This window comes from Channa argus, chromosome 20 (assembly GCF_033026475.1).
Source record: "Channa argus isolate prfri chromosome 20, Channa argus male v1.0, whole genome shotgun sequence".
NCBI lineage: Eukaryota > Metazoa > Chordata > Actinopteri > Anabantiformes > Channidae > Channa > Channa argus.
The window spans coordinates 18498735-19075450 of NC_090216.1; the positions used below are offsets into that span (position 1 = coordinate 18498735).

General features: G+C 39.0%; 6 protein-coding genes across 18 annotated transcripts; 2 read left to right on the top strand and 4 right to left on the bottom strand.

Annotated features, from left to right (window-relative positions):
- Positions 1-4769: 4769 nt before the first annotated feature.
- Positions 4770-48257, top strand: LOC137105614 (caskin-2-like). 7 transcript variants are annotated; one of them, XM_067488033.1, is made up of 22 exons: positions 4770-4856; positions 7491-7924; positions 22683-22734; positions 27615-27712; positions 29474-29619; positions 30131-30226; positions 30711-30844; positions 33009-33117; positions 33351-33459; positions 33608-33702; positions 34780-34897; positions 35838-35966; positions 36194-36280; positions 36931-37058; positions 37271-37355; positions 41482-41555; positions 41637-41747; positions 42276-42377; positions 42480-42618; positions 42828-45065; positions 45161-45374; positions 46383-48257. In XM_067488033.1, the coding sequence occupies exons 2-22, from the start codon at positions 7831-7833 to the stop codon at positions 46477-46479; spliced, it is 4455 nt and encodes a 1484-aa protein (XP_067344134.1). In that variant the 5' UTR covers positions 4770-4856; positions 7491-7830; the 3' UTR covers positions 46480-48257. The 7 variants fall into 7 exon arrangements, with proteins under 7 accessions (XP_067344134.1, XP_067344135.1, XP_067344138.1 ...); XM_067488034.1 differs by having other exon boundaries at positions 34792-34897; XM_067488037.1 differs by lacking the exon at positions 36194-36280.
- A 321-nt stretch (positions 48258-48578) lies between these two features.
- LOC137105615 (Na(+)/H(+) exchange regulatory cofactor NHE-RF1-like) lies at positions 48579-68678 on the bottom strand. Of its 2 annotated transcripts, none has more exons than XM_067488041.1 (6): positions 67932-68678; positions 55224-55394; positions 54005-54158; positions 52802-52845; positions 50202-50309; positions 48579-49327 (listed from the first exon to the last, which is right to left on the bottom strand). In XM_067488041.1, exons 1-6 carry the CDS (start codon positions 68400-68402, stop codon positions 49172-49174), a joined length of 1104 nt encoding a protein of 367 aa, XP_067344142.1. In that variant the 5' UTR covers positions 68403-68678; the 3' UTR covers positions 48579-49171. The 2 variants fall into 2 exon arrangements, with proteins under 2 accessions (XP_067344142.1, XP_067344143.1); XM_067488042.1 differs by having other exon boundaries at positions 50202-50306; positions 67932-68675.
- A 1597-nt stretch (positions 68679-70275) lies between these two features.
- Positions 70276-88448, bottom strand: LOC137106044 (ras-related protein Rab-37-like). Its single transcript, XM_067489049.1, has 9 exons — positions 88091-88448; positions 76306-76416; positions 75190-75231; positions 75004-75070; positions 74805-74857; positions 74527-74592; positions 74231-74287; positions 73972-74048; positions 70276-73450 (listed from the first exon to the last, which is right to left on the bottom strand). Exons 1-9 carry the CDS (start codon positions 88244-88246, stop codon positions 73345-73347), a joined length of 735 nt encoding a protein of 244 aa, XP_067345150.1. The 5' UTR covers positions 88247-88448; the 3' UTR covers positions 70276-73344.
- A 12689-nt stretch (positions 88449-101137) lies between these two features.
- mrpl27 (mitochondrial ribosomal protein L27) lies at positions 101138-104054 on the bottom strand. The gene is made up of 4 exons (XM_067488636.1): positions 103970-104054; positions 103248-103376; positions 102428-102495; positions 101138-102342 (listed from the first exon to the last, which is right to left on the bottom strand). Exons 1-4 carry the CDS (start codon positions 104007-104009, stop codon positions 102136-102138), a joined length of 444 nt encoding a protein of 147 aa, XP_067344737.1. The 5' UTR covers positions 104010-104054; the 3' UTR covers positions 101138-102135.
- A 272-nt stretch (positions 104055-104326) lies between these two features.
- Positions 104327-110223, top strand: eme1 (essential meiotic structure-specific endonuclease 1). 3 transcript variants are annotated; one of them, XM_067489167.1, is made up of 9 exons: positions 104327-104463; positions 104926-105752; positions 105939-106066; positions 106302-106391; positions 107471-107592; positions 108019-108157; positions 109215-109330; positions 109412-109601; positions 109937-110222. In XM_067489167.1, the coding sequence occupies exons 2-9, from the start codon at positions 104990-104992 to the stop codon at positions 110111-110113; spliced, it is 1725 nt and encodes a 574-aa protein (XP_067345268.1). In that variant the 5' UTR covers positions 104327-104463; positions 104926-104989; the 3' UTR covers positions 110114-110222. The 3 variants fall into 3 exon arrangements, with proteins under 3 accessions (XP_067345268.1, XP_067345267.1, XP_067345270.1); XM_067489166.1 differs by having other exon boundaries at positions 104964-105752; XM_067489169.1 differs by lacking the exons at positions 108019-108157; positions 109215-109330 and having other exon boundaries at positions 104964-105752; positions 109937-110223.
- A 111846-nt stretch (positions 110224-222069) lies between these two features.
- ca10a (carbonic anhydrase Xa) lies at positions 222070-483512 on the bottom strand. Of its 4 annotated transcripts, none has more exons than XM_067489008.1 (10): positions 483402-483512; positions 482059-482510; positions 452351-452425; positions 367999-368141; positions 260575-260760; positions 243757-243852; positions 233513-233585; positions 226329-226483; positions 225858-226032; positions 222070-223091 (listed from the first exon to the last, which is right to left on the bottom strand). In XM_067489008.1, the coding sequence occupies exons 2-10, from the start codon at positions 482117-482119 to the stop codon at positions 223069-223071; spliced, it is 987 nt and encodes a 328-aa protein (XP_067345109.1). In that variant the 5' UTR covers positions 482120-482510; positions 483402-483512; the 3' UTR covers positions 222070-223068. The 4 variants fall into 4 exon arrangements, with proteins under 4 accessions (XP_067345109.1, XP_067345108.1, XP_067345107.1 ...); XM_067489007.1 differs by lacking the exon at positions 483402-483512 and adding an exon at positions 483351-483368; XM_067489006.1 differs by lacking the exon at positions 483402-483512 and adding an exon at positions 482605-482739.
- Positions 483513-576716: the final 93204 nt, after the last annotated feature.

The following is a 576716-nucleotide window of genomic DNA, read 5'->3' on the forward strand; positions in this document are numbered from 1 at the left end:
ACCTCTCATCGACGCAGACTGTTGTTTGGAACTAATGCTGCCAAGATGATAGAACCAAAAGAAGTTATTCCTAGCGTCAACGATAGGCCTTTTGCAGTCAGAACCATACTGGGTTGGATAATGGGCCACTGAAGGTGGATGGTTGCAACACAACCAGGAATTAAATAATTTAAGCTGTGTCAAATCGTGTATCTGTAGCCAAGCTGGAAGACCTGTGGAAACAACAGTTTTAATTTGACTTTCCTGAGGATGGACAAGAGGAGACGTATGAGATGTCTAAGACGGATCGTCTGTTCATGGAGAGAGAGGCACAATTTGCTAAGTTGGTAGACGGACATTACTGCCTTGATCTCCCATTAAAGGATTTGGACATTAAAATGCCAAACAACCGGGCCGTAGCAGAACAACGTGCTACAACTCAACAAAGAGGAAGTTTCTCAGGAATCCCTCATTCAGAGTGGATTATATTACCTTCATGAATGATACAATCACCAAGAAATATGCAGTGAAGGTTCCAGATAAGGACCTTGGCTGCAGTGATGGAAAGGTTTGGTATATTCCTTCATGGGGTGTACCATCCTAAAAAGCTTAAGCTTCATGTGGTGTTTGACTGTGGCACATCTTATCAAGGAACCTCATTGAATGAGCAGCTCCTTCAAGGACCAAATCTTACTAGCACAATAATTGATGTTCAGACCAGGTCTCGTCAAGAACCTGTGACAACAGTGGCAGATGTGAACAAATCGGTTGAGACTGTTGAAAAAGCTGAGTCCCTGTACCACAGTTTGAAGACGGTATGTCAGATGGGTGGCTTCAGGTTAAACAAGTGGATTAGCAACGATTGGATGGTGTTAGCAGCCATTCCGGAGGAGGGGAAGGCGATTGAAATAATGGATCTGGATTTGGATAAAAATGCACTTCCAATGGAAAGGGTTTTGGGGGGGCAATGGCGCATTAAGTCAGATCATTTCATGTTCAGGGTCGTTATCCATGTTGAGCCCAGTGTACAATCCATTGGGAATGCTTGCACCTGTCAATTTATATGCTAGGAACATTATGCAGGAGCTTTGCAGGATGAAGTTGGGATGGAATGAGATTTGACAGCATCCTTCACAGAACAAAAAGAACCTATTTAGAAGTGTTAGCTGATTACATGAACGCATTCAACAAAGATCTATCATTGGAGACATTGGTTACGTTTGAAAATGTGTTGGAAAGATAAACATTGATAAACCAGAAAGCAGAAACTCTGAAACTTGTATAGTGTGAAAAATCAGTCTTTTGGAGCTGAGTGATAATGATGGAAGTGAGTGACATCTTATTAAGCAGCATGTTCTTACTGATGTCAACTTCTGTACCACGTAAAGACACAGCAAGAAGGGGTGTGCTCATAATAAAAAAATAATACATTTTATAAAGGGCTTTACTGAGGACACAACTTAAAAGAACCAACAGAAAAAATAAAAAGGAACTACACCTGAACAAGAAATATAAAGATAAGCTGGGAAAATTAAACATGAGACAGTATTATTGAGCTAAAGGGGCAGAATACAGACATGAGGAACCAAGGTTACACATGAATATAAATATCTAAACTAGCGAATTCTACACAAGGATAACTAGTACTACCAAACATGAAAAAACTAACAGGGGAAAAGAAAATCAGGAAAGAAATGCACATTTACAAAAAATGACTAGGAGCTGGACTAAAACAATGAGAAAGAGTCCAGAGCACTGGGGGTTCTTCAGAAGGAAGATGGCAGGGATCTGGACAGGAGTGAATGCTGTAGAGGGTATAAATTGAGTCTTTGAAGAGTTGAAAACAAGCAGGTGAGTGAATGCAGGAATAAAGAAGAGTAATCGGGTAAATCAGGGGAAGAGAGAGAGAGAGGCAGAGAGTCAGAGAGGTAGAATGCAGGTATGAGAATGACAGAGGACAGTGTGTGAAGTGACGAGTGAGTAGATCGGGGTGGGGATGGCCAAAAGGTGAAGGTAAGGATGGATCAGAGTCAGATCCATGACCACTGAGGAGTCTGCTACCATAGAGAATAAGACCTGGAGACAGTCTTATTAAGTGATGGTCATATACGGTCTTATTCAGTGATGGACATTAGAAATTATGCGTTGGTTCATATTTTAATCAGAAAAACTGAGGGCTATGGCTACAAAGTCCGGCACACTGCTGACACTGAAAACCTCACAAAAGAAGAAAACATCTCTGGTCTCACCATCGTCTTGAACACCTTTCCTTTCATTCTCACTGATACTCTTTTATCACACAACACACCTGACACTTTTCTCCACCCGTTCCAACCTGCCTGCACTCGCCTCTTCACCTCTTTTCCACACTCACCGTTGCTCTGAACCATTGACCCTAAGTACTTAAAGTCCTGCACCTTCTTCACCACTTAGAGTGCTTAGAGACAGTGGCACTGAAGAAAAGACAGGAAGCAGAGCTGGAGGTAGCAGAGGTTAAGATGTTGAGGTTCTCTTTGGGACTGACGTAGATGGACAGGATCAGGAATGAGGACATCAGAGGGACAGCTCATGTTAGATGTTTTGGAGATAAAGTCAGAGAGGACAGATTGAGGTGGTTTGGACATGTTCAGAGGAGAAACTGTGAATATACTGTGCCAGGCAGGAGGTCTAGAGGAAGAGCAAAGAGGAGATTTATGGATGTAGTGAGAGAGGACATGAAGTTAGTTGGTGTGAGAGAAGAGGATGCAGAGGACAGAGTTAGATGGAGGCACATGATTCACTGTGACGACCCCTATAAGGAAAAGAAGAAGAATCAGAAAAGAAAGTAGCCTACTTCTGGAGTACTACTAAGTACTTGCTGCTTGCCACTGAGCAAGATTTCCAAAGCCCTGTCAGGAAATGTGAAGAAGTACAGTTGGGGACCATGTTGGGTCAGTCAGAAGGCAAGAACTCTAGGTTTAGGAGTTTGAACTAAAAATATGAAGTGGGACACATTAATACCACCTGGTCCTGTTAATATTCTGTTGGTCTGCAGCTGCCCAGCTCCATATGCAATAAGCTGTGATGCACTGATTCTTCAGCTGATCTGTGTATGTTCAGGGTGCTAATGACTTGTTGAGTTTGTCATCATTTATTGATTATTTGGTCATCTAAAGCCAATTAGCCGTTTATTTAAAACTAATATTTTGCTTAAGCAGGTTGTATAGTGTTTCAGTGCTGAACTGTGACAGTGATTTTCATGTATGGCTACATACAGTATTGTAACTTTCACTTAACCTTGTGAATAAACAGCTCTCAGCTGATGTTTTGCTGTTGTGGGGCTACAAAAGAAAATGCTGAGTGACAGAACTGTAACATAAACAAAGACAAAACTGTAAGAAACCTATGAATATTAATGAGAATGTGTCATTTGAAGTTTGTCATGAACCTAAATATGAATTTTCTTAAGACATTTAGAATCTCCAGAGAACTGTAGAACAGTAAGATGTAAATTTTCTGCTTTTCTGGCTTGATACTTTTCCCCTCAAAAGCCAAATTCCATCTTCAAAACTTAAGAGTATATAAAAACTGATATTTGCTAGGTAAAATGGTTTAAAATCTTAGTGTACTAATACTAAAGGCTGTGTTATTTCACATTATGTTTAATATTACTGATCTAATTAGTGAAGTTTAATTAATGAGGCTTTCAAAGCAGACAAGTCAAGACAATTCAACCATATCAAATGTTAATCAATGATTGGCCAGATGAAAACTAAAATAAGTTAGAATCATCACTCACTCACTGAATGTAAAATGTATATGGAATGTCAGCATTATATTAAATGACCAATGTGAGAAATCTCATGCACTCATGCAGATCCATTAATGTCTAAAGAAGTTTGGGGTTGAAGTGCACGTATGAAAGCAGCTTAACTGCAACAGTTATGATCCAACAAATTAGTCAGCAAAAAACCTGTAAGATTAGAAACTGCATATACCTGTAATCCAGATGAACTGCATGACATGACAACATGAGGACGCTTTGATTTTTGCGCAGTTTATTTTAAACATGTGGCATTATGTCTGAGAAAGATTGACTTGAATTTGTTAATGACATTGTCAATACCAGCTTTAACCCAGCAGAGGTCGTCACAACACAACACCACACTCTCTCCAGAGTATCTCAGGTCTCCAGGGGTCCTTTGAGTGGGTCTCCAGGGATCCCATGATAGGAAACGCGCAATTGCCTTATTTATTTTTTTTAATGTGGCCTTGATGTGGTATGTTAAAATTACAAGTTTCATCCCCAAAATACATACAAAAACCCAAACTGGGTTAAATGCAATTTAGAAGGTGATTCTTATATAACAGTATAATAATATAGCAGTTTCAAAAGTCTGATCTTACTCAAACCATTGTGGGAGCATGCTCAAATTAGACAAAACTGTTGATGACTTTTGGATAATTTACTCAGCTAGTGTTGTGTGTGTGATCCAGGTTATCCAGGTTAAAGATCCAGATTAAAGCCCCACACGACTCTGTAAAGTTAGCCGGAGTTAAGCAGGATCATGGGTGATGTATTAGCAGAAGCTATTCAACTTCAAAATAAAAACTTACATTCAAACCAGGCAAAGCCACAAAACGATTAGTGCTTAGCGCTTTCAGAAATTCACAGATAATTTTTTAAAGCAAATAACAGTCAGCAGCAAACAATATACATAACACGTAAAAGTTTCAATATGTCCCTCGGTCAACTTTGAAAGGTACTACCGGAAGCTGTACATACTTTCGCTGTTTACTTCACGCCCCGTCCTTGGTCTCGCGCTGTTCAGCGCTCTTCCCTTAGTGAAGTCCTAGTTACCACCTGCACTTGAGCGAACCATTATTATCTACAACAGGTGAGGACAATACCCTTTGTATAACTGCTTTTATTGGGAAAAACGTGCTTTAAACGATTTCAGCTTATACGAATAGTGGCGACTTACAGCTGGAAAGACGTGTGTTTGTGGACTTGCGTGAGTCGGAGCACATTGACAGATGGAGGAGAGACTGAACGTACAGAGCAATTACATGATGGAAAGAAGCGTCCGAAGTTTAACGAAAAAGACAGCGTGGCTGTCCGGATGCACTGTACCGGCTGAATTTACCTGGCGTTTTCACAGTTATCTCCTGAACTTCGAGGAAAAACTATCATTGCGCAGCCATAAAATTATATGCATTTTTTTTTTTTTTTTTTTTACTTACAGGCAAACAGTAACGTTGGAACACACATGCTAACTTTTAGCACCTTAATTTGCTATAAGAAAACTTTGGGCGAGTATGTGGTGTAGCGTTATGCTACATCAATACAAGCTATAGTGATGCTTTCTCAGAGGTTTTATTATAATTGGTGTAATATAACGCTATTTACTGATCAGCAACATGAGGTTAAATTGCCAGAGTTTAGACTAAGGGTTTGGTGTGAACAGAGTGTTATGATGAAAGACACCTTTACCAGTGTATTCGTATGGGTTCACACGTATCGTTATGGATCAGCCTTTGGTTGGCAAATATTTAGTCATAGTAAAGTCAATATTTTGAAATTGAATATAACACTGAAGAATATGTTAAAAGTTTTTTTTTTTTTTTACAGTGTTGTGTTTTGTCATATCCTGCTTGCATGTTTGACACCTGTTACTCAGCATCCTATAAGAAAGACACTACTAGTCATCAAACTGCATTTAACAACTGCTCTATCCATTGCCATTAGGTCCAACAAGCCACATTTGGATGCCTTGTTTACATTCTGGCTCATGCCACTTAAGAGCTATGCAGTTGTTTATTGCCTGGCAAAGGTGCCTGGCTAGTTTTAGATCATGTGTCAGTGCAAAGACATGCATTGGCATTTGCTGGGCTACTCTGCAGCATGATCATGTCTAACAGCACTAAACAGGCTGGTAGACAAGATCCCCCTCTCATGTTTTTAAAAGCTGTGAATTGAAACTCAACCAAAGCAAACTGAAAAAGGATCTTTACTTTAATGGGTTTGTCGTGTCTATTGGGACAGAGAATAATAATGAGGCTTCTGAGAGTAGCAAATCTAATTCAGCTGACTTCCTAAAATCTCAGAATTTCTGGATATGCTCAGTTTGTCTTTGCTTACTACTCACTTTGAGACCAGATAGATAGTGCTCGGTTTGCACTCTCTCCTCTAAGATTGCATCTTAGCTTTACTGAGACTCCTAATTGTGGTTTGGTTTAGCACACACAATGGACTATGTGGACGTTGTGTGGCTCACTGAAACAGCCTGAGTGATGCTGCCTCAGTGGTGCAGAGAAACCCTGGGAGTCTGTTTTACCCCTGTTTGAGAACATTTTTCTTGTTTATTTTGTGCCCCTATAGTGTCATTTCTTTACTTGTTGTCCAGCATCATTGTGATTTCAGCTAAATTGCTTATGAAGCAGCCATCAGCTCTGCCTCTCATTTTTATCGTGTAGAAATTTACAAAACTTGATACATGAACTGGCAGAATGCCAGATGCTGCTTGACTGAAAAGATGCTTCCTTAAAGTTCAGGGAAATTCAATAGACACTGGCCTTATTCCTGCATAGGAAGAGTAACAGATTAGCTGCACACTCCTGAGGGACCAGGCTTCCTGGATCAGAGAAAACAAAAATAAAAGTTGGGTCAAATTAAAATCACATACGTACTCCTCAGGAATTATGCATAGAAACAGTTTTGTTCATTTTTAGCGAGCTATAACGCTTCACATTGACATGTGTTGAATGAGGCAATAGGCACGAAAGTGCTGCAATTATTATAACATTATTAATTGGTAAATATTTGTATAGAAAAAAGACATTCTTTGGTTCCAGTTTTTCAGATGTGAGGCTGTGCTAATTATCAGTGTTTTATACCACTGTAAATTTAATATCTTAGGGTTTTAGAAATATGACAGTTTGAACTAATGCTGACAAGGCTATCAAGATTCATCTTAGTGAGATTTTTTCAGAAAGCAAAAGATTGATGACTAATTTAAATGTGAAAAATTCTTAAACATCATAAGCCCTTGTGACCTTGACAGCTGTGGCCAAAGATATGATTTTGGTTTACCCTTCTAAAGTTTGCGCACAGAATATCTCTGCAACAACTGTACGGAAATTCTTCAAATTTGTCACAAATTGAGTCCACGTGGACTCAAGGATGAACTGAGGAGATTTTGGTGGTCAGAGGTTGATGTTAACTTGATCTTCTCTGTCCCAATCTCATCAACTCAATAGCTTAAATATGCCTGGAGGGAACTTGTTTTTCATCTGCCGCAAACATCCATTTGGACTCAAGGATGCAAGTCATTTCCTTTGAGCAAGGTTCTGGTGCCAGTTTCTGGTCAACTTTCGATACTTTATGCTTCAGCTACAATTTGGTCTGTAACACAAGAATTTTACTCTGTCAGAAGAATAAAAAGTGTTATAAGGAGCCACTCTTTTCATTACATGTATTTTTTTACTCATTGTAGACACAAAGTGATTTCTGTCTTTTTCTTTCCTTCTAGCATTCTCTCTCCAGTTTGATGGCAGGTTGGGCTACTGCTAACTTCAAGTTAACAGGAAGAGACTATAAACATACACTGGACCATACATCCGCATCATCAAAAATAATGTACTCAAACTTGAACAACGTGAGAAAGGAGACTTCAAGGACTGGTTTACCTTCTTTGTAGATGATGCTAAGGCCACTGTTCACAATGTCATCACATTGTTCGGATTCAGCAGCGTTCTGTTAAGTGTTGGACAAATGTTTGCTGAATCTGTTCAGCAGAAGAAGCACCGAAAAGACAAAATAGCACCCTTGGCTGATTGTGAGCGGTTTTTGTGCCAGTAGTTAAGGTAATTATGGGGAAAGAACAGGATCTGCTGGTGGCAGCGAAGAGCGGGGATCTTCTACTGGCTCACAAGCTTCTCTCCAAAGTCAAGTGCAACAAAACCAGTGAGTATAGACCTAATAGTGGTGCTGTTTTTGTCCCCTCTCTGAGCCTGTGGGGAGTAATTGTTTCCTCTGTGAAACAGAACCAAAGCACAGTCAGTGATGTTGTTGTTTCTTTTAAACCAAGTGCATTTTCTTTGCACTAATCCCAGTATCAGGTTATGCTGTCAACCATGAAACATACCCCCTCCAGCAGTCAGCCCATGGACAAGCTGAAACTAAGTATATTAAACTGCAGCATGACAAAAGCTAATCTCCTAAATAGAGACCCCCGTAGCTTGCATGTCTTGCTGCTTGGGTTTTAGCAGAGCTCCTTATCTGCGTAGATATGCATAAGTCAGGTGACAAGCCATCCCTCTTTACTGTAGCATTGTTGCAAATGACAGTGTACTCCATTATCCAAGCCTGGAGAAAGTTCAGGCCAAGCAGGCTGTAAAGTTGTAGCGTCTCTTGGTGGCATTATCTATTCTGGGTTTTACATGAATATGGCTGGCTGCTCCGTGACAAGCTCTGGGAAACAAAGCTGTTGCTGTCAGGAAAAAAAAGCCTGTTACACACTACACAGACAGCGGGTGCAGCTTTGCAGAGAATATTAAAAATGAGATTGTCTTGTTTTTGTACTGTTGTGTATTTTGGTTTGGAAACAGATAACAACTGTCCGGCAAAATGTTGCTGCGAAAAGTGAATGAGTGATGTGTTCTCTGCTGTTTTCTAAAGTACAATTAAGGTGCTACTGAGCCAGGCGTTTCATCTGTTTTGAAAGCGCAACACATTAGGCAAATTTAACATTTGGGGAGCTCTCACATAAGAATCATGGAGTACTAAAAATTACTTCTTTCATTAAGTGGTAAGATGTATTATTAAATAGATCAACAGCTTTTGGCTTCTCCCCTCAGGGGTTTGCCACAGTGGAATGTGCTCCACATGTTGATTTGGCATGAGTTTTTTTTTTTAGGGATACCGTCCCTGCCACAACCCTCCGATTTTATGTAGGCTGGGGATTGGCACCAAGTTGGCCCTTGCAGCTCGACGCCTGGTGGGGTGGGAATTGAGCCTGCGGCTTTCTGCATCCCAACCCAATGCCCTACCCATTGAGCCACCAGGCCCCCTACATACCTAAGTAAATGGTAATGTAAATACATGAAGACAATCAGTAGATAATAGAACAAATGCACAAATAAAAGCGTTATGAAGACTTTTTTTGTCGGTGAAATTATGCATTTAAAACATTTGAAATACTTGACATACAGAAACTGTTGTTACAGATTGTGAAAGAAACCAGACAGAAGTAACAGCTGCATCAGGTAGCTCAACCTGCCATGACTGACAAAACCTGCTTTAGAATTAATTAATTAATACATATTTTATTCTAAGCTTCAATACTCATTTTTCAGAGTATCAAACGCTGTTACTGTGTGATGACTCTCAGACAGCAGGATGTTAGTTGAGTACATATTAATGGCTCTAGTCTTTGTTATATTAATCCTTTAGTAAAAGTCAAAAATGTCAGGCCTTCAATATAGTGTCACACGTTCCTAATGGTTTTGAAAACATGATTAAATGTTAAATGTTTTTAAGGTATTAAAGGCACATGAGTATTTCCTGTTCTCTACATATAGCCACAAATATTCAGAAACCAATACATTAAAAATATATAGAAAAGGTAAATGTAGAAACAGAAATAAAAATAAAAATATACGCGGAATACATGGAAACCAACGACCTGTCCAGACCAAAACTGCGTGTTTATTCCATTCCTCCATCCATTATCTGTCCTGCTTATCCTGTTCAGATTTGCAGGAGGCTGAAGTCTATGCCATCTGTTATTAGGCGAGAGGAGTGATGTACCCTGGACAGGTCTCTATTCCATCTCAGGGCCAACACAGAGAGACATGCACAAAAAAACAACCATTCACACTCACATTCACACCTATGGACAATTTAGAGTCACCAATTAACCTATAATGCATGTCTTAGGGCTGTGGGAGTAAAATAAAGTACCCAGAGGAATCCTATGCAAGCACAAGGAGAACATGCAAACAGAATGCACATGCACAGAAAGGCTCATCTTTTGTCTTCCACGTTGAAAATGTGGAACTGTATGAAATGAAGTGGGGAGTTAACTTGCCCATTTGACTTTGCAGACCTCAATGAGTGTTGGATATTCACCAAGCAAACAAAGCAGCTAACAGTGGCACATATAATGACTTAACTACAGTACCAATTGCCTTTACGGTTAATCTTCTTGATCCTGTACATCAAGCCTATTAAATAAAGTTATTGCTAAATATGGGCTATGTGCTGTTTCTGCACAAATGGAGGGAAAAGGCATTTGTCTCCGTATTTCTGTCTTTAATTTTACCAACAGAAAACAGGGAGCCTTACAACATGGCTCACCTACACAAAAATCTAACATGGCCATTACAGGCCATTTGTGCAAATAAGTGTGTTCAGAACGGGAATGTATAATCTAGAGAAATCATTATTTTTGTCTTCTGTGGCCTTTTGTAACTCTCCGGTGAATTTATCTGACTCTTTTTTTTTTTTTTACAAACAAAGCTTATTCAAAAACCTCTGGAGAGGTCAGGTGCTTTTAAAGCTGTTTTGGTGGTGTCAGGCTGACACTGGACAATCCCAAGCTCCCAGTCATCGTGGTGGGCTGGGTGCAGAATTAGGAGGGAGGCACCTGTGCATAGACTAAACTCTGTAGCTGGAGACAGTGTTGAGGGAACTAATGGGTAAGGGAGTGACCTAGGATGTGGAAGACAGACAAAAACACACTAGTACTGATAGAGGGGCTTGTGTTCAACTGGAAGGATGTATATAGGAAACTTAGGAAAAAGAAGTGGACTCTGTTTATGTGAGTGGGGATGTTATGGGTTGTTTGGGAGTGACATAATTCCAAATGAACACTGCAGATATAGAATAACATAATTTTAGATGTACTGCAGTAAACCATTTAGGCAAGTGAATAATATAGTGTTGAGTTTGTCTGGTTTATTATGATGCTGGAGCTGGTCTGAAGCTGCTTTCTCTTACTTTGTGACATTAACCTTTTATTTGCCTTAAATTTCCAGTGGCTGATTAAGAGATTCAGGCCAAACTGGCTTGGGGGAAGTAGTGTTTAATATCTAAAATGCTGTGATGTATTAATTTCATATTCACTATTTAGCAGAGTACTATTTTTGTAGATTAACTTTTTTATTTAAAACATAAAATACATCCTTGAGTTTCTCCTACCACTGAATACCATCTGTTTGATCATAACATTGCCTTTCAGCCCTTGTTTTAGTCCTTTGCAATATTCATTCAAATGTTATTGTTGTAGAAAAGTAAGATTTATAGCTGGAACTAGTGATAATTAATACAGTTGTACTTTTTATATTGTGTAGTTTTGTATTGTTTAAAGATTTGTCTTCTTCTTTTTAAGTTCTCATGGCACTAACTAAGTTTACTTAAATATTAGCTGTCTCTAAAATAAATCAGAAGAATAAAATCAGACCTGCATTGGTTATCAAATGGTATTATTGGTTTTAGTGGGACAGTGGATCTTTTGAGGCTAGGTGCAGGAACTTTATAATAAAACAGGCTGGGAGGTGGCAGACGAGCCTTGCAGTGTCCTTAGGGGGGTAGCAGTGGCAATGAGGGTGGCTGATGGACAGGAAGCTGAGATAGGAGGTTTCTGCTCTGATCAGCCATCTGCTGACATCAGGCTGGGTGCTTAGACATTTCAGTGGAATTACTGCAGTCTCCCTGTTTTTGCTTAGCTGCTGCAAACTGACAAATCATTTGGGTGACTGCTTGACTCGTAAAGATGTGCCCCTTTAAAGTGGCCCCCTCTCACTAGGAATTGACTGAAGTAGGTATTGTTTGCCACTCCCAGAATGACGACCATTAGAGACTTGAGGCTCTTCAAAGACCTTTATGATTAGTGTCTTTTGTTACAACACATGCTCACTTTTATCTTGACCCACAGCCCCACCCTATCTTCAGTCACGGTAAATACAAGGCCTTTGGGTAATTCTCAGCAGACAGATGGATAAATAGTCATGGCACAAAGACAGAGATCATATTTTAACATCTGTTGTTTCAGCTGCCCATATATAAAATACTCATGACTCAGAGCTTTTTCATTCAGCATAGAGGTTACAACAGTGAGTCATGCAACGTCTGTATGGAGGTTTAATCTGGTGTCAAGTTAACGTGTTAACTGATGGATTAGAGTCATGACATAGTTATCATCATTATCATAAGATTACTTGTTTCCGCTCTAAACATAAGCACTGTGAAAACCCCACATCAGATTCAACAGCAGTGAAAGTTATAGCAGCAAAATGGGGTCTCCCAAAAAGCACTTATTTAGGAATTCTGTTAAGACTTCAAAACCAGAAACTCACAGTCCACACTAGTGGTGTTTCCGTATTAATTAATCTTTAATAAGCATTCTACAGTAAGCAGTATTTTCTAAAATTCGTCTGCGAATTTTGGCCTGTTCTTTGTGAGCATCCCTATTCACATATTTCTTAAGTAGACATATTCCCACAGTGTTAAGCCTCATTTGAAGGGCATTTCCCAAAAGTGTCAAGCTATTATCCATGAGATACCAGCCACCCTGTCTTTACCAAGCCCAATTCTTTATCTTAGCTCCCTCCTTACTTGATTCCTGTTGAATTAAGGATAACCCATCTGGCCTAGTGTCAGCTTAAAAGCCTATTAACCTTAAGTGTGTGTGTGTATGTATGTATGTATGTATGTATGTATGTATGTATGTATGTATATATATATATATATATATAGATAGATAGATAGATAGATATAGATTAAAGCATATGTCTTGTCTGTGTTTACTGTTCAAAACACATCCCAGTTGACTCAGTCACTCATTGTTTTAAGTCTGCATCAGCAGGGTGTCATAGTTGGCTCATTAGCTAACAGCTAACTGGGCTAATCAGCCTTCTGCTTTATTAGCCAGACATTTGGTTAGAAGCCAAGTAGTGTGTGCACAGCTTTCAAGTTCACCTACTTTTGCACTGTCTGTCTCTCTCTTTCTCTCTCCGTCTCTCACACACACACACACACACACACACACACACTCACACACACACACGTATTAATCCTGACCCCTTTCGTCCTGACAGATGGAGTTGCCTATCTAGGAACGCTGAGGAATTTATCAAAGGAGTTAAGCTGTGTATGCCTGGTGGCTGCATTAGACAGCATCTTTAAATTCAGCACACCTAACCTTTAATTACTCGTTTCAGGATGCACATAGTCATGGCGGGCAGGCATCTTTATTTACTTTACTTTACTTCACTTACAGACAATATTGCAGACTGTACAGAGTGCGACTGTGGCGCAGGAAGGTAGAGCGCAGTTGTTGGTTCGATCCCCGGCTCCTCCAGTCACATGTCAAAGTGTCCGTGACACTGAACCCCAACTTAGTTGCTCCCGATGAGCATTGGCCAGCTGCATAGCCCCCATTGGTGTGTGAGTGTGTGTGTGAATGGGTGAATAAGAAGCAGTGTAAAGCACTTTGAGTGCCAATAGGTAGAAAAGCGCTATATAAGTGCAGATCATTTACCATTTACTTAGAGATTCTGTGGAACTGTTGATGTGGTTGTACAGACAAGCATAATATGATTGTCTGATAAGGTGGTCTTGTCTGTGTTTGCATGAACTTGTGTATGTATGTGCATGTAAGGAGTGTATCTCCCCAATGGGAATTTGTATCTGGTCGCAGTAATGAGAATCAGAAGGTTGTGTTTTTGATCTTCTTTTTTTCATACTCATCTCATCTTGCACCCATCTCTTACTGATGATCACATCTGTAGTGGCTGTTGAGCTATGCAAATCAAAAATGGAAAGTAAATTCACATGTAATATTGCTTATTAGGATGGGATATAAACTGTGATACAGGTTTTCAACAGACATTTCACTTTTCACCTTGGTTTTCATCAAAGTTTTGAAAGTTGTTTCTGAGCCCAAACAGTAATTTTTTCACCACAGCTTCCCTGAGGGTGTAAGGGCCTGAAGATCCCAACCAATCATTTATTGTTTCGGTCCCTTGCTTATAGATTTTTCCGGATTCTCAGTATTTTGATATTAAGAACAGTAGATGTTTAGACAACCAAATTCAAAAGGAATTATTTCATATTATTATTTTTTTTTTTTTTTCTAAACTTTTCTTAATTAAAAACCATTTCTAAAGTTGACGTCATCGAATTGTAATGAAGCACTATAGGGAAACACAACCACAAATTCACATGCATGACAAGACATTTGATAGCAGCTTCAAGTTCTCAATAGATTTTGATCAGTACCAAAAAAGTACTGCTGTTCAATACACCCAGAGACTGGGGGAATGTGGACGTCTATTTTCTGAGAAGATGGTATGTGGTTAGTCACGCTATCACTGTCAAAAATTTACTTTAAGGGTGCAATTTATGTAACACATTTTGACATATGGTTCAGCAAAATTTCCACATTATGTCACTTCAACTTCCTATTGATTATTGCCTGTTAGGCTAAATGAGAAATGTAATGACTTTTCCATCCATGTGGGAGTGTATGACCTTATGCTGGTGTTTGCTGAGTCCAGTACCCAGACTGTCACTATGTGAAATCAATGTTTTTTTGTTTTTTACCTAGCAGCATAATGAAGAAATATCAAATATTTACTACTTTCACTATTTTAAAACAGGAATAAGGAAGCAGTTGTTGCATACCCAGGACTTTAAGCAGCATTAGGTGTGAACACAGGTTGTAATTTTAGCTTGCCAGTAAAGACAGACAATAAATATCATTGAACATATACATTTATTTGCCAGGCAAAACAAATGACAAGGGAATCACTGTTATTGGTGAGATGGAAACCTCTTGGCTTTGCTTAAAAAATGACTTTAAAGTAAGTGATATGGGAAAGTGCTGCACAGAGTAGATGCTATACACTAGACAACTTCACGGCATCAGAGAGCAGAGAGTGGTGAGCCAGCGAAAGCTGTGTGACAAATACAAAACATTTTCCAGGCAGGTGAACTCTCCATGAACTTGTATCATATTTCTTTTCATTACAACACCGTCTTCATCAGTAAAAGCCCTGAATCTGGGTTAGGGATTGGTTTCTGTAATTCTTTCTTTTCTTTAAGAAAAGAAGGAATATCTCATTAGACTCAAATGGATTTGGATGGAGTATTGTTTCTTGTGTGTTTGTAGTTTGTTAAGGATCAGAATGGATTCTTGTTTTTGCTAGTTTTTCTTTTCAGGTGTTTATTACCCCTGATCCTTGAAGGTTTCTTTGTTAAGACTGAAGTAACTTGCTAATTAATCATATGGAAGACTGACATCTCTCTTTTTTTGGAAATCATGTGAGAAAAATTGGGATTTCCTACAATTTATATGTTTTATAACAATAAAACACAGGCTTTCCTTTACATCTACCACTATTTGTCATGAGTGTAAACGTCCTCAGCTGCACAGATTTGCATAGTTTAAAGGTCAGCTCATTCATTTTCAATAGGGTGACCAAAACATTAGGACCACTTTTTCTTATAATCACCTTTCTGACAGTGTCAACCTAAAAACTGAGGAGTTATAACCTTGTAGAAGTGCAGAACTGCTGTATTGGATTGCATTAAATTACACAGGTCATAATTATGCGTGATCGGTGCATATGTACAGCAAGACTCATCAAGAAAGTTAAAATCCTATAATATGGAAGTTAATATTACTTTGGTACAAACCATAAAATCCAGTGTTTTGATCACAATATTGCTGGCTTGCAAATTGATGTAATTTATTTAATTTGTATAATCATAACCAGGCCTTTTTTTTTTATCTCAGAGGCCATTAAACTGTTCTAACTAAAGAGTCATGTCTGATAGTTGCAGTGCCCTCCTTTATTTGCAGTGCATGGAAATATAGTAGGTGCTCTGCTGGGAGTGGGAAAGTTGAGTAAACAGATGATTTGAATGGTATGTAAAGTGTTTTGTCCCCTAGTTGCAGGGCTGAGACATGTTATGCAATATGGAAGTTTCAGGTGTGTTTACACTTGTTATTCTGTTTTGTAGTAGGAAGTACACAGATGTAGTAATGCCTGGTCAAATAATCCTTCATATGCACACGCACTAAAAACAGTGCAACACAATACTGAAGATCATGTGTTTCATTTCCACGCTGGCTCATTATCAGTGAATGTTGAATGTGACCTAGATGCCAGCAGCACTACAGGAGCTTTCTCTCTACATTTTTAACAATGAAGCAAATTTACTGGGTAATATATCCAAGAGCTGTTTTCATAAGGGCTTTTCTCAAGACCCAGTTACAGCATAATTCTTATAGCAGATGATGCAGCAATGAAGCAATTGGTGATGAATGATGAAGTTGAAGTGTGTCACTTTACTTTGTATTATATGTGCATGGTCTTGGATGTATAGTGTTCAATGACCTGTCTCCCCTGTGCAGTTTTTAACTAACCCCACCGTTAAACTGCAGCTGCAGTAACAGAACATGCACACAACCAATGCTTTTTATGACTGTTTACATTAACAATTTGTCATCAAGGCTAGCAAGCCAGTTTTTTTCCATTCACAGTCACAGCACAGCACAATACTTGCAGTGTCATTAGACAACCACAGTTAAGACAGAAGGTGAACATTTACTCTGTAGAAAAAATTGGAAAGACTTAATATAATACTGGAAAAAGCTACTTTATAATAGAGTGATGTAGGTAGCAGCCATGGGCAGCATGTTAAGGTAAATACAGTGGACTGCCTAGTCTAATGGCTGTGGAAGTGTGATTTTCATAAAGCATTATGCTGCTGTGAACAACAGACACTAACCCTTCTTTTAGCTATGATATAACCTGAAATAATCACATGACACTTTCAGTTTTAATGCAAATTCAAATGCATCACATTTATCAAGAATTGTCCAATCTGCTGCTTAGTCAAAGGTAAATGGTTCTAATAAGCTATTCCAAGTTTTGTGCTGCCTTATTCATGGTTGTTTACAGCTCTACACCCATTCTTGTGCTATGTGTGCTGCACAGCGAATTACCATGCAGTCTATTTGGTACGGATTGTATGTAACACCTCCAGGTCATCACAACATATGTATGTTTTTAAAACTTTTAAAGAGGAATTCCTTTTCTACACATCAAAATTATGTGGTGGAGAATTCTCCTGTATATGTAAAAAATTAAAATTAAAAATAAAGGTTCCTTGAGTATCTCCAGAGGCTACTGTACAAAATCTGATAGTGCCCGAATTTTCTTGAGTCAGCACTAGCTGGGGATGAAGACACAAGATAAAAAATAAAAAAAATCTATGTGTGAGAAGTAAAGAAAAAGGTCACCTCTAAATTCTGTTGAGTCAGGTCAGGACTAATTTCATTGGCACGTGATTCAGGTCTGTGTAGTGAACCTGACCCAGTCCAAACGAGCATATTGAATTTCATGTCCAAACCTGAGCAGAGCGTGAAAACTGGTGGTTTGTTTATGGCGAGTGCAACTCCCTGCCACCGGGCATTGGAAGATGGTTGTAATTTAAAGCAATACTAACTTATTAGAAATAATTTAACCATAGTGCATACAGTATACTGCGTGATATGTTGCAGTATACCAGCGTTTAAAATGTAAAAAAAACTCACCATCCTTACCAGGAATGTGGTTGGTTTTCTCATCTTTTTCAATTTTTGTTCTAAAACGTGCAAATACCCCACTGATACATTCTCTGTTAAATGGCTCACCATTTTAGGAAGTTATTGCTTTTTAAGTTCTCTCTCTTTTTTTTTTTTTTTGGTGAGAAAGCTATGGCAGCACCAGTTCAAGATGACAAGGGGGGTGTAGCTCTTTTTAAGCGGTGGATTATGGTTCCGACTTGGAGAGACTTTAATCATATTTTTTACACTTATACACACTCATGCTACTGTTTGGTCACCACCTTGCCACCTGCTAAAGATGCTGGGAGGGTGGAGACAATGTTGGGATTTTCAAGTTTATTTAAAGTGACAAACTGGATTATGGGCTTGTGTTTCTACCTTCAAATTAAATAGTAAGCATGCTAGTATAATCCTGATTGTGATAAACAGCAAGTGTGTGTTTCACACAGAAACATGCACAGTCATTATAGTATGTTTAAAGCCTAATTAGGAATTTTGTGGGTGAAGCTATAGTGAAGCAGTCACTGTTTTGTGATAGTGGTTGGGTTTGAGGGACTGTGTTTACGCTCTCAGTAATCAGTGCAGTTAGATGGTTACGTTTCTTAGATAAGTGTTTTCCTTGATGAGGTCTTTACCTGACCACAAACCATTTATTGCCAAGAGAGATGATGACCTTAAATTACCCCCTGTTCTCATTCCCCCTGTATTTTGGTCTGGCCGCAGGGCACTGTGCTTTGCTCTTTGAATATTGGCTACTTTTTGCAACCTACTACTTCTGAACCAAGTGTCCTTTTCTACCGTTCAATCAGAGCTGGTGTGGGTGGAAGTGGGGTTTGAATTCTCTGCGGTGTAATGGTTGGTAGGACCAGTAGCTGCACACTGGAAAACGCACAGCTCCAAAGCCGAGGACACCTGCAGAAAGGGACAGAGAGGGGGAGACAGAGAAGGAGAAGGACAACTACGGGTTAAAGAACACACAAAGTTAATGTCATTCATTTTTTACATGTTTGGACTATGATCAAAAATGTTCAAAGATTTTGGAGCCATGCAAATCTACTGGTAAATGGCCACTTATATAGCGCTTTTCATCCAAAGCACTTTACAATGTTAATTTCCAATTGACTGCCGTGCAGCGTGCTCACCTGACCCACTGGGAGCAACTTGGGGTTCAGTATCTTACCCAAGGACACTGGGCAACACATGTGACAAAGAACGGGGATCGAACCACTGACCCTGCGGTCCCTAGACGACTACCTTACCGACTGAGCTACAGCCGAGCAATATTTTTGTCATTCAGGGCTTCTAGCTCTCTGTTCTAATTGTGAAGCGGTTTAGAGCTGTTAGCAGTGCTTTGCATATTTTCTTTGTTTATGCATCTGAGTAACGCTTCAAACTTTCACCTTTATCTCATCAGCATGTCGGGAAACATTCATCTCTCCCTGTCTCTGACATCTCCTCCTTCTCCATTATTTCCCCTCCTCTTTTTGAGCGCATCTTTGCTCCTTAGTGAACGTCAAGGTGCCATTATCTTTTTCTTCTGTCCAGGATGCTTCGACTGTTTGGAACAAGATTGCAAAGGGAGCATAACAACAGTAGTTATGCTCTTTTTGTTCCTATAAGAATAGAGGGCTTCCACACTGACAGCTCTTCAGCTTTTAGCACTCAATAATGTTTGCTTCCATGGACAAAAGCTTTTAGCAGGGAGTTCCCTGTCTCTGCAGGAAAACACAGTGCTCCAGGATGCTTGAAATTTACTACACATCTGTTTTCACCAGTTCAAAGGGTGAGGGGTGGGGGCACACACAGTCAACATGCTAGCGTTTTAATTGGTCTTGAAGTCACAAGGAGCCCCCTAGTACTTTTGTGCAAAGGAAGAAGGGGAGAGGCGACAGAAAGCTAAGGAGAAAAAAAGGGAGTTGACAGTTTTGTAGATTCATAGAGAGACAGTGAGTGAGTAGGGCAGCATGGTGGGTGTGCTATGTGAAGAATGCCATCATGTTGTAACTAGAACTCCTGAAAGGCCCTGTTCTTTCCATACCGCCGGGACAGTTTAGGCCATGTTTTGGCAAGCAGCCCAACACCCAACCCCTCTATCTCTCTCATTATCAATGTGCCTTTTTGAAGCTTCAGGCTCTTGTTGTTATGCATTTGAGTCTTGAGAGCAATCGCTGAACATAGGCCTGTTTGTAAACTCTGCTTTTTAGACTTGGTTGCCTTAAAACCATTGCATCAAATACAAAGCATGTCTGTAACTGGTTTGTGCACATTAATGTTTCATTTGGTAGAGAATTTCCTTCAAACCCCCTGCAGGGCTGTGAATGTGTGGATTTGTGATATGGGAGGCTTCTATGGATACTGCTTTCCAAGTCATGGAAATTAGAATGCCACTGAGAAATGCTAGACATTCTGTATAAAGTTCCTTGAATAGGAAATATTTTGTCTGTATAGCGGCTGAGTTTTTATTGAGGATTTACATATTCTTTTATGCAAAAAGTACCAAATGCACTGGAAATCAGAATATTTTTTCTTTCAGAAAAACATCAATGAACCACAAGAAAAAACAGAATTCAATATGAATTTCTAATTTGCTTCATATTTTTTATTCTTCTTGTTTTTATATATTGAATATTCATTCTAATAGAATATATGCAGCTTTTTCCACAGTGACTTCTTTTACGCATTCTCTTTTAATATTGCAATCAGATTTCTTTCCCAAAAGTTTTATTCATTTTCATTGTTGCCGCCCTCATTTTATTAGTTATAGCATTGCCTTATAAATTAGTGTCTAGGATCTCAGTGGCAGCTAATGGGAGTAAATAGCTTCAGGTGTTTCTCCCTGTTTTCTCTACACTTTCTCCTCTTTGGCATTTTGTTAATAAGAAGAAAGAAAAGAAAATGAACAAAGGACATATATTTTGTGGTTATTCATTATTGCTATTGAACTTTTGACATTATCGTGAGTATGTTGAATACCGTGAAACCCATATTGTGTAATGAAATTATACTGAGAAATAGCTCATAGTATAACAGGTCATTAGTGTAGCTCACCTCCAGTAGAATAATACAGTTTCCACTGTTTAGTCTCAAGACATAAGTTATTTCTCTGCATCCATTAAATTGCCCTCTAAATTGAACCTTCCACCTCTCAGCTTTTTCAAGATGTCAAGATATTCCAAACTTGGTCAATAGCACAAATTCATAGATCAAATGTTTAACTGGATTTGAAAACTCTGGTTTCTAGATTGCTAATAGCAGCAATTCTGTTGGGATGCTTTACAGTTGCAGCGTGACCAATGGACATTTGTGTGGGAACTGTGACCCTTAGGAAAAGATCTCTATAGAGCCCAGTGACTGTTTACACGCACTTAAGTGCCCAGGTGTCTGTAAATCTGTGTGTACATGTAGCAGATGAGTATTTTGATTCAACTGTGACTTATTTCTGCACAGTGAGAGAGAGAGGTAAAGAGAGGGGAGAGAGACACAGCTGATAAACCTTGAACTGTCATACAAAGTCTATGGTGGAAAGCTACTTATTTAGACTCCATGTGTTAGTCTAATTTTCAGTCAAACTTCGACTTTTGATCTAAAAATGAGGTGTGATTGCTTTGTTAATAATGTCTTCCTTTATTCAGCCCTTCACCCCACTGCTGGCCTGTTCTTGGGCCTTTTTTATGCACATGGCCTGTTAAAGAGAGCTGATTATGTGCATACAAAGCAGAGAAATAATTTTCCTGCGGGAGAAATCTAACTGGTTTTGGTTTCCCTAGTTTCCTCCTCTGATTACGGAAACCAGGTTTCTTGTTTACATGACATTATCGAAATCGGCTTTCTTGAGAATACACTAATAATCCTGGTTAAACATTGGGAAAGATCATCATTAGATCATCATTGGGTGTAAATTGTGAGGTGTGCCATTGTCTAATAAGAACGTGAGTCTTCGGGATGACTAATCTTAGTAGTTGTCTTTTATAACTGAAAGCTCAAGCTCTTTTTTGTTTCAGCAGCTATGTAGGAGAATAACAGTGAGGGAGAATTAATGTGCTGACTGTCTCTGTATTTGGCAGTTGGGTTCCTGTGTGGGTCTAAGTGGACAGTAGAGCTTTTACAATAGATTTCAGCTGTAGGATGTACAAAGCTATTTAGTTGTGTGAGGAGATTTGCCAGTTCTTATTAGGGGCTGGAGATGAATGTATTAGAAGGAGATGGTTGAATTCGATGTTAGCTAGAAATTTAGTTTGATATGATTTATAATAAGAATTTAAGGGTTAAATAGAATGTTGGGATAATGGCCAGATTTGATTGGAGTTGGAAATTTTGAAAAAAGAGGATTGGAAGAGGACAAGCATGTAAAAGAGGACATTAGTATGTCACATTATGTAAGAAAGGAGACCAGTTTGTTGACCAATTAAGATATCTGAAATTTAGTTTTAAAAATGGTGAACAGCCTTTTCCAAGTTGTTCAGACAATATTGAATCTCCACCAGATTTATAGTGATTTTGGATAATGATCCTACAAATTCAGAAGCAGTACTTGTGAAAGTGACTATGTAAGTAGATACAGTAGATTGTTTTGTACAGAATGAACAGAATGGGGGAAAAAAATTAATAGGACATGGGACAAGTAGCCGTCTGTCTGCTCCAAGGTGAGTGAATAAACAAGTCTTGCTAAATTATGTCTGTTATTTTTGCATGTGTTGCTATGAAAAAAAAAACAGTGTTTGTTTTATACTGGCTTAATTTTGTTTTATGGTTGTGACTTTTAAGTGTGATGAGATAGTAGCCTATATGAGGTGGAATAGTCTTTGTCCATAAGGCAGAATCATTTGTTTATGAATCATTTGGCTGTCATGAGGGTGTGAGATGTGCTGAGAGGGAAGGGTGAGGCAGCATTAGGTGAGGAAAGCTCTATCCTGTCTGGGCTGTCAGGTTGTTTGAAGGAAGGAGTGATGATGGGGAGAAGAGCAGGAAAAAACACTGTATAAACATGCACTGGGTCCTGCAGGAATAGACGGATTTCTATTGTGTGCTGATGAAAACATAACTATTACATATGCCACCAAATAGTAATATGTCAACCTCCTTTCCCAATCTTTGTTTTTTCAGAGTTGCTGGGCTCTGCCAAGAGACTCAACATCAACTACCAAGACTCTGATGGGTAAGAAGAGCATATATGTGTGTGTGTGTGTCTGTGTCTTGTCTTAAAATTAAGCCTGAAGTTGAGTCAAGAGAATGCAATGTAAGAGTCACCATTTCTTGATTGACATACATATTGAAAAAAAAAAATCCTGTACCTGTGGCTCGCTGTCTCCTCTTTGTCTTCACAGTGTGACTCATAACCGCATCACACACATACATGTTCTGACATATAGTGCTTCAGAGCTATTAAACTAGTTTTGGAGAAGAAGAAAATATCAGGAAATACTGTTTTTGTTGAAAGCAGGAGGTGTAATTTACTATGTAACATTTGTCAACTATTAGTAATTTACAATAAAAATTATAATATGTACTGGCATAAACTGTCCTCTAAATGCATTGCTCTTAAAGGTGCAGAGTTACATTACACTATATTACATATATTTCTGATGTTCATTTTAAGTGACTTTTTCTAGTGAATTAAACTTGTACATGCTGTAGCGAGCTACTTTATCTAATCTTCACTTCATGAGTAGATTTTATGTGGCTAAACATTTAATAGTTCCATCTGATTTATTTTGCAACAGGAACAGTAAAGTAAAAGGGTAAATAAACAGTCATTGGCTACATATATTATTGTTGAAAGACAGATGTTCAATGTACGTGTTGCAGTTACAAAGTGAGGTTTGGCTGCTCAACTCACAAGTACTGTGCATGCACATAACACATGTTTATATGTTTAATATAATATGAAGGCATTTTAGAATTGGAAGATAAGTAGATAGTTGTGTATATTTTATGCACTTTTAGTATAGAGCACAACTTGGCAGCTTAATAAAGTTTAATAAAGGTTTTAGTCTCTTTTTCTAATTCTTTGAAAGAATCAATCTATGTCATCAAACTGCTGCTGTGTGTTTATGTTCTAGGTTACATGGATCTGTTGACTTTGACCTGATCTGTTTGTTTACATGTATCGTCAGTGCAGAGCGTGGGAGGTGAAACACAATGAGGGTGGTGTAATGAATGAGGGAGTAAGTTGGTGTTTGGGCTTGTGTGTCTAGAGAGTATATGTCTTAGAAATTGACTTTAACGGGCGTCTTAAGATGTAGACAAGGTAAGGAATGCTACACGGGTAGAGTTGAGCCCACACAATGTGACTGATGGGATATGTGATCTCACAGTATAAAGATTCGGTAGATTTTGTGCAGTGACATCTTAACATTTTGATGTGAAACTTTCGTTATCTGTTCTCATACAGTGACGTTCACTTTACCTTTAGTCCCTCTGGGCTACCTGGCTTCATTGAACCTGACATTGATAATGACTCATCACTAGTTATTACCTGTTTGTGTAAAGTCTGGACCCCCATAACTGTGTTTATCTAAAAGAGATTTAGTAATTCATTACAAACTAATTCAATATACAGTATTATTAAAAGAGCAAAGTCTTTCTTGCCCAGACTTGTGACAATGGTAAAAAAAAATATGTCTAGGATTTTTAAAACTTTGGCAGCACTTCATAGCTCTGTAATGATCCGGTAATAGACAGGTAGTATTTCACAAATAAATAAAAAGGTAATTTAGTGTTCTTGCACAGTATGTTGACTTGAGACTAAACACCAAGTTAAACCAGAGTCAATGAAAAGGGAGTTGTAGTAAGTTGTAGCAACAAAACAATACAAAACACACTCAGTGTCTGTTGTTTCTAACCATATTTACATTATAAATTGTGCAAAGGGATTTATGTTAACTGTGGATGTAGTAACATTAATGATATTATATATTAGCCTTAATATAGGCGACTGTGGTGCATGAAGGTAGAGCGGTTGCTTACTAATTTCGCAGTTGTTGGTTCAATCCCCGGCTCCTCTTGTCACATGTCGAAGTGTCCTTGAGTAAGACACTGAACCCCAACTTAGTTGCTCCCGGTGAGTGTTGGTGTCGGTGTGTGAGTGTGTGTGTGTGATTGTGAGTGTGAATGGGTGAATGAGAAGCAGTGTAAAGTGCTTTGAGTGCCAATAGGTAGAAAAGCACTATATAAGTGCAGAACATTTACCATTTTATACACAAACTTAACAAACAAAAAACTTACCACATTACATCTACGATACTTCACAGTGGATGTTTACCAATAAACTACTTCTTTGAACCTTTTTTATATTTTCTTCAATAAAATTAATGCCTTAATAGCAGCACATGTATTATAAAGTTAATATGGACGGTAATGGGGGATATTTCTGTTATAACAATGTAATGTGGTTATTACCATGCCATCTTAAGAATAAAAATAAAGTAGATTAATAAAGTTAATTACCAAGTAATAACTAGATAGTAGCTTGATAGTAAATATGTGATTTTGGAGGCCAAAATCACATGTGAAATAATGTAGAAAATAAACACTTAGAATATATGTAAATGTAAATACTGACGACATGACAGTTTCACAGACGTGAAGCTACCATAAGCCACAATTGCAATACAGGTCATAAACCTGCCCCCTTTATGTTATGCTACGGTAGTCATGGTGATTAAGGTCAATGTTGCTAAATAGTACACCAATATTACCCTGCTATTACTGAGCTGCATATTCCTATGTTTTGTTTTTAAAAAGTTTATTTAAATAAATTTTCGCATCAACTTTGGTAATCCCACAATATAACATATTAGGTTACAGGAAGTGGTTAGCTTAGCATATAGCATATTTGAGAAGGGAAACTACAAATGTACAGAGACATTAAACTAATCTGGGTTCATTTGGGACCCTCTTAAAAATCTCAAGGGGTTTAAACTGATTTACAAAAACGAGTACATACTACACTTAATAAACCCATTTACATTTACCTTTTTCTAGTTAGCTGATACCTAAACTGCCATGTAAATAACTATCCTGGTTTCTGCAATGTGGGTAGGGAATTAGAGAAACCTGATTTCCTCTGTTAGATTCTGCTGGAGAATGCTGTTTGTTACATGCTGTAAACAGGTTTCTAATCAGCTTTGTACATAAGTGCATGTGAAGGTCAGATGGCAGTTAAGGTAGAGGATTGTCTTTAAAGTGGTTTGTAGAAATGTAAATCCATAGGTTTTTTTTCAGTTTCCACCAATTTGTTCAGTTTATTCTATAAAATTGAGCTCCTTTGTGTCTGTCCGCCTGTCTCTGTCCCAGTCTGCTCCAGCACCAACTTACAGAAAAAATACAAAATAAAAGATTCAGAAGGCAACATCTTCTGTCACTAATCAGTAACAATTCGTGAGCCATCTTTCCAAAATGCGTCGTTGCACACATACATGGATGTATTACCTGGTTCCATAAATGCATGTAAAAACAATCTGTCACAGTAGGGTTTCCAGGTGGGGTACTGTCATTGCTGCACTGATGTTGCACTTAAGCTGCCAGTACTGGGCGACTGTGGTGCAGGAAGGTAGAGCGGTTGTCCACCAATCTCATGGTTGCTGGTTCAATCCCTGGCTCCTCCAGTTACATGTTGAAGTGTCCTTGAGCAAGACACTGAACCCCAACTTAGTCGCTCCCGATGAGTGTTGGCCAGCTGCATAGCAGCTCCCCCACCGGTGTGTCTGTGTGATTGTAAGTGTGAATGGGTGAATAAGAAGCAGTGTGAAGCGCTTTGAGTGCCAATAGGTAGAAAAGCGCTATATAAGTACAGAACATTTTACCATATGTTCTTGGTAGATTGTACACGGACATTCATCCTAAAACTACAAATGTATTTTTTGCACTATTTTTTTATTATTATATGGATTAGACTAAGAAGACAGAACATGCTAATTATGGGTAGAGGCAAGGCTCAACATTTACACCTGTGCAGTGACAAATAACACAGTCACTCCCATTAGAAACATTAGCGGCCTGAGCTTTTTTATGCAGTTGTTGTCTCAAAGCCATCTGAAATCATTTCTATGTAACACTAAAGGCATAACAAGTTATTTCCAGTTTTTCCATAATTAGCTGCCTAACCCAGTGGTTATTGTTTTGATCCATGCCATATAAATAATGGTGCAGTCATAAATTTATTGTCTTCCACAGAGTTAAAATGGGATCACCAGACTGTTAAACTCATAATGCTGTCAAAGTTTTAATACTAGGGCTAAACTGAAACAAGTTTCAAAATACCTTGGGTTATAATTTACATTAACATATAATGGAAGTGGCAAACAATATAAAAGCTTAATTATGACAATGACATGAGAAAATGCAGCAAACATGTTATTTAAGCAGTGTGTTTAGTGAAAATACTCAAAATACTCTGTCATAATTTCTGTAGAGAAACATACAGTAAGTTCTCTTTTCAAATGAAGTGGAGCTGTTTATTACTCCTAGTGCCAAAAAGCTCAGGGCTTCCGCTGTGTGAAATCACCTCAAAGCTCTCTATTCTGTAGCTGTTATTTTATCGCGACAGGAGCAGAATGTGTTCTATCTCTGGCTGTTTGTGTGATTCCCATTGGGTCACCTTCTCTGTAATGTTCAGTTGAGTCTATGTCACCCCGAGCAAAAGCAAAAGTCGTCACCAAATAATATATGCCCTTAATTATTTATTTTCTATGTGGAATATGCTGTGACCTAACAGACATCTTTAGACAAATGTACATGTTTCGTGTCTGAAGCGCATTTCTGTATAGAAACACACACACATGCACAGCAGCATACAGTATAATCCTTCTCTTATTGTGCAACTTTGAATACAGACACACATGCAATTGTCTCCTCAGGTTAAAGTGTTTATGGGTGACTAAGACACACATACGTTATTACTGAAAGCTGCAATGGGATTGCACAGACACACACACCAACATCATCTAGAATTTTGAGAAAGGCTCACCTGTTGTAACTTTATAGATATAATTTATAACCCTTCTTTTTTTCTCTCGATTTCTATCTGGCCAATAGCTTTTCAGCCCTGCACCATGCTGCTCTGACGGGCACCACTGAGCTGCTGTCTCTGCTGCTGGAGGCCCAGGCCATGGTGGATATCAGGGACATCAATGGTAACATGACAGCAAAACAGCCTTACCAGTTGATGGCAGTTGAACCAATGTCACCAAATAAACACACAGCTAAGAAAATATGCTCATGCCTGGGAAATCAGCTGGTGTTCATTTAAATTAATGAATAATTTCAGCCTAAAAGTTCTTTAACTGCTTTTTAGCACTCTGAAAAAAGTTTGACCTATATAAATAATATAATTCACTTTGAAGTTTGTCTGCCATGCGTTGACAGCAGTGCTATGGCAAATATATTTAGACTCCAAGCGGAACAGATATAGCAGAATTTGTGCAGGACTGGCAGCTCGGCTGGTGAGTATTAGTAGGAGCATACAGTGCCCCTAATCTCTGAGGTCAGCAATAGATATTCAAGGTTACCTAACACAAGGTTAATTTAAATTCCACTGACCTATTCCAACTTGTCAAGTGTTTGGAATCCACTGTTTCCTGTGCCTTTAACAGCACTGACAAGCTGCCTTACCGTTACAATAAGTCAACTTTGCTAACATCAGAAGAAATTATAGCTCAAGTGCTGTTTTCAGCAGCAAAGCCTTAATCTAATGAGGGAGGCAAACAAACTGAACCTAAGGTTTCCCTCAATTTGTGATCCTTATTTGTTTGTTGCAAGTGTTTGCTAAATGTAAAACTTTTTTAACTACTTTATCATAAGACAACACGTGTCAAATTCTATAATATTCAGATCAGCAGATGACTTTGTGTTTGAATTGTTGTAATTACACTGAAACGTAACCCTTTCTGACAGGATGGTACATGTCAGGAAAAGTTAAAGTAAACAATCACCTTAACCATCCAGTTTTGTAAGGGTTGGAAACTGGGAGCCCCTTGTATCACAAGCTATTTACTGGCAGGTGACCAAACAAATGGCAGTTTTTAAAATTAGCTTTTGATATTCTATATTCTTCTTACTGTCAACAGAAAAACAACATCTTCAACACCAAATGTATCCTGACAACCAGCAAACTGATATTCAGTACCCTATCCCTCGAGGATACACATTATTGACATAGCAACAATGTGTTTTGCCAACTGGGATAACAGCCAATGCCTCTACAGTAAAACATTATTAAATTGATTTATTTGATTATTGATAGCTACAGCTTCCACAGCTAATGAACTTATCAGCCACAGCATATTCAGTCTCTACTGTAGCCTCTGCAGCTAAGGTAGCTACTGTCCCAACAGTAGCAAAGACCTGCAAAGGTGCAGGTTAGCTGAATGTCCATGGCAAACAATGGAATAGACTGACCTGTTCAGCAGATGGGGGGCAATTTTCTTTCACTGTGGATCTAATGACTTCCATGGCAAAGATTACAGTGTCTTGACACATTTTGCTGAATTTGACTAAATGTTTAATGTAAAGAATGATGAACTATACCATTTTACAAAACATTGTAAAGATTCAAACAATGAAGGATTAAATATCCTGCTGTCCCCTTTCTTTTTCTAGTCTAAATCAGTCATTTCTATAATGCACCTTTAAAAGTTCTTGTGTTAGCTTACATGATAAACACTGTTTTTCAACCGTATGACCCCACTTTGTAACACGGATGACCTTGTGACATAATTTGGGTTATTTCCACATAAATGTCAGAGCTCCTACAGAGCCTCAAAAGACCTTATATAACTGTTTTCACAGGCTGAGCAGCACTCTCTGTCTTCAGTAAATTAACTTTGACATGTAAAATCGCTAGTGTGTCTTGCCATCTTATCAACTCCATCCCTCGCTCTTGTTTCTGTCTGTAGGCATGCGTCCTCTCCACTACGCAGCATGGCAGGGTAAAGCCGACTCTGTCTTATTGTTGCTGAGAGCTGGAGCTTTAGTCAACTCCTCTTCACATGATGGACAGATACCCTTACATCTCTCTGCTCAGTATGGACATTACGAGGTGGTGAGTACACACATGCACACTGACACATCAAAGTTCACAGCGAAGTTCCAAGGTACTGTATTAACAGTTCTCTCATTTCACTGAAATCTAACCCCTTTTGTGTCTAAGTATGTGTTGTCCACCAACAATGCCGCGCATACCACTAATGTCATGACAAAGGTTTTGCACAAGAGTCTACAGGCCATCAACACACACATTCTTTTCCTCCACCCTCATCCATTTGACTCTTGGAATGTCTTAAGATAGATATTAATATCATAGACACACACATCTCAACCAGTCATATGAGCCATATGGTGACCTGACCTCTTTAGAACAACAGACACAATACTGACAATCCTAAACACACGTCACACAAAAGCTATCATGTGTTCCTCTGCTTGTGTTCAAAGACAAAACATCAACACTTACACAAAGAATGTGTTGGGATGATGGACATGCAAGTGCATAATACATGAGGTGATGTCACTTACAGTACTGGTACCTTGTCCTTTCTCCCTTTCACTCTCAGTCTGAGATGTTGCTGCAGCACCAGTCTAATCCCTGCCTGAAGAACAAAGTAAAGAAGACTCCTTTGGATCTGGCCTGTGAGTTTGGAAGATTGAAGGTAATGATAGCTGTGCTGATGCTGGGCTTTTATTTGTATTCACTTTCATTTATGTTTTTTAAAACTCCACTGTGATGGGTATGGCATATTTCAAACATGAACAATGACTTAGATGTGACAGAAAACTGTATAGCTGCCCCTCGAATTGGGTATTAAACTCACACACACTTCCAATGCCTGTTTCAGTGGTGTCTCATGTGGTATGATGTTATACTTTAACTGTTAAATAATAAACCCTTTGGGCTGTTTTTCGGATTGAGTGGAGGCTGCTGACTTCCGAATAGGCAGCTATGTCCCAGTTTATATGTAAGCCAACATATACTGTACTGTCAGTCCTTTATATTACTACCACAAATGCTTAGCTAGGTAAGCATGTGCTTAGGTGTTGCTAATATTGTATTGCTTGCCCTGATTCTGCCACTCTTCTAACACGTACTCTTCTTTTTTTTTTTTTTTTTTTTTGGTGTCTTTAATTTCTCTTTAGGTGGCACAGTTGTTGCTGAGCAGTAACATGGTGGCAGTGCTGTTAGAAGGGGAGGGAGAGCAGGACAGACTGGACCCACCATCCACCACACCCCTCCACCTGGCAGCCAGGAATGGACACAAAGACATTATCAAGTAAGATCACATTTAGGAGGAGAGTTTAAATGTGCTGTAATACAATACTGTCACATCTGTTTCTGCTCTTTGATCTTTCTCAAAGATCCTCTCTACTCTGACCACATCTACTGCTGCTGTTACTACTTCTACCAATATAAATGGTAAATGTTCTGCACGTATATAGCGCTTTTCTACCTATTGGCACTCAAAGTGCTTTACACTGCTTCTTATTATTCACCCATTCACACTTACAATCTCACACACACTCATACATCGATGTGGGACACTCACCGCGAGCAACTAAGTTGGGGTTCTGTGTCTTGCTCAAGGACACTTTGACATGTGACCGGAGGATCTGGGGATTGAACTAACAACTGCAAGATTGGTGGACGACTGCTCTTATCTTCCTGCGCCACAGTCTGCGCCCCAATTACCTACTTCTGCTGCTACTAATGCTGTTACTTATGATACTAATACCCTTAACTGCTGGTACCACTACAGCACTACTGCCACTGCCAGTAAATCTGTTACTACCGTTGTAGAATTAAAAATACCACCATTACTGCTAATGCTAATGTAACAGCCAACCATGCTTCTAATAACGGCGACTACTACAATTACTACATCTGCTTCCACTGCCACTTCTATCCATACTTTTTATTGCTATTATTACTGCTGTAGCCTCTATTATTGCCAATGTCACTAGTACCACTATTAATAAGTAACTACTTAAACACGACTACAACTACTCTTGCTGCCAATGACACTTTGTGTTATCAGTACTAGTATTACTGCTACTTTGCAACTATCCTACTACTAATAGTACTGTCATTGTGACCTCTTCTACAATGACCACCACTGGTTTTATCATCAGTACTGCTTAACTGATGCTACACATATGAAAACAAAACTAGCTAGAATGTCAACCTTAACCTAGAAAACTCTCTATACTGTACTGACATTTACTCCATCTTATTTCACACTGCTTAGATGAGTTGGTGTGTTTTTTTTCTGTTAGCATATCTGTGTAAATATGAACTGTATGTAGTTAGCTAAATAACTCCACCCTGCCTCTGAGACATGCTGCTAATGATTCCCATCCTCTGTGTATTATCACTTATTGCAACACCCTCTCCATCTACCACTCTGCATCTCCTGAACAGGAATGTTGAACAGGAGACATGGAGGAGTGAATTTATAGCAAACTGAAGAAAATATATTATTCTTCAGCATTACTCAGCAGTGTTTGCCTGTAATCTCCCGCTAAAGGATTTACATATCTTCTGATACCGCTATCATCATGCTCAGATGTCTTATAATACCAAGTTCTTGTGTAACTGGGGAAGCTTTCCTACAATCTAATATTCAGAATTAATATACCATGTGTCCTAATAAACCCCCATCCCATCGCTAATGCTGGTTTTTGCACTGATAACATGTCAGATGGTTGTTTCTTTGCATGGTTTAACTCTCACTTGTGGATTTAGCAAAAGGTTTTCATGGGTGTGTGTGAGCCCATGTGCTGATTATACTAATTATACTAATTACACTAATATGTATCTGTTTGTAATGCAGTGCTGCCGGAGTTTAGATCCGAGCAAAATTGTTTGTAAAAGTCAGACTTTATCTTCAACACATTTCAACAAAACAAAATCTGTCCCACTTCATTCATTTACCCAAGTCATGCACACTGGTGTCCACATGCTCCTTATTCCTTTACAGCTTTATAATACTGCAGAATGTCTATTTAATTTTTGATTAACCTTGTTTGACAACTGAATGTAAACATGCTGTAGAAACTAGACGCAGAACTGTAGCATCTACTGACAAACTGGTGGCAAGAATGTCCTTTGGTTAACTAAGGGAAAAACACCATGCACATGAATCCAGTTAATACCCTACAAAAGTACCTTAGTGTTGTTTACTTCTTTCAAACCTGAGTCAGCCTTGACATTTCAACCCCAGGACCTCCTCCTTAGCCCCCTTCTTCTTTTTCCTGCTACTGCACCACTCTGGATGGGATGCCATCAGCATTCCTACATCTTTGCCTTTGACAGAGCCAGGGAGATATCTGTTTGCCTGGTTGCATGTGTGGGTGCGTGAGATGATACAGATGTCTGTAACAGCTGCATTAATGACCCTGCCAAGGCCTTACATGCATGTTTCTCATTTGATTTCCTAGATTGCTGTTGAAAGCTGGTATTGACATCAACAGAACCACCAAAGCAGGGACATCTCTGCATGAAGCTGCCCTCTACGGCAAGACTGAAGTAGTGCGAATGCTGCTCGATGTAAGCAAAGATGGCAAACGCAATTTCAGTTGAGCTAATGTGGTAGTTAGAAAGCTCTCAGTGATATTTTTGTATGAAAAGTGTGGGTTCCCTACAGCTTGTTTGTCCAAAAACAAACAAGAATTCACTGCACAATTTCATTTGCTCAGTGTTATTCTTTAATAATTGAGGCTTTAGAGGGAGGATTTGTTTTCTAAGTGAATCTTAATGACAGTCCCACATTGTGTGTTTAGGCGGGCATCAACGTGAACATGCGCAACACTTACAACCAGACAGCCCTGGACATTGTCAACCAGTTCACCACATCGACAGCCAGCAAGGAGATCAAACAGCTGCTGAGAGGTTGGTAATTCTTAAAAAAATATTTCTGGTTGTTTGTTGATGCCTGTATGAAATCCATACTTTAGCTTAAGACAACGAGGGAAAGGTGGCAGGTGTCACCTTGAAAATAAATGGCATCAAATCAGTGTCGTTGTACGTTTCTGTACAGATGCATCACGATCTCTCCAGGTCAGGGCAGTGAAGGACTACTGGAATTCCCACGACCCCACTGCTCTTAACCTTCGAACTGGAGACCTCATTATGGTAGAGTACTTCTTTTTGTCTGTATGTTTGTTGAAAGAAATAATCCAATGGCTGTTTGCACCTCGGTAGATTCTTGATAAATCTGCCATTATCCCTCAAATGACAGCAAATAATGAGCATTTCCCTTTTGCTATTATTAGTGTTATTTGTAAAACAGAACTGTGTTTGCATTTTAGCATTTAAAAAAAACTTTTTTTTTGCCTGAGGCCTTAGTTTCCATGTACAGTGCCTATAGAGTTTTCACCAAATTTTTTAACAGCGGACGTTTAGTTGACAGCTTATTGCAGCCATTTCACTCCATATAAAAACAGGCACTGAAAAGATAATTTGATGATTACGTTTTGAAAAAGATCTTGTTGTTAGCATATGTGTGCGATGGTGGAAAGTCATTTTTGCACCTTTAGAAAGAGACCCTAGCAGAGAAACAAGCACAAGCTTGTTGCTGTCACTCTCCTATTATCAACTTGTTTACCCACACACAGTATTTCCACTAATTTATGTATGTGCACATTTGCTCGTGTTAATGTGCTCAGTGATTTGTACTTTGATATCTTTACAAGTCACTGTCACATCCCAGACTCCTGTATGAACTTGTATGTTGTTGTGGAGTATTGTGGGAGAAGGCAGATGTGTTTGTTTTTCACCTCTCCAGGCATTTTTTTCAACACTCACAATGAAAAGACTATTTCCAGCTCATTGGCTCCCTCATTATGGTCCCTAAAGCATGTCTGGAGGGCTCACACAATGACATGTGTACTAAGACTTGATGTATTTTTTGCTGTGGTGGCTGTAGCTCAGTCATCCATGGACCACAGGGTCAGTGGTTTGATCCCTGGTCCCTCCTGGCTATGTGTCGAAGTGTCCTTGGGCAAGACACTGAACACCAAGTTGCTCCCGGTGGGTCAGGTGCGCACTTTGCGTGGCAGCCATCGCCATCGGTGTGTGAGTGTGTGTGTGTGAATGGGTGAATGTCAACGGAGTTATTGTTGATTTATGTGTCTGTGATTGGTAAAGTTTCCAAGTCTAGTATAACACAAGCATTTCAGTATAAGCAGGCTCATGACTTGTTTGTGTCAGGTCATGGAGCAGCACTCAGATGGGCGGTGGAAAGGTCACATCCATGACACTCAGCGGGGGACGGACCGGGTGGGCTTCTTCCCTCCTTCAGTGGTGGAGGTCCTCAGTAGGCGAACAGGTAGAAAAACAATCAGCTTGCACATAACATCTTTATAAACACAAGTAGGCAAGTGTGTATAATGTGCTTTAGCACAACTGTTCAGCACTTAGACAGTACATTTCCCCTTGTCCTAATTTGTATTGCTCTTTAAACATTTCAGTGATCAATATTTTTACTTTTTAACTTCCAACACATTTAACCAGCAGCTATGGCTTTTGCTCTGCCAGTTTACATGTTGCACACAAAACATAGTAATCTGATGAAATACACTAGATAGATTTGCTGTAGAAGCCCCTGTTATTCATACTTGTGGAACAATGCTGGCAAGAGTCCAGAAATATTTGCCTCTAAAAGTTTTTCCACACACGTGGAAACACACACACAGACAAGTAAATACTCACACAGACACATATTAATAGGATTACTATGGCCAGATTGCAAACTGTCAGCTCAATGCTAAAGCCCTAACAGTCTACATTCATGTACTGTGTGTATGTGCGCTGCTGCTTGAGGAAGTAGAGACAAGAGAAATAGTCTTACTTAAAGTCGGTGACATGCTCTTCGCTTATGAGGCAAACTCAGAAGTGTGTGTGCCGATGTGTGATAATGTCAACAACACACAAAGAGTAAAAGCCCTCTGAGCGTTGTTGGTGATCTTACAGCCCTACTGAGCTGCTTCTTATAAAACACCAGAAGGGATTTATAGTCAATTATTTATTTGTTTATTTTAATTTTCACTCTCCAGCCAGTGAACAAAATGTCATAACCTGTCATAATGTTCCCTCCCGACATAAAAAGGGTGTTTTTTTTTGTGTTTTTTTTTTTTTTTTGGGGGGGGGGCAGTTACGACTTGTCTTCATACCTTTGCAGTTCAAACTTAAAAGCACACATGCATGTACATGATCCACTTTCCTATACTTACGCTCGCCTGAATCCAGACCTGTCTCCTTGACACTAGGGGGCATTCTTCCCTGCCAAGCCTCAATGCCTGGCCAACGACAGCACTCCGCATCTAGAGCTCCTTCCTTAAACCACGGCTCCGCCCCTCAGAATAACGACTCGTATACCTGTGGCCACGATCTGGCAGGTACATGCACACACAGTCACAAACTTCCTTCCACGTATTGTATTTCACAATCACATTTACATTCCCCCGGATTTAACATTTCTTGTCCTGACATCACCCTGACCCTAATCTCCTCTCGGTCAGTCATCTTGTGACTGTGTCAGCTTGATAGGTCCACTCCTAGCTCTGCAGTATGTGGGGTGTACAGTGAGTGTGGATTAAAGGGTGTGTGTGTGTGTGTTTGTTAGGTGCTACACTTGGCAGTCACCTCTCAGCCCCAGCTAGTCCTGCTAGCCCCACTCAGGACATTTGGGTCCTCAGGAGCTCCCCCACTGGTAAGAGTGTGTGGTCCCAAACCTATGCCCCCCATCCCCACCCACACAAACTCGGACCCAGTGTGTACCTCTAGACTAGCTCTTGTCCTGGCCATTCTAATAAAGCTTATTCCCATCTTTATTCCCGTATACCCTAAATGTTGACCTTGCAATGGCTCTCTGTTAATCCAATGCGTCTAATTTAGCCTTCATTCACGAAATGTGTACTTTTGTTTTTAATACATAACATAAGGATAATGTCATGTCTGGTTCTAGGTCACTCCTGATACGAGTAACATTATATAGGTATAGTTCAATAAGTCTGTATGTTACATACAGCAGTTTAGCACAAAATGTAATTACTCCAGTAAAAAAACAACATCCTTGTTTATCCATTTTTGTTAATATGTAAGGTAAACAAATGATATTTAGTACAGTAATTTGCTAAGCTAAGCTAAATACCTCCCAGACCGAACTCCAAATTAGCATACAGACATTAACACACGGAGCACTCAGACTACATACAGCCTACTATCCTGCTTTCTCTCTTCAAATTTCCCTGAAAAAGTCAATTTCCCAGCTTTTTTTTTTTTATTATTCTCATTTTCTTTCTGTTTTTGCTTTCTCTTTATTTATTATTTATTTATTTCTGTTTCTCTTGTCTCTCCCAGGTGACAGGAACAGTGTTGGCAGTGCTGGCAGTGTAGGCAGCAGCAGAAGTGCAGGCAGTGGCCAGAGCTCCGAAAGTGGCCACAAACAGAATGGGACTCAAAATCGCTTCAACACAGACACTAGCAAGGTGAGGTACATTTACACACTCTAAAACTGTGTGTGTATATAGGAAGTTCCACTGTAGAAAACCTTGGTCAGCTACTCTCGAATTCACTTTCAAAATTGTCCACCACAATTCACAATTCAAATGCTTGTTCTAAAAATTACCTAAATCCTAAAAACAAAAAAAAAAAGGTAATGACTTGGTCATATCAGCTTTCTACTGTTTTCTGTGTGCAGCTATCTCCCTCTGCTGGTGAATCAGGAGACCACCTCCACACTGGAGCAGGAGCAGACAACAGTAAACAGGTTGATGAATCCACAGGTTAGTTGTGGAATGAAACTCAGTGTATCAGGGATTTTCAAAACCAAATAAAAATATTCACAAGAAAAATTAGCAAGTAGGAAGAAACTTGTAACCTCATGTAAACCCATACATTGGATAGGGGGGACTGTGGCGCAGGAAGGTAGAGCGTTCACCAATCTCGCAATTGTTGGTTCAATCCCCGGCTTCTCCAGACACATGTCGAAGTGTCCTTGAGCAAGACACTGAACCCCAACTTAGTTGCTCCCGGTGAGCGTTGGTCATCTGCATAGCAGCTCCCCCATCGGTGTGTGAGTGTGTCTGTGTGTAAACTAGTAAATTGGTAAATAGTCTCTTATATAGCGCTTTTATCCAAAGTGCTTTACAACGTTGATTCCCATTCACACACACACACTCACACACCGATGGCGGTGGCTGCCATGCGAGGTGCTGACCCGACCAACCGGGAGCAACTTGGGGTTCAGTGTATTGCCCAAAAACACTTTGACATGTAGCTGGGAGCGGGGATCGAACCACTGACCCTGTGGTCGATGGTCAACTGCCTTACCAACTGTTTTTACCAACGCCCAATTGTGTGTGTGTGTGTGTGTGATTGTGAGTGTGAATGGGTGAATAAGAAGCAGTGTAAAGCGCTTTGAGTGACAATAGGTAGAAAAGTGCTATATAACCGACCGTTAACTGTATTCATTCAAAACCTTAGGGAAGAGACTGTTGTGTGCTGAACAGACTTTTATTTAGTTTAGTAAATACATGTCTGGGTAACTTCCCCACCTCCTCAGATCCAGTGCAGCTCAAAACTCGCTCATTCACACACAGTGCAGCTAATTATTTTGGCTGCCTTTCATATTATTTCCAGAGAATCATAAATCCTGAGCTTTAATCGTTTTCTTGTGCCATGAACGTGTGTTCTGATCTCTGAAGTCTCTGATTCAGTTGCCTGAATAAAAGTCCATGCTGTACTTCGAACATACCTGATTATCACAGTACATGTAACAACAGTACATGTAAGGAAACCTATAACTTGTGGTCATGTACTGCATATCCAGTATTTGACACACATGAACCTGTTTTTATGTGTTGACAGAGCATTACAACCTGTGTTGTATAACCTGTGTTACACCTTCTTTCTTGGTTTTCTTTATTCAACATTTGACTTTATTTTTAGAATGTTACAAATGTTTTACTTGTCATATTGTAGTAGCTTTTGTAAAATGATCCAAATTTAAGAGTTTTTAATAAGACTGACAGGTGTTTCTTGTTATCAAGTGGTCTCTTTTTAGTGAGGTTGTTTCCTCAGTGTTTCCTCCCTCCCTTATGTTAACCACTTATCGGACATAATTCTACCTGGGGAAACCAGGTTTTCCTAATCCCCTACCCTGATTTTGGAAATCAGCTTACCCGTTTACTTGACACTTAAGAACATTAGCTTTACTGAGAAAGCCGCTGGTAACCTGGTTACTTAAGCCCATGTTAATGCACTCACTGACTGTTATTTTGGGTTTTATTTCATTGCTGTTAGAATGATTCTATGATCAGTTATTGTTTTCTTTGGCCGACAAAGCCGACTTAGTACACCAGTGTTTAGTTTCTTTTTCAAGGCGTTCGAAAAATGTTCATTAGTTTCTTTGTATTGCAATACATTTGACAGTTTTTCCCTATTTTCTCAGTTTAAAAATGGCTGCTTTTCTCTCATGTAGTCAACAAATACAGTCTTTACAGGCAAAATTCAATGATAAACCAAGGTTAGTAATTTAGAGCTATTTACTGTTTGTACAAGTGATCTCAAAGGACACACCTGGGTAACAAGAAATACTTCTCAGTCAATAACAGTTCTAATGTTTTTCCCATATTTTTCTATAGTATTTAACATATCTAGGTGTTCTATTAAATTAAAGCTAGAATTCTGAACTTCCATATCTCTTTTGATCTTACACCCGAATGTCTTAGCGCTTCTGAACGCTAATGAATAGCACTTATTCGCACTCACAATCACACACACGGATTGGGGAGCTGCTATGCTGCAACTAAATTGGGGTTCAGTGTCTTACTCAAGGACACTTTGACACTTGACTTGGGGATTGAACCAACAACTGCGAGATTGGTGGACAACCGCTCTACCTTCCTTGCGCCACAGTCGCCCCATCCATTATGTATAGCGAAAAACAAATAAGCCTCGCCGTTTTAATACTGTACATTTTTCAGTACTGTGACCATTTTCTGATGTATGTGTCATGGCAAACAGCATCAAGCCCTAGATACAACTTCACATCACTGTACCTGAGCAATGAGATTATAGAGAACTGTAGCTATAGCACTTGCTTTGCAGAATGAGCTGTTACTGGCGATGGCTGAAGGGAAATGAGATGGAGGAAGAGGGTATGCTGAGCTCACCTCACCACAGAAACCAATAAAACCAGCAGCTTCTCTCACTCACACAAATCAAAAAGCACTTGATGACCTCTCTCTGGACACACTAAAGGGTCAGGAAATGTGTCTCGCTGTTAGATCTCGATGGGAGACCCAGAAAAACCATTGTAAATTGCATGTGGTACAGATATACTCTGAACATACTGGAAGCCTTTTCTGCTGAGAAGGGGCTTTGCAAACATTTACAAAAAACACGCGAGAAGGAGCTGCTGACCTTAGGCTGTAGAGGCAGGAGGGTTATGTTGAAGGAGAAGATAAATGAGGGGAGGAGGGAGGGATCAGAGGGAGGAGGCAGGAACAGAAGCAGAAGAAGCAATCCATATCTGTTAAATGCAGGGGAAGGGTGACAGAATGAGAACAGATTAGCTGACTAAACTTGAAATGTCTGCACTTATGGGGGTTAGGCAGAAGAAGAATGCAGTGCCAAACATCAGGAGCTCTGAGGCTTTCATTTCTCCTAAATGGTAAGAAGTCATTTACAGACTGGGCGCTTCATGTCATTTCTATCTGTGTTTATTTGTTAAGAAAAGGGAGGCAGTGAAAACCAGGCGAAATTCTTCTTATGGATCGCTATTGTTCTGAGCTTAGAATGAATTTATAATGTAATATAATAAGACTGTTAATGTACAGTATTAAGTTTGTTATTTCTAATGGACCTTGTGAAGAGCCGTTTTGTTCTCCTGCCATAAGACCAGATACCTTTTCATTAAGTGCAGTTTTACTCTATTGGCAGACCAGTGGCCCCTGGGCCTCATAACCAAGGAAAGAAAAATAGAACTCCAAATACAGTTAAGGTGGAATAATGCACAAAAAAAGTCAGGTTTTGCCTTAGAGCATCTGTACTTTAAAAGTTACCTAAAAGTATTTCTTCAGTTGTCTGGGGAAAACGTTCTTTGGCTTTCATTCAGAGAGTTATTGCAGATGAAACAATATCACCCAGTACGTATAATCCAACTACAATATGTTACCTGAGCTAGTGCTGGTGCATTACATTTGAAATCCCTCCGCCATGCTTCATTTTGGAGCACATTTCTGAAGAAAAAAAAAAGTTACATACTGTACTTTGAGTGCACAACAGGGACACGAGACAGGGAGCAGATAGCCTGATGTTCTCTATAGTTCATTAGTTAACGTTTACTCCATACACTGAGGATTTAGGGACAGTCATTATTGTTGAAGAACAGTTTGATTATTTATGATTATGAAGTGTATCATGTAAAGTAGGCTGTGATAGCATCAGATGCATGATCCAGTCATTTGATTGCTCAGAACTAACACGTACTAACACTTGACGTATGTTGACGCTAGAAAGTCACTGTGCTCGAGTTTTGTAACAGAGGTGTCAGACCAAATGCGCAAGAGAGTATTCATGGGTTATTATAACCAGAGATAAATAAAGGCTAGGTGATTTCTGTAAGGTGGGATGACAAAGGTGTTTGAGAAAATGGAAGGAAAGTCGCAATCCTCAGATATCTGTGGCAATGTGTCCTGACTGAAAGATGTGAATATGAGCCATATGGGTTTCATGTTAGGTGGATAAGACTACACGGACCTTGAGAGCACCCCCCACCCATTCAGCTGTACAAAGGAAGCTGATTCAACACGAATTGACATACATTAAATATTTATTGCAGAATGTACCAATAACTTGAATATGTCTTGGTTTTCTTGCTAACAGATTGCTGTGTGTGTTTATTAGGTGGTTCCCATCAGCAGGTCAATGGCACTTCTCAAAAAGACTTTGTTAGGCCAGAACAGCTTGTGGAGGGCAAGGTGGGTTGAGTTGTTAATGCTCTGACTGTGTGTGGTATAACAGAAGTCTGTAAATTCAATCTTTTTCCTTTTTGTTGTCAGGACTCTGAGGCCATCTACCAGTGGTTGCGTGAGTTCCAGTTGGAGCAGTACACATCCAACTTCATCAATACAGGATATGATGTGCCCACAATTAGCAGGATGACACCGGAGGTTTGTGGTAGCATTATAATTAGCCTTGTTAGCTTCTTGATTGCCTTCAAAAAGTCAGGCAGTATCACAGTATACAATCAAAGATGACCTCAACAGTGTGATATGTTGAGCATTGTAACCCCCAGATAAGAGGTTACAAATACTAGATGGATGGATAAAAAACAAACATATAATTTGGGCAAAAAAAAAACAAGGCCGTAACATCAGAAGCAAATTGTTGCATTTACTATTTTACCAACACATATGCAGAATACATGTCCATACATTATTGCATGTTTGTGCAACTTCCTAAAACATGCATTTTTATTGATCTTCCTGAATTATATACTAACGCACAATTTTTTGCAACAAAATGAAAACTCAGGTAACCTGTTTTGCTCATGAAGTAGAACTGTGATTTCATGATGAAGAGCAATCTTAGTAAATACATGTTTTGGATAATAGCTTCATGTTTAAGGCACATTCTTAGATTTTCTGGTTCAAAATGTTTTTTAATGTGTTCATTTACTGACACGTTCTGTTCCTCAGGACCTGACAGCCATCGGAGTGACAAAACCTGGACACAGAAAGAAGATTTCGATAGAGATCGGCAAACTGAGCATCCCTGAATGGCTACCGGATTATATTCCTGTGAGAAAGCATCCTGACGTCCCACTCAGGATTGTAATGCAGCTGTTTCTCTGATTTATTGGAATACCGCTAATGTGTAAGGTTTTTTGTTTATTGCTGCAGTTGGATCTAGGAGAGTGGCTGAGTGTGATTGGACTTCCTCAGTACCAGAAGAGATTGTGTGACAATGGCTACGACTCCATCATGATTGTCAAAGACATAACCTGGGAGGACTTGCAGGAGATAGGAATTACCAAACTGGGTCAGGGTTATTTAAAATATTGAATGAATCTCCATTCTATTTTGAAAGTAGTGCATTGCATTGTATTTACAACATGAATATATTTGTCAAATGTTTTTTCATAGTAAGTTTTTAGAACATTCTTGTGCCTCAGAGTGCACTGTTTAACACGTGTTACAACATATGGGTTTAAAGTATCTTAGTCTGTAAAATGTCTCTGTTTGTTGCAGGCCATCAGAAGAAGCTGATGTTAGCAGTGAAGAGACTTTGTGACTTGCAGCGCTCTCGTAACCATGCTGACAGAACTGGTGGCGAGACTCTCAGACGGAAGCCACCAGCTGCTCTGGAGCTTGTCGCTATTGAACACACACCAACGCACAACGTGCACGCTCGCACACGCTCTGATGTGCTGACTGACGGCTGCTGCCCCTCCCCTCGCACCCCCCGGGCCCTCCTCTCCTTTCAGGACAGTGAACTGAGCGCAGAGCTGCAGAGCGCTATGATAGGCAGGGCAGGTAGTGGAGCTGCAGAGGCGATTGGCTTCAGGGGCGTGACTTCTGCAGCCATGTCACTCAGCCAGGAGAGCATTAGCACACGTTCACGTGGCTCAGGCAATTCTGGGAACTCTGGAAATTCAAATTCAGGAAATTCTCAGGAACAACAAGCTACGTGGGCATCAGCCACGACATCCAGCCGATTTGAGGAGAATCTGGATTGTGGAAGAGGGGAAGAGCCCAAGAGTGGAGGAAGCAGTCCAAGAGGCAGAGGTAGACAGAGGCCAACAGAGATGGTGGAGCACATGGATCGGTCTAAAATTTCTAACCTCTTCTCCCCTCCCACCCCTCCCCTAACCCCAAGCAAAATGCCTCGCTTTGCCTATCCAGCTGTGCCACCTAAGGGCAAAAACCTCCAGTCTCCTAACCACCTATATCAGCCTCAGCATCACCAGCCAGCCTCCCCTTCCTCTCCAGCTCCACAGCCTTCCCCATCACAGCAGGCCTTCACTTATCTCCAGGGTGAGGCAGCAGGTGTGAATGGAGCTCAGCGTATGCTCTCCAAGCCTCTGCCTGGAGCTGTCCCTCTGCTGGGATCTCGACCTGGACATCCACCAGTTGATGGCACCCAGAAGGGCCTGCACAAAAAGCGCAGCCAAAGCCTAACTCGCTATGCCCTGTCAGATGGCGAGCCAGATGAAGACGATGGCCATGCTGTCCCGTGCACCTCAGCTTCTTCTGCAGCCATGCCCTCTTATGCCACTCTGTCGCGGAAGCAGGGGCACGGGCACCCCAGCGCCACAAGGGCTCAGCGACAGATCAACCGCAGCCACTCCTTTGCTGTGCGCTCCAAACACAAAGGCCCACCCCCACCGCCACCAAAGAGGATGAGCTCTGTAAGCAGCAGCTCAGCACACCGACCTGAATGTGGGAAACTCAAAGAGCCAGAGGTGAAGGAAGTGGTGGAGTTGGAGAGTTTAGGCAGCGTGAGAAGCATTGCAGCCAAGCTGGAGGCAAGCAGCAGTCCGTCCAGGAGAATAGATATCCCACCAACGTATGTCCCTGTTTCACCAATTTTTAGCCCTGTGTCCTCCCCAGTTCCACATGGAATTTCATCTCACATCACACCACAACAATCTAGACCTGTCCCCACTCTAGGCCTGGCGGGTCTGAGGAGGACAGTAAGTCAGAGAACAGAGGGGGACTATGATAGACAAAGAGGTGAAAGTTTGGTTGGAACAGCTGAGGAAAAAGAGAAAGCAAGACAAATTGAAAGAATGTCAAAGAGTGCTAGTCCTTCTCCAAAGCACAGCCCCGGTGACCACCTGCCTTTTGCAGAGGAGGGTAACCTCACCATCAAACAACGGCCAAGGATGGCAGTTGTTCCTGACGTCAAGGCTCCTCAGGAAAGCCCGGTCCATATCCCGAACAGTCTGGAGCTCCCAGAGTTTAATTTGAAAGAGTCTGACACAGTGAAAAGACGACACAAACCCAAAGACAAAGAGTTGTCCACACCTGAGGAGCCAACAACCCCCAGCAGAGGCCACATCGTCTCACAAAGCACAAACCACAGTTTACACATAAAGAATGATGCAAGTACACGGAGCCATGATGAAACTCAGAAATATATTTTCCAGAGAATAGGTTCCATTGGGAAAGGCCCAAAGCCTTCAACGTCCTTGAAAGCTTCCAGTCCTCTTAATCAGCTCCCTAACAGCAAACCAACAATCCCCCAGAAAGTGGTCTCTTTGACCCAAGCAAGTGCACAAACAGCTATTCCTAAACTAACCAGTGTTCAGATTCACACAGTCTCACCAAAGCTGGGCAGCAGTGTACACACTCAGTCAAGGTTACCTAGTCCTAAACCTGTCAAACACCCGGTGACGGTGACGTCTAAGCCTGAGAGTCCACTGAAAGCTGCTGGTGTGTCTGCATGCAGATTCCCTCAGTCCAGCACCACCTCTTCAACCACAGGTGACAGTAGACACAAATAAGAGTTGTACTTGATCAAATCACTACAAATGTAACCCTAAATGTTGAACCCTAAATCTAACCATCTTGTTCCTCAGGACAAAACGTCACCGAGGTCCAGAGTGTTGCATTCACTGGTTTGTACTCCACCTCAATGCTATCGGGCCAGACAGGTAAAACAGGGACACACCAGCCTGGTGTGGCTGGTCTGGAGTTACTGGCTCAGAAGAGGCTGGAGCAAACGAGTACCACACTGGAGGCTGCTCTCAGAGTGGTGGAGAACAAACTGGCTCTGGAAAGCAGCTTGGATGGGTAACTACTGATCTACACCCATAATGCAATGAGTAAAGCAAACGATGTCACTTTACAGTAAATGGAACATATATTTTACAAAATTCTATTTTAAAATTAAGGAAGAAATAGTCCAAATGAAAGACAGTGAACTCATTGTTACTTTCACACCATTCATCTATTCTCTGTCGAAGCAAAGTTATTCTGTAGAGAGTATCAGGGATGGTTAACAAAATTATCATTGAAGAATTATTCCAGTTTATCACAGCCTGTAGCCTATTTGTTATTCTTATTGGTCGGCTTTGCTGCTGTACATCGAAACATTGCTGAATGTGATGTATTAAAGCAAAGAGCTGCTTTGTAAATGGCTCTTTTTATTTTACTGGTACTGTGCATATCGCACCTACCAATATAATGACATAATGTTAGAAATACAAACGTCTTCTTGGAAGCCTTCCAATCTCTTCTTCTTCTACTTTTCTTGAGGCTGCAGCTCTCGTAGCTTCCAATAGTATCAACACAGCTCATGGATATTTGCACCATAAACAACGTTAACAATAGAGAAAGTAATCATGTGTTTTTGCGGTGTTTTGAAAATATTCCTTTCATTATTACTCGGGAAACCAACATTCACCAAAAGTTAGTAATAGAGACAATAATACCGTTACTTATGTGAGCAAAAAGTACCCACAGTACCATGCAAGTCCATATCCTGTTCTTTACTATAGATATTCAGTGTTATTTAGAGTTTCAGTGTCAAGTCCAAATTAAGTTGTTCGTGTAATTGAAATGTTGTTTACAAGCTGTTTGATGGTCTGATTGCTCATGTCACTTATCGTATCAGGCTTTTTGTTTTCTTTGTTCCTGTTTTTTTGTAATAACATTTAAATACAAGTTGTAATTAAGTGGAATTATAATTTAAACCTCATTTACTTTGACCTGAAGAAGTTCTTTTTGGAGATCAACACAAAGTACTAGATTATTGGAACGTGTGAGACCAACACTAACACGAACCTTTCTGTTCCTCAGCGGCAGCAGCACAGTAAAAGCAGCAGGAAATATTTTGGATGACATTGGCAACATGTTTGATGACCTGGCTGACCAGCTGGATGCCATGTTGGAGTGATCTTCCAACAGACAGTGAACAGAGACCCAAATGCCAGCAGGCACCAGTGCACTTTTTGATGCTGGCTAATGGAACAGAGAGCATGGAGGTCAGCACAAGTATAGGACTCAAGAGGAATCAGTAAGTGCACAGTTCAGGATTTCCTGCACAACTTTTCCTCCATGTTCCGCAGCTTTTCAACGCGAGCACTTCACCTTAGGACACACAGCCAGGAATGTTATTAGAGCAAAATGAAACCGCAATTTCGAGATCAGCTCCCAGATGTCTGCGTGTGTGTTCAGTATATTATCACTAAAGGGAATGAGTCAATTTTATTCATATTACCTGTAAATATATAAATCCATCTACATGTATGGTGGCACTGTGTATGTGAGTAGTCAGATATCTTTATACTGAGTATATTTATTCTTTTATGTTTGTTTTTTTAACAAATTAAGTTCTTATTGACTGAATTATGTCTAAATCATTCTAGTGTATATTAGCATTATGTTGACATTTATAAATTTGGTTTCTTATTGTCTATAACCTGAGGAAAATATTGTTTATTGTATTAAAAGCAGCATATTTAACATATATGTATTAGGATTTGATTTGACGTTTTACCAAAGTTGTATCCACTTCAGCCGGAACAGTGAGAGGTGTCAGCATCAGGCCACCTCCCGCTAAAAGTTTGGAAAGTTTTACTTTTCACCTCAGGGTGCTATGAATTTACTGTAACTGTTCAAAATAATGGAAAATGCTATTGAGCATTTTATCAGTGGCCTGATACAAAGCATTTTAAATCAGGTCGACCTCATGAAAGAACATGTTCATTATTTAAAAGTCTAAGGAGATTGTGTAGCTATAGAGGAGTGATGTCTTCTATTGATTAAACAATGTAGCATATGTAGTGTGAATATGCCAACTGAAAGAATATCGGTTTGTAAAGAAATAACAAAACAAAATTATAGACTGGTGGATTTAAATTATGCTTGATAAAACTAAAAATATATATTTTGCAACTAATATTTTTATTTCCCGATATATAATGCTCATTATTGCTTTATTAATATTTAAAAAAGAATCACAAAATACATTATATATAATTTATTTGGAAGGAGACTAGTCAAGGATCCATAAGTTGGTTGGTAAATTGAGCTGATTTTTAAAACATTGAAAATCATCTATAATCTTTTAAATTGTAAATGAAACAGCATGTATTACACATATAGATGTATCTTTTTATTATACACTATATTTATTTAAAAGCTTTATTTGAATAATGTTTGAACTTCCCCCACAGCAGAGTTTTGTGAGGCACCTTATTCAAAATCATTTTTAGATTTGTGAAAGCCAGATAATGAAAAAAGGCTCATAAACTTTGTTTTTACTATTTCTAAATTACAAAATTACTCTTTGGCTTTTTTAATGCACCTTATAATGTTCACTGCCCAGAAAGTTGCTTTTAATATGGATTTCTCTGACATAGCTGTCATTGATATATTTTATACTCTTTGACGTACTTACACATTCTCTGTGGCTGAATGTGAGGCATCATTCAGAGAGGGCAGCAAAGAAAGGCCATTAAATTCAGCTATATTTAAATCCCATGTTTTTACTCACTGCTGCACCGTAACCAAATCAGTAACATTGCCTGTTTTTATGATTCTGAGCTGCTCAGGATTTGAAACACATTAAAGCCTAAAATGATTTAGCACTGTTGGTCCCTCTGTTCAGTTTCATTAGTTTCATTATTAATATTTCCACTGACTTGTGTCGTTAAAGGAGAACTTGTACTGAGGAAGTATGATTGTTTAGGCGTGTTCACATAGAAAGTGAATTTTGCAACAAGCATGATAATTAGCAACATGTGATAATTTTTTAACTTAAAAATACTGTTGCCTCTTTAAGATGTGGTTTTTATCAAATGAATATTTGCTACAATGTACATTACAAAACAGACTTTCTCCCATTTGATCCGAGTGCTCATGGGTCCATCAGAGTACTAATTACCTTCAGGTGACGTTGTCACCAAGAGCTGAATGTTTAAATTCCATAACTTTTAGCAGAGTCAACACAACTTACTAAGGACCTTCACCTCTCAACTGACTCAAGAGAAATTTCTTCTGAAATCATTTATTGGTCTATGTACAAATCTAAGAGCAACCTGAAAAGACAATTTCACTGAATCATACATCAAGCAGACAGAGACCATTCATGAACAAGTTGATAACTGGATAAACAGAGAGGGCTGTTTCCAAGGGCACAGTCCCTTTAGCTGTAAGACTTCGACACACTGAAAAACAGATTGTCATGGAATGGGTACGTTGGCAGTGAGGATTCAGCATCTTCAACAGCTTCATTTACTAAAGGAAAGCAGAATCTTAGCTCAAATATTTTCCCTGTGGCCCCTTATTTTTTAGGAGAAACTGTACATTATTCCTCCTTCTCTAAACATTCGTCTCAATATATTAACATTCATTCCTGTGTGTGATATGAGTGGCAAAACCCTAAATTAAAACAAATAAGATCATCAAATAATACTGTTAAACAGGGGGTTCAGATGTTCTAAATGAACATCTATCTTTAGTATTCATTGTGACACAAAAAACAACAAATTCAAACACCAGACTCAGAACTTAGGCTTATTATTTGTGTCTATTCTCCACTGGGGGGCAGTGCAGACAACTATGGAGGAGACAGAAGTGATGGTTTATAAGTTGCTAAACAGTTCGTTCCTCTTGCTCCAGTCCATGGGTGGGGCTTTCTTGGCGGCCCTTTTCTGATGGGCTCTTTCTTTGGCCTGGGCAAGCGACATGCCCATATTCAGGCCCTCAGCTGCAGGGGTCGGCTCCGTGGCCTTTGCAACCTGGAGTCAAACATACACATTTTCACGTATAGAAACATTCTGTACATTTCAACAACATGACTGCTTTTATTTTTCTCTCTTGAGAAAGAATCAGGCATCATTAGAGCTAAATATGTCGACGCACAGGATCATCACTATACTTAGTCCTGTAATCTACATTTTACCACGATGAGTCGCAGAATGAATCAACTCCAACCATTTCAATTATCTGAATTCTTTTTGCTCTGTTCTACAGCATCATAGAAGACACAAACTGGTTTACGTGTACATGAAAAATCCCTAGAAATATCCCTTGCACTAAGCTCAGTTTTAAAGATTACTTGTAGTCACTTCCTAAATCATTGTATTTTCATTCCCCATACAGATGGTAAAAAATATCTTGATTAAATGTTTTGTAATTAGGAAACATGTCACCATTACAAGTAGTGTGTGGCTGATATGGTTTTAATTGTTCTTGAATGACAAGAAAGTCTAGACAAACAAGCTAATCCAGGCTGCAGACCAACAAACTTGAATAGGGCGAATTCGTTGAGGTTTCAGTGTCTGTGTGGGGGTTGTTACAAAGAAGTGTGCTTTAATGCAATGCCCTTCCTGACGCAACCCTCCCCAATTTCTACCGGGCTTGGACCAGCACTGCACGGCTGGGGATGGGAATGGGCTGTTAGGGGTTTAGTGTCTTGCCCAGAGACACCTCGACATATAGCCGTGACCGGGGATCGAACGGCTGACCCTGTGGTCCGTGGACGACTGGCTTTACCAACTGAGCTTGTATAATTTTTGGTTAGCAGATTATCAGTGTACCACCTGATAATTAGACTTTTAAAGTAAATGACTAATTAGTAATTGGTAACTCTGTATTTAGTTTGTCTCTTACCTCAGGAGGCGAGGAGCTGCATGCCGCTGCAGGCAGCGAGGCATTGGAGGAGGCACTGGAGGATGTGGAGCTCACTGACACTTTAGGCTTCCTCTCTGCTGCTGCCTTCAAAACACAACAACACAACACTATTAGTACTGAAAGAGATTAAAAAGTCATGTATTTAAATACCCAGAACTGTTTTTATAGGAACTATTTCATTGGTAAGTTCTCCGAAGTGCAGATTGTTTTTTTTTTTTTTTGTGTGGTCGCTTTGAACAACTCAAATTAAACTTTATTCACCTCCATATACTGAGGGGGAGGGGTTTAGATATAAACCTATTTTACATTAAAACCACCTGCATGGACAGCCCCACCTACTAAAGAAGACTGAGTGATGTGGGCGACTGTCCAGCAGGGGTCAGCAGCCACCTTCAGTCAGAAAGCTGCCTCTGTGCTCCTCCTCCCATCACTCACTTATTAAAGCTGAGGCTTGGTGTCAACACTAATCTGTGTGCAGGATGAGAAACTGGGTCAAACATTAACGCACAGGAAAAGAACACACACACACACACACACACATTTAAGCTACACTGTGAACCATCAACTACATAAATGACTCACTGTGACTGATACATATGGATCAAATTGGCATCAAACTCATAAGTGGCTGCCTTTCTAAAAATAACATCAGGTCTCTGTAAGTGGCTTTGGACTAATACTACAATATGCTGCACAACACAAGAGCACTCTGGTGCCGTTCCAGGTGTTGAGGCTTTTAAATGCAAATACTAAACCCCAACCAAAGATACTCTGCCTTTATTGCACTCACTCTAACCCTAATGCTACTGAAAACCCACGGAGGATATGGACTCTGTTTGTTCAGGAGTGTTTGACCTGCCCTGCTATTCTGCTTCAATGGTTGACAGATAAAACAGACACATTTAAGGTGGAGGATCAGTCATGTCTCCATGCTGAGTGTGTTATATAACTGCTGGTGAATGGGGTGATTGTTTTTGCTGCATGTGCGAGTATGTGAGCGGCTCTCGTTAGTCGCCTCATTAGCATAATCCCCAACTTGCCTTTAGATTTAAAGCCAGTCAATCCCATCATCCTCTAGGACACAACAGAGAAAGAGAGGGAGAAACGCACTCCTGAGCTCCTGTTGCCATGGTGAAGGGTCAGCCACAATGTCACCAGTAGGGCCAATTCACTTTTCCCATGTTGTCAGTGTGTGTGTGTGTGTGTGTGTGTGTGTGTGTGTGTGTGTGTGTGGATAGAAGGGGGGTGTTTACTTTTGATAACATGGCTTTGCCTTTGGAACGTCACACAAATACACGGATTTCCTACTAGCAGCTAGTTAAAGGGCAATTCCACGGATTTTACACTGCTCTGAATCTTCTGTTGTCCTGGCATCATAGTGATGTCATCAGGGTTATTTCAGGGTTAACAGGAAACAACAAACAATGAAACAGACATTTGTGCGTTACATAATTCAGGCACTGAGAGTCACACTCATTGGTATTTACATACAGTGACAGCAAGAATCTAACAGAACGTGCCAATGAGTTGCATTCTGGGAAATGTAGTTGTTTGTGAGCAATGCTGAGGATGAAATGTAAAGCATACAACAGCCTGTGCTGCTTCAATCCCACTTAATTGATACAACAGATCAGAGTTGAGCCCATTCAGTGATTTTCATAACAGAATCTTTCTGTGTCCGGCCTGAAATCACACACATTATATTTTCTTCCAAACTTGTATTGATATTATATTCTGCAGATGATGAAATCCCCAAATTCTTTGCATTTTAACATTGAAACCTTTTATTTTCAATATGTTGAATAACAAACAGTTTTTTCATAGTAGTGAACTTCACCCCATACTTATTTCTTTAAGACTGTGCTTTTTTTAAATACACAGTCCTGATGCTGATCGTTTGCCATCGTAAGTTATTAAATGTGATATGTTCCACAGGGTGTTTTTTTTAGCATTTCACAACTTTTCTAATCTTTTGTTGCCCTTGTCCCAACTGTTTTGAAACATGTTGTTGCCATCAAAATTAAATATTATTTTTATTTATATTTTTTAATTAAATGTTTTCAAAAAAAAACAATTTGATTTCTCAGATTTAGCATTTGATATGTTGTCTTTGGACTATTTAAAATAAAATAAAAAATATTTGCAGATCATTGCACATTCTTTGTAACCCAATTTCAATAGAAATCGGGAGTCTGATGTTTCTGTTAAGCACTTTGAATTTCTCATTTTAAAATGTGTTGCTAAATTATGTTGTTAAAGTTAAAAGTGACAAAAAGGCACTGGAGTTTTGTTAGAGATATAATTGAAAGTACACAAATTATATTATATTAAAAATGAGTCAGGCTTGATATGTGTGGTGTTAGAGGTTATGCCACAGATTTAACAACAAGCACATGACGACAGCCAGGATGCTTCTTGCAACACTGTCAGATGAAACAAAAAGTTTCAGAACAGAACTCCCACTCTGCTAGGAATGTCTGGAGAGGATCAACAGGGCAGTTCCAGGCCACTATCTCTGTGTGTGTGTGTGTGTGTGTGTGTGTGTGTGTGTGTGCGTGTGTGTGTGTGGTGTTCCTCACCTCCTCAATAGATGCTCCCTCTGATACTGGCTCAGGAAGAGGTCCTAAGCAGGGAAAGAAAGATTAGCCCTTCTCAGACAGAGAGCAGCATTTTGCCCGTCTTTAAGGTGCCATCAAATATTTACACTAGACTCTAAAATTCCAGTAATGTCCAGATGTGGCTTGTAGAATCATGTTACCTCACATCATGACCCTCACCCTCATATTACAGCTCTACCCCATAAGGGGACAAAGAAGAACTGCATTGCTTTTTTTTTTAAAACTTCATTTACACAAATGAACATACAACAGGCTCCAACCAATTTCAACATAATGTTTTTAAAAGGTCAGTGGTTTGACTCCAGGTCCCTCCTGGCTACGTGTGGAAGTGTCCTTGAGTCAGGCACCGAACCCTAATTTGCTAGAAATGCGAGCAGAACATTTACAGCTTAACATCAGAATTTGTGCAGTTGTAGTGAGTTCAGGTACTGCAGGACTTTCACACTATATTAATTATTATAATCTTTAAGTGTTTCCTTCACACCCAGGTTGGCCAATGTAAACATTGTTGGGTCTCTAATGTATATTACATTAGATAAACCCAAACCTGTGAACTGATGATTATTTATTATTTGTTTTTATGACCGAATAGTCTTGGTTGTCCATTGGCCCATTGCAGGTTAGGGGCTTGGCATGAGGCAGTCTGCGATCTGCATAACGCCTGATTTCCAAATTGTTGCCCCAGTAATGTTTTTAAACATCTACCTACATCCTGGAATTAGATGTGATTCTTAAATGTTACATACATGTTTACAAATTACATATTGCTTTCATCACAATAAATACAGACTTTTGCTTGTTTTACACAATTACAACATGACTCAGACTGATGTGTAGGTCGGCAGTAGGAAGAACTAAATGGTCAAGTGAAGCGTCATAACACACAAACGGCTGAGCTACCAAGAAGAAGCTGATTGCCTTCTTCTGCTGCCTTCATCCACCCACTTTAACATCACAGCAGTCCCTTCCAAGCCTCCACCAGCGTAGCATAATGTCTGAATCCTCAAGTGATGCTTAGTATAGTCATCATCATTACCATGTTCAATGTATGAAAACTTGCTTGAGTCGGAGTTATGTTATATTTTGTTTAAAATCCATATACATATCTTCACTGAAGTAAAAACTTTCAAGCATGGATGCGGATGGTGAATCTGTGTTGTGTACCTGTGACGTGCTCCTCACTGGGCTGGACATTGCACCTCTTGAAGAAAGCCTCCGTCTCTGCGTCAACAACCAGCAGTCGGGTCTCGTTCCCTCCAGCCTTGATGGCACCAACCACCTCAGAGTGTTGCATCCCAACCACTGACCTGCTGTTCACCTGATGAAGGAGAGGACATTACTTCATATTTATCAGTTGTAAACACATGCTGTCCTGTTATGCATATTAGTAATATATGAACCGTGTCTTTGGACAACAGGGAACAGTTTTGACTGCCAGTTGTCATTTGCTCCAGCAGCCATCACAGCTGAGCTCTGCAGTATTTATAATATAACAGCAGGATCCACACACCCAGCATGGGAGTGTCCATTGGTGACAGTCTTGGCAACTGTCTTACTTCTGTAACTATACAGTAGAGTATACATTCCGTGATTTAGGATCTGTTAGGAGTCATCATTCAAACAAAGACTCTCACTCTCCTAACGTGAAAGAAAATTAAGCTCGCTCTGGTGGAGATCACAGAACATAAATGATATGACTGTTCACACAATGGGTGGAGGTGGGGGGCAAAGAGATTGAGTTATCATGATATTTAAAGATAAAAGAGATAAACAAAGTGAATGGTGGGACACGTAATGCCTCTGTGACGGACAGTGCTTCTTAACAACGTTATTGCTGGGCGTGTTATACAAACATAATCCTAGAGTTGGAAATAATCAAGCATTCAGGGAGGAACACAGTGAGGAATTTCTGTGGGAGGAAGAGCTGAGGTAGGAATACTGTCAGGAAACCAGCTCCCACACTGGCTGTGGAAATCAGCAGGTGGTACAGAACATCATGCTATGTCCCACCCTGATGCACACAACAAGTGTTCATCACATTCTCAGAATTCTTCAGGAGGTTGCATTTAAAGCCTCTATATAATGTGAGTACTGTACCAGCATGTGAGGAGCCCTGCAGACTGTGGAAGCAGCCTGTAATTCAGCCCACAGACACAGTAAGTGGATTAACTCTGACCCTGCCATGGTAAACATGGCCAGGAGGCCTGGTGCTCTCTCTCTCTCTCTCACACACACACACACAGAAACACTCATTCAACCAGAGAGAATATTGAGGGGGGGGCTTCAAACATTGTGAAATATAAATATATAAGGAATAGGGAAAACTCAGAATGTGAAAATGTGGTTATGTTTGCACACAACTGAATGAATGTGTCTTGTGTACCTGGACGATCTTGTCCTGTGGCTTGAGGCCTGCTCTCTGTGCTGGAGAGTCCTCGTCCACAGCTGTGATGAACTGGCCTGGTCTGGACTTCTCACTGTGCAGGTTGAAGCCATACCCATTAGGTCCCTTCTTCAGGTTGCAGAGACGAGGCCGCAGCCCACCACTCTCCTCCTGCACACACAGGAGAAAATCCCCATTGAGATTGATTTTAAAGTCCACACAAGCCAATACACATAAACTGGATCTCAGTTCCCTCTGTGGAGCTGATCAGTCCATCCTTTGCCACCTTGGTAGCTGCCCAGCTTTGTTCTTAAAAAGTCCTCGAGTCAATTTGGATCAGCAAATTTATATTTTTCAGTCCCATGTCCTCTTTAATAGCGGTAAAAAATGAAACCCACAAAAGTCTCACTGGGGCAAAATGAAAATGAAAATTAATAAAGCCATAACTTTTGACTTGCACAGACTGAACCACTCATTTCCTTCAGATCACCACTATTCACTCTGCCCCATATGCCCCAGAGGGCTGGGAAAAACATTATCACAATAACTCTGTTCATACAGGCTATTTGGATATAATTCAATAAGTCATCAGGCTAAAAACAGATTTGGTCAAAGTAACTGAGCATTACTAATATCATTACTACAACTACACCTGTAACCCTTTAGACTGTGGCATAGGAAGGTAGTGCAGTTGTCCACCATTTCACAGTGGGTTCAGTCCCCGGCTCCTCCGGTCACATGTTGAAGTGTCCTTTAGCAAGACACTGAACCCCAACTTAGTTGCCCCCTTTGAGTGTTGGCCAGCTGCATAGCAGCTCCCCCATCGGTGTGTGTGTGTGTGAGTGTGAGTGTGAGTGTGAATGGGTGAATGAGAACAAATGCCCGACACTCGTGACTTTACAAAAAGTACCACTGTCTCCTATTCCATCTACTACATCCCTGTGTACATGTACGGTTGTATACACACAATACAGAGTTGCAAGAAACAGTAATGGCAGTTTGAAAGTTCCTGGTTTACTGCATAAATTGGTAATGAAATGTGATCTGATCTTCACCAAATTCACAAGTATCAACAAACACAATATTTCTCAGCTAATAAAACACAGTTATCATCTTTGTAGTCTTTACTGAACAGTCTTCTTTACTTTCTATTAGACATACAAAGTGATGGTTTTTACACTGGGCTTCTGATGTCACTTACTTTTTCTGTATTTAGGTATTAAACTAATATATATCTAATATATATTTATATTGCATTCTCCACTGCACTCATGTTGTAATTATTGTTACGATTTATGACATAACTATGGTCCCCACCTATTTACTCATACTATACCTTATCTTTAATTTACATTGCACTCTGGATTGATGCTAACTACCTTTGAATGGCTGTGTGTGTGTGTGTGTGTGTGTGTGTGTGTGTGTGTGCGTGCGTGCGCTGAACAAGGTCAAGTTCATTCTAGTCTAATTATGTTTGAAAATCTAAGTAATTAGTACCCAAACCCCAACACTAACCCTAAGACTGATGGAGAGTCAAATTCATGACATTTCACATTTAGTCACATTCATAAGAAAAAAAGTTACAAATCAAATTCTGAGTCAAAGTTTTCATTGTCATGATTTTAAAATAATAGGTTGAATTTTGACTTATCATTCATATTTTTATTTTTATAATTTTTAACATGCCTTCAATAAATACCCAGTAAGTGCACTTAGTGTAGTAGTTTACAATAATTACTACAAGCTAATTTTTGTTGTGGCACAGTGAACAGTCTGCTCTGGGCAGGTAAATCTAATATTTCCATACTGTATAATAAATGACACGGCCTGATGACCACTTAATCATGAACACACAAAGGCACAACTGCATGCAGCGGTTGCATTTCTAATGCTGCTGAGGCCAGTGCTTTGTTAAATGACTAATCCAAACTGCATCTACAGTATTTATTTAACCATTTAAGAATCGTCACCCTCATGCACTTATATCATGGGCTCTACCATCTAACATTCAACAGATTCCTTGTGGGAAAGCTGCTAATTGTCTTTTAAACACACAGATAACTATGTGATGAGTAAGCACTCTGAGAAACTTCAAGTAAGGGATGTGATAATAAGACTTTTATCATATTTTGTTTAAATATATGTGTATATATATATATATATATATATATATATATGTTTAAATTAACCTAATATCTCGTAAGTTTGATACAAAAAGTCACAATTTTGACCCAATATGTCATATGTAGGCCATATAATGTATGTAGCATTGGGCTGTTTTAAACATTTTTACAGCTTTTACTTTTGCAACTTTTACAGCTAACATGTGCAGGACACAGTAGAGTGAACACCTGAGCCTTGAATAGTTCCCTCGCCCACCTGTTGCACTTTTTACCTGATAAAAACCTCAGCCAACTATCCATCTGTCAGCAGCTATCTGTAAATGATTGTCTGCCAAGTGATCCTTCAAGATCAACCACTGCAACCTCAGCATTAACACACACACACACACACACACACAGCTGATAATGCACTGGTTCAGGAGTTTATATGAAATCTGGAGGGTTGATGATTGCTGAAACATCCGGAGTGACTATGATCTTGGGAGGACGTAAAGTTGAACATTTGGATAGAAGCAAACATTTGAGACAAAGTCCACTTAACTGGGGCTTGTTAATAAAGATAATGGGATGATATAACTGGTGAGGTGCAAAGTACAAAACTGCAATGCTGTACGGTAAAATCATATCATCTCATCCTGTACTTCTTTCTCCACAAGGGGATTTAGTGTATACATACCTAAAACATCTAGAGATATGAAGACAATGTGCAGAGTGAGGCTGTAGTCTATCGTGATATTATCCCTCATGTAACGTGTGGTATTTAGTGTGTTAAAGACATATAGCCTCCTGTCAGGCAACAAAAATTCAACCCTAAAACAAAACCAAGTGTGGAAAGGTGCCGTCTTGTAGCTGCACTAATTAGTCATTTTATTAATAATCCATGAAAGCACTACATGTATCTGAAAGGTATTACTTTGTAGTGTTAAACCTATTATCTTTGCCTGCCTCTGCATCTCCCCTTAAGTCTATGGAGCATTTTTAGATCTTGCTGATTTTTTGAGGACTTAAAGGGCCTCCGGTTTTGGTTCGCTCTTACCAGTACCACAAACTTTTGTTGCTGTTGTTGTTGTTGTTGTTGAAAAACCATAAATGAACGGTCCTAAGCCCCAAACAGCAGGAAGCCAAGGTTAGTGACTAGCTGATTAAACCTGTTACAGCATTTGGCAGCTAAAGTGCCAGCTACTTTTCCTGAGAGTGGGCGAACAACAAAACAAAGCTAAAAACAGGAGTGAACATTAGCTTTGCACTTGTCCACTAATACGCTAATAAACTCTCAGGTTGTCAGGTTCTCTTAAGACACTGGCCCTGAGACCTTTCTTAAATTACAACATCAATAAATAAATAAATAAATAAAACAAATTCCAACAGATTATTTAATACGCACTTCTTGGCTGCTGATAAGTGTTTGAACCTATCATGCCAGGTAGGTAAAAAGCAGCATATAATCCATTTACTGCACTATAAGGGAGCGGAGAGTTAAGACACTGGCACAGGAGGTGACCAGAGATAAACCGCCATTTCTGGCACAGAGTGCCGGGTCTTTCACTCATGCTTGTGATTGTGATTTTCTTTCTTAAAAGGATAGGGTGATGTTCTTTCTTTATTTAAAATTTGATTTGTATTTTTCCTCTGGTGCTATTTGCCGAAGCTGAGAACTTAATGAACACGTGTACTTTTAAAAGCAACAAAACCACTGTTTAATGAAAATATACTGAAGCTTTGTAATGAATTGGTAAATTACTAAACTGAATGCACATATTGAGTAATTCATGAAGACAATGTAGTGATTTGAGTGGCATGAGAGTTTTTGTCTTAAACAAAACTGCTTCCACAGCAGCCTTTTTAAGTCTCAGATGCATTTAAATGACATTTGACATTTTTCAGTTATGATTTTTTTCCTGTCTCTTTCATTGCATGCGCAGGAAAACCACAGAATTAGCAGAACCACACGCAGCAAAACTGTGCAGTGACACTAAGTGCTGAAATTACACTACTGGGTAATGTCCAGCAGAGAGTCTCTTTAACATGCTGGCACTGATGCACTTTTTGCAGCATTAGAGTTAAACCCTTCAGTTCGTTCGGATTTGATTTGCTCTGTGTCAAACAACAGCAGCATGCTGCTGCCACAGTGCTTGTTGTGTCACAGACCAGTGAAACAATGAAATATGATGTAAGTAGTACAGTTGGAAGATTTGATTTGTGGATATAGCATATTAGCACACACCAAAACACAGCAGGGTGACAACATCCCCACAATGTTGCATAATTTTGCCAGAGTCTGCATGGTGGCGGTCCCTGTTTCCCCATCACTTCCCCATTCAGATAAACTTCAAGAGCTGCATTTTTTTCCTCACACAGAATAAAAGTCCATAAACATGTCATAATCCAGTGTAAAATACATTACCAATTTTTACATCATTATGTCAAAGGTAATTGGTCTGTGACAAAGTAATGTCATAATGGACATTTACTATTGCAGTTATCAGCATCATAAATTATTTAATTACCTACAGTATTAGTGTAAGCTCCACACCACATAAGGGCCTTAAACAGTCGGCTGATTATAAAATATGCGCCTCAAGTCATGTGTTCAGTTTTGACTTTAAAAATAGATAATGTTTCACCTCCTGCTGTATCTTTACCCTCGTTTTCTACATCTGCTCATTATCTTCAACTTGTGTCAATGTTCCCTGTAGGTTATGTGCACTGCAGCATATATTATTTAGCTTATACATTTATTATTTCTCTGCATACATATACTGTATATTTAAATAGTGCAATAGTACTGAACATTAAGGAAAACACACTGTTAATGAGAATCCCAAACTAAAATCTGACACTGCTCAAAAGAAACCTGGTTTTGGTAAATTTTCACAGTAATTTGTGAGTTATTCAATCCAATACAACAGCTCTGCCATGAATTCTACTGTTACAATGTTAGAATGTCTTTAAGTTTAAGCCGTCAGAAAGGTGCTAATTCTACACTCTTTTTGTTATTGAGGTCGAAGTGGTTAGTGGAGTCTTGCTGGATTGTATTATGAAGAGAGGTGGTCTACTGTTTTGGCCCCCTCATTCATTTTAAATAGAACTCCCTCTTCTCATAATGCACTTCAGTACGCCAGGGAGCGAAATTAACAGTCGCTACAGTACAATATATAAAGTGTAAAAACACATGGACCACTTCAACGTGTGGAACGTGTTCCACTGTGGCGAGCCGTGAAGGGACAAGCCGAGAGCCACCTTAAAGGCAAATAAATCAGGTTGAAACCAAAACTAAACTGTTACCCTATAAAGTTCAGTGGCACAGTCCTGACCTTAGTTAAGTGTTTGTTTGAGAGTGTTTGCAGGTAATAAGAGGATGCATCAAATACTGATACTTTACATTTTTATAAATATAAATATCAACAGACTTGTTTTTGTAGTTCTACCCTTATAAACCCTTACGGCTGCTGTACAGGGCTAAAATCTAGCTATGAATTGCCCAGCTACCACTAAGCTCCCACCAATATCACCATTTACTTTTTTTTTTTAACCCTACCGACACTGGGAGGTCAGAGGTCACACTCTGCTGCAATCGTGTAGAAAAACACGGCTGCAGGCTCAGTGAATAACACTTAGAAAGAACATCTGACTTTTGATCTTTCACAAGCAGCTACAGTGTGAATGCAGTCCAGTGACATTTGAGCATGATGGTACCAGGAGTGACAGGTGGCTTTAAACATTGTCAAAGCGTGGTTAATGATTTTACAGCTCATTGCAGTCACATCTCCTAGGCTCCATCCTTGTATGTCATAATGAGGGCTAAATTAAACTCTGACACTGGTCTGGGCACGCCTCTATTGTTCATAAATCGCCTAAAGGCTGTGACATATTTGTTCCATGTACAGAAATTTCTGTAGAGACATCATTAGACGGAGTAGTGTTTTATCTGAGTGCGTTATATGGTGTAACACTTTAACACCAGCGTTCTGAAATAATCAACTAGGAAAGAGTCCAACAATTGCTACAGTACAGTCTGCAGCCCACAGCTGAGAGCAAGAGTTACACAATGGACTGTTTCTCATTAAACACAACATACTAAATATATGAGGTTTACTGGAGACTCTTCTAATCACCAATGAAGCCGCTCAGACTCATTGTATCATCTATGGTGAAGACTGTGGCCATATTATTCGGCTTTATCATCCTCTTGTAACTTTTATTGTATTTCACCTCAACCTTTATGTAAATCACAATGTCCTGTATGAAATATCACATGTCAAGTATTTAGCTGTGATTTGCAGACAGTAGTTAATACAAAAAATATGATGCTTACACTGTGCACATACCTGATTAATAAGGTAAGATTTAGCTTTGTGTTTCTGCTTGAGGAAGTTATTACCTTACGAAACAAACTGCGTAGAACTGCCACAACTTGTAGCATTATGGCTATCATTAAATGTCTGAGTGAAAAACAAACAGTGTTGATTCAGCTCGAGAACAACGAGCAGTGTGGACAGGAAGTGGTTTCCTTTCAGGTTCCACCCTGACAGCAAACAACGCATCTGCCAATATAGAAACCTACTGTGTGTCTGTGTGTCACTTAGAGGGTTTACATACACTAAAATTCATACAGTACTTGTTAAACTTCTTTTCACAGGCCTCTAACATGGTTCTTTTCACTAAAGTTACATTTGTATATGTTGCATCTTTACATGTTTAAGACACGTAGCTGGATCTCATATTAAGGCTGTATTACAATAAATACAACAGAGAGGTGCTCGGGTGATTATCTCCATTCGAAAATTATCTTTCTTTCCAAAAGTCATTATTCCACTGAAATGTCTGCCAATACTATTGTCGGCTTGCCAATAACAGGCAGCCAAACCTTGTTTTCCAGCGTGTCTGGGCTCAGACATGAACTGTAGAGTGCAGACATTCAGAAGCTCAGTATAACATGCATAGTATTGAAAGGAGTTTAGGTAGATTGTTACAGTGCTAATGCTAGTGAGCTTAGCAAAGTTTATGCTGAACTAACAGACTGTAGCTAGCAAAACCAGACATTTTATACAGAAGACATCAGGACAAATTAAATGCTCTTATTATACTGACATGTTTCCTTATTTTTTCCAAATAGTTGGCAAGTGGCTTAAATAAGTTTCCTTCTATAATCAAGCAGCACACATTCCTGCTGGATTAACGGAAACACATATTTCAGCTGTTTGTCTTTGAGACAAAAATAAAACCATATCACCATTACTTGTACAACTTTGTCTGTGACTAAATCTCTGTTCTGTAAAACATAAAGGGGAAAGAACAACATGTCAAATGAAACAACACACTTACAACACACTTTTTACATTAATGCCAACGTAGACAAGATCTCCTTAAAGCTATAAGGCCAATACATCTGCAGTAGTCATTGGACCTACTGCACCAGAACAATGTTATGTCACAATCAAGTTTTTTTAATATCTATCCTCCAGATTCTCTTTGGACATCTATAACCAGAAGAGCCGATGAGAAGAATCGCACTCCACCACAGTTCTAATACCTAAAGTTCTAATATCACTTTTTTTGGATAACAACTCAAATATTCAAATAATATGTCGGCTAGTTTTGCTTGAAATTAAATGATTGATGATTAGTTTTAGCCAATTAATACACCAGTTTACTAATTTATGCAAAATGTCAAAGAATAGAAGTAAGGACATTTGTTTATGACTCTGTGGAAGTTTAAAAAAACTTGAAAAATTAATATAATAGGCATGTAAAAGGAATATCATGAGAACCACACCAAGTCAAAAACCAAATTCCAAAAGCATGAAAATACTCGTTTTCGATGGTAGCAATGGGACAGATGTGATCTCTATGCTGCTGGCAAAGAGTATAATTACCCCACAAGCGCAGTCTGACGTTCATTGAGCCAACATTAAACATGATAACTCAGATCTCCTTATTGTCCTTTTACTACATCAGCATGAGGAAGTGGATGTTCAGCACTAGAGACAAGTGTAAAATAGACAAACACACACAGCACAGAAAATATGACAAAAGCAGCAGTAGAACTACTATTCTACAAGTTTGCTTCCAATAACAGTAAAAGCATTTTAATTCAAATCCCTTACGGAATCCATCCCACTTTGCCATGTTATTGACAATTGGCATTAATAATCATGAAAGTTAACTGATTTTGGCATAGATTACCAAATTTCTGATCTTGTGACATGCCTGTCTGTGCAAAAGCCTGTGGTGGATTTGTAGCAGCATCTGTAATTTCAACATGTACCAGGATACTACAGTTTACTTTTGTACTGCATCCTGGGTGGCTTTGGCAATATTCATGTGCAGTGCAATTGTTGGAAAATGCACAGAATATGGCATTAGCAGTCCAAGAAGTCCCCACAGATTGTGTTGTCTCAGACAGGTTGAATAGGCATTTGTGGACCAAACAGATCAATTGACTCAATAATAGGCACTAGTGAGCTCCCACAGAACCACACACACCTTGAAGAGCTTTTTTTTTTCCATTTGCATTTTGCACCTCCAGCAGAACACTGAAGTGACAGAAGCTGGACAAATTGACCACGTCTTCTAAATCTACTCTTGCACCAAAAATAACAAAACGTATTAGTGCTTTAATATAAGACGTAGGACGAAATCATTTAAGAGTTGAGACATTCTGTCAGGGGAAGAAACTTGAGCAACTCCAGCTATACTAAGTGACATCACAATAATCTTGATTTACAGCGTTTACCACTATTGAATCAATAAAGTTCCACACTATCTGTTCTTTCCCAGGCTTATATGAGCTTAGTGATAAGAGATGAGATATGTTGTGAAAAGCTTAAAAAGAATTGATCATTTGGATGGATAAAGGCTGCCTCAAGACCTTTATTCTGCTTGAAGATCAAAGTCTTAAGTTCTTTATTCTAGAAATGAGAAACTTATAAACGGTCCATCAAACTGACCAGCAAGCTTATGTCTGTCTGCAAATATGACAAAAATGTTGCAGTGCAATTGCTGTACAAAAGTGAAATGGCACCAGCTTCATATTTTAGTCAAGAACCTCAAAATATCAAACTTTGCCTCCACAATGTGAAAACCCACTTATCTAGGATCCCATTAATTCTTCATTAGTTTGACATTTTCACATCTACCACAGACAAATTGCTGTGTAATTTTGTGGCCCACGCCCACTCACACATATTCTCACTTCAATCCAGCCCTGTTGATAGTGTCTGTAAAGTGAGGGTGGAGGTATTTCAGGGTCAGCATGGCCTCCTTGTTGAGGCGTGAGAGTCCTCTCTACTTTCCACTCTGGCCCAGAAGCCTTTCCCGCCATGCAAACATTGTGGACAAAGACTCTTTCTACTGCTGCGAGTCTCTATGGTGACCAATAGACAGCTCTTAGTGTGGTGGAGGACTAAGTCGCTAGAGGCCAGGATGTTACCATAATATGATGACATGGTCACCCAGTTCATACTTTCACCCTTTATTACAAGAAAAAAGCAATCGCTTCAGACTTAGAGATCCAAATCTTTCATAATGCTGTCGCCATGAGAATTTTTCGTTTATTTAGTGTAAAATAGTTAGGAGGCTGAGATCTGGACTGCAATACTAAGTCCAACCGTAGACAATCACGTGAAAGAAACTATTGTTTGAGCGTGGTTGTGCTCAGTAGGACAAGTTTCACATTATTATTGGCCAGTCTACTAAAGTGTATCCCACAGTGGAGGCTGGTATCAGAGGCCAGTATCAGACCATCAGTCAGGCCCTGCCAAGTCTCCCATAAGGGAGGAATGTAGCAGGAGATTTCCAGCATCCCAGCCAGCCTGGACTCTCAAAGTAGAAGTGAAACACAGACAGATGGAGACAGAGGCCTAGACAGCAGAACAGGGGTAAAATGTGCCTGCATGTGGACCAAACCAGTCCTAAAACTAGATAAGGGGAACCCCATTAAACAAATGAGATTAAATAATGACATGACTGTATACTTATTTATCGCAGAAAATTAAATAATCAGCCTCAGCTTATTGCAAAATTATACACTGTGTTCATCTGAAAGCATGATGTAAATTTTGTCTCCCCAGTCCACTAGGGTCCAGACAAACTCTATAAGCCGCTCATTTTGCATGTAGCATGTGAAATCGAAGTATTTCAGGATTCTTAAAGCTTTAATGTACATGCTGCTTTACTTCTTCATGTTGCAAAAAACAAAACAAAACAAAGATCCTATTGTTGTCTCAACTGTCCAGAGTTGCTTTGTATCCCATTCTGTAGGATGAAAAACAGCATGTGTGAATCCCTTGTTTGTGTCTTCCCTCAGATAGAGGTATGAAGAAAGTATCATCACTCCTTTAGAGAACAGCTGCATGTTGGTTGGCTTCTGCCTCCCCATTGTAAGTCTTTATGCGGCATTTCCATAGGATATAGGTCAGGAATTTGACTGAGCCATTCCGATTCCCGATCCAGATTTTTTCTTTGGTACTAATGTGATATTTACCAACAGCACGAAGGAAGGTAGAGCGGATTGTTGGTTCAATCCCTGGCTCCTCTGGTCACATGTTGAAGTGTCCTTGAGCAAGACTTAGTTGCTCCCGGTGAGTGTTGGCCAGCTGCGTAGCAGCTCCCCCATCGGTGTGTGAGTGTGTGTGTGATTGTTGGTGTGAATGGGTGAATAAGAAGCAGTGTAAAGCGCTTTGAGTGCCAATAGGTAGAAAAGTGCTATATAAGTGCAGATCATTTACCATTTGATTAGAAATATTTCAGTAAAAACTTTTAACTGAATAAAATAGACCTAATGATAACTTATGTATGAGTTGCAGTGAGGTTCAGGCAAGGAGATATTTAATCACTATTAATGTTGTTTTCTAGATAATGCATTACACCTAAACACTGTGGGGACCAGGTCTAAAGAAGTATATAGTACCCTTCTATTTTATTTATAAAAATAACTTTCCATCCTTCACACAGTTCAACACCTTATCAATGAAGTTACTTGCATTGCTGTTACACAACATTAAAACCACAGCCTAGACTTTGCACTGGTTAAAACAGTTACAAAGTTTGCAAAATCTTGCCCTTTCATAGAACATTGTTATAAAATAGTTTCATAACCAACAAAAAAAGCCTTGTGTTTCAAAGAAGCAGGATTATGTTGAACAAAAAACAAACAAACTTGTAAGTGTTTTACTTCTGAATGTGGTGGAGTCTTACGAATTAAGCTTTTTCTGTGATACACTGTAAGACAGCACCTAAGTCCAGTTACACCGGTGGTGTGTTCAATAAAGGAACTATTCTTATCCAAGTATGTCAGTTCAAATCATTGTAAATTCAATCAGATAATGTAGTAGCATGAAAAGAGGTGAATCACTGACATGGAATCAGTGTGAAAAAGCTTCTGGTCCAACAAGCCGAACCTGACAGGGAATTTAAGACAGGAAGCAGACAGACTGACAAGTCTTTCATGTGACAAAGACTTCATTCAACAGCAATGATTGGAGGACTGGAAATGTTGTCTGCAATGTTCCACTTTTCCGTGAACGGAAATGGAAGTGGCTACTTAACGCAAGATTTGTTTCCTTGTAACTTTCCCAGCTCATAAGCAGAGCTGGCCTCAGACGAGATTTGGAAAATATATAGAAAGTCCTCAGAGAAGCCTGCTCTAACTCCTTTATCACAATAATTCAATGAACTAGGGTTTAAATATGAAGGTGAACCATAACCCACAGCTTATTTTTACAGGTAGGATTTGACAGTAGGTCTAAATATAGTTTACCTGTCAACTGCTCTACATTACATACTGTTATTAACCTAGTAGCTACTAATTTCCTGCTATGTCCCTGAATATAATGACTGACGTTTTATATATAATAAATGTTTTATACATTACTTTTGCGTCAGATACCTTGATTCCTTAAGTATCAAATGAGCAGGACAAGTGAAAAATAGACACTTATTTCTTGATATATTGTCAGCCAACAGTTAAGGCAGCTAAGAAACTGCCAGTACTTATCCAGGTAGCGATATCTGAGCGGCCGTAACACTAATGGCACCTGGTAGATTTGAAATTGGGGCTTATTAGTATATATTCATGTTTAGCTTTATGAATTCAAACTCAATTAACTTATAGCTACATATTCATCCAGCTTCCTAAAGTACTGCTGAACCCGCCCTAAGCAAAATATTTGTAGTAATGTAGTAATGTAGTTTGTGTTGATAGTTGTCCACACAAACATGGCAAAGAAAACAAAGTAATTCAAGTATTTGAATCACTACGCAAATATGAACTTAGTTGAAGAGAATACAGTTAATGTACAAGTTTAATTATATTTAGGTCTGTATTCCCCAACACATGGAAATACTTAATTGATATAAAAGTAAAAGAACCTTGATACACACTGGTTCAAAGCCCCCCCCCCCCCCCCAAAAAAAACCGTTAAAGATTTAAGATATTTTGAAAGGTCCAAGCTTTTTTCTGCTGACTGTTTGGCCTAAAAGTGGTACATTAAAGCCTGAAGTGAGAAAGCGGAGTGACCCCCATCATTAAAGCTCAAAAACATAGATAAAGTGTGTAATACCTTCGGCAGTGAGTTGATTTTACCTTGGTACTGGAGCTGACACTCAGTCTGTCCGACTTCTCTGATGATGTGTCGCCGTTCTCACGCGGGACAGGGGTGGGCTCCCTCGGCGTGCCGTTGCTCTGCGTGTCCCCGAGTTCTGAGTCACTGTCCCCGCCGGGCAGGGGAATCCCCTCCGTGACATACTCTTTCCGGCACTGCAGGTTATGTTTCTTCAGCAGCTCGCTCGTTTCGGGGTCCACCACGATGAGCTCTAAAGCCCCGATGGTGGCTCGTATCCTGGCGACCACTTGCTGGTGGCTCTCGCCCTCCACGCTCTCCCCGTTCACGAACACCAGTCGGTCTCCGGCGAGGAGCCCGGCTGCAGAGGCGGGAGTGTCGGGCTCCACGAGCCTGATGAACTGCCCGCTTTTGCCCTTCTCTCCGTGCATGTGGAACCCGTAGCCACTGGTTCTTTTCTCCATGACACACAGTCTTGGTCGGAGGCTGGACATGTTGTTACTATGTTAAAAGACAAAAACTCTTCTCCCCGCAATCCAAACACGTCAAAGCCTGTACACACGGAGTCACGCAACAAAAACGCAAAAGCCGACACCTGTTGCGCACACTGACTTCGCTAAAGCCCAACTTCCGTGGTATTAAGCCACAATGTACTTTCTGCTGTTAATGTGGAGCTTTCGCCGCAGCCGACTTCTTCACAGATCCTTCCCTCTAAGTCTAAGGCTGTTGCAATAATCTGTTTTACCTCCAGTTCACCGACACTGTCCCGTGTACAGCGCAGGTTCCACAATCAAGTTCCCACAATTCCATTACCAAACGTCACCAGGTCTTCAAAATAAAAGCCTAGTGTTCTAAATTCGCCAACAAACAGGACAATAGACTTCTGCAGATCGAGCGCTACATGTTTTTGTGTCTGTTTCAGAAAACGTAGCTACATTTAAGATTTAAAGCTCGACATCAGTGTTTTAACCCCATGTACTAGATTCAGCGTCCTTAATTTTGAAAATCTAGAGAACTAAAATAAAGAATTAAATACTAAATTAGTAAATACAAAAGTTAGAACATTAACATCTTTGTTACACAAATGCATTTGTTTTCCTTTTAGAAACATCATGTTATGTAGTAAAGTTAAATAATATAGTGTAGGTACATAGTATTTAAATGCATATAGATATGTATGTATATATACATGTATATATACATGTATATATACATGTATATATATATGTGTGTGTGTGTGTGTGTGTGTGTGTGTTAATGTTGAGCTTTTGCCGCATATTTATATGTACATATATATGTGTGTGTGTGTGTGTGTGTGTGTGTGTGTGTGTGTGTGTGTATATATATATATATATATATATAGAGAGAGAGAGAGAGAGAGAGAGAGAGACTTTATTCAAAAGATAATGTTTGAATGTGAATGTGGATTGTCAACAATGACAAACTGTAAAACCAATCTACAACAATCTTAATAATGTCAGACCAAACACCAAATCAGTCATAGTTGTCAAATCCCTCTTTAGAAATTCAGCAAGCGATCCAACTTTTTTTTAGCACAATTTAGTCAAATAAAAGTCACACATTGTCTTATCATCAGAAGAGAAGTTAAGTGTAATAAATAGTATCTCTCTCAAATTAAATGACGCTAACTGCACCATAAAATCACCGAATCACCTGAGAATAAACGCGATGGACAATTTCTGAAGGTAAATAGTTTGGAATAAATTCAGGGCTAATGCTTTTATTGTGAAGGCTAGCTTCCTGTTAGTTTTAGAAAAATGTAGCTTCACTATATAGGAAACGTAGATTCACGAGTGAAGTAAAACTTAGCCCCTCACACACACATACACACACACGCGCGCGCAACAAAAACGACTGTTTAGTGTATACAAATCCTAATCACCACAAGATGAATAATTTAAAATCAAAAACTGTGCATCTCAATGGCCAAATGAGCCAGAGCATACAATAACTGAGCCAAAGGGTTTTTTCTCATTTTGTTCTGCTTCTGTGTGTCTGTGGTCATTGTGTATCGGATGGTCGGGTATATTGATTTGTATAAGCGTATCGATGACGTATTCAATCGACATCGATTAACTGCCTATGAAGTTTACCTTTGAAGTTTGGCTAACCAGTTGTCACGGAAACGATGTTGGTTGAGGGTTTTCAATTAAGTGACGCTAACTGCACCATCAAATCACCTGTCTGAGAATAAAGAAGACGGACAATTTGCGAAGATAAATAGTTTGGAATCTAAGTTTGGTGATTTTGCTTTTATTGTGAAGGCTAGCTTCCCCCCACCCACACACACCTACATCCACACACATTCACACTTTTACCTCCTTTAAAAACCACATGGTGGGTTACTACAGTTCATGTAAACTTTACTTAGTTAAAATAAAATTTTTATGCAGCATACAACACATTAACAAAGACAACAAACACGACTGTTTAGTGTATACAAATCTTAATCACCACAATCTGCATAATTTAAAATTACAAACTGCATCTCAAGGGTCAAATGAGTCGGAACATACAATAAATGGCAATATGTAAACGTTTACAGAAAAGCATTGCATACTGTCGTCAAACAGATGTTCATGAACTTGCTTGTCTGACAGTAAATCCTGAACATTGAGCTATTGTGTGACATCATTAGTTATTCAAAGCTGAACTAATCACTTATTTTGCTTATCAGTTGCTTATCAGTTATCTAGGATTGTCAACACCAGTGGCAATCCTAGACTCTCGGGGGCCCCGGTCAAAAAAGTCCAGGTCCTCCAATAAGATAAAAGGGGCCCCACTTAGGGTTTTCTTGGGGCAGTACTGGTGTACTGCTTATTTCCTTTGTTCAAGAGGGTTTAGAGTTGTTTTTAAAAAATGTATCAATATCGTCCCTTTTATACTTTTTTTTTGGAGGGGCCTCTCCTGGTTGGTAATGACTAACCCTCAGAGACTCTGCAGTTTCCCTCTAAGCTGCACGGCTCTTACCCTATTTTAGGTAAGTTTAGTTTGTTTTTGTACTTTTGGTTATCTAGACCCTGAGCTTCTTTCAGCTAAACACTACATAGGAGTTTAGCAGCTTAACAAAGATCCAGATGTATACAAACAACCAAAATAGTTTGGTTAGGATTAAAGAAAACAAAGGGAGGGGGATCCTGCAAGGGTGCCATCTTTAGAGATATGTGCTCAGCATGTTATAGTGGTTATAATAGGTGACATACACACCTTTTGTTTTGTTTGACTAAGTACAGAATAAACCAAGAGAAACAAACGTTCAACAGCATCAACTTCACATTCTCTATAGGCAACTTTCTGCTCACACCAAACAATGTACAGGCATAAATAAATAAATAAATGCCGCTTTAATGCATTGATGTGAACTTGAATGTAGTAGATGTAATTTGAAACACACTATAACCCTGAGAGTTACAATCTGATTGCATATTCCAATTAGTTCTTTATACGTTCATCTTTATGCAAATATGAAGATGTTCTGCCAGCAGTGCGCACACATTTGGTACATGCAATCCAGAATACATGCAACTGAGCTTTAAACTTAAGTTCACAATCAGGCTGTTTAAGTTAATAACAGAAATGGGGAAAATAATGTACTCAACATTTCAAAAACAGTTAGCAAGTACAGCACAGGTGTTTGCTAAATGAAGGACGACACTGAAAATCCAGCCACAAATCAACGTCAGCAGCTCATATTCTTGTTTGGTCAATTTGGTCAAAAGACTAAAACATTTTTTATTGTTGACTCAACATGGGTGAGTTTCTCTGACTGTTCAAAAATAGAGTTGTCTTCCTTGCCAGGCACCCAGAGCACATTAATCTTTTTCCAGCTGTGTCCCTTTTCGTGACTCAGTGAGCATTTAACAGCAGCTGACTGTTGCTGAACCAGAACAGTCTGTCAAGAACGAACCAGGCTGACGAAGTCACAGACCGACAGGGGATCTGGCCCCGTGCTTGGTTTGAACTGCATCCATAACACAGTGTATGGCCTTTGTCTGGATTTGTTGGTCGATTGCATGGTTCACAAGGTTGCAGCAATGCTGTTTTTTTTAAAGGGAAACCAAACCAAACTTGTAGTCTGTTAGTCAGATTTTGTTCTTTGACAACTTACTCTGTGTTCAACAACATCTTCCACTTTAGACAAAGGGTGTGTCTATACAATGTCACATCTCAGCAGTGATTTAGTGCTAATTTGAGGAGGCAGGACCAAAGAGAACGGCTAAATCAAAATCACCTATAGAAAAGCATTAAGTACGCACATGTATTTTCTTTAAAATTAGATTCTGACATTTTGAAAAATAGGAAAATTTGTAGTAATGTTGAGCACTAGGTGAGAAGATTGGTTCAGCTTTTATAAGTGATGGTAACTATACAGCTAGAGGCAGCAGGCAGCCAGCAGAGCTCTGGTGTAATACGGTGCACAACATTTTGGTGAATTGCAGCCGGCCACAGTTCCTGTACACACAAAAAATAGTTGCAGAATTTTTTGCAGTGTTGGTCTATTGGTTCATCCACCACAGTGATCCATGCTGTATGTCAATAACTATTGGACAGATTAAAATTTATCATCATCAGAGGCAGACTTGTAATAATTTTTGTGATGTTTTAAAGTTTTTAGTGCTACAATGAGGATTACAGTTTTAGATGCTGCTGAAATATCTCAAAAACTTCTTGGTAATCAATACCAAGAAGAATCAGGTTGACATGTTGGGGATCTTAAAACTATCTATCTATCTAGTACGGCTCATCTACTTGTCAAATACTGTACTTTTAATCAGATATCTGCAGAAATATGAATCCTTATAGCTGCTTAATATGTCTGCAATGGCACTGTGAACATTAGTGGAAATGTCGCTGCTGTTGCTGTTCTGTTAACTGTGGTGGGATATGTTAGGAGGGGCTCACACTGTCTTGTCCTGTGTGTTCTGTAGTGGTCTGCACTGTATTTACCCATCAAAACTCCCAGGGGCTCCACTTGATTAGCAAGTCTTGTAGCATTTTTCTTTCTTGTAGTTTGATAATTCCTGAAGGGTTGTGCAGAGTGTGGTGGAGTGTAGCAGACGATAGAAGTGCACAGCATAGCAGGGGGATGGAGGACTGGACGTAGCGGAATGGATTGATTCTGAGTCTAATACTAGTGCTAACTTAGGTGTAGCTTTAACACACACATAGTAGTAAATAGCATAAAGCTATAAACTTAATTTCAATTTAATATATTTTAATATACTGTTAACAATTAGTTTGAGTCTGTAACATGATTTATCCTTACATGGCCCCACAGATCTACATGTGAATGAATGGCAGCAGAATATTTTAGGAGCAGCAGTGAGTTATACCCTTGTTCTCACTCAGTAGTTCTCAGTGTCTTTTGGACAGTCTGTTCACCCAGAGTGGTGGGAGGACCCAGGACACAAGACTTTAGAAGTAGCTGCAGCAGCCTGATTTCTCCTTCTGTGATTCGATGTATTCATGGATCTGGAACTTGGGTTCATTTGGGTGCTGGACAGCTCGGTGCTTCAACTCCCTGGAGAAAAGAAGCAGACAGCACACAGTTTTTAAAACAGTTCGGATGGATTGTTTCAGTATTGGTGTTGTAAGTACTGTTCGGGTATGAAATATGCTTAAACAAGTTTTCAAAAAGTTGCTCATTGGATTGTGTTTAATTACTTAAATATTAAGGATTTAAGGACAAATGCAAATTCTAGGTTTCAGCCACAAGGTGGTGTTAGTGCATGATATATTCATTGATTTAATACTTCATAAGGAAAATGTATCTAATTGTGCCATTTGAGTATAGAGATTATCTTTATTTCACCATAAGCCACTCAATTGATTTATTTCACAGAATCCCCCCAGATGACACCATCTACATTTTTTAGGAAGGTTCAGAGATATTATTAGTCAACATGTGATCTTCTAAACTCTTCTAGACTTCTATGAAGGACACCACAGTCAATAGATGAGTGAGGGCCGTGGTTTGCTGATGATAAAGCAGTGTGTGCTGTGTGTTTTTAACAGTGTCATTGAATGCAGATTGTTAAATACTTGGCCACAGCAGTGAAGGCCAGTTCTACATTCACTCCAGTCTTGGCACTTGTTTCCATGAAGGGAACTGTATACTCCTGAGGCCGTGAAGAGGAGAAACAACAGTGAACAATCTTATGCAATCAAATGTGTAATCTTTTGAACATAGAATATTTTGTGTTTGTGGATAATTTGGGGTTATGATGTAAGATCATACATGTACTGTGCACTGTGCTCGTTAAATACACAACAGCTATAGGTATTGAAATAGCCTACTCACTCTGGCCAGTCTCTCTCCTTCATCTCTCCTGATCGCTCTTTCGCTGCTCATGTCACCCTGGCCGAGACATTCACAACATTAGATATTCAATCAAATGTTGAAGTCTGAATAAATTCAATGTATTTGCATATTGCATATTCCAAGATTTAAAAGCTCCAAAACAAACTGGCACACACTGTAATATCTCCTATTATGAAAAGCCAGTTTTCTGTCAGGTTATCAAAGATCACACTCTCCTTTATCTTTTTAACACATGTTCCTTCCCTCGCTGAGCTTCTGAAACAGTTTTCTCTCACCTTGTTGCCGAGCAACATGATGACTACATCACTTTGAGCATACTCATGGATCTCTGTTAACCATGCCTGGAACAACAAAGAAGGACAGACACAAATAGTCAATACATGGTACAACAAAATAGAGAGTGTGTTCACATCAGGCTAAAATCTTATACACAATTAACAATTGATTGGTCAGTGTCATCTCTCTGTTGCCTAATTCTTGGTAAAGGCCTTTTCCCCATCTAAGAAGCCTACTTTCCTTATCGTTCCAGGCTGTAGACATATCACAGACTTACCGTAATGTTGTCAAATGATGATTTGCTGGTGATGTCATACAGAAGGAGTAAAGCTTTAAAAAGAGAAGCAACGAAAATAAGAAATGAACATAGAATTTGCAATTGTAATTTGTAATATTTGTAATCTCTACATAACAGCATGATTTCTGGATAAAAAGTACAAATGCACAACTCAGTGATTACAGCGTTTCTGCCTCACCGTGTGCATCTCTGTAATATGCATGTGTCACACTTCTGAACCTCTCCTGTCCTGCTGTATCCCAAATCTGAAAGAGACCAGGAGAAACAATCTGTGCATAGTGATGTGGCCTCCATCCACTTGGTTAAATATAGTAATTACCATCGCTCCTACTGTTAAAGCCCATTTAAGGTTTCCTTTACTGACCTGTAGTTTGACCTTAACACCATCCACAGTCACGACTTTATTCTGAGAGAAGAAGAAACAGATAATAAATAAATAAATAAATAAATAAATAAATAAATAAATAAGATATTAATTAATTCATTTCAATTTAATCACTGCAGTCAGTGAATGTATTTGCAGGGGTGTATTCAATCAAGTTCAACATCCATTAAAAGCAAACAGTACTGACCTGTAAAGGAAGCAATGGCTGGCTTCCCACAAATTGAAAAAAGCTATTTGAATGCATTAGATGTCACCATCCACACTGTTTTCAGCTCTTTTTCTGAAGTTCAAACTGCTCCTCAACAGAGACATGACATTCATGCTGTAGCTACTGCAGTTCACCACCTGTATTTGTGTGTATTTTCACTTCACTGTGAGGACGAGGCTCTGCCATCACACATGTGGTAAAAGCTCTCACTTGTTATTAGCCACTGATGCAAATCAAGACACCAGGGACAAAACTATGCACGCACTTGTTCCCACTTACTGCATAAGCTGAGAAGCAAGTGCAATGAGAATGTGTATAGTTCGTGCAAGCTGCAGATGAGGTTTTCTACAGGCATAGAAAAATGTGAGACTACCATCACACCCATGTTTAAGGATGTTTCTATATGCATTTATAATGAACAAGGGCACTTGAACCATATTCCACAACGATTATTTATAAAATAAAACCTGGCGCACATGGCTTCATAAATCTGACTAAAAAGATGGATTTTTCTTTCTGAGTGGTCCAAACTATTTTATGTTTGTGTCAGACTTTTGTGTCCTAAGCGCACACATTTATCTCTGGTAGTTCTGATGTCTCATTAAATCACAGTGACAGAGTACTTCTGTTTCCTAAGTGATGTAAACATTTCAGTTCCCTGACTTGCTCAAAAAATGATGTAAGCTGCTTCTGAAAAGCATTTTTGTTTGACAACCATAAACAAATTCTATTTTGATCTTAATGAGGCAGATATCTGACACATCTCACAAACTGGGCCCAAAGCTGCATGGCTGTATACTAGAAATGTATCGTAAATTAATGGACGAGATACAAACACACAAATTGCACACACACACACACACACACACACACACACACACACACACCGTGAATCCAATGCCCACTGTAGCAGAGAAGGAGCCGGGGATGAACTTGCCCTGATCGAACTGCACCAGCAGAGACGTCTTTCCAACTCCACTGTCTCCAACCAGGATTGTCTGCAACAAAACACACACAATGACATAGTTACCAGCAACAAGAATCAGAGGACTTACATTACAATCTTTATACAGTAATTTTTGATGAGGTTTGAATAGGAAAAAACAAATTTGAAACCTTTGAAATTATCTTGTTTTAAATATTAAAAAACAAACACAAATGGCCTCGTGGAAAAATATACTCTTTTTCTCAGCTTTTCTCTGTGAGATTTGTTCTTGTTAGGATGTAAAAAATCCATCCTCCAACTATATCTTGGAGGTTGTTTTATACTGTATCTTTTTGTTCTTGCCCAACTGATTATAGAATCAGTAAATTCTTGCCTGAAGGATTGTTGTTCGATGTACTGTACAGTGTGAGCAGGGAAGACAGAGGTTCTGACAAAACAGCAAGGCCCATTAAAAAATGTACTGTGAGTTAACACATCATACATAATTAATAAGAATTCACTATGTCTGTCAAGTTTTAGTTTAAGGAATATCCAAAACATTTTCTCAGTGGTGGAGTGGAGTATTAATAGAGTGTCAACTCCTATGGTTGAGCAGCAAGGTTTTTTTGTTTAATGGAAAACAGCACTTTCTTCTGTGGTGAGATTATTGCCCCTGAAACATCAATCAATCTATTATCTGTTACTTCTTATCCTGTTCAGGGTTGTGGGGGGCTGGAGCTTATCCCAGCTGTCACTGGACAAGATGCATGGTATACCCTGGACAGGTCTCCAGGGCCTGGGTCTTTTAGGGCCAACACAGATAGACATACACGAATGGACAACCATTTACAGCTAAGGGCAATTTAAAGTCACCAATTAACCCGAGATGCCCAAAGGGGGCCCACACAAGCACAGGGAGAAAGTGCAAACTCCACACAGTAAAGCTCCTGCGTTGCAAACCCGCAACCTTCTAGCTGTGAGGGGGCAGCACTAACCACTCCACCACCATGGGGCCTGTCCCTAAAACATGAAGCAACATATTCAAGGCAGATTTAAACTGAGATATTAACCAGGTTCAGTGACTCCTTCAGCTGTAATTTGGTTGTTTTTTCTTTTTACCTTGTTGAAACATTTTGTCTAAAGCCTTTAGACATTAGATTTCTTAGTTTGGTGCCCACTTCTAGAAATGTAGTGCAGTGTAAGTCCTTCTAGGATTTTCTGGACCTTTTTGGTGATTGTTGCAGCCCATAGTTATAACTCATTAAAGAGCCTTATTCCTAACCTTTCAAACCCAAACTGGAAAACTCAAAAACCACTATTATTTGTTATCGTGTACCATCCTCCAGTCCCTTATTCAGAGTTTTTGATTGAATTTTCTGATTTTCTAGCTGATTTAGTGCTTAGTACAGATAAAGTCATTATAGTGGGTGACTTTAACATTCATGTAGATGCTGACAGTAACTGCCTGAGCACTGCGTTTAATTCATTATTAGATTCAATTGGTTTTTCTCAAAATGTAAATAAACCCACTCACTGTTTTAGTCACATGTTAGACCTTGTCCTTACATATGGAATTGAAGCGGATAATTTAACCATATTTCCTCATGACTCTCTTCTGTCTGACCATTTTTTATTAACATTTGAATTTACAATAACGGACTATATAGCAGTTAGGGAAAAATTCCACTATAGCAGATGCTTAAGTGAAAAAGCTGTCAACAAATTTAAAGAAATTATTCTTTCATCATTTGCTTCACCATTTGTCAATACAATTAAAAGTAGTCTCCTTAATGTTACTCCTGCACAAATAGATTATCTTGTTGACAATTCTGCAGCCTCACTACGTACAAAACTCGATAGTGTTGCCCCTCTAAAAAAGAAGGAAGTAAACCAGCAGAGGCGATCTCCATGGTATAGTTCACAAACACGCAACTTAAAACAGGCAACACGAAAGTTAGAAAGGAAGTGGCGTTCCAGAAAGTTAGAAGAATCTCATTTAGCCTGGAAAAATAGTTTAAAAATGTATAAAAAAGCTCTCAGTGATGCCAGAACAACATATTATTCATCATTAATAGAAGAAAACAAGAACAACCCCCGGTTTCTGTTCAGCACTGTAGCCAGGCTGACTAAGAGCCATAGTTCTGTTGAGCCTAGTTTTCCCTTAACTCTGAGCAGCAATGACTTCATGAGCTTCTTTATGAATATAATTGTAGCTATTAGAGAAAGAATTCACCAGATCCTCCCCCCAAATATTACAGATAGATCTTCATGTACAGCAGTGCTAGAATCATCGATAAGGCCCCAATCCCTGTTAGACTGCTTTTTACCCATAGATCTCTCTGAGCTAACTTCAATTATTACCTCATCTAAACCAACAACCTGTCTGCTAGACCCTATTCCAACTAAGCTGCTCAAGGAAGCTTTACCCTTAATAGATACGTTCATATTAGATATCATAAATCTATTTTTAGAAGCAGACTATGTACCACAGGCCTATAAGGTAGCTGTAATTAAACCATTACTTAAAAAACCCTGTCTTGACCCAGGTGTTTTAGCCAATTACAGACCAATATCTAATCTCCCCTTTATTTCTAAAATAATTGAAAAAGTAGTTGCAAAACAATTATGTGATCACCTTCATAGGAATAATTTGTATGAAGACTTTCAGTCAGGATTTAGAGTTCATCATAGTACAGAAACAGCACTGGTAAAAGTCACCAACAATCTCATGGCCTCAGATAATGGACTCATCTCTATACTTGTTCTGTTAGATCTTAGTGCTGCATTTGATACCATTGATCACAACATTTTATTACAGAGACTGGAACATGAAATTGGGATTAAAGGAACTGCACTAGGTTGGTTTAAATCTTATTTATCTGATAGATTTCAATTTGTTCATGTTAATGATGAATCCTCCATGCACACAAAGGTTAGCTATGGAGTTCCACAAGGCTCTGTTTTATGATCAATACTTTATATATGTCTCCTTTAGGCAACATTATTAGAAAACACTCCATAAATTTCCACTGCTATGCTGATGATACCCAGCTATATTTATCTATGGAACCAGATGAAAATAATCAGTTAATAAAGCTTCAAGCCTACAAGACATAAAGGCCTGGATGTCACACAATGTTTCCCTTTCTAAACTCAGACAAAACTGAAGTCATAGTATTTGGGCCCAAAAATCTCAGAGATATGATGTCCAACCATATTGTTACTCTAGATGGCATAAGTCTGGCCTCCAGTACTACTGCAAGGAACCTTGGAGTTATTTTTGACCAGGATTTGTCCTTTAACTCACATATAAAACAAATCTCTAGAACAGCCTTCTTCCACCTACGGAACATTGCCAAAATTAGGAGCATCCTGTCTCAAAGTGATGCCGAAAAACTGGTCCATGCATTTGTTACTTCTAGGTTGGACTACTGTAATTCCTTACTTTCAGGATGCCCCAGTAACTCCCTAAAGAGCCTGCAATTAATCCAAAATGCTGCAGCAAGACTGCTGACTGGAACTAGCAAGAGAGATCATATTTCACCTTCACTAGCTTCTCTCCATTGGCTTCCCATTAAATTTAGAATAGAATTTAAAACCCTGCTTCTTACATATAAAGCTCTGAATGGTCAGGCTCCATCATATATAGAAGACCTCATAGCACCATATAATCCCAGTAGACCACTTCGCTCTCAGAATGCAGGCCTACTTGTGGTTCCCAGAATTTCCAAAGGTAGAATGGAAAGTAGAGCCTTTAGCTATCAAGCTCCTCTCCTGTGGAACCAGCTCCCAGTTTAGATTCGGGAAGCAGACACCATCTCTACTTTTAAGTCTAGGCTCAAAACCTTCCTCTTTAATAAAGCTTATAGTTAGTTATAGTTATGCTGCAATAGGCTTAGACTGCTGGGGGACTGTTAAAGTGCCCTGAGATGACTTTGTTGTAAATTGACGCTATATAAATAAAGTTGAATCGAATTGAATTTAATTAAAATGTCCCACTTTGGGGCAGCCTGTCTAAAAAAGTGTGATGCACGTTACAATGTCTTTTGAACTTTTTAAAAATTGTAAACCCACACATGGGAATGAAACATTTTGAATTCCTGGAGGGACTGACATATAGACAGTTTGTCTAACTAAGGACTGATCAATGTCCAAACTCTGTGAGATTGTCTGGAAGTTGATTCATGTCAACAGGACTTCCTTCTTAGTTTGACTTGCTTCACTACTTATCCTAATAGCTTCTAATAAGAGAGTTATATCCTGCAGAGTGGTCACTTTTGACCTGAACAGGCTTGTTAGACAGACAACCAGAAAGACCACTCCTAGGGGCCCCCTGAGGGGTTACCTGGTGGTTGTAAAAGATTCGCCACATATTACCAGATAGATTTAAATATATAAATGGCGATTCTAAAGTGTTTTCAAAAACCTTTTTTGACTTACTGCTGAATGTTGTGGTCACAGCATTCAAAAGTGTTTTCTGGTTGAGTCCTCACAGGCATTGTATAATTTGGAGTTGTGAGTCAGCATTTGCGTCACAGTGGACATTTCTACTTCCAAGTAGTGCAAATAATATTGTCTTTTAACAGAGCTTGGCAAGTACTGAAGTGTGACTCACAAGCTGGAGGAGATAACCTTCAAGACAATGAAATGAATGAAAAGCCACACTCAGAAGCATCAGCAGTGCCATCAATCAATCCTTCACCTCCTACAGGCTGGTCTTTCATTTATTGCCCACTTAGAAAAGTCACACTGAGGTATACACCACCTCCACAATGAATGTCTCCAACTGTGACCAACACAGTGAGTGAGACACAGCCAAGCTGTTCTTTCTCTTCTTAAATACAGGATTTGGGAGTTGGGCAGATGAGCGTCTGCTGTGTTGTGAAGGGAGATTTATGTTTCAAAGTCATGCTGCTGATATTAATATGTCATTTGAACAAGATGCCTTATGAGTTATGAGTCACCAACAGGCCTTAAAGGTTTAGTCTGAAAGTTTTGGACATAACAAGTGAGGTGGTTTTAAGATCAGAGTAAAGTCCAGCTGGAATTCTGCTCCTGTGGAGAGACACGTATGTAGAAAACTGTTAAGAACAGTGTTACATTCACCTCCTAAATATCGATGTCACATTGTGAAGCCCTGATTGGTTGGTTACATAATCTTCATCTAGCAGGACATAGGAACCCAAAACATCCTTTAAGAATAATATATCAAATATCTTTTGTTTCTTATCCGTTTCCTGTTTACTGGGAATCACTGAGAGTGTGTAACATAATGCTTATGTTTGTGAGAAAAGGATCGTACATGCATATGTTGATGTGAAAACGAGCCCACTGGAAATTCTAGTCAATTAGGTGAAAGCACCACGGGCATTTGGAAATGAGACGTGGATAATGTACAGTATATTGTACATTATACTGTTATTGTAGTGTGGATGAGGAATAAAGAAGAGAGAGAATTAGATTGTATCATCTCAGGGACCAATAAACATATTGTTAAGTGCTAGTGAAATTCCCCTTCTTCCTGTTTGCTGTTCTAAGAAAGGAGCTAATAAAAAAGTAATAAACATGACATGTGGAATCCCTTAACAGTATGTCAGAGCGACAAATCTGGAATGGAATTCTTATTCACCCGATACTATCATATAATGATAGTTATATGTATTGTGATGCAAAGCTTTTTTGGAAAATGACGAAACTCATAAACAGATGGAAATTAGTCACACTCAAAATTTTGAAATAAATAACCTCCATCAATCATCATCCATCCACACTGTTGTTGTAAAGGGTTACAGTTGGGCTCGACCCAATCCCTGTTGTTATTAGTCAAAATGACACCACACCTTGGAAATGTCGCCAGTCTATAATAATCCAACAACCATCAGTAATTCAATTCAACTTTATTTATATAGCGCCAATTCACAACAAAGTCATCTCAGGGCACTTTACAGAATAAAGTCAAGATTATAAAGATGTATAGAGAGAACCCAACAATTCCCCCTGGAACAAGCCATAGGCAACAGTGGAGAGGAAAAACTCCCTTTAATGGAAGAAACCTCCAGCAGAACCAGGCTCAGGGTGGACGACCATCTGCCTCGACCAGTAATAAATTATATAATATGGAGATTCCACCTAAAATATTAGGAATCAGGTATTACTAAACAAATATGACAATTTACTATTCATCGATAATTATTGAATAAATCAAACTTATCGGTTTATCCTGTGAGTTCAGTGTCGCCACAGTGGATCATTGTCTGCATGTTGATTTGGCACAGTTTTTACGCCGGATGCCCTTCCTGACGTAAGCCTCCCCAAGCACAGCTGGGGATGGGAATGGGCTGTTAGGGGTTCAGTGTCCTGCCCAGAGACACTTCGACATATAGCCGGGATAAATTAAAGATAAAACTAAATAAAAATTATAATCAATGAAAAATGATAACACAATAACATAAATTATTTAGATAAAAATATAGATAAAAGTAATAAAAAAACTATTTTAAATAAAATATAAAAATGCCAAGAAAAATGGTCTTCACTTATACAGCGCTTTTCTAGCTACTGGTACTCAAAGCGCTTTACACTGCCTCTCATTCACCCATTCACACACTGCAGCTGGCTAACACACACCAGAAGCAACTAAGTTGTGGTTCAGTATCTTGCTCAAGGACACTTTGACATGTGACTGGAGGAGCCAGGGATTGAACCAACAACTGTGGCATTGGTGGCGACCGCTCTACCATCTGTGCCACAGTTGCCAGAGAGAACAAGCTTAGAAAAATCTGGTGTAACACAAACTTACTGGATATAGCTGGTGATAAAGGATCAACTGCATCATCAGGTTGTCAACAAATCCCCAATTTTCTAGAAGATATTACTATTTGGCAACAGCTATTTTAGAGTTTGTCAAGACGCGGTTAGGCTGGATGGATGAGTCAACAAAGCACAGGGCTCTCCAACAGAAGACCATGGGGGTGGATTTACCAGAAACAAGGAAACAGTCCAAACCAAGCCTACACTAACCAGTAGAAGGCATTAAGGCCATGCACAAAGATCTTTTTCAGTTTTCATGAGCAAAAGTGTCAGCACATACTGGGCACAGTGAGGCATTGCAAGTGGAATGTGGAAGACGGATGGAATACATTATTATTTGGAAGAGTGCATTATGAGCAAGTGAAGTGGGGGCAGTAATGGCCAATCCCATCAGCTCCTCTCATCCCCTTTAACTAAGGGAGAGAGTCTGAAGTCTGTAAAAGAAAGTTCTCTGGGAAATTTGAAAATGAACAAAAGTACACAAAACTACATTTCCATGAATATGCTGGCAAAGAAAGAATTAACAGGCAGCTGATGTGAGTTGATGCAGCAGGCTGGATATAATGTACAATTGGTAAAGTCACGTGAAACATTATTCAAAGTTATCTTCTCCTTTACATTATTTAGATTCTCAAATGCACATTGTCGATGGAAAAACAAGACTATCTTTATCACTGAAATGATGGATGTATTCCTGCCTCTGCATGCACTTCCACCATGCTTTAATACTTGTTTTATGATTCAATACTTCATATTGTTGCATCTCCTGAAAGTATCCTGTGTGCTAGGTTTGTCCCTGTGAGCTTACATTTAATAACAGGTCAGATAACAGGTCAAGTTGGGCCGAGATTGATTTAGAGATAATTAGATTGGTTCATATCGAGCTTCGCTGGTCTGCAAACTGCACCTATACATTTCTTCTCTGAGATTTCTTGGCTTGTTGTAAGAAACAGTTACAACAGCTAATTACTGTACCTTGATACAGAGCAATCCTGTGACTGTTTGCAGAGAGGTTCATATTGAAGTCAACATGCTGTGCCACAATTATGCCCTGACTCTCAAACAAATTAGAGGCTGCTGTGTGATAAATGCATGTCTTCAACTTCGGAGAAAGGATGCAACATAGTACAAGTCAATTTGAGTCACACAGAACAGCGGTAATGACAGTTCTTTTGTACTTGGAGTCACGTGATAAAGAAACTATGATATTGTTCGCAATTGTTAACAATTTTCATGCAGAAATGTATTAGGAGTTTATTAAACAACACAGCAAATGCAAGTTTTTTTTTATTCAGGAGATGTCTGTGCACGTCAGTGACATGTGATGGCACAATAATTGCATTACTTCTGCATTTGCGATAATAGGGGATCTGAGAAGGTCGTATTGCAAATGCTAATTGCGTCTAAAATCAGCATCAAAATTACACTGCACCACTAATAAGCATAAGCCATAACTCTTCTCTCACGCTAACACAATAAAATCAGGAAATTGCAAAAGCAGGTGAAACCATGAAGTGTATAGACTATCGCTGAGAATAAATTGCAAAACACCTGTGTTTTAGCAAATCGCTGTCTTTGTGGCTGTAGGAAAACAGAGCCTGATGAGTTTGAGTCATGTTACCTATAATAATATAGCTACTGCTAATGTGACACTAAAGAAGCGATTATTTAGGCAAACCACAACTTTTTATGACAATTCCTAACTATCTTTCTTCATGCCTAAACCTAAGATGTTGTTCTGCCTAACTCCCATTTCGATGTTTGCAGACTGATCCAGTGTTTGTGACTATTTAGGGCAAAACATTGTGTCAAACCAGCGGCCATTTCGGTGCCGCTGTAACACAGGGCAGCCACTAATTTGCTGCAATTGCAACACACATCTGCCTCCCTACTTGCACTGGAGCAACAAACACAAACAGTCCTGATGGTCATAAGAGGGTATGAACAAACTATCTTATTAGGCGTTAAGGTTGGAGAACTTGGACTTGGCATATGTGTCTGCACAAACATTGAAACTGCATGTACACCAAAAAATAATTACTTTTATAAATATGTGTGCATGCACATACAGCATAAATGCAAAAATAACCACTTATCCTCTTTATGGTCGTGCAGGAGCTAGAGTGTATGCCAGCAGTAACTTAGACGGCTGCAGCAGCTGTTAATGCAGCTAATAGGACAATCATAGATATGGAGAACTCGAAAGCTTTGCTGCACACCATCAGAGTATAGACTAAGTGACAGGGGCATGAGGACACTGAAGCTCTATATGAAGCTCTATATTTATACAAACGGAATATTGAATTCCAAACTGTAGCAATTGGAACCACATATTATAACCATTCGGGGCTGAGCCCAACCCTCAAATAACAGCACCTGGAAAAGCATGGAGGGACTGAGTGTCACTGTTTTACAGACTGTGAAGCCCCTAGAAGCAAAGTTTGTGATTTTGAGCTGATTAATACAAATGTATTTGAAAGGACTTGGGCTGCAGGTTTATGTGAGTCAGACAAGCAAAACAAAATTTGGTTAATGAATCTCATAAATTTGTAAAAAGACAATGAGTCCCCATCTTACTAATACATAACTTTGATGCTCATTTTTCATTACCTGACATAATCTAAGTTAGCTTAACTTAATGTCAGGACAGTAACACTGTAAAATAAGTTTAACTTATGTCATAAATCAAATTCATCATGTTCATAATAGCAAAACAATCTAAAGTAACATCATACTAATAAATAATATTCACTTATTTTTATTTTTTTCATTAGAGTCAGAAAGACTGAAATTTGACACAAAGTTTTTGAGAATGATTTGAGAAAACATTAGGGGCTGAATCCCCAGAAGCTGCCCCCCACAGACACTTCGATAATGGATAATCATCTTCACAGTTGATGGTGAAACAGGTGGTGGAGAGGTTTCATGCACTTTAGGGGACAGGAGAGGGCAGAGTGTGTGTGTGTAGCACCACAGCTAACTAATAAAGTTTATTCATTTAAGAAATTACTAAACTTTGACTTTCTGACTTTCCTGACTTAGCCAGCCACATTCTGGTACCATCCTCTCCACTGCAGCCCTCAGGTCCCTCAGGCAGCACTGCATTAAAAACCGACATAATTCTGGAGTGGGAAAACTAGATGGGCTCAGGAACACTGCTAAAAAACAAAGTAAAACACAGTTTATCTCTGCATCCACAATTGAAAGGTAAAACTTGACCATCCAAAGAATCAACCATATATAAACAAGATCCAGAAACACCACATCCTTTCCTGAACCTCATTTAAAATGGACTGTGATCTGAGGAATCAAAATTCGAAAATTCTTTTGTGAAACCGTGGACGCTGTGTCCTTCATGCTAAGGAGGAGAGGAACCATCTGACTGACAGTCTGGGAAAAAGTGGTATCGGGACATTCCTACATTAATATTTTCTTTTAATTGTAATTAACACTATGATGAAAATGGGAAATTGCTTCAATTTGATGTAATTATCCAACTGTTACATTCACTTTATAAAACAACTGAATGTGAGATAGTATCAGAGTGTTGCTGACATATATTTAAAAAGTATGACACCGGGATATAAAGGGCAAATATTTAAAAACTCAAGCCTTAAACGATGCAGCTCTCTCACACAGAACTGGAAGCTATTCCTGTAATACACCTTCATAATAAAAAATGAAAGTTCCCTGGAGCCCAAGATAAGTTTCTCTTTTCTCTTTGTTCGTAGCACAGGTCAAAAGACACAACGGACCTGTTATTCACTTTTGCACATTTGACACGGCTGAAATGCAGAGAGAATACGTTAATATAATATATGTAAATTCCACTTCTGCTCTTAAATTTAAATGTCTTTGTAACTTTGTTAATACTATTGTGTGTTGTTGTTTTTTGTCCATCTCTTGACTACAGTCCACCTGTTGGTTTTCAATTTCAACACTATTTTGCAAAAATGTCAAATTTTGCCATTATTTCTCATTTTATGTAGACTGACTACAAAATGTCAGTCTGGACCTGAATGTTTGCTGAAGTGACCATATATTAAAATGTTTACAGTCTATGTGAAACATTAGTCCATACTGTGCTGCTTGTCTTCTACAGACCATTCTTCTTTTTCCATCTGGGTGCACATCTTAAACATGTTTAATGGGGGGGGGGGGGGAACCAGACACCAAACGATGGTGCATGCTCCACTGCATATTAGTTAAAAAAGTGAATACAGTTTACACACTTGAATTTAAACCAAAGCTTTGAGGGAAAAGAAACTCCAGTAAAATTGGAGGCATACACACCGTTTTTTTCCTTCAGTTTTTTCTTTCAGAATTCTGAAAAAAATTGAACTCTAATAAAGTCTTTATATTGACCATTGTCATTTTCCATAGTTCTCCCTTTTCTTGAGGTACCACATTTATTTATAACTCTGAGCCAAGTGCCTACTACCTTTGGGCATAAGGGCACTAGAGGCAGCCAATCACATTTTTTGAGAGGGTTGTAACACCCCTAGCCCTCCCTCTTGCCCCACACCTGTAATTTTACCCAAATGCTCATTTAAAAACAGATAGTAATGAATACGGGATTGAGGAATTCACTACCCAACAAGATTTAATTCGACAGTGCCCCCTTTCTAAAGCCGTATTCCCCTCTGAAGCAGCAACTACGAGGCAGCTCATTAGAGAAGAGCAGCAACAGGGGGAACCGTGTGTCTTATCTGACTAACAGGTCTGGATGCTGACCAACTAGAAAGCTGCATCCACATGAAGATCAGCACCACGGAGAGGGCAAAGACAGGAGGACGTTGGGCTTCAGGGACAAGCCATCAACATTAAAATAAGATTTCACAGTGATGTGTATGGAGCTGAGCAGCTGGCTCAGTTTACAAAGCTCAAATTAACCGTATCTATACCGCACAAATGTTGCATCAACCATATCTTCATACCTTATGCACTAATTCCTCATCATATGACGGGGCTGGGGGAGTCTTTGCTTGGTTGTCGGTGGTTTCCCTGGATACGTAACCGCTATCGGGTTGAATCTCCGGATAAGCCGTGGTGTAGTACGCCGAGATCGGCTCCATCGACTCCATCCGCTCCATGCTGTCGCCCTCCACTGCGCGCGTTTACCACGGAGGAGCCGGTGAGGAGAATAAAAAGTGACAAACTCAACCACACGACTCCGTCTCTCTGCGTCTTTCTGTCCGCGCATCCACTCCTCCCACGCAAACATTGTCCTCTGAGCGCTTCACGCTCCTCAACAGGCTCCTCCTTGTGCCGTGAATCACAGTCTCCGATACATGTGCCTACATCACTTCAGTGATCACTCATCCACAACGCGTCACACGCCACGATGATGGAGGAAGACGAGCAGAGGATGTGAAGTTTGCAGAGAGACAGCTTGTGTGGAGGGAGACATGGGGGGAGATGTTAAGAAAAATGAGGAGAAAAGTTGAGGCTGCATTCATGGACTGACCTCTGAGTGTGTACGTCAGACCGTCTTCAATGATTTTTAACTTGCTTAACTTGCTCCTAAAGTACTTGTTTGAGACGTATATATGAATTGGATTAAATATCAGTCTATTTTATCTACAATAAATAGTTCCCTGCTTTTAGTTTTAAAAAAGAATCATCAGGAGGGGTTTTTAAGTTCAGAAGATTTCATCTGGAGGAGCAGGTTGACGAACTCTCTACTGTAATCATCCATCTGAACTGAAAAATTCCCCCTGATGATGTCATTTGGGAGATTTTTTTTAGCTACATCCAAAAAAATGTTAAGGAAGAGGAAAGTTACGATAATATAAAACTTCATGACTTTTATATACATGTGCTTCCCAAACTAGAACCATTGGAAGCAAGTTGTAAATGAGCTAAATCACCCTGTAAGTCAAGTCAAGTCAAAGGTGTAAAACTCTCCATGATTGACTATATGAAAATTGTAAACTGTTGCTTTTTAAGCTGTGATAACTTTTTTACATAGCCATTTAATGAATATGCATTTATGACACCTCTTTTCTCAAACAAGAAGCTGAATAATTTCTCACTACAGTTCTCATTTCTCAGGTTAGTGAGGACTTTAGACATTTGAAATTTCACCACCACAGTGGGACGTGTTAATTCTGAAACCTGCAGATCAAAGCCAGCTGACTGTTTTCAGCGATTTGTGTTACAGTATCTCCTCTGTGGAATTGAACCAGACAGACTAAACCGTGAGAACCTGCAGTTATCTACTGTGACACCAGGGACAACATTTAAAAAAAAAATTCACAGGAGGCTCCTTTATAAAAAGCTACTAATCTGCCAAATTACGAGGCAGATATTTTTACCTAAATACAGTAACGAAAAAAGTAAATTACTGTAAATAAAATCAGACAAAATATTTGTGGCCGTGACCATATTGTGCTTGTTACTATTGGTGTGGTTTCTAAAAAGCCTAATTGATCCATTTCCATTGTGCCTGCATTAACTTCATGTAGAGTTTGCACACACCTCAGCTTAGAAGCGCTTGTTTTTTTCTTCCTTAATGACGACAGTTTGAGTTTAGTTATTTGTGCTGCCAGCTAAACCATTCTCCTGACTCACGGTTAATATTTACCTACTGGTTAATCCTGGAGGCTCACATGTTTTTATAGTCTTCAGGTGCTCTAAACATGTTGAGATGAATTCTAAACATTCAGCACTTTTCTTCTAGCTAGAGCACAGAGCACTGCTTTTGTTTCAAGCTGCTGACGAATGTGACTGAATACAGAAAGAACGATTGATGCTTTTTTTTCCCACCTCAGTCTTTGAGAGTGATTCGTGCGATGGCGCCCGAGCTACTGACGGTCATTGTGGCTTCAGGTGGGTACAGCACTTTGTGTTTGTGCTTCACTGGCACAATCAGACATAAAACTAGTGTAAAGTGAAGCAAAGTTTATTGATTTCATGCTTGTTAGATTTTTCCTCTTGGTTTACGGATTGTATGCAGATTTCAGTTTTAACAACAGCAGCAACTGTGGTGAAGATTCCACCAAAGAACATAAAAAACAGCAATAAAAACATAAATGTTTTGAACATAATTCACGTTCAGCAGATGTACAAAACCTTAGTGTGGGGTTAGTTCTTAATGATTTCTAATGCTTTTTAAGAGCTACTTTAATAATAAGCATAGAAGGCTTTAGATCTCATACAACACAAAACAAAATCAGTTTTGTTTTCATCTGGCCATTAACATTAGAACCACCTCTTCTTATAATGCGACTCCACTATCCACTATGACTTCAATAATAAACACATAGTAGAATTATCACCTTTCTAAAAGTTTACACTTAAAAACTGAGAAATATAACATTGTAAAAGTAGAATTCATGACAGAACTGCTGTATTGGATTGTATTAAATTGCACAGGTTGTCATAATGTTATGATGGGTGTACAGTGGTTACTGTCCTTACTTTCCTTAAGTAGATTTTATTAGAAATACTGTGACTTTTACTCCACTACATCTAAGAGCAATTATGTGTGGTTTTTACTCCGATACATTTCTAATCAAAGTTGCGTTATGCGTTACATTGACGTTATTTTACAGATTTCATAATTAACCACTGTCCATTTTGTTTTTATTAAGTCAAAAGCGACGCTTTTATTAAGAAAGAACACACAGCAAAAGTGAAAACCCCCGGACTGATGGTCTATTTCTAGACATAAAGTTACTGAATCCATTGTAAAATGTGTCTTCCAATGGGATCATTGAATGTGGTTTCAAAGTTGATCAAACTACATAACGATGAGAGCTCCAAACGTTTTCTTAACTGAACTTGGCGTTGCCTCCCTCTCCATCTTGGTGCCATGTGCGCAGAAATGGGCAGATGAAAATCTGTGCTATGTGAATTCTTGGTGTTCCTGTACTGAGAACTGGGACAGAGCTGGTCCCTTCTGATTCATTTAATGGATTAAACCGAAGTGATTTTTTTTTTCTTCTCCTTCTGAAGGAAGCAGCTACATGCACTAGTGTGCAGTGGGGTTATTTGCAATCAGGCCTTAGTTCTGTGCATCCTGTGCTTATTTCCATCTCTCTTGGCATTTAATCAGTGATGTTTTATTCTTTAAATCACAGAGCTGTTAGTTAGGCTGTTACTGTCACTGTGTGATGTTACAACAAGAGTCATTTAGAAATAAAACTGAAAAAAGCTAAAGCATAGCTAAAACAGCTTCAACCAAACATTTATGTCTATTACCAATAATTTGTTAATGCTCACACTAAAAAGTAAAAAAACATAAAGCAGCACTGGTATAAAAGAAACATGGATTAAAAAATAGTCAAGTACTTTTACTTTTAGTACTTTAAGTACAATATAAATTACGTACTTACGTCTTTTACTTCAAATTTTAGTTAGTACTTATACTTTTACTAGAGTAAATTTTTGTTTGTGTATTTGTACGTTTACTTAAGTACAGTTTTTGAGTACTTCATCCACCAAATTCAATTCAGTTCAATTCAATTCAAATTTATTTGCATAGCGCCAATTCACAACAAAGTCATCTCAAGGCACTTTACAGAATAAAGTCAAGACTATAAAGATTTATAAAGAGAACCCAACAATTCCCCCTTGAGCAAGTCTTAGGCAACAGTGGAGAGGAAAAACTCCTTTTAACGGAAGAAACCTCCAGCAGAACCAGGCTCAGGGTGGACAGCCATCTTACTTGATCGTTTGGGGTGAGTGGAAAGTGAAGAAAGAAAAGAACAGAGCAACAAAAAGCAACAACAAAACATCGTGCAGGGTGGTAGGACCAGTAGCTTCACGTTGGAAGACACACAGCTTCAAAGCAGGTGACGCCTGCAGAAACGGACAGAGAGAGGGGGACAGAGAAGGACAAAGACAACTACAGGAGAAAGAAGACACAAAGTTCATGTCATACAGTGGTGACAAAAAAAAAACGTGGGGTAAGAGGAGAGAGGGACAAGAGGAGGAATGGAGCTAAGTGCATTGGGGGGGTGGGTCCCCCAGTAGTCTAAGCCTATAGCAGAATGTCTATAACTAACTATAAGCTCTATCAAGGAAGGTTTTAAGCTTAGACTTAAAACAACACTGTATATGACTAATATAACCTGTGACTCAATTGATTTAATTTTCACTAGTCCTTTTTAAAAATCAGAATGTAAAAAAGTGAAGAGGGTTTTTGTCTTTAGTGAACAAAGTAGTATTACAGTAAAATCTCAGTTTTGTAATTTCAGTCAAAAGTTTACTGCAAAGTGGTATTGGCATCATATGTTTTTCAAATTCAATTCAATTCAATTCAACTTTATTCATATAGCACCAATTCACAACAAAGTCATCTCAGGGCACTTTACAGAATAAAGTCAAGATTATAAAGATGTATAAAGAGAACCCAACAATTCCTCCTGGAGCAAGTCTTAGGCAACAGTGGAGAGGAAAAACTCCTTTTAACGGAAGAAACCTCCAGCAGAACCAGGCTCAGGGTGGATGGCCATCTGCCTCGACCGGTTGGGGTGAGTGGAAAGTGAAGAGAGAAAAGAACAGAGCAACAAAAGCAACAACAAAACATCGGGCAGATTGGTAGGACTAGGCATAACTATAACTAACTATAAGCTTTATTAAAGAGGAAGGTTTTAAGCCGAGACTTAAAAGTAGAGAGGGTGTCTGCTTCCCGAATCTGAACTGGGAGCTGGTTCCACAGGAGAGGAGCTTGATAGCTAAAGGCTCTACCTCCCATTCTACCTTTGGAAATTCTGAGAACCACAAGTAGGCCTGCATTCTGAGAGTGAAGTGGTCTACTGGGATGATATGGTGCTATGAGGTCTTCTATATATGATGGAGCCTGACTGTTTAAAGCTTTATATGCAAGAAGCAGGGTTTTAAATTCTATTCTAGATTTAATGGGAAGCCAATGATAGAAGCTAGTGAAGGTGAAATATGATCTCTCTTGCTAGTTCCAGTCAGCACTCTTGCTGCAGCATTTTGGATTAATTGCAGGCTCTTTAGGGAGTTAATGTGCATTCTTAAAGTAGGGAATTACAGTAGTCCAACCTAGAAGTAACAAATGCATGGACCAGTTTTTCATCATCACTTTGAGACAGGATGCTCCTAATTTTGGCAATGTTCCATAGGTGGAAGAAGGCTGTTCTAGAGATTTGTTTTATATGTGAGGTAAAGGACAAATCCTGGTCATAAATAACTCCAAGGTTCCTTGCAGTAGTACTGGAGGCCAGACTTATGCCATCTAGAGTAACAATATGGTTGGACATAATATCTCTGAGATTTTTGGGCCCAAATACTATGACTTCAGTTTTATCTGAGTTTAGAAGTATAAAATTATAGGACTTCCAGGCCTTTGTGTCTTGTAGACTTGAATATTTATAACTGATTATTTTCATCTGTTTCCATAGATAAATATAGCTGGGTATCATCAGCATAGCAGTGGAAATTTATGGAGTGTTTTCTAATAATGTTGCCTAAAGGAGACATATATAAAGTAAAAAGTATTGGTCCTAACACAGAGCCTTGTGGAACTCCATAGCTAACCTTTGTGTGCATGGAGGATTCATCATTAACATGAACAAATCTATCAGATAGATAAGATTTAAACCAACCTAGTGCAGTTCCTTTAATTTCATGTTCCACTCTCTATATTAAAATTTTGTGATCAATGGTATCAAATGTAGCACTAAGCTCTAACAGAACAAGTATAGAGACTAGTCCAACATTTGAGGCCATGAGAAGATCGTTGGTGACTTTTACCAGTGCTGTTTCTGTACTATGATGAACTCTAAATCCTGACTGAAAGTCTTTATACAAATGATTCCTATAAAGGAATAAATCCCAAGTGATCCCAATAAATTCCCAAATCACACAATGAAACAGTTAAAGGCAACAGTGTACCTTATCAGGTTACTAAATATGAGAGCCCAGTGTTGTGAAGGTGATATCTCAGAGACACCTTGACTGGCATAAGCATCCAGTTGAACTCATAGATGAACTGATTACATTGACAGAATAACGTGACCTCACATCGGTCCAATTCTCAACAGTGTAATATCTCAGGAACACTTGGAGGGAATTTCATTCATCTGGCATGAACATCAGCTTGGACTCATGGATGACCAAATTTTAAAACATGAATCTGGACAAACGTGCAATGTAATAGTTTTATGTAAAACTATTATGTAAAACTATTTATTTTATAATAAATAGCCCCATGTCAAAATAAGGAGGAGCTAACATGGACATTTGCTAAATATCACTTTGTGCAGACTCACACTAATGTAAATATTAACTTGTATCCAGAGGAATTTCATGCAGGTGGTTACGGTGTTTGTAGCCTGCATTCTGCAGTTACATGTAGCGTGTTTTGGAATACCCCCTTTTTTCTGAGCAACTAACTTATTCTGTTTCTTTTGTCCACCTCAGTGTCCTGTGTAGCTTTTTGTGTAGTGATTCTGATACTGGTGGTGGTCTTCTACAGAAAACATCCTCCCTGCTGCAGACCAGAACACTACAGAGTAAGGACAACTCTTGTCTTTAATTGCTTATATATACACTGTATGAAATACTTTGTTACGTATACTTTGCTAATATTCAGTCTCCTTATTTTAGAGACAGTGGTCTTTACAGCATTTAACAAAGCACATGTTTTAGATTAGAGAAACCCGTCAACAACACTTCAAATCTGAAATCTAGATTTTTAATAACAATGTTAGCTATTCATGCAGAACTTGTCCTACACATAGTTTAATGTTAAAATACAAAACACCACCACTGGGTTCTTAACTAAGGGCTCCTCAGTAGGGTGCATGTTTGCTGACATCAGATCTATTCGTGGATTATCCACTGGGATATTAGGGAAAAGCTAATATTTTGCATTTTTGGTAGAGCATTCAAATAATTCTTCTTTTAGTTTAGTCCAATTTTTGAATTGATATTTGAAGGGATTTCTGCAATCATCCTAATATAAAGGTGGTGCGTGGAATTCAATCCTGTGTAAAATGTGATTAAAAAACAAAAAACAAAAACATTTACCGTGACTCTGTAACTTTCGATAATCTCCAGCACAAGTGTCAATAGTTCTTATTAGTACCACTTACTACTGGAGAGATAGTATCAAAATTCAACATTATCAAGAATGTGGACTTTAAAAAAAAAACTTTGTGTTGGCTTTATAAAGCAACAGCTCTTGATTTTCTATCTCAGAGTGATCCACCCCACTACCATGGCAACATATCTCAGATTGGCATCACTTATAATGAGCACGGTGTTGCCATAAACAACGGAGCTGCGAGACCACAGGTAAGAAGTTTTAGGAATCAGAACTGATGACAATTGATGGGTATTACATATTTATCTTGCGCTATTGGTGTGTGTGTGTTATCTAGTTTCCTGCAAGGCTGTTTATCATAGGAAAGCCAAATGAATACCACATGAATGGGCCTCTGCCACATCTGCCTTCGTATGAGAGCGTTTGTGAGAAGGACAGGCAGAGAGAGATCCAGGGTATAATCACACAAGGATTCGGCCTGCGTGGCTGCCAGGAGGAGGTGAGTGTGGAATCTGTTTCTGGATAATCTAAATCACTTTCCAGCAGAACGTAAATTCATTTTTATTGCATTTAACCATAGCATCAAAAAATTAAATAAAAGCACAGTGAAACATTGTGGGAAATATTTACTTCCTTTCTTTTTGATAAAGAAATGAGGAGGTTGACACCACGTTTATGTCAGGAGACCATTAGCCAAGCTCAGACCAAAGACTGGAAGCAGCCAGGCTGGTGCTGATCAAAGTACAGAAATGTGTAAACCTCAGATATCAACAGACTGTATGTCACTTGCCTCAACTGTATGAAATCATAAATGTAGAAAATAAGAGTTGGTGGACAGTAGTACCTGTCAAATCAACAAACTGTTACAACAAATAACTGCTTTTATTCAACAAATTGTCAAAGAGTACAGTCTAAACAGGACACAGAGTGTCCTCAGCCCAATCTAAGATAAACCTGACGATATTATCAGAGTTGTCACAAGTTTGAATAATGCACTGACTCAAAATTCTGCACTGATGTTGAAAATAATCTTTTGACTTATAGCTGATATTTGATCCCATCTTTTCCCCTTGGTTATGTGAGGGGGGAAACAAATCTCATTATAATAAATAACAACCATTTTAAAAGCTTTTAGCCCCTCACCACTCATTTAAACAAATGTATGCATTAACCTTTAATATAATATTCTTTGAAATGAAAATTGCATAATGTCTAAAATGTCTAAGTTAATGTCTAAAACTGTGTGTCAAACATGTCGCTTGCTCTTTTTTTAATCACCTTCTACTTTAGCCTCCACCAACATATGAAGAAACCCTCTGCCAGACACTTTCCACTGCACCTGTAGATCTACGTCTGTCTGTTCACCAGTCAGAACTTACCCACAGCGATTCCACAAATCACCTGTGTGACAATGCACACAACCACTGTCAACCATCTACTGTGCTTCAAGGCCTTGCTGCCTCCTCATGCACTGCACAGACCTCAAGCTTTCTGTCTTTCTGATGGACCCAGAGATTGTTGCCATGAGGAATATTAATAAAGCCCAGAGAGTGATGCCATCATGTTCGAGAAAAGAGGAAGAGTATATTTGTTCTGTGAAATAGTTTAATTTGATGTTTGTTTTGCAATTAATAGCTGGTTTTACTATTTTCTTTTCCAAGACTGGTATATTTGATTCTATAGGAAGTACATGGGATATTTTTGTACTTTAAAGGTCATTGAATAGAACAGATTCTATATCAATTAAATCATCAAACAAACCACTGACAAGCATAAAACCTCAATGCTTTTTGGATTAAAAATACAATGAACTCCTATAAAACTTCTATGGAGAGCTTTAGTGAAACCAATAAGGCGACTGTGTCCTACAGTTATTGGTTCGATCCCCGGCTCCTCTAGTCACAAGTGTCCTTGGGCAAAACACTGAACCCCAACTTAGTTGCTCCTGGTGAGTGTTGGTCAGCAGCATAGCAGCTCCCCCATTTGTGTGTGAGTGTGTGTGTGAAAGGATGAGTAAGAAGCAGTGTAAAATGCTTTGAGTGCGGTAGAAAAGTGCTATATAAGTGCAGATCATTTACCAGAACTACCTGGTTCTGTTTGAGAAATAAGAATAAGATCATTGAAAACCCCAGCAACCTCTTTAATAACATGAACAAATTTCTGCCTTCAAACAACATTTCTCAACTGTTTGTGGAATGTGATGTAGTTTTGCAGGTATATGATCATAGACCAGAGTACACAAGAAATTAATGTTTGACATGATGACACTAGCTGAAAAGTTAGAGAGGCACAAAAATTATTACAGTTCATCCTGAGGTATAGGGCATCAGCAAAGTTATAATCATCTTGATATCAAGTATTAGTGAATATTTGTATTAAATCCTTTTGGATATACTATATCTCCAGGATAGATAAAAACTGGTCAGGGAGGATGTTTTATCAAGGAATCACTAAAGACATCACGAATAATGTACACACTGACCAAATTTTCATCTTTCGTCCTTTATATTTCATCGTGTGCAACCTATGAATGCCAACATTTCTTTCCATCCCATCAAAGTGACATGCATTTACAGAGGTACTACAAAAAAAAAAACTAGAAAAAACTCTGTGATTGGCTAAAACGCAGTTACGTTATTGTTACAGAATGTTGAAAAATACAGACATGGATGGAATTGTCTTCTTTTCTCCCTGAAGATGAACCTAGAATTTTCTCTGAAGTGTCTTAAATGTGAAAAAGTAATAAAATAAAATATTAAGAAATAAAAAAGAAAAATGTGAATCATTTAGATAATACAACAGAAATCACACAGAATGACTCCTTTACTCCAACTTAAATATGTTAACTGACAGACTGAAAGTGTGTTATGTTAATTAGAAGAAATATTACACAATTATTGTCATCATTTCTAACAAATCTGTTCAGGCCATTTGTATTTTATTTTATTAACCACATTCTGTTTAATCAAAAATCAAAAGCAAGGTTTAATGTCTATTTGCATTATTTCTTAAAAAGTTATTTCTGAGTAAATTCCTTTTTTTTTCGTGAAAGGTTATTAACACTTTTGGTCATAGTGTAAATCCACTGTTTGAGTGTGTAATATGAATTGAAATAGAAAAATGAAAGTCATTGGCTGAATTAGGTTGTGATTTTTTGGCAACAAAATCCTTTGCATAATTGGTAACTATGAAGTTTAAATGGTTTTCCCTGTCATTGTTACTTTGAGTGGGAAAGTTCCAGTACAGGGTCACTTATTAACGAGGCTCAAACAGTAACCAAGGGAAACAATAACTCACCACAACTTGAGGATGACCTGTGTTGATGTAGAGGCTGGAATGAGAAGCAAGAATGCAGATTTTGTCTGATAGCCATTGACTATTCAGTGTTTTTATGACTCATTTGTACTTTACCAGGGGAAATATCTGTACACTGTAAGAGACCAAATGCTTTTACCCAAAAACATTATCAGAGGAAGAGGCAGAAGAGTGCACTGTGACCTCAAACAGCAATTTTCCTTCCAACATTAGAACAGCAGTTCTGAAAACACATTCCAACTCGCAGACAGAATACCAGGCACCACTTGCACTCCCTCTGTATACTAAGAGGCTCTGAAATGCATCTGCTCACGTTTATCTTTGTATTCTTGCACAAAGCTTTATTAAAGAAATGCTGAGAAAATGTCTTAAGTTGAGCCTCTGCCATCCACAACATATACTCACATTAGAACCCAGTAATTCATGAATCATTTTATTGTTCATTTTTATTTCAACCCTAAACTCCAGGAGGATTAATTTTGTTTATTGTATGAAAAAAAAAATTTTAAGTATAATTTAAAGTGTAACCCTGACTCGGGGCACATGCTGGAGCAGTGATTGTAGAGCATCCTGTGGTCAGTTTTAGTACTGCACTTTCTCAACAATACAGATTTTACAGATGATTTGACTTGGTTTTAAAAAATATTTCTCATGGACTCACACATTCTGGTCCTTTTCTGTATCTCACCTGTTGTTATTGTTATACTCTTGTTTTTGTATTGTATTTTTTATTCTATTTTGTTGCTTCTGAATTCTGACATAACTTTACTGTGACACCTGAATTGCTCCTCAGGTGATCAATAAAGTGTTACATTAGTTTACCTTATTTTTAAGGAGACACCACTCTCTTTTACCCAACAAACAGAACAGACAGAACCTTGGAAAGACAATTCTTTCTTCATTGATTATTTATGAATTTATTAATTTATAAAAAAAACTATATTTCTTTCCTTGAATCTAATCTATGAAAAAAAGACACGTATATAATTTTATTGAGGATCACAACCTAACCTACATATGTATCAGTAAAAGAATCAGGAGAAATACTGGATGTTGGAGTAATAGAATGACATCTTGTGGTAGTTTCTTGGTGTTGCAAACAAAATAACCAGAAAAGCTTTAAATCTTAATTGACATGATTTTAACAGACACAGCCTATTAACAATGAAAAGTAAAACAAGCAAAAAGAAATGTTAGGGTTGAAATAATATGTTTTTTAAAAACTGTTTGGATAATATTTTATTGACAGGTTTAGCCACAGACTATTAACATATTTGTATTTTACATCCAGTCTGGCAGCTTTCTCTCATCTCTCTCCTCATTTCCTGTCATTCCTCAAATATCTCTATCTGTTAATGCATAAAATACCAAAATCTATTTCACTTTGAAAAGGTTTCTTGGGTTAAAATTGTATGGGGGTGACAGTGGCACCGGAGGTAGAGCGGTCATTCACCAATCTGTTTGATCCCTGGCTCCTCTGGTCACAGCAGTGCGGAATCCTTGAGCAAGAAACCGAACCCACTGAACCCAAGTGTTCGTCAGCTGGATAGCAGCTCCCCGATCGGTGTGAGTGTGTGTGTAGTAATTGTGAGTCCGAATTGGTGAAGGAGACGCAGTGTAAACTGCTTTGAGTACCAGGAGTATCATATTGTCCTGCAAGGACTAAAACAAGACAGAGAGCCATGCCTTTAGTGGGGTGCTCCCCAGCAAGATTTGCAGTAAGATTAAGCTAAGGAGTTTTCTCGGCCATTCCAAAAATTTTTATTTCTTCTAAAGAAACTCTCCACCAACCTGAGGTGCAATATCCCCAATTTTCATTGCTCTGTGTACTTGGAAACTAAACAGAAGTCAACAATCTCCCAAATAAATACAAACATCCTCTACTCATTTGTCTAACGATTGCAAAGAACAGTTTGAGCTGGAGCGTGGATCCGGCAGCATTTTCTCTTCAAACCAAACCCAAACCCGAGGTTGTGGTGGTTGAACTTGAGTTGAGCCCAACCCAGCTGAATTTTTGCTTCAAGCATTTCAGAAGCAACATAGGCACTATAGGTTCATCATTTCAGTGTTCAGAATAAAGAAACCTGAACATGAATTCTGAATTTCTGTCTGAACCTATAATAATACTTTCCCTGGACTAAAAATGGTAATTTTTGACTCTGCTTACTTGTGTTGGAGTAGACTACTGTGGACCTTTGGAGGCAAAGCGCAGGAAGAGTCGAGTAAAAAGGTACAGAATAACTTTTAGGTCCCATACAAGCAATCGGACCGAGCCTCCTTCATAATGCATTCAGGCGCTACAGGACCTGGGCACCTAGCAATTGAGTCAGAACTCAAAACAAAGAGCAACTGCCTGAATGATGAATGAGGAGTAGCTGCACTGTGCCAGTGGTGACTGACCTCAAATCTTATCGACAGACAGACTTAGTAGTGATGATAAAGGTCACTCTAATCTAAAGTGTTTCCTTAGTGACTTATGAATCAAGACATGAAATTTATGAATACATTTTTAATTATGTATTAAGATTGTTGTTTCATGTCTCCTGAAAAATTTAATAATGTACTTTTAATTACAGTATTTATCTAATTTGTTTGTACTTATTATTAGGGGCTTCTGTGTAAATGCCATGAATTAATCAGATTGATGTTAATGTATTTCTTATTATTTAATAGTTGTTGTTGTAATTGTGATCACACGAAAAAGACGGATTACAGTGGTGGACTGTAGGAGCAGCCTTTCTGGCTGATGTGTTTTCAATAGTTAGTTATTTTTGTTACATTTTTTTTAACACAGACAAAACAGTAAATCCAGGCTGCAGGCTGACAACTAACCAAACCTGAGTAGAGAAGATTCGATGTTGGTTGAAGTGTCTGTTTAGGGATTGTGGACAATATGATGAAAATGAATGAAATTACTATTTATTTCTGTATTGCTGGTGATGCATCAATGCATCACCATAATGCCCAGAGCAGATACAACACTCTGAATGTGATTGTGCTGCATTACTCTCCCATTGTTACAGGCTCCTCAATATACGTCAAGATCTTATCAAAGCAGGATTTCATTGGTATTCAAACATTTTTACACTGTGGTATAAATTTTAATTACGTTTCTTCTACCACTGACCACTATATCACTTGATAATATCCTTGACACAAAACTTTATGTCTTAAGAACTTGCATGTATAAAATTTTAACTAATACAGTCAATTAAATCAAATGAAAAGTCTGATGACTGACAAGACAATTCACTGTAATAACTACAGTCAATATTTTGTATTCTGGCAAAAGTGCTCTTTAAACTGGCTCTGGCGACTAACTTTAGTTAGGGTTTCACCTCTATCATGGACCATATTGATATTAGATTATTATCAAATACTGGAATCTGCAAATTTCTGTATCACCGTTGAAATTGTGGTAAACACTTTGCAGAAGGTAAAGTAGGAAGTCTGATTGTTGACTAACTGCTGCCAACTCTGTTAACGAGTGACATCCCCTAATATCAGTTACAGACAGAAGCCAGAGTTGCCAAAGGTCTCCAGGGTGCATGTGATGCCAGTCAACAAATCAAGTTCTGCGCAATCTTTACTGCCAAAAGAATATAAAAAAACAAACAAACATCAAAATGACATTCCAGTCCACTTTTAGACCAGGTCCACTAGTCTGAACTTGCCCTCCTGTTTGACTGGCAGGACACTGATGAAAGTCTTGTACAGCACAACTCCTTTTGGCAGTTTTGTGATGACCTGTGTGGCCTCCAGGCTGCGTGGGGGTGGGATGTAGACTTCCTTGGTGAACCTCACATAACCGTCCTCCAAGGCATAGAGTGTTTTGTTGGTTCCCATCCCAACCTGCAGAACAGGGGGCACAAGATATGTAACATTTATGTCTGTAACAATATCAACATTTTGAGGTAGATAATGTATCAATACTTACATGTGCTCCAGGGTGATACCTTATCAGCCTTTGAGTTGCAAGTATGTTACCTGCATGGACAAAGTTTCCTTGACAACAGACATGAAAAGAAATGTTAGTGGTCTCCTACATTCCTATCACTGCTACATTGCTGTTTAGACGACATCTAGGGAATATTATGTTATGTTCATACCTATAGAAATTTGTAGTACAATTGACACCTTGAATGAATTATCTATAGGTCTACATATTACCACTTTCCATTGATTTCCAATTCATATAATCCTTTTTTTTTAAAATAAACTGACACAGACTTGCCTGATAGAGTCAGCCCATCAAAGTTCATATCTTTGCACATGAGCTAGACCCAGTACAACCAAGTCCACATAATGTTGTTGTAGAATTACTAGATTAATAGACCAATATTGAAATAATTCTTTAAAGATGACTGTTGTTTACATTAAACCAGTACCAGGATTTTTTTCTATATCTACTTTTTTAAGGGCAAGTCACAAGTTTTAATGACAGCTACAAAAAGTCTTGGCAAAGCAATCCATGTTCTGCTGGTAGGTAAGATTCATGTCTCACTATTCTAAACCATGGGTCTCTCATTCTTAAAAGCAACTTTTAACATGTAGGGAAAACATTTTCAATATGAGCTTATACTGTTGATTAACTCCTCATGTAACATCATGTCTGGATCTAAGACAGTCAAATTTATGGAGATATGCTGGCACCAATGCCACAAAGCCACATCTACAGTAGATTAAAGCAAGGAAATTATAAATAAGTACAAGTTTGTCATTTTGAAACAAAGCTCAAAGAAAACATATGTAATTACCATCTTGTTTTTTGAAGCCATATCTCTGTCCAGGACTCTTTCCTCCAACGTTCTTACTACTCCCACCAGCCTTTTTCGACGCAAACCTCACAGAGTCTATGAGAGGGGACTCACCAGGCACCAGCAGACCTCAATGCAGCAGCACACACACTTTCCAGTCATTCACAGGTATTCTGACACCACATCAACCTCCAGACAAATATCTGACCGTTTAAGATTTTATTCAATGTCAATGTATAGGATAACTCACTCACAATATCTTTTATATATTATACAAACTGTAACTGTGCCATTGATTTTTTTTAACCCAGCAAAATAAACTGCATCGGATGTTATTTGTGTATCAGTTCAAAACAAAAGAGAAATGTTAGTAATATCCTTAACACTATAGGTTGTTTTGGCACGTGTGCTTATTGCTCATACAGCAGTTATCTTCTAGAACGTATAAAGCTGCTTTACGCAAACGTACGGTTTTATTAAATATATAATTTGTGAAGCACAAAATGGTTTTATTTCGAATTAAGAGCCTTATGATTGTGCTTTGCACATTGAAAACACCGCCAGCTAAGTTAGCTGGTAAACTGACTAAACTAAAACTTAATTTTTTTCCCAAAAGAAAAACGTACCTGCTGGGATTAAATAAACGAACCTCATCCCAACGAGATGAGCAAATTGTATCTAATTGGAGAATGTATTAAGTATGGATACAAATGCTTCATTACCTGCTCTAGACTTGAGCATCAAGGACACCAGAGACGCCATGTTGGACAGCGTCGTCTACGTCTGAGTGTTTGCGTCACATCCGAATACGTTTGTTGGATTCACAATCCTCAGGAAAAAATAAATACTATTGAAAACACACTGAAAATAATCTTAACCAAAAATCACAACCTGTTGTTGAATGCAATTATCACAGTTACATAGGCGATTTTCTTATCATGATGCATGCATAAATACATTGAATGGTGGTTAGAATTACAATTTTTTCTTTTTATAAAATGCAAATCTGCTTCTTACGCACTGCAGACACGTAAATATGAGACACATCAACCGTCCCAGAACTATGAATGCAACACGAGTCAGTAACCCGGGGAAGTCAAATGCGCTCATTTAACAGAACGTAGCAGCAAAAACCGTTCGTGAGCTTTGCCCGTATGAATAAATAACATTAATTGACAGCTGTAACTGGGTGCAGTACAAGTGGCTAACATTTAAGGTAAAGTACTTTTTTTTATATAAAGGACTAAATGTTTTTAAGTGAGAAAGCAAACCACACAGTGAAGCCAGTTCAGCTAACCGTGTCCACCGTTAAAGCTTTGTTTCCCCTTTGTATGGTCTGTGTCTCCTGTAACAATAAAGGCTCTGACGGCCTCAATGAGAATTTCACTCCAAAAGTTTGAGTTTACTTCAGTATGACGGTCAATAACGTTATTGTAAGGTATTCATGTGACTGAGTCTCCTTCGTTTTCTAGTGTGAGTGGCGATAGCATTAGCATGAAAACACTTAAATAAGAGACTTAAATAAGTCATAAGTCCTGCCTGGTGGGTTATCTCCACGCCTAATTTACTATAATACCAATCTTTATTATTGCTTCAGGCCGAGAGTTGTCAAATAATATGTCCACATGCTAACATACTGAGAAATCTTTAACTGGCAAACTTTTACTTATTTGTCTAGGAATATTGGTGATTCTGTTATGATGCTGTCTCATACAGTGACTTTTGGTTGGAGATGAAAGAACATGGGCAGCTACAGCGATGCCACCAGTGATCTAGAAGAGGAGTTGCCTGTATTTGACTTCCTCCAGCCTCGTCCACAACTTAGCCAGGTCGCAAAAAGCTACACAGTCAAAAATCACTTGGTTAACCTGGATGACTCCGAAGCAGAGGATGCAGCCGTCTCCTCTCCAGTGAAGGGTAAAATAGGGGCATGTGCAGGAGCGGCTGATGTGATGATGGTCAGTAGCAGTTCTGATGATGATGATGCAACATATGTCCCTCTGGCACAGAGACTTAAACAGAGACAGAACAATGTGATTAGTGTCACCTCCACTGTCACAAATGGCAAAGATGCTCAGCAGTATTCCTCATCCAATCTGGCCAGCTCACAACTCTCTTGCCAGAATATGTTTCCAGAGTCAGGGCCCCCACTCAGCTTCCATCAGGTGAGACCAATCAACGGCAGGGCCTCAGATGGTCCAGAGGACGAGGTCGCAGGGTTTCCCCCCCAACAACGGCTGCCTCAGAAACCTCTTTCCAGTACAGGAAGGACTGACATGTCTCTTGCAAATAGAAAGCCAGCCAAGCGGACAGCAGAGGAGATCCAAGCCTCCAGGGAGGAGGCTCTGAAAAGAAAGGAGACCAGGGAGAGACAGCAGAGGGACAAGGAGGCGCTCAGGCAGGAACAAGAGAGACAGAAAGCAGAGAGGAAAGCTTTGGCAGAGGCTTCCAAGGCCCTGAGACCAGACGAGTGTATAAAGCACATGGTGGTGGCTGTGGACCCTGGTGAGGAGACAACCTAAAAGTACTTAGCACTCTACAGGAGTTGTTAACAAGATCATTGGGACTCATTTGTGGGTCTCTGTAGATTTAACTACTTTAGACAACATTTTGTGCTTTAATTGTACTAATAAAGATGTTAAATAGGTGAATTGTGTACAGTATATTTTGGTTAACTGTTTGCGTTTGCAGCTCTCTTACAGCTGGAAGGAGGTGGAACGCTGCTGGCATCACTGCAGGCTCTGGGTTGTAGTTGTGCCATAGAGAAACAACCCATCCCACGCAGTGTCAGCTGGATGAGGAGAGTTGTCTGTGTACAGGTGATAACACATACACACACACAATTTCCTTATTGCCTGCTTTATTTATAAGGTGAAGCATATAAATATGCTTGTCAGATTTGATACCACAATATGATGTAATACGTTGCTGTAATTGCCTTTAAGCATAAGGCACAATGGTTTTGAACAAGAAGTTTTGTATATTAACTCAATAATACTACATTTATAATGAAGAATGGAGGGATAATGTCCTTGTTTTCCTTTTGTATCGCAGCCAGAGGACAGAGTGTGTGTACCAGAGGCCTATGTCGTGATGCAGATGACAGTAGATGACTTCATCACTCTGATTCACAGCTACATCCAGGTTGGTAGGGGGAATAGTGCTGCCCCTTCTTGTCACACAGTTCTAACAACATCTCCAGAATGAGTGTCCACTCTTTGAAAATGAGACAAAGGTCGTTTTGTTTGGTTCAGACCTTCTGACTTTTCCGTTTGGTCTAAATCAAAGCAGAAGGCGTGAAAGTTGCTTCAGACCATGGTCCAAATCAGAAACCCATAATTCTGTGCAACCAAAAAAAGGTCTGGATCAAGTTAAACCATGGTTCAGTTATTGACTAGTGTAAAAACACTTTATTGAAGGCTCAATATTTTGGAATAATTAAAAACGAACTTGAGGCAGATCAACACTTCTAAAACAATAGAAGAAGAAACTAACAAACATTTCATTGCAGCTTGGTCCAAGATTTCGATTTGTTTTCTTTCGGCTTATCCCGCGAGTTCAGGGTCGCCACAGCAGATCATTGGTATAGGATGAAAATACAACAGAGGCAACTGTTAAGCAGCTGACATTCTATATCAAGCAGGAATGTGGAAAAAAATGTTTTAGTTCTAGACTGTTGTTTAAAGAAGAGTGCAACAGCAGCAGTATGACAGCAGATTTACGTCCAACCAGTTAGTAAACTACCTATCCTGTTAGATGTCTCGGGGGGGGTGGAGCTTATTCCAGCTATCAGTGGATTTCCAGTTTGTCACATGGTCACACATGGAGATAGACAACCATTTACTGGTTTATTTATTTGGGGCGACTGTGGCACAGGAAGGTAGAGCGGTTGTCCACCAATCTCACAGTTGTTGGTTCAATCCCCGGCTCCTCTGGTCACATGTGTAAGTGTCCTTGAGCAAGACACTGAACCCCAACTTAGTTGCTCCCAGTGAGTGTTGGTCAGCTGCATAGCAGCTCCCTTATTGCTGTGTGTGTGATTGTGAGTGTGAATGGTGAATAAGAAGCAGTGTAAAGTGCTTTGAGTGCCAATAGGTAGAAAAGCTCTATATAAGTGCAGAACATTTACCATTTACCATTTACTCACCTATGGGCAATTTAGAGTCACAGGTTTATATATTAATACCCATTATCTCCCTCTGCATTCACTGTATCGGATGTAGGAAGAGAGGAACGGCAAGTCAGACTCTGGTCCCACTTTGACATCCTGGGTGCAAGAGCAGCGGTCACGTAATCCAGGCAAAGTGCTCAGTCTGGTTGTCACTGACCTGGAAAAATACTTCAGGTAAACACAGATAAAATTTTGGAATTGTCTGACAGTTTTTTATTCAGCAAGTCTAAATCTCCATATTCTCCTGGGGAGGGAAAAATGTGAAATGCTACCTGAGGACAGACTGCTTAATTGGGTGGAGAAAGCAGAGGAGATAAGTGGCTCACACTGTGATTGTGTACAACAGTGTGAAGTATAGCACTTGATGAAATGAGAGAAAACAACACGGAATGGCACTCAGAGACCGTGTAAGCTAACCCAAACATATCTTCTGTTGCTGGACGCAAAGTCACCCATCAATGTCACCAGAGTCTGGTAGGAGAGGAAATAGTGTGAAAATATGTGTGAAGATTGGAAATGGAGCAAAGAGAGCAGCCCAGCCTCACTTTGAGAACAGAGAATGTCCTGAGACAGGCTAAGACTATAAACTTTGGTTGTCAGATCCCAGAAGTCACAAAGCCAGAAGAAGTTTCGAGAGGCTGTCATGAGGGAGGAGAAGGAGGGAGGGAAAGCAAAGAAGAGAAAGAAGAACGGAGGAGCACAGCTGCTTCCTGAGGTGTCACGAGTTGAAGTAGAAGAGGTTTGTCATTCAGTAATTACTTAATGTGAATCTAAATTCCTCCTTTACACTCAAGGGCTACATTCATTTAGCCATTAGAAATGCTGTAATTGGGGTATATCAATGGAATTAAGACCAAGTTAATGGTCAATTAATGCACTTGAATATATAATAGTATTTTAATAGGTTATCTGCATGATGTTCGGCCTTTTAATTTTAAATTAAATTAATACCTCAAACAGTATAATTTAATTCATGACTTTAGTTTCATAATAGGGCAGAACTCGGGGATGTTTTTCAGGTTTGTAAATCATTAATCTCAAAATTGTATTAATTTACCCATTAATAAAATCATAATTAGGGGTCTTAATAAGTTTGAAATGAATAATAAGTATATTATTAATTAGAATGTAATGATTTTATTTTTGCACAACCCAATAACTTTGTAAAGGGGTAATAATCAGAATAAAGCCATCAATTATTTTATACCTGTAAAGGCCAATTGCCCCACAAGAAGCACATGTAAAAACCATGATGATAATCACTACCTTTACCAATAAGTGACTCAAATAATTTTGTCATGTTTTAATAATTTGTTTTAAAGTACAAGACCTTCAATATTCAGTTTTTCAAATATAATGAAAAGTCAGGTATAGTTTTTGCTATTTGTTGCATTTTAAGTAGTATTTGCCATTGTTCAGATAATCTTAAAAAAATGTTTTAATCATTTTCACACGACTGAAGTGGTGCCTCAAATGTTGTTTGCCCATTTTAAGAAAAAAAATTTCCATTTAGTTTTAATACATCAAAAAAAAAGTTTCCTAACTTCCATTATATATCTGAATAGTCATTAGGAATCCTGAATAAGTTATGAATGACTCATTTATCACTTATCTACTTAATTATTTTATTAAGGGACTTTATATATCAGTGGCTTTTCAAATTAAAGTAAAAATCAAATTATATATGAACCAATAGTTTGATTTGAATTGAGGATTTGTTGTGTCTTTAGGGCTAAATGAAAGATTTTTGATTTTTAAATTATAGTATCCATATATTCCTCTCAATATACCATCAGGCATTGGTACATCTCCAGCTTCACACTGGTGTCTCAGTCCGCTTGTTGTCAACCTGGAAAGACTTTTCAGATCACATCACCATGACAACCAAAGCGGTTGCAGAGGCCCCTTTCAAGTAAGCAAGCGTATGTCTTCCTCTTCATAACACCCTTTTTCTCAGATCAAATAAGAATGTCTCATGTTCCTGTGTTTGCAGGAGAGAGAGAGACAAGACAGGCTTCTCCTTCTACCTTGAGAGTGAGTGGGCGGGAGGGCAGAGATCGGATAAAGCTGGTAAGGGCCTGCTGCAGGTGTGGAAGAGACAGATTCAACAGTTGAACAGAGTCAGTCCTGACATGGCCTCAGCCATCCTGGCAGCTTATCCCTCACCACAGCTGCTCAAGAAGGTACAATCTCTGCTGATACGTTAATGATACCTGAAATGTGTCATCTTTATACAAGTTAGCTTTTTATCAAGCTGCACTGCTGCCAATATGACAAACATATTTCTTATCAAACCAAGCCAATTTGAATAAGTTGGCTTTCACATTATTACAAGATTGTTGTGCATTGTTATAGGACCCTTTGGGGTATCAGTAAAGAGAAATTTACAAGAGAAATGATTCACAAAGAGGTTCAAAGCTAAAGAAAATACATATTTTTTCTGAAAAATTGTATTGTTTTTACAGAGATGCATCTAGAGACATATTTCAATGTAGGTTTTTGACCCATGTCTCCACAGGCTTACACTTTGTGTAAAACAGACAAGGAGAGGACCTCTTTGCTTTCTGACCTTCTCATCCGCAGAGGAGAAGGTGTGACCTCCACGACTCGACGTGTCGGTCCAGAGCTTTCCAAACGCCTCTTTATCATGATGAACTCCTGTGATCCTGAGCAGACTCTCGACTCTATAGTCTGACCTATTTAAATATGATTGTTTTTAATCTTGTTCTAACACATTGTGAAGACCAAACAGTGCATTTGATACAATGTAGATGTCCGTCTTTTATTTTATGTATGTATTGAATGTTTAATCAAATTAAATTTTTTAAATAATGTTAAACACTGACTATTAATTTGTGAATGACATCAGGTACAGTTATTAAATAGAAACTACTACATTTTTCTTGTTTGCATAATTTTGGAAACCAAAAGATAACCTTTATAACGTTTTGGAAGGTTGCCCTGAAAGTTCAAAGTACTGCAATCTGAGAAAACATTCGCAAATAAACAAAACACAAGTTAAAAATACAAAATCCATTTCACCAATTTGACAACAAACGTGCTGCAAAAAGCCACAACACAACTAAATTGAGAAGATTGCTGCAAAAAGAGAAAAGTGCTGCCTTTCTCAATTTGGTTGTGTTGTCAAATTGGTTAAGTGTGTTTTGTATTTTTGCTTGTGTTTTCTCAAGTTGCAGTGCTTTGAGCTTTCAGGGCCATCGTAGTTCTGACATATCTGGCTTATTAAGATAAGATTACCACATGTTGGTCTTTATCTTACTCCATGAGATTGTTTTGTTTTTTTTTATTTATGACCAGCCCAAGAGTTGTCTTAGCTTGCGACATAATTGGTACTTGTCTTAGCTTACGTGAGATATCACATTCACAGTTCAGATATTATATTCAAAACAAGTCAAGTAGAAAAACAAATATAGTGGATCAGCATTTTTGCATAGACAGCTGGGTTACTAGCACTGGCAGTCTATAATTAGAGGTTGAACAACCAATATCAAAAAAGCCGTAGTGACCTGGGCCCTGGACGCCCCCCATCCCCTCCCCCCCCCTCCAAAGGTAAACAAGTTTAGTTGCTACTTATTTCCAGAGACTTACTCTGGAGTCAGCATGCAAAAACATTTTTTTTTATTTTTATTAAAAATTCTACAATAAAAGTGCAATGTTCTTTAATTTACCAAAGTGTAAATACCATGAAGTAGAAGCGGAAATCATGAACTTATCTTTTAATCATCCTTTGATTTAAAAACTAATTCCTCAGTGTACAGCTTTTCTGTTTCAATACGTTTCCAAAAATTGAAATTATTGAAATCATTTGCTGTGTCTCCTAATTGGTGTCAAAAGCGTTTTATCTTTGCTTTATTGTTTTTTCCATAGATAAATTTGGAACTTGACTGAAATTCACTTCAGGAAAATTTAATTAATTGGATATAGTGTAGAAAAGTATACAGCTAAGTATATAAAGCCCCAAAATTAACATTGCATGTTGGGACAAAACCCAAGACATGAAGGACATGAAGGAACTCAGTGGACCTCTAAACTACATATTCTCAACAGCAGCATCTTTAGCCAGCAAAGGAATATGGGTCAGAATAGAGAGAAGGATGAATGTGGACAAATAGAGAAAGTCTTTAAGAAAACCTGCTCCAGAGTGTTTGTCATTGATTAAAAAGTTCTCAAGTGACCCAACCAAAGCTCAGATAAGAAAACTCTGAGGTTATTATACAGATGCTAACATTAACAATGAAGCTCCTCAGCTCATGTTCAATCTGCCCTGATTTAGCTTGTTCTAGGATTAGTTAGTCTTTCATATTCCTCCAAAAGTAATTAAAAACACATCAGCCAGACACACTGTTCCACACTCTGTCAAAATATTACCAAAAGTGACGGAATCAACATAATTCCTCAGGAGATATTGCACATACAGTACTTTCAGGCAAGACAGAATAATTGCTATTTAGGGATTGTTTTGGAACATAAACAAATGAATACATTAGGGGAACATCCCTAATATTCAAGACTGGTCATAAAGCTCCAAGTATGCTCAATGTACTGTTAGTATTTTTAAATATTTATAGTAACAGGTAGTGTAACAGACTAAAAGTGAGTCATATCACACATATTCACATTACTACATATTTTGGTGAATTATTATTTTGAACAGCACTGTATTTCCAGGAATTGTGTATTTCTTAGTTACAGCATATTAACTAGTGATATAAAATGTGTGACAATGTGTGTTAATGGCAATGTTTTAAATTGGGAGTTATTGTGAAACAGAAATTTGCAAACAAAAGACACGATTCAAATGGGAACAAAACATGTCTTTAATAAAGACGGAGAACAGCCTGCTGAACGGAGACAACTAACATCTCCCGTCTCTGCTTTTTCAGTCTGAAACAGAACACATAATCTGTCTACTCTTCCTTGAGGCCTGTAACAAGAACATTACATCCACACTTTGAACATTCAAAAAGTCGTGGTACCTTTAAAAGACTAATCGCTGATAAAAATGTGCATGTCAAAGAAAAACCCAGTCTGGATGATATCTCCTATGCTCCTGAGTATTGCTGTGTTATTTATATCACGTCATTTCAGCTAAAGACAATAATAGATCATTGTGGGTGCTCAGGAAATTTTTCTTGCATCTCAACAACTTAATTATTCAATCAGACAGCATGCAACAAAAGTGTGGGAGGATGTAGAAAATGAAGTTGGATCTTACTGTTAGAAACATTTTAGAGCAGAAGCCAAATCTGAAACGACAGAAAACTCTTTCCTTAACTGAACATTCAGTACTTTGCCTGAAAACAGAGAAAGGGCAGAACACACTAATGTGGTCCCAGTCAGTCAGGCTGATCATAACTCAGAGTACTAATATAGACAGTCAGGAACGAAATTAGCCTGTGATTGATGGAATAATGAAAAACATGCAAATGAACACCAAGGATGAAGTGGGGTGTATTTTAGATACACTGCCTCAAACTACATTATTTCATGAATGCTATTGTACAAGGTGAGTTTGTTTAGATCAGAAATGCTCTAAATGCTCTAAAATCTAAAATGTATGGTTTGATTAAAAATGTTACAGTATTTCACTGTGTCTTGATGGTCAGTTCGAGAGTTGAAAAAAATAGACTTTCCTCTACCTGCTCCTATTATTATTATAATCTAGTCTATTAGACAATAATCATCCTATCTGTTATTATTATTGTTATTATTATATATTTAGTAATATATTGTGTATGTATAATAAGAGGAGGAATGTTTAATTCATGTTTTGTAGCTAATTTATTTTCACAACTGAGTTACAACAGTCGTGGGCGACTGTGGTGCAGGAAGGTAGAGCTGTTGTCCACCAATCTCACAGTTGTTGGTTCAATCCCTGGCTCATCCGGTCACATGTCGAAGTGTCCTTGAGCAAGACACTGAACCCCAACTTAGTTGCTCCTGGTGAGAGTTGTGCTGTGTGAGTGTGTGTGTGATTGTGAGTGTGAATGGGTGAATAAGAAGCAGTGTAAAGTGCTTTGAGTGCTGATAGGTAGAAAAGTGCTATATAAGTGCAGACCATTTACCATTTATTAACAATTTAGTTACTGACCAAAAAAACTAAAATAAAATCTTGAGTAAAAAGGAGTTGAGTGAACTGACAGAAATCTACGTGGTGGTAACATACTTTAGAGAAATAATAAAAATGACCACACACCTACAACCAGTGTTGAAACTGTCCTGTTTTATCTAAAAGCCTACCCAGGGACAAGAGCTGCAAATGAGCTTCCATATTGCTACAGTATATGCCCTACACACACGGCATCGGGTAAAAATGTTTAGTTGTATTGTCCCTGAAAAAAATAAAATTTAAAACTTGAAAAAATGTGTTAAGCTACAGCCTTCAGTCTTACATCGCACTGTTAACTTATGAAATGTTGCTTGGAGAAATTGTTGTGATTCCAGGAGAAGCCAGCAGGGAACACTGCTCATGTTAAACAGGTCTTGCTGTGCTTCAAGTTAATATAGAGGTTACCAGAAGAGTTATGCTATCTTTTATAAATGTGCAGTTTTCTCTAAATAATGTGATAAGGAGAAGTTGAAGCACAGTCCAGTCAGAGACATTAGTTTCTGACATATTGTACACAACAGTCCCAACAGTCTGCAGGCAAGATGTCTTTTACGTCTTTTGTGATGTTTTCTCTTCTGAAGCTTCTCACCAATCTGCTCCACCTTGAGTAGATGTTGTCCCTGTTACCATCATTGTAGCTGTTTGCAAAATAATGAGGCATATTGTGTCTCACAAACACATCATATCATCCAGGATGCACAGCTGCACAAACACATGCTACAGTTTAGAACAGAAACTATGTACAAACTCATTAAAAGTAGTTCTGAAAATTAATGTCTGTGAACTAATTTCAAGTCAAGTTTTATTGTCAGTTGTTCAACATGTACAGAATTGAATTGAGATTGTGTTACTCTCAGACTCATGGTGCATACAGATAATACTAAAAAGCTAGATTAAATATAAAATATAAATACAACTATACAATAAGGGCATGTACAGAGTACTAATAATAAAAATAAAGCAAAATAAAGCAGCGCAAGGCACATGGCAGATGAAGTGCAAACCAGTGAAGTGTACAACAGTGCAGGTTCAAAAAAAGCTTATACAGACTGATTAAAGTGGCAAAGTGACAGAGGACTCAAGAGCAATTCTTTTATTTAAGTGGACTAAAGAGGTAGTTGGGGTTATACAGTACTTCTGTGCCTGGGGCAGAAGAGGGAAGGGGGGGGGGGGGGGGGGCAAGTTCGGGAGCGAGTTCAGCTTCCTGACAGCCTGACGAATGAAGCTGTCCTTCAGTCTGCTGGTCCTGGCCTGTAGACTCCGCAGTCTCCTCCCTGATGGCAGCAGGCTGAAGAAGCTGTGTGACGGGTGAGTGCGATCACCTGCAATGCAGAGGGCTTTGCGGGTGAGACGGCTTCCATAAATGTCCGGGAGGGAGGGGAGAGAGACGCTCATGCGTGCACACGTAAAGATGTTGCATATCCTGTGTATGTGAGGAGCATTGCTAATCCTGGCCCCTGTTTAGAGTTTCATGGTGGGCAGTGGTAAAATGTGGTCACAAATCCGCTCCACTTCGCTTTGCAGTGCCCACGGCTCATTTCCACCGCATTAGCAAATATGGAACCTGACCAAGAAGAGATGAGTGCCAGGAACAGAGGAAAAGAGAGAGGACGAGCCGGATGGGTAACAAGCTGTTAAATAGGCTTAAGAGATGAACAACTTGCCGCAATCCAGGTTCTGCAAGTAGAGACACTGAGAGATCCAACAGCCCGTATAGTCAGAGAAAGATAGGACAGAAATAAACTGGGAGTAAGTGAAACATATTGTCTGTGACTGTGACTCACTCACACTGAAAAATGCAGTGCAGATTCATGACTTCAAAGATCCACCGTACTAAACACATGTTCAGTAACACTGCTTCATAAAGACATTTTGTTTTGTAATTTGTTTGGTATAAAGCAGCATAATATTGTCAAAGCACACCTGAAGGACCAAACTGTGACTAAAGCCTAGTAGGACGTTCAGTACACCGCACTTTTATTTTCATGGTTTTACTAAAATGCAGCAGAGCTACAAACTGCTGAGGTTTAAATACAAAAACTACTTATGGTTAACAAAAACAGTTAGAATTACGATTGAGCAAAGAACGTGTGTAGAGGTGGTCTTACTCAAATCTGACGAATCTGATGCTCCAGCAAAAACTTCACTCCAGAGATCGTTGTTTGACGAACATTGAACATTTATTGTATTTGCTTCTCAACTTAGCTGATGACGGGTCAACTGTACATACAAGTTTAAGTACAGTAATCTCACTAGCACGTTCACAAACAGATTCATCAAACAAGTTTCTCAAAGTCTGGCAGAACTCACTGAACTGGCAGAACTCGGTAAGGAACCACATCAGCACCCTTCAGAAGCTGAGCTGAACTGCCTCAGTTCACAATACACACTACATACTATGTAAAACAAAAACTAAAGTGATGAAACCCGTGTTTGGCTCTTACATCATGGTTTGTTTTTAAATGACGGTACAACACTTAGAGTTTGTGAAACATCCTGTTTTGTTTCCTGCCTGTCCACTTTGTCCTCTACCCCGAGAAGACATTGTGGTTTTTACATTAAAGCATCTGCAGCTCCTGCCTCTAAGATACTTACTATGGCCACATTACCGCACAGTGATGATGGAAGTGGTTTAAGCCACCAGTGAAGACTTTGATGTCCCCAAAGAAGCTAAAAATAAATCATTCTTAACTCATAAAGTACAATGAAGAAACTACAGTGTTTTGTTTACAGCACATTTAAGATCATATACAACAATGCTTAATCTGATATTGACTGGAGTTACATACGGCCCCTCAGGGTAATATCTAGATAAAGTCAGGATTCTAGTGCAAGTCTGAAATTGGCTTTAGTAAGAAGTAAGCATTTTTATTTCACCCTCTAATAGACTAATAGGTGATGGAAATGCACTGGTTTTGACAGACTTGAGAATGTCTGAAAAGTAAATGGATGGGCGCAGCATGTGGGCTGGAATGGCCCCCCGAGGCCCATCCACAATGACAAGGTCTGTTTTTATCTGAACTAAATCAAATACCAATGTGTACTGTGAAAGATATTGTTCGTAGTGACAGACTCCCACAGAATTGCCACCTGACTCTGCACTTCCTTTTAGTAGAATATTTCAGTGTCTTTCAGTTCATTAGTTTTGGTTTTATGGCCCCAAACCTTATGACTTTGGTTCAGTCTAAGTGCTTTTGTGTTTTGCAACAACTGTTTTCAGTAAAAACTTCAGATGAAACTTACAGTACATTACCTGCCCATAAAGGCCCACAGAAACATGACTCCAAATATAAACTATGCTCATGTCTCTGTGTTAAAGGAACATTTTTATAACTGGTGCAGGAAGGTAGAGCATAGCAGCTCCCCCATCGGTGTATGAGTGTGTGTGTGACTGTGACAGTGAATGGGTGAATAAGAAGCAGTGTAAAGTGCTTTCAGTGCCAATAGGTAGAAACGTGCTTTATAACTGCAGAGAACCATTTACCATATAAACACAAAAGCTGTAGGTAACAATATAGTTGTAATTATTTTGTACACCATTGACATCATGCGTTCTGGCATTTTTGCCTTTCTTTGACACTTTCCATTGAAGAATTGAACATTAAACATTGGAGAGGAGATATCCAATAAGGGTCCCCAGGTGGATATGACCCCAGGACCCCTGTAGTTTGGAGGAATGTGCTACCAGTGCACTTCATTCTGTGTTTGACTTTATTACAAAATACTAGGTTTCGGTGTCTGTAGCTTTAAATGCTAATAAGCTACTGTGCACCAATTTGCTTAACTGCATCCACATTTCCCTCACTTGTTTCCCTTCCTTGGATCTTAGTCTGTACCACTAAAGATGCATTAAGGATTCAATAAAATGACATGAGGTGAGAGGAAACACATAAATGTGGAGACATTAGAGACGTTCCTCTGCAGCAATGTCTGTTTCTAAAGACACCAGATCATCTGATTAAGCTGTCAGTCAGATTTTAGAGTTGGGGGTTCAGTGTCTTGCCCAGGGACACTTATAGCCGACATATAGCCGGGAACGGGAATCGACCCACTGACCCTGTGGTCCGTGGACGACTGCCTGAGCTACATAGTAAATCAATCATCAACAAAAAGCAAAAGAATATGTGTTGCTAGATACAAGGGTAAGAGAAAGAATATGTTTTATTTTTATTTGACTCGATCCTTTAAGGACCCATCACTGTCTTCACATTGACTCTAAGACCTACAGTCTAGTAGATTGTGTGACTCTAACACAAGCTGTGAATGTTAGATCAGTGTGATTTATGATTGGTTCTGGCATTGTTGCTCCAAAGCTGCTGTTATACTACATGACTCAGTAGCATTTAGTCTATCTAGTGATGCAGGAGGAGCAATAGTCTGTCTTCAGATACAGAACAGGCAATTACAGGGAGGGATCCACAGCTTTGCTCTGTCCCACGTCTGGTCTTTCTCTGCCTTTTCTTTTAGCATTTCCTTTGAGGAGACTTCAAGGATACGAGTAGTACTGTGATGTGCAAACTGAACATAGGTGTGTGTGTTTGTGTGTATAAATGTCAGACTAAAAGGATCACTGACCCCTGTGAATCATCACAGCCACAAACACAAACCTAATCATCTCATTTATTCCAATGCAGTATAGATACATGACAATAATCAGATGTCCCTTCCTGTAGTTTCATATTTTATTCATGTTATCTGAAGCAAAAACTATTTGAGCGTATAGGAATCAAATGCCATCTCAGTTTCTTGTCACTGTGTGATAACATGAAATGATAAAACTGATCAGGACATTTACTGTGAGTAGTGGTGGTGAGCGTCAGTCCCTTGTGCTCACAGCGGTTTGAGAATCCATCACTAATCCAGCATGAGCAAGAACAGAGGAGACTCTTCTTCCCTGTTATCATGATGTGTCATCTTACTCCTGTTCTCCAGGTGGTGCCTGTCCATCTCCATCATTGTCAAATACTGTGCAGGCATTGTGGCTGCTTTTTGCAAATGTGCTGACATATCTGAATGAAGCAGCTTTACGACTGATAGCAGTAGTCGAGTAATAAAAGCTTTCAAATCAATACTGCCATAAGAAATAATGAGGAAATTATAGAAATTATGAGACCTCATAAAAAAGCCAGGCTAAAGGGATGGTTTTAGTCTGTAGTTTAAAAATATTAATATTTTCAGCTTCTCTCAGCTCTTCTGAAAGAGGAGCATCTCAGAGTGTAGTGGCTGTAAGCAGCACCACTGCTGACATCTACTTCATATTCTCAGTAGACTAGTACAGGATGTAAAAATCAATGTGACAGCTAAAGGGAAACCTGCACAAAGACTTGAAGACAGCACTAATGAACAGCTATCCACCTTATTGCTACGCTGTGTTTCAGCTGGATACTACCTTGATGTTATGGTGTGTAAGCCTGTTGTTATAAGGAATTTTCCAATACCATTTTTTCCCAGATTGAGTACAAGTACTTACATTTTAGTGCTCACCGATACCAACCCAGTACCAATACAAGTACCAAACTTTTTTGCATTTAGTATGGTTTGCTGGACACTAAAATCCTCATCAGTCCACTGTAGTTAATAAAACCCATGAGAATGGAAAGTTTTTGCCAATCCTGTGCCAACACAAATAAACTGAGAAGCTTTCCCCAAAAAGAGCAAAAGGAAAAGGAAAAAAGCCAAACAAAGTACAGATTTAAGATGAGATCCTGGATGGAGAACTTTAACACGGTAAAGTTTGCATTCATCTTCACTTTTGTCGTGGTCAGTTTTCTTAAAATGGCTCTAAACATCATTTTTTCCACCTCCACCTTCTTGCAGAGGCTAATGTGGTGTTTTTTGCAGTATTGGAGGATGTACAAGTACACAAAGGCAGCATTGGGACGGTTTCGCCCAGTTTTAGGTGCGAGCAGGTACACAGCCCTTGTAGACCATTGATTTCAGTGTTTTTAAGCCCCTGAATGGTTGTCAGGCTTTATCAAACCCATGATTTTAGTAGGCTGTCTACCAGAGGTGGGAAATATTCAAAAACTTTGTTACTTTATTTAAGTAGAAATTTCAGGTATCTCTACAACTTGAGTATTTATGTTTCTACGTACATTTTACTTTTACATTTATTGTTCTCTCTACGCCTTAAATTTTCAAAACAGGCTTATTATTTTCGGTTAAAAGAAGTTAAAAGAAGCTGCCTCAAAATTTTCCTTAAGTATTTTCTATTAAACTGCCACAGCTGTGCCACAGTTAATATCAAAGAGCAGTAGTGTCGTAGTGCCTGTTGGTGCATCAAGTAAGGTGCTGTCTGTTATTTCCTAATATCTGTAACAACGAAGAATCAGCAAATAAATAAGCAAATTGTTCTTCTATTTGAATAAAGGCTTTGTCTACTTTTGCCACCTCTGTTGGATAGTACCTAGTGTACCACAGTGGAAAGAATCTTAGCACAAGCTGGATACAATTTGCATTTTACAATTATGTTCATCTCACTTCTCATCCCAACAAAACCAAAGCAATGAGAATATTTTGAATGTAGACACTTCTATTTTCCAGCTTAGTGCTTATTATGCTGCCATGGTGACAACAATATTAACATTGTAGCGAGTTGTTTGTGAAAGGAGTAATGTTATTATTGAAATTTTATTTGTAACTTTTCTCACTTGTCCTTCCTGGGAAAAGTAATATTACCATGATGCATTATTAGTAATATGTTACCACCCAATACTGACCCTAACTAAGTCCTTTTAGGCCTAAATCTAACCAAATTATTATTGTATGGACATTATAATTATCTTGTAGCTTGACAGGCTGAACTTTTTATTATTTACTTACACATACACATCATCTTACTTATACAATAACACATCATTTATAACAGTTTTAGACTCACAGGAACTGTCAACCATGTGCTGTATGGCTTTGGTGTGTGCAGAAGGCCAAGGCAGACTCCATATCTATCATAAGGAGGAAAACTAGGGCTTTAACTGCTAAAACCACCATTTATTCTGACACACGTTTGATTGTACATTATTGCATTGGGCAGCACTCTGATGAAGTGCTTAGTGCTGTAGCCTCACAGCTAGAAAGTCACGGGTTTGCATTCCCAGCTGGCTGCAGAGTTTCTGTGTGGACGTTGCATATTCTCCCCATGCTTGTGTGGGTTTCCTCTGGATACTCTGGTTTCCATACACACTCCAAAGACATGCATGTTAGGTTCATTGGTAACTACAAATTGCTTGTAGGAATGAATGTGAGTGTGAATGTTTGTCTGTCTGTGTATGTCTTTCTGTGTTAGGCCTGAGATAGACTGAGACCTGTCCAGGGTGGACCTCGCCTCTCACCCCATGACCGCTGGGATAAGCACCAGCCACCCGTGACCCTCAACAGGATAACTAGTTACAGATAATGGATGGATGAGTATTTTTGCATTGAATGTACAGACTCTTACACTGACAACACATCTCTCTGAGGTCTAATGAGGTCATTAAAAACTAAAGAAACAAACAAACTAAATATAAGCTTTTAAAACCAAACTGATAGCAGCGACAGATGATAAAGAGCCCATTGTACTGAACTCATTGTTTCACAGCAAAATACTGATGTAATGATAATGAAGGTATAATATATAATCTCAACAGAAATGTGTGTATGTAAGACCTGGGGCAATTTGGGGTCCTGGAGGTTCTGTGAGTTCATGGCATACAGGGGTACATAAGAGAAGAATGTTCATCAAATTCAATGCAAATCAATGTGTTTTATTTGAACAGATACATAAGCCAAAACTACTGCTTACTTTAGTTAGTAATCAGTACTACGTGTGAACTTGAATAAATACGGATTTGTAATCACAATATGAACTCATGCCCAGGTGCAGCTGCTAAACTCCACCCCGCTGGAGACCGAGCCATGTTTCTGGGTTAACTCCTGAAGATGGATAATTAGAAGTATATTTAAAGTGTAAACCAGTTCCAGGATCCTAATGATGTTATTGTGCTTTGTATGGATCATGTACTTACAGTATGTAACTCCCTGTTGTCTTCTGACAGCTTTCCAATCTAAAGCACTGTGTGAATAAATGTTGCATAAAATAAAAACGTACTCTCTAATTATACAAAGGTGTAAATTAATCTACTCCTAACCATGTGTTGACATGTGGGAAATTGTACTGTGACTGGTTATGGTAATATTCTTGCACCAGGGGGCAGACTTGCACCACATACATAGGATGCAGCATCTAATCAAATGAGAAAGATAGAAAAACATCAGCATGTGTCATGAGGCTGGATAAATTATCAGGCAGAAAATGTGTCTTGTAAACTAAAGGACAGGGAAAGATAAATATGCACGGAAACTGCAGAAGATTTTGATAAATGTTGCAGATAAGATTGGTAGCATTTCCTGTGTTCTGAGATAAGATTTCAAAGTGAAGGGCGTGTCAGCTATTGTTTTATTCCTACAAAGGATACTTAATAGTTTGTGGCTTGCCTCAGTTTAATGTGTGGACGGTCTTAAGGACAGTTTCTCTCCTGTTCAGAGGTTGCACTGTGGAGCAAAGAGGAGGAGGATCGAGGTGGAACAGTTTCTCCAACCCTGCTGTCTGCATCATTTAACATATATGATCAAAAAGAGTGATATATTGTTACACCATCAAGGTCAGTCTACTGTTTTGTTCAATATTTCACTGATATTCATTACCTTAGCGCAGCTATCACAATATACTGAAACCTGGGTTTGCAGTTTGAGGTTATGGCCTTAATAACAATTATCAGTACTCAATTCATGCAAGCCCTAGGCAACAGTGCAGGGGAAAAACTCCCTTTAACGGAAGAAACCTCCAGCAGAACCAGGCTCATTGTGAGCAGCCATCTGCCTTGACCAGTTGGGGTGAGTGGAAAGTGAAGAAGGAAAAGAAAAAGACCAACAAAAGCAACAACAAAACATCGGGCAGGTTGGTAGGACCAGTAGCTGCACGCTGGAAAACAAACAGCTTGAAAGCCCTTGGGCACCTGCAGAGAGGGACAGAGAGAGGGAGACAGAGAAGAAGAAAGACAACTACGGGAGAAAACACACAAAGTTAATCTCATACAGTAGTTACAATTTTGAAGTGAGAGAAGAGGAGAGAGGGAGAGGAGGAGGGGGGTCCCCCAGCAGTCTAAGCCTATAGCATCATAACTATAACTAACTATAAGCTTTATCAAAGAGGAAGGTTTTAAGCCGAGACTTAAAAGTAGAGAGTGTGTCTGCTTCCTGAATCAGAACTGGGAGCTGGTTCCACAGGAGAGGAGCTTGACAGCTAAAGGCTCTGCCTCCCATTCTACTTTGGAAATTCTGGGAACCACAAGTAGGCCTGTATTCTGAGATTGAAGTGGTCTACTGGGATGATATGCTGCTATGAGGTCTTCTATATATGATGGAGCCTGACCATTCAGAGCTTTATATGTAAGAAGTAGGGTTTTAAATTCTGTTCTAGATTGTAGATTGGGAAGACATTCTAGAATCATTCATTTCATCTACAATTTATTTATGAAGGAAGTCATGAAATCATTGCTGCTCAGAGTTACGGGAAAACTAGGCTCAACAGAACTATGGCTCTTAGTCAGTCTGGCTACAGTGCTGAACAGAAACCGGGGGTTGTTCTTGTTTTCTTCTATTAATGATGAATAATATGCTGTTCTGGCATCACAGAGAGCTTTTTGTACATTTTAAACTATTTTTCCAGGCTAAATGAGATTCTTCTAAATTTCTGGAACGCCACTTCCTTTCTAACTTTCGTGTTGCCTGTTTTAAGTTATGTGTTTGTTGAGATCACCTCTTCTGGTTTATTGCCCTCTTTTTCATAACGAACAACCCTATCAAGTATTTTTCATAGTGAGGCTGCAGAATTGTCATTAAGATAATCAACTTGTGCAGGAGTAACAATAAAGTGGCCACTTTCCATTTTATTTACATATAGTGAAGCAAATGATGAAAGAATAATTTCTTTACATTTGTTTAGAACTTTTTCACTTACACGCCTGCTATAATGGAATTGCTTCCCTAACTGCTGTATAGTTTGTTATTGTAAATTCAAATGTCATTAGAAAAGAGAACATGCAAACTCCACACATTACTGCTGCAGTCGGCTCACGGCTGAAACTAGGGTGTTGCCCTCATTAGGACTGCATTGTAAAATTAAAATCTTAGGAGACGTTCCTTTTCTGAGCCTCAGACAAGAATAAACTAAACCAGCTTCCTGAAGGGGCAGAAAGTATGTAATTTGTCTTCTAACTTAACCTTACACTGAACCCTAACCGTAGTTGTTTCTTAACATAATGTTACCCTGAAGCCGTTTTCCATAACCCCAAAGTAATTTTTTGTGCATATAAAGTTGTTCACTCCTGCACTGTCCAATTCTGATGCCAAGTGCACATGCAGCATCAATACTGGAAGTAGTAACGCCAAAGATTAGCATCAATATAATACTCCAAAGGATGCACAAAGCAGCACAATTTGAAGACTTAGGAGCATCAATATCCTACGCTGTGGGATGGGAATGTTTTGTTCTGCCATACATCCTGCACTGGGGCCTGGGAGCTACAAAAGACTTGCATCAAACTGTCATTGATCTTTTGTTGTGCAAATCAGTCTTTGCTTCCTCATTCCTCAGCAAGATTCTGTCAGGTGCTCACGTGCTTGCGTATTCGACACAGCGTCACAAATCCCAACGTGAGCCTTTTTAGGTTAATAAGAAATACAAAAACAGAACATCTCTCAGGGGTTTAGGCATCAAACTGGACATGTTACTCTCCCCCTCCACCCTTCTGCTGTCAGCAGTCTCAGCACCAACACACAGTGTTCACTTAACACTAGGAACGACAGTGGCTAGACAGCTCCCACAGGCCCTTTTTGTTTTTTATAAATTACGATTTCACTCTCCTGTTTGGTTGATCCTCAAAAGAAAATAGGGAACAGACTTTAACACTGGAAAAAAAGTCCCAGGGAGTCCACTGAGCACAGAAGAAGTTCCTGATTGCACACAGGCAGTTTTCTTTTGTCCTTCCGGCTTATTCTGTGAGTTCAGAGTTTCCACAGAGGATCATTTTTCCGCATCTTGATTCTGAAGAAGAAATCTTGGCACCGATGCCCCCCCCAATTTCTACTGGGCTTAGGACTGGCACTGCACAGCTGGGGATGGGGATGTGCTGTCTAGGTTTCAGTTTCTTGCCCTGGGACACTTTGGTTGGGAAGAGCGGGGCGCAAACCTCTGATCCAATGGTCGGTAGCTGCCACTCTACCAACTGAGCCACTGCCACCCCCTTAATTGCACAATGTCACAATTAGGGCAAAGCCGGACCCAAGTGAGGAGGCTGTGAGAGGGACTGAACTAACAAACAAGCGTTTATTGGTAAAAATTTAATGATAAACAGAAATCGCTCCTAACAGGAAGGTACAAAGAAAAAGGCTCATGGCAGGTAAAAGACTAAACACAAATTATCAACTCGACTGAACACTGGGGAAATTAACGTGAAGAAAACAAGTCGCCAAACAGATCAAATGTCGACAATTGGAATGATGCATAGTAAACCAAAATAAACACTCGCCAAACGGCTCAGTAATAAAATAAGACAAGGATGTGCAACATAAACTACTAAACCAAAATGAACACAGGAAAAGACTAAGGTAATTTTTTTTTTGTCCTTTCGGCTTATCCCGTGGGTTCAGGGTCGCCACAGTGGATCATTGTTTGCATGTTGATTTGGCACAGTTTTTACACTGGATGCCCTTCCTGACTGAACATCCCCAATTTCTACCAGGCTTGGACTGGCACTGCATAGCAGTGTCTTGCCCAGAGACACTTTGACCTATAGCATAGACCTGGGACTGGGGATTGAACCACTGACCCTGTGGACAACTGCCTTACCAACTGAACTACAGCCTCCCCCAAAAAGACTAAGGAAACTAACAAACAGAAACACCAAACCTCAGACCAAAAGTCGCTTGGGACTAGAGTCCAATTTACAGGAGCCAGCATTACACGGGTCAGGTAAATCAAGAGTGCGGTGAATTGGAAAGGAGAGAGATGAGGATCTGGCAGGGAACTGTGGGGAAAGCTGGACCTAAATAGTGAGGGGGAACAGGTCCAAACAATGAAGGATAACAAACAGTAAAGCTTAAGGAAAGCACTAGGAACAGGAAGCGGGGCCACAAAATAAAAGTCCAAAGGGAGGAAGTGTAATTGAGGGCCAGATCGTGACACGTACAGGCAGTAACACTAATAAATGGTAATAAGTACAAAGATAGATGCAGTTTAGAAGTACATGCCCAACTAAGGAAGTGCATGCATCTGCTGCAGCTCATCTGGTCAACCAGTCCATTGGACCACCTTCCCCGGTCCAGATGAATAAATGTTTCACTGTTCTTGAGGAGCTGGAAAGTCCGACTTCCCTGGTGACGGTTCCCTGTGACTGCCTGACCCGTGAGATACCACACGGCTCCACCACCCGTGGGCAGTGTGGTTGGGGCCTCGCTAGACCAGATGTGCCTCCATCACCAACACCGTGCCTCCAGAGAGGAATCCACATGCTGCTCCTTGGTGCACCTCTGCCCCGCACCAGTGGTTCAGACTAAACTGAAATTATTCTCTTTGGGCCTAAAAAGATGAGAAATATGCTGTCTAACAATATAGTTACTTTAGATGACATAACTTTGGCCTCCAGTGCTGCGGTGAGGAACCTTGGAGAATTTTTGACCAGGATTTGTCCTTTACCTCACATATAAAACAAATCTCTAGAACAACCTTCTTCCACCTATGGAACATTGCTAAAATTAGAAGCATCCTGTCTCAAAGTGATGCCAAAAAACTAGTTCATGGATTCATTACTTCTAGGTTGGACTACTGTGATTCCCTACTTTTGGGGTGTCCTAATAACTCTCTAAAAAGCCTTCAGTTAATCCAAAATGCTGCAGCAAGAGTGCTGACTCTCCATTCGCTTCCCATAAAATCTAGAATAGAATTCAAAACTCAAACATAGCTCCATCATATTTAAAAGATCCCATAGTACTGTATCGCCTGATTAGACCACTTCGATCCCAGAATAAAGGCCTACTTGTGGTTCCCAGAGTTTGCAAAAGTAGAATGGGAGGCATCACCTTTAGCTATATAGCTCCTCTTCTTTGGACCCAGCTTTCAATCCAGATTCGGGGGGCAGACACCATCTCTACTTTTAGGACTAGGCTTAAACACTTCCTTTTTGATAAAGCTTATAGTTAAAACTGTTCAGTCAACCTGAACTAGCTCTTACTCAATATGTTATAGGTTTAGAGTGTTGGGGGAATCCCGCAAGTGCAATGAGCTCCCCTCCTCTTTTTCTCTATACATTTATTTGTCACCACTGTATGCTATTAATTTTGTGTCCTACCAACCTGTATAATGTTTTGTTGTTGCTTTTTGTTGCTCTTTTTCTTTTCTCTCTTCACTTTCCACTCTGCAGATGGCCACCCACCCTGAGCCTGGTTCTGCTGGAGGTTTCTTCCGTTAAAGGGAGTTGGCTAGGGCTTGTTCAAGGGGGAATTGTTGGGTTGCCTCTACATACTTGCGTAGTCTGGACTTTATTATGTAAAGTGCCTTGAGATGACTTTGTTGTAAATTGGTGCTATATAAATGCAGTTGAATTGAATTGAATTGAATTGAATTGAACCCCTGGCTTGCCTTCAACAGACAGCTGTTCAGGGAGCCAGATTTAAATCAGACAGCACAACTCCTTGGACATGAAGTGGCCTTCTCCCCACAGTCATTGAGATGCGGGCCACAGAGTGACAGGCCCTTGACTTGATGTGTGAAGCCTCTTCTCTATCCAGCTGCCAGCAGCATCATGTCTGGTTGTACTACTGCTGGATGGTGTCCTCTCTTCATGCAGCTATGCAGGAAGAAGAAAAGCTTTCTGAAGAGACAGCAGGAAAGACAGACAGGTGGGCAGATAGAAAGAAAGGGAACAGAAGATGATGAGTTGAGCATAGGAGAAAGAGAGTTTCTGTTGTGTCATTCATCATTGCCTTTTTTCTGCTGGTCTGCCTTCCTCCCCAGTGAGCCCGAGGTACACAAAGAGAAAGCATGAGGAAGAAAATCACTGGCTTGTGGACACAGACACATGTACAGGGACAAACACATGGTGGGATAAGGAGAATGTTACTGTGATTGATGCTCTTTGTTGGAGCGAATTTGCAGTTTGAGAGACCTGGTAAAACCATGTAAAAGCACAAACACTGTACCTCTGAAATTATTAAACTGTAGTTTTAAAGCCACATGAATTAGGATTTACAACATTTGGAAAACATCTCACATCTTGCAAATCATTGTCATGCTGTTTTAATACATGCAGAATGTGGTTTTCTTCTGTGTTGCTGAAATAACCAAGACCTTCCCTGAACAGCACACTGTAAGGATAAAATCCTCTATTGCTCCACAACCTGCAGATATTGTTTAACATTACAGTTTGTCACTTACTCACTATGTAATGGCCACAACCTACGTTTGTTTGGTAATGTTTCACTTAGCTTTTAATTTGACCTTAAGTTTAATTTCTTTCCATTAGTTTTAAGTTGTATTAATTTAATTTCTCTTTTTCTTGAGTTACCGTTCTGCTGGTGGTGTTGGCCATCAAAATAAAAGATTTAATTGAGGCGCATATCATCTTTAAATACTTTCTACTGGGCCGGACAGTACCAAGTACCCCTTTTATGCAGGGAGGGGGAAATATGCCGAGAATGTTTCTTTAGTTGGTATAGGTTATCAAACTGTATTTGCTTCATTACTTTGTTATTGCTTTTGCATATTTAGGAATAGGATTATGTTAATAAACTGTTTTTCTAGTGTGTGTTTGTAATTTGCTTAGTGTGCCAATATTGGTTTGGCCAACCAGTATATACTGTATGTTGCCCCTGTACTGTATGTTGAGTTTAGCTATCTTTTGTTCACCTCTTTGTAATAGTAATTAAAATGTCTTTGTATATGTTACATTTTCTTTGGGACTTTATTCCTGTGGCCTCTTTCTACCTGCTCGGTCCCTGACACTATTACTGGGCTTGTTAACTAAACATCTCAAACCATAATATCAAACCAAAAAGACTGATGCATTTCTCAAATCTATATACACTGGTCCCCTCTTTTCACACACAATTCAGGATTGTTTAACTTTTTGACAAAAAAATTCTCTAAAAAGTTTTGTATTAACTTAAGTCATTGTGGCTGGAACACCATTAATACAAAATTCATTAGGGGCTAAAATTGTTCACACACAACTATCAGAACCTTAGGATAGATAGTGAAAACATTGATCAGTTTACTTATTTCATAACAGTGGATCCAGAATCCTGATCCTGTGGGTAGAGGAAAAAGACACAGCAGACGAGGTGAATAAGTCATGGAGAGGTTTTTCCTTCAGGGTTAAAGGATATTCTAGTTTTTCTTCTCAGTCTTTAGGCACCAACTTTGTAACTGATGGCTATTTTCTCAAAAACTCTACACAGTAACCAAAAAGCCTTAAAGCAAACCAGCAACACATACAGTCCCTTTAAAAACAAACGTTTTCTGTCATATTTGGTATTTTTGCTTCACAGCTTCACACACAAGTGTCACAATAAATAACATAATACATATAACCAGTATCAATATCAATAAATATCCTTTCTCAGTGGCACATCTATTGCAGCCATTGCAGTCTGGTCACCCCACTACCACCCCAGGCAGCACAGTATTTTTGGACGGTCATTATCGCTTCAGACAGAAAGATCACTGGGGACAGTTTTAAACTGCGCACTCAACTGGTTGTAGTGGCCCAGCCCCACCCACTCTGCTTTCAACACACCCTCTTTTGTAGTATATCTAAGGGGAAATCAGAAACATGGATGTAGCTAAGTCCTTCTTCAGTGGGATAAAACCAAAGGTCACTTTTGGAAAAACAGGTAAGACAGACATTTTATTGACAACATTTTATTGACAACATTGCAGTCTAATAATTGTATCTATGACAAAGGGTTTGGAATTAGAGCTGTCTACCACAGCCTTAATTTGTCCGTTTCTTAACCCTAACCCCAGGCCTAACCCAGAGACTTACAATACTGGACACGTGGAGAAAAACTGTTCAAGAACCAGGACACAATAGTAACCCGCCATGGATTTAATAACAGGTTTTTACACAGAGGATGATTAACAAACATCACCTGGATTTAAGTAAGACAGCCCAGTTTGACTCTGTGATTTTGTGCTGTAAACTGTTATATTATTATCGGCCATATGATCATTGATCATTAAATTTCAGTTATAAGGCTTTTTAAAAAAATATTTTCAGCATAGTGCTTCATACCTTTGGTTTTTTTTAGAACTATACTAAGCTCCATGATTCCTAGTGGAATCCTAGTGGGCCGGCTGGTGCTACAAGGCCTGCTTCTGTGTTACGGATCCAGACCACTTCATCTTGCCCAGTGGACATTCCTCCCACCGTTTTCCTACCCTTTCTTTGAGTGACTCACCCTCGCTGCATCTAAGGATCTACCTACACTACCAGGACCATACTCCAGTCTTTCCCATAAGACCCCTGCTTCTCCTCCAGACTCCAATCATCTCCCCACTCATTCTTGTAAGTCTTGTTTCATGTTTAGACGCCATATCCCACAAGTCATTGCTAAATTACTTCTCTGCGTGTTCTCTCTCATAAACTGGAGTTCAACACCACCTAGTGAGTCCCATAATATTGTGCCAATAAATTTTACTTAAACTGGGCTGTTGTGTCAAGCACCTTATTGGGTCCAACAATAAAACCAGTGCTTTACAACTGATGTGCTCTCTCAGATAGTGCAGAACTGTGTTGTTGTCTGCTCTCACCATATCTAAAATGTGCCTCCTGCTCTGAGGTTGAAAAGCAGTCTTCTCATTGTGCTGCAAAAACATGACTTAAATACTTTCAGAATTAAATGCAATGTTGCTGTAAGTTCCAGTAAGTGTACTTATAATAAATTACAGTATTGTACACAGTGCATTTCAGTGAGATCAGTATCAGGGAGCAGAGCATATGTAAACTTACCTAATTTCATTTTGAAATGTCCAGTGGCTCAAATTAGGCTGAACTCTCTAAAGAACAACCCATGGTCAGTCAAAGTGGCCTGAATTGCCTCTGTAATAGTAGCTCTTCCTCATCATCTTCCTCTCCCCGCACACCCTTTACTTTAAAAAAGAAAATTTTTTGGATCGACATATATTATGTTTGTCTTTGTACTATTTATCAAAAATAGGTTTGAAATGAATTAGAGATTATTGCATTTTATCTACTTTTCTGGAAATGGGAGTACTGTACTGATTTACTGGTGGTGTTTAACCTTTATTTTAGCAGACTGTACTGAGGTTGGAAACCCTGGCTAAGATGGCAGCATTACATAATAAAACACAACCCGCAACAAAACACTCAAATGGCTTACGACGTTAAGAACAATTACCAGTATATACAGACTTAGATATGCTAAGAACGGATACAGTTTAAGTACAGTACAGGACTAAATTATTTAATTTTAAGTGTCTAGAGCAAAAAAGAGAGACATAAACAAGCAGATATGTGTTTGTGTGATCTAAGATCATGATAGACGAAGGTTTTATCTTGGATGAGACTATCACAGTGACTCAAATAAAGAGGGAAGGCCAGTCTACTCTACATATACATGTCACCCAGATGCTAGTGATGTTTGATGCCACTTATTTCTGTCTCAATCCAATACCAAGTAAAATTTAGGCTGGTATCTCCGATACCAATATTGATACTAATACCTTCTACAAAAGAAAACTAACTGGGAAAAAAGATGGTGGTCCAGCAGAGCCAGCTCTTGGCATAGGCAGTCGCCAAGGGCACCACCTGCAGGAGGTGGAGACAGTGGAGACAGACTGTGGAGGCTCTGTGCAGCTCCTTCAGCAGCAGACTGCAGACTCAGTGAAGGTAGGACCATTGCCACAGAACTTTCATTACCACTGCTCATGCTTGATTAATGTAAATTCACATTGTGTATTACACCTTTCAATTTTTGTATATACGTTAAAAAGGCTTTTTGCACTTTATACACTTCCTGTGAGATGCTTAATAAGTACATTTTAAAAAGTTGTGAGGATGTGTAAAACGTAAATAAAAACAGAATGCGATGATTTCCAAATTCACCAACCCATACAAGGCTTAAGGTCAAAACTGCATACGCATGATTTTCAGGCCCTCAGGTGACACTGCCTTTAAAAAAAGGCACGATTCTCAGGAACACTTCCAGAAAACACTGTGTTGAACACAGTTCACCGTGTAATCCACAAATGTATCCACAGCTTTATCATGCAAAGAAGAAGTTATATGTGAACAAGATCCAGAAGTGCTGCCGTATTCTCTGGGCCAAAGCTCATTTAAAATGGGCTGAGGCAAAATGGAAACCTGTTCTGTGGTCAGATGAATCAAAATTTGAAATTGTTTTTGGAAATATGGACGCCGTGTCCTGTGGAGCTCAGTTGGTAAAGGCAGTTGCTTATGGACCACAGGGTGAGTGGTTCGATCCCCGGCCCTGGCTATATGTCGAAGTGTCCCTGGGCAAGACACTGAACCCCTAACAGCCCATTCCCCCTCCCCAGCGATGCAGTGCTGGTCCAAGCCTGGTAGAAATTGCGGAGGGTTGGGTCAGGAAGGGCATCTGGCGTAAAAACTGTGCCAAATCAACATGCGGACAATGATCCGCTGTGGCGACGCCGAACTCACGGGATAAGCCGAAAGGAGAGTAGTATAGTCCTGTGGAGAGAGACCATCCAGCTTGTTATCAGTGGCAAGTTCAAAAGCCTGCATTTCTGATGGTATGGAGGTGCATTAGTACCTATGGCGTCGGCACCTTACACATCTGGAAAGGCTCCATCAATGCTGAAAAGGACATAGAAGTTTTAGAGCAACATATGCTCCCATCTAGACAACATCTCAGGGAAGGACTTGCATTTTTCAGCAAGACAATGCTAAACCTCATACTGCATCCATCACAACACCATGGTTTCCCAAGAGAAGAGTTCAGGTGCCGTCAATTTTACCAATAGAAACCATTTGGTACATTATTAAATTAAAAATCCAGCAACAAAGGCCCAGGACTGTTGAGCAGCTAGAATCCTGCATCAGACAAAAATGGAACAGCATTCCTCTCCAGAAACTGGTCTCCTCACTTACCAGACATTTACAGACGGTTGTTAAAAGAAGAGGTAATGCTGCACAATGGTAAACATCACTCTATTCCAACTTTTCTGAATGTTTTGCTGACATCAAAATCAAAATGAGCTAATATTTTCCATGAAATGATAAAATGTCTCAATTTTTGTTTAAGTTGAATTGTGAAATATGTATGATTTGATTGAGATTTGCAAATCATTGCATTCTGTTTTCATTGACTTTTTACACATCCTACCAACATTTTTGGAATAGGGGTTGTATTTGTCATATTGATATTGTCACCATGAAAAGACTGTCCAAGCCCTCTGGTGCGGCTTTCGTGCCAATCCATAATCTAACGTAGGGGACCAAAATGGCTGAAGCCGGTTCTGGGGTCCAGACAATGGAGACCAGTAAGCGAAGAGGAGATATAAAGCCTATCTCCTGGGGCCTGCTGCTTTTATTAACAAGAAACTGTGCCACCCAGGTCAGATTATGTAAAAGCATCTCAAAAGTTGTAGCCTTGACCTTTATATAACTGTTGATTATTTACTTTATGATGACTATAATGATTTATTTTACTCTTTATTTATAATTATTTAAATTAAGCATTTGCATAATTTAAACATGTTTAAACTGAACATGTAAACACAAGGTGAATGAATCACTTCCCAACGGTCAGTGATAAATGTCATTATAGCGACACACTTGATACCTGGATAAGGCTGCTACCGCCAAGGACTCACTGGGAAAGGGAAACATTTTTTGCTTATAGCACATTTCTTCTACTTAACCTTGTCAGACTACTGCTTCCTAACAGTATCACACTGTGTATTGTTGCTAAATCTCAAGTGTTTAAGGAGAACGTCAACACTGTTCTCAGTGGCTCATGCATTTACACAGAGTGGACTTTTGTTTTCAGGCCCTTGTTGTCATAAGTCTTCTATCTAAAGGGTTCTGACCTCCAGAGCCCTCACTCACATATGAAAGACAGAAGGAGAAGTAGTTACATCAGTACTACTTCCGTTACTACAGTTCTATCTAACAGCTCAGCTGTAAATCCCACCTTCACAATGACCCACCCACCTAAACATGCTCTTTTGAAAGCTGCAGTTTTTGTGCTGTTTAATTGTGTTGTTGTTTCTAATGACTTAAGATGCATCCTTAAAATTTCTCTGCATAGAATTTCATTTTACTTATCTTAAACTACAATTGATAAATAATACTGACCATGCAAATGTATCAACCGAGTCATGGTAAGACTCGGTAAGAGTTGTAAAAAGACAATGTGGCATTCGTGGACTAGAAAATAAAAAAAAGAGCCTGCAGAGCTGACTGACAGTCTCTGTAGCTTTACATCCATGAGCAACACCTCTCACAATACACACTTATTTAATTCATTGATTAAAGTGTTTCAAGGTTCATAACTTGTAACTACCCATCATGTCTATATGACACTTAAACATGTTGAATTTCTACTACACCTCCCCTGTCTCTGTTTACCCTCTGTGATTGAAAACCAACAGCCAGGGAAGTCAATGACTCCTGTCCAGCACCTTCGCACAAGATTTCCGCTTCATATAAGCTTGAATAAATGGTATTGAATGCAACCTTGGCCCCTGGTGTTACTCTCTATCAGCACTACCTCGGCTCCTATTTACTCCCTCCTGTCTACCCCATTACCCATGATAGAGTGAAAGAGTCATCTCTTCAACTGGCTGCTCCATTCAGCTATCAGCCAATGCACACTGGGAAAAAATACCCAATAAATAAATAAATAACCTGTTCAGAATCAGTTTGGACACTCCTGTGCTGAATGATGGTAGGAGAATTAGGATTTATTAGCAAATTTTTGCACTTAAAAAATACAACACACAGGACATGTTAAAAAACTCAAACAGGGACAACAAGAATTCTAATACATTCTGCTGCCAAGCTGGACTGGAGTCTCAAGTGTGTGGAATAAAAGTGAGAAGTCATTTTCTCCTGCTGAATTGGCTGCTGTGTGTAACTAGACTGATGGGGGTTGCCAGATAAATTCAGGCTCAGTGCCACTTTTGAAATGACCCTGATAAAAAAAGAGATGGAAGCCCAGTGTTGAGAAGCTACCTTGCCTCAGGTGTGACTGAACTGAGTCTTTCTACCACAATCATTCCTGGTTCCTTTACTCCTTAGACTCTTCATGGCTGGACGAGCAAGAGGTGGTGGTTTTAAAGTCAATTTCATAGTACAATTCAGCCCCTGCACTTTTGTAAAGTTACTGAAAGATTTTTTTCTATCAACATTAATGACTCTAGGGTGTCAGCCAATTTTTTATAATAGTGTTGTTTCAACTTTTTTTTGTTTTATAAAGGCAGAAGTAGTAGAAGTACCTAAACTTGATACTCAAGTAAAAGTGCAACTACTTGCCTAAAAAAATACTCCCTTACAAGTTAAAGTACCACTTCAAAGTCTTTACTCAAAGTACAAAAGTACAAGTACTCCACCAAGAAAACAATGTACTATACACAGTATTAAATGTGATTCACAGATGTTTAAGTCTTATCAAGATTTATTCAACAAGCAAAGTTATAGCAAAGAAAAGTAATGGTAATTAATTTTAAAAAAGTGGTTAACCAAGAATAATACATCTGAATTTTTCAGTTAATTTGATTTCATTTTAATTTGAAAAAAGTAACGAACTTAAGTTTTAAAAGAAATGTAGTGGAGTAAATATGAAAGGAGCCTAAAGTACAGATACTCCAAAGTAGAAGTACTGCAAACATATCCACTGCTATTTCTGATTTTTTTTCAAAGCAAAATCAGTTCAAAGCCTTGGTAACATATGGACACACATCCTAGAAGTTCCACATACTGAAATGAATGCTGCTTCAGGGGGCAGCGTGATGGAGGAGTCGTTAGTGCTGCCGCCTCACTGCTACATGGTCCCTGGTCTTAATCCCGGGCTGGCTGCGTTCTTTCTGTGTTGAGTTTGCATGTTCTCCCTGTGCTTGCTTGGTTTCCTCCAAACTGTGGACAAATGATCCGCTGTGGTAACAGTGAACTCATGGGATAAGAAAGTTTTGGGTGGCACAAAACAAACAAACAAAGAAAAAACCTCCTGCTACCTCCAATAGTCCAAAGACATGCACGGTGTGAATGGTTGTCTGTCTGTGTCGTCCCTATGATATACTGGTGACCTATCCAGGGTGTCCCCCACCTCTCATCCAATTACAAATAATATATCCAAAATTATAGTAGAAATATAGTAAGTTGTGCACAGTAGCTGTATTAAGTACTCTCGAAAATTAAGTAAACTCTTGTTTCTGTTTGGTCTTGAAAATCGCAGACCTGTTACTAAATTAGCTGCTATAAAATTGTAAGATTTTAATAAACTGCATTATAAGAATGTTACTGACTCACTTACAATGTAACTTGTTTTTTGTGTAAATGAGCCCATCCATCAGCAAAATGCAAAATACACTGAGATGAATAATCTAAAGTCAGGAGTGGAATAACAATGTTTAAGTAATTTTCTCATTTTCTTCTCTCGCAGCAAAAACGCTGTATGTGTTTTTGTCACCTCAACAACATCGCATTTAGATAGAATGGAGATGTGAAGCTATCTTTTTCTGTCACAGTAATTCTGTTGCCATGGCGACCTTCTCAACATCACTATGCTACTATCCTGTCAGAGAGGAGCTGGTACTGATGTGTGGTTATGTTTGGCAATCAGTGCCCTTCGCTGGATTGTTTTCTTTTATTTTTAAAGATTTGTGCTCTATATTAGCATGCTGATTTATTTGCAGTGTCCTCCTGAGATTAATGTGAAAATACTAACATTTCCCTGACGAATAAGTCCTATAATATTCTATAATATACCAAAAAACTTAATATGTTTTGTATTGCGGCAGGCTGCTCAACAGTGCATTTGTTAAGCTTGTTCTATCATTGGCCACATCACTCCCATGATGGCAATTTAATACCCTTTACGACATGCTACGCATTTTGCTCTGACAAGTGTACAATATCCTTCTTTCAAATCCTAGCAGAAGCTAGAGTTTATATATATCATGAGGCCTTTCAGACAAAAGGCAAAATCAAGTGAACAGCGGGGGAATAGTTTCCCGTGAGATGCACCAGGGCAGATAAGGAATCATTGAAGGTCTAAATCTCCATTAAATGCTGCCTTCCACAGTGCTGGGATGAAGTATAAATTGTGATGGAGTTTACAGACATGACAAGTAATGACAAGGTTATCATTACGTAGGCCCTAACACACACCCTAGACTTGTGTTAATCTCTCTGATGGAGCTTTGTGATGCCATGGTGTGTCCTTGACATGGATAGTGTACGTGATATGGAGCTTGACTGTATGTCAAGTACAAAAGGCTTATCTGAATACCCCAGTTTCCACAGCTTATCAGTAAAAGCCTAACTCTCACTTTAAGTCTTCTAAAATGTAGTTACCACTACAGCTCTGTGGGATTTACAGCGTGTGATGCAGAAGCCACAAACCACAGCAGGAGTGGAATTGAGATTAATACCTAATCATCTGTCATCGCTTTCCGAAACAAACCCATGAGTGTTTTATGATGTTTTTGGATGGTTTTGAAATCCACACTGTTGGAAAATCTATTAACAGCTCTCTATATTGACTTTGTTGTGAATCGGTAAGTTGAACTCAATGATATGAATGTTTGCTAATTGGTCACAGATATTTAGGCTTTTTTTGAAACATAAATGTGCCAACACAGATTTTCTGCTCTGTTACCTTCAACAACCTACAAGTTTATGTCCAGGGGCAGTTTTATATGATGGTTGGCTGACAGTAGCTAGTTACCCAAATCTAAATAGACTGGATACATTTCAAAATATCCACAGGCCCATTAGTTAAAGAAAGTGGTGTCTATCAAAAGGGACATTCTTATGGAACTGAACTGCAATCACAAAAGTTTTTGTTGGAAAGGTTACCACAGGCATTATTATATTCTGTTGTGAATTATTTTCAAAGAATGAAGCATAGAACTGTCACACAATAAACCAGAGTGTAATACTTTGGTTAGGGTTAGAGAAAGACCAGGTTCAATACACAAGTTGGAACTGAAGTCACACTAATGTTTTTACTAAGCCTTAACCAAGTCTCAAAACACAGCCGTCACACAACTTTTATGAGACTAGAGTCAGACAAACTGAATGATGACACATTTATTTTGGCCAATACTGCTACATTGTTTTGTGATTTCTACTTCACGTACTTTGGCTCATTGTTTAAGAACTATGCACAAAAGCTAATTAAGAAAAACACAGTTTGTCAAAATAGCATTTTAATTTAAAAAAAAGTGTTTTTTAAAGCAGAAACACTTTATATTCTTTTTAATTTTCTGGAAAGAGTTTTCCAGTACAGTACATCAACTGACACACAAACAGAAAGACTTAAAAAACTACAATAATCAAAACAATGACCTTATGTAAACTCGCAGAAACTAAAATACTATATTAAGAACAAAAGAACTAAAACATGTTATATGTGTTTGTATGGTTTCTGAATCTTAATTTGTCTTTAGAATCAAATCACATCATACACATCACAAGCAATGATATTAGCAATTAGTTTAAGTGTAATTATTGTATTTTTCATTTTGAATAAAGATGCTTTACCAACAATTGCAACACATTTATTCCAAAAAGTGTATATATATTTTGAAAAAGGCATGTTGCAGGGTGCAGAGCACAACATTTGTTTGTTCTTTTTGTGCCTTCTATAAGAGTTAGGTTTTGATCCTTTTGCCTAAGCATTCAATTTCAGTTTGTAAACAATGGCAAAAAGTCTAAAAGAATAAAAGACAGAAATATAAATTGTTTTAATAGACCAAATTTTTAACTTGCTTTCTATGGCTTTAGTGTGTAAATGAACATTAATGCTTTTTAACTTCACTCTGAATTCCTTATATTAAAATATTTCTCTGCTTCTACCTGAAAATCTCCTCCAGATGACATCACCCGGAGGAGTGATCCAAGGGATGTCATCTGGAGGCATTCTCAGCTAGATGTAAGGAGATATTTTATTGTAGGAAAATCAGAGGGAAATTGAATGCCATTTATGTACATGTACTGCCAAATAACCAAATGAAGGAATTTCAAAATCGTAGCAAAAGTACTGGTGTTAACAAGTCCTCTTGGCATCCTTATAACTAATACAGATGCAGAGTCAGGCTGGTTCCATTCCAATGATATTCCATCTATTTAGCTTGGGTTTGACTATATATATAAATAAAGTTGAATTGAATATTATTACGCTATTCAGTGGTCAGTTATAAGTCCTACACATGCCTGTAGTATGGTTTCAGTAGGCCTCCTACTGTAGGCCAATAGGTTTATTATCATTGGTATATCTGGCAATCTTGCAGCTGTGACAAATATGAGAGGTGTAATTGAAACAATTAGACAGCATCTCAAACCCAAAGAGATTGTAACCATGGGAATGTTCTACTTTGGGAGAGTAAGGACCTACTAAACCATATGTATGAAGAGATAACAGGACATTGATAAGTACATAGTACTAAAAATACACGTTAAAGACGAATTCCTCTGCAGTTTACCTGATCATCTGGTTTATCCTCATCATTCTCATCACTGGGACAAATGCCTTTTTTTAAACTGAGACAATAACAAATTACCCACATTGCTTTTAATGGTGATGCATCATGGTACTGCCAGTATATACTGTATTACATTTTTCATGTATAATACATTTGCAATTCCACATAGCAAAAGGAAAGAAAATTAATGCAAAATTAATATTCATACACACCAAAAACATTAATTATTTACATATCATCGGTATGTCCTGTTTAGGTTGGTTGGTTCTCAGATCAATAGAAAATGTGCAAAATACCTGACGAAAATAATTCCTTTAAATTAAACCAGTGGCAAATGTATTCTGCATTGTCAAATCTTCCTATATATGACAAAAATGTCACAAACATCACCACCCAGGTCAAAAAGAAGATCAGCAATAAAAATATAATAGAAATTTAGATTCTATGTTTTCAGTACATTATATTTCAGCTGCACCTCATAGAAGAACATTCACGTTTTATATTTCTAATTATCATGCACTTTAATATGCTACTGAAAAGTAAATACCATGTCAATAATGCCTCCCCCCCCACTCCACTGCATGCGGGCTGCACAGAGCAGCACTTTCAGCCAGAGACTGATCACAGTAAATGGTTCCACAGACCACCACAGGAGATGCTTTCTCCCAGTGGCCGTTGAACTGTTTAACTCATCCCCCTGTTCAACTCACCTTCAAATGGACAATTGGTATTGTTTTTATTTCATTTGCTTTTACTCCTCTAGATGTGTTTTTTCTTACACTACAGATCAGTAGTTTGTATTTGTTTATTGTCTTGGTTTGGTGGATGTTCCTTTCCTTTTTTTTCTACTTTCACGTGAGAGCAGCTGTAACAAGGCAATTGCATATTCCCTATGGGATCAATAGAGTTGTTGAATCTTGAATCTAAAATATGTGTTATGTCCAGTGTGTGTGTGTGTGTGTGTGTGTGTGTGTGTGTGTATGTGTGTTTTTCTGTCTATGTAAATTAGACCTGTCCAACCCTTGTCAAGGTTTGGAGGCCAAAGCTTTTTGTACCCGCCAATTCCGTCATGATTGGGACATCAGGTCCCAAGAACCAGTCAACTTGTGCCCTAACTGCCCCAATTCTAAGGAGTGCTTCACTTTTATAGAGGGAGTGTGATTGCCACATTTATATTACATTTACATTCAGTCATTTAGCTGACGCCTTTATCCAAAGCGACTTACAAGTGAGGTACAAGGCAGCAAAAATCTAAGTCAAGGAGAAAACATCAAAGCAAAGTCCTATCAGAAAAGTGTTCACATTTCATGAGATGAGTCTCTGCTCGCTTGATTGGTAGAAGAACAGGGTACTGGTCCAATCAGAGAAATAATTGGAAGGGGGGTTGTAATTAGTCTGATGGGTGAAAACAAGTACTTAACCATATGGGCTGCAAGAAAAATACCTAGATTGGATGATAAGGAAACTGTTTTTAATTCAGACCTCCCACTTCCAGCTGTATAGATTGTCCACCATTTTGAAATTTATTGTAAAACACCTTTACCTCTCTCTATTCTTCATATTTGATCTAATCTTCACACAACTTGGTACACACCTGAAGTGGGCGACCAAGGACACAGCAATCTCACTCACATTGCCAAATTGTTTATAGTTCTCCCCTATAGGATATTAAATTCTGAGCAGGCATGAGGAACAAGTTTCCAGTGATTGAAATGGGACCCTTAAGCATCAGCATGTAAGATGAAAGGGCTGGTTTTCTTTCTTCAAATCTGGGTTTTCAGATTCCATTTTTATCAAGAGAGATGTAATTTCAACTGGACATCACATGGATGGACATCATACACACAACCAGAGGAAACATTCGGTCCAAGCCTTCATCTTCTTCTGCTTTTCAGTCTTCTACTTCTTCTACCTATTTAGAAGTGATAAAAACCTAATCAACAGAAGTAGAATAATTTAGAACTCAGTTCTCAGGCAGACACACCAGCAAGAGGTGTGAACACAAAGAGTAAGCCAACACTGTGGACGAGGTTTTTCAGAAGATAGCAAATATGAAAGATCGGGCCAGCTCCACTTATATATGTGAACTTGGTAGACTACAGACAACATGTCTTTATACCAGACAACTAGATGTTTGGTTTTTCCTAAAGAGTTTTCATTAATCCACAGCAAAGCTAGTGGTCCACATTGGTACTTTTACAGATAAGAGAATTTAGTTAGAGAAGGAAAGAGTCAAAAAAGTAAGAGAAACAAATTCTGGATTTAAGCCTCTTGGATGATACTGTACCTGACTACAAACACAACCAACTGACTTTGAGTCAAGATGAAACCTTTATATGTCATTACGCTTTCATATTGTCTACACATGTCTTTACTATGTATTTGCACATCTGATATTTGATCCTGTTAAAATCTATTTTTGTGTATTTTCAGTGTGGTCTCACTAATAATTATGTACATGTAAATGTATTGCTACTTTTTAAAAGAGAAGAAACTGCTGAAGCCATTTCTTGTATAGTCCTCAGTCTCCTTGAAAGTTTCCTTCTACTTATAGTTTCGGACTGAAAAGCGAAAGAAAGTCTGATCTATTTTTGGACCTGATCAGAAGTTTTACAGTCTACCAAGTTCACATCTATAAGTGGAGCTGACCCGATCTTTCATATTTGCTATCTTCTGAAAAACCTTGTCCACAGTGATGGCTTACTCTTGGTGTTCAGACCTTTTGTTGGTGTGTCTGCCTCAGAACTGAGTTCTAAATCATTCTTTGTGCCAATTCTTCTCTTGCCCGCAGTGGCTGTTGGAGGTAGGAGTAATGAGCTGGTGGAGGCAGGATACATGATGTCCCTCATTTTCTCCTCTTAATCTGCTGTGTTGTTGGAGGAAGAGGACACAACAGAAGATGCTCTCTCGCTTTTTTCTGACTTGATGGACTGTCTAGAAAATGATTCTTTTTTTTTCTTGCGAGGAATTCTTCTCATTTCACAATGATCATGTGAATGTGCAACAAGAGGAGTGTTGTAGCTTATTTGGATATGAAAATCGTTTGCATTCTCTTCTAACAACTTCATTGATGTCTTGATGATCAGGTTTAATAACCTTCAGATATGTCTGAGTCTGGATTGGACACCCAAGAGCAGTATGTCATTATACTCTGCTTGTACAATGCTGGAGAGGGGCAGGTGTCTCTTTAATCTACCCACTCTTTGTTATGTTCTGCAAACATCTGGTGCTTCTCAAATTAAGATTAAATCATAGTGGCTTAAGCAGATGTTTTAAAAGTTATCTTTGGTGTGTTTTGTTTGGTCTTATAAATGTCATTTTTTGTCTTGTCTCTCAGATACAGTAAGCAGATGCTACAATCTACCCGTTAACACTGACTAAACTGAATACGTTTTTTAAATTGTGCAACATAATCTCCTAACTGTAAACAGACTTTGTGCTGATGCTTCTGTAATGTCTGCCTCTCTCTGTGCATCAGATGAACTGTGTGTTTGTCTCGTCTTAAAAGGTTGCGAGTTTAGTACAGACATACTGTGTGTACACCATGGAGTCTAAATCCCAACTGACACCTGGGAACTGTAGAACTGCATTGTTACAATGTTACACTGTGATGTCATCAAGCTGAGCTCCAAGGTTACAAGGCTTCAAATTTTTTACATGTACAAATCGTATGTAACTACAAAGCTTTGTTCTATATAAAGTCAGTTATAAGATATTTTTTGTAAGATATTTTTTTGCACCATTAACAATTTTGTTTTTACTTGATGAGTTACATTTACATGTAGTCATTTACCAGACACTTTTATCCAAAGTGACTTACAAGTGAGGTACAAGGCAAAAATCTAAGTCAAGGAGAAAACATTCAAAGCAAAGTCCTATCAGAAAAGTGTTAACATTTCACGAGATGCAAGTGCGAGAAAGAGCAAAGAAGTAATTATTTTTTGTTTGTTTTTTTATAATTGATGTAAGTGCATAAAAAGATGTGGAAGAGTACTTGTTTTCAGCAATTTTTTGAATATTTGGAGTGAGTTTGCTGAGTGTGCAGAGTTTGGTAGCTTGTTCCACCATCGTAGGATCATTGCGGTGTAGAGTTTTGCTTGGTGTCTTCTGTGCGGTGCTGGGACCACCAGACGTCGTTCGTTGGCAGACCGCAGCGGGTGGGAAGGATTGTAGACTTTAAATGAGTGAGTTGAGGTAAACAGGAGCTGTTGAGCTAACCACCCTGTGAGCAAGAGACAGAGCCTGAACCTGACGCAGCTACAAGAAGCAAGTGCAGAGATCTAAAGGAAGGAAGTTATTCTTGGAAAGAAAGTCTGAGACTTAATTGAAGACTGTTCATTCCATTGTCTTGGCCAGAAATGGAAGAAGAGAGACAGGCCAGTAATTCTCCACATTGGAGAGATCAAGAGAAGGCTTCTTGAGTTGTGGGGTATTGTGGGCCTGGTTGAATGAGGTCGGAAAAGTTCCTGTTGTGAGAGATGTGTTGATGACGTGTGTAATAGCTGGCATTAGTGCAGGTGCAACTGTTTGAAGAAGAGTGGAAGGGATCGGATCCAGAGAGCAGGTGGTCGGATGGTTAGAGAGGAGGAGGGCGGATATGTCGTCCTCAGTCAGAGTTGAAAATGATGAGAGCGATGCAGTGTTGGAAGAGGTTAGATGGATTTCATCGTCTGGAGGAGAGAACTGTGATCTGATGGCTGCCGCCTTAGTAAAGAAGTCGGCAAAGTCGTCAGCGGTGAGAGAGGTAGATGGCGGAGGTGGAGGTGGGTAGATGAGTGATTTAAAAGTGGAGAACAGCTTTCTGGTGTCTGAGGTGTTGCTGAGCTTCTCCTGGTACTATTCAATCTTTGCTCTGGTGACACTGTGAGAAAAAGATCCAAGCAGATCCTGATACTCAGCAAGGGCAGATGGAGTCTTGGATTTGTGTCACTTCCTCTCAGCACTTCAGAGGGTGGTGCGTAGTTCACGGATCCAGTCAGTGAGCCACAGAGGGACGAGCGGGTCTTGAAGACATGGGGCAGAGACAATCTAGACACGATGAAAGTGTATTGCAGAGGGTGTCTGTGGCTGCATCTGCATCGAGGATGAGTTGAATGAGTTTGCACAGAATTGGGTTTTCTCAGTGTTTCTTAGCATGCAAGTCCCCAGCATGTCTTAGAGTTAAAGCATGCTTTCATTGATTTTTTGAACTTTGACATTCGACCACTAGTTTGGGTAGCACCTGTACATAAATGTCATTAGGCTTCCCAGTGATTATCCTTTATTAGAATATCTAATAATATAATAATATAATAATATATAATATTAATATTATAATAATAATATATAATATACTTTTAGCTAAAAAACCCCTCAATACTACATCACTTGGAGGAACCTTCAGTTCAGATTATGCCATCTTGTTGCTCACACTATGGAGTTTGTAATCCCCTTTCAGGGCTCATCACAGCAAATCATGTGCCTCCATCTAATTCTGTCCTCTGCGTCCTCTTCTCTCACACCAACTAACTTTGTGTCGTCTCTCACTACATCCATAAATCTCCTCTTTGCTCTTCCTCTACACCTCCTGCCTGGCAGCTCCAACCTCAGCATCCTTCTACTGATATTCACAGTTTCTCCTCTGAACATGTCCAAACCACCTCAATCTGGCCTCTCTGAGTTTATCTCCGAAACATCTAACATGAGCTGTCCCTCTGATGTCCTCATTCCTGATCCTGTCCATCCTCGTCACTCCCAAAGAGAACCTCAACATCTTAAGCATCTTATCACACAACACACCTGACACTTTTCTCCACCCGTTCCAACCTGCCTGCACTCGCCTCTTCACCTCTTTTCCACACTCTCCGTTGCTCTGATCCATTGACCCTAAGTACTTAAAGTCCTGCACCTTCTTCACCTCTGCTCCCTGTAACCTCACCGTTCCCCCTGGGTCCCTCTCATTGACACACATGTATTCTGTCTTACTGCGGCTAAGCTTCATTCCTCTGTTTTCCAGAGCAGACCTCCACCTCTCTAGATTTTCCTCCACCTGCTCCCTGCTCTCACTACAAATCACAATGTCATCTGCAAACATCATAGTCCATGGAGATTCCTGTCTAACCTCATCTGTCAGCCTGTCTATCACCAGAGCAAACAAGAAGGGGCTCAGAGCTGATCTTTGATGCAGACCCACCTCCACCTTGAACTCCTCTGTCACACCTACATCACACCTCACCACTGTCTTACAGCTCTCATACATGTCCTGCACCACTCTAACATACTTCTCTGCCACCCCAGATGTCCTCATACAATAGATGACATCATCTAAACTCCTAATAATGAATAAATCCCCCAGGTGACCTCATATGAAGGATTTTTTCAGCTAGAAGCAAACAAATGTTTAAATATCGGGAAGGTCGCAAGGAAGTTTAAAAGCATTAATGTACATTTACACCCTAAACTAAAGCCGTAGAGAGCAAGTTGAAAATAAAGTCGCTCTTTAACATTCTCGAGACACTCGGACCACCATGGACACAGTGATGCCACCTATAGGCTGTTCTGTACATACAAAGGACATACTGTACAGTTAATCATAGCGCCTGATGTGTTCTTTCTGATAAAACAAGATAAGATAAACCTTTATTCGTCCCACAGCAGGGTAATTTCCTTCAGTGTAACAGAGTACCTGTGGTGCTACAGCTTATGGCAATCTGTGTCCTGATCATCCATGATTCTTGAGAAGTGTTGGATTTGACTTCTATGAGTTATTTCTGTTATTTAGCTTACAGTCAATGATATAAATTTTGGTAGACAAACTAATAGAAACAACAAATAGCAGCAGAAACTACATGCTTCATAGAGCCTAAAGAATTAAATGAATTTAACAGGTTCAGAACAACACCACATCAGCCAACAGGAAAGCAGTACCGTAACTAATGAAATCTACATTTATAAACGTATGTATACGTAAGCATCATTTTGGTCATTTTCTGAGTTAATCATACTTTCCAAACTTACCACCATTTTTCATCTCTGCTGTAAACTTCAGTTATTATCAGCTAGGTACCACTCCACTTGGTGACATATTTCTTTATTTCGAAAACCTGGCTGATGTGTTTTGAATAGTGAATTTGAATGATTCCTGCAGATTGATGGACACTAATCATCTTTAAAGATTATTTAATATTGGTTTTTGGTGTTTGTGTAATGATGGTAGACTATACAATTATTTTATAACATTATTAAACTTATTTAACAATAATATTCTCAACTCAACTTTATTTATAGAGCACTTTAAGATAACACAACCACAGCTGGACAAAGTGCTGTACATAACCAGTCAAATAATAACTAACACTTTATAACAAATCTTAAAAGAAAAACATAAAAATAACAACAAAAACAAACAATAAAAAGCACAGAACAGGAGCAGAGTCTCATGCTGGGGTGAAAGGCAAGGAAAAAATAGGATTTTCACATGAGTTTAAAAATGGACAATGAAGTGGCCTCCCTAGGTAGGGCAAGTTAAAGAGTTAGAAACAAATAAAAGGATCTTAAAGTGAACTCTAAAATGCAGGGGCAGCCAGTGGAGAGATGCCAAAATAGGAGTAATGTGCTCCTTTTTGCATGCTCCAATCAGGAGACAAGCAGGAGCATTCTGAACCAAATGGAGATTTGCAAGGGAAGACTGGCAAACTCCAAAATACAGTGCATTACAGTAAAACAGTGAAGATGTAATAAAGGCATGGCCTAAGGTGGAAAAACTAGACTCCACAACTGCGCTGTCGGTTTGTCATAGAGCCAGAGGCCTTAAGTGAACAAGGAAGGGTTTACTGGAGCCATTTGGACCAAACATCTTCACTTCTGTTTTCTTTTCATTAAACTTAAAAAGAAATCAGGGCCATCCAGTCCTGTCAACAAGGCATGACAAAGTGATTAATTAGGGGAAGCATGATGTTTCTTCAGCGGCATGTAGACCTGGCTGTCATAAGCATAACAAGGAAATTAAATACCATACGTTCTGAGGATGGAACCCAGGGGAAGTAGGTAAAGGGAGAAAAGGAGAGGCTCCAATATTGAACCACAGGGAACCCCATATAACAGAGGTGCCGAAGAAGATTCAGAACCAGCAAGGATTACACACATGGTTCTGTCAGATAAATAGGAGCTAAACCATTTCAGAGCAATACCACGAATGTCCACCAGGTGTGTATCCAGGATAGTAACAAATTGTGGTCTACTGTATCAAAGGCAGCAGAAGATCCGGCAGAACAAGATTCACCAGAGTCAGTTGCCAGCAGGATGTCATGAAAGAATCTTAGTATCGCTGACTCTTTGAAATGCAGGGTTTAAAAGCCATATTGAAAGACCTCTTGTTTGTCCGAAAAAGATTTCAACTGTACATAAACTACTTTCTCTAAGATTTTTGAAATGAAGGGCAGCTGGGAGATGGGCCTAAAATTATCCAACACAGTGTAATTGAGGCCTGGTATCTTAAGCAAGGGTTGAACTATTGTTGATTTAAAACTTACGATGACAAAACCAGAAGTCAGACTGCTGTTAATAAACCAACTGCCCTATACTGGGGAAAAGCTTTTTTGAGGAGGGATGGGATCTTGAGGGGAGCCAGATGGCTTAATCTGACCGATCACTTCCTCTAAGATCGAGAGAGTCACAGGCTCAAACGTATCAAACATGTCCAGGCAAGGGACACAGTCAGAGGGGTCAGACGCAGGAGCTGAGACAAAACCCCTTGTATAACAACTTTCTCAATAAAAAAGTGCAGTAGGTTAATGCACATCTCAGCAGATGCTTCCAAGCAAGTAGACTGTGGGGGGTGTAAAACGGATTCAATTGTCTTAAATAACACACGTGCGTTATAATTATTAGTGGCAATATTGTTTGATAAGTGTTCTCTTTTGGTCTACTTAACAGTATTCTGACACTGATGCCAGCAGTAATTTAAGATTTAAAAAAAACAGTTCACAAGTTCTGTTGCTAAACCAAGCGCTGATCTGGCCTTAGGCTGCATGTTTTTTACTGGGGCCACAGAGCCCAGTGACAATCGTGTCAGAAGGAGCCTACAGCTGGTCGAAAGCAGCAGAAAACTGACCAACAGTGGAAGAGTTAAAAATCCGACAAAGATGAGCAGAAGCTTAAGATTTAAGTGCTGCACAGGAAAAAGCTGCATCAAATAAAATGGGCATGTGATCAGAATATACATTGATACAGGTCCCTAAGTTAAATACGGACAAGCCATGAGAGAGAGCGGTCATCTTTCTTCTTCTCCAAGACTACTAAGACTTAAGGAAGAGGGAAATATCTCCATCTCTACATGAACTTAAAGTTGTTCCAAAATAACACATTTAGTAGTTGCTAAGCATAGTGTATATAAAATATGATGCAGGAGGTTTAAGAAAAACACCACTTAGGTATATTACTTTTTTACCTGGGCATCAGCAGGTTTTTTCTAATAACTGACACTATCAGAAAAATACAATTGACCTTTAGTTGCTTTTAGCATGTTAACACCTACAGTATGTCAGCTTTGTTTCTGAACAACAGTGTAAAAAGTGTATTTTAGTTTGTTTAGGTTGGCACCTCTCTGCAAGTTAATTATTAATCAGACAGAGTGTACAACTGTCATCCAGTTGCTAGGTGGATGGATCTAGGTGATGATGGAGAGTCAGAAAGAAAAGAAACTGTGATTCACTCTTTGGAACTGCTGTGGGCATTTTTTTAATTCCTGTCACTTTGTAAACATACATAAAGGTTTTTTCAGTGTTACTTCAAGATTCCTGACAGACACTTCCTCATCACATATACAGTACTTAGGAGCATTTTACATCAGTACTACTCACCTTTATTCAAGTATTGCCATGGTAGACTTTTCAAACTTACTGTCACATGTCAGTATAAATCGACTTCATGTGGTATCAAAGTGCTACTAAGAAGAACTATTGCTCATATATATTTGATTTGCTGTCATTGGATTAGAGGTGGAGTGCAGCTTAGAGAGGTTGCCAGTTCATCTCAGAGTCATCCATTCGCACTTACACTTGCACCTATGGGCAATTTCACAAAATACCAGTAAAACCAGTCGAGTTGCAGCAGGAAAGTTATCAGTTATCAGCCTCATTATTATAAATAGGTAGATCACCTACCTACTGTATGCCAGGATGGCGACGTTTAGCAGGCATACTAAACATTACAGACGTCAAAGGGACTTTCAGTAATCTAATTTAAAGCCAACACAATCATTGTTAGGTGGAGTTTAGGGCAGCTGTGTGGTTGACACAGGACTTTAAATCATCACAATTATATTTCTGACCTGATTGTCAGCTGTCAGATTAAAAAGTAGGAGTGAGATATCCTCAAGGGATCCTACTTGAGGAATCGTCCAGTAGCCATGTATCAGAAGTAGTTCAGAATTAGTGTGACAGCGATGCTTAGAGGCAACAGAGACACCAGCTTGTTGAGGAGGTGGACAAAGCATTGTTCCACATTTGGTGTAGGAACTTTGGACTTTTCAAAATATTCTTTTCAGTCTTTTTCCAGTAAAAGAGTTTTCTATTTCGACTTATATTATAGCATGTTAAATGAACTCACGAAACCCTGGTGGAGTTGGCCTGACACCAAGAGCAGCAAAGCAGAGGTGAGTGAAGGTAAGCCCCACAGTGCGGAAGCAGGCACAGAGCCACAGTCTAACCAGAGCACATGAAAGCAGCAACATGACCTAGCTTCATGCAAGAAGCCACAAGTCCAGCATAGTTGCCGCAGAGTGGTCACAGTGAACGACGGACCTAAAACTTGGAGGTAAGCTGACAGCCTCACTTATCAAGTTGACAGCTGGCCTTGGACAGCATCATATGTTCATTTGCCTAAAACAATCAATTTTTCAAGCAACATATGCTTACGTACGTAATTGAAATTACCATGGGTGCATAATATAATTTGATAATGACCTACTGAGCCTGCTGGCATGTGAAGCAGGTGCTAAGAACACCACTCCTGCTTGTAAGAGGGCTGTTTTTACTGTATCTATGCAATTACAGTAAGTTTGCTCAAATACCTCTTGACTTACCTAAAGACGTGTTGTGATGTGGTGTAGATGGAGTCAACTATATCATTAACAACTGGTGAAGCTTTGAATAAGGTGACTCTGATCCCAGCCTCCTATTCATAGTATGACCACAGTCTCCACAGAAACACATTTATGTTGCAAATTGTTCTTATTCCCCAGCATCTAGCTTCCAATTACTGCCCTGCTGCCCTAAGTTCTACTGCTTCACGCAATGTTCAGATTTCATCCTTCAATTGACTTAATACCCATGACTCAATACCCTCTAATTTAATAGTATTTGTGGAACTCATTATTCTGAATGGCTCTATTTATCTTGTCATTGGGACTGTTAACTACAGCTGCATGACTAAATAGCATTGGCAAAATGCCACTAAGAATTTTTGAAACAGATCAGTATTGATTAGTTTTGTAAATAGCACCTACTGAATTGATGCAACTTGACATGTCGATTTTGTGCTCCCCAAACATTACCATTCCATAAAGTCATATATCTGATTGTGATCCATTCTAATAACCTGTCTCTTGATTGCATGAAAAACAGTTATTCCTACCTGTATCTTTAGTTATTTGGTTGTAATTTTCATTTTCTTCACATTGTGCCTGATGAGATTAAACTGCAAATGTCACCATCTCTCCTACAGTGCTGGGTCCTGCAGCGAGGACTTACTCCACCAGGAGACATTAGTCTGAATATTATAGGGATGTAACAACAGGGAAGCAGCTTTACACAAATTAGCTGAAGATGCCAAATAAAACTGAAATTTACCACTGCCATCTGGAGGTAAATTTACACATACACAATTCCAGGCAGAAACCATTAAATGTTAACAATTACACTGTGAAAGTGAAACAGGAATTTGACTTAAGAATCTGTTTTTATGTGCTAAAGCTGTTTAATGAAATCCATAATTTAGTGTATTTCTTTTTCAGCTCAAAACAATTTTGAAATCAGTGGATGAAGGGCAACAAAAAACAAAAAATGCGTAGAAATAATATGTGTGAGGACAGAATAAGAGATCCAGAAATGGGGCCAGAGCTTTGAATGATTTTAAATTAAAACAGCATGAAACCTTTATTTTCAAGGTAATAGACTGTATATTTGAGGCTGTTTGATAAATATTGTCAAGGCTCTGTGTTTGAGGTACATTTAGAGTTCAGGCTTCTGAATACATGACAGCTGATAGAAAAGCAAACTGATGACCGCAGATAGAAAATGTATAATGTTGCTATTTTTTTTACAGAAAGAAAAATGAACTGATGGGGTTTGATGATCCGGCATGTTGAAACAATATTACAGATTCAATTATGAACTGACACACAGTTTGTTCTTCTTCATCTCCAATATGTAGTGATGTGGCACATGCAGAGTATATTGTATCCAGCATGTAAAGAGCAGGATCTTCATACATGCTACTGCTTCAGGAATAATAAAAAAATAAAAACAAAGCAGTAAACAGCATGAAAACATATTTCTTTATGACAACAGTAATTGTGAGAGATGGTACTGTGCTTAAGGATGTATTTTTAAGACAAAGGTCTTTTCTCTCTACCTGTGAAACTAACTTTGTATGTAGCCTCATTTCACACTATCAGTGCTCATGGCTGTCATTCCATAGTTTGAAGTATCACATTGGTAAAAAAAAAAAAAAAAAAAGCAATTTAAATATAAAAATATGCTGAAACAGTTGATTAATTTTTATGCGACTTGATTACTGTAGCTATGTTTATTTCCTGTGAAATTTGAGTCCATATGTAAAGGGTATCACTGATGATAAAGAGTGGAAAGGTAGCACCACCAAAGTCCTTAGTCCAAAGTCCCCACCACCCTGTGTTGTCTGGCTACACCCTTCCAACACGTTACATTCACTGATCTCTTTCAGATTACAACGTCAACATAAGATGTTGTCCACCTGAGTGCTTCTACCTCCGCTCTTATACTTCACCCTATGTTCCTGCCTCTTCTGTAAGAAAGTGTTCACTACAGCCATTTCTCTTCCTGTCTGACCCATGGTAAAGCATCTTGAACCCTGCTCCTAAGCTTCTAGCCTTGCTACCTTTCCACCTGGTCTCCTGGACACACAGTATGTCCACCTTCCTTCTCTGCATCATGTCAATCAACTCTCTAGCCTTCCCTGTCATAGTCCCAACATTCAAAGTCCCTACTGTCAGTCCTACATTCTTAGCTTTCCTCTTCTCTCTCTGCCTACAAACACACCTTCCTCCTCTACTTCTTCGACCAACAGTAGTCCAATTTCCACCGGAACCATGTAGGTCAACAGCACCGGTGGCAGTCGTTGGTAACCAGGGCCCCGACCGATCTGGTATGGAAGTCAGATTCAATGGTGAAGTCAAGATTTGCATGTTTAATTTGGCATGTGTTTTACGCAGGATGCGCTTCTTGACACAACCCTCTGCATTAATCCAGACTTGGAACTGAAGACACTGGCTTGTGTCCCCTTGTGGTTGCATTACAGAGAACTTCCAGATAAAGTATAATAAAATATTCATGACACTTTCTGTTAGGACTGTATTTACCCCCCCATGCAAAAGGGGGCTAAATACCTATGGATATCAAGTATAATTAAGTATACATTTAACAAAGAAACAAATAAAAAACATTAAATAAATAAAAAAATAAATAAAATAAAAAACAAATATTTCCTTTTTATGAAATTTTACAATAATACAATGTGTCCTGTGCATAATATAGCATAACAACATTAGGAAAGTAAAAAAATTATTCCCTTTGGGTACAAATCAAATCAAATCGAGTTGATCTGTTTATCAAATCTCAACTAACTGTCAAACATCACTCTCAGGGTTTTTACAGTCATCATCAGATGTGGAGTCAGAAGGCTGAGATGCTTTTCAAAGGCAGTTATAGTAGCTGAATCACCACACAGCACACAGTATGTTAGGGCAGCAGTCAATAGTCATGTAAAAATGTTTAAATGTCATCTGCTCAGCAGTGGAAAGACAGAACCCCAGTTATAGCAAGTACAATTAAATAAAATTGGACCGAGAATGGACCCTTGACACCAATAGAAAGGGGGGATTGAAGATGAGGAACAGCCACCAATACTAAAAATGAAACTTCTGTCAGTAGATTATGAGTGGAAAAATTGCAATGTAGAAATGAGTGAATAGAAATATAATTTAGTAAAATCGGCATAAAGACCTGCTTCTGCATTTGGGATGTTATAGAATGTATGTCAAATAAAACTCATTCCTCAGATTTGAAGTATCCTCATGTGTTCAAGCATCAGTACTGCTGGTATGTACCTACAAAAACATTATCAATCCCAAATTACTTTTATTTCCACTATAATACCTCTTTAATTTCCCATTTGAAGTGCTCTGAGCACTCACATAGCTGAAAAACTTTCATTCAACACTTCATTATATTCAGATTACAAGATGAATTGTTGCTTTATTTATTCTTGACAAAACCAGTATGAGGGGCATCTCCGCATATAAGTGCTTTGTCAATACAGCACAAATTCCATTAGAGATGTCAGGGTTGGGAAAATAAGAACGAGGCAGCACAGGTTTGATCAGCTCTGTGTTTGGACTTACTAAATGTAACATCACCTCCAAAGAAACCTACCGAAACTGCCCTTGGGAATGCTGGTCTTTGGGAGGATCAATTTCCCAGATGACTAGCGCTTGGATCTCTTAGCTGTTTGTGGACGAGGTCTCTGAGATGAACGTACAGATCAATTATTTCAGGGCCTATTGGACGTATCTGATGGATCATGTTAGACAGCATGGGAGGAGGAGGTCTGTGTTTGGCTCTTTCTGGTTGTGCCTGGATAAGAGGAGTTCTACTCATCATTTCACACAAGTCCTGTATAATCAGACCATGATTATACAGGAGAATCATGATTGTATCAGTAGTGCTATAGCAATCCCTTCTAATAGACACATTTCTTTCTCAAAAGCACTAGTGTAAGTGTAAATTATGTTTAAGTTCTTTCTGCATCAGAACTACACAACCACATTTGTTAATATAAAGCAGCCGATCCTGACAACAACACACTACAAGAAGTCTTTTAGGCACGTAGAAAAATAAGTAAGTAAGGTTAATATGCGCATATTAAATTATTTCGGGAGATGGCAAAAGTGACCATATCTGGTCTTAGACAACCTCAAGTTGTTGAGAAGAAGCTTCAACATCCAGGACGTCTTTTAGGGTTTGATTATCTTGCAAGAGAGAAGAACATCAACAGAGTTTTAGTTCTCCATCCTATGCAGTTCTAAACTTCATACATCACACATTAGTTTTATAACTTTCTGTTGCTGGGCAGAACATTCTCCAACCTCAGGCTACTGCTTCCAGCCTTTTCTCCTTTTCTGGAAATCGTTTCCCTTTTCAGCACTTTGATAAGCAGCTGTGAGCATGGAGTGACTCTGGGTCACTACAGTGTGGGATGGTCTGCTGTTAGACAATAACTGACCTTGGAGCAGTGCTGCAAATACTTCGAGACAAAACATGGATAAGAGACAAACTTTGAACAACATACAATTTTTTTAAACATTCTTCAAAAGTACAAGTTGCTATTATAACTAGGTAAAATGCTAAGAGTATAATGCAATCATTTAATCATACTTGATTTTCCATCACAGGAGATTAGTTTATTTTTAAAACATATTTTATAGTCTTTCATAGTCTTACAGAGTTTGTTAATAATAATGGAGGGGAGGGCCTGGGGAACCTCAGCTCCCTTTTCCCCCACTTCTCTTTGTTAGCATTATAAACCACTTCACTGCGTGTTTGGGAGCTAATAAGCATTTTAAAGCATAGTCCTTCTGTACAGGGACATGTTCTTACTCACATTTCATTTCACCCACTTCCTGTCCTAGACTTTTGCTTTGTAGCCCTCTTCCTCCACTTCCTGTCTGCTTTCACACTTTGATGTTCCATCCTGCATCAAGTTCATCATTGTGCCGACTCTTTCGTTTACAATTCAGACCACGCTAAACCTAACTCTGCCTGCCACTCAGATTTTGCCAACCTAATGAATGATTAAGGATAATGAGTACTGTTATCTGCCCAAGAGAAATCAAGATTATCACAAGCCCTAACTTTGATCATGCCATGTTCACATTTTTACCAAGCTATGTGATTATCTGACTACTATTCTAAAGCAGAACTCAGACGAGTATCCATCATGTGTTCAGGTTACCTGTATCAAGGACTTCAAGTGAATAACCATTGTAAGGGTTTTCGTGTGTACCATTGTTGACCAAGACATTTTCCCATATCAAGGAGTTCACCAAGTGAATACCCAGTGTAAGGATTCTCATACCAAAGATAAGAACCACCTAGCGAGTCGGAGGACTTGCATCTCCATCCTGCTGTGCCAACCATATCATTTTATAATCAACTGTATTTCAACTGTGTCAAGTGTGTTTATTGGGTTGAACCTTGCAACTGGTATCATACAGTCTCATGAAGCAGCATTTAGTAATCGTAACAACCCCTGAACACAGACCTAACTCTTCAAAATAGTTAAAGCTATTTCACAAAGCAGCTGGCCAAATGTTATAAAGTAAGGCAGAATTTGGGGTCTTGTTTGTTTTCTGATTTCATAGTTCACACAACTTCCTCCATGTGTAAAAATTACGGGTACCTTTTGGTGGGTATTACTAATTTTATGACCATTCTTTTTCAGTCCTTTTGCTTTACTGTTATGTTTCATAATTAACTTCATCCCTAAAACTGCCTGTTTACCTGCACACTTCAAACCTTCTATTTTATAAAGAAAATTCATAGTTTTATTAAGAAAAGATGCCAAGCATAAATGTGAGAGTGACCATGTTATCATCACAACTGTCTACAGCAAACAAAACAACCCATACACGTCCCAATGCAATGCATGTCCTCAGATGTGGACTCAATGCAGCTTGGTCAATTAAACATTTTCAGTTTGCAATAACTGAAATGTCTGTCTCTGAAGGATGTGTTTGTAAATTAATTATTTGATGCCTGGGTCCACTGGGTGTGCTTTATCTTTGACAGAGAAGGTGTATGAAGGATGGTCTTACTACATATGCAATACCAGAGCAGGCTGTCTTCTGCGTGACAGTCCTTGGCCGAGAAACTTCAATTATTTAAAAAAGCAGAAGGGGGGCTACTCTAAAGTCTCCTGCTGTGTGATGTCTGTAAAATCACTTAAAGATGGAACAACACCACAGGAGCTAGCCACAAGAAAAGGATGAAAAAAGAAATCTGCAAGACTGTGCAAACAGACCTGACCAAGGTAAGTAGAATAATTCTGCTAATGTATTTTTCTGGAGGCAAACCTGAGTGAAAGAGAGAAACACGGTTCTGAACATCACAAAATTTATATTTCAATGCTCTAAAACACTTGCTGCAAGCCTTAGACTCTTGGGGCCTGAGGTTGTCTGTGCAGAATTTGGGCGTTTGTTTGATTTTTTTTTTTTTTTACAGGAAAAAAAAGCTTAAGTTTTTCAGAAGGACAACACAAACTTTTATTTTGTTGTGTTTTTACTCAAAGCCTCCAAACTAACTAGTTGGGATAATGTGTTTGGGTTATTACAAATGGTGTTTATATACACCGTCACAATCCTGTCCTTGTGTTTAGTTTGTCCCAGTTTTTCCCAGCTTTATTTCCTGTCCTTGGCTTTTATTTTGTTGCTCGTCCTGTGTCACTGCCCGTTACTCTGTGTCTTTACCTGCCTCGTTTGTCCTAATTTGTTTCACCTGCTCCTTTTAAACCCGGTTTTCCCCTCAGTGCTTTGCCAGTTATCCTGCGTTCCATGTTCCTATGCCTGTTTTTCCCTGTTGTTCCCTGTTGTTCCCTGTTGTTCTCTGTTGTTCCCTGTTGTTCCCTGTTGTTCCCTGTTGTTCCCTGTTGTTCCCTGTTGTTCCCTGTTGGTTTGCTGTGCCTGGTTTGGACTCCTATTTTCACATTATTGTTTTTTTTGTCTAGAGTTTGTTTATTCGTTTTGTTACACAGTTTTCTTTAGTTGTTCTCCCTTTTTGATGTTTAAGTTTGTTTGGATTTATGTTGTTGGTTTATACTGTTTGTAGTACTTTTGTACTTACTTACCTCATGGAGTGATTTTTAGTTGTGGTCACCTTCAAAAGAGAGCCTGACTGAAATAAATTGGAAACTTACTTAGCCAACCAGTCAGACACAGCCCTACTTATCTGAGTGTCTTAGTAAAAATGGATCATTGCATTTTATAATGTTTGTTTGTGTTTATTACCTTCTTTTTTTTCTGTGTTTTTTTTTAGCTTAGAATCTTTTTTATATTATATAATATATATATATTATATTATATAAATTTAAACCTACACATCACGTTTCAATAGGATAAAAATGCAAACATCATCTACACTGAGGCTGATTAAATTGCCTCAAATCATCAAATAATTACAACCCTATTCCTTCTGTAAATACTGTATTTCTGTTTTGCATGCTGTGCAGGTGTAAACCTCCCTCACAAATATGTGTAGGTATAATTATACTTAATGTAAATGTAAAGGAATCCACAGTTATAAAGCACCAAATTGATCACTACTCCATTATACAGGACCTGTTTTTTTTTTAATCACTGATCATTAAACAACTTGCCACACACTGGGCTGTCTAACCTTAGTTTCACTAGGTGATTTCTACTCATCTTTCTCAATTCCAAGACATCCAAGGTTAGATATTATCTGTACGGTAGATGTGTCCTTGTCTTGGCTCACTTTCCAGAACTGTAAAACACACAGGGTTAGAAATATAAGTTGTTGTGCATTGATTAAAACTCTCTTGGAGCCAACAGAGTAAGCTCAGCCTACAGTTTAACAACCTGCAGGTCATAGAAAAGTTGACATGACGCTCTGACTTTACAGATCTGACTGCTGACTTCCTCACAGAGGGTACGGACTCTGAGAAATCTTATAAATGGGCTTTAGACACACTGAAAAAGCTTGTAGCTGCTGTAAAAATTCTGTCACTTCTGTCAGATCTATAGTTAACCACTCATTTATTAAGAGCCAGCTTTAGCCATTTTGGTGCCCAAGGCGAGAATGTGGTTTGGTGCCTTCCCATCCACCACCATACACAACACTCCCAAACATTAATAAGCAACAGCTGTATGACAGACCTTAAAGGATTAATTGTTAAACACACACTGAAGTAACATAAAATAACATAAATAACAATATAAAATATTTAAATGAATGTGCTATATGAACAATAGGAATACTAAAAAGGAGCTATGTTCAAACAATACAAAACAGTGCAACATATAATATAGAAACAGAATATAAAATTTGCAGTCTGGATTTAACTCAGAGTCAGTCCCAGTGACAGCAAATATATCCATAAATTTAAATGGTTCATTTGCCACCTTGGTTAAGAGAAACTGTAGATCCTGCCTCAGAAATATGATGTCCAACCATATTGTTACTCTGGATGGCATAAGTCCGGCCTCCAGTACTACTGCAAGGAACCTTGGAGTCATTTTTGACCAGGATTTGTCCTTTAACTCACATATAAAACAAATCTCTAGAACAGCCTTCTTCCACATTGCCAAAATTAGGAGCATCCTGTTTCAAAGTGATGCCGAAAAACCGGTCCATGCATTTGTTACCTCTAGGTTGGACTACTGTAATTCCCTACTTTCAGGATGCCCCAGTAACTCCCTAAAGAGCCTGCAATTAATCCAAAATGCTGCAGCAAGGGAGCAGACACCCTCTCTACTTTTAAGTCTAGGCCTAAAACCTTCCTCTTCAAGAACATTACTAGAAACTAAGCCCAAAGAGAAACAGACATTTTGGACGTTTCACAAATACATAAGTGTCAGAAATCCTTTAAAATTATTTCCACCAACATTTCACTTCCATCTCTAGAGACACATATTGAGACACATTGTTAAGTGTGACAAAGATTTTAGCTCAACATTGTTGTAGATCAGACTGAGCTCTACATGTACATCACATGAACCTTCCCTCCTTTAAGCCTGGATTGTAATTAAAGTTTGAGTTTCAGCTTTCAGATACTTTCTCACATGGTAGATTGTAGTTCCACAACAAATTACACTGACTTAATTATTAGGGACATGCAGTAGCAAACAGTGGTGTTTCTTTATTGTTATTATGCTTCACTCTCACAGCTCTTGGTTAAGTGAAAGAAAAACTAAATAGTAAATTGATCGTAGGTTGGAGTCAAAATCTGATCTTCTAGACAAGTCCTGCACATTACACATTCACATCTGATCCTATTAACAATGATTATTTTCTGGTTTGATAAACTAATTCAATACAACGCATCTAAATATAATACAAACACCAGAAATTTTTCCTACAAAACATATTTAGTAGCATGTTTAGCAGATTTTTTAGGAGACTAGGTTGGCTCTTTGAAAAAAGGTTACTGTATCGTATCCTCTGCAGCTGGCATCAAAATACAGTACATAAAACAGCTGACACCAGGTAAAATAACTGACACCTAGTTACCTCTCAGTATTATTAAGCTTCACTTTTACCCTGATCATGGGATTTTTTTCCCCTTATTTTCTTTACACTAGTTCAGTTGTAGGCCTCGGGTCATACAACGCTCAGCTAAGTGTAAAGTCAGTGCCACTTACATGTGATACTTTATACTTTAATCACACACCATGCTGTGGCAAAAATGACAAGGGTGACACTTTCAATGCCTACATCTGCAAGGACTTTGGCTCTCAGCAACAGTGGTAAAATCCCTGACAGGTGACACGAACATTTGTCTTGTTACAATGGCAACTGTCAAGCAGCAAGTGAACAGTCACTTCTTAAAGTTCATGGAACAGTTGGAAGCATGAAAAAAGGCAAGTCTAAATGACTGGGTTCAAGCAGGTCCTGTGGTGTGTTTCTGGTGTGCACTGTGAGTATATTTTAAAAGTGATCTAAAGAAGGGCAACAGGTCACTAATGCAAAGGGTAGTGTGTCTTGGATGATCACACAGAAGAGTTATATCAGTTGGTGGAAGATTATTGGTAACCAAATGGCTTGCATCAAAATAAACATCTGATGGTGGTGGTGGTGTGTTGGCCCTGAGACACATGGGAGATCTGCCTCTCTAGGGTGGCCCTGCCTCTCACCCAAGGACAGCTGGGATAGAATCCAGCACCCGTGACCCTAAACAGGATAAGTGGTTACAGATAATGGAAGGATGGATAATTATTAATAGCAATGTTTTTGGGAGAGGGTTTTACCCAAATACACTAACAATTTACCCCAAAACTGCACCCTTAAACTAAATTTCATACTTCTTCATCTGCCTTGGGGCTGGTGGTGATGAGTTATGGTGAGGCATTAAACTGATTATCTTGGGAAAGGCTAGTTTTAACATATGGATATTACTAAAGAGAAGCAAATGAAATAAACTTCAGATTTAAATAAAGCCTATGGCAAGAAGTGTCAGTTTCTAACAAATTCCAGCCTGATTCTGAGCTCATCAGAAATGGTCTGGATGTGGCGAGGACGGGTTTGTCAAAGTGTGCTGCAGGCTATGCTTTATTCACAACTCCATGACCTTGGGACTTGAAGATTCGTTAAATTGTGATTAGTTTTGATGTTATTCTGCTGACTCAACTAGAGGTGCATGCTGGTGTTTCTCTCAGAGGAAAACCTCATAAACTCAATTCAGCTTATCACTGTGTCAATATCACCAGAATTATGAATAGTAATAAAAACACAGTCTAATGCAGGGGAGGAGATGGTAATATATTCTCAGGGTGGTAGCTCAATATATTAACAGTCAGGCTCACTGCTCCTGCATGCACACACACCAGTCACCTCAGGTTATAACTGGACGTGGGACGAGACAGGTGCTTGTGCCTCCTGTCCAGACTGATGATTGGAGTGGGAGACTAAGTGGAAGCTCCAATCAGGAATGAACATGAGTTTAAGGTAACCTCTAACCTAACTGCTACACAGTCAAGATGTCAGGGTGGAGGTCATTTTGCAGTGCTGTCTGGACACTGCTAAACCTGCTAAATTGCTCTGGTCTTATCAGCTGAATGTTTTTCCAATTCAGCAAAGAGAGCCGCATTTCATCAGTGCTGGAGGTTTGCAGAAGGTTCAACATGTTTCAGAGCACACTGTGTCTGTAACTCTCGTTTAGTCCTACAGTCAAGGACACTTCAAGCAAGTCTTTGTAACTTTTAATTAACTTTTTTCTTACAAAGAGGATGTAAGACATGGCCACCACACCACCCGAGACTAGTAATGTGGTATTAGAAAGTTGCAGATACTGTAGGCTTTACTGCACACTCACAATTGAAGAGTCAGTTAATATTGTTAATGACATGATTAAATACAGACTTCAAAACCAAAGGTATGATAGGACCCCACAAATTAGAATGGGTTATTTTTGAAACAGCACCAACATTTTGACTTAAAACAATCAAACACTTGGTTACAGCTGTAAAGACCCAATTATAACTGGGTTAAGGGTTTTCCACAAAACCTACAGGATAAGGTTAAGTAAAAATATAATTGTTACAGTTAAACTAAATCAACAGCTTTTGTCTCGTCCCTTCAGGAGTCACCACAGCGGAAACTGTTCTGCATGCTGATTTGGCATGAGTCTTCCTGCCGCAACACCCTCATTTTATCCGGGCTCCAGCGTGGCATCAAAGTTGACCCTCGGTGACTGGGCGGGGCCACGCCTGGCGGGGTGGGATACAAACCTGCGTCCTTCTGCATCACAACCCAATGCTCTGCCTCTGAGCCACCAAGCCCCCCATTGTTGGAGCAGAATAAATACCTTGTTATTAACTTTACTAGCAGTGCTTCACCTTGGATTTGATCACTGGCTTCTTATTGGACAGTCTCACTGACTAACATCAAATGTCTCCATGCAGACATGAAAGCTGCACTGCTGTAGGCATTCTGTCACTAGTGGGCTAATTGTACAGTCAGTCAAAAGGTCTATGCACTGCATACAGATACCAAAGGGGTTGACAACTTATACAAAAAAGCACATTTTACATCGAGTGTTTCACATGTGCACTGAAACATGTCATATGTGATGTTTTGATTAGATCAATTTAATTAAAAAAAAGAAAAGACTGCCAAGGAATATCAAAGTTTATCTTAATTTGAATGTGAATGTTTGATGTCATGAGGATGTGAACAGCTTGTTTGATACCTGTATGTTGTCCCAATCCACTAGATTTCTACATCTTTTTCAATAATGAGCTGCGGTCTGTCAACTGTTGTCTTATACAGAGTTTTTATATCCTTATTAATCCCAAGACGTAGCCAAAGTGTCCAGGAAAGATTCTAAAAACCATTGCTTGACTATAAACTACTGGTACTATAGTGAAGAAGACTGTAAATGTCAATAACACAAATTGGAATTTAAAGCAAAAGAGTAAAATACTAATTTTATTTCCATTCACTTGTAGAATGTATTCAGTGTCATGGAGTCAGTGTCATGGAGTCTTCTTAGCAAGGCCAGATGTGTTAGTAAGTGAATAATGATAAAGTTCTTGTTTTGAAACTCACATATGGCATTGAATAAGAGGTTAATTTCTTAAGCTGCTATCATTATTTCTCCATGAATAAAACACAGGGTTGTCACTAAAGGTTTTCGATAATAAATCGGGGGTTGTTCTCTGCAAATGTGGACAGTTAAATATAATGTGCCCAGTTAAATATAATGTTCTGTGGATGTGTGATGAGCTTGGGAGGCTGGTGCAGACATACTGCTAGCACCAACTTTGTGTGTACATGGTGAGCTGTGAACTAATGTGGAAAGTGTGATGACACTAATGTAATCATTTGGCTGGATATACAGCAGCTGCCACAGTGATATCCAAGTGATTACATTTACACCTCGCATTAAAATGTAGTCTTCATCTGGATATTTCATCTTGACAGAGAAAACATATGTAACATCATCGTTATCAGTACAAACAATACTGTATCACCAGCAGCATTATAGCAGCTACAACTGTCATCAGTAGAAACATCATTATTGTAGACAGACATTTCATTGTTAAATTGCATAAAACAATATTAGTTCTGTTTAATAAAATTTGGAAAAAAAATTATTTTAATAGAAATGTCACAATCTGTGAACATTATTAAAGTCGTGATGTAAAGAGGCACCAGCTTTTGTTGCAGGCAAATTTCTGTGCAAACCACTGGGGCACTACTGACCTTTAAAATAAATAAGAAATAAAGTAGAGTTTCTGAAACACAGAAACCACACAGTAATGTCCCTGAATGCACCTTAAGCAGAGGCAGATAGAGACGCACACTATGCCGTTAACTTTCTTTAAACCCATTCACAAAATCAATTCATAGGTCTAATAACGACAAGACAAGGGGAGATATCCAATACAGTGTTTAAGGTACTGAGAAATCAGCTGTTGCATTAGCTTAGCAGTGACAGAGGGCCTGGTGCCTCAGTGGTTGGCTGGGATGTAGAAGGCCACGGGTTTGAATCCCACTCTACCAGCTGTGGCCCTGGCCAGCCACCAATAAGAAGGTTGTGGCAGGAAGCTAAACACAGATTATTGATTGACACATCTGTTCATTTATCCTTGGCACAGAACTCTTACTATTATTTCCACCAGTCATACACCACCCCCACTCAGAATGTTTGCTTTCTACTAAAAAATTATATTTGGGATAGCTGTGCTATGTCTGACAGGCTAGTATCAGCTAGCTTTGAAGGCTTACTGCAAGTTTTACTGTGGTCATTGAAAAGCTGTATTATTATTCATTAACCCCCCAGTTTAGTTTGTGTTTAGCAGCACACAAGTGAAACTAGTTTGCAATGGATATCAATATTAATAAAGCACCCAACATTTGCTTTTTTATTTTTAGTAACTATGCTCTATTTCTAAATAGAAGAAATAAAGTGATTGTTTATTTTGTTAAACTTTATGAGACACATTTGAAATATGTGATCTAGACTTGATAACTAGATAACATTAATGTTATCAGCAGCATCAAGTTCAACAGTGCTGATAATACTTCATTGTTACAGATTGTTTTTATCAGTAACTTAAACATTACAACATTAAAAGTTAAAATTAAAGTTTTTCATGTAAAACTTAAAAACAACTACTAGAGTCTGTACTAGAGTGGTACTAGGTTATGGTAGAGTACTTTTTCGAGGCCAGTGCTGGCACTTACTTGCATACTGAGTTTGTGTGCCTCTGTGACCCCTGCATGTGGCAGTGTATTAGTTTTTGATTAAAATCTCAATGTGGGAATTGCTAAATGGGATTTGATAAAGACTTAAAAAGGCCATATTATTCATAAATTATGGTTTATGTTTTATTTAGGGGCTCAATTAAAATAAGGTTGTGATTTTTAATTCAAAAATATGTTTTTCTTATAATAGCTCCTAATGCAACAGCTACTCTGATTCAGTGAGCTCCTTTAAATCCCTTTTGAGCTGAGTCCACATTAGAGGCATGGGCAGGAAGACAGGGATTAGTAAGTGAGTTTAGTGTTCATTCATTTAGATAAACATGAAACAATTTCCTTTCAGTTGTCAGTTTATTAGGTACACTTAGCTAAATCTATATCATCATTCTGCAGTAACTTTCTGCTTCATGAAGTAAATGTTCTGCACTTATAGAGCACTTTTCTACCTAGTGGTACTAAAGCACTTTACACTACTTCTCATTGACGCATTTGCACGTACAATCACACACACACTCGCACACTAATGGGGGAGCTGCTGGTCAATGCTCACCAGCAGCAACTAAGTTATGGTTCAGTATCTTGCTCAAGGACACTTTGACATGTGACCAGAAGAGCCGGGCATCAAACCAACAAGTGTGGCATTGATGAACAACTGCTCTACCTCCTGCACCACAGTCACCCAACATTCGAAGTTTGTGCTGCTGTTAGCCTGTCCTGCAGGACATTCTGTTTCAACAATAAAGAGGAAAAAAAATCATATACACCCACTGGTCACTTTATTCGGTACACCTCTTCAACTGTAGTGCAAATATCTAGTTACCCAATCACATGGCAGCAACTCAATGCATTTACACATGTACACATGGTTCGAGCTGAAATTCAATTACAATTCAACTTCATTTATATAGCACCAATTCACAACAAAGTCATCTCAAGGCACTTTACATAATAAAGTCAAGCCTATAAAGATGTATAGAGCAAACCCAACAAATCCCCACTTAAGAAAGTCCTAGGCAACAATGGAGAAGCGAGGGACAAGAGAAGGAAAGGGGCTTTTGAAAGGGGCATTGGGAGGTGGTCCCCCAGCAGTCTAAGCCTATATCAGCATAAATAACTGAGTATTATCAAAGAGGAAGGTTTTAAGCCTAGACTTAAAAGTAGAGAGGGTGTCTGCTTCCCGAATCTGAACTGGGAGCTGGTTCCACAGGAGAGGAGCTTGATGGCTAAAGGCTCTACCTCCCATTCTACCTACCGAAATTTTGGGAACCACAAGTAGGCCTGCATTCTGAGTTTGAAGTGGTCTACTGGGATGATATGGTGCTATGAGGTCTTCTATATATGATGGAGCCTGACCATTCAGAGCTTTATATGTAAGAAGCAGAGTTTTAAATTATATTCTAGATTTAATGGGAAGCCAATGGAGAGAAGCTAGTGAAGGTGAAATCTGATCTCTCTTGTTAGTTCCAGTCAGCACTCTTGCTGCAGCATTTTGGATTAATTGCAGGCTCTTTAGGGAGTTACTGGGGCATCCTGAAAGTAGGGAATTACAGTAGTCCAACCTAGAGGTAACAAATGCATGGACCAGTTTTTCGGCATCACTTTGAGACAGGATGCTCCTAATTTTGGCAATGTTCCGTAGGAGGAAGGAAGCTGTTCTAGAGATTTGTTTTATATGTGAGATAAAGGACAAATCCTGGTCAAAAATAACTCCAAGGTTCTTGCAGTAGTACTAGAGGCCAGACTTATGCCGTCTAGAGTAACTGTATGGTTGGACATAATATTTCTGAGATTTTTATGCCCAAACAGTATGACCTCAGTTTTGTCTGAGTTTAGAAGTAAAAATAGTGGGACATTAAGGCCTTTATGTCTTGTAGGCTTGAAGCTTGATGAACTGATGGTTTTCATCTGGTTCCATACACATACATACAGATATAGCTGGGTATCATCAGCATAGCAGTGGAAATTTATGGAGTGTTTTCTAATAATGTTGCCTAAAGGAGACATATATAAAGTAAAAAGTATTGGTCCTAACACAGAGCCTTGTGGAACTCCATAGCTAACCTTTGTGTGCATGGAGGATTCATCATTAACATGAACAAATTGAAATCTAGCAGATAAGATTTAAACCAACCTAGTACAGTTCCTTTAATTTCAATTTAACGTTTCTGAAAAATAAAATGTTGTGATCAATGGTATCAAATGCAGCACTAAGATCTTACAGAACAAGTATAGAGACTAGTCCATTATTTGATGCCAAGAGAACATTGTTGGTGACTTTTACCAGTGCTGTTTCTGTACTATGATGAACTCTGAATCCTGACTAAAAGTCTTCATACAAATTATTATCGTACAGTTGGTTGCATAACTCCTTTGCAACTACCTTTTCAAGGATTTACGAAAGAAAGGGGAGATTGGATATTGGTGTGGCTACAGTAAAAAACCTGGGTCAAGACAGGGTTTTTTAAGTAGTGGTTTAATTACAGCTACCTTATAGGACTGTGGTACATAGCCTGTTTCTAAATATAGATTAATGATATCTAATATGAACGTATCTATTAAGGGTAAAGCTTCCTTGAGCAGCTTAGTTGGAATAGGGTCTAGCAGACAGGTTGTTGGTTTAGATTAGGTAATAATTGAAATTAGCTCAGAGAGATCTATGGGTAAAAAGCAGTCTAACAGGGATTGGCTCCTCATTAATATTAAGCCCCCTTTACTCACTGACTAAAATCCAGTGGAACCAATTGCCTTCAGAAGTTACCTAATTAGTAAATAGAGTCCACATGTGTGTAATTTAATCTCAGTATAAATACAGCTGTTCTGTGAAAAGGTTTGTTAGAGAACATTAGTGAACAAACAACAATAAAATCCAAGGACCACACCATACAGGTCAGTAATATAAGGCAGGATTAGGTTATAAACAATATATCCAACTTTGAACCTCTCATGGAGCACTGTACAATCTACCATCCGAAAATGGAACGAGTGTGGCACAAATGCAAACCTACCAAGACATGGCCGTCCACCAAAACTTACCAGCCAGGCAAGAAGAACATTAATCAGAGAAGCTGCCAAGAGGCCCATGTTAACTCTGGAGGAGCTGCACAGGTGGGAGAATCTGTCCACAGGACAACTAGTAGTTGTGCATTCCACAAATCTGGCCTTAATGGAAGAGTATCAAGAAAGTTCATGTTAAAAGAAAGACATAAGAAGTCCCCACAGGCCAAGTGCTGGACACAGCAAACGTGGAAAAAGGTGCTCTGGTCAGATGATGCCAAAATTGAACTTTTTGGCCTAAATACAAAACACTACATGTGGCAGAAACATAACACTGCACAACAACCTGAACACACCATCCCCTCTATGAAACATTGTGGTGACAGCATCATGTTGTGGGGATGATTTTATTCAGCAGGGACAGGGAAGCTGGTCAGAGTTTATAGAAAGATGGATGGAGCCAAATACAGGGCAATCTTAGAAGAAAACCTGTTAGTCTGCAAAAGACTTGAGACTGTGGCTGAGGTTCACCTTCCACCAGGACAATGACCCTAAACATATAGGCATTGCTACAAGAAAATGGTTTATATCAAAGCATATTCATGTGTTAGAATGGCCCAGTCAAAGTCCAGACCTAAATCCAATTGAGAATCTGTGGCAAGATTTAAAGATTGCTATTCAAAGATGCTCTCCATACAATCTGACTGAGCTTGAGCTATTTTGAAAAGCTGTTTTGCAATCTCTAGATGTGCAAAGCTGGTAGAGACATACCCCAAAAGACCAAAAGCTATAATTTTAAAGAAATGTGCTTTTACAAAGTACTGACTAGGGGGGCCGAATACAAATGTACGCCACACTTTTCAGATATTTCTTTATAAATTTTTGAAAACCTTTTATAATTTTTCTTTCACTTCACAATTATGTACCACTTTATTTTGCTGTATCACATAAAAAGGCAATAAAATACATTTACATTTGTGGCTGTAAAGGATTCAAAATTGGCCTGTAAAAGACCTGGGTCAGGACACGTTTTTTTTAAGGAGTGGTTTAATTAGAGCTACATTATAGGCCTGTGGTACATAGCCTGTTTCTAAAGATCCTAATAGACACAAATGTGTCTAGAGCTGGGTATAATTTGGCTACAAAATAAAAGTCCTGGGCAGGAAGTGGAACTGAACTGAGTTGTAAGGAAATATTATTACATTATCAGTTTGAATGCCATACGGCAGGACACAGTCTGAGGTGTGACTAAAACAGTGAGTGGGTTTTTTACAGTTTGGGAAAAACCAATTGAATCTAATAATGAATTAAATGCAATGCTGAAGCAGTTGCTGTCACCATCTACATGAATGTTAAAGTCACCAAGTTGAATGATTCTATTTTTCTAAGCACTGAATCAGATAGTAAATCTGAAAATTCAATAAAAACTCTGAATAAGGGACTGGAGGACGGTACACGATAACAAATAATAGTGGTTTTTGAGTTTTCCAGTTTGGGTGCGAAAGGCTAAGAATAAGGCTCTCAAATGAGTTATAACTATGTTTAGGTCTAGGGTTTGTTGGTGGGCTTGAGTTGAAGATCGCTGCTACTCCACCTCAGCCTGTGCTTCTAGGAACATGATAATTAATATGGCTTGGGGGGGTTGACTCATTTAAACTCTATTCTTCATGCTGCAACCATGTTTCAGTATGACAGAATAAATCGAATTGATGATCATTAATCAAGTCATTTACTAATAGAGATTTGGAAGAGAAAGATCTGATATTTAATAATCCACATTTAATTGTTTTTGGGTTTTGTTCTGTAAGAGTAGTAGTCTTAATTTTTAATAGGTGCTTAACTCTTCTTGTGGTCGTGTTTGGTTTATGTAATTTAGTTGGTCATTGGACACAGTCTCTATAGGTATGTGAGAGTTGTGGGGGGGTGATGGTTGTAAGGACACTGCAGAGAGGCGTGTATGACTGGATCTCTGCATCCTAGGCTCAACTCTTGATTGTCATACTTTTGGTTGCATAATAAAACCAGCCATATTTCTGGATAAGAAAGCTGCACCCTCTAAAGGATGGATGCCATCTCTCCTAATCAGCCTAGGTTTTCCCCAAAAATGTTTCCAATTATTTATAATTAGCCCACATCGTTTGCTGGACACCACCTAGACAGCCAGCGGTTGAATGACGACATGCGGCTGTACATGTCGTCACTGGTCAGATTTGGCAGGGGTCCAGAGAAAACTACAGAGTCTGACTTTGGCAAAAAGGCAACAGTAACTCAAGTACCCACACCTTACAACCAAGCAGAAGAGCTTTGAAAGCACAACACACTAAACTTTGAAGCAACAACAGCTGCAGAAGAAGTTGCTCAGCTAAAAATGGGAAACTGAAACTACAATTCTGTGGCTCAAAAACTGGACAATCTAAGGTTGGACAAATCAGGCAGTGGTGACAGTTAAGGCTGGTGTTGGTGGTGGTCTAATGTGTGAGCGATAATTTCTTGGCAGACGAGCCTCAATACAAATGAGCATCATTTAAATGCCAAAGCCTACCTGAGTGTTGTTACTGGCCATGCTCATCCCTTTGTGGCCACAGTACATCTAGTTTCCAGAGTCACCAGATTTCAATCTAATCAAGCAACTCTGGGATGAGATGGGACGAGAGATTTACATCATGGCAGGCAGCTGACAAATCTGCAGCAAATATAACTATTATGTCAATATGGACCAAAATCTCTAAGGAATGTTTCCAGCACCTTATCAGATCTCTATCATGGTATGCCAAGAAAGTTTACGGTTTACTTAAGGTTCTTAAGGCAAAAAGTCTATGAGTCAAGCCATGTATTATCAAAGTGTACGTAATAAATGAATATAGTAAGAAGCTTTTACTCAGACATAAGGTCATAGAATTTAGCAGTTTTGATGGTCAGTTAATGACATTATGCAAGCTGCTGAAACAAGATATTAGCCCTCATATGTCATAAATCCTTTTCACTTGCAAACTCCAGATGATAGAAAAATCAGGGTTTCACATTGCCCGGAATTGTTTTCCACATGTAACACACAGCAGAAGATTGTCGGGTGCCTGGTCAGAGCATGCAGGATGCACAACATGGTAAAAAGGTATAATGCAGGAAGGGGTGGTACTGCTGGTACTGTGGTGCAGGAGGTAGAGTGGTTATCCACCGTTTTTTGCAGTTGTTGGTTCCAGCCCCAGCTGGGTGCAGACCACTTACCACCTAGAGCACAGCAAAGTTGTGTCAGTCGAAAATAGCTGTCACCTCATAATAACATCATCAACAGGCCAAATGCTTTTCTAAAATCTTTCAGATTCTGGGTAAAGTCTGGAGAAGTTCAGGGTTGCAGCACAAGTGTGAAAAGAGCTACACTGTCGAGCATGTAGAAACAAGGGCAGACTGAAACCTAAAATCATTGGTTTCAGTCTTCATGTTCACTGTTTTCATCAAAACAGTGAACATGTAAAGACATGTGTCAAGCTTTGGGCCTTTGACTATGTAATATTTACAGAAGTATAGCCTATATAATACACCAGATCACTAAAGGCATAATATGGTAGCATGAATGCTGCCTCTGTCCATCATGTGCCCATCACTTTGTAGGTGAGGATTGTCTGAGTTAAGAAAAGGATTAAAAAAAGAGAGTAAATGTTGAAAGGTCGGAATAATATATGACACTTGAAAAATTCAGCCTGTTGAATAATGATGACCTTCACCTTTTGAAAAAATAATATCTCCTATAGTTCTCTGAAGTGCAGACTGTGTAAGAGGAACTTCAAGCTTTAAAAAGCCACAAAGGGGAGTTAAATTAGAGAGAGTAAAGGAAAGGGGCAGAGAGAGAACTATAGCAGTGAAGGACTTGATAATCTTTTGGAATATGTACATCTGAATGCTGTCAGGATGCCCTATTGTCTGCGTTTCATAAACGAAGTTGCTGACAAAGAGGGAAATGTGTGAAATGTGTCTGCTTCTCTTAGAAAAAAAATATATTTTCGAGAATCTTTTCGCTGCATGTTTTGACGCTACCTGTCTAGTGGTGTAGGCGAAGTTGTAGCCTTCAAAGCGAGAAATATTCAAAGCTGCATCATATTTGTGGAATGAGGACGTCTCGTTTGCATCACATTTGAGTGAGAGGTTTACAACAAGCTTTCTTCAGGACTGCTGATGGCTGGCAAAAACATCCCCTCCAAATCAAATGATTTCCTCACACTGTAAAAGGCTTTACTGTTCCCATCCACAGTCAGTGGATGTAAAGTAGAACATCAATATCTTCTAAATGCCCAGAATGGATATTCTGTGGCATAACGACGGCCATGAAATAATTTACCTGTGCTGGAGATAACATTTGAAGGGTGCAGCATACAGTATGCTTGTTATCAGCAGGCTGCAGTTGAATCAAATCAAAGCACTTGAGTGTGAAATCAATCCCAAACTGAGTAGTATTTATCCAGGCATGACACAATGGCTATGTTTGTGGCTTAACCCACCATAACCTGCGCTCAGAGCCTGGCAGGAAAGAGAAGGGAAGCAGAGCAGGTCCTATTCAGGTGGAATAACATTATGCGTTTTACTTCAATGCTTGTTTTACTTGGGCACTTTAGAAAGTGTAGGTCATGCACAAAGTGCCTCCATCGGTTGTGTGTATGTATGTTTTTTCCCCTCAACTTCACTTCAGTTTCTGTGTCAACATTCAACCTTGAGCTGCCAACCTGAATGACTTGAAATGGTTGACACCATTGCTTTGATGGAGATGTAAAAAGCTCAGGTGAGGGGGTGGTGGAGCTGAATAGACAGGAATGCATAAAAAGAAATGGAGACAGATGTAAACACACACTTATACACACAACGCCCCCTGATAAACCTCTTTCCTCCGTGTGTCACCTCAGCTGGCTCTTTCTTCCGTGCTTCAGAAAAGACATGCGCAAACAATAACCTGAACCAAAGGACATTAACTCGGTCCCTGCTGAGACAGAAAAACAAAAACGATGCAAACTTTTTAATGTGTGAAGCTGTTTTGCACATTAAAAGCTCCACAGCCAGACATTCAGTCGTGACTGCCATGTGTCTGTTTCACATATATAGGAATCTTAGCTCCCACTGACACGAAAGCACATCCGACTCTGTCAGCTAATAGAGTTTTCACTAATGTTGGATGACTCTTTTGAAAGAATACTGAAGAAGAAGAGAGTTATAACACAACCTGAATCCTGAGCATAGTCTCTAATCCAGTTCAAAAACTGTGTGTGGAGTATCATGCGCTGCAGATAAGTGCAGACAGAGGATATGCAGATGAAAAGAAAAGGGCAAAAGAGCACTAGACAGCTCCATGAATATAGAAACGGGCTGAAAGGCCGCAAAAAAAAGAAAGAAAGAAAATTCTTGACAGCAGAACTTAAATTCATCATATCATCGCAACCTCTCTTATTTATCAGACATTTATGAGACAAACAAATATACCATATATACCAAATATACCAATGTATAAGCAGAGGCAGGCTGGATGTCTGGGTATTCGCGAAGCTGATCATCTCACAGTCTTGCTATTTGGAAATTAATTTTACCTCTTCAGTGCAGTGTTGTCTGTCAGAACAGTGAAGTGCTTGACAACGTGCCATGGTGAGAGAACAGACAGCGTTTAGCAGCTGGCTTGGAGGAGGAGTTGCCACTCACAAGGAGGAGTAACTCATTGAATCTGACTCTTTGGTTTTTGTACTAATAGAGTTTTTGTTCTTCTTAAAACAAAGAACATGCTCTTTCAATTTGGCACCTAAAGAGAATGTCACTACTGTAAGAATGAATCCAGTTCATCCTACCTTAAGTAAAAATGATCAACATTTCCTTCTTGCAAGAATCACAATTTATGACTTAAGAAGAATAATCTGTAGAGAAAAAGGGAAAAGCCACACAAGCTAATGAAACATTCAAAGATGTCAGCATATAGTATATGCATACATGCTCAAAACTGAAAGGGTCGATTAGCTAGATTTCTTTTTACCTGCAAACATTCCCTTTCTTTTCTTGCTGGCAGTTAAGGGGTCATTTTCTAAAGCTCTTACAGTAGAAGTAATATCCACTAAATCCATAGTCTTTGTTCTGTGCAAAAATGGATTGAAATTTGTATGTAAAGCTAATCTGAGACTTGAGAAATCAGAGTTGGTAACTGAGTATTTTTAGATACAATTCCCACTTTGTATTTATACAACACAGTTCTTCCCTGCTAGGGTGCAGAAGAAAAAACATATATAAAAGAATTAAATTTGTTCCAAAAAGCTGCAACTTTGGAAAACATCCTCTTATATTTCTATATCAAGCCTTATATTGTCACATGAATCTTTTTAAACACATTTTTGCACAACTGGTGGTTGGTGGAAATTATCTTCTAAATTACTTTTGTCCACAGTCATCATACAGACACTAAAACCATCTCCCTTGTTTAACAAAAACTATTAAAACACATCAGCCAGACACACAGCCCAGTGACATGTTTCTTTATTCCAAAAGTTGTGATCCTTATATTTGTTACAAATTGCATTCCCTTGTAGGCTCATCCATGTGCAACATGTCCAGAGGAATTATACCGTCTCAAATTAGTTTAGACAATATTTATAATGATCCTAATTCTTGGAATAAAGAAACTTGTCACCCAAAGGAGCAGTGTCTAGCAGATGTGATTTCTGGAGGTCTGTGGGACAAATGAACACTCTAATCCAGGCTGATGGCTGACAAGCGATAAAACATGACCATAGAAGATTGAATATGATATCAATAATTTTACCAAAATTATTATAGGTCTTTCTAAACAAGAAGACTCAGTGTCACATGTAAATCCAGTTACAATGTTCACATGGGCAACTTTTCTAGAATAAACAGAACTAGTTGTGAACCTGTCCATCGAATGTCCTGCTCTTGTACCGGGATTTATTTAAAAATATGTATGGTGACTGGTTTCATTCATTGACGTGCCATCATATTTTTATTATAAACTGAATACACATTCATTCTCAGCTGTGAGTCCAATTCTGGAGCCACAAGTTTTATTAAATGATGAACTTACTATGAATGTTGTGCTGGTCCTGTTTGAAGGTCAATGTGTCTTTCTTCTTTTGTTATCTCTTAGCTGCCCTCTCCTCCTCTAGCAGAAGCACGCCAGTAACACAGTGATACCTCCAGGTGTACCAGGTGTGTCGACTGCCAGTTGTTGTGGGACCTCAGGTTTCAGATTGCACGTTCCAGGGAAAGTCTTTTTTTTCTTTTTCTTTGTCCTTTCAGCTTATCCCGTGACTTCAGTCGCCACAGCGGATCATTTTGATTTTGGCAGAGTTTTTTTGCCGGATGCCCTTCTTGATGCAGCCCTCCCAGCTGGGGATGGGAATAGGCTGTTACATTCTTGTCATGTACCCACTTAATGAAAAAGGTGCTATGTACACTAGTTGGTTGTTGATGATCTCTACATTTTCTCTCTATCCACATCAAGAGCACTGTAGGCAGCTGATATAAAAGATCTCCACTGTCTTGATTTTGATTTGTCATATGTTACCCATGTCTCAAAGCCATATAATAGATGGAAAAGGAGATTGATGTTTGAGAAGACATAGTGCTGCAGTCTACCACATGCACACATGTATTCGATTGACTATTGGACATTCTTGGATGATTTATTCTCATAAACAGAGATTAGATATGTATGCTAAGTTTACATTTAGTTTTTAACAAAACTAAAATGCATGACACCTGAAAGTAAAAATAAAAGTGGCATGGTTTGTAAGAGCTTTAGAGGGCCAACCGGAACCGATTTAGAGGCAACTGGTGGCTCCTGAGCAGCCTAAGCCACCTCTTATTTTCTATTTTCAGCCATCACTTCCTCCAACCACCCAGGGACATGACTCCATACCCTCTTCCTTTTCTCATCCTTTCTATTTCCTGTACACCTCTCAGTCTCTGGTTCCCACAGAGGAAGAAAATAAAAGCAGGTGAAGGTACTCTCACTCTCCTTTCTTGCATATTTCAGTAGATTTATTCTAGTTGTCTGGCCTTGTCTGTCCCTACCCGACTATTTCTGCTTGCGTTTAACTGAAGGGCACATGTACCACACAAGTACCCCCATCACACGCACAGATACCAACTGAGGCGAGTCTAAACAATTTGTGACCATACTGGGAAATATGTTTAAAATATGGTGACACACTTGGAAACTGTATATTAATAGGCTAATGGTGTGTTTATTAAGTGTTTGCTCATTGTCAGAAATGCCACGTATTAAATCTGTATTTAATATGTGAGGGGCAGTAGTGCAGGAAGTGGAGCAGTCATCCACCAATCAAGTGTTGTTGGTTCGATCCCTGGCTCCTCCAGTCAGATGCCAAAGTGTCCTTGAGCAAGACAATGTACTGCAACTTAATTGCCCCTGGTGAGTGTTGGCCAACTACATAGTGTGTGTGTGTGTGTGTGTGTGAATGAATGGGTAGGTTGGTATAGTCTACCAATAGGTAGAAAAGCATTATAAGTGCAGCCCATATTTAACACCACTCCAAAGAGTCTTATGGCAATTAGTAAACGGATGGGGAAACATTTAAATGTATCCTTTGTGTGAATAATATGCCTGGTTGCAACTGCTGAAATTCTATTGGGTTACATCATATGAAACCATCTTAAATGTACAAAATAATACATTTTTATCTAACATAATGATAGTGATTCATTTCAGTTTCAATTTGGTCAGTTCTCTTTGTGCTGAAAGTTCTATAGCAGGAACCTACCTTCATGTCCCTCTAGCAGGGGGTTGCACATAGGGTGGCAATAAGAGTTTGGGGGCCACCTCAGGCCACAACACTGGCTCATGTGTACAAATCCTAGAGATGGTAATGGGTGACTGTGATGAATGGTGGGTGTGAAATTGTCCAGCTAAGTTGGTTCCGGTTCATCCTAATAGCTGGGGGGAAAGACACTCGATGTCTGTATCTGGGATTTCTTCTCTGCCTGACCCAATTATGGACCCTGACATGCCTCGGGAAGACAAGGGATAGCAGGAAAGAATAGAAAAGAAAGCAGGAACGAACAAATGAGAGTGGGGTTGGATAAAGGGAAGAATGGCACAGGAAGATGAATTATTCTGAGTAGGGATGGAGTAAAAGGGTGATTAATGAGAAAATGGTGGGATTGAGGAAACAAAGGCAAATAGAGTTAGTTGACGACTAAGAATCCTTGACAGGTGAAGTGTGTTTGGTCCTGTTCCTAATTCTTAGTTAACAATTTAACTTGATTTCACTAGCACGGGCCATGCAACAGCAACAAGGTTTAATAAACAGATAGTTATAGTTGACTTTGATCAATGAAGGGAGTAAAGTAGTCCTGTCCGTGTCAGGTCTTCTTACTGGTTTGGAACGAGACATAAGGCAGAATTATACTTCTTAGTTGATGCACATAAACATCAATGCTACCTTATGCTTACATTTTTACATTCTAACGTGTGTTTCTTATCTATTTCTACCGTAGACGTACACGTCTACAAAAGGGCAGTTTTTGCGCTAGTTAACCTAAATTTGGAAATCGAAGGTAAATGAATATGTTCCACAATTCACAACACTCAGCATCTGTAAAGGTAAACGCACACTCTCAAAACACTCAAGTGGGACCCTTTTGTGTTCTGATAACACAAAAGCCAACACCAACGGCTTTCGGCTTGTCCCTTCAGGGGCCACCACAGCGGAAAATGTTCTGCATGTTGATTTGGCATGTGTTTTTACCCCGCATGCCTTTCATGATGCAACCCTCCTACTTTGTTTCTGGGTTTGGGGCCGGCACCGAGGGCGCCCTTAGTGGCTTTTATCAAAATACAGTGAAAACAAAAGAATACACTAAAGTCTGAATAAAGCAGCAATACAATAAAATATATGAAACAACATATATAAATATCATATAAAATGTGAACATTTAGACAGCTACAAACAATTAAGTTTTTTTTTACTTTTAAGTTATTTGTCTTTCCATTCAATTCCTGTTTCTATCCCAACTTCGGACATTATCCAATCGCCTATTGACATTTGGAAGGTGGGCATGTCGGGGCCTCTTCAAGCCTCTGTGGCCTATGGTTACCCATAACTTCCTTCTCTGCATTGGTCTGTGTCGACATTTACATGTATTGGGAAAATAAAGAAGGATAATTTTGCCTTTAGTGTGGGCACTTTTTTTATGGGATATCCTGTCCCCACAAGCTAAGTGGGTTAAAAAGTGAGTGGCAGATGTTTCGCGGAGAAACACGGGTAACTCCTGCTGCAACTGTAGCTCAGGAAATAGAGCAATTTTCCAACAACCCCAGGGTTGTTGGTTTGATCCCCAGCTCCTCCAGTCCCATGTTAAAGTGTCTTTGAGCAAGACACTGAACCCCAACTTAGTTGTACTTGCTGAGTGTTAGCCAGCTGCATAGCAGCCTCCCCCTGTATGTGTGAATGGGTGAATAAGAAATGGTAAAATGTCTTAGTTTCAACATCTGATATGTTGTTTATGTTCTATTGTGAATAAAATATACATTAATGACATTTGCAAATCATTGCATTCAATTTTTATTTATGTTTCATTCCAACTTATTTTAAATTGGGAATATTCATAAATAGCATCAATTTACTACAAAGCCATTTCGAGGCACTTTACATATTAAAGTCTAGACTATAAGGATATGTAGAGAAAGCCCAACAAGTTTTACTTGAGGAAGCCCTAGGCAACAGAGAAGAGGAAAAAACCCCTTTAACAAAGGAAACTTCCAGCGGAACTAGGCTAAAGGGTGGGCGGCCATCTGCCTTGACCGGTTGGGGTGAGTGGAAAGTGGAGCGAGACGAGAGAACGCAAGAAGAAGCAACAACAAAACATTGGGAAGGATGGTAGGACCAGTAGCTGCACGCTGGAAATCACACAGCTCCAAAGCCAAGGACACCTGCAGAAAGGGACAGAGAGACAAAATGAATGCCATACAATGGTGACATATGAATCAGTCCCACCAGCCACTTTGGGGCTGAATTCTATAAATTTTTCTTAAATTGTTGTCTTCTTAAAAGACATCTAAAATAATAAACTGACTGCAATATGAAATTATGACACTACAATTCCCATGAGCACTATCTGCACACAGTCTTTGCTCATTGGTCCATTTGTGAAACCTTTCGTTTCTGGGTCACTAACTGACTGTGCGCAGATTTGTGTTGAGTTTATACATATTCTCTCCTTCTGTGCTGTTACACTGCAGTGATACAAACACAGGAAAAAAAATCAAGCCAAGAAATCGTGTAACCTATTGTCGTCATTGTAGGACATACAGTAGTGAAAAGTTGAAGGGGGGTCTTGTAAGCCAAATTTCATGGAGCAGAGAGACCAGAAGAAAAGATTCTGTTTTTGACAGTTTGGAGGACATTTAATCTACCCCTCTCCTTCAATCTCACATTCACATTGTAAAAATACTATACACACATAAAATGTAAACTCAGGTTATTGTTTGAATTTTTATGAATTTGTATTGATTAAAAAAAAATTATTCTTCTTTGGTCTTTGTTTCTAGTGCAGATATTTATTTCTTTGTAGTAAATCTGGAGGTTGTGGTTTGTGTACCACACAATGGCTTTGTTGTGTGTTTGTTGCGAGGTTTGATGTTTGACTGAGGTCTGAATGTTGAAGGAACATAGTGTCAGTATCCATCAACTGAAGTTGGTTGGAACAAACCCATAATAGACTATAAGAATGCTTGACAGGTGATTAGAGTGTGTTTGAGGAGTGGTCCTCCTCCTGAACCTTAGTTAACTAGTTAACTTCATTTATGCTGAACATGCATCGTCTAACACACACTCCCCCCCCAAATGCACAACATTTTTGCAGAATAACTTCAAGAGTAGCTTGAATAATTCTCTTTGTGCAACACAAGGCCCTTACCTCTTAGAAAGGTTAGAGAAACTTCGCTCCCACATCTGGTCCCTGGAGCCCTGAGACACTCAAAGAATTTACATTGCATCACTGCACCTCCTTCATAAGAGTGTAACTTGTAGAATACTCCGAATGTAGCAAGGTAGTGTTGTAAAAGAAGGGGTTTGGGACTAAACTTTATATACTTTAAATGTTTACGATAGCAGGGTACTTCGCAGTATTTTTGATATTTTCCTCTGGTCCTCCTATTGATTAAGATAGAAAACTGCAGTGCCTTCCGCCCAGATATTTCAAAATGCCTCCGTTATATACGGTCATTCAGAAACATTGCTTATGATTTTTCTGGAAAAAAAGATGCAGATAATACATATACATTGGTTGTTGTTATGTTTGCTGTTGGCTGTGCATAGTAACATTCCTGGGTGTAAAGCACTGAGCTGCTCTGTAAGTGCAACTTTATGTTTACTGGTTTTGTTCATAGCGTAAAGAGCAATATATTACCAATATCTTATAAACAAAAAACGTTTGATGTTGTGTTCACAAGTAGAGAATGAACATGAGGTCACAGTGACCTTGACCTTTGGTCACCAAACTATAATCAGGTCATTCTGATTGACTGTCTAAATTGACTTTTGTGGCAAATTTAAAGAAAATCCTTCAAAAAAATGTATGAGCTATTGGGTTCACAAAAATGGGACAGATCGGAGGGACAAACATAAGGTCACTTGACCTTTGACCACAGTAAGTAGCATTAATGGATTCTTGAGAGATCACATTCACAAGAATCAGATGGACAAAAAGGACAAATGTGAGGTCACGGTAACTCTGAAATTTGACCTTTGACCCCAAAATGTATTACATTCAAGTGGATGTTTGTACCGAATTTTGAATACTTTCTCTTGAGGGCTCTACAAGGGTGCTCTGCACAGACAACACAACAACATAATGATTTTGGCTATGGCTGTTTCTGGCTTGGAGTCATAAAATGTCCAATTAGTGGGAGGACCTAGTTTAGACCAAGAGCTTGCCGGGAATACTATACATTTCATCTTGCGTGAGAGCGCTTTGCGATTCCGGTGGAGGAGCTGGAAAAAATGTATATAATATAATAGAGACAGAGAGATGTTACTGCATCCTGACACTAATGTGCAGCAACTGTCTGTTTTCAGTATAAAAGTTCTGATAAACTCACTGGGAAACACATTATTTAATGCAATTTAAATACCACCGGTCAATCAGTAATGTGAACTGGTTGTTAAAGGTAGGGACAGAGAAAAAAGTGATAAAATTCAAAGGTCGGTTTGTTATTGGCTCCAATGCTATAATATCCTAAGCCATAGTTTTTGCATAAACAAAGTCTTGAATTGTTAACGGTTTTACTAAAGTCACTATTTTGTTGTACATGTAAATGGTCTGCACTGCACTTATATAGCACTTTTCTACTTATTGGCACTCAAAGCGCTTTACACTGCTTCTTATTCACCCATTCACACTCCCCCCAGTGGGGGAGCTGCTATGCAGCTGGCCAACACTCAACAGGAGGAACTAAGTTGGGGTTCAGTGTCTTGCTCAAGGAAACTTTGACATGTGACCAGAGTAGCCAGGGATTGAACCAACAACTGTGAGATGGGTGGACAAGCTGCTCTACCTTCCTGCACCACAGTCGCCCAGGCTGTAGGCTGTTCTCTGATCTACTCTATGTATCTTTAGTAGCAGATGCTTCATTTTCAACTGCAAATATAGTACCACCTGGTTGTCATACCGATGGTGATGTCACCACCGACACGACACACAAGAAAAATAAACACAATATCAAAGGAACGCTGTTCTTGTATGTGGCTACTCACAGCAAAGATACAGCTAATAGATCTCATCAATATTTCAATATTGCATATTGTTTTTGCATTTTCATTTGATATTTTGTCATTATAATAACTGTGATTGCAGCCACTTTAATTAACATATTAGGTGTGTTTTCTTGTAAAGCAGAAAGTAACTGATTTGTGAAAAATGGCAAGCTTTATGGGCTCTCATTAAAAAAAAATCAGGAAAACAAAATTAATTTGAATAGGAACCTGGTAGCATGTCCAATGCTTTGCATTCCTAAAAGACTCAAAGACTACTTGTGACAAATAGATAAAAATCCTACTTTTCTGGCCCAACCTAACCTCACAATAAATTTCATGCATTGTTTACCTTGCAGTGTAGAATGGGCTGAGCAGCCCTAACTGACTTGATTCTTTTTGCATGCTGTATAAATGAATTAATTCAGTAAGCTCTGGACTGCCAATGCGCTTAGTTTAAGTGTAGTACTTTTGTATTCTACTTAGAAAATTATCCTTATTTAGCATAAATATAATCACAGTTGTCATGGTAATGACTCAATTGCTCACTTCTAATGTCACCGAATAATAGCGAGGAAGAGAAGTGGAAAAAATCACAAAGCTGGAGAAAACAATATATATAATATTGGAAGTAAAAATGATCTGTGTAAACCATTTACTTGTCACCACTAAAATTTTCTTATTCACAATTCATTCAATAAGAAAGGCAGTTAAAATAGTCCCTATCCAGTGCACTTCACCTGATTCAAATGTGCATTTGTTTTATTAGTCTCAGCTGATAGACACTTGCACCCCCCAGATAAAAACAATATGAAGTTTTAAGTTATGTACAAGGTAGAACGTTTTCACTACTCATGTCTTTATCTTCTCACCTTGCAAGAAAGTTTAACACTTGATTCAAAGGTTGACTTTAAACTGTTTCTTTCTCTTTCTGGCAAAGCCTCTAAATTAAATGACAATGGAGCTGAAAAATGCCACTGGTGTCTCAGGCTAAGGAAGCAGACCATGTCCCAGTGCAAAGAGAGAAGAGCATATGAATAAAAGATGGCCAGGCACAGCCGGGAGCTCTCTATTATTAAAGTGAGTTTCTACATCAAGGAACATGGAAGCTAAAAGTATTTGTGTGTTTGTGTGCACGTGTGTACCTGAGGTCACTGTACAGTAATTTAATGCTCATGTGGCAAAACTGCTTAGATATGGAATCTCAAAGTAATCTATTAAAAGTCACATTATGAACCACTGGTTTGTGAAAAAATGAAAACATCCATTCAAATGCAACTCATTATCGCAAAATATTATTTCATAATTTTTTCTCACAGTAGATTTTTTTAAAATTTGTATTAGCATTTTTTATTTGTATCACTTATTTCATGACAGTATTGCTGGCATCACATCGCCTTGGCACATTTTAGCCAATCATTTTAACATTTAATTTAAAAGCATGAATATGAAAATAGTTCAGAATTTCATCTTTTATTTCCTGGTATTGAAATATTGATATATTAAACAACATAGATAGGCAGATACCAGGGGGAGCAAAACATGTTTCATATTAAAAGCACTGTGATGAAGCCCTAGTTCCCGAGCATTTTGTCTGCAAATGTCCCTAGAAATGCATTAAAATTAATGTGGAAGAACTTGCGACAAGACAATGACCCAAAACATACAGCCAAGACTTTTGTCCTTTGATTGTAGATTAATCAACTCAATCATTAGCCCTTAACTTAACTGATCAGTGCATATAGGCTGAGGCAAATTTTCAACTTAACTTTAGTTTAGTATGTAAATGAACTTCCCGCTGACTTTCCTGTAATAAAATATTTATCTGATTCTAACTGAAAAACTCCTCCATTACATCACCTGGAGGAGGTTTTCATCATTAGGAGTTCAGATGATGTCATCTGGAGGAGCTCGGGAAAAGCAGGATGACTTTGATCACAAACTCCATAGTGTGAGCAACAAGATAGCATAATCTGAACTAAAGGTTTCACCAAGTGATGTCATCTGGAGGTGTGGGGGTAGGGAGATATTTTAATGTAGGGAAGTCAAAGGGAACTTTATTGGCATTCATTTACAAGTACTACTCAAACTAGACCCAAAAGAAGCAAGTTTAATATCTGTGAATGTGTCCTTTAAATTACATAAAGAAATTCAAGTCAAGGAGATAAGTCTGAAAAGAAATAACCAACAACCAAGATGTGAGAGCCCACTTAATTAGCACATGGGGTACTCTGGGTTTAAGTGTGTCCCATGACATTTTTAAGTCTGCTTGAGGGTCCCACTCTACAAGCAGACAACAGCAGGGAAGAAACAAAGAAGGAAGAAACCTCTCAAAAAAAAAAAATAACAATTGAAGAACGCTGTGATGAAAGTCTGGCAAATCGTATCAAAAGAAGAAACCACCAGTTTGGTGATGTGAGTGAATCACAGGCTTGATGGAGACAGGTGCAACCAGGTCCAATACTTTTGCTCCATTTGTGTGATCTGATACAAAATGTGCTTTTTTTCTTTGTTGTTTAATATATCTAGATGTAAGTACCAGAAAATAATCGCTGAAATATAGAACTTATTATTAATTTCATCCTTTTTTTAAATGCGGGGCTCTGTACTTTTAAGTCTGTGTATTCATAATCTTAGAGAAAAAGTTCAAAGAAAGTATGATTGAGAATAATAAGAATCTGTATGTCCAAAGTTACAATCGGATGTGTGTGTGCATGTGGAGAAAGCGAATCACTATAAATCTATTCATCTGTAACTCTCTGGCCACAGGGATTAATGTGAGAGCCCTGTCACTCGCTTTGTGTTCTTGGGCTTCATTGATGCCTGTACAACCAATCCATCAAGGGCAAATGTATGCAAGAACCAAAAGCATTTGATCAACATGTCATAACTTCCACAGGTAAATTACATGACAAGCTTGGATGAATATATTCAGGATGTGTCACGTTATGCACTTTTGTTGTGTGCAGCCTAGCCACGGGCTAGGTTTTAATTGGCCTCCTGGAGACATGCAAACATCATCTTGCATATACGGCGAGCAAACATCAGAGAAGAGGCAATGTGGGGGTTGGAGGGGGTAAAATGAGTATGCCCTCTGTATCATGATGCCAAAAGAGTTTGATTCCTTTTCTTTATGCTAGAAAAAGCTGCACTGCTTGTGTGCTGTATCCAACTGTGGATTCAATGGAAACCTTGCTCTTTCTCACACCAGACACTAATAATGTGACCGCTCTTCCTGCCATATATAATCACAGTAAGTAAGCCTGATGTGCACTGAGAGAGAAAAGTCATTTTCAGGCACTTGAGAAGTACGGGAATGAAATAAAACTTTCTGTGTGAATATATGTTCACACTCAGTGCATCCAGTCTCTGCACTGATGGGTTTCTTTGGAAAAACCCACGTGTTTTCTTGTCTAAGTGTTCGTGATTCCTCCTCAACCCTTCATCTTCACACTGTCTGCATCAAGTTTTAAATCTACATCTTTGCCTACATCTTAAACTTGTGTTTAGTAGGGGCCTGGTGGATCAGTGATAGAGCATTGGGTTGGGATGCAGAAGGCCACGGGTTTGAATCCCACCCCACCAGGTGTGGCCCCACCCATCCATCAAGGGAGACCGTGATTTATAATGGTAGGGTTGCAGCAGGAAGAGCATCTGTTGTAAAAACTCATGCCAAATCAATGTGCGGAACATGTGCGAAACCCTTGCAGATGATCCAAAATGTGGTAGCATGCCTCATTTTTATTGAGTGAGTGGAAAGTGAAGAGAGAAAAGAAAAGAGCAACAAAAAGCAACAACAAAACATTGGGCAGGTTGGTAGGAACAGTAGCTCCACAGTGGAAACACACAGCTCCAAGGCCAGGGACACCTGCAGAAAGGGACAGAGAGAGGGGGACAGAGAAGGAGCAAGACAACTATGGGAGAGAAAGATAAAAAGTTAATGTCAAGCATGGGTGGCGTATAGATCCGGGATGAGAGAAGAGCAGAGGGGGATGGGAGAAGGAAAAGAGTTCACTGTATTGGGGGGTGGGTCCCCCAGCAGTCTAAGCCTATAGCAGCATGATTATAACTAACTATATGCTTTATTAAAGAGGAAGGTTTTAAGCCGAGACTTAAAAGTAGAGAGGGTGTCTGCTTCCCGAATCTGAACTGGGAGCTGGTTCCACAGGAGAGGAGCTTGATAGCTAAAGGCTCTACCTCCCATTCTACTTTTGGAAATTCTGGGAACCACAAGTAGGCCTGCATTCTGAGAGCGAAGTGGTCTACTGGGATGATATGGTGCTATGAGGTCTTCTATATATGATGGAGCCTGACCATTCAGAGCTTTATATGTAAGAAGCAGGGTTTTAAATTCTATTCTTAAATTATTTTAATTAATTTTCCTTACATATGGCATTGAAACTGATAATTTAATAGCATTTCCTCATATTTCTCTTTTCTCTGACTATTTCCTAATAACATTTGAATTCACAATATTGGACTATAAAGCAATTAGAAAACAAACGCTGTGATCAAATTTAAGGAAATTATTGTTTTATCATGTGGTTCATCATGTTTCAATACAATGGAAGGTAGCCACCTTAATGTTACTCTTGCAGAAGATAATTATCTTGTTGACAATTCTGCAGCGTCTCTACGTACAATACTCGATAGTGTTGCCCCTCTGAAAAAGAAGGCAGTAAACCAGAAGAGGTGATCTCCATGGTATAGTTTGCAAACACGCAACTTAAAACAGGCAACACGAACGTTAGAAAGGAAGTGGCGTTTTAGAAATTTAGAAGATTTGCCTGGAAAAACAGTTTTAACATGTACAAAAAACTCTCAGTGATGCCAGAACAGCATATTATTCATCATTAATAGAGGAAAACAAGAACAACCCCCGGTTTCTGTTCAGCACTGTAGCCAAGCTGACTAAGAGCCATAGTTCTGTTGAGCCTAGTTTTCGCTTAACTCTGAGCAGCAATGACTTCATGACTTTCTTTATGAATAAAATTGTAGTTATCAGGGAAAGACTTCACCATGTCCTCCCCCAAAATTTTACAGATACATCTTTATGTATTACAGTGTTAGAATCCTCAATGAGGCTCCTGTCCCCCTTAGACTGCTTTTTACCCATAGACCTCATTAACTACAACTATTACCTCATCTAAACTAACAACCTCTTTGTAGACCCTGTCTCGACCAGACTGCTCAAGGAAGCTTTAGCCTTAATAGATATATTTGTATTAGAATCATTAATATACCTATAGAAACAGGCTATGTAGAACATATCACAGTCCCTGGATTTGGACTCGTTTTGTTTAATTTTACTACTGTTTATAGCTTTTATTATGTTAATCCCCCTGCTCCATTTCCCTGTTAGGTTCCTTAGCTTCTTGTTCTCCATTAACTTGTTTGTTTTCGCCTGTGGCCCTTGGTATTTATACCCACCTTTCCCCACTGCTTGCTGCCAGATTGTCTCTCCTTCTTCCCCCCGTGAACCTAGCCGTGGATTATCTCTGTTCTTTGGACTTTGCCCTTTCTTGCCCAACCTGACCCTTGTGAGTTTTTGATCTGAGGTTTGGTTTCCTGTTTGTTTCAGTGTTTAGTTTTGTTTCTGGTTATCTCTGCGTGTTTGGCCCTGGTCTTATCTTGTGTTCGTTTTTGTCTCTTTCAGTCTGGCAGTGCCTAATGTTCTGTTTGTCCCTGTCTGCCTCCCCTTAGTTATTTAGTTTATTCCCTGCACTGTTATTTAGCTTATCATTTCCCTCCAGAGTGTTTAAGTTGATGTTCTGTTTTAGTTTACATTAGTTATTGCTATATGTGTTTTTCCCGCCCTCCTTATGGAATGATTTTCTGTTGTTTGCTTTTCTTTAAATAAACCTTAATTTACTATAACTCCTTCCCTTGCCGTCTCCTCCTTTTGGGTCCTACCTAAATTAAAGAAACACTAGAGAGTGTGAAACAACAGGCCTATACGGTAGCTGTAATAAAACTACTACTTAAAAAAAACCCTGTCTTGACCCAGGCATTTTAGCCAATGACAGACCAATATCCAATCTCCCCTTTATTTCTAAAATCCTTAAAAAAGTAGTTGCAAAAGAATTATGTAACCACCTGTACAGAAATAATTTGTTTGAAGACTTTCAGTCAGGATTTAGAGTTCATCATAGTACAGAAACAGCACTGGTAAAAGTCACCAACGATCTTCTCATGGCCTCAGATAATGGACTCGTCTCTGTACTTGTTCTGTTAGATGTTATTGCTGCATTCGATACCATTAATCGCAACATTTTATTACAGAGAATGGGACATGAAATTGGGATTAAAGGAACTGCACTAGGTTGGTTTAAATCTTATCTGTCTGATAGATTTCAATTTGTTCATGTTAATGATGAATCCTCCATGCACACAAAGGTTAGCTATGGAGTTCCACAAGGCTCTGTGTTAGGACCAATACTTTTTACTTTATATATGTCTCCTTTAGGCAACATTATTAGAAATCACTCAATACATTTCTATTGCTATGCTGATGATACCCAGCTATATCTATCTATGGAACCAGATAAAAATAATCAGTTAATAAAGCTTCAAGCCTACAAGACATAAAGGCCTGGATGTCCCACAATTTTTTACTTTTAAACTCAGACAAAACCCAAGTCATAGTATTTGGGCCTAAAATCTTAGAAATATGCTGTCCATCCATATTGTTGCTGTCTATCCACAGTGCACTCTAGATGGCATAACTCTGTCCTCCAGTACTACTGCAAGAACCTTAGTGTTACTTTTGACCAGCTGTTATTTTTTGTCCTTTACCTCACATGTAAAACAAATCTCTAGAACAGCCTTCTTCCACCTACGGAACATTGCCAAAATTAGGAGCATCCTGTCTCAAAGTGATGCTGAAAAACTAGTCCATGCATTTGTTACTTCTAGGTTGGACTACTGTAATTCCCTATTGCTGGCATGCCACGGTAACTCCCTAAAGAGCCTCTAATTAATCCCAAATGCTGCAGCAAGAGCACTGATTGGAATTACCAAGAGATCATATTTCTCCTTCATGAATGTCTCTCCATTGGCTCCCCATTAAATCTGGAATAGAATATAAATCCCTGTTTCTTACATATAAAGCACTGAACGTTCAAGCTCCATCATATCTAAAAGACCTCTTAGTACATGCTATTCTAATAGACCGCTTCGATCTCAAAATGCAGGCCTACTTGGAACCAGCTCCCAGTTCTGATTTGGGAAGCAGACACCCTCTCTACTTTTAAGACTAGGCTTATAACCTTCCTCTTTAATAAAGCTTAATAGTTAGTTAAAGTCATGCTACTATAGGCTTAGACTGCTGGGGGACCCACCACCCGATGCACTGAGCTCCTTTCCTCCTCTCGTCTCCTCTCACCCCGCAATTGTCACCACTGTATGACATTAACTCTGTGTGTTTTCTGCCGTAGTTGTCTTTCTCCTTCTCTGTCCCCCTCTCTCTGTCCATTTCTGCAGGTGTCCTCTGCCATGGAGCTGTGTGTTTCCACTGTGCAACGATTGGTCCTACCAACCTGCCCGATGTTTTTTCTGTAATAAGCACTAAATCAGATAGAAAATCTGAAAATTCAATCAAAAACTCTGAATAAGGGACTGGAGGACGGTACACGATAACAAATAATAGTGGTTTTTGAGTTTTCCAATTTGGGTGTGAAAGGCTAAGAGTAACGCTCTCAAATGAGTTATAACTCTGTTTAGGTCTAGGGTTTATTGGTGAGCTTGAGTGGAAGATTGCTGCTACTCCTCCATCTCGGCCTGTGCTTCTAGGAACATGATAATTAATATGACTTGGGGGGGTTGACTCATTTAAACTGACATATTCTTCCTGCTGCAACCAAGTTTCAGTGTGACAGAATAAATCGAATTGATGATCATTAATCAAGTCATTTACTAATAGAGATTTGGAAGAGAAAGATCTGATATTTAATAATCCACATTTAATTGTTTTTGGGTTTTGTTCTGTAAGAGGAGTAGTCTTAAGTATTATAAGATTATCATGATTAACTCCTCTTGTAGTCATTTTTGATTTGTGTAATTTAGTTGGTCGGGGAACAGACACAGTCTCTGTAGTCATTTGGGAGTTGTGGGGGGTTGACGGTTGTAAGGACACTGCAGAGAGGCGTGTAGGACTGGATCTCTGCATCTGGATTGTCATAGTTTTGGTTGTCTAATAAAACCAGCCATATTTATTGATAAGAGAGCTGCACCATCTAAATTAGGATGGATGCCATCTCTCCTAATCAGCCCAGATTTTCCCAAAAGTGTTTCCGATTATCAATCTAGCCCACATTTTCACGTTTTCTGGACCGCACCTAGACAGTCTGCACACTCAGCAAACTCACTCCCAATATATATATATATATATATATATATATATATATATATATATATATATATATATATTTTTTTTTTTTTTTTTAAAGACACTCAATTTGTTTACCAACTTAAAGCTACATATCTTATATTCAGACTAGACAGTTACTATTTTTACTCCAAAGGTTCTCATGTAGGGTCAGCCCAATCCAAAGGGCCGCAAGAGAAATCTGATGGGTGCTGCAGTTGTGAAAAAAAGTTCTCCAATTTTGCTATTTCTTAAGTCTAAACTTAAGAAGTAAAACACTGGAAAATGTTACCTAAATGAAGCCATAAGAGAATATTGAGAATGTTTTTGCTGGGACTGTCACTAATGTCTGAATGACAGTTTAAAAGCTCTTTCTATCTTTTAGGTCTCTGGAGTTCAGTCGTTTACCTCAGGCTACCTCATCTGTCCCAGCAACATTTAGACATGTACATGTACTTTGTACATGTGCATAGAGAGTGAGTACTCACTCTCTTTCTCTCTCTCTCTCTCTCTCACACACACACAAACACACACCACATACACGATATAATTTTTAGGAAGCTATAGTTTATTTTACCTACTATTCTCACTAACAGTACTCAGATTTGCCACCCCTCTGATTAATTAGCCCCTCCAAAAAAACAAAACAAAACAACTTCTCCACCCTCTCTCTGTTTTACATTTGATCCCAATCTTGACTACATTGTACTTAATTAATTAATATTTTATGTTCTTTTAGATTTAGCAAGTGAGTCACATCTTTAGCTCATCAAAGTCATTCCACAAATTAACACCATTACCTTAAACACGTCTTTCTAACATTTGTTCTAATTTTTTGTTTTTTTAAAACCTACACACTCCTCTCACAGACAGCTTTTAGATGTGTCTTGTTATTGAGTTGTTAACAATTCTGTACAAAATGTGTAGTATTTTGAATTTCACAAAATCATGAAAATTTTGAGTCATTAACTTACTAAACAATTTATTAGTTGGTGCTAATAATCTGCCTTGTTAAGTATTCTTATGGCTCTGTTTTCTAAAATAAAAATAGATTATGTGTTTGCTTAATGCTTTATATATTGCTATTTCCCCAAACCTCCAGACAGTATGTAATGTGGAAGTACCAGTGAACAGTACAATGTTTATAACTGAGGCTGATCTAACAAACTATTACATTGATACAATATTGCAATTGACTTGACTTGATTTGACATGTGGGGCGACTGTGGCGCAGGAGGCAGAGTGGTTTCCACCAATCTTCCAGTTGTTGCTTCAGTCCCTGGCTCCTTTGGTGACATGTCAAAGTGTCCTTGAGTAAAACTGAACTCCAGCTTAGTTGTTCCTGGTGAGTGTTGGCCATCTGCACAGCTTTTCCCCCATCAGTGTGGGATGGACTGTGATTGTGATTGTGAGTGCGAATGGGTGAATGACAAGCAGTGTGAAGCACTTTGAGTACCAATAGGTAGAAAAGCACTATATAAAAGTGCAGACCATTTACATAAGTTATTGCCAATATCATATTTCGAGCAGTCTTTAAATTACAGTGTTATTTATTTAAGTCGACGTTTCCAGAAGTAACATTTATCTAGATTACCAAGTTTTATCTAGATTTAAGCCTGAATTGTTCCTATAAAACAATTTCTTCAGAAGTGCTAAGTCCGTCTGTATTACCTCTAAAAGATGCTCAAAAAATGTGCCACGGCAAAAACGTGTTGTATCATCAGCAAACAGAATACTATCCATCACACTGGAAATATTACACATTTCATTTATATTCAAAGCAAATGTGGACTCAATGGACCCAAGACTGAGGCTTGTGGAACCCTGCAGGTTATTTTATATCTTTTATATAAATAACGTTTTACCCAAGAATATACAGTCCCTCAATACCATTTCTCTCTAACTTTTCCAACTGGCTGTGGAAAAAAATGATACATAACTGAAATAATAATAATAATAATAATAATAATAATAATAAAACATCAGTGAAACATCAGAAACATTGGCCTTCTCAAAAGAAGAGAACTCTTAAACTCAGGAACACCAAAGGCCTGGAAGAGGATGCAAAACAACAGTTGCTGATGAAGAATTCTTTTACTGGTGAAAACAAACCTCATTGACATAATCCAGAGAAGACTTCATCAGAGTAAATGCAGAGGGTAAATCACACAATGGAAAAAATGGGTAACCCTAAAAATTGAAACGACAAGATTACAGTTTGTCAAAAGGCATTTAAAAAGCACACTGACAGAAACTGAAGGCAGCTGTAGGAAACATTCAGCAAAGCATTACTAGAGAAGGAACCCAGAACATGGTGGTCTGGTTCCTTCGCAAAATGGCAATGTAATTTAGAAAAGTGGTTGTAATTCACACATTCTTAATCTCACCCAACTTTTGACACAACTCCTAATTAAACATTTAAAGTTGACTGTGGTCATTTATAGAACCAAAATGATGAAAGCTGAATCGCTATAAAAACACCTAAGGACCTGACTGTATGTCCAGCTCTTCATTTCAACACCCTTCATCTAGTTTATTGTAATATCGTAATGGACTTCATCTGTTCATGTGTGTTTTTCTGCAGTGTATTTGTATAATAAGAGGAACAGCAGTTTAGGTAAAAGAACACATTCTTAGAAAACAAATGGCAACACTTAGGCAACTTGCTGTAATAACCTAATGGAGCCACCACAGGATTAAGGTTACGTGACTGCACTGTCTGGAGCAATCAGTGGATTGTTGCAATTAATAGATTGGAAATGAAGGGGGGGATCAGAAAGGTGGAATATTCTGACGACATAAAGGGGGTGGATTTTACCAAAAATAAATAAAAAACTTTAAGGTTTTAGACCAAAATAACAAAGTTAATCTGAAATAGGGAAAACAGTGTTCTTGTGAAAAGCTAACCTATCTTCAGGTGATGGATCCTATAACAGAGACATAAGCCATCATATCATAAAGTGCTTTCTCAAACTTGAAAATACATTGTCATGATTCGGACCTCGATTCCACTTCCTGCCCAGGAATTTAATTTTTTAGCCCCTTTTACCTGATTCCTGCCTCATGTTTTCTTAATCATTCTGATTGTTTTCACCTGTTCCCTGGTTCATTTATACCTAGCTCTCCCTACACTCCCGGACAGTGCACCTTGCTCCCTGGTTTACCTGAAATGTGTTTCGTGTCCTCCTCTCAGGAGCGAATTTATGCTAGTTCTTTATTTTTTCGGATTAATAAACCTGTTTATCAGTTAACTCCCTCTAGCGGTTTCTTCACTTGGGTCCGTCCATATACAAAACCTGACATGCATACATAAAAACATTTTTTTAGATCAAGCTGAGACCTCACCCCCGTTTCCACTATGTGCGAGTCCCTGCTTGGAGGACCTGTGGGGGATCAGTGCTGTTCTCGGGTAGCTGAATGGGACTTCTCACCTCCATGACAAGGTTTGAAACTTAACCACAGCCTGAGGATAGTTCACCGGCTGATGGAATAAACAGTTTCTACTGTGCTGGATATATGGATATATTTCATGATTTTAGCATTTATTTGATGGTCTGTATATGAATAAAGCTTTTTGTAAGAGCTGGTTGTAAAGCCCTAGCCGTATTTTCATCCGTCTGATGAAGTCCTTTGTTTAGTTGAAAGTGTGTTTTGTATCATTTGCAGACAAAGTTTCTCTACACCTCTGAGTTATATCATCAATAAAGATATCTGAGCTCTCTGGTTTTCATGTTAATCCTTTTTAGCAACAAATCCAGTCTTCACAGGTGAAACCCGGGGCTAAATGGAAAAGCAGGTCTCATTTGATGGTCAATCTCACAGGACAGTCCTAAGTAACAGGCCACTTTAAAGCTTTCTTCCATTTGTTTAAAAAAAAAAAACTTTCCTCCCATTACCATAAATTGACCTTAAATCCTTCTAGACTTTAGTGCGGAAACAAATGAATTCCTCTTGGCTTTCTAATACTTTTGGAGGGCACTGTACATAGTGCAGAGGCTTTATACACCTTTTCATTTGCCAGTGCAAATGAAAATGAACAGTGCTACTCCTCTACCTTCTTTTAGGGACTGAGATACTGTATATACAGTTAAGTAAGCAATTACAAAAATATTATTTAGAATTATTTAAACTTAAACTTGAAATGGAACTGAACAATGTGACTTACAGTGCCTTGCAAATGTATTCATACCCCTTAAAACACATTTTGTCACGTTACAACCACAAATGAAAATCTATTTTATTGGGATTTCAAGTGATAGACCATCTCAAAGTGGTACATAATTGTGAAGGAAAATGATAAGTGGTTTTAAAAATGTTTTACAAATAAATATCTAAAAAATGTGTCATGTTCATTTCTATTCAATTCAACTTTATTTATATAAAGCTATTCACAACAAAGTCATCTCAAGGCACTTTACAGTGCTTTTCTACCTATTGGCACTCAAATCGCTTTACACTGCTTCTTATTGACCCATTCACACACCGATGGGGGAGCTGCTATGGCATCATATATAGAAGAGCTCATAGTACCATATCAGCCCAGTAGACCACTTTGATCTCACTAACCCTACTATGCAGCTGGCCAACACTCACTGGGAGCAACTAAGTTGGGGTTCAGTGTCTTGCTCAAGGACACTTTGACATGTGACCAGAGGAGCTGGGGATTGAACCAACAACTGTGAGATTGGTGGACAACCGCTCTACCTTCCTGCGCCACAGTCACCCATATGAATTTATCTATTAAGGGTAAAACTTCCTTGAGTGAATTGAGTCTAGCAGAGAGGTTTTTAGTTTAGATGAGGTAAAAATTGTAGTTAACTCAGCGAGATCTATGGGTAAAAAGCAGTCTAAGAGGGATAGGGGCCTTATTCAGCTCCCTTTACTCTGATATCACTGACTAAAATCCAGTGGAACCAATTGCCTTCAGAAGTGACCTAATTAGCAAATAGAGTCCACCTGTGTGTAATTTAATCTCAGTATAAATACAGCTGTTCAGTGAAGAGGTTTGTTAGAGAATATTAGTGAATAAACAACATCATGAAATCCAAGAACCACACCATACAGGTCAGGGATAAAGCAGGATTAGGTTTTAAAAAAGTATCCCAAGCTTTGAACATCTCACGCAGCACTGTACAATCTACCATCCCAAAATGGAAAGAATGTTGCACAACTGTAAACCTACCAAGACATGGTCGTCCACCTAAACTGATAGGCCAGGAGCCATGGAGAACATTAATCAGCGAAGTTGCCAAGAGGCCAATGGTAACTCTAGAGAAGCTGCAGAGATCCACAGCTCGGGTGGGAGAATCTGTCCACAGGACAACTAGTAGTTGTGCATTCCACAAATATGGCCTTTATGGAAGAGTATCAAGAAAGTTCATGTTGGAAGAAAGACATAAGAAGTCCCCACAGGCCAAGTGCTGGACACAGCAAACGTGGAAAAAGGTGCTCTGGTCAGATGATGCCAAAATTGAACTTTTTGGCCTAAATGCAAAACACTACATGTGGCACAAACATAACACTGCACAACAACCTGAACACACCATCCCCACCATGAAACACTGTGGTGACAGCATCATGTTGTGGGGATGCTTTTCTTCAGCAGGGACAGGGAAGCTGGTCAGAGTTTATAGAAAGATGGATGGAGCCAAATACAGGGCAATCTTAGAAGAAAACCTGTTAGTCTGAAAAAGACTTGAGACTGTGGCTGAGGTTCACCTTCCAGCAGGACAATGACCCCAAACATATAGCCATAGCTACAAGGGAATGGTTTACATCAAAATGTGTTAAAATGGCCCAGTCGGACTTTGACTGGGCCCTAAATCTAACTGACAAGCTGTGGCAAGACTTGAAAATTGCTGTTCAAAGATGCTCTCCATCCAATCTGACTGAGCTTGAGCTATTTTGCAAAGAAGAATGGGCAAAACTTTCCCCCTCTAGATGTGCAAAGCTTGTAAAGACATACCCCAAAAGACTTGCATCTGTAATAGTAAAGAAACTACGGTTTTACAAAGTACTGACTAGGGGGCTGAATACAAATGCACGACAAACTTTTCAGATATTTCTTTGGAAAAAAAATTTAAAACCATTTATCATTTTGTTTCACTTCACAAGTATGAATTATTTACCACTTTGTTTTGGTCTATCACAAAAATGGGCAATAAAATACATTGACATATGTGGTTGTAACATGACAATATTTGGAAAATTTTAATACTTTTGCAAGGAACTGTAGATGTAAAATCAGCATTTGGTCTTTATCATCCGATCAGAAATAAAACGGCCTGATCCGTTTACTGCTGAGTCTAAAGATGTTAGTCATCGGAAAATCCCTTTAACAGCATAAAGGGATATTAACATACTGTATTTGTAGTGGGAGTCCCAGTATTCATAAACCTGTCATTTATTTTACAGCAGCAATCTTGCCATTGGGTGTTGATTAAATTTAGGTTAACAGTTTTTAGGCCTCTCAAGGATTGTAGCCTACATGCCCTACCTGATTTATTGAATACTTCAGTAAAAGTTCCCATCTCTTTCCTCCTTCATCGTTTGATTAAAAATCTTGAATCATTCCATTAGACACCAGTGTAACTGTCTCTTCATTACAGGACATGGGGCAGGAAGGGACACAAGCTCAGGGGCAGCTTAAAATCAGGAGACAAAGTGGGTTATCGGTTTACCCAACTTAAAGAATCAAACTGCCGGCATCAGTTGCAGATTGTCGAACAACTTTGTTGTAATACCAATGCCTTTCAGCCCGTGGTCTTCATCAGGGTCTGTTAAAGCACAAAAGTAAAAAGTAATTCAAATGAATTGCATTGTTTATGCAGTTTACAAATTTAAAGTTGCGTTGAAGAGTTTTTCGTTTCCTGGCTTCAGAATGAACGGATGCCCTGAGAACTCTATACCTTATATTTCTTCCCCTTTTGAAGGTTATAATGGTTGGCTATAGGGTAAAACAGGTTGGTCATATAACAATTGTTCAATTCAATTCAACTCTATTTTTAAGGCGCAAATTCTCAGTAAAGTCAAGGCATTTTAAATATTAATGTCAAAAATGTACAGAGATATAGAGAAAACCCAACAAATCCCACTTGAGCAAGTCCGGCAACAGTGGAGAAGAAAAACTTCTTTTAATGGAGGAAACCTCCAGCACAACCAGGCTCATGGTGGGCCGTCATCTGCTCTGACTGGCTGGGGTGAGTGAAGTTGCTGAAGATTCAGTTCAATTCTGGACCCTCCTGTCTATGTTATAATGTCCTTGTACAAGACACACAACCCCAAGTTGCCCCACAACCTGAAATGGAAGCTTTACTCTTGTTGGCATGTCCTGAATGTTTTTTCTTTTCCTTTCCCTTATCTACTGAAGTAATTAGAATTGAGAGTCGCAGTAATATTGTGTTCACTGTTGCTGAATAACGCGACAAAATGATCATGAAAGAAAGAGTTCAGTGAGGGGTACCAATAAATTTTAGTCAGGTAAACAATGAATATTAAAGAGAAACAAATGGTTTTATTACAGCTGTTGAATTGAAGGATGTGTCAATTTCAAATATTTGTATCGACCGGTATTCACTACAGCCATTGTTTCACAAATTGGGTGAACATTACTCCTGTCCTGCACACTAATGCACCTGAGGTTACAGCCACAGTAAAACCCTTTTCTTCATGATTCTGAAATAACAAAGTGCTGGTGGTACTTCTTATGAACTCTCCCTTTCTCCCCATATGAGTGAATGCATAATTTTTGTGATTGCACTGAAATAAACTGATTAAGCTAAAACCATCAACGCTGCTATTTCTTTCTAGAGTTTTTGTGAGTACACTAAGTCACCTTTAAGTATTACCAGCATTTAAATAGTTTTTTATGGTAAATGTCATAGCATGGGTACTAGCATTCTTATCACTTTAGAACTCTCTCCATTCGTCATCATTACCTCAGGGTAATCGAGAACCCCGGGCCTGTAGCTTCACGCTGAATAAATTTATACTGGTCAGCTGTATGCTTCCTGTCCTTTAGAGGACATCTATAAAGGCCTACAAATGAAGTACAATCTTGGGGAAAATATGTCTGCTCTGAATGATAGCCATGAAGACCATTCATACTACAGAGAATATTTTCTAGGCATGGCATTTACAATATGTTTGATGTGGGTTGCTATAATTTTACTTTAATTTATGACTCATTTGCACACACAGACACGCAGAGACACACACACACGAAACATATTTTATTTTACTATTTCATTCCTAAGCTTTCACTGCAACAACATGCATTAATTCCCATTTCCCTGTAATATCAAGTAATATCTATGTTGTTTAGCTGGAGTGGATAAAGACCTGAATGATCCATGCTTTCCTGTCTCAGATGCACACACACACACCCCCACATTGATAAGAACCACCCCTATTTCCTCTCCCTGCCTGAATAAATTATTGTGGCCCTCTGCAGTCTGACAGGGACAGATTGAGCCGGCCTCTGATAGCTCCAGTAGCTGCTGTTATGGGAAATGGAGCTGCACATTTACATTTACTCATTCTATTACTTTGATTGATCTTCTAGGCTAACAGGCAGCTATTTAATGGTTATGGTGCAATGTGTCTTTTTGCAGTAAATGCAGAAAAAAGGTTGAGGACAGGTATTAATAATGCTTAAAAAGTTCATATGTTTGTTATCACAATTGTACAGTTGGCGGCTAGCTACTGTATTAGGGATCTTGCCTTAGGTTTGTGGCACCTGGTGCATGTGGCACAACATGGTGTAACATAGTATCCTGTGGAAATGACAGTATTTTCTTTATAGCACATAAAAGCACAAACAAGAGTGTCTTGTTGTTCCCTGAATTTTTAGTAATACTGTATTTCAGCATCACCATAATCTTTTCATAACTCCAGCTTTTTGTTGGTGTCATCATGTAAATGACCTTTGTTCAACCTCAGATGTTTGTATTCTTTCAGTTTTAGACAGAAACATTAACAATCCACCTACTTGTTTGCTGTAAACTTTCTAGTTAATGACCTGCTCCATTTACACATGATTGACCGCATATTACATGGACTTTGTTTATGTCCCTTCCAGACATTTGGAGTCTCCCTAAGGAGTATCAGGGTTGCAGTGCATGTCTGTAAACAGCCATAGAATATACATATTGATGATGTGTAAAATTAAAACAACATCACAGTTGGATTGCAATGGTGTCTATTTCTCATTGGCAGCCAGACAAGGTACATTTTTCCACTTTGGTAAGAAGCACATACTGGTGTAATTACGTCATAATATAACATAATAAATTAGTTAAGAGGCCAATTGTGACTTCTAATGTAGTATATAATATAAAATATAAATTAAAATAGTATATAAAGTACACTGTAAAAATCAATATAAAATATAGTAAATAAAATTTCCTGTGCATGTTCTTTGATACAAAATATAAGAATGTTATTATATAATGGTATATGGTATACAGATAGTGTGTTCAGGCATATCTGGAGTTGCAGTGGCTTTTTCTTCTGCCCTCCACAAGTCACCAGATTGTCTCAGTGACCTCATGGTAGCAGAGTAATTTAGACTTTAAACCGAATCCATTTGGACTAACCCTTGTTTCTCACCTTTTTGTCTTCATGTTGCAGAACCTCCGGCTGCCCTGGTCCGCTCCACCCGCCTATCCGGCTCTTCATCTCATCTAACCACATAAAACTTTTACAACACTCTGGGAGTGTGACAGAAGGTTCTGTCCATTCAAATTGATCCAGGAGAAGTGGAACAGTTACAACGGGTGGCTACTACTCAGGGCACATTACTGGGGCAACACAAACAACAGATGCAGCATCTGGAAAAAAGATTAAATCAGTCTGTTCGGCAGACCTTCCAGTTGACGGAGATGATTGGGAACCATTGCTCCAGATTAACTCCCTCTGCTTACCCTTCAGATACACCTTCGTTGCCACCCTCCGCTCCCACTGTCCGCAAGTCCTATATCCCTCTTCTGGAGTCTTTCTCTGTTGACCTGGATAAGTGCTGCGGATTCCTTTACCATTGCTGGTCTTTGCCCAGCAACCGATAATCTACGTAACAGACTCAGCTAAAGTCTCTTTAATAACCGGGCTGCTCCGAGGACGGGCTCTCGAGTGAGCAGAGACCAGACTAGGTAATTTCCCATCAATTACTTTCAGCATATTTAAAGAACAACTGAAAAGAGTTTTTGATCATCCAGCATGTTCTGATAATGCAGCCTATAGGCTTCTGTCTCTCCTCCAGGGTTTTCAGAGCATGGGGAATGTCTCTGTGGAATTCCAAGTACTCACTGTGGAGGCCCAGTGGGACAAAGCTGTTCTGCAATCAGTTTGCCTTCACTGTCTGAATGATGAATTAAAGGACAAATGTGCATGCTAAGATTCTCCTGGGACCCTTGATGAATTTATAAATCTAGAACAACTGAAATCAGACTGGATAAACCGTATCCGTGAGCGGCAAAGAGAGAAAGGGCCAAACCAGCATGCGCCTCCCTGAACCCGTGAGTCTCCCCTCAGTCCAAAGTCCCCATTTCACCTGGGTCCAGCTCCCGGTTTCTTCCGAACCCTCAGCGAAGCCCAGGATTGGTCTGCACACGACACTTCCCTGCCAAGCAACAAGGCAGGATCCAGGAATGTGAGTGCTTTTACTGTGGCTCTGCCGGGCACTTCATTGCACAATGCTCCACGTGGCCAAAGTAAAGAGTTCATTAATAGGGTTGGGGGTACTGATAAGCAGAACCACTCTTTCTACCAAGCCCCAGACCTGGCTTCAAATTCCCATCACCCTTTCCCATCAGTCTGTTTCCCATACAGGCCTTAATCAACTCTGGCACTGAGCATAGCCTACTTGATTTCTCACTAGCCAAACAGTACTCATTTTAAATCATTCTCCTAACACGGTCATTAAAAATCAGAACATTAGACGGATCAGATTTAATCGACCCCAAGTTCTCCATTGGGCCCACAGTTCTAAACTTGCTTGTCACCCTGTGGCAGACCAATCCATAGACCTTCTCTGGTGACACTTCTTATGGAGTTTGTTGCAGCCAGTGCGCTCTGTGCTAAGGGAAAAACCACCAATGCAGACCCCAATGGCCCCTTTCAAACCGTTCCCGTTCTTGGTTTCCTATTGCCCTGGACTTTGTCTCTGGGAACATCACTATTCTCACAATTGTTGACCATTTCTCCAAAGCAGTTCCCTTTGCTCCCCTACATAAACTGCTCACTGCCATGCAGAAAGCCCAGCTGATAGTTCAACACAAGTTCCATCTTCATGGCATTCCCCGTGCATCGTGTCGGCCAATTTATCTCTCAAGTTGGATATCATTTTGCAATGCCCTTGGAGCCTCTGCAAACCTGACTTCCTGATTTTAGTCAAACTAAACAAGCCAACCAGTGCCTGGAAACCATCCTCAGTTTTGTCGCATCCTCCAACCCTTCCACCTGGAGCTCTTTCCTAATTTGCATTGAATACGCTCATAACTCTCTCACCACTTCCTCCTTTCATGTGCCTCCTAGGTTATCAGCCTCAAATATTCCCCAGTAAAGAAGCAGATAATACCGTCTCATCCATCAAAACATACATCTGTCGCTGCAGTTTCCCTCGATACACTGGGCTTTGCAGGGCTGACTAAGGTTACAATAAACAGCATGGCCATGGCTACGTACTGAGACTACAGACTCCCCACTACGGATGGTATCAAGTCATTCAGTGGCCATCATTTATTGTTAACAGCACCATAGCCCGGCTCCTCCGGGGATTGAACACATGTCACATGTTGAAGTGTCCTTCGGGGGGACTGCAGTTCCCCCACTGGTGTGTGTGTGTGTGTGTGTGATTGTGAGTGTGAGATTGTGAGTGTGAATGGGTGAATAAGAAGCAGTGTAAAGTGCTTTGGGTGCCAATAGGTAGAAAAGTGCTATATAAGAGCAGAACATTTACCATAGCTATGGGCAAGTATATCGATCCATATGCTAGTAGGTTATTATAATGACATTATGCACTGCTACAGTATGTGGTTTGGTGTTCACACGAAAAAACATCCACATCTAATTATAGGTACAGGGTTAGGAAAATATAATGGCTTGAGTTACAATGACACTGACTGAAGTAATAACACTGTTTCAAATGGGAAAGAAACTGGCCAGTGAAATCTAATGGGTACTGTGTGGCAGGATTTAGTGACTGGTTCTTTCTAACATGGTCATTAAATTCAAGCTTTTATATATTAGCTGTTACATCTGTACACCTACAACCTTGGTAAAGGTACAGTGTACTTATCTTTCATCAGCAATCATTCGTAAAGTTGCAGTTTTAACTTTGGTTACTAAGCAACTTCCACCATATTATACAACAGTAGAGCTTAACATGAATGAGAGTAAAGATGCCTTGAGTGGATGTCTCATTAAGAAGGTGAAGTCATGTTTGCACAGCAAATCTATCAAGTGTTTCCACTCCAAGGATTCACTAGTTCATACTTTGATTTCCTCTGCTTCCATCCTCTTATCCAGAGCAATATGGCTTTTGTGGTATGTCTTTGAAGGTGAAATTAGAGCTTGCTTATATAAAAAAAAACATGTTTATGGAAACTGGGACAGTTTCATGAGCATGTTCTCTTTGCATTACAATTCTGATTCCGTTCCACCCACAGGAAGAAGGTGCGTTTTAATCTTCTCTTCAAAGGTCTTAGCACTCAATCAACAATAAAACTCAAGTAGTTGCAAACGTTTTAACTTTTGCAAGGTCTGACTCAAATAAACAACAGATATGATCAACAGAATGTTCAGCAGCAGATTTAAAAAGGAAGAGGAAACAGTTATCTATGGTAAACAAAGAATACAACTGTTAGAGACAGAAATCACTCAAAGATGAGGGGTCAAAAGTCCTGCAAACAGAAACAAATTGTAATGTAAGATAAGGGATTAAAAACACAATGCAACTTCTCTAAAACTGATAATAATAAAATGGAAAGGCTGATTTTCAAAGTGTCAGCGGTGGCACACACACTCACACACACATATATATGTATACAGTATATATATATCATTGTTTGTCTGCTCTTCACTAATATTATGAGAGATTTTGTAAGACAAGTTGTACTCTTGTAATAAAGTCATCATTTGTTAGTTGATTTGAGAGAGAATTCTTTTAACTTAATTCATCTACGTGTTCATGTTAAACTATTTCTAAATATCAGTTGTGTTTTTTACACATGAAATACAACTGTGTTCCTTTAAATGACTCCTGTGTTTGAGACACATGACATTTTACCATCCCGTCCTGAGATATTTACATAAATTTACAAAATAGTGATTGTTAGTAATGGCTTTTGTCCTATAATCAAAAGTCAGTTAGTTTGCTTGGTGTTGTGCAGATAACTGCTTAGAAAATGAGAATACTGAGAAGAAAAAGCCGGAATTTAAAAAAGTCAGATTTTAAGATCCCAATTCTTGGGAAAATACTTTTTCCCAAGACCAAAGTGTTTCATTATACCCAATTCAAGCACATTATTATTTTGTGTCAAATTTCAGCGTCAGCCATGACAATGTCCCTATAGATATTGTATGATAAAAGAACAAAACCCTTCATTGACCGGAAAGAGGAACACAGGAAATCTAATTGCTGCTCGGAGTTTGTCCTGTTTGGCAATATGAAAACATAAATTTTTAGAAAGTTGCTAAAAGAGACTTTGATTAAGGATGGACATTAAATTCTTCACAGTAGGGTTCTGTGATTACGAAGTGCTCCTTGAATTTCATCTGTACCCATTTGGCAGTTTGGTGACTCACTATGAACTTCTATGTGCTCTAAGTGGAAGTATGACGCACAGGGATCAGGATCAAACATCAGCAGCACCAGTGTGCGATGTTTCGAATTATAGAAACTTGCACTTAGTATTTTTCGCCAGCTTAGATTTCAGAAACCACCCATTGCAAAGTAGAGTCCTGCTCTACACAAGGATACACAAGGTTAGATCAGGATGTTGGACAGAACAGATCGCTCGAGCAGGTGTTAGCATGAGGGTAACCAAATCATCTCTTTCACAGCTAATTTCCGTCCGAGCCTTTGGTGATTACATCAAGGGCATCACTGCAGGTCAAGTTTCTGTGGTGGACTTGTTCCCTGTTGCTCTGTCACAAAAAATACTGTGACATGGCATTGAGGGTACAGTTTAAGGGGGAGGAAATAGATGACACTGATTTTACACGAGTGATTCTTATACATAATCCGTCCTTGTTTCCAGCTGTGCAGCAGCTGTGTACCAAAATTCATTCCGTGTCCTACATGCTTTGAGCTGTTCCTGTGACTGTATTAAGGCTGTGCACAGTACTAAGTCATGAATATGAAGCCATATCAGACCTAACTGGGCATTTTGTGTAGAAGTTGTGCTGAATGTACAGTCCTTAAAAAAAAAGGTTTACATTAAAATATGAATGATTCATCTAGATGTCATAAACGTAGAACATGTGGTTAGCGCTGTTGCACATGCACAGTTGGCAAAAGCTGATTTGAAACCTGCTTAGGCCTCTGTACCCCCCCCCCCCTTTTTTTTCCCTCTCAGATTCAAAATTACTTACTTTTCTTTTGTCAGTTTTAAGAGGGAAATGTATTTTGTGGGTGATGTACTGTCAGTTGCAATACTGCAAGTACATCAGATTTCCATTATATGTATAAATTCATCACACTTTATTACTGTAACAAATGTTTTCCATTGCTGTCCAATGCTGGATATGTGAAGCGCTCTTATTCTTCCTAGGAACTGATGGAAGGGCAGCATGAAAAAGGAGGACAGAAGCTCCTTTCAGACATGCACTACTTTCCATTAACCTGACAGCAACAGAATGTGTCTGGTGACCCCCCCCCCCCCCCCCCAATCACTTCTCTGTAAAGGTTGCAATCCCAATCTTAGTCAACCCTGTCCCCTACAAATTATGTTCCTATACAACTAAACTGCAAATGGGATCACGTTTTTGTAGCGAACGTAATTACTTACTCATTACGTTCTGATGCAATGTATGTTCTGAATAACTAAAACAGTGCTTTCATTAAGGAAAAGGGAGCTGACAGGAGGTGGCTGGGGAGGGTGACAGGTGTATAAAACATAGGGCTGTCAAGCCAGCGACCCAAGTTCAGTCATGTGTCTGCTTAGGTTCAGGCAAGAAAACCATTGATGTTAGGGTTAGAGTAAGATCGTGGATGTGTTTAAAAGCAATAAAACACATTTTGTGTAAAACGACTTTGATGGGGATTTGATGGGAATTTGTTGGGATGACAACATGTTGAAATGATTGACCAGAAGAAAGTCTACAACTTGTTGTTCCCCATGTGGGAAACATCTGCAGCAGTAACAAACAACACACTAAAAAGGGTGGAAGGTCTGGATGACCAGCTCTGATCTCCAATCAATAAAAAACAGTAAAACATTCTCATTAATCTAATCTTTGAGTCTGCTGTATATGCCAACTAAATTACTGTCAAGCTAAGAATTTAATGCTGCACTTGATTTAAAATTCTAAACTCTTGTGGCTGTGCACATTCATTATTTTATTGCTCTAAAACTGCACCTCAGATCATCAATCTGTTATTAACATTTTTAATTAAATACACAGAGGTGATATAAAACAACTGATATAGTGTTGATGCCTGTGCAAAAAAGTAAATGGTTCAAATATTCACTGTCCTGTTTTGCAGTCTGTGTGATAGTAGGCTTTGCCAGGCTTAAACAAATTAAACCCAATTGAAATTTAAATATTGACATATTATGTAATAATATGTCAAATATTGACTTCATGATCAAATGATTATTTTTACAACACATTGGTCCTTGGTACTTTGGACCTTTTACCCTTAACTAAAATGTCTAAAACAGAAATCAGAATAATCTCTTATTTGAGGCAAATATTGTGCACGTACTGGTTCTTTCTATATCACCTCTATGATATGTTTGAATTAATCTTTCTTTAATGATCTCTTGCAATTGCTGCTTGAACTGTACCAATGTGGATTCTGGCCAAGTTCATTTGACATAAGTCAGCCTCAAAGCTGCATCATTATTACATTATTACAATTACCAAACTGTATCATAAACACCTTTTCAACTTATGCTCTACAACATGTAGCTACAGCCTTGAAAGTAATTACATAACTAAGTAACTTTTCCATCTATAACTACATGTTATTCAGCTACTGTATAGAGTGACATTACAATTTAGACTGGACTCCACAGCAGTAAATGGTGCAACAGCTAAGTTTGATTGTTCTTTCATTTGATTTTTCTATAACATTTGTAATATAAAGTAATATAGGCTTACTAAAGTACAATATGAGGTACTTGCACTTTACTTTTATGAATGCTGTGGCTCAGTTAGTAGATCAGTCGTCTATGAACCACAGGGTCACTGGTTTGACTCCCAGTTTCTCCTGGCAACATGTCAAAGAGCTTTTGGGTGAACACCACGGTATCGAGCATGGCAAGCTCATTGGGGTCAGCAAGCATGTTGCATGGCTTGTTGTCATTGGTTATTTTTACTCCACTACATTTATCTGCCAGCTTTAATTTACTGATACAGATACAGATACAGAGAAAACACTATTTAAAGAACTAGTACATGCTGATGTATTAATATGGATAAAGCAGCTGTCAGTACATAAAATGATTATAATCAGCTCCACCTTTAACTGCTGCTGTTTGTGTTCCACATTGAGGTTTTGTACCTACACTGATCTTTATATTTGTAAATTCACATGATCAACAGCAAGTGATGGATGGGTCCTGATACTTTGAACTTTAAAGTACATTTTACAGCATATACTTAATTGTGTTTAAAATGGTAAGTAATTGTAGTAGAATAGTGTTTTTGAAAAGTAGGCTACTCACACTAGTGACTTTGTACTGACTTTGTGTGTTCCTGCCACATGTAATCATGAGACTAATTTGAATAAATTATTACTATTAGTGATGAAACCAATGAAAACTTTATTAAATACCTTTATTAGATGCATACCTATGCTGAACTCACACACACTGATAGAGGAGCTGCTATGCCAACGAACAGCAGCTCCCCCATTGGTGTGTGATTGTGAGTGTGAATGGGTGAATAAGAAGCAGTGTAAAGCGCTTTGAGTGCCAATAGGTAGAAAGCACTACTATAAGTACTAACTATTTACCATTTAACACAAATGATAAGAGACCACAGAGGAGCTGCACAGTTGAAAGACTGACCTGATCAGCATATTTACTCTCACTCTCTCTCTTTTTCAGTTGTCTTTTTTTTTACATCAAGCCACTGGCCCACTATACGTAACATCCTGACACTTTGGCATTGACTGGATGTCAGAGAAGCTTCACCGACATGTTTAAATTTAGTATTTGTTCATAAGTTGCTTAGCTGATCACTTGCTCTTACACAGGCATCAGCTTGTTAAGTGCGAATATACCTTTGACTTCCAGGTCCAACTCTCTACAGTGGGTGCGTAATCAGAAACTCCCCTAATATGTTCATGCCCTGTACACAATCACGTCCTTTTTTAAAGTCCAGTTTTTAAGTGTGCTGCAGCATGGCACGAGATTCCAATATAACTTCTGTAGGTGGCACTCAGCTTACGCTCAGCTGAGTGCTGGATGACCTTGATGGAAAAAAAGAAAAAAATCCTACAGTCAGGGTTTAAGTGTAAACCGAGAGAGTGTATGAGTGTGCTGAGAGTGTATTTAGTTTCAGTTTATCATATTTTTACATACTGTATTTTCATACCATTTGGGTATTTGAATTTGATGGGAATTGGGGTTGTATTAAGACACATTAATGACAAGTGCTTTAAATTAGAAACATTTGAGTGTGAGTGTCACTGCCAGTAACTTGACAGAAATCAGGAAACTAAAAGCATTTTTTAAAATTATATGTACAGCAGTTTTTCAGACTTGAAATTATACCCTTATATCCTTTAGTGGGTGCATGTACAGTGCCAGAAGTGGGGAAATATGGCTGTAAATGCCACAGTTAGCAATGAGCGAACACACAAATTGCAGCCTATTAAATCTTAATTACTGTAAGTCAAAATCAATGATTGCATGCCCAGGAGAACGAAGAGTCTTCTGCATGTTCGGGACACTGCTGACCTGGTTAGAGCAGGACAAGGCTGTTACTATTACACTCATCCAACCACACATGGGGAACCATTGCTCCTGACAGGCACTAAACTACATAATTGATTTGCTTATGCAGAAACTGAGGGTCAGACTCCACATGAAGCAGACATGGGTCAAATTAACTTGTTGCAGATGCACACATTATGTACTGCTCTGTCAGCCACAAGAAGTGGCCCTATGTGTCCATTTGGAATTCACCATAGACCAAGGATTGTTCCTAGAAAACAAGGAAACAGTGCATACTGGTATCCAAGGTAGTTTTTGTATAGAAACCTATTTGTAAAATAGCCCTAGAAGAATATAAAGAACAATTACACTCACTGGCTTTTTTTTAAATGTTCATAATTATGAACATATCCATTTTACAATCCAGCTGCTACTCAGCCCTTTGAGTTATTATCACTGATCAGTGAGACCTGCGGAAACTACCTGAGCTCACAGCTACAGAGGAGGTTGTGAGTGAAAGCGAGGGGGAAGACGAGAGGAAGAAGAATCCCTGAGAGGTCTGTCAGATGAGAGCGACGTAATACATCTGGCCTGTCGGCTGTCTTTAATATTCTCAGGAACTCCCAGGAATCCGTTGTAAAAAACCCACAGTGAATAATTGATGTGGTGTGGTGCCACAGAGCTCCTTCCTTGTGTTAATTGGGTATAAAAAAAGAACAAAAACAAAAAGAAAAAGCAGAGAAACAGGGAATAAAGAAATAAAGAAGTATTTTTATGATGAGTACATAGTGTTGCAGCATGTCCAGTATGATCTTCATTTAGTCTTTTAAAGACACACTGTTCACTTCCTGACCTGTGCTGTGGATTTCTCTGTAGGTTTAATTAGTCAGCCTTTCAAACAAAAGCATGCAAACTGGTTCCCTTAAAAATATGTAAACTGGATTTAGGAACTGTATTTTTTATTTAAAAAAAAGACCATTTAGTTCACTACACTCTCATAAGATTAAATAACTAAAAATGTGGTACAGTATATGGTACTTAATAGTTATTTATTATTAAGCAGTCATCCACCAATCCCAGGATTGTTGGTTCAGTTCCTGGGTCCTCCTGTAGCATGTTGCTCCCAGTGGGTCAGGCCAGCTACATATCAGCTCCACTTTTGGTGTGTGAGTGAGTACAAATGAGTAATGAGAAGCCGTGTAGAGAACATCGGGTGCTGATTAGGTAGAAAAAGAGGTGCAGACCATTTACAAAAAGATTTAAAAGATGTAGATGGAAAAAAGTAGATGTAGATGTAGATAGACTTAGTATGGACATATGGAATTATCATTCTTTAAACAACAATCACTTTAAGTAAAGTGTACTGGGTATATTCCTAACACATTTTAAAACTAGGTTAACTGATGTGACATTGATTGTAGTTTAGAATTTATATACACATTTTTACACACACATTATATATACGGTACATACAATATAATATATAATATAAAAATATTACATGTGTTTTGTAAAAATATGATGAACTAATAAATGCTTTCTGGGTTAACCAACTGTCAGCACCCAAAGTGGTTAAAATCAGCATTACCTTTACACCTTTACTCTCTAAGCATCCGACCACATGCTCTCTGGATCAACCACAGAAACTGCACTCCTGACTGTCGTGGAATCTCTTCAAGCTGCAAAAGCTGCAGGTCAGTCTTCTGTCTTAATCCTACTCGACCTATCTACAGCCTTTGACACTGTGAACCATTAGATCCTCTTGTCCACACTCTCTGACTTGGGAATCTCTAGATCAGCTCTAGTCTGGCTTCGGTCTTATCTACAGTGATTGTCCCCACTAAGTCGGCCAGAAAGCTGGGGGTCATCATCGTTTTAAGGACCACATCTCCTCAGTCTCTAGGGAATGAAGATTTGCCCTCCACAATATCAGAAAGATCAGACCTTACCTCATAGAATATACAACCCAACTCATTGTACAGGTGCTGGTCATATCTTGTCTTGATTACTACACAACTTTGTTAATGGGGTTACCGGTATCCACAATCAAACCTTTGCAGATAATCCAAAATGCGGCAGCATGCCTCATTTTTAAAAAAGGAATTATGTCACACCACTTTTCAGATCTCTACAAGCAGCTCACTTGTAGCTGCTCGCATATGGTTCAAAGCTCTGTCTCTTGCTTAAAATGTGATCAACTCAACAACTCCTACTTACCTCAACACCTTACCTCAACAATGACCTTTGATGCTTATTTTTTAAAACATAATTACCATAATCTGATGTCTTGCTTCACAAGCCAAACACAGTGTGATGGATTTTCCTAGAGAAAATAAAACAAAACACACCTTCACGTTTGCAACAAGACTGAATTCTAGACTTAGACCTACTGTCTTGATGGAGGCATCTGCTCTCAGCAGAGATGTTAAAACCAAACAGCACACAGGAGATGTGCTTTTTCTGGGTAGCTACAGGCTACAGCCACTTAAACATCAAAAAGAGGGAAGCCCATCTGTTGGCTAATAAAACCAGGTTAAAGCAGAGAGAGAAAGAAAGGTCATAATATAGGCAGCAGTCCTTCATGTTTCACTGCCCCACTGAAGCCTTTATACCTTTAGTAGAGGTAGGCCAGGTTTATTAGCTGAGCAGTTAGAACAGCTACATACATTGTAGGAAATCTACGGCACACAGCAATCGAATAAGCTTGTTTCCGAGATCTAATGGCTCTTATCTGTGTACTAGACAGGAGAGAGACTGTTTGGGTTATCACTGTGTACTCAGGGACATCATTTAGTTCAACAACCCATTACATGCATAGTTTTGAAGGACAAACCTCAAATGTGTCATTAAGTTAAGTCGCATTTCCTCCACATGCCCAGTGACATGATCCACTGTTTCCATTATTGAGTTTATGTGGGTTGGTGGGGATGTTGAGTTCACCACCAAACCCACACAAACATGCCGCTGAAAGTTTACAGTAGCATGTGTGGAGACAGAAGCAAAGAAAAAACAACTGATGTGGATCTGTTATGCTCACTAACTCTTTCCCTGAAGCCCATATCTACAGTATGTCTGAATGATGCAATAAAACACATACATAATACATCATGTTATGAGAGTTGCTGTAAGGCTGGTGTAATAAGATACACAAGACATTATAAAACTTAATAAGGTCAGATGGATTTAATGACTTTCTACCCATTTTGCGTCAGAGTTTATAAGGTGTTATTGGCATCATAGTGGTTGCCTGTGACTATAATGTCTTTATGTGTTTATGACAGCTTCTAATCGTCTTCAGGTAAACTATGGTTGAACTAATGAGAGGCCTGGCATTTTCATTTTCAGCTAATCAATGTTTCTATATTAACATTGGCTTTGATATATTTTAGGGGTAGGCCTTAGCTAGTGTGAGGACCACATAGCTTTCTTTGACCAACTTTAGAAAACAAGCTACTATAAAACCTCTGTAAAACACTGAACTATATATGTATGTGTGACTGTAGTGCAGGAGGTAGAGCAGTTGTTCAGCGTTGTTGGTTCGATCCCCAGCTCCTCCAGTCACAAGTTGAAGACACTGAACCCCATGTTAGTTGCTCCCACTAAGAGCAGGCCAGCTCCCTCATCGTGAATGAGATGCAGTGTAAAATGCTTTGGATACCAATAAGTATTTAAGTGCTGATCATTTACTTTATAGCAGTAGCCAAACATGATTGAAAGAAATACTATATTACATCCAGCAGCTGTGGTGAATGTAAGACTGTCACCTTGTATTTTGATCGGGTTAGGGTTAGGGTTAGTCTGTCTGTCGGCATCCCCTACTGTACTTTGGACAAAGGCGTTCTAGGCGGTGTGTTGGTGAGGCTGAAAGATTTTTCATCTGGGTGTCATCACCATTATGTGCTCCTGGTGGACTTCACCCGTCGAGTCCATTTGATTTTGTTACTTTGTTTGGATATGGTAGCCCCCCTGAGATGTAAAGTCTGCAAGCCCGCAGTGGACCCGTGGCTGAATGACACAACTTATGCTCTGAGAAGACGTGCTTGGCAAGTGGAACGTAAATGAAAGAAGGACAAGCTTAATTTCTCCCTGGACTATCTGAGAGACTGCTTTGTGGAATATCAGGATGCAGTTAAATTAGCCAAGGTCAAGTTTTTATCAAGAGTTATGATCACATGCACAATTTCCGAGTTTTATTTAGAACAATCGACTCAGTGGTTCATCCTGCTCTTCTTACTGCTGTTAATGATTCTGTGGATTGTTGCAAGGAATCATTTTGTTGGAAAGGTTACTGCAGTGAGAAGGGGTACTGATTGCAATATGTCTTTTTCAGACGTCTCTTGTTTATCTGTATCCTTTGGTCATTTTATTATTTCTTTTAATATTTTAATTGATGTTGTAAAACCTAGTAACAGCCCTTTGGATGTTATTCCTAGCAGGTTACTCAAAGTCTTTAGTAGTGTTGGTCCTACGTTACTTGTGTTTTTTAATGAGACGTAATTCCCGGATGCTTTTGAAGGTAACCCTTTTGCTTAAGTAACCCCACCTTGATAGTTCAGTTTTATCTAATTTTAGATCAATTTCTCATTTACCGTTTTTGTCCAAAATCTTTACCGTTTAACGTTTCTATCCAAAACAGTTACAAAGATTTTTTATTTTAATGGTCTCATGCAAGTACTGAAACTGTCTTGGCAAGGGTGCTCAATGACATTTTGCTGGCATTGGATGCTAAAAATTCTCTTGTACTCATTCTGTTAGATCTTACCGCTGCATTTGACACCCAGCGCTCCATTATGGGTCCTATCCTGTTTTCATTTTACATGCTACCATTGGGGTCTATCATTAGCAAACATAATCTCTCTTGTCATTGCTATGCAGATGACCTTCAGTTATATCTACCACTGAATGGATCATCACAAAACTCTGGCCAGGTGGTTCTTGATTGTCTTGCAGACATTAACACCTGGCTGGGCAGCAACTTTTTGTTTTTGAATGAGGTCAAATCTGAAGTTATTTATTTCTTTATTTGATTTAGTGATAAAGGAAACTTGTTGGAATAACTGTTGCAACCAAATGGGTTGATCTGAATGTATGGATTAACAAAGCAAAAGTATTTCCAACAGGAGACTGGAATTCAGTGTAAAACTACTGCTGCTGTTATCATAACCAGTCATTTGATGCACATGATGTGATACATGTCAGCTGCCATCTTGCTTCCTGGCCCCCAAACTGTACTATCTCAATAGATGCCTGGCTCTCTGCATAGGGTGCTTGGTGAAAATATAATGGTTTTCACTTTGCATCTATCTGGCACCTGTAGTAGTGTGAGTGCTAAGTTTATGTAGATCAATGTATAGATGAAACAAATAAAAGGCGTTTCTGGCATTTTCTGATATCTGGTAATTTCATCAATAATATGTTTTGCAAAAAAGTTTTAAAGTCCTGCATAACATCTGACTATTTGCAGATCTTTTTTCTGGGCCCAGGTTCCACCAATCAGGGGCAAGGGCAACCTGTTAGATACCCTGCACTGTTAATCCACTTACAGCTTTTCTCATGAATTACACCAGCTGGACAGCAAGAAAACATGATTATTTTTTATTATACTTCGTCAAAGGTCTTCAGGTTAAAAATGTGGGCTTGTGAGTGGTTGGCAAGAAACGCATCTAGCTTCTCTTCTTTCAGCCACTGTTAGTTGCCCTGGTGGCAACCATTGACAGTGTGTGGTTGTACTGGAAGCTCCCACATAGAAATGTCTGTAACAATAAAATTGTGAAGAAAGTTGATGCTAAGAAAAAAGTGCAATGCACTTTCCATTTTCCTAAGTGTGGCTTTAGTTAAAAATCACTAAGTTTAGTTGGTAATAATCTCCCTCATTTCCAAAGGCTCTGACTCATGTATCCCTCTATCTGAGTCAAGGAGAAATGTCCGACCCCACTGCAGCAGGGCTGATTGGAAGCCCCACACCTGCAAACACATCTGGATATGTGTGTCTCAAGACTCACCACACATACAGAGATTATCACATTTTCGATTTGCCTCAGCAGCTGTTCTGCTCCACTTTAGCTCCCTCTGTGCCACTGTCTTATTCTGTGCTTATTAATGTAATAACATTAAACGTCCGTCCTCTCACACATCTGAGTGCAGCAATTTATACACACCTTGTAACGTTTATTCCTTTTGGCAGGGCCAGATAGCGTCCGAGTCCGTCGAGATCTACCGTGGAGTCACAAGGGTGGAACTGATTATTTGTTAGGATGCGGTGCAGTGAAGGTGGGGTAGGAGTAGGGGGGTTGGGGGTTGTTGGAGCATTGAATCATTTAGCGTATTTATTATCCATTCTCTGGTTTTGGCTCAGTCCCACATCTCTTTCATCAGGTAGAATAATGGCCTCCTTAACCTTGGGTATTGGAGAAGTCTCTCTTTTGCTATCTTTTCAGTACAGATCTGTAAAAAACAGGGCACAGATCAGATAGCAAACATGTGTATCCACACTCCCACATGCTTTGAGGCAGTATTTCTCTCCACATCAGTGCTACAAGAAGAGGCATCCTGAATTGATTGGAGATAATGAAGGAGGGCTGGGAGTGGGGGGGATCGATGCAGTGGGACCCTGTTGACTGAAACAGACAGCCCAGGGCTGGGTGCTTCACTTCACACAAGGCCAGGATAGATACAAAATCTGTTAAGACTTAGATGTGTTTTGTGTGTTTATTTTTTTTTTGGTTTAAACCACCAAAATATGTTCATATGCTAATCAATTTTATTCCTCTTGAAGCAAATCTTTTTATATTTGATCATTTAAACCCTAAACTCTCAAGAATTCAATGACCTCACCTCTTCCCTAACTGGGTCTCCAAAAAGCTATTTATTGGATGCCAGCTTGCAACACTAAACCCACATGGGCCCACATGGCATGCTAAGGAGGTTTTTATTGCAGGTTTGCAGGCTCCAAGCTATTTGAAATAAAAGTAATATACCCGCTAAGAAATAAATTTAGGACCTGTGCATGCAAAATGTAATAAAACAACAGTGACAAAATACTATTTATCTACTCTCCTACATTGCACCTTTAATTTATTTACAACTTGCAATAGTTTGGGCACTCAACTGTTTGTTACAACTGCCTTGTTAATGACCATAAAAGAGCATGGCCATTTGGTATAATCTATATATTCTGAAACATGCTATTATACCTGTATTCACATAATACATTGATATTTTAACAGAGTATGTTAATATGCCAACTTTAGATTGACGTGATACATAAACACTCATTTAGGCATCCTCCTGTAACGTTTCCTTGCAATGATTTGCTACAATTTTCTCTCCAGAGAAATAGTGGGGTTGGCCAAAGTCATTGTCCAAAAAAGGCCAGAGTATGGCCAAGCTGAAAAACATTCCATATAGAACAGGGGGCATCGAGGGATGAGAATCAGATTTATTTGCCAAAAATGTTTGCACATGGAGTAAAATTTGACTGGAGTATTTGAGGGATGTGATGGATATGCAGTGTTATTTCCTTTCGGTTTCCTGATTCTGTAGTTCTACAGGTCCTGAATAGTGGTCAGGTTGGCACTAATGATCTTTTCTGCAGTCCTGATTACATAAACACAGATGTCTATATGACCAGTCTACAAACATTTTCTTGTGTGGTGGTGGATTTGTCAGGACATGGTATAACCACAGATGGAGGATTGGACTTCCCACAGCTCCAAAGAGCGGTTAAAGATCTATTTAAAGATGTTAGCCATTTTTAGCACAGACTCATGACATGAGGATGAGACACTGTCTGGACCTCAAGCCTTCCTAATTTTTTGTCTCTGGAAGAGCAGGCACATATCCTTCACAAATGCATGATGCAGGTTGTTGAATGCATATACTTTTAAGGATAATTGATGCTTCTCTGCAGTTCAGTGGTCTTGAGTGCATGTTTTCAGTGTAGCTTCTCATAGCTCGTAAGATTGTGGCACTGGATCCTCTCCTATTTTTATTTTGCATTCTCATAGTATTTGGGCCCAAAAATCTCAGAAATATGATGTCCAACCATATTGTTACTCTAAATGGCATAACTCTGGCCTCCAGTATTGCTGCAAGGAACCTTGGAGTTATTTTTGACCAAGATTTGTTCTTCATCTCACATATAAAAATACCTCTAGACTAGGCATCTTCCACCTACGGAACATTGCCAATATTAGGACTATCCTGTCCCAAAGTGATGTCGAAAAACTGGTCCATGCATTTGTTACATCTAGGTTTGACTACTGTAATTCCCTACTTTCAGGATGCCCCAGTAACTCCCTAAAGAGTCTGCAATTAATCCAAAATGCTGCAGCAAGAGTGCTGACTGGAACTAGCAAGAAAGATCATATTTCAACTTCACTAGCTTCTCTCCATTGGCTTCCCATAAAATAGCATTAAAAACATTGCTCCTTACAAATAAAGCTCTGGTTGATCAGGCTACATCATATATAGAAGACCATATACTACCATATTATCCCAGTAGACCACTTCGATCTCAGAATGCAGGCCTACTTGTGGTTCCCAGACGGTAGAATGGTAGGTAGAGCCTTTAGCTATCAAGCTCCTCTCCTGTGGAACCAGCTCCCAGTCAGATTTGGGAAGCAGACACCCTCTCTACTTGTAAGTCTCGGCTCAAAACCTTCCTCTTTAATAAAGCTTATACTTAGTTATAGATATGCTGCTGTAGGCTTAGACTGCATGGGGACCCACCCTGCCATACACTGAGCTCCTTTCCTCCTCTTGACCCTCTCTCCTCCCACCACACAATTCTCACTACTGTATGGCATTAACTTAATTAATGTTTTCTCCCGTAGTTGTTTTTCTCCTTCTCACTCTTCTTTGTCCCTTTCTGCAGGTGTCCCCGGGCTTTGGAGCTGTGTGTTTCCAGTGTGCAGCTACTGGTCCTACCAATCTGCCCGATGATTTGTTGTCGCTTTTGTTGCTCTTTTTCTTTTCTCTCTTCACTTTCCACTCACCCCAGTCGGTCAAGGCAAATGGCTGCCCACCCGGAGCCTGGTTCTGCTGGAGGTTTCTTCCCTTAAAGGGAGTTTTTACTCTCCACTATTGCCGAGGGTTTCTCAAGAGGGAATTGTTGGGTTCTCTCTATACATCGTTATAGTCATCCCTTTATTGTGTAAAGTGCCCTGAGATGACTTTGTTGTGAATTGGCGCTATATAAATAAAGTTGAATTGAATGGAGTTGAACTGTAGTATTTAGAGAGTTCCACCTCCTTTTATTTTTGTAGCCAGACAGCTGTGATGCACTATCCAGGATAGACCCACTGAGCTAAGTTCCAGCTAAGTCTGTGTTTATCCTGTTAATGAGTAGCAACACAAATTTGCACACTGTACATAAATGCATACTTGCTTGTCAGATACTAGCTGCTTAAGAAAGGTGTTACCTCCAAGATTCCTTTTTTATTGCCTCCAAGATTCTTGGGCCAATACTACAAACCAACACTGCCTATTTTCATCAGAAAGTCAAAGAGGAATTCAATGTCTAATGCCTAAAGTCTAATACTTAAATATACACGAATCAGGCATAACATTATGATAACTTGTACAATCTAATACAATCCAATACAAAAGCTCTGCCATGAATTCTACTTTTACAAGGTTATAATTTCTCAGTTTTTAGGTTGAAACTGTCAGAAAATTTTACAACCGTAATTCCAAAAAAGTTGGGAGGTCGTTTAGAACTTAAATAAAAACAGAATGCAATGATTTTGAAAGCTCATCAAACGATATTTTATTCACAATAGAACATAAACTAGATATCAGATGTTGAAACTGAAAATTCTTACCATTTCATGGAAAATATTAGCTCATTTAAAATTGTATGGCTGCAAATTAAAAACAAATGGAGGAGCAATTGACAACTAATTAGGTTAATTGGGAACAGGTCAGTAACATGACAGGCAGAACCTCTCAAATATAAATATGGGACGAGGTTTACCGATTTGTGACAAACTGCATCTAAAAACAAACAAAACAATTTTAGAAAGAATTTCTTAAGGTAAAATTGCAAAGACTTTGAAGATCACACGATTTACAGTATAGTATTATCAAAAGAATCAAAGAATCACAAAGGACAAAACCAAAGGACAAAACTGGATGTGAGTGAAATTCGGGCCCTTGGGCAGCACTGAATTAAAAGCAGCTATGATTCTCTAATTGATATAACTGCATGGACTCAAGAACACAACACACAAATATAATTTAGAGCTGTATAGTGCAAAGAAGAAATCATATGTGACTATGATCCAGAAATGCCGCCGTGTTGACCGAAGCTCATTTATAATGGTCTGAGGCAAAATTAAAAACTGTTCTGTACTCAGATGAATCAAAATTTGAAATTCTTTTTGGAAACCATGGATACCATGTCCTGTGGACTAAAAAAGAAAAAAGACCATCCAACTTGTTATCAGCGGACAGTTCAAAAGCCTGCATCTCTGATGGTATGGGGGTGCAACAGTGCCTATGGTATCTGGAAAGGCACTATCTATTAGTATTATCCTTATGCACCATGGATCCGAGAGTAACACAATTTCAATTCTCTGTCTGTATGTACTGTACATGTGGAAGAACTGACAATAAAACTTGACTTGACATGACTTGATCTATGCTAATAGCTACAATTTGATTCATAAAATTGTTTTAGAGCAACATATGTTCCCATCCAAACAAGATCTCTTTCAGCAAAGGCCTTGCATGTTTCAGCAAGACAATGTTAAACCACATATTGTATCCATCACAACAGTATGGCTTCACAGGAGAAAAGTCTGGGTGCTGAACTGGCCTGTCCACAGTCTAGACCTTTCATCAATAGAAAAAATTTGGCACATCATAAAATAAAAAATCTGGCAACAAAGGCCAAAGACTATTGAGCAGCTAGAATCCTGCATCAGACAAGAATGAGACAACATTCCTCTCCTACACTCCAGCAACTGGTCTCCTAATTTACCAGACATTTACAGACAGTTTTTAAAAGAGTAGAGGATGCTACACAATGGTCAACATCACCCCGTTGTTTCAGATGTGTAGCGGCCATCAAATTTAAAATGAGCTAATAGTTTCCATGAAATGTTAAAATGTCTCAGTTTCAACATCTGATATGTTGTTTATGTTCTTATTCTTAAATATGGGTTGATGTGATTTGCAAATCATTGTATTCTTATTTACATTATACACATCTTCCCAACTTTTCTGTAATTGGGGTTGTTCAGTGTTTTTATTATTGAGGTATAAGAAGTAGTGGCTCTAATGTTTTGGCCTCCGGCAGCCAAACATTCTGCAAGTGGTCATAATGTTATGACTTATCCCCCTGATTTTGATGATATCAATTTACTCAATGATGTCTAATCAGCACCAGAGTACAATAACAAACACAGAGCTACAATTTTGTTATATATTTAGGCACAAAAACTACGAACCCAAATTATAGAACAGTGCAATGCAATAAAAACTAAAATCAGTGTCGATTCACTTTAACCTTTATCTGATACCACACCAATCAGTATTTCTCAGGGTGAGTGACAATCAGCTTTGACCGGTTGGGGTGAGTGGAAAGTGAAGAGAGAAAAGAGCAGAGCAACAAATAGCAACAACAAAACATTGGGCAGGTTGGTAGGACCAGTAGCTGCACACTGGAAGACACACAGCTCCAAGGCAGAGGACACCTGCAGAAAGGGACAGAGAGAGGGGGACAGAGAAGGACAAAGACAACTACGGAAGAAAACACACAGAGTTAATGTCATGCAGTGGTGACAATTGCGGGGTGAGAGGAGAGGAGAGAGGGTCAAGAGGAGGAAAGGAGCTCAGTGCATCGGGGGGTGGGTCCCCAGCAGTCTAAGCCTATAGCAGCATAAATACAGGTAACTATAAGCTTTATTGAAGAGGAAGGTTTTAAGCCTAGACTTAAAAGTAGAGAGGGTGTCTGCTTCCCGAATCTGAACTGGGAGCTGGTTTCACAAGAGAGGAGCTTGATAGCTAAAGGCTATACCTTTCATTCTACCTTTGGAAATTCTGGGAACCACAAGTAGGCCTGCATTCTGAGAGCGAAGTGGTCTACTGGGATGATATGGTGCTATGAGGTCTTCTATATATGATGGAGTCTGATCATTCAGAGCTTTATATGTAAGAAGCAGGGTTTTAAATTCTATTCTAGATTTAATGGGAAGCCAATGGAGAGAAGCTAGTGAAGGTGAAATATGATGTCTCTTGTTAGTTCCAGTCAGCACTCTTGCTGCAGCATTTTGGATTAATTACAGGCTCTTTAGGGAGTTACTGGGGCATCCTGAAAGTAGGGAATTACACTAGTCCAAGTAACAAATGTATGAACTAGTTTTTCATCATCACTTTGAGACAGGATGCTCCTAATTTTGGCAATGTTCCGTAGGTGGAAGAAGGCTGTTCTAGAGATCTGTTTTATATGTGAGGTAAAGAACAAATCCTGGTCAAAAATAACTCCAAGGTTCCTTGCAGTAGTATTGGGGGTCAGACTTTTGCCATCTAGTGTAACAATATGGTTGGACATCATATCTCTGAGATTTTTGGGCCCAAATACTATGACTTCAGTTTTGTCTGAGTTTAAAAGTGAAAAACTGTGGGACATCCAGGCCTTTATGTCTTGTAGTCATGCTTGAAGCTTTATTAACTGATTATTTTCATCTGGTTCCATAGATAAATATAGCTGGGTATCATCAGCATAGCAGTGGAAATGTATGGAGTGTTTTCTCATAATGTTTCCTAAATGAGACATATATAAAGTAAAAAGTATTGGTCCTAACACAGAGCCTTGTGGAACTCCATAGCTAACCTCCGTGTACATCTATCAGATAGATAAGATTTCAACCAACCTAGTGCAGTTCCTTTAATCCCAATTTCCTGTTCCAGTCTCTGTAATAAAATGTTGTGATAAATGGTATCAAATGCAGCACTAAGATCTAACAGAACAAGTATAGAGACAAGTCCATTATCTGAGGCCATGAGAAGATCGTTGGTGACTTTTACCAGTGCTGTTTCTGTACTATGATGAACTCTGAATCCTGACTGAAAGTCTTAACACAAATCATTCCTGTACAGGTGGTCACGTAATTGTTTTGCAACTACTTTTATTTTAGAAATAAAGGGGACATTGGTCTGTAATTGGCTGAAACACCTGGATCATCAGGGTTTTTTTAAGTAATGGTTTAATTACAGCTACCTTATAGGCCTGTGGTACATAGCCTGTTTTTAAAGATTGATGATATCTAATATGAACGTATTGTGTAAGATGGATTTTGACACTGGAGTATCTCTGCCAAAGACAAAAAGACCAGGCAGACTGTTATCAGCAGAGGTGCAATAGCCAGTATCTGTGGAGCTGCCTTAGTGCCCATAGCATGGGTGACCTGCATTGGTGTGAAGTTACCATTGATGCTGAGGCATACATTGGGATTTTAGAAACCTATGCTGCCTTAGGGTAAAATCTTTACCTGGGAAATCAGGACTATGCAGGACCATGCCAGGCAGGTCTCCATGTGCTACTATAGTGTTGCTACATAGAGTTTTGGTTTTTACCTACCCTGACTGCAGTCCAAACTGCCAACTGAAAATGTATGAATTATCAGGAAAGAGGAAAATCAGACTGTTGAGCAGATCAAGTCTTGTATCCTTTAAGAATGGGCAAATATTTCCCAACAAAACTGCAACGACTCGAATCCTTAGTTGCCAAACAATTAAACAGTGTCATTAAAATTAAATGTTATGGAACAAAATTGTAAAAACGTCTCTGCCCCACCTTTTTATCAGTGCTTCAGGCATCAAACTCTAAATGTGCTTGTGTTTACTGAATACAATAAAGTTGGTCACACTGAAAATTGTTTAGACACAAAAACATGGTTGATTAGGGTTAAAAAAAAAAGGTTGTGATTTCGGTTACTTTTCTCTGACCTTATATAACCAACAAAAAAATGAACCAATGTTTAATTCCGCTGTAGAGAAAAAAACAATTGTAAGTCAACCAACAGCAGCTTTCACCCTTATTGTTAGACATGTACCTCATCAGCATAGAAGTGGAAGCTTCTCTCCACACCATTCCAACATGGTTGGTGATGTAGTTTGTGAAAGTCTACAATAGGTAAAGGTGACCCTCTTGTGCATGGCTGATACAATGGAGCTCTATCCCAGAAACTAAGCAGAGAAACTCAGACTGTAACACTGCATGTGTACCAGCCAACACAATAAGGATCACTCAGGTCAGCTGTACCGGGATTTATTCGTGATGAGGACGTTATTGAGCATGTCTCCGAGGGATGATTTTGACATGTCAACACATTTAATATGGAACAGTACAAAACAGGTACAGGTACAATAAGTTAGATTCTCATATATTGAAGCATTTTCCAAAGTGAACTTTCCAGACACATTTATTGGGCTGATAACATTACTCAAACACAGTGTATGACCATTGTAAACAAGAAAACAGAAAAAAGGCATCAGCTCAGACTGAGAACTGCTCCAGAATTCAAAGTGCGCCAAGCTTTTTAAAATTCTCAACTTTTTCTTTTTTTCTTTTAAATCCTCTTAATATATCTTTTGAATTGTAATTCATTACTTTTCTTTAAATATTACTTTTTCTGCATTATTGATAATCATAATATGTACAAACCAAGACACTGGTTGCTCGGTGGCTCAAAGAAAGCCTGTAAATATTTGCTCATCTCCCATGACATGACAAATCTTTTGAAAAATGACAAGGTAGGGCTGTGTCCCTCTGTTGGTTCTGCTGATTGCATGCCTTGGTGGTGACTTTAATGGAACATCCGTTTGAGTCTTGTGAAGCACTTTGTCTTGACCAAGCTGGGTGTGGGCAGTGACTTCATCCTTGGGTTTTTGCACTGATAGTAACATCTTTATGTACAAAGGCTTTAAAGTCCCAACGTTTTCCTGTTGGTTGGGAGGCTATCAAATAAATGCTTCCACTTTGTTGTTTTTTTAGTGTAACTTTTTTCTCCCAAAAAAGTATCGGTATCAAAATGTCTGTATAGATATAGTTGTACACTGGGGGAAAAGACTTGTTAGCATGTGCTATATTGAGGGTTGAAACATTTCTCGATGTATGAAAAAAAAGAGTCCCTTTGCTCACAATGCAAAGTTCCTTAAGTCAGATAATATCTGGTGTTGTTTGTCTTTATACAATGCCATGAAATAATCTTAGATGAGATGCAGTCTTTAAGCCAAGGGTCACATTCTTCTCTCCTCTTCCCCATCGCCTTGTCCCACTGGTCGTCTCCATGTTCATCCAAGGGGAGGCTACTTTAGTAACCATTCATTTACTGGAATAGAGGAGGAAAGACAGGAGTGAGAATGCTAATTTATATGTGAGAAGCTCTCCACAGTTCAGCTGTTCTCAGACATTATTCATCCTCCACCCCATCCACCACCTCCACCCCCGCACCATAACTCATCTTTAGCGATAACACACAATTTAAAAGGAATGATGCTGGAGTGAACGGAATAAATTGTGCACTGGTGTATGGTGGTAGGTGGGTGGAGGTGGGAGAGAAGAAGAGGGGGTGAAGTGATGCCATTATCTCTTGAGTGGCAGCCTTTACAGAAATTATATTCAAAAAGTAGGTGCCAAGAACACAAGTAAACATCATAATTTGATTGAAAAAATTTATAATCAGGTGTTGCAAACACACGTTCACACACAGATGATTAGCTCCCAAACCTCCCTGATTTTGCTTTTCGTTACCTTTATGATCACCTGATGGAAAGTCTGATCGGTCTAAAGGTTGACACAAATCACTAACAACGTAATTTTCCCTGTTAACGAGACCCTCACTCCACTAACCTCCTCAATTTGTTTTGAAGGTCTTAAATGCACAGGTTTGTGCTTTTGTGTGTTTTTTTTTAGCTTGGTTTGCTCACTCTCTGGGGTGTGCATTTTTTTGGTGATCAGGAGTGTCAGAGATGTGTGGAAGAGAGCTGCACAAAATAAGAATTTCATCCTTTAAGGGGAGAGGAGGTTGAGTAGAGCAAAACTTAAAAGAGAGAGCACAATAGAGACAGAGAGACAATCGTGGTGTGTGTCTTCCACAGTGCAGTAAATCCTGAGCAAAAAAAAGAAAACAGACAATGTAACACAACGAATACCAGAGACTGGCACTAGCTCTTGGCTTTAACATATTTATGCTTCAGGGTTGAAATTCAACCTTCTGTGCAGCAGATATTGGCTGAAACAGAGTAGAGGAGATGACAAACAGTCTGCAGCAGCAGCTCCCAGGTTGCAGTGAGTTGTGACAAGCTTGTTTTCAGACAGATCTGTCAGTCAGCGCCAAACAGTTGTTCCGACTGTCCTACCATCTGACTTTCTACTGTTTCTACTGTTTTGTTATTTATATTTTGCCTCGCTCTTTCCAGCACATCAGCCTGCATCTCATCAACCATCAGCTCAGCCCAGCTCAGCACTCCTGAGTTCATATTAGGTTTATTAATTACAGTGGTGAGCACAGTACTAGAAATAATCCCCCGGAATTTAATGGATGCTGTATATAAAACATATAACACTGGGGGCAATATTCCTTTTGAAGCTAAGAGCTCGGTGAGTAATAATTCAGCAGGCTTATTGGCCAAAATGTAGCTTGTGTCAGTTGTTTGACAGACATTCAGCATGTAAATAGCTACAGGGAATTTTTTAAAAGATTACTGAAGTGAAACCTTCGCATGCAAAGCATTTTAAAAGATAATTTTCTTGCAGTTTATTTTTGAAGCTTTTGGCCACTATTGTACTATTACTAATAATATTACTATATCCACCAAAGCAACTGCTGAGATGTGGGAACTGGCAATACAGCGACAGAGGCAGTTATAAGGAGCCCTGCAACCAGCAGCAGGCAGTAAAAGGCAGTCAGGGACTGTAAGGTAAAAATAATAGTTAGCAAATATTTTTTTATTTATATTATGTATATAATATAAGTATGTATTATGTAGTTATTTTATCACCCTCTATAAGTAGTACAGCTAATTGGATTGATGAAAAATTGTTGTTAATATTTTTTAGTGTATTAGCAGGTTAAAATACTATAATATACTAGTATAAAATACTATACAGTGACTGCAGCAGAATGATAGCTACTTTAGATAATTACTATTTATATCTACTAATTGATAAGATTGGTTTATACAGGATAAACAGAAAGTTAAATACGAAGGAAACAAGTTTTGACAATTTATCTTACATTGATACGATTCCAGATGTTGTTATCTGTACCACAGATACAGACTGGTACCTGCTCAACCTCCCAGTAGGTTAAGTAGGTCGTTAGCATTTGTTGCTCTAATGTCACCGACCTTCTTCTGTCATAATTACTACAGCCAGTAGATATAGTAATCATATAGTACATATAGTAAAGATCAATAGCTTTTGGCTTTTCCCTTCAGGGGTCGCACAGCACAACATGTTCTGCATGTTGATTTGGCATTTGTTTATGACCTGGATGCCCTTCCTGCCACAACACTCCCATTTTTATCCGGGCCACACCTGCTGGGGGGGGATTCTGCATCCCATTCTGCATCCCAACCCAATTCTCTACACTGATCCACCAGACCCCCCACACTGATATTATATAGTTTAAGTTTTAATTATTTTTGCTTCATAAAGAGCTAATTAGAAGAGAAAAGAAAAGTACAGTATAAAAATTACATTACAAATTAGTAGTAACAAGGCAATAAAGGAGAAAGTACAGTTTACCTAATTTTTTTTACCTAAATATTAACCTGACATGTAATGCCTGTCTCCACAAATACTTGCAGTGCTATTACAATAAATTTATATTGGTCAACTGCAAAAATAATATGTTCTATGTCCATGTACTAGTAAATTAGTATTTCAGTTCTGAATAATTCTGGTAAAAATTTAAGTGTACAAATCTTATAAGGAATGTATATAAGGAATAATATAAGGAACAGTGACTGATGAAAACATATTTTTATGATGAGATTCAAGAAGTGATTACTCATGGGATAACTTGAAATACTGATGAATACTGGAGACGGAGTGAGTTGACATGGCACCTAAAGTAGGTCAGTGCTTCTACCTCGGTATTGAAGCTTCTGAGCCCTGTTGTTGGGGCAGTCTTTCCCCTGCATGTTGAAGTTAATATTGGTGCGAATGCAGCGGTTGTTAAGTGGCTGGACCGGGCGAACGTTGTCGCTCATGCTCAGGAAGATCTGAGATGGCTGGTTCTGGCTCAGCAGCCTCAAAGAGTGCATCTTAGAAAAAGACAGACACGAGAGTAGATACCATTTAGTAAAAACTGACAGGAACATCATAAAATTGTGAACAATTCTCAGCCACTGTGTTATGTTCCAGAGAAGAGTGTGTGGAGGATTAGACAGAGGTAGAGCTGCAAAAGTTTTAAAGTAAAAGGCTCAGTGGCAGACTGACTTAGGTTTACAGGCAGAACAAGAGTTAAAGTCTACTGCAGAGAAAATCATGGGCTGAGACTAACAATCCCCAGTGAATTATAGAGTTGTTTTTCAGGTCTGGGTTGGTGGCTGAGGCTCACCTGCATGCGTGTGAGGTACACCGGTTTGTTCATCAGGATCCACGTGGCTGTCTCAAAGCATGGGGGTATGGTCATCGATCCATCATATGTGATAAAACTACTTGTCTCCGGATAAATCTCCTCTATATTTAGGCCAGTCAGTAGATATGCATCATCTGCAGATAGACAAGGACAACATAAAAGACAAAGGAGAGGGAATTTCACCATGTTAATGTACTGTAGTTTCCGGTGTATGAAATTTTAAGCTGCAGAAAAAAAGTGGACTGTCAGCCAATTACTGAAAATGTTCAACTTAGAGTCACTTTTCGTTCTTAGATTGTTTGGATTTTAAGAACTTTTAGTCTGAAGAGGTAAAGCTATAAAGTATTTCACAAGAACAAAGCAATTAGAGAAAAGCAAACACAATTTGGTTTAACAGTCTCTTTTCTTTTTCCCTGATTGCAATAAATTTATCTTAGGATCCTTGGGTCTACAATGGGAACTACTATGCCACACGATTTATCCTGAACTAGTCCTGTCAAATGTTGCAGTATAATGCTCATGAGTGACTTTTGGAACTACTCAAATCCCTCTGACGGTCAAAATGATAATACAAACTTAAGAAAAGGAAGACAATCTTTTATTTTTACATTTACCTAAAACAACATTGAACCAAGTATTAAACCTGACATCAGTTAATTTGAATTTTCAAAGCAGTGAGGCAATTTTTCCAGTCATTTACAATTGTAGCAACTATACACGAGACTGTCTGTAAAATCCACTTAATATGTTAAGTTTACTGAAGTCATTTTCTGAGATTAAGTTAATTGATATGAATAAGTTTTATAGTTTGATAACTTAATGACATTGAATAAACAAAGTTCAGGTCATTTACATTTTTAAAGTGGGAAGGGTTTCAAAGTTAGTGGAACTAACTTAAGAAATGCAGACTAAGCATCAGCATGCATTGTGGATCGAACATGATCCTAACCTGTGTTTGAAATCACTAATTTCTTCATTATTCTTTACATTATATACATTATAGATTTTTTCCAAAATTGCATGTGCATAAAGAAAGGCTGCAGACAGACCAGTCAAAAGCTGTATGGTCTAAAGTTGAAGTCTGTGTTGTGTATCAGGTGTGTGTCTTTCTCTCCTCTCTCTATTACTATTCTTATAAATAATGTCAAATCCATTCCTATAGTCTATTATAAGGATGAAACCATATGTAGCTGACATTGGAAGTTGGCCACACCCTGGATAGGTCACCACACAGTTACAAGTCCAAAGTGGTGCAGATGCCACGGAGTCTGGTCACTAAGACCTGTTGCTGGGAGGTCTACAGTGCGTTGAATACATCCTTTGGATAGTTTACAGGTTGTAAATCCATTCTTCACCACTCATCTTTCATAACAAATGTTTCTCACTTCTTATTTCACATACCATTTACTGCTCTGTGAATGACAGGCTGTTGGTGTTGCAGCACAAAACCTCTTTTATCCAAACTGTGTCCACTGTCAAGACGCTAATTAGACTGCAACTCTCTCTTCCTCTTCACACTTCAGTCTGTTGACAAATGGGCTGCCTGTTTGATGAGGTCACTGTGGCCGGCCACTGTGGCTTCCATGCTAATTCAGCTATGTTCTGCATATGAAAAACTGAATATTGTAAAGAGTTTGCATCAAAAGAATATTAATTTATTTTAAAAAATGACTGGCTTAAGTTAAAACAATTCCGTTACACTCATCTGTGACAGAATGAAACTGCTCTGATGCTCTCTATATTCTATGTTGAAGAGCTACTCTATCATTGATCTTTGAATGTGTGGTTGAAATAAATAATTCTCTTTTGATAATGTGTATGTGTCTTTGTGCTTGTGGTTGTGCACATACCTGCTGTCAGGCCAGCAGTGTAACTGGCTGTGAAAGGGCTTTGCCTAAGGACTCATCAGCATGAGGGGGCAGTGTGACTGTGTGTGCCTGTCTCTGTGAGTCAGTGTGTGTGAGACGGTGTATCCGAAGGAATTTTGACAGCTGTCAGAATCCATGCTCTGCTCCAGCTCCTCCAGCTGGCCCTGCAGGGACCCCACCATGTTCGCATTTGCCTGCAGCCTCCCGCTCTGCTCCGTGCCTCTGAGACTCCTCCCAGCCACAAGGGGTCAGTGTGTTTACCCAGCCAGTCCCACCATTAATCCAATTATTTGTCTCATTTTCAAGCTAGCCCCAGGCGATCTCTGTGGCAATGCTTTCTCTCCAGTATGTCTGGCTTGCAGAGGAAAACCTCTGGAGAGCAGCTCCTGACTGCTGCCTAGTTCCTCACCAAAAGCTTCCTCCAGCTATCAGGATTTCCCTGGCAAGGCTATCAACAGCCACCGTCCTGCAGCATCCCTTAAATTACTGATTTGAAATGAAATATTGTCACTTAGGTGCTTAGAACTTAGAACTCAGGAGTGCTTCTGATATGCTTCACAACCACTAGTACTCTTGGAGGGCAAAATATTAACATTCAAAAGTACAAAACATGCCCAAAACCATGGGTAGGGTGTGGAATAAAAAACATGAAACATATGATGATGACTGTTAGTTGTATCCCTAACAATTTCCCTGAGTCCTCAAAAGCACTCCTCAAATAAATTAGGTCCTCAAACTTTAACACTCATATAACTTGTTTCGCTCATCCTCTCATATAAACCTTGGAACGGGCAACATTTCAAAAAAGGCATGTATAAGGAAGTCTGCCACCAGCAGCCTTTGTTAAAATAGCTCCCCAACATAGTGAGGCACGTGTCTTTGAAGTTTCCCCCTTTCGCTATACTGTACAACAGCATCAAAATGAAGCCAAGATTCACGCAATTATTCACCTCAAAAGCTCAAAAATACTTAATTTCAACTGCAAAAACAAAGCAGCTTGATTAGGGTTAGACGCAAACACATCAAACTTAGGTTTGGTTAAGGCACTAAACAAAAATGGTTGTTTACTTTCAGGCTTTTGTTAAAGTTAAAAAATTGTGACATTATGTACATCACATGATTTGGAACAAAAAAACAACAGTTTTCTGGACTTGAACTGCACCCTTATCTGGAAAAGTCCTCTGCTTTGAGTTATCCATCCGTCTCAACCTCCTGCTGGCAAATATTTCTGTGGCTAAATACGAGGTGAAACAGTTATGTTTGCTGCAGCTGCTGCACATCCCCCCACGCTAATAAATTTATGTTGGTTGCTTTGCCTGCTTGTACTAACAACCTACCTAGTTGTATTTTACAGAAGACCAATCTCAGTAAAAATCTGTAATGTACCTCTTCAGCATTCTTGAAATATGCATCAGTTCTTCTGTTCTGTCTGTCTTGGAAATGGGCAATTAGCACCCAGGTAGCAAGCCAAAAGGCACTAAAAGCAATATTATGTTCAATCATTATTATTTTTTAACTGAAACACAGAGAACAAATCATATACCAAAAAAAGCAATGTGATTGTGTGTGTGTGTGTGTGTGTGTGCATGTTCAAATCTGTTCACTTAATTTAAAGTTATGAAATGTATATATTAAAAGGACATGGAGAAAAGAAAACACAAATCAAAGAAAAGAAAAAGAGAAAAATATAGAATTTACAGGGAGTATTGGAATAATAATAATATTAAAAAATTAATAATAGCGATAATAATAGCGATATTATTATTATTATTATTATTATTAGTTGTAGTAGTAGTAGTAGTAGTAGTATTATATTATTATTATTGCAAACACAAGGGGCCACAAGCCAGTATGTTTTTGTCCCAGTCCCAAGTCTGATTCAAGATGTTCTACCAGACAGATAGGAAGAGAAATGGAGCAGGAGTTATCCTAATAGAGGAGTTTGTGAGGAATGTTCTAGAGGTGAAAAGAGTTTCAGACAGAGTGATGAATCTGAAGCTGGAAATTGAAGGCGTGATGTTCAATGTTGTTAGTGGTTATGCCCCACAGGTAGAATGTGAGTTACAAGAGGAGGAAAAATTCTGGAATGATGGTGTTCTCAACAGAGGCGATGAGAATGTGATGGCAGGTTTGGTCTTCAGGACAGGAACGCAGAAGGACAGACGGTGGTAGACTTTGCAAAGAGGATGAAAATGGCTGTAGTGAACACTTCCTTCCAGAAGAGGCAGGAACATAGGGTGACATATATGAGCGGAGGTAGAAGCACTTAGGTGGACGACATCTTGTCTAGACATTGTAATCTGAAAGACATCAGTGACTGTAAAGTATTTGTAGGGGAGAGTGTAGCCAGACAACACAGGATGGTGGTGTGTAAAATGACTCTGGTGGTGAGGAAGATGAAGAGGACTAAGGCAGAGCAGTGGACGAAGTGGTGGAAGTTGAAAAACGGAGAATGTTGTGAAGTTTTCAGTGACGAGATGAGACAGACTCTGGGTGGTCAGGAGGTTCTTCCAGGTGACTGGACCACTACAGCTAATGTGATCAGGGAGACAGGTAGGAGGGTACTCGGTGTGTCATCTGGAAAGAGGAAAGTGGACAAGGAGACTTGGTGGTGGAACGAGGAAGTTCAGGAGGGTATACAGAGAAAGAGGTTAGCTAAGAAGAAGTGGGACACTGAGAGGACTGAAGAGAGTAGACAGGAGTACAGGGAGATACAGTGTAATGTGAAGGTAGAGGTGGCAAAGGCCAAACAAAGAGCATATGAGGACTTGTATGTTAGGTTGGACACTAAAGAGGGAGAAGTGGATTTGTACAGGTTGGCAAGACAAAGAGATAAAGATGTGAAGGATGTGCAGCAGGTTAGTGTGATTAAAGATAAGGATGGAAATGTATTGACAGGTGCCAGAAGTGTGATGGAAGATGGAAGGAGAACTTTGAAGAGTTGATGAATGAGGAAAATGAAAGGGAACAAAGAGTAGAAGAGGTGACTGGTGTGGAGCAGGAAATAGCAAAGATTAGTAAGAGTGAAGTGAGGAGGACGTTGAAGAGGATGAAGAGTGGAAAGGCAGTTGGTCCTGATGACAAACCTGTGGAGGTATGGAAGTGTCTAGGAGAGGTGGCAATAGAGTTTCTGACTAGTTTGTTTAACAAGATCTTGGAGAGTGAGAGGATGCTGAGGACTGGAGGAGAAGTGTACTGGTGCGGATTTTTAAGAACAAGGGAGATGTGCAGAGCTGTGGCAACTACAGAGGAATAAAGCTGATGAGTCACACAATGAAGTTGTGGGAAAGAGTAGTGAAAGCTCGGCTAAGGGTTGCATTGTGTCTTCGTAGATTTAGAGAAAGCGTATGACAGGGTGCCGAGAGAGGAGCTGTGGTATTGTATGAGGACGTCTGGAGTGGCAGAGAAGTATGTTAGAGTGGTGCAGGACATGTATGAGAGCTGTAAGACAGTGGTGAGGTGCTGTAGGTGTGACAGAGGAGTTCAAGGTGGAGGTGGGTCTGCATCAAGGATCAGCTCTGAGCCCTTTGTTTGCTCTGGTGATGGACAGACTGACAGATGAGATTAGACAAGAATCTCTGTGGACTATGATGTTTTCAGATGACATTGTGATTTGTAGTGAGAGCAGGGAGCAGGTGGAGGAAAATCTAGAGAGGTGGAGGTCTGCTCTGGAAAACAGAGGAATGAAGCTTAGCCGCAGCAAGACAGAATACATGTGTGTCAATGAGAGGGACCCAGGTGAAACAGTGAGGTTACAGGGAGCAGAGGTGAAGAAGGTGCAGGACTTTAAGTACTTAGGGTCAACGGTTCAGAGCAACAGAGTGTGGAAAAGAGGTGAAGAGGCGAGTGCAGGCAGGTTGGAACGTATCGAGTTAAGGATGCTGAGGTTGGAGCTGCCAGGCAGGAGGTCTAGAGGAAGAGCAAAGAGGAGATTTATGGATGTAGTGAGAGAGGACATGAAGTTAGTTGGTGTGAGTGAAGAGGATGCAGAAGATAGAGTTAGATGGAGGCACATGATTCGCTTTGGCGACTCCTGAAAGGGAACAGCCCAAAGGAAAAGAAGAAGAAGATTATTATTTTATCATTATTGTGTGTGTGAGCTGGGGTGTATGTTTCTATTCAACTTGGATTTTCTTATAGCATAATGACGTTATGCTGCTACCGCAATGTAATTATAATTCTCTCTTTGGACATAATCACCTGTCAGTGTCAACCATATCTTTTCCAAGGCATTAGTTGGTATCACCATATACGTATGTCTTATCTGTAACAGACTTCTTGTGTAGATGAACTTCACTGGGCAGAGGTTACTAATGTGCTTGGATCTTTTAGTTGGACTGTTATTGTCACAGTTTTGGTCACTAAGTTGCTGCTGTGAGAGAAATTTCAAAGTCTAGGTAACACTGTTTCACTGTTTTCACACTTCTGGCAGACCGAGTATCAAACTTGCTTAAACCAGCGCTTCCTCACCTTTTGTTCCCCAGCAAGACATCCTGTCTCTGGCCACACAAAGAAGTGTGTTAGCTAGATATCAACCATAAAACTACCTACATCTGAACATTTGCTTCCTAGCAGGGAAACCACGGGAACCAGTGCAGTGGATCAGTCTCAAGGACTTAAAAGACATGGAAGACAAAGAGGACAAAGTGACAAGAACTTGCTAATTAGACCCCTGACCACATTGTATGAAGGTTTATTTGCATTTATTCATCCCTTTGTTCTTTGTGCAAACCCAACTGTCGAGCTAAATATATAAAAGGCTGAACAACCTACACAGTGTGGTCAAATCTGATTTGGCCCACACTAGAGTGCAGTTCTGTTCTGCTATATGTTTTCTCCATATTGCTAATTTAAATTACCATAACCATTCACTTGTGACTTGCATTTTAACCTGCCTTACAGTTTTTGCCACAACAGCTGCCAGTTTAGAGAATCATAGTATAGACTTTATTTATTTAGTCTAATTTTTATCATAATCTCAAGAGAGGCCTGAGAAAAAGCAGTTAACCATAAAAAGAAAAACCCATGAAATACGCATAGAAAACACATCAATTAGTATCATATTAATTGTACATGAAAAATCTGATCAACATCAGATAAAACTAAAAGGAAAAATTAAGGAATTAGACTTGATATGTGCAGCTACATCATCCAAACTCATGCATATAAAAGAAACTGATTGGCCTCCTGTCCACTGCAACGTTAACTATTCATCAAAAAGCTGGAATCAGGAGACAAGCCTTAGCAGGCACTCACACGTAATTAGGCATTTAGATTATGCAAATAGTTACTTACTTTTATATGTTATTCTTGTGATGGTGTCTCTGTTCAGCATTCGATTCAGGAATGAGTTTGATGTCTCAGCAATCTAAATCAAAGGAGAGAATCACACACACCCACACACACACACACACACAAGGTTGAGCTTCAGTAATGGAAAGGATTGATCATGTTATGAACTCAGCATCCATCTAAAATTAAACTATATTTAATCTACTCAGTCCAGTACACTAAGGGATGATGCCAGTATAATTTTTCATCTATCACCTTTAACACCCATAAAATGTCTAAACCCACTGATGTATTGTGCACAGTCAAAAGCTCCTACATGCTTCTCTACTGCTGCTTTGCCTTCTGGAAAACAAAGGCTCCCACTGTTTTTAAGAAACCATTAAACTCACTTCACAGACACACACACAGTGCAGCCATGTCAAAACATAATCCATCTTTTTAAATAGCAAATACATTGTATTTTTCTCCTAATGCAACTTTACAGCAGATCAAAACAAGTTTTCTTCTATCAAAGATATATGTGACAGGATCATTTTCAGTGACCCTGCTGAATGTTTTACTTAATTCTACCTTACAGCCGCATTTGTGAGATTTCATATAATTCATTATTATGAGCAGCAGACTAAGAAAACCATTCACGTCAGCCAATCTCTAGTCAGAGATCTCTGAAATTTCTGACTGCATATTTATATCTCATATATCACACTTTACAGAATAACTGGAGAATTGTAAACCACCACCTCTTGCAGCTAAAAGTAGAGTTTTATAACTTGCAAAATCTTTACGCTGCATATTTACACCTAATCTTACCTGATTTTAATACACTATATTGTCTGCACACAGGGTTAGAGGTTCGATCCGCGGTCCCCGCTATATGTCGAAGTGTCTCTTGGCAAGACACTGACCCCTAACAGCCTATTCCCCTCCCCAGCTGTGCAGTGCCGATCAAAGCCCAGTAAAAATTGAGGAGGGTTGTGTCAGGAAGGGCATCCGGCGTAAAAACTGTGCCAAATCAACATGCGGACAATGATCCGCTGTAGCGACCCTGAACTCACGATATAAGCCAAAAGGACAAAAAAATATATAAAAAATTGTCTGCATACATATGCAATTATGTAGATGGTGCAGTAGTAGTCTAGTTAGTGCGCTAAGTGAGGCAGCAACAACAGCAACATACTGTAGTGGGCGACCACCATCATGGAATTCTGCAGGAAGGCTCCCATTTCTACTGCAACTATTCCCATTTTTCCCATTGTACTGACATGATGTAAAAGTATGTCAGAATGTAACAGTAACATAAAAAAGTGAACAGTTAGCTGCATAGTAATGTAATATTTGAGCGGTAGATGAGAAGATTTATATCACTTTAATCTTGGTGTGTTATGTATGTAACTCAAGTCAGAACATGTAAACTAGCACATAACTCTCACTAAAACAATAAAGGCTTGTTTTTACATTCATGTTGGTGGACAGGTGTAGAGGTATAGGATAAATTAGGACTATCCAGTCGAGCAATTTCTCCAGCTTCCACTCTTTATGCTAAACTAATTTCTTCTCATCTGTAGCATCATAAGACATTGATAACAATGCTCTTATTTAACACTTGAAAAGAAAAATGAATAAACCAAGAAGAGCAGCAGATGTTACGATGAACATAGAGTACAGTTGTTTCCGTGCCATTTTCTTATAGATGTAATTAAGTCTGTAGCTCATTGTTGATGGAAGTGTTAATTTTCAGTTGTTAACACTCAGTTGCTTAAGTAGGACTGAGCCATAATTCATTAAATATCATTTATCTGCTTTTAGTGAAAACATATTGTGCCTAAATGAATATGTGAAGCATTTTTAATAGTTTCCAAACCTCCAATACAACTAAAACATTTTTTTAACAAATTAAGATCTAATTATCTTTCTCCATGAAAACCTCTCAAAGACAATCTTCCATGTCATGCAAACACCTGACTGGTCTCCTTCTCTTTCCACTCATTCCCCTAATCCCCTTATCTCATTTCTCCACCAGATGTGCACAGTTTTATGCCTTTTGGTTAAACCTGCACACCTGTCCCGATTCCCTCACTGAGACATACCTGTCCCCTGTTTTGTTGATTAGCCTAAATTACAGATAGCTGTATCTGTGCTGTGCACCCTGTCTGCCTGCTGTGAAAACCTGCTACACCTTTCTCTTCCTGTTTCCTGTTTCTTTGATTCTGATTGATTGATCACAGTAAACTCTGCTGCTGTTTATGCTAACAAGAACCTAATCTTCTGTATTTAGATGACCTTTGTTTTTTGAATAACTTTGCAAGATTTAAGAGCAATATGGCTCTGACAGAACATGCAGCTAATGTACATCTAATGGGTAAAAAAAAGGGCACGGTGACAACAGAAGAAGCCTAATAGCACAAAAGTATATGGCCTCATCTCGAATGTAATTGGTTGGGAGCTGTTTATTGATTTTCCATTAGTTGCCCTGGAAACACATGCTGCTCGTGACAAACAACAAAAACATTCAGCGTCATTAATGACGGAAATCACACTATACCTTGTTTTACCTTGAAGGATATAATTAGTCCACTAGTTCATTATCATAATGAAATTAAACTGGTAACATTTCTATTGCCAGAAACGTGTTTGATATTGGACAAAGGTATGAAACATTCTCTTACGATTTTGATGACCAGTTGACACATGGCATTACACTTTAATGGTTCCTGTGGAGTTTTAGAATGTCACCTGTTTTTCTAATCCACATCTTGTTTTTATGGGAATGCAAATGAGGGGTCTGATACGCACAATATCTGAGCCTCAAGCATGAAATTCAGAATTGAGTTTACAGTATTTTTTATAACATGCCAATTTACACCCCTCACCTCAAAACCGTTACTGTCCATTTTGCTCCATAAAGAGCACCCTACTTCATGCACTGGAACTAAACGTTGGCATCAAGTGTAAACCGAGACGTGCAGAAACTTCCAGTTTAGATTTATTTTTATTTGATTTCGATATTTGTTACTGATCCTTGTAAGGCAATTGTTGTGGACATGTGCCACACTGAAGGAGCTACTAATTCAGTGTCCAAGGACACTAACATTTGGGCCAGAGGAACTAGGAAATGTACAGCTGTAATTATGACGCATACACAACTGGGTAAAAACGCACGGTTGAGGTTTGATGTCAAGCAAACATAATTTGAACATCTGGGATGAATGCAAACATGACTTCTCAAACTAGTTTCGGTCCTTCACCTACAATCGCATCAACCACCCAGGTGGACTCTACAGGCTTACTTTCTACCTTCGTAAAAAATGCCTTTATTTCCTCCATTAGCAATGAAGTTTGGCACTGAGTGTAAATGATGATGATCCTATTAGGATTTAACAGGTTATCCCTGGGATACTGGGCAGCTGAAAATTTCTGTCAAGCCCTGCCAGGATGATGATTTTGCAATCTCTGTTAAAGACCATGGAGACTTGTAAGGAAGTCAGCTAAAACTGCACCACACAAACTGCCCTCGAAGGCTGGCGGGTCTAAAGTAACTCTATTCATACTTTGCTTCACTGACTCAGTGTAAAGCAGTGAGACTTGCTTGCTTCTTTGAAGCCCCTCACACTTCCCGTCCACACCTGTGCCCTATTTGACTTCTCTCTGACTTACTCTCCACTCCATCTCTCACTCATGCTCAGAGGACTTCACAACTCTAATTGCTGAGATGTCTTTGAGTGAATTGATTAATAAGAAATGTGCTCATCCTCTCCCTTCCATCACGGCAACTGAAATTACTTATTCTGTGACCTGTTCCCCAGGTTCATTAGGCAGGCGTTTTTCCTTTAGCAGCTATTGCTGCCGCTCACTACTTCTTCTATAATCTTCCTTTTCTATATGTCGTTCTCATTTTCATAATTTTTCCTCATCCTCTGAGGGAATTCAGTCTGTCTATTCTATTCCAAGAACATTGTTACATTAGGTGTGAGAGAGGTACAGACTTAGCACCATATGGCTGAATGCTGATTAGACACAAAATAACTACAGGACAAGTGTTGAACAGCTACATACTGTATTACTTGTGTTTCACAACCTAAAATAGTTTGAGTGAATCAGTAAGCGAAAAGGCCTTGCATTCATTTCAAAACACTGCCTTGTTGTCTGTCCATTGTGAGTTGTTTTCACAGAGATCCCACATAACTGCAGTCACACACTGTCGTCCTTAATGGTGCATCACATCTCCACACCTACAATGAGGGTCCTTCCTGGAATTCTGACTCACACTGATGAGATCGGAAATTTGATGAAAGCCTTGAAAAGCAATACTCAGTGAAAAGTGAGAAAAATGAGCTTCTGTTGTGAGAAAGACATGGTTAAATACCACTTGTCTGCTTTGTGGTACAACTGAAGACAATGACCTGGTGAAACACACACACAACAGCAGTACTGGAAAGAAATTACTAAAAGTCAGTTGAACCCCAGGTGGGTGGGTGTGTGAGCGGATCGGAACTGAGGTGATTTCTTTGTAGCTCATCACTATTGATATTACTCCAACTTTTTAATATATGAGCAATAACAAAATTGTCATCCCTGGTCTTTATTACTTTAGTATAAGCACTGCTGCCACAACATATACATATATACTGCATCCAGTGGTTCTGCCCCTTATCAAAAATTAACACTATGCATATGCAAGAAGCATTTAGACCCAAGTCTGCCCCCTGTTGGATAACCGCTGAAATCGTCTACATATGCAGAAAGTACAAAAGGAAGCATGAAAACAATTACGCAGATCATGCAGCTGTTAATTATGCGTATGCATTAGTAAAAGCAAGTATGTACCCTACCTTGGAAAACGTAATAGTTTTGGGATCACAAGCACAACTTGAGGTCGAAAACTAGTTGTGTGTAGACAGCTAGAGAAAAAGATTTCCCCTCCTTACTGCTGAACTTCAGCATTAAATATGACAAAAGTTAAAGCTCATTTAACACACATCAGAAGGCTGTAACTGTTGCAGCCTGGCTTTTGTCATATATAAAGCTGCTGTGGGGAAGCTGTGAAAACACAAGGGTACTTCTCTATACATACAATATCAACAGGCTTGATTTGCGGTTGTCAAAACACACAACACATAAATAAAGGTGCACTTCAGTGAGAAACCTCTAACCACTGCACTTTAAATGTAAGGAGTATATAAATTAAATAAGTAGTGATAGCTAAATATGACACATTTTTCAAAACTGAAACACAGTCTACAGAGACTGGGTATAAATTTGGCAGTTTTTATACCTAACTGCAAAGTATTTTGAATTTGGAACACTGCTGCCTCACTCTCTCACTTAGTTTATGACTCACTTAGAGTATCTTAATGTTTAGAACTAGATCCATAACAATAATTCAGTATATGATCTAGGGGACCCTTGTATCTAGTCTTGCAAAAGCAAACTTTGTAATTGTGTCGATCTCAGAACACAGAAACAGGTCTCTGCAGTGATCGTGTTAACGTGTTTTAACTTAAATTTTCTGACAAATAGTTTGTCTTTGGGTTAGTGCAGTGTTAAGTCCTATGATATTAACTAAACTTTTCTGCTAGGAAATTTTGTTAGAGCAGGACAGTCAGACTGAATACAGACATAGATGCAGAATTCTTCAAATATTGACTTAAATGTGAAAGTAGTGCGACATATGCAGAATTTATTACATTATCATTAGAAAGTTAAATCAGATTTGTAAGTAAACTGAAGCTGATATTTAACTGTAGCCTGCATTAGCAGCACATGCAAGAGCAGAAAGATCACAAATTAGTTACTTACAAGAAAATAGCTATTGAAGGTGGTATTTGACTTCTCTGTTTTATTCTTTGTTTTTCCTGTGACCTTTTATATTAAAGACCTTTTTCATTTTAAATCTTTTTTCTTATTAAAGACCGTTTTTATTATTTTATATTATCTGTTCTGTTAAATTATGTACAGCACGGTAAAGATCCCCCAAACACATTGGAAAATTAGGGGAGTAGTGTCATTATATTTTGTCTTTGCCAGCTACAACTTATATCATGATGGAGCTACGGACTGCTGTTTCCTGAGGCCATCATATATCCCCACTAAACCTGCAGCCTCCACTTCCATAGCCCGACTCTTCTCTCATGTCTCCTCACATATTCTCTTGGCTGGAGGGGGGGAGCTGAGGAGGAGTGACCTAGGTCACTTTCTTCTCTGTCTCTTCAAGATTAACTGATGGTCCCATTGACATTGGGGAGCTCATTAGCAGTTAGCAGTTAAACTTTTCAGCCAAAGTATAGAGGGCCTCGTCTGAATCTCTTATCCCTGAGCCTCTCATTTGAGATGAACACCTCTCATACCCAACAAAGAGGTAAAGGAGTACTACCAACACCCCTACACTGCTGCTCAGCTTTGACCCAAAGCCAAGAAGTACAACTTGTGGCTCTTCAGGATATTCAGATTGCTAATTAATTGTAGAAACATATTTCTTAAGATGATCATTTAGAACATTTCATGGACAGAAAGCAGGAGAGTTGAAGAGTGGCAGCCATGCAACCATCAGGTTAATGGATAATGTAGCTGCTGACAGTTTTATTAAAACCAACACAGGCACCAGAAACTTTCAAAAAAACATTCCGTGGCTTAAAGGTACTAATAGGTGCAAAGGTTTGCATCCCCTTATTGTGACATGGCATAAAGCGTAAAACAAAGAAATATTTTCATCAACATATTCGATGCACAGAGAGCTAGTTTGAATGTTCTTACAGAAATTAACAGTAGATATAAATTATTTTATTGTATTAACTATATATTTTTAAAACACATATAGATTTAATACACGTTAATATCATCATATCATAATATTATATTTTTGTTGACAAAAGATTATTTGTAGTAGTAGTGTATATTAATAAGGTTTGGATTAAGTTTGCATCACCTTATATGCATTTTCACCGTCATTTGTACTAACTTAGTGTGCATTAAATATTATAGTGAAAAAAACAAAATTCTTTGTTTTACTCTTTTAGCCATTTCAAAATAAGGGGATGCAAACTTTTGCACCTGACTGTACATTAGATCAGCGCACAGGTAAAAATGATTCAACCATGGTTAATTTGTGTTTGATATGGATATAAACTGGAACTTTTTAAATGAGAACAAAGATAATTATGTATAAGGGCTTTTAAACCCTGACATTCTATTATAACCGTGTTCAAAAAGGTCTTTAATAATCTTTCAGCCAGTCTATGTATCTGTCGTACTTCTACTTAATCTTAGTAAGTCCTTTGACATAATAGATCATAACCATTTTATAGTAACTCTCAATGACTAAAATGTTTCAAAATGTTACGAACAGGAACCTCTTTTGATCACCACATCATCAAAACATTTACATAATTTCAGTAAAACATTGATCCATGTCTTTGTTACAGTAAAACTGGATCATTATGTTGTTTTGTTTCCAGGTTTAGAACACACAAGAATACAGCGTCAGGACTCTTAGACGGTAGTTATCATCTTTAACATCAGCCTCGATCTTTTCATTCGTTAGCTTTTTGAATCCCTTTATATAAAGAACCCTTTATATGGTTCAAAACACTCATGACTAAATCAGGTCATGTAATCATATAATCCCAGTATTGGTTTTGCCCCTGTTAGGCCTGACTTAAAGGTTCTCTTGACCTGTAGCATCTGAAATGAACTTCAATTCAAGTTAAATTTTACTTGCTTGATCTTCTTGCCCAGTTTTCTCTTACCTAGCTGGGTTACTGTTTGTTTGTGGAGTAAATAAAAATGACTGGCTGCAGAGCTTTTAACTATTGATAGTCTTGAAGAAACATTTAGGCTGTTTCTTCAAGACTTTTTAAAATTTGAAACTAAAAACCTTTATCTAATGTAGGAATGTCTTTTCACTGACACTCATTTGCCTTTTAACTGAGTTTACACATATATATTATCTGTGTATTCTTTTTCTTTTTCAACTTTTTTGGCTTATCCTTTGAGTTCAGGGTTGCCTTCAACCCTCCCCAATTTCTACTGGGCTTTGGAACGACACTGCATGTCTGGGGATGGGGATGTTGGGGGTTCTGTGTCTTGCCCAGAGACCCTTCAACATGTTGTTGGGAGGAGCGGGGCACAAACCTCTGAGCCTATGATCGGTATGCGGTCACTCTACCAACTGAGCCACTGCCCTTTCTTTTTACTTTATTACTTATTTTCGATTGATGTTTTGCACAATTTTTGTACTACACAATTAAATACTTTTATTCTCACCCATTCATTCCAAATGTTCCAGTGCAAATGACTATTTTTGTGCAATATTGTACAAAAGGCTTTTTTATTTTCCAAATTGTTACTATATACCATACATGGTGTGTTTTTCATTTAATAGAAAATCTTTAGTCTTATTCCAAAACACAAAAAATATATGTTTGGAAATCTCGGTTGCCAGATTGGGCTGAAAAATGTTTTTCTATTTAATTGGATGGGTAAAAAAGTTTGGGCATTTTGTAATTAATCTGACTGTGTTTTCTTTAACAAACAGTTCAATGAATAAATCAAATATTGCTCCTCTGTAGTAAAATTGTAGAGTATCAAATTGTTTGCAAAAGTCGCCCAGAAACCCCTGGAACTAACCTGAAAGCATCTGAGAATGTATTTGACATTTTAAAGTCAAACCATTCCCCTAAACACCAAGTAACTAAAGACAGCATCATCAGGAAAGAAAAACCTTCTTCTGGTGATTCTGATGATTTTGTGGAGGTTAGAAGTTAAACTTAATTAATAAAGTCATTGCAGCAAAGAAAATAGTTGCCTTTTCTTCAAATCTTAATTGTGATTAAGAGACTTTTTATTTCACTGGCAGGCACATGTTTTAGGACCCTTAGATGTTTTGGAATCATATTAATTTTACAGTACCAGCAATGAGTCCCATGCTGAGTCCATAATAAATTGTTTAGCAGCCGAATAACCCAGACATACAGCCAGATTCATGAAGAACTATCTTCAGACACAAGAAGTACAAGGCATCCTGTGTTGGATGATATGACCCCAACTGATCCTAATATCATGGAGTCAGTCTGAGATCACATTACGACTGAGAAAAACTAAATTAACAGAAGAACTAAGACATGTTCTTTGGGATGCTTGAAACAACCCAGCTGCCAAATATTGGTTGAAGGAAAACTCATGGCATGTTGATCTGACTCTAAATAAATATACTGGTGTGTAAAACAAGCTTACGTTTTCATGGTGCTTGTCACAGAAGACATTCTGACATGTCACTACAGGAAAAACCCAGCTGAATAACAAAATGAATGATGTGTAGATTACGACTTCAGCGGATCTTTTTCACTGTGGACATTTTGACATGTTAGAACAGGAAAAGCAGAGACAGAGCCATTGTCACACCCATACTTTTCCTATTAGGACAAGTCAAAATGTCTGCTGTGAAAAGGCCTATTATTTTTCTTTTTCCTACCTTGCTTTAGAATGAATGGGATTTGAATTGTTTGCCACTAGGCTTCCTATCATTCACTGGGTCATGCAAACCTGAACTGTAGTGTTGCCATGGAACTAGGGAGCTAGCTATGGGGTACACCTGGAGCCTGTTTTTCTCTCACTACAAGTGATCCAGAAGTGATGCAGACATCACCCACTTAGATTACTGAGGAAAATGTCTAAAATTGATGATTATAGAGGGGTAAGGGGATTCTAAAATTCTCCAACTTGCATTATAGCAACTGCTGCCACTGTGCTGAGTCCTGCTGGTTTCGGCAGTATCTGCAGGTGTGTTCACATTTGACTGAATTATGAAGCAGCCACTTGTGACAAATGTGGTATACATTGATTTTAAAGGGTTAATAATTAAATTTAAACACCATTTCAGAGGTTTTTACACCCTGAGAAAGACTGAAAAGTTTAAGTGCTAAACACTCCTATATGTTTGTGATCCAGTGTTGCTACAGTACACATGAATAAAAAATCTATCCACCTGAAATTGAGTCATGTCTGCATGGAACATGATGTTAAGTCCTGTTTTACGTTGCCCTACACGTCCATCTGAGCACTATTTTTAATGTCTTTCTAATTTCTTTCTAATTTCTAATTTCTAATTTCTAATGTAAATCCTACACATTGATTAAAGCAGGTCAAGTTATTATATATCCTTCTGTCAGATTTCCAGTATATAAACATAAAAAATATCATGATGCAACCTACACATGGACAGACAGCCAGGTATTAATCAGTGTGAGACTTACCTTCATGAAAATGGACACTATGACCAGTCCATTGGGGCTTTTAGCAGCCTCTGTATAATTTGTGTACAGCTCATGATTGTAGTGGATCAGTTGTACCTGGAACATACAGAGAGACATGCAAAAAGTTTGATGAAAAGTTATTGCAATCTGATATTTTGGCTGACTAATTAAACACATGTAGCAAAACACAGTGTGGACCTTCATAGTAAGTGCACAGTAAAACATGGCTTAAAGACAAACTTTTAATGGAGTATGTTTTCATCAAAATACAAAATATCTATCTCTAATCCATAGAGAGCTATAACTGTGAAGCAATGAATGTTGTCAAACTAGTTATGTCTCTCTAAAAATTTTCATTTTTTGAGTTAAGTGAAATCTAATACGTTAATTCATTCCACTCATCATATTAAGTTAATAGAGCAAGTCAGAGCAAGTGATTTTTATTTTTAACAAACATCATATAAGTTATAAATGTAAAGACTACATATTTAAGTTTAATTAATTTAAAAAAATTAAAAAACTAAAAAAATATTATATGATTCCTGTATAATAAAACCTTTGAGTTAAACCCTCTTGTAAATAATCTACTTGGCTCCTTCTGTCAGAAGCACCTAACTATTGTAAAACCTTCTTACCTGCTACATCATGTCAGATGATGATACTTTAAAAGTGAAAATCAATATAGGATTAAATCTCACTCATGCATTTACAGAGACAGTGTAATTGAAAGAGCAGGTGTTCAGAATATTTTTATGCTCTCTGCATAAGTGGACAGATGTAATAAGAGCGACATAATATAGGTTGGGATTCTGCCATCATTTGATCTAACACCAGCCAGCTCACACAGGCTGAGGTGAGAGCAGCTAAACCATCTCACAGCGTGAGGTTAATGTTTCACTGACACACATACTTCAGTCTCTCTCGTAAAGAGTAATTCTTCTATCTTATATCAACGAGTATTTTTTCAATGTCAGACCATATTTAAAAGATTCTATGCTCAGAATTTGTAATGCGTTCTCTCAAAACCCTTCCCCGGATCTCAGAATGTGCCTGCTTGTGCTCAGATTTACTCTGCTCACACTTATAAATGTGTGCTCCCACGATTCCTGTTTCTGTCCAAACCCCACTCTTCGCTCTCAGGTGCTGCTGCATGCTTGCAAAACATCTTTTGGATCTCTGCTATTGCACTCAAGTCTTTGGTGAATAAACTGAAATGACCCTAATAATAACGTAACAGACAGATGGTTGGAATGGCGACGAGTCTGATACTGAGTTTAGCATATAGCACTGTGCTATCTTCTTACAATGACTAAACAGAGGAGAAGCTCTGGCTGCTGTTTTACATTCCCAGAGTTGTACGATCTGCTAAGAAGGAGTACAACCATAAATCACTGTGCAGCAGCCCCTCTACAAGTACTTTTTCTTATTATTTTACATTCACAGCATGGCTAACCAAAACACAATGTAGACTTTTTTGTATAAGGTAAGGTTCCATCCATGTCACAGGTATTCACAGTCATTCTTGTTCTTGGACTAAAGCTAAAAATACACAGTAGCAACCCAACACACAGTCCTGGTATTAACTAGAAAGAAGTCTTTGCAAATGCACAGCAGGACCTGAGAGTGCGGAGGAGGGTTTGAGGTGAAGCACAGGAAATTTGAGAGTACACTGACAGTTTAGAAAGAACGCATTACAAAATCCAAAGATAAAATAATTAAAGTAGATTGATGGCTTTTGGCTTGGGTTGCCACACTGGAACATGTGGATGCTTGATGCCCTTCCTGTTGCAACCCTCCTATTTTTTATTTTATTTTTATTATCTGGTTTCAGGACGAGCACCTGGTGGGGTGGAATTTGAACCTCTGGCCTTCTGCATCTTAACCCAATGCTCAACCACTAAGCCACCAAGCTCCCCTGTGAAGATAGGACTCCAGGTGTTTAGCTCTCCTGCCTCCTGCCTGTGAAACATTGTTAGATATGGGCAGGAGGTATGGTTTGACTTCAAACATAGAAAGTGAAAAGTAGAGTTTTGAAAGGCTGTTCTGACAAATAACACAGTTCAGAGTCAGTAGAGTTGAATCTGTGTGAAATATGTATACATAACCATATTTTTAGGGCATTGTAGGTGTATATTGGTTGGCGGACAGTAAATAAAAGAACTCAAAGATGGAAAAGGACAGGAATTGGGAACATTGTGAGTCATGATTAGGTTCACCACAGTGCCATGGGAACTTATGGTTCAGTGTCAGGCATTTTATAAACTATACATTACATATATAAATATATAAATGACTGAGGAAAGTACATACAAATAATAATTAAAAACAAAGTTACAATTGATGGATTTTTGAAGATTTAGTTGCTGGGCATAAATGTCCAAATTTGATAATGTATATTAGAGTTTCAGGTTGTGGGTCTGGTGCTAGTGATGACAGAAAGTTTCTGCATAGATTGGTTTTAGATTGACTATCTAATAATTTTATTTATCTGACACATCAAAATAACAACTCTGGTTAAAACAATAAGATTGAAAATTATTTACATAATTACAGGCCTGATATCTGGAACCCACAGACATCACCAGATATGCTTATCTGGTGATGTCTGTCTCATTTTCTAAGATATACACGCTTGTATATCTGGGAAAATGAGACTTCTGAGGTGACATCATAGGATCTGCCAGAAAGCACTTTACACAACAAATTAGTGATAGAATCCATTTTCATTCTTGACAGATAAACTGACCTGCTGCCAGTGACATTTAACCAGTAAACGCAGTGGTCAGTGCTGGCTGAATATATTTTCTCATATTTTCTCGTGAGTGATGTCTTCTTTGCTTTGATTGGTTCATTGGATTGATTTCTTGTTGCTGCTTAGTGATTTGGCTTTCTCAAATGTTTATCTAGTTATGTTCGTCTGTTCCTGTGCCCTCTGCGATACCCCCATTTAACTGCCAAAGGGAGTGAGGGCACCTAGACTTATAATGATATTTTTTAATATTAAAAAAATCATTGCTAATTTCAAAATCTGATGCTTTGCAATGAGAAGGGCCATAAAACATACAATATTCATACAATAAAACATACAGAGGGTCTTGGTTTTGATGAAGTTTCCATTTTGCATATTGAAGTGCTACTGAACTCTAAAAACTGCAAAATCTCTCACACTTTATAATCTTCTTCTTTTCCTTTGGGCTGATCCCTTTCAGGGGTCTCCACAGCGAATCATCTGCCTCCATCTAACCCTGTCCTCTGCATCCTAAAACATTTTTAGTTAAAATACTTTTTTACAACAAAAAAATGTAATGATTTACTTCAACAGTGAGGACAAGGCCTTCCTGCGCACATGAATATTTAGTGTTTGTTTTTAAGTTAGACTTGTCCAGTGTCTGACAGAAACAACAAAACACCAGAAAAAATATGAAAAAGAAAAAAGCTTCTGCAGTTACTGCTGTTAACTCAATACGCGCTCACTGAAGTTTGCTGTATTCTCACTTATAAACAGTTCCTTAAAAACCAAGAACTCCTCGCTTTGCTTCACAAATATCAGCAAAAGTTACAGCTACTGCATATACTATTATAACCTAAAGCCTGTGAAATCGCCTTTAGGCTGCATTACTTCTATATTTCAATAGTGACATGCACAGTGAGGAGCTATGAATATAAAAGCACATATTTTGAGCTCAAAGCTGTGGTAATGATTTTTAGATCTTTCCCAAAGGCTCTCAGCCTTTCTCTTCATTACTCAATAAACTTCTCATCCTTGCTCATTTGCAAAGGGTTTGGCACATACTGTACCGGAGCATATAAAACAAATATAAGCAGAGGGTAATTATCAAAAGCTCGACTGGGGCAACGCAGAGCGACGAAACATCTATAAACGCAATCAAGGTGAGAGAGGAAGTGATTAGGGCTCTAGGTTGATCTCCTTAGATTTTTAGGTGAGAACGGCAAAGGCAGCCAAGAGAACTCATCCACACACTCCCTCAGTGACAAATTGCACAAGGTTTGCTGCTGGTGGGGAATAAAGGGCCAGCGTGGACCATAATAAAGTGAGAACGTCTGCCAAATGAACATGAGAAAAGGAGGAGATTCAAAGCCAAATAAAGGTGAGGAAATAGGGTCGTAATTAAATAAAAAAACAGTTAAAGAAAGATCAAAAGAGGAGAGTCACTGTGTCTTGACTAAGCCTGTAAGCCTGCAGCTCTACATCATTTATCGCTAAGTCTCTATTCAGCCACACACACACTAACTGTTGAATACAGTGACTCATCTAACATGTACTGTACAGTACAAGATGTACACTGTGTCTGAGGCCACTGAACAGGTGACAGAGGTACAAACAGATTAACAGATTATATAATAAGGTGTGAGAGATTTTGCAGTTTTTAGAATTCGGTAGCACTTCAAGATGCAATATGAAAACGTCTTCAAAACCCAAACCCTCTGTATGTTTTTATTGTATGAATATTGTATGTTTTTATGGCCCTTCTCATCACAAAGAGTCAGATAACAAGGCTTCCCAAGGCATCAAATTGCAATTTTTTTTACAATCTTTTGGTGTACAACAGGTACCTTTTGGAGTCACTATTAAACTTGTCAAGAATGCCATTATTTGTTGCCACAGGAACTACTGTGCCTACAAATAAAACTGCTGTAAGTTTAGCAAAAACTGTTTCAGGGTAATGTCTCTACGTTAAGAGACAGCATGGGATAGGGTCAGGCACAAAAACTTCAGGGTAAGATTGCTAGTTACAGGAAAAACACATCTCGCACTAGAGTTGAAACCTGGTCTACTGTGGGAAAGTCTTGTGTGTTGTTGTATTATCCAAAACCCCATCCAACAAAAAAAATCACTTTATAAGGTAGGTCATTGTTTTAAGCATCAGAAACTGAAGTTTCAGGGTTTTAATTGCAATTCAAGCTCTGTGATCACTAATACAAATAGGAACCTTAATTGTCAGCATGTAACACAGGAAACCTTAAATGCTATATAGAATACTGTTGGTAATTGTCTTAAATAAGCACTATTTCTAGTGATCCATATACAGACACTAAAGGAATTGTCTCTAATCACAGGTAATGTTTGTCAGTCTGCAACCTGGATTATCCTATTTGTCTATGCCATAGATCTCTATTGTTGTCGGCCAGACATACTGCTCCACTCATTACATCTTTCTTTAGTTCAAAACATGTGGTGAACATTTTAATAAAAGTTGCCTTAAATGATCTAGATCACCATAACTTGATAAAGTGGTCTGAAAGTAAGCCAGTCAACCACTGCATGAACAAAATCTCCCAGTGGAATTAGGGCAAATTGAAGTATTTGGGGACCTCTGTTCCTCTACGTGTGTCCTAGGACAAGACGCTGAACCCCAGGTTACTGCCATCGGTGTGTGTGAGTGAGTGAGTGTGTATGTGTGTGAGAATGTGTGAATCGGTGAACATTGTAAAGCTCTATATAAGTGGCCATTTATCATTTAATGCTCAATCCAAAATCTTATTCAGATGAAAATGCAGAACCAGAGATCAGAAATTAAGCAGATCACATTACGTTTGTCTGTTTGCAGACAAGTGGCATTTGAAAAAATTGCAAGATGAGAGTGGAAGAGTATGTAACATGTACAGTATGTATGTTCTCTGCTCTAGTGGGAGGAAGAAAAAGAGGAAGACCTGGGACTACGCATATACAAAGTTTAACTGATAGCAGTTGCCAATTGCACTGGTCTTCTTTTCTTGTGGACCGATTCCTAAAGATGAACAGAAAATCTGAGGGGTCTCTCTCACTGATGGGATCCATGCCAATTCAACATGCTGAGTCAACTAAAAAGCCACCCGTGATGTGGAGAAAAGAGCAAAACTAGACAAACAGATACTTGCTGGCAGTTCAACGTTGGCTGACAGTCAACTGTCAGCTTAGTGCGTCACAGCACTCAACAAATAAGGCTGTGGCTAGTTTGGGTCTCTGAAGAATACCAAAATAAACCACTTATTTCCAAACCTGTGATACCGGAGCCAGTTTCAGTAGCTTAGGAAGATTTAGTTTTAAAGCTCTGAAAATGTTTTAATGATCATTGGGTAGAAAAGCCTATAAGTCAGCTAGACCAACAATATACTGCACTGAAAGGCAGGTTAATTCTTCTTCAGTGTGGTAGCAGCCACTGTCTAACTTTTTAAGCTTCAGTTATCTGAACCTGGATGGGAAGCACCTCTAAGTGGACGGCCTTTGAGACAACACTGACCTGGTTGTAAAGGTTCACTACAGAATGCCCTCACAAGCATGTGTCCACGAGTGCATTTGTTTGCCCGTGTGTGCATGTGTGTGTGATTGTATTTGTGTTAGAGGGTCGTGACAGTCTCTTTAGACAAAAAAGGGCTGGCCTGGCCCCAGGGGTAGGGAAATATGAAGACAGTAAGTCGATAGTGGAAGAGAGGTGTTCAGTGCTACTGGTGAGGGGGGGTTTAAAAGCACTGGGTTGAAAATGACTCTCTCCATCTCAGCTTCCATCCATCTGTCCTCCCTTCTTAAAATTAACTGGGGCATAGATCCATAAAACTAACAAATGGACAAGGCCTGCTGCTACACACACCAATCACAATCTTATTATGCACAGTGCTGCGGAAAAAATATTTAACCCCCTACTGATTTCAATCCATCCATTCATCCATCTTTAGCACTTATCTTGTCCGGAGTTACAGGGGGCTGGAGTCCATTCCAGCTGTCACTGGGTGAGAGGCGGGGTCCACTCTTTACAGGTCTCCAGTCTATGACAGGTCCAACACAGAGAGAACTACACAGCAACCTTTCACACTCACATTCACACTTACAGGCAATTTAGAGTCACCAATTAACCTAACAAGCATGTCTTTGGACTGTGGGAGGGAAACTGGAGGAAACACACAAGCACAGGAAGAACATGCAAACTCCATATATGGTGGCCACAGCTGGCAGAAGGATTCGAATACGGGACCTTCTAGTTGTGAATAGGCAGGACTAACCATTCCACCTCTGTGCTGCCTGGTAAATCCTCCTGTTTTAGTGTGTATCTTATACTAAACAGTTTTAGTTCTTCAAACATACATAAATTAAAGATTTACACCAGATATGAAAAGGACCTCTGTCTTCCAAAGAGTTTAACTTTGGACTCATCAGTTCATAGAATATTCTCATAAAAGGTTTAAAGATTATCTAGGTTTGTTGTGGCAGAATTCACACGAGGCTAATATTCTTCTGGGTTAGTTTTTACGTTGCCAATCATGCGGCTTGTTTTGGATAGTCAGCACTTTCAAGTCGTCTTCATTTGTAAAAAGAATCCTGAATCTTAGAAATAGCTTTGTAACACTTCCAAGACTGATAGATTTTAATTGGGTATTTCTTTGACTGTATTAACTTAGGGAGTGAATACTGATCATCTGTTTCTTTTTCTAAATATTTTGTGTTTATTGAGTTTATCTTTGTTTTATGTTAGATTTTTAGATCGGAAACAGTTTAGTATGAGATACACACAGAAAGGAAATATCAGGAGGGGATCAGGCTTCTTTTTCACAGCGCTGTACCAACCTACCTGATTATTGTTTAGGTGCTTTACTGACTGCCAATGCAATACAAATCATCTTTCTATCTGTTATCTGTGTTAATACTCATCCTAATGCACTGGTAATTGAACATAATCCCAAATGTAGTTATATTCCTTCATTTATATTTATGCCTGCATGTTTGTGTTGTTTAGAGCAAGCCATGCCGTGAAGTGATGTTCTGATGTGATTTTAGATCCACCACAATTTGGATGCTGCTTTTCAGATGTGGGCAGACTGTGTTGTTTAATAGTGATTAATGATAATTAGGGGAAGAGAAAATAAAACAGAGCAAGCTTTTCCCCATTCAAAGCTCTATGACCGATAATTTGCAGCAGTGATATTAGCTCAATGTGATTTTCCATGGGTCTGTGTTTGAAAGAGGTCATATGAGCAGTCTGTGATTGATGGCTGGTTAAAATATTTGGAACATCTGCCCATGGCAAATCCTTCTCAAACACTTCACATGATTTGTATTAAATATAGCTGGATCCTCTCTGCTGTCCTCTTCAGTTTATAGAGGGCAACTCCCTGTTGAATTTCTTAGGTATAACTCAATCTGCATAGATACCATACAGATATTTTTTATACTGCTTCCTTTTTTTTTCATAGATTATATAGTAGAGTCAGACTGAATATTTGTGAAGAGTGAATGGAAATGAAAGAATCAAAATTAGTGCTCTCTACTGCCGTACGGCAGGTTGTAGCGCTTTTTGCTCACTCGTGGCTGTTGTTGAATAATGATAGCTCCTCAAAAGATCACAGCTCTCAGGTTTGGAGCAGAATTACAGCAAACTAAAAAGGTTTCACTGCCTTTTGTAAAGCATGTGTTTTTCCTACAGTGTCTACAATCTACGTAAGCCAACAATGAACTGACTCCACCAGCTTGTCCTGTTTCTCTTTGTTCAAGAGATGCAATTATGACCCTTTTAGTCTCATTTGTATAAATATTGAATGTATTTTAAACATATCTATGACATTTTTATTCACCTAAAATTGTTCAGATTTAGATTAAGATTTTCATCTTCACAAACAGCCCAGATTCCCCTCTGTCCTCAATCAGGCAGTTTTAAAAGCTATTAGTATAACATTAGCATTATGCATTAATAAGCCTCTGCTCTAAATGCCTGAAGGCAAATGGAAAACAAAGAATGAAGTGCATGTTCTTACCCTGCGACTGCACCTACAGTATGCTCTTCATGGTTGGAGGCTGGAACTTAAATAGAGTAATACAGTAGTTTTGTAATTATAAACTTGACTATTATCCTGAAATTAAGGGCAAGAACCTGCTGCCAGACAACAAAGACTTCAATGGGTTCTGAATGGGGTCTAAGCTAACTAATGGTAGCTTTAGCACAGGTAACATATTGTATTCCTTCAGCTGAATAACATGGCTGGGGTGGTTTAGAAATGTTTATTATGTAGTTTATGTCTGAAGGATTATTGTAACTAAATTAAATTAAATTAATTCTAAATTAAACATATTTTCGAAAAAACAAAACCCACACTAATCTACCCTGAATTAACTTCTTCATCTGTGCCACAGACCTCCATTACATCCCACAAATGATTAAAAACACACGAGCCAGACACATTTTTTCCCGCCAAAACACATTATAATTGTTTTTGAAAAGTAACAAAGGTCACAGAGCACAGATGAATAAATTAATGCTTAAAGTTTCAGATTGACAGACACTACACATGAGTTCAGGAAATGTATTGATGTTGTTAGTGTCTGTAATGGGATTATTGAAAATACAGTTAGTTTATAAATTGACTGTAGTAATCCTTTATCCCCAGATTCACTGATGCAATGAAAATAAAGAATCTATCTATCTATCTATCTATCTATCTATCTATCTATCTATCTATCTATCTATCTATCTATCTATCTATCTATCTATCTATCTATCTATCTATCTATCTATCTAACGCCCATTACCAACATCCTGCCATAATACTTCCCTGGCCGTGATGCAAACTCCATCAGCCAGAGTTATAAATGCTCTGTTCTGCTCAATAAACCTTTAGAACAGTGTTTCTGTACACTTACAGGGGCAGGGATGTTAACTGATATAACCTTGATGAACCACAGCAGAGCATTTGTACTGTGCTTGTTGTTCGTTATAGGGTGAGTAAATGTGTGTTTGTGTGTGAATTCATCTTTGAGCATTTTGTGAAACTCTTTCTGTCACTTGCTGATCATTGGATCCCAAGACTCTGGAGTAGATTCTGGGAGAAATGAATGAATGAATGTCTGAATGAATGTCTGTTTTCCCTTCACCATTATCTGAACTAACCTTACGATCCTTTAACATCTACCTCTGACAACTCCCAAGCTTTGGGATTTGATGTTTAGTGTTACCGTGACATTTCTTTGATACCCTGTGACTGACTGGATAAAAAGCAAGAGAAGCATCTACAATTTTCTGCCAAGATGGCCACACTGTGCCTCTTAAACATGTTTTCCCTTACTTAAACATAACTTTGGAAAAAAGAATAAAAAGAGAGGATTTTAATACCTGTGATAACCTGTTTCCACCCTGTACACTGGACTGAAATGAACACAAAGCGGTGACTCCCTGGAAGAGGAAATCCGTCTAAAAACTACCGATGGAGTTCATTTTACTATCTACTATTTTCTAAAGTTTACAGGCAGTTTGTACTCAACAGAACACAGCTATCTTGTACTGCCACATTTAACTGGATTGATGCATCACGTGCTGTATCGAGTTTGGTCTGATTTAGATAGACAATATTTACATAAGTACTTTCAATCTCAATTCAAACAACATAATCAAAAGACGTTTGACCTGACTTTTTTCTTTTTTTTAATCCAAGAATAATACTGTAGGATGAAGTTTTCTCTGACTCTATAAACACAAAGACAAAGAAACCCAGTGGAGGAATCATTTTGGAATATTTTAGCACTTATTAAAAGAGCAAGGTGTTTCATTTTCAGATCAGACTTAGAACCAGTTCCATGGGAGCAAAGCTGAACACATCACACAGACACCTCCACCATAAATGAATCCCCCAGGTACTGGAATGTTTGGTTTGGCAGCAGCCACTCAGCCACCATACAGTATGACAGCAGCTTCTGTCTCATTCAGACACAATACTGTACTCTACTGTATAAATTTATTGATCAGTTATAACAGTTGTTTTTGTATCTTTTACATGGAAATTTGGCTGACATGATGTACATTCACTCTTAAGAACAGAATCTACACACAGTAAAGGCCACGGATATGTTTGTCTGTTAAGTTTGTTTGAGTGCAGACATGTTTGTGCAAAACAACTAGATAGATAACAGATAACTCTGGGCAAGCTTGTCCTCCAGAAGACAAGTATCTCTATATTTCCTGAAATTTAAAATCATTTTTGACTTCATCAGTTGTGTACTGATCTCTGAGTACAGTGTTCACTGAACAAGTAGAAATGTTCTATACATTTTTTTTGTGTGTGAGTTATTTAATATCCACTACTAAAGCTACCAAGTATATCAGCCTTTTAGCTTTTAGATTATGGCATCAGAGCCTTTACTTCAGCAGCATTTAAGGAGTCATCATTAGATTTTTTTAAATCATTCTTAACTTCATCTATGTTTGTTTGCAGCTTCTGTGTGAGTATTCTGTTTGTGCACATGGTCTCATGCTATTTTATGGGCATATTTGGCTATGCTAAATCAGACAACCCAGAACTAGACTTTATTAGGAGAATGAGAATTCATGTTGCGTTTTCTCTAAAAACCTGTGTTTATTTTATTAGATGAAGTTCCTTGATGATTTTTTTTTTAATTGGACATATAATATAAAAAACTGAATTGAAATTGAATTGAAGAGCACAGGTGCAAACAATTTCTTTTGTTTTTGCAGTTTCAAAACATGTCATGAATCGTTATGACGTTAACTTTTCTTAAAAATAATTTTTAAAAAGGCACACATTGGCGAATAGTGCAGCACGGTGTTGTGGTTATCGCTGCCACCTCACCGCTAGAACATTGCAGCGTAATTTGTAGCCTTTCTATGTAGAGTTTCCATGTTCCCCTTGTACTAGCGTGGGTTTCCTCTTGTTTTCCACCCACAGTCCAAAGACATGCACGTTAGGTTTATTGGTGAGACTAAATTGCCTGTAGTTGTGAATGTCTCTCATAGTTGGCCCTAAGACAGACTGGAGACCTGGAGATCCTAACAAGTTAAGTGGTTACAAATAATGGATGGATATTGGTGAATAAGGCCAAATGCAGAATGCCTCTGCTTGTTTGCCATCTTTTCTCAGATTTACAATTGAAAGTGCTTCCTGCCACAAACAGATGCTTTTGGAGCAATTAATTGTTGTATCATTCTCAGAAGACTTACTTGGGTAACAGGAAACACCTGTCAGTGACATGTTCCAAATCTGTTGCTCATCAGGAATGTGGGTAATCTGATACAAAAGGTGGTGTATGTTATTAAAAATGTCTAGATGTAAATTTCAGGGAGATTATGTTTAAGATCAATAGATAGATGTCAGAATAAAGACTTTAAGCCCCATGTCTTTATTGTATAACACAAATCTAAATGAATTGGTCTTGCTTTTTGTAGGATTATCTCTCTTAATTACTATGGACTTGGTTTGCAGTAAACAAAAACTGAATGAAACACACACTCTCACATACAAATGCACACACAGGCAAAATAGAAGGTAAAGGAAAATTGCATGAGACAGAAGATATAAAGGAGTGATTTAAAGATGAAAAGTGCACTTATTCACCCTCCTACACACACACACACACACACACACACACACACACACAGACACATCACTATACCCACACCACCTCCCTTTTCCCACAGGCTGCCAGTTCAGAAGGATGCTTTGCTTTAAAAAGTTTGAACATTTTTCTCTTTGTTCACGTTTCAAGGACATGCACAGCCACCACTCATCTGCAGATGGGGGCGAGAGGCAGCTAGAGAGAAGCAAAGAAAGCAGGAGAAATTTCTGCATTTTCGATTATAAAACATGTTACTGGACCTTGAAGTCACGGCTTTGGCTCATAGAAAGGCTGGAGTGGATTTACTGGGGGAGGCAGTGGAGGATGAGGATGTTTTCTACTAGCCATTTCACTCAAACTGTTGTTTGAGCAAAGAGAGCATGGTAAAGGGGAATGGGATGTTGAAAAGAAAGTGTGTTGGCAACCTTTCCTGGCCTTCTTTTACTTGTGGTTTTACAGCTCTACCTTAGCTACAATTATCAGGCCATTTGAGCAGCACCACCAGTTACTCTGCTAAAGGAAAAATAAGTATAGACACATAAACCTGGCTTTCTAATTCTTACTTCTGATGAGAGGATTGTATCTTGTTGAATGGGCTTTTAATTTCTCCTCATTAAGTCTTATTCAAATGGTGGATTGTTACCCCTGTTCTGTGGAGGTTGTCCACTCCGATCCACTTTTATTTATAGAGCACCTTAAAAACAACACAGTTGCTGAAGTCCTAAGACAAATGCTGTTGTTGTCTCCTTGGCCTGACCCATTCCGTGTTGCTTAGCTCACCCGTGGTTCCTTTTTTCCCAGGATGTTTCAAGATGTTGTATCGGTTTGCCCAATGTTTGTGAAATGCCTCTGATTGGTTTTCCCTCTTTTTTTCAAATTGAAATTGGGTTACTTTTTTCCCATGGAAAGAGCTCTAATCTTTATATTGAACAACAAATTCAGTCTTCCCAAGTAAAACCAAAGACTAAAACCAAATGTAGTTATTGTGTTGAGTGTTTATTGTTTGAACAATACTTCTGCAAAAGTATTCTACACTTCTACAAAAGGTGTTTTGTTCTATGTTGATGAACACTTTTATTATAAAGCCCAATAAATGAGTATTACTATTCTGAGCTCCATCTCATATCCTAAACTAAACACACAATTAAACCTTTTTTAAATAACTATAACTACTATAACTTATTCATATTTTCTGTAGTTTTAATGCCCTTTTTGTCATAATAGTCAATTTCATATTGGTTCACAATAAGAATGATCCAGATCCTACTAAGGACAGTGATGCCTTCTCATGTATTTTCCTCGAATTTGGGCTTGTAGCAACTGTGGGAAACTGCAGCTCCTGTCCTTGGCCTGCCATGGTTTAATACCCACCAAAACTGGTCCAAGGGAGGAAAATCAGTGAACCGATAACAGGTTCTTGTACCCAAGGGCCATTGATGCCCATGTTGACTAAAAGAATCTTCCACTGAATCCATTCTGCGTTTTTTTCAAAAGTAAAAGTAGTAGCAGAAATAGTAGTTTGTGTGAAATAGTGTTTTTTAAAATTTTTTTCAGTATATAAAATACCAAACACAATTTACAGATGTAGAAATAACTAATCACTCTGTAATTTTTATTTCTGCAGCTGCAGAAGTTGGACAATGCAAAGTTCTACATATTATTATGGACAGAATTTAAATATACAGGTATATACAATAAACACGTTTGCACTAAACACATGCTCCAATTAAATACAAGTAATATGCCACACAATTATGACATTTAAGTGTTAACTTTAATTAACTTAATAAAGGACTGATAATGGTGCCTTATTCACTCGTTATATCTGCACAGAATTCAGTCAGCTCTCCTTATGCTAAAGGTTTTGCTTTTTGTTATAACCACAACCCAGGGCAGTCAGCAGCAGAGGTGGACTATTGGACTTTTTACAGGAGCTTAATCATTCCCATCACCCCTGGCCCTTTATATTGCACAATCAAAACATACATGTGGTTATTTATTGAATAGATGCCCCCATCCTCAGAGGAGATTTTATTCTGCCAACACCATCTTTTTAACTTCGGCTCTTAGCAAAGTTTTGTGCAATGTAGGAACACTTTGACATCACAATCTAGATATCGGAGGGTAATTTTGTCAGAAATGTTCAGTGACTAAAAGAAAGGGTGAAACATGGTGCCCTAGGAGGAGCCTTGATTTGCACTAATGTGTGTGTTTTTGTGCATCCTTCCAGGCTTGGGCACCCTGAAGGACACTGTAAACACAGTTTTATTATGATTTGAATATCAGCTCTCAGAGTTTGAGAGAGGATAAATGATTATCATTAATTATAATAAATGAGCCTGTCGAGCCTGCAATTATTTTGTTGCCACACAAATTGGTTATTCATTTAATGGCGGCAACTGGAATGCAATAGCGTTAGTGATTCATGATTTTGTTGAAAAAATCACAGCCAGGGACGCTAATTGTTTCAGTGGTCAAAAATTTAACCCAGTGTGTTTAAATGCTTAACTGTCATCTACAGGTCTGTTCCTCTAATGCTATCATCACATGAAAACTCTGTAGACTGGGAGAAACTCGTGCAGATGTGTAAGAATTTTTCAAAATTCCTTCTCTAAATGGACTAAAAATTAAATATGTACATTTAGATTTTACATTTAGTCATTTAGCAGACGCTTTTATCCAAAGCGACTTACAAGTGAGGTACAAGGCAAGTAAAAATCTAAGTCAAGGAGAAAACATCAAAAAGAAGTCCTATCAGAAAAATGTTTACATTTCATGAGTTGCAAATGCAGAAAATAAGTTTTTTTATGTTTTAGACAGAATAGATTTAAGTGCAATGTAATGAAGCTGGTATCAGCTGTGTAAAATATAAAAAGAGATAGCAATGATTGACAAATCATTTCCAACTTATTTTTCATTGTAAATAGTCCGAAGCCAACATATAAAATGTTAAACTGAAAAATCAATGATTATGTTTTTAAACATTTTGTCCTTAGTAATTCATTGCTAATGACATGTTGGGACAAGGGCAACAAAAGAATGTAAAGGTTATATTATAGGCTTCTAAATCAACACCTGAGGGAACATCTCACAAACTAATGAAGATGATTGGGAACAGATCATTATCATGATTGGATTAAATAGGAAGTCTTTCAGAAGTAGAGTGAGTTTTCTAATTCTACTTATTCTCCAGTTGTTGAAAATAATGTTTCTGAAAGTAACATTGCAAATAATTTGGGGATTTCATCATGTATGATACATAAAGATTTCAGAGAAATCTCTGTTCGCACAGCTGAAAACCGATATTTAATGGCTGTGATCTTTGGGCCCTTAGGCAGCACTGCAATAAACATGGACATAATACCATGGTGAAAATCATTGCACTGGCTCAGGAACACCTCTGAAAACTAGTGCCGTGAATCTCTCCATCTCAAATGGTCCAATACTTATCTTAAGACACATGTGCCATAATTCAATACAAAAATAAAACAGCTAAAATTGTGAAAATACGATACAGTACAAGTGAATGCCGAGCCAATTTGTTTTGATTAGATGTGGCTGATATGAAGTTTAATTTAACTTCTCCTCAAACTACTTCCAGAGAATGTTGTTAGCTAACATCCCCAAGTGCAGTTAACCCTGTGGACTGACATGTTTGTCTGCAAGGTTGCAGTCGCTAGAAGTTGCTTTTTAAGAGTATTTTGATATCAAAATCCAGGGAACTCGAACATCCAACCATCCAGGTGCTAAATCTAAAAACTGTTCAGGTAGGACTTGCAACTGACTGCTTCCCTTACAAAAGCATTTCTTTGTTACATATTGCAGACAACAGCATTCCTAGCCTAAAGCTGATTCCTCATTAGGAACAAACCCAACAAATTATTGTAAATAATTTCAAGGTGCTCTTTTGAATATTTTATGCTTAGTTTTTCTTAGATTATTATACTGTAAACTGACATCTCTAAGCACTGCATTTGAAGCTAGTTGTTTTGCCTTTTCAGTGTGACACACAGATTTACTGTGCTGGGTTCAGCACAACATTGATACACTTGTTGTGCTCCCTGTTTTAAACCTAACAGTAGAAGCACAGTTAGCAACTAGTGAACATACAGTGAACAAGAGTTGACAGAGCAAAAAAGTGAGTGAGTATTAGTCCTAATGACTGGAGGCCTAAAACAGGCTGGCTGAGTATGTGTCTGTCTGTACGGCTACTATTTAAAATAATATATATTATTTTAATATATATACTGTAAGTTCAATTCAAGGTACAGTGAAAAAGCATTTTGGTGTATCCATACAAATATGTGCATTTAATATCAAAAGTACCTTCATATTTACCTTGACATGTTTGTACAGCATGTCTGACCTCTCTACTGAGCTCTAAACACAGGTCCTCACTGGTCTAATGTGCACAGCTATTGTTTTTGTTTTTGATTTTATTGTGATTTTCCATTGAAGACCTCTCCTGTTCACCCCCACACTCTCACCTCTCCAGAGAAAGCCTGTCCGTTCAGCAGGTGTTCAGACCCCTGGCCATCTTCACTGCCGAAGTGTAGCCGGATCTCCTCCAGTCGATGGCTGTACGTCATTGGCCCTCCAGAAATGTTAACCAGATGCTCTTTGTCCAGGCGGAGAGAAACATGGCGGCCTGTGTTGTACATCGTCCCTCCCACCTTAGGGCAAACAGATAAAGACACTTAATGACACAAAAATTCGGTCATATGCCAAGCATCATATTTTCTATTCAAACAGGTCTCACTAATGACCAGCATTGAATCCTTTAACATTGAATCATCTACAATATGTGTCTCTTGTGTCAAAGAGGTGATAAACATACATCACCTGTATCACCAGTATCATGACTAATTGGCAACTGGTGCATCTCATATGACAGTTAAAATGGCATAGTAACAGGATGAAAAAGAGGTTTGGGCATTGTAATATCATGGTGGGAAGAGACTGTGCGAAGATCATATTGCAGTGACTTTTTTTAATGAGAAACCTCTGGAATAGATATAGCACAACATGTCTTGATTTGAACTCCTTTTCACTTCCTGATGAATGAAGACAAAACCTTGCGCACACACCGTTCAAAGCACATACATTTTGCCATCGCAATTAGATGATCTCCAACCATTCTACATTTAGCCTTCTTGACAGTTTCTTGCGATCTGCACATATTGCTTTCATGCTGAACTCTCATGTTTGTCACTGTGATTTCACACTATGGACAGACTACCAGTCTTGCTTTGAAACAGATCAAGCTGCCTTACTTGAGTTGGTTCACAAAGGAGCTCCACTAACAGTTTTTACAGAACAAAATAAAGCAAACAGGCAAAGGCAACATTTGCTTGTGTGCAACCAACCTGTGGCCTACTGTACATAGTTAAAGTGAGTCTTTGTGCAGGTTGTTAAATAGTGCAGGGAAATGATAAATGCTCAGAATTGTAGAATTGCAAAGTCAGTAAACATAAAGTCTGTTAGCAATAGATAAATGAGCTATAGGTCAAAAGTACCTATGGTGATCCCTAGAAATAACATAAAAATTATTTTAATCTCTAAGAATATACATTTTAAATCAACATGTAATTAATATCATGTAAAGTACCAAGTAATAACTAAGTATAAAGTAAAAAAACTAATAACTGAGTATAAACACTGGATAAAGGTAAACGGCAGCCAAAATGACATTAACAATAATTTGGAAGCTAAGCACTAAGAGCTACACTAATTACCTGGAAACACTGGTAGTTTCTTTGTAATAACCATGAATGAGCGCTGTAAAATACATAACCCCCTGTGACTACTTAATTTTTATGGTAATAGAATAAAAACAGTGAGAATCATTTGTATAATATTTGTATTATATTCACTGCAAGTTTGCGTGAAAAAGAACCTAGGAACAGATAATAGTAAAGTTACAAAAATGTAATTGTAATTACAATACAATTGTAATTGTTGTAATTGTTGTTGCTTTTTGTTGCTCCGTTCTTTTCTCTCTTCACTTTCCACTCACCCCAACCAGTCGAGGCAGATGGCCGTCCACCCTGAGCCTGGTTCTGCTGGAGGTTTCTTCCATTAAAGGGAGTTTTTCCTCTCCACTGTTGCCTATGGCTTGCTCAAAGGGGAACTGTTGGGTTCTCTTTATATATCTTTATAATCTTGACTTTATTCTGTAAAGTGCCCTGAGATGACTTTGTTGTGAATTGGCGCTATATAAATAAAGTTGAATTGAATTGAATTGAATTGAATTGAATTGAATTGAATTGAATTGAATTGAAAGACTTTATTTGGGGTAATTTCATGTAAAATTTGACATTTTTTATTTAATCTTACATTTATTTTGCATGCATAGTGTACAACAAATCCAGAGCAGGTAAAACATGATTCATTTGCAATAAATCACCATTAACTAGGGACAGCCTGCCATTAATTACAATTTAAAAATGTGATCAATTTTCAGCCTTAGATTTATAATCATGTATTAGCAGCATATAAACTAAATTTTAAGGAGAAATGCCATGATCTCACCCTCATACTAACTTCCTGCCCTGGACTTTTATTTTGTCCCCCTTTTTCTCCACTTCCTGTCCCCAGTTAATTTCTCTAGTTTACCAATCATCAACAGTCACAATTGTTTTGACCTGTTCCCCTGCCGTTTAAAAACCCAGCTCTGCCCTTGATTCACTTTCAAGTAATTGTCTTTGTTATCTGTGCAACACCCTATCTCCAAGTTTCCCCGGCTTGTTTTATCTTTGTTATTCATGCCACACCCTGTTTTCCCTGTCTCGTGTTTTTTTTGGACTCCTGACTTTTGTTCGTTGCACTTCTGTTATCTTGTTTTGGTCTGAGGTTTGGTTAGGTTTTTGTTTTTTTGGGAGCTCTGTTTTTTTCATTAGCCAGACTTGCTCTGTAATAATTTGTATTTTATTCTAGCCCAAGTTTGCATTTGCTCTAGGTGTTTTTGGAGTGATTTTTAGTTTCATAGCCCTAGCTCTCTGTTATATGTTGTGTTCAGATTTCCTTGTTAAGTTCCCTGGTTGATGTGCTTAGTTAGTCTTTTTGCTTTCACTAGCCTCTGTTTACATTTATCATTCATCCCATGTTTTTGTCAAAAATAAATGTACAACATTCCCACATCCCTCTCCCAGTGTTGCCTCTTGGGTCCTCATACAAAGTCCTGATAAGAAAGGGTTGATATCATATATCTTGGTACAAAATAACATGCACTGATCCCAAAACATTTTTTACTGTAAGTTTCCTATTATACAAACATAATGTTGGGGTTTCTTTGTAAACCTGTAGTTGTGAAATTATGATTACTGAGGGCTGTTGGTGTATTATGAATGAAAGTTTGCCTCATTCTGCCTGTATCATCAACAGAGCTTATGCAGGAACAATCCTGAGGGCTTTATTTAATTAGGCAGCAAACTGAGCAGGAGGAATACATGTTGTAAACTACAACAACACTTCTGAAGTGAGCCTCAAGTGAAAAGAAAAGACAGATAGGGGGGAAAAAATGTTGTATTCAAACTGTTAAGTCATCAGCATGCACTCAAAAGTGATACAAGTTTCAGGGTAAAGGTAGTACAAAACCTGCATGTAGCACTTTTAATCGGTGCTGTGTTTATTCGCTGATAATTGGAAGTTGTCTCAGAATGAGGCATTGATATTCATGCAATGACTGTAGATAGACCTCTACCGCTCTTATCTTTCTTTCTTTCTACCCCTCTTGCTTTCCCTCATCTCCTCTGTTGCGCTCTCATTCCTTTCACCAATTGCTTTCAAAATGAGCACCTACCTCCTAACCTCTAAATTCCCAGTAAAAGACATCTGCCCACACACTGTAAATATTTTAAGGAAGTTCTGAAAAATCAATGATTTGAACGAAGAAAGAGTAGAGTGGGCAAAGCAAAGAGGAGATAAGTATAGGTAGCGGGAGCAATGTTGGATTCAGAAGAGAAAAAGGTAGAGAAGAGTGTGTGACGGTATTTCTTTTAGAACTACTGGTGAGGGGAGATTTGTGAAAAGGCCCCCAAATTAAATCGGTTTCTCTTCAAGCCTCTTTCAGTTAGTATGCATGAGGTAGAAGTGATGAAAGGCACAGAATCCTTAAAACATACTTTGTGAAAGCCCGTGGATACTGAAAAAATACAGATGTAAATAATTGTTGAACATCTCACTGCTTTATCACAGGCATAGACATCAGGCAACACTGTCATCTAAAGTATTAGTCAAATGACCAAAAGTCCCCCCATTTCCAGAGAAGTTGGGACCTTTTCTTACAACAATACAAATAACTCTTCCTTACAAATTTCATATTCATTGAGCTCTGTAAGGTGTTTAGAGTCACATGGGTTATAGCACAAATTACGTTTCATATTTTCTATCATAAGTATCTTTAATAATACCTTCCAATTATACAAATATGCCTTGTAATGGACTATATGACAGTGCGATCTTATCTTTGCATAAGTGGTGTGGGCACCTCATAAGAGACTATAAAGTGTGATGAACCAGTTTGAGGAAAAGTAACTCTGAAAAAACACTTTTGAAAACAGTTGGTTTAGAAATCAGATGGAAATTAAACAACTATGTCTCTTAAAAATGATATTCCTATACAATAACCTGCAAATGCAATTACCTTTTTCAGAGAAACAAAACTTTAACATTACTTTTTCCTCCTGCAAGCACAATTTCCATTTTGTGTGACTACAGCATCATTATGATTGTGTTTAGGTTACAGCAGCTGGTGAGGTTCAGAGGAAGATTGAGAACTAATGTAACACATCCATGATCTTTCTCTAACCCTAACATCAGTGGTTGTCTTGTCTGAACCTAATGAGACACAGGAGTCAGGAATCAATCTCAGGTCTTTGTTACGACAGTCCAGTACTTTGTACAGCCACATCCACCCCCTACCCCCCCCAACCACTTCCTTGCACTGTTTCCCATATTGAATAACTTATGTTCACTACAAAAATATAAGGGGCAGAGACATTTTTTTTCCACCACTACAAACAGCACAAATGTGAAGAGACGATTATGGCAGCATTACTTATAAACTCCTTTAATTTAGAAAGGTTTGTCAGCGTCTTTAAGTAAAGAATAATGTCTTCAATTATGTAGTCCTAATTAGCGCTATAGACTGATTTGAAAAAGATTAGGATGATAAATTCTTTAGAGTACGGCGAAAGTCCAAAACATATCAGTCGGGATACCCTTCTCTTTTGTCCTCACTACTCCTACCTGTGTTTGGGGATCTAATGAGACTGGTACGAGATGAATAATAGGACTAGTGATGTAATTAGAGTGGTCAATACACACCAAGAGACCAAATGATAGATTATCTGATGTTTTTGTACTTCAATATATTGTTTTTGGTATTTTTTTTTTTTTTTTTGAGTGAATAATGGCCTTGTTTAACTTGGGTGGAAGACCATTGCTTGTGTGTCACTAAGCATAATTACGATGTACAAGAAAGAGAAAGAAAAGCTAAAATATTAGTAGGGTGAAGATAAAAGGCAGTAGAAACCGGTTTCATGTATCTGTTACAAACAGTGTAACCTCATTTATTCCAGCCAGTATCTGTTGTTCAGGCTTATTGCTCATGTCAGGGCAAATGGCTGGAGGGTGGCTGCGAGGCGTGAGTAGTGAAGTGTGGTTGGAATGACAGAGGCGAGGAGCATAATCATGTTTGTTTTGCAGCCGCTAAGAGCATCTACAGTAAAAAGCAGCTCCTTTTCTAATTGGTAATTCTTTCATCTTCTGGGATCGATAATCCACAGCTACTCACAACAGCGAAACAGAAAAAAATGATATGCTGGAAACTCTACTGCAGCAGAGAAGGGAGAGAAACAGGGAAAAAAGGCTAAGTGGCCGTACAGTATGTCGTGCAAACTTGGGTATGCAAATGATCAACTTGAAAAGTGGTGATTTTAAAAAGAAAAACAAAAATCTGCTGGAGCAGAAAATCAGTTTCTGGAAAGATAAAGAAAAATAACAAAAAATAAAATTCCTATTTTGAGCAAAGTAGTTCTAACAAGGGGCTGAAAGGGACACATTTAGCTCCGTTTATCCTACGGCTTGGAGCCAGACTTGAAGAATAAATGAAAACACACTTGAATAAAACTTGCTTACTTCATTTGTCATCTTTCCGCTGGAACAATTACCAGACAGTCAATGCGGTGGATAGGTTGCAAACAAAGCAAAGGCACTATATTCCAATCTGCTTTCTCATTACTCTTTGGAGTCTTGACACTTCTGTGAGTAGTGGGGTAATTATTACAACCTGGTTTGTGGGGTTTATGCTTTAGTTCTCTGCACTAAATGCGTTTCAGTAAATCCCTGGCTTTTGTTGATCTATTCATAAAAAATGTATTAAGACTGTCAGATCAGCAAAGGACTGAGTGTTGCTTATGTGTCTGAGCTGTCCAACTCATCCCAACATTACTATTATACTGATTATACCATCTCAGCTCTTACAATAATGGCTTCTATCTCACATTAGGAGATACTCAGCCGTACTTTGCTGATTTGTTTCCATAAACAGTGTACAAATTCTGTAATTCTAAGATGTTGCAAATAAATATTCATATGGCCTGAAACTGAGTATTTTCAATCTTTCAAGCTGTTAAAAACAGATCAATGAGCTACACTGTGGGTGACATGTCCCTGCATTTCTGTGAATACAATAAATACTCATTAGAACAACGATGCTGAAGTAAGTTTCTGAAAAAGAATTATTTCATTTTTTTTGAGTAATGTTTGCTAAAAACCACCAACTGTTCTGGGACAGTTACCAGGAGGAGTGACTGCCCCCGAGTTGCCCACAAGAACAGCCATATACTACAAATACAGTGGCCCAACAGTAGTGCATACACAATTAATGGTGCCTTCCATTTTTACTCATTCTCAATTGGAAATATACTGCTAAAGTTCAATTTAACTTCATTTTCAATTCAACCACAGAAGGTAGTGTTGTCTTCCACCAATCCCACAGTTGTTGGTCAGATCTGGGGCTGTAAAAAGGACAGCAAACACAGGAAGAAGATACTTTTCCATAATAAAAAATATTCCTGTGACTAAAAACTTGCTATGCTAAATTGATATTTGTTCAGAACTGAGCAAATTGTCTGCTGATTCGGGCTGGATCAAGGTCAGATCTCATTCTCATCACAAACAAACTGCTCTAGAATTCATTTGGAACTGTAGGCCATATTCAGTATTTTTAACAAGGTAGGTTTGAAAACATTTTTAAAGGTTCTACAACCTGTGAGCAAACCACACAGGCGTCTTCAATTTTATTAGCACAATTAAACAAGGGGTTCTCAACCTGGTCCTCGAGGCCCCCTGCCCTGCTTGTATTTAACTATCCCTCCCCTACCCACTGCTGATTACCTGGATCAGGTTTGTTTAGTTAATCAGAAGCTGATGAAGATGGAGTGGGGGAAAACAAAGTGAACTGGGACTCTTTTTGGAGCTGTGTAGGTGTTTGTGGACTGGTTTGATTGATGGCATTTTCCTGCTTCCCGCTGTTAGCTTGGTTTTTGTTTTCTTTTTTGTGGCACCTCTGGGAAAACTTATACCTCTCTCATTATAGCCCTTTTTTCACAGCAGACATTATTAGGAAAAGCACAGCTGTTACTAACATTAGCATTAACACACCAACATTAACAATAGCTCAGTTCTCTTCTTGTCTGATGAAGGTATGATGGGAGTTTAACAGCAAACTAGCAGAACAACACCAGGAGCTCACTGACACGGAAGCAGATAAAAATAATTTAGCCACTATAAATTGTATTATTTATAATACTACATTTACATTTCTTATTAAAATAATGAAGATAATGTATGTTGACAATAAACATACATGTCAATTCACAAATACATTTAGTGAAAATATCAATACAATGCTCCCAGACAACATTTCTGTTTCAATTAGTTTTTTCCTAGAATATTGTATCAGAATCCCTAGTATCCATGGTTTCCAATGCAAGTGTCTTTAATCAGCTCAGAATTCAAACAAGAAAAAGTAAATTAAAAGAGGTTTCTTAAAACTACATAACTTGCCTGCAAACCCTCACATTTAACACCAAATTGTAGCCCCCAGCAATGGCAACACCATATTTGCACTACTACTACACAGTGCAAGACTTTGGGACCTTCTGTCCCAAGGCATGAATCAACTGTAATCCAACTGGAGCCCTACAGTCCTTAACCTAAACCCAGGCCTTAGCTTACAAATAACTCAGTATTCTTTTAACTTAGGTGAGGACAAACACAAATGTGCAGTGAAACAGTGAAGCAGTGGTTAGCACTGTTTCCTTACAGCGAGGTTCAGGTTTGAACTTGATGCCTAGCTGAGGCCTTTCTGTAAGGTATTACCCTGCCTTTGTAGGTTTTCTCCCACAACCCAAAGAAATGCAGGTTAATAGCTGACTCTGGCCTGCCCATAAGCAGGGGCCTGTGATAAACTGGCAGCCTGTCCAGGGTGTACCCTTCCTCTCACCCACTGTCAGCTAGGATTAGCTCCAGCCACCTATTATAACTTAACAGAATAAGCATCACAAACCAACACACAAACATACACTCACTCAGTGGTACGCTGCCATGGCATGATTTAGACAGAAACAGAAATTAAGCAAACAGCATCAAGGCTGACACTGACAGAACATTTTACACACAATGCAGTTCCAATAAACAAACATAGTGATAAAAAGAGCTCCCAGCCATCAGGTAACGTTAGCATGCACATTTTTATTTAATAAGTATAAGGCTCTCCATTTTCATTTAGTGTGAATGTCACAGTATCTCCTGTCGTATGTGCTCCTCAGGGCATCCTATAAATCCTTTAATACACATTATTCACTCTGTTCAAGCAGCCTGAGTGTGCTTTCAATGCATTCTGAGAAGTTTCCAGGAACGATGGAGCTAAAAAGTACAAATGCACTGCTCGCTGTTCCTCCCTTATCAGATAGTAATGGTCACAATGCACTAACACATTAGAGGTAATAGCTTGGCAAACATAAACAAGTCATAAAGGAGACTGTTGACTGTCTGGGTCAGGCTGGGTAGGAGCAGGCAGGTATGGCAATAGAAAAGCATCAGTAGCATTCTGGTAATGAGAAAACACAAGCAATGTCATCATTATCTGAGTACACAGATCAATAGAGTAATTTACGCTTGTTGCAATAAGAACTGTTCACTAACTGCTGTATATGTTCAGCTGCAGCTGTGGTACTTCTCCATTTACATGGAACATTTGAAATATAAAAGGAACCATTAGCTAATACAAAAAGAAATTAGCTGAAAGTAATCCTAAACCTAGGCAAAAAAAAGTGCTATCATGCAGGATAAAAACAGTTAAGTAATGGAAATTGTGATAAGCTACATGAATAAATTAGACAATAACAGCAAAAGGCATGAACGCTTCAGCACCCGTCAGATTGGTTTTAATATTTTCTCTGAAGCCCTTCAACTGTAAGCACTGAATCATATCCAGAGTGTAATGTATTTGATTTAAATGGGGCTCTTTCATTAAGGTGCACCGATATGGAGAGTAAATTGAATGGAATGGGAAAGATAGAAGGTGTGTACCCACTGAATATTGGGGGGGGGGGGGGGGGGGGGGGTACAGAAAGTCAAAGAAGAACCAGCAGGGAAAAAAGAATAGTGCTGATAAATTTACATTATGTACAAGCAGAGTAGTGAAGTTTTAGACATCACAACAATTATAGATCTGGTGAAGCCACATGGTGCAAAGATTTAACACAGATGAGATACAGTATTAAGAAATAGATTTGAGCACTATAGTCAAGGTCAGGGTATGCTTACATCAAACTAAATATAATCAGAACATGTGTAAAGGCAAAAGTACTTATAACATTTCTTTTAGCGTATCTAGAATAGGCATCTGCAAAAAAAGAGGGGTGGGACAGGAGGGTTCACGGTATGCCTTTATCCAAGTAATCAAAAAAAGCCATCATGTTAGTTAGATTTTTTTCTTACTACTGTTTCACTACAGTTTCAACTCTCTCGGTATATAAATGTGAACATTTATTATATACTAAAATAAGGTTATTTGAATGTATTTACTGCTGTGATTTCCCAATGCATGGTGGTGGAGTGGTTAGCACTGCTGCCTCACAGATAGAAGGTCCCCAGTTTGAATCCGGATGCAGCCTTTCTGTGTGGAGTTTGCATGTTCTTTGTGAGGCTTTCCTTTTTAACCATTCAGAGAATTTCAATCATTTCTGCTTGATTAATAAGTTTTGCAGCTTCTATTTTATTTATTATTTAATTCTAAATTCCAAAAATGAGGATGAACGGAAACACTGAGCAAAGTGTGGCAGAGCAAGGAGAGAGAGGGCTGGGTGGAATGGAGTGGTTTAATTTTGAGTAGAAAATGCCGGAATACAGTAAACCCAGGGTCAACATACTCCTTTGTGTTTTGGCTCACACTGATAATCACCCTATTGCATTATTTAGGTGTGAGGACATGTTAAGAATATAATCTTGCTTATAAAAAGAAATTCATGTGGGTCAAAGCATAGACGAACTGCCTATCTAAAATAGGAATATGAACGTTTATCGACCTCTACTGTATTGTTCCAGAAGAACATATAAAATCATCAATCAAGTGCTTCCATTTACAAAATTATAATAATGATATTTATCATCCTCCTCATCTTTATTGGATACAGAACTCTAAATTGAAACCAAAATGCAATGGGGGTTGTTAAACAGTAGATGCAAGAAACAGGGATAATTTGATGACATCACAGGACTGAAAGATAATGCTGAAGCATTGTTTCAGATGCACAGAATGAACTGAACAGTTGAAATAGGCTGTTAAACTCAGTGAAAGCAGCAATTAATTAGAGCCTGTACAACATTAGGAATCCAATCAGGCTCCAGTACCTCAGGGGCCTCATTTAAAAAAACATACTTTCATTCCATTTTTAACTTGATAGAAAGACTGTGGTGATCCACATCATATACAAACAGCATTAACAACTATTAATAATAACAATTGTAATAACAATTATTGAATAAGCAAGCTAAAAAAATATATATGTACAGATTTATATAAAAGTATACTGTGTAGAGTTCAGTTGCACAGCAGGATAGCTCTGAATAGAAGAGATGAGAATAGTTTCTTTGGCAGTCTCTGTATTCACATTGGTATAATCACATTTGATTGTAGGATTTCTCCAGAATATAATGTGCAGTGGTAAAACTAAATTCCCAAATGCTTTGTATCAAACTACTGTGAAAGCACAAAATGCACAAAAATCCATATAATACATTTCTCCTTTTAGTTATTTTCTAAATTGTCGGCTATTGACAAAAGAAGGCTTGTGACTATTACTGGGGCAGCTTTGGGATTCTTAAATTTGACAGCCTAACAGCCACCTTAAAATTAGGGACCATTTTTAATTCTCTGTTCCATCTGGTGTGAAAGAACATTGAATGTGTCCCTCGGATTGGGCATAACAATAAGTCAATGGAATTTTAGTATAATTTCCAAATAACTATCCACCTTAAATGTTGTTTCAGAAGATCATCAGCTAAACAGCATTCAAAAAAGGAAATAGGGTCTTTCTCTACAGCTCTTAGCTCTTTTCCCTGAGTAAGTGTTTTAACTTTTACTCCTCTCCAGATATGTACCTGTAGCAGCAGGCACTAGACCAAATCAACTGTATTGAGCTTTTGTCAATTTGGAGGTTTCTTGGAATATTTCTAACCCAAGCTAGAGATCCGTTTGGCCTGAGAACATGATTGGAATATAGTACCAAATCTCTTAGTCCTGCACAGCCTTGTGAAATCTGAATTATTATTATTTTTTTGTCCTTTCGGCTTATCCCGTGAGTTCAGGGTCGCCACAGTGGATCATTGTCCGCATGTTGATTTGGCACAGTTTTTACACCGGATGCCCTTCCTGACACAACACTCCCTAATTTCTACCGGGCTTGGACCAGCACTGCACAGCTGGGGAGTGGAATGGGGTTCAGTGTCTTGCCCAGAGACACTTCGACATGTAGCCAGGGCCAGGAAACAACCAACCTTTGGTCTGTGGACGACTGCCTTTACCAACTGAGCCTGAATAATTTCCTAAAATACAATGTTTACAAATGTGCAAAACTTTTAATGTTGATGTTGATGTTGATGATAAGAAGATGGTAAAACTGGAAGCAGCCTTGAGGCTTCAAAGTTCTAGGGAAGAGTTTGCACATTTACATTTAACTCAAACAGCTCGGGTTCAGTTGCCTATTGGTACTAATATGTTTTTTGTGATGCGTGAAGCCTTCTTTCACAGGAATTTATCAACCATGTCTTAAATGGTCTTAAATGAGTAGTTCATCATTTAGAGAAATGTATGTAGTCTCCTAAAATAAAAAAGATAAAAACCAGTCGAACCAACACTTCAAAAACCAACCTACAGAATCACTTATATAGTTAGCAACTACATATGTTTTGTAGGAAACATTTAAGATGTTTTAATTATATTTGTTGTTGTATTTCTGATAAATGAACGAATAAGGCACCGCGTTTACCAAATTGAAGTGTGGTAAATGTGGACAAAAACAGATGGAGAATGTCCTCTCACTTGCTGTGAGTGTGAATCATAATAACAATACAAAAACACATCCCTAATACTGCATAATGTACCTTGTAGCTGTGTCAGTTTCATGTTTTGACTTGCTACATTCTATCTTTGTTCAACTTGAGACACTGTCTGACAGTAGTGTAGCTGTCCAGCTCTACTCCAGTTGAAATGACAGTAGCTGGTTTAAAAGTTGTGTCAATACAGAATATGAACCTTCTAGTCTACTGCTGTAGGTGTAGTTGCCCTCTAAACTATGCATAATTATGGAAATACTTAAGTGACAGTGATATATTCATTGCATTTTGGTTCTCTGCTTCTCTTGCGCATATTGCCAACAGTGATCTTTGACCCTTTTTTTTATTAATTACTGTATATGTTTAGTAAAGTATTGTTTATAAAGCACTGTTTTATTAATTCAACTTTCAATTCAACTTTATTTATTTATTTTTTTTATTAGTGAAGTACTTTTACTTTTGTAAAGTGTGCAGAATTTTCACCCACGAGCATTAAAGCAATGTACTCCTGTCTGTATGTCTATAGTGAAATTTATTGTAATAAGTTTAGGTAATAGGACCCAGAAGCACAGACACAAGGGGAAGGTTTAAGATAGTTTATTGACAATGATAGTGGAAATAAAGAATTGGTCATCCAAAGGCTGGGGAGTCTGATTTCAGGATGCAGTTTACAGAGCGATAGAGGAGGGAAGACCAAGCATTGTAGCCGGAGACAGCAGGGGATTGAACATACGGTGCAGTTGGAGGAATAGGTGAGTGAGTGGGGAGAACAGAAGCTAGCAGAGCAGAGCTGGGCAAATTCCAGATCAGAGGTCGTCAGACAGTGTCTGGACAGGGAGTCTCAGGTCCACAGAGCAGATTGGTTCAGGTACGAAGGAGTACTGCAGGAAACAGGAACTGGATAGAAAACACTAGGGAGACAGGAGACAGGCTGGGGCAGAGCACAACAGGGTTAGAGCACTCAGATGGTCCCAGTCTGGAAAATCCTGTATCCATATGACAGAGCACAGTGTCAGGTCCAGATCCAGTAAGCCAACACAGAGCAGTTAATCAAGGTAAAGTCCACAATCCAAGAAAAAGAGTCAATAATGAAATCAGAGTTCTGAGCAAAGCCAAAGAGAAAGACAATCCAGAGTCTAGGTCAGTCAAGCAGAATTCAGATAATTAGAAAATGATCAGACAGGCAGCAGGCTGGTTAGCCACCTTGCAGGTAGGCAATAGGCAGACAAGTTAGGTTAGGATAAGATCCAAACGACACGTTGAGAATGGCTGGAAGGCTCACAGAAGTTATGGAAAGAGCCAATCTGGCAGGGAACTAAGACAAGAGCTGGGTTTAAATAGCCAGGGAACAGGTGAAAACAATTAGGCGTGGTGTTTAGTGTAAAGTAGCAGAACAGACAAGGCAGAAAGTAGAAACAGGGAATACAAAATAAAAGTCAGGGACAGGAAGTGAAACCAAAGGGCCGGATCATGACAGTATCCCCCTGTCAAGGTCGAGTGTCCAGGCTGAGCAGGACGGGCACAGTTGGTCCGGAGATAGGATAGGGTGAATCCATGGTTAGGGGCTGATGGCAAGAAATATAGAGCAGAGTGTCAGGCAGAATGTTTGGGTCAGAGAAGATGTGCAGGAGGAAGCCCTCCGGGCGCCGGGCAGGAGGCCGCTGGCGGCGGCGGCGGCGGCGGATGGTTTGGGTCAGAGAAGACGAACAGGAACTCGAAAAACAGGTACTGGATGAACAGGAACTGGAGCCGTGCCAGCGGCAGCAGGCCCAGAGACAGGAACGGGATCAGAACCAGGACAGGCATCAGCCGACCCAGAGACAGAAACAGGATCAGAAAATGAGAGAACTGGGTGAGGTGCCAGCCGGGCTGGGGTGTCAAAACAGTGCTATCAAGTGGGAGACAGCAGTTTATTTTATACAATAATATTTGGATTTGCATATTTTTTACTAAATCAAGACGTTTCTGTAGCTAAACCAAACCTTAAACTGAACTTAAACCTAACCATGATTTTGTGTCTAAACCTACAATTAAACCCAGGTTTACTATACAGATCTTGGATGTAGGTCACCTACTTAATCATAATTAAGGGCTGATAAGAACGAGACGGTGTGGTACTTTCCAGATCAAAATAAAAATATATCCACTGCTTTAAACCAAAGCAAATGTTTTTCATGGTTGTATGTTTGGATGTCAACCAGTCTTCTTCTAACCCATTTTACTGATCTGAACAGGATCTGTGTAGCTCAATGCTGACTCCTCACCAGACGTCTCAGCTCTTTATTGAGCTTAATTGCTTGATGATGATTAGCCACTTATTCGACCCTCTGCCCTACAAGTCCTCCACTGGGTACAAACTCTCCTCGCAAAGCTTATCACTCTCTTTGTCATTCCTGCCACGGTACTAGCTTTCAGCGTGGAGATGAGCTGTCTATATCCACCACTGGAACTCAAATAACAACTGATAAGAAAGAAACAGGGAAGAGGAAAAAAGCTGTTCATAATGTCAAGGCTTTGCTATCTGAGCTGTTGATTGCGATGAAAATACTGGACAAAGGCTGTGTTTTGGAATTCAATAAGGCTACAAGAGAGTTCAGCGTGTTCCTAAATTTAACAGTTTGCCCAGCTCTGCCAAGGTCATATATAGGTATAAAGTGTGCAAGTATCAAGGCGGTGAATTAAAATAATAGTCTTTTTCTTCACTCGCACTTTTCTGACATTGTAGTGAGTACCTCAGGGCAAAGAAAAGCAAAGGCAGCCAATAGCTTTGATGGAAGACAGGTACAACAATAAATATTTGATGCTATTGATGGGTTGTTGTGCTCAGAATGAGATTTATGGAACTAGTACACACTAACATAATAAAAAGCAAAGTCTTGCCAGCAAAGTGAGACTGCATCTGTTTGTAGTGTAATCCCTGGAAAAGTGAGATCAGGTCAAAAAGCTGATACAATACTTTGATCCAGTATTACTTTGGAATCCTGCTGAGTTGGCCAGGAAATGAGCTTTTTAAGTGTAATTAGCTCGGTACATTAGGGGTAGAGTTTTGTGGAAAAGCTGTTGATTAACATAAAACATAACTTTTCTTTGAAATATGAAGTTTAGGGATGAAGTAGAAGTGTGTAGCAGCTGCTTAACCTACATTTAACATATAACAAATATGGAAAGGAAATATCAAAAATCTCACCCTCAACAGATTTGAAACCATCTGGTTGTCATTTTTCTGCTTTGATTCTCTTCCCACAGAATTTTTCTGTGTCACTGTTTCTTCTGTGAGCAAGTGTTGCTAGGAGGGGAGAAACAAACAAAGAGCAGTGGAGAAAGGTACGGATTTTCCTAGCCTTCTGTTCGTTGCATCAGCTTCATCAGAATCAGTTCTCTCTGGCTGAGAAACAGCGTGCAGGTGTAAAGCGGCATCCGTCGAGCTCCTGATTAAGACTGAGGCCATGCCAGCTAGATGACAGCACAGCAGAGGCCCTGCTAGGAAAGGCTTTCCTGGAGCTTGTCCCACAATGCCATCTGTTTTTTCATGAGCCATGTCCCAGAGGGTGGTTGGAAGGTGAGTGGCAGCAACTCGCATGCACATGATGTAAACCCAAACACATACGTACTTGCATGAATATATTAACAGAAGCATATGCAGACTGTCCACTGTCTACTGTCCACTCCAGGATTTGGATATTATCAGTGCAATAAGAGGACACTCTTTGCTCTTAGTACTTCAGCATGGCCTGGTGGATCAGTGGTAGAGCATTGGGTAGGGATACAAAAGCCAGTGGGTTCAAATCCCACCCCACCATGTGTTGCCCCACCGGTCTGGAGCCCAGAAGAAAAAATGGGAGGGTTGTGGCAGGAAGAGTGATCGGTATAAAAACAGATGCCTAATCAATGTGTGAAACATGTTCTGCAGTGGCAACCCCTGAAGGGACAAGCCAAAAGCTGCTGATCTTTGACTTCAGCATGTCTAAAACTAGGATTGAATTATTTTAAATTTTTATAGTAGGGATAGGATGAAATCTCTCGATACGATTTGTTATACATTATGAGCTTCACAATACAATTTATTCATAATGAAACGTTTAAATAAAAAATCTTCGAATTATATGAAAAATAAGACGAGTTAAATTAAATTTCAATCTCAAACTTATCTTAAAGAATACTGCTATTAACACTTCTACTTACTCCCCACTTTTCTGTTCTAAAAATAGACCACACTATTTTAAAACACCTCCAATAAAGCCCAGATGTATCTTCTGTTATCTTGCCTTGGTGTATTTTCAAATAGGGCATCTTCTTCTTTTGGGGTTTGAATTTTTTAAACAATTTCCCATCCTTGTTATATAGCTACTCCAATATATAACAGATGTTTATACATGTTCCATCGCTGGCCGAAAATGGACAGGAAAGACTTTTTCATTAATTATGGATTTAATCTTATTGTTGCTTGCCAGTTTACTTAAAGTGACCACATTATGCATACTTTGAGTTTTAAGTATTTATTGTGGGGCTTTAATAATATAATTTTGGTTTGAGTTTATTTTACTCGCTATCTTTTTTACCCCCCCCCCCCATTTTTGACTGACAACGCTCAAACACTGTTGGGAAGCTTTTAGGAGGGTCCAGAGAAAGCCTCTGGGACACAAGTCAGATTCAACAGACAGAGACATGAGTTTGACTTTTGTGTAATTTCTTCTACATAAAATCAGCTCATGTTCTGGAACGTTGTTCAATATGGACCCCCATTATCACAAGAGCTAAGTTTCAACTAAACACACAAAAGAGCATAATGTTGCTTTTTGAAATTAGTGAGTGAAACTTCCTGAGCAACAGGAACCGTATAACATAATCATCCCTAAAGTAATTTTTGAGAGTGCACTCAGCTGAATTTCCATGAGTACATGGTTTTGGTTTTAACTAAGCAAACACACTGAGCCACAAGCAATAAATTATGGCTCGGTTATCTTGTATGCACCTGTGTGACATTCGTGCAAAGGCTTTCAAACCCTTAAACATACCCCACTTCTCATAGATGGTCAGGTTTAAATTAGTATAAGAATACTAGCCCACTTCTGAAGCTGCTCTGATTGTTGCAGCATCCTTATTAGCATTCACACAGTGTGCAGGACTGCAAAGCTGCTGTCGGCCTACTTATCATTGTGGGGTGGTTAAAAGGCAGAGCAATATGTATGCGTCAGTCTGCATAAAGTACTGTATCTTATCTCTCTGCAAAGATCTGGATTCATACCACTGCTCCAGCTGCTCCAACAGCAAACTACTGCGGGTAAACGCACAGGCCATTTTTCAAGTGGAAAGCCCCATATTCTTGTTTTTCTCGGTCGGGCTCCAAGTGTTTGGCACTGTTAATGGCATTGAAATCACTTACGCAGAACAAAGCCTTAGAGTAACTATTGTCATGATTAAAACTATGGGCATTTAATAAAAAAAATCAGGGACCTTAACCCCAAACAGATTATGGCACTTACTGTACTTTACTCATACACTTTGGGGATTAACCTTTAAAAAACAAAGTCTTTCAGCAGGAAAGCTCTACAAGTGAACACAGAGTACCAAAAAATTATAATTTATATAATAATAATTACTAGTATAATAATTTATTTAATACTTTTCTTTTCCACAACTGAGAGGGGAGAAATTGGTGTATCAAAGAGATGGAGAAAAAAACTTGTCCTCATATTGTGTCTTAAAATAGGAGAGGTCGCCCACACAGACACATTGCTTCTGAGGACTTGGCTCTGATTTGTTTATTTCATTTGTGGAAATGAATGATCCACTGGAGACTGTCTAAGAGGAAAGCCCTATGCCCCACCCTCAGGCTCTCTTTATGTGCTTAAGGCAGCAGTAAATCTAAAATTGAACCTTCAAATTTTACATCATTATCACTCTGCTTCTTTTTTGGTACTGTAAACTCAGAACTTCTACATAGCTGTTTTCCTATTAGCTGGAGTGTGTTTTAAAGTTCACGATTACATAGAAACCTTGTGATTTGAGTTGTTTAAAACCTCTGGACAGTGGAAGCAGTGGACTTGAGTACCAGCGTGATTTGTATCAGATTCACTTTTAGTGTTCACAGCTTGGGGCTGAAAAAGAAAAAGAAAAAACAAGCTGGCAAGCTTAGGACTATTGATGACAAGAAACAAGAGAAAAAAGAAAGATAGTCTCTGACATCAGTTTGTGCTAAGTAGGGAGAAATGAAAGCTGAACTCCAAACAGTGCAGAATTAAAGTTTTAGAACTAAACCCATAAAAGAAAGGGAGGAAAAAAGCAAGCAGGTGTTTTTTGACCAAAGTTAATTCTGTAATTGCAATGTAGCAGTTCTGTTTGAATTCTGATTTAGTGGGTAGATATTTCACCAGTATTTCTCTTTTGAACAACCAGACAAAAAGATATTAGTTCAAAAATGGTAACATCACCAGATAAGGTGGTTATGGTGGATTTAATCTTCGGCTCTTTATTGGCTAAGTCCAAATTTGAGTCACAATCAAATCATAAGCTGTCAATGTCAATGTTAGAGACCTAACGAGCCCCACATCAAGTCAGACTTCAAGCCAAATCTTAAGTCAGCGCTCAGTCAGTCAATCAGTGTATCCACTTCAAGACAAACGGGTCTCAAACTTAATCTCAAGTCTTAAATACACTCGTGCTCCTTTCAGGGTCTTGGCTTGTACCGGCAGGTCATGTATATGTTGTCTACTTGAAAGTCTCAGTCTTTCAGCTGTTTTACTATTGTATCTTTTCCTGAGAGCTTGTGGCAGATCCATATCATGCTGCTCTGCAAGTTCATGTCTTTACTGTTATTACTGCAGCTCCTCCTGTACAGTGTCTACTCCTTAATCTCACAATTGCATAACTTTAATCTTTCTAATAAACGTTAGAAATCTGACGCTTCCCTTAACTCAGGTTTCCAATGTGAACAGTGAAAAAAACCTATGAAACAAATCTTGGTTCTTGGAAACAAGGAAAGAAAACAGAAAACAACTAGCAAAACTGAGCTTTACTAAGTACTAATTAAGTAAAGCTCAGCCTGTCGACCTTTAGAAATTAAACATTTTAAAGATGCAAAATATTTGGTGGGATTTCTAGAAGATGGTCACAGTATGCAAAACCCAGATTGTCACAGCACCCGCTCTTCCATCCTCCTTCCCTCCCTCTCCCTGTCTGTTTTGTGTTTGTCTTTCCTCCCTAGCGCACCTGGGACTGCAGCGGCAGCCACACCTGCATGCAATCATTCGCACTAATGACAGCAGTTCATATGCCGATCTCCTGCACACCACAAATCGCCAGATTGTCTCAGTAACCTCCATGGTACTCGAGTACACTAGGCTTCCTAAAACTAACCAGCATAGAATTACTTACTCGTTCACTGTGTCTCCTCTCCCACAGAACCTCCGGCCGCCCTGCTGCGACCAGTCATTCTCTTCGACTTTTTGTCTCCTCGGCACCAAATTCTACAGCTACCTCCCGTCCTCCTCCTGGGACTCGCTGCTCCATCGTTCCTGCACCGGGTCTCAAGCTCCTCGGACTTCGCTCTCCGTCACCACTCCCTTTTCCTCCCGTTTCTACCTGTACTACCTACCCCAATAAACCATTCTAACACTCCCAATAACCCGGTTCTGTCTCTCTTTCTGGATCAAATTGTATTGGCTGCACTTAGTAAGTGTGAAACAGTTACAAGTAAACTGGAGACCATTAAACCAGAGTCAAAACTAAAAATAGACAAGTAAAGCCCATTACGGTAAAATTAAAGTGAAAACCACAAATTCACAAGTTCAAATCTTTACAAATAAAATCATAAGTCTTTGTTATTAGGGTGAAGGTTAAATATCTTTTATCTTTTTATGTTATTGAGTATAACATTTTCAATGTTTAACTTGAGCCAACTGTTCGGACTCATACATTGCATCAATTCACATTTTAGAACCTTCCCTTGATGCTGTTGCTCCAACAAACCACTTCAATGATAAGCTAATAATATGAACAAATGTTTTTACAGTCTCTTCTGAAGGAAAATGTGATTTTTCTTTTCCTTTGGGCTGTTCCCCTTCAGGGGTCCCCACAGTGAATCATGTGCCTCCATCTAACTCTATCCTCTGCATCCTCTTCACTCAAACCAACTAACTTCATGTCCTCCCTCACTACATCCATAAATCTCCTCTTTGGTCTTCCTCTAGACCTCCTGCCTGGCAGCTCCAACCTCAGCATCCTACTACCAATATATTCACATTTTCTCCTGTGAACATGTCCAAACCACCTCAATCTGGCCTCTGACTGTATCTTCAATACATCACCTCTTCTACTCTTCGTTCCCTTTCATTTTCCTAATTCATCAACTCTTCAAAGTTCTCCATCACACTCCTGGCACCTGTCAATACGTTTCCATCCTTATTTTTAATCACACTAACCTGCTGCACATCCTTCCTATCTCTAGCTCTTTGTCTGTCCAACCTGTACAAATCCACCTCTCCCTCTTAAGTGTCCAACCTAACATACAAGTCCTCATATGCTCTTTGTTTGGCCTTTGCCACCTCTACCTTCACCTTACGCTGTATCTCCCTGTACTCCTGTCTACTCTCTTCAGTCCTCTCAGTGTCCCACTTCTTCTTAGCTAACCTCTTTCTCTGTATACACTCCTGAACTTCCTCGTTCCACCACCAAGTCTCCTTGTCCACTTTTCTCTTTCCAGATGAGACACTGAGTACCCTCCTACCTGTCTCCCTGATCACATTAGCTGTAGTGGTCCAGTCATCTGGGAAGCACCTCCAAACCACCCAAAGTCTGTCTCAGCTCATCCCTGAAAACTACACAACATTCTTCCTTTTTCAACTTCCACCACTTCACCCTAAGCTCTGCCTTTGTCCTCTTCATATTTGTCACCACCAGAGTCATTTTACACAGCTCTTATGTTGTCTGGCTACACTCTCCTCTACCAATACTGATATCTTTCAGATTACGTCTTCATAAGATGTAGTCCACCTGAGTGCTTCTACCTCCGCTCTTATATGTCAACCTATGTTCCTGCCTCTTTTGGAAAAAAGATTTAACTACAGCCATTTCCATCCTCTTTGCAAAGTCTACCACCATCTGTCCTTCTGCATTCCTGTCTTGTCAGACTCATCAACCTGTCTGATACTCTATTCACCTCTAGAACATTCCTCACAATCTCCTCTTTCAGGATAACTCCTACTCCATTTCTCTTCCTATCTGACCCATGGTAGAACAACTTGAACCCTGCTCCTAAGCTTCTAGCCTTGCTACCTTTCCACCTGGTCTCCTGGACACACAGTATGTCCACCTTCCTTCTCTGCATCATGTCAATCAACTCTTTAGCCTTTCCTGTCAGACTCCCAACATTCATAGTCCCTATTGTCAGTCCTACATTCTTAGCTTTCCTCTTCTCTCTATGCCTACGAACACACCTTCCTCCTCTACTTCTTCGACTTCGACCAACAGTAGTCCAATTTCCACCAGTACCCTGTAGGTAACAGCACCGATGGGGGTCGTTGTTAACCCGGGGCCCGACACATCCAGTATGGAAGTTATTGTCATGATTCAGATTTTTAATTTGGCATGTTTTTTACGTCAGATGCCCTTCCTGACACAACCCTCTGCATTCATCCTGACTTGGGACTGGCACAAGAAGACAATGGCTTGTGCCCCCTTACGGTTGCATTTGAAGGAACATGTGATTGTTTTAGATTGAGTCTTTTAGTAAAGGTTATTAAGATGGAATCAATTATTCACACACATAAACACTTGCAGATTTTGGTTTGTTGAAATTTTGTGTACAACTTTCTTTTTGAAAAGCACATCATATATAATGTATGTGTATTGCTGTTGCTTACATCTGCAGTACATAATAATCAGATGCTGCATATAATCATACCCTGGAGATTGATAGTGAAACTTATCTGAAGAACCACACACTGAAGAAGACTTAGGTTTGTTGGTGATCAAACAGCACTGACAAAGTGGGACTCCTGCCACTGCATTATTCTAGCACTGCCCTAGTCTACCTCAGAGCCAGTCCTTGATTAGTGATTCCTTTTCAACACAGCCTCTCATGGACTGGCATCCCCAGCTACCTGGGATTTTGTGCTGTAGCCAAGAACAATGTGAGTAATACAGCACCAGAATATCCCCAGCACAAAAAAAGAAGAAAGGAAAAAAATCACCCACATGAATTCCTAGATTTCCACATAGACACGACAGGCTGATATTTTTGGTTATTACATGAAAACCCCCACAGCGGCACCAGAATATAATAACCACCTGAATGTATATAGCTGTGTAGGTGTACCTAAAACTGCAAAGACTGGCAGTGCAGTAATCTGGTGCATCCCTATTAGAAATAGGTTGAAGGCTTATGACTGCGGCACTAATCTAGTTGAAAAAGCAAAACCGCTGACTGCTGTAGTAACACATGCAGAAATAGAATTCTGTCACAAAACCCATCAGGATAGTGAAAGATTTTATTAAAAATGCATCTCTATTTACTGTTACATGCCTCACAGTGATCAGACTGATCAGAGCTGCTGTCAGGAAACATGCATGCAGAGCTCAAATGTGTTTTCTCATCCCACTGAGGAAAATTCATTGTTGTCACACGTTAAAATAATTAGATAAGAGATAGCACATTATCATGCAGACACGTGAACTGACTTGTTTCTGTTTACGGATGTTCATATTTGTGAAACAAGTATATTTATTAATCTCAGTGGGTGCTGGGTGCAGCTACACAGCAGGTGATATACGAAGTAAAATACAGTTATAGGTTAGGTTAAAGGGGTTGTAGCAACAGATAATGGATAGATGGATGTTAGAAATAACAACATCACAAGGTGATAAAATGCCAATGTTGTGTGTATAGCTTTCTTACGTTTTATCATCATCGATCAACTAATTTATTAGTGGTTTCAGCTTTAAATACGCTACATAAAACTAAAAACACAAGCAGTGTTGTAATGAATTTTACATGCTGGAATGTATTGTCTGTCATGGATTCCTGATACTGTTGCTAAGTGAATGAGACATCAACATGCCGGTCATATTGCATTTCCAGCACCCCAAGGCAACTGACCACTGATCCATGGGACACACTGAGATGGTCAGGGTCAATATCGCTTAATGGTTGTGCTAATGCTGGATCAATACCCAGTGGCATCCTAAGCTTCCTTTAGTGCCAACACTAATTGATCACGGCAATTGAGCCACGTTGACTAGAAGCACTGATGTCAGTCAATGAGGATAGCTTGGCGGCAGCTGTATCAATATAATCACTTCTAAATATCTGTAATGTGGAAATGATAGCCGTCATTAAGCATGTCTGGTCAGCAGCTGATAGATGTTACCAGTAACTACCACCATTGATTAGCAGCTGTGATTTAGCTTAGGCCTGCCTTGCTGCATTTAAATGATTCCAGACCAGCAAGAAAAGAACTGGGTTGTCCAAACAGATAAGATAGCTCAGGCACATCTGACAGCACATTCTTCATCCTGCTCCCTCCACTGCTGTGTGCCTAACTTATTTAGATAGTAGTGACATCATTATGCAGGGTGTCACTGTCAACTCAGAAACTGTGAAGAACTGATTTGCTCCAAATTCATGCTTCAATATTTATTCAAAGTGGAAAGAAGTGTGCTTTAGCCAGTATTGAGCTATATCTCTATCTATTCTATCAAATCCATTAATGTAAAACTCCTCTCCGCCTGTATTGGCATACTGATGGGTAGCATCCTTTTTAGAACACCTCTGCCCCTTTCTCTTTTTGCCTTTATTCCTAAACAGCTCATTGGAAAGTAAAACATCAATGTCTTGTCTTTGGGGAGAGCACAGAGCGAGCGCCAGAGCAAGCTTTGAACCTTTAAAACCTTCCTGTGAATAACACTGAGATCAATCCCTTTCACAAAAACAGCATGCATACACACACACAGACACGCTCATGGGAAACCTCGTGTACACACACAAATGCACATTTCCTTACACCATCATACCCCTGAGATCCTCCAGCTTATTGGATGCTAAACTGGCTGAGAGATGCTCACCATGGTGGGATAATGCTATAAATGATTACCACACATTCTACACCCAAACACACACTAAGGATCACCCACCATTTTGAAGTTTTACTTTGACAATGAAACAATTAATAAAGTGTTTTAATTCAAGAATTCAGCAAAAGTTTTAACGAGTGACATGAGTGGATTAATTTGTTTTTGCTGCATACAATGTAACAACAATGCACACATTAGCTGCTGTAGTACAGTGTTAGGCAAGTTACTGTAATACATCACACATGACTAATTTGAACATTTATGTAATGATCAGTCAGCAAGTACATTATTCATGACTTTTTCATAATTAGCTGTCACCTCTATCAAAGGTGCCATTATAAAAACTTTGAATCCTCTGTCTTTTTTATTGGATACATGCAGTAAGAAATAAAACAAGACGTTCGGGCAATTTGGAAAGAACAGCTAGTTTAGTCTCAGTGGCTGAGCACAGCTTTACAGAAATCATACTTTTGGAAGTGAAACCCTGTGTTGCTAAATAATTGTACAGGAAAGTAGCTAAAACCTGAATTTGCATGACGCAATTACCGTAAGTACTAAATATAAATATACAAAACATGAAGATATACTTTAATGTTTAAATGTAACCAGCTACAGCTTATCGTGAGGTATGGTTTTTAATCTGCCACTATCACATCAACATGCAACTGTATCCTGAAAAGAACAAATCCAAACATTGTAATTTGCTCACACTGCAAAACTGCTTAAGTTAGCTGCTCTACAAATGGTGGCTCCTGAATGTTATGCATCCTTGTTAACACTGTCGGCATAAACCAGCCACAAACACACACAATTTAAATACTGTATGTCAAAATTATAAATAGACTGACTTCTCCTGCTTTAGCATAGGGCCCCAGCTATCTTACCACTCTGCAAACATCTACTGTATACAGAGACGGCCTGTGGAGCACAGCAACAGAACTGTTATCAGCCCTTCATCAAACACCTCAGAAGAAAGCAAACAATTCAGCAGCTAAAAATGAAAGTAATGAAGAGATGCTAAGAATAGTAAATACATGCATTTACTGAATTCCAAACTGTAATCCCTTAAAATAGGCATGACTAAAAAGGAATCGCGCATAAATGTTGGCTCAGCTTTGGAACACCTGTTGTGCTATTTGTTTCCAGTCTCTCTTCTTCCTCCTCTTCTATCTCTGTGTTTAGATTCTTAAATCCATGGCAAACATGTAAAATATTTGCTGAAGTGGATTTTCTATTTGGATAGATGTGTTGCACAGGGTGTCTATGCTCTGTAATTAACATGTTTAGTATGTAGATGATCAGATCCACTGCTCTGAAAAGATGGGAACATGTTGTGTATGCTGAAGTGTTGTCAAACAATACCTGCTTAAATATTAGAAGAATAAACCTAAAACATCAAGAAAACCAATGAAATAATAAAGAACATGGAACTCAACATAAAAAGATATGAATTTTGAAAAATCCTGTAGGATTTAGAACAGATCTCAAAAAAGAAAAGTAGGAGATGCATACACCAGAGCAAAGACCTACACCATGGAGGTGTTCTACATAATTTGTGATCATTACATGTTAATGTACTGTAATGCTACTGTAGTGCAGGCTAATCCTGGATTTCAGCTCCAACACCATCAACGCCAGACTTACACCTAATGTAATTTATGTTTATTATTTTCATGCTCAATAAAATTGTGTCATACAGTATGTCATTTAGCTTCCTGTGATAATGTTTATTTTATTAATAACTTGTGCTGGTTAAGATATGTTGTGTTTGCAGTTATTGAAGTTGGTACCTTAGCACCAAAGACAAAGACAAATTAGAGCTTTGTTCTTAATTACCTTACCAAACACTGATGTTGGAAATGTTTATAGTAATATGAATCATACTTGTTTGACTTATATTTGAGGGGATGTTATTTATCACATTCACTATATAAGAAGGTGCTTTACCAAGTCAGACAACTTGGCTCCACATCAGTTTGAAACATCTTTTCATTTTTCTGGTGTCTCTTGGCTCACCCTGACTGTGAGCTCCTTAGCCAAAATAATGCCACATTTTGCTTTTTGAGTCTGCCTTATCTATAGGTTGTATATGATTGGGAAGAGCTCTTCTACTTGCTGCCAAGTCTCTCCCATGAGAGCTGGCTGTCTACAGTCAGTGCGCTGATGACAGGCACAGAGCACTGCTCATACACCTGCTCCACTGCTGCACTCTGACAGAACTCAGGGAGAGCAGCTTGGATTAAAACACTGTCATTCCCAAAGTACTGCACCTACTAAAATACGGTTTAGTACTCTTTTAAATAGCAGGGTATTGTGATACCATTTTATTATTGTAATACTATGCAACACTACTATGGTGTTTCTTTTTGTTAAAATTTGTGTCATTTCATCACTCTAAAACAGGGGTGGCCAGCTCCAGTCCTCAAGACCCAGAGCCCTGCTGGTTTCCAACTATCCTTGCACTACTAACTGCTGATTACCTGGATCAGAGTTGTGCAGTCAATCAGATACTGGAAGATCAGCATTGTGCAGGGATAGTTGGAAAACAAGCACGGCCATGTCTCTCAGGGATCAGAGTTAACCATCCCTGCCCTAGTTGATGCAAGGGATCCCTATTGATTCAAACCCTAGACATTCACTTCCAAAGCCAAATCTTACAGGAAAAGTTTACAGTTTTTGTAGTCTGACTTAGAACAAAGATGTAGTACCAATCTGCATGTCAGATGTTTTTTCAGATAAACAACGTGTAGAGGACTGGAAATAGACATGTCTTTTAGCCCAAACCCTAACTAATAATAGTAGATGGAAGCTAATAAACACTATAAATGGCTGATCAGGACAAGCATTTCACCTGTTAAACCTATATTCTGGTGTTCAATGTAGAATCTGGATGTTGCACTATAGCATTAGAAATATTAAGCTTAAGCTGAGGATGTGGGAAGCCTTAGAAAGAAACTTGACATTGCACAGACTAGTGGCACCACCATGAGACTGAAGCTTGTGAGCTGTGTTACAGTAACACTGGTACAACTGCTTATGCTATATGTTCCAGTGTATGTTTATATAATACATTTATATTGGCCATATGAACACTCACACCTTAAACTTGGCAAAAAAAGTGAAAGAATAATCTAAATGTATTATGTATTATATTAGATTTCAGCTCTTTGAGTCTAACAAAGTGGCTGGATACCTTTCAGAATTACAGTCTATATAATGCATTTCCCACCTTTGGGTTCCCTTAAAAGTCTGTCCTTACAGCAACAATGTGAGTTTGCAGTACAGAGCAAACAGAGCTAGAGCTACAGATTGGGCTGTAGATGTAAGGAAATTTGCACATATGTGTTTGCAGTGGGATAGAGATAAAATATTTAAAATTAGCACATTATATTCCACCTGCCCTTTTGATTCTTTAAAATGCATTGTGACCCCAGGAGGGGCAGAATGTCCCCTAACCACATGACTGTCAGTAACACAAAGAGAGATGTGAGACTTTTACACATCCATACATCCATCATCTTAACCATTCACTGTTCAGAAGCCTATCCCAGCTGTCATTGGGAAAGAGGCAGGACAGGTCTCCAGTCTATCGCAGGGACAACACAGAGAGACATACACAGACAGACAACCATTCACTGGCAATTTTAGATTCACCAATTAACCTAACATGGATGTCTTTGGAGTACCTGGAGCACAAGGACAACATGCATTGGAAAAGCCAGAAGATGGATTTGGACAGGGGACCTTCTAGACGTGAAGCACTAAACACTAGCACTAAACACTCCACACATCCAGTTCATTGACAGTGAGATGCTCATGTTTTTGTGGATTTTGTCCCCAAGCGCCTCAGTTACAACAGATTGAATGATGGATCTATTCAGAGCCAGAATGACAAGCAGGAGTGACCTAAGACAGGCAGGTTATGTCAATATCGACACCTGACTATCATTTTAGCGTAAACCCTCCATTTACCCTCTAGACACTCACATGCTCGCAGTGACTCTGACTTCGGCCCTCTTGCACTAGTGGGAGTCAGGGAGTTCTGAAGCATGACTTGTAATCACTCAAAGACCCATGTTGATACACACACACAGATACACACATCGGCCCTCTCCCACTGTGATGTACCGTGCGGCAGAGCGATGACTGTGCATTGTGAAGTGTGTGTGTTTTTGATTCTAAACAGAACATGTATATGGAAATGTATATGGACTTCTACATACTTTTCACACTTTTCCAGCTACATTATCACCTCCTTCTCTGCAGCTTTGTAGTTATAGATCAGTTTGCATTACAGAAAGTATGCATTTATATGTGTGTGTGTGCATGTGTGTGTAAGAGAGACTGCAGAGGCACTTCCTTGTATCAGTTGGCCTTTGTGCCATCCACCAGCCTGCAGTCATTGTCAGCTCTTCACACACACCTGCACATAACGTACAGTAGACACATACGCTGACCCTCTTACTCACCAGATGAGAGCTACACTGCCTTCCAGGGCAGCCCTGATGATATGCATGTATGCAGCTATGGTATTCTGAGACTATAAGCCAAACACAGTTTGACATTAAGCACAGGTTTGTATTTTTGATTAAAAGGAGGTTGATCTAATGAGAAGCTACCATCATTGTTTGTGGGGACACAGCCTGTATATGTGCACTGGGTATAGTAGTCAGCATTATTGTTGGTATTATTTGTATTTTTTCAGTTAATATTACAAAAGAGCAGGGCCAGATTAACATACAATGGGGGCCAGGGGCAAACATGATTATGATTTATTTATGATTTATCTATTTTTCCCTCTTTCTGTTTTCTGTTTGTGTGTTTCTGGTTACAACATGGCCCCATATACTTAGTATACATAATTAATACTTCTTTTACACGATATATTGATTTGTCCAAAATATATCTTAACTTCCAAAATTGGATAATTTTATGAGCAAATTAGGTCGCTTGGTTACAATAAAATAGAAGAATGCGCAAATACAGCTTTAATTGCTAAGACTTGTGATCATATCGATTTAAACTGAACTGCTTTTCCAGGTAATTTTAAATCATGATTCTTGGTTCTGCAGGCTGTTAAAGGTGCTTATAAAACAATTATCTGCTCTTTAATTGGCTGTCACCAAAACAGGTGTAGCTGACCTTTTCCCTGATATTTCTATGTACACAATCTGGTATCTTTGACTTTTATTAAGTTGAATTCTGGATTACGAAACCTTTTTGGTTCTGTGATAAGACATCCAAGATACTACTTTTAGGAGCTATAGTACTTCCACCTTACAAGTGAAAAGGGAGAAGGTTGCGTCCAGTATAAGACTATAAATAAGCTAAGGATCCCTAAAAGTGTGGTCAGCAAGCTTTAAATCTGGTTGGATCTCTGCATGACAGTATTTGAATTAATCCACTCTCATCAATCCAGGCACCTCCTTTAGAGCTGGAGGTGATTTAGGAACAAAAAAATAAAAAAATTTGTATCAACAACCAACTGATTCATGTGACAATGAAGTCTGTTAATGGCTGGGCTGAAGAAAGGAAAGAAGGACTTTTGAATTTGAGATCTGTTCTAAATCAGCTCTGTCACTACAGCAGTCAGTTTGTTACAGACTGAGACAATAAAGTGCTCTGAGCATGAATCATAACTGTAGCAGGTGTCTTCTACATTTTAATGAATCTCCTGGGTAGTGTTGTTTTTAGTGCCATTTCACATACTTCACTAATGGAAAGTGTGACGACCCCTCCTGTTTCTCTGCTCTGTTTGCCTGGTTGGCCTGGTGTTCTTTTTCCTCCATTTCAGGAAGCAGCAGTGGCCGTCACTGGAAGAGCTTCACCTGGGCTGTTGGTTGCTGGAAAAGCTTAAAAATGACCTTTTCAGTTCCCATCTTTGCCATCTCCTGCATGGCTGCATTAGTTTGGTTTTGTTACCATTCAGCAAATCACATTCTCAACATATTCATCCATTCACTTAGATCACTGATTCTACTGATTGACAGATACTTTGCATACGCTGAAAAACACTTGTTATACTCATGTGATTTTGTGCTATATACATTTGTGAATCATCGTTGTGATTAATTTAAAAATCTGACTTCTCACAATTCATTCAATACTGTTTTTAGGAAAGGAGGCATTTGTAAAACTGACATTCTGAGGGGATTCATCAGATGCCTTTGTCTAAGATGCCCTGCTAAAAACTAAATGACATTCTAGGAAGTGAGATGGGTACTGGTATCAGGACTGTTTCATTTTCAAAACCTCTGCTGCCTCCAAACCATAAAATTACAAAACAGTGACCAGACCAGACGAGAAAATCTCTGGTGTTTTATTATAAAAATAGGCTGTGTGTATGTGTGTGTGTGTGTGAGAGAGAGAGAGAGAGAGAGTACAGAGCAGGAGTTAGGAGGTGATAAGCCTACAGTAGCTCAGTTTGACAATCTGAAGTGAAAGTTAGATCAAAGTTGTGTTTTGATACTGCATCCTAACTGTCAGTGATAAATACATGGTTGTATTTGAGGTAATGTCATTGTTAATCATAATTTGCAAATACTGTGTAAACCCAGTTTGGAGGAGTTTCTGGTTTAGTAAATAGGTGTATATGTGAGTGTAAATGGTTGCCTATCTGTGTATGTCTCTCTGTGTTGGCCTTGAGACAGACTGGAGACCTGTCCAGAATGTACCCTGCCTCTTGCCCAATGACAGCTGGGATAGACTCCAGCCCCCCTGTGACCCTAAACATAATAAGCGGTTACAGATAATGGATGGATGGATGGATGGGTCTGCTTCTACTGGCCCCTAGTGCAGCTGAAGTTGAACTGATCTACCACTAACAGATCATTCAGTTTCAAACACTGACAAGATTGGCTGCAGTGGGTTATATAAAAGATTCTTAGTATGAAAACTAAGATATTTAGGATGAAACTGAAATTTCACATCTTGGTAATGTGGGGATTTTGCAGGAGGAGCACTGTTACAGCTGCTATTACAGGGGAACATAATACTATCCAAAAAAATAAAAAATAAAAAGAACATCATTTATACACATAAAACAAGCCCAACAAAATGTGCAGTTAGAATCAAATGAAATGGTGGGGCACCAATGCTGAGAATGTTGTAAGAATTGTAATGAGTGCAATTAGTGCTACAATTAATCAAGACATGAACAGTTACCATCAGAGAAAAGAAAAAGAAAAACTGACAGTTTATCTGTAAATATTGTTAAATTGGATGCATGTCAATACAAAAGAATAAAAAATCATGAGGGTCTGGGTAGATTATTTGGCCTGATTTATCATCTCCGAGTCAGTGGCAGTCAACAATACAAACGAGTGAGAGCTGGCATTGAAATATATACCCTCTCTATGTGCTTTCCATCTCACATCTCACTCTCTGGTTCGCGCTGCATTTCTCACCATTTGTGCCCCAAAGGCAGAATATTGGAGAAGTCTTTAATCATCTTTACTGCCCACTCTATAATCCCTGCTAAGAGACTAATCCATGATCTGCCACAATAGAGACCAGCCCCACTGAGTCAAGTGGAAGAAGAAGCAAAACAAGAGAGAAAGTCACTCTCACTACATGTAAACAGTACATTTTCTGAGATAACTTTTATCATTTATAATTCTCATGTGAGATAAGATCTGCAGAGGAAGGAAGCGATGATTATACGACGTCTTTATCCCGACAACACAAGAACACTTGTACAATGCTGTTTAAAATTGTTTTTTTTCTAAAATGTGGCCGATGCTTAACAAGTGACTAATATTGATGATATATCGATACCTATTCATATATCCCACCATAGAAACACAAAGTATTCCTGGTTGCTTTGCGAAAGTAAAACAATCTCACTGAAAATCCTATTGAGACTAAGAACACTAAATTCAGACATGCAATGCAAACTTTTTCAATAGTGCATCATGTGATTTTGTTCTGATTTCCATTCATGTGTAAATCAAGCCAAAAGGCACAACTGGAACCAGTCCATAGTATACATACTCTATAGACCTCAAAACATTGAAGCGTGAGGATCATCCAGGTACTTCTAAATGTTTGAATCATTATTTGTATTTGATTATATTTTTTTGTGCGGCAACTTTTATTGATTCGCAGCATGTTTTAATCCAATATCCGGTTTTCACAACACTCTGTGAGAATGAAAGGGAAGATTTACGACGTGGTAGTGAAATAAGTCATGTTGTACGGCCTGGACATGGTGGCACTGCAAATAAGCTGGAGGAGTCAGAATTAAAGATGCTACAATTTGCACTGGGAGTGACAAGATTGGACAGGTTTTGGAATGAACATATCAGAGGGACAGTGCAGGTAGGACTGTTTGGAGACAAACTGAGAGAAGCAAGACTCTGTTGAAATATAGCAATAGCTCTCAAGGAACAGGTTACATTCAACAATAATGAAAGAAATGTAACATAGGGGACTGGATTTAGTGGCGATTGCTAATGGCTGGACACTAGCAAAAACATCACATAATGACAGTTGTGTAAAGTCTTTTTTTCATGTTTGCCTAAAATAATAGCATGCTTTTTGGGGATTTAGCTAACAGAGCTGGTAGCCGAGTGACATCAACATATTTAATTTAATTTGCATCATAATCTGCGCTACATGAAGGGTAAATTGGCCAGTCAAATGAGGTGAGACAGAAATGCAAGTAACATAATGTACCGGGAACACAAAGAGTGCTTCTGCACGGGTAAGTGCCCCTAGCTTTTTCCCTTACTGCCTCAGATGTTTCATTTTGAATGGGGACCCACTGAAAAATTCTTGATCTGCAGCCCATCAATGCATGCAGCCACCACCGGCAACACCATTGGGAAAGGCCATGTAAATTCAACTTGACTTGTATTGTGTTGAATCTTTGCACTGACAGATGTTGTTTCTAATGCATTTTCACCAATCTGTTGCCACCTGGATCACCCACTCGGCTTCACACCTCAGTGTCCCGCTCTCCTCCCTTTATAACAACAGCTGTACATCTGGACAACAGTCTGTCAAACTCGTGAAATTTGCAGATGGAAAAAATGTTACAAAATGAAATGTTAAAAGTATAATTAAAAAAAGGAAAATCTAAGCGAAAACAGGAGAAGTTTGAATCCTCCAGGATTCCGTGGTCGCACAAAATGAACATTTGCAACATTTGCTTGTTTAAAAAGGAAACAGACTTACTGTAGTGACAAATCACCATATCGCTTAGATAAACCACATCGCATAAAAAAAGTGGACTTGACCAGTAGGTATGACCAAAGATAAAGACCCAGTGTGGCTACTGGTAAGTAATGGACAGACTAAGTTATATGTATGAGCTGAAAAGATCAGATAACAGGCCATGAAATAGCTAGATTACATCCACATGAGGTGAACGGAAAAATGTTATGTTTGCAATGCAGACATAACATTTTTCATTCTTCAAATGTTTTAAATAAACTAAAAGCAATTAATAAAATGTAATACATTTCATTTCATCATCTCAGGTCCTCGTCTGTCTCCAGTGGATATTAGGGCCACCAGCTGTTTCGCTCAAAAAATCCTTACTGTAAACACTAGTGGAGGGAAATACTCATTTGCATCCTCATTTCCTTTTCCACCTTAAATTTGGAAAACATTGTCTACAGGGGAAAATGCAATTTGAAGGCTGTTTTCATTTAATAAAAGTGCATTTTTCCGTGCAAGCCTCTCAAAATCCTACATTTACAAATAACTAACTGTAGTTCTCACATAGATATCTGCACACTACTGTAATCCTAATTTAGATGCATTAGTAATTTCAGAGTTTCTATGAATCATATATTCATTTCAGTTTCATGAACAGAAGGCTAAAAGACCAACAAAATGAGGATATGTGTGAATGAAGGCTCATCAGTATGCTAAAGACATGGTCCACCACAAGACTCAGAGGGACCATATGGACTCTTGCCCCTGTTTCTCTTTGGTGCTAACCTTCCCATGCAGAAAAGTATTAATAATAATGTTTACCTCGACATGTGATACTCTGTAAGTCTAAAATCGTCAGAGTGACTAAAATTGCCTTATCCAAGTAGGAATCCTCCCCTGAATATGCAGTATATTGTGTGCCGCTGTGTCAGTATCCCCACAACAGTTTCTTTTGTGCTCTGAACTATTCGATTCTTCTTCATTCCAAGAAGAAATTTTCCTGCTTACATCAACAATCTTGATAAAGTCATTAAAACACTAACAAAACTAACGGCTCAGTTGCCTCCATCTCTCTGACTGATTTGAAACTGTTGGTGAGAGTAAGGCTAACAGAGTTTTAGACCTTGTTGAACTATTATTTTATTGAAGTACCTCTTTCTCCTTTGGTCTGATAGGATAAAGATTTATGTTATTATTCTGTTCAGGTCTTGGTTTTTGAATGTTCTGAAAATGAAATATATCGTATCCTGTCTTGCCTATCTTTTTAAGTGGCACCACCACACAAACCACATACATAATGTAGTTTTAATTTTAGTTTGAAGTAGTCCTTGATCACTCATCCAAGCATGCAACAGTGAGTATTGTGTCTTGATGTCAACACAAAATGGAAATGCTGTGAACAGTACAATTTAAAAGCTATTTTTTCTTTTAATTCTTTTGTGACTCTTCCTTTTGTAAAACAGCATTATTAAATCTGCATGGTTACAGTTCTTACTATTCATCTTATTTTCCTTGTTATGCATTGTGTCTCTTGTTTCTCTGCTAGTGGTCTATATCATTACTAAGGCACCTACTTTTACAACCATACTTACTTATGATACCATACTCTTGTTTTGTCAATTCACAAAAATGAAAGTGTATTTCAGAACTTCTTGGGTTTGTCTCCCACCATCCACCTCCATATGTACAGTTTGGCACTTTTAAATTACATCACCAATTGCCTTTCTTGCTTCTGTCATAGTAACTAGAATATTTAGAGCTATTACATTTAGTGACATTATGACACATATTGATGATAATAACCTACTGGCTTATAAACCTACTGCTTGTGACACCTACTACCTACACCAGTAGGTGTCATAAGCCTCTTTCCCTTATAATCTCTGGACAATGTCTGTAGAATCAGCCCCGGAAATTGTCTAATCCCACATGTAACACAGCGGGGGAGATTGTCTGCATCAGAAACGTTCTCATGGGAGAAACTTTGCTTGATTTCAGTGAGGGGTAAGTGTGTACAGGAGGCATAACATGACAGAAGAATCATGCTCCAGTAAACAAGTTGTGGGTAATAAAAAACCATACTAAACATATCATATGGTTACTGAACCATATGATATGATGTGATGGTGATGGAGAGCTGACCATGGAATAACATAACAGCAATACATAAGATCAACTGGCAAAGCAAGAAAATACCCGAGTAAAGGAACGGAAAGGATGACCACAATCGCATGTGGCTAATGTACTGTGTTATTTGGCATTTTATTCCAGTGCCTGCCACAACTGCAGCGTAATAGTCAAGAGCATATAGACATGTTGAAAAGGTTGAATTGCTCATGAATGAGAATATAGTTTGCTGAGCTGTATTGCAGTGCATTATACTAATGTCCATTTTATTTCTGCTGTGTCCTCTTCTGTACATTAAAATTAGCTACAAAATCACTTAATTTAAATTATACTTAATATTAATTTTCAGCACTGCTGTATGATAACAAGTAATTCATCTAATTATCCACTGAGTCATCTCATTTGGGATAATTAGGCAGTTGGATTTGGGACTGGGTAATTGGCCTCGGCAAAAGGCTTTTCAGCTTGGATTTACATTTATTGGCTACAAGTTCACAGTGACAGTGTTTTATTCCAGTGACACAACAGTAAGCACAAAGTCTGTTGTTTTAATATGCTCTCACAGGCTATGCTGCACTTTCAAGGTCAGTCTCTGATAGTTTTATAATGCATGCTTGAAAGACTATAAAGTCACTATGTACGCGGTTTGTGTCTTTGTATGTTGCTACAGCTGCATTGAGTTTTCAGAGGAAAAAGGGTTTGCTGATGTTTGCCTACCTAATGTTGGTTTCAGGGCCTATGTGAGTCTGGTAAGTAATTACTACTGTTTTAAGGAGAGTGTGATGAAATAAGGATTCTGTCAAAACAATATCTATGTATGTATCAGTTCACCTCATATAAATCAAAAATCAGAGACTTCACTGTTAAAATAGGAGTGAACTTTACACAGTATTGCAAAGTGTTTCACTAATAGGTTGTTCTAAACCTTGGAGGACTTAATGTGTCGCAATACAAATTTCTCAGTTTCTCCATGTAATCTCAGATCAAATACAGGACTGTTGTAGGATCTGTTGTAGGGCTGGTTACCAAGTTTATATGGCAAAATATCAGCATAATTTTTAATCCACATTCAGCTAGCAAAATTATTCTTTCATCGCCAGAAGCAACATAAATAGTAAAATAATGACAAAAGTTTGTTCCCACCCTTAATAAACCCTCTGGTAATCAACTTTAAAATATATAATATTCAATTTTATAAGAAGAACAAGTAGGCCTGCATTCTGAGATCGAAGTGGTCTACTGGGATGATATGGTGTTATGAGGTCTTCTATATATGATGGAGCCTGAACATTCAGAGCTTTATATGTAAGAAGCAGGGTTTTAAATTCTATTCTAGATTTACATATACAATTATCACTAAAGGAGGCAGAGGAAAAACTGAACATGAGACAGACTGGGCAAGTGAGAGAAGGAGAGACAGAGGGAGACAAAGAAGCCATAGGTGAAATGTGGAATTTGTAAATGTTAGCTGGTTATGTTTTACAAGATCCGGTGCTTGTGTTATACAAGCGTATGTTACGACTCAAGTATTAATTCTTGTGTGAAGAAATCACTTATTTAAGTAAAATAAGAGCTGCAATTAATCAGTAACACTCCTTCGGTAGAAACCCAAGAGTGTGCAGAAACAGGAGGTGACGCAATACGCTTATCATACGAGTCCACCTTGCCAGGTGGGAATGCATTGAATACACATTCAATGGCCGTAGTACAAATGTTCTTATATCAATAGAAGTTTAAATATCAGATGTCTTAGATTAAAAATGAGAAACAATTTGCAAATGTTAATTCTGGCACGGTCACTGGGGGCAGTCTCAAACTATTTTTAGCAACAAAAACAATGGGATCAGGAAAGCAGAGGGGGATTCAGAAATGTGATGTAACTATTAGACCTCTTTAAAAGATCTTTTTGAGAATAACTGGCAGAGACTGGGTCTTAACACAAAAGACTAGAATTTTCACCTAGGACACACTTAACAATTGTCACTGCCAACTGTCAGCGCAAAAAGTCTTTCACCTTGTGTGTTGCCCCCAAGTTTACTCATCAGAGTACTGGAAACTGTGATAGTTGGTCGAAACCATCTGTGTGAACTGGCCAGTGTTTGACAGTCTTTCCCAGTCTTTAGGTGTGTCCCCAGCTTTAGTCACATTAGTCTACAAAGGGTTACAATTTCTAGACTAAGATCTAAAGAACACTAGAACAATAGTTAAGCTTCCCATAAGTGGCCAACTTACCAAATTTAGTCCAAGAGCATAATTATAACTCATCCAGAAACTCAGACAGACCTCAAAGGAGCCCAATGCCTTTTAGGAGACTTTTCTATGGACTGATGAGTTAAAGGTTGAACTTTTTGGAAGACAGGAGCCCTAATCAATCTGTTGCAAACCAAGGGAGAATTCCACAAAAGAAACAGGAAACCTATGGTCAAGCAAAGTGTTGGTCTATATGACTCTATAACTCCCATGAGCTCTACCTGCACGCAGTTTGCTCATTGGTTCATTGTGAAGAGTGTTGCCTTGTGCTTCCACAATTGTGACCGACACCACACAACACTGTAAACCAAACCAGTGTAGAACATGGGGGAAATGTAAACCAGAGGACATATGTTGTGGCACAAACCCTGGAGATAGGCATGTCACAATGATTAATCACCGTATCTTCGGATACAGTATTTGGAATAATCTTTGAATAACCTTTATTAAGAGATGAATGCTGAAAGAGAAGAAATCAGGAGGAAGTTTATAATATTAGAAGAATTTTTTATTGCACCCTATCGCTCACTCTCTATACACAAAAAAAGAAGAGGTGTAGAAGAGGTCGATCATTGATGCGCTTCATAAAGATTGAAGACAAGGGAAGCATATGGGCCTCATTATGTAATGGTCTACTGAGTCTACTCCATGGCCCATCGGTGGGCCATGGAGTAGACCATTACATAATGTGACATAAGTTGTGACACCCGCCTACTCCAAACTAACACCTTATTAAATAATCTTTGCAGCAGAGTTAATCCAGTCTCTTTGCACAAGAAGTTGTACTTTATCTAAGTTGTACTGTAGATAAAAGCCTGGATGTACTATAAATTGTAGCAATCAAAAAATAACCGTATTACTGTGAAATAACTTACCCTAAATCCATTGTAGATTTCATGTCTCATTCTTCATAATGAAAATATTAAAAGAACAAGATATGGCAGTAAAGTTGAATCTCAAAATCTGAAATGCAGGTAGACACATTAAATATGAATGCCTCCACATTAGAGGTTTAAGAGTGTAGTTGATTCAGTTTTATTCATGATACACTGCTCGCGCTTTGATATAGTCATTATACTTTTATCAAAATTAATTATTCATAATGCGATAAAAAAAAGCCTAAAAGAGAGGAAAACAACACACCCTACAAATAAAAAGTTTAAATTATAAGCAGTAAAGAACATTGCTCAGTTCAGCACACAGGTTATGCTGCTACAGCTTTACTTTTTCCAGTGTGTACTGTATGAGCACTAGTGTGTGGTGGCTAATAACTAGCCCACTTGTGTCATCAGATATAAAAAATGTATTTGGAATTTAACTGCCAAAAATAACACGCAATACATTTTTTACCAAATTTGTTTATTGCTTGTTCCTGATAAGACAGTTTAACACCCTTCACAACCAGCTATTTGAAGCACTGAACAGATCCAAGTCTGCAAAACGGGCCGTTCTTCTGTCACCTTTGCTGTGAACACACTGCCTGTTCAGAAGAAGGTGAAATTACCTCAGCACAGAGGTCACGAATATTACACAAGATTGAAATTCATTATTTCAGAAAGTGTTCCTCTTCTCCTCTGTTCAAGTAATTTAATAAGATTACAAAAATTCATCTTTTTGTTCTCACTCTGCTTGGTTTTGCTGTAATATTAGCTGAAATGGGTAAGGCTATGGATAACATTTTATGTCACACTCCTTTTGGGGCCTGAGGAATTAATTCTGTGTAGAACACCTTCAACAATTGCCCTGCATTTAAAAGCAGCAGTAACAAAATTAGATGGAGGTAATAAATCACAGGATTAAGAAGTTCCTTATCCTATGCTCCCTGGCTTTGTCAAAACAAAAACATAATATAAAATTAAACACGGAAATGAACAACAATTTTGTTTTCACAATTGTTTATTACTGGCTATAAATCTTAGTTTTTGACCAGCTGCGTAGCAGCTCCCCCATCGGTGTGTGAGTGTGTGTGATTGTGAGTGTGAATGGGTGAATAAGAAGCAGTGTAAAGCGCTTTGAGTGCCAATAGGTAGAAAAGCGCTATAGAAGTGCATTTTGCCTGTCTAGGACCAAAGATCCTAACTAGCTGGATAAACTGCACTTCTTGGTGGGGTGGTTGAATGGCACAACAAGGCAGTAGACTGTCGCACAGGAGACACAGGCCAGCATGTGACACGCCTTAATGATGATGTGTTTTAATATACAAATGCAATACATAATGTGTACATGTGTCGGGATTAGTTTTAATGTGGACCCGAGCAAAAAGGCTCGAGAGATTGAGTTTTAATCATGATGATAAAACAGGACAGTGGAAAAAAAACCAGAACAACAAAACTCGCTCGTATAACGGAGAACAAAAAGATAAACTGATGGAAAACTACACAACTAGACAACAAGGAGTTAACTCGAAAGGGGGCATTAGGAAAATAACGAGGGAGGAATGGGAGATAACTAAAAACTAGAGACCATGACATCAACCAAACTGTTGAACAAAAACCTAAACATTAAGCAGGGGAGTGGATACCAAGAAAGGACTACGCTGAAACACTGGAAAACCAGACGTTCATGAAAGCATCAATTAAACCATAGAAAACAAGTCCATTAAGGCATGAACTGGGGAGAGGAAGTGGAGAAAAGGAAGTACAAAATAAAAGTCCAAGGCAGGAAGTGAACGGGAGTATCGGATCATGACAACATGCTTACAGTGTGTAAAATATATTTTAAAGCATCATAACATTGTTCTGCTCATCCACACAAATGATGCATGAGGACTCATGTAGTGTGTAATTATTCAAGCTGGCTGTGTTTGATGCCACATCATGTCTTTAATCCGACCTCGATGCCCTGGTGCCCTCTCAAAGACCACAGATTGTTGTGTGAGTTCACATATTGCGCTGTGCCATTGAGAGACATTCACACAGGCCACAGACTATTACACTCTGTATTGTCCTCAATGTCCCCGCCTCATTACTCCTCATCTATTTTTAAAAGAGAATATGCATTATTACAATTAGTCTGTTTAGAGCCCAATCTGTCACACTCATTGCAGTGAACTGCCTCTCTGAGTTTTATCTGTTTTTCCCTCTTTTATCTCCTCATTTGTCTCTGTCTTTCTATCCTGTCCTCCTATCTCTGCTATGGTATTTGTTGAGACTAATCTGGCACTTGAAGATATGAAGGGGGGAGGACAGGAGGGGGCATTTTGCATATATATATGTGAACTATGTAACAGGAGTAAACAGGAAGCTGCCATTTTTAAAGGCATTTGGGGGGCATTGCATGAGCTAAGGTGGGAGGCTGTGGGCCAGACAGAAAGGTAGATGAATCTAATTTGTTCCTTTTCCTGCTATAAACAATCAAGAAGGAATTTGGGGCCATCCAAACTGCCAACAAGAGACAAAACTTCCTCTCAGATGCAGAGAACAGAATTAGTCTCCATCTGAGATGGTTCCATGGAGGACCAGTGTTTACCAAGGCAGCCATTTCTCCTCTAATTGTCCATGATCTGGTTTCAACCTGAAATGCACTACAGTCTGGGGGGTCTCTAAAGACCTCTTCCTCCACTCTCTCAATCTATTTCTTTTCCTCCTCATATTCTAACTCTGTGAGCAGGGAGACAATTCTGACTTTGCTTTCCCTAGTCTACGTGAAACACACAGAAAATGCCCTGCAAGGTACTTTTTAGCCACTTAAATCTGCTGGGTGAACCTAACAGCCCTTTCCCACGCAGGCCTGGCAAGAGGTGCACACCACAGGGAGAACGTGTGTGTGTGTGTGTGTCTGTGTGTGGATTAGGGGGGTGGTATCTCCTTGAGAAAAAAAAAAAGCATTCACACAGTAAAACTTCTAAAATATACTGTATCTCAGCAAATGAGCAGAAAATAAGGGGCTCTTTTCTCTTCATGACATTTCCGCGTTGCTTTGTGCCAAATGAGTCCTCAGTGCAAAAGCTCCTAATTGATCATAAAATCTTAATGAGCTGGATGTCCCTCTGTCCATCCAGGCCTGTGAGAGTTTTTCTCAATCACTTATTTATTGTGTTCTTAATTGCAATTTCACACTGAGTGCTCATGACATTTAGAGACCTTGCAACAGTGGACAGAGCTGACTGAAAAAGTAGAGGACTTGCAAAGATTCCATCGCCCCCCAAACACACACACAAACTTGATTAGCAGTGACACTCATATATGACTAATTTGCATTTGTGAATGCATCATTCCTATCTAGATTATGCTTTATTTATGTATAACATAAGGGGGGAATGGAGGAACTATACTTGTGGTTTAGTAGGCCACCTGCTATATATCAGCAGCACCATCTGGTGGGCCATGGAGTAGTCCTGTCAAATAGCTACATTAAAATTATTATTATGGTAATTAAGAAACATAGTTGTAGTTTGAAGCAAAAAAAAAAAAAAAAAAAAATCATGAACCAGTTAGGCTTGACTCCTACTTCCCCACATCATAGGTAGACACAAAGATATTTAGCCAGTTTCTCAACATTGGCTAAACCCGATAAAGTTTAGAAAAGAAAAATTGATGTGGGCGACAACCCAACACCAGTAAACGCTCCATAGCCTGTGGTGAGGAAATAAGACCATGTCTGCTGGACTCGAGTATGTGACAAAACACAGAACTTTTTCACACATTCGGTCAGTTATGTCACTGTAACCCAAACCACAACCTTTTCATTTTTATGTTTATCCTTGACCTTGTAGTATTTTTGTGCTCCAATGTTATGGATGCAACAACAAATTTACACATTTGTAGTTCCCCATTTAGTAATGTAACCATGACATAAAAAGGTCCAATGCATGATAGCACCTGATAACAACCCTTCTGCGTCTACTGGCAGGTAGCCATAGGGTTTGTGCTGGTAAATACAGATAAGTGGCCATCGACTGGCATGATAACACCCAAAGCCACATCAGCAGTATGTCTGTCTATTAAACAGTGTGTATGTGTTTGTAACAAAGTTCTCGCCTTGTGTTTAGCATAACAACCCCAATGTCAAAGGCGCGACCCACAGTAACCACCTACTTTGACAATTGGAAGCTAAAGACCCACTAAGTCATAGATTAGAGACTCACAAAAGTGGATCACCTGTGCAAACCTGTGTATCACGTGCAGACTCCTGCAGTAAGCGTATTGCGTCACTTCCTGTTTCTGCACACTGGGTTACTAACGAAAGACTGTTCACTGATTAATTGCAGCTCTTATTTTACTTAAATAAGGTGTTTCTTCACACAAGAATTAATACTTGAGTTGTGACATACGCTTGCAAGCGCCTTCTCTCTAACTCAGCTAACATTTACTAATTCAGCATTTTACCTATTTTAGCTTCGCTAGCTTAGCAGTTATCCATTAGCAATGGCTTCTCTGTCTCTCCTTCTCTCACTTGCTCGGTGTGTCTCATGTTCAGTTTTTCCTCTGCCTCCATTAGTGATAATGGTATCTGTAATAAATTTAAGGTTTTTGCAGCTTTGGAGGTGAGGCTCATCGAATTGGAAGCGCAGGTCTGCACCATGGAAAATAATCCACCTAGTCAGGCCCCGGTAGCTGGTGCAGACTGACCTAGCGTAGCCCATGTTAGCTGTCCCCCGGCAGTTCCCGAGCAGCCGGGAAGCCAGTCCGGCTGGGTGACGGTTCGTAAGAGATCTAATGCTAAACAGACGCCCGAGGTTCACCACCAGTCGGTTCATGTTTCAAATTGATTTCTCTCACACAGCGACACACCCGCTGAGAAACCAACTTGTCATTGGCAGCTTTATAGTCAGAAATGTGAAGTAAGAGCCATAGTCAAATGTCTTCCTGGGGCCAGAGCAGGCGACGTTGAATCATATTTGAACTCCTGGCTAAAGATAAATGGAAATACAGTAAGATTATTATTCACACGTGAGTTAATTATGCCCGATTACGCAAATCGGAGGTCACTGTCTAGGTGGTGTCCAGCAAACGATAGGGGCTACATGGATAATTGGAAACGGTTTGGGGGAAACTAGGCTGATTAGGAGAGATGGCATCCATCCTACTTTAGATGGTGCAGCTTTCTTATCCAGAAATATGGCTGGTTTTATTAGACAACCAAAAGTATGACAATCCAGAGTTGAGCCTAGGATGCAGAGATCCAGTCCTACACACCTCTCTGCAGTGTCCTTACAACCGTCACCCCCCCACAACTCCCACATACCTATAGAGACCAACTAAATTACATAAACCAAAAACAAGTTAATCACGATAACCTATTAAAAAATTAAGACTACTACTCTTACAGAACAAAACCCCAAAACTATTAAATGTGGATTATTAAATATTAGATCTCTTTGTTCTAAATCTGTTAGTAAATGACCTGATAAATGATCATCAACTCGATTTATTTTGTGTAAATGTGTCAAGCCCCCAAGTTATATTAATTACCATGTTCCTAGAAGCAGAGGCCGAGGTGGAGGAGTACTAAAGTGAAAAAGCTGTAAACAAATTTAAAGAAATGATTCTTTCATCATTTGCTTCACCATATGCCGACACAATGGAAAGTAGCCACTTTATTGTTACTCCTGCACAATTAGATTATCTTGTTGACAATTCTGAAGCCTCACTAGTTCAATAGTCGATAGTGTTGCCGATCTGAAAAAGAAGGCAGTAAACCAGAAGAGGTTTACTTTTAAGTCTAGGCTTAAAACCTTCCTCTTTGATAAAGCTTATAGTTAGTTATAGTTATGATGCCATAGGCTTAGACTGCTGGGGGACCCACCCACCGATACACTGAGCGACTTTCCTGCTCTTGTCCCTTTCTCCTCTTCCCTCACCCCACAATTATCACCACTGTATGACAATAACTCTGTGTGTTTTCTCCCGTAGTTGTCTTTCTCCTTCTCTGTCTCACGCTCTCTGTCCCTTTCTGCAGGTGTCCTCTGCCTTGGAGCTGTGTGTTTCCAGTTTGTAGGTGCTGGTCCTACCAACCTGCCCAACGTTTTGTTGTTGCTTTTGTTGCTCTTTTCTTTTCTCTCTTCACTTTCCACTCACCCCAACCGGTCGAGGCAGATGGTCGTCCACCCTGAGCCTGGTTCTGCTGGAGGTTTCTTCCATAAAAGGGAGTTTTTCCTCTCCAATGTTGTCTAGGGTTTGCTCCAGGGGGAATTGTTGGGTTTTCTCTATACATCTTTAGAATCTTGACTTTATTCTGTAAAGTGCCTTGAGATGACTTTGTTGTGAATTGGCGCTATATAAATAACGTTGAATTAAATTGAATTGAATTACAGGCCACTGAACAGCTTGTTAAGGTCAAAATTAGGTGGAACAAGTGAGCAAGGAAATGTTAAGGTGAGGTTGCTTCATCAACTATTAAGATTCACTTTTTTAAATAAGTATTTAACTAGAAGCACCATATTTCCTCAACCTTAACCGACTTTTATGTATGCACCAACAACTTACAAGTGTTTATTTTACTGTATAAGAATATTAAATGATGCTATTCAAAATGTACTGCAGATGACAATGCAAACAGTGGTAACATGTTGAAAGAGAAAGCATTGCACTAAATATGCAGCGTCCAATGTGTTGCTGTAGCAATGAAAGAAGCATGAGAACATATGGCATGAATAAAATAAACCACATTGTCCTGATGTTTCCCACTGCAGAACCATCACCATAATCACCTATAAACTCAACCACTCTCACAAAGGCACAGGTTTAAACTATTCTTTGGAGGCAAATGGCTTTTAATAACCATAGCTGAATGAGTCAACCAAGCAGGTGCTAAGCCAATCCACATAGATGCTACACTCATCAAGAGAGCGTGTAAGTGTTTATAAAATATCATTTAAAAGCAACATTTGCAATATTTTGTGGTCCTGCACGTGGTCTGCATGTTGTCTCTGTATCTGATACATAATTACAGCTAAAAAATGAGCCAGCACGGGATTAGGGAAGGATTTGGAGGGTGATCTCCCATCCTCTTCTCTCTTCCTTGCTTTGGCTCCAAAAATGTTTCAGCTGCTTATCTTATCCCTGAAGGAGTCTGAGCCAGAAAAAAAAATCCAGAGAATGATAGGCTGAGGGTGAGGGACACAGAGCATGAATTTATGTACACATGGAAGAGTACACATAAACAGCTGCATCCAATTACACACACAAACATAAATGGCCGCTCGTTCACAATCTCACAATTTCTCGTTCTTTCTCTGCAGTTTGCCCTTCGTTGGCTTGTCTCTTACGTAAGAAGATGATGAATGTGGCTGAGTGTTAACTCCAGAGAGGCCGATAGATTTATGGACTAACAGTCTAACAAAGGGTCAACAGGCTGGCAGCAAAAGGATGATGGATTTAAACAATATTTCTTTTGAAAATCTATCAACTCTGCTACAGATGGTGGTTGTAGGGAAAGTCTGGGACATCTGTTAAGCTCAGGCATTTTCATAACAATATATGAAATATCAGTCAACAGGACTTGACTTCCTCTAATGATTTCTTATGATCAAGCAGAGAGAAAAAACAAGTCTCCCACACCAAATGTACAAACACATGGAATAAACTGACACAAACGAAAGATTAACTACAATTAGGGGTTAAAAATTGATAATTGCGTGTGCAAAGTCAATAAAGATGTCAAAAGAACAATGGGACATTCTGAGCTAAGAAAAGGGACAAAGGTCACCTCATCAGTAAACACAGATCAGCCATAACATTAATACCAGTAACGTTTGTTTTAATAATGGACAGGGATCAACATGGCCCCTTCTATGGCTACATATCCCCATATACACCTGTAATATCTTTGCAATCATGGCCAGCATTACATTTTCATAACATCCTAAAAGTAAAAACTACGCAGGTGTGCTAATAATGCCCTAGCGGATTGGTGTACGTATGTCCACAACAATTTGTGTTTGGCAGGTGACCACTGCATGTGAATGAATTTGAAAATGTACATTAGTTAGATTAGTTAGTTATTAATTGAAACACTGCATGCTACCTTTAAATGAATGAGTTATTACTGGTAGACCAGAAAAACCTAAGATTCTTCAAGTTTGTACTAATACAGTATGTAATATTTTTAGGAGATACTTGTAACTGAACATACACTAGTTTTAGCCTTAGTGCATTTCGTGAATATGGCCATGAATAGACTACTGAAAGGGCACAGGGCCAAGGGCCCAAGAGGTCAGGGGGGACATGGCAAAGAGTCAAAGAGAGACCCAAAGCGAACACAACGCTACCACAAATAGACAGCAGCTTTCTGGACATCTGAACCAGGCTGTGAATTGATTGGTTGGGGAAATGTCATTGTGGCTATCCTCAGATGGGTTATGCGAGATTCAAAAGAACTTAGTACTACAAAAGGCTTCATGAAATAATAATGTTGGTTACATTATTATTACATCAAAAACACTTGAGAGTTAAAAGCCCCAAAACAAATAACAAGTGGACTTAGAGGTCAAGAATCAGTAGACCTTGCACTACAATTTGGGAGCTGGTAATTGCAACAGAGGCATTTACAGTTCGTAGCAAGCAAGGGTCAACTCAAAAGTCAAATGGTCTGCACTTATATAGCGCTTTTCTACCTACCTTTCTACACATCTGCCTTGTTGTGCCATTCAACCACACCACGCTGAAGTGCAGTTTATCCAGCTAGTTAGGATCTTTGGTCCTAGACAGGTAACATGCACTTATATAGCGCCTTTCTACCTATTGGCACTCAAAGCGCTTTACACTGCTTCTTATTTACCCATTCACACTCACAATCACACACCAGTGGGGGAGTTATTATGCAGCTGGCAAACAGGAGGAGCTTAGTTGTGGTTCAGTGTCTTGCTCAAGGACACTTCGACATGTGACAAAGGAGCCGGGGATTGAACCAACAACTGTGAGATTGGTGGACAACCGCTCTACCTTCCTGCGCCACAATCACCCCACAGTCAAGTGAATTGCAAATGTATCATCCAGTGTTCTTGGAGCTTGTCACCATCAGAGCCAAAAAAGAAGGATCGTTCACCCTCTGCTGCTCCTTTAAGTTTCCCCAAACTTTGGGAAAATACAAAACTGAATTGCTGGAATAAGTTTTTAAAACAATGAAGTTGTTTTAATAGGGTAAAAGACAGAATAAATTGCATTTACCTGAGAATTTCCAAGTGAAATCAGCTAAAAATCAGTTTTTACATACATCGTCTGTCATTAGATAAGTAAAAAGTCTTCCAAGCAAGCTTGAGGTATAGCATATTTTAAAAGCACCCCAGACTTCAATTTGTCAAACCTGTATGAAATCCACATCCTTCTTCCTCTTCACAGTGATACAGAACATGTATAGAACTATCTGCACACAAGGGAAAAAAGGCTAAAATGTCTTAATAGTGAAAACATGTGCAGACAAATTCCCAAAAAAATTAGCTGACATGGATTTTTCTCTCATTACGTTTTTTAAATAAAAAAAAAAAGCCTCCCACAGGCAACAGTGATAATCTGATCTGTTCAAGGGCGTTACAGCATCCCAAATGTCTCCCCACACGAGTTCTGGCACCGGAGCTGCTCCCTGTCGCTCTATTAGAGAAACCATCATGTATGGCAGAAGGACTGACACAGAAGGAGACACACAAGGGAAAATGAAGAAGACAGAGAAACCCTATGTCAATCCATGTCAGTCATGTGTGCTTCGAGGCATTCAGCTTGATTCAGTGCTGCTGCTACAGTAAACGTCTCTCATAACATGAGTAGCCCACCAGGTCTGTTAATAGAGACATTAACAAACCCTTCTCACATGTCTGTACATTAGTCTGACAGCTTTATCTGAGAGAAAACCAATGATGGACATATATCTCACTCATTTTCTGGGCCTCTGAAAAATGCCCCACTGTCACAAATTGTGATTCTATAATGTGATTTTGACCTTGAAATGGAAAAAATATTGGGAAAATATTGAGGATATTAGTTTTCACAGTAAAAGCAAGAACATGTCAAGATAGATTGTCTCATGTCACTCTGTCCACCACCTCCGATAGGGGTGGGCTTCTGACTTGATAAGAGATTTGCAATCTAAAAAAAAAACTTGATGGACAGATATGATCTATTTAATGCTGTAGCCCATATAGGCATTTGTTTGCCTATATTTCAACAGGGATGGTGATCATCCTAAGAGTAAGATGCTAGAGAGAGGTGAACTTCCTGACTGTGACCAGTTTATGCAACACATCACTTTTATTAAGCGTTAGGTAGGATATTGTAGTTTTAATTAAATACTAATAAACATCTTGTCATTTTTAAAGTCATTTTAAACTTGTGCAACTTGTAGGAAAGTAGCTTGCTGTTTCGCTGACTCAATATCAATCCAAAATGCTTCAGGAACAGGGCTAGAGAGGTGATCTAAAATGTGATTGGCTAGAAGTACATCTACCTCAAAGCTCTCTGTAGTGCTGCCAGTGGTGCTGTTCATTCACTGGCATTCAGTAAAGTCTTGAAGGGACTGACTCTAGTAAATATTACAGGTGCCAGACTGGGATTTGATTAAATATTCCAAATTACACACAGACTTTAAAATTACACACAAGGTCGGGTCCCGATCATTAGTCAGTGTCGTTACTCATAATTGTCTGTGTATTTTACCCCAGACCACAATCTGTTCCTAACCATAACCTTCTCATTTATGTGTTTAAACCTAGAGGGCTACTTTGTGCCCTAACCAAATGATATTGCAGAAAATCAAATCCTCACCTCGGTTTAAGGTCTGCTACCAATTTTTACATAAGTAAAAAATGTAGATTGTTATTTACCTACTCAGCTTTGAACTTTGTCTGTGCATTGGGGAGCTCCTTGGTGGAGAGCTCTTTACACAGCAATGCTATATGCCAGTCAAGGCCTCAGTGTGGGCTAAAACATCTTGGAAATGAGCTAGTGGAAGACGAGGAGATAGAGTGAGAGTGGATGAAGATGTGTGGAAGAGGAGGAAGGTAGGAAGATGGGAGCAGGTGTGGAAGATGTGAAAGCTGATGTGACAGGACAGCTGTGTGATATAAGGGACAGAGAGAGAGAGACGGGGGGAAGAAAGATGAGGAGGAAAAGGCAACACGATGCTGCCCTGTTTTGTCAGTGATTAATGCAGTGAAGAGGTAGAGACAAGGCAAAACGGAGAGCTTGTATCAGTGGCACAAGTCAGACTTAAAATACACAAGTCTAAACAGAACAACAGCCAGTTTTCATGGTCTGTTTGAAGTGAAGCAAGACTCCTCTCTCAGGCTGACCTTTGGCGTGGATCTCCTACTTTTGCCTAAAGCATTTTATAAGATTTTACAAATCTTCAATCTCTTCCTTTCAGGTGTTACAAAATTGTGTAATTACTGTATATAGGAGTTTATAGCTTTGAAAGAGGAGTGAAAACCTGTAGATTAGTGAAGTTCAAGAATAGGTCCAAACATCTATGAATGATGTACTGTTTTCAAACACATCAGGCTTGTATTTATGTATGTTAGTAGATATGGTAAGTGGATTGGTAAGGTTACAGGGAGCAGAGGTAAAGAAGGTGCAGGCCTTTAAGGACTTAGGGTCCAACGGCTTAGGACAACGGAGAGAGTGTGAGTGTGAAGAGGCGAGCGCAAGCAGGTTGGAACAGGTGGAGAAAAGTGTCAGGTGTTTTGTGTGATAAATGAGTATCAGCAACAATAAAAGGAAAGGTGTTCAAGAGAGTGATGAGACCAGCAATGTTGTTCAGCTTAGAGACAGTGGCACTGAAGAAAAGACAGGAGGCAGAGCTGGAGGTAGCAGAGCTTAAGATGTTGAGGTTCTCTTTGGGAGTGACGAGGATGGACCGGATCAGGAATGAGGACATCAGAGGGACAGCTCATGTTAGATGTGTTGGAGATAAAGTCAGAGAGGCCAGATTGAGATGGTTTGGACATGTTCAGAGGAGAAACTGTGAATATATCAGTAGAAGGATGCTGAGGTTGGAGCTGCCAGGCAGGAGGTCTAGAGGAAGAGCAAAGAGGAGATTTATGGATGTAGTGAGGGAGGACATGAAGTTAGTTGGTGTGAGAGAAGAGGATCCAGAGTATAAGAATAGATGGAGGCACATGATTCGCTGTGATGACCCCTAAAAAGCAACAGCCGAAAGGAAAACAAGAAGTAGAAATGGTAAGTATGTATTTTAATCTTAGGGTTGTTTTCCTAGTAATGGTTGTGTAGGATTTTAAAATAGTATTACACTAATGAAGTACTGCATGTTCCATTCAGTGCAGAGAAGACTTGAGGACACTGCTGACTACCAAATGTTATAGTTTCGCCTACCACAATGAGCGGCAGCAGCACTGAAGTTACAAACACGCTTCTTCCAGCAGCATTGAGAATTACTTCTTTGCTTTAGATGAGGAGGAAATTGCTTCCTTCAAATCTAACACTGAAGTCCATGAATAGTTAAAGTTGGAGTGACAGAAAGAGAACCTGAACAATTTTCGTACAATAAAAACTATATCTATGAAAACATATTGTACAATGTTCTACATTTTATAGGAAGTAATTATTAAAGTAATGCATTCATTTTTTTTAACAACCCCAACACGTTTTGGCAGACATTTTATCCAAATGTCTTAAAATTGAGGAACACAATCAGGAACAAGTTGGTTTCAGGGTCTTGCTCAGAGACACTTTGATATGTGGATTAAAGGAGCTGAAAACTCGTGGCTGCCGAGGTTTATGTAGAAGTTTTCATTACCTTTACATCCAGTATTTGAACAAAAATAGTGTTTATGTGTAGGTTTGCATTAACTTCATTAGGTGAGAAAATTTTGTAATTTAACATCATGATGGAAATTCATTACATTGAACATGACCTCTTACCTTGAATTTATTTCATAAAATTGCATGGAAATTTTAATTAAATTTTATATTGAACTTCCAGCCACACAGTTGATGGATGACCTACTCTACCTACTGAGCCCACCACTGCCAGGTAATAACACTTGTTATCACACTTGTTATCACACCTCAGGGAAAACTATTACTAGTTTTTCCCGAGTGAATAAAGAATGAAACCGCGCCTGCATTTATAATTCTCAATTACTTTTCGAGCGTATTAATCAATTTTCTTTCTACTTTGCTATTTCATCGTTCAGTGATGAGTTACTGTTGACAAAAATCATCACTTGATGCAGATTTTTCTCTCCATACTGATGAGAAAACGCAAATTTTCCTGTCAATTAATTAGGTGATTATTTTTGGTCCTATTGCAGTCCTACTGGAAAAGGTAACTTCAATAAATGTCATGTTTCAATCCAAACAGCAAATGTCCCCCAAAAAAGTTAGTCTTTGGAAAGCTGCAAATCATAAATTGTCAAAATAGCTGCATATTTATTTTCTCTGAATTTTTTCATCTGCGAAGTGAAATTCAATAGAAAAGGGGAGAATTATTGCCTTGGGAAGCTTTTAATGTAAAAAATCTGTGCTGGGAGGTCCACTGACAGTACCTTGACTACTCTACTCTCCTTTCGGCTTATCCCGTGAGTTGGGGGTCGCCACAGCGGATCATTGTCCGCATGTTGATTTGGCACAGTTTTTTTTTTTTTTTTTTTTTACGCCGGATGCCCTTCCTGACGCAACCCTCCCCAATTTCTACCGGGCTTGGACCGGCACTGCATCGCTGGGGAGGGGGAATGGGCTGTTAGGGGTTCAGGGTCTTGCCCAGGGACACTTCGACATATAGCCGGGGATCGAGCCACTCACCCACCAACTGCCTTTACCAACTGAGCTATAGCCGCCCCTGACAGGTACTGACAGTACCTTGACACTAAGCTCAATTAAAGCCAAAATAGAACTAAACTTAATTAATTTGTAAGAACTGAACAGATTAATTTACTTTTACATTTAGTCATTTAGCAGACGCTTTTATCCAAAGCTCCTTACAAGCGAGGTACAAGGCAGCAAAAATCTAAGTCAATTTGGGTTTAGCTCCTCCTCCTGATATTCACATTGCACCAAACCATCTTCATCTTCTTCAAACAGCGTTACCAGTTCTCTCACTTTCAGCAGCAGTTTTTCTGTTCAGAAACATGGGCATCATTGCATTGGATACTCTGCACCTACAGAACACAACAGGCTCCTAGTACTTTTCTTTCTGAGAGACTAGTTCAGCAACATGTTCTTAGACAAAGGTCATTTAGGGAATTGTGATTTGACTTTCCATACAGGATCAGTCCTGAGCTAATAGTTCCTGGACCTGGATATGGGACTACATTTTGCTTGGTTCCACAAAGTTTTCTTGTGTCCAGGTAAGGTTCCTCCTGTGGAGACGTCTCTGCAATTTTAAAGAAACTACTTAAGATGGAAAATTATGATTTTGTTAAAGCAAGAAGACATACAAATGTCTTCATTACACATTTCTCATAAAACACTCATAAAACACTCAAACATAAAACACTCATACTACCGCTACTGCAGTATAATTTAAATAATACACTCACATTAAACATTTACAGCCAGACTCTAAAACCTCAGTTGTATAATTTCTCCTTCATTGCATCATGACCTTAAGTTAAGGCTCCGTGCTCCATCCTAATCTCTCTTGTGTTCAGCCCTTGGAGGTTATTTGGAGGGTGCACACCAGACACAGTCTTTCTTCTGCTCACCTGATAACAGCTGACCCATGATTCTATAGAGTCCAACACAGATACAGGATCCTTTTGAAGGTTTGGTTTCATCTGGGCTGTGCATGCAGTTGTACATTTTCTGCAGAGTTTATTACAAATGCCTAGATGAATGGAGTTGTTCGAAAAATGTGGAAAAGAGAGAGGAGGAACAAAGAGAGGTTGCACAGCAGTTTCCACCAAAGGAACTTTTGCTGAAGACCAGGAATCTTTTGTGGAACTTAGTTCCTTAACCCACATGCAGCATTTTTAAAAACCAGCCCAGCAAACGGGTCGTTTGTTCTGCTTACAACACTAAAGTAAATTTTCTAAATTATTATTATTATTGGAATATAAATGCAGATAGTAGGGAGAGATGTGGGTTGAAGTAATTTGGCAGTGTGAGGGACTAAGTTGATAAACCTTCCTAGGGCTTTGGCTCTGCTATGGAAATGCAAATCACAATTTACATTTAATGACGTTTAACGATGGACCTTTTATAGTCAGAGGGAAAAAAGTACTAGAAAGTTTGTGGTAGAAATATACCTCATGTCAGGAATGGAAGAATACCTTGAAGCAGAGCAAAGCTAACCTTCACCATCAGGAAGCTGAGTTTCTCATCACCATTTGTAGTATTTCATAAGCTACTACAAGACCATATCAGCATCGTCATTACTCTCTCTCCTAATTACCACGAGCACACAACTGAGGCTTTCCTGATTAATCTATAAAGACTTTCATTTGTAACGCCGCTGCTCTCCTTCAGGTTTGTGTCCCTTTCACTTGCTCTTTGTTCATCAGGAGCGACAGGGCAGTGGTTTTATTTGCTCCTTTTGAGCAGAAGACAGAAACCATTTTGCTCAGTGGAGCAGATCTTAGAGCGTAATTAGACCGACTGATTGGTAAATTAGATTAGAGTTTGGAGGTGCATGCTGTGGAAGGTGGAATGAAACACTTGGGGACTCTGTGGACCACAGTCTAGGAGACTGTACTTAGAACAATCTTGGAGACGTTTACAAATAAGTCCAAATTATAGTCTGTTTTATGCAAAGACCTTGAGGAAGCTGATTTGGTAAATAACAAACCAATTAGTAAATACACTTACGAACAGACATACAAAGTAAATAAAATCCATGGACAATCTAGGCACACAGCTTAAAGATATACACAATGTATAAAAGTTAAATGAATATGCAATTACATTTGAGTTTCTAACTCATGGAAAAAGCATTTTAGCAGTCTTTTTATTTGCACCACACACTGCTGCATTGAAGAAAAGTTGTTTTTTTTTTTATAATTGAGAGCAAAGATCAAGAAAATCCTCTTGTAGATATTTGGAAGCGAAAATGTTTATAACGAACGACTAATAACATGAGAGTTTTCAATTGGTCGTCAGAAGTTTAGTGACAAATGTCTCTGCTGCTTTAGTGTTCAGCTTGTTGTCTTTTTCCATTCCTCTCTACTTAAGCCTACTACCATGTTTGACCATTCGCAAAAGAAACAGTTTGGTTCTGTAAAAGCACCAAGGGTAGATGGTGGTGGTCACATAAAAAGTTAGAGCAAGATGAAGAAAAGACAGGCTTTTCAGGGCTTAGTGCACAAGGGCGTAGAAGTTGTAGCTCAAAGGCGATTTTCTGGTTGTCAAGCTGCTTTCGTTGAGAGGTGAGGAGGACGTGGTATAGCTGTTGCTATACTATCCACCAGGGAACTTCAAAAAGACGCCCAGATGTTCACCACCCTGGCTACACACACATCACACCTCCATCCGTATCAGCCCCAGTACCTCTATACACACAAACACACACACACACACACACACACACAAACACACACACACACACACACACAAGACAGAGACAACTGGTGAGAACATTACCCACTTGGCTTGAAACTCCGATTGCACTTGACACATCCCGCCTATCTGTATCTGTTGCCATATTAACACTGAGAACTGCAGCTGTTGCAGGATCACAATTGATTTTCACATTTCTTTCATGTTGTCATGTTACCAAAAAAACAAAACAAAACAAAACAACAAAACATTATTTTTTGGGGGGTGTGAAGCCTGAGCATTTTTCTGCCTTTGTAATTCCAAAGGCATGGAGCAGCAGTGCAGAGACAATGTCAGCACATTACTCGATTGGTGGCCGTAATTCAGTGTTTAATCGGCATCCAGATGGCTCAGTTGATTGGACTATAATGGTGGTATCATCAAAACTGTAGCATCATCAAATCCTGTACTTTTAAGATTCTTCATGTGCATAATCGAAGGAAAAGCCACAGATCCCATAATGATGCAGAGTGTAAAAGAATGTACAAACACAGATTGCGTCCCACCTCACTAGACACTTTTGAGGAATTTTTCCATAGTTCTTAAATCTATAACCAGAAGTTCCACATTTTCGTGTCCGGACTGCAGGAAGTTCTTGCAACACTGGTTTGAGGAAACATATTCCCTTTGACTTCAGAGTTCTACACATTGTTAGCAGAATAGGAACCATGTTGATATCTCTGATTGAATGAACACTAGGCAGATGCAGCACCGACAGGAAGCTCAAGGAAGCTGCTGCAAGTTGCTGCCTTGGGTTGAGTTATTTTTTTATGCAGGAAAATGGCCATTTAGATAAAGTTTGTGATGAGTTTATCCAGACTGGATAAACCAGAATACACGAACAGTAGCATTTTGCTTAATTCTGAAAAACCATTTACATGATCTATTTATTACCATGTGTTGGTTTCGGAGTTTTTAAGAGGTTTTTGATTATGTATAGGTATAATAAAGTTGTGAATGTGGCACTGATCAAAGCCTTTCATTATACTTGCACAGTTTACTATTTCACGGTTACGGTTTTCTTTATTTGTTAGTAAAAGTTTTTTGAAATGTTAAATTGAAATCTGAATTTAAATCTCTTCTGCTTTTCTCAAAAAGCTAAACACAAATCCCAAACTTCAAGCTACATTCTCTTTGCTAACAACCAAGCCCACAAAAAAAGCATACACAAAAAGCATAACTAGACAAAAAGTCTTTACTCAGATATTTTCTATCGATAAAAACATATGTTATTTATATATTTATACTACAAAACTGAAGACAATTATAAACTGCAGTTTCTTTATTTGTGTGTACATCACTCAGACTAATTCATTCTGCCTCAGCAACGTGTCTCTGGACTGGGTCAGTTGACAGAACTCTATGTGCTCATGTCTTAATTCTGCAGATAAAGGTCATTTAACAGAAGGAGATGTGCATACTGCAATATTGACAAGTTTAAACTAGTAATTTGTATCTTGTCCCCTTTCTAGAGTGCTGATAAAGGAATGTGCAGAGACCTTCTATTGTGTAATTTCAGGTGTAACTTTCTCAATATCCTGGTTAGGGAGGTTACTGACTGCAAGACCAAACCATGATCCATGATTGTGGCTCTAATTTCTTTTGATATCTTCCTCGTCCTCCTCTCCCTCCTCAACTTTTTCCCTCCATTGCTGAACTCACAAACAAAGTCACACGAGTCACATGCATTTGAACTTGTCTTTTAGCCTGTGCTCCTTTTGAGTTCAACCCAATCATTGACAGGACACTTGTTTGTACAGTTTGTATCTGTAGTGTATGAATGATGACAGTTTGTTAGGTTTACCCCTATGTGGTGCATTTGTGTATCTGTGTGTATGTAAGTGTGTTTTGTCAATGAAAATGTGTTTAAAGTTTTACAGAAACGTTAAACCAGATCTGAACACTGTCTAACTAGGTGAATACAGTTGGTTTTGTGAGTGAATCTTTTGATAAATGAGTTTTGACACTTGACCATTTTGTTCTGAGAATTTTAGCAATTCAGAAAAACTGTAAAATAGTTCTAGACCTGCCCCTGATCTAATAACGCCTAAAACACCATTACAGTTTAACTCGCTCAACCTACCAAAACAGTTCATACACATCTCAAAATAAGCAACTCAGTTAGAAAACACACTCAAGCCTTGCTTTTACACTGGGCTAAGGATTACATAAATGATTAGCTGTTATATGATTTTTCACATGAATCTGTATTTTACTATATTATAAGAATAACCTGCTTGTCTTTTACTGACTGAATTTGCATAAAGGATTAGTTTGACCCCGCCCCTACACCTTATACACTTCTGTTTCACTGACTGTTTGAAGCGTTGATGTGATAACACTTTTGACCAATATATTAGCAAGTGAAAAAAAAACGTAACACTTTTACACCATTTAAACTGCTTAGTCTGTTATGTGTCCCAGGGGCACTAGCGCAGCTGCAACTGGGCCAGAGGCGAGGTTTAAGCCAGCCAGTTTGGCCAGTTTTACAGGGCCACACAACCTTTCACACCTACACGACAATTAGATTCACCAATTAACTTAAGTGCATGCCTTTAGTCTTAGGGAGGAAACCAGAGTACCCATAGGAAACAAACACAAGGAGAACAGAGTTAACCACTCCACCTGCAGTAAAGTAAAGAACATGAAAAACTATTTAAATTTTTTACACCAACAGATCTTTATCTAAATTTCCTAAATGAAATGCTTATAGTAATTTTGCCTAACTGCCACATTAGTATCATTATTGCCTGCCAAAATAATATTACTCTTCTTAAAAGGAACAGATTTTTTCTGAATTAGCTTTCATTAATAGTCCCTGAGCAAATGTTAGGAACATCAAATTAAAGGATGCTAAAGAGATGTCTGAACCCATTAAAACACTTGTTGCTAGTGTTTTAGATGTATGCATTTTGCCCTCTCAGTCCCAGCCAGCTGGGGGAGTGTTCAGACTGAAAAACTCAGATAACACACTGGCAATCTGTGGATGCAAGCAGGCGTGGAGCCATACACACACACTCTGCCACCCTTGCCCATGCAGAGTGCGGAGTGCCACACCCCTTTTTGCAGCCAGCAGTGAGACTGATGCAAAGGTGACTGACGCGATAAGAACCCGAGTGATGTTTTCAACCGAGCCAGGTTCAATTTCAATGCTTTGATCTGTGAAATAATGGCAGCAGACTGCAACATTGTCATTTCCCACAGGATCAAGTGAAGGAACTGAGAGAAACAGGCTAATTCTGCCACACTACGAGGAAACAGGCACACGCAAAGCTGGAGAAGGCTGCATGGCAAGAGCGAAGAAACATTATGGAAAAAGATGCAGCCAGAAAGAGGAGAAATAAATGGTGGGCAAATTGAAAAAGGAGAAAGTGGGATGAGAGCATGATACAAATATAAGAGAGATGACAGTAGATGAGGAAAAGAAAATGAGAGAAAACAGGACAGGACGATAGAGAGAGCTTGGAGGAGAATGAGAATGTGGGAAGAGAGTAGGAGGAGATAAAGGGAAAGAGGAGGTTGGAGGAAGTAAAGTGGATATGGCGCTGGGCTTTCCTTTGGCAGTCACCAGGTGAGATGAGGGCAGACACCTCTATTCCAGCACAGCAGACCAGTGACACCCAGGGGCTTTGGGGTCTTCTGAATATTACATGAACCTGTCTGTCTGTAAGCACACACACACACACACACACAGTCCAATAGATGTCTACAGATAAATATGTGAGTCTATACATTCATTCACATTCACATGAAAGTGAGTGGATGAAGCCAATGAGGCCAGTGGCTCAAATGAGACTCAAATCCACTAGAAAGATGCAGAGTGATGAGACAAAGGGAGGTGGGAGAGTGTTTGTGTCACGATGGATCTTTACTGGATCGATGCACTTTCCTCTTCACTGCCTCAACTAAATATTCATTCATAATACACATATGTGTCCAATGCAGCAGACACACTGGAGGCACAGAATATGTGGTCTGTTTCCTTTTATTGCCTTGTACTTGTTGTCAGGTTAAACAGTGATTAACAATTTCTAGTGGTGTCTTGCCTGCATTAGATGTTTGCATGAGGACTATTTCTTTGTTATGAAGTAGTTCCAATAAAAACTGGATGAGGCTATTATTGAACAAAATCCAATGATGTCGGAGGAAACTGAATTTAATTTGGTACTAAACAGGTGTGACAGTTGTTTGACTTGGACTTTAATAGGCCTGTTGTTGGTCTTTTGCTTGTTTAAATCACAGGCAAAGGCTAAATATACTATAGCTTCCTCCGTTTTGTATGATAACACTGCATAAATAAAGTGCTTCATGCAATACTGTTGCACACATAATGACATAATAAGCAACCAACTTCAATGGTTTGATCACCAGGCTTCACCTCAAGTATAGAAAATGGCTCTAAATAAATTAGAGGCTCTGTGGAGATCAACACAGTTGTGTTTGTGGCAGAAAGTTAGCTGAGAGTGCAGCATTCATTTTACCTCGAGCAATCTCATCACAGCTCTAGATTTTATAAAGTTGTCAATGATTTTACCAAAAGCGCAGGAATAAATTGTTGTTTAAGTTTTAATAAATCTTGCGATAGTAATGTTAAAGTTGTGAGGAGGCTACTGTGCTTCTGATTGTGATGTTTCTGAAAACACACATCATGTGTGGAGCTTAACAGCTTGAAGCAGATGAAATTCCATTCACCTCTTTTGTACTGGAGTACAGGTGGAATACATACACACATTTACAAAAAAGAATCTAACTTATCAAATGACTAGATACCACTTTTTTTATTTGTGTCCTTGAAAACTAGATTTCAACTTGGCTGATATGAAGGCTAAAACTGTAAACTCTGAATCTATTACTATATTTTTACTATAAATTTAAACAATGCTTAGTTTTCAGTCACTCACAAAATCTCAGCCACAGGTTTGTTCCTGTGTGTTTGTCTCTGACTCTTCACTCAAACATGGCCTGTCAATCAAGCAGCGTGGGTGGCACGGTGAAGGTTCTTGAAACTAAAGCTGTTAATAAAGTTTGAGTTTCTGTGGCGCTGTTTTCTTTATTCGTCCTGAAGTCTTTCATCAGACGCGTCTTCGATTTATTCCAAAGATAATACAAGTGTAAAATATTTACTTAATCAGATGCCAGCTGCTGTGAACGCAAATGTAAAGCCTTTATGAAATGATAATCAGTCGGATAATCTGTTGGATGATTCTTTGTGTTACATTTAAATGAATTCAACAACAAACAATTACGTCTATTATGTAACAACCTGATAACACGAAACCTCTGCTTTTCCCACAAAAGAGTGCTCCTCACTCTAATTCCATGTAGTTCCCCTCTAACTCCACACTGAAAGGCCTTTGTAATTCAAAGCCTTGATAGAGATAAGAGAAGAGCCTCCTGCCTCTCTTTGTTCAAGGAAGACACCAGCTTTATGGATTAAAACCTGTCGACAGTAACGGGATGTTGGTCCATGGCCTGCTTTGATGATGTCTCCCCTCCTGCTATTGATTTTCTCCCTGCTGGCCATCACTCAGCCTAGCTGTAAGTGAGTTGTGAAAGTCTGTGTCTCGCCCCTCTTTGTTGATCTCTGGTCATTCAGTGAGCCTTTGTCCATGCGGATAGTGTTACGGCAGACATAAAGCGCGTGTGTGTGTTGTGTCTAGGATTGCATTTGTGTGTGTCTCAGAGGGAAAGATATATCAATCAAAATCAAATAATTGCTCTGTAAGCAAAGAGTCAGTAGCTTATAGTTCTTTAACTACTAATTTATTTGGTCTTTCTTTACAATTTCATTACCTTTTTACATATTTAACACAAGAATAAGCTTCCATATAAAAGAAATATTTTGTTTACATCCCTGAGTTCTATCATCTTCTCACATGGTCTTTCCTATCACTGCTATGCTGATGACACACAGCTCTTCCTGTCCTTTCTACCGGACGACTCCACTGCCTCATCATGCATTTCTGCCTGTCTCTCAGAAATCTCTGCCTGGATGAGAGGTAAACATCTTCAGCTCAACCTCTCCAAGACTGAAGTCCTTGTCCTCCCAACCAGACCTTAGATTCAACACAACATCAGCATCAACATTGGATCTATAGTTATTGTCCCCACTAAGTCGGCCAGAAATCTGGGGGTCATCATCGATGATCAACTAAGCTTTGTGGATCACAGGTCCTCAGTCTCTAGGGCATCCAGACTTGTCCTTTACGACATCAGAAAGATCAGACCCTACCTCACGGAATAAACAACCCAACTCATTGTACAGGCACTTGTCATATCTCATCTTGATTACTGCAACGCTTTGTTAATGGGGTTACTGGGATCCACAATCAAACGCTTGCAGATGATCCAAAACGCAGCAGCTCGCCTCATTTATAATCAGCCAAAAAGGACTCATGTCACACCACTCTTTAGATCTCTACACTGGCTTCCTGTAGCTGCTCGCATCAGGTTCAAAACTCTGTCTCTTGCCCACAGGGTGATCACATCAACAGCTCCTGCTTACCTCAGCTCCCTCATTCTTTCTTGTACTTGCATCTCATGAAATGTAAACACTTTTCTTATAGGACTTTGGTTCGATGTTTTCCCCTTGGCTTAGATTTGCTTGCCTTGTACCTCACTTGTAAGTCGCTTTGGATGAAAGCGTCTGCTAAATGAGTAAATGTAAATGTAAATGACTAAATGTTTAGGTCATTTAACTATATAGTGGTTAAGGCTGGAGGACCTGTTGCCTAGTTATTTTCATCAGTAATATTCATGATTAGTAAAGTGATGAATCAGAAGACCCAGACAGTAAAAAAAAAAAAAAATACTCATCAGAAGCAATTTAATTAAAAAATATAACACAGGCATTGGGAAAGTCATTAACTATGGCAGTCGTCTGAAGTACAGTCTTTTATGTGGCCCCTCATTACAGGATTAGGGGTCACTATATATTTCCATATTAGACATTTTAGATGATAAAGAACCTACTGAACTTGCTAGAATATAGCAGATTTCCTATTGAACAATAATAATGGGCAGATAAAAACTGACATCAGCTCATTAATTGGTATCAAATCATCTAGTCACCGGGGGTCTACTCATCCACCATAATTTTGTTGTCATAGTTACAAAAATTATTAACTGAACCCTAATATTAGATGTGATAACTAACAACCATTTAACTTAGTGATAAAAAAGGAAACACATACATAAATAGATAAATATTTGAAATCAATTTGCGGCAGAAAGGGCATCCGGTGTTAAAGCTCATGCCACATCAATGTGTGGAACACGTTCCACTGTGGCAACCCCCTGTAGGGACGAGCCAAAAGCTGTTGCTTTAATATTGAGTGGCTTAATTTTTCAGTGTCAACCAACAACATGTCCAAAATAAAATTTTAGGTTTACATCATTGTACTAAATGGTCTGCACTTATATAACACTTTTCTAGCTATTGGTACCTAAAGCACGACACACTGCTTTTCATTAACCCATTCGCACTCACAATCACACACATACTCACACTGTCACAGTCCCGTTTTTGGACTTCAGTTTTCTTTAGTTTTACTTCCTGCCCCTGGTTTTTATTTTGTTATCCCTCTGCACCACTTCTTTTTTTTCATTATCTTTTTCGATCTGGCCATAATTAGGACCCGGAAGACGCGCATTAAATTTTCTAGTTGGACGCCACAGAAGCCTTCAAACACTCCCTTGGCTTCATACTTGAAGCTGTTGACCAGCCCCCTCTCTCAAATAGTTTTCAGGGTACCCGTTTAGCTATTTGTCCTCGACAGTGGACAGTGGACAGTGTCTTCCACCAGCCCAGGTTCCCCCACCAGTCCAGCTGGTTCCTGCCTCAGTCCTTGTGCCTGGGGTTGCGCAGGTGCTGAGTCAGTAGGATCAGGAACAGATTCTGGACACAGGCAAACAGAGCCCAGTCATCATACGCCTCTTCTCCCACCTCAGGGACACTTTGTAGAGTCTTTGTAGGTCTGTAGAGACTATCTCCCACCTCAGCTCCTGTTCCAGTGTGGGTTGATGCCACCACCTCAGCTCCTGTTCCAGTGCGGGTCGACACTGCCAACGGTCCCGAGGGGGTCACCAAGGTTGACGCTGCAACTGCGGTTCAGCTTCCAGAGTGGGTCAATGCAGTCTGCAGTCCAGGAGGGCCTGTCCAAGCCGACGCAGCCAATGGGTATTCTGCCCAGGCCTCTCCTGTTCGTCCAGTTCCTGTTCCTGGCGGGGCGCCAAGGTCCGCGCCCGCTTGTCTAGTTCCAGTTCCTGTTCGTCTAGTTCATGTACATCCAGTTCCTCTTCGTTCAGTTCCTCTTTCTGTCCCAGCTCCGAAGTCGGCCACCGCTGCTCCAGTTCCTACTTCTGTTCCTGTTCCTGCTTGTCCATTTCCTGTTTGCCCCTCTCCTGTCTTCGAGTCGGCTGATGCTGCTTCTGATCCAGTTCCTGTCCCTCTTTGTCCAGCTTCTGTCCTGGTGCCGGGGTCAACTGCCGCTTATCCGGCTCCAGTCCCTGTTTGTCATGTCTCTGGGTTGGCTGCTGTCTCCAAGCGGCCCGACACCACCAGTTCTGGCTCAGTTCCTGTTCCTGTGTCAGAGCAGGTCGATGACGCTACCGGTCCCACTCCTGTATCTGTCTCCAGGTCGGCTGTCACCAGCTCAGCTACTGATTCTAATCCTATTCCAGCATGTCTTTTGGACATTCTACTTCCATGCCCTACCAGATCCTCGTGTTTGGACTCTCCCACTTATATTTTGGTCTGAAATTTGCTTTCCTGTTAGGTTCAGTATTTTGGTTTTGTCTCCAGTTATCTTTGCTTGTTTGGTCCTGGTTTTATGTTTGAGTATTCATTGATCTCCTTCAGTCTGTCAGCGCCTTATGTTCAGTTTGTTCCTATCTGCCTCCCCTTAGTTACTCAGTTAGTTCCCTTGCACTGTTATTTAGTTTATCTTCCCCCCCCAGTGTGTTTGAGTTCATGTTCTGTTTTACTTTAGTTATTACTTCATGTGGTATTCCTGCCTTCCTTAAGGAGTGATTTTGTGATGTTTTCCCTTATTGGTAATAAATCCCCTTTTTTCAAATTTCAAACCTCCCCTTGCCATCTCTTGCTACAATTAAATACACACTTCAAAAAGTGTGACACACACAGCTATTGCAGCTGGCCAACAGTCACCGGGAGCAACTAAGTTGGAGGTCAGTGTCTTCCTCAAGGACACTTATACATGTGAACAACAACCCTGAGATCGGTGGACGACTTGCAGTACCTCCTGCACCCCAGTCCTACCAGTGCATGGAACCTATGGCAGGTAATGAAAGATTGTAGCCAAGCCAACTATAAGACGGTTGAATCATTTTTTAATTTAGGAACTAGCGTGAGATGATTAAGGTAATTATTAAACCATTAACTGTTGATACGGCTTAAATCGTGGCATACTATCCCCCCCTACACACACACACACACACACACACACACACACACACACATGCACACACAGACACACCTCCAGTCTTTTAAATGAGTGACCCCGTTATACCACTGTAGTGGAAAGAGTGACAGATTCTGATTTGGATAATGATAATTTTCATCACATATTAATCATATCATTTTGGTTCTTCATGAATTTCATTCCTCTCTCTTGAGAGGGTAGAGTGTAATTTTCATAGAACAGAGGATCATTTGCAAAATAATTAGGTAACCTACTCTTATACTTCCTAAATCACTCTGAAAATAAGTGCACTGACTGGAATTTACTAACAAAAAAAGCCCCCGACAGACAGAGAAAGATGCATTAGTCTCTCATGAAGTGAATACACAACCAAAAGAATCCAGAAATGGTTTATAGCTCTCTGTGTAAGTGGTATAATTTGAATTTGCAAATCATTGTCCTGTCCATATATGTGATTCATTGTATTACAAATAATTGCAATTTGACTGTGTTAGTAATTGCTATCATTGCTAAATTATTGTACAGCTAGATAGGTGGTGTATGTACAGCATGTGTGGGATCGATATGGGGAGAGAGTGCATGGTAAGCCACCGAAAACAAGAGAGAGTGGAATATGGCCTCAGGGAGGCTCATGCAGACGCAGGACGCACATTTCAATCGTAACACCATTAACAGCAAACTCACAAATTTTAATGGCTTCTGCACTGTGAAAAAGGGGATGGAGAAGTACCTGGTGCTTTAAAGTGACTGTTCTGGAGGATTAACGCTATCAGGACTCCAAAAAGCAATTTTGTTTGAAAACATGGCTTTTTCAGGAAGGTGAAATCACACACATATAAAGAGCCCCTCTCTACATATTAGTGATAAATGACCTCATTATCAAACATTGGCTAGGTGGAAAGGCTATGTGGGATTAAGTGCAACGTGTAGAAATCGAAAAGAAGGAAAGATTAAAAAAAAGGAGATGGTGAAGTAAGAGGGAAAAAAAAGGGAGGAGAAGCAACAGGACAACTAGCTTTCCTCAAGACACCTGCAGATCTTGACAAGCATTTGAAAGACGAAGAAAAATTTAGGTTAACCTGCTTTCTCAAGTCAAAATGACAGTTAGACATTGCTATCTATTTGTAAATACATCTATCTATCACACCAATATGACACCCTTTTCCCAAATCCACACATTTTGATCTCTTCCCAAATCTGAGCCCTTTGCCACTCAGCATAACTGTAAAGTGTCACTCGCAGTCAGCCACCCTCCACCATTGTGAACAAGATGGAAGTGGAGATGTATGAGTAGTGCTAACCTATCAATCAACGATGCAAGGCCCCAGTGGCCTGCAATAACACCACACCAGAGCCTGGTATTTCAGACAATATACAGTATGAGACCTACATGGTCAGTGATCGCGACGAAACAGTGCCAGTGGACAAATAAGGAAAAACAAAATGAATTTGTCAAATACAAACCAGTATTTCTGTTTGTTTTTTGCCTGATTTTTAGGGTTTAAGTTTATTTATTTAGGGTATGTTAGATTGGGGTAAAGAAGCCATATTATGCAAAAATCCTCATGACAGTGAAGCAACGACTAAGAATTTGACATAGAATAATATGGCCACTTTAAATTGGCTCTGGATTAAGTTGTATTTCGCCTCAGATCTGGATCCTGGAGGACCTGCAACATAGGCATATAAGGTAGCTGTAATTAAACCACTCTGTAATTGGCTAAAACAGCCAATTACAGACCAATATCTAATCTCCCCTTTATTTCTAAAATAATTGAAAAAATAGTTGCAATACAACTATGTGACCAACTGTAGAGGAATAATTTATATGAATTTGTTCATGTTAATGATGAATCTTCCATGCACACAAAGGTTAGCTATGGAGTTCCACAAGGCTCTGTGTTAGGACCAATACTTTTTACTTTATATATGTTTCCTTTAGGCAACATTATTAGAAAACACTCCATAAATTTCCATCGCTATGCTAATAATACCCAGCTATATCTATCTATGGAACCAGATGAAAAATCAGTTAATCAAGCTTCAAGCCTAAAAGACATAAAGGCCTGGATGTCCAACAATTTTTTACTTCTAAACTCAGACAAAACTGAAGTAATAGTATATGGGCCTAAAAATCTCAGAAATATTATGTCCAACCATATTGTTACTCTAGATGGCATAAGTCTGGCCTCCACTACTACTGCAAGGAACCTTGGAGTTATTTATGACCAGGATTTGTCCTTTGTCTCACATATAAAACAAATCTCTAGAACAACCTTCTTCCACCTACGGAACATTGCCAAAATTAGGAGCATCCTGTCTCAAAGTGATGCCGAAAAACTGGTCCATGCATTTGTTACGTCTAGGTTGGACTACTGTAATTCCCTACTTTCAGGATGCCCCAGTAACTCCCTAAAGAGCCTGTAATTAATCCAAAATGCTGCAGCAAGAGTGCTGACTGGAACTAGCAAGAGAGATCATATTTCACCTTCACTAGCTTCTCTCCATTGGCTTCCCATTAAATCTAGAATAGAATTTAAAACCCTGCTTCTTACATATAAAGGTCTAAACAGTCAAGCTAGATCATATATAAAATACTTCATAGTTCCATATCATCCCAGTAGACCACTTTGATCTCAGAATGCAGGGCTACTTGTGATTCCCAGAATGGGAGGTAGAGCCTTTAGCTATCAAGCTCCTCTCTTGTGGAACCAGCTCCCAGTTCAGATTCGGATTCAGGTTCAGCTTCAGATTCAACTTTTCAGCCCTAGGCTTAAAACCTTCCTCTTTGATAAAGCTTATAGTTAATTATAGTTATGCTGCTATAGGCTTAGACTGCTGGGGGACCCACCCCATGCTTCACTGAGCTTCTTTCCTACTTGTGTCCCTTCTTCTCTCCTCTCATCTTACAACTGTCACCACTGTATGCACCACTGACATTAACTTTGTGTTTATTCTCCCATAGTTGTTTTTCTCCTTCTCTGTCTCCTGCTCTCTGTTCCTTTCTGCAGGTGTCCTCTGCCTTGGAGCTGTGTGTTTTCCAGTGTGCAGCCACTGGTCCTACCAACCTGCCCGATGTTTTGTTTTCTCTTTTTGTTTGCTGTTTTCTTTTCTCTCTCCACTTTCCACTCACCCCAACTGGTCAAGGCAGATGGTTTCCCACCCTGAGCCTGGTTCTGCTGGAGGTTTCTTTCCTCCAACTCTGAAGGCAAATATTTCTCTGCTGAAGTGAACTAAGCTGAATGGTTTGCATGGGCTTTTTAGCATGTGTACACAAGACCAAACAAAATGGGCACACAAACATTGACAAGATGTCCACAGAAAACTTTTAATTTGCCTAGAGTTTATAGCCAGTCTGAGCTTTAGATAAACAAGACCTAGGCCAGAACTAGACTACTGTAAGTGCAGTACATGAAAGTAGAATCCTATTATTTACACACTTGTTACATCTGTGGCACACCTGGTACATTGTATGTTTAAATTGGCTATAACCTCTTTTGTTTTTTTATTTTTTAGCTGCAAATACAGAGACACGTAAGAAATTACCCAGCTCCACTGTAACCTTTTGCCTTGCTGTTGCATGCTGCAGCATTGCATCATGCTTCAATGTGCATTGTGTCAAAAGTGTGAGAAGCTGGGAGAGCTGGGAAATGGGGAGTATGCCTCACAGAGGCAGGATGTGAGGAAACAGTTATCATTGCACTTTATCAGGGTTTGTAGGCAATAAAGTGAACTCTCCAAAGACATTGATTTATTAAAATGCATCTAAGAAAACGGTGGAAGATGGAAAGAAGTCAAACAGCAGAGAAATGCTGTTAAACCTAAATATTTTTGTTAGTTTTTGGTCTGATTGTTTGTCAATATTTAGCAAGTCAAGAGGGAACTATCTCTCAGAGCGAAGCTGTTGGCAGAGCCATGTCAATACATGGAGTTCTGGTTCGACGTGTGTGCATTTGTTTGCCTGCGTGTTTGCTTCTCTCAGGATTCTTTGGCTGTCAATCAGGCTCTCCTGTTGTGGGTGGCCTTGTACAGCGAGCACACACATACCCACACATGCACGCACAGAAAGCTTGAGGCAGTAACACAAAGACCACATCCTCGTCTTGTAAGTTCAAGTGCATATTTTCTGCTAATTAGTTTCCCATTTATACCTAATGCCACAAGGCTTCTTTTCAGACCTGCAGAATAACAGAGATGCACTAAATTGCACAGCCATTGAACACACATCCTCTCTTGCTTCCCCTACAATAATTTAGCAATAATTTTAGTATTGATTGAGTAAGTAGTAAGCCTTTAGCCTTGTGTACAGTATATATGGTGCTTCTTCTTTAAATGGTTCTTTAAGCAAAGCAGAGATTAATGCATCCGCGGTGTTGTAGAAACTGTAAAACACACTGCATTTTCTTGATGATGATGAAGTAAAGTACAGTGGCTAGTAATCAGGGATGTGCCAAATTAAAAGGAATTCTGCAAAATTCCAGATATTTAACTTAAACTTTAACTAAAGACCAGGAATGTTGTGACTTCAGCAAATTAGTTCTACTTTGTTCAAGTAAATGAAATACCATGGTAAATACAATTCTATGGTTAGGGATACAGGCAATATACCAGCTATCACACTATTCCATGGCTAGTTATGGGTTGTTGACATACCACTTTATCATATGATAAATTGGCAGGATGTAGCAGCCATAGATAAAACGATATAAGCAGTATTGCCAGTTGTTAGTGTGATAAAATCAGAGAAAGGGAGAGATATGGGGTCAGGGTGGGCAGGTTAGCAACAAATCAAAGGGATGAGATATCCTTTAAGTTACAGCCAGAAACGTAACTCTAATCAGTGTTATTCCGTACTATTCCCTAACTCTAACCACCTTGTTTTAGTATCTAACCCTAAGCAGTTTTAGTACCTAAATATAATGTAGTGCGGGGAATTGGTCAGGCCAAAAGGCATGACCAGGTATTCATACTGACCCGATGGCACATTGAAAGCAGTTTTCTATTCATCAACTTCCCTTATTCTCAACATGTGATAAGCATTGCATAAGTCCAACTTGGTGTAGATGGTAGAGCCTTGGAGGAGTTCGAAGGCTGAAGAGATTAGTGGGAGTGGATATTTGTACTTAATTGTGATGTCGTTGATGCCACGGTAATTGATGAACGGCCTTAGACCACCATCTTTCTTGCCCACAAATGATGACAGGCGAATGACGCCAGCGGCCGATGACTCTGATATATTTCTGCATGGCTCGATGTTCCGGGTCGGACAATTAAAAAAGCGGCCTCTAGGGGGCATGGTACTGGGTAGCAGGTTGATGGCGCAGTCATATGGTCTGTGAGGGGGCAATGAGGTGGCACGGGACTTATTAAAAACTTCCTTGGGGTCATGGTACTGAGAAAGGACTTTGGAGAGGTCAGGGTAATTGGTGTCAAGGTCTTCAGTTGGGACAATGGAAGTCTGAGCAGAATGAAGACATGAAGCTAAGCTTGGGGTACTCCAACCCCGAATCTTGCCGGTTTGCCAGTCAATTTGGGGGGTCCAACCATGGTATGCCGAGGACCAGGGGGTGCAGAAAGGAATCAATGACATGGAACACCAGGTTATCATGGGTTCTGATACAAGGCTAGGAAGATGTCTTGGTACCGGGAGTTTGCAACAATGGGGTCTTGGGTTGGAAGGCATGAGAAGCATGGCGATGGGCGTGGACTTTCTCCAGGAGGTGTTCCCTATGGTGGTTATCAAGGCGAGTACTGGCCTCAATGAGGTCTTGGAGGGTCCTAGGTTTGAATTGCTGGGTCAAAGCATCCTTGAGCCGATCCACCAGGCCTTTTATAAAACGTATGGTATAATGCTGCATGATTCCATTCACTGTCTGCAACCAGTGTGCGAAAGTCTATAATATAATCAATAATGGGGCACATGCCCTGAGTTAGACTGAAGAGGCTGAGTGTGGCTTCTACCTCAAGGCTAGCGGGGTCATAAATTCGTGAGAGTTCTGCCCCAAAAGTCGTGAAGGTGGAGTAATAGGTTTTCTGCTGAGACCACGCAGCTGTTCAGGGCATGGCCAGTGAGCAGAGCAAGGACATATGCCACCTTGGCATCTTCTGATGGGAAGAAGGAAGGTTGCAGGTGGAATTGAATCTCACACTGCGTGAGAAAGGCCCGGCATGTTCTGGGCTCCCCTCCATAGTGCTCCGGTGGAGGAATCTTGGGTTCTCTCTCAGGGTGGGGAGAGATAGCTATAGGTGGGGGTATGGCAGACGTCTGTGGAGATGTTGTGGTTTGGGTAGTTGGGGCAGACTGAATAGTGAGTTGTTTAACCATAGATGCTATCTCCTCTAGACGTTAATCATGCTTTAAGAGCATCTTTTCGACATCACTGTGCCAACTTTATGAGGAGGTGTCATGAGTACTGAACGCTGACTTGTGGGAATTGGAGTCTAAACACAAGCTGAGTCTGGAGGGGAGGTAGGGATCTTACAGGAAAGAGTGGAGTATGGTCATGACAGTGTGTGCGTGGAACGTAGTCGTGGTGGGTCTCCAATCCTTGACGTGATAAGAACACCAAACTCCTCTTAGTGACACAATATTCCAACACTCCAAATTCTCTTTCAGTGAATATATAAAATTGGTAACACTGATTCAATAATCAGTGTTATTCATGAGCCTGTAGTCAAACTTTCATCTGAACTTCACAGGCAGGTAATCACATGGAGTGACAAACACTTATGCATGGCGTGAATCAAAACATGGGCATCGCATGGAAAGCATTCTCTTTGCGATGGCATGGTTAAAAGGGTCCGTGATGAAACTTGATTCCTTACGGGCATTTGGCAGTACTCATAATCCTTAGCGTAATTTATTTAGTCGGCAACAGAGAGAGTCAATAGGGAGCCGTTACTCACTAACACAGTGCGGCAGGCAGTCACGTCAACAAACATAGCAGTTTTATAGTGTGTACACCCAGCTTCTTGTACTTTATGTTTGTTCCTATCTGTTTTTCAAAGAGGAGGGAGACTAATAAAGAGTGGAAAGGCACAGTATCTTCATATATTCTACATACTGTACTAATCTCAGCTGCATGTCAACTCAAGCAGGAGAAAGAGGATTTGGCATAGGAAAAAAACAAAACATTGTACTACTTCTGTTCTACTGAGTCGTGTATGATAATTAGAGTATGTGGTACTCAGGACATAAGTGAGGAGTTACAGTTACATAAGCAGATTTTTGTGTAGGTGTACTTTCAAGTACCTATTAAAGTCAGTAATTTTACTTGGTTTACTTGGTGATTCATATTCGCTTTAATGTTGCCTAGTGAAAATACTATATTTTAAGATATTTTAAGTCCATCTTATAAAGCTGAACTTGCAAATGACAGTTTTATTAAATAGGAATTCTGAAGCAGGATTATTTAACATTAAGCAAGCGAAAGCAAAACAAAGTAGTCCTATGTACAGTGTCCTGCTGACCGAAATACTAAAATAGTCCAGAGAGATATGGCAAATCAATGATGTTACATTTTATAGGATTTTGTAAGGTAAAATATAAAAAGGAGAATTCCAGCCTCATTCATTAACTACTGATTACTGCTGGTAAACAGTAACAGCCCTCGTACATTAAGTTAAACTAGCTGCTTTACTTTTGCTCCCATGCTTAATACATTTTCTGCCAGCACAAGCCTCAAACTTTCACAATATGTTGCCTTTATAATAAGAGTCCAAAGTTGATAATAAAGCTAATCATTATTATACCTTTAGCTTTCTGCACAATTGTTAAACAAATTTGCATGGAAACTGTGCATTTTTAATTACACTGAACAACATTAGTACTTTTTTAAGATATCAGGAAGAAAGTGTTATATGAATCTACACAAAGGTGGATGTAGCACATGTAGGTACATGTAACACGCCGATCACAAAGGTCATCTAACAGATTCCATCTAGCAGCTTAAGATATGTTTTGACTGACATCCTGTTGTTTCTGCATTTTATATCAAGTGCACATTTTGCAGCTTCTCCATTAACGTTCCATCAGAAAAGCAAGTACATTTATGAGCAATGAAGGAGAGAGACAAAGCAATTCACAGTCAATGAAAGTCATCAAATATAAATAGGCCTTTCAGCTGGTGTTTAGATTTGCAGCTCTCAAAGCACCACTAACACCTTGCTAAAATTGTTTATTCATGCTTTTTGTTTTGTTCATGCACTTAGTTTTAAATGTTTCTTTCAAAATAAAAGCAATAGCTGGGGTGCTATCTATTTGTATACTTTTTTCAAAAGGTGCATAGATCTTTACTCTAAAACATTATGCTATTTTTTCTGTTTTTATATTTCTGTATTTGCATTAAATGTAAATTGAGTTTCATCCATATAATTTTAGAAGTTGGCTGTAGTATAATGTAATTGTGTGGTGGACAGTAGCAATTTCTTGAGGCTGTGGGGCAGAATTGCAGGTTCAGGGGTGTAGGGAGCTGGTATGGCAGTAGGGATAAAACAGACTAGACATACTTACTGGTTGGATGTCCCCTCAATCACACACGAGATTGGTCCTATGCCCGCAGCACCTAGGTCACCCGATGCACACACATACACTCCCTCTGTAACACAGGTGGCTAAGGTGTGTGTGTGTGCATATGACACAGCAAGCTCCACTCTATCTTTGTCACAGTCCCAGTGGGACTTCAGCCTATCCAAGTGTCAGCCGACCTGCCAGGCAAACAGAGCTCAAAATGTCATCCATAGCCTGAGCCATCCCTGCCCAGGAAGAACGTCCGAAAGACCATTTATTTATCTGTTTGTGGTCTCCCCACATTTTTCGACCTTTTTACCACCCCGCCACCTCCACACAATAATTTTTTCTTTGCTCTTTCAAGGCAAGTCTCTGGCGGATATCCATCGTTGAATTAAACCAGCTTGATAACAAATCCTCCATTTGACTTTAATTCAAAGGTATCCTTTATACACATTCCCAGGATGTCCATAAATTTACTCACCCTGTTGCTCAGTGATCCATCAATCAGGTATCAGTCATGCATCTGGTGAAAAACATGTTTTCATGGTCCGCTAGATTATTGAGCGTGCACTCATGCCAAATCTGAGATAAAAGCTTTTAAAGTAACACCAAGAATGCATTTGGTGGCTTGTATTACTACAATCTATCATTCTCTGATGGTTGTGTGCTGCACGGAAGAGCTGCCCCATCTTGTGTTACTGCAACACCTGAGAAAGCCACTTTACAAGGAACAATAAATAGCAAACACAATAGATACAAAAAGAGAGAGTGGTGCTGACGATCAACACCAGGCTGCTCTCAGATTTCAAAGGCTTATTTGAATGTCTGGGAGGGGAAGTGGATTGTGGTGGGTCCATAAAATATCGGTTACAATCAATCTGTTACACATTTTGGGGTGGTGGCGACTGCTGTCTTATAGTTCATGATTTGATGCATGGTGGGATGAAGAAGTATTGTATTTTTCTCTTGTGTCTGTTACCACAGCAAGGTCATAGATTTGGTTAATATGGAAAACACACGTTGTCTTTTATACCATATGAGAGGACCTGTCTTATCCACACTCAGTTCTTATTACCAAGGCTATTTTCTAGTCCAAATATTAATGACATATTCTTTTCTACTATAAGATAGAGAGGTACATTTGCTGTGTTTAGACTTGACCAAATGTACTGCACCAAAGGGGTATGTTTGGAAAAAAATCCCTAAGAACTTTGAGACCACTCTACATGTTCATATTTCCAACAGGCCACACCTAACGACCCATTCTCTGGGTAAAAGGGGTTTTAGGAGCTGAATGAGACATTTCAGGTTAGGTGAGAAACCAAAGAATTGCCCTGGATGATAAATTCACGACTGCTTACCAACTTGTCTTGGACTGAATAAGCTACTTGTATCAGTCTTGAATGTTTTAAACTAACAAGAAATATGTCCAGTATTCATGATTCAACATCCAGAGGAACAATATGTCTGGTGGTCAAAGTATCCAGAAACAGTGTTCTGGATACATTGGGTGAAAGTTAGTTCTTTACACCTTTAAAGAATCTGTGCATTACCTATTAGACTAACGCCAAAACGTCTCCAAAGCAAAAACATCTGTGATTAAGCATTTAATTAAAAGTTGCTTAATACAGCTAGTTATAATGAAAAAAGATAATGAAATATTAATAAAGGTCTATTAATAAAAATCTATCATGTGCAATCAGACCTCCACAGCTTTGATCTGTCCTTTCTTTAAGCCCCTTCCTTTATATGCAGTAGGTTATATAAGCTTAATGCTAATAATTATGATGGCTTAATCATGACTACTCCCTCATCTCATACACACAAACCCATTAGGACGTGAGAAGTTAGTTCCTCTGTGTCTCCTCTCTCTGTGCGTTGCATGACAAAACGTATGCTGCTTTATACTGGAGCCTGTCTTTTCCATTTTTACTCTAGCGTTAAGTGCTACCTTACCTCAGGCCTGTCCCACCTCGACACATCACTGTGGTCGGAGAGGGAACCCACACAGCACACTGTCATCACTCATACCTGACTGAAGAACACCAGACCACTTACAGAGACAACAAGCAAGTTCAATTGTGGACTTAGAAAGAGTCAGACAAAAGTAGCTGCCCGGGCCATTCAACAATCTTTGTATGACAGTAAAAGTAATGATGACCATAGAGGACACGTGGCTTTACACACACTGAATGCACCATACACACGTCATCTGTGCTATTACAGCAAGAAGAGATGATCCAGTTTATTCCATGCTGCTGTCTTTGTACATGTTGCACTTTGAGCTGCAGCCTCAACACATGAAAGAGAAGGTATTTGGAAAAGAAAAAAAAAAACATTTTCACAGAACATCATTATCAATGTCACTGAGCAGCAAGTTTGAAGAGAGAGGGAAGATCAAAGGCACATGTAGTGATGGCCTCTGGCGGTGGAGACTCACCCTGCCAAGGAGGTGAAGGACAAAATCTCAGAAAGCTTCCTCGTCCACCCTCTCCATCCCCTTTCTCCACCTCTTGCTTATATTCAACCAAACCTGGACTTTGTTCACCTTGTCCTTTGAAGCAGACTGCTAACTTCATGTTCTAATTTTATTTGTCACAGTCGCCCACACTTCCTTTAACCACAGATGCATCTTCCACCCCCCTTCTTTCTGCCCATTCTTTTTGCTGCTGACTGTGTCTGCAGCTACTTGCAGCCATATGAGGTCATATGCTAATCTGTGATGTCACTCTGATCACCATATGCATATCAATATATTTGCCTCAGTCCCTGCCTTTGACAAAGAGAATGATCTTTGGAGTAAGCAGCACAAGCTGATAAGTCATTTTAGTTAAAATGCTGTGAAAAAACATTTAACCCCCTCCCGATTTCTCTTCTTTGTGTGTCTATCTTATGTGAACAGTTGCAGATCTTCAAACAAAATGTAATATTTCATAAAGACAACCCTAGCAAACACAAAATGCATGTTGAATGATAACTATGTTTATTGAAGCAAAAAGGTGATGTAATACAAACAAGGCCTGTAGGAAAAAGTATTTTTTCACTCACATACGACGTCCAAAAAACTACCAAACTGGAATACATCAGTGAGTGTAGAACTACAAGGGTTTGTAAGGGTCCGACTATACTTGCACTGGAGGATTACACACAACCTCCACTTCTATATTATTTTGATCTTTTGAAAGACATTAGTTTATTATTGGTGAATATTACAAAAGGCTGATAAAGAAGTGTCGGGAACATGGTCCCTTCAAACAATGAGCCAATCACTAACAAAAAAAAGACCATTACTGGACTTCCATGGGCTTATTTTAAAATGACAAAAAGAGTAAAACTTTTCCCACCAACGTAATATTTAATGCACATTCAGCTGGTAAAGAAATTCCTTCATCATCAGAATTAACACAATTAGTCAAGGAGTTTATAAAAAATGTACACTAACATAGTCACAGTTATATGGTAATTTGTCCACACTAATATAACACTTTTTCTACCTATTGGTAAGCACTTTACGCTGCTTCTTATTCATCCATTGGCACTCAGAATCATGCATTCATTGATTTGGAAGCTGCTATGAAGCTGCCAATGGTCAATGAGAACAACTAAGCTGGGGTTCAGTGTCTTGCTCAATAACACTTTGACATGTGACCGGAGGACCCGGGGTTCAAACCAACAACTGTGGGACCGGTGGACGACCGCTCTGCCATCCTGCAAATGAATTAGCGGGAAACTCCGGACAATGTCAGGACCTGACCCATCCTTTACATTGTGAAGAGTTCATGTATGAAAGGGGCTTCTGTCTCCCTCTCTCTGTCCCTTTCTGCACGTGTCCCCTGCTTTGGAAGCTGTGTGATTTCCAGCTGGCTCAAGGACACTTCGACATCTGACTGGAAGAGCCGGGTATCAAATCAGCAACTGGGAGATTGGTGTACGGCCGCTCTACCTCCTGTGCTACAGTCACCCCTATATGAGCAAAAAGTTTACATCCCCCTTGATAAATTAAAATTAACTGTAATTTCTGATGAAAGATCCTTTGTTTTGGCTAAATGTATGTTAAATTTTACGTTAATGGAAAGTTCTTTTATTATTTTTTGCCATATTAAAAAAATGGGATGCAACTTTTAGCTACTACTGGTATTTCTCTCCAAAGTCAAATAAACAAGTGTAACAATTAACTACAGTGTAAGATTATAAGACATTTTTATATTATCAGTGAATTAGAAAAAGTTGGTTCAATGGTTAACCAGAGATTTCATTTATACTCTGCGTATATATCATTGATTCTCAGCATGCCCTTTCTCCTCTTAGCTGCTTGTGAGTTTTGCTCATAGCAGAACTGTGGGATTACTGAGAGCAACGATGCATTTATTTCCAAAAACAATTTGATGAAGGCTGAGAACTTTATGCCACAAAGGGCTATGTCAAATGTCTAAAGAGTGTGAAAATAATTGCTTCTGATTAAATGAAGATTTGGACTAAAACACTGCTCGTGGTACCTGCCTTTCATAGCATATAGGAGATTTCAACAGTGACATTTGGATGAAAATTCCAGTGTCTCCCCTCACAGCAATGTTATGTAGTGGTTCCCTAATTGGACACTTATTCCACTCATTGTAAGTCACTCCAGATGAAAATGTCTCCTTACTCCTGTGGTGTAAAGTATAAATACAAATACTTTAACCTCAACCATGTACTCTCTCCAACAAAAATGAAGTCAATTGTTTGAATTAGTTAGTGCCTTTGTGTTACAACCATAGTTGCTGCGACACAGGAGCAAGACATAAAGAGAAAGATGATGTGAAACGAATGTAGCAAGCACAAACTGAATAACAGGATGTTCAGACAGAAGCAGTGTAGCCTTGAGCTGGGGGAAAGAAAATCATTATAACTACGGGGGCTTGGTTAGGGCTAAACTAGAGAGACATGACTCAGACGGTCTACTTTATCGAAGAGAATACAAAAAAATCCTTGTAGCATTACATGCTCCTTATGAAAAGCTGCGCACAATTAACCAGAATCAATTGCACAAGTGGGAGGAATAAGTAAGAGAAAGACAGAAAACCAGACGTCCCATTTGGGCGGATGTTGGAGTTTTTATGCTGCTTTGGTTAACCTTCATGTGAATAGGAGAGAAGCATCTTCCTCAAACCAAAAGCTTCTTTTTATTACTAATCGCCCATTTTCTATGACTGCATTTCTGTTCAAGATCTGTTTCAGTGAGATGTAGGAATTCAGCATTTTAATCATATCAGTTTTTAGTTTGAGAATTCAAGAATATGTTACAATATGAGGACAACTTTTTTGTTTTTAGATCTCATCAGAAAATCAGGATAATTACCTAACAGAGTTTTATTTACAGACTTTAATTAAACTGGGCTGTACAAAGTATGGTCTGAACACGTCTAAAGGCAAAAGTGTTTTTACCCAAAATACCACACATAGAGGGTAAACGTAAAGCTTTCTGTCATAGTTAAGGGTGCTTTGAATGGTTCAAATGGGGATAATCATGCACAATTTAGCCTTTTCAATTGTTCATATGAAAGGAGACCAAGAAGAGGTTGAGGTTGAGTTTCAGTTGTGTAAGACTACGGCTGGTCGCTCTCATTTGAAGTCAGAATGAAGTGTGTCTGTATGTACTAACCCGCCCATCCACTTCAACGTTCGGCTTGTCATTTTTACTATGAGACCAATTTTCAACAAATCCTTCTTATAAAAACAATAGGTAGTAGGTGACCAACCAAACCCCAACTATGGGCTGACAATGACCATTAACATGCCATTCAATGGTATGATAAAACTTCTGGAGAGCTTATCATTTGTAATATAATGATTTCTATAATGATTATATTGACTGGTTGTCCACTAATCTCGTAGTTGTTGGTCCAATCCCTGGGTCACATATCAAAGTGTCCTTGGGCAAGACATTGAACCCCAACTTAGTTGCTCCAGGTGAGCGTTGGCCAGCTGCATAGCAGCTCCCCCATTGGTGTGTAAGTGTGAGTGTGAATGGGTGAATAAGAAGCAGTGTAAAGCGCTTTGACTGCCAATAGGTAGAAAAGTGCTATATAAGTGCAGACCACTTACCATTTGTTCCCATAAGGATAAAAGTCCAGTACTCTTGGTGACACCAAGTCAGTTGGTGAGCATGTGCTGAAATTGCGAAAGTGCAATAAACACGAGCTGACTTGAGTTTTCTCTCTCCATTAAGGTACGAAATTTGATTGTTGCATTGTTTGCGGTCCTGTAGTTTCCTTATGGATAAAATGCCTAAAAGTAAAGGTTTTGTAATGACGTCTGACTGCTTGTGTTTCTCGCACTGGTGATGGTATTTTGGGCCCCAGCTTTAGATGTTTCCTAGAGCTCAACAATCTTATTGACATAATAATGGTACAAAAGACTAAAATGAGACAAGCTGCAAACAAAGATTTTTTTCGTCTTTGGTTGAAGCTTGTCTAATTCTTTACTATTTACTGGACATTCTAGACCAAGAATTCTTGGTCTAGAATGTCCAGTAAATAGTTGACAATACCATGTCAACACCAACAAGTATACAGTTTTGTTACAATTGTAAAATTGTTATGTATTTGTACTTTTTTAAACAGCATTCTGAAAACATCAAATTATGATTTTTTAAAATTTCTGAGCGAGACTTGGGTGCACCCCTCTGGGCATGAGGCAATATTGAGAGAGGTTTACTGTGAAATCCGTTAATATGTGCCTCCTTGGCAGGTCCCAAACAGTTGATTGATGGGAAAACAGCAGGGTGTTTAATGCTGCTTCTACTGCACCGAACACCAAAATGCCCCACATGTAAGCACGCAGGAAATATAACTGCAAATTGAAACCATTGGGGGGAAAAAATATATATGGTACCCTTGAACTTTCCGCAAATTCATTTTCGGGTGGAGAGGGGGTGGGGTAGGGGTTTGTGGGGTTGCAATTGCAGGATGCTTGCACTGCAGAAAGAAATAGGTCTTAGTACGGGGTGAGAAATGAAAATGAACAGAATGATTTGGAGTCTGGAGGTTTGTGTGTGGAACTGATTCTGCAGCTTCTGGCCCCACTGGTAATGTGGCTGCCACCTCTACACACATGTTTATTTACCTCGACAGTCTGAATTAAAACTTGGCTGGGCCTCTCTATGCTGTTTACTTATTCAGAGGAGGATGCCATTCTTAAGCAGGGCAATACAGTGTGCAGATGAAAGTGGCAGGGGAGGGTGATTTTGATGAGGTGTATTCCTCCTCTCATGATTCAGGAATTTGAGAGAGAGGTGTGCAAGCTTCTCAGTTACCCTATAATTCAAAATCATAAAAATAGACTTTTCAGTTTTCTGGTGTTTGTGTGGCGCCTGCAAGGTCTGATGATGACAATGCCTGCATCTTTTTTATTCCTATTGGATTTCTTGAACTTATTCTCACTATTTCATGCATTCACACAAAGACCAGGCTGCACGGGGCACTGAAGTCAAAGACAAATACCACAATTTTGAGAGAAAGGGGAAGCCATAAGAGAAGGACGATCAGATTGGAGGATTGCAAACACGGACATATGTAGTGGAGGAGCAAAAAAGACACACAAAGAGGAGAAGAGGATGGAATAAAGCAGTAAGGCAAGCAGGAGATTGCTGATGGGTAAACAGGTCTGGCATGGGCTGCAATGAAGAAGTGCTCTCCTGTGGCTGGGACTTTGGAGAGAATAAATGCCAGTGTTACAAACAACCCAAACCAGTATTAATATCCCAGATAGCCTTCATGCCCGCCATGCATTCGAGGAAATAGTGCGCTATGCCACAGACCCATTCAATCTTCCCTGCACACTCCCCAAGTGCTGCCTGCAGAACAGCCAAGGCCTAGCGCAATAAGGAATGATGGAAGAGCCCAACGTACAAACAGCCCCATCCACTGCAACGCTTTACATTTTAATCACATCACACAATAAGACAGGTGGAAATCAAGGCAAGCAGGTGGAGGCAAGCAATTAACAGTGGCAGTGGAGAGAAAAGGAAAGGGGTGATAGAAGAGGGTGGAATGCAAAGTGAGAAAGAGTTCTTGGCCATTTCAGCCTACATAAATGTATAACAAATGGGCTTGAGATGAGATTTTGTCATTTTTAATACTCTAGGTATTGATTTTAGGTTGGATGCATGCAGAGAATTTGATGGTATGGAAAGTGTTTTAACGCTGCAGGAAAGAGGATTAGTGGCATTTTGTTCTGTTAGGGAAAAGTGACCTTGTTTACTCACACCCTTGATAAGCCATGCTGGTCTAAGGGGGGGCTAACAAGCTGTTTGATGCACTAAGTGAGATGTAAGCCTGAATTCCAACTTTGCTGGGGGGAGTATCATTGCCCTGACAAACTGATTGCAGTTTCTAATACTTGCTTCCTTTTTACATACATTGGTAAAGAGACACCTAGGTGTAATTGTCCAGACCCTGTGCAAAAGTCAAATGGGGTCTAATGGAGTCAAATGGAAATCTTATGTCTTACTAATTTCCACTCTAATGATCCACTCATAAATCTTTTACACAGTGGTGAAATGCAGTCAGGGTGGTTTCTACTGGGCTTCTTAAAGCATGCTGCACTCTCCAGGCTTTACTCTTAAGTACTCCGAAGGTGGTGTATGCAGGATAGGCCTGCATACACCACCTCCTAAACCAATGCAATGTACAGACACGTGTGACAGAGCGGCTACAAACATCGAAATGGAAATGATGCGCAGACAGTATGTTTACCCATAAAAAGGTGGAGCATTCAGTCAAACAAACAAGTCTAAATACATTTTCCCAATATGAACTATAAGCTTTTTTATAGAAGACAAAACATTGAAGAGTTCATCCTTGATTCTTATAAAAATCATTCCAGTCTGATGTGTGTTTACTCCACTGCTCCAGGGAGAGTCAATTTGTAAACCCTACAACAAAACCTGTCTCAGTACGCCTGAAGGAGCTGCTCACCTGATGAAAACATGGGGAATTCAAGGGAGAGATTTAGTGATGGATAGCCAAAGTGAATCTTAAGAAGTTTTCCCTCCTTAATAGGAATTAAGATCTGAGGGAAACCCAGAATCCTCATAGATTGCTGTGATTATTTTGGCAGGAAAACTGTCTTTGACTGATTTAATTTACCTCACTAGAATGTAAGGATTCCCACCTCGTCAAAATGTACTTGACAGGACAGTGCTCTACTGCCCACTGCAGCTGAAGTAATTAAAAAGTGAAGTGCAGGGAGTTGGCTCGGGGTTGCCCGTGGCTACTATTGGATGTGCCCTCTGCTGAAGAGCACATGCCAGGACTGTCATTACCTTCAGCGAGTGAGCTCGTTAGCACCAGGGTCAGGAGCTGGGGGTTAACAGAAAAAAGAGGGGTGGTCAGTGTGGGGCTGAGGGTCAACAGCTGTGGTCGAACCTGAGAATTAAGAGCACTAATGGGATACTAGGTTTTGTCAGGTACACAGGGCTCGGATGCGTTGTTTTTCAGGTCTCTACTTGAGTTCTCCACTATTTGAGATATATCCAGGCATCTTTTTCTTTAACGGTTTATAATAAAAACTAAATGCCCCATCTCCTGGACGTGTCTTTGACCTTTTGTACTTACACCTCTTCCTGAGGACACAGACTGAGAGGAAAGGTTACAGAGACACGCAGAGATGGATAGAGTCAAAGACAGCGAGTGAGTGAGATAGTAGGAAAGAAGGATGTTGCTAAAGGTCACATTTGCCTGCCACCCTGCTGCGTCTTTACCTCTCCATTGCTCTCATTAGTACTGCACAGTGCAGAGCAGAGGGAGGAAAAGATAAACAACTTGCCTTAAAGAATACGCTGAGTCTCTAACCAAACAAGCCAAAAGTGGCTCTTTATGTCATGCTTCAGCCTGACAGAGTAGCATATGTTGTTTACATGCTAAATTAGTTAAATCCTGTGACTTTTGAAGACAGATACAGTCTGCTCTAATGAAACTGTAGGGAATCTGCAGTAACAGCAAGTACTCCAAATGACTGTGGCATCAGGAACTGAGTCAAGAGTGATGCAACAGTTTTTGAATATGTTGTGAGAATATCACTCTTCTTCTCATTACTATGAAATAAAAAATAAAAAACAACATCCTAGTGTGCTGTTTAGTATTTTTCAAATACTAGTTTCACAGGAGGCAAGGTCCACCCTGGACAGGGATCCAGTCTATCTCAAGAACAGCACAGAGAGATACACACAGACAGACAACTATTGAAACTCACACTCATACCTAAAGGCAATTTAGAGTCACACATTTTACATGCATGTCTTTGGACCGTGGAAGGAAACTGGAGTACCTGGAGGAATCCCATGCAGGCATAAAGAGAACATGCATACTCCGAACAGAAAGGACGCAGCCAAACAGGAATTAAACTTCTGCGCGATTAGTACGGTTTGAAGCATTGTTGTTTATTGTAACTTTATAATGACAGCTACCTAAAGTGCTATGCAGAGTGTAGCAGAGCAGTAGCTCCAACAGACATCCAACAAAACACTAGCCGGAGATTGAAAACATCTGAGACACCTGTGTTGCACAGCTGGCTACTGCCAAGAGCAATGGATTGACTAGGAAAGAGACAAGAGGAGTGGTTGATGGCAGAGGGCTATAAGAAAGATAGGTCTCAGGACCCTGAGTTGCCCTTTGTGTTGGTCATTGTGATGCCACAGATGCTTACACACATGAAAATTAAAGAAACCCATACTTGTGCTCTTTCTTGCTCTCTCCTAGTCTCTTTTATACACACGGATACACACTTCATGCTTTCCATTCGATCTAATTATGGACAGAGCACTACAGAAAGGACACAGAAAGGCTGATAATCCAGGCTAAATGGCTGTATGTCACATCAGCCTGCATGACATGCTGTTTTCCCTGCTTTTGTCCATTTTGTATGTAATGTGAAATTCACACTGAGCGGTGTTCAGTGTGCAAAGTGGCCAGATCGTCCCATTGGGTGCCCTGTGAGCCAAAGTAAAGCGAACATTTGTTGATGAAGTATGATGATGCCTTAATTCTTGGAGCACTCACAGCCACGTTTCGGTCTGTGCTAAATGTCACCATTCACTTCAGAAGTCATTGTAATTTTGTACTTTGGGCTCTTGCTTTTGAAAAATTATGAAAGTAATTGTTGAAATTTAAGGGAATTATTTAAGGGAATTCAGAATTGCTCAGCTTATGCGACCCAACAATTTTTTCAAGTGGACTTAAGTGCGGCTGTAGCTCAGTTGTTAAGGCAGTCCTTCCCAAACCCCAGGATCAGTGGTTCGATCCCTTGTCCCGGGCCATATGTCAAAGTGTCTCTGGGCAAGATAGTGAACCCTCAACAGCCCATTCCCAGCTGTGCAGTGCCGGTCCAAGCCCGCTAGAAATTGGGGAGGGTTGCGTCAGGAAGGGCATCCAGCGGAAAAACTGTGCCAAACCAACATGTGGACAATGATCCGCTTTGGCGACCCTGAACTCACAGGTCGAAAGGACAAAATTAAAAATGGGCATACAGTGGATGTGTATTGGTCACTGAATGCTGTAAAATGCTTTTGAATATATCTATTTTGAGAATGACAAACGACTCAAGCTGCTTAACAGGTCTTATTTTGAAACCAGGGCTGATAGTGGATTCGGTGCCAGATGGCCTATGTCTTTAAGAATGATTGCTTGACACTAACAATGAGTGCCCTACTACTGTTAACGCCACTAATGTTTTTGCCATCATAAAGCAGGTTCTGTTGTGCTGAACTCCTGCCTCACAGTGCCGTAGCAGTGTGACTCACTAAAAACGCTTACTGATTCTTAGCATTTTATTTTACTTAAAGACTAAATGCAGGAAAAGACAAAAAAATAATACAAGTTGAAAGTTGAATTACATACCTGACAGTAATTGTAGTCGTAATGTAAGTTATTTGTTCCCTAGCCTCCTAAACACAAACACAAACAAAACAAGGTTAGGGTTATTGAAAAAGTAGCAGTTTGCCCTAAGAATCATATGTGTCCGGTGACTAGTTACAATAAGGGCAATAACAGTAATTTCACACTGGACTTGAACTCCAGTCTCCAGTGGGATAGTTCTGTTTTTTTTTTTGTTTGTTTTTTTGACAAATCCATTCACCTCAATTTCATCATTTCAAATCCTTGTGGGTCTAAACACTATGTGATGGTATTATATTTACAGACAGATTTCAACAATGATACATATCTTTTAGTACTTTTTGCTGCTAGTACAAACAACCTAAATAGCTATGATTTAGAGAAAGACAGTCTTTGATAGTTATAGTTATATATTACGGGGACAGCAACCGAAATGGAAGGGATGGATTTGTACAGGGTGATGCTTTAAATTTACTCCCAAAAAAGATAGTTACTAATTAAAAAAAAAAAAAAAAAGTCTGGAGCACAGTCAATTCTTTGAACCTATTGGAGAATGCATAGAATGGGTGGGGCTGCCAAAGGCCAGTATCTGCAACACACTCCATTGTTCTACCAACTCTAACAAGAAAAAGAAGCACAACACACCAAATTGTAAATATGAATATATAAAAAAATCACACAACAGATATAAAACTGCCATTAATTCCTATAGAAAGCAAATTGAGTACAAAAGGTTCAATTGTGATGCAGTACGCTTTACGTCAAAGCACCGCAGTCACCAGCTCTAGCTGAAGGGGAAACTTTCTCAATGAATGATGGCTATCAGCTTTTAAAACAGTATTTCTTCTTAAGGGCTTACGGTAAATTTTTTACTAAGCCCTTATTTCCCTTGAAATTGATGGAATGTTCATGTCCATCCATCGTGAAAAAAATAAAGTTAGTAGTAGAATTATTAGTTTAAAAAGTCAGTAAATCCTTTTTTGGTAGCTCTCCAAATGACAAAACTCTTATATGTATATTAACTTTAATATATGTTTTCAATGAGACAGTTAAACAAGCAATAGATGGGGCACCGCAAATTTTAATAAACAAGTTGTATCTTAATTAGCTTTTTCACTTGTCTCTATAGGGCCACACCACAATCTTTGTCTAACTTTAACGTAGTAACCCAGCTATACATTTTTTTACAGCTGCAGTTGGACAGGTTATTGCACTGGTTACTTTACATTAATGTTTTCCATATGTTTGTTGTGTAATCCAGTTGCAATTAGCATTTCCTAAGAAAAAATCTATACTCTTTACCTCTTGCAAGACTACTGGAGGGGCCGTGGGGTATGTCCATTCAGTCTACATGTCTATGTGTTTTGTGGACCTGGAGAAGCATGCCATAATACAGCCTTTTATCAAGAAACCTGGGCTAGATCCACCTGTTCTTGTGAAATTCAGACCTATCTCCAGACTGGCTTTCTTATCAAAGATTTTAGAGAAAATTGTCTATAGTCAGATAATATCATTTTTAAATGAGCACAACCTATCTGAGGCTTTTCAATCTGGTTTTAGAATGAAACACAGTACTGAGTCTCCTCTTTTGCGTGTGCTTAATGATGTTTTTCTAGCCTCTGATTCTGGTGACTGTGTGGTCTTTGTATTACTTGATTTAACTGCTGCGTTTGACACAGCTGACCATGATATCTTAATCTACCGCTTAGAACAGTGGGTCAGTATAAAGGGCTTAGCTCTAAATTGGTTCAGGTCCTACTTATAAAGATAGAACTTTTCGTGTACAATTGGGAGACTTCAAGCCCTCTTCTGCTCCTCTGTCCTGTGGGTTTCCACAAGTCTCTGTTTTATGCCCTATCCACTTTTCCTTGTATTTGCTGCACCTTGGCTTCATCCTTATGTATCCTGTCTAGTCCTTTTTAGGTCTATGAGGGGCCCTGAGTTCCTTTACTTATCTCTAAACACAATTTTGATTACTTGAATTTTTGTTTAGTCTTGGGTTTCTCTGGGTATTTTATTTCACCTGTAAAAGCAGATTACCTTCTGAATACATCTTAACTTACTATCCTTTTAACACTTCTTATTAGAACTTGTATAGTTCAGTTAAGAAGTTATAGTTTAAACTTAAACTTAAACTTAAATCCGTATTTAATTGAAAAGTAAAATAAAAAATATATACAATAACTTAAATTATTTTATTTCTCTTATTCCCAAATGAAATATTCTCAAATATATTGCACTGTATCAAAACAAAAGATACATTTACCCTTCAGGGCTGTTTAACCTGAGTCACAAATGCTTTAACTGTCCTTTTATCAAAAACTCCATCAAATGACAAAACTAAAAATTGTTGCAGGCCTCAATCGGTGCTTGGGGGCATTGTGGCCAAAAACCCAGCGGCCGTTTCACTCCAATAAGAGCAACAAACAAAATAAAAGTGTGATACCTTTTCTCACAGGTGAGCAATATGTCCAACCAATCCTGCTACTCCCTCTGTCTCTGTCTTCGAATCGGACGTATGTAGAGCTGTAGTGGTTTCTATGATCCCCACATCAGCAACAGTTCAACATGGCTCCCTGACTCCCTTGGTTGACACTGTCACTACCCCTCGTCGGATTGACAAGCAGATCTTCTCCCTTCGTATTTCTAGCTGAAATTCTCAGTCCATCAGAAACATCTGTACACTTATCGAACTGCCAATCTAAAACTGTTACTACAGGTTACTAGTACACAGCTTCTAACTTTTTTCCTTCACAATTAACTCCTTAGCTAGTTAACATCCTCTCACTCTCTCTTAATCACATTCCCAGAGCATGTTCAGCATCCACTTACGTTAACAAAATAAAATCCTACGTTATCACCTCAAAAAGATACCACGTACAAAAAACATTTTAAAAATTTTCACCCATGAATTTACCATTTTAGTTTATTACTGGAATGTTTAGAGGACATTAAGGCCTGGATGGCTCTTTACATTTTAACGGCTTAAACACTGAGGTTATTGTGTTGGGAACTAACACATCTAGTGGGACTGCCCCTGTAGACTAGGACCCTTGGCTAAATACACAGAATCTGAAATTATTAACCTTGGGTTTAAAATATATACTGACCTGAATCTTGAAAGCCAGATCCGGTCTGTTGTTAAGTCTAGTATCTTTCACCTGAGGCAGCTGGCCAGAGCCAAGCCCATTCTTACAAAGCAGCACTTTGAAACGGTAATCCATGCCTTCGTTACCACCAGGCTACTATTGTTGGTTTGATTCCAGGCAGCATCTGTCACATATCAAAGTGTCCTTGAGTGAGACATTGAACCCCAACTTTGTTGCTCTCAGTGAGTGCAGGCCAGTTCAATAGCAGATCCCCCATTGGTATTTTGCTTTTTACAGATCATTTGGTTCCTTGTGGCTTTATCAGATTGAGACCTTTAGCATGCACTGGGATTGTTTGCAGCTGAATGTGAATGCAGCTGGGAGGAGAGTCAGCACCTTCAGTTCTGAAGCCATATTTCTCTAGTTTCCCCTTTCGGTTGACAATGAGTAAGTGTTCACATGTGAGGGTAAGGTGGAGTTTGGATTGTTGCAGCATCAGCGATAATGCAGACATTGTTCTGATCTGTTGAGGTAAAGATGGAGCAAAGGTGTAGGGCAAAGCTATCAATTAAGCTTTAGAAACATGGTGTGGAACTTGCACATCTGGAGGTAGCTTGAAGTAAAGCCACTGCTCCTCTGTGTTACAAGGAGCTAGGTGAAGATGTTTGGGTATCTTGTCAGAATGATGTCCAGCCATATCGTTACTTTAGATGGCATAAGTCTGGCCTCCAGTACTAATGCAAGGAACCTTGGAGTTACTTTTGCCAGGATTTGTCCTTTATCTCACATATAAAACAAATCTCTAGAACAGCCCTCTACAGTAAATCCTGTCTCAAAGTGATGCCGAAAAACTAGTCCAAGTCCTTTTGTTGCTCTTTTCTTTTCTCTCTCCACTTTCCACTCACCCCAACCGGTCAAGGCAGATGGCCGTCCACCCTGAGCCTGGTTCTGCTGGAGGTTTCCTCCGTTAAAGGGAGTTTTTCCTCTTCACTGTTGCCTATGGCTTCCTCATAGGGGAATTGTTAGGTTCTCTCTAAACTTCTTTATAGTCTTGACTTTATTCTGTAAAGTGCCTTGAGATAACTTTGTTGTGAATTTGAACTATATAAATAAAGTTGAATTAAATTGTATTGAATTGGAGGTCCTCTAGGCACGCCCAGCTGGTAAGCTTGGGAAAGTATAGGAACCCCACCAGAGGAGCTGAAGATTGTTGCTGGGAAAGGGATGTTTAACTAAACTTGTTACCACTGTAATCCGATTCTGGATGAGTGGAAGTTAAATACATGAAGAATGAAGAAAAAAAGTTTTAGGACACAGGGCTAGCTGCAATAACAAAATTAAGTTTGTAAGTTGCAGGTCTCAAAATGTGTGTTTAAACGAATTGCAGAATTTAGGAAAATTATACATTAAATGATAACCATAATCCCTCAGTCAGTCCCTAGGAGAATACTATCTGGTAAATAAATGATCACCATGGATAAATGATTGGAGCTGGAAACTGAAGAACTGCAAGAAAAAAGTTTTCTGATTTTCCTGTTGGATTTTTTGTTTCGGTTTGGTCTTTGCCAACATTCTGCTTAATGTCTCACAGAATGCACATTGATGTTGGTGAATCCTACATCCAAACATAGTTCAAATAAATAATGTGGGCTGATGCACTACTCGGGAATAGCAGATATACTGTTTTATTTGACATTCACGTTATTTTAATCTAGGCTATACTGTGGACACCATTTATTGTAGTATGTACTGCAGCACACAGTACAGTTAATCAAATCTCAGTAGTGTTTGTCACACCAGATCATATGACTTACATCATCATAAAATATAAGTCAATTAATCGTCTCATATAATAAACAAAACTGATGGGAGAAGACAACAGTGCATTTTATGTTATATGAGAAAAATTACAGCTGATAAGGGCCCATAACACTTGTTCACAGAATAAAAGCAATGTTTTATAGCAGAACTGCAAACTAGTCAGAGTTGTATTTCAGAGCTAAGTATCCTAAACTACTGAAGCAGGATAAGACTGTGCAAGGCAGAGCTGACTTTATTACTGAGGAAAAGTAGAAAAATAGCAGAACTAAGCAAACATCAAGGAGCAGGGAACATCCCTGTGATCTTCAAGCCTTCCTTTATAGAGGGGGACTGTATATTCAGCAAACTGCTGACACCTCACATGCACTGTATGCTGCACAGAGAGAAGCTCCCTACACATGAAGTGCAGCACAAAAACAAAGCTTTTGGCCACAGAAGCTTTTCTTTCATTACATGTGAACATTTTTTTTTTTTTACCACCAGAATATAATGATGTCTTATTTGTCTCTAAGGACTAGTTACCTACTTTGTAAAATTGTTCTGGAAATGCAGGGGACAGAAATGAGGGAGGGGTAAATCTGACAGTGACAGCTGAAACTGGCAGGCAAATAACCTCCATTTTCATGCAGGAGATTCAAAGTGTGATGGAGAGGAGGAACAGGAGCCGTCAACGGCTTTGTGTCCTTCATTTGTCATTAGCGATACACGTCTGCACGGCAGTATCCACTTCTCTGAGTGTCTCTGCGGGAAGACATCACAGCACAAACAATTGAGGATTGTTTCTGATCTCAGCAGGTGATAGAGATAAGCAACAAACCTCAGACTCAAGTTAATGCTACAGCGTCCTCCAGCCTTTATTTTAACATGTGTTTTGTGGGTTTGTGTGCCAGTTCTGTGCATAGTGTGCACTAACAGCAGATAGCTCTGAGCCCTATGTGCTTGATAAGCAGCTCGTGTGTGTGTTTCTCTGCTGGCAAGGCAGCAAATACTTAATACAGCACCATGGGCCAACATGGCTTGTGATGGCCCATGATAATTGTTGTATTATAAAATGTACTGTACAATATGGAGATTACGAGCAAACCAAGTGTCTTGATCTGCATCCATAAATGTACTTGATATTTACCGAGGTACAACTACCTGTCCTTACAAAAAGAGACAGATTTTTTGTATAAACAAGCAAATGCAGGATGAAAATTAAAATAATGTAATAATTTATTTCTATTTTAGTACTAGGCATAAAAAGTAAATTGTATTTGCATGGTAAGGCAACACACGCACCCAGCTCAGGTATCAGGTTCTCGCACCATTCAGTAGTTGTTACCTGTTGTTTTCAGCCCCATAGCTGTGGGCCAGTAGGTGCCTGCTTCACATGCTAGCAAGCTCAGTTACATTATGAGGTGCGAAGACATGCTCTAGTGTAATATTTTTGCAGCTGCTAGATGCTGTCAAGTTTCCCCATTCTGGGATCCATACATGAAATATAGAGCATCATCAACAAATGTTTACACTATCTACACACAGGATACTACATTTATTTATCATTTATTTAACCAAGTCTATCACAACATTGTACCATACAGCTCACTATGAACTGTAAGCCAAAGCTAAGTGGCCTTCTTTGAGTATACAAAGGTATACTCACTGGTAGATGTTAATTTATAAAGTTCTTCTTCGCTTGGTTCTGTTATATTTCTGCTCTCTTCTACAAAGAACCACAAGCCATTATGCTTTACATTCTTGTGACATTCATCAACTCACTCTTCCTCATCTTTGGACTGAAACAGAGAAGCAGGCTTTCAGTTTTCCCTCTGCTTGGAATAATCTCCATCTTTCACTTGAAGCCTTCTCTTCTTTCCTAGTCACCAAACGAGTGTCCATTGGACAGTCCTTGTGTTTTTAAATTGTTGCCCTCACACTTCACTTTGTAATGCTAAACTGTATGTAATACTTAAATGATTGTTTATTTTAACTTGTTGTTTATAATGTGTATTTAAAATTGTATTGATTAATTATATGTGTCGCTGACCTCTTGGCCAGGTCTGGCATATGGAGAGCTCTCAATGGGTTTTATCTGGTTAAGTAAAGGTTAAACCATTAAACAATTTAATAAGAATAATGACACAAAACATTTAAATTAAAATATAGATATTAAATATACCGACAAACAAAACATTTACACACCCATATAGATATATATCTATATATATCTATAGATATCTATCTATATATAGATAGATACATATATATATACATATATATACATCTATATATATATTTGCAAATGGTGCAATAATTAGAGTTTATTTTTATAACTACAGGAAGCAAAATCGTTTTTGTTGTCCAGTGTAATTGCTTGCCTGTTTTAAATGATGAGTCCATTAAGGTTAATTTTTCCTTGCATTGTTTTATTTTCTGTGCATTGCAATATTGTGTGTGTCTTACTTGCAATAATAGAGTTGCTCTGATTATTATTGCGGGAGGTATATACTATATTACGTCTGGGGGAGGTAATATAGTAATATAACAAGTAACACATTGCTGGTGATGCTAAGTAAAATGCAAAGTAATTTTACGTTAATGTAAGAAGACTAAATTATTTAGCTTCCTGAGTAACCTGGTTAACACTCTTTATAGCCTTTTTCAACACTTGACCACATTTTGGAGCATTGATCAAGGTGAAACAGTACAGTGCTTTGCATAATGCAAAACAGGCAACTAAATTGCGGAGAATGTGATAACCACAGTAACAGGCATATCAAATATAACCTATGAAGTCCTAAATGAGTTATCTGAATGCAAGAATCATGTATGTGATCTAGTGAGTTGGTATGTACAATATGGGCTCACTGTGTTTAGGTAAAGCAGCATTAGCCAGAGGTGGAACCCAACAGAAGCAGATCGAACAGAGGACATATATAGACATCATTGTGCCAAAGAAATGTAGTAGAGGGATGTTGAGCTGGAGCAAAGCACTCCTATAGATTGGTTGAATGCATCTACAGAGTCATCATTAGCAGCATGATCACGTTCACCCTCAGGCCTCTTGTTTTTTCACCTCTTCGGCCTGCAGATGACTAACCGATGGGCTACATTTAGACAAATAAAGATGTGCAGGTTTTCCAACGCACTTGCATTCAGATGCAGACTGAGCAGTGAGTGTTAAATTCAGCTGTAAAGGACCTTGTGGTGGAAGGGAGCGGAGTCCTTTAGACAGACAACATTTTTAGCTATCAATTCTACATTTGCTCTTCTCTGAGTTCTCCAGTGTGGAAATAAAAACTCAAATCTGCAACACATTTCTGCTTTAACTCATACCACACTAAGATGATGCTATATTTATGTAAGCAGCTTAACCTCAACAAAGCTATAATAAAACATTTTGTTGGGGTCTCTCTCTGGTTGTTGTGCTTTGTGAAATGATTTGCACCCACAGGCTACCATACCTAAATATTCACAGATTTCCCATAAGTTATCAGATACGCTGACTTTCCCATTAAACCTCCCTAAATGTTCCAGAACTTTTCTATGACAATTGGGAACCTTGAAGCACTCAAAAGGTGCTGGAAGCAGAAAGGTTATTCCTAGATAAAAGAAGCTGAGTGATAATAGGCCCAGGCGTGATTAATACCATTCTCCTCTCCCATTTGCTGTTCATTAACTCACTGTTCACCATAATGGCCTGAGCACAAATGAAAGAGGAGGAAAGGGGAGAAGTTCAGGTAGGGCATCATTAGGATGAGTGAAAATGGTGCAAAAAAAGAGGAGATGGGGAGACTGAGGGAGGTTAGGGAAGAGTGCTGATTAGTGCAGCAGTTATCTACATCTTCATCAAATTGAGTATTGTTCTCTTTCCCTGAAAAGGCCACACGATGACAAAACAGAGCACTATTAGCACAACAGTCTACCCACTAGAAAAGCCTATTGGATCTGCTGTTGGGATTTATTGTGCACGATGTCTTGTTGAATAAATACTACAGTTGACATACACAGTCAAGTAATTTTTGAGAAAACAGCTTGTTAGGGCCAGCACAAAATGGCAAAAACAAAAACCGTGGAAGAAAACAGTTTTACATATTTTTTTCTTCACTAAGCCACAAGCTCCTCATGGGAGCAGGCAAATTCAGGTGCACTAGATAAAGAGAAAGGGAAGGTAGATAACACCCAGGTACATGTGCATTTAGAGAGTAACACGTAGCATCTGAGTTATAGTAAATCTCTGGCAGAGATAAAAGCATCAGGCATTATAAATCCTTTTCTGCTTGTGCATAAGGGTTGAAAAAGATGAACACACAATTGGATTTGGAGAGCTGCTGCAATGTATTTCAATCTACGTCAGCACTAACCTTATAAAATGGGAAACTATTGAACTGATAGAGGTGATGGGGAAAAAAAACACCCATCCACTAACGCAGCACAGGAGCCATGACTGATAGAGAAACACAGGAGACAACTGTCAAGATTTAGTAATTATTCAGAAAAATGGAAAATCAAGAGTGACACAGAGGAACAAAGTGTGAAAATGAGTAGAGGAGCGGAGTTTCTGAATGAATCATACAGGCAAAGACAAACGGCCTTTGTTTCTTCACCTACTCTATACATTACGATGACAATACAATTCTGTTAAGCTATAAGGTTTAACGTCTTGAAAAATGATGCTCTATTAAATATCCCTTAAATCAATAGACTGGCCAAACACAACAATTACGGCATGTACAGTACTGGTAATGCTTGCAAGAACTATCCTCAGACTTCAGGTCATGTCGATATTTTATATTGTAAATGAGAATGTCATTATTTTTAGCCATACAGCAGCGTTCATATTTAATACCCTTCCGGCACTGTGTCAGTCCCTTAAGTGCCTCCCCTAAAACTCTGATAGGATTGCGAAATGCATCATTATGTCATCAGTATCACTGCATAGGCCAGAACGGGTAAAAATCTGCATTGGTGGAAGGTGACTTTGTTTGAGGTCATTTGCCTCTGTGAATGGTGCCTTCATGTATCTGTCTTCCATGACTTTTGTTCAATCATAAATATTACAAAGATCCATAGGGAACATGCAGTAAAGAACAGAACAGCTTGTTAAACACAGTGCATCTCAGTGGAGAGCGTCACATGTGTACACAGGTAATGATAACATTCAATTATTGATAGGGTATGAATGAAAGGCTGAACTTTAAACTACAGAAACTCTCGCCGACAGAATGTTTGCACAGTACTGTTACATAGTGAAGTCTCTCCCCTTACAATTTATCTTTAACTGAGTACAGACCTTGGAGTTCACCTGTGAACTGCAAGGTCCAAGAGAATTTTAACCACATAAGAGACACCTTTCATTTCAAGCTATTATCGAGTTACTAATGGAACATTAATTACTGAGAGCTGGTCTGACCTGCTGCCAGCCAGAGTTTGTCATTTTCACTAGAAAAAACAATTGTAAGCAAGACTAATATGGACAAGTTTCTATCTGACGGATTTGTACACTGTTCTTTGCCAATTAGATGATAGGAGTCAGAGCAGAATAATAAAATCTGGAGCACAAGGAGGACTGAGTGAACTCTGGGCTGAAATAAATTATTATTACTAAAAATAATAATGATAACGTCTTTTTTTATTCAGGGCAGCATGATGGTGCAGTGGTTAGTGCTGCCACCTCACAGCCCGACAATATATAAATTATTTCATATTAAGTACAGTTTTGTGTTTCTTACATAAAACAAACTAATAAAATAATAATATATATTTATTGCATGCATTTTATTTTATTGATTTTATTGATATTTCCTACACACATGGCTTTAAATCAACTGTTTCCTGATGTGTCAACCTGCTTTGAGCATATGACCCCTTTTATTAAAACATTTTCTAGAAATGCCGCCCATTTTACCAACTAGGAAATTAAAGACCTATAAAACAATGTGTTCAAACACACTGCTCTTAATGTCTCAATACTAGCAGTGTGAGGTGTGAACAAACTCTAATGTAAGTAGTTCTACAACAGAGACAGAACCCAATTTGACTGGGTTAATTGAAGGGCTGCGTGATAATCTTTTTAGCATCCTCATCACAATGTATCAATGTGCAATAGTCACATCACAGGATGTTTAATGCCAAGGGAGGTTCCTGCATCCACACTGCATGTCTGAGTGCTGCTTAATGCACTCAAGGATTTTTAAAATGGAGGCACTGTCTATTTCAGAGAGTGGAAAAATCAAGAAGAAACGAGAGGAGGAGAAAGAATGCAGCACAAGCATGGAGTGCATTTCTCTGCAGATGCCCTAACTTTTAGATTTGCCCCAATCATTCTACAGTGATTAATACAGTATTATATATTTATGTCTGGTGAATATTTCTGTTTCATACCAACATATAAATAAAATGCTGCAAAGTTCCCTGCAGTCCTAGTTAGTGGTTGGTTTGGACAAGTGTACATTTCCAAGAATCCATTTTGAATGAGACGTTTGGGCAGTTTACAGTGTTAGTACATCAGCTCATAGATAACAACATGCCCCATGTAGCTACCTCAGCATGCTACTGGATCCTAGCATTTTCTCAATATATGCAGATGAATGTTGCTGTGCCACTTTGTAGAGAAATCAGGTCTCATTAGTATTTTGAATCCCCTTTCTAAAACTGGAGCACCTTCTCAATACACCATACAGCAGCCACATCTGTGAGGAGTCTTTCAGAATACCAAAGTAATTTTATTCTATTTAGTAATAATGCAAAACCTCAACAAATTCAATTTAACAAATATTCTCCAATGGACATCATTACTGTACATAAAGTAATTTCCCCTGTGTTTTGACTGATTTCTCATACATGTCTAACAGTAGAGGGTATCAAAATGTTTTTGACGCACGGCTACTGAATCAATTAGTGTATTAAATGTGTGAGTTTGAACAGATTAGAGTAGATTACTTTGTGTTATTGCACAGCTATGGAAGGAAAAAGGAAATAAGAATGGTTATCCAGAATAAAGTGCTACCACATGGTAGTATGGCTTTTGCTTTCTTTCTGTAGTGTATTTCACCTTCCCTACAAAAGACAGTAATGCATCTGGGGACCGAGAATAAGTGCCGGCTTATATCTGTTTTGTAATGTCCACTATCTTACAAATACCCACAACAGAATTCAAACAAAAACAGTCGACACTGGGATAATGAACCTTATTTTGTATCTTACCCTCCTCAAAACACTAAGCCCATACAAACAGGACCATCATTACTCCACCATCAGTGTCCAAAATGGCTATAGAGACTCCTGTGAAATGACTGATGAAAATTTGGGAGAAAGCAAGAGAACAGAGCAGAAGAAAAAATGGAGTCTGTGAGTGGAAGAGAGGAGTGATGGAGCAGGTGGACTCTCATCCATCTTGTCTGTGCTGACGGATATATGAGTAGGGGCCTCGGGCTGACCATCAGACAATATGATAGATGAGAGGTAAATAGTGAAAAACATGGATATTCAAATAACAGTCATGCAAGCTGCATGCAAAGGTGTCACAATATGAATGGACACAGCTTCAAAATGTCCTGGAGTTGAATGATTCTGCATACAGTCGATGCAAAAAATAGAGTTTAATAATGAATCACTTGTTAAAACCCCAAATCCTACATTTTCCATAATGTTTTGATACACACACTAACAATGCGTTAAATTGGTGAAGTGTCACTTTTTGCAGTTGTTGTGGTAATATTGTTAGATTCCTAACAATTGAATGTAAAATAATAGCATGTATAACCAAACATGTACCCTTCAGTGCATTTTACCGTAGCAAATTAAATGTGGCATAGGCAGTGAAATTCCAGAAATAGATCAGTGTATGTCAGAGTACATCCCAGTAAACACGTGGATGTCACCGGTGTGCACTGTGCACATTCAAAATTCACTTGTGCATCATGTTCAGTCAGTATGTGTTCCCCCAGTGTTTTGAGTGTTGGGACTATGTGATCATCTTATTATTATTCAAAGTAATAGGAGTACTTAGGAGTACTTTTAAATCCATTCATTTTATAAGCAAATCAATATAAAAGCTGGCATTTTGGTTCAATGTTCTCTAAAGACATGCACATCAGAAAGTTATTAATGCTGAAATATGTAAATACTGTATGCTTTAAGTCTGGACCTTGTATTGGACAGTCAACAGGATGTGCCCTTCCTCCTGTCTACTTTGTGCTTTGATATCTACCAGATCTCTGCAACCCTTAACAGAAGAAAGAAGTACAGAAAACAGATTCACCGAGTAATTGTATATTCACTTTTAGCTCTTATAAAAATGTCACATTGCATCTTCATTCCCTGGAAACATAGTGACCTCAGACATATTAGTGGTAGGAATTTTGTCTAGCTAGCATAAAAATATCCCTTAAGCCATTGCATATTATTGTACCATTACCTGTACCAAACTTCCTAAAACCCACGCCATACAGTATTTCTTCACCTTTTCTAAAAACTATTGTTTTGACCCATGATAGCTGTGGCAGCACTTGTCTGGCGATTGGTCCGTACACTTAACAGCTTTTGGGTTGTAATGTACCTTTTCATTCTAAGATGCTCAAAATTACTGTGAGCCAACTTTAAAAAAGACTCCAGAATGCATCTGGTCATAAAACAAAAATCATTGCAGTAACTTCCATTTTGCTTTTAACTGGATTACAATGCTGGCAGATTGTACATTTTGCCATTAACACTGTTTATTTGACCCCTGAATACATTGAGATATATTTAGGAAAGATTCTACATATCATATACAGTAAGTAGGCTACAAGATTATATGAAATCGTTTAAAGATTGTGAATGCAATTTACATATTATTAGCAGTAGCAGCAATGTTTGCTAAATGTGTCCCATATTTAACTGTCATGCTTTTTTTTTTTCATTCACACTCCAGCTCCGTTTGTTCTCCCAGAGCATTAGTCCAGTCTAAACATGCAGAGCTCAGATGGATGGATGTTTACAGAGCAGGAATATATGTCTGTTGTATGTTTCTTCTTTTATCTCATCTGTCAGCCTGTCAAGGAGCTGTCTACTGCATCAGAGTTGTCAACCACCTAACCCACTCCCCACAAAAAATAATGTTGTTCATGAGGGATTGTTAGTTGACAGGCCTGCCAGTAAGTGCACTCTAATTACTGACTTGCATGTCTAAGTTCTGGGAAGTCTACTAACCTCATTAGGGTAAATAGTTTGTCTTCATCAGCAAGTCTCACAGAGTCCCAGTGAGCAGTAGCCTGACTTCATCAATTACACCAGCCTGATTTGGGTAGACTGGAGCCATAAATATCACATTGTTGTTATTTGAAAGAATTGTCATGGAATCAGTCAAAGTTTAGGTGCTTTTTGCTTGTCCCTTCAGGGGTCACCACAGTTCCACATGTTGATTTCTCATAAATTTTTATGATGGGTGCTATTCCTGCCGTAGCCCTACCATTTTATCAAGGCTTGGGGCCAGCACCAAGGTGGCCCTTCGCTGTTGGGCAGGTCCACACCTGGTGGGGTAGGATTTGAACCCATGCTCTTCTGCATATCAACCCATCTCTCTACCACTGAGCCACCAGGCCATTATCATAGAAACAAATGAGTAGGAGGGAGTCTTGTCAATAGGCACAAAACATAAACTTTTCACTACATTACAAAAAGACTATTATTCTACTAGCAGCAGATTTGGAAATTCAAGAAGTAACTTCAGTGTGCACCTAAGACCAATACTGGAGGGAACTTTTATTCCATTTTGCTAGTAATTATATAAAATGTTTTAGTGTTTACAAAATTTTGGGCCTAACTATAAAAGCAAATATGATAAAAACTCAAAAAGAATGGCAGAACCACATTAATTAATAAAAGGAAATCTGTCCAAATGTATGAGGACATTAAGGGTGTCTTACAATGCTACATGTACTTTGATCTGTTCAGATTTTGTTTCACATATGCTGCACACTTTGTATTAACATATACACAATAGGGATATCAATTTTGCACATTCAAGACAAGAGAAAAGGAACAAGTTAACTGATGATAATAAAAATCACCATCTGGTGCTTTCCTTTAAAGAACATCAGTATAAGCATAGGCCATGAAAGCCTGTATGGTCAGCTGGGCCCAAAACCCCACAAACAGAAGACTACAGAGCTTCCTCCCTTGGGATGTCATTACCAGCTCTTTGAGAGGGGATCCATCAATGGGAGGAAGCCAGGGAAAACCTTTCGTCAGTGGGTCTGCACAAAGACTCAGGACAGGGTCCAGCCAAAACCCCTATAGACTTCCAAACCCGTTGAGATGTTTCAACACTGCAAAATCAACCATCCTATAGGAAATAGTAATGTAGGAACATTTACCTGATGTGTACCATGCTGTACAATACCAGAGTCTGCTTGTGTGTCTTTTCTGGACAGCAGTAAAACTGCAAACTCTGCCCCAATTCCTCGTGAATCATTATGCTTTAAGCTGCCGTGCACAGCCATTTCTTTCCTTCACCCCAAAATATCCCCAAAAACACAATATATGAGCACAAACTTGCTTAATCAAATAACTCCAACATGGCTGAGTAAACAGAAAAGCATGACAGCAACATGTTGCAGCCTAAAGCAACCCAGAGGGAGATACATACCACACACTGAACAGGACCGTGCAGCTAATTAAAGTTTGACTTAGAGGATACACAAAGGACACAGATCATAGGCCAATCGCACAATCAATTTTATTCATTGTTGTTTTATTCATTGTTGAATTAATTTTAAATTCAAGTCCGCATCTAGTGGTTTCCTTGAGGTGCAATACTGTTTTCTCAAACAAATTACACAGCTAATCCTAAAATACAAGGAAAGAAATTTTTAAACTATTTTATTACTGTCAGTGCTAACAATTGGTGTCACACATCAGCCAATCGATAACAGGCTGAGGCTGCTTAAGTAGCAACTTAACACATGTGTTCTCAGCTGATTTTTATTTATTTATTTTTTTTAAATCTATACCATGACAGACATTGGGACATCACATTTTTTAATTACAAAGTTAGTCATGCAAATACAAGCAAATACAAGATGCTACTAGATGTTATTAAAATCAAAATGATCACAGTTTGAGTTACAAAAATTAACTATGACTCTATAAACTGTGTTTGTGACCATCAGATGCAATATTTACTAGAGCTAGACCAACTGGATCCACAGGCTTTACATTAGGGGTATAAAACACAGGGGAATGAGTCCTAAAACCTGGAAATAAATTTGCATTTTTGCATTTCTGATTTCCTAGTCCCTAAGTCCCTGGGACCTCAGCTTTTTAGTTTAATTCATAAAATAAGGTCTGTTCGAATTTAGTCTGTGGGAGACTGGTAGCCATAAAAGTGTAGGTGTATATAAATCCTCCTTTCATTTCTTGATGTTTATTTTGCAAACTCAGTTTGTGCATCCTGTCAGTTTTTCCAATTTTTAGATACTACATATAGTGGCTTTGAGGTCACGAAAGCAAATTGAATTCACATCTTGTGATGGAAAGTGCAATGTCATAAGTTGGAAAAATTTTGTGAATTTGTTTGACTAGTACAGTTTCCTCAGTAGATGGTCGACTTGGATATTTTTTTAATATACCTAAAGCCGTTTTCCTTTCAGAGTCAACTGAATGAGTAATTACCTTTCTCATCTGTTTTTGTGTGCTCTAAAGGGAAATGTGCAGAGTGAAAACAACATCTGTCTTAAATCAGCTGCTTGTTATTAACATTTCTTTCAGTTTTGATTAAATATTCAATCATTTCTTAAGTATCACTGAGACACACCTACTGTAACATTTTGGAGTGAGCAGTGTCCCCGTACTTTGAGCCCTCTTCTTCTGTCCTCCAGCCCCCCATTTCTTTTCTCTGCTACTACTTCATCTGCCCTTCTGTTGAGCAGTTTGTAATTGAGATTCAGGCTTACAGATTGAGGTGCCATGGATGTTCCCTCCAACATCGGTGTTATGCGTCCAGCTATCTGTGGAGCCAGAGACATGAGAAGAATCCCTTGTATTCAAGGCCCCTACATTGCTGAGGCAATTAGAGCAATCTCCTGCCTTGAGTGACAACGGGGCTCAGTCAGATGATGGAAATTGCAGTTTTATGCAAGAGACCCACTCCCTTTTGTACTGCTGTGCCAACCTTGCAGGTTCAGCCAACCCAAACTTGTGTGTAATTAATTAGAATCTGACATTTGCATAATTGAATATTTAAGTTATTATAATGCATTCTCTACCTTTTGCAGCTGACATCAGCTTGTGTTTGCAGACTCAGACTTGTCAGGACATTGACTCCTATATGTACAACAGCAAACATTTGTACATGACAGGAATATGAATGGGACCTTGTCACATTCACAAGACAAAGGTGCTGTAGAAGCAAGAGCCATGTTGACACAAGTAAAAGTCACAAGAAGTTTCACTACAAATGGTTTTAAAATAATAGCATTGCACTAGCATTTGTTGATTGCTCACAGGATTTTTACTGCATGTTGTAACAATTTATTTATGAGATTTAAAATAGGATTAAAAATATATAACCATGCAGCTAATAAAAATGAATAGTTATAAAGCCCCAGTGACACACATTTGGCGGTTGTGGTGTTTTACACAGATTACAGTGCATCTGCTTTTGTTATTTATAGCAAAACGTATTACAAATGCACCCAAGAGCACATATTTGGGTCCCCTCCGCTATACCTGCAAACATCTGCAGTGATCTGAACTGGACAAGACCCAACACTTAGCAGCAGTAGCACTGACCTTGCAGAGAGCTTCACACACACACACACACACACACACACAGTGATATAAAACACCTGCTATCACATATAGCCATAACCATGTGCGGAAAGAGATTCAGCGAATGGTTGGCTGGCTCTCTGACTGATATCTGATTGGTTGGCCGGCTGGGCGGCTGGACAAACTGGAGAATGTGGTTATTCCCTTCAGAGTGAAAGTACAGCTGCCATCCAGGAGCCTGCTGTTTGTTGCTCTACCTAACACTCCATATAATTAGGCAGAGTCAGAGCTGCCAGTAACATGCATCATTTAGAGCTGGTTTAGCAACAGAAATATAAAGACTTTGAAAGCACAGCTTCTGGTGAATTCAAAACACTACTTAATGACAATTCATTACTAAATATCCCCATACTTATTTTTTGAAATGAAATCCACCACCTGACACAGAGGATAACAATGCTTTGTCACGCACACCAAATTCAAAGCATGAGAACAAAAGCATGAAAGAGAGCCCCATGTCCCCAAACGTAAGGAAGAGCACAGATTTCAAAGTACTAATAGATTCGTTCATTCATTTAGTCAGTAATAATATTTTATAAGCACTATTCATAAATGTGCAAGAAACACTTCATGGCAAGAGTGAGAACTCCAAAATCCAAAGTGATTAAATTCATTAAAATCTCTTCAAGTAATTGCAGCTCATCTATGGCAGAGTAAATATTCAATTAATGGTGCCTTTTTAATAACTGTGATTCCTTCAATCCATCTTGCACAGCCTTGCATATCTTCCCATTAATTAAAATTTCTCTTCAGAGGTCAATTGAATTTCCTTTAACTATTCATTAGCCATAATACAGACCAACACAAAATCTGAATGAAAAGAGAAGTTAATCTTCCTTGTGCAGTTTCTGTGTGTATGCATTTTAAGGGGGTGGGGGGTTGGGAGGATTAATCTGTCTTTGCTTTCCCCCTGGGCAAAAAGTGGGCTTAATGTGCCTCTGTGTCAAGGTGGCGAGCTGAACTGTGTGAGCCAAAGCGGAAGCTCTTTACAGGTTTCCGTAGCGTGTTTGGCCAAGGCTGACTGGCTGCCAAACAGCAAGAGAGAGAGCGGGGATGAATCAGCATTGACAAGGTGAAGCCAGCCTCGTGTTCAATGGCTGACAGCTCAGGTGCTTAGAGAGATGGAGACACAACACATTACATTTAGGCCACTGCAGAAAGAAGAGAGGGCAAAACGAGACAGCAAAGAGTGCAAAGTGGCTTTTGTGTAAACTTTTCTCACTGATAAGTAAAAACCCGAAAATAACTTTTGCGAGTGTTAATATGAGTTGTCAATGTTGTGGTTCCCAAAGCCTGACAAAAACCGAGAACCAATAAATTAATTCAAAGCATTGTATCTGATGTTTTTTTTTGCCTCTAAAATCTGGACAAATAATGAATACGCTTTTTCATTCCATTTGTTACCTGTGATGCAACACTAATCTAATCTAGCAAATTGTCACATTTTTCAAATCCCTGACTGGCACCCTAATTACCTGTCACATTTATAAATATTAAAACCCAGTCAGTTAATACCAGTCTTTGGGGACTGAAAGCTAATTTTTCATTATTGCATTTCTATATAAAGCAGGCGAAAGAAACTGCACCAGTTATTTGTAAAAAAAAATGCCAAAAATTAAAAATTTTAAAAATACCTTTACACTAATTCTGAAGCAAAGGTTTTGATCCAGCTTTGTCAGGTCACACTCATGCAAAATATTTCAAAGTCATTCTAAAAATATTTAGAATTACTGTGACCTGAAAAAGATATTTTACCGATGCTATTTAAAATAGCCCTGCACCTACTGTACATGATGTACATACACCTACTTTGCTTTTCTAAAATATCCTAAAATGATATTCAATTACATTGATCTGCCACAAAATAAATACCAAATGGTCATATTAATGTTGTGGTGAACAGGGGTCAGCATGGACCCATACACAGCGAACTGTGATGCTCTGTGTGTTGTGACACTGTTGAACATAGGCCTTATTTTGATGAGATTCTTTTACAAGCGTAGCAGGCCATCATGGCAAAAATGTGTGGGTCATATTCTTGCTGTGTTTTATCTATCCAGAGAGCAGGGAATCAGACAAAGTTTACAGTAAATGCTAAAGCCCAAGGCTTGAGAGTAGTCAGGAGTAACATTAACTGGTAAAGATAGGTTTAGATTAAAGATCTGCTCCTGAGCCACAGTATCTGATGTTAACAATGAAACCGAGCACAGCAAGTGAGAAAAAATTAGAAATTAAGTTGATACAGTTTTCAAAATCAAGGGGACCCACAAACACACCTTTATTTGCCCTTCAACAAACAGCATAATCAGTAAGTCTGCTCTGCTAAGGTTGTAAAATGTTACAGCTGATGAAATCTCTGCACCTTATGAGTCGCACAGGTGCTGTACAAAAAAAACATGAAATAATCCCACACTGTCTTCCATATGCTATAATATTCATAGAGTATCTATTACAAGTTTAAGAAAATTCAACAGTTAAAAAGAGTTTTACATGCCAATAAATGCATGAGGTTTCCAAAGTCAATGAGTACTTAAAATTTTGGCAACCAAAGAACCAGTTCGGGTTCGAGAACCACACCAACTCAAAACACGAACACCTGATTTTTTAGGATTTAGGAAGTGGATCATCGTGACGAAAAAGACCAACAAATAACCAACAGATTGACACATTTTCTCACCTGTGGCAAAGCAAACTCGTTGAACAATCTCCAAAACTGCCATTAGCATCAATTTTTTTCTCACCTAATTGAGAAAGGGTTGAACAATGGCAAAGTTTTCCGTGTCCTACAGAAAGCTAACCAAACATTTGCCTTAAACTAACCAAACCATAAATATACAATCATATGTGCACATATTAATAAGCAGCTAATATCTTTGACTGTGAGGTTTGACCACTTTAAAGCAGAAAACAGTTCTGTATATGTTACAAATACAAGGTCACAAGGGACCTTTTAAGGCCTCACATGTACACAGTAAAATACTATACTTGTTCCTTACTTTTATGAATTTGGTCGGGTTACAGGATTTAGATTTTCCCAGATTTTGGCAATATTTACTTGATGTTGTGCCTTTGTATATCAGATCGTATAGTATCGAGATCAACAAGAAATGTGAGGGGAGAATTGGAATGAAATGTCACAGAGGGCCCTGGCACTGGTTAGATTTAAACAACGGATGGTGTGGTTTTAGGGTTTTACAAAATTTTGACAACTTTTTGATTATTTGTTTTGCAATTAATTTGCTGACTTAACTGTGGTCTGTAAATCAACAATTTCATATTTTTTTCTTATTTTATCTTCATTATCTTCATTTATTTCTTCTTCTCTGGAGCTATAAAAAAATATTTCGACTGGCAGAACTGCAAAACACATTTATTTTAAAGCTTTAAAAGGAAGCAAATGCTATCTTTCTGTGAGACTGGTGGAGTAGTACTGTCATCCAGCTAAAACTTGTGTCTATGAAAAAAGTTTGACACATCTGGCTTAAATAGGTGAGGGGATCAGTTGTAAAAAAGAGACGACATCAAGAAACCAGCAATGGTCACTTGTCAGAAATGAATCATTACCGATCATTGGTAGTGTTTGAGAAAAAGACTAACTTGCTAATAATTTTGGTGAAGAATTACTGTATGGTGTAGAGACACTACTCCAAAGTGATGACATTGAGCCCTGTCCCTTAAACTTTGAGATGCAGTCTAACACAGCCCTGCCTCTTCTCTGCCTCTGTGTGTGTGTGTGTCTGTATGTGTGTGTACAGCTTCTGTATTTTTCATTTTGATTTATCCTACTAGGAAGAACACTGTGCCCATGTGAGTGATGTCCTTACTCTGGACACACTACAGGGTAGCTGCTCTCAAAGTGGAGTCCTTGAGGGAGCAGCAGGGGAGCTATTATAAAGAGAGGAATTGTTAGACTTAATTTTTATTTTAGGTACAAATTATGCCAGGGAGAAAATGCATGAGTGACTGTTGAAAGACCAGGTTTCCCTATCAATTTTATTAGATTCTCAGAGTGTAGACAGGTCTCCAATTGCTGCTTAAATTAATAAACTCCCCCAACAAGCACCAAAATATGATTAAATGGGGGTCACAAGCATATAGGGTGGGTCTATTTTAGAATCTAGATAAAGACGTCAGCTCTACCATAGGAGGTGGTACTCTGCAATGCGTCCTTTACGTTCTATCATTGCCCAAGGCTACTGCTGGCATGTAAACATAAACTAATCATACCATTAATCTCACCATGCAACTATGCACTTTTGAAAGCAGCCCATCTGTGAAGGCTTCCCAATTAGTTGCCGTCATATGGCAGAGAATGGATCTGGAGTCTGACAAACACGGTCCTTGGTACACAACTGTATAGGAGAAAATAATACACAATATGCTCAACTAATCTGCAAGGCTGCAGTTTCTCATCAGTATAGCCCTTGAGATAAAGTCACCACTTGAACCAGAACCGTTGGGCATCCTTGAATAGGTGAATTGTTCTGTATTTTATCTTTAGGAGACTGTTAATTAGACAAAGAGCTCACATCGTCTGTCGACACCCACAGCAGTTAGAAGCAATGATCAGAGAAAGCACCTTAGCAAAGTGGAAGTGCACTGAAAGACCAGCAACAGTACATAGCAACATCTTAAACCAGCAAAAAAAAAAAAAGACAGACGTAACAAGGCCTCAGCATCTGTCACGCAGACAGTATACAATAGCTGTTTCGTAGCTTTACCTTGCGTCCACCAGTGTTCAGCTTTATGGGCGTGAGGAAGGGGTCAAAGATCATGTGGCTGGTCTCGATGTTGACTGGCGACTGTCTCTTCCCCACCGAGCACAGGTTCCAAGCCGAGTTCACCAGCCCCCAGAATGATGGCACTGCAACAGAAAGGCAAGAGAGGAGGTTCAAAAAGTGAGCGTCTGCACCAAAAAGATAGGGGGGCAAAGCACAGTTAGACTTAGTGCTTCGGCCTCAGTGCTTTTTTTAATTTAGGTCTGCAAGACTCATAGTGGAAGAATTTTAATTAGTAAAGATCCATGTGGGCTTTTCATGATCTGTAACAATTCTTTGAGATGGAACCTGTCAGTTCACTCTAAACTTTAGTAATAAATGATCAGTGTATTATTGATCTGAAGCTTTAAATGGAACAAAGGCAGGTTAAATATCCCTATAAGTGTATTGTCATACTAACGTTGTACATTACAGAATACTGTGTCCATATCTACAGTTAATGTCCTCTTTCTTGAGCAGAGGAGCAATTATGCAGACATGCATGTACACACAGAATACATGTAAAAAACCATGAAACAAATAGAAATAAATGTATTAATATGAAAGTTCCTGCAGTAAAGTGAACACATAAAAGCCTAATAAAAAAAGTTAGGCAAACATTATTAATTAAACTTACACTTACAGTGTATTAAAAACATTTTTGAACCACAGTTGGACCCAGATTTAAGGAATACACATACTGTTTGACTTCATTAAGTCTTTCAGAAATATGCATTATACAGTGACTGTGGTGGACATCATAGCATCACGCGTACTTAAAACTTAGTGTCTGTTGTTAAATTTTTATTTATTTTTTTGTCCTTTCAGCTTATCCCGTGAGTTCGGGGTCGCCACAGCGGATCATTATCCACATGTTGATTTGGCACAGTTTTTACGCGGGATGCCCTTCCTGACGTAACCCTCCCCAATTTCTACCGGGCTTAGAGGAGCGCTGCACAGCTGGGGAGGGGATTGGGCTGTTAGGGATTCAGTGTCTTGCCCAGGGACACTTCGACATAAAGCCAGGGCCGGGGATCGAACCACTCACCCTGTGGTCCGTGGACGACTGCCTTTACCAACTGAGCTGTAAAAACCTTAAATACCATATTACAATTAAATATCATGCAGTTGATAGCAATCAATTGAGTTTTAGATGAATAAAACAATTACTGTATATCAGTAATGAAATTATATATATTATACAGAAGTGCCTCTTTCAAAATATTGTAGATTATTATATTGGATCCATTTGTACATTTTTACTTAGTAGCTTCTCTAAAGCCATAGAACAGGGCTAATTCTACAAGGGGGCTGTGTGTGTAAATCTAGCCTAATTAAAACAGGTTTTGCCAAACTTAAGGTCTTATTTATTCTCTCTCAAAATTATTTTCTTTTTGATTAGATTACCACCTACAAGTAAATGATACAAGCACGAGGAGCCCATTTGTTTTAGTGAGGAAGTCTTTCTTCCAAACCTTTTAATCTCAAAATATTTTTCATGGATGATATATTCATTCATTTCTAGGAGAACCAAGCTTAAACTGGAGTAATTGAACTATTTCCTTAAAGAAAATTTTGAAACTTTTTCAAATGGATTGCAGCCATGAAAGAATAATAAAAGGAAAAATCATTGGACCAATAAAGAAAAGGATACACATAATTCAAAAACCAGAAATACAACTCTTGTTATATTTCCTATTGCCAGATGTTGCAAATATGAAAGACTACATCCATATATTAAACATAATTACGTAAAAAAAAAAACCTAGAGTGGTATTATAAATAAAAAAGATTAGAGTCAGGAGTATGACTCTAAAATGAATTTTTATAGCTTTTACTGCTAGACAAAAAACAACTGAATGAACTGATAAACATGATAAGAAGACGGGATTGACAACGGTGATCATCAAAAATCAATATGTGTGATGGATATATATGATGAATAATGTTAGGTCATTTCTCATAACTCTCTAAATGCTTATAATCTGCTTATAAACTGCTTTTATCCAAAGCACTTGTTGCTTCTCATTCTGGTGCACACACTCGCACAACAATGAAAGCACCTAACGTGCAAAGTTCTCTCCTGACCAACCAAGAGTAACTTACAATAGGATTCAGTGTCTTGTCTTGAGCCAGAAGGGACCGGGAGTCAAACCACTGACGACCATGAACGACTGCCTCAACAACTGAGCTAAAGCAATGACTAAAAAGTTAAGCTACATAATGGACTAAACAACAAAAAAATGTCCCCCAACATAATAGCTTTTAGTTGTGCAATTTCTGATATAATTATAATATAGGCATGACAAACATTTACACATATATTCATATCTACAACAGAGAATATTTAACCTTACCTAATATGAAGTGTATGTGTCATTCATTCTTTTGACTGACAGTAGCAGCTGATGAGCCATTATTCCTTTAGTTCTGACAGCAAACAATAGAGCAAGATGCTATTTTTGGTAGGTGGTGAGTATTTAGACATCTAATGATTCGTAGGCCCTTTGTCCTTTGACAAATCTGAACCTGGTTAATTTAACTTTTTAAAATAACACTTGCGGTCCTGAAGAGTGAGTGACTGTCCATATTCACATAAACAATTATCTTTTGTTTGTGTTAAAAATAGAAGAGAACAAAACGTGCTTAGCCAATAAATAAGCAAAATTAAACCTGGACCTCATGACATGACACAAAAGTTTCCTCCCTTGAGAAGTTTTGCTAAGCCTTCACTGCAGCTGCCATTTACCTTCAGTAAGTGAAAAGCTGCTCTACTGGGTTAAGATCAGGTGATTGACTTGTGCAGTGAAGAATATCCCATTTCTTTGTCTTTTGAAACTCTTTGGTAACTTTCGTTGTATTTTTTGGGTCATTACTCTCAGGCAGATGTTCAAAGAGCTTTACACTGCTTTTCATTCACCCATTCGCACTCACAATCAAACACACTCACCCACTAACTCTCACCAGGAGCAACTAAGTTGATGTTCATCGTCTTGCTCAAGGACACTTCGACATGTGATAAGAGAAGCTGGGGATGAAGCCTACAACTGCAGAAATGGTGGACAACCGCAGAGAGTAAAGCCTTGTGCATTTCAGAATTCATCCTGCTACTTTTATTAGAACTTTTACTTTATTACTTTATTAGTCAGATTATGAACAACAGTGGCCCAGTTCCACTGGCAGCCATACATGCTCATGCCATTACCCTTTCACCAACATGTCTGACCGATGATGTGCTTTGGATCATGAAGTCTTCCTTTCCTTCTCCATACCTTTTTGTTCCAATCATTCAGCTACAAGTTAATATTGGTTTCAGTCCAAAGAATCTCATTCCAGAACTGGACAGTCTGCTCTCGTGTTTCTGTTCTTGAACTTCATCAGTAGTTTGCACCTTGTGTGCGTTGTAAAGCCTCTGTATTTACATTCAGCCACATTCTGTGGACTGTAGACTTTGACAGTGACACATCTAGCTCCTCAGGAGTTTTCTTGCATTTCTTTAACAGCATTTCTTCCACATTTATTTTCAGAAGTGATGCCACACTACAAGCTGTTTAATTTTGATCTATACAGTATATGGGCTCCTATGTACCTACATCGTTCCTCTTAAATATACTGTAGCCTTCATTACTCAGGGTTCTAGTATTATACTGCAGCAGGCAATGCCTAAATAATAATGATGAAGCTTGATGGGCAAAGCTAGTCTGCAGAAACTTTTAGCAATTTGGTCAAAACCTGTCCCTAAATAGAGGAAACTTTACGGAGCTGAGAGAAACAGAATCAGTCTATAATCAGCTAACACATGTACTATAGGACTGAGAGGAAAGGATGGCACAGTGAGAGAATGTCATCACTGTGGGAGTGATAGGCATCTCAGCCAGTCAGTTTCTTATCTAAGACTTGGCCACTGGGACCAAAAATTCAATTCCTTTCTCAGAGTGGGAGGCAAAGGCTTATCATTATCAACTCTATGTCTCTTTTGTGCTAACATATCTTCTAGAGCCTAAAACAGCATTTTCCTTTAGGAACACAGTATTACGCATTGATGATTCACTGGATTTGTGCTATGTAAATTCCACTAAGATTTACAACAAAAGCAGAGTTAATATGAAAATATGCAAATTCACAGTGAATCAGAAAGAAGCACACAAAACACATAAGAGCCAGAGATTCATCAAGTCAACAAGTCCTGCAAGACTCCAAGTCACATTTTGTTTGTGATGCTTTTAGACACAGTCTACAAAGAACGCTCTACATCACTCTACAGATAAAAGCATCGAGTCAAGTGGAACAGGGGGCGATGTATTCATCACTCTGTGCTATTCTCATTGAGTCTATGTGGTGATTCTTTGGTGTTTCCCACAACCAGAGGAAGGCGTTTAGCTAAAGTAATTCAGCAAAAACAAGTGACTAAGCTGTCACAGCTAAGAATCATGTTGTTGGAGCTTAAAGCCACAGTCCAACTTTCTTAGAAGGTGGTAAAGACAAATCTTTAAGAAAAAGGGATATTGGATATCTGATTATTAGTAGATATTGAAATCATTACTAAATCATGAATGCATATACATGTTACAGTGAAATCAGTTTACTACATTTAACGATCCCCCTGGCTGGAGCAGTTAGTGCCCTGGAGGACACACCTGGATCATGTACTGGGATTTCATCCTGCACTGATGCTCTACCAATTAATGCTCCACACAAAAAAACTCTAAAGGCTGAATGAGATAATTAGCCAGCAAAGTAACAATGGTATGCACTAGGCAGCATGGTAGTGGATTGGTTAGTACTGTCCCCATCACAGCTACAAGGTCCACCCCAAGGACAAATCACCCATGTAGTAAACGCTGTCCAGTGGAGCGAGGAATGCACAGATTTGTACATTCGAGAAATGAAACAACCACTTTATATACACATGGCTCAACACAGGAGAGCCAGCTCCTCAGAATAAGACTCCAGCTGCTAAACCATCACTCTGTTGAAAGTGATTTAAGTCACACTAGAAAGACCCTCTCTCAAGAGAGGAGGGGGACCACTTGAGGTGGTCCACAGTGGTGACCACCTTCCAGGTGATGCCATCAAGCGTCAACAACCCAATAACTGCGCAAAGTTTATAGGCCTGCCCTGCTAAACCATTTGGCCACAACTGAAGAAGGCTTTTGACAGTTGAAACGTCTTCAAAAACGACAGGCAGAAGTCCAGTTGCCACTAAACATCACCTTTAAGAATGGTAAGAATGACCTGGACGACTGAGATTTTTCACAGACGACTAAATTCATTATTCAGCTACAGTGTACAAGAACATTTGTTTAATACAACTTTTCACTTAATAGCTAATTTCTGTTTGCATTCTGTGCAAATGAATTTAATGTTAAAGCTGCAATATGCAATTTAACTTGGGCTAACATAAGATTCAGAGAACAGTCCACTCTACTCCAGTCAGCCCTCTCTCTCTGCTCTACTTTAGAAGTGAATATCCCTGCACTGCTGCCAGTGCTTTTAAAGGTGTCTGTATCACAAGAGCCTTTCACAGCACCTTACAATAGGTGGAGCATATTTTTCTAGTGAAAAGGTTAATTAAAGGAAAATAATGACATACATAATCTTTAGTAGGAATGATGTCCAAAACTAAAAAGTCTGAAGTTGTTATAATTAAAATGATCTTTTAACACACTAAAAGATATAGGATTATTTTGGCACTTTTAATAAAATATTGAAATAATGAGCATGTGAATCTTCAAATGTGATGTAGAAATGTACATTAACAGCTAAAAAAACTTTAAGATTTTAAGATTTTTTAATCCACTTGAGAGCCATATGGCCGTAACTGTGCTGTAATCAACCCAGCCTGGTACAGTGAATAAGCTGTAGTAATCATTGAGACCTTTCAGTGCTTTCATAGAGTTTCTCTTCAGCTTATCTATTATTTAGCAAAACTCATATGAAGTAGAGGTTGGCCAGTGAACTAATGCCATTTTATGGTCATTGCAACTACTGTTATGCTTCAAATCATTTTGTAAGAATCACCCAGACTTAATCACTCACTGACTGAAAGAGGAAACAGAAGTCCACTATAGATACAAAGCTGTGGGCTGTGCTACAGACACGACTATGGCACACTGAAAGACCTTAGTCACACAACACTGAGTCAGACCACACTGAAAAGCCTTGCTGTGTAATCCTGATGAAGATAGGAGTTGGCCACTTAAACACGCATTTCTCTATTCCTAACATTTGGACAGAAGCTTGATGAACTGGCAGGCTGGCCTGTCTGTAGCTATGAGGTTCACAAAGCCCTGCCCAGTGAACTGCAATGTCTGACCGAGAGGCCAAGGGGGTCTCTAGTGATTTTGGCAAGCTCAGTGTAATGTATCAGTAGCAACTGCTGCAGAAGCTGCTTTGTGGTGGAAAAAGGCCAAATTTCAGACTCTCATAGCAGACTCTGAGGGAGTTTGTTGGTTTGCTGCAATGGTAAGAGGAGAATACAAGAATGGAGAATCACCAACTGTATCACCAACTGAGAGAGTTTTAGGTAAGAACCATCCCAACTTTGAGCTCAGTTATTTCGAAACCGAAGACATCTGGAACCGCTAGGACTTTTCCACTCAGCGAGTCCACCCACTTTGGATGGCAAATCATCCATTGACCATTATCCACTTTTATCAGCCCCAGCTGCTTTTTTACACAATGTGTTTGGTTAGATTTACACACAAAAACAAGTAGGTAAGTATAAGGGAAAATTCATGGGGGGGCTGCAGATATTAAACAGGGTATGGACTGGCATCTCACCGATCCACACTGATCACCACCACTGATCACCTCATACTAAAGATTTTGGTAATGAATTACAATGCTGGAGCATTTACAGCAATGGTATTATTATTATTATTATTATTATATTATTATTATTTTTATTATACTTTTTCTGATTTATATGTTCCATATGTTTTTTGGCAGTTAACTATTTCAGGCTACTTTCAGCTAGAGACACAATTCCATCTCTAAAACGTTCTGCTTATTACGGACATGTGCTCATCTATTCAACTTTTTAATATATTTTATACCTATACCTAATATAATAAAATATTCTTTTTTTTTCAGCAATTTATTCTCATTCAAATGAATGGAGAGGCTCTTTAGCTCCTCTTCAGCTTTTGCCTCTTTCAGCTTTAACTAGTTAGGCATAGTTTCAGCAAATCACAAGAGCTATCAGCCTTGTATTCCAGTTTTTAATATTTTTTACCGTTTTTGAATAATCACAGTTTTATTTTGAGGTACTTTTTGGAGAATTTTCAACTTCTCCAATAGTCTATATTGCAGAATGTTGGCCCAGCTAGAGTGGGTGACATCACATGGACTCCAACTTCTCAGCTTCAACTTTTATTAACTTTGTTTCTTCTTTTTCTTCGTTTCTTCAGTCAACTTTCATCTTTCCTCAACAAATTATACAATACAACATAGGTTTTATTGTGTTCTTTTAGGAAAGGTAACTCTCTTATTGAAAGGACTTACAGTTCTTTCAGTATTCTTTCAGTAACCCATTATAATGAAGGTCCAGAAAATTCTCAATCACAAATGGGGGCTGTTTGAAAACCACTGTTCTTGCTTTATTTTATTGAGTATCTTCAAATAAAGTATATACCTGTGTTTTGTCAAGCCTTCTGCCACTCACAGTTTTTAACATTTTGTTAATAGGACTAATACCTTTTCACATTGTGCACATTTTGCGAGGCATAGTGTGAGCAGTTCACAGCCTGTCTGTAGCAAAAGTGATTCAGTGGGTTGAAAGCTGTCATTGCCATTTTAACAAACACAGCTGAATCAGGTTATGTGATCAGCCTCAGAGCTGTGTTCAAACACCTTACCTGACAGTTTTTCTGTCACATGATACGCAGTAAACACACACACACACACACACGCACGCACACACACACACACACACACACACACACAGAGGAAACACACTTTAAAAATAAAATCATATATATATATATATATATATATATATATATATATATATGGTAACACTATTTTAAAAAGAAATGTGTTGATCGGTGAATTTTGTCAGCGAATCAGGAAAGAGACCAAACGAGAGACAGGGAGACCTCTATTTATGTAAAATCCTTCAAAAAAAATGACAGGAAATCCATGTGCAGAATGGAAACTGGAATGTGAAAGAATCTATCCATTAAACCCAGGCCCCCTGTTGTTAAAGTACACATAATTATTAGCTGTTGATAGATGCAACTACAGTGGCATGGGACATCACTCACTTCCGACAGAGGCACAAACAGCTCTGTCAATAATCTACACACATACACACATTCTTATTGCACAGTAAGTCCTATATTTCACTTAGGCTGCTCATGAGTGTTGGAGCCAATTTCATTTCTTATTGGCAGGCTGTAAAAGTGGACAGGGATATATAGTGTGGCCTTTTGGAGATTTCAGACAGAGCAGATATGGATAATGCCAGTAAAAAGGGCAACTGAGGGTGGGAGGCTTCTGTTTTATGGCTAATCTTCATGCCACTTTGTCATCAAAGAGCCTTAACAAATCTACAAATCTATGAATTATGTATACAACACATGTATGTAATTTAATCATAGGAAGGATGTCCTGATTAAGACCTTTGGGTCCAATCTCAAACATAGCTTTAATAATGGCTATCTGCTGATACTAAGACCAATCAGATACTTATTTGAATACAGTTAATGTTTAAGAGTTTAAGATCTTTTGTTAATTTAGCCAGTAAGTGTAACAATAGGTTATAATTGCTGTAAAATATTTCTTCACTGTTGTTTGCGTATGACAAAATAACCAGATGTTATGTATAAATATGTACAATATTTGTAATAAAAAAAGCAGCATTAAAACCTCAAGTTCTTGAAAAAACATTAAGTTACATGACGTCAGTAATGTTAGCTGTTTAACTAGCTGCAACCTCATCCCACATCCACTTAGAAATGGATAGTTGAAAAGATTTAACTCAGCCTGAGTTTCTTTTAATTTAGGGCTTCGACATTGTGTGCGAAGGCCACATGCCTATGATGACAGCGTAGACTACACTTTAAAAGGATTTTGGCCCTGAAATAAGACACAGCTTATGCCTGGATCAACACCTATGCTCATACAAATAAAGATAACATTATAGATAGGGTTATCTATTATGAAATACATGCGTCATGTTATAATGAAGTATATCCTGTATGATGGGTTTATTTAAATACATAAAAAAATTAAGATGCTTGGTCATCTTGATCAAAAAATAAATACTACTTTTTGACATAAAGGAGTTCGGATCCATTATTAGCAATTTATTGCTAATAATGGATCCGAACATTATTGCCTACAGTGGTGAATAAGAAATATTTAAGATTTCCTCCCACAGTCCAAAGACATGTATGTTAGGTTAATTGGTGACTTTAAATTCCCTTTGAAACAATAAAGAAAATCCACATAGAAACATGAAGTGTAGTTCTATTATTTTACAATCAGTTGAAACTGTTAATTAATAATAATAATTAAGTTAACAATTAAATTAACAGGCAATGCCAAACTTTTAATTCACTTTAGTTTTTACAATTTTAGTAACATTAAAATGCACAGGTGTTAGTGACAATAAAGCTGGGATTCAAAATGTCTGCAAAGGATAAAACATGCAAAACCAGTATGGATTTGTAAACCTCCAGTTAACAATTGTAACAATTCAATGCTCAGACTTCTGCCTGGGTGTGCAAGGCCATGTTTGCAGCCTAATTACTTGGCCTCAGTTAGGTCTGAGGTGCATGCTGGGTAGTCCCTGTGGGCTTATTAGAGTTCAGGGCTGGGGTGAAGGTGGGATTTTAGGTCTAAAGAGATGCACACTGGACAATTAAGTCCTACATTAATTACTTCCACAGCCGGCTGAGTACCTCACAGATAGCCATGTTGTCATAAATCCTAAGCCTAGAGAGACATAGTTTCTCATTATAGAGAGCAGCTCGGAGAATGCCCTCATCAGAATGCATTATATGGACATATGCATACACACCCAAAGGGGTTAGAGCTGCTTTCCAGCCAGGAAGAAAGTCTCTATACAACATACAGCTATAAAAGTTAAAAGCAACCAAATTAAACATAAAACTAAAGTGTACATACATATGTGTGTGTATGTGTGTGTGTGTGCGTATACACTAAGATCATTGGAGGCTGCAGAGGTATACATTCATTAAACAGACCCAGGCACAGAGATAGCCTTAATGAAATGTCTTTATTCTGTCAACTGGCTATGGATGAAAAGTTAGAGTAATAGTCTTTAGGAAACAGGAGGGAATTGGAGAAATGCAAAGTGAACACACACATGCTAAAACACACACAAACACACAGCTTTTCTCTGCCTTCTGTTTGCTTTCTCTCTCTCTCTCTCTTTTTCCCAAAGACCCGAATACATCCAGTGCATCAATTTCTTGGACAAGCATCAAGAAAGGTAAAAAACCTTTTGTAAATGCTGATGCAAATTTGCCTGCAATAGGAAAGAGAGAGTGAGAGTGCACCAAAGGAGACCTAACAGCTCAGGGATAAATGCTTACTTAAGCAGGTATGGAAACCAACATCTTATTGATAATGAATGTCTAAGAGCAGCATTAAAGGAGCTGTCATCTTCTGCTAGCTCTCTATTTGAAACACGGCTCAGGCACTGCAGGTTCCATCTTGTTTACTCAGTAGGGGGCGTTTTAACAGGCATTTTTTTGCGTTGAAGAACAGACAGAGATATGGTTTATATTAAAGCTTTGGACAGGACCAGGTGCAGCACATATATAAAAAAGCTTTCATTGTTTTATGAGACAGACTAAAGTGTGCGCAACTGAGGTAGGAGGAAAGAAAGTACAAGGGCTTCGCATTGCTACATCTGCAGTGTAGAATAAATGGCATAAGAAAGCACGTTTTTGTAAAAAAGAGGACACCAGTGTGATGAGGACACCAGTGCAGTGATGTTCTAAGGGGTGGAGGCACTTGTTTGAATAGCATCCACAACTCAGGTACACAGTAAACAAGAGGGGAAGAACAACCACTGCAGAAAGTGTCACACTTTCAGACAAACAGCACTATCTCAAGCTATGTCAAATGATGACCTCAGAATGGCTCAACAAAAAAATCTGAAGAAAGTTGTGGATTGGCCTAGTCGATGTCCAACCTGAACTAATTAATAAGTTCTATGGGGTAATTACATTTTCACTAGTGAATTAAGTATTGGATAACAGTTTTGCTCTAATAGGGGCGGCTGTGGCTCAGTTGGTAAAGGCAGTCGTCCACGGACCATAGGGTGAGTGGTTCGATTCCCGACCCTTGCTATATGTTGAAGTGTCCCTGGGCAAGACACTGAACCCCTAACAGCCCATTCCCCTCCCCAGCTGTGCAGTGCCGGTCCAGCCCCGGTAGAAATTGGGGAGGGGTTTGTCAGGAAGGGCATCCGGCGTAAAAAAAATGTGCCAAATCCACATTCAATTCAATTCAACTTTATTTATATAGCGCCAATTCACAACAAAGTCATCTCAGGGCACTTTACAGAATAAAGTCAAGATTATAAAGATATATAAAGAGAACCCAACAATTCCCCCTGGAGCAAGCCATAGGCAACAGTGGAGAGGAAAAACTCCCTTTAACGGAAGAAACCTCCAGCAGAACCAGGCTCAGGGTGGACGGCCATCTGCCTCGACCGGTTGGGGTGAGTGGAAAGGGGAGAGAGAAAAGAACAGAGCAACAAAAAGCAATAACAAAACATCGGGCAGATTGGTAGGACCAGTAGCTGCACGCTGGAAGACACACAGCTTCAAAGCCGGGGGACACCTGCAGAAAGGGACAGAGAGAGGGGGACAGAGGAGGACAAAGACAACTACGGGAGAGAACACACAGAGTTAATGACATACAGTGGTGAGAATTGCGGGGTGAGAGGAGAGGAGAGATGGTCAAGAGGAGGAAAGGAGCTCAGTGCATTGGGGGGTGGGTCCCCCAGCAGTCTAAGCCTATGGCAGCATAACTATAACTAACTATATGCTTTATTAAAGAGGAAGGTTTTAAGCTTAGACTTAAAAGTAGAGAGGGTGTCTGCTTCCCGAATCTGAACTGGGAGCTGGTTCCACAAGAGAGGAGCTTGATAGCTAAAGGCTCTACTTTCCATTCTACCTTTGGAAATTCTGGGAACCACAAGTAGGCCTGCATTCTGAGAGCGAAGTGGTCTACTGGGATGATATGGTGCTATGAGGTCTTCTATATATGATGGAGCCTGACCATTCAGAGCTTTATATGTAAGAAGCAGGGTTTTAAATTCTATTCTAAATTTCATGGGAAGCCAATGGAGAGAAGCTAGTGAAGGTGAAATATGATCTCTCTTGCTAGTTCCAGTCAGCACTCTTGCTGCAGCATTTTGGATTAATTGCAGGCTCTTTAGGGAGTTACTGGGGCATCCTGAAAGTAGGGAATTACAGTAGTCCAACCTAGAAGTAACAAATGCATGGACCAGTTTTTCGGCATCACTTTGAGACAGTATGCTCCTAATTTTGGCAATGTTCCGTAGGAGGAAGAAGGCTGTTCTAGAGATTTGTTTTATATGTGACTTAAAGGACAGATCCTGATCAAAAATAACTCCAAGGTTCCTTGCAGTAGTACTGGAGGCCAGACTTATGCCATCTAGGGTAACAATATGGTTGGACATCATATCTCTGATATTTTTGGGCCCAAATACTATGACTTCAGTTTTGTCTGAGTTTAAAAGTAAAAAATTGTGGGACATCCAGGCCTTTATGTCTTGTAGGCATGCTTGAAGCTTTATTAACTGATTATTTTCATCTGGTTCCATAGATAAATATAGCTGGGTATCATCAGCATAACAATGGAAATTTATGGAGTGTTTTCTAATAATGTTGCCTAAAGGAGACATATATAAAGTAAAAAGTATTGGTCCTAACACAGAGCCTTGTGGAACTCCATAGCTAACCTTTGTGTGCATGGAGGATTCATCATTAACATGAACAAATTGAAATCTATCAGACAGATAGGATTTAAACCAACCTAGTGCAGTTCCTCTAATTCCAATTTCATGTTCCAGTCTCTGTAATAAAATGTTATGATCAATGGTATCAAATGCGGCACTAAGATCTAACAGAACAAGTATAGAGATGAGTCCATTATCTGAGGCCATGAGAAGATCGTTGGTGACTTTTACCAGTGCTGTTTCTGTACTATGATGAACTCTAAATCCTGACTGAAACTCTTCATACAAATTATTCCTATGAAGGTGATCACATAATTGTTTTGCGACTACTTTTTCAATTATTTTAGAAATAAAGGGGAGATTAGATATTGGTCTGTAATTGGCTAAAACACCTGGGTCAAGACAGGGTTTTTTAAGTAATGGTTTAATTAAAGCTACCTTATAGGCCTGTGGTACATAGCCTGTTTCTAAAGATAGATTGATGATATCTAATATGAACGTATCTATTAAGGGTAAAGCTTCCTTGAGCAGCTTAGTTGGAATAGGGTCTAGCAGACAGGTTGTTGGTTTAGATGAGGTAATAATTGAAGTTAGCTCAGAGAGATCTATGGGTAAAAAGCAGTCTAACAGGGATTGGGGCCTTATCGATGACTCTAGCACTGCTGTACATGAAGATCTATCTGTAATTTTTGGGGGGAGGATCTGGTGAATACTTTCTCTAATAGCTACAATTTTATTCATAAAGAAGGTCATGAAGTCATTGCTGCTCAAAGTTAAGGGAATAGTAGGCTCAACAGAACTATGGCTCTTAGTCAGCCTGGCTACAGTGCTGAACAGAAACCGGGGGTTGTTCTTGTTTTCTTCTATTAATGACGAATAATATGCTGTTCTGGCATCACTGAGAGCTTTTTTGTACGTTTTTAAACTATTTTTCCAGGCTAAATGAGATTCTTCTAACTTTCTGGAACGCCACTTCCTTTCTAACTTTCGTGTTTCCTGTTTTAAGTTGCGTGTTTGTGAACTATACCATGGAGATCGCCTCTGCTGATTTACTGCCTTCTTTTTTAGAGGGGCAACACTATCGAGTATTGTACGTAGTGAGGCTGCAGAATTGTCAACAAGATAATCTACTTGTGCAGGAGTAACATTAAGGAGACTACTTCCCATTGTATTAACATATGGTGAAGCAAATGATGAAGAAATAATTTCTTTAAATTTGTTGACAGCTTTTTCACTTAAGCATCTGCTATAGTGGAATTTTTCCCTAACTGCTATATAGTCCGTTATTGTAAATTCAAATGTTATTAAAAAATGGTCAGACAGAAGAGAGTTGTGAGGACATATTGTTAAATTATCCGTTTCAATTCCATACGTAAGGACAAGGTCTAACGTGTGACTAAAACAGTGAGTGGGTTTATTTACATTTTGGGAAAAACCAATTGAATCTAATAATGAATTAAACGCAGTGCTCAGGCAGTTACTGTCAGCATCTACATGAATGTTAAAGTCACCCACTATAATGACTTTATCTGTACTAAGCACTAAATCAGATAGAAAATCAGAAAATTCAATCAAAAACTCTGAATAAGGGACTGGAGGACGGTACACGATAACAAATAATAGTGGTTTTTGAGTTTTCCAGTTTGGGTGTGAAAGGCTAAGAGTAAGGCTCTCAAATGAGTTATAACTATGTTTAGGTCTAGGGTTTATTGATAAGCTACAATGGAAGATTGCTGCAACTCCTCCACCTCGGCCTGTGCTTCTAGGAACATGATAATTAATATGACTTGGGGGGGTTGACTCATTTAAACTGACATATTCTTCCTGCTGCAACCAAGTTTCAGTGAGACAAAATAAATCGAATTGATGATCGCTTATTAAGTCATTTACTAACAGAGATTTAGAAGAGAGAGATCTGATATTTAATAATCCACATTTAATAGTTTTGGGGTTTTGTTCTGTAAGAGGAGTAGTCTTAACTTTTATTAGGTTATTATGATTAACTCCTCTTGTTGTCATATTTACTTTATGTAATTTAGGTCGGGGAACAGACACAGTCTCTATAGGTATGTGGGAGTTGTGGGGGGGTGACGGTTGTAAGGACACTGCAGAGACGCGTGTAGGACTGGATCTCTGCATCCTAGGCTCAACTCTGGATTGTCATACTTTTGGTTGTTTAATAAAACCAGCCATATTTCTGGATAAGAAAGCTGCACCATCTAAAGTAGGATGGATGCCATCTCTCCTAATCAGCCTAGGTTTTCCCCAAAAACGTTTCCAATCGTCTATGTAGCCCACATCGTTTGCTGGACACCACCTAGACAGCCAGCGGTTGAATGACGACATGCGGGTGTACATGTCGTCACTGGTCAGATTTGGCAGGGGACCAGAGAAAATTACGGAGTCCGACATTGTTTTTGCAAAGTTACACACCGATTCAACATTCATTTTAGTGACCTCCGATTTACGTAATCGGGCGTCATTAACTCCCACGTGAATAATAATATTACTGTATTTACGTTTATCCTTAGCCAGGAGTTTCAAATATGATTCAACGTCGCCCGCTCTGGCCCCAGGAAGACATTTGACTACGGCCGCTGGAGTCTCTAACTTCACGTTTCTGACTATGGAGCTGCCAATTACCAGAGTTGGTTTCTCAGCGGGTGTGTCGCTGAGTGGGGAAAATCGATTAGAAACATGAACCGACTGGTGGTGAACCTCGGGCGTCTGTTTAGCATTAGATCTCTTACGAACCGTCACCCAGCCGGACTGGCTTCCCGGCTGCTCGGGAACTGCCGGGGGACAGCTAGCAGGGGCTACGCTAGGTCGGCCCGCACCAGCTACCGGGGCCTGACTAGCGGAGTTGTTTTCCAGGGTGCGGAGCCGTGCTTCCAATTCCGTGAGCCTCGCCTCCAAAGCTGCAAAAACCTTACACTTATTACATAAACCATTATCACTAAAGGAGGCAGAGGAAAAACTGAACATGAGACACACCAAGCAAGTGAGAGAAGGAGAGACAGAGGGAGACAGAGAAGCCATTGCTAATGTTTAACTGCTAAGCTAGCGAAGCTAATATAAGTGAAATGTGGAATTTGTAAACTTTAGCTGGTTATGTTTTGCAAAAGCAGGTGCTTGTGTAATACAAGCATATGTTACGACTAAGTATTAATTCTTGTGTGAAGAAATCACTTATTTAAGTAAAAATAACAGCTACAATTAATCAGTAAACAGTCTTTCGGTAGAAACCCAAGAGTGTGCAGAAACAGGAAGTGACCCAATACGCTTACCGCAAATCTGGATGGTCAACCTCAGACAATAGTCCGCTGTGGCAACTCTGAACTCACAGGATAAGCCAAAAAAACAAACAAACTTTTTTGCTCTGATAAATAACATTTTTATTTCACCTGTAGTTTGTGTTTACTCCGATTGTCTGTGTTTGATGTTAGATTTTAAACACCTGAAACTGTTTACTATGAAATACACACAAAACAAAAAGAACATGGAAGGCAATCCAATATTGCTTTAGAGCAAAGTTCCCTTTGATCCCAGGTTTAAATGTAAAAAACACAGTAATTACAAAAATGCCACTAAAACATACACTATATTGCCAAAGGTATTTGCTCACCTGCCTTTAGACCCAAATAAACTTTAGTAACATGCCATTCTTAATCCATAGGGCTTAATATGACGTCGGCCCACCCTTTGCAGCTATACCAGCTTCAACCCTTCTGGGAAGTGTGTTTATGAAATACATAATACACAGTGCTCGCAGTCTTCGCTCTAATTTATCCCAAAGGTGTTCTATTGGGTTGAGGGCAGGACTCTGTGCAGGCCAGTCAAGTTCTTCCACACCAAACTCTTTGTGCACCTGAATTCATTTATTTGGATGGGTGAGCGAATACTTTTGGCAATATAGTGTATGTCTCTAATTTCCTCTCCAAAACCAAGGCCACTGTGATTGTCAAGGTGTCCTCTAGGCCTTGTTTCTTCCCACATTCCCAAGAAATGCAAGTAGTTTAACTGGTGAGTGAGTAGGTATTACATGATTAGAGTTAAGGATATTTTCAGATATCCGCATCCATGTGGGTCACATATATTGTTTGAATATAACATATTTTTCATGTGACTCATGTGTGGCAAAACAAGCAGCAGCAGGTTCATAATGAGTAATTCAGTGAGTGTTAAACCCCAGTAGAGCGTTATCCTACAGTCTGCCTCTACTTATCTCACAGTATCAGGTATTCGCTGCAGTAGAAGTAGTGTTTTCTTTCATTCTCTAATGGAGTAGGGCATGTATTGGGCAGCAGAGATGGACTAATAAAAGCCGATCTGGCATCTGAAATCAATCTCGAAAAATGTCTTCTTCCTCTTTGCACAATCCAGCTGATATGTATAAAAAACTTGCAGGAGAAAGATGCCAGCAGTGCAGATGCCAGACAGTGATTTTCACTAAAGGTACTTAATGCAAAGCACTTTCAACTGTATTTTTGTATAAAAATGTTAATTATGTCTATATTAATGATTTTATTCAATCCAATCGTCCATTATCTGTAACTGCTTCTACTATTTAGGGTCACAGGGGCTGGAGACTATCCCAGCTGTCATTAGGCGAGACATGGGGTCCACTCTGGACAGGTCTCTAATGTATTTCAGGGCCAACACAGAGAGACATACTGTACACAGACGGACAAGGTTTGGACTGTGGAAATCGAAGTATCCCAGAGGAAACCCACAATCGCAACTGGGAGGTGGATTTAAACTGGGGTTTCAAACTACAGTAAGTGGTTTTCCAGGCCCATTTAGCTGGAAGGAGACCCTGGGGTAGATCACTTGAGAAATTTTATATACTTATCTGGTCGGGGAACAGCTTAGAACACCTCAGGAAGAGCTGAAAAACATTAAGTGTCTGGGCTACCTTACTCAGCCCGCTGCCACCTTGTCACAGCTACGAATAAGCTACTAAAAAAGTTGTTAGTTGCATGTTTATGACAAATCAGTGGAATATGAGCACTGTTTAACAAGCATTAGTTTAGACATTGCTTTGACATAATCTTTTCTGCTATGGCCCCTGTGACCCTAATGCACAGATATCATCTCAGTAACACATGTGAATGCCTTTCTTACTATAACTATATGACATGGAACAAGTCATGATTGAGTTAACCTGCCATTTCATGAGTTTCTTTAGACTATGTTTCAGTGGAAATGAATTGTGCCACAGTTAGTTTGAAAGAAATTAATAGTGTGGCAGTATTGTACTCAGATACTCTAATGTACTTAGAAAAACAGAAAAGTGAATAACTCTTAACAAAAGCAAAATGTGAATGCAACTCCAGTATGCAACCAGCACTCTCTACCTTGACATTTACCTGACCTCTCTGTAAAATATGTAATTAAAGAACACGTCTGTTGTAAACGGCCATTTTCTTCATATGGGCTCTGACAACACAACAAACATCCAGACAAATGATTTGTGTGAGCCACTATCAAACTAAAGCTTTCATCACCTGGTCTACGGTCACCTCATTAATACAGCTCATCAGTAGGTGTTTTTTTATCTGCTGGGCTAATGGGGCTAACACTATTGTTACTGAAGATTAGCAGAACAAACTGTAAATCATCAGGGCAGCTATTACAGAGAGTGTGCCGCAGGTCCATCTTTCAAGATGCCCATGTGTTGACAGATGCTCGAGCATCTGTGTGAGAGACAGCAAAAGGGACAGAGACCAGTAAGAAATGCTAGTGTCTGTATTAATTGAGGATTACAGACTCCTTGACAGCTGCCACTGGAAGTGTCTGCCCTCTCTTATGTTGCCTTCAAGTCACATCTCAAAGCTCTGCAGAAAATTAAAGAGATATAATAAACAGGAAGTATGAGTTTGCTGTGTTCAGTGACATTTTTTCCTAGAGCTCAGTTGTGAGTATAGAGACACCGATTTGGGCCAATTATTCAACTAACATGTCGTCACATTCTCCCTGCCTCACTTAAGATAATAATCTTCAAAATTGCCACTCAGTTAAACCAGTTATCTAAACAAAGCAACAGTGCTGTTGCTGTAAAGAAAGACACAAACTGTCCTTATTTTAAGAATGTTTTCATGAATGCTGACAATAGAGCCTTGTCAAGACAGAGGATTTTTAGGAACTGTAGAAAAGTACTGTTGGTAATTTAATTAGGTTAAAATTATTACTTTAAATAAAAGTAAGGGTGAACTTCTAAATTCAAACTGACTAAAACTCCTGAACAATAAGAATTTCGTTTGAATTATTACCAGTATGGATGTAACACAATATATCAACAAATCTCTATTTAATTATGTGCACTAAAAATTAATGTGTGTCCTTTTAAATACATGGTTGAATCTTGTGACATACTCAGAATATAAATAAATAACTTCTCAGTTCTAATAATTTCTTAGTCTTTATTCTCTCCTTTATATACAGTTCGTTGTTGGTTGCCAACTTAATTCCCATAAGTTTAAGGGGTTGAAAGACTTTATTAAGCTTCAATAAAGTTCCAGTAAAAAACTGGACCACTTGTCACATCAATGTTTCTAGATTCAAATTTTCATCACGCTTTCTGGCTACACATCAATGGTAACACAAGTAGTAAAAAGGACTAACTCTGCAGTCTGCATATCACACTGATTATTAACAAAGCAACGATGCAGGAAACTTAAGCCTCTTCTCCAAACTTTATCTGGAGGCAGTGTATGAGAGAATGAAAATATCTGAGACTCTGAGATATCTGAGATTACCTGGACTTTATCCACACACAGGCTCACTCACATAATCTGGACTTTAGAGTAGGGTTTCCAGGATAAAGCATGTTGCTCTGTTCTGAATTGTTGGGAGGATTTAAAGCGAATGAATGGACAAGATGATGAAATTTATATTAGGTTACTGCCACTGTGTCTTTCTTTTTCTTTTTTCTTTTTCTTTTCTTGTTTGGACACATGGCTTCAATGTGCTGTAAACAAAACACTGTTTCCCGCAGCTTATTTTCTACCATGTTGTGCCTCCTGTATGTACTGAACCCTCATTAAAATCAAGCTGAGTTTGGATGTGTGATTTGGATACGTCGCATTGCCAATAAGACATTACAATGTATTGGCATTACAATAATAAAGCAAAAAGGATCCTCTTCAGGACTTTCTACATTTCAAAATCTGTCCTACATGTTACATAAGTCATTTAGGACTGGTTGTAGGAATGATATATATTCTTATGGACAGTGCCCTTATTCTTTATACTGTATATGTCATATTTATTTTTATAGTCCTAGCTAAGTGACACTTATTTGGAAGTAATCACATTAAATTCCTGTACCTGAGTCACATATTACAATCCTCTCAGAAATGGATGTGTTGTTATGTGCAGCATCTGTGTTAAGAATGTGTGTTTGGGTGCTCTCTGGGAAATGGCCATTGACAGTGGGTCTTGTCTGTGCTTGTCCTGTGACGTGGTGGTAATCCTGCTGGCCCTGCACAGCGCAGAGGCCTCATTAGCACTGCCCAGTCAACAGAACAATAAACATGCCAGTCAAGCTAACTCCCCCTGTCATGTTGTTAATGGTCTGGGATATACAAGCTGGCAGTCAGCAGAGGCCTTTGCTCTGAGGGGCGGAATAACAAATACAATGTCCCTTGAGGTCTGGAACGGTGGAGGGGTAGTGGGAGGAAGAGGAAGTAGAACACTACTGTATGGGCAAGAAGAGAATCTTCTACTGTCTGAGGCATTATGTAGGCAGATACATCATTTATGGTATATAAAGAACATGGTTTTAACTGTGTATAGTTGTGTATAGTGCATGTAACACACACACACGCACATTTAGTGTTTAAACTATTCATAGATGTGTACTTAATAGCTCACACAACCAAAATATGACAGAAGTGATTGTTTGAAGAATAACACAAAAGAGCTCTGGAGTAGCACAAAACGTCTCTTTTTAAGACACTTTGTTTTCGATGTATTTTGTCGACACTTTGTAGCTCACATGTGCTTAAGAAAGGAACGTGGCAAATGATGAAATTTAAATGTAAGTCAGGGCCATACAACATGAATGGAACAAGTCAGCAACATTAAATATTGCATATTATTGGACCCTAATTAGGTTCATCTTCTCACCACACGTCTATTCTTCTATCAGTAAATTAAGGACTGCTAGCCTTAGGATCACTAACCTGACCAGGATGTACTTATGCTTCGTGAAAGCTGGGATAGACTTCAGCTTCCGAGTGAGAACTAGAGTGTCAGTAATTTGCTGTGTTAATTACAGGGAGATCTGTGAGGGCACTCCCTACTCCATTTGGAAGCCCAGTCCCCAGCTGATAGACACCTTGCGACTTACGGCAAATGTACTTTTATCCTCAGGAGGTTTGTATCACTATCTAAGCCCCTACAGAAAAGGAAGCCTGTTAGGAGTACGAAAAAGAGCGCAATAATAATTTCCTAAAGGTAAAAATTCTCAGCTCTGCCAATATGCCCTGGAGACAATCTGCTTTCTACAGATAGTTTTGCTGTGAACTCAACTTTATTAAAACAGGTAGTAATTTTGTTGGGAGAAGAAAACATAATGGATAAAACATTTAATTGGTTCTTTTAAAAGAAGTTTGTGATATTAGCTCAACACACTGGAGGGTGGCAGTTTACACAGCAGAAATGAGTTTAACAAGATTGCTGCACGTGTCTCCATTTCAATCACGGGAGGGTGCTCAGGCCTCCTCAACAATTTATGCCATTACATTTTATTTAGTCCTAATACACAGCCTGCTTACCCAAGCATGCTATATGTATCTTCGAATCCTTGTGAGAACGTGTGGGGGCATCTCTGTCTGTGTCTTGAGCCCATGCTGTCTATGTATCACTTGGGCTTCTAGTCTTCATAGATGAAGCAGAAACATAGCTCTGACCCGTCGTTGGGGGCAATCGTCACATCTCTCAAAGAAGGGACATGAAAAGTCAAGGATAGGAGCAGAATTAATAAACTGAGGGATAAGGGCTCACAGTTCAGTAGCAACAAAATCCAGGCCATAGAAAACCCCACTCTCTCCACTGGTGAACAGTCAGAGGCCGGACGCTCTCTGAAGGTTTGGTAAAGTTAGTGTTTCTGAAAGTCAGTGACTGAATTTCATTTCAGTCACAGAGATCACAAACTCTATAATAAAGAAAATGCTGAAATGCTGCTGTTGATTGAAGAACACATTCCAGGCTAAATGATGAATCCATTTCCTACCCCTTACCTTCCTCCCCCTCATTCATAAGCCTCTGGATTTCAAAAAAAGACATTTACATCGAGAAGGAGAGAATTACCACCACTAATATCTTGGCTAAGCACCTGATAAGGTCCGGTAATAGAAATTATTGTGTCTGCTTTCATGTCCCCAAAAAGGGGACTTCAATGCCAGCAGACAATAGAACTCCATGTGTGCTGCTTCTTTGTCGTCTCATTTCAGAGGGGAAACATTAATAATGGCTCTTCTTTGACTCTGTCTGCCACTGCGTGGGTTGTTTTAAGCATAATGGCAGCCGTTGACAGCATCACACCACTCTTCTCTTGCTCTCTCACACACACACACACACACACACATCCATGATGTCCCTGCTAATGATGTGATGGCAAGTATTATAGCTTAAAGCTGGTAGCTTTTATTAAAATCTCTTCTCTCCCACTGGTGAAATAAACTTCTCACATACTCACTTACAGGACTGTGGATAAACACAACATACAGCAAATAATATTCCTAATAAAAATAATAATAATGTGATTTTATCCAGATCCATGCTAGGACCTTCTCTAAAAGAAAGGTCAGCGGTCAGCAGTAGCTGGGTGGCAGCAAGTCTTGGAACTGAAAGAGACCCACATTCTCATGATCATCTGTCGAGTGGTTAGCTCTGCTGCCTCAAACCTAGAAGGCCCCTCGGTTTAAATCTCCCTGTCATCTGCAGCCTTTCTGTGTGAGGATCGAATGTTCTTCCTGTGCTTTTATGAGTCTCCTCTGGGTACTCTGGTTTCATCCCACAGTCCAAAGACATCCATATTAATTTAGTTGGTGACTCTAAATTGCCTGTATGTGTGAATGTGAATGCTAATGGCTGTCTGTCTGTGTATGTGTATCTGTGTTGGCCCGGAAATAGACTGGAGACCTGTCCAAGCTAAACCGCCTCTTGTCTAATGACAGCTGGGATAGATTGTAGCCCCCCATGAAGATAATTGAAGGATGAAAAACAACCCAAGCAAGGCACAAATTACTAAAAACAGACAAAAGACATCTGAACATAGAGACAAGAAATTTTTTACAAGAAATCTTCTACAAATCTTAAAAGGGGTGGAGGGTTGCAGTTTACACCCAAGACCAATGGCAACAGAATCAAGGTACATGTGGCAGCGTCCCATCACACACCAAGGATGGCGGAGCCTTGCTAGCCTGAACACTCTGGCTAGTAACCATGTATTCACTGGGAGTCAGGACCAAGTTCACTCAGCCATGTCCTAGAATCCCACAGATAAGTCATCCCTTTTTGATGGACAGAGTGTCTTTTAGTTTCCTCACCTCAGTAAATGACATGCTGGTAGAAGCGAACAAAAAAAAAACATTAAAAAAAAAAACACAAAAGTAGGAGCTGCTGTTGCTGGCTTCCATCCAACAGATGCTACTCAAAATGACAATAAATGAAGATCTTACAAATTAAATACAAATATTGTATTAATAATTAACATTAACATTATTGTATTAATAATTATCAATTAATATTGTTACAGCGAACCATTGCATGATGAATCTATAACATTCATTACGTGTTTCACATCATCAGTCTGTGTTGTTGTTGGCCTAATATTTAATTTTAAACAAAAGAAAAACTATAAGTGCCAACAATGAGAATTAAAAGTTTTTGTGTTTTCTTGTAAAAGATGGTTGAGTGTGCATGATTGCTATGTTATCAGAGTGAAATTACAGATTACTAGGACTCTGTAGAGATAGAAAGATTTTCTGTAGTCTGGTTGCAGATGGTGGAAGAGCTTCTGCGCCCAAAATGCTAAAGATGTTGTTCATACAGCATACTACACCTATGGGTGTTGGTCTGGTGAAATATGTGTTGATTAATGTAATTTTTTTAAGAAGTGCACTGAGCTGGTACTTTGTTACAGTAGTTGGCACAAGCACGTGGTTAATACAGTCTAATCAGTCCTGCAGGAAATATTTCCCCTTGAAGGTGATCATGTTCAGAATTTTTTTCATACAACAGTTTTAACTGCTTGATCACTTGTTTATATAATGGTATAATTCAGTTGTAGATTTAGGTTTGTGTGTTGTGTTGGGTTTTGGTTAGCCGTGCTAATAAAAACAAAAGGAATAAAAAATAACGTTACTAACCTGACATAAGGACTTGGAGACAGGGTGCTGCACAATGATTTATGTTTTTTGTCCTTCATAGAAGGTTGTAGAACTCCGGGAATGTAATACAGCAGCCTTAAGCTTCTTCTCTATGTTCACTCATTGTAGATACACACGATAATGCTAATGCTAAACCAAGTACCATACCTGCGACCTCATCAGCGTTGTGCCCGCTTGAATGCAGCATGAATCCTATTGGTTGGGGAATTTTGATAGTGTTGTCACAGCTTGTTCACAAAAAAATCATAGCGCGACTACAAAGATCCAAGAGCAGAAGCTTCGTAAGTGCGCAGCAGCAACTAAGTGCAAGGAGGAGGGTTTGAGGTTGAGCCCAGGAAATCTGAAAGCACGCAGGCAGTTTGGAGTGTAAGCAGAGTGAATTCGAGTCCACAGAGTAAAACTGAATGCATACAGGGACATTTTGAGTGTGAGGGCAAAAATTCTGAAGATAAAAATCAATAAAGTGAAAGTAAAGGGGGCGACTGTGGTGCAGGAAGGTAGAGCGGTTGTCCACCAATCTCGCAGTTGTTGGTTCAATCCCCAGCTCCTCCAGTCACATGTCAAAGTGTCCTTTAGCTGAACCCCAACTTAGTTGGTGAGCTTTGCATTGCAGCTCCCCCATTGGTGTGTGATTGTGAGTGCGAATGGGTGAATAAGAAGCAGTTTAAAGTGCTTTGAGTGCCAGTAGGTAGAAAAGCGCTAAATAAGTGCAGACCATTTACCATCTAAAGTATGCTCTTGAATTAAGATAGGGAAATTATTCCATAATTATATACCTTTTGGAGTTCTGGCATGAAAACCTATAGCTTTTAGCATGTGCCCTACTGTGCAAACTAAAACCTCAGTACCTGTTGCCACTAATTCTTGCTGCAGTTGTTTTGCAGTCAAGGGTATTTCTGCACCTCCCTTCTCAGAAACCAGTTGCAGGCCTTGATGGCTTACTTTTTCTGCCAGTTTAACGTAGTGCAGCCAACTTTCATCTCGTGAACTATGCTTCCAACAGTGTGTCTAGGAACAGTGCCTTTGCTATCTTTTTGGATGTTCTTTTCCAAAAGTTTATTTCTGACATGGTATCAAACATGACACTGTAACTCTAGCCAGCTTAGATATTTAGCAAGGCTCCGTGTGTGGATGAGTCATGCTTTAAGAGAAGGAGAAGGAGGAGTTTGGCGAATTCCAAGATGAACTGAAAACAGTGAAAAACAAATGAAACAAGCCAGAGAGTAGCTTTTTTTAGATAGCTTACCCAAAGTTAGGTCATGGGATAGATTTACAGTGAATAATAATAATAATAATAATAATAATAATAATAATAATAATAATAATAATATAATAATAGGGTTAATAATGGTGATAAATAATGATGAATGCTTGATAATAAAGGACTATACTGCCATTTAAATTATTTTAGTGCCACTTCTTCTACAATGCCAAAATTGTATTAATTTAGATTGGTTTATTGATAAAGAAATGTTTGTCTTTTTGTTGGGTTTGTTACAAATTACCATTAAAATGGTCACAGTATAATTAGCTATTATTAGAAAACCTGTCAACTGGAGTGATACATGTAGTCACTGACCCAGTGTGCTCTATATCAGCACTGGTTGAACCGCTATTGTCCAGTAGTATAGGTTTCTCAGAACTAACTAACAATTAATTATATATATGCAATAGAAGACAGAAACTCTTCCAGAGTGTGTGTTTATTCATCTTAGATTATGTCATCTGAGTCTATATGTACCTAGAATACAGATTCCACAGTTTAAGCATCCAGATGACATATGAACTGAAAAACTAAAAGCTATCTCAATATTTCATTACATCTGACATAATTCCTCACTTGGACTCAGGCATAAACTGGACAGACACACATGTAAACAGCAGCTTAACTGGTTATTGAGGGCATTTAATCACAATGTGAAAGACTATTTAATCACAATGTGATTAAATCCGTAAAGTCACTCTAACAAAACTAATTAGAGGATGTCCTTGAATAATCTGGGTGAGGACATGCATTATGACATTTTCATACTGTAAAATTCTTAAATGTTGACTTTTTTAAATAGCAGAAATAAATAGTGATTCTGAGCAGAGTATATTTACACCATACTCTTTGCCCACCAGCTAGATTTACAACTAATCAGTGCCACATATTTCTTACTGATGGCACACGCTCCTTAAGCCCTCATCATGTATTTTGTCTTCTATCTTTGGATGAAACATTTTGTCTCTAATGCTTGCAGACAGTTTTCTGAAGACCTGAGTATACTAATGTACATTCACATTATTGAAAAGCAGCTCAACAAAAAGATGTGATTTAAGGTGGGAGTGTGTGTTATATCTCATGTCACATCATTCACAATGTGTTAGAAGCCTCTACTAAAGACAGTGTGGGAGTGGGAGTGGGTTGAAAAGGAGACTTGGCACCTTATTAAAATGGTCCCCATACTCAAGTTAATACAAGCACAGGAGACATTATATAGGCGATTGTCTTCCTCTCTTAAATACTAGAAAGCCGAAAAGTGAATAGACAGGGGGCCCCATGAAGCTGACATTTACAGGATGAACCACCAGCACCAGCTATTTTTCCTTATTCTCATTTTGTTTACCTCTGCATAGCTCACATTTTAACTGAACAACTGGCAAGATTCAATAATGTCAGCTGTCTCCTGCATAACATCACATAGAGTCCAAAGACTATGTTCTACATTATCATACAAATAGCTCCTCCTATGCAGGCTTTTGAATTGCACCCAGATCGCGGCCACTAAGACACAAACTGACGTTGAAGTCTGACGCCTCCATTGATCTTTAATGTTTTCTTATTCTGGTATTGCAGTGTAAAGATCACTGCAGGCCCACATGCTCAGTGACAGGCGTGAATGGAGAGTGGGAATATGCATGCATAGACAGCTGCACACAACCTTTTTTTTACTACAAGTTCAGTGGATGTGAATTAGACGAAAGGAATGAACCAGAGGATACAAGTTATGGAGCTGTACGTGGAAGGGAGAGATGGATGCTAAATGCATACAGAAAGAGAGAACTAGGAAAACGTAATCTAATCTATTGTAAAGACAAGAGTCAATTGTAGGCTTGATACCCAACAAAGATGACAGCAGATGTGCAGATCTGGTTTTTGAGTGCAAGCATTGAGCATCTTTAATGCTTAGCTGCCTGACTGACACCAGGCTATTTGTGTGTTATAACAGCGTGTTCAGACCTGTACATAGATTAGTTCTAGGCTTGAAACCTGGAAAATGAGATCTTGGAATTTCTATGGAGTTCGTGCAAAACTGTATTCCTTTTTTTGGACAACATATGGAATGCGATAAAACAAATTTAACTACACTTTCTTTTTATCCTATTGTTGATATAAAAAAAAGGAAAGAAGTTTCAGATATTGTCAGAAACTATTATTTAAAAGCTGTTGATGTTCATAAAAGTGTTAGGTAGATTTGTGTACAGATAGAGAATCTTTAACACTGGTGTTTCCGTCAGAAATGATCAATCAACAAATATGGTTAAAACAGAAGAAATGTAGTTCCGAATAGCTAAGTCGAAGTCCTGACTGTCAGGATCACCAACTTCACTTCCCCTTTAAGACTTTTGTTTTGCAGCCATTTCCTGTTACTGGTCCCGTCACATTTTTCACCGATTAACTAATCACCAGTAATCAGTTTCACCTGCTCTCAGCACTTTGCTTATATATCTCCTCAGTTCCCTTACCAAGCTGCCAGATTGTCTGCTTTCTCACCACACCTTTCAGGCGTTCATCAAAACTGTCAAGGTCATCTATGGTTTGGACCATGATACGTTTAACGACCTGACTCTGCCTGCCACTCGGGTTTTGTGAGTAACTGCTTCCTATTGAGTCTCCGTTGCCAACCGCATGTATGACTATGATTATGAGTATTGTTATCGACCCATGAAGAATCACGACCTCTGGTAACCACATCATTAGAAGAAGAGGATTTACCATGCTATGTCTATGCTTTGTCAAGGTAATTATGTTAAATGGTCAATGGTCTGGACTTGTATAGTGCTTTTCTACCTATTGGCACTCAAAGCGCTTTACACTGCTTCTTCACCCATTCACACACACAATCACACACACACTCATACGCCAATGGGGGAGCTGCTATGCAGCTGGGCAACGCTCATCGGGAGCCACTAAGTTGGGGTTCAGTGTCTTGCTCGAGGACACTTCAACATGTGACGGGAGGAGCCGGGAATTGAACCAACAACTGCGAGATTGGTGGATAACAGCTCTATCTTCCTGCAACACAGTCACCTCTGTGATTATGCAGTAATCAAGCTACCTCTGCTACACCACTTATAATATGTACCCTATCTGAGTCTACATAAACATCCCTTATCTCTAGAGGTTACTGTGTGAGAACTCATCGTTATGCAACAGAACACATCAAAACCAGCAATGGACTGGGCCAGAATAGAGCTGTAAATTTTGACTACATAAAAGTTGTAAGCTCACTGTTATGTGTCTGAGATGAAAAGACAGGATCACCTTTACTGCAAAAAAAAAAAAACATGAACACATTTGTTTTGAAGTGAGTTCAAAGAAATCAGTAAAACTGAACCTTCAGAGGATTACAATAATGTTTTTTCCTCCTAGTGCTCATGTAAAACTACATCTGTTTTATTTTAAGGCAGTCATAATCAAAGCACAAAAAACATTTCCACTGACTCAGCTAAACCCACTGCAAAGCTCCTTATGCATTTGATGCAGATGTAATTGTCAGGCTGAGTCTGTGTATGTGCTCCATCTATGTTGGCACATGTCAGTGTTGGTTGCTTAAAGAAAATGAATGCTGGAGGCTGATGCGTGTGTGTGATTATGTTTAATTATTGTGAGCTATTTGAGCAGATTATCCACAGTGTCATGTGTTCCGAGGGCTGCAAGCAGACAGGCACGTCAATGGAAGCCCTAATCTGATTTTCTTTACCCAGAAAGCCTTTGCACCATCAGGCTTTGCTCCTTCCCCTTATTCTCTGACTTCAGATGTTCCGAATGCTATGCAACACAAACTGAGGAGTATTTAAAAATCAATGACCTGTACCTAATGTGACCTGTGTATAATGTTATGAAGTGATGAGCCCTACAGTAGCTCAAGGTTGCAGGGCATCATAGATATGTCAGTGTGCTTCCCTTCTCTCTCCATGTCCCAAACAATACTTTTAGCCATATGCAGCACACTGTCAGAAGCTGAGGGCGAGCCTTTAGGCTGGTACTGGCAGTGAGGTTTACATGGGAAATACTGAGCAGAGCTCTTCCCACCCTTCTGTCACATCTGAATGTGAAGTAAAGCGCTCATACCAGACACTCGAAAAAGCCAACAGCAATCTCCACTCTTGTCTTTCATCTCTGGAAAAGGTCCAATATGGTTCAAAATTGCTTTGCAAACATCTCTATACAGCAGAGAAAAGTCTGTTCCAGTGATTGATTCGACAGGGTGTTGTAAACACACCCAAACTGATAATCGTATATAAATTATGTGTATGTACTGTTTTCTGTATACAAACATACTATGTTATGGTGATATCATTACTTCTGCTGTGAGAACTGCAGTAAAAAAACACATATGCACTGAGACTAAGGTAGACTGTATGCAGATACTGTATGTAGGGACTTGTTCTTATCCATATCCATATGGTCCATATCCTGGACAAAACATTTTGACACGTATTCCACTACTCACAGAACATTCCAGACTTGCGGCTACACAGATAAGTCGCTCCGAGCAGCTTTTTGAAGATTTATTGGCATCAGACAAAAACTGTTAACTTTTCCATCTTAGTGTTCTTTCAACTAAGCTTCTCTCAATTATTGACAGGGAATCGTATACGTCTTTTGTTATCATCGTATACGGTCAAAACTTGTTTTGTGCCAAACTCAACAACTTTTACAGTTCTCTATTGCCCTTCTTTAGCATTTGCCTCCTAGTCTCCACTGCGCATGTGCCGCTGCCCAACTTACATTAATTTACTATAAGCATATACCACAATTAGGACTTATTATAATGAAATTATTTGACACAATATCTTAAATATGTAAAGCTGTTTTGGCTCTTACACTGTGTTTAGTTTGTTTTTGTTCTTTTAAGCTTCAACTTTATTTTCATTACACACAGAAATGCAGTTTAGTATCTTACCAGAAGTCTAATAAGCAGTAGTGCAAAATATACAATATGTACAAAATCACTATTATGGACATGATGTACATGTGGAAGTACTATGGACACAATATACAGGTAGCTGTACAGTTCAGTGGTGTTTCAAACTTTATGATCTAAGGCATGATTTGTTTTATTTTTATTTTTTTTTTTGAAAGAGCCCAATTCAATAAATAAAACAAAAAATGCATACATATACTATACTTATGCGGGGCAAATATTTGTGCCTTCAGTTGCTAGTGTTATCACCTCTTTCCTTTAAATAATGATTAGTAGTAATAACTTGGAGGGATTTTAGCACATTTGTCATTACAGAACTTTAACCCGGGGATGTTTAATGGCTTCCACACATAAACTGCCTGCTTCAGGTCCTTCCATAGCTTTTCGATAGTCATAAAGTCAGGACTTTGACTTAGCTATTCAGACTTACATTTCTTCTGTTTTAACCATATTTGTTAATTGAAATGATCAATCGGACAAAGTGGTGTTGAATGTTCTGTGCACAATCTATTCAACTGTTAACTGCTATAGTCCAAACTTAATGAAATTAAAAATCTCTTTTTTCAGGAAAGTTGTGGCCATTTCTGCATAAACCACTACTTAAAAAACCCTGTGTTGACCCAGGTGTTTTAGCCAATTACAGACCAATATCTTCATAGGAATAATTTGTATGAAGACTTTCAGTCAGGATTTAGAGTTCATCATAGTACAGAAACAGCACTGGTAAAAGTCACCAACGATCTTCTCATGGCCTCAGATAATGGGCTCATCTCTATACTTGTTCTGTTAGATCTTAGTGCCGCATTTGATACCATTGATCATAACATTTTATTACAGAGACTGGAACATGAAATTGGGATTAAAGGAACTGCACTAGGTTGGTTTAAATCTTATTTATCTGATAGATTTCAATTTGATCATGTTAATGATGAATCCTCCATGCACACAAAGGTTAGCTATGGAGTTCTACAAGGCTCTGTGTTAGGACCAATACTTTTTACTTTATATATGTCTCCTTTAGGCAACATAATTAGAAAACACTCCATACATTTCCACTGTTATGCTGATGATACCCAGCTATATTTATCTATGGAACCAGATGAAAATAATCAGTTAATAAAGCTTCAAGCCTACAAGACATAAAGGCCTGGATGTCCCACATTTTTTTACTTTTAAACTCAGACAAAACTGAAGTCATAGTATTTTGGCCCAAAAATCTCAGAGATATGATGTCCAACCATATTGTTACTCTAGATGGCATAAGTCTGGCCTCCAGTACTACTGCAAGGATCCTTGGAGTTATTTTTGATCAGGATCTGTCCTTTAACTAACATATAAAACAAATCTCTAGAACAGCCTTCTTCCACCTACGGAACATTGTCAAAATTAGGAGCATCCTGTCTCAAAGTGATGCCGAAAAACTGGTCCATGCATTTGTTACTTCTAGGTTGGATTACTGTGATTGCCTACTTTCAGGATGCCCCAGTAACTCCCTAAAGAGCCTGCAATTAATCCAAAATGCTGCAGCAAGACTGCTGACTGGAACTAGTAAGAGAGATCATATTTCACCTTCACTAGCTTCTCTCCATTGGCTTCCCATTAAATTTAGAATAGAATTTAAAACCCTGCTTCTTACATATAAAGCTCTGAATGGTCAGGCTCCATCATATATAGAAGACCTCATAGCACCATATCATCCCAGTAGACCACTTCGCTCTCAGAATGCAGGCCTACTTGTGGTTCCCAGAATTTCCAAAGGTAGAATGGAAAGTAGAGCCTTTAGCTATCAAGCTCCTCTCTTGTGGAACCAGCTCCCAGTTCAGATTCGGGAAGCAGACACCTTCTCTACTTTTAAGTGTGGGCCTAAAACCTTCCTCTTTAATAAAGCTTATAGTTAGTTATAGTTATGCTTCCATAGGCTTAGACTGCTGGGGGACCCACCCCCCGATGCACTGAGCTCCTTTCCTCCTCTTGACCATCTCTCCTCTCCTCTCACCCCGAAATTGTCACCACTGTATGTCATTAACTATGTGTGTTCTCTCCCGTAGTTGTCTTTGTCCTCCTCTGTCCCCCTCTCTCTGTCCCTTTCTGCAGGTGTCCCCGGCTTTGAAGCTGTGTGTCTTCCAGCGTGAAGCTACTGGTCCTACCAATCTGCCCGATGTTTTGTTGTTGCTTTTGTTGCTCTGTTCTTTTCTCTCTCCCCTTTCCACTCACCCCAACCGGTCGAGGCAGATGGCCGTCCACCCTGAGCCTGGTTCTGCTGGAGGTTTCTTCCGTTAAAGGGAGTTTTTCCTCTCCACTGTTGCCTATGGCTTGCTCCAGGGGTAATTGTTGGGTTCTCTTTATACATCTTTATAATCTTGACTTTATTCTGTAAAGTGCCCTGAGATGACTTTGTTGTGAATTGGCGCTATATAAATAAAGTTGAATTGAATAAATATAACAAAAGGGACCTGATTAGTTCCAACGTAGATAAAGGGAACCCAATTTTTATAAATTCACACAAAATTATCTTAATTACTTGTGTGTGGCAAAAGTATTTGAGCTACTGCCAATTTATTTGACTGGGAAAGTCTGATTTTGACAAAATAATATGTAACAAGTGAAACAAAGATTACTGAAAAGGGCGTTGTACCAATTACTGATGGCATGGTTCCCAAACTTTTGCCAATACATGGCTAATTTTCAACAATAAATAAAAGTTGTATGATGTTTCTGTCACATTTGTGTAACGGGCTTTCCTTTGTCTTGTGTGAAGAATTGTGTTTTAGGTCATAAATGCAGAAATAGAGAACTGTGTGTGTGTGTATGTGTGTGTGGTGGGGGTGTGGGTGTGGGGTATATGGATTTATCATGAATCCCAACCAGACCTCAACCAAGGGTGTGGTGACTGAACCCTGCCTGAGCCCAACAAGCACATTCATTGTATTTAATATCTGAACCCAACCTGTGCTTGTGTTTTCAGTTTTGTGTGGGTTTTTTTATTTGTTTTTGTTTTCTTAACTAGAAGCAACATGGAATAGGCTCATCATTGTAGTGTTTTATAGGACTTAGAATTATTTTTAGAATTATTAGAATAAATGAGATTACATAGATTTTAGTCTGTTTTTAATCGTTCCAAATATTAACAATTATGCCTTTAAGAGACCCCAAATTCGAAGCGGATTCCCAAAATACTGACATTCCTTGTGTGTGATGTGCAAACCCAAACTGTGAGATCAATCTTCCAATGTAAATGTTTAATATTTTAAATTATGGAACAATCGCTGGTTGACTGTACAGTTCTCAAAGTTTCTCCTAAATTTGTTATTCCTCCCTCTTTTGGGCATGAACACTATGTATCCAAGGTATACATATGTAACACTGTGTAAATATGTTCACATAATGTATTCAAAGTACATACCATCTGTCTGTATCTAGCCTGCTGCTGCAATGATCCTATAATCTCTCCTTGTGAGATCAAGGAAGTTTTGTCTTATCTTGATTAATTACAGTGGGATTATTCATATATCATTAGATGTGTAACAACAAAGTTTAAAATAATATTGTCAACAAATACCTAAACCTACAGTATATTTTTACCCAGTCCCATACACTGACCTACCTCTTTCTACCTGTTTGAAAATTATTGCTAAAGCAAATGTTCAGAGAGACCACTGATTAAAAACCTGCATCGAGTTGGAACAGAGGGTAGCCCTGACAGGATGTCATGACTTTGACTGACTTATCACAGACTAGCTACAGTAGCTCGGTCTGTAAACTTCAGCCTGCTGCTTTTGTTCAAACTCAATTAGAAGTGTCTAACTTCTTTTGTGAAATAAATGCAACTTTTTGAGGGGATCTTGTGAAATCAATGATGCATGTTTACCCTGAAGTCTACACACGCTATATCAGAAAACAGGTATCATGGTTAAATTCAACTGGGAGCTGGTCGGCAGTAGGATGGCCTTTGGCGATGACTGTGTAACAGATTCTGATAGCTTTTACTTTTTTTGGTTATCCAGCTCTCTTCAGGAAAAGTTTGCACTGTCAAGATGGCTTATTAGTTAACACTGTGAATATCCAGCACTTCAGCACAAAGGTAGTTTTACACTGCTAAGTGCCTGGGACTGATCAGTGCGTTCAAGTCAGAAGCTCACTTCTCCAACCATTTAGGCAATCACTGCCCCACAAGAACTTGATTAAAAAAAGAGGGCACATTTATTTTACCTTGTGGGGAAAAACTGATAATGATTCCATCAATTATTTTTCACCACTTAGCCTATCCCAGCGAGAGGTGGGTACACCCTGTACAGGTCACACACGGACACAGAGAGACACACACAGACAGATGACCTTTCACACCTACAGGCAATTTAGATTCACCAATTAACCTAACATGCATGTTCTACAACTTTGAGAAGAAAACTCACACAAGCAAAGGGAGAACATGCAAACTCCACACAGAAAGGCCATGTTGTACATACCCACAACCTTCTAGCTGTGAAGTGGCAGCACTAACCACTCCACTACCATGCTGCCAGATAATGATTCCACTAAGATAAAATAATTTAGTTTCAAATTTTATATTTTGGGGGTTGTTAGGTGCAGGCCATTACAGGACCCTTGCTTTATTCATCGTCCAGTTTTAAGCAAAGTTTTCCAGGTCTCCAACTGTGTTCCTTCTAATCTCCTAGCAGCTGGATGTGCTGAAACACCTACAGAAGGCATTCTAACAAGATGCCCAAATCCCCTCAACTTCCTCCTTTCAACCTGAAGAAGCAGCTCTACTCCAAGTGTCACCAAAATACACTTGTCTGGACTGAAATCCAGAGGCAAAGGTCTGAGCAGGTATCAGGTCAGGCAGGTAGGTAAGGGTTTGTTAACAGTGCTGACAAAAGCCAAAAGCAAAGAAACCAAAATGAAGTCTGTCATCCAGTGAAGATGCAGACAGTCAAGCAAATTATCCAAGGCAACAAGGAAGACTATTCTCATTACTAAGATCACAGGAAAAACAAAAGGTAAGTAGCAGTGTAAGGTTATATTAACAGGGAGAGTGAACTATGATGAGATAGGTGAACAGGAAAAAACAAACAAAAGAACTGCAGCAAGTAAATTTGTGTGTATGTGTGTGGCAGAACTTAAACAGGTGAATGGGAACAGCTGAGTGTAACTGGCAGGTAATGAGGGGAGTGAGGGTTGGCAGAGCAAGAGCTGGTAGGTGTGTACGAGAGCGAGCAGACTGAGGGCTGTGTATGAGTGCAAATCAGGATCCGGATCATGACACCAAACTTCCTTCAGATGTCTGAACCCTTATCTATCTCCGAGGCTGAGTCCAGCAACACTACTAAATAACGTTATTTGTGTCATTTGTGATCTTTTACTTTAGGTCATGAAAATAAATAATAAGACAATAAATAAGAATGAATTGTAAATAGGAAGCTTTGCTTTCTGGCTCAACAGTCCTCATCACCACAGTAGTTCTGTAAATGTTCAGTACGATTAATGTTGCACCAATCCATGTATGTAATATAATTTCTTTATGCCTGTACTACCAAGAATTAGAATTTTTTTTATCAACTCCACTGTAGAAATCTCAGTAAAATACCCAAGTATCTGAACAAGTTAAGCCTAAAACATCTCCATAATTACAGTGGATGGGTGAGAAAATCAGCTTTGTGTTTTTGCACTTTAGATAAAATAACTTCTAAGACAGAAAATGCATTACCAGTATGCAGAGCTGCTCTTCTACTGCTACAGAACTGTAACTCTATTTTTTCCTCTCCTCTCCCTAACAGATTAGTTTGGTCAATTAGCATAAACAGGCTGTAAGAGGGTTATTGGCGTCATACTAAATGATTTATTCATAGATTTTGCATTTCTTTTTTTTCTACCAGTTTCCCTTCAAAGAAATGTTACGTTGCCAAAGCTGCATTTTTAATTTACCGGTCAGGATACTTTAAATCTTCACTCTGACACTGGATTTTCTTCTGTCGTCACAGGGAGCTTAGGAAATCACTGCTATAGCCAGGGGCAAAGCCTGTGAAGCTTTGACACTAAAAGAATCAGAAAATTCTTGAACTACCACAATATGCAAAAAATACACTAAACCTGCAATTTTGTGCTTAGCATCTCTCTGGATCTTGTCTATTTACAGGTCTTGGTGATGCATTTTGGCAGCGTGAAAAGGGATTTTTTTTTTTCCAAAGCAGATATTCATGGTAGCTTGAAAAGATAAAAGCAGAGGTGACTTTCTTCAGGTTGCCAAAGGATAAAAATAATTTCCGTGCCTTAGAACATGCTATTTTCAGTATGGTTGTGACAATGAAGAAACAATGTAAGAGAGCAGGGCACTTTACCACTGCTTTAATCCGAACAAATTCATCATACTGTTCACTACACTCATGTATCTACTGTTCTAGTTCACTCACTAATTACATGAGTCCTTTATCTTCCTCTTCACATCAAATGTAAGATACACCTGTTTTATTCTGATGTCAACCACAGAAGAAAGAAGTCCTAATATTTTTGTGTGTTGGTGAAGTTTGATCATCTATGCACTAATCCACCAAGCATTAAACAAGTATGTGCTCTAGGAATGGGTTGATCAAAGCCATGCTACTGTATGTAATCAAAGTATCTACAGCTCTGGCAAACAGCTGAAGACTTGGCACTCTTAATTTTCTGATCATATGCGTGGAATTAGGGCTTCTAATAGTTAAGATAGCTTTGATAAACAAATTGTGATCAAATTGGGAGGGAGGGAGGTGAAAGAGCTAAAATATAAATTCAGACTGAGCTTGAAGAAGAAAAAAAGACCATAACATATTTTTAAAAAAATCATGAATGATTTATGTATTAATAAATCTGGGGCTACATTTTTGTTGTACTTCTGTGACCTAGCATCAATTACTAAAACAGAAAACCATCAACAGAAATGTGCAATGCACAAATTACATACTCGAAAGCAGCTTGTGAACATTGGTCCAGAAACCAGGCACTGTGTTTATGTTGGTTTTGCCCTTACTAATGAGGTCATCATGGAAGGTCTTCCTAGAAATATCAATCTAATTTTAATATAATTGCCCTTTTTGGATCTTACAGAGCTGTCTGCTGGAATATGTTCTTATTGGCCCATATATATGCCATATTAAGTCTCTGCTCTACCTACCTGAATACTTTCAGCACCCTGGAGAGTGACTGAGTTCAGACACTGACTGTAGCGAAATGCATTAAACTCTACATGTTTAGCCCTGTACAACATTTCCTAGTTAGAATAACCAAAGTGCTGGTTGCAGGTCATTTGAGCCGTTAGTAAAGAGCATTAATCCTGTAATAGACTTGCTGGTAAAGTTAAAACGTCTCTTTAGCTCCACTGTGTCTTCTCTGCCAAAGATTGTTTATGCAGTAAGATGCTTCACTCTGTACCTTTTGTTGTATAACTGCTATAAGACTAAGTGTTAATGTAGCTTCAGAAAATACAGAGGAGTTCACTCAAAGGAATCCATTCATAGCAATTTCATAAGTCATGTTCTCCCAGTTATTGTTTCAATTTATTTTTAATTGTAAATTTATGAATGTGATATTATTTAATCCAAACCCTTTAGTTTGGATCAAGTAGCTCCTGAATAATACAGTGTCAGATTAAGAATGACAGAGCTGCAGTATTTCAATATAGATACGGAATAAGATACAGATTTAATGTTTTAGATCAGAGTGTTATACATTAATAATAGGACTCAGATAGGGGCCAGAAGTTTTATTAGGACCTCCTTATTCGGTGGAAACCTACAACACATACTGTAACATGTACCTCTGATGTCTAACGATCTAGGCCTAAGCATTCGGGTGACAGGACCTTTGCTGTTATTACCTCTAAGCAGTGGAACTCTTTGCCTCCCAATATTTGTTATATTTTTTAGCTACTTATTTTTAAATCCAACCTTAGGACTCACTTGTTCAAGCAGGCATTTGATTCTTAATAAGTGATCTGAGACTGTTGTTTTTATTGTTTTATTATTTTTATGTTTTTTAAGTGCTTAGGTCAATGCCTGATCCAGCGCTATATAAATAAAGGTTACATTACATTAAATGTGTTTCCTTTTCTTGTCAACAGTATTTACTGTACTTATACTATAACTAATAATCAATATAGATTATTATAAAAAGTGTGATAATATGTTTGGCCTTATCATCCAGCCCTAGTTTGAATTAAACAAAGTAACAACATTGACTTTTGGTTTGAAACAGCAGGAGTTAAACTGGTTTCTCTTATTTCAAAGCTCTTTGTTTTGTTACTCATCCATCCCCCTGACCACTTCCCTACGGGAGTTATACCACCAAGTGGACCTCATGAATCTATTATATTTATCACAGATGTTAGATGTCGCCATATTACCACATGTATTGATTAACTTACTGGCCTATTGGTACATTAGGTAGTAGTTGCTCTATTGAACGATACCTTTGGGTATGATAATTATTGGATATTTGTGGCTATTTTTCTTTTGCAATGTTATAATATGTAGCTGTAGGCAGCAAGGTGTACAGGATGATGTGTCACCATTCTTATCCCCACCTACTCACTGTTTCTGCAGCAGTGTTAAAAAAGGTGCCTGTGAGCAAAACACCAAATTGGAACCAAATGATTTAAACCATTATTTGCTTACAAAGTTCTAGTTTTTAAAACAAAATATTTAGATGTTTATTAATAAGAAGATTCACATTCTGCTTCAGTCCAGCCCCAAGCACAAGATTTTCCATGACACCTTAGTTAATGGAGTACTTCTCATGGAGCACTGAGGCTCTCAAAGGACACTGAAGATCGGCTGGTCTTTCATCAGCCTCTGGGAGTCCCTGCTACTGCCTGAGAAATAATTACCGAACAGCTGAAATGGCGAGCAATATTTCTCCTGTCTCTGCTCCCCTCCTCTCTAGTACACCCCCTGAGGCCTGATTGCCAAATCATTTGAAGTATGATATGAACGAGGCAAGAGGAGCTGCAGTTTATGCATGAATAACAAATATGGGATAAGTTTCATTCCTGCTCTTTTTTTCCTTCCTACTGCAAACCCCTTAAACTTTAAGATAAAGATTTGATCAAACATGTTGAAATTTGTTATAATATATATCAAAGGAAACTGGAAGCTTACATTGGCATACAGTAAGTCATGTCTTGACTGACACTGTTGATCTGTTTTACTAAATTATATTTCTGAAATCTAGTGTTGTACATATAGTGAGATGATCTTTCGAAGGGGACATGACAGCTTTTGATCAGCCAGAGTTGTGTTTAACATCCTCTACTCTGTTCTCTTCTTTCCCCTTTTTTTTTTTGTGATTTGATGCATGATGATTTCATGATCCTGGCGCTGGATCCCTCTCTCCTTTCATCATCACCTCTTTCCCTACTTCATCTCTTCTGCTGCCACTCCACAAACTCCTAAAGCACTTACAAAATGGACACACTGCTGAGAGCAGCCGCCACTCCTGACATGAGTGGGAGATAAGAGGAGTTGTGGGAGAGAGGGAAAGCGGATGACAGCGAAATAAAGAAAAAGGCCCAATAGTGGTGCCCTAACTCATTGCCAGTTACAAGCTATGGGTGTTGAACAGGAGCTTAGCATTTTATTTTCATTTGGCATGAAAGAAGAATGAGGCTCAGATTTCTAGGGATTCCACTGCTACAGTGACTAAGGAGGCTGTCACCAGAAAAAACAACAGCATTAGTCATTTATTTAAACACTAAACAATCCATGTTTAAGTTTTGGTGACAAGGACTTTTTGTGCAACCCTGTTTTCTACTTTACAAATTCCATTCAACTGAACTGCTACAGCAAACATATTTTTTAGGAAATATAATCACTGGCTGGATTATATTCAGAGGCTTTCTTTTCAATAATTGATGCCGTAGATATGTAGGAGACAGACCTGTAGAGCGAGTCAGTAAATAATGTCTATGTCCTACAAGAAGCAAAAATGAAACATGCCAGGTAAGATAATTCAACAGTTATCATGTAATTAAAAGTTATAACTTATCAGCCTACCTGCATAGTTACTATGAGGCGAATGTGTGGTTACTTTAGTCTGGTATGTGCTTTTTAACCAAACCTTTGATCTTTCCCTAACTCAACCATGTACTCTTCTACCTTATAATAAATGTGTATTTTTTGTGCCCAAACCAAACAACAGTATGTCACTGTTTAGTATCTCCCAGAAATATTGCTACAACACTTGTCAGGAACGGTTCCAGGGTACACTAAAAAGTGACGGACATTTAGATTTGTAAATGTATTTTTAGTTGCTCCCAGAGTCATTTCCATTGTGTTGTGGCTTCTCAGGCGCATTTCATGATTGGATGTGTTGTGGCTTTTACAGAATGTTTCTTAATGCTGCACCTGTGTTGTCAAATTGGTGAAATTGTTATTGCATATTTGCATGTGGTTTCTCAAATTGCAATGCTTTGAGCTCTCAGGGCCACCGTAGAATGGCATTGATTGGTATGAAAATGTTCGTAGTGGGTTGCAAGATTCTGACTACACTACATAAACCTGATAACAGCCTGACTCAGCTGAGACAGGGGGTGAGGAAAATTGGTTTTGGATGCAATAGTTGATTGTTAAATCAAATTGTCCACTGTGTACTCACAGTGGACGGCAACCAATGCCGCATCTGGGATGCCTCACAACAACCAAACACAAAGACTAGCAAATCAGATTTTCTTTAATTAACTTTCATGACATGTTGGGCGACACTGAGTACTAGGCACACATCATTCTTCATCCACAACTGTACCCATGGCAAAGTGAATGAGAAATTAAGTTGTTGCTATAACATCGGTGCTTCAGGGTGGAGATGTGGAACAAAGGATTGCTGTGTAGTTTGCACTGTGAACAGGAGCTGCTGTAAAGAAACATAAGTGAGCAGGGAGGAAGCTTTCTACTCTCAGTTTATTAAAGTCACACACATTGCTTGCAAGCAAAAACTCAATAGTTTTAAATGTATTTAGACTGGTTTGAAGGTTTGTAATGACTATTGTGTGTAAATTCTGAAAAAGCTGATGTAATTATGTGTGAATCTCCATGTTGTAAGTTGCTAAACACTTACAGCTCAGACGTACACAGCATCTAAATGCTTGGCTTGTGATCTCAGCTGTTTCGTCTTTATAATTTTGATCTGAAGTGTTAAATACAGTGTTCTGTTATAATTACAAATGAAATATTAATGAGTTTTTGACTGTTGTTACTTATGTGTCATTTTGTCCGTCAATCTCTAGTAAATTGTTGTAATTTTACAAAATCAGTGTCAAATTCTCTCTGTAAAGGGCCCTGACCACTAGATCCTAATTGATTTGCTCCCTTATTTATAAGGGGTCTTTACAATGGGGACAGGTACAAAGTACTCTGAGAATGACAACCAAATTAGACCAGTCCAGTTGTAAAATTTGTGTTCATTACCCACACATGTGTTGAGCTATTCTCAGTAATCCAAGCGTTATAGGGTAAAGGCTACAAAAAAGGCTACAAAATTAGGTAAAGCTGTTTGACTAAGAGGATGGACTCACGTAGACATCCCTACAAGTGGTGTAACAGAGATGTTGCTGTGTTAGTGACTGAAATACGGGGGCAACAGGTGCTAAAAGGGAGTCCAAGAGCTAAAAACATTTAGTATGTGGTAATTACTTTTCTTTCAACTGTTTATATGTGATCTTAATATTCCGTGCTTGGAACAGATGGTAAATTTAAGAGGCCTGTGCAGCAATTCTGACAGGTGACCAGTTTTAAATGCCATGTTGATTCAAATTTAATCTCATGGTAATTCTGATCATTTTAATAGTTTAAGCTTGGGCTACTCTAAAGCTAATTCTTCTAAATTTACTAAATGACTAAATTTAAAACTTCTGATATATTTCTGCTTACAGATAACTGTATACTGGGCTTTAAATGTTCTTTAATTGCACAATAATGTGTACCTTTAACCACAAAAAAATAACACTATAATATATAGATTTAAATCATTTTCTCCTCTAAATCATGAATTAAGGAACAGTAACACAAATATTAATTTTACATGTTCTCTTTTCTTTTCATTAAAAATTTGTTATCATTCTTGTTCAAACGCTAATACTCTCGCATTTACTCTTGAATCTAAACTGCTTTAGATTTATAATATGTGGTTCAAATTGAGTCTGTTTGTAAATTTAATTAGACAGTTTCCGCACCTTAAGAAATGTTTCTTCTAAACTAGACAGTGGTCATGTCAGCATCCTGTAGCCCAGCTTCTGAGAGGATCTGACAGTCTCCCATTATCCAGGGGGACAACTGATTTACATAAGTAATTTGTGTGGTAGTTTTACAGTTAGTTCTGTTCTCAGGGCATTTTCATATATCATTATTCACTTTGGAATACAAAAGTGTTTTAGATTAAATATGTAGCTGCTGAAGGAAAACATACACATTTCATTGGCTATTACAAAAACTCAATATCTACATGCATATTTAGGGCTATATAAATGAAAATGGGGTGAAATATGTATGTATGTGCGTTTTGTCTTTCCTGAAAAAAAATCTGTTTTATTTTACCAGAGTTTATTTTGTCACCGTACAACAACTATATAAATGAAAATGGGGTGTAAAATGTATGTATGTGCGTGCGTATGAATGTATGTACGTATGTATGTATGTGCGTTCGTATGTTTGTGCAGTTTGTCTTTCCCGAAAAAAGTCAGTTTTATTTTACCAGAGATTATTTTGTCACTGTACAACAACTACTGTATGGTGGTGTTTAAGTGTCACCATCAGTGCCGAGCTAAGCTACTGCTGTCACCAAGAATGCTGTAATCTTCCTGTCCCAAATTTAAGTTTGAATTCCTAATTCAAGATATCAAAGTTTTTATTTAGTATCACCTAATGTAATCAGAATGTTAATTTTCTGGTTTGTTGGCAAGGGGTACTGAACACCCCACTACACATCTGTCACACACGGGTTATAGCCAAATCGACTGTACCTTCAAGTAAACTGGAAAAATTGAGAGCAAAAACTCAACTGTTGTTTCCCTCAGAGAACAAACTAAATAATACAGGTATCTTAACTCTGCATGTGGGAGTTATCCACCAACTCCATCTGTCTTTTTCCACTGTTCAGCAACAATCCAAATAAAGCGTGGTGAGCTGAGTTTAGCTGGTGGCATAAGTCCTTTCACAATGCTACTTTTTCCTCACTGCATTAACGAGCACAAGAACATTGCAGACTTGTAGTAGTATCTTACAAGTCCAAACTCTTTGCAAATTACCTTGTTGACAATTTAAGTTTAATCATCTCTTTTATCCTCTCTCCCTGTGACGTTCAACCTCCATGCCGCAAAATCTGTTTTATAAATAAGAGCCTACATGATCATATCCACGACATTAGAAAGTGACTAGAACGTTTAAACACATTTGTAACATTTTTCACTCATGAATTTGACACGTGAAATAACAACTGAAATAATCTATTTTAACTTGTGTTTTTAACAATTACCAATGTATTTATTTAGACACCACAACCCATTATATTATTTATCACGTTTTTAAATTGGGCTACAAAAGGCTGTCACTTTTAAAAAATACAATCCATACGCAGATGCATATCCATTACGAGTCGTCAGCAGCATTGTGGCTAGAAGTAATAAAGTGTGAAACCTCATTATGCAGTAATAAGAATCTAATTGATTTCAGTTATATTCAGACATTTTAATCTCATTATATGAAACATTATGACTTCTTATGAAGTCTGAAAAATGTATTAGAGCCTTAAAAGCCAACTTTCGCTGAGGATTTGTCCTTGACTACAAACCTAATTCACTTACTCAACAAACCACCGTGACTTTAATCAAGGGAAACACTCAGCAAACAGCAGCCTGTCCATCCTTCTCTCTTTATGCCTCTTTATGTTATTCAGTTTTTCAGGGGCGTTGAAAGGAAGCAAGAGTGAATGTCCGCTCCAGACTGAGGCGTGTCTTTCAGCTCAGCTTAACAATCACATGAGCATGCCCAAGTGCGGTGTGGCTTGAATCAAATGGAAAAACTCGAAGACTTGAAAGAGGATTGGGAAAAAAGCCAAAAATTAAGAAGAGTCTGTGGTATGAGAGTGACTGTTAGAACACAGAGGAGCCAGAAAACCACTTGTCAATAAAGGAAGAACTTGATGAGTTTGTTTTATACTTTTTTCCTACACCCTATATCACTTCTGATATTTATTGAATTTTTTTTTCTTAAATGTCCACTTACAACAGCCACAACTTTAAAACGGCCTGCCTACCATTGGAAATAATTGGTATTACCAACTATTAGTGTAATTTCACACCAGCGTATCCCCTGTTCAAAATGTCTAAAAAATAAAGGCTGTATAGAGCAAAAATGCAACTATCAACTAATGAACTAATCATTAATGCACAGAGACAAAGAGACCAACGACCAACATTTTTCACGAGCCGTAGATGCTCATAGGACAGAGAGAACTGCACACTGCACATCGAAAGGGTTTAACTTAAAGGAACCTTTAGAATTTCAGAATTTTTTTTTGTAATTCTACCATAGGTCAGTTAGGATTTGTTCATTTGTAATGTTGGACTTGTAACTGTTTTCTACATAAACCTACAGATAATTATTATAAAGATCAATATAAATATTAAATTTACTATACTACTTTAAATGGCCATATCATTTCATGCTGCTAAATGTATTTTTGGGGGATAGCAAATGTCAAAAATGGTAATAGCAGCTGAACATCATGGATAACTGAGCTGCTGAAGATCTGTTTTATTTCCATTAGGAGGTAATAGGAAAAGAGGGTGAATATTAAACCTATTAGCATTATTTGGATTATGTCAAAAGCACCACCTCCCGCCGCCCTTTTCTTGTCTTTAATGCAAAATGCTAATTTGTTGTTGAGCAGACATATTTGAACCCTAGCCATATAATAAAATTGCTTTTTTCAAACATATTCTCTTATCTGTTGTGTTTTCTGTGGTGACGTGGTAAACTTAAAGCATCTGTTCTTGTCAACTCTCTGCAGGTGTGTGCACAAATGTGTGTGTAAGTGTGTGTCTCAGAGATACCGGTAATTGTTGCTGTTGCCCCTGTGCGACCGCACTTAGACTTGAAACCTAATATTTTTGAAGGCTAGACTCACCTGCAAATGCAATGTTTCCCTCTTCTAATCTCGTCTACTTTGTTTACTCCGGTGTACTGTAGCACTGTAATTAAAAACCTGGTGCAATGCCCTAGCACCATCTTAACTTCCCATCAAGGCTGAGATGTTTTTTTGCTTAGTGAGAGCTCATTTGTTTCTTCCTCTGAGTGCTACTTTTTTTTATTCTCGTATCTGGCTGTTTTCAGAATCCTCTTTTAAGTCTTAACTCATTTTGTTACTTCAAAGATCAGAGTAACTGAAAAAGGATTGTGATTTAGCAGAGGAGCTGCAGTTTCACAGCAGCGGCATTTACAGAGTGGGTACGATTTTAGTTTATCCTGACTGCTCATTGCTAGTCTTGTGATAAACACGAGTGTAATTTCCAATCCCCATGATGATAGTGTTTACTGTACATTGTCAAACCATTTACCAGTACAAACTGAAATCTTTGTTAATAACTCTAAAGTGCAATCTGCAATCAGACATTATGTGCATTTCCAGACCCAAATAGCAGCAAACAAAAGGACTTAATTAGCCCAAAACTTCTAAGGCTCTTCTTCTTGCTTCTTCTGAACCCCTGCTGTTAGTTTTTTTCCAATAAAAAGAAACAACTTCTTTGTTTGTTGTAGATGCTGCAATGGAAGTCTGCACTGAACTGTATGTATGCTCTCAGAAATAGTGGTACAATAGGAGTCCATTTGTGTCCTCCGTGGTACAGTCTACACTAATGTACCTCATAGTGTCAATTATTGGGTCTCAAGGTAATTACGCCAGAAAGGTACGAAAATGTTTCCAAGGAGTAAAAATTACACACATGTACAATTTATTCAGTTAAAATACAATTTTAGGAGAAATTGACTGTTTATCAAGTAGATTTGTATAAAGTTTAGCTATCGCAATCAAGCAATAATATATAAGAACTCAAGTAGCAAGATACTGAATATTGAGTACAGTTATTACCATAAGAGTCCAAAAAGTACCCATTGTGAAGGGTAAAAATGTGGCCTTCTAGAGGGTACAGACTAGCTCTTGAGCACTATGTTGATCTTTGAATTTATAAATTTTTTTATTTTCGTAGTAGGTCTAGTCTTATAATTTTTTTTTTAATAATTTGAATTTTTTATTTGTTTATAGAATTGATTTAATTTACTCTTTAATCTATTTTATTACCATTTCTTTCAAGCATTTCTTCCAAGTATTTCTTTTTTACATTGCTCTTGAAAAAAAAGATATTAATGAACACTGATTACGTGATTTTCTTGGTATCATATCGATATCAATTAAAGAATACCATAAACTAATGGTAGCGCATTAGAAGGACAAATTAGCATCTCGCCAATCCCTAATACAGCCCCAGTGACAAGCTGTTGTATCCCTATAGGCACAATGATGAAAATGTAGATAAAGATTGTTGGTGAGCTCTGCTGCCCAACACACCAATATCTCTTCACTATAAAGGATCTCTTGATGTCAGTTTTAAAAGTCACATTCTCCCAGTTGTTGATTTGTTCATATCATATCTATAATTTAACCTCAGGCACACCTTGTGTCAGATTAAGTAGATTAAGTAGGGGACTTTAACTCTTGTTAATTTGTCAGATAAAGATTTAAAAAGTATTTATTGGAGGTAAATGAGTATCAGATCAGACTCTTTTTGGTCAGATCAGAACATCTATAATTGTGGCTTTAATCTATAAAATAATAATTTTACAACTTAAAAACATAAAACGCTGCACTATAATTTAGTGATATAATTCTATAATTGCCTTTTCACATTTAGCAGACATGGAGAAACATGGAAAATCTATTTACTTTTGTTTGGTGGCATATTTCTGACCAACAAGTTCAAAGAGTGAATGTGAACTGCAGGATAGAATTGATAAGTCACTATCAGTTTGTCAGTGACCCCCTAAGTCATTTGCATCCACAGCAGAAAATGTTGCCACCATGTTTGTTTGCTACAAGAACACTCACTCATGAACGTCCAGTTATTCTCAACCAGTCGTTAAGGGTGTTACACATTGTTTACTCATCCCTCAGATGTGGTTCTTGCAGACTTTTAGAGACTAGAAATGTACCGCAGTTTTAAATAGTCTTGTAAGTGTAAACTGTCCAGTCTTTGAACTTCTTAGCTAATCTTAAGGTTTGTCCCCAGCTTTAGGAAACATAGTCACACTGTGTATATTGTCTTGTAGGGAGGAATGTGGTGTCGGCGGTTTGGTGTACAAAGCAAAGGATTCTTTTCAAAGGAGACTGGAGTACATTGTGAAACAACTTTCAACTGTTAGTATTTCGTGCCTCTGTGTCATCGCCTGATATACTGTACATACATTTTTTTTACATAAAGGAAGTAATTCTAAACCTAACCGATGTGTATTTGTACCAAAATGCCATGTTGGCACAGTATTGACTGTTAAGTCTAAGACAGTGTTATGTTGGCTGAAATACTGTTGTATTGCTTGTTGTTGTATATTGTAATTAGTTATTTCAGTAGCGTGAGTACAGCAGCATGCCTGTTTCAAGGTGTGGGAATCGCTCTAAGTCCAAAAGCACTGGTTGTACTTGCTTGCGAAGAGTAAAAGAAAACACTCTTTAAGACTCTTTAAAGTTAGGATGACCTCCATTAGCTGAGTGTAATATAATGTTAAGGTTTTGGTGCTTTTGTATAGAGCAAAAGCTTCAAGTCAGCCACTACTTCATCATATGAAACATATACCCACAATTGTACCAGTTGAGATTCTTGTCAAGGTTTTTTGTCAGTCTAGTAGGCAATTCTTCCTTGTGCTTTCTATCCAGTTACTGTATGCTGAGGCTGAGTTACTGCCACCTGGCACCTCACACAATCTACGGAAATCTTCTTGGCTCATGTGGCTGAGCCACAACAATATTCTCTGTTGCTATATTCAAATGTTTGGACATAATGTAAAAATAGATCAGTCATAAGATTAAGGAACATAACAGTAGATAAACCTGCATGATCCTTGTGGTGGTTGCTGAGGCGGCAGATAGCATATGAGTAGAAAAACTACAAAGTACTACAAGAGAAAAGAAGAAAGAGGGAAATCATCTTCACTGCTAGGTTAAAGCCAATGTGCTTACTATTCCACTGTATTTTTGATCATGCCGTGATTGTGTCTATACAATATTGCATAATCACATCTTATTCCAGCATCAGCAGAGAAGAGTCAACATGAGACATGCACTATATAGATACTGAAAAAATGTACACTGCAGAGGTAATGAATGATTAATGGTTCCAGCTGTTTGGCTTTTATCAGCTCTGACTAGCTCTCCTTGGAGTTGGGAAGGATGGTGGTGGTGGGGGTCTTTAAAAGTCTAAAATAATAAAAAACTGAATTTTCAGGCTTAAAAGCTCTCTAAAATGTATCAAAAATGAATGATCACATTGGTTGATTATTTTGGTTGATTATTTTAATATCAAGTTGACAATAATGTTGCATTAATGTAATTGTGCTTTTATGTGTGATTTCGGGAGAGTGCTCACTATTGACAGATATGCTGTCTTGCAATGCTTTCGGTGAAAATCTAAACAGAACTGTCTCCTTACCATCAAAGTATGAGAAGCCGGTGTCAGTGTCCATGTGTGTCTACAGCCACTTACTTCAACTTCACCTGTGTTAATTTGCTAGTAAAAACATTACATCATAGCACTTTGTCACAGCTTTGTACTGTAGAGACTGTCTGTTCTGACAACTTATGGACTTGAGTGTGCAACTGTGCCAGATTATTTGGATGCTTCTACGTCTCTTAGCAAAGCTAAATAGTCTGCACTTACATAGCACTTTTCTACCTATTGGCACTCAAAGTGCTTTACACTGCTTGTCATTCACCCAGTTGCACTCACAATTACACCGATGGGGGAGCTGCTGGCCAACACTCAGTCTCTTGCTTCAGGTTCAGTGTCTTGCTCACGACACATTGACGTGACTGGAGCCGGGGGTCGAATCAACAACTGCATAATTGGTGGACGATTATCATTTGTCAGTTAGCAGATTTCACTTTTTAGCCAATAATGGATGGTTAATGTCAGCAGGTAAGATGAGATGTCCCCAACTGTCTATAAATCAAGAGGTGGCACTCTGTAACACCTCTCAAAGTTGATTGTCTGTCTGTTTCTAATCCTTATCCTAAAATAGATCTTTAATTTTGATGGAAATGGTCTTTTTAAAAGTCTTATTTGTGAGTTGCAGAAACTCTGACACAATGACGCCACTTTAAGCATGGTAGAGCTGGAGCAAAGAAACAGTATGAGGTTAAAGAGACACTAATTCCACTGATTGGACATGTTCACCAACACAGCTTGCAGTTCACCTCCTGATTGAGAAAATCTATGGATATAATTAATGGTACTTCAGAAATGCTAAGAATCATTTTTCTTACCTTTACTCCAACCATTAGACATAATTTTTTTTTCGATGCAGTATGAGGTATATTGCTAAAAGTATCTGCTGATAAATGTTAAAAACCATAATGTTTACAAAAATACAAGCAAATATAGGCTAAAAACCCTGGTTTGATTTGCAGCTCACAATGTAACTCACTGAATTCATAATGTTACACGTCCCTCTACAGTAATTGAGGGAGAGGTGGGTTATACTGCGGACAGGTCTATTTCAGTTTAAAGTATGAAACTGAGAAGCAGCACAAATGGTTATCTAGGTGTATGTTTTGTGCACATCACATTGACTTTGGAACCACTAGTGACATAACTTTTATTTTACTGTACTGTTACATATAACATATAATACATTTTAGAATAACAACACATTTTACACATATGGGCCAATAATCAAGTTCTTCATTTACAGATAAATGTGAACATTCACATAGTTCCTCACACTGCTGACCTAGATTGAGAAAATGATAAGTGCACTGTGGCACTGTTCAGCACTTCACACCTCAGCACATCAGCTTAAAAATAAGCCTTACTAGAGCTTCATTAACAAGATGCTTCTCTCCTAGAGTTGTTCACCCCACAGTGCTGATGTGTGCACTGACATGTGTAAAAATATGTAGTGGATGCAGAAGCATATTACTTCATGTAAAAAATCTAACTTTATCCACTGTATATAACATCACAGCAATGTAAATGTTCTGCACTTATATACTGCTTTCTACCTATTGGCACTCAAAGCGCTTTACACTGCTTCTTATTCAGTGAACAAGCTGTGCACCCCAACAGAATTAGAAGTCCTGCATTTATAATTCACACTGCCTGCAACTGTGGCGCAGGAGGTAAGTAGTCATCCACTAATCACAGGGTGTTGGTTCAATCAACAGGTTCCTGTGTCTTGCTCAAGTGTACTTGAGCAAGACACTGAACCCCAAATTAGTTGCTCCCTCTTGGCCAACTGTATAGCAGCTCCCCTATCAGTGTGTGTGGTTTTTACCAAAATGTAAATAAACCCACTCACTGTTTTAGTCACACCTTTAGACCATGTCCTTACATATGACATTGAAATGAATAATTTAACAATATTTCCTCATAACACTCTTCTGTCTGATCATCCAATAACATTTGAATTTACAATAATGGACTATACAGAGTTAGTGAAAAAAATCCACTACAGCAGATGCTTAAGTGAAAAATCTGAAAAAAAATTTAAAGAAATGATTCTTTCATCATTTGTTTCACCGTATGTCAATACCAAAAAATCTTGTACAACAGTGCTAGAATCATCAATAAGGCTTCTATCGCTCTTAGACTGCTTTTTACGCATAAATCCCCCCAAGCTAACTTAATTTATTATTTCATCTAAAATAACAACCTGTCTGCTAGACCTTTTCCAAGTAGACTTCTCAAGGAAGCTTTACCCTTAATAGATATTTATATAAGATCATGATTATATAATCTTATAAAAGATTATATAATCATATAAGATATGATTAATCGATCTATAGGAATAGGGTATGTAACAACAGGCCTATAAGGTAGCTGTAATTAAACCTTTACTAAAAAAAACTCTGTCTTGACCCAGCTGTTATTTACCCAATAACAGACCAATATTGAATATCCCCTTTATTTCTAAAACCCTTGAAAAAGTAGTTGCAAAACACTTATGCAACCACCTTTACAGGGATAATTAGTATGAAGACTTTGAGTCAGGATTTACAGTTCATCATAGTACAGAAACAGCACTGATAAAATTCATCAACAATCTTCTCTTGGCCTCAGACAATGGGCTAGTCTCTATACTTGTTCTGTTAGTTCTTAGTGCTGTGGTTCCCAGAATTTCCAAAGGTAGAATCAGAGGCAGAGCCTTTAGCTATCAAGCTCCTGTCCTGTGGAACCAGCTTCCAGTTCAGATTCAGGAAGCAGACACCCTCTCTACTTTTAAATCTAGGCTTAAAAGATTCCTCTTTGATAGAGCTAATACTTAATTATAGTCATGCTGCTATAGGCTTAGACTGCTGGGGTGCTGCTCAACCCACAATTGTCACCACTGTATGACATTAACTTTGTGTGTTTTCTCCATTAATTGTCTTTCTCTTTCTCCTTCTCCCTCTCTTCTACCTTTCTGAAGCTATGTGTTTTCCGGTGTGGAGATATTGGTCCTATCAACCTTCCTCAATGTTCTGTTTTTGCGTTTTGTTGCTCTTCTCTTTTCTCTCTCCACTCTTCAGTCACCCCAACCAGTAAAGGCAGATGGCCACCCACCCTGAGCCTGGTCATGCTGGAGGTGTCTTCTGTTAAAGGGAGTTTTTCCTCTCCACTGTTGCCTAGGACTTGTTTAAGGGGGAATTGTTGGGTTCTCTCTATACGTCTTTATAGTCTTGACTTTATTCTGTAAAGTGCCTTGAGATGACTTTGTTGTGTATTGGCACTATATAAATATAGTTGAATTTAACTGAATCGATTGTAAGTGTGAATAGGTGTATGAGAAGCAGTGTAAAGAGCTTTGGATACCAGTAGGTAGCACTTTATGCAGACCATTTACATGTGTGTTTATAAGTGTGGCTTTGTACAGCATAGTGAGGAATCTTTTTAACTTTCTACCAGTCAAAGATCGAAGATCGAAGATATTTTGACAAAGCAATCGAGTCAATGGGCTGTTTGGGACTTAAGATGGTTTTAGGGATAGGGTAAGAATTGGGTTTAGATCAGGGTTGAGGTTAGGGTTAAACATCTAGATGGGATGATAGATGTTAAGCTAAAGGGCTAGGGAATACAATGTGTTGAAACATGTCCTCACTTTAATGTGCCATACAATTTATGTTTCATGAAACAGCGAGGGATTTTCATTATTAGGACAAACTGTCTACTTGGAAAATATAGCTCATTCAGTTGGTTTGTACCAGCAGCATAAAATGAGACATATCATAGTTGGGCTACATCAAGAGGCTACAGTCAATACGACTGTACGATGTAGTATTTAGACACACAAAATTGTATGGATGAGCATGAGGTAGATGGTTGGGTCAAGAAAGCAGAGGACTTTCCTAAAGGAAACTGAATATCGAGCAATACTTTGTGTTATTATAGTAACAATGAGGATGTTCCGTATGTTACTTCAGATCAGTATCCGGAACTACTTATGCGACTATGCTTATGTGATACTTGAATGATAAATATGTCACATCAAAAAACAGGGATTTAATGTCAATACCATTTTATTTGTACTTAAACCCAACCACTATGTTTGGATAGTTGTAATTTAGCATTTCAACTGTTTACTGTTGAAAATATAAATTATTAAATTATTTTGGTTGCACTGTAAAAGACAGCAGTCTACATTTTTGTGCCTGGCACCAAAGGGGTGTTGTTTAAGGCGACTCCTGCTGTTATGTAGGTGCTCTTTCAATAAACACCTCTGTAGGTCATATGAGATAGTAGGGACAGTAGTATCTTATATTTTTAGTTCCATGCTTGCAGTTATGTTCTGTAATTAACCACTCAACACATCAGGAATAATAATAATAATAATAGTAAAAACACTCCGGGAGAAGTTATATTTGGACTTTTGCAGAAAATAAAAATGTATTGACAGTTTTAAGGGTGCTCGACTCATCTTGAACACAGCCAGTCACTGACAATCATTAACATCAAACACATGCAGTGATTACACATAAGCGCTTAAATAAAATGAAGGCAAGCCTTAACATCATTGTGTGATAACAGAGCTCCTTCATTAAAACACAGAGGTGTCTGAACAATATAATTATAACATTATTATTTATTTATTACTGTTAAAAGGGTGTACTACTGCATATGTGACAGATAAAATAATAATAATTCTATAAATTCTCTCTCTATATATATATATATTGTGGCTCCAGAGGAAGTTGTGTGAAATGTGAAAAATTTAAGTGCACTTACACTGGAAAAAGAATGAAGAATGTGTATCACTGTGTGATATTAATATATAGCAAATATTCAGCATATGATAATCAAGCAGGTTACAAAAAGTTTTGAAAATAGCACTCATTTCGCCTCTTCATTTGAGCAGATGCTCCTCAGCAGAATCTAGATATCATCTTAAAACATTTTTTCCCCCACTGTGATAAAATTTGATAGGTAGAGATTCAAAGTGCCTCTCTTTATGTGCTGGTGATTAAAAGGGGCTTCTTGAAGAGGAGAAAGGGCAGGAAAGAAAGGCAGTGAGAGGAAAAAAATCCTTTCACACACAAACCTACCTAGGGAGCAGAGGCTTTACTGTGGTTTTGGCATTCCACCCATGTTCCTGTCTTTCCAGCTGTGACATGTCATCTCAAGGGAGAGAAGCTCCACCCTGGCTGACTCTATGGCTCCCCGGGTCAACTTATTAAAACACTGACAAGTAGTGAGGATGTGGTGCACACACATAGTCACAAATGATAAATGGCCTGCACTTATATAGCGCTTTTCTACCTATTGGCACTCAAAGTGCTTTATACTGCTTCTTATTCACCCATTCACACACTCACTCATACACTGATGGGGGAGCTGCTATGCAGCTGGCCAACACTCACCAGGAGCAACTAAGTTGGGGTTCAGTGTCTTACTCAAGGACACTTCGACACGTGACCAGAGGAGCCAGGGATTGAACCATCAACTGTGAGATTGGTGGACAACCGCTCTACCTTCCAGCACCAAAGTCACCCACAACCATTACAAATCCGGGGGTTATACTCCCAGGTACCTCAAACCTGAGGTGATTTTTCACTTCCCAGAAATGACACAATCGCAGCCAAGCAAACCTGCATATGCACATAGAAATGCACACTTTTAGATTCATGTGTTTACACACACACACATACACACACACACACACACTCAACGAAAAGCAGATGGACAGACACCACAACGTTTTCTTGAATTTCTTTTTCAAAACACCTGCTTCAGATTTGCACTTTTCTCTGCCTATTGGATTCAAATTACTGCCAGTTTATCTATTTGACTGGGCAGAATTGAGCAAATGGACTCTACTAAAAGCCTCTGAGCTGCAGTAATGCAGCGCCTGGCTACAGTGGATTCAGTTAGCGGTCCTCTCTTGGCTGTAATGTGAAACAGTGCAATATACAATAAATCTCATCCTAATGCCAAGCAGATTTGAATACAAATCAACAGCGATCACAACAACAGCAACAGCAGCAGCCACATGGGCGAGTGTGGTGCAGAAAGGTAGAGCAGTCATCCACCAATCCCACAGTTGTTGGTCAATCCCTGGCTCCTCTGGTCACATGTGAAAGTGTCCTTGAGCAAGACACTTTGAACCCCAACTTAGTTGCTCCCGGTGAGTGTCAGCCAGCTGCATAGCAGCTCCCCCTATTCGTGTGTGAATAGGTGAATGAGAAGCAGTGTAAAGTGCTTTTAGTGCAGACATTTTACCATTTACATGGGGGTATCTATCAGTGTTGTTGCTGAAGATCAGCACATTTAGATTCTGTTGGGCCTCCAGTAAAGAAATAAAAAAGAGAAGAGCAAAAGGTCATTACACATCTCAGATCTCAGCAAAGCCTGTTGGTAAATGGGCTTATTTACCATATTTTGTGTTGTTTTGTCAGACTGAAACAAGGGATCAATGTTTTGGGACACCACTTTAAGGAAAGATCATAGGGGCCGAGCAGGGCAAGGAGGAGATCATCTCTGCTGATTATTTAGCATTTCTCTCCCGCTGTCTCCCTCAGTCTCTCTCAACCAGACGTTCTGCTGCCCCAGATTGAATTTATTAGATAAGTCTCCTCTGATTTCCAGCATGCCCCAGACATGATCACTCCAGAATGCCAATAGTCCCTGCTCCATCTGGATAATTTTTCTTGACCCACCGTGAGGAACTGCTGCCCATAGAGCATTGATTTATGCAGACAGTATTGGAGTTTTATTAAAAGTGGCACATGAGCTAGTCAGCTAGAGTGCTGTCTGACACTATCAATGCAATTCAGGTTGCTTAAGTATTTATTTATGGTGTCACTGATCAATACTGGTTGATTGGTTGTCTGTATGAGGTCTTTAACCTATAGATTCTGGTAAAAACAATTTTTCCTACTGTGTTTACATGATGATATGATACTAACCTGGCAGACATCTGCTACTGTGATCATTTCTGTCATTGTCATCAGTAGCAAGTGTACCGCAATGATTCAAATGCAATGTCATGACTATAAAAAAACTACTAAATAAGCATTTGAAATTTTTCTAAAAAGCTATGCAGGATTCATCATACAAAGGCTGCAGGTCCCGATGGAGTAAGTCGCAGGGTCCTGAAAGCCTGTGCCCTACAGCTATATAGCATCCTTCAGCACATCTTCAACCTGAGCCTGCAGCTGGAGAGGTTGCCTGTGGATGGAAAACATCATGCCTTGTGCCAGTACCAAAAGTAGCCCACCCCAGTGTCCCCAGTGACTACAGACCTTTGGCTGTAACCTCCCACATCATGAAAGTGTTGGAGTGACTGGCCCTGGACTTCCTCTGACCCCTGGTTAAACCATTTCTGGACCCCCTCCAGTTTACTTATCAGCCTCAACTACGGATAGAGGACATTCTCATCCACCTTTTACACCACATCTACACCCACCTGGACAATGGGAAGTCTGTGGGGATCATGTTCTATGACTTCTCCAAGGCTTTTAACACAATCCAGCCTGTCCTGCTGGGGTAGAAATTAAAGAGCATGCTTGTTCACAGCCGCATGGTTGCCTGGATTTCGAGTTACTGTGAAAGCATTTGTACAATCAACACACACATTTACATTACAGTACATCAAGTATGAAATGACTTCAGCTCATAACTTATGTTTCTTGCTAAAGGTTTGAGTTACCGTTTCTCCCAATGCCTTGTTACCTATAACATAAGTTTGAGTTCTCTATTTTGTTATAATAATGATTTCTAATGTTAGGAAACACATAGGTGGAGTGGTTAGTGCTGCTACCTCACAGCTAGAAGGTTGCAGGTTTGTGCCCTGGCCAACCGTGGCCTTTCTGTGTGGAGTTTGTATGTTCTCCCCATGATTGTGTGGGTTTCCTCCAGGTTTTCTGATTTCCTCCAACAGTTCAAAGACATACATGGTATGTAATTGGTTACTCTAAATTGCCCGTACTTGTCAGTGTGAATAGTTGTCTGCGTATGTTTCTCTGTTGTGGCCCAGAGATAGACTGGAAACCTGTCCAGAATGTACCCCACATCTCACCCTATGGCAGCTAGGATAAGCTGCAGCCCCCCAGCAAACCTAAACAGGACAAGCGGTTACAGTTAATGGATGGATGGATGGAATTCTATTGTTTTGATCAACTACTTGTTGCATCCCTTATCTAAAGACCTTTGGATATTTGGAGGCTCCTTACTCTGCCCTTAGGGGATGAAACCTAATTTCCTTTGCTTTTATCCACAAATTCTAATCAACACTCAAAGTTAATGGCCATAGGTGCGTGTTAGAATGTAGATCAACTGCTATAACAAGAACATTTCCTCCAGGCCCAGCTCCCTCTTAACAGTGACAGTCCAGTGAAACACAATGCAGTTGAACTAACCTTAAGCCTAACACATATTGGGAACCAACTAAGTGATTTGCATTAGGTTGTAGACAAAAAAATGAAAGACTCTACTGAAACAACTGTACTTGGAAGAATCATATGACGAGGAACATAAATAAGACTCTGATACGTTAGATAATCAATCAGAATAGATTAGCAGATTCATATTGGCTATCAAAAGCCAAAAGCAACCTTATTAATCCATCCAAAACATGAGGAAGTGTAAGACCTGAAATTAAGGAGGTTTCTGCTGGAGTTGCATCTACAGTATGGGAAACGTGCTGTACATGCTTGAGTTCCAGCAGAGGTACAGGATGTGAAGCAGGGGAGGCAAAGCATTGGCATGATTGCAAAGCTCACAGATATTTCATTTATGCCCTCCCCTGCCATATGTTCTCATAAAAAATGCACATGTGAAATTGTGGAGGCATACAGTACAAGGGAGGGGGCCATTTTCTCATTCATTTAGCACACATATATTTATAATCAGTCGCTTCACAATGTATTCAGACCCATATATTTTTGTAGAATTTATGGTTTTGCAGATTTGATTTTAAATCAGTAAACTGACATTTTTGCCCAGTTGTAGTCAGGTTAATCCTATTTGCTTTAATTTTTCTTGAGATAAGTTCAGAACATGACTGGAGTCCACCTTTGGCAATTAAACAAATCAAATGTTGATGAACTACACCGCCATGTTACTACACTGTACAATTATTCATAACTTTGCATAAATTAACAGGTTAATGCAATTAATTGTTTCGGTAGTTTCAGTTAGGTTAATTGGCGATTCTAAATTGCCCGTAGGTGTGAAGTCGAGTGTGAATTTCTGTCTGTCTGTCTCTCTGCAGGGTGTACCCTGTCTCTTGGCTGATGACAGCCAGGATAGGCTCTAGACCCCCTGCGAGCCAAATGTGACAAGTGGTGACAGATAATGGGTTGATGGATTTATTTTAGCCTTGGTATAGATCGGTTCTCCTTGTACTGAAAGTTGTACAGCAAGATCTCAGTCTGATCTTGCAGCACAACATCCACCTTGTCTTAATACAGCAATATAAAGCTCTTTTTGTGGTTATATTCAGCTACTCAGAGCACATGGTTAAGGTTAGACAAAGATTATGGTCTGGCTTTATCTAAATTTAAAAGTGGCTTCAACATGTTTGGTAACATGTAGCATTCTAAATAGGAATGCTGACTGTTTCCCTGTGTGTATGTGCTAACAAAAGTGAGATTGTCTAGTCACTAATTGCAATGAAGACACTAAAGCAATAGCTGTCCACATGCTATTCTAACCATTCAGCCTGATTTGTTACATGAATTAATAACTGAGCAATTTCTGGTGGAGTCTACATCAGATGCAGAAGAAAAAAGCATCACTGAGTGATTGATTTCTATATTCATTTTAAACCTTGCCCAATAATTATTATCAGGACTCTTTTTTTTTTTATGTATATAAAATATTATGCGACAAACTAATGATTAAACGTTTGCTCAGTTGTCAGTTTATTGGCTCGCCAAGGAAGTACCATGTGTTGACTTCTATGCCAATGAGAGTATTCAAACTTGAAAAATTTCCCTTTACAGCAAATTTTGAGTATTCAGATTCAACAAAATTCAATGGATGCTGGAATATCAATTTGTAAAAAACATTTCAATATTATTTGCTGCTGTTATTACTACACATAGTTCTTCATCTGCATTGATTCAAAAATGTGGTGAAGGTAAAGCAGTTGTTCATGGTTTTTCATGGTTCATTTGTCTGGAATGGAAGGGCCAAGAGTGCAGAGTGAGCATAAAAGAAAATGACACTGACCGTGAGCTCCTTCTTCTTAGTCTTCTTCAGTTCTAATGAATGAAATATTCACTCCACACAAACTCATACACACACAGGGCCATCTCCGACTATGATTTGTTTGCTGACTCTGTTCAACAAGATCCATTTGTCTGCTACCCCAGAAGCAGACAGCTCAGCACACCCCTCCTTAGCTCATAAAAATGCCAGCTGAATTTACATCAGACGAACCTTGGTGTAAATTCTTTTGTAGGTCTGGCCTGACAGACCGACACACAGCCCTTTACCGCTCAGAGGGGGAAATGGATGAACTCAAATGAAGCAAGGGTGATAATGAAAGTGATATTACCCTGGTTAACCTTTAGCTGAGGAGCAGCACCCTGCAGCTGCCTCCTGTGGGCCATGTGAAATGGTTAAAGCATTGGAAAGTCGTGTCTGCATATCTGAAGGCAGCACATGGTTTCTGCGTGAACAATATAATGACTGATACAAATAGAATATACTGCATAGCCCACATGTGTCAATTGTACATCGAGTGATACATACAAAAATATAGATTGGATGCAAAATTCTTAATTGCATCAAATAAAATTTTATCCTAAACTAAAACTGGAAATCTTATTTTTCAATAACCAAAATAGGCCTGGTTAGTCTTTGACATATGAGATTGGAACTTCAATCATGAAATCATGAAAACTAGGGAACAAATGGAACATCAGGGGACATGTTGATTGGAGCTAAAATTAGTTTCCACAGACGGCAGTCTGGGGAATTAAAAACATTTTGCCACAAAGAGAGCACAGTCAACTGAGATTGGGTCATAAACTTCATTTGTAGTCCTCATAGTTATGGACATTTTTATTCACTGTTGCAACTGACCAACCCCTATGTAAAAACGTTTTGACTTTTTCAACAGCTCATCAGTCCATAGAGTGTAAGCTACCACCAGATTCCAGTGCCATAATGTAATTAAAGCCATAATGTGCGTGTAAATTAAAGAAGATTTTTGTGCCTCGTATCAAAATCAAATTGGATCACGATTTGTTTCTTTTTCCATTTTGCTGTTTAACACCTGTTTTAATAACCTTTTGTATCAGCAGAAGGCATTTACAATAATAGTGTCCTCTTTGGTATTCCATACATGTTAAACTGACCATGAAACTGTGAAACTTCCTGCGACTGTGGTGCAGGAAGGTAGAGCGGTTGTCCACCAATCTCACAGTTGTTGGTTCAATCCCCGGCTCCTTCGGTCACATGTCAAAGTGTCCTTGAGCAAAACACTGAACCCCAACTTAGTTGCTCCCGGTGAGTGTTGGCCAGCTGCATAACAGCTCCCCCATCGGTGTATGAATGTGTGTATGATTGTGAGTGTGAATGGGTGAATAAGAAGCAGTGTAAAGCGCTTTGAGTGCCAATAGGTAGAAAAGCACTATATAAGTGCAGACCATTTACCAAGTGAGTGGAATCTTTTTTTGTGCAGGTGAAAACCCGCTACGAGCTAGTCTGAGCACTTTACCACCTAGTGTTACAACTGTAAACTGCAGCAGGTGTTATTACAGTGTAATTTAAAGATAACTAATGTAGCCAGCCATCAACACCAGTTTTTGTCAGTTTTATGCAGACAAAGGACATTACATGTGGGGAAACATGAGAAATTCAAATTAATTAGTTGACTCATTAACTTGATATTATGTGCCTTTGAAAATTTGGACCTGTGCAGAGAATCTGTTACAATAGGAAAGTAACCAGGGTGGCAGTGGCATAAAGCAGCTGAATCAAATACAGATCATTACTCAGGTGACAATGCATCATTTGAGTTGCCTTTTCATCTCTTTGGCATTCTGAATCCATCAAAAACAGACCGTTTTAGTCTTTTGCTTTGTTTTACTTTACACATGGGAGCTGATTCCCATTCATTTAAGATAAATGCATTCAACTAAAGCATGGTTTTACTGTGTTTTAACATTGACTGGGTTAAAACATAGTACAACCATACTTTACTTTTTCAACTAGTTAGTTAACCAGCTGGTTAGTAATAGTGGCAAATTTGGTAAATTTGGCCAGAAAATTGCATGTAATTATTCCTTAGTTTGATAGAATAAAATCAAAGTAGTTGGAGTCTAATCACAAGCTTTTTTAAATCAAGAGAGCAGTCAATACTTTAAAAAGCAGCTCTTTTTTTTTTTTTTTTTGTGTCTTATTTTGGTCAGTTAGACAGGTGCGGTAATTGAGTCATTTCCTTTGGAAGAAGCTCTATGATTCATTGATTCAGATTGGTACAATTGCTGGCTTGTAGATAATATCATAATCTCAGCTTGCCATTGATTCACATGCTCATTGTTATGCAGACGGCTTGCAGAGTTTAGGAGTTTATAGCAAGAAAAAAGCATGAAAAATGGAGTGAAAACTTTGCAGTGAAGGCTGCAGTGAAGCTAAGAGAAGTAATCTGTTTTGCCATGCATGAAAAGCACCATTAATTCTGTTTATGTCAACATCTTATTAATGTGTTACTTCAAAAAAGTGGCGAGTCAACAAGGTTTGGTCACAAATTGCAGAATTTTTTTTTTTTTCCTTTTTAATGACCTTTGAGAGAAGACACTGGTATCAACTTAATGAAATATTCGTTAGCAGAGTTATTTGGTGTATTACGGATTGTAGATGAGTCCCAGTAAATGTATCTAAATTGAAATTGATTTCTTAGGTTGAACTGATTATAGCGTCAAGTGTCTCATGCCACTGATGTAATTTTTCAATCAGACAGAGCGAGGAAAAGGTTACTCCAAAGAGCAGATTGAGTAAAACGGCTGTCACAGTGTATCCAGAGGAAACTGCGCACACTTTGTACTTCCAGCCTCACTCTTTACATCTCTTTTTCATCACTATCTTACTGCAATCCCTAGGACACCGAAGAAAATGTCATTCCACATACAGTAAAACATATAAAAAAAAAAAAATCCCTGATGGGCACAAGCAATGAAAGTGAAGCCAAAGATGAGGGCAAATGAATAGTTATGTCATTATCTGCCAATTTCCTTTCAGTCCCCCGTTCCACGTTTTTAATTCATCTTTGTGTCCTTGCTCCAATCTGTGGAGCAGATTTAGTTATCAGTGGGGAGATCACACGCCTCAGAGGCCCTCCTTCCCCATTACAGTCCAGTGAGGGATCCAACAGGCACTGGGGTTGAACTGTAGTAGTCCCACTGAGAAGCTTAGTTTAAACAGTGTTGCGCTATATTACCCAACTTAATAGAGAATCCATCCCTGGCCCAGACCTCTGCAGCGCATGCATTTACATTAGGTTATCTCGTCCTCAGTGCCATGCACAGGGTATCATGCCAGGTAGAAATAGAAAAATTGGACCACTGAATGTGGTTGAAGAGCCAATCCTATTCGCTTGGTTCTTAGATCAGTTCACTGGTGTGTTAGATTTGAGAAAAAAATAGTATTGTTGCTCCAAGAGAAGCCAGCAAACAGTGAAAAGGAAGGAACAAATATAATTATGAAAGCAGGGGTTTGTAAGATTATGAGTTTTCCACTGCTAATTTGAATAGAGATTAGATTAAGGATTACTCATATAAAGATGTTTAAAAAAGAAAGCTACAGTATATGGAAAGTAGTTAAATGTTCTGCACTTATATAACGCTTTCAACCTATTGGTACTCAAAGTGCTTTACACTGCTTTTCATTCACCCATTCACACTCACAATCACACAAATACACTCACACCGATGGGGGAGCTGCTATGCAGCTGGCCAACACTCCGGGAGCAACTAAGTTGGGGTTCCTAGTCTTGCTCAAGGACACTGTGACATGTGACAGGAGGAGCCGTGGATCAAACCCACATCTGTGGGATCAGTGGACCACGGCTCCACCTCTACCTGCTCTCGTTCAGAATTTTTTAAACGTGTAAACATCATGAGACTTGCTGTGATTTATCCTTTAGTTGCTTCTGGTTGTGTGATGTTACACATTTCACTTGGTTGTGTTAATAGTTTTAACTTTCAATTTATTTCCTAGCACAGAAAAACATTTACATTTTAGAAAGTCTCACCCGTGTGCTGCACACTCTGATCTTCAGCCTCAGACAATTAATTGAGTCAATCATACATATAGGAACTGGGAATCGAACCAACAACTGTGGGACTGATGGACGTCATCAATCACAATTTATACATGATACAAATATGGATAGATTGCTGAAGAGTCCTACTGGGCAAAGGCCAGAGGTCATTGGGCCCATGAACCATAACCTCTGAAGTTACTGTTAATATATTTTTTTTTTGAAAGAGCATAGTTCGAGATAAAAAATTACCTTTAAATTTACACACAATTAAAAAATGAGAAACAACCCAGTCTGTCCAAATGAAACACGAGAGAAACCTAAAACAGAAATAAAACAAAGGTTGGGGGCCCATCCCTGTCCTTTGCACATAGGCCCATTTTCTCAGAATCTGTCAATGGATACAACCAATTGTCCATAGAATAGTTAAGATGGAATGCACCTAATTCATTATAGGATGGGGAGAGAGGTAGAGGCATGATGAGAAATGATGAATTTTTAAACAGCTTTTTATAGAGGTGTCAGTGGGCTCAGTGTCGTAGCAAACATGCACCAGCTCACCTGTAAAACTACAACTAGTCCAGATGATCAGGCCACTGCTGTGGCTGTAACAGACCTTTAACAGCCAAGCTGTGGATACAGCAGGAAGGATCTTTATGTTTCTCTGTAGCATCAACAAATGGGCACACTGCTCTACTAAACACGGTCCTACAGTAACTAAATGCTGAATTATAGTCACTGAAATGCTGCTCATATAATGTCTGTCTACAAAGGTGTTTCAACAAAGCACAGCAGAACAAAACTGATCACAGCATTGACATGGAAGAGATCGAGTCAATTCAGGAAACATGTGGACTGACATGTGACTTACGTAAATCCCCTGATATACAAGTAAGAGCCCCAGAGAATGTCAGTACCTTGAGATAAAATCCATTCACCATCCACTATCCTTCACTTATCTGTGGTTGGGTCCTGGTGGCAGCAGATTCTGCAACGTAGTCCAGACATTTCTCTTCCCAGTAGCATTTTCCAGCATTTCCTAGGCCAGATGAGCCCTGAACTGAAGCCACCCAGGAGGCATCCTGATCAGACACCTGAACCACTTCAACTGGCTCCTTTAGATGTGAGAAGCAGCAGCTCTACTTCAGATGTCTGAACTCTATATCCTATCTCTAAGGTCTGAACCGGACCACCCAATAAAGGAGGCTCATTTCAGCCACTTGATAAGGTAGACTGACTGGAAAGTGGAAAACTTTGCCTGCCTATACACCGCTATGGTCCAGTACAATTTCTGCACCACTACTGCACTAATCCACCTATTGATCTCAGGCTCCATTTTATCCTCATTTTAGCAAGACTCCAATACATTTAAACTTCTTCACTTGGGACATAACTCATTCCAAAACTGAAGTTAATTGATCAAATTGTATTTATCTGCTGAACATGTCTAGACAATCACAGACAAGTTAAAGAATTTCGTCTTGGGTTGGGTTTCCAGTCAATTCATGCTGCTCCTATATTCACTCTTCATGAACTACTCGCTAATACAGAGCAGCAGCTATAGGAGCTTGTTGTGTGTTTGTCCACCATTGATTCATCTGTGTTTAAAACCATCATAATGCCTTCAGACATCCTCTGCTTCCACCTGCTACGCCACACTTACAGATGCAAGCTGTCATTCTGTCTTCATAAGCAAAATGGAGAATGCAGAGAGCCAGAGGATGCAGCTTAATATTTACATCTCTACGAGCGCAGCACACACCACAATACAAGCCGGTTATATAATCCTCCGCTTTTGCATTCCGCTGACATTCCTCTGCAGATCCTCAAAGAAAAAAAAATCTGTTTTAGTAACACTGGGTTACTCCACAGTAATTGTTTTACTCACCTGCCTCTTGGCTACTGGTTTGGTTAGTGTTGAAAACCTTCAAAATAATTTCTGTCTAAAAAGCTGATTTGTATTTTTTGTCACATTACAAACCACATGATATATTAACGAGCAGAGGTGAATCATAAAGCACCTTGAGGCATCTGAAAGCAATTTGTCCTGAGCATTGTATGCCATTAATTTCCCTCTAGGGATGTATGTGTATGTGAGGCTTTAAAACAACACAATTTACCATAGAAAGAGTGAAGCATCAACAACTTGCTGTACTGTAAGTACACAGCTGCTCTGCAAATACACACTGTACAGTAATTCTCCTAAATGCCACTCTGAGAAGCTAAACACATAATGCAGCCACTGTCAGACTAACCTAAAACAAACAGGGCGGTCAACGAGGGGAACCAGATGTAATCATGTATTTTCCTCTGTAATCTTCTTTGTCCTGCACCAGGCTTAGACAACCACAGATTATATGACTTATATTGCAATTTGTAATCCCCTTATTACACAATATCCGTATCAATAAGAGGAAATGCCATTTGGCAAAGATTTCCAGCAGGTCATCACTGGATCCTCTGATATGATACTGACTTCAGGAAATTTTAAATTGCAGTATACACAACTTTGCATCACAGTTAACCTGTCAAATACTAGCAAAGCTCCAGGTAACACACTGCAATGAAGGAAAAGTTTCCATTTTAAAGGAGGGGTCAAATTCCCACTTATGATGAAGCACTGAGTATGCATATGAATCCGTGTTGCAGCCACATGTGCAATTAAATTTACACAAAGAATTAAAAAATGAATCTGTATGTCCTCTTCATATACACCTGCAGGTTCTAAATTAGAATTTTTGGTTACATAACCTGCTCAAGGTGTCTAGTCTGTAGGTGAGACAGTGTATGTGTGTGTGTGTGTGTGTGTGTGTGTGTGTGTTTTCAATAAGCTTTTGATAAAATTCTAAAAAAATGACAGTAATGCATCAAACAGGTAACATCCTCCTGGCAATGAAACCCAAACATTGAGCTCTAAGTAGGGTTAACCCTAACCCTCCATCAGCAGACAAGGAAACTGTAATACACTTCACTGTAAGGAATCTCCATAACTGTTTGTCCTATATGTCTATAGTTATAGTAATGATAAATGGTCTGCACTGCTTCGCGTTCACAGATTCACACTTACAATCACACAAACACTCACATACTGATGGGGGAGCTGATTTGCAGCTGGCAACACTGAGCAACTAAGCTTAGGTTCAGTGTCTTGCTCAAGGACACTTTGACATGTGATCGGAGGAGCCAGGCATAGAATACACGTGCGATTGGTGGATGACAGCTCTATCTCCTGAGCTACAGTCACATTCAAATCTATAAAGTGAGTATATTGTACTTGTTTCATTATTTGAACTGTTATGAATGCATTTATATTGTACTACTTTGGTGCTTGTTGCTTATTTCTAACTCTGTTGTATTTACTAGCAATCTTTTTTTTTAAAAATCCATCAACTCTGACATTCATCTACTGGACTCTAGGCGTTTACAGTGGATGGTTGGTTGTACAAAAGCACAGATTTTTGATGGGAGAGCTCTCCCTGTGTCCCGCTGCTGTTAATTTCAGGCTAGTGAAACCCTGGGTTAAGATTAAGGTTAATGTGAAATGTTAAAACACTAAACGTGATCTGTTCAGTGCGTCAAGTCAGGTTTGAGTGTTTTTTTATGACTTTGACCTTTAACACACTTTCAATCCAGAGCTTCAACTTGCAGTAATGGACTATCATATGAAAAAATGTTACATTGCTCATTACTCCTTTCAAATTTAATATTATTACTTGACCTAATTTTTCTTGTCAAAAGTAACTCATTCAATAGTCATCAATATGCTGATTATTTCCATGGTCAGCATTTTATCTATCACATATGGAGCCACAAGCTTTGTTCGTTCTTTGTTCGCTTCTTTCTGTTAATGACTGACGGTCAGCAATCCTCTGCCGCTTCAGTGGGCTTTGCTGCATTGTATCTTCACAAGCTTTACATTGTTGTGCTGTCTTAATACATGTTTAGAGATATGGGATCATGTTTTTCACAGTTGAAAGAATGTCAGTACTACCTGCACCAAATTTACATTTTACAATATTGTTCATCTCTTCTCATCCTGACAAGTAATGGAAATATGTTCAACTACTTAAAGTATGCTTTATTGCTTATGTTGCTTCTAATAGTGATGTGAGCAACAACACAAGTGATGTCGTAAAGATTTGTTTTCAGTGGAAGTAATTGTATTATTATTACTGAAATTTTATATGCAACTTTTTACACTACTTCTTACTGGGAAGTGTAATAGTATTCGAGTAATCTGTTACTACTAATGTGATATGGCCCAACACTGGTGTTGGGGAGTAACTAGTTATGTTTAACTAACCTAAAAAATAAGATTAATTTGTAATCAGTTACTGTAAATTCTGACTAGACAGGTCATTTATACATGCAGGGATGTGGGGACACACAACATTACTGTACAGAGTAAAACTTGTTTAACACTGGGCAAAACGTTCCTTGTGATTGTATTTGTGCTGTTTACTGTCAAAACAAATTTCAAATGATTTACATTTAAAACTGCATTCCACTTTTACTTAAAATATTTTTAATATGATGTGTGATTAAAAGTTGCACATCATGTCTGCTCGTTTTTCATTAGTCACGTGCAGAAAAGAGATATAAAGAGGAGGTGACAGAGGAAAAACCAAAAAGAGCTAAAGAATGTGAGAGGTATAGAGCAGAGCTGTGATTAAATGAAGATGGCATGAAGGTGCAGAGTAACCCAGACGTTGAGGTTTGACAGAGCACATCTTAAGTGATCAGTGCAGATCAAACGAGGGAGAGTGGGAAGAGAAAGTTTGGCTCTCGTCAGTGACTCTGTGATTGACAGCCTGCCGCAGCTTCGCACTGACCTGTGGAATTGAAGGATTTAAAGGACGTGAGGAAAGTGTCTGCACCCATCATCACAGGGTTACTGTCAACTAGGAAAAATATTTTTAAAATTTTCTAAAAGTTTTTTTTCTTTCCACAGGTCTTTAAGACCTTAATCTCTTTATCTCTTTTCTCCTATTAATTTTGTTTTATTTTTTCCTGTTTTCCTGTTTATCTGTTTATCTCCACACTTCCATCCTCATCTTCACTTATTTCTCTCGTAGTTCTTTTCCCACTCTTTATATTTCCTTCCCAATGATTCCCAATTTTCTGTTCTCTTCTCTTTTAATTATTCTTTTGTTGTTCTCTTATTTTTCATGTTTTTTCTTGCTCGTCTTGTCAGTTTCCTGTTCTTTTCACTTCCTCTTAAAAAAGGGGAACAGCATTACTCTACATCATGCCATCCTCATTTAATCACAGACTATTTCATTGTCTTCTCTCCTTTTTAGTTTGCTTCTCTTCTCTCTCTCATTTTTTACATTTTCATTCCCCTTCTCTTCATATTTCTTTAGCTCCTTGCTTTTCACATTTTCTTTTCCACCTATTTTCATGTTTGATTTTCTTGCTCCTCTGCTTTTCCTTTGTGATTTTCTCTTCCGCTCTTCTCATTTCTTTTCTCTCTCTCCTACCATTCTTTTATTGAGTTTTTTTTTTGAGTTTTTTTTTTCATTTTTTCTTTTTGTCCTGCCTTCTTTCAGTTTTATTTTTTTTCTTCATTTCATCACTTTTCTTAGCTGTACTCCTTGCTGCACTGTTTCCTGTCTTTTTCCCTTTAGCTTTTTTCATTTCTTTTCTACTCTACTGTTTTTTTTATCAGTTTTCTTTGTTTCATGTTTCCTTTTCTCCTTTTCTCATGTTTTCTATCCTTCTCTCCTACTTTCTCTATTCCCCTCCTCTCCTCCTGCTGTCAGTCAGTGGAGGGTGAATAAAGGGGAGGCTATTCGAGGGCTACCCTGTCTGATCCCCATCCGTCACATGGCTACATAATACCCACAGCTGTCACTGTGTCTACACAAATGTGTGTCTCTGTGCACATGCACCTCTGTGTGTATGTCACATTTTCCCAAAAATCACATTAGAAATTGACAGAAGGCTACCAAATATGTAAATAACTGCTCTAAAATTAGCCTAACATGATTTGGTTCCCTCTGATAAAATTATTGTAATTATTTGCCATTGTGTGTGTGTGTGTGTGTGTGTGTGTGTGTGTGTGTGTGTGTGTGTGTGTGTGTGTGTGTGTGTGTGTGCGTGTGAGAGAGAGAGCGAAAGAGAGAGAGATGAGCATGTATTTGCCATGTGTGGCAGTTCCACTTCTTCCACGAACTGAATCAGACTGCAGATCCCATATGTGATTGGCTTTAGGCAACAGAAGCGTTTTAGGTAACATTATAGAAAAACTGTAGTTTTATTTAATAATTAATAAATATGTCTCCATAGCCAAAGTAAGATCTGACAGACCAGAAAATAATCCCACTTAAGTGCAGTTTGAATGACGCCCCGAATTGGCTCAAGTACATTGGGCCAGAAGACAATCAAGTGCACTGGCTTTCATTTCGTTTGTTTAGCTTGGTCATAAGTTGAATGTTTTTCTTTATTATTTCATGAAAAAAGGTTGTCTGGGTACATTTCACTGATATGTTGAGTATAATACTTGCAATGTATTTTATAACATTACATGTTAATTTACTGTACTTATGTAAATAATGTTACTTGCTTGCAAATATAAGCTGACCAATTACCAATTATGTTCAAAGTACATGAATGCATAAACAGCATCAATACCAGTATAGGGCATTGCAAGGCAAACAATAATCAGCTACAACAACCCCAAAGACATGAAAAGTTTCACGGCAGTTACAAATCATTATCAATACAACAATATTTATTGTGGTATATGTTTTTATTGTTGTGGCTGATTGGTCTAAGTAAGAACTGTTGGTAATTTTTTTTTTATGAAACAAAGGTCTCTTTACTGTTTTTAGAGTATTTTGTTATTACCCCTCATTACACCTTCCTTGTCTTGGAGAAAATTCTATTAGAAAACAATAGAAGCAAGTTTATTACTAAAACCAAAGGCAACATAGGTCTAGTGTATGACATCAGACTACTGGTCGTAGTGGTGAAGTAGGGAGCTACAAGCTCATATTTACTGTGCTAATTACAGGAGATAGTGACCATTGAAAGATGTGATAATATCTAAAGCATGTGGTGTAAAAATTATTTACATTTCATTTAGAAATTCTGAAAAACTGTGTTTTATTGATTATTTTAAATGTCCCCACAGTAAATTCCTGCCTTAGAAAAAAGCCTCCTATGCACACAATAACTTTCTTTGCAAATATTTCAAGCCAACCTATTCCATGTATGACATATTCCAATGGTGGATGTCTTAACTACAACCAGGAAAAAGACTGGGTTGGAGGACTTTACCAAAGTGGAAAAATATTGCAGCACACTAGGAAAAAAAGGTAATATTTCACTAGGCTAGGGAGGAGAAATTTCTCCTGCAAATATAGTCTCCACTGAGTTCAAATCTGTTTAGTTAGATGCTCGAGGCCCATCAGACAGCCTCTGGTGTGCAGTCCTGGCTGTCAGAAAGTGTCTCCTGCACTCTACATACATTGATCCGATGGCTGAGAGCCCTTTCAGACCCACCCCCTACACTAAAGTAGCTCCTGTAAATTCTCAGTCTTATGTCTCTTTCCAGAATATAGGCTGCCTGGACTATACTCAAAACAAGCTGGCTATTGTACTATTAAATATTCATTTTCTCACCACCCGGCAGGCAGTGTCTTTGCTCTTTTAATTGGTTTTCGATCAGTAATTTGTCACTTGAAGATGAGCTCGCTACCTGCCAGACACCAGTACATGCAAATTAGCCTTCTGCATTGATTCAGAGTGGGACTTCACTGGTGTGTTCAGGAAAAAATATAAAGGGATTCTTCACAACAATGCTTTTAAGACTTTGTGAGTGGTGCCTAATTGGTGGCTGGTTCTAGTCTCAGTGGGATGTAAAATAAAATTGTTAATCAGCTCACAAACCTAGTAGAATAACTGCATCCGATGTTTGATTACTGGAAGAAAAGTGGCCATCAAACAAGTACAACAGGAGACGAAAACACGGTATCAAATTAATGACTGGTGATGAGAAGCTGTGGCAAAATGCTCTGACCTAGTCGAGGACCTTGGAAAATGGTGAATCAGATGTGAAGATCTATGATAAAGTCTGATGATTAGATTGGATGCTTGTACATTGAAGTTCAAAAGCTTTCCTATATGTTCTGTTACGAAAAAAGACGAGAGCATATTAATTCCAATGTATCTTATAGATACATTGGAATTGATACAATGGAATACGATAAATTTAATTTCCAGTGGAACTATCTCCCAGCCCATGTTCAGGATGCAGAAACCATCTGCACATTGAGGACTAGTGTTTTCTTTTTGATAAAGCTGACTGAGTTGACTCTGAACCATTTTATTTTTGTTGGTGAGGGATCTCAGTAATCAGATCTGCTCACTTCTGGACGTCTGTGGCCCTGACATTACTTGGATTTTATCCTACCAGCTCCCTAGTGCAAAGTCCAGCTCATTTGTGAATAGAGGAGATAATACTCCAATGAACTCACCATGAGTGGCCGTGTTGATGACATCCATTTCCTGCCATGCACTCGGCCTATCTCCTGATGTTGGCTACATAAAGGAAATGTCTGACAATGTCAGGACCTGATCCTCCTGATATTCTCTAGAGTTAATGTCTGAAACAGGCTTGGGATTCATTAGGACCCTGCACCTCAAGGTGAAACGATCCCCGGAGACTTGTCCAGACCACCTAAACACGAGAACAGCAGCCTCAACAAAAGAGGATGGGCCAGCACTGAAGAAGCAGTACCTCAATATCTCATGTACAAATTTCAAACGTAGCAGACAGATGGTATGAGAGAGGAGTACATGAGGCCATAGTTGTTCATATGGAGAATCCTCAGGCCTCAGGCACAATCTTTCTTACACTGTCCATGCTGCCCTTTCATCCATAACCTGGAAGATTAAGACCACTTAACACATCAACTGCCCCAATTTTAGGGGATTAAGGGGGTTTAGAGTGGTAAACATTACATTTCTATGACTCCACCCTGTTGTCACCTCCCCTACTATCCACCTAACCAGCCTATTCAGGCCAGGTGAGAAACAGGGCTGAAAGCTTTTTGTTGGTTTTCTTTTCTCTCTGTTTTCCACTTTGCCCAACCACTTGCCGCACATGTGCACCCATCCTTACCGTGTCCCACTTAAAGTTTTCTCTTGGTAAAAGGAGTTTTCCTTACCACTGTTGCCTAGAGCTTTTTCGTAAGGGGGATTTGTTGGCTGTTCTCTATGTTTCTTTCGAGACCTTCCCCGAAAGTGCATTTTTGCTGTGAATTAAATATGATATTAAATTAAAACACACAACAGACTAAACAGCCAACAGATTAACACATTTTAGCTCATTAAAATCCAAAGAGTGGCTGATATGCGCTAAAACTCTCACTTGTCTTGTAAGTATTAGTTCATCCATATTACATACAAAGCCATATCTTCCTCACTTATCCACTGCCATTTTATTATTCAGGTAGTTTTTGTTATATTTAGCCAGGTCTGATCTATCTTTATCTGTATCACATGTCTTTCTCAATCCAACCTGATTGAATAGAATTAGGTTGCTTTCCAATTACTACATCAATCCACATACCTTATTGTCTACAGTTTTTTCCCAATTACTTCCATCTGTTCGTGAGTAGGCGTGTTTTATGAGATCTGATTGTTACTATAATCAATGTCCCACAATTGCTACAATAATGTGTATAGTTTTTTCCATTGTTCATTGTTCATTCATGCAATATACAGCTGTTGGAAATCAGCAGAAGGTAGTAGAGGACAAAACATAATATATAATTTGCCAATGCTGTGATCTACAAATTTGTTACTGTGGCAGGAACAAAGAAGAAATGTTTGGACATGAATGCTTAAAAGCTTTAGTAATCAAACCAATCAAATTAGTAACCAACCAAAATTAATAAGCCTATGAATGAGAATAGTAGAATGATGATTGTTTTTACACAGACAGTGTAAGTAAGCAGATAAACATTTTAATCCTAAATCAATGACAGGGAAGCCTTGTAATATTAATCCATGGGACAAACAAATATCACGTGGAGGGTTGTGGCAGTAGTAACTGTGTAAGTGTGTCTTTGAATAATTTGGTTGTTACACCATTAACTCTGTGAATGGATCCTTCACTCTGAAGACTCGGTGTGTCAGAACACACCCATCACTCTCTGCGCTGAACATGCTCTCTCCATAGCTTCTAATCCTGCCATCCAGTTATTCCCCCTCATTGCCCTCCTCCCCTCTGTCACTAGCCCCGGGTTAGGAGCTGACATGGGAAAGCCCTACTGCTTCAAACTCTGACAGTGATACCCCATTACTTTTCTCCAACTAGGACACTCGCAGAAGGATTATGACCATGTAAAGGGACAAATACTATACCCAAACTGTAAATTCTGTTGCCATATTGGGCCATCATCAGGGAAGAGGGAGCTGGCAGTAAAAAGAAGAGAGCCAGGCTATGTGGCTGACTCCCCTGGGTCATGTCTGTATGTTTTTCTGAAATTTCGGTTAACTGTTTGCTGTCATTAGCTAATATGGACAAGAGGTCCTAAAAAAGCTCTGAGAACATTGCAAGTTTAAGCATCTGCAGTTCTGTGACAACTTCATAAGCTTCTTCTGGCAATGCAGACACGGTGGTATCAGTAAAAGTTGTAGATGTCAGGATCAACAACTTCACCTACCCCTTCAAGACTTTTATTTTGCAGCCACTTCCTGTTACTGGTCACATTTTTCCCTGATTTACTAATCACCAGCAGTTAGTTTCACCTGTTCTCACCGCTCTGTTTATATACCTCCTCAGTTCCCTCACCAAGCTGCCAGATCGTCTGCTTTCTCACCGCAGCTTTCCAGCGTAAATCATCTTTGTTATCTACAGTTTGGACCACGCTAGGTTTTTAACCTGACTATGCCTGCTACTTTGGTTATGTTAGTAACAGCTCCCTATTGACTCTCTGTTGCCAACCTAATGAATGACCAGGATTATGAATACTGCTATCTGCCCATGAGAGATCAAGTTTTTCATAAGCCCTTGTAACCACGTGATTAGAAGGTCAAGATTTACCACATCATGTCTATGTTTTGATCATGCCAAGTTATGTTTTTACCCAGCTATGTGATTATCTACTACTACACTAAAACAGAACTCAGACTAGTATCCATCATGTATTCAAGTTACCTGTATCAAGGAATTTAAATATTACAGATAGATGTTCATGCACAACAGTGCTACTTCTAAACTCAGACAAAACTGAAGTCATATTTGAACTGAAGTCAAGTCGTATTTGGACCCAAAAATCAAAAAATATGTTGTACAACCATAGCGTTACTCTAGATGGCATAAGTCTGTCCCCCAGTACTACTGCAAGGACCCTTTGAGTTGTTTTTTACCAGGATTTGTCCTTTACCTCACATATAAAACAAATCTCTAGAACAGCCTTCCTCCAACTACGGAACATTGCTAAAATTAGGAGCATCTTGTCTCAAAGTGATGCCGAAAAACTGGTCCATGCATTTGTTACTTCTAGGTTGGACTACTGTAATTCCCTACTTTCAGGATGCCCCAGTAACTCCCTAAAGAGCCTGCAATTAATCCAAAATGCTGCAGCAAGAGTGCTGACTGGAACTAGCAAGAGAGATCATATTTCACCTTCACTAGCTTCTCTCCATTGGCCTCCCATTAAATCTAGAATAGTATTTAAAACCCTGCTTCTTACATATAAAGCTCTGAATGGTCAGGCTCCATCATATATAGAAGACCTCATAGCACAAAATCACACCAGTAGACCAATTCTATCTCAGAATGTAGGCCTACTTGTGGTTCCCAGAATTTTTAAAGGTAGAATGGGAAGCAGAGCCTTTGGCTATCAAGCTCCTCTCCTGTGGAACCATCTCCCAGTTATGATTTGGGAAGCAGACACCCTCTCTACTTTTAAGTCTAGGCTTAAAACCTTCCTCTTTAATAAAGCATATAGTTAGTTATAGTTATGCTGCTATAGGCTTAGACTGCTGGGGGACCCACCTCCCGATGCACTGAGCTCCTTTCCTCCTCTTGTCCCTCTCTCCTCTTCTCTCACCCCACAATTGTCACCACTGTATGACATTAACTATATGTGCTTACTCCCGTAGTTGTCTTTCTCCTTCTCTGTCTCCCTCTCTCTGTCCCTTTCTGCAGGTGTCCCCCGGCTTTGGACCTGTGTGTTTTCCAGTGTGCAGCTGCTGGTCCTACCAACCTGCCCGATGTTTTGTTGTTGCTTTTGTTGCTCTTTTTCTTTTCTCTCTTCACTTTCCACTCACCCAAACTGGTCAAGGCAGATGGCCGTCCACCCTGAGCCTGGTTCTGCTGGAGGTTTCTTCCGTTAAAGGGAGTTTTCCTCTCCACTGCTGCCTAGGGCTTGCTCGATTTGTTGGGTTCTCTCTATACATCTTTATAGTCTTGACTTTAGTGTGTAAAGTGCCTTGAGATGACTTTGATGTGAATTGGTGCTTTATAAATAAAGTTCAATTGAATTGTATTGAATTCACCAAATTTGTATCCACTGAAGGTCTTTGCATGTGTAACATTTGTGGACCAAGACATTAAGTATCAACGACTTCGCCAAGTAAATATCGTCTGTAAGAATTCTCATGTTAAGAATCATGTTTGTGTCACGTAAGAGATTTATGGAATCCAAAACTATGAGACTTTTGCACTAGGGCACTGAATCACTAAAGGGATTTTGGAGTTTGCGTATTACATCACTAATGGGATTTTGGAGTTCTCTTCACTATCAGGGATTGGAGATTCACCACGGCTACGTTCCACACGCTCACTACCAGGCCTGCCTCTGTGTTACAGATCCAGACCACTACATCTTCCTCAGTGTCCCCTCCTCCCACCATTTTCCTACCTTATCGTCAAGTTACTCAACCCCGCTGCATCTCAAGATTCGTCTACTCTGCCAGGACGAAACTCCCCTCTTTCCCATAAGAACTTTGCTTCTCTTCTAGACTCCGCTCTTCTTCCACCTGAATCTAGTAAGTTTTGTTTTCATTTTCAGAAACCATATCCCACAAGTCACTGTCAAGATACTCAGAGTTCACCACCATCTAGCGCATTTACTACATCTTCATCCTGTTTTGCCAACTATTATATTTTATAATAAACCTTATTATAAACTGAGTAGTTGTGTCAAGCGCCTTATTGGGTCCAACTCTAAAACTATTACCTTACACTAGATAAAGCAAACAATTGGACTTTGAGTTAACAGCTGGTATTTCAAAGGTGTTTACCCAATTATGACTTGAGTGTTTAAATGATCAGCTGTCACATTATGAAGTAAATTTGAGCTATGAAAGGTGGCATGAGGGACTGATCAGGGAATTGTTAAAGGAGTCATGGCATGACACGTGGAACGTTTGAGTGATAGCAGAGATGCTGACTTGTTAGCAAGAAAAACAAAAGACTTTTCCACACTTGATTTGAATCTTTCCCCAGTGACAGACCTTATATTTTGGATTGTATGCGTCTGTTACAATAAAATGAACTGAACTAACCCATGATCTGGCTGCCTGAGAGCAAGAATGCCAAGAGTAGCAACACATTTGGCAACTGTTGTGCGGTCGTCCACCAATCTCCCAGTTGTTGGTTCAATCCTGGCTTTTCCGTTCACATGTCGAAGTGTCCTTGAGCAAGACACTGAATGCCAATTTAGTTGCTCCCAGTGGGTGTTGGCCAGCTACATAGCAGCTCCGATTCTCATACCCAATTCTCTGACTCTACTTATTGGCTTCTGCAGTAGCTAAACATTCTTAAAAGTAACAATTTCCTTTCTGAAAGTGCATGCACACAGCGTGAGGGATCCAAAGGACTTCTGTCTTTAAATATATCTTTCTGTCTCATCAGTGCCTAGCTCATGTTTCACCAAAGCAATCAAACAATGACTCAAGACCACATATAACACAGTTTAAAAACAGTTCATAAAAAAAGGTTTCTTATTTAGAAAAATAAATATTTTTTGTAATTCTCTCTGTTAAAGACATTGATGAAGTTAAACTGAAATAATAAATCTGAATCTGAATAAATATCAAATTCATAGGTTTTATGAATAGACCATGAGTTGTGCTTCCAAATAATTTTGTATTACTTAGTTTAGTGTCAATAAATGAGATTATGATGCTTTAACTTCAGTAGGAGTTCAATTTATATAATGCAAATTCACAAACAAAGTCATCTCAAGGCACTTTACAGAATAAAGTCAAGACTATAAAGATGTATAAAGAGAACCCAACAATTTCCCCTTGAGCAAGCCCTGGCCAACAGTGGAGCGGAAAAACTACCTTTAACGGAAGAAACCTCCAGCAGAACCATGCTCAGGGTGGGCAGCCACCTGCCTTGGGGTGAGTTGCAAAGTGAAGGCAGAAAAGAAAAGAGCAACAAAAGCAACAAAAAAACATCGGGCAGGTTGGTAGGACCAGCAGCTGCACACTAAAAAAGTCACAGCTTCAAAGCCAGACAGAGAAGGACAAAGACAACTACAGGAGAAATCACATAGTTAATGTCATACAGTGGTTACAATTGTAGGGTGAGAGGAGAGGAGAGAGGGACAATAGGAGGAAAGGAGCTCTGTGCATCGGGAGGTGGGTCCCCCAGCAGTCTCAGCCTATAGCAGCATAACTATAACTAACTATATGCTTTATTAAAGAGGAAGGTTTTAAGCCAAAGACTTAAAAGTAGAGAGGGTGTCTGCTTACTGAATCTGAAGTGGGAGCTGGTTCCACAGGAGAGGAGCTTGATAGCTAAAGGCTCTTCTTGCCATTCTACCTTTGGAAATTCTGGGAACCATAAGTAGGCCTGCATTCTGAGAGCGAAGTGGTCTACTGGGATGATATGGTGCTATGAGGTCTTCTATATATGATGGACCCTGACCATTCAGAGCTTTATATGTAAGAAGCAGGGTTTTAAATTCTATTCTACATTTAATGGGAAGCCAATGGAGAGAAGCTAGTGAAGGGGAAATATGATCTCTCTTGCTAGTTTCAGTCAGCACTCTTGCTGCAGCATTTTGGATTAATTGCAGGCTCTTTAGGGAGTTACTGGGGCATCCTGAAAGTAGGGAATTACAGTAGTCCAACCTAGAGGTAACAGATGCACGGACTAGTTTTTCTGCATCACTTTGAGACAGGATGCTCCTAATTTTGGCAATGTTCCGTAGGTGGAAGAAGGCTGTTCTAGAGATTTCTTTTATATGTGAGTTAAAGGACAGATCCTGTTCAAAAATAACTCCAAGGGTCCTTGCAGTAGTACTTGCGGCCAGACTTTTGCCATCTAGTGTAACAATATGGTTGGACATCATATTTCTGAGATTTTTGGGCCCAAATACTATGACATACTATCAAAAAATAAATAAATAAATACTTCAGTTCTGTCAGCGTTTAGAAGTAATAAATTGTGCGACATCCAGGTCTTTATGTCTTGTAGGCTTGAAACTTGATTAACTGATTTTTTTCATCTGGTTCCATACATTAATATAGCTGATACCCAGCTATATTAATGTATACTAATGTACTATTAGCATAGCAGTGGAAATTTATGGAGTGTTTTCTAATAATGTTGCCTAAAGGAGACATATATAAAGTAAAAAGTATTGGTCCTAACACAGAGCCTTGTGGAACTCCATAGCTAACCTTTGTGTGCATGGAGAATTCATCATTTACATGAACAAATCAGATAGATATCAGATAGATAAGATTTAAACCAACCTAGTGCAGTTCCTTTAATCCCAATTTCATGTTCCAGTCTCTGTAATAAAATGTTGTGATGAATGGTATCGAAAGCAGCACTAAGATCTAACAAAACAAGTATAGAGACGAGTCCTTTAACTGATGCCAAATGAAGATCGTTGGTGACTTTTACCAGTGCTGTTTCTGTACTATGATGAACTCTAAATCCTGACTAAAGGTACAGGTGGTCACCTAATTGATTTGCAACTACTTTTCAAGGATTTTAGAAATAAACGGGAGATTAGATATTGGTCTGTGATTAGCTAACACCTGGGTCAGGACAGGGTAAGAGAGTAAGAGTTTTAAAACACAATGTAACAATCAGACTAAATCCCAATCCTATTATTCACAAACTTAAAATTCTTTATAAACTAGCTAAAATCCCAATGCGGCATATTCATTTTTTAATAACTATTTTATTAATTTAGTTTTCATTTTATTTATTTTATGTATTTACAGTAAAGTACTAATCTGCTACAGTAGATGTCAGCTTTGAGCACAGAGACTGGCCTCTACAAACAAATCTCAGTTTTACATAATAGTAATATTATAATATTGTATACTGTAATATTGCCACATTACAATTGTGGCAGCTTAGTAGGTGATTTGGATGCAGGCTTTGCATTTGTATTCCACTGTTGCTTCCATTCCACCGCATAACAGATTTAGACTTTTAAATAACAGCAGCCATTCAAGTTTAAAGGTATGGAAAATTCTATGAAGATAATTTCCTTGTGTAGTTGGAAGGAATTAACAGTATGTTAATTAAGTTCAGTTAACTTATAAAATCATACACTAGGCAGAAACTAGCACATAAATTAAAACAGTCACACATGCCCTATGTGCTTCTCTTAATTACAGTAAAATTAGCAAACTAATATATGATTCTAAGACCCAGTGCTGAAATGAATAGTTCAGCCAGACATGTTTCGACTGTAAAAAGAACAATAACAAGTGAAACTGATGATTAATGGCATATCTCACTGCTCTGACTGAAACGTATGACTGAGGAGGAGGTTGGAGCAAAGGGTAAACTGGCACAGCACTCAGTTATATCTGACCTTTTCTGACTTTAAAGCTAATTGAGAGAGCTTAGAAAGCATAAGCAATATTCCAAAGGCCAACCGCAGTGACATTGGCCTGAGAATGTGATTACATTTGCTTTGCTAACCTTGAGCTGCAAATGTTCTAAGATTCTCGATGGCAGTCTTTGACCTCTACTGAGAGACATTTCAGAGAAGCAAAATGGGCCATTAACAGGTGAAACGAAGTGGAGAGGGCTCAGAGCTCTAATAACACTAATTGTACCAGGGCTGAGTGAAGAGTTACAGTGATATTGCTGCTTTTTTTCTACTTAGGGAGAAGTATCATTTCCATTTCAATTTCTGCAATATTGCTTTGCTACGCATACTGTAAGTCTTGAGTTGTGTTATGAACCCATTTAGCTGTCAAATGATAAAATATTCAGTAGTTAGATCATGTAAAGGTTTCCTGAGCTGTTGCAGTAATAATACCTAATAAGTTATAAACACAATTCTGGTCTGAATGAACATATAACCAAGCTTCCCTTGCAGTTATTAAAAATTCTGTAAAATCTTTCATCACCAATCACTGTGCAAGTAGGTTATTTTAACCATCAGAATGATATCTCTATGCATCATTTAATAGAGTTTAATTTGCAGTAAAAACTGTTTCTCTTTTATGAACCAACTATGAAATCCTGCCAACTGCAGAACAATGTAGGGTTGGGAATTCTCTGCACAGCCACAGGGGGAATCCTCAAAAGTCTTTAACTGTACAGTGGTTAGTATAGCAAGTGTGCTCTGGAGTACTGCTAGAAGAGATAGCACAGATATGAACAGAGTAGCAAACCACCGATTGGTGAGTGCCAGAGGGAAGGACAAACAGCACTTAGTAATGAATGCTTGGAATATGCTGTAGCGTTTGCTTTAAAAAACAGATGATTATACTATACACACACACACACACCACACTGCTTTACTGTGTTACATCACAACTGCTTTTAACCCTGTCCCTAAGCACAGCCTTTGCCATATGTCAAAAATATTTTACCACCTTTAGTGTGACAAACTTGGGAAACCCAGTGGAAATTGCATAATATCCAAATGTGAAATGTGTGTCTGATTCCACACACCTGTAAGAGTACTGACATTTTTGTGATGGAGAAACAGTGGAGAGAGATTATAAAATGAGCAGATACGTGGAAGGGAGCAGTGTTTCCTATACGATGGGGGTATACTCGGTTTTTACAAAGATGTATATGTTCACAACAACAGTATTATTGGCATCACTGTTCACACACTTCCTTGTTTACTGTGTCCTTTAAAGGGTCTTGTTGTTTTAGTGTTTGGACCAGAAATTGACCAATCAAAAGTGGACTCAAGTCTATTTTATTCACTGTAAAATATTCTATAGGCCTATGAAATTAACAATGATGTATCCTAGCCTATTTGATTTTTGTGAAAATGTTATTTCCATTTTAACTCTAACTTGTTAGAGGCTTGACTTCAAGTCCCACGTGAAAACAAAACTGAAGGGAATTCTCAATTCTCATTCTATTTTGCATTAAAACTCATCTGATTCCTTGGGCATTTTACCACACAAGCCTCTTCTAACCTGTTAATTGATCTAACTATTTGTAAGTGCATCATGCAGCTTGAATTTTATCTACGTCCTCTCTGTTGGGTATGGTAAGCATTCTGGATATTAGATAACTGTCCCCAGGTCTGTTTGCGTTAAATCTTTGATTTCATAAATAATTTGTTTCATACTTAATTTGTCATTAATTAATTTGCCACATGGCATTGTAAGATTAAACAAGGCTGCAGGTTCTCCAGCTGGTGTGCTTTAGCAGAAAGAATAGCTTGTGTGTTCATCCTCAACTTTCAACTTAAATAGTTTAAAATATAGTCTAGATAAAAATATGATTAGGTTCAGGATCAGCAGAAGAGACTGGGATGAAGAGAGACTCTTTATCAAGCTATCGTCATATCAGTTGGCTACACAGTAATTTTCTAAATACTAAAGTCTTTAATTTGTTTTCATAAATAATTGATTTAATAATTTTTCATTGCATGGAAAAATCAGCTCGGCAGGGTGTTGATAAGACAAGGCAGCTGCTCCAGCACCAAATCCACACATAATAAATGCATATATGGACAAATAACAAATACATTCATCTCCTGAGTCATGATAATAAATGACCAGCACAGATCCCAAACAAACAGATTGCAAGCATGAGAGATAATAAAGCCAGACTCCTGGTAGAACTCCCCACATAAAGTGCATCTATGTTGCTGCTGCCAGTTAAGATGATATTTGGTCTTTTCACTGTCAGATAATAGTCAGAAAATAGATGCTATAATTTAGCCTAGGAAATAAGAAAATTATTGGTTTTATGGGAAGACCCTCTTACAATTAGATTCTAGCATTTTCGGGGGCTCCTTGCTGTTAATTAGGGGGTCTGAGATCCTCAAAGACCTCCTATATTAGCATACTGGACTGACCATAATCCTAACGTCAACACTGGCTGAAAGTGCTACTCAGCGTGGGTCAACCAGCAAATGGTCAATCAACTCTATAAGACGTACAACCTTATTAATGGAGCAGTAACTTCCCACAAGTGCATTTATTTCCTTGCTGTCTGCACCTCACCTTACACCAGCACACACGGCTCCATACTTCTACTGATTTCTGGATTTTGGGTGATTTTCCATAGCCACATATAACCATAAACATCCTTGTTGTATACCTAGGATGTTTAAACCAGTCAAGCTGACATCTGCAAAGTTTGCTGCTGCAGTAATATGGAAATTTCCCCACTGTGAGATAAATAAAGGTTTATCGTATCTTTTCTTATATTATTTGAACTTATATTATCTTTTGTTCGTGCTATAGGTGAAATACTTTGAAACAATTAAAAATACAATTAACCCACACCAGCCAATTGAAACATTAGAAATGAACATAAATACTGAGGGCTAGATTTGTCCACACTTGCACAATTCTGATTGTTCACAATTAAGATGAATAACATAGCTTTCAACTCACTCATTCTCAAAATGTAGCAGACCAGGATTTAAAATTTCTAGCCTATTTCCCCTGACACTTTTGAAAAGCCAGATGACTTGTTAACACAAGCTTGTTAGCTATGTAATGATGGTGTGTGTTAACTTTCTTTGCAAAGAGAATCTCTGTTCTGTGGAGACATGTCAGTTAGAACAGCTCATCACTCCTAACATTTCCTTGAATGTCTAGATACAGCTTTACCCTCAGGGTTGGCAACAGGCCTGTTATTATAGCCATTTTGGCAGATGCAATGTAGTGCACATTCTTATTTGGCAGCATGAAAAGGCTTGCAAATATCTGGTTTGCAACATATGCATTTAATGTCAAAGCAAAGTGACATGTCTACTTTAATGATGCTGATAACACCTTACATTTGTTTTGAGCTTTAGAACCCCTGGTGTTACTATTTCACTTTTTAGTGCCACCCGATACTTACCCTTCCATTAAATGAAATATCCCTTCAACCTTGATACAAAGATAACCTTGCAGGTGTACTAGCAAAAAGTCATTTGTTTGAATGTCCCTAATCGTTCTCATCATGGACTTGCATTTAGTCCTCATCAGAACAGACATGACCTCATACATGCAGCCACTGGCAGAGTTTATCAAAAGCACCTCAGCTCAGCAGAAAAACACAATCTCTGCAAAATAATTGGCCTGACACCCAGATATGTAACAAGATGGAAAAGCTGGAAGAAACGGTGAGCTGCTGTCAATCAATCTGTTAAAAGTGTCACCTGTGTGGGAAGGGCAAAGAGGTCTTGTCAGAATGAAAAAATAAACCTGTTGCCAATGGCAAGGTAGCCTAATGTTATCTTAAATATGTAATAAGCTCCGGCTTCAGGATCAAGCACATAGTGTGTGTAAAGTGTATTCAAGGAAATCAGTATTCAGTGGGAAAGATCCATGCATCAAAGCACTGCATACTAATATGAGGCTCACCTGGAACAAAGCTCCCCTGCACCACCTCCTTGTATGCCCACCATCCTTCGTGAATTTTGGGCGGATTCGGCTGTGCTGTAAGGTGAAGGAAAGGAAAAAAAAAACAGGAGCATCAATCACTCTGACATTCTGACAAGAAAGCAAAAACATGATCCATTCTGTTCAGAAGCTCTCCAAGTGAAATGCGGCATTTTTTCCCTGCATTCATCCTTTCAAGATGCCCAGCTAACCTTCTTAGCACACAGAGTCCCTGGAGACACTCTTAACGCAAACGGGACACCAACCAGTCTCTCATTTCTGTCCAACTGAACCTGCGTGTTCACACACAAGCCAACTCCGTTGTAACGCGATAACTCCCTGGGCTTTAGTATGGAAATGCATACTGTCATTTTGTGTGGGCTGTTGAAGAAGGCCCCAGATTAGGCCAGGGTGGTACAGTATAATTGAGGTGACTGAGGTCTTGGTACAAAGAGTTGTGGCCAAGAATTACCCACCAAGCCTTCAGGAAATTGCCTTTTACTCCTCAACTTTTTTCCCTGTTCATTCACAGAACGCACAACACAGGGCTTAATTAAGGGTCTAGAGGTTGCCCCGCTTGCTTGTTTTTAATGAAAGTTGAGGTTCGTGTACAAACCTTTTCCCACTGCAAACCCCTTTCAAACAGCCTTGCTGCAGTATCACTAGAGGTTGAATTCAATTTCAGAAGGGTAGGCCTCCCAAAAAGGCTATTTTCTCCTAGGGCAATCTCTACTGCCACAAGTTGAAAACGTGCACAAACAGTAGTTGGCCTGCCAATAGGAAAATTGATGCTGTTTGTCAGCCCGATTCTCAAAATGATTAATTGTTTTTCCCTTTTTGATGGTAAATGAACTTGAAGCAAACACCACCTTTGATTGGACTGACTTTTCAAATCTTTGAAGGAAAGCTGGCCCCTGCCCAACACTACTCAGCCACAGTCAGTCACAGTTAATTTCTGCTTAAACCTTAACAAAGATTCATTCAGTTATTGGCATTCAGGAAGGAAGACAAGTAAGAAAAACAATATCATAATTATTTCTATTTCTAACTAATTTATATATCTTTAAACAACAAGACATAAAAATATATTGAAACTCATATAGTATATAGAACTTTAAAAATCATGACACCGTAAAATTTATTTTGATGCTTTGCTATAGATATTTCTAGTATTCATAGTTGGAATTTAAAATATTTAAGTCAAAACTTTGGTCCAAATTCACTGGATTTCATTTAAGTGAACTCAGTACAACTAAACTGAAAGCAAAATGCATTTTCTATGCTCTGATCATTGAAGGAATGAAGTGCAATTTTTACACCATCACCATGTTTGACCATCAATCTACACTTAACAACCCATTATGACAAAATTAAAACATGGTTTAAGAAGTATTTTGGCTCTTTTTGGAAAAAGTTGGGTTCTTGATACCATCAGAGTAAAGATTTCTTTAGATTTCATTGTTTGGTATAAAACAACCACTGAAATCTAAGGAAATCTTCACTATCACAAGACATAATTCTTTGTGCTGTGTGAATTGTGGGACTATGTTTGCTTTTCTAAACTATGTCTAATCTATTCAGTTTACCACAGGTCAAGTCAAGCTCTAAACACATGTCAGACTAATTTAAAGATAACAGAATGCACCTGATCACTACTTACAACCACATCAGATGGTCTGTACACTTTGGTAAATTAGGTTTTCCTATTAACATTGACAAAGCATTCTTAAAAAAATGGGTGCAGATTGTTCGACAAAAATTGTACTGAATGCTTTGCACTTACATGGCACTTTTCTACCTATTGGCACTCAAAGCACTTTACACTGCTTCTTATTCGCCCATTCACACACTCACTCATACACTGACGGGGCAACTAAGTTGGGGTTCTTGCACATGGACACTTCAACATGTGACCGAAGGAGCTGAGGATTGAACTAACAACTGTGAGATTGGTGGACTTCCTGCGCCACAGTGGCATTTGCTAAATAAATGGCAAATTGTCTGCATTTTTCTGCATATTGCTACCCAATGTGGTTAATACTGCTTTTCATTTCCACATTCATGCTCACAATCACACACACATACACATTTACATATACAGTACAGTTAAAATTAACAGAGGGCAGCTTTCAGAAAGGGGAAATTCTAGCTCTAATTGCAGGCGTTGCTTCTACTAGTTGATGGTTATTTTTATAAATTAAATGTTAAAAAACGTTTTAATTATTAACCATCAAAGTTTGAAAAAGTGCTGTATCATGTACACAGTTTGTGTTTTTGTTGTTTATTATGCTCAGTATACCATCCTATTTATGACAAGCCATTTTTATGACTCTGTAAGTAATCTGCTACAATACTAAGCACATTTACTTAAATTATTGCTGTTTTTGTTTTTAGTATTATTCTGTCATCATGATGGTGAAAGACGTAACTGGAGGCATGGGTTGTCTGTTCTTCCAATTATTCTGTACACTATCCCTGAACAACACTTTGGAGGAATTTAGAAATTTGGCACAAATGTCCATTTGAACTTTTGGATGAACTGATCTGGATCTGGATAGACATGCAGGTGAACAGCATCTTGACTGGTTGGTAGAACTATACAACTGCAAGGGGGTAATTCTAGTTCTGAATATGTTGCTACAAGGAATAAAAAACGCATTCTTTTTGCCAGGCACCTGTATTTTTTATTTTATTTTATTTTTTGCTGTTAATAGCCACTGAGCCACTAGGTCACCTGAAAATTAATATTTTTGTTATTTTTTTCCCCATTATTGTTGACTGCTATGTTCTAACTCCAAAACACTGATATAGTCTGCTCTCTATAAAGCCTGTCTTTGCTTGTGTTTAGAGGCTGGCTTGGTTGTCAGTCCTCCACACATATCCAATATTTTTTTTCAAAAATCTGTTCTGCTGTGTAATTATTTCATATTGTTGTATGTCACACATTTGTATTTTAACTTTATATTTTAGATTCTGTACTTTACAGTACTTGGAAAATGTACTAATTTTGAGTCTAATTTTGATTCTAAATTACCTGCTTCCCATTTACCATGACGTTAATGTGGATGGCGAGAAATGCAGAAACAACCTAAACGGCCTGGAGCATTTAAGAAAATACCTGACATAATGTAGATGTCGTCCGACATAAATTCTGCAAAGTAAATATATTTTAATTGTAATCTGTTACATCAGTCCATCAGATTTAAGTCATAATCAGTGAAGCATGTGTTTGTAGATGTGGACTACACCTTATAGTTAGTGACAGTTAACCAGGCTGAAAAGCAAATGTACTGTGATTGTGTTTCACAACTGTAACAGAACATTTTCCTGTTTTATGTGATAAAAAAAGCTCAACAGTAAGAGAAAATAATGAGTGGTCAGAAAAAACAATAGTACACCGTGTTACTACTTGTGTGTGTACGTTTTTGTAGGGTCGTTGGTAGTGAGAGCCCTTGGGATTTGAGCTAGTGTAAGTAATAATATAAAGGAGATTTGGAGGCCCATGGACTTGATCCTCTTTCAAGCTACTGACAACAGTAGACGCAGCTATTTCTTTCTCCTTCACTTACTCACACCCTGCACACGTGCACTGTAATAAAGCCTATAATAATACAGCTGTTGTCATGGACCACAAAATAATAATTTTTTGAATTAATGTGCCTGCATTTCCCTTTTTTCCCCTGCATAATTACTTAATTTTACTACCATCAATTTTAGACAAATAGCTGCTCAGATACTACAATAATAAATTCAATGAGGTAAATGGAACCTTTCATGATCCCTGTGGGAATACTAAGCAGTTGTAGCAGCCAAGCAGCAGCACTAATTAGAACACAATACATTATCAAGAATATGAAATTGAAAAATGTGAAAATGGATGAATTATCAAATTAAGTTGTAGCAAATAACTCAGTTAATAAATACAGTCTGGGCAATTAGAAATGAGAACTGTTTTTATGATACTGTGATGATGCTGTGGGTCAAATTGTTGTGCATAGTGGGCCTCAGTATCTCAGGAGTCTGCAGTGTGCCAGTAATTATGATTTTTTTACTGGTTAGTTATAATGAAACATTAATTTGATAGCTATTTGTTTATAATTTTAAATGACAATTGCAAATTACAAGTTTAAAAATACTTAGGTTACCACCTCTGATAACAATGACTAAAAATTTAATAATTTATTATGTAAGAACAATTCTAGGGTAGTTTACTGGAGTAATCCCATTTTATCTTATTTTACTTAATTTTATCTCCACTACTATTCCGAGGTAAATATTGTGGTTTTTACTGCACTACATAAATTTTTATAGCTTTAGTTACAACAATAGGTCTTTTTTATGTATTACTTGAAAATGTTTCTTTGCCATATTTGTCATCTTTTATTGAATAAATTTATAACAAAGTTAAACATTTATTTGATCAAATTCAGTAGAGCATGTTTGGTCTTTCTAGGGATTCCAATGGTTTCAGATCAGATTTGGACAGAAATTAGAAATCATGTTTTGGTTTAGGAAGGTTTTGGTTAGCGTTAAAAGCCTATTGTAATTTGTACAACAGTCTGGCAACTTCAAAATATGACTTAAACTAATAATTATTTGACTTAAGTACTCTGTCTTCATTCAATGGCCAATGCATCAACCTGTGCATCTTACTTTGAACCACATAATTTGAAATAAAAATTACTTGTTGGGTTCAACCATCTTGAGATTGGTTCGGACAGAAATATACAGCCTGGTCCATACTTCACTTTAACTTGAGTAAATATTTAAAGTAGTATTTTTTCATATTATTTTGGTATTGCATTTGTTTTTCTTATATATCCTCTGGTTATCTATGTTTGACTTTTTCTTGTTAGAATTTTTCCTTTTTATAGTTTATGATTACTCCAATGCTTATTATTATTAATATTAGTTATAATATACAGTGTATCCAGAAGTATTTACAGCGATTAACTTTTTCCAAATTTTGTGATGTTACAGCCCTATTCCAAAATGGATTTAATACATTATTGTTTTTAAGATTCTGCAAACAATACAGCAAACAAGAATGGGAGAAACTGCCCAAAAATAGGTCTAACAACCCTGTAGCATCATACTCAAAAAGGCTTTAGGCCGTAATTGCTGCAAAAAGTGCTTAAACAAAGTATTATGAATACTTATGTACTGGTGATAAACTTGCTTTCAAACAAACTTCTTTCACATTGTCATTGTGTCATTTCAGTATTGTTTGTAAAATTTTGAAGAAAAATAAATTTATTAACTAATTTAATGCATTTTGGAATGAGGCTCTCATATCACAAAATGTAGAAAAATTTGTATAATGCATATTTTATTATTATTTGTGCTTATTTTGGGGGTAATTGCACTTTATGCTTAATATACTAGGACCTCTGGCCATACTTATTCTTACCCTATTCTTACCTGTATTTGTCATTGCTCTATGTTAAAAACTCTAATTAAAAATATTCATACTTAAATTTGCCTAGTAATATTAAAGTATATTGCTTTGATATTTACAGTTCACTTTCATGCTTACCCTTATTTAGAGACTCAGCATGATGCCTAAAATAAAAAGTCTTACCCACAGTGCAGCAGCAGGAGCTTTGATTGTCCAGCTGTTAGTCAAAATTGCTGTAATTAATCCACAATTTAAATTTTCAATTACATTTCAAAAATGAATAAATCTATTGATTGATTGATTCAGTCCATCAAAACAGAAAGCAGCTGTAAAGAGGCACATTGTTGTAGGTACCACAGGAAGTGTTGCCAACTAGCAAGTTCCTGACCAACAAATGAGATATAACCACTTCCTGTGGTTCATCAGAACCGAGTGCAAAAGAAAGAAAGAAGTGCAAAGCAGCTTCACAAGCACTGTCCCATTTCTCACAATGTTTGGCTGTGGCCCTAAAACACCCTTCCTGACATCAGCAGAAAGGAAATGCCTCAATCTATAAAGGGAAATGCATATGAGATAGTTCAGAACACTAGTGGAGGGGGGCAGGGGGTTGATGGATCACCATTTTCCATTTTATAGTGTCCCAGGGCTGTTAGACAGCAGAAGCACAGTATAATAACAATATATGTATGATTAACTCAATTATCTGTCTTAAGTGTCTGAGGCAGAAGATCAGAGCTTGCTGCTACTTTTTAAGTGTTAAATGTTTTTCTGTTAAAACTATTAACGCAAGCAAGAGAAATGTGTGCTGTCACGCAACCAGAAGCAACTGAAAGGATAAATCACAGCAAGTCTCATGATGCTTGCAGGAGAGAGATGTACAAGTCTAACATAAGTGATATAAGTGAGGTTTAAGAAATCTGAAGGTGCATTAGATACATTTGCTGCAATAACACAACCAAGTAGAGAACGGGTAGAGGTAGAGCAGTCGTCCACCGATCCCACAGTTGTTGGTTGGATGTCCGGGTCGTCCGGTCACATGTTGAAGTGCATAGCAGTGATTGTGAGTGTGAATGGGTGAATGGGAAGCAGTGTACAATAGGCAGAAACGCTCTATATAGGTGCAGACCATTTACCAAGTCATTGCCTCTTATAGCAACTGTGTCTGTGCCTGTACCCTGTAACTTTTTTGCCTTCCATCAATCCCAGCCATTTCCTAGTGACTTGCTGTACGTTGATTAAGAAAATGCTTAATTCCTTCAAAAATTTATTTGTACTGGAACATAATGCATCCAGTACATTTCTGTCCCTACAAACTGTAATTGTGTTTGTAGTTTAGTTGCACAGTAGTGAAAAAGGCGCTGCACGGTTTAACACGTGGGGGATGTTCCTGCCTTTGAACCAACTCTGAACAGACTTCAGTGGTGTTGGGAGACAAAGTGTCATTGTTTAAATGGATCTGGAGCTGTTGACTTTGTCTCACCACCTATGTCATCATGTGATGCGCCATCCAATAACCAACGTCAGTCAATTTCCACCTCTGTGTTCAGCACAATTAACTTTTTCAATGCCTTTTGAGCTCTGGGAAGAAAAGCATTTTAATAAAGATGCTGATGTTTGGCCTCCAGCAAATGCCTGCAACTCACACCAACAATTTGGGCACATATATTTCCTTCAAATGTTACCACAATGAAGAACTTTGAGTTGGCATATGTGCTCAATCCTGAGTCCTACTTATTTGTGAAGTATTTAGGTCCAAAGCAGCAACTGCAATGATCTGCTGTGGCGACCCTGAACTCACGGGATAAGCCGAAAGGACGAAAATACATAAATTATTAAGTGTTATACATTTGCAAATATTGCTTCTGAGCATTTGTCATCAGCATTGACACTAATGTATCTTCCTACTGAAAAATCCTGCTTTCACATGCAGCAGATCAGAATCTTTGAGCCCAGCCTGGCACACTTGTCAAAACATTTGGAGTGACGGCACTGTGAGAGCATAGGCTACATTATGACAGAGCTGTGTCTGACTTTTCCCAAGAGTCGACTATTCAGCTGCATAGGCAGATATAGATTTCTAAAAGCTACTATTCTTTATGTTTCATTTTCAGTTTTCAGAGAAGCTTTGATTGTTTTGGATACAAAGACGTATCTCTGCTACACTGCTGCACCAGCTGTCTCTGTTCCTACAGTCTACTGCCTGTCTTGAAAACTTTAATTATGGTAAACCCATTTAGATATACAGTATGCATGGCTAAAAAAATTAGTCATATGACATATAAGTGCCATGTACATGTAATTTAGGAGAATTTGTGACATTTAACAACTTTGTAGTACAAAAATCCAAGAAATCCACGATTGGCTCAGACCTGTCATCTCCAAATCAGTTAGACTATATAGCATCTTCCTCCTCAGGGGCAGAAGTTACCTGCTTTACTGAAGAATTCTACTGGTTTTATCTGGAGGAATTTTAAGGTAAAATATGATACAGAAACAAATTGATTTACAATTTAAATTTCATTTAACATTTCATCATCATTACTTGTATTACTTGTATTAGGGGGATTTTATAGGTGTGTTTCAGCAAAGCAGCTTCTTTATATCTGTAGCTGTGTACCTAATAAAAAAAAGGTTATAGAAACATCATCAAAACAACCACAATGTTGGGACAGAGCAGTGTGATGCACACACATAATAGAGACATTGATTCAAGGATATAGTCCAGATAATGTTAGGGGTGTCTCACTCCGACATATGCCATCGCATATACACTCTGCCTCCCGACAAAGTCAGTAAAATGTCAGAATTCCAGTGCATGTCTGAACGGGGTTTTAGAGAATCATTACAAAAGCAGCCCAATATCATTTGGAAAGCCTCGAAGAGCTGTAAGATTATTTTTATTATATTCCTGTTCATGTGTAGTAAGCTGAGAGATGCGACTACAAGAGGTCTTAGGGCACATATTCTGTAGGTTCAAACCATGAAGCCTTGACAATCAATCAAGTCATTTTAAAGGCTGAAATCCGGAGGAATGAAAAGCATTTTTCTGGGTGTTCACAGCGGAGCAAATTTCACACACCTACCAACATCACCTACTTTAGGCTGGAATATTAATGTTAAATATGTGCTTTAACATTTAAGTGAATGCTGTCTTCTTGACCTTCTCACATATTAGTCACAGAGCACTTTACTTCAGAAAGATGTTTTTAGCATCTAACTTCATGCAGCAGGAACCATTCCTTCAAATTTCTATCAAACTTTCTGTCACATTACAGTGCTGCTCTGATCACATGTCACTGACACGTGCTATTGTGACTATCTGACTGTGTTTTGGTGTGTTTTGGTTTGCTGATTTCTGACAGATCTGTCCAAATCAGATCACTCATGGACTAACAGAGAAAACTAGGATAAATTTAGGTCAAGAATACAAAAATGTTCTCGTGTAAATCTATTTTCTATATTGATGGTAAAGAGTAAGAGCATGTGCAAAGAATTTCTCAGGGGCTAAGGATAAAATTAAATACAGGGCTGTAAATCAGTATTGAGCTAATAAGTTGTTGTTTTTTCAATACTGTATTCATCAATAACATATATACCCATTATTATATCTCTGGTAGACACAAGAGAAGCACAACTGTGAATAGGAGCTAGCTGGTATAACCTACTGTTTTTTTTATTATTATTTTTACCTTAAAAGAAGTAATTACAACAACAGCCATGTCTTGTTAAAGCTTTTCATTTCACTTGGAGTGTGTTATATAAAGGTTATGTTAAGACAAATCTGGTCATAACAACAGAATATTCTTCTCGTGTATTAGTCTTTTCAGCTTCTTTTTTATGTAATGTGATGTCCCTGTGGCCAACATATTCAAATAGTACATGTTTTACCAGAAAGACTTATTAACTTATTAATTACTTATTAAGTACTTGCTCGTACCCTAAATTACTGAATTACTATCAGAGAAGTAACAATCAGAGAATCAGTGAGAAAAAAACAAGTATCTCCATTTGAAATGTACTCACTATGTGAAAACCATGCTGCACTGCAGTTAGAGATTGGCATCTGTCAACTGTGTGCATGTCTTGACTCTAATTATAGCAACTCACAGCCATGCTTGGCTCAGTAGGTGACAACCTGCACTTCTTGTCAGTTCTTTCCCACACTACATATTTCAAGTCTGTGTCTGGGCCCAATGTAAATGTGCACTTTGTGTTTCTGTCAGCCTGTCTATATTGTCAGCCTCCACATATGCTTATTCAACTATCTTTACTGTCAGCAGTTTTGTCAGCTAACCCTAATTAAATGGTGGAACATCCAAACTCTGTACAGCATTAGTGTAAAGATAGCACCCCTAAATTCAAGAAACGCCTTGGAATGAGCTGATTTTCCCTGGAAATGGGGAAATCACCTATTGACAGCTCAAATGTTTAATACATATTGTCTTTTGCTGCACAGTCAGCAGAGGGGGAATGTATATTAATCATTTATCATACTATCGTACAGTTTTGATGTGCTGACATTGAGCATTTATATAACCAAAAAAGAGGTTACTCAACTACAGTGTTAGTCTGCATTTGTTGGTTACAATGTTGTACTTATTTCCTTCTGTTGATCTTCTCTTGATCTTGAATCCAACTTTTACTACATTTCATATCTCACTTATATCTTCCTTTTAACATCCCCAAATCTTTCCTCTTCAACTTTATCTTTTCTTTTTATCATTCTGTCCTAACTCTATAACTGTACATCCCTGTGTATTTTTTTTTTTTATTTCATCTTGTGTCATTTTATCCTTGTTGATCAAATCCAACTGCTAAAATTAAGAAGCTCCTCTGATTTGGTTGGCCACAGTCTCTCACTGACCTGAATCCTATTCAGCACAGCACCGTCCTATTTCATCCTCATACTTGGGAGTCTGGCAGTGCTCAGCCACTCCAGTTTAACTTCCCATAAAGCCAAAGTGAGAGAAACTCTGTAAATAAACTGTTTATTTTCATCTACTATCCAAACTCTTCCATTAATATTCATTGAAGGGCACAGGCAAACCTGAAGCCCAACCATGCAGAAAGAGTAGGGGTAGAAGATTGGAGAAGAGTGACAAGGGCCAGACAGGTACAGGACAGGCTCAGATGAAGAGAAAAAGACCAAAAGACAATAGAAGAAAGACACATTGGAAATGACACAGACAACACGGTCAATAAATTAAGCTTGACCTTGCCAACAGCTGTGCTTACTGGTTTATGAGACAATAATCTCTTATGAAGCTCCTGTGTGTGTAGGTGTGTGTGTGTGTGCGTGCACAGTATGTGCTAAGACATATTTGCTTCTGCGTTGTGGAATAAAAGAGCTGGTCCCTAATGACTGAATCAAACCGAACAAATTGATTTCCAAAACAGACTAATGCTGTATCAGTACTAATCTATCCTTATGTCCTTATGTGATGGATCAGGAAGTTACAGTCAGTCAAACCCGAAGAAATATCATTAATACATAGGAAGGCTATGGATTGTGTATCTACCAACATGAAATGTGTGGGATTTAGCAGTTTTTTTTTATTAAGTATGTAAAATCTCTATCTAATAAAATTATTTCATTATTGTCACAACCAAGACAGCAGTTACTGACAAACTGCTACACTAGTACAATAATTAGCTTACTGGGAAGTTATTGTCCTACCATAACAGGATTGAGATGCTGGCTTGTTTGGGTTTGTACAGTAGAACTAAATAACCAGGATTGTTGCTTTGTCAAAAAATTTTTGAATCACATACAGTGCAATTGACACTGTAAGGAAATATAATAAAAGAGAAAATTGGGTGCTGCCAAGAAGCATCCTCACCGGATGATGCTTCACATTAGGGAGGGTGTATTTGTGATGATCTGTAGTGTTTGATTTATGCGAAAAATTAGAATCAGCTCTGATTATCAAAAAGCTAAATATTGGCGTTTATAAAACTTTCATCCAGTTCACTCAGACTCTCAAACTTTCTGGAAAACTTTAGCTGAGATTTAACATGAGCTATTTTTTCTTTGCCACTCTCCCATAATCCTTTAAGTGGTAAAGAAACCAGACAACAGTTGCTGGTGTCTCTACAATTACAGCCACACAAACTAACTAATAACTCTGTCCGACAGTGTACCCATATGTTAGTGGTAGATCCTATCATGAGTTTTATTTTGTAGTCACTCTTCCTCACTTCCTGTTGTCTTTTCTCCCAACAGTTTACTCACCTTGTTAGTCTTGACTTCTTTCACCTGTTCCTCTGTTGTTGTTTTTTTAAACCCAGATCTCAACACAGTTTCTTGACAGTTTGTCGGTTTTGTTAGTCTTTTCACACCCCTGCAGACACTCTGTTATTGGACATTGCACTTCTTGTTTGGACTATTGTGTTGGTCTGAGGTTTGGTCCTTTATTTGTCCCAATTTCTTTCTCTGATCCACTGTGAGTTTTGGTGTTTGTTTTTCTCTGTTAGCTTGTTTCTGTTCAGCCATTAAGTTGGTTTTCCGTTTGTCCCAGTTAGTTTGCTCCTGTTTTAGATAACTTTGTTCCATATTTAGTTTTTTTCCCTGCGATTCAGTCTTTAAGTCTTTGGTTTAGTTGTTCCTCCAACTCTGTTCCAGCGCTTAATTTAGCATTTATATTTGTAATTTCATTTTTTTTTTTTTTCTCCAATTAAGTACAGATCCCCTGTTTGTCTAGTCTGTAACCTCTGTTCATGTGTGTTCTTTTGCCCTCCCTTAGGATTGGTTTGCCTTTTGTTAATAAATTTTTAATAGTCATTCGGGACATACTCACACTACTGGCATCCTACTGTGCCCAAGTATGTTTAACCTCCCAATGTCCAGTTTGCTTAACAAGTTGGCTCGTTCCATGCTCTCGTTCGCTGGCCAACTTGAAGATGTGAGTTTATTAATGGTTACTTTAGATGCAGGCACCGTATGCAGTGTTTCTCCTGGAAACAGAAAGGTGGATGCCACTCTTCTATCAAGGTTGTCAGAGTGCAAGTTTGCAGCCAGTTCTTAAAAAGATCAAACTCTTGTTTAAGAATGTTGATGTGTTGCTAGCTTGCTAAGAACACTGTAGGACTTTCAAAGCCAACTAGCTGCACCAGTGATGTAGGTGAGCCTATTTAAAGGGTCTAAATAGTTTTGCAAACATTCCTCTTCTTTTCTATATTTTTAATTCATTTAGATTATTTTGTAAAGATCTGCTTTCACTTTGACATTAATTAAATAGAATATCTCAAACATATAAAATATGAAAACCCCCAAAGGGGGTGAGGATTTTTATAGGCACTGTATTCTAACTTAAAGCAGTACTGGAACCTTAAACCTTTAGCCTCACGCTTGATGCCATTGTTTTGACTCTCAAACCCATGACAGAGTTCTGCTGAAGTTGAAACCCTTACCCTGAATAAGTCTCACTAAGTAAATGAGACAGTCTCTGTTGGTCTTCGGAGCACAGACCATATTTTTTCTTGTGATAATTTGATAGTCTTGTTTTTTGTTTTTATTAGTTTGTGTCTAAATTCTGGATAAAATAAATAAAAATTCTGGATCCTACAATTCCCATAAAACAACTCAAAGGTGACTTTCATTGTGATCTTAGAAAATAAGTCCAGTCTTTCCAGAGTCACAGAAGATATTATGCAGAGAACATAGGGAGCAGAGAATATTTGAATTTTTTTTCAACATATGCTGGTTTTGAACTGCTAATTCAACGTCTATGCATGCTCTGTTGCAGCAGGTTTGAAATCTATTTTGAAGAAAAAACACGTTTCTAAAATTGGTATTTTTAGGTTAGAATTGCTTTGGGTGACAGGTCTTGGATTTCAAAAGTGACAAAGGTGTCTCTCTTTGCCCAAGGTTTCTAGTTCCAAAACAAACATTGGCAGGAAGCAGAAAACCTAAATCCAGGCTTCAACATATCAAAACAGAAACATGTGAGTGATGTTTCAGACACTATGTTGCTGCGTTTCTGTTCTGTTTCTCCTTACTGCCTAAAATTATATTTTGGGAAACGCAATTCAAATATGAAGCAGATAATCACTATATAATGTTTGCACATTGCAGCTTTGATTCCACAGGTGTTGTACGCTTATCAGCTCTACCATTGGTTCTTTTTGATGTGGCTGATCAGTGTATTTCATTGGTCCTCCCAGTGTAAACTTTCACATAAAACTCTGAACATATATAAATATCAAACTAGCTCTCCACCATGTGTGCTTCCATTCATCTTGTCTGGATGATGTCATAGGCGTATTCAGGAGAAGAAGTGTTCACTGATAACACAGAATCTGCCTCTGACAAAATACCCACCTCTCTACATTTTCAAATATGTTATTGTATCTATACCTTTATTGCTACCTTTCCTCTGAGTACTGCAAAAACAGAAGCAATCCATTATTTTGTTTGTGCTCAAAGAGCTAAAGAAAGCAGAGGTGAAGCAGAGTAAGCGAAGCACCCATTAATAATTGAGAGGGTTTAAAACAAGGTGCGTACCTTTGTCCTCTCTGGCCTCTGATCCTATTGAGCTTGAAGCCATAAAACCCATGTACCTGTGCCAGTGACTAGACAGTATACTCACCACAGTGTTTACCAGCTCCACAAGATCCACCTTAAGCTCAGCATGCATACTGACAGTCAGGAATAGCTACAGTGAAAGTCTACTTCAGTGCCCTCACAGTTTACCTTGCTATTATTTTTTTCAGAAAAGGGACAAGTCTCATATCTCTTTTTCCCTCAACAAACTATGCTCCACTTACAAGCCAGACAGAAAAAAAAATAATAAAACATGTTCAGTACCAGGCAGCATGGTAGATTAGCGGTGCATCCTCACAACTAGAAGGTCCCTGGTTTAAATCCCCTGCCAGCAGCAGTCTTACAATGTGTACCCTGTCTCTCATCCTATAACAGCTAGGCTTTAACACAAGCTTTTTTTAATTAGCCTTTTGGAAGCCACACAGTTAAATGGCCTGCGTGCAGTATGTAAAGGATTCTATTTGGAAGGTACTGTATCTCCACCTGTATCAGCACCTGTATCTGGTAGGTTTAGTTACGGTTGAATCTGTAACCAGGGAAAACTAAACCATGACGACAAAATAAAACTCCAAGGAACTCTGGGAATGAGGTTATTGAGAAGTATAAGACAAAACATGGACACAAGAACATTTTGAGGCTACATTTTGTACGCAGTTCTTCAGTAGTTAAAGTGAAATTGGAAAGTGGCAAAAGATGTTATCACTCCTGAAATAAACTAAGCCAGAGGGCATGGGTTACCTATTTTCAACCAGTGCGCACTTACTTGGTCTTTTTGGCCACGATTACCACGCTGTGACCCCCATAACTTAAACTGTGTAAATGCAGCTCTTAAAACAGTTTTTCTGGCCAAGAGTAAATTCTTCAGCTGCCAATATTTGAAGATGTGGTTCAAGATTAGGACCCAGCTCTGGAACTACCCAAGTGGAAAAGGAGATCCTGTGAAGTCAACTTGAAGAAGGTTCTAAAATGTAATTTTCTGACCATAAGATTAGATGCTAGGGGGGAAAACACTGCACATCATCACAAAAACACCATCGCTACTGTGAAATGTAATAGTAGCTGCATTGTGCAATGGGGATGGTTCTCTACAGCAGGCCCAGGAAAAGATTATATAAGTAGTAAAATGAATGCAGCAAAACTGTGACTTGAGAGGACGTTTGTTGGTCCACGAGACAACCTCACTGGTTATAAAACTGTATTATCAATATCAGAGCCTAGATTTAAGTCCAACTTAGAATATGGGGCTGGACTCAAATTGTTTCCATTAGAGCAAATCAGAACAAGAGTATGTTTTCACTTTTTTTACACTGCCAGAATGTTAAACATCCATACTGGAAAGTCAAGAGACATCCAATCATTTTGACTAATTTTATTATTAAAGATCTGCTTAAATGCTTTGATTATGATTATTGGTGCTGCTTTTTTCTACACAGAATTACACTGGAGATGCTTATCCCCAGTGTAATTCTGACACAACTGGGTTAAAACACAGTGCCATCACTTTCACCCAGGAACAAATACTATATTTGACACTACAAATGTGACACTGTCAGATTTTTTTTTATTTACGAATCGAACAAATACAGAATCAGTGCTGTGTTAAACCCTTGGCAGAATGAGTAAACATGGGCTGCAGACTTTTTCCAGTAGAACTTTTGACATGGCAAAACAAACAATGACTGTCAGAGAAAGAGAGGAGAAAATGAAGCCTGGATAAACACCAGCTCTCTGTGTCTCTGTATCACCCACCCACTTACTGTAGCACACTCTCACTTACACTCCATCTCCATCTCCTCTCACACAAACAAACTCTATTCCCATTTCCCATTGCAGGACACACATCTGCACAGGATTATCAGATTAGCAGCTGGATATCAGGCTTCCCTGTCAGGGCCTGTGTGGGATGGGAAGTTAAGTGGAGCACTTGGCTGGTGCGATGTATACAAGCTGCTTTCTGATTGGTGCTTATAAAAGCCGTCTACCAGCAACCTCCACATCAGCAGCGACTCTGTCGTCCTTCCTTCCTCCTGTCCTTTTTTTTTTATGCCAGTCCCTGTCAGTGATTTACTCATTTTGCTCTTTCTGTCGAAGTCAATCCAAGACAAAACACAAATTTACACACACATACACTCTCTCCCCTTCCCATCTCTATGTGGTAAATTACAGATGGCGAGGGGGTCGACTCACTCCAGCTGGCTGATAGACTTCAGATTCCTGGGCAGCAGATAGGATGAGCTACTTGCAGATGTGCAACCTAGTCACTCACACTTTTAATATTTACCAAGTACTGCGTATCTATATCATTTATGCACTAATATTGGAATTAACGCTAATCTGATATTAGCCCTGAACACCAATCCAAACTGTGATATAATCTTAGCATTTGGTAACATGTTTTTTACACAGAAGTCCTCATACTGCACCTAAATGAACAAAAGAGGTTGTCTTGTATTATTGCACGCAGCAATGTATATGACAGTTCCAGAACAATTAACATTTAGAGTTAAGTTTACGCAGCTAAAACTATTTTGTTTAATGCATGGCTTCACAACACTGCACGGCTAATGTGTTCATGAACATTTGTCTCAGCTGATACAGACTAACTTTAGAATTCACCCATAGTGATGTCAGAACCAAAGTGTATTTAAGGACTTTTTTCCCTTTAATTTAATTTTTTTAAACAGAGCTGGCTAGAAGCAGTGCTGCTAAGTTTTAGGATTTTCAAAACATGTTTTTAGCTAGGAAGTTGAAATTAGATTAAGACATCTGTAATATTTTTCACTTAGCAATAAATATTAGCTAATACACCAATGTAGTCAATTTAAAGCACAATTTTTCACTGCAGTATACTTGCAGTACCCCACAGGTGGTGCTGAGCCAGAAATTCAGTGTGTTTTTAACCCTGAACCAGGCTCATAAATTCCAACCTGCAGTTCTCCTTACAAACACCGGGTATCGCAAAGTCACTTTCCCATTCCCAGTCCACAGTACTGAATCCTAATTACTGTTAATCTATGAACAGCATCTTGATGAGAACTAGTTTTAAATCTGATCTATCTCACAGTTGCTGTCATGACCCTGTGTTCATATTGACAATGTCAGATGATGTGATAGACGATTTTGTCTCTTTAGCATTATGGATTGTGAGATTTTATTTTTTTTTTACTTGCCACCCTGTCTTCTAAAAGGCTTCTAAGTAAATTAACAAAAACATTAAGATCGTTTTGTAGGGAATCAAACGAATGAATGAATGAATTAAGCATTATATTTCCCCCCAAACATATAGACATAAGTAAATTGGAGTGGGTAGGTAGTAGAAATGAGCTTGCAGTGTGCAGTGCTTTAATTCTACAGATTTGAGTTTGACTCCAACGATGTGCCAGGAGTCACTGAAGGTTTGCTCAACTAAGCCATCATTTAGTTGTATTATTAAATTCATACTTTTTTCTCCCCTTCCCTCGCTGAATCTCGAGTGTGTAAATGGTGTTAAATGCTACGTGAATTACTTGGATTTGCTGACCAATATATATATATATATATATATATATATATATATATATATATATATATATATATATATATATATATTTCTTTTCTTTTTCTTTTTTTTTTTAATTTAGCATGAACTGCTGTTATGTTTTGTGGAATAATTAATATGCATGGCCTTGGTGTCAAATCAGCTACAAGCAGCTCTTCTGCAGCTTTTCTCATCTCAACACTGACCATACTGACTTTTCCACGCAGTGGAATGATTTATAAAACAAAACAGTTAAGAAACTGTTATATCCTAATATTAGAAACCGCTGTAGCTTAAGAGTCCACGTCTTCTCCTGAAGTGATATAGTTTACCTCTAAAACTGCAGCTCTGACCAAAACAAGAAATACATTTCAATGCAATTCTGCTTTTGGCTATAGTACCCCAACATCTGTTCCCCTGATGTCAATGAGCTTATGATTATTAGGCTATTTGCATTTTATGTTTGTTCAATGCACAATCCACTTGTATATGTGCTGAACTCTTTGTTATGTGGGCAAATGTGTGTAAATTGTCAGATTAGCTATTAAGAAACCAACCAGCAAAAAGCAGGTTGATTGAGCACAAAAGGCTGTAGACAGCAGCAGAGAGTGATGCCTCCTTGTTTGTATGTTCTAACTTCTAAATAGGTTACTTTCCATTGTAGAGTTTTTAAAATACAAACAGTTTAACACTGTGCCCGGGCCCATTGTATCTGCCATTTTTTTTCTCTCTCCCTTTTCTCACTGCACTTTTTCCTCCTCCTCCAGTGTATCAGCTCTGCTTAAGTTACAATAATATTTTAACACTTGTTTTAATAGGCTACTGTGTGTCCAACATGGAATTCTGAGTTTTATTCATTTTATGTGTTTCTGGTTTGCTTGTGTTCTATCTCATAAATCTCCTCTCATGGCAATCTTCCAAAACTTAACTTCTTCTACAACGGTGCACTGGGAAGGGGGTAGGTAGGTAACCATGGCGATGGCCTCAAATCTGAGTGGTGTATCATTGACAACTTTATTTAAGTAAAAATGAAAACACCAAACCTCTGGAAAGGCAGTTGTTCTTGTTTTCCTCACCTGTCTCTCCTTCTCGTCCCTGTCTGTCCCGTCCTCCCTACTTTTTTAGTACAATTAAATCCACCATGATTGTTGTGTTACAAACTTGTGACTATGCAAAAGCACAAATTCATTTAGAATTTGGTCAGGAAGCTCGTTTTCTGCTTGCAGGAGACAAGCAATGTGTGTAACTGTGAAGAAAATGAAAATAGAAACCTCCCTCTACCACCTCACATGTTTCTTCACACTGCGTGGCTGAGAGGGTGAGGACAGAATTAGCCTATACTTGGACAATAGCATACATTGTTTCCTTTATTTCAGTTTTGTTTAATGGGTCAGAGACTACTGTAACCAATGGGTTTGGAAGAGACACAGAGACCAGGGCAGCAACATGAGCAATTGAAGATATTGAAGGACAAAAATGCAGTGAATTTATCACCTCAATATTCCCACAATTATGTGAAGTTTAGAGGCCAACAGCACCTGCAGCAGTAGAAAAGAGCTTCATATTCCGTCCTGACAACACTTTCACACTAGCTACACTGTGAGTTGAATTGGTACAGAGCTGGACATCTACTCGGCCACTTAGCTCTGTCTTTTCAAACACTGCCCAAAGGTAAATGTTAAATGGTCTGCACTTATAGAGCACTTTTCTACTTATTGGGACTCAAAGTGCTTTACGCTGCTTCTCATTCACCTATTCACACTCATACACACACTCACACACCTATGTGGGAGCTGCTATGCAGCTGGCCAACACTCACCGGGAGCAACTAAGTTGGGGTTCGGTGTCTTGCTTAAGGACACTTCGACAAGTGACCAGAGAAGACAGAGATCAAGCCAACAACTGCAGGATTGTTGGACGACCACTCCATTTCCTGAACCACAGTCACCCCTTGCTGAAGTGAGTCAAAACATGACACCAACACAGCTACACTGTATGTTATGCAGTATTAGTCACATGCAGCACATGCAGTTATTATGCTTCACTGAGTTAGAGCAAAACTAAACACTGAGTTAGTCCCAGGCCGAATTTAATTCAAGTCTCCTGTACATTCGTCCTGAACATTGCATACTCAATGTGAACAGGAGCTACTTTAAACAAACCTATGTAAGATGGCGGTCAGAGGTTTTTACTTTTTCTCACAAGCTAAAACTCTGCTTCTTGATCAAATATCACATGAATTTGCACTTTTGCTTAGTCACGCTTATTGGTAGCAAGTTTACGAAACAAGAATTGTGGTGGATTTATTCCTACTGATCAAGAGGAGGACAATGATGAGATATAATGGAGGAAATCCAGCACAAAGGCTGGGGGGGGGGGTTTCATTTGTATTTAAATAAAGTCATCACTCATTTGTCACTGTAGATTATTTTTGGGAATTCACCTTGATTTGTTAGTGAGACATAACACGCAACTCTAGAACTCAGGGTGGACACATAACAGTGGTAACTTCAGGAAGTAATAATTATTATTGAAATATTTCCAACACAGATATGTTCACATTCATCCTAGTTGGAAAAGTTAGATCAGCTATTAAGAAACTTACTAACAATAAACACAGTTACCAAGTTTGCAGGATAAATAAAATAATTTAGCACATAACCAGGTATATTGTGCAGAGGAGCTGCTGCAGCTGATCTGACATCAAAACCACGCACAGTAATGAGGTGCATAAAACATGACAACAGCTCATGGGGAATAAGTAAAAGAACTAACCTTAGTCTGCAAAACTAAGTATCCTGAAGGAGTATGAATAAACAGCCTGCTGACACTCGCGACTCTTCCTCGTGTATTGCAGCTCTCATTTTACTTAAATAAGTGATTTCTTCACACAACAACTAATGCTTGAGTCGTGACATACGCTTTTTATTACACAAACACGTGCTCTTGTAAAACATAACTAGCTAATGTTTACTAATTCCACATTTTACCTATTTTAGCCTCGCTAGCTTAGCAGTTATCCGTTAGCAATGGCTTCTCTGACTCTCCGTCTCTCAGTGGCTCGGTGTGTCTCATGTTCAGTTTTTCCTCTGCCTTCTTTAGTGATAATGGTAATAAGTGTAAGGTTTATGCAGCTTTGGAGGCGAGCCTCACCGAATTAGAAGCGCGGCTCCGCACCATGGAAAATAATCCAGCTAGTCAGGCCCCAGTAGCTGGTGTGAGCCAATCTATCGTAGCCCCTGTTAGTCGTCCCCCGGCAGTTGCCCAGCAGCCGGGAAGCCGGTCCGGGTGGGTGTAATAACAAGCGTGTGATGAAGTTGCTTTTTCTCATTTCTAAAATATCTGTAGCTTAATGCAGAAAACAAATATAAACCATTGTTAAATGAATGTGGCTACTACATGCAGGTATTTGTATTAATATTATATTGATTTATTATATTTTCTGCTACTCACTTCATTCTCAGGTCTAGCTACAATCAGAAGGTTGTTGTTTCTGTCAGCTGAATGATTTATTTTAGTGATTCCTATCTTGAATTTTGCTTTGAAAGGACTAGAGTTAGATAAGGGGGTTCCATACTGCATTCTTTATTGAATCCCAACCATCATGTCTCATTTCTTTACCCTCATCAGTTGTCAGTTAATTTAGAGATAAGCTAAAAGACTCCCACAATGCATATTGTGTATTGTACTCACTCAAGTAGCAACAGGGCAGCAGGCACACACACACTGACACTGACCAGCCAGCCGAAGTAGGTGGGTAGAGATTCAAGGAGGAACATACTGCAGCCGCAATGTGCTACTGGGGTTTACAACATGAGATACATCCACTTAGAACAGAGGAGGGAACGATTGCAGGAGGTGGTAACACTGATTTTTTTGCTCAGTGGCATATGGCTGGCTGGTGGAGACACGTGTTATGGTCATAAATACACCAAAGCCCTACCCCTGTGATTTCATCATCCCATTTAAATTTGTAATTTTCTTCCCGGGGCCACGTTTTTCTTTGAAAGTGTTGGTCACACTCGCTCACAAAATGATGTTCAGCAGGGGAAGCAGAGCCACTAATGGGCCTGTGTCCCTGGCATCAGTCAGGTGTTGATATTGCTTAGCCTTGGAGCCAGCGCTTGGCTCGCACAGCTTGTTTTGAAAATTTCAAGTGAAGCGGACTTCATATAGCCTTTGCCATTTCAATGTTACTTCTGTAGAAGAAGTCAATATTAAATTTTAGAAGCTTTCAACACAAACAATCAAGCATGTTGTGCAAGCTGAAATTCCATTTTAGCACCAGCCCCGAAGGGCACAAAAGAAGAGGAGAGCAAGGATGAGAATAACAACTGAAAACATTGTGTCTGTCTAAATCCTGCCTAAACAGGTTGTCATATAGGCAAAGGAGACAGACACCATGTGCTGTAGGAGCACTGCTGCAGCACTACAGGTGACAACACGATGACTTCCTTTTTATACTCAACAAAATAAAATAAAAAAAGAAAAGAAAATGGCTTTTTGTTTCAGAGCTGCATGATGAATTAGCTTTAGAAACATAGTCATTTTTTAATAGGAACGTTTGGAGTAAAATCTCCTCCAGGGCCTATGCACAGAAGTAAGTCACTGTTACTGCTTCCAACTTTAAATATCTGCCAGTTGGTTTCTTAAATGAATAAAATCCCGTTGTTTATAATCAAAGATTCCCCACTTTAAAGAAAGAGATATAGTTTTACCCTCATTTCCTTTACTTTTTTCCCTGCTGTTCCAAAACTTTTTTGTGGATGAAGATGCTGAATGTTTTAATTGTCCTTTCGATGTTGAATAACTTTTTTATTTACATAGCACAGTTTTGTCAAAGCATAAAAGTAATACCTGATTAAACTTTAAACTTCAGAATTTCAAGAATATATTTCCTAAAGGCCGCTTTACACTGCCTCCGTTAAAGATGTATTTGTAGACAAAAGCTAATAGTTTTAAGGGAAAACAATGAAATCTTTGGTCATCAGTCCAAAACAATGGTCCTAGCGTGCACTGTGAGAAAGATGCATCATCTGCTAACTTGGACAAATAAAAACTAGAACTGAATCAACAGAGACACAGACTGTCTAGCATATTGCTGCATTTGGTTTTAAAGTTGGAGTTCACATTGAGGATGGCTCTCACTTAGAAATGGTTCAGTGACAAATCAAATTTGAATCTGATATCTAGATTTGCAAGTTGTGTCAGAAGCATGTAACAACTATGAGTGCAAATATTAATCATTTTTGTTTTACCACCTCAAGCACAAGCACCACAAAGAAGATTATGGCAAATGTTATTAAGTTTTGGTTGCCAGTGGTTTTCCCTACAATAAAAGGCAGAACTGCTGGAACCAACTGCTAGATGTACTGGCACTGACCCAAGCATATGATGCCATTCCAATCAAAGGCAAAGAGGGATTTAGGCATATTGCAAAAGAAATATGCCATTTACTTTTTTGCTGCATAATTGATGTAGTTCATACTTGAGGATCAGACTTGATTGTCTGCTGTTACTTGTGTGACTTAGTTCTAATTTAATGTTATCTTGACTTAGGATATTAGTTTCACAAAGATATTTTAGAATGTTCTATAATGTTAAACTTTTACAAATGTGGTTATTTAGTTTAATGCAAGTTAGACTGTTTTTTACGTATTGTATGTGTATCAGGTCCCAAACCACAAAAACAAAATGCACTGCAGAAAACAGTTCACCCCCAAAATCACCATTTTCATTTTGTTCCTTTAACACTGATTCTTTGTATATGTTAGTCCTCCATACTCTCCAACAGGCCCCTGAGAGCTGAACTAATACAATAGTGATAGAATTTGCTTACACTGTGAAAATGACAGAATTAAACATTCTATAAATTAAAAAAATAAACCTTTCAAAAGCTGTTGTGTTCATTTAAAGTTTTCTAAAGTGTAGAGATGACAAAGCCATGGACACACACTGAGACTGAAATGAATGACTTTGAAGTAGAAACTTATGGAAGAGTGCAAAAACATGCTCATCTCAACATATTTAGCTTTGTGTTGACATTGAGATTTGTGTGGGGAAAAAAGAGAATCAGTCCTCTTGTAGCAATCTGTCACAAAGATTTCTGCTGAAAACGGTTAGACAAAGCTGAGAAGTGGAAAAGTGTAAAAAGGCATTTCTGTGTCTGAACAGATGGAGACTAGCAGACAGACCTGTTTACCTGGCACATAATGTCAAACCCTGTTTAGAACGGGCAAAAGAAGCATACAAATACTGCAGCAGAGGTAAAATCACTCCTCTGAATGTCTGCTTTAACGCAGTACTACAACAACATATTCTTGTTCTGGCCTTTTGCCATAAAAGAAATAAACTGTGTAAAAGCACGCACAACAAGACTTATAGATCTCACAACAACTGGAGTCCACCAAAAATCAATACTCTCTTTTTTTTTTTTTCCTGGAATATCTAAAAGAACCAGACTTTCCCATGTCTCCAGTTGCTCTAAATTTCCAAACTGTAATTTGGTTGTTAGAGCAAAGGTCCAGCTAACAGGATTCTAATTACCTTTAACATTTTTGTGAGCAAATGTTTGCATGTGCATTTTAGAATGGCAAAAACAATAAAACAACTCATTTTTTCAACATAATATTTAATGCACAAACACATGTTCTTTCATCAGAAAATAATTAAAGTTCATTTTAAATTAAACTATCAGGAGGGGTGCAAAAAATACATTCCTTGACCATATTTATTACTTTAGATGATGAAGGAACACTATTACCAGCTAAAATGTAGTATCATGACATTAAGGTTAGGGTTAAGTTTGCATCCCCTCACATTGAAATTAACAAATCACTATCAACAATTTCTTGATTGATTGCTGACATCCAAAAGCAAAAACTTTCTTGGTTCTTCTCAGTGTTACTTTACATAAAAACTGAATTACCCGAATAAGGCACACTCCCACAAAACCCTTGTATCAATCCATATAGTTGTTTTTTCTTTGGTTTCCAATTTTGAAAAAGATGCACCACTAAATTGAAAGTGCTGAGGGTTTTCATAGAAGACGCTGACTGTCACATTTTGCTTTTAGTGTCACCTTCTGCATTTAAAGTACAGCCATGAGATAAGAGGAGAGCAAACATTTATGTGAGGCATTGCTTTAAATGTGAACACGTGGGTGTGGAGAAACTTGGGGACATTGGTTACATGGTGCCAGCTGAGTGTAAGTTGTGGAATGTGGAATGGATAGTAATGTGCACAACTGAAATGCTGGTAGCAGCCATGAACAACCACTGATGAGCAGCTCTAATCTCTGCTGAAAGTGCACCAATTATACTAATCCTTTGGTGGATACTAAATGCACATTTATACCCTATTTATGCCTTAACACAGAATACATGTATAGACTCTCGTCGCCTAATTTCTCTCCTGTGAAAGATTTTCTGTAGTTTGTGTGGAAAAGAACAGCGCATAGTCATAGCAATGCTTTTCAGCATGGTTAATTGGTGCGCCAGCTCTAAAAGCATCTGCATCTGCAGACTAATGCATTTTGTTTGCCATTTCTTTCTCTGCCATTGCCTGTTCCAGTTAGAAGTAGTGGGGTGTGCGGGGAACAAACTTAAACAGTAAGGTTTCTCCAAAATTATTAAAAAAATATTTAGGTTGTGATGCTGAAGTTTTTATACAGGCAACATACACTCCTCCGCTTCAAATATTTAGCTTTTTATAGGAGTTATAAATTTTAAAATTACCCCATAGGTGGGGTTGGTTGTAACAGTCAAGTTGTAACTCTTGCTAAAAGTGTCTAAAAAAAAAAGTGCAAACCAATTTCTTTAAATAGATTGTATGAAACAAACCGAAACAGTAACTGAAAAATAGTTGTGCTGAAAAAAAATACTTTGTTCCCCTTAAAACACTTTAGACTCATTTCTTTAAAACACAGATGAACCTTTTTGATACTTTGCTGGAGACAGTGGACAGCAAATGTGCTACATCAGAACCACAGGCTGTGACAGAAAAAGTCTGCGATAATCTTTACCCTGAATGTTCAGTGAAACACACCACATATTACAGTGAACAATTGTGGATTGATGTGCTATTGTAGATGTTGCCTGTTAACTTTAAAACAACAATTATAGGAATTCTGGCCCCAAAAAAAGGGGGATGGAAGGGATGTGTGTGTGTGGGAGGGGGGTTGTTATAAAATATGTTGACAAACAAAAATTGAAAATGAGGCTTGAGAGTTGAGACTGAAGATGAGATTGACCCTATAATAACATCAGTCTGGGAGGGCCACCATGATGGAGGTATCTAATTTACCAAAAGGGCAAACAATCAAATGTGGGGAAAAGAATCCCTAAACCTCACGCTCATTCTACTAGACCTCTGGTCTCATGAGAATTCTTCCAACTAAACACAATAGAGATAAATTGCTTGTGGTTCTGCAAACATGGATTTTTTTTTTTTTTTTTAATGAAACTGGAACATTACAGTCCAGAAGTTGTTTCCTAATAACTCTGGACAATTCACAGAAGTCTGAAACTTATTCTCTAAACCGATGCAAGCACAGGGAGAACATGCAAACTCCACACATAAAGGCCGGGGATTTGAACTAACCACTCTAGCAAATCACTCCAGAGTTAACTTATTTGCCAAAAAATAAATAAATAAAATAAATATAAAAATAAAAACTAAATAAAACACTCTGACTATTGACTGGGTTATGAACTCTTCCAATAGTCTTACATAAAGTAGTTCAATTCCTGGGGTTTAATGAGTTAAAGAGAACTATAATTATAGTCCTCTAATAATTATTATTATCTTCAGTCAATCACCTAGCGGTGTTGTCCCTATAGCCAGTGTCCTGTTCATTGTTGCTGGAGCAATACCAAGCTTTGCCTCTTAGTACTCATAGCCTGCCACCAAAGTCTGATCTGGCTGCATTAGGATCCATATATATTATGTGATTAAACCTGACATCAAGCTATAGCTTAAAAATTGGCTGATAAGATGCCACTGATATGGACATACTGTGTTTACACGGACTTTAGTAACCAGGTTTTCTCAGAAAAGCTGATTTCTTAAGTGTAAACGGGAAAGCTGGCTTCTGTTAGAGAACTAAGAAAAGTCCCACATAAAATAGTCTCAATAAGTCACTTTGCCCTGTGGATTTTTAAAATTCAGACAGTTCATGCCGTGGATCATCTGTGATAAAGGCTTTATCAGGTTACTCTTATGCTGAATGTATGTGCAGATTTCAACTAACCAGAATTTTAAGTGCTTGTCAACACTGTTATGGTTACAACCACAAGCACCATGAAAGACTTTTTCAGGGTCAAAAGGTTAGGAAACATACCAGTGTTTTGTAATATTTTGCAAGAACAGTATTCATTCTACAAACCCGCTTGTAGTTATATTGTGCAGCTTATTGTCTTGATGAATCTGACAAAATTGTAGCCAAGCCAATCATGCAATTGAAATAGTGAAGCAAATGATTCTCAAAAGCCCAGAATGTTTCTAAAGATCCAAACTTTATAACATATTCCCATTTTTCTGGAAGTCGGTACTGTGGAAATACCATCTACAAAATCCATCTATAGGTCCATATTAACGTTTGGGTGGTTCAGTTTACTATCACTGGGAGCCTCATGTTTTTATATTTTAGATTAATCTAGCAATTAAGAACGTTTTGTGTGTTGGTAAGCAATTTTTTTATTCAGTGTTTACATAGGAGCCTTATTTTCATGGATTTTTTGTTGCAAAAAAATACACATTTCGTATTGTTTAACATTTTAACCAAACCTTTAAATGAACAACTAAACACAGAACCACAGCAAACAAATCAAAAAAGTCAAAGTCTAAGTCTTAACATTATAACACGTCTGCCCCCTTCCTTCTCTGACATAATGGTATGATGCTAGTCTGTACTCACATGTGATTAGCCGCATAGTGTACCCATCAAAATAATGTCTCCACCCATCTGCATGCATTCTCAGCAGAGCTGAGCAGGAGCGGCTGAAGATTCGACTCTCCCTGATGGGAGTCGGCCCTTCTCGTTCGCTACAAATATTCAGCTCATACAGTCGGCTTGTTCACAAACATCACATCACTAGTAGTCTGTCAGTAATGTATTTAATTGTAATCTTTAATGCTCGGTGGTGCTTAATTTAATTTTGAAAGATTTATTATAGAGGAAAAATTCACTTATTATGTAGGGTAAGTTTACGCTCTGAATGTTAGTATCTGGCTCTGCCCCTGGTCTTTCATTAGAATGTGCTTATTTTCCAAACCCCACTTCAGGGTAACACAAGCTTTATGTTGAAGTCTCGATCCCTAAACAAGATGACTCCTAAGACATTTCCAGTTCTTTAGTGGGCTTTTAAAAGTTCCTCCACAGAAGACACGAAATGACATTTCCTGAGAAGACTGTGTGCACTCCTAAACTGGCCATATGAGTCTTTTTACCTCGAGACGTGGTCCTAGTTCGGATCGTTTCAAGGTTCAGTTCAAGGTTTATTTAACCTGTGCATAGTGAACACAAAGCACTCTCAGTTCACGTCACTTTTTACCACTACATTTGTGTGAAAGCTACTAATTATCCTAAGCAATAAAGGTGTGAGAGCTCTAGAGTGTCTATAGTGTGAACAGAAAGAATATTGAGGCCCCACCTGAGTTGAACTTACATAGTGAGAGTTCAAAAAGAACTGTCTGTGTCCCTTTTCTCTTGGTCCACTGTAAGAGGACTGAGTTTGGTTAAAAAAGACCCTAAGTGTAGCTGTATTTAAACAAATTAAATCCCTCCATTATTTCTTTACTTTTTCTTCTATATGTCTGTGGGAATGGTCCTCAACACCTGTCACATGAATTTGATAAATACTTCCTATAGATCAACACCAGAATTTTAAGCAGTGCATTTATATTGGCATTACAGTGTGTATAAAGTGATTGAATAGAATCAAAAGGAGAGAAATATGTGAAATGGTAATTGGTGTAAGTCTAACTACTGCAGTAATTTAATGGTATTTTCATGTTTAAGCTAATGATAAAAAGCACACGTCTCAATGAATGAATGAAGATCTGAAGATGAAAACCGATTAAAACATTTTTCTTAATCTCCAACAAACCAAAACTGGCCAGTGAGGAATGATAACTTCTCCTTAACCTGGAGGCCTATAGGTAAAAAGGAAAGAAAGGAGCTCCTGGAGTATAAGTCTGGAGTGCTCCAGTTATCATGGCAAATTTCCAAATGTATGCCACCTGCGAGCACAAATGCAAAGATATTCTCATGGGAAGAGTCCATTATTCTCCATTTTGTGTGGTAATGCTATTCGTGTCATCATGAGTGATCCACTCTCAGATGCCTGATCTGCAATTTGTGAGAAAACAGCTTGACCTGTTTTAGGCGCATCATTGAAAACCTGGATCAATCCTCTGATGTCTAGCCTGATGCCTAAAACACATTTGTAAATTGATTATTGAACATTATTATTGTTGTCTGTTTTAATAGTTTAAAGACTCCACTTAAAAGTGAAACGTAAACTAAAGAGAGTACAGTGTAAAGCCAGACTGGTAGAAGCCACTTATCCACCAAATCACAATAAAGTCGGGACTTCATTGCACACAGGCCTTAAACACAGCATGACATACAGTGCCGGATCCCCTTATAACGAACTGCTTTATTTGATAAAAACTCTGACTGAATTCTCGTGGAGCCAAGAGACTTCATAATGACGGAGAGAATGGGGAGTCAGGTGGGTGGCAGGGGTTTTGGCAAGCACGTCAATGTAGCACAAAAAATAAAAAAATAAACTCATAAAATACTCATTTTGTACCTTGTGGCTCTGTTGAAAAGCCCACCCATGTCATGCGTGCGTCAGAAGCCTGTGCATCCAGTTCTGGATGCTACACTAAGGCACTAAGTCTTGGGTCTCTCTCTCTCTCGCTCTCTCTCTCTCTCACACACACACACGCACACACACACAGGTCTATAGGTACCTAAAGATACAACTATATTTCATTCCAGACACACATGCTGGAGCATATTTTGCAATTTCTGCCAAAGTGTGTCCTGAGAATCATTTATTATAGATAAGTCTTTTTTTTTCCATCCCCACAAACCAAAGCCGACCCTCAGTCCATTGAATGTGAGAAAAACGTATAATTCATTCAGTTTTTTTTTTAGTTTTTTTTTTTTGGTTTGTTTTGTGGATGCACCTGTTTAAACGATACCAACGACGCCCATAACTCACCTGATATGCGGACAATAAAATTTGCTTGAAGAATGATCAGTATTTCCCAAATTATATCCATGATCTACTTTCATTCCACGCACATTACGTACAGATTAGAAAAAATGAATAAATAAGAAACGGTGTTTTTATCAGTTGCAGATGTCCTGTGCTCCCAAGCTGAATCCCTCTGTACACCTTCCACCAGGTATTTTCCCCACCACACACATAGCAGGTGATCAAAGTCTGGGAAATAAATGTTCCAAGTCCCCACCAGTAAATATAACAACTCCAGAAATGGCAAAGAAACGATGAACTCCAGACGAAAAGCGCCGAGCACAACGCTGATCCTTTCTCAGTTCACTGTATTATTCCAGTGCCCCTAGAACGAACACATCCATCCATCCATCTGGCGCCGTTTCACATCCCGTTCTTACCACGGAAAGTCACACATAACCGCTCCAGTAAAATCTCTGAGGGAAAGGATAGAAAAAGCAAAATTAAGAGGAGGCACCGTTGTGAAATCAGACTAACAGCTAACGAAGCCTCACAACTCAGAAAACTCACATCGGCAGGTGGCGAGCCTCCGATCGAGACTTCAGCCTGTCACTGCAGGGGACCAGCGTCAAGTTAGTCGCGGTATAAAACATAGCTTCCGGTTGCATTTAACACAATAAGAGTGTTTTTTTCCACACTTTTTTGTACATAATTACATAAACGCGTTGGAGTTAAAGATGCATTAAGGCAGTAGTAAAATTGTGATATTATTTTGTGACATAAATAATTTAATTGTTTTAAACTAAACGATATTTAAGAAATACTAACAGGCATTATTATATTAATATAAATCAAAATCATTAAAATGTTATTAAAAGGTTATTAAAAGTGTTTAAAAAACAATACAAATTATAAAATAAATAGATTTTCTTAAAACTGCGTTTGTACTTTGTATCAAAGCCCACAGACGTCCGATCTTGTTCGGGCAAACCGTTACTGTTGTACTGTTTCTCTCATCCCACACACCGAGGGCGCAACTAGAACGGCGATTCTTAAAAATTACAACCCGTGGAAGTAGAGGGGATGTGGGCTGTGTGCTGATGAGGGAAGAAAACACGCACTGAACATCTGAAAATGAATTCCCTTATCATAAATTTCGTTACAAAACTCCGAACCACGCAGGTTCGATGGGAAACACCTGTCCCAAAAGGAGACTGTGTTAAGAACTAAAAGTAGCCAGAAGGTAAAGAAACCCAGCACTAATGAGCTGAATGTCGACAGATAAACGGGAATAATAATAAACTACAGCGACGTACAATGAAGTATTGCCTGTGTTAACATGAGGCGCGGTGCTCTCCCACACTCACGGTGTTTGCATCCTCAGAAAACAGCTCGGAGTAGATTTACTGCTCCGGATTTGCAGTGGGCTCCCAGCTAAGCCACCTAGCTCTGCAGCTTTACATATCATCGGAATTCACTAGGAACCTCCTTGTGCACACAGCGGGTACGCGCACAGGCAGGCGGGAGCACAGGTGGATGAGACCCGCGCACTGCAGAACAAATGTCTAATTTTGTTGATTTATTGTGTTAACGGAGAGCCTAGTGGCGGACTTAGATTTGGGGCAAACAAACTGCAAAGGGCACCTGATAGGATAAAAATGATGCACGATCAGCGTAAAGACAACATGGCTTCTGTTTGCTTTATTGGTTGGGTATCTTAGAGGACAATTTATGGCATTTCTCCACTGTGAGAGCACCTTTAAGGACACTTTATCGTGTTTGCTGCACTATGGGGACAGCTAAGTTGACACTTTATCACATTTGCTATGGGGGAACCCAGAGGGCCCGTTCTGGGGGTACATTACATAAGTGCATTTGCTCTTACAAGCTTGCTTACGGTGTTTTCTTTTAAGTTCTCCTGATGTGCGGCTGTTAGTGAAGTTTTAGTTTTTACCTATAAACAATCAACCCATGTGGTCAGAGGTTCAGCCAATAGCTAAACACGGTCGCTGCATAGCTCTGTTGTTTAGTTTGCCATCCAGGTTTGTTTTTTTGTGGAGGGCTCTGAGTGAAAGCAAAGAAATAGAAAGACTAAGATGTGGAGCTCACAGCTTCAGGTTGTTTACAAATGGACAGATACCACTGTCCAACAGGGTCAAACCAAAACTGACATTCAAAACAATGCTATAAAAGCATGGTGTTAAGTAGAAATCTATAACCTACAGTTATACAAGTTGCAAACTGATTGATGACCTTTTGTGTGATTTTATGACAATGGGAAGTACACGGAATGTATTTCTTTTTTGTCCTTTCCGTTAATCCTGTGAGTTCAGTTTCGCCACTGTGGATCATTTGTCCTCATGTTGATCTGGCACAGTTTTTATGTTGGATGCCTTTCTTGATGCAACCCTTCCAAATAACACTACCTATATATGGAACATTACAACACTGGTTTCAGTGTTGATGTATGACAAATGTTTATATATGTTCATTGTTTTTAAGAAATATAAAACACAACACAAGAGGAAAAAAGTTCAATTTCTCAGACAGTGAAGATCATAGTTAGCTCACTATTAGCTGTTATGATAATGATATAGCATAAAAATATAAAATATTGTACATCATAGTAAACTGTACAAGAGAGACTCACTGTTTTCTGATATATCAGGATAATGTTCAAACATATTTAACATTCTGACATACAGCTTCACTATTGATCCCTTTCCTTCATTAACAAGACTTTCGGCTACTGGCTTCTCAGCTGCTGTGAGGTGTAATAGGAATCCAGCCACAGCTTACTAAAATATCAGCCATATTATTCCACCTGTTATTTTCTTTACCCTGAGCTACTGAAAACTTTGGATTTAATCAGTTGTTGTGATTGAGGGTAGGCTTTAATGCAACAATTTTCCACCATTTGTACCTTCCTGCTTGTGGCCCCTGATGTTCCAGGTTACAAAGGCATTGCAGGAGGTAGAGAATGACGTACAATCGATACCATACACTGCCTGTTTTTTCAAGTGCCACATTTCCACATCAGAGAGATACATACCCCAGACTCCTCCATTCCTTTGGAACCAAGTGCTTTTCTCCTGGAAATACACACTAGCGTATTCTGTTTCAACTCCTGATATGATTGTTATTCAGCCAATAATGGTCTCTGTGGCACTGGCGTGAGGAAGGAAATTGCCAGTCTCACAACTCAGTTTTTTAAATCTGATTCCTCCTTTATATCACTTTCTTATATAACTTTTTATTCTGTCATTGAGGTTTTGATTATGTGTTTTCAAAAATAGTCCGATTATACCTTGCATTACAGTATTGTTGTGTATGAAGTTTAGCAAAGTAAAAAGAGAATTTGGTGAAGAGAAAATGTCAGACAGCTCGGGCTCTTGTTATTCAAATGTTGTTTGAAACCTTCCCGGGGGATGGAGAAGTCACTCCAATTATGTTTTAGCTTCAAACTTTAAATTGGCCTGAATGCTACTTTGAGAAAGGCCTTGTTTAAGTAGCAGGTTCCCTATTGTGTTGTGTTCACTGAAAATAACCCACGATGGATGGAACACAGGAAGTTGAAACTAGGATTCTTCAGAGCAGATTTGCAACCCAGTACTGATGATTTTTCAAAATGCACAAACAAGAATGTAACACACTGGTAAGGAGACTTGTGTTTGTCCTTAGTGTGGTTTGTCATATTACACATTCTGCTTTAATAAAGCTCAAACTAATTTTTAGAATATGTTCTCCCCCCCCACGAATGTTTGCAAAGTTGACTACAATTTTTTTAACCACAGACACAACCTCCTCTTTTCCAGCATGAGTGACTCTCCACTGACAGGATAGTCAATGCATGCTGCCCTAAAATGTAATGTACAAACTATGACGTTTCTCTGATTGTATGGAAACCTTAGGTTGGCTGCAGGAAGCAGAGTCTGGGTGAGGCTGGGCCACATCAGGTATTCCACAAAAAAAGCTTTGTTAAATAAATCTAATCTTCTCAAACATCACTACTAACAGTTCTTTAACTTCAGTGGGTTCTTCTGAACATGAACATGAACGGTTCTTGTGAACATGGATTCTCTTGCCTATTTCTTGCTGACAGAGAAGTGGCAGCGCTTCCTCTCACTTAGCTGAGCCACATTTGACTTGAGGTAGGAAGCAGTTGATACACTCAGTATGTCTTGGAGATGATCGTCAGAAAGTCTGGACCTGTACTTGGACTTATTGAAGTTCAAGTTAGAGAAAAACTTTTATCACAAATATGGGCTCCCAAAGAGGCACATGGTCTGCTTGAACATTCGGGAAAGCTCAATTCTCTCAAATATTTGCTCAAACTTGTCTGCTTTTCCACTCATCTCCCTAAACTTGGCTTTAAAGTCAGAGTTGCACTGCAGGTCAATGAGCTCCATATGAAGCACAGGTGGGGCATCTTGCACATTAAAGAAGAAGGGGTCATGTCTTTCATGATGATATGAACATCATAATATTTATAGATGGTAGAAAGTACCAGGATAGAATAGTCGGGGCGGCTGTAGCTCAGTTGGTAAGGCAGTCGTCCATGGACCACAGGGTGAGTGGTTTGATCCCTGGTCCTGGCTATATTTTGGCGTGTCTCTGGGCAAGACACCAAACCACTAACAGCCCATTCCCATCCCCAGCTGTGTAGTGCTGGTCTAACATCATAATATTTATAGATGGTAGAAAGTACCAGGATAGAATAGTCGGGGCGGCTGTAGCTCAGTTGGTAAGGCAGTCGTCCATGGACCACAGGGTAAGTGGTTTGATCCCTGGTCCTGGCTATATTTTGGCGTGTCTCTGGGCAAGACACCGAACCACTAACAGCCCATTCCCATCCCCAGCTGTGTAGTGCTGGTCTAAGCCTGGTAGAAATTGGGAGAGTTGCATCAGGAAGGGCATCCGGTGTAAAAACTGTGCCAAATCAACATGCAGACAATGATCTGCTGTGGTGACCCTGAACACGGGAGAAGTCAAAAGGACGAAAAAAAAAGAAAGTACCAGGATAGTGAGCGCAAAAAAGGCAACTGCTACCAGGCTGTTCATTATCAGCTGGGACAGTGGGCCACCATTGTTTATTATAGACTTGATTTTTTTTTTCATGGAGGCGTTATTTACTGCCCTTTATTTTCTATAATAACTTCAATTCAATTCAATTCAATTCAACTTTATTTATATAGCGCCAATTCACAACAAAGTCATCTCAGGGCACTTTACAGAATAAAGTCAAGATTATAAAGATATATAAAGAGAACCCAACAATTCCCCCTGGAGCAAGCCATAGGCAACAGTGGAGAGGAAAAACTCCCTTTAACGGAAGAAACCTCCAGCAGAACCAGGCTCAGGGTGGACGGCCATCTGCCTCGACCGGTTGGGGTGAGTGGAAAGGGGAGAGAGAAAAGAACAGAGCAACAAAAAGCAACAACAAAACATCGGGCAGATTGGTAGGACCAGTAGCTGCACGCTGGAAGACACACAGCTTCAAAGCCGGGGGACACCTGCAGAAAGGGACAGAGAGAGGGGGACAGAGGAGGACAAAGACAACTACGGGAGAGAACACACAGAGTTAATGACATAAAGTGGTGAGAATTGCGGGGTGAGAGGAAAGGAGAGATGGTCAAGAGGAGGAAAGGAGCTCAGTGCATTGGGGGGTGGGTCCCCCAGCAGTCTAAGCCTATGGCAGCATAACTATAACTAACTATATGCTTTATTAAAGAGGAAGGTTTTAAGCTTAGACTTAAAAGTAGAGAGGGTGTCTGCTTCCCGAATCTGAACTGGGAGCTGGTTCCACAAGAGAGGAGCTTGATAGGTAAAGGCTCTACCTCCCATTCTACGTTTGGAAATTCTGGGAACCACAAGTAGGCCTGCATTCTGAGAGCGAAGTGGTCTACTGGGATGATATGGTGCTATGAGGTCTTCTATATATGATGGAGCCTGACCATTCAGAGCTTTATATGTAAGAAGCAGGGTTTTAAATTCTATTCTAAATTTAATGGGAAGCCAATGGAGAGAAGCTAGTGAAGGTGAAATATGATCTCTCTTGCTAGTTCCAGTCAGCAGTCTTGCTGCAGCATTTTGGATTAATTGCAGGCTCTTTAGGGAGTTACTGGGGCATCCTGAAAGTAGGGAATTACAGTAGTCCAACCTAGAAGTAACAAATGCATGGACCAGTTTTTCGGCATCACTTTGAGACAGTATGCTCCTAATTTTGGCAATGTTCCGTAGGTGGAAGAAGGCTGTTCTAGAGATTTGTTTAATATGTGACTTAAAGGACAGATCCTGATCAAAAATAACTCCAAGGTTCCTTGCAGTAGTACTGGAGGCCAGACTTATGCCATCTAGGGTAACAATATGGTTGGACATCATATCTCTGAGATTTTTGGGCCCAAATACTATGACTTCAGTTTTTTCTGAGTTTAAAAGTAAAAAATTGTGGGACATCCAGGCCTTTATGTCTTGTAGGCTTGCTTGAAGCTTTATTAACTGATTATTTTCATCTGGTTCCATAGATAAATATAGCTGGATATCATCAGCATAACAGTGGAAATTTATGGAGTGTTTTCTAATAATGTTGCCTAAAGGAGACATATATAAAGTAAAAAGTATTGGTCCTAACACAGAGCCTTGTGGAACTCCATAGCTAACCTTTGTGTGCATGGAGGATTCATCATTAACATGAACAAATTGAAATCTATCAGACAGATAGGATTTAAACCAACCTAGTGCAGTTCCTGTAATTCCAATTTCATGTTCCAGTCTCTGTAATAAAATGTTATGATCAATGGTATCAAATGCGGCACTAAGATCTAACAGAACAAGTATAGAGATGAGTCCATTATCTGAGGCCATGAGAAGATCGTTGTTGACTTTTACCAGTGCTGTTTCTGTACTATGATGAACTCTAAATCCTGACTGAAAGTCTTCATACAAATTATTCCTATGAAGGTGATCACATAATTGTTTTGCGACTACTTTTTCAATTATTTTAGAAATAAAGGGGAGATAACCCCATGGATTCAGCGGTACATCCTAGCCAATACCAATGTTCCGTTGTCAAACATGCTCAATTCAAACACAGGACGAAGTAGTAATTTTATGACGGTTATGTGATGTTACACGGGCACCTCCAGAGTTGTGCAATGTTTCTCTGCTTGCATCAAGCCCGGCCGAAGGCCCGCCCCCCCTGGGAACCATATACTCCACTTGGTAGGTGATTGGTAGGTTCGTTCAGCTCCAGCTTGCACAAAAAAGGAACCTTCCGTACACAACACGGTAGAGTGCCATTCATATTAAACTCGCGGACCGCACTAAAATTAAACTTTCATATCGTCCTGCAGGCCACAAGAAACATCTCGTAGGCCACAATTGGACCCCGGGCTGCGAGTTTGACCCCTGCTCTAATAGAAGCACTTTATATTATAATCTCTTTAAACTCAGCAGTGTACTCATGCCTTTCAGGCTGCAAACTGCATTATGAACAACTAGTTGAGCAGTGGAGTAAGGAGTTGTTAGAATGTAGACCCAGTCTTTCTGAGGGTGTCAACATTGTCTCTATTATAAGAAGTATTTTCACTTTAAACTATTCATTAGCAGACACATTAGCATTATTCAGTTGTTTTGTGTCCTCCATGATACTTTGCAGCTCACTCATGATTGAATAGGTCTACGTCTAAAGTGTTAAGTGTTAAGCTCAGGTAAGAAAACATTCATCCCTTATTGTTCATCATATAACTTGAGTTTACATTGGTGGTGATAGTATGAGGCGAAGTATGAGGACCGTATACGGAGAAAGCAATCTAGGGCTGTACTCAGGCAAATTATCCAGCGGATCCCTGCCACTCATCCGCCAAACCCTCTTACCCCCACATATGTCCTGGAATCCAGAGGCACACTACACACCACAAAGGCACAGTGCTAACTACATGGAGCTCTGATTCCAGCCTGCAGTCAACTAACAAACATCAGGCTCCTCTGCAAGCTCAGTGGCAGCCTCTGTGTTCCACAAATAAAAAGTTTGTTTATTTCCCACACATTACGCGGGACACAGCAGGCACTGACAATGTCACCCATCAAAAAATGTCTACATTGTTGCACTTGGGCAGGCACCTCCAGCGGCTTTTCAGACGTCCAATAACATTTTCAACCACCATTCTAGCATAGCATACAGTTAAAGGTCTTCTGTTGAGCAGTTTGGTGATGGTGGTGAGTGAAGCCTTTCATAAGCCATTTCTTTAGAGGGTAAGCTGCATCCCCGATGAGATGGATGGGTACCTACACACCACAAACAGTAATTGCTTTTACACAAAAAATAAGACATAGCCAACTATCAATCAAGGTACTCAGGCAAAGAAGAAGTTCTTACTTACCATTACTATAGGCCAATACTGTCAAGAGGCTAGGTGTCGCAGATTTTTCCAGCCAGGCCTGGTAGTGATTGGTCACTCTGTTACAGCTTAATAATTGACTAACCAGAACGAATCAATCAGTCACATATCAGAGGCAGGCTCTTCTCACCACAGGCATAAACAACACTCCCCCTACCAATAAACTCAATAAATGAGTATTTATAGTTCTAACAGCTAAATGCTTTGGATAGTGAAGTAAAATAGGATTAATCCTAATGTTAAAGGGTTAAATTTGAATAATTTTGATAAGGGATTTAGGCTAAACTCATTGTTGAATTCAAGAGAAAGACTTGCATTTGTAGTTGGACATCAGATTTTCACTGAGCTTAACATGGAGATAGTTTTACCAACTTGAGTCACAGAAGATCCCTCAGCATTTTTACAACCAAGACAGGGCTGCTGTCAGTGGTCTCCACACCTGATGGTATATAATACAATAAGATTTAACAAAGAATGAGCACTGAAAAATTAGGAGTGTTAAGGGAAGTTAAAGGTTACACTACAAAAATGATGAGGTGAGTTAAGTCCAGCCTGAACTGATAATCAAATGACTTTCCTAAAACAGCCAGTTTTCTTTATGTAGAAGACAAATATTCTGTATACAATATAGATTTGGCAGATTTGTAATCACTATTTGCTCAATAAGATAAATCTGTCTTCACCAGAAGATAACAGAACCTGAAATCAACCAATAAAATGAAAGCATCAACACATATAGACATCTGTATTCAGACATAAGCATGTATTTAATTATTCTGTAGTCATAATAATGGTACATTTTCTGCACTTATATAGCGGTTTTCCACTATTGGCACTCAAAGCGCTTTACACTGCTTATTCACCCATTCACACACACAATCACACACACACACACATACACCAATGGGGGAGCTGCTATGCAGCTGGCCAATACTCACCGGGAGCAACTAAGTTGGGGTTCAGTGTCTTGCTCATGGACACTTCGACTTGTGACCGGAGGAGCCGGGGATTGAACCATCAACTGCGAGATTGGTGGACTTCCTGCACCACAGTAGCCCCATAAAAGGGTCATTTGACTTGGGGCAGGAATCTTTCTCTGCAGCCTGTGTTCACAACACTGTAGTTAGAGTCCAGTGTTAAACAACCGTTGCTTTGTTGTAACTAGTCACTTGATGTGATTCATGCGACACAGATTATGTGTCAAATCAATAAAGTGAAGAAAAAACACAACACTTTAACATTACTTAGGCATGTCTATTTAATACTTAACTCTAACCCAAACCACCATTTTTGATTGTTTGAAAATTAGTTTACTAGCCACAATTTTTGAGCTATTGTAAGAGATTTTGATGCCCAGTGCCAAAGGGTGTAATTTCAACAAATAGCTGCCTTCCTGCATGGGGCACTATTTCAGTTTTGTGGATGGTATGAGACCTACAATATGTTGGCTTTAAGGTTAAGGAACTTGTTGGAAAGTAAGTAGTGTAATCTGTTATTTCAGTGCGACAGATACATATCTAGTGAACATTTACTGTAGTTAAATATAATTATTGGATCAAACTCAGTATCAGCACATACCCTGTATTATAGGATATATTGCCTGATTACATCGTCCATATTATATTTTATATGTGGTAATTCAAAGTCTTTATTCAAAATTGGAGGTTTTGTGTTGTTTATTTGAAGCTGTTATGGTATATTAAGTCTAGGTGCTTTTTGTCTTATGGTTTGTCTATTGTTTTTTTACTTCATGGATCCAACCTTCAAGTTCTAATGTGAAACAATGTGGTAGAAACTAGGCTCTTTAAATTCTATCTTAAACTATAATTGTTCCCAGTGCATTTATTTCTACTAGCACTTTAACTACATTCAGTGCTCCCACACTCAACTAAACACTTTCAATTCATTTGCTTCAAACCCAGTTTCCAGAATTTCTAACAGGATTAGTTTATCTTTACATTCCCTTTCATCTAAAATGTCCAGTCTCGAGTGACTGAGAAAATAGCAGAAAGGCTTTTGGCTATGCTAATTATCCCATGGCTAGTGTGAAAGCATGAATATTAAGAGGATGGTGAAAACCGAATGTTTAATGTGAATTGTGCTCACGCTTTAAAATTACATCAGGTTTGAAAAAGCATCAGATGTGGCGAAACAACAAATATGTGAGAGTCGAAGCAGCAGCCCATCTGTGTTTATGATGAAGAAAAGAAAAAAACCTCCTGATTTCACTGCAACATGTCTGCCACTGTGGACTTTATAATTTGCAGGTACGTCTACGCTTGTGAGCCTGATCGATATTCTTGTGGTTCAGAGGCCAAATTTATGCAGATAAAAGACACTAATTATGCTCATGCCTATGTGAGGAAGAATGACTGGGTTGCTAATAGGAAAATCAAAACACATTAAGGACAGCCAAATGATTTTATTTTTCTTCAATGACTGTTGCTTCATAGAAACAGGAGAATAGAAAGGACACAGATTAGCTGCATGAAGGAAAAAAGACCCAAAATGCAACATGTTGAAAGATTTTATTTAGGCTAATTAATATTAATTCACAATATATCTGTTCAGTGACAGCCAGGCCTCATTATTATTCAGCCAGGGTTTTGTTTTTCTCTTGTAGTGACAGTCATGTTGCAGCTGTAAACAGAGCTTTTCACCAGCCTCCAGAAGATTCAAAGTGTCCATCAAAGAGAGAATTAAAATGGCACTGTCTGTTTGTGTGTAGGGGGGACCATAGGGAAGAGCAGACCCAAGCTCACCCATATCTTAATTTGCAAATGCTGCCTGCCATTAAGAAAACAAGTTTCTTGCAGTCAGCCACAATGATTATTTACATTTGGGGTTCCATTGGCCTGTAATGCATTATAGAGGCACATTGTCACTATTGGAGTTGGTTAAATTAGCTATATCCAGTCTCTGTTTGTAATATTGCCATGAATAAACACAAACCCATTTATGGATTGATATTAACAATCATCATTAGAGATATAGCATCTACAGAAAGTGTAAGTATGAACGAGTTATGATTAAAAGAAGAAAACCAAAGGTTGAAGAAAACTGGGAATACTGGGAGCTGTGGTGCCCCTGTGTGTCTGTGCAGCAATTCAATCAGCTAATTATCTTGGTGTCTAGGAAACAATAACCAGTTTTTTTTTACTTTTTTATTTTTAGAACACCACTATACACTATGTAGGGGTCACTGTAGCTCAGATAGTAAGGCAGTCCACCATGGTCAATTTCTTCCTTTTTCTTTCAGGGACTTTGTTGTGAATTGGTGCTATATAAATAAAGTTGAATTGAATTGAATTGCTAGTTCCAGTCAGCACTGAAAGTAGGCAATTACAGTAGTCCAACCTGTAAACAAATGTGTTTTTTGGCATCACTTTGAGACAGGACGCCCCTAATTTTGGCAATGTTCCATAAGTAGAAGGCTGTTCAAGAGATTTCTTTTATATGTGAGGTATAGGACAAATCCTGGTCAAAAATAACTCCAAGGTTCCTTACAGTAGGAGGACAGAGTAATGCCATCTAGAGTAACTATATGGTTGGACAGCATGTTTATTAGATTTTTAGACCCAAATAATATGAGTACAGTTTTGTCTGAGTTTAGAGTGGCTCAACTCCTGGTCCCTCCTGGCTATGTATCAAAGTGTCCTTGGGCAAGACACTGAACCCCAAGTATCTCCCGGTGTGTCAGGTACGCACCTTGCATGGCCATCACACAGACTGTATGTGTGAATGGGTGAATGAGAAGTGACATTGTTAAGAGCTTTGGATATAAGTGGCCATTTACCATAAGCTGATGTGAGCCATGCCTCACAAAAGAGAGATCTGAGAATACCTATGGTCAAGAGTTGTTCATTTGAATTTGGGTCACAGAGTAATCTCACAGACTCTGTATATCCATCAGTCCACAGTTAGACAGTCTATCTATAAACTGAGATGAATTGGTTCTGTGGATATTCTCCAGGGTAGCGGGTGCCCAGCCAAGATCATGCCAAAGGAGCAATGCATAATGCTGTACTACAGAATGACTTAAAGTAGGAGTCACAAAATCCATCTTTTGGAGTGGGTCAGTCAGATCACAGACCTCAAAAAACATAAACATAAAACAAAGACATAACAAATCATGACTAAACATGACTTTTTTACTAGCTAAGAAATACTGTATTTGGATCATATTTCATGATCAATTATGGAAAAGCCAATAAATTGCAAACAATGCCATTACTTTATTGCCTGTAGAGTTCTGGAACCAACACAACATCCTCTGGATTGTGCCAGAAAAATGAAGTAAATAAACTGCTTACAGTGAAGCTACCACTCTGTGAAGCATGGTGGAGGTAGTGTTATGGTGTAGGCATATACGGCTGACAAATGAACTGGTTTCTTTGTATTCATTAATGATGTGACTGTTAATAATAACAGCTATGTTAAACTGACTATTAAAAGCTTTGACCTTTCATTTCTATTGCATTGAATTATGGTACTGCTTCTGAACTTCAGAGTGCAGATAGACAGTGACCCAGTGATTATTAAAAATAATCCAGCATTTATTTAGGTCAAAACAGTTGAGACTCGTGTTCAACTGAAGGCAAAACTGATCTTTTGTTTATCCACTCCTCAACAATGACATCATCATTTTGTCATAATTTTTGAGAAATTTTATCTTAATATCTCAATATCTTTAATCAATTGTTATTTCATACAGCTCACCTTCTTGTCATTCTGGTGTTATGGTTTTCTAATGTAAATTAGAAAATGCATTGCCGCAGCTTCTTATGTGACTGGAATGATCACTGGGCTGGTATTATGTGAGTATGAATCTGCCTTACAGAAAGCATATGGCTTCACAAAGAGATCTCAATTTAATAAAAAAAAAATATTCAGAAGGAAGGTAGGTAACTTTTTAGTCTTTGGTGGAGAACGTAAGAGCTCTTCACGGACAGATTCCTCTGACTAATGGAATGGCACAGTGTTTGATTTCATGAAAGTTTATTTTTCTTATTTACTATTCAGTTTCATCATCACACAAAATTAGAAGAAGATTTATTGGATTGAAGAGTGTAAAGCAAAAAGGAGGATGATATTGCAAAAAAGGAGAATGCCATTGCAGAGGGAAATACAGTGAAGAGCTTTCCACCAGCAAACCCCTGTCTCTGTCCAGTCTAGTTAGGCCACATTTCTAAATCCAAGGGGACATATTAAAACCAATCAAGATGTCCCCAAGGCTATTAATTGGTTAAAACAATTCTCGTCATTGTGTTTAAACTGAGCCCATTAATTAAACAGCCCTTTATTGTTAAAATGCTCAAACTTCAATCACGTAAATCAGTGGCCGTTAGAAAGTGATTACCTGATAACCATAAAACCTTATCTACCCATCAGCAAATGGTGGAAGAGTTTAAAAATATCCACCTTGCTGGCAATACTTATCAGCTTAGTGCCACTAATGGGAATTGTTTCTTCTGCTCACAAATGGCTCCATAATTTGATGGGAATATTTTATCACTTGTCAGTAATTAAAATGAGAATGTGCATATCTGACATAAATGTAATTTCTTATCTGTATTCATTAGAATATTGTTTTTCTTCAATATTAAAAAAACAGTCTTTCTCTATACTCTGTCTATAATATTTTTTAAGTTGTACTTTAACAGTCATGGTGGTGTGGCCAATATAACTTCAGCATCTAGAAATGCATTTTAATTTACTGTGGAATCTCTGTCATCATGTGTGTGAGTCCTGCTCCCTCACAGTGGTTGTGCATAATTGGTGAACAGCTGATTATGATGAAAGTAGAATTTACTTTCAGAATTGGGCATTAAAAATGGAGTGGCCTAAATATGTAGAAAGGTCAGGATCAATCAGGTAAAAGATACACATTTATTTGAAAGGTGAAGTTAAATTACTGATATATAAAATAAAAAAAAAACATTTAAATCTGGAATTAAATCATTTTCTTCACCCTTTGTTTAGCTGATAGTAGTAAAAAGAAAAGATTTACAGTGTTTTCATTGACAACTTTATCTCTTTTATAAATATAAGCAAATTTAGAAGTTGATTCTAGAACGCACCCAAAAAAGTTCAGACATTGACATGTTTACCAGTTTTCCATAATCTTTCCTTTTATTGAAACTTTCTAATCATTTAGGAACTAAGGATACTAATTGTTGCAGTATTGCAACTGGAATATTTATAGAATGCCAAAGGGGGCATTAATCTCCTCTTTTTCCTCCTGTGTTTTATAGCCTAGAAGCAAAATTTATGAATGCTGAGCATCCTCCTATATCCCATGATATTTTTATGTTTAAAAAAAGACAACAGCTGGCTGGCATGAGCAGCATCCAGGGTGCATAGCAAAACTATGTCTCGGAGACTTGTTTTTGTGTCGTAGACACACAGTATAAACAATTGCATTTTATTATTGCTGGATTAAAGTTTTACCAGGTAAGAGTAGGACACACAAACACAAGCAATAAGTAGTTATGATGCTGTGGGCCTTACTGGGTCAAAAAAAAACTTTCCATAAAGTGCTTGTGAATGTAATCATACTGAAGATGACAAGATGATAAATATCTGTTTAACCTAATGGCTGTTTACATATTGACATTTGAATTACTGTAAAAAAGTTATTCAAATGTTTTACAATTGACTATCTCAAACCTGCCAAACCCATGATTATGACATCTCCCTCCATCTAATACGTATTCCATTATGTCCTTTGTGGTTTTCTCAAATTGTATAGGTTTTTTCAATTAAACACATATGTTTAAATGCAGATACTATTTTCAGAATTATTTAAATAAAAATAATCAATTTAGATATTGAAATATTCCCATTTTCTAAAATTGTTTTTTAAATCACACACACACACATACACATGCTATGCTTATGCTAAAAAATGTATACTTTTTCATTGTGTCACTATAATATGTTCAAAATAAGTGATCTTTACTTGATTTACAATCATATTTCTGAGTGTATAAAAAGAAATGCAGAGTTGGATTGTGACAGTTACACATTTTAAAGCAAACAAATGTTGCTCTTTATTCTCATTTACATGTGTAAAAAGACTAAGGGTGATTCACTGTCTTATTAATACATAACTCAATTCAAATACTAATCTTTAATTTCCTGACATGATCTAAATTAGCTTCACTTGATGTCCTAAAGTTTAAAATACTTTGAATTAGTTGTCATATATCAAATTCATTGAGGTTCTAACAGTACAGTGTTTTAAAACAACCTCAAACTAATTTGTAATTTGTTGTTGCTTTATTTTGACATTTTTTTCATTAGCAAAACCAAACCTGAAACTTTCTACTTTACACTGGTAAATGCTGATACTATAGCACTTTTACTGGGTGAGGGCTGCTGAGTTTGGCTATTTGAAAAAATGTTCTCTTACTTTTGTTACTTCTGTTACTAGCTGTTGACGTGCTATCAATCCTGCTCATAGACTGAATGAAACACTTCAATCCAGTTTCCAGTTACTCCTGTTAAAGTTCACAAATTGAGCTGATCCCTGACATAATTTTGAAGCCTATAGAACTAATTGTCACCTTTTTGTGATTTTCAATCCTGTGTATATACAGTATTTTATATATTTTCTAGTTGTATAAAGAGTAAAATAAATATTCCTGGTCATCACAGCATTGCTAAAACAAAAATCTGATTATGGCCTAGGACTTTTCCTTAGTACTGTATGTTTAAACATTATTCCACTTCCTTTAGCCTTGATGCCACCCACTTGGTTGTAACTTGAACTTTACCATAGGGGAGGATTTCATTACACCTCACTGCCTGATGACAGAAGCTACACAATGTGATGCACTAAGGAAACAGGAGAAAAAGTATGTTTCCAAAATAAGTTTTCCTTGTGGGCAGCTCTGCATGAGAAGTGGGTTTCTGTGAACACATATTTGGAAACTCTTCCCGCCCACTCACCATTTGGTGATTGTAGAACATACTTGGCAGCTGTAAATGATCATTTGCAGGTTTATTTTGGACAACTGCAAGATGTTTTATATGTACATACACAATATCTAAAAATATAGTACTTTTTGAAACGTGTTTTCATATAGAAAAGCCTAAAACCATGTTTGACCACAATTTGCTCCCAGCTTTTTTGTATCGGTGCAGCAGACCTGACAAGGTGACTCTCAGCAACATGCAGTTAAGTTGCAAAGCTGGCATGCCTCGCCTGAACATTACATTATATCTGATTGATTGCTGCAAGTAGATTACCTGTTCGTAACTTCACAGTAGGTCTAATCTGGGATAAAAGAAGACAACACAGTTGTGACAGGTCACAGTTTTGACAGGTCTTACAAGGTCACAGGTGTTAGTTTAATCTGAAAGGAGCTGGTCTCACATCACATTCTGTGTTTTATTATTTGTTAATTTATTAATCAGGAGATCATATCATGTTAGTTTTGCCATATGAATCCTATGTGCTTACGATTTACACTGACAACTATTTCCACTGAATGAATGGAGAGACAATGTATCTTAATTTTATCTGCCAGTGATGATGCCTCAGTGAAAGGAATGGGTGTTATTTATCAGGACCCTTAGGATTCTTTCATTTTGTGCATATATGTTTAATTAATATGTATATTATGGATTAGGTAACAAATCAGCCATTCTGAATGACTACTTTGTGAAAACACATTTATCTCAGCAAGCTTATCTCATCTCAAACACCCTTCCATATTGATTTTTTCAGGCAATTATAAAAGAATAATAACACACATTATTTTGCAACATAAAAAAAGACTTATGACAGCTGTTGTAGAGAAGAGGGAGCTGGAAGGCACAGCCTTCACCGTTGGTCATTAGCTCTAGGTAGAGATTGAAACAGGTTGCAAATACAAGCGGCTAAAACTCAGGAGGGTGGCCAAGCTTAGCCTTACACATAAGAGTTCCAGAGACTGTGAGTAAAACCACTGCTCCTTTATGTTGAAAAGAGACAGTAGAAGTGGTTTATGCATCTTGCAAAAATGCCTTCTGTAAATCCAGATGGTAGGAGACACTAGGGTAGATCCAGAACAGCCTGGAGAGATAATATGTCTTATCTAGCCTGGGAACACTTCAGACTCTAGATCAACAGAAGATAATGGATGGATGTTTGAATGATCTTGTACTAGGTATAAAGTTGTGTTTAGAAAGTGCGCTGCACATAGTTTTTCCCTAAATCAACACAAGTAAATTATATCTTTAATAGAGCTAGGCAATGCAGCCAGAAAAAAAAATCTTTTTAGTTTTCTACACAAATTACACGCTAATGTGGGGAATTGAGTCCAACTGGTGGACTTAAGTCCCCCCCTTTGAGGCCTGGTAGAACAATGGGTAGAGCATCAAGCTGGGATGCAGAAGTCTACATTCTCAAATCCCTAATCCCTCCCTACCAGGGGTGTAAGACATTCAGCGCTAGCTCCCTGGGCACCCCCTGTCATGTATTTGTCCTCAATTGAGATCAATAAAAAAATTAATTTAATCTACATAATGGTCTAACTCTAACCTTCTTATTTTGCCATAAGTGTGTATTTTTTTATGCATAAACCATAATACTTGATGATAATGACCTACTAGAGTGTACTAGCACTTGGAGCATTGACCTACTCGCCTATAGTGATGGTGCTGATAACAACAGATGATGTCTATTGAATGGTGTAATGACATCAGAAGCAAGTGACTGCATTAGCAACTAGCAAAATTATCATTATATCTAAAGGGTATGATGTTTAATATACAGTGCAGTGTGAAGTGTAAATGAGTGTGAATAAAAAATGCAGTGAACAATGCAAAATGTTCAGTGCAGGACCCTTGTTAATACACTGCAATGTGAATGCACAGTTATTAAGCCACATGTGATAATTACTTTATAATTTAAGCTTAAATTTGTTTATAATTAGTCAGTAGTTTTTATAGAGAGTTAGATTCACTACTGACACTAGATATAAAGTGTGTGATTTTAAATTGTAAGTTAATGCACTGCCAAGGCCACATAGGTATGTGAGCCCAAAGAACAGTTACACTTCTCAGAATCGTTATTAAATCCATGTAATTTAAAGTAATTATCGCCATTGTGTTTTTTGTTCATCAGTGAGCTGTTTTACAAAATAATTACTGGGCAAGAGACTATAATTCAATCATGAGACTCTTTACTGTGCATTAATCTCATTCTCTGCAATGGCATCACCTATATGACTAAAAACTATACTGCATATTCAACTTTAAGCCAAAACACAGAAGTCAACTTAAAACTTTAACATGAAAGGAATCAATGTGTTTATCCCTCTTAATCCAGGATCATTAAAAATCTATGCAATATCAGGAACCTTCCCTTTTTGTTGGTAAGGGTCAGAATGTGTTGAACAGAGCAGAAAAATTAGACCATATTCTTCCCTCATGGTCACAACCGCACATGCACACACACACACACACACACAGATTGCAGTGCATCCCACATACTGAGAGTTTAGAGACCACGCTGTGCAATGGATAGAGAGTGAAGTGCCATATGCACCTGGGCATTTTAACCTCTGTTAAAGTAGGAACCACAGCTTACAAGTACACCTTGCCTTAACATTGATTCTAAAGGCATAACATAGAGTGATGGTACTGCTGTTCTGCATCAATGTTTGGGAAGATGTTAGCAGACCAACTGTGTCCCATTGTGGCTGTTAATACATCTGGATTTTATTTTCAAATTTTTTGTTTTTACAACCGACCCAGAAAAAAAATATATCCATACAAACATGACTTACCTAACAGTGCATTCACCGTTCTGTTTCAGAGCCACAAATCAACACACTGAAACCTGAAAAGGACCACCTGTATTTAACCTTTTTGGAGTTGTCTTTGACATGTTGTAAGTTGTTGTAGGAATGTACACATTGTGGCCAGAGAAGACTGGTCAAGGTAGTCTATGACACAACTTATCACACTGTTACGTGCCAGGGTGGTGGCACTGTGGGCTTTCTGTCTGTCGGTGTTTTTTTCTCTCTTGTCTTCTTTCTAGGTGGTGAAGCTTTGCTGATTGGCATGTTTGAACTTAATTGGCCCATACCCAATCTGCTGCTACTCTGCTTTACAAAAAGAGGCAGCTCCATTATCTGAGGCCTTCTTTTGTTGTTGTGAGGTTCTTGCCTGAACCATGCCATGTTTTGGTCTGTATTTTTTTTTTTGACATACATTGAGTCACTACCACCCTTTCATTAATTTTGGTTTCCAGAACACAAAACGATCCCGGACAAGCCCCAATTGTGTTACGCCCACCACTTCATAGTGGGCTGTGGGAAGAGGGGGCAATAACACAGGACAACCAAAAGAAGTAAAAATGCCAGGGTAGAAATGCAAGACATACGGTTTATTCTCAGTGTATTAAAAGAAAGACTACTGAGCACAAGAGTAGGGGAGGACAGGACCAGGAGGTTGTGCCTCAGGTAAGGAAACTAAACCTTCCAGAATAAAAGGTTTAAAACATGGATCAGCTCACCCCTTTTGGCTGTGATGATGCTTGAGCTTGCCGTTTATTCAAGCTGCGAGAGGCTGCGAGAGGTCCTGGGTTCAAATCCAACTATGAAGATGTGGTTGGTCTCCCAGTCCCAGTGGTTGGTCTCCCAGTACCTCCTGGCTTCATGTCAACTCAACTGCAAGTTGAGCCCTGTGGGTCAGGTGAGCACCCTGCAATGTGTGTATTTGTGTGTATGTGTGTAAGTGAGTGAATTATTGAGCAGCACTGTAAAGCTTTGAATAAAAGTGCTACTCTCAAAGTGTTATTCGTATACCTCTAAAGAAAAGACCTAAAGAGAAGAATTAATTTGTTAATATAATGATGTGACACAATAATTAATCCTCTCCTGATTTCTTTTCATCTTGTGTGTATCTCAAACTTAATAGTTTCAAATGTTTAAAGTAAACCAAAACCAATGTGGGCAAACAAAAAATATGGTTATAAATCAGAATTGTATTTCTTGAAGCAAAACGTTTATCCAATACCTTAATAACCACTATAAAACAAGTTATCACCCCCTGAACCTAATAGTGAGTTTAGGTCCAGATTCATTTTGAGCAATTCTGAGCTAAACATCCTTTTATGCTCGGGATCATTGTGTTGCTACATAATCCCGTTGCATTTGAGCTTCAACTCACAGACTGATGACTAGATATTCTCCTTCGGGATTCTCTGGCCCTCTCTCTGATGTAGCAAAGCATTCCCAGACCACCCTTCCATTACCAACTTTGACCGTAGACAAAATGCTCTTATTTAGCACCAGATGTAAAAGGACACCTGTCTTCTAAAAATTTCAACTTTTGATTCAGCAGTCTAGAGAATATTCTGCTAAAAGATGTGTGGCTCATCTGGTTGTGTTGTGGCAGAATCCAGATAAGCACTGCCTTTTCTTAAGCAGTGGTTTTCACCTTTCTGCTAATCTCCCCTATGTGTTTCATGGAGACATGAAAACTGTCCTTCACTGTATATTCACCCATTTACTACCCCCTATATAATGTACTCTAAGTAGTTCACTCATTAGAGAGCAATGAATTGTTAATTTACTATATTTACTAAGCACTCAAATATTACCACATCACTAACAGCACAACAATTATGTAACATTATGGGATCTTGGGATCTGTGATATTCTGGATGAGGTATCGGCATACTCTTGAACTAATTTTAGAAGGTTTATCTGGAAAGATAAGTCCATTTGTACATAGTGTCTCTAACTGTGGGTCCCAGAGCCTTAGAAAAAGCTTTGTAACCCTTCCCAGACTCATTTATATTCGATTTGGTAGTTTTTGGATGTGGTAAGTAAGTGAGTGAATACTTTTTTCCACTGGCCTAGTTGGTATAACATCATCTTTTTTGCTCCCAGAGGCATTTTGTCTGAAAATCTAAAACAATTGGTATTTTTTTCCCTTTAGCTTATCGTTTAAGCTCAAGGTTGCCACAGCAGATCATTGGTCCACACGTTGATTTGGCACACTTTTACACTGCATATGCACTTAATGGCTGAGGTTCACCTGTTTGGGGATTCAGTGACTTGCCCAGGGACAGTTCGACATGTGACCAGAGAAAGGCAGGACGCGAACCACCTTTGTTTGATAGGCAGCCATCCTAACAACTGAGCTACTGTTGCTCTATTCCACACCCTGTATAGGCACCAAAAACCTTAAATATTGTCCAGATAAAAAATTGCATAGTTACAGTTTTTACTTGGGGACTGAACGCCCAAAGCTAAATGTATTGTACATTACTGTACCTAATGGTACTAGGTTTTTGGAAAACAGAAATAAGTGACAAATTATGTTTTTTTAATTTTTCTAATAATTTATATCACAGTACTAGCTACACTATTGTTTAAAACAAACATGCTGTGTAAGTAATTAACATTCCATATGTGTTATAAAATTATCACATATGTCTGTTTATTTTTATATCCCAGGGAGAAATAGAATTTTTCTTTATTTGAAATCCCTTTTAAATCATGATCCGTGTACTTGTGTCATTTCTGACATAGACAGCTTGTCCTTCTTGGCAATAAACTGAGGCAGGGAGGGAACAGACACTCAGGGTTAAGATTTGCCAATTTTTACATTCTGATCTTGTCTCCTTTGCAGCATTATCACACATTCCCTGTACTGGTGACTCTTGCACTCATATTTTCTTTTGCTTCCCACTGCTTCCCCTTCTTGGCATAGAAGAAACTGTAGATTTTCAACCAATGATATGGAGAAAAGATAAATTTGTAACTTGGACTCTCCACTAGCCTAGGATCTGTCCTCTATTAAACTGTAGCTGATGGTTATCTACTAAAATTTTAACAGTTGGCTGCTCAGGTGTGCGTTGTTTTCTCATTAGATCAACAAGTAAGCAGATGAAAAGTCTACACTTGCTTTCAAGTGTTGCATTAGCAATCTGCTATTGTTAAACTCTCACTATGAAGTACAATGTTGTGCACCTAGGTTCATACCCATAAAAGTGTTTGTTCTTTATTTAGCCCAGAAGGATATAACAAATGATGGATTTTGGGCGTGAAAAGTCTAAGGCACCTGTATAGTGGCTATAATTGGCCTAAACACCCAACTCAAAATGGGAGAAGAACAGTGCCTGTCAAAGAATCAACACCACTTTGTTTCAACAATGTCTTGTGAAGGTGGGTCCTTTGTTGAGTTTGAATGTAGGTAGATGAGGTTTCAGAGATACAAGTCAGAAGACGCAGACATGCTGTAGTTTTCTTCTCCATGCTGTCTCGAGATGGTTCGTCACACTAAATCAAATTCTACAAAGATCTAGTAACCCTTGAATAATTTAATTAAACTTTATTTATATAGTGCCAATTCACAACAAAGTCATCTCAAGGCGCTTTACAGAATAAAGTCAGACTATAAAGTGTTATAAAGAGAACCCAACAGTTCCCCATTGAGCAAGCCCTAGGCAATAGTGGAGAGGAAAAAGATGAGGGTCGAGAGAGGGGCAAGATTAGGAAAGGGGTGGGTCCCTAACGGAGGGTAATGTTGCCTAAAAGGAGACATATATAAAGTAAAAAGTATCGGTCCTAACAAAGAGCCTTGTGGAACTCCATAACTAACCTTTGTGTACATGGAGGATTCATCATTAACATTAACAAATTGAAGTCTATCAGATAGATAAGATTTAAACCAACCTAGTGCAGTTACTTTAATCCCAAATTCATGTTCCAGTCTCTGTAATAAAATGTTGTGACCAATGGTCCTTTCCTTTTTCCTTTTTCAAGGATTTTAGAAATAAAGGGGAGATTAGATATTGGTCTGTAATTGGCTAAAACACCTAAGTCAAGACAGGGTTTTTTAAGTAGTGGTTTATTTACAGCTACCTTATAGGACTGTGGTACATAACCTGCTTCCAAAGATAGATTGATGATATCTAATACGAACGTATCTATTAAGGGTAAAGTTTCCTTGAGCAGTTTAGTTGGAATATGGTCTAGCAGACAGGTTGTTGGTTTAGATGAGGTAATAACTGAAGTTAGCTACAATTTTATTCATAAAAAAGTCATGAAGTCATTGCTGCTCAGAGTTAAGGGAAAACTAGGCTCAACAGAACTATGGCTCTTAGTCAGCCTGGCTACAGTGCTGAAAGAAAATGGGGGTTGTTCTTGTTTTCCTCTGTTATTGATGAATAATATAATGTTCTGGCATCACAGAGAGCTTTTTTGTGCATTTTTAAACAGTTTTTCTAGGCTAAATGAGATCATTCTAAATTTCTGGAACGCCACTTCCTTTCTACCTTTCATGTTGCCTCTTTTAAGCTATGTGTTTGTGAACTATACCATGGAGATCGCCTCTTCTGGTGTACTGCCTTCTTTTTCAGAGGGGCAACATTATCAAGTATTGTACGTAGTGAGGCTGCACACTGTGTAAAACACACCGATGGGGGAGCTGCTATGCAGCTGGCATAGATTTTAGTTTTAGCGTGAACCCAAGAGCAACAAGTAGCAACACTTTCCATTGTATTGACATATAGTGAAGCAAATGATGAAAGAACAGCTAAAAAGTCAGTGGGTTTATTTACATTTTGGGAAAAAACCATTTAATCTAATAATGAGTTAAACGCAGTGTTGAGGCAGTTACTTTTAGCATCTAAATGAATGTTAAAAACACCCACTATAATGACTTTATCTGTACTAAGCACTAAATCAGATAGAAAATCAGAACATTCCATCAAGAACTCTGAGTAAGGGACTGGAGGACGGTCCAGGATAACAAATAATAGTGTTTTTTGAGTTTTCCAGGTTGGATGTAAAAGGCTAAGAGTAAGGCTCTCAAATGAGTTATAACTATGTTTAGGTTTAAGGTTTATTGGTAAGCTAGACTAGAAGATTGCTTCTACTCCTCCACCATTCCACACAGAAACGCCACAGTTGTCTGGGAACACGAACCTGCAGCCTCACGGCTGGTGAGGCTGCAGGGCTAAACACTCCACCAGATTTCATAAATAATAAGGAAATGTGGGAATCAGGGAATTCTGGGTAAACACTGAAGTTTTATGTATCTAGTTGTGTACAGTGGACATGAGCTGTTTTGCTGGTTTGTTTGAATCATGGCTAATTCCTACAGTCAGTGGTCCAAAAAAGTAGCACTGGGACATGAATAGAGAACAGGGATTTTATTATAGGAGAGATTGTGTGGTGTTCCTGTTTAATTGATGTTGAATTATCTGGTGATGTTAGCATGCGTGAGGCTCTGTAGGCAACTGTGGTGATGCTTTTTTTAAAAATAAACCTCAAACTTCAATTAATCGATTGTAATAAATAGATACTTGTGTCTTCATATTCACCATTTGTCATGTACTTTGTTTTTAGATTGATCAATTACAAAACTGCTCAGCACACAAGTGATACATAATCTATAATGTCAACACCTGGCATGATTGCACTGCACTCAACTGTGGTAATGTAATACACCCAAATTAACTTGTGACAGGCCACATCTGTACCTGCCATAAATCATGTATGTATATATTAAAAGCATACACACATAGTACATGAAAATCTATGTCTATCACATATCACAACATTGTACAAAATTATACAATTCAATTTAAGTGTATATTTTATTACTGCCTAGTTTTAACATCACGGTCATTATAAAAATGTATTTAATAAAGTGGAGAGAAAGAAAGAAGACAGTGAGAGTGGATAACGATTTGATTGTAAAACAATGAGTGAAAGAATTGAGCTTTTGTGAATCTGTTTGTAAAAGGTTGTTGTGGACTTGTGTGTGTTTGTGTTTAAGGTTGTGTTAGTGTGGGTGTAGATGCGGTGAAAGGTAGGACCAAAATACGGAAATAGAAGGAGTTTCAGAAAAAAGGGACAGAGAGGGTGGCTGATACTGGTGCCATGGACGCCAAAATAGTACAGCAAGTAATGAATCTCAAACTCCACAACTGATTTAGAGTTCATCATAGTACAGAAACAGGACTGGTAAAAGTCACCAACGATCTTCTCATGGCCTCAGATACTGGACTCATCTCTATACTTGTTCTGTTAGATCTTAGTGCTGCATTTGATACCATTGATCACAACATTTTATTACAGAGACTGGAACATGAAATTGGAATTACAGAAACTGCACTAGGTTGGTTTAAATCTTATCTATCTGATAGATTTCAATTTGTTCATGTTAATGATGAATCCTCCATGCACACAAAAGTTAGCTATGGAGTTCCACAAGGCTCTGTGTTAGGACCAATACTTTTTACTTTATATGTGTCTCCTTTAGGCAACATTATTAGAAAACACTCCATAAATTTCCACTGTTATGCTGATGATACCCAGCTATATTTATCTATGGAACCAGATGAAAATAATCAGTTAATAAAGCTTCAAGCATACCTACAAGACATAAAGGCCTGGATGTCCCACAATTTTTTACTTTTAAACTCAGACAAAACTGAAGTCATAGTATTTGGGCCAAAAAATTTCAGAGATATGATGTCCAACCATATTGTTGCACTAGATGGCATAAGTCTGGCCTCCAGTACTACTGCAAGGAGCCTTGGAGTTATTTTTGATCAGGATCTGTCCTTTAACTCACATATAAAACAAATCTCTAGAACAGCCTTCTTCCACATACGGAACATTGCCAAAATTAGGAGCATCCTGTCTCAAAGTGATGCCGAAAAACTGGTCCATGCATTTGTTACCTCTAGGTTGGACTACTGTAATTCCCTACTTTCAGGATGCCCCAGTAACTCCCTAAAGAGCCTGCAATTAATCCAAAATGCTGCAGCAAGAGTGCTGACTGGAACTAGCAAGAGAGATCATATTTTACCTTCACTAGCTTCTCTCCATTGGCTTCCAATTAAATGTAGAATAGAATTTAAAACCCTGCTTCTTACATATAAAGCTCTGAATGGTCAGGCTCCATCATATTTAGAAGACCTCATAGCACCATATCATCCCAGTAGACCACTTCGCTCTCAGATTGCAGGCCTACTTGTGGTTCCCAGAATTTCCAAAGGTAGAATGGGAGGTAGAGCCTTTAGCTATCAAGCTCCTCTCTTGTGGAACCAGCTCCCAGTTCAGATTCGGGAAGCAGACACCCTCTCTACTTTTAAGTCTAGGCTTAAAACCTTCCTTTTTAATAAAGCATATAGTTAGTTATAGTTATGCTGCCATAGGCTTAGACTGCTGGGGGACCCACCCCCCAATGCACTGAGCTCCTTTCCTCCTCTTGACCATCATTCCTCTCCTCTCATCCCGCAATTGTCACCACTGTATGTCATTAACTCTGTGTGTTCTCTCCCGTAGTTGTCTTTGTCCTCCTCTGTCCCCCTCTCTCTGTCCCTTTCTGCAGGTGTCCCCCGGCTTTGAAGCTGTGTGTCTTCCAGCGTGCAGCTACTGGTCCTACCAATCTGCCCAATGTTTTGTTGTTGCTTTTTGTTGCTCTGTTCTTTTCTCTCTCCCCTTTCCACTCCCCCCAACCGGTCGAGGCAGATGGCCGTCCACCCTGAGCCTGGTTCTGCTGGAGGTTTCTTCCGTTAAAGGGAGTTTTTCCTCTCCACTGTTGCCTATGGCTTGCTCCAGGGGGAATTGTTGGGTTCTCTTTATATATCTTTATAATCTTGACTTTATTCTGTAAAGTGCCCTGAGATGACTTTGTTGAGAATTGGCACTATATAAATAAAGTTGAAGTTGAAAGTTAATATCCTGAGCGGTTGAATAGGCAAAAGCATAAACGCTCAGAGCACCTTGCCAAAGTCTTCTGTTTTGCACAATAAGTCAGAAACATTTTTGAAGAATTACACTTTGGTCACTTTGGTGGACACCAGTGGAGAAAACTCACAGTGCAATAATCAGATGCTACTACTGGCCTGGAATGGAGGATGGCTTCAGAAAATGGGTAAATTGGTGTTACAAAATCATAAAGTGAAGGTCTGTCTCAAATGTGTTATTGTGCTCTTGTCTTGCTGATTCTGTATGCTTATTTCTTTTAGGTGTCAATAAAAGTTGCACTTATCTGATCTGCACCTAAGGGTGACAATATCAAAGAAAAACAATACATACAATACAAAAACTGATGCTAAGCCTATAAATTGTTGTCTCCCCTTGAATTTGTTGTGGTGGACCAAGTTGGTAAACTCGTGGTGGGGCATGGTTGACCAATTGGATGCTAGCTGACTATAATGCTCATTCGGGGACCCCTTAAGGGGTGATTATGGCGCAGGAGTAGTCGATCCCCGGCTCCTCCTGTCACAATTAAAATTCCTGAGCAAGACAATGAACCCCCAACCTAATTGCTCCCTGTGTCATGAGCCGATACTCCTGCTCGCTTCCTGCCCTGGACTTTTATTTTGTACCTTCTTTTCTCCACTTCCTGTCCCCAGTTCATGCATCCAGCTTCACCAGTCATCACCGTTCTCAATTGCTTTCACCTGTTCCCCTGCACTTTTTAAACCCAGCTCATGCTACAGGCCATTTCCTGGTTTACCCGACTCCACATTCTTGTGGACTCTGTTTCCTGTGTTTGGTTCAAGGTTTCTTTTTGGATTTTACTGTGTGTTATTTTTTTCCTATGTGTGGGTTTTGTTGGGTGAGGGTTAGACGTATTTTCTATTCCACTTGTTGAAGATTGAAGATTTCATGCATGTCTAGTTTTCCTGTGTTCGGTTATTCGCTTGGGATCATTGTCATAGTTCATCTGTATCTGCTCCCTGGGTTTTATGTTTATCTGTTTTTGTTTAATGGTTTGATTGTTAGTTCTTAGTCTCCCCATTCTGCCCTCTCTCTATTTGTTTATTCGTCCCTTTGTTAAATTTCTAGTGTTTCAGTTTAAATCTATTCCTTGTTTTCTAGTCTCACAGTCATCCCTCTGGACTTTACCAGTTTGTCCTCCTTCATAGGAGTGAATTTAGGTTGGTTGTTTTTGTTTTTCCCTGTCCTGCGTTGGAATCTTTAAATAAACTCGATCTTGTCACTGAAACTCTCTAGCCTTGTTGCTCTTGGGTCCACACTAAAACCTGACACCGTGAGTGTTGGCCAGCTGCATAGCAGCTCCCCCATGTGTTTTCCACAGTGTGGAGCCTCACCACGTACAGTACTCTATAGTCTTGCCCCTCTGAAAAAGAAGGCAGTAAACCAGAAGAGGTGATCTCCATGGTATAGTTTGCAAACACGCAACTTAAAACAGGCAACACGAAAGGTAGAAAGGAAGTGGCGTTCCAGAAATTTAGAAGCTCATTTAGTCTGGAAAAACAGTTTAAAAATGCACAAAAAAGCTCTCTGTGATGCCAGAACAGCATATTATTCATCATTAATAGAGGAAAAGAACCACCAGTTTCTGTTGAGCACTGTAGCCAGGCTGACTAAGAGCCATAGTTCTGTTGAGCCTACTATTCCCTTAACTCTGAGCAGCAATGACTTCATGACTTTCTTTGTGAATAAAAATGTAGCTATTAGAGAAAGTATTCACCAGATCCTCCCCCCAAATATTACAGATAGATCCTTATGTACAACAGTGCCAGAACAATCAATCTTCTCATGGCCTCAGATAACAGGCTAGTCTTTATACGCTATACTAGTCTACTCTGTTAGATCTTACTGCTGCATTCAATACCATTGATCACAACATTTCATTCTCTGTGTTAGGACCAATACTCTTTACTTTATATAAGTCTCCTTTAGGCAACAGTATTAGAAAACACCATAAATTTACATTGCTAATCTAATACCCAGCTATATCCATAAATGGAACCATCTAAACAACAGTTAAGCTTCAAGCATGCCAACAAGACAAGCCTGGATGTCCCATAATTTTTTACTTTTAAACTCAGACAAAACTGAAGAAAGCACAAAATCCTCTACTCAAATAAATAATCCACTACGATCTGATCTGCATGCAGAGAGTACAAAAGTCACTTACTAGGTTGGGAGAAAAATAGACGGTTGTCCTCGGGAACTCAGCCACCGGGCAGAGAAGCAACAAAGTAACAAACAGAAACTCACATCCTCAGAGAAAAACACAAAATCCGAAAAACACATCATGAAAAACAGATGACTTGAACTACATTTGACTTCATAGGTATTTGGGCCAGAGATTGGCTTGTTGCTTGGGATGAGCGAATCAGCCTCACAGCTCTGACACATTCACTAGATTCTCTCCATTGGCTTCCCATAAAATCTAGAATAGAGATTAAAACCCTGCTTCTTGCATATAAAGCTCTGAATGGTCAGACTCCATCATATATAGAAGACCTTTTCGTGGTTCCCAGAAGTTCCAAGGGGGAGCAGAGCCATTAGCTATCAAGCTCCTCTCCAGTGGAACCAGCTCCCAGTTCAAATTCGGGAAACAGACACCCTCTCCACTTTTAAGTCTAGGCTCAAAACCTTCCTCTTTAATAAAGCCTATAGTTAGTTATAGTCCTGCTGCTATAGGCTTAGACTGCTGGGGGACTCCCCTCCTCCTGTCACTCTCTCCTCTTACTTCAAAATCATAACTACTGTATGACTTTAACTCTGTTTTCTCCCGTAGTTGTCTTTCTCCTTTTGTCTCCCTCTCTCTGTCCCTCTCTGCAGGTGTCCCCGGCTTTGAAGCTGTGTGTTTTCCCGTGTGCAGCTACTGGTCTTACCAACCTGCCTGATGTTTTTGTTGTTCACTTTCCACTTACCCCACCCTGAGCCTGGTTCTGCTGGAGGTTTCTTCCATTAAAGGGAGTTTTTCCTCTTCACTGTTGCGTAGGGCTTGCTCAAGGGGGAATTGTTGGGTTCTCTCTATACATCTTTATCTTGACTTTTTATTCTGTGAGGTGCCTTGAGACGACTTTGTTGTGAATTGGCACTATGCAAATAAAGTTGAATTTAATTGAATTGTGTGTGATTCTGAGTGTGAATGAGAAGACTGTTGACTATACTTTCATTTTAAAGATCTGTAAATAAAATGCTGGTCGACCACACCAAAATTTGGGGCAAGTTTCTTCAATCAACTATGGTCAGTCCCTGGAATAAAAACAGGCGACCACAACATTTAAGTCCATACTGTTCAGTGTTGTATGTATGTATGTATGTATGTATGTATGTATGTATGTATGTATGTATGTATGTATGTATGTATGTATGTATGTATGTATGTATGTATGTATAGTATCTTTAACTGGTAGCAAATAAGTAAACAGTGAGATGATTTTACATTTTTATTATACAAATGTTCAAATAAGTTTTTGTTTTTGCATAATGTCATTCTTTGTGACATTGCTGTCACGTTACAGAAGACAAGCTCAAAAATTTACTCCTCAGGAAGGAGGTCATTGAGGGGATAAAGGAGCAGAAATTCACTTTCTGTAAAATAAACATTTAAAAAGCCAAGACAGTGTGAAAATGAAAGGAAATGAAATGGGACAAGTTGACAATTTCAAAGTGGGGGACCTTGTGATTCAAAAAAGTAAACGTCAAGCGCAGAGAAAAGGAAGAAAACTGGTGACATGCTGAGACCCTTTAAAATAATTTGACTAGAGGGCAAAAGTGCAGACCTGGTGTCTGAAAAAAATAAAAAAATAAAGGTCAACATAGATCAACTAACCCATTATTTCCAGCTAGAGGAGAGAATTTCTGTCATAGTAAGAAAAAAATTGAATCCATGTCCCCTGGCCCGTCCTTCAACAGCCCACTCAAAGACACACATTTCAACAAGAAACATACAGGCAGGACAGATGCCAAACACTTGTACCCACACATTTGATATCAGCTGATCAACCATCAATGTACCCCCAGACGTTGCGAATAAACGGACACATCTTACACCTCAGATGATGGTTTCAGAAATGACTAACAGTAATCTAAACAGATGGACTGGGAGAAGGAAAAAGACTCTGGTTAAAGATCGGGCCTTTTAAAATATTTTCTGAAAACCTGATAAACTTTTCTGTATTCAAACCCCTTTCTTATCTGTAGAGCACTGGTCCATAAAAAGTGTTCACTTTCAGGTGAGGTTCATAGCGTCAAACACCGACAATTAGATAATAATCTCACATGAAGGGTCCTTTGAACATCCCCATTTTCCAATAGGTGAACACTTTTTATGGACCAGTGTTGTTGAAGACAGGCGAACACATCTGATGCCTTTCACCTTGGCAGCTGCTTTCCCTCCACAAGCTTGACATCCATCCACATCCCAAGGACAACAGTAGTATAAGATGATTCTATTGCACATGCACGCGTGTGCATGTGAGTGCATGTAGAGTATCGTGACTGGCAACCCTAACCCCCTCCCTTCCCCTCCACGTGGTTGATGTCGTAAAGGTTCACTTATCAGATGACCGTTAGATGGACTAACCCTGTGTGTGTGTGTGTGTGTGTGTGTGTATGTCACCTGACAGTCACAATCAGTGCGCTGGGGGGTATCCTTATCAGATGGTCCGCCATGCTCCGCGAGGGTTGCTCGCATGATGGTTCATAGTTGCATGTCACCTGCCAGTTACGCTAAGTGCACTGGGGATCCACACTTCCTTTAAGCGCGTATATATTTTTAAAATGTAGCCCCGTTATTATCCTAGCTATTGCTATATATGGCTATTGCTGCTGCTGACGCTGATATTTTTCTATCTCCTTACAATATCAAAAGCCTCTGGAAAAAAATGGCATATATTACAGGTGAGTGTGTTTATAATCTGTTTTACAATGTATGACTTAAGCATATATTTAAAAAAAACTTATAGATTTTTTTCTTTAAAAACTAAGAAACGTAAAATGTGTTATATGCGTTTTTGCTGAAGGCCTTCTTCGACAGGGCAGTTCGGATGCATAGCTGACGAGGCACTAGCGTGTGTCATCACGAAAGGTGTGTATGACCCAGTCACTGCTACTCTCAACATATTTAGAGCTTGGTTGGTTATTTCTCTTACACTTATAATGTGTTGTTTTTATGTTCTAGCTGAAGAGAGACGGGTCATCCCGTGTGCCAAAGACGCCCCATTCCACGAATTCAGGAATGTAGCAGTTCATAGACGAGCGTATGAAAACAGTGTGTATATTTTAAATAAAAAATGTTTTATCAGACCATTAATGCTGTGTCAGTTGGTAATCTGATAATTGTCTTTTTAAAAACACAAAGCCTTCAACATTGTACAACCCTCAAAAAGAAGAAATTGACACAATTTGAAACACAACTAGATTCAAAATTTCACACAAATAAGCTACAAATACAGCAGTGGCAGCTCTGTAGGGCGGAAGAAACAGATAACATTCACAACTCTACATAGTATGGTGCTCATTAACTTTTAAATTTCCCTTTGCTTCAAAACAATGTATAGGAAATACTAAAAACACCCCAGAAAACAGTTTCTTGACTCACAGATATCACGCTGCGTGGCATGTGTTTTTGATCCACAACCATTTACACTCCGTGTCCAACTGCAGTCATTTCCACTCGTTTAGCGGGTAATCTTTCACTTCCTGTATTTTACCTGGCAGCCCTTAACCTGAACGCAATACACCGCTGTGCACACAGTAAGACTTTGCCCTCTGCTATTGAAACTCGGCAACTGCAGCAAAACCACAACACCACAAAATCCAGTGGATAGGATATAGGTGATTTTCACCACCTGGTTACATTCTCCCCTGCGCAACTGTCGACGTCTGCGCCTGACCTAGGCTCATGATGTGGATTTGGATGAGTCCCTGCATTTATACTTTTTCTTTTGCGTGAAGCAGGTATTGGGGGGTTAACTCCAAACTCAGAACGTAGCTTCTTTCTCTGACAATCAATTGTGAAAGTAGACTGTGAAAAAGACTGTGGGTCAAACCAGGACTTAGGCTCAACTGACTCTGCCTCTCCCTGGCGCCTGGCAGGAACCTCATCTTTTTCTGGCTCAGACATTGGCTTAGATTCCACCAGCTCATACTCACAGTTCTCAGGTAAACTCTCAGCATTAAAACCAGGGTTCAAACAAAAAGAAACATCCTCCACTACAACCCCTTCTTCTGATTCCCCATCTGACCTCGTGTCTGACTCAATGTTGGTTTCGATGACAACATCTGACTCACTTACTGGTTTTGCCACATTTCTAGGACTTGGTTTAGCTGGACTAATACAAGGTCTGATATCCACTCTATTCAAGTTCTTCTTCAAGCTCTCCCTGCCTGGTTTGTAGGAAGTTGTGCAGGGAGCCAGGCAGGATGAAGGCAGAAACCCTCAGGGGTCCGTGAGGACGACGAGAAGAGCCACGACGAGCGTGGAGGCCGGTCTCTGAGGGGACGACGAAAAGAGCCCTCCGGGGGTCGGCGTGGAGGCCTGTCTCTGAGGGGACGACGAGGAGAGCCTTCCGAATGGTGGGGAGGACGGCTGGTACTGACCAGTGGAGGACCAGGTGCTGGACCCAAAGGGACATCGGCTGACCCAGGAGCCGGAGCTGGAGCAGGACCAGGGGCAGGATCAGAAGCGGGGTGGACCATGGTGGACCCAGCGCTAGGAGTAGGAACAGGAACAGAGCCAGGCCCAGAGTCGATGCTGGGTGAGGCGTTGAATGATCTGGAGGCAGGTTCTGTAGCAGGATTGGCGCCGGGGTCTGGCGGAGCGCTGACCGGTCGAAAGGCAGGTGCCAGAGTAGGATCAGAGTCGGGAGCTGGACCTGGGCACATAGAAACGGGATAAACAGAGACAGGAGAAACGGTCGCCGTCCTCGGTGCCGGGACTGGGAGAGGAACACGAACTAGACGAGCGGTCGCCGCCCTCGACGCCGCAACGGGAACAGGATCAGCAGTCGCCGACCTCAGCGCCGGGACAGGGAGAGGAACAGGAACTAGACGAGCGGTCGCCGCCCTCAGCGCCGCAACAGGAACAGGCTCAGCAGTCGCCGAACTCGGCGCCACAACAGGAACAAGAAGTGGATCAGAGGTCGCCGACCTCGGCGCCGCAACAGGACCTGGGCGATCAGGGACAGGACAAACAGAGACAGGACAGACAGAGACAGGAGAAACGGTCACCGTCCTCGGCGCCGGGACAGGGAGAGCAACACGAACTAGATGAGCGGTCGGCGCCAGGACAGGGAGAGGAACACGAACTAGACGAGCGGTCGCCGCCCTTGACACCGCAACGGGAACAGGATCAGCGGTCGCCGACCTCGGCGCCACAACAGGAACAGGATCAGCTGCAAAAGGTCTAACAGAGACAGGACCAACAGACACAGGACCAGAGTCGGCGTCTACCCACTCAGAGACTGCAACAGGAACAGAACGAGCAGTTGCCGACCTCGGAGCTGCTACAGGAACAGGAAGTGGACCAGCGGACGCAGACCTCGGCGCCGCGACAGGGACAGGAAGTGGAACCGGATGAGCGGTCGCTGACCTCGGCGCCGGTACGGGAACAGGAACTGGGTGAGCCGGAGCAGGATCGCCAGAGGCTGCGTCCATTCTCCCAGAAAGTTGAACCGAGGTGGCGGCGTGGATCCCCCGAGGAGCAGGGGCTGAGGTGGCGGCGTGGACCCGCAGCGGAGCAGGGGCAGAGGTGGCGGCGTCGACCTCAGGGTCAGTAGCTGAAGCGGCAGAGTCGACCGGCCCAGAGTCAGCAGCTGAAGTGGCAGCGTCGACCCGCCCGGAGACAGCAACTGGAGAGACAGCATCTGACGAGCCAGAGGAAGTGTCAGCAGCCGAAGTGGTAACGTCAGCTGGCCCGGAGTCAGCAGCTGAAGAGGCAGTGTCGATAAGTCCTGGGTCAGCAGCTGAAGAGGCAGTGTCTGACGAGCCAGAGGAAGTTTGTCCCAGTTTCCCCCCAGTCCTGAAATTGGCCAGGACCCCCAACACTCTAGGCACCCCAGGCAATTTGATCAGCCATGATTGGGAATAGATAATCTTTTCCAGCTGGGCAGCAGTCTCCCTGCGTAGGTCTGGGTCTGTAGACTGTTGGAATGTCTCCACTAGGTTGGTAATGAGACGTAGGATGATCGGGTTCTGTTTGTCCCTGGCCATAAGCTGCTCATAACTCCACTCATGCAGTATCTGCGCTACTTCGGGAGACTACAAACTGGGGATCTACAATGGAGGGGGGGGAAAGGATTGAGGTTTGGTCGGAGGCCTGGAGTTTTCTTTACGGCGGGGTCCCACTCCCGGAGGACAAAAGGCTAAGCGGGTGCCCTCAAAACAATTCAAAAGAGGGGCGTGAGGTTTAGGCTGTGGCTTGGGGTTTCTCTTACGCCGGGGCCCCACTCCCGGAGGACAAATAGCCAAGCGGGTGCCCTCAAAACAATTTCAGAGGCCAGGCTGATCAACAGCTTCAGGCCCACAGCCAAGGGAGCCTTCAAAAGCTTCCGAGGCGTCCACGCTAAAAAATTAAATGCACGCCTCCCTGGTCCTAATTCTGGCCAGATCGTTCTGTCACACTTTCTACTGTGTGTTTTAATTTTGCAGGACCCGAAAAGGAAGAGACGGCAAGGGAAGGGGTTATAATAAATTAAAGTTTATTTATAAAGTTAACAAAAGGCAACAACAGAAAATCACTCCGTAAGGAGGACGGGAAAACACATGCTAACACTCACAATATAAACTAAGTAAAACAGACCAAGAACTTAAACAGCTGGAGAGAGGGGATTAACTAAACTATAACCACACAGGGAAGGCAAGGGAACTAAGAAACTAGAGGAAATAACACAGAAAACCTAAACAACAAAACTACGCTAAAATAAACGGAACACCAAACCTCAGAACAAAACTCAAGGAACAGGGCAAAGTCCAATGGGGTAATCCACAGGGGTACAGGGGAAGCAGGAAAAGACAAAGTCCAAAGAGGTATTTCACAAGGAGAGATCTCTAGGGAAGCAGGGGAGGACAAAGTCCAAAGCGGTGATTCACAAGGAGAGTTCTCTAGGGAAGCAAGGGAAACGATCTGGCCGTGAGCAGTGGGGAAAGCTGGGTATAAATAAACTGGGGAACAGGTGAAACCAATTAGAACAAAACGAGGAAGGTAAAGATACTAAACAGACTCAAAGGAAGGGACATGGGAGGAGCAACAAAATAAAAGCCCAAAACAGGAAATCAATTTAAACAAAACTAGTCCAAAACCAGGGACTGTGACACCTGCATTGCCCAACTCACTGCAACCAGGGGTTGCCATTTCCCAAATTGCTTGAAATAAGAGGGCTTTCTAAATCTTGCGCCGCTTCTGTGGGCACTGCTTGGCAACATGACCTTCAGTCTGACATCTGAAACAGATGGGCTTACCATCAATGGTAAATTTTGGGACAGATTTTTTGGTTGGCTAGCTTCTCGAGCTTTGGGTTTGAATAGTCAAATCCTTCAGTGCTCTGGTCAGTTCAGTAGTCACTTTACCATGTTCTGTAAGAACTTTCAAAACATCATCCAGTGAAACACATTGCTCAGCTTGGCCTGAAGCACTAACTTTCCCTCGCTCAGCTAGAGCCTTCATGACATCCTCTAGATAGCATGGGTTCTCACTGGTAGTAACAGCTCTACACTGCATATCAGTTGTCAGATGGCTGCAGGCTTTCACTTTACTCTTACCGCCTTTTACACCTGGTCCTAGGTCTTCCGAGGACCACGAGTAAGCCTCTTCCCGTATCTATCAGGGAGGAGTCGGGATGAGCCCTGACATATTTATGAAGCTCTCGTCTCAATGCAGGATCTCTTACACCCTCTATAAACTGATCTCTTAATGCAATGTTTCCATTAGCAACAGAGCTACAATAATGTTTCAGTATTGAGCTCAGCGCTTGTAGGAGATGAGAAAAATCAATTCTGTTCTCACTGTCTCTTTGCTTGCAGCTATAGAAGTTCTGTAACAACTGGAAGGAACTACAGCTATCTCCAATAGCCTCTCTGAGATAGCTAAACAGGTCACTCGTCTGCTCAGTTTGGTCATCTTTACGTTAACACTGGCCCTCTCAGGAGTGACATGACAAAATCAAACTGTTCGGGTGGGGACTGGTTGCATGCAACCAGAACCTCTTCTACCTCATCAATGAATTCATCTACTGATCTTCCATCCTTATCCAAATCTCCACTAAATGGTGTAATATGTCGTTCCCTTGGTACTTACACATATGATCTAATTGGTGCTGTGCTCAATGAGGACAGGGCAGACATGACTTCTTGTTGCTTTTTAGCTAATTCAATTATCTATATTTGCACATCAACTTGTCCTACTGCATCCTCCTCAGAATCACTATACTGGTCAAACCCTATTCATTTTCTACTACACTCTCCTCACCTTGGATTGACACGTTTCTTGTTTGTGTTTTTCTTTTTTTTTACTATACAGTCTTTGATTCAGTCCAACAATATTCAATCAATTTCTTATAGCTCAGTCTGTATAATACAGGATAAGGATAAACCTGTTTACTTCACTCAAAGCTCATGACCTATGTCCACTCCAGCCAAGAGTTCTTCTCCGTCTGATGAAAACTTCTTTGATGTACTCTTCAGCCTCAAGTACTGGTCCCTCCTTGTCAAGTGTCTTCTCCACTACATCTAAGACAGCAACACTCTCTGAAGATCTCCCTGGTCCTCAGCTCCCCAGGATCTGCAACCAGGCTACTCTTCACCACTGCTGTATAGTTTGTACTATATTGTGCACACACATGCCTTTTAAATCTAGATATTTATTTATGTTTTTAAAAAAGAAACCCCACTCCTGGTACCAAGATTTGGCAAATGACACTCCACAAATAACTATTTTTATGTGGGTTCTTTATTTCTTAAAGCTATTAAATTTTCTTCCCACTGATGGACAGTGACTAAAGTTTAACAAAGTTAGAAATTTCAAAAGAAACAAAAAAACAAAAACCAAACAAACACTAGAAGCCCAGTGCAAGTTCTAGGGTCAAAACAGAAGGATAACCACCCTCAAAAAGAAGAATTTGACACTTGTGGAAGAAACAGAAAACATTCACAACTCTACATAGTATGGTGCTTATTAACTTTTAAATTTCCCTTTGCTTTAAAACAATGTATAGGAAATACTAAAAACACTCCGGAAAACATTAGTTTATACGCTGCGTGGCATGTGTCTTTGATCCACAATCATTTACACTCCGTGTCCAACTGCAGTCATTTACACTCGTTGAATGCGTAATCATTCACTTCCTGTACTTTTCCAGCCCTTCACCTGAACGCAATATACCGCTGTGCACACAGTAAGACTTTTCCGTCTGCTGTTGAAATTTGGCAACTGCAGCAAAACCACTACACCACAAAATCCAGTTGACAGGATATAGGTGATTTTCACCACATGGTTACATAAACCATCTTTTTCACATGCAAATGGTCAGTTGGTAAGCACCCTAAATCAGTTCATTCAGAGGCAGAGTGAAATAAATAAAAACATTACAGATGCTATACACCAACACGCTAGATGCACTAGTGACCTTACACGTGACCACGTGTGTGTGTGTGTGTGTGTGTGTGTGTGAAGTATCGGGGATGTGTCAGAGAGTCATATGCGTGAATGAATCGGCAATGGCTGCTATGGTTACAGAGGGTGATGCTATTGTTGAAGTGTCAAGACAGTCAGAGTGTGTAATGCAAACCCCACCCAGTCAGGAGGGTCTGGGGGGGACCATAGGTGTGTATCTAGCAAGCAGACAGGTAAGCAGTTAAACATAAGAGAGATACCAACATTCAACTCTGTCGAGCTGCGTCAGCATGTGGACTTGATTTAAGCAACTTGCAGGATGAACCAAATAGGATTAGAAACATGTTAACAGATATGATAAACAGTGCGTTGCAAAATTCACCAGCAGATAGTTGTTTAAATGTGTTGACAGGTCCTTCACTGCCGAGTGATGTTCAAATCGCATTAGGCGCCAGCAATCATTATAATGCAGACGTGTTTCTGGAACATACTGCCCGGGTGATGCAAACTAATGACAATACGCTGACTGACGAGGAGTTGGAATTTGTTTTTACCATAGTTCGTAATAAAAGCGGAGGTGGACGTCCAAAGTTCCCAACATCCTATATGATGACATAATTAGGAAGAAAACATGTTTTCTCTTCACACCCAGAGATCCTACTGTTGAAAATAACTTGCGCCTGGCATATTATCTATTTCCCACACAGAGCCCCGCAGTAAGATTTGCAATTGCAAAAAAGATACACATCGATGTGGGGTTTGACAGCATACATAAGGTAAGTCTACCAGATATTTCCAAGTTTGAAAAACGCCTTAAAATTACAGTGTCCCATCATAATCACAGCTGTACACCATCTCAGAAAGTAAGAAAGGGGGGGATGTCTGTCAACCTTCTAAATGTGTGTACTGTCAGGAAAAGCTTAGTGGAGACAACCTGCATAGCTGCTTCATCCAGCCTATTAAAAAAAAAGAAGTCTCAGGGCACCTAAATCTTTTATAACTTTTAAACTAGAATTCACGATGGTAGACACAAGACTAACTTTGTGTGTGCTATGGATTATGAAGGGAATAAATGGTGTGCTACTGGTCTTGAGTGTGTAAAGTTTTTTTAGAACACTACAGGCATCCTAAAAAAACACATTAATTGCGCACAATGCCTCAGGATTTGATTCTTACAATGTGGTGGAGCATCTGGTCAAACGGTATCATACGCGCTCTGACCATGAGAGGGAGCAGAGTCATAATAACGCATGATGCTACTTACAAACAGTGGTAGATCGATAGTTTCAGTTTTCTGCCAATGCGTTTATCCAAAATGGCTGAATCACTAGGGTTCAGTCTTAAACCTGCAAAAGGTAATTTCACTCATAAATTTAACACTACGAAAATGAACACTATATGGGGTCACATCCAGATGTGATTTTTATTGATACAACAGGATGAATGAGAGTGAAAAGAAAAGCTTCATGGAGTTCTACAGTTCTGTCAGTGATGAGATTTTTGACTTTCAAAAAGAGCTGAGAGTTTATAGTGTGAACGATGTGGAAGTGTTGCGTCAGGCATGTCTGATCTATAGTGACACTTTTATCAAGCGTACAGAACTTGATCCATTTAACTTCACCACACTGGCACCCAGCTGCATGGAAGTTTCCAAGACAAACTCTCTCCCCAAAGACACCGTAGCTCTGACATATGATGGTGCCGATACAAACCAGCATAAAACATATTCGCGTGTCTCCATACAGTGGTTGGAGTATGTGGTGCATGTGAAAAAAATAGAGGTCAAGCACGCTGTAAACAATGGTGAGCAGGCCCCTACTATGTGGATGGTTATCACTCCCACTCAAACTTTTATGAGTTTGCAGGATGCCTGTTTCATGGTTGTACAAAGTGTACAAACTGGGCAGAGTTGAACCCTCTCAGTAAGATCCCAAACAGTGTGCTCTACCATCAAATTAATGAGGAGCTTGTGGTCTTGAGGAGACGGCACTGTGTGCATGTTTTTGTGATGTGGGAATGTGAATGGGAGAGGCTTAAAAAAACAAACACCTGCGTGCAAGAAATTATGGCGGGATACCAAATGCCAGAGCATCTTGACCCACGACAAGCTTTGTTTGGTGGACGCATGAATGCCATGAAGCCTTATCACAAAGCCGAACAGGGTGTGAAAATCAGGTATTATGACTTTACAAGTCTGAACCCGACTGTGCATTCCAGAAAGCCATATCCTGTAGGACACCCTCAGGTTATCTTTAGGGATTTTGATTCCATCGATAATTATTTTGGATTTGTGAAATGCACTGATCTCCCACCACGTGGCTTGTACCACATGGTTCTTCCCTTCAGAGCCCACAAGAAGCGGATGTTTCTGCTTTGTAGGACGTATGCAGATGCATTGAATCAGACTAGCAGGTGTTGTCACGGAGACAGTGAGAAACAGTTGTCAGGTGTGTGGGTGTCATTTGAGCTGTAAAAGGCTGTTGAAAAAGGCTACGTAGTGATAAGTATTGATGAGGTTTGGCACTTTCCTCAGCAGAGAAACACCCTGTTTAGGAAATATGTCAAGACTTTTCTAAAGTGTAAACAAGAGGCCTCTGGCTACCCAGGGCATGTGAATGATGATGCTGTGAGGCAAAAATACATTGATGACTATTTTGAAAAAGAAGGCATAGAAGACTAGACGCCTCGAATATCAAAGTGAACAAAGCTTTTCGAAGCTGTAATAAACTGCTCCTTAACTCACTCTGGGGTCAGTTTAGTAAGAGAAGTTATAGTCACAAAGCTTGTTTTGGGGGGGTCCTAAGTGTTATGCATATGTCACCAAATGTGTGAAGACGCAGGTAAAATGCAAAGGATTCACTCCAAATGCCAAAAATGCATCTGTCGTCACACACCAGTCACTGCAGTCTTGTTAAATCATATGTGGCCAATGGGGTTTCAGATAATCATCTGACCACTGAATCTGAAACAATTGTTTGGAATAAAAAGGCCTTTACTATAAAAAATTGTACACTTTCCTTTCGCATGCAGGTTGTTTACACTAAGCTAAGAGGGCTGCCTGATTATTCAACCCCCCTTTTTGGCTACTGACCAGACAGAAACATTCGACCCTAGGTTAGAAAATCCATTTAGAATGGTGGTAAGTGGCCCTTCAAACTGTGGAAAGACTTTCTTTGCCAAGAGTGTTATTGAAAATGCTTAATGCCTCATTTCAGAGGATATAGATAATATTGTGTACATATATTTGTGCTGGAAACCTCTTTATGACCAGCTGTTAAGAATAAGAGAAATTCATTTTGTGAATGGATTACCAGACTTTTTATGCGACGATGTGCTTCTCCCCACACACCAGAAAAATTTACTACATATAGATGATTTAATGAACGATGCCAGCAACAATGTAGAAGTACAAAATGTTTTCACTAAATATGTTCATCATAGAAATCTTAGCTGTTTGTACTTGGTTCAGAATCTTTTATTTAGGGTAAATCAAGTAGGACCATTAGTTTAAACACAAAACGATCTGGTAAAAAGCATTACACAACCTCAGGGTGTGTCTAATGACAAAGACCTCTGGGATGGGACAAGTTTTTGCAGGTCATGGCCGCTCTCAACGTGCCGTAATCGTACATCCCCAACACTCAGGTTTGACAGCTAATTACAGGGATCAAAATGGGTGATTGTCAAACATCTTCTAAAATGTCTCTGAGTGAACATAACCCCGCATTAAGTCAAACCCCAGTGAATAAAAGGCAATCAAATGTATGGATTAATTTTTAATTTTTTTTTGATATTATTGCTTTATTTGTATGTTGTATTACAATGTCTCTTTATATTTATTTCTTTGTTTATTCAACTTTTTTTATTGTGACCTATTTCTAATGTGTTTTATTGTTTCTCATCTAATAATGTTTATATACAGCTTTTATTGTTACTTATTGTAACCCTAACCCTAACTCTAATACATGCATTTTTGTCTCCATTCTGGTTTTAAAACTGTAACTAATGTGTTATAACACCTTATATAAGTATGTTTTGTTTTGTTTTGTATACTTTATTATCATCAAGAAATACAACATTATCAATAAACTAACATAGCAGAAAACAAGCCTGAATATAGATACATACTAAACTGTAAACACGGCGAGTGATGACAATTATGAAACAATCATTCACAGGTGAGGTTTTACACATTGAAAGTCATATTTTTGACAAACACCAGGTCGTATTTTGTTGAGAAATTTATAAAGCATAACATCATCACAATTCAGATTTGAGCCATTTTTGTCCATAAAGTCCTCATAAAATACCCCTCTCTGCATATGATACAGAAAAAACACAGTGTGTTGACCGCAAGCCATTGAATCACTATCCTGCGCCTGCTTTATAGAATAAAACACCACTGTACAATTGTGTTTACTAAAAAGCCGGGAAGTGAGTGTGAGTGTGTCGGGGGATTAGGGGGTTAGCAAAGCTATCAAAAAATAACAGTGTTCTTTTTTAGTAAAATAGACTCCTGGCCAATGTTCTTCGGGCATATCTTAAGGATGTGTGTTAACAACCAACATGGCAGGTAGTCTGCTTATTTTCATATCATTTAAGTGGTTGCATGGCCAATGTTCTTCGGGCATATCTTAAGGATGTGTGTTAACAACCAACATGGCAGGTAGTCTGCTTATTTTCATATCATTTAAGTGGTTGCATGGAACGACACCCAATAAATCAGTCTCTTTACTGGTTATCCTTTTAAGAATCAGCTCATGATGTCTAAAAAAGTCCATCAAAATTTGTCTTCTTGAAGACTTCCAGAATCGAGTCGTACACAAAATATGTCAAAATTGTAACTGTGCGAGGCAGAGGCTGTCTAAAGCGAGCTTCTAAACTTTTAACTAGAGACACGTGACCGACACATCCCTTGTCTGGATCATATTAAAACAAAAGAGGGTGTATCCTCTAGCAAAATCCTGATGTGATATCGCCAGCGAACGGCTTTTTAGGTGTCTCGCCGTTGTCTGTATCAGCTGGTAGTATTTGGGAACGCACTGACCCCTATTAAACAACAGCTGAAACGGTTTGGCAGATATGGCATCCCTTCTGCCTAAAAACTCATAAATTCAACATCATAAAGTTGGAAAATAAAAGGATTGTGAGCATAACTCCCCGTGAAAGCTTTGTTGTCAACAAATGCTATTATGACAAATTTAGGGATTTTACCTATATAGAGATTTCCCTGGTTACACACTCTTGAACCAGCGGGTACTGAAAAGGTTTTTACACACACTGTCTGTTTTTGAACGTATACATTTTATCTTTATATCAACGCCGTTCAATAATAGTTTCTCCAGAAAGAACAGATTTACGTGTATCAGTGCTATTTAGTCCACTATACGGTTGTCTCGGGTGTAATCAGCCCTTGATGCAAGGCCCTCATTGCTGCCATCTATTGACAAATCGTCCATTTTATCGTCCATGCAAAACAGAGCTGTACTGAATTGCATGTGTAGAGTTTCTCTTCCATAGTTTGTAAGCAGTTCCAGAATGCCTCTGTATGAATAATTCTTGGAGGATTGTGTTATAAGAATGTCCCCCAATGTTATGTCAACCTGTGAAAAAAGTGATGCTCCTGGATAATTCACAAATCCCTTGTTTGCAGCGTTTGCAATATTTGACCTGTCAGGTTTAGTGATTTTGACAAGGGTGTACAGGTACTGTATGTATTATTTAAGTCTAGATAATCTTCTCTGCTTGATGAAATGTAGAATTCCAGAGGTCTGTGGGAAGTGATTGCAGTGGAGAGTGGTGGAATTTCAACATACATGGATTTCTCAATACTTGTCTGTGTATAGTGTATGGCAAAGAGGTCTAGCTCGCTCTTTACACATTCTTGTGACTGGCTGTAAAACAGAGCCATTGTTTATTTCAGAAGATATCGGTACTTGTCAGGTCTGCTCTACGTGTTCCTGGCTCTTTTGCGGCCAGGTTTCTTCTTAGCAATCCTTGCTATTTTACACAATTTTCTACTGGTTTTGGGCTCTGTGACGCCACGCCTATATCCCACAGGAGGTCTTCTTATTGGTCTTTTACAGTACACAGCTAGTCCATTTCCCTCCTGCTTCTGCGTGCTTCTCACAATATTAAACACCACATAACCCACAATACCCCAGGCTGCTTTTTTCAGATGAGGACCGGCAAGACTGAATCCCCATCTGAGTAAAGGCATGGCCATTCTGAAGAGACTGCGGAATACCCCTCCAAGTCCATTTCCATATTGTGCATTACTGCCAGTAAATCCTGGTAACTCACGACCTCCCTGATTTAGATAATAAGCCTTGCATCTTCCGTCGTGTGTGTATGGATTATACGTCATATCAACTCCTTAACCCGACAGCGCGTGCTTCAGAAATATTGTTTTAAAGGTCTAAAGTGGAGTTTAATGATTACTTTCTCGTATGTAAATATTACAAATTGATTCTGATCGTTTTTTAAAGACATTTCTATGTTGTCTATGACTGGAGAGTCATAGAAGCAATGACTGGACTATGACTGGATGATTTGGAGAGAGATGTCTAGTGCGGCTTATCATATCTCAGAGTGGGCATCCTACACTCGTCGTGCCATATGTTTATACTCATTAGGAGTGGGACATGGCTGTCCCCCACTAGCTGATAATCTGCAATGGCGCTCTAAATAAATATGTTATATTCAGCACTGTGGATAACTGCAGGGTAGGGAGCTATATTCATCTTTTTCTTTTCGGTATCTACAGGGATGATAAAAGCAACTCCTGGTTTGAATCCCAATATCTGCGCTAGTTCTCCTTTAACTATGAATGTTAAACCGTTAGCCCCCATGAAGTAGACATGATTTGTAATTTTGTTATACTGCATGGACTCCCTTGCTGTAGACGGATTCGCAATAACGCGGGCATTGAATTCTTTCACTATTTTAGTGACGGTCTCGTAAAATCCCACTGACAGTGTAATGTTGTACACGTCTCTTGTGTCTGTTTTATAAATATTTATAACTGCATCCTTGCCTGAAAAAGTGTTCCAGACCCTAGGAAACTGCACCTTGTGAGGTTCCTTAAGAACTATGGGTCTCGCGAGTTTTGTTCTGTAATTCCCTATTTTATTGTTTGGGTATATATGTGATGATGACTTACTTATGACTGGATGTAAAATAAATTTTTATCCATGATGGTTAAACATGAGCTGCTCCTCACAGCTGAACACTATGTAATGCTCACATAGACTAGCGTGTCCTGCTGTTAAGCACTTCAATGCAGATCATTTAAATCCTTTTCAGGTAATAAAGAGTTAAAATTTTCCGGCCATCCTAACCAATTTACCAAAAATTTTTTTCTGTAATTTTCTGTAACTCTTTTTCATAAAATGTCCCCTACAATATTTAACCAGCACAGTACACCAATCTGTACACTGGTGGCTTTCGCGCTACACACTCAGATATAGTGAAATATTCATCGCTGAATGTCTGTTCACTTTGCAGTTTGGATATTCTTAGAGTGTCTCCTACATTGTGCTTTAAACTGGCAATACTTCAGGGCTTTGTTTTACAGACCACAGTTTCATTACTCTTATAAAAATTTACGAGAGCCATCTTTATCAATCTGTGGTGAGAATTATTGAAGGAACAAGCAAGATCCTTTATGATTTCAATGTATCGCCGTGAATCAACAGAAGAAAAGTAGCGCCACATTCTGGTGTGTAAAGTTCTATTAAACCGTTCTGCAACACATGCTTTGGTCTCATATTATTTAAAAAATTTAGAATATTAAAAGACTTTAACAATCTCTGGAAAGGTTTATTATAGAATTCTGTACCAGTATCCATTATCAGAGTTTTAGGAATCTGCCCCTCACTGAGTATGTCCTGAAATGCCTTTGTTACAGAAACCCCTGATTTATCTTTAAGACACCTCACCCACGCATACTTGGAGAAAACATTTCAGCAGGTACCTCACGTTGTCATTTTCCTCAACGTAAGCAGACATGTCCACAAAATCAGCTTTATACTCTTTGTCTATACAGCTAACCAAGATCCTGTTTCTTGGAAAATGTCTGGCTGCATTGGCGTAAGGAGTATATAGATCCTGTTTCAGTAAATACTGTTTAATTTCTGAGAGTGATGGCTGTGCCCCTGTGTTTACTCTGGCAGCATTATATAATTTCTGTATACTGCCAAGGCCTCCAGGGTGGGACGGATCATAATATATTTTATGTTGAGAGCTTTCCATGTTCGCTTCAGAAAACACAAATGAACCAATACTTCTTTTAACATCTCTTTTTATTTCAATTAAGGACATGTATGGATTTATTGTTCATATAATGATAAAACATTTAATACATACATTGCATTGCATTACACTAATATTTCATTTTTTATTTCAACAAATATGGCCATAATGCATTGCTGTGTTTTACAACGACGCCAGAGATCATATGCCTCTCGGATGATTCGATTGTGTTTGTAACTTCTTATAGAAGTTCCTTACAGAAGCTTCTAACCGCTATATACTCACAAACAGACAAATACATTTTTTTTTATTATTTTAGAGAGAACAAACTATGCTACCCCTAGAAGCATAGTCATGCTATACCTATAGTAATCAGTTAATTCAAAATAAACATGTTATAAGATCTGGTCAAAAGAATCTCTGAAGACACGTCTGATTTCCCAGCGAGCCCTGTCAGATTAGATTATATTAGCATATAAATGGTAGCTGGTCAACAAATACATTATACACAGGTGCTGGAGCTGTTAGCCTCGGTGTGCTGGGTACCACAGCAACGTCATCATCATCTGTAAAAGCACTTCGCGCTGTCTCCCATCGCAGACCCGGCTATCTATAATTGATAAATATATGCCCTTTTGTTCAATATACACACAAACACACACACACACACTGCATACTTTAAAGTAAAACATGTCAATAATTACCATTTAATTTTTAGTAGTCAATGTGTCTGACAAAGACACATTGACTACAGCTGAGAATAGGCAGCAAATGCCTCACAGCGCTTGGATAAGTAGAGAAAAAGACGTTATCTAACAGCTTCATAATACCTGTAGACTGTGTCTTAAACTAAGATAACTAATGTTTTCCGGAGTATTTTTAGTATTTCATATACATTGTTTTGAAGCAAAAGGGAAATTGAAATGTAAATGAGCACCATACTATGTAGAGTTGTGAATGTTTTCTGTTTCTTCCACCCTACAGAGGTGCCACTGCTGTGTTTGTAGCTTATTTGTGTGAAATCTTTATTGGGGGTTTCTCATCCTACTGTATTGACCCTAGAACTTGCACTGGGCTTCCAATGTTTTTTAAATGTTTTTTTTATATCTAATTTTGTTAAACTGTGTAGTCACTGTCTATCAGTGCGAAGAACATTTAACACCTTAAAAAAATAAAGAACCCACATAAAAATTGTTATTTGAAGTGTGGAGTGTCATTTGCCCCGACTTCAGTTGTAGTCTTACTAGGCATGAAACCTATTGCTGATCACAAATGCTCACCTCTACCCTTAGCTGAAATCCAAGATGGTGCCAGTGTGTACAGCTTGCCGTCTGTCTCTGATAATTTTCTTTGTGTTTGTCCTTTTGACAACTGTAACTCAAAATATAAACACTCTACTGGTGTATGATTGCCATACGCTCCTGGAGCTTCGATTTTCGTTGAGAAATTTTGTTGAGTATGAGCATGATGGTCAAAATACTGTGCCCCCCTTCCTGTCAGAGATACCTTTTCACCATTCCTCGGTGCTACCTCCAAGGTGGAAACGCCACCGTCACCAGGGTAAACGCAGCGTCAGGCTGGTGAAGCTGAAGACATGTCTGCCACACTTTCCGGTGGACTCGTTGGATGAGTTTGGATGAGCCTGTCAATGACCGGCTGGTACCTGTCGCTGGCCCGGAGGACCTGTTTCAGCCCCACCATCCCTGTTCTCCTCACCCCAAGCACCGCGGGGTAAATCTGGAGAACCTTCAGCCTCTCTGCCGGGCCCCCCAGAACATCAGCACTATGGCGCCACTAGCTCCAGTCAGGTTCGACCTGGTAAATGCTAGGCCTCTAGTGAGAAAAACTTTTATCCTTTTTCACGTCACGAAGTTTGGATTTTCTTTGTTTGACGGAGACGTGGCTGAATGTCGATGAGTCCAGCACTGTTTCTGAACTTTTACAGCGGGATTGTGGTTATTTTAAATCCCCGCATATGTTGGGTCGAGGGAAGCGAATAGCCACTGTTTATAAATCTGCATAAAAATGTAGCCAGCCATCCATGTTGTATTCTATTTCCAGCTTTGAACTTGGCTTGTTTGAACTGGGTCGCTGTCAACCTGTGCTGTGCTCAGTTATCATCCACCCAAATACAATAAGGATTTTCTTGAATACTTTTCAGAATTGTTGTATGAAATCATGCCTAAGTATGATAGAGTCCTTATCGTTGGAGATTTTAATGTACATGTGTGCTGTCCAAACAAAACAATGTCTAAGGACTTTTTAAGCCTTATTGACTATTTTATTCTTATTTTCTTCAGCATGTTTCAAAACCCATAAAAGAGCATGGACACAGTTGACCTGGTTTTAACTTATGTCTTATGTCTGTTTCTAACTTGAGGATGTGTGATGCAGTGTTTTCTGATCATATGCCTGTATTATTTAACATTGCGCCGCCCTGTAACACCTTTAACCCTCGCGCTAATGCTCGGTGCGTCAGTATTATTTACCCATTTCACTGCTGCTCAGTTCTCTCATATCTCCACATCCTATCACCACCCATCAGTGTCTGTGTTGTGCCCTGTAACTTTTTACCAGTTTGAGCCTGTGACTTTGGCTTTTTTATATGAGACTGTTAGACATCTGAAGCCCTCAGGTTGATGCAGTTCCACCACAGTTTTGTACAAAAAAGCTCTCTGTGATGCCAGAACAACATATTATACATCATTAATAGAGGAAAACAAGAACGACCCTCAGTTTCTTTTCAGCACTGTATTCAGGCTGACTAAGAGCCATAGTTCTGTTGAGCCTAGTTTTCCCTAACTTTGAGCAGCAATGACTTCATGACTTTCTTTATGAATAAAATTCTAGCTATTAGAGAAAGAATTCACCAGATCATCCCCCCAAATATTACAGATAGATCTTCATGTACAGCAGTGCTAGAATCATCGATAAGGCCCCACTCCCTGTTAGACCGCTTTTTACCCATAGATCTCTCTGAGCTAACTTCAGTTATTACCTCATCTAAACCAACAACCTGTCTGCTAGACCCGATTCCAACTAAGCTGCTCAAGGAAGCTTTACCCTTAATAGATACCTTCATATTAGATATCATCAATCTATCTTTAGAAACAGGCTATGTACCACAGGCCTATAAGGTAGCTGTAATTAAACCACTACTTAAAAAATCCTGTCTTGACCCAGGTGTTTTAGCCAATTACAGACCAATATCTAATCTCCCCTTTATTTCTAAAATCCTTGAAAATATATCTGCAAAGCAGTTATGTGACCACCTGTACAGGAATATTTTGTATGAAGACTTTCAGTCAGGATTTAGAGTTCATCATAGTACAGAACTGGTAAAAGTCACCAACAATCTTCTCATGGCCTCAGATAATGGACTCGTCTCTATAATTGTTCTGTTAGATCTTAGTGCTGCATTTGATACCATTGATCATAACATTTTATTACAGATACTGGAACATGAGATTGGGATTAAAGTAACTGCACTAGGTTGGTTTAAATCTTATTTATCTGATAGATTTCAATTTGTTCATGTTAATGATGAATCCTCCATGCACACAAAGGTTAGCTATGAAGTTCCACAAGCCTCTGTGTCAGGACAAATATTTTTGTCCATCACCAGAGCAAACAAGAAGGGGCTCAGAGCTGATCCTTGATGTAAACCCACCTGAACCTTAAACCCGTCTGTCACTACCTACCTCATCACTGTCTTACAGCTCTCATACATGTCCTGCACCCCTCTAACATACTTCTCTGCCGCTCCAGACTTCCTCATACAATACCACAGCTCCTCTCTTGGCACCCTGTCATACTCTTTCTCTAAATCTATGAAGACACAATGCAACTCCGTCTGACCTTCTCTGTACTTCTCCATCAGCATCCTCAAAGCAAATACTGCATCTGTTGTACTCTTTCTAGGCATGAAACCATATTGCTGCTCACAAATGTTCACCTCTGCCCTTAGCCGAGCTTCCACTACTCTTTCCCACAACTTCATTGTTTGGCTCATCAGCTTTATTCCTCTGTAGTTGCCACAGCTCTGCACATCTCCCTTGTTCTTAAAAATCAGCACCAGTACACTTCTCCTCCAGTCCTCAGCATCCTCTCACTCTCCAAGATCTTGTTAAACAAGCTAGTCAGAAACTCTACTGCCACCTCTCCTAGACACTTCCATACCTCCACAGGTTTGTCATCAGGACCAACTGCCTTTCCGCTCTTCATCCTCTTCAAGGTCCTCTTCACATCTCTCTTACTAATCTTTGCTACTTCCTGCTCCACACCAGTCACCTCTTCTACTCTTCGTTCCCTTTCATTTTCCTCATTCATCAACTCTTCAAAGTTCTCCTTCCATCTTCCCATCACACTCTTGGCACCTGTCAATACATGTCCATCCTTATCTTTAATCACACTAACCTGCTGCACATCCTTCCAATCTCTATCTCTTTGTCTGTCCAACCTGTACAAATCCACTTCACCCTCTTTAGTGTCCAACCTAACATACAAGTTCTCATATGCTCTTTGTTTGGCCTTTGCCAACTCTACCTTCACCTTACGCTGCATCTCCCTGTACTCCTGTCTACTCTCTTCAGTCCTCTCAGTGTCCCACTTCTTCTTAGATAACCTCTTTCCCTGTATACACTCCTGAACTTCCTCGTTCCACCACCAAGTCTCCTTGTCCACTTTTCTCTTTCCCGATGACACACCGAGTACCCTCCTCTACCTGTCTCCCTGATCACATTAGCTGTAGTAGTCCAGTCATCTGGAAGAACCTCCAAACCACCCAAAGTCTGACTCAGCTCCTTCCTGAAAACTACACAACATTCTTCCTTTTTCAACTTAGTCCTCTTCACCCTGCAAGTTTCTAGCCTTGCTACTTTTCCACCTGGTCTCCTGGACACACAGTATGTCCACTTTCCTACTCGTCATCATGTCGATCAACTCTCTAGCCTTCCCTGTCATAGTACCAAAATTCAAAGTCCCTACTGTCAGTCCTACATTCTTAGCTTTCCTCTTATCTCTCTGCCTATGAACACAGCTTCCTCCTCTTCTATTTCCTCTTCGACCAACAGTAGTCCAATTTCCACTGGTACCCTGTAGGTCAACAGCACCGGTAGCGGTCTTTATTAACCCGGGCCCCGACCGATCCGGTATGGAAGTCATTGTCACGATTCGCATGTTTGATTTGGCATGTGTTTTAGGTCAGATGCCCTTCCTGCCACAACCCTCTGCATTTATCCAGACTTGGGACTGGCACAAGAAGACACTGGCTTGTGCCCCCTTGCGGTTGCATTAGTGTGGTTTACGGACTGTATTCCCCAAATACCACAAGCATGTCAACATTCCCACCCGTGATAAGAACACTCTGGGTCATGTTTACAGCAACATACGTGATGCATACAGGACTACACCCCGCCCCTACATCGGACACTCAGACCACATCTCTTGTACCCTACTTACAGACAAAGACTGAAACAAACACACCCTGTCACCAAACAGGTTAAACTCTGGACCTCAGAGACTGAGAGAACCTTGTAGGACTGTTTTACTCTGACAGTGTTTAAAGCCGCAGCCACTCTGGAGGACTCTTCCGTCAGTGTACAGGATTATGCTGAGTATGTGACTGGGTACATCAGCACTTGTGTTGATAACATCGTGTCCACCATACAAATCAGGAAGTTTCCAAACCAGAAACCCTGAATAAAAACTCAGGTACGTCACATGCTGTGTGCTCGCTTTCTTGCATTTAGAACAGGCAATGAGACCGAATACAAAGCTGCAAAGTATAGACTGAGAAAAGCCATCACAGTGGCCAAGAGGCAGTACAGAGAGAAGCTGGACAGCTTCTATTCTACTGCTGACTCGGGGCGGATGTGGCAAGACCTGCAGGACATCACAGACTACAGGACCACCACCAACAACATCACCTCAACGGACAGCCTCCCGGACCACCTCAACACATTATAGACCTGCTTTGAGGCCCCCAGCTACACTGCAGTGAGGGGGCTCACACACACCTGGACCACCCAACCCGCCTCCCCTCCACCAACCATCTCAACAACCCAGGTACACAAAGCTCTGAGGAAGATCAACCCCCGCAAAGCAGCAGGACCAGATAACAATCCTGGGCGGGCCCTCAGAGCATGTGCCAACGAGCTGGCTGATGTTCTCACCTCCATCTTCAACCTCTCCTTTAGCCAGTGCACCTTTCCTTCGTGCTTTAAGACCACAACCATCGTCCCCCTGCCTAAGAAGAGCCCACCCACCTACCTGAATGCTTACAGGGGAGTGGCACTCACTCCAATCATCATGAAGTGTTTCGAGAGAGTGGTGCTGGCCCACATTCAGAGCAGCATACCAGACACTATTGACCCCCTGCAGTATGCCTACCGGCCCAACAGGTCCACCTCGGATGCCATTGCTGCTGCCATCCACTATTTGCTCTCTCATATGGAAAATAAACACTCATACCTAAAGATACTCTTCATCGACTACAGCTCCGCCTTCAACAGGGTCATCCCCCACAAACTCACCCACAACATGTCCATACTTGGACATCGCAGTGATAGAACGCATCGCTGGCGGTGACGAGGCAGCCTACAGGAGGGAGGTGGCCAGTCTGGTGTCATGGTGCGGAGACAACAACCTCACCCTCAATACGGACAAGACAAATGAATGATAGTGGACATGAGAAAGGAGAGGAGAACACATCAGCCACTGTTCATCAGGGAGCTTGAAGTGGAGAGGGTGAGCAACTTTAAATACCTGGGTATCCACATCAGTAATGACCTCACTTGGACACCTCACGTCACGCAGCTGGTCAAAAAGGCCCAACAGCAGCTGTATTTTCTGAGGAGGCTGAGGAAGTTTGGCATGTCACCTAAGATCCTCAGCAACTTCTACAACTGCGTCATGGAGAGTGTCCTGACCAACTGCATCACTTGTGTGGTACGGCAGCACTACGGTCATGGACCGCAAACACCTGCAAAGAGTGGTGAAGTGGTGAAGATCACCAGGACTCCACTGTCTTCTCTGCAGAGCATCTACCACCACAGAGTCCACAGGAGAGCTGCTTCCATCCTCAAAGACCCCTCCCACCCCCAGCACGGAATGTTCACACTTCTACCCTCAGGACGGAGGTACAGAAGTGTGAAATGCAGGACCTCAAGACTGAAGAACTCTTTCTTCCCCTCTGCCATCAGACTCCTAAACAGCTGACAGGAGTTTGCAACCATGGACATAACTGTTAACTGTTTACATGGACATAACTGTTTACATTGATTTACATTTTTGCTTTTGCACATTCATTTTTTCAGAACTGCACTACCTCACTTTATTGCCTTTATTGCTCTTATTTCTTTTTGCTCTTTTTTTTAATTTAATTTAATTTAATTTTATTTCTATTTTTATTTTACTTTACTGTAGGACATTTAGTGTGGACGGCAAAGTAAGAATTTAATTGTGCAGGGAAACATGCTTTCTGTCTGTGCATATGACAACATACAGTTTGAATCCTGAATAGGCTTAGACTGGTGGGGGACCCAGCCCCCGATGCACTGAGCTCCTTTCCTCCTCTTGACTCTCTCTCCTGTTCTCTCACCACACAATAGTCACCACTGTATGACCTTAACTCTGTGTTTTCTCCTGTAGTTGTCTTTGTCCTTCTCTGTCTCCCTCTCTCTGTCCCTTTCTGCAAGTGTCCCCGGCTTTGGAGCTGTGTGTTTTCCAGTGTGCAGCTACTGGTCCTACCAACCTGCTTGATGTTTTGTTGTTGCTTTTGTTGCTCTTTTCTTTTCTCTCTTCACTTTCCACTCAGCCCAGCTGGTCAAGGCAGATGGCCGTCCACCCTGAGCCTCGTTCTGCTTTAGTTTTTTCTCACCACTGTTGCCTAGGGCTTACTCAAAGGGGAATCTTTGGGTTCTCTCTAAACATCTTTATCGTCTTGACTGAACTGAATTGAAGGTTTTTTAAAGAGGTTATCACGACTCTGGGGCCTTCTGTTCTTATTATTGACAGCAGCTTTGCCTTCGGAGTCTTCCCAAGACACTGCAAACATGCTACAGTGCAGTCACTGATTAAAAAACTGGGCCTGGATCCCTTAGTGCTGTCTAATTTTAGGCCCATTTCTAAACTTCCCTTTCTGTCAAAAAATCTGGAGAAAATTGTATAAGTCAGAAGAAAGGATTTTTTTTTAGAGGAAAACAGAATTCTTGAGGTTTTCCAGTCTGGCTTTAAATCGCTTCACAGCACTGAATCGGCACTGCTGAGGGTTTTTAATGGCATCCTCTTAGCTACAGACACTGGGGACTCTGTGGTCTTGGTGCTACTGGATCTTACTGCTGCCTTTGACACAGTAGATCATAGCATTTTGATTTCTCGTTTAGAGCAATGGATAGGCATCCGTGGCACTGCTCTGGAGTGGTTTATGTCATACTTGACTGAGAGAACATGCAACTGCACGTTTGTTAACTGGAACACGTAAGAGAAAGCACATCACCCGGGTTTAGCATCGCTGCACTGGCTGCCTGTCTATCTTAGAGTTCATTTAAAAATGAAAATGAACTCTTTTTCAATGAAGTAGAGAATCATCTCATTGCAGTTGAATGGACTCTAAAATTTAACTTTATTTATATAGCGCTAATTCACAACAAAGTCATCTCATGGTACTTTACAGAATAAATACAAAATTATAAAGATGTATAGGGATAGCCCAACAAAATGCCCCTTGAGCAAGAAAACAGTGAAGTAGAAAAACTCCCTTTTAATGGAAGAAACCTGGCTCAGCAGAACCAGGCTCAGTGTTGGCGACAATCTGCCTTGACCCGTTGGTGTGAGTGGAAAGTGGAGAGAAAAAATAAAAGGGCAACAAAACATTGGGCAGGTTGTTAGGACAAGTAGCTACAAACTGGAAACACAGTGGAAATTGAGTGGAAAGTGAAGAGAGAAAAGAAAGAAAGAGCAACAAAAGCAACAACAAAACATCAAGTAGGTTGGTAGGACCAGTAGCTGCACACTGGTAAACACACGGCTTCAAAGCCTGGGGACATTTGCAGAAAGAGACAGAGAGAGGGAGACAGAGAAGGAGAAAGACAACTACGGGAGAAAACACAGTTAATGTCATACAGTGGTGACAAATAAATGTTGGAGGAGAGGAGCGAGGGATGAGAGAAGGAAAAGAGCTCAGTGCATTGGGGGGGGTCCCCCAGCAGTCTAAGCACTATAACCATAACTAACTATAAATTTTATCAAAGAGGAAGGTTTTAAGCCTAGACTTAAAAGTAGAGAGGGTGTCTCCTTCCCGAATCTGAACTGAGAGCTGGTTCCACAGGGAACTATCTGCTGAAACAGGGGGGGGATAAGTTTGGGAGTGTGACCAGTATCAGTCAGAAGGGCCACCAGAACCTGCTCAGTTTTAAAATTTGTAGTAAACTGGGCTAAATAGTTAGTTTACATATAGGCAGTTTTTGCTTTAGGATGGTCCTAGTCATTAACGATTAGCCAACAAGCTTGTGGTGAATAACGCAACGGTGGATTAGAAATCCAGGCAGGTTGAAGGAACGTATACTCATGTTAAAGGTCCTCGTTTTTAAAGTAACAGGTCCATTGAAATTTTAAGGCATTTCTTATCTTGTTTCCACAGCAGTCTGTGTAATGACAAGACAGAAACTTTGGAAGACACACCTACATAATAAAAGGCTGATGTGTGATCTCTTATAATTTCATTGTTTTTTTCCTTTGTTATTCATATTGTTATTTTTCTTAATGCATTTTAATGTGCTTGTGAAGCTTTCAAGTTGCCTCATGTCTGAAAGTTGGTATATAAATAAACTTGCGTTGCTATTTTAAGCAGAGAGTCGCTGAAATTGAATCCACCTTACTAATTGATTAATTCTGCTTATGCATGTGTGTTTAAGACTTTCACAATAGAAACTTGTTATCAACAAATTGTCTTTGTCTGTGTTTTTTAAATGTTTTTCAAACATGAATGCTTTTTTTGTTTCCGTCCTTTGGTGTACACGGGCTAAAAACAGTCTTTAGAACTCCTATATTTCCTCAGAAGCTGACAGATTTTACTGGTGAATGCTACCTGCTGAACCTTTTCTCCATAGGAGAAGAAAATGATGGTACAAAACTATAACATAGCATTTTGAAAGTATAATATATCTGCCCCTTCTCCCCAGGCCTGGTACTAATTAATTTAACCCTGGGGATAAATGTCTTCTTCTAATTCAACAGCAATTAACAAATTACTGTTTAAACCTATTCACCCTGCTGGGGTAACTTTTCTTTCTTCCTGAGATGACTCAAATCAGATAGTTGCATATTTAAGTTTCAGGGTTACAGAGATGTGTTTGGCCTTGAGCTAAGTTTCCGTTTGAAAAGTTTGAGATGAATGAAACATCTTTTGTCAATTTCAAAAACTATGGAGCACACTACAGAGTAAATTGACTTGTCAGACAGCCGACTAATAGCTTCTGCTGGTAGGGCGCTTTATAAAGAGCTGCACAGGGTCCAGGATGATTCATCATGTACTGTGTTGCAAATAAATGCAACAAGCATGAGGTTAAGAGGAGGATGATTGAGAGATCACAAGACAAAAATGTCCTTGTCACCCTTATGCATTTGTAAGCACTCGTCATTTTTGTATATTCAACACTCTCAGTATGTATAGTCACTTTAAACCAAATGAGTGCAAGTCAGGGATACCACTAGATGACCCAATTTAGTTTGAACCAACAAATAATTGCACTTTGAATTAGTCCTAACCCAATGCTCTACCACTGAGCCGTCAGCCCCCGACAGTGAATATCCCAACCCAATTCTCCAAGAAGTTTTCTTTTTCAGTTTTTCCTTTTCTTATTAAGTAGGATTTATACAGTACCATACTGAATATAGTAAAATTTATCTACATACTGTATAATAATATGCAATGATACTTGAAAGTTTGTGAAGCCCTCAGAATTTTCTCTAGTGTCATGTGATTCCAAACCTTCGATAATTGTATTTAAATTATACAAATAAGACACTTCATTCTTTTGTATACGTACAGTATTTTCTTCTTGCATGATCCACTTTCTGTTGATCTTCAGTTAAAAGATACTTTGACACTGTTTTGTAGAATTTGTTTGTGCTGGTTCAAAGGCAGAAAACAATCTGTTAATGGAATGCAATTTTTAAGTATTTACCAAAATTACTACTTGTCATTAAAGTATTACTTTAGGGTTAGGGTTTGTCCATCCATTATCTGTAACTGCCTATACTGTTTAGGGTTGCGGGGGGGCTGAAGCCCATCTCAGTTGTCATTGGGCGAGAGGCAGGGCACACCCTGGACAGGGCTCCAGTCTATCAACACAGAGAGACATACACAGACAAACAACCCTTCCCACCTGTGAATTAACTTAACATGAATGTCTTTGGACTGTGGGAGGAAACTGGAGTACCCATGCAAGCATGGGGAGACCGTACTTTTGGGCTCATCTGTGCACAGAATATTCTTCCTATAGCCTTTTGATTTGTCGACGTGAGCTTAAGAAAACTGTAGACAGACAGCAATGTACTTTTTAGAGAGTAGTGGCTTCCTCCTTGTAAATTTGCCGTACACCCCAGTGCTGTTAAGTATTCTCATGATGATTAATTAACATTGAACATTGTTAGTACACACTTCAAGACAGGCCTGTAGTTTCCATAGATGTTATCCTTGAGTTCCACAACATGAACCCTTGAGCAAGACACTAAACCCCAACTTAGTTGCTCCCTATGATCGTTGGCCATGGGTGTATGAGTGTGTGTATGATTGTGAGTGTGAATGGGTGAATAAGAAGCAGTGTAAAGCGCTTTGAGTGCCACTAGGTAGAAAAGCACTATATAAGGGCAGACCATTTACATCTACTCAGCAACAAGGACATTGTACCTGTCTCTGATTGTACAGTACTTTTTGCTATCAATTTAGGCATGAGAATTGAAATTGGTGAGAATGTCAGCCAATCACAGGCAGAGTAGGGTGTGCCTTTACTGAATAGAGGAGTGGAATACGTCTATTCCGAGTGAAACCAGCGGAAGCGGCAATGAGGGGGGAAAAAATAAAGTGAGAAGACAAGTGAAAGAAAAGCCGTGAAATTGTAAGTGAATGTGTCATGGCCTGTGTTAAACGGTGGAAGGGTGGCACAGGAAATGTCTTTTAATCAAGAATGGACCTGTAGGAAGCTCAAACCACTGTGTCTCATCTCTGAGATGGTGGCAGTGGGAATGTGAAATGTCACACAAAGAACAAAATTACTATATTCAGCAATTTGGCTACAAAAAAGTGATATTAAATTCACTTCTAATTAATTTTAATGTATAACTAAATTATAATACTTGATGATGCTGCAATCCTGTACTTCTTCTCCTTCTTTTCCTTTCAGCTGTTTCTTTTCAGGTGTCACATCTAACCCTGTCCTCTACATCCTCTTCTCTCACACCAGCTAACTCCATGTCCTCTCTCACTACATCCATAAATCTCCTCTTTGGTCTTCCTCTAGACCTCCTACCTGGCAGCTCCAACCTCAGCATCCTTCTACTAATATATTCAGTCTCTCCTCTGAACATTTCCGAACCACCCTAATCTTGCCTTCTCTGACTATCAATCACCAGAGCAAACAAGAAGGGGCTCAGAGCCAATCCTTGATGCAGACCCACCTGCACCTTAAACCCGTCTGTCACACCTACAGCACCTCACCATGGTCTTACAGCTCTCATACATGTCCTGCACCACTCTAACATACTTCTCTGCCACTCCAGACGTCCTCATACAATACCACAGCTGCTGTCTCTGCACCCTGTCATACTCTTTCTCTAAATCTACAAAGACACAATGCAACTCCCTCTGACCTTCTCTGTACTTGTCCATCAGCATCCTCAAAGAAAATATTGCATCTGTTGGACTCTTTCTAGACATGAAACCATATTGCTGCTCACAAATGTTCATCTCTGCCCTTAGCCGAGCTTCCACTACTCTTTCCCACAACTTCATTGTTTGGCTCATCAGCTTTATTCCTCTGTAGTTGCCACAGCTCAACCGAATACCTTCCTACCTGTCTCCCTGATCACATTAGCTGTAGTGGTGCAGTCATCTGGAAGCACCTGCAAACCACCCAGAGTCTGTCTCAGCACCTCCCTGAAAACTACGCGACATTCTTCCTTTTTCAACTTCCACCACTTCGTCCTCTGCTCTGCCTTAGTCCTCTTCATCTTCCTCACCACCAGAGTCATTTTACACACCACCATCCTGTGTTGTCCGGCTACACTCTGCCCGACCAGTACTTTGCAGTCACTGATCTCTTTCGGATTACAACACTGACACAAGATGTTGTCCACCTGAGTGCTTCTACTTCCTCTCTTATATGTCACCCTATGTTTCTGCCTCTTCTAGAAGACATTGTTCATTACAGCTTTTCTATCCTCTTTGCTTACCTCTTAAGTTTACCACCATCTGTCCTTCTGCGTCATTTACACCTGCAGTACTCATTGTACTTGAGGAAATTTCCTCTATCCGGACCTCCTTAAATCATAATTAATTGCCCCTGGTCTTAAACAGGTTCCTAAACATTTAAGCATCACTTTAAATGCAATTTGATATTTTTGGGATATTTTTGCTCATTATTAGAAACTTGTAATGACTGAGGTGAATATTGTGCTTAATATTCTTATTGTGTACTGTATTGCCTTTTATTTGTCAACTATTACCTTATCTAAACCAACAACCAATCTGCTACACCCTATTCCAACTAGACTGCTCAAGGAAGCTTTACCCTTAATAGATACGTTCGTATTACATATCATTAATCTATCTTCTCATGGCCTCAGATAATGGGCTAGTCTCTATACTTCTGTTCTGTTAGATCTTAGTGCTGCATTTGATAGCATTGATCCCAACATTTTATTACTGCACTAGGTTGGTTTAAATCTTATCTATCTGCCAAAATTTGGAGCCTCCTGTCTCAAAGTGATGCCGAAAAACTATCTATCCATTTGTTACCTCTAGGTTTGACTACTGTAATTCCCTACTTTCAGGATGCCCCAGTAACTCCCTAAAGAGCCTGCAATTAATCCAAAATGATGCAGCAAGAGTTCTGGCTGGAACTAGCAAGAGAGATCATATTTCACCTTCACTAGCTTCTCTCCATTGGCTTCCCATTACATTTATAATAGAATTTAAAACCCTGATTCTTACATATAAAGCTCTGAATGGTCAGGCTCCATCATATATAGAGGCCTCATAGCACCATATCATCCCAGTAGACCAGTTCGCTCTCAGAATGCAGGCCTACTTGTGGTTCCCAGAATTTCCAAAGGTAGAATGGGAGGCAGAGCCTTTAGCTATCAATCTCCTCAACTGTGGAACCAGCTCCCAGTTCTGATTCGGGAAGCAGAAACCCTCTCTACTTTTAAGTCTAGGCTCAAAACCTTCCTCTTTGATAAAGCTTATACTTAGTATAAGTAAAGTATACTTATACTTACTTATGCTGCTAAAGGCTTAGACTGCTGGGGAAACGCCCTCCTCCTCTCCCTCCTCTTGACCATCACTCCTCTCCTCTCACCCCAAAATTGTCACCACTGTATGACACTAACTCTGTGTGTTTTCTCCCGTAGTTGTCTTTCTCCTTCTCTGTCTCCCTCTCTGTCCCTCTCTGCAGGTGTCCCCGGGCTTTGAAGCTGTGTGTTTTCCAGTGTGCAGCTACTGGTCCTACCAACCTACCTGATGTTTTGTTGTTGCTTTTGTTGCTCTCTCTTTTTTTCTCTTCACTTTCCACTCACCCCAACCGGTCAAGGCAGATGGCCGCCCACCCTGAGCCTGATCCTGCAGGAGGTTTCTTCCCTTAACGGGAATTTTTCCTCTCCACGCCTAGGGCTTGCTCAAGGGGGAATTGTTGGGTTCTCTCTATACATCTTTATAATCTTGATTTTATTCTGTAAAGTGCCTTGAGATGACCTTGTTGTGAATTGGCACTATATAAATAAAGTTGAATTGAATTGAATTAATCAAAGAAGAACCCATGTACTGAAATATCAACAAATTAGATATGATCATAGTTATTGTGATGTCTGTGTCTTTTATATAATCTGGGTTACATCTCCATCCAAGTTAGAAAGAAGTTTAAAACAGCAAGTGAATAAAGTCTGATGGAATTCTGATTTTGGGTCACAATAACAGCACAGCATATGTCAAAATCTAAACTCTACAGTCCTCTACTCTCAGCTTGAACAGAAGTAGAGTTGTGCACAGATTTTTGATTACATGTTATCAGTGTCCCAGGGCAGCTCTTTGCTGTATCTGACAACCTTCTCCACAGCCTCTAGCCATTTTTCTCTCCTGCTCATAATCCCAGTCCTGAGGCCCTCCAGTATTATGTTCTGCCCTTTACCCCAACATACATATTGTATTCAACAGCCTTCTCTCTCTCCAGCACACACCTTACAAGCACCCATTCATCTGTATGCGCTAAGCCTCCGTGACTCTGTCTGAGCATCGGCCTTCACAGCTCTCTCAGGTGGAGCTGCTTTACTTCCCATGTGAGTTCACCCCAAAATACCCTTGTGTGTAATGTAAGAGTATGTATTGTATTTTCCTGATATATTTTTTTCTTCTTTAAATGCACTGCCATACTTTGCTACAAAATTGAATTTACTATTGGCGTTCAGTTGGGGCATTTATGTGTGACATACAGTTCTCATTTTGTGTACAGTGTTGAGGCAGTAGGGTAATTACTGTTGTTTCTTTCAATGACAGAGGAGGAGTAATCATATTATTGCTCATCAATTAATTTGAAAATCAGCATTTATAATTTTAGTTTATTGTTAGCGGTAATGCAGAAAACCTTTATTAAGGAGTAAATTATTTATAAATGCACAACATTTAGTGTAAACATAAAATAACATAATATTTTTATTGCATTGCAGTTTATGTTAGTTTTAGAATGTACTTTCAAAGAGACACTACCAAATTTTTGGTAGTGTCTCTCACTGAAGCAATTTTTAGAAAGCTTCTATAGTTAAAGCATTCTCAAGCACTCCTGTGGCCCATTGATATTGCCTGCAACAAAAAACGTATTCTTGCATCTCTGTTTGTACACAGATTTAAAATTTACACATTACTGTTGATGGATTTGCCAACTTCTAGTGACATGGTGGCAGTTATTTGCTCTTAGTTCTGCCTACCAGATGGAGGCATCCTGCATCAAACAGTGCATCATTGTACTTGTTTCACTCTGACCCAGGGCGACACATTAATGCTCCTCCTCTGAAACCATCTAAACAACTGGTCTCTGAATCCCATCCCTTTCCACTCTCCTACAAGCAGTTGCACTCACACTGATCCCAAGCATTACACAAATCATTGATACATCTCTCCCAACAGGTACCTTCTCCACCACATTGAAACAGCCCCAGATTACCCCACTGCTTAAGAAGCCTACTCTCTATTCTCCTTTGTTTAAAATTACAGAGCTGTCTCTCTTCTTCCATTTCTGCTCAGGAACCTTGAACGAGCAGTCTTCCATTACCTCAGATTTTCTTTCTCTGAACAATATCTTTGACAGCCTCGTGCAATATATATATGTATACATAAACATGTATATTTTAAAACTCTGTAATTATTTACAAACATACTCATAAATCAATCAAGAAAACAAAGTTATTAAAATTTGAGGCTGTTTGAGTGGAAGGCTTAATCACACATCATTTCTCTGTTTGTCTAGCTGAAAGCTGAAAGTGTCTATGCCTGCCTCTCAAATCTCTGATTATGACTTGTAATAGTATAATTGAAGTTACTATATGAATCATTATGGGAAATGTATGGCTAGATAAAAAAATGACAAAATGTGAGCTTAGGGACAGTCGGGCATTTATTTCCTAACATCGAACCTAAAAACCATGTGTTATAAAATGTTGATAAAAAAATCACCTTAACAGTTGATAAAATTACTGTGTTCAAGGAAAAGGTGTCACTTATAGAGAGACTCAAAATCCTCACAGATTGATCGTCTGGCTCCTAATCCTATGAAGCTTGAAGTTCTTTCGCTTCACTCAGTACCCTCCAAGTTTTAGGTCAATTCCAAATGTATGCAGATATTTTTCAAAGCATAACTTTGTCTGTGTTTTTTGTCCACATGGAAACTTTATCTTAGTTTACTGAAAACTTTCTATATCTTCTGGAAAATTCTTTATAGGATAAACATGAGATGAGGCCATTGATTTGTGACATATGGTTTGTCTGTTGCTTTCACATACCCTTCAAAGTTGACCCCCCCCCCCCCCCCCCCCCCCCCAGCTAGCGATGAGTTACACTATGTTTATTACATGTAAGTGCTTTTTTAACAGTGCCTGGGATTTTTATTTAAAACAAATTGGAATAACCCTTACCTCTGTATATGTGACATTGTCCTGAGGTTTGGTTTTGGTCTTTTTTAGCAGCAAGCAACTGCTCTCCCTCATGGTCTGCATTGAATTTCCCTCCAAAGAGCACCAATGGAAGGCAGCAAGTCTAGCCCACCTCAACTCACTACTTTTAATGCAGTGTCTCTACTTCAAGCTCCATCTAGATGTCCTGACTCCTTACCTCCCCTCATTTTAGATACCATGAACCTGTGACCTCATTCATCCAGTTATTAACTAAAGGTTAAATTGTAAATGGTCTGCACTTATATAGCACTTTTCTACCTATTGGCACTTAAAGCACTTTACACTTCTTATTTACCCATTCACACTCACAAACACATACATACATACACCAATGGGGGAGCTGCTCACCAGGAGCAACTAAGTTGGGGTTCGGTGCCTTGCTCAAGGACACTTCGACATGTACAACTTAGAGCACAGCAAATTGTAGCACTGCTTTGTTTTTGCTGGATAATGTAAGGTTTTTTCTGAGAACATAAAGTAAACAATAAAGGCAGGTTAGATACATACAAAGTGCTCTGCATTTGCAGCGATGGTATCTTCAAGAACACACCTCATGTGAGGGCTGAAATTTGATCTGGGAGACTTCCAGACTCATGCTTTATAAACTGAGCCACCAGGCCACCAATAATGTTTTAACTAATTATTATCAGTAATAATCAATAAGTAATCATTGTAGCTATTTTAGAAGTTCATATGTAAAACTGCACAAAACTAGCTACATTAATTTTAATACAGGACTTTTGTACAATTAACATTATTAACATTATTACAATTAACATTATTGATAATTTGTTAATTGGAACAGCAAATTTTGTATATCCAGAAATCTACTTGAAAAACAGACTTCTGAAAAAAAATACTTTAGCTGAATAAATGTTGCAAATATGCTTGGAATGCTTGGAAACATTTGGCCACCTTTCTGGCATTCAAAAGGTAGAAAAAGAACAACCTTGATTGTCATTGAGCACATATTCATATTGCACATGCATACGTACATTAATGTCCAATAATTAACCCCATTAGTGTAAATTGTACCACATGGGACAAAAGTTGGCTCCTACTGTAGCTCTGTTTCTGAGAGTGTTTACTAACCAACCAGTATATAACGTTGGGTATTACCTTTACCAGCTGCAACATTAAAGTGTCGGAGTGTGATTGTATATTGTAATGTATTAAAATTATAATTAGAGAGCTCACACTTTCAGGCAACAAAAATCAATACAACACTAGGGATGCTGTCATTTTAAGAAATAAAGTGCTACAGTCAGCAGTGGCTAAAAATGAGAAACTGCAAAAGGTTTTGTACACTGATGATATATTTATGAGAGCAGGTTTAAATAGATGGAACACAGATTTCCGGAAAGAAATCTTCAGATTTTAGTCATATTTATTTCGGCCGATTCAAAACTTTTAGGACAGGAATGGGGAACTGATGCTCTTCGAGGGCCACAGCTCTGCTTGTTTTCCAACTATCTCTGTGCTATCCACTGCTATTCCAGTTTCTGATGGACTGAATAGACATGATCTAGGTAATTAGCACAGAAGGTTGGAGTATGGGATCCCCACAGGTTATGCCTGATCATAACAGATACTGATCCTCTTGATTAGCTTGGAGCATCTAATAAAAGCGTATGTATTTTTTGTTTTTCTGAATTATGTCATCGTAAAATCATACTATTATAATTAGTTAACCTTTGAAGTATATTTTGACGTTAATATGTTGACACTGTCTATTTCTCTGGTAAAAATTTGAATGCAGGACCTTCACAGGACCTATTGGTACTTTTAGTTAAGTAAATATTTTGGGCAGTTTTTCTACCACTGTAAATGTAAAAACATATTGAAATGTATAGTATACAATAACTTTTCATAATCACTTTTGACCATTTAGCAAAACACTTAATTATTAAAATAATTAAGTCTGCCTGTCTGTTTTAGTTCCTGTACCCAGGCTGGCTCCAAATGGTTGATGGATGCTCTGCTGGTTGTAGAGGTTATCTTTGTCGCCTCTGCTCAAGCTCCTGTTTCTGTCAGCGCTCCTCCTGCTCCAGGGCCTGTCTCAAAGTTCCTTCGCCTCCTGTCTAGCCCTCGGAGGGGGCCTTCAGCCTGGTCGGCCTGGAGACAGGGACAGGACCTGATCAGGCAGGCCCCTCCGACCTGCTGGTGTTGTCAACCCACTTGGGAAGCAGAACAGACTTGGCGGCGTTGACCAGGGCAGGCCACTCGGATATCTTGCCCGTCTCAACCCACTCAGGAAGCAGAACAGAGGTGGCAGCATTCACCTGGGCAGGCCCCTCCGATCCACTGGTCACCTCGACCCAAGTGGGCCCCTTCGAACTGCTGGCGGCTTTGACCCGCTCGGGAAGCAGAACAGGGGTGGTGGCATCGAGCAGTGGAGACACGTAGAGCAGGCGGGAGCAGTGAATACTGAAGGCTGGGGCCTGAGATGTAGTCAGGGTCTGAGGTTTTGTCTGAAGTTTAGATTTGCTCCTCTGTCAGGTGCTGAGAGGCCAGGAAGAAATGGTCAGACGAGAACCCTGAAACTCATCCCTAATACAAGGGTGGTTCTCTGGCTCTGGTCGCTAACCTAGCCATGGGGGGCTAGGTTGTGCATCTCTGGGTCCTAGAGTGGGCAGTTTGTAATATCAAAGGTTGCATATTTAAGTTTTAAAGACCCAATTGGGAGACGACATGAGGAGGTTAAAAGGGTTTTTATTGTAAAGACTAGGTAGAAAAAAAACTGATAATCACTCCACTTGGACACTACAACTCTAATTGCACACTAATTAAACAAAAAAATAGGCGAATGTTGAATTGAGCAAAAATAATTAAAACAAAGAATAATAGGAATATTAAGGAAACTAATAAGAACTGCCGAAAAACAGAAAACCAATGAACATGAACAGACAAATGACCAAACCCAAAAAAGAAAATTGAAATAAACCAACAGGATCAAACATAGAACCGAAAAAACTAACAAGATTAAACTGGGGACAACCTAAAAACCAACTTGAGTCTAAAAACTGACAAACAAAGATCTAAACAAAAGACAAAAATCAAAACCTCATTACTAAAACAGAACCTAACCAGCAGGAATAACAAAAAGGCTAACAAGGTAATAAAATGAGAAAACAAATGAAAAACCAAACCAAACCTCAGACCAAACAGACAGATACAAAGGGAACTGGTGGAACGGGAAAACAGGAGTCCATGTGGGGAAAGGATCCAGGGGCTTGCTGTCCAGAGGCATACAACAAAACAACAAAGATGAACTGACAAAGAACTGACGGGAAAGCCGGGTTTAAAAGGACAGAGGAGCAGGTAAAAAGAGGGAGAACAAAAATAAAAGCCAAGGGCAGGAAGTAAAGCTGGGAAAACAGGGACAAACTAAACACAGGGAACAGAATCGTGACATAAGAAGTATTTTGGTTGCAGCCTGAGAATAATAACTTTGTTCACATCTCCGAAGGTAAAAGCTCCAAAGCAATGTTACATCTGACTAACCAAAATCCGGTTTTGTCATGATACACATAATTTACTTGCTGTTATGTTTAAAAGCAAAGAGTAGACATAACATGAGAAGAAGAAAATATGCTGGCATGTTTCCATCATGTCACACTAGAAACTAAGATGTTTGTCCCCAAACCGGCTTGACATGAAAGTTAGTGTTGGTATTTTATTGAATACACTTCATGATGTAATGCAGTAAGAAAACTGCATTTTGTATTTCCACCAGACCTCATTAATATTGTGTTAAAGGCCAACTGTGCAAGCCACCATTTAGCTGCGAGGCATCTGTTCCACCCCATTTAAGATGACTTCACTGAGGGCTAAAGCATCTTGTTATAGTTTCTTTCTAATTGTTCATTAGTACTGATACTCTGAGCACCTGCCTCACTGTGACAGCTTCATTTAGTGCATATGTATTTTCCTTGCTGCATCTTGGGAAATCAGCACTATTACACAGCAACAGATTAGTGTTTGTAGTTATATGTGTCAATCTGAAAACTGACACGTAAATTATTTTAATGACTAGAATATACCTGCAGGTTATTTTTGTACATTATTCATGGCTTAAAATTGTGTTGGCAAAATGCTTTCAATTCCTTTGTCAGGTGTTTCTGGAGAGGACTATTCAACTGCTCAGCAGCATCAGACTACAAAATGGGTTTTATTTATTTTTTATTGAAAAAGCAGTTCTTTCTTCTACATATTTAATTCACCCAAGACTAACAAATTATTTTATATGAACAAATATATTCTGGTGGTAATGTTATGCTGCATGAATTTTGTTAACATATTTATCATTCATTATAGTGTCTGTGCTTGGCATTTGAAGCATGATTAATGTTATTGTGTTATATTTTTGTGTAACTCTCTCAGACCTTGGACATCTCATCTTTTTAGGTCTTAGCCAGTGAAGATACAATTTAAATATACAACCAGTACCTTTCAGGTTTTCTAAAGTTAATGCTAATAACTGATGAGCGATGAGTGATTAGAGTTTTAAATTGTCTTGGTTTAAAATAATGTGCATAGAATTTTATGAAGAAATAAATTGAATATAATGGTATATGAGTGAGCTCTGGTGGGGATGATGTCAAGATTATATTCTAGTTGTCAACACTACATGTAAAGTGGGATTTTCATCACTAAGTGCCACTGCAAATTTTAGCAATTTTTCAAGTCTGAAAAGTTTGGCAGTTGACCCCTAGCCCATAGGTCTAACGTGGATCTTTGACATGGAGATGAAAATGTTGTGAGCTATACAAATGCATATTAGGGTTGTAAAGAATTTTGTCTTGTCAGGAAGTTATACCTTTTTGTAAAAAGGTACTACCTCAGGTTTATATTTATACAGGAGAATTGCAGTATTTCTCACACATACAATATACGTGGTGGGGCAACCAAAGTATACTGTACTCAAAATGTTAATTACCAACTATACTATGATGTCTGTTGATCATTCCTGGGATGTCTCATCTCAAACTGTTGTCTCTGCTGGAAATCATCAGAAGTTTAGATCTTAGGCTTTGCCCCCTGTGGCTTATGAGGCACATGACACCGTAGAAAAAGCAGTACCTCATTTTTCCAAATGTTGAGAAATATGGTCCATACTCCTTGTCAAAGTATCCAAAGATGCTCCTTCATGAACATGAGTTCTTTGGAATCATCACATTCTCAGGTTGTTCTCTCAGGACTTGGCACCCATGACCAACCACAAGTGTCACACAGTCATTTCAGATTACTAACAATACAATAATAAAAGCAAACAGAAACAGAAACATCATCATTGATCCAAAACAGGAAAACATGACAGCAAACATTTTAAAGGGTCTGCAAATGGTCTACCTATTGGCGGTCAAACCACTTTACACTGCTTTTTATTTATCTTTCACACTCACAATCACACACACACACTTACACACCAATGTGGAAGCTGCTATGAAACCGGCCAACACTCACCGGGAGCAATTAAGTTGGGGTTCAGTGTCTTGGTCAAGGACACTTCAACATGTGCCTGGAGGAGTAGGGGATTGAACCAACAACTGCAAGATTGGTGGACAACCACTCTACCTTCCTGTGCCTTCCTTCCAGTACAAAAAACACACTGGACCATGCCACAGATTTAGAATCCTCTGGACAACCTGTTTACAGTGAGCAATGTGCAGTCTCTCTATAAGGTGTTTGTTAGGGCAGACAGCACATGTCACCATAGAATCACCTGCAAAAAATAAACATTTGGAATGTGAACCATTATATAATGCATAATGTGAAAGACAATCACGTACCCTATTTATTTCAAAATCAGGTTCAAAATTTAAAGGTTAGATCATTTACAATGTCTAAGGTTGGGTACAGTCACCAAACTGCATTTAAAGTCTAAGAGCATGTCAAAGGTCAGTCATAACACTATTGTCCACATGTGGTATATGTCATAATCAATTTACACACACACACTCACACACACATATTTTTGTACATTTTAGAATAACTTTTTTGCTTGTTGAATAACACCATGATCCATCTTGGAGCACAACCCTCTGAACAATTGTTATGAAATTAAAGGTTTGAAAGCAAGTTTTTAGTTTACGATATCAACTGTTATTCAATGTCAACAAACTTGATAAATTTGAGGGAAATTTATTATGAATCAAATTTTGTTTGATTCGATTTTTGATGGAAGATCAGAACCAAAAGTCAAAACATAAAATGTTATATCCATATAAAAAAATAAGACATAATGTATCCTCTATTGAGACCAGAATGCGAGTTCAAACATTTCTTTTACAAATATTGAGGTCCCGACAATTAAGCCGAAAGGACTAAAAAAAGCCAATAACAGAGGTTGGTCTTCTGTGAATGTTCTTGAATGCTCCCCATCCAACCTGATGGAGCTTGAGAGGTACTGCAAAGAGGAATGAGAGGAACTCTCCAAAATTAGGTGTGCCAAGCTTGTAGCATCAAACTCAAAAAGACCTCAGGCTGTAATTAGTGCTAAAGGTGCTTAAGCAAAGTATTCAAAGTATTAAGCAAAAGAGGTGTATTCTTATGTACATGTGATTTTTTTCATTATTTATGTATAATAAATTAGCAAAGATTTCAAACAAGCCTTTTGTTCATTTTCTCATTATGGGGTACTGTTAGTAGAATTTTGAGAAAAATAATGAATTTACACCATTTTGAAATAAGGCTGTAACATAATAAAATGTGGAAAAGATAAGTTCTGGGAATACTTTCTGGATGTACTGTAAAATGCAATTCAAACTGCATTTCAATTACAATAACAACTGCAGTATGTGCCAGAGGATTGGAACAATTAGAAACTACAAACAACAACCCTGGCCACCCTCCACAGTTATCTCGTCCCTCCTTCCCTCCCTAATCAGCTGGACAATTCCTTTTCTCACTTTGACACCAGCAGTGTGAGTGTGCCACCTCTTACACCCCTCACACACCTCTTAAATACTACCAACTCCCCCCAGAGGGAGAAAGAAGGGCAGCCAATTATCTTGCACCAATACCAGGTCAAGTAGCCCCTGCTTACATCAATGGCAGGAAGGCAACTGGTCCGAAGGGTCATGCCCTAAATACATGAGCACACGAACTAGCGGCTGTCTTCATATATTTAACTGTTTACTAAAAGAAGCCACTGTACCCAACTGCTTAAAGACCATGAACATCATCCCTGTACCACAGCACTAAACAGTCACATACATGAATCATTATTGGCCTGTTGCACTAAAGCAAATAAACATAAAATGCTTTGAAAGACGTAATGAAATATATTAAGGCCTCCATCCCTGCCGGCCTGGACCAGCAGAAGTTTGCTTATAAAACCAATATGGGGAATGAGGATGACATTTCACTCCTGCTCTACACTGCCCTCATACACCTGGCGAACCCCAACACCTATGTTAGAATGTCGTTTGCTGATTTCAGCTCTGCGTACAACACATAAATCTGTTTGCAGTTTAGTTGCATAGAAACTTAATTTTTGAGAGAAAGGGCTGACACAATTTGAGACATTCATTTACTATTAGGCAACAGATTAGAGGTCTGATTAAGACCTCTAATGAAGTTCAAATGTTTTATAACATATAAAAATTTTCCTATTGTCTTGATTCATTACATGATATAACAAATTGGAAAATTCTCACCAGTTTGTCTGTTTTTTTCTCTTCTTCTTAACTTTCTCCCTCTTATGGAGAAACACACTGTACACAGAGCTGGTCTCTGTTGGTTAAGGAAAATAAAATCCCAGTTCACAAAAGTGCTTTTCCCAGTGTCAAAGTCTAGGTTTGGGAGGTTCACTAGTAAAGTGGAAATGTGTGTGGCACAGCACTTTAACCTTCGCTTGTCAACTTACTGCAAACAACGCTGGAGCAAAGTTGTTGTTAATGTCCTGTTTTACTTCATGGAAGCTAAGAATGGTATTCTGTGCCACTGCAATCCAAATATCTGTATCCATTTGTATCCACTACCCTTGGATTTCAGTTTTAAATATTTGAGGACCATACTATACCCATTACTCTTATCTGTCCTTTGTATTTCTGTATCCTAGTCCTGTTCTTTGTGGGGTGGCCTTACTATGGCTCTGCTCATTAGGTATTTCCAGGTATTTTGTTTATTTATATAAATGTTTCTATTTTAAACATCTATTTAGAAGTCTCATTAATGTTTCATCATAAAACTTTTGATAGAAAGTCTGGCCAACACAATTTTGTTTTAGTGCACTTTCCTACCTTTGCTGATAAATTACTACTAACTAACTAGACAGTAACAAAAAACACTAAAATATCAATTCCTAATCATGCATTACTGCATGCATTAATTACATTATTGGGTCAAAAAGGGTTTGAGGTTTTGATTTGCTTCTACTTCTTCTACTTTTGGACTCAAAAAGTCAAGATTACAAAATCAGATTACATTTCAAATCCATAGAATTCAGTTTAGCTAAGTTGCATATGCATCTCAATATAAATATTAACTAGAGTTTTGGAATTGAGTGTTACTCCCCTGTTCAAAGAGTTCACGAGGATTGGGAACCACTCGAGTTTATCCAAGGTGGTATTTTCCCATCCAGGTAACTGGGTGGGAGCTGGGAGTACTCTTACAACCCTAATTCGATGTGTATCTGTAAATAAAAACAGAATGCAATGATTGCAAATGCAAATGCAAATCTCATCAACCCATATTTCTTCACGATAGAACATAAACAACATATCAAATGTTGAAACTGAGATATTTTACCATGTCATGGACAATATTAGCTCATTTTGATTTTGACATATTTAAAAAAATACAACAGAAGGAACCAAAGGCTAGAAAAGGCCAACCAATTAAGTTAATTGGCATCAGGTCAGTAACATGACTGGGTAGAAAAGAAGCATTTCAGAAAGGTAGAGCCTCTCAAATGTAAAGATGGGCAGAGGTTCACCAATCAGCAACAAACTGCATCCAAAAATTGTGGAACTATTTCAGAAAAATGTTTCTCAACATAAAATAGTTTAGACTTAAAGGAACCCACCATCGACAATATATAATATCATCAAAAGATTCAGAGAATCAAGAGGAATCTCTGTGTGTGAGGGACAAGTCCAAAAGTCAAAACTGAATGTGTATAATCTTCTTAAAAACAGCCATGATTCTCTACTGGATATCACTGCATGAGCTCAGGAACACTTTCATAAATCACTGTCTGTGAATACAGGTCCACTGTGCAATCTACAAATATAAGTTAAAGCTGTATCATGCAAAAAATAAGTTATGTGTGAACACAATCCAGAAACTCTGCCATGTTCTTTGGGCCAAAAATAAAACTGTTCTGTGGTAAGATGAATTAAAATTTGAAATTCTTTTCGGAAGCATGAACTCCGTGTCCTACGGACTAAAGGGACCATCCGATTTGTTATCAGCAGACAGTTCAAAAGGCTGCATCTCTGTCTCTGATTTTATGGGGGTGCATAAGTGCCTATGGCATGAGCAGCTTACACATCTGGAAAGGCCCCATCAATGCTATTAAGTACATAGAGTTTTAAGAACAACATATGCTCCCATCCAGACAACATCTCTTGTAATGAAGGCCTTGCCTATTTCAGCAAGACAATGCTAAACCAAATACTGCATCCATCACAACACCATGGCTTCACAGGAGAAGACCCTGGGTGCTGAATTGGCTTGCCTACAGTCCAGACCTTTCACCAATACAAAACATTTGGCAAACCATAAAACGAACAAATCCAGCAACAAAGGCCCAGGACTGTTCAGCAGCTACAATCTTGTATCAGACAATAATGGAACAACATTCCGCTCCTAAAAGTAACTGGTCTCCTTACTTCACAGATGTTTATAGACAGTTGTTAAAAGAAGAAGGGATGCTACACAATGGTCAACATCACCCTGTTCCAACTTTTGTGTTGCTGCCATCAAATTGAAAATGAGCAATTTCTTTCCATGAAATGATAAAATGTCTAATCTGATAGGTTATTTATGTTCTATTCTATATTTGATAAAATATGGGTTGATGAGATTTGCAAATCATTGCATTCTGTTTTTATTGACGGTTTATATCTCCTCCCAACTTTTTTTGAATGGGGATGTATTATTCTTATTTTTTTACCAGGACTGTCTAATGAGAGATGTCATTACATAATTGTGTTTCTTATTTCTTATTCTTATTAATTGAGTTTCTTATCTTTATTTATTTTCTTTTTCTTTTATGTCTTTTGTTTTTTTTATTGGTGTGTGTCTGTGATTTGACTTTTTAAAAATATATATTTTGCCTATTTATTCTCTATTATAGTCATGTCACAAAATTATGGATTAACTTGAATAATCAGTTGTACATGTGCATATGGTTTACAATTATGCATGACATGACTTTAAAGTAGAATTTATAAATATAGTTACACTTATGTTATACAGTTAAGTTACACTTCCTAGAAAAGCAAAAACATCACTATGGTACCTGGAAACATCTGCAACACCTTCACTCCCATTCTTTCCACAACATGCAGTTTAATATCTAAATTCTGTTTCCAAAATGACATCATAATGTATCAGGTACCTGTATCTGGAAAGAAACTGAATCATAAATAATAGAAATGAAGTGAAATAAATTACACAAAACAATATATCAGCTCAGTATATCATCATGCAGCTAATACGAACTAATTCCTGTTGCTTTGTTACTTCTAAGTCTATTTTGGCCATGCCACTCAAACTTCACTATAGAAGTTTTTTAAGGTATCTTACATCAAATGAATGTACTAAATCAGCCTTTGAAGATAAATATATTACAAAGTATATTCATATTTAATATTATAGAAAAATTGTGTATAGAACAAAATGAAAATGGTATGTTGACAAAGAACAATACTTCACATGTAGTAAGAGGTCGAAAGAATAGACTTGACATAGTTCTCAGTTCAGACATTTCTTACAAGATTCGGTTAGATCTGACTTCATCATGGACAAATTCAGTCTAGAAAGGAAGAGTGGAAGTATAATGGTTTGAAAAGTACAGTGTTGCATATAAAGAACTTATAAACGTCCAAACTTTCCTCAAACATACCTCAACCCCTACATTCTGTTCCCAAACCTATTGACAAAGACATAATGTATTATTCCCTCAACCACACCTAGAACTATAGGCCCTTATAAATAATCTCTTCCCAAGGTTTTTCTAATTTACAAATAACCTTCATACACAGTTTAAATGATATTTAATTAATATAAAATCATACAAAGACATGAACAAATTGCAAAAGATAAAGTTAAACTTAAACTTAATAAACTTAAAGTTGATGATGATGGCAGCTGAAAAAAATACAATGTTGTGAAAGGCAGGAAGTGCAAAACCAACAAAATTAAAACATGACCATAAGAATCATTACACCGACAGTAACAAAGTCTATAAAGCATGGTCAAGCACTAAAAGCAGCAAAACTAATGGTCTGGAGCATGAGAAGTGTAGCATACAAAGAAAATCTGTGTGTGTAGGAGATGGTCTAAATACTGAGCTGACGCAGTTGACAGGATGCAGCCGTGTGTGGGCGTGGCCAGGAAAATAGTGCTGAAGCAAAAAAAGGAAGACAGGGCATACACTGGGAGGTGCAGGATCTGCAGGATATGCAAAAACTAATTAATCATAACAGGGTAAATGCAGTGGAATTCATAAATTTATTATTTATCCTAAAAATCATCTTCCTTACACTGACAGTTGCAGGTAGTTACTAAAGAAATTTTTTTTGCACATGATAATTTAATAATATATTCCTGTATCAAAATTCTGTTTTCCAAACCATTCCTAAAACAAAGAGTTTCATATGGTCCATGAAAGCATCACCTGGTCAGTTTGCTGATAGTAATGTGGTGCATTGCTTTTTATTATGTTTTGCGGTGATGTTGGGAGGTGTATTTCCAGAAACTGGACAGAGCCGTGGAATTAAATGTCATTTAATCCATCCATTCATTATCTGTAACTGATTATCCTGTTTAGGGTTAAAGGGGAATGGAGCCTATCCCACCTTTCATTGGGTAAGAGGCATTGTCCACTCTGGACAGGTCTTCAGTCTATCTCAGGGCCAACACAAAGAGACAAACATGGACAGACAACCATTCACACTCACATTCACACCTATGGACTTAGATTTAGAGTCACCAATGCATATGTCTTTGGACTGTGGGAGAAACCCGCTCCACATAGAAAGCCCAGGGTTTCAAACTGATGACTTTCTAGTTGTGAGGCGGTAGCTTTAACTATTGCACCATGGTGCTGCCCGTCATTTAATTCAGTTTTTTTTTTTTCAAATATTGCTTTTTTATACCCTTGTACTTGTACCCATTTTCTGTAATTGGTGAAGCTTTAAGCTGCTAAATTACTTTTTAATTGAATTCATGCAGAATAATCTTAAAGGTTAAATATGGGAATTCAAATGTGAAGCAAATAATTTAATTGTATATGTAAATGTGACCTAAGACAATTTCTTTAACTTTAACATTGGTATAAACACTTGGATATAATAACACCAACACTCCTTCACGCTTGGAAAGTGTACTATAATGAATTAGACTCAGTGCACCCATGTGGCAGCTTCCACGTGTCTTTTGTTTCCACATTAGAGTGACCAGGGCAACACACAAAACCCCCACATTGCATGGACACAGAGTTCAATATTTCAGAATCAATTTTATTTTCTCCTGATGTTTTCTCCTCCATATGCAGTGCAAAAGAATGTGTATGTTAGCTGTCCACACAGATGTGATCTTGGCAAAGTCTGTGTATGTATAATTAATTATCATGTCATTTTGTTTGGGGACAATGAATGGCTATAGCTGATACTAAAAAGAGTGTACTGCTGCTCGTGGACAACAGCCATCTAAAACCCCTGAGGCTGCTCGCAAAGCCAGCAAAAACTTCATTTGAATCATGTTTCTTCTATATCCATTCAACAAGGTACAGGCTACTAGATAAACATTTAAATTAGATGCAAATACAATTGAGAACAACAAAAGTCTTGTGTTGTAGGTTGCCGCACACATACACACAGCACACAGTGTAAAAGTAGCGGAGGAATTTCCCTACTTTAAACTTTATGTTTGACCAAGATGAGCTCGCAAAACCCAGAATTGAAAATAGACCCTCAACCAAGCCAAAAAGAAGATTTAAGTTTGTTCTTGCTGAATTCTGAAGTTATATCAACACTGGAGGAGTGGACTAGCTCATGTGTCGCATACACTAAATTGGTTCAGCAACCCTATAAATGGCAAAACAAGGTCTGCATCTCACTTGGTGGGTTTCTATTTCAGAAAAGATAGCGTATGACAGAAATACCTTCTACTTTCCAAGCACAACAAAAATAAAATTAAGGATGTTCGCTTTTATGTTTTTCTCAAGTGAAATTTTTCAGGTTTAGTGTGAATTTAGTAAATGAGCCTTGGTTACTAAAACTCTGTAAAATACACATACTTGCAACTTTATATGCATTTGTTGATTGGCTTGTAATTCTGCAGTGAAAAGCCCAATACAATAACACACTTTTGCCACAAGAGTTTTCATCCACAAATATTATACATTTTGCTGCTTCTATTAGGCTCCTAAACTCTAAAATAACTCCTAAATTGTTGTTCCAATGAGTGCATCCTCAAGGAACAGAGTGAACTTGAGGATACTCTACCTCTGTACTGATTCCTATTCTTTACAGTTAGTTACATAAAACCGTAAACCCCCAGATGGAGGTTTCTATGATGTGTAAAATCAGCCAGTGTAAGGGATTGGTTTCAACTTTTGGCCCAATAATGCACCAGACACAACTACTCAGTTTAAGATGTTTATTAAAAGAATATAGTTGACAAAAGCAGGAGTGGGGAGAAGAGCGGAGTCTGGTGGAGAGACAGGGGTTTATGAGAAAGAGTGGAGTATGGTCCTGGCAGTAGAGGTAGATCTTTATATGCAGTGAGGATGAAGTGAAGGTGAAGGTAGGAAACGGTGGGAGGGGGTCTGCTGGGGAAGATGTAATGGTCTGGATCCATAGCACAGAGGCAGGTCTTGTAGTGAATGTGTGGACCATAGCTGTGGTGAATCTCTAAATCCTGACATGAAACAATAACTAAAATCCCCTTAGTGACACAACATAAACTTCAATAACACGAGATGCATAAAGCCAAGAATAGTCCATTAATTCTGGGCTCATGTAATATCCTTCTGTGACGTTAACAATTTTCGCATACATAAAAATCCTTCTGTGATACTAACTTGCTTAACAATGGCAAACATGAAAATCCTTCTGTGATATTTACTTGGTTTCTAGAAGAGCAGTGTTTCAATCAAAAGTAAAGCTCATGGACATGTGGTAAATGCTCGTCTGAGCTATGCATGAAGAAGCAGGCTAGAAATCACGTCTTGGTAAAACGTATAAATGGCGTGATTAAAACATCTACATTCCATGGTAATCTCCTCCTTACAATAGCACGGTTTTGAGGATCTGTAATAAATGTAACTCTGCATGGGCAGGTAGCAATACTCATAATACTTAGCGTCATTTTTATGGTCGGCCAGAGAGAGAGTCAATACAGAGCGATTACTCACAAACTAAGGTGGCAGGCAGAGTCAGGTTATAAAATGTAGGGTGGTCCAAACTGTGGATAGAATGAATGGATGATGAATAATCTGGCAACTTGTTAGGGGAACTAAAGAAGTATATAAACAGAAGTGTGAGAGCGAGAAGGGAACAGGAACAGGAAGTGAATGCAAAAAAAGTTAATAAAATGCTGCCATAAAAATTAATATCAGAACTTCTTTTTGTGATTCCTTTGTTTTCTTAGCTTGAAGCCTCACAGAGCCACCAGGCTGCTCAATATGAACATGCTGCTTAGTAGCAGAGGAAGCACTAAAGTGCATATTTCTAAGGCTGCACAAACATTTGTGTTTGTTTAGACATTCAGAGTCAAAGCTTTAAACTGTTTCTCACTCATCTCAATAGGAAGTTGTGTCAAGACATTCTACTGTTTCTGTACATTATTCTGTTTCAGCCCCAACTACCCTTTAGTATTTATTAACATATTGACGATGCATGTCATAAAGTCAGTGAATGGCTCACCTGCACTGAACTTTTTGTCAGTAAATCTCAGTAACACTTTTGTTCCTATTATTAGATATTTGGCTATTTGACTTCATGAGACATTCATGCTTCTTGCTTCAGGGCATCGGTCCCAGTTCCTGTTGAACAGTAACAGCTTTTCAACATGTGGTCACCATTGTGGAGATTTTCAGCTGTGTCAGCAGTGAAGACAGTGTCCCACATCAAGACAGGACAGGAGACTTCACTTGAATGACAGATGAAGTGTCAGTGAAGGTTAAAACACAGAAAAATCCAGGGAGAAATAAGGTGTAGAAATAAGGAACACCTGGTGAGTAGACAATAGTTTAATTCAAAGATCTTCCTAGACCTGTTGGTCAACATTACACTCACTGTCAGCAAATCTGGGACAGAAAGAACAGCACGAATTGGCAGCCTCTTCGCAGCCTCTTCGCAGCCTCTTCCCTCTCACACTGTCTGGAGTGAAACCTAAACTTCCGTGTTCATGATATAGACTTGAATACAAAGACATCACATGACACTGGGACACAGGAATGTTCATCTTAGCCTCATTCCACCAAAAATAGTACACTAACATCCCAGTCAAACAAGACCTGTGAGATATTTAAAGTCAGTGATCATACAGTGATGCAGCAAATGTGGTTATGCTTTGCAGGTCACCACGTCTTCAGTTTTTATGATGTATGTATCAAATTCAGGAGTTTATTGAAAAGATTGTAGCTGTAATGTAGTATTCTGCTGCTAGCATATGAACTGAATAAAATAAATGATCAGTAACAACATTAAAGACAGTGCCTGAGCCCTTTGACCACTCTGCAGCTACACAGCTCCACACACAGCAAGCTGTGACACATTATGCGTTCTGATAATTATTGACAATGGCAGGTAAACAATTTTTCACCACATGTGCTACAGTATCTCTCGTGCAGGAACAGACTAGACAGGCTACCCTTCCCTTCAAATACATTAGTGAGCCTTAAGTGCCCATGACCCTGTCACTGGTTTAATGTTTGTCCTCCCTGGTCAAAGTTCCCTAGATTCTTACAGTTAACATTTGTATCGCTTCAAATACATCAACTTCAAAAGCAGACTTTTCACATGCTGCCTACTATGTTCTGGCCTTTGGCAGCTGCTAAATGAAATAAGGGTAAAACAAGTCACATGCCTGTAGTTCCAGTGTTGTGGCTGATCAATATACGATGCTGGTGCAGCATATTGCTGTGTACTGGTCTGTCTTTTCTTTTTAAGTGCAATAGCTCAAAGTTCAGGGTAGTACTTTACCTTTCTAAAAGCCAAAGTTATGTTGTAGTCAGTATTTGAAACTGGCACTATTGTATAAAACAAAATAATCAGTAAGACTACTGCCCAAGGTGAATTATTCCTGTTAGTATGAAGACCTGAGGCAAATACAATGTTAAAGATATTTATTTTAGAGCGGACTTTAGTAAGATACACACAAAAATATCATCCACACATTGCTCTACAGCAGTAAAAACAAAACATAACATTATTGCCATAACAATTATATATGCTCCAATAATCTGTTGCCAATAGCTTTCCTTAATATTTAGTTTCTTTTTAAAAATTGATAACACCAAAGTAGTAGAAGTGGAGACACTCATGAATGGGATGAACTGCACAGTAGTTTTATGGTCCTAGGCCACTCAATGAAAATGGTTTGGTCTGGTCATATGTTATTTTTAAAAGCTATAGTCTACAATAGATGTTTGACTTGAAGTGGAGCTTAACTGACTCAAACGCCTAACCGTAACATGCAATGCATTAATGGCAGGAATTTCCTAGGTAAGTGGCACTGTATAGGGGTAATAGGTGTTAGGAATTTGTTGGCAGCACAGGAAACTACTGGATACAGCCAAGAACTGATGGGGAGGTTGTAAATCTGGTTTTACAAGTGTGATAAAATACTATCTCAATATTACTAAAATTTGATTGTATGATTTAAACAGATCAAAGATAAGCACCTTTCGGCTGGTTGCTTCAGGAGTCCCCACAGAGGAATGTATAGGTGTTTTCGCTTGGTAACAAACTGCTATGTATTGAATACAAAGTTAGCACTAAGCCTCTTTAAAGAATCAACAAATGACAGATCCTGTGAATGGTGAATTTACATATATTAATCCCAGATACACAACTCACCAGCACATGCTGACATTTAATACAATTCTGCTGGTCAGACATTGATGACATTTCACAGAAGGGACCAGCAGCAACATGTGAGGGTCAGAACTGATGCTGTTTACCCAAGGTGTGCTGTTTGTAGTTGGAAATGGTGATGAAGAACAGCCTGCAATGTAAGAAACAGCAATGAGCATACACTGAAGATTCCTTAGGGACTAAAGGTGCTTTTAGACTGTGCAGCAACAATAGTGTATATTTATTGCCTGTTACATTGTGTGATATTGCTATAATAAAATTTTTTTGGCAGTCTGTGTCAGACTGCACAGTATTATTACAATACTGTGAATATTGTCAATGTGTGTAAGTAGGAGTGTGTGTGCTCCTCTGTTTGTAGAGAACAGTAGCTGGAGGAGAGAACATCCATACTCCTTTGTGCAGCAGGGTGTTTTAGCGCTGAGCTTGCTCTGCTCGCAGCTTGGCTTCACATTGCGCCTGTCACCCATCTCCGCCCAATCAGAGGAAACTCACAGGAGAACATTGTCAAACGAGTACTAGTAGATAGTGAGGATCCAACTGCCTCACCCTCCCTCCCTCACTCACTCATTCCCTCATCCATTTTCTGACACATGTAGCCCTCCCACGTCACCCAACTCAAAGCCTGCTGCCAGCCTATTATAACCTCGATGGTAGAGCTCCCAGCAGGCTTGGTTCGAGTGATTATGTGTATAGGGGAGAGAGCATCACTGACAAAGTGAGTTATAGGGAATGATACAGCAATATGAGCTGGTGGTGCACTTTATTTAAAATCCCATTAAATTATTCTAGGGGTAGGGCTTTAAAATAGTTTGTTTAAATTATCTTAGTTTATGCAGTTAATTAACAGAGCTTCAGTCGTGTAACAGAAAAAAAGTATTTACGTCTTTATAAGTAAGTATAATATAAGTATATTTAGTCTAAATAAGTTGACTTATGATGTGTAATCATTCTGATATGCACACAAAAAGGGGCAGTGGTGCAAAATATGGTTTCTAATTTATCTAGTGTGCCTATAATTGTTACAATTATTTTTAACTGCACAGTCTTTTCATGACATTGTTATTAAACTGTTAATAGTCTGTGACATTAGCATGGCATTTATAGCAAACCATTTGGAGCTCTATGATAAGCTTTAGGCCATTTAGAACTTTTAACAGCTGGGGATCTAATTGTGTTATAAGTCCGATAGAAAAGAAAGAGTGTAGAGACAAAAACTACTTCAGACTGCACTGGTTCAGAATTTCAACTTTTATTTGATGTACTGATACCTAGATATGACAATAGCACCTCTTGTATAAGATGACACAAACTTCTCATGAGAGACAGGTTTTTCTTGATACCCTAACATTTAAGTTAATGTTTGACTGTTAACACAACAATGAGCTCCAAATGACTACTATTTCTGGTTACAAAGGATAAATCATCATGGGAACCAGAGAACAGTCTATGGAAGAAAAGCAAGTCAATTTAAATCTGAGAAAAGAAATTGGGCATAGCCAATACAACAATTTGAAATGTCCTGATAAAAAAAATTAAAAAGAAACCACGGATGTACTGAGCAAAATACACAGAATGAGTCAGCAAAGGAAAACAAAACAAACAAAAAACTAATGGCAGTAGCATTTTTGCTTTTCTAACTATTGGCAGTGATTATGAGTGCAAATGATTGAATAAGATGCAGTGTAAAAGCAGCCATGTCTTTGTGGCTCATGAATTCTTAAACATTTCCTGGAGTAAAATAGAGAACAGACACAAAATTAGTTCCTTATCTCCAGTTTCTAATTCTGGCTCAGTCAGGCATTGTGTTGAATCCCACATAGTCTTTGTTGTAACAAATTCTGAGATCTCCTGAAATACTGTCTAAGCTGCTGTTTCTACCTATTAAACCTGGTACATCTAGTATAGACTATGTTGACCCATTAAGATTACTGTGAACTATGAAAACCACTCTCTCTCTAATCCTAAATTTGTTCCCTCATGCATGAGGAGCCAAGCTATATATCCATATATAAGTGACTCTTCTTATTTTGTCCACCCTGTCTCTCTTTATTGATTTTTATACCTTCAGAGGGGTAGAGCAGCCATCCACCAATCTCGCAGTGGTTGGTTCGATCCCCAGCTCCTCCAGTCACTTGTAGAGGTGTCCCTGAGCAAGACACTGAACCCCAACTTAGTTGCTCCTATTGAGTGTTGGCCAGCTGAGTGTGTGTGATTGTGAGTGCAAATGGATGAATGACAAGCAGTGTAAAGCACTTTGAGTGCCAATAGGTAGAAAAGTGCTATATAAGTGCAGAACATTTACCATTTTACTCCTGATCCCTGTGCCAGACCATTGGTCACCCTGGTACCTCTGTCTGTCTTCTTCCTGTTTGTGATTCCTCATTCCAGGTTTTTGGGATCAGGAGTACATGCAACTGAGCTGAAACTCACAGATTGCCATTTAGGATTCTTTGGAGGCAAGAAGAATTCATGTTTGCTTTAATTATGGTGAGTCTACGTAAGATTAATCTAGCAGGTTTGAGGCTCACCTAGGAGTTCTGTGGCCAAATACAGAAAAGCACTAACGTTATTCGGCATTTGTGGTTTTTACATCACCACACTGTTACAGTCCTGTCCCCATGTTTAGTTGTCTAGCTTTATTTCCTGCTTTTGGCTTTTATTTTGTTGCTCCTCCTGTGTGTTTTCCTGTGAGTCTGTTTGGTGTCTTTACCTTCCTTATTTTGTCCTGATTTGTTTTACCTGTTCCCCTGTCCGTTCATACCCTACTCTCCCCACTGTTCTCTGTCAGTTTGTCGTATGTCTGTCTGTTAGTACTCTGTTGGGTTGCATTCTACACAAGTTTGTGTCCTGCCTGATCCCTGTCTGGACTATCTCTCAAGGTTTTTATCTGTGGTTTGGTTCTCCTTTGTTACGTTTTACATTAGTTTATCCTTCCTGTTTGTTTCATCCTGCTCCCTTAAGTTAGTTTCTCCTGTCTAGCTCTGTTCTTTGGTCCCTGCTTTGGTTTGGTTATTCCTTGTTAGGTTTGCATTAGTTTATCCTCTGCCTGGTGGCTTTACCCTGTTCCCTGTATTAGTTACTCCTGTTAAATTCCCTTTGCCTCTAGTTTAGTTTGTTTTTTTATTCCCGCCTGTCTATTACTGTTTAGTTCTGTTCTTTGGTCCCTGTTAACTTATCCTCTTACCTGTGTGTTTGAATTAGTTATGATCTTGTCTGGTCCCTGGTTGTACCCTACGTTGTGTCTAAGTTGTATGTGTGCACCCCATTTGTTTGAATAGCCATCCTGTCTGTCGTTCACCCTACTCATGTATAGTCTATCATTTGTTACCTTTCCTTTTGTTAGTTATTACCCTAACAAATTTTAGATTTTTTTTTTGTTGTTGTTGTTTTCTTTTTTTAGTTCGGTTAACCCCTCCTGTTTCTTTAGAAATAAATACCCCCTTCCTTCTACCTCCTCTTGCCATCTCCTTACTGCAGAATTACTTATACTAACCATAACACACCCTCCCATTAAGTCTTTCAGATAGTGGAGTCACGAACATTTGAAAACAGGAAAATAAAAACCTTTATTAAAGTGAGAGAGGCTACAGCTCCTTAGATGTTCTTCTTGGGTCTTTTCCAACATATGGAAGAGTTCTCATTAAAGTCTGTTTGGCACTGTTGATGTGAAGAGTCAGAGAATTAAAAAAAATATTTGTAACCCTTCAGAGTCTAATGGATTGGAAGGTGTTTTTTTTTTTTTGGATGTAGTAATTAAGGGGGCAAGGTCTTGCAAGAAAGGTGCTTGATGTCTTTAATATTTTCTTCATGTGTTAATCTGTAATCTATAAATATAGTTATTACAGCTGTAAAATATAATCTAGCATTTCATTTGAGGCCTGAAAGCTTTGTTGGAAGAGACAGTTTTGAGAAGCAGCCTAATTCTAAAATTCTTAAAACCTAATAGAGCTTAGTAAATACACAAATAATTGTAACTATTCCAAACAGGAACCAGGTACAAAATAAACTGTAGTTTTCTGTCAGAGAAGATTAAAGTCAACTAACCAATTTAAAAAAAAATGTTTTAGCCTTAAACAAATGTAATGTTTTTTTATTCAACTCTTTGGCTTATGTAAAATAGAATTCACAATTTTATGCAAACAACCTTAAACATGATCTTCATAGTTGCCTTTTATTCAGAAGACAAAGTACTAGTCTACTCACCTACCTTTATACTTACAAGCACATCAGTATCTGCAGAGAACCTGACACTTCTTCCTTTAGTGTGCACTGAGTTTATGTAGGAATAAGGAAAAATGAGGTCTGATGTTTATGCTCAAGACTGAGTTCAGAATAATGCGAAATACATTTCCTCAGCACATCCTCTGATTCATGTCTTGGCATCAACAATGCTTTGGAGTTGCTTTCATCCGATCCAAGGTACATCCCGGGGCTTGCCAAACAGAAAACTGCCATGTCCTTGAAAGTCACTGCTTGAGCTTAAGACATAATCTTGTTGCCATGGTGCTGAGGAAGAAAATTGCTTAGTAAACGTCAGAGATAAAAAATAAACTAAAGAACTCTAAATCTGGTTCAATATTTTATGTACATCTGACTCCATTTTTTATAATAGTTGTCCTTTATTTCCCTATGGGGTTTAGCAGAAATAGGAATGACTGGAGAAACAAAAGATGATTTTTATTACTCAAAAGAAAAATGTTACAATACACATTTACAATACACATTTACATCTATACAGCTGATCACTTTGATCACAGCTACTGCAGTGTTGCTGGTCTGCAGGCTGTTTTGATCATGCTTCAACCAACCATCCCATATTAGCTCCTGGTGAATAATGTAATTAGATTGGGTACCTGACAACTTTGTGCTGAAAAGTACAGGTACAGTAATAGTACCCCATTTTTCTTACATAATAAACAGTGTTTCGTTGATTGGTTTTGTTTGAAGGCACATGAACGGCACATGCATCTTTCTCAAAATCTGAGGGAAAAAAATCATCAAACAGTGGTTGGCAGAGCACGAGAAGGAATTGTTTTGGAGCCTGAGGAAGATGAAGATCAAACAGTGGCTGCAGCATCACTCCTCCTAGTCCTATGACTATGTTGAAACTTAATCCATCTATTAGCTACTGTATATGACTTATCTGGTGGGTCATGATTAGAGGTTGGGCTGGGAAGGTGGCTAGACCTTGGACAGATTCCCAGTCTACTGACTGATACCTGTTATAAACCTACAGGCAGAAGGCTGACCGTCCCAGAACCTTGTATATGCGAGGAGACATACTGTAATTTAAAGCTTGTAGAGGTTCTTTCACAGGGACAAACAATTCTATCTACTCTTAACATGACACAGAATCTCTGCACGTTTATAAAGGCCTTTGTGAAGGCTCCCAATGGTTCTTGTTTTGATTCAATGAATTAAATTTCAATCTTAAAAAGGGTTTAGGGGTTTTGGAAATGTATAAAAAGGTCACAGAAAAGCTTCATATTTAATTGTATGTTCACATAAGCCAGTTTAAATAGCACTTTCAGAGGGGAAGGAATTTCTGATGACTTTTCATTCTATAGCTGTCTGATTCAACCGATGCGGTTGGAATCATGTGGTATGTGTGCCTTCAAGATGTTTTACTCTATTTTGATCAGTCTGGCTTTGTACTGTACATAAGTTGGCTCAAGGATTGGTTTATTTCACGACTTATGTATATTTTCTAGTTTTACATACGAAACTATAATAAATAGAGATTACTTAACTGAAAGGCCATGAGAGGTTCCACACCTCTGTCATTCTGTTTTACCATTAACTGCTTCATCTGCCAGACACTACTTTTTTGCTGTTCTTCATTACACAATTACACATTAAACAATTCATTCGTTTTCTGTTGTGTGTATTCTGTGTTGTATTATATTCTGACATGGTTGAGTGATATCACAGGATTTTACACAAAATTTACTTTGCATCAGTGAGGCTGGTCAGCAGAGGGCACCGGGGCAGTGCCCGTTTTCAATTATGTCTTATCTTAAATTTTGTCTTAAAAAATTTAGATAAATGTTTAAAATCATAATTTTTAAGAAGTGCCTTATTGAGACTTAAGAAGTTATCAGGATCATTAAACATTGCATTACATTAAAAGAGCAACAAAAGGCAACAACAAAACATCGGGCAGGTTGGTAGGACCAGTGGCTGCACACTGGAAACACACAGCTCCAAAGACAGAGTGAGAAAGACAACTACAGGAGAAAGAATACACAAAGTTGTTTATAGCCTTATGATATCATTTCATTTCAGGCAATTTTTATTCAGTCTTCAGTAATTATAAAAGTGAAGATTATCTTGTTAAACAAATACGCTTTGTGAAAAAACTCTTAATGGCTCAATTGACATGCTACCTTCCAGGCTGGCTGATAAAAATCATCCCAGTCATCCCATAAACATACTAAGACTGAGATACCATAGCATCAAAATACTGTGTAGACATGGTGCCAGCAAAACTTTACATTTAAAACAATTGTCAAGGTTAGTGTTTAAGGTGGACCCAAGAGCAACAAGGCGAGAGGGGTTTGGTGAATAGTATAAACTTTATTCAAGTTCAAACAAGACAAAACAACTAACCAAAACTTGTCCTATAATGGAGGACAAACAGACACAAACTCAGAGGGAATGCTACGAAACTAGAAAACTCGAATTAATCAACTCGAAAACGAGACACTAGGAAATTAACGAGGGTGGAATGGGAGATAAACATGGAAGGAATCGGAGCTAACTACAAACTAGAGATAATGACACTAACAACCAAACCATTAAACAAAAACAAAAAAACCTAAAACATTAACAAGGGGAGTGGATATCAAGAATGAACTAAATGAGAACTAAAACAATGATCCCAAGAGAACAACAGAACACTGGAAAACTATACATGCATGAAATCATCAACTATACCAGAGTACACTAGAAAACAAGTCACCCCGAGTCCACAAGAAACTTTTCTTCCTGTTTGGGCAAGCAGCATGGACTTCCTACATCTTTCCAAATAAGCATAATTATTCTTGGGTAGTCAGCGAATTAAGTTTACGTACACTTAAGAAACCTGGTAACCCACATACACATGCAGCAGGTGAAAATGGAGGTGATCTGATGTCAACTCCAACTTATTTTGCAATCATGGCTCACAGATTTTAACTGTACCATGACAGAAAACATTGCTTTCTCACTTTTCTTCTTTCTTTTCTGTATCACTGCAGAGTGACTGCTGCAGGGGGAGAAATGAGAAGATGAAAGACACAGATTATATTACACAGCCAAGACTGTCTGAATTAAAAAAATGTGTGGGAGGCAACTTATTTAGACTTCTATGAGTCTATTTTTACTTCAGCCGCTAGAGGCTCTAAATGGACTGGACTAAACAGGGCCTCTCTGTGTGAAGTTTGCATGTTCTCCCCATCCTTGTGTTTCCTTCAGTCCTGTTCAGTCTAGTCCAAAAACATGCATGTTAGGTTAATTGGTGAATCCAAAATTGCCTGTAGGTGTAAATTTGAGTGAGAATTATCTGTGTTTCTCTCTCTGTGGCCCTGGGATAGACTGGTGGCCTGTCCAGGGTGTACCCCGCCTCTCACCCGATGACAGCTAGCATAGGCTCCAGCCCCCCTGTGACCTAAATAGGATAAGCAGTAACAGATATAGGATGGATGGATGGACTATGTATGCAATGTTGTAGATTCTCTGGTCAATGCCAGTGTAAAAAACTACTTTTATATGGCAGCAATGTAGCAGCATGTCATACGACAAGATTAACAGTTTGACAATTTATGATTCATTCAAACATGTGTCTAACTATGTTGTAGAGGATGTGTTGTTGTGCAAAAGAGAACACTTGTGATGGTGGTGAGAAATGAAATAAAGATTAACACAAGAGAATTGCTTTTTAGTTTAGCAAGGAAGCTCAGTCAGTGGTATGAGGTCTGCAGTGTGTGAGAAAATAAAACGACAAAAAAAAAAAACAGCTCTGCACATCTCCCTTGTTCTTAAAAATAGGAACCAGTACACTTGTCCTCCAGTCCTCAGCATCCTCTCACTCTCCAAGATCTTGTTAAACAAACTAGTCAGAAACTCTACTGCCACCTCTCCTAGACACTTCCATACCTCCACAGGTTTGTCATCAGGACCAACTGCCTTTCCGCTCTTCACTTCTCTCAGTCACCTCTTCTACTCTTCGTTCCCTTTCATTTTCCTCATTCATCAACTCTTCAAAGTTCTCCTTCCATCTTCCCATCACACTCCTGGCACCTGTCAATACATTTCCATCCTTATCTTTAATCACACTAACCTGCTGCACATCCTTCCCATCTCTGTCTCTTTGTCTGTCCAACCTGTACAAATCCACCTCTCCCTCTTTAGTGTCCAACCTAACATACAAGTCCTCATATGCTCTTTGTTTGGCCTTTGCCACCTCTACCTTCACCTTACGCTGCATCTCCCTGTAATCCTGTCTGATCTCTTCAGTCCTCTCAGTGTCCCACTTATTCTTAGCTAACCTCTTTCTCTGTATACACTCCTGAACTTCCTCGTTCCACCACAAAGTCTCCTTGTCCACTTTCCTCTTTCCAGATGACACACCAAGTACCCTCCTACCTGTCTCCCTGATCACATTAGCTGTAATGGTCCAGTCTTCTGGACCATTACAAAAGTCAACATTCTTCCTTTTTCAACTTCCACCACTTCATCCTGTGCTCTGCCTTTTTCCTCTTCATCTTCCTCAGCACCAGAGTCATTTTACACACAACCATCCTGTGTTGTCTGGCTACACTCTCCCCTACTAACACTTTACAGTCACTGGTATCTTTCAGATTACAACGTCTACACAAGATGTCGTCCACCTAAGTGCGTCTACCTCTGCTCTTATATGTCACTCTATGTTCCTGCCTCTTTTGGAAAAAAAGTGTTCACTACAGCCATTTCCATCCTCTTTGCAAAGTCTACCACCATCTGTCCTTCTGCATTCCTGTCCTGAAGACCAAACCTGCCCATCACATTCTCATCACCTCTGTTCCCTTCACCTACATGCCCATTGAAATCAGCACCAATCACCACTCTCTCACCTCTGGAGATGCTCGGGATCACTTCATCTAACTCACTCCAGAATTTCTCCTTCTCTTCTAACTCACATCCTACCTGTGGGGCATAACCACTCACAACATTGAACATCACCCCTTTAATTTCCAGCTTCAGTCTCATCAACCTGTCTGATACTCTTTTCACCTCTATAAAATTCCTCACAAACTCCTCTTTCAGGAGGACACATAGTATATCCACCTTCCTTCTCTGCATCCTGTCAATCAACTCTCTAGCCTTCCCTGTCAGACTCCCAACATTCAAAGTCCCTACTGTCAGTCCTTCATTCTTAGCTTTCCTCTTCACTCTCTGCCTACAAAAACACCTTCCTCCTCTACTTCCTCGACCAACAGTAGTCCAATTTCCACCAGTACCCTGTAGGTCAACGGCACCGGTGGCGGTCGTTGTTAACCTGGGCCCCGACCATTCCAGTATGGAAGTCATTGTCATGATTTGCATTTTTAATTTGGCATGTTTTTTACATCAGATGCCCATCCTGACACAACCCTCTGCATTAATCCAGACTTGGGACTGGCACAAGAAGACACTGGCCCTTGCGGTTGCACTGTGTGACAAAATAAAACAAGCTTTGTTTTGTAGTGTTGGATGCACATGTCTACAGTTTCTGTTCATTCTTTCTAAGAACAAAGAGTGGTTTCAACCAGACCTGTGGATAGACTAACTTATACAAGCATAAAAATGAAGCACACAAACCCACAAAGACAGACAAACAGAAGGAGGAACAAACACTGAAAAGATCACATAAAGTCTGGCAAGTACAAAGGTGTACAGTAAGATAGGAATACTAATTACTAAACAAAATTAAGTTTTTTCCATCACAAGAAATTGTTGTCAATGGTAGTGAAAGCCAGTTTAAGGTGAAGCTTTTCAGTTTCAGCTTTGTTACTGGCCATTAGTACCTTGGTAGGTTTAAAAAAAGCATACCTGCTATTTCCATGCAAAGGCTTAAAACCTTCCTCTTTGATAAAGCTTATGGATAGTTATAGTCATGCTAGTATAGGCTTAGACTGCTGGGGGACCCACCCCCTGATCCACTGAGCTCCTTTCCTCCTCTCTTCCCTCTCTCCCTTCTTCTCAACTCACATTTGTCACCACTTTGTGACATTAACTTTGTGTTCTCCCATAGTTGTGTTTCTTCTTTTCTGTGTTCCTCTCTCTGTCCCGTTCTGCAGATGTCCCCAACTTTGAAGCTATGTCTTTTCTAGTGTGTAGACAATGGTCCTACCAACTGGCCCGATGCTTTGTTGTTTCCACTAACCCCAAACGATCAAGGCAGATGGCCTTCCACCCTGAGCCTGGTTCTGCTAGAGGTTTCTTCCGTTAAAGGGAGTTTTCCCTCTCCACTGTTGCCTAGGGGTTGCTCAAGGGGAATTTGCTGGGTTTCCTTTACACATCATTATAGTCTTGAATTTATTCTGTAAAGTGCCTTGAGATTACTTTGTTTTGATATAAATAAAGTTGAATTAAATTGAATAGAAACCAATGTGAAACTGGTCCTGGAACACAGAATCCACTGCATTCTGTTAAAATGTTGATGCAGATAACTATTATCTACACAGTTTTTATATTAAAACATTGCATTTTATTTGTGATTTTTATACCTGCTGGTATATAAAACAAGTTTTTTGTCTTTATCAACACACACTTTTAGGTTTGTTTCTAAGACTGTCATCTGGGAGGAATGGTAAATGTTCTGCACTTATATAGCGCTTTTCTACCTATTGGCACTCAAAACGCTTTACACTGCTTCTTATTCACCCATTCACACTCACAATCACACACACATTCATACACCGATGGGGGAGCTGCTATGCAGCTGGCCAACACTCACCGGGAGCAACTAAGTTTGGGTTCAGTGTCTTGCTCAAGGTCACTTCGACATGTGACTGGAGGAGCCAGGGATTTAACCAACAACTGTGAGATTGGTGGACAACCGCTCTACCTTCCTGCGCCACAGTCACCCAAATCATATAATGCTCTAAAATTGTGTCTCTGCCTGTAAAACTGTCATATTCATATTTTCACAGTACCCTCATAATTGAAATCCAAATCATAACACTAAAGTTGAGCTGAAAATGAGAACCCTCTTACTGTATATATTATTATTCACAGATTATTCACAGTCATCGTCTTTTATTCATTAGGTGTGCAATGCTGTATAGATTTTTCTATTTGGAACGTTGCAATCTATGGTTATGCAGCACACTATTTTATGTCTTCCTTGGCAAAGGATGCTAGTTAAGAAGAGTCTCATATGAGCAGCAAAATTACTTATCAGTTTTGTTCTTTGTGATTGTTAAGGCAATTATTCCCGTTTTTATGTGCAGTTTAAAATAAATATTTATCTATTTTTCATTCACACAACATTAGTAGTTTTTCCCCACTGACAAATGCCTTTTCTGAGCTGTTTCTCTGTCAGTTCAGCTGTGGGTTTGGTGGTGGAAGAATTGGTGGTTAGAAACAAAGTTACTGTGATCACTAGGCTGGACAGATCTCCTTTAGGCATACTCTTGTCAGAATGCAGTCTTTGATGTCTTCAGTGCATAAACACTCCACAACCCTCTTGAACATTTGAAAACAAAAACAATGAATGAGGGATGAGTCGTGACTAACAAAAGCGTAGTATATACCTAGTATATACAAATTATATACATATAATTGTATTTCCTTGTTTTGCAGCATAAATAAACTTACATCTTTCTGCCATCTTGTGTCAGTCTTTGTAATCTCTCGCAGTGGAGGTTGAAGTCTGTGGCAGCCAGCAGCACTCTTGCTTCATAGACGGTTAGAAGGAGAAACGCTTGCTTGCATACATCAGAGTTCTGGAAAGCTTGAAGTTCAGCTGTTAAACAACAACACATTAAAAGAAAATTGATAAGCTATTCATAATGCCTATGTTCTGTTTCCCAAATACAATAATCCAATTATAGCAACTGAAAATAAAAAGCCACTAGTTATGTTATGTTTTTCCATTACATTTAACAATATTTACTACACAACTGGCAAATAAAATCATTTATAACCAAATGTTGAATAACACATTTTTCTATTTAGTGGTATATACATATAATTGTTACTAACAATAACCTAAACCTGTTTATTAGTACAACGCAAACATTATATATATATATGTGTGTGTGTGTGTGTGTGTGTGTGTGTGTATGTGCAAGTCAGCAGTTTTCACATACTGTACAAGGCAGCAATAACATTGTGATCTTTAGTTGGAGCAGGAGGTGGAGGTATTTTCAATTCAATTCAATTCCTTTATATAGCACCAATTCACAACAAAGTCATCTCAAGGCACTTTACAGAATAAAGTCAAGACTGTAAAGATGTATATAGAGAACCAAACAATTCGCCCTTGAGCAAGTCCTAGGCAACAGTGGAGAGAAAAAACTCTCTTTAACAGAAGAAACCTCTAGCAGAACCAGGCTCAGGGTGGGCAGCCATTTGCCTCGACCGGTTGGGATTACTGGAGAGACAAAAGAAAAAGACTAAAAAAGCAACAACAAAACATCAGGCAGGTTGGTAAGACCATTAGCTGCAGAAACCCCCGGTTTCTGTTCAGCACTGTAGCCAGGCTGACTAAGAGCCTTAGTTCTGTTGAGCCTACTATTCCCTTAACTTTGAGCAGCAATGACTTCATGACCTTCTTTATGAATAAAATTGTAGCTATTAGAGAAAGAATTCACCAGATCCTCCCCTCAAATATTACAGATAGATCTTCATGTACAACATTGCTAGAATCATCGATAAGGCCCCAATCCCTGTTAGACTGCTTTTTACCCATAGATCTCTCTGAGCTAACTTCAATTATTACCTCATCTAAACCAAC

Bases quoted from the DNA above. Each gene is read 5' to 3' on its own strand.
- LOC137105614 (XM_067488033.1), top strand. From the start codon at position 7,831: ATGGGGAAAGAACAGGATCTGCTGGTGGCAGCGAAGAGCGGGGATCTT. The intron at 7,925-22,682 runs GTGAGTATAGAC...TTGTTTTTTCAG, and splicing joins AGTCAAGTGCAACAAAACCA to AGTTGCTGGGCTCTGCCAAG. The intron at 42,619-42,827 runs GTCAGGGTTATT...TGTTTGTTGCAG, and splicing joins GATAGGAATTACCAAACTGG to GCCATCAGAAGAAGCTGATG.
- LOC137105615 (XM_067488041.1), bottom strand. From the start codon at position 68,402: ATGTCCAGCCTCCGACCAAGACTGTGTGTCATGGAGAAAAGAACCAGT. The intron at 55,395-67,931 runs GTAAAATCAACT...CTGTGTGTGCAG, and splicing joins GTGTCAGCTCCAGTACCAAG to GAGGAGAGTGGTGGGCTGCG. The intron at 54,159-55,223 runs GTACACAAGACA...CTCCTTCATCAG, and splicing joins CACAGGACAAGATCGTCCAG to GTGAACAGCAGGTCAGTGGT.
- LOC137106044 (XM_067489049.1), bottom strand. From the start codon at position 88,246: ATGGAGCGGATGGAGTCGATGGAGCCGATCTCGGCGTACTACACCACG. The intron at 75,232-76,305 runs GTGTGTGTGTGT...TTCTTCTCTCAG, and splicing joins CAGTGGGCATTGGATTCACG to AATAAAGTCGTGACTGTGGA. The intron at 74,858-75,003 runs GTGAGGCAGAAA...CTCTTTTTAAAG, and splicing joins ATATTACAGAGATGCACACG to CTTTACTCCTTCTGTATGAC.
- mrpl27 (XM_067488636.1), bottom strand. From the start codon at position 104,009: ATGGCGTCTCTGGTGTCCTTGATGCTCAAGTCTAGAGCAG. The intron at 103,377-103,969 runs GTAATGAAGCAT...TGCTGCATTGAG, and splicing joins GATGCTCAAGTCTAGAGCAG to GTCTGCTGGTGCCTGGTGAG. The intron at 102,343-102,427 runs GTAAGTATTGAT...CCTGTTCTGCAG, and splicing joins GGTATCACCCTGGAGCACAT to GTTGGGATGGGAACCAACAA.
- eme1 (XM_067489167.1), top strand. From the start codon at position 104,990: ATGGGCAGCTACAGCGATGCCACCAGTGATCTAGAAGAGGAGTTGCCT. The intron at 106,067-106,301 runs GTGATAACACAT...TTTGTATCGCAG, and splicing joins GGAGAGTTGTCTGTGTACAG to CCAGAGGACAGAGTGTGTGT. The intron at 106,392-107,470 runs GTTGGTAGGGGG...TATCGGATGTAG, and splicing joins TGATTCACAGCTACATCCAG to GAAGAGAGGAACGGCAAGTC.
- ca10a (XM_067489008.1), bottom strand. From the start codon at position 482,119: ATGGATATAATTTGGGAAATACTGATCATTCTTCAAGCAAATTTTATT. The intron at 452,426-482,058 runs GTGAGTTATGGG...TTCACCTTACAG, and splicing joins TTTTATTGTCCGCATATCAG to CACAGCCGAATCCGCCCAAA. The intron at 243,853-260,574 runs GTGAGAGTGTGG...TGTATGTTCCAG, and splicing joins GACAGGCTTTCTCTGGAGAG to GTACAACTGATCCACTACAA.